Here is a 576716-nt window from a genome sequence, read left to right as displayed (position 1 = left end):
GGTCAGCAGTTTCTGGGGAGAAATACGGTCCACCTTGTCCACAATTGCAGGAGAAAAGATCCCAAAATGTCCAGTGGTGGTGCTACTGGGATGCACACGTAAAATACAGCCAGCAGTAAGAAGACTCGTTGGTCTGCTGCTGGTGCTGTCAAGGAGGCGAGTGGCTATGAACTGGGGCGGGGGCCAGCCCCCAACCAAGAGAATGTGGATGCAAGATGTGACATATTGCCATGACATTGAGTCTAACTTTATCAGGACACTCCCCCTGCACACTAGACCACCAGATATCTGGAGCCCTTATGTCAACTACTTACTGTCTCATCCGACTCATCCGAGCTACATTCTGGACATGACCGGGAAAGGCAGCAGTGGGGGTGGAAGTTCCAATGGTGGGCGGGGGGAATAAGGGAGGGGGGAATTTTCATTGTTTCTTGTTGCTATGTTTTTGTTGAAAATGGCAAAATAAAAGTTTTTAAAAAAATAGAAGCCTTGGTGAACAGCAGGTATTATTAGAGTTTATGGGAGATTATCTTGTTAAAATATGGAGTGATTTGACTAGTACAGTGGTACCGCAAGAGTTGCGTGATTTTATTGTCCTTTCCAATTTACAAGATAATGCAGCGAAAATACGAGAACATGTAGGGTGAATATTTGTGTTTAAGCGAGAAGTTGATCGATTGCATAAAGATTTGATGAGTAAGCATGAACCGCATATGTCATATGTCCAGAAACGATTTCTTCCGCCGTTGAAACCTGTTAGTGAAGAAATGCGAATTTGTACGCGAGATGCGCTTAGATGGATTACGGATGATGCCATTTCCACGATTGAAGTGCATGATACGTTTAGTCAGTATACACCAGAAATGCAGAGAAAGGTGTTACAGGTTATGGTTGAGTATTTCCAGGATGAATGCATGAAAAAGAAAGTTTGTTGTCCTGCTGATTTGATGACGATTTATAAAAGAGCATTTTCGTCTGACACCAGAATTAATGCTTTTTCCCTCGATTTGGCTCTGTTGCTTAATAAACGGATAGATGTAGAGTCCCCTACGCTGCAATTACCTATGAGGGAGGTGCTTCCCACGTTTGTCCCGAAAGTAGAGGTTGCTGCTGATGGAGAGACTCCAGCGCGAACGATAGAAGCACATTATATTGCACAATTTGTACATGTTCCCTTTTCTAGGTAAGAAATGAACACTATAAAGCAGACGGTCCCTGACATTAGGAAAAATCCTGCGGGATTTTATAAGGAAATTTAATCTGTTTTGAATTCATCTGTTTTTACACTCAGTGACATTGATTTATTGTTCCCTGTGATACTTCCTGCGGACATATGGAAACAGATCAGAAGTATAAATGATGTGCCGATGTTAGGCGATACTTGGGAAACTTTGATCAGAGTTGATAGTGAGAGAAAGGCAGGGGAGAAACCTCTGCAAGCCATCTTAACTTTGCCTTCACGAATAGTAGATAAATTGAAAACTTTAGTGCCTGAGAAGAGAATAGTTTGGGACAAATTGTTTGCTTGTCTACATGGCAAATTGGAAGGAGCTATGGATTTTTTTAACCAGTTTGAAGATGGATTTGCAGATTTTAGTGGTCAAGATCTAAGTACCGAACCTGGAAAGAGATTGTTTGTTTATAAGTTTGTGCGAGGATTGTTACCCGAAATCCAGACATTGATAATGACATCTGAAAGTGCATGGCGAGCAAAATCACAAAGCAAAGTATTACATATGGCCCAATATTATGAGAACCAAGTAAATTCAGAAAAGGATAAGGAAATAAGAAAGAAAGGAGATTTAAAAACCAGAGTGTTACTGCAGCAGGTAGCCAAAAATAATAGAGGTGGCGGAAATGCACTGCCTAGAGTCCAATTTGCATTATCATCAAACATGCAAGGGGGTCCAATAGGTATAAACCAATGTGCCTATTGTAGACAAGAAGGCCATTGGCAAGCACAATGCCCACAATTACAGAATAGGAATGGGACTATGTCAAGAAGACCGTTTAGCGGTCGGGCAGGAATAGCGGGCTAGAATAGAAACCAGATGCAGCTACAATGTCAGGATAATTAGGTTAACCAGAATCAACAACAGAATGCCATGAATGGTGGAAATGTTTTTGATAATCCCTCCAATGCATATTACTCTGGAGACTTTACATCTGATGATGTACTGTTCCCCTAGAATAGCCCAAAACAGGGGTTGGAACCAGTGCCCAGTGACCAGAAAGAGCCCTACTTAGAAATGAAGGTTGGGAATAGGGAGCACATTTTTTCAAGTGGACACAGGTGCACAGAAATGTTCAATCGATCATCAGCGGGTTCCAAATATACCACTGTCAGGGCATAGAAAAGTCTGAGTAGGGTTCTCAGGTATGCCAGTAATTAGTCCAGTTTCACAACCAGTGCCAATCACACTGGGTCCATTTACTGAATCTTGTCTGTTCCTTTTGACGGCAAATTGCGGCTAAAATTTGTTGGGATTTACTCTATTGAAGAAATTAAATGCAGTTTTTTATTGTTCTCCTGATGGAGTATATTTGACGATTTCGCCACAACAAACTCCTATATGGCAATTTGTATCTATGCCATTGCCGACTGAATTGAGTGAAGTGCCAGGTTGTATATGGGCAGTAAACGATAATGATGTAGGATGCTTGAAAGTAGAACCAGTCAAATTTATTTTGAAGGAAGGAATTACTTTACCATGTATTCCGCAATACAAAATTTCAAGTGAAGGAGAAAGAGCGCTGAAATACATTGTGTCAGATTTAATTGCAAGAAATGTAATTGAAGAGATTTCTGGTAGTATTTGCAATAGCCCGATTCTTCCAGTTTACAAGAAAGGTGGGAATTAAATCCCTTACCGTTTTATAATTGATTTGCGTGCGGTGAACAAAGTAGTAGATCCCCAATTCCCATTAGTGCCCAATGTGACCACGATTTTTACTATGATTCCAGCTTCTGCATCACACTTCAGCGTCATTGACTTAAAGAACGCATTCTTTAGTATTCCCGTTCATCCAGACAGCAGATATTTGTTTGGATTCACATTAGGAGGGCGCTCATTCACATTTACACGTATTCCACAAGGTTACACTGAAAGTCCAAGTAGTTACAGTAGAGCATTAAAGGAACAGCTAGATATGCTTGACTTACCAGCAGGGTGCATATTATTGCAGTATATTGACAACCTGCTTATAGCAGCAGGTTTAGAGGACATTTGCAAAGAAGGAACTGTTGCGTTATTGACACATTTAGCGGCGTGCGGTCATAACGCATTGCTGAAGAAATTCCAGTACTGTCAAAAGGAGGTGGCCTATTTGGGCTACCTCCTATCGGAGGAGGGAAGAAGATTGACACCAGAATGCATAGAAAGCATCTCTCATATGCCTATTCCAAAAACGCAAAAGTAAGCCAGAGCTTTAATTGGCATGGCTTCATATTGTAGGCAGTGGATTGCTAATTTTTCTATGATTGTGAAACCCATAGTGGCATTGACAAAGAAGTATGTTACTTTACTTTTGCCATGGAACATGGAGTGTCAAGAAGCTTTTGACCTGCTCAGAGCTGCGTTATGCTCAGCTCCAGTTTTGGGCACGCCAAATTATGAGAAGTGTTTTATGTTATTTGCACATGAAAATAATGGATGTGCTTTGGCTGTTTTGACTCAGGAACATGGGGGCAGAAATAGACCATGCGTTTATTTCTCTTCCACGCTGGGTCCTGTTGCATGTGCTTTGCCACGTTGCTTGCGAGCTGTTGCTGCAGCTGTCGCGTCAGTAAAACAAACTGAGGGGATGGTTTTAGGTCACTCTTTAAGCGTGATGGTACCCCAATCAGTAGAGGTTCTTCTAAATAGAACGCAGACGCAACATTTCACATCTGCATGACTAACTAGGTATGAAATAATCCTATTTGCACCGCATATTCAAATTAAGAGATGTTGTGCTTTAAATCCGGCTGAGTTATTGCCCCTTCCCAGTGAAAAAGAGAGTGAGAAACGATTATCACATGATTGCTTCATTATTACTGAGCAAGAGACAAAAGGAAGAATTGATTTAACTGATACACCCCTGAAAGAGCTAGATGGAGAATTGTTCTGTGATGGCTCTTGTTTTAAATTGCCGAATGGCACATCAACTGCTGCTTACGCCATTACTACACTGAAAAGCATTGTAGAGAGCAAACAAATCCCACATAACTCAGCACAAGCTGTGGAAATAATAGCGTTAACCAGAGCATATGAAATTTCTGAAAACCTTAGTGTGAACATTTACAATGATAGTGAATATGCTTTTGGTGTGGTCCACAATTTTGGTTAATTATGTGATGAAAGGGGCTTTCTGATGTCACATGGAACTAAGATTCAACATGGCACTTTGATAGTGAGACTGTTGTCAGCACTTGTGCTTCCCAAGCGATAAGCAATAATGAAATGCTACGCGCATAAGAAAATAACGTGTAATGTAGGAAAGGGAAACGCATTTGCAGACCGAATTGCGATACAAACTGCCACTGATTTTCACACAAAAATGTATGTGGAGACAACAGGGAGAGTACCCTATTGTGTATGCGCATGTCCGTGCAGGCGAGGACTGGTCTCTCACCATACGAAATAGTTATGGAGAGACCAGCCAATGTCTGGAATATGCCATGTCCGAAAAAATTGAAGGATGTTGAATATCCATTACTCGCTGACTATTGCAGACAGTTGACTCAAAACCTGCGTTTGATTCATCAGCAGGTGCATGAGGCTCTTCCTGTCAGATATACGGGCCCAGGACATTGTCTGCAACCTGGAGAGTGGGCTCTCGTGAAAAACTTTGAAAGAAAATCTTCGCTTGCACCGCGTTGGAAGGGACCGTACCAGATGATTCTGGCCACGCCGACTGCAGTCCAAATGAACGGTCGAAAGCACTGGATCCATGAAACGCACACGAAGAGAATCGAGTTTCCTTTGCCACATGAGAAAGGGAATGATAATCATTAAGTGCAGAGAAAACCAGCCCTGAGCAACCACAAAGACATCGCTGAAATTCAGCTGGAACTGCTTCCTAAGCCCGAGAAGGGGCCAGCTGAGATTGCAACAAAGATTGAAACATCAGATTTACCTCAACTTTGCTCAACCACTGAATCATCACCACTGATTGCATCGCCGGTTGTCACTGTTTCTGCATCTCTTGCAAACAACGACAGTGCCATGTTCATCAATCACACTTTTTGACTGGTAGCATACAGCTCACTTAGTTGGAATTGTAAATGATAGCATGTGCCACACTTAGATGGAATTGTGAAAATATCATACGCCACACTTAGATAGAATTGTGAATGACAGCATGTGCCTCACCTAGATAGAATTAGGATTGTAGCATATCCCTCACTTAGTTGGAATTGTGAATGATAGCATATCCCGCACTTAGATAGACTTGTGAATGATATCATGCCCCACACTTAGATGGAATTGCGAATTGTAGGATGTGCCACACTTAGATGGAATTGTACATGATACCATGTACCTCATCTAGCCAGAATTATGATTGGTAGCATATCCCACACTTAGATAGAATTGTAAATGATAGCATGTGCCACACTTAGAATTGCGAATGGCAGCATGTTCCACACTTAGATGGAATTGCAAATGATAGCATGAACCACACTTAGATGAAATTGCAAATGATGGCATGTGCCTCATCTAGTTAGAATTATGATTGGAAGCATATAGCTCACTTAGTTGGAATTGTATATGATAGCATGTGCCACACTTAGATGGAATTGCGAATGGTAGCATGAGCCTCATCTAGATAGAATTATGAGTGTTAACATTATCCCACAATTAGTTGGAATTGTAAATGATAGCATGTGCCACTCTTAGATGGAATTGTTAATGATAGCATTTTGCCTCATCTAGATAGAATATGATTGTAGCATATCCCTCACTTAGTTGGAATTGTGAATGATATCATGTCCCACACTTGGATGGAATTGCGAATGGTAGCAAGCGCCACACTTAGATGGAATGGTGAATGATAGCATGTGCCTCATCTAGATAAAATTATGAGTGGCAGCATTATCCCACAATTAGTTGGAATTATAAATGATAGCATGTGCCTCTCTTAGATGGAATTGTAAATGATAGCATGTGCCTCATCTAGATAGAATTATGATTGTAACATATCCCTCACTTAGTTGGAATTGTGAATGATAGCATAACTCACACTTAGATAGACTTGTGAATGATATCATGTCTCACACTTATTGTTGAACTTAGCAATTGTGCCTAATGTACGCCCCCTGTCCTGCTCTCATGCTTGATCGCAGACACTTTACTGATAACCACCATATCACAATACTATGCTTACTCTCCCTTATACACCATCATTCATCTAGAACACAGCTGTACTATGACACATTCGGTCTAGCTGTTCTCATAATGACATGACCCCACAAACTCCACATCATCCTAATAAAACACAGCTAGATGAGCACTTTACGGCTAGCTTAAGCATCTCCTCAGGCCTAACGCAGCCAGAACTCAGTCTGGGTGTCCACCCTCCAGACTGAACACATCCAACTGATTTCCTCAGCACCACACCTACCGCTAAGAAGCAGCTATCATGCAACAACCACACCAGCTGCACACATATCCGGTGCACCCACGAACCATACCACACTCTCTATCTACTGACTGAACTGCGGTTCCCGAGGGCGTTCAACCTACCAGCTCTTTGAGATCATACCAATGATACATAAGGCGCTATATAAATGCCAAATAACATAACATAACACTGTACCTGGAGCTTTAAGGTACAATCTGCGTCCACAAAATCGGAAGTAATCAGAAGCCTTTGTTTCTAGGTCACGGATGAAGTTGGAAACGGAGGCCTAGGGAAAGGGATTGTATGAGCTGTATCGGATGAGAGCTCTGACACGCGATTTCCCGTTGCTATCTTTGAAAGTGAAGTGCTTTGCAACCTAGCGTGAACAAGCGGGGGCAAAAGGTACCGACACTATGAAAATTTAAATTGATACTTGTTCTTGCCTTTTTTGGAGCTATTGAGGTAAACACCAACTTGCTGCAATCTTAAAGCAGGCTGAATTGAACTTGTTTGAACTTTGCTGACGACATGGGTGTTGCCGTAGAGAACTTTTTTGACGGACGCTGAGAAACTTTTATTGAAATAAACATTATAAATCATGCCTGTATTCGCTCCTGCTGCCGCCTGCACTGATGCTGCCATTGATGGGACAATAGACATTAACATTGAATCTGCTCCAAGAAAGACTTGGTCTGCAGAGGAAAGCCTGCTCCTGATCGTTCTATCTATCTGTATCGTACCTGGTCTAATCCCAATGGTTTGGTACTTGGAAACCATGCATCCCATGAACACGATATTGCCAACTGTCAATGCTCCCACTATCAATACCCCAGCATATGTGCTTTCTTACACACTCCCGTCACAAGATGTGAAACACAGAAAAGGTTATGATAACAATACACTATTGTTAATTATGAATAGGACCCATGCTATCTTGAATAGATCTAATTGCTTGGTATGCTCACATTTACCCCAGCACGGGGAAAGAGGAATGGGTTTCTTATATACATTGTCTACCCCTTAGTACTGCCTGTTATGCATCATTAATAGCTCTATTTTTTGGAAGATGGAATGATAGTGTCACTGGAAACTTTGATGGAACGAACATAAATGAATTAGAACAATTGGTATTAGCACCGCTGGGTTGTTCCGTGTTTACAAATAAGAGTAAAATGCACACTGTATTAACTAGTCCCATTGATAGACTATCTAGGCCTTACCAGTCCCTAATTACTTTCAAAGTGGCTCCAGTTGGTAACAAATATGCCATGCCCCCCTCCTATACTATTAATCATAGTCCACATTCTGTTCCACTTTGCTTACGGAAAAAGGGTTCCCACCCGGTGGGAATATTTACCAGATGCATGAATACTGCTGTACTTGAGCACGAAGAGAAGCCATTATATATAGGAGGTTCTGTCTATTTTGTGTGTGGAAATCAAGCTTATCCATGGTTACCTAGAAATTGGGAAGGTACCTGTTACTTGGGGATATTATTACCTGGTGTATTCCTCGCCATAACGTCTGAAATGGCAAAAATATCCAGATTCCGGCCACGACGAGATGATACTGTTGGGCACATTTATGGAGACATAGCAAAATCCTTTATACCTTTCTGGGGACAGTCAATAAACTCATGGAATATTAGAAAACTGTACCGGGTGTTATCAAAAAACAATTAATGGAACCACTGACATACTTTATAACATGACACTGGAACAAAAAGCAATCAGGCCAGTTGCACTTCAACATAGAATGGTTCTTGACATTATTTTGGCTGGTGTATGCAAATTAGTGGGATCAGCATGCTGCGTATTTGTAAGTGACTCCTCCCCTACAATATTTGAAGCAATTAAGAAATTGCACGTCCTAAGTTCTGAAATTCACATTCCCACAGGTGGTTGGAATCTAAACTGAAGTTCATAATTCTGGGAACTGTTACGATCCTGGGGATGGAAACTAATTGCAATCTTTGTTATGATATTTGCTATCCTCATATTCTGCTGTTGCTGCATACAATGTTTGCCAGCCATTTTCTCCACCATTACAAGTGAATGTGTACAGATAATTAGTGAAGAAATGGTGTAGCCCACTCCTTATATGATAAATGGTGGTCTCAAACATGAAATTTAAATAATCAGAGTCATGTCAACCACTATTTCTGATGAGATAGTGACATGGGTAGTTCGGAAAGTGACACATGGTCTGATGAATGAAGACGCAATGTGTGGATGATGATGCTATTGGTTTATGGCCAAAAGGAGGCTTTGTTATACTGAAAATGCAAATACACAGCCCGACTGAGATGAATAGTATGTTGGCCAGAAACAAATCGCATCATGTGACAAACAATGCAAACCGTGAAACCTGAATGTGACCATTGGGAGACCACTTTGTAAATGCCGGCCATTTTTCTTTTTTTGTAACGCTTTGCAAATATATTCTATGCTTCAAATCCACACATGGTGCAAGGCCACAGCTTGAACTCTGAAATGCTTACGTAGACAGGAATGTAGAGCTGTACAGAAATACATTGTTTTCCTCTCATTGAGGCCTTGACGCTGTGCAAAGAGCCCCACCTAATCAGTAGCCCAGGTGCCGGTTTGTCTTGCAAGCGCTGTTGTAAAAGGCAGTTAAATGTGAATTATATGCAACTAACGGTGCTCCTTCACGGAGGATGATATTTTCTCTGCCTCAGAACTCTCTGACCCTAAGCTCATGAGCCGCAGCGAACAGATAATGTTAGTTGGAATGTCTCCCTGCTAAGAACATGCTATCCTCCCCTGTGCCAATGCCCAGTGTTCCCCATAACAGAAAACTGTCTCTGCAGCCTCTGCTAGAAAACTAATGTTTAGACTGAATGAAGACTAAAGTCATAACTGTCAATTACTGAACCATAGCTTGTTTGTCATGTATAAGGGCTTGCCGTATGGTATTGTAAAAGATGATGGATTATGTATATATATGACTGATTTAGCGCTGCTCTCTCTCTTTCTCTCTTCTCACGGTGTCTGGGAACACACGTCGTGAGGCGTTGAGACCCGGTCGGCCGACTGAGATACTTTGACTAATAAACCAGACCTGTCTGTAATTCGAACCTCACGACTGGCGTCTAATTTAGTATATGGTTATTGTGCCTTTATTCCATATATGGACTAACAAAAGGGCACCCCATGAGCTTAGTCAAGACCACATTAAGTTCCCAAGCTGGGGCAGGAGCCTTCTCCAGTGGAAAAGTCCTGAATAGGCCCTTGAGGAACTCCTTTAAGAGCCTCTGTGACCACAGGGAAGGGCTACCCGGTATCCTGGTCTAACAGGATATGGTGGCCAGGTGTATCTTGACAGAGGTGTGAGTCAGTCCAGCCTTGGCCAAGGAAAGAAGGTATGATAGGAGCTGCAGGGCTGTTGTACGCAGAGGAGTAATCTTTTGAGCCCAGAACCACACAGAGAAACGCTTCCACTTGTGGCTATAGCACGTCAACATTTAAGAGGCTCTAGCCTTGGCCAGGTTGTCCTTACATTCCGCTAGTAAAGAACAATGTCCAAATTCTAGGGCTGCAGGAGCCAGGTCCTCAGTTTCACCGATGCCGGGTCGTGGTGTAGACTCGCTCCTCCCTCTCTTGCGATAAGTTCAGGAAGTAGTGGCAGCCTGATGGATAGAGATAGAAGGTCTGGATGCAAGATTTGTCGCGGCCATGCCGGAGTGACGACTATCCTACAGTGACACTGTCCGAATGTCTTGAACACTCGTAGCAGGAGTGGGAATGGAGGAAAAGCATATAGGAAAAGTCCCTCCCACAGGAACGAGAAAGCATCCCCCATGCTCCTCGGCTGCAAGAAACTGCTGCGCAACCTCTGACACTTGAGTTTGTCGCTGTTACGAAGAGATTGATCTGGGGTTGACCCCATTCGCGGAATAAAAGTTTCAATAGGTCCTGGCAAAGCTCCCACTTGTGGCAAGAACATAGCTCTCTGCTGAGTGAGTCTGCGATGGTGTTCTTGGGGCCCGCCATGTGAAAAGGGATGAGAAACATGTCCTGACAAATAGCCCCGTGCCACAGATCCTGGGCATCCCAGGAGAAAGCCAGGGAGTGCGTACTGCCCCACTTCCAGATGTAGAACGTGGTGGTGGTATTGTCCGTTAAGATCCTCACCACCTTGCCCCTCATCGACGCAGGAAGGACTTGAGGGCCCGGAAGATGGCCCGAAGCTCCAGGATATTGATGTGAAGGGTCTTTTCTTCTAGCAGCCAGAGGCCTCTGGCATGCAACTGTCTGGTGTGGGCTCCCCAACCTTCCAGAGAAGAATCCGTGGTGATCGTCTCCTACTAAGGAGGGACTTGGAATGGAGCCCCTTGCGTGAGATTAGGGAACACGGTCCATGACTCTATTGCCTGTCGGAACTCCTCGTTGAGGGTGATATTGTCTGTCCAGAATCCTGAGACTTGCAGCCACCTTGCATCCAGAAACTCCTGGAGTAGCCTCATCTGTAGTGTGCTAAGGCTCACGAGGTTGATGCAGGTGGACATGCCGAGCGGCGACTTGAGTGATCGCACCTTTGCCGACGTTCCCTAGAATGGCTATCACCCACTCTTCCGAAGGAGACGCCAGACAAGTTACTGTGTTGAGCCAGGCTCCCAGAAACAGAGCATTCTGCGATGGCTCTAAGCAGGACTATGGATAATTTATGGAAAATCACAGCTCTGACAGCAGACGCACGGTCCTAGTCATGTGCTGGCTGACCAGTGCGTGGGCGCAGCATCAGACGAGCCAATTGTCCAGATAAGGGTAGACTTGGATGCTCTTGAGACAAAGATGCACTGCCACTTTAGCAAAGCACTTTGTAAACACCCTCAGGGCCGATTAAAGCATGAATGGGAGCGGCTTGAACTGATAGTGTTGTCCCTGGAACTTAAGGTGCTTCTAGTGGATGGGACGTGGAAGTAGTTGCCCTCCAGATCCAGCGATGCCAGCGATGCCAGGAAGTCACCATCCTGAATTTCTGGAACTTTAGTACTTGTTGAGGCATCTCAGGTCCAGGATCGGCCTCCACCCTTCGAACTTTTTTTCAGACCAGAAAGTATATGGAGTACACTACAGAGCCCCACAGGAGCTGGAGGATGGGCTATATCACCCCATTTTTTAACATGGTGTGGACCTCCTGCAGAAGCTGTACCATGTGTTATCAAGCCACCAGGGGAATACGAGGACACCTGCGTTGGAACTCGAAGGTGTGCCCCTGTTCGAGAGCATCCAGCACCAATCTGTAGGTAGTGATGGTCTTCCACGCACTGACGAACCTCGCTAGCCACCCTCCCACTGGAGTGCACATGTGGGGGCCAGAGTCTGCAGCCGATTCAGGTTGGTTTTGGGGTCAGGGCCCTGCGGAGCTTACGTATGCCTGTGAGCAACCTCTGTAGGCATCTTGAGTTGTGGAGCGGGAAGGCTGACGTTAAGGGGTGATATATCCCTTGGAGGACCTGCCGGTGTTTCCTCTCGAGGAACCAAAGGACAACAGATGTTGCTATAGGATCCCCAGCGAGCGTGCCACCTCTGTGTCTGTCTTGATAATTTGCAGAGACTCGGCGACGGTTTTGCCAAAGAGGTGCTCTCCATCAAACGGCATGTTCAACACTTTTGACTGAACGCCCAGTTTGAAGTTGGTGGCTTTGAGCCATTCCTGCCGACGAAGAGACACTGTTGCTCATTTGACGGAACCCTGTGTCCGCAATGTCTACTGCCACTGTAATGGCATAGTCTGAGGCCACTTCCCCTTCCCAGAATAGTGCCAGAGCTTCTGCCTTTTTTTCCTCAAGTGAGAAGTCCAAAATAGGGTCCAATTTATACCATAGTTCCCGATCATAGTGGGACAAAATGGCCAGGACATTAGCGGCCTTAATGGTGCTGGCAGCAGTATAGATTATCCTCCTCACTGCCATCATGTCCAGCTTCTTCCCTTCCAGGCTGCGGCTGAGACCACAAAGTTGGGAGAATACTGGGACATCAGGCAATTGGCGCTGAGTCCGGAACTCTGCATTTCCTTGAGCCTATCCCGCTTAGGTGGAGCGGTGCTCAAGAGTCTTCAATAGGGCCAAGCCCTCATCCCAGATATTGTCTAGCAAGGGAACGGACATGGTCTTCCATCTGGACTCACGTCGTTGGTAAAGGAATCCTTCCTTTTTAGTCTCCTCAGGCACCATTTGAAAAAGGTTCGAGGCCCTGGAGATCATAGCATGAAAGAGCCAACCGTATCCGGTGGAGAGGCGCTGTGTTGTTCATCCGCACCCACTGGCTCCATGTCAGCTGGTACAAAGTCATCGGCTTCTTCTGTGTCAGTCGCCGGATCAACAGTCGGCATCAAATCCCAAGGGGGAGGCAGCGGTGGTGTTGGTTGACGTCTTGGACGAGCTGGGTCCTTTTACCTGCGCTTGCACCGGGGAAGACTCCCGGGAGGCAGCCTCGAGGGACTCCTAGATGGAGCATGGCCCAGTGTGGTAGGCAGTCTCTGTTAAATTTCTAAAACAAGCGTGTGGTGACCAAAGACATGTCCCTCGGCTGAGACGTGAAAGGAATGGGCGGTGCAGGTCACGGACTGATGCGGCTCGTCTGGCGAGGTGAGGGACAGAGCTCACCTTGTGGGGACCCACCTATAGACACGGGTCCCTGATCGCCCGAATAATAGTCTTCGGGCAGATTATGGTTGCCCTCAGAGCTTGTGTAAATCTGCACCAGTTTCCCCGGGCCACTCGTGATTCTGTACCCTTCTTACGGGCCAGTAGGAGCTTTACCCTTTCCTCTCTTTGGAGACTTTTGGGGGGTGGCACGGTCAGTGGAGCTGTCCCCATTCCAAGGTTCTTTACCAGTGCTGCGGCAGCTGCTTCACGCTGTGGCGGTAGGGACACCCGAGGGGCAGCCAATGCTGTGACCGTGCACACCATCTTCGAGGCAAGCCCCCCCCCCTTGGACAAAAAAGTAGTGGTCGAGGTAGTCGATTGGGTCATCGACTGGGTAGTAGCATGACCAGATTGTTTTGACCGGTTGAGCTGCCGATTGTTTTGTTGGGGTTCGGGGGGCAGCGAAGTGCCACCTTTAGATCTCTCTGTCTTCTTGTCCGCCGATGGTAAGCAGAGTTTTGAAGGAGTCAAGGACTTTCTCTTAGAGGGAGCCCCCCTCACAGGTAGTTTCGACGTAGAAGTAGTCGATGACCCCAAACTTGTCACTTCCTACCTGGGACCCGCAGCCTCGGGGAACCCAGTGGGATCAACGCTGTGCAGCCTGGCCTCCTTTTGGACCCTCGAGGGCGGGGCGTACTCAAATGATCTCAACCTATTTTCTGATGGAGTTCACGCGTGAGACCAGCTAGTCCTGAGGGAAACATGACCATGTCCAGAAGCAGAGTCAGAGGCCTTGCCCGATTTGAGCCACGCAGCCAGCCTGCTGTAGCGATCCTTCTTTGTCTTCTTCAAGAATCCACAGCAGACCTCGCATCCATCCTCAACATAGTCTGGATGCAGGCAATTCAGACATTTATGGTGTCGATCTTCACATTCCTCAATCCACATTTCGCGCAGAGTTTGAAGCAGCATCTCTTCTCCTCGGTCATGGTGGAAAGGCACAAGTAGGCACAAGTCCGGGCCTTCTTAAAACTTGATTGAAGATCCGCAATGTAGTAGGATCTTCGCTGACAGCGGGTCCCCACTGGCGGGAAGAAGAATGAGACAAAAATCAGTCAAAAACATATCCAGAATTTGCAAAAATACTCAAAATATGAAAAATAGACCAGAGAGCAAGAAGAGGACTCTGAAAACTGAAGTGTACAGTAAGAATCTGAAGATGGCCACCAGAAGTGGAGCTTAGGGAGAGACTGTCATTGGATGGGGGCGGCATGACCCAAAGGACAGTGATTGGTTTTGAGAAGTAAATTTTTCAAGCTAAAGTGAAACAGTGTTTTCTTTTTACAGTGGATTCCCAGCCCGATGACGGAGAATAGAAAAACAAGAGGTAATGGCTTGAAGGTTTTGACCTAATCATAACCCCTGGCAACCCTGCAGACCATCATTCTTCCCTTGCCAAGCCTAACACTTGGTACTATTCTGAACGTACAGCCCTGAAACGCAAGTGGAGAGCTGCGGAATGGAAGTGGCAGACCTCAGGCTCACCCTCTAACAAACTGGCCCGTCGCTTTCTCCAAAGGCACTACTGACTCCATTTGTTCCAAGAAAAGGGCCTACATCCAGGCTTGCGCCTCTGGTGCATCCAACAACAGAGCTGAACTCTTTAAAATCTGTAAGGAAGTAGCCAACCCTTCCGCAGTCTCCACCTTACCTCTTCCCTCTCAGGCCCTATAATATGGCCCACACTTCACTGCAAAAACTCAGGACATTCTGAGCACTCTTCCTTGTCGCCCTATCACATCCAATGAGGTCACTAGAGTTGTCAGCTCTATGAAGGTCTCCTCCAAACAGGTCTCCCACTGCTCTTCCAGAACAATTAAGGACAATATTGGCTGTCTTGCCCCAGCACATGCTGATGTCTGTAATCACTCTCTTGATACTGAGCCTTTCCCCTCAAGCACTCTTGTGCGTCCCACCCCACTCCCTCCTGAAAAACCCTTCCGCCGACTCCTCGTGGCCAGCTAACTACCGCCCCATCTCCATCAGCCCTTCCTTGGGAAATTCTTGGAGAACCTTGAATCCCCCCAACTGACCCAGCATACTGAGCTTGTCGGTTGCCTAAACAACCATAAATCTGGAGTCTGGGCATCCAGAGGCACGGAAACGGCTCTCCTGAAAACCTGTGAAGAATTGCTCGAATCTCTTGACTAACTATCCAGCTGTTCTCATTCTACTCAATCTCTCTGCATTTGATACAGTCAACCACTCCATCCTCATAAAACGGCTCCATGAAACCCTTGGTATCTGGGAGCAGGCACTGGACTGGATGACCAACTTCCTTACTGACCGTCCCTCCCACGTTATCCTGGGCTCTTTCTCATCTCCCACCACTATCCCGACCTGTGGCGTTCCTCAGAGCTCCAACTTTTCTCCCTGGCTCTGTAGCATCTATCTTGCTCTGCTTGCACACCTAATTTCCACTTTCTCCCCCGGCTTCCAGTGTTAGGCAGATGACAACTCTTCAAACTTCCCTCTGATCCTCTCCTTACTTCCTCTATCATTCCTGGGTGTGCCTCCAATGATCTCTGCCTCAACGCCAGCAAGACTGAGATCCTTCCCATTGGGACTCCTGATCCCTCTTTCTTTCCTTCACTCTGGCCACCCTACATTGGTTCTGCCCCTTCTCCTTCATCTGAAGCCAGAAACCTTAGAGTCATCTACGAATCCTCTCTTTCCTTCCTCCCACACAACCAAGGACCTTGCCAAGAAGTACCACTTTCAACTCCACCTCCTCAAAGGAATCCTTCCTTTCCTCACTTTGCCCCAAAAGCTCAATGTCTCTAGAGCTCTGGTACTCCCTTGTCTGGACTACTGCAACAGCCTCTTCCTTAATTTACCTTCTTCCTCTCTATGTCCCCTGCAGCTTATCCAGAATAGCACTGTAAAACTGATCTTTGGCCTCAAGCCCAGGGACTGCATCTCTCCATCCCTAAAAGCTGTCCACTGGCTCATGGTTGCTGCAAGGATCAAATTCAAATCCCTCTGCATCATTCATAAGGCTGTTAGGGGCCAGGGACCACGCTAGCTATAACTGGCTCTCACCAAATACTCTCCCTCCAGTTCTTTACCCACATCCGGTGCCAACTCTCTGCGTGTCAAGCGCTTCTCCAAACAGCAAGTTGGCAGCCAATCTCTTTCCTCGGCTGGCTCCCTCCTCTGGAACAGCCTCCGCTTTCCTCTCCGTTTTGTGCCGATCTCCTCAAATTCCAGAAGCTCAAGACATTCCTTTTCACCTCCTCCTTCCCCCTCCCTTGCTAAACCCCACAATCACTGAGATTGGTGATCAGGACCCTTATGTGTCCTTCTGGGTCCTGGCCTCCCCGCTCTCTCCCCCCACATCCCCAATAGCCTTCAGCCTCCGCCCACTCCCATCACTTGCCTCTGGGTACCCACTGGCCTGCACTATCTGACAGGCCTGCATTTATTGCATTGGCAGTTGACCACTCTTACCAAGTGATCTCTGCCAGGCACTTAACAGCTGCTCGCAACTTACTCCCTAGCACTTCCACTGTGGAACTCCTAGCACTTACCCGTCCTCCCTCGTCCCTTCTCTCTCTGCACTTGCACATTCTGAATGCCGACAAGGCCTAGTAGGACCACCTCTTTCTTTCTTTTCTTTGTTATTATATTTGCCTTTCATTCCAATGTACACTCCCTGTTGTCCTGTGGGCGCTTTGAAACACAATTTACTTTTTGTATAAGTGCCTTACAAATGCACAATAAAATAAAACTACAAAAGGGGAAAGACCATATGCAAATCAGGCTTGGTACCACAGCAAAAATGGAAGTACAGCCCAAACTGGTTGGTCACATTCCTTCTGCACGAGACCATATGCATCCCCAGACAGGTTTCAGCCTTGTTGGGCCTCAGTGAGGAGTAGCTTGGGTCTCTAGGCCCAGCAGGCACGGGACCCACTTCTGGGCATACCCGTCCCACTCTGGGTGCCAAAGCAAAACAGAAGAAGTCATGGCTGAAAGGCATTACTCTGGGCAACCATCCAGACCATCGTTCTTCGCTTGCCAAGCCATTACAAAAGAGGAAAGACCATATGAAAAATCAGCTTGCCCCTTTTGGGGTGGGACCAAGCCTGATTTGCATATGGTCTTACCCCTGCTGCAATGGCTCGGCAGGCAAAGAAAGATAATCTGGGGGGTTGCCCAGAGCAATGCCAGAGGTTAAAATTAATTCTAAAACTTCCCACCATCACTCCTTGTTATTTGCTTTGACGACGCGGAATATTCATGAGCGTGTGAATCCATGCCAGACCCCATGCTGGAGAACTACACTTGTTACTGTATTGAATTTATTTTATGAGGTTTACTTGCATGTGTCAGTTCTGTAAGAATTCTTAAGTCTGCAAAAGTACTTCCTAGAAGGGAACATGCAAACACAGGTAAGTAAAAGTGTTTCCTTTCTAGGTCATAGAATTTCCACTAAGACAAAGGGAGCCCAGTTGGTGTGGATTTGGGCAGCAGGGCTTTGTTGAAAGGTTACCTTTCGCAGACATTTTCGAAGTAGTCTTTTCAGGAGTTCCATTGGGGTTTAAGCTAGGGAAGATGCTTGGTTATGAAAAGGGGCAGCAGACTGCAAAAGTACTTCTTTTGTGTATGGGATTACATGCATCAGTGATCAAATATGCATAGGCAGTGCCATCAGATCATAGAAAATAAGAATGTATTCGCACAGATCTGGCATGGAAGGGTTTCCGTTGACCCACTGGACATGAAGACAGTCTCCCTTTATGCTGATGACCTTTCAATATTTCTGGGTAACCGGGGGGTCTCTTGTCCCAATTTAACCAAATGTCTCTGGCACAGCGAGGCAGAAACGGGGCTCAGGGTCAACTGGCATAAGTCGGTCCTGTTCCCGGTGAAGGGAGGCAGGCGACCTGGCGATTCTCCCAGCCTACCCCAACTACATCTCACGGGTGGGTTTCAGGTACCTGGGGGTACACATTGGTCTTTATCCACTTGACTTTCTTTCCCGTAACTTACATCACATGACCAAGCGGTTTCTACATCTGCATGATGTAAGGCACTGGCAAACACTCACAAAACCACTTCTGGGGAAGGCGGAGTTATTCAAGATGCTCATGCTACCTAGGTATTTTTAAGTCCTCCAAAACATCCCCCTTCCAGTGCCCTGGATGGAGTTCACCAGAGTGGACTCAGCCCTTAGGGACCTGCTATGGAGTGGGAAGCAACCTAGGATTGCTTTGTCCACACAACGCTCAGTATGGGAGGGGGCATGGGGCTGCCAAATATAGTACATTACTACTAGGCCTCCCAAATGGCGGTGATCAACAACTGGTTGCACAGGTACCTGGACCAATCCCATGTTGTGGCTGAACGGGCATGGATGGGCGGGGTCACACCACTCCAAGTACTGTATGGGGGTGGCTCTACCAGCGGTGCGTCAGCATGTTGTCAAGGTCTGGGGGGGGCTGCGCTTTGATGTATTTGATGGGGTGGGAGGCCAACGCTTGCACAGCCTTTGTGGCAGAACTTGCTATTACCCAAAATCAACAAGATTGGTGTGTTTGGGACTTGGACCCGCTGTGGTATTCTCACGCTAAACTATGTACTGGATGAGGAGGGTCTGGTCTCCTTCCCTATCCTGCAACACAAACATCGGCTCACGGCAATGGAAAGCTTTCATTATATTCAAATCACCCATGAGTTACATGCCCAGCTTATTGATGTGCATGCTGTCCCACCCTGCCCCCCTTTAGAGGCCAATATCGTGGCAAAGCGAAGACAGGAAGGTTACCTTGGTCATGTACCAAGGCATATCTTCATTCTCGTCATAGGAATTGTTTGAACTGCACCGTAGGAGGGAGGCAGAGGTGGGGGCTATGGACCCTGATGACTGCATAGAGGCCCGGATGTCCCAGAGGGAGGAAGCGATTTCCTCACGTTTTTGCTTGATGCAGCTAAAAATATTACACAGAACATACTGCTTGTGTACCTTTTTCCATATCATTATGGGAATGTCTGAGGATACGCTGCTGTTGATAAATTGACAAGGGTGGTGGGGCAGGGGGTTGTGGGTGGGTGACCGGTGCCTGTTGCACCTACAACGTTGTTGGGAATCTGGGGTGCTCACTTCTTCGGTCCCTTTGACAAGTTGCTGATATCTACTGTGGACATTCTGGCCAAAAGGAACATAGCTGTGATGTGGGGCAGGACAGATACATTCAGGTTTGGCAAATTCGTATCAGATATAAATGTATGTATGTCATATGAAAGAATAATCTTTTTTTTTAAAATGTTATTGTGCAATTTGATCAAAAATGTATCTTATACACAAAAATGTTTTGGAAAAACAATTTACATTTTTTTTACAATTGACAATAAGATGAAGATAAAATAGAATAAAAATCAATACATTCTATATCAATACATAAAAAATTAACAAAGAAGAAAACACGAAATCAAATTACAATTTCCACAGTTCACACCCAATCTAACAATTAATCATATAGTTCCATACTTGATTGAAATAGTCACATTAACTATATAGGTTTAATGGGGGGCGTGGCTTGATGGCTACGTGAGGGGACGTTCCTTGGAGGAGCTCCCGATGATCCGATCTTGATCCTGGGAAGAAGTGATGGTTTTCGGCGGACTTTCGAGTCCGTGGTGTATCCAAGGGTGCATGAAAGTGGGGGGCACATGGTGAGTGCCCTCCCCACCAGCGAGACTGCATATCCACAGAACTGGACTTTGAAGAAGGTGGCGGTCGCGCAGTGGAAGGGCAGCACCCAAGATGGCCGCTCGTGGACAAAGGGCCATAAATGGTCCGTGGAGCTGAGGAAGACAGAGCCGGACGGAGCGGGGCGAGCCCAACTAGAGGGACGCGTCGCATGCGTCTCTGGCTGGTGGCAAGAACATAAGTGCGGGCCCCCACGGAGGAGGCCCTGGATTGTGGCGTGCCAGCAGAACGAACCCGAGTTCAGCGGAGCCTTGCTGAGGAGGGGCCGGCAAGCGGACCCCGCAAGGCGCTCCGCAGCGCCGGAGACACAGCTGGGCGCATATGCCCAACTGACGCAGCAGGATGTCTTCCAAGGTGGTGCGACCCCAGATCAAGTAGCCCATGATGGAGGCCTATGCCAGGTCGCCCCCGGGCGCGGAAGGGGGCAAGAGCAAAGAGGCCCCTGTGGCGGCGACGGACCCACCGGGTACTATCCAGGAGGTGCTGGCAGCAATTGCCGACTTGAAGATGGCTTGGGAAACAAAGTTGGGCCTGGCCATGAAAGAGCTGCAGGAGGGCCTAGACCTTAAGATCGGAGCGGTCCAAGAAGAGGTGAACCTGTTGCGACAGGACGTGCGAACGGTCGCGGAGCGCACTGGGGCACTGGAGAAAGAGTTGGCCCCGACCACGGAGGCGTGCAATACACATGCTAAGGAGCTTCATGCCCTCGTGCAACAAGTGGGCAATCTGGAGTACAGAGCAGAGCAGGCAGAGGGACGTGCCAGGCACAACAACATTCGCATAGTGGGTGTTCCGGAAGGAATGGAAGGACCGAACCCCACGGAATATGTTGAAACCATGCTCTTGCAGGAGATTACAGGCGGGGAGCTGACCCAGGGGTTCGCGGTTCAAAGGGCGCATAGGGCCCTGACCAGGAGACTGGCCCCAGAAAAGATTCTCTAATTTTTACGGAAAGGAGGTACGATAGAAAGGGGGTCAGCGAAAATAACGGCGTATCCGGACTATACGCTGCTTGTACAGCGTAGTCGAATGAACTTTGGATCGGTGAAAAGGAGGCTTAGAGAAGCAGGCCATCCCTACATGTTGCTCTACCCCGCTAGGTTAAAGGTGTTTTATAAGAATAGATCCCTCTTCTTTGAGACGCCGACTGAAGCGATGGAGTGGCTGGATATGCAGGGCCGACCTCAGGAACCGGATGCCCAGACAGAAGCGGCTGGAGATAATTAGCACGTTGCTGAGGCACCCGTGAGGCCATAGTTATGACATTGGGACTGGAATATAGAACGATATTGTGCTTGTGGGGAGGAAGTCATGGTAACTGCCGGCGGGTCCCGTTGAATGCACTTCTCCTAAATAGATGACTGGGAGCTCCTAGGAAGCACCCTCTGAACCCAATAGTAGTACACTTAGTTAGGTCACTGTTAGATAGGTGACGCCCCGCAGGGTCCTTGTCCTCGGATACGAGACAGGTCCAGACGTGGGTAGGCCTGAGATCCAGGGATGGAGCTGGGCTATTGTTGGGAGTTGGTAGGGAGGGGGGAAGTTGTGTGCAGTGGTGTGAAGTTGGGGGTGGGGGGAGGAGGGTATTGTTTGTGAATAGAAGGGAGAGAGCCAGAAAACGAACTAACACGGGGAGCATTATGGGAAAAGATGGGATGGGGATAGTCCGACCAGATGGCATCGGGTAATCTCAGAATTGTGACCTGGAATGTACGGGGCCTTAACAGCTACCTGAAACGTAATAAAGTGATGCTGTACTTAAATAGGATGTGTGTAGACATAACCCTGCTGCAGGAGACTCACCTTACTAGGGAAAGGCTGAGGTGGTCAGGAGAAAATGGAAGGGCAATGTTGTGGGTGCGGCGTACTCGGCCTACGCTAGAGCGGTTATTACTTGGGTGGCGCCGCATGTGCCGTTTCGGGTGCTTGACTCTACGGTGGACCTGGAGGGTAGAATGGTGGTGGTAACGGGTCTCCTGGAAAACAGGGAAGTGCATATTATAAATTTGTACGCCCCCAATAACGACACAGCGGCTTACTTTAGGACCCTCTACAGTAAACTTGGCCCCCTGGCAGGGGGTACGGTAGTGTGGGGGGGGGGGGATTTTAACTGTACCATGAATCCCAGAATGGATAGGTCCAAGGACCGGGCAGGGAAAACGGCACCGGCGGCCAAGGCGCTGGGTACCTTACTGAAAGACCTAGGCCTAGAGGATGTGTGGAGAAGGCTGCATCCCACGGATACGCAGTATTCACACTTCGCAGCGCCACATGATTTGCACACAAGGCTAGATTACATGTTTGTAACAGCCGAGATAGTGAGAGACATAGAGGGAGCGGAATACAAGGCCCGAGTACTATCTGACCACACGCCCTTGGTGGTAGACTGGAGACACCAGCCCCCGAGACCGAGGATCCCTACATGGAGACACAGGATCGAGGCTCTGCAAGACAAGGGGTTCCGGGAGGGTCTGAGGGATGCCATCGAAGAATACTTTGATATAAATACGGGAAGCATACGCTCTGTGGGCACACTGTGGGAAGCGTTAAAGGTGGTGGTGCTTGGGGTAGCCATTTCCAAAGCTAAGGGGCTACAGGGGGGTATAGAAAGGGAACTCCAAGAAGCGCAAAGGGAGCTAGAGGATCTCACACGTTGTGAGAACACCGCTCATGATAACAGGACCAAAGTAAAGGAGCTACAGTTGTCCTGCAGTGCACTCTGGGATAGGCTGTGCAGACTCAATTACAGGAAATATACGGAGAGGATACACGCAGGGGGCGACAAGCCGTGCAGACTGCTGGCCTGGCTGTATAAGAGTGAGACCCCCCGCTCGGTGATCAGTGAGATTAAGGATGAGAGAGGTTGCACCTGCAACACCCAGGAAGGGGTGAATGAGGAGTTCCTTAAGTTTTACAGACACTTGTATGAGGACACGGGGGAGGGTATGTGTCAAGACATACTGGACACATTGGAGGAAATAGAGCTGCCCACCCTGAATGACCTAGAACGCGCGGAGTTAGACGCACCTGTCACCTCGGATGAGCTGGGGGTGGTGATCCAGAATCTGCCCACTTGCAAGGCGCCTGGTTTCGGATGGGCTGCCTAGGGAGTTCTACAAAACATACAAGCAAGAGCTGCTTCAACCACTGCTTGCCACTTTCAATGAGGCCTATGAGCAGGGGGAACTCCCATTGTCCCTCCGCAAGGCTGTGATCATCCCACTCTTGAAACCAGGCAAGCCGGCCGTGGAGTGCGGGTCTTACAGACCGTTGTCCATGCTTAACCAGGACAGCAAAATACTTACAGCAGTGCTGGCTAATAGATTGAAGAAGGTGATTGGGAAACTGATACACCCAGATCAGACGGGATATGTTCCAGGCAGGAACATCACCGATAACCACAGGAGGCTACACCATATCATTGACCAAACCGAGGAGGACACGGGCGAGTTGGCCATAGTGTCGTTAGATGCGGTCAAGGCCTTCAACTCGGTACGATGGCCCTGGCTGAAAGCGATCCTGAAGGGGTACGGAATGGGACCTGGATACCTCAGATGGGTCCAGTTGTTTTACAGCACCCCGATAGCGAGAGTCAAAACGGGGTCCACAGTGTAAGATACCTGGCAACTTAGCAGGGGGACCAGACAGGGATGCCCCTGGTCACCCATGCTATATATACTGGCACTGGAGCCGCTGGCAATATGCCTGCGACAACAATATGGGGAGGTGGGCATAAACACTGTCAGCGGAGGGCACCTGATATCACTATATGCGGATGACATGCTCCTTTATTTGCGTTATCCAGAAGAAAATCTGCAGTATGTGCTGGAGGTAATGGAACAGTACGCCACCCTTTCAGGCATATCGGTGAACCCCAGAAAGTCTAGTCTGTTTCCTCTGGGCAGATATAGGAAGGTCCCGGTACAGAGGCTGCCTGTCCTGCCAATACCATGGCAGCCTGTGACATTTAGGTATTTGGGAATAAATATTTACCACAGGGTCGAGGCAGAACACAAGCATAACACGGAAAAAGCGATAGAGGAGATCAAGAACAGCATGGTGTTTTGGTCTAGATTGCCCCTGACCATGATGGGGAGGGCGGCCTTGCTCAAGATGGTGGTCCTGCCTAGACTCTTACACTTTTTCGTGAATGTCCCGTTTTTGATACCTAGGAGTCTATTCGCGAAACTTCACAGCGTGTGTAGGGGTTTCGTGTGGGGCAGCTCTAGGAATAGGGTTGCCCTGTGGAAGCTCCAGAACCCATGTGACAAGGGGGGGATAGGCCTGCCTAATTTTGAACTCTATTACCTGGCGGGGCAGCTGCTGTATGTGGCCAGGTGGCTTTCGACTGAAGAATCGGCGGAAGCTAGGCTTCTGCGTGGAGACTCAACCCCATACTTTCTGATGGAAGTGGTGTGGTTGTGCAGAGACAAACTGGTGGGCAGGGGGCAGCTACTGAGGCTGGGCTGGGAGATCTGGCACAGGACATGGACGATTGGGGGGGATTTGGAGCCGTACTCCCAGCAGGCCCCTCTGGCGGCGCTGTGCGGAAGCGACTCTCAACTACTTGAATCGGTCCGTAGATACTGCAGCACTCGGGAAAGTCAGTTGTGCATTGCAGGACAAACGCTTTTTCCCTTTTGAGAATCCAGCATTGCGAGCAGTGAGGAGGCTCTTGCTGGTGCCTGTGCTTCCTGGAGGAGGCGGGCTTCTTCGAGTCACGTGACGTATCACGTGACATTGTTAGCAACAAAACGCCGAGCCATCCACCCGAGGGGCGAATACTGCAGCACTCGGGAAAGTCAGTTGTGCATTGCAGGACAAACGCTTTTTCCCTTTTGAGAATCCAGCATTGCGAGCAGTGAGGAGGCTCTTGCTGGTGCCTGTGCTTCCTGGAGGAGGCGGGCTTCTGCGAGTCACGTGACGTATCACGTGACATTGTTAGCAACAAAACGCTGAGCCATCCGCCCGAGGGGCGAATACTGCAGCACTCGGGAAAGTCAGTTGTGCATTGCAGGACAAACGCTTTTTCCCTTTTGAGAATCCAGCATTGCGAGCAGTGAGGAGGCTCTTGCTGGTGCCTGTGCTTCCTGGAGGAGGCGGGCTTCTGCGAGTCACGTGACGTATCACGTGACATTGTTAGCAACAAAACGCCGAGCCATCCGCCCGAGGGGCGAATACTGCAGCACTCGGGAAAGTCAGTTGTGCATTGCAGGACAAACGCTTTTTCCCTTTTGAGAATCCAGCATTGCGAGCAGTGAGGATGCTCTTGCTGGTGCCTGTGCTTCCTGGAGGAGGCGGGCTTCTGCGAGTCACGTGACGTATCACGTGACATTGTTAGCAACAAAACGCCGAGCCATCCACCCTCGCGGCGTTAAGCCCGTAGGAGACAAGCCCTCTGGCTGTTGTGCGGCTGTTTGGCGCAGTCGGCGCAAAAATCTACATGTGACTTGCAGGAGAACCAACAGCAGCCAACAACAGCCAAGGTGAACTCGAGGTAAGGTCTACATCGTTTATAATACCTGTTCATACAACGTGAGACTGCGGGTAATTATATCCTTTGATCACGCTGTATTGTCTAATTACGACCCGATAAAAGTCCTTTTTCCTCGGGTCTGATATAACTAAAGTGACTATTTAGCACTACACCTTCACCCTTGGTAGTGAGCACTTTTGACGTAAAGTGACTAACTACCCCAGACTTATTGAAAGTGTAGACACATTGCTTATCACTTTCTACTAACAAACGGTGTATACATCACAGATTGTTGATTAAACTAAAACTTGATGAAACTCCGTAGCACCAAAGACATGGAAGGGGCAGGGAATGGATCGTATTTAAATCAAAGCTGTGAAGTGATCATACCAACTGCTCAATTCGCTCAGGAGAATGCTAATCTGATGAATGGACAAGAAATCCAAGTACTGGTACATGCGGATGAAAATCATAGTACTCCTACAAAAAGTCAGATAGAGAAAAATCCAAATATCGCTATAATGAATAATTGGAAAAAAGGGTTGGAATACACTATCTCAACAAGAAAAATACAAAGCAAAATAGAAAATCATTTCGGGAAGAAACGATATAAAAGCCACAGTGACATCGAAGGCGAATCCCTCATTCTTTGGGAAGAACCAAGACACTCTCAAACCCCGACTTCTAGCACAGAAATACACATTGTTGCAGCACACCTGGAAAAAGAAACCTGTACCTCATCTGAGGAAGACAACGCATTCACCCCAACCCCACAAAACTCACAATCTTCATCAGCTGTTGTACAGCTAATGCTAGAACAAAGGGACTCAGAAAGAAACGACGATGAAGAAGTAACAACACATCCAAATACAGACACATTGAACGCACTGAACTTTGTTCTTAGCTCATTGGTTTCAGTCTTTGAGATGCTAAAAGGAGAAGTCCAATCGCAAAATGGGACATTGCTAGAAATGACTAAAGAAATTTCTCTTTGTGACTCTACTTAAGTGGGCCTGGCAAATGCCATTAATACAAAACTGAGCACCCCAATTCAGGCACTGAATATTGAGTTGTAAAACAAGGACTCGACATCTCCTCTATCCAGCAATCACTGAAAGAAAAAAATCAAACTGAAAACCAAAACAACACACTTTTGAAAGAGATTTTGTCAACCTTGAAGGGACAACTGCCCCCAGTTCAAATAGAAGAAACCCCAGAAAAAATTCAGGAATACTCATTGGAGGACACCCCACTTTCAGATTCAATAATGGAAGAATTCTTAAGATTAGCTACATTACTAGAGGAAGAGGCAGATATTGGAAAAAACACAAAAGAAACTAAATCTGATAACCAAAAAGCCAATCAGATAGGCAAACCTCAGGAATGGCAAGAACAAGGGGAACAAACATCAAGAGGCAGACGAAAAAGGAGAAATCACTTGGCAAAGAGAAAGAGCTCTAAATCTTCACAGTCTAAAAACAAAAATAAACACAATAAAGGGCCGAAGCAAAATAAAATTGGAAAAGACAAAGGTAAGATCCAGGGAAAAATACTATCCGTTGGGACTAGTGAGGAGCAGGACACCATGGTGGGCGACTCTAAAACTCCTCATATCGGCACAAAAAAAAAAAATAAACTTAAAATAGGAAAAGGAAATCAGAAGGCCAAAATTGTATCTGTACAAAGATCAATTTAACTAAGGACAAACAATTGGACGATATAGTTCCAATAACGAAAGCAAGCATTGGCTTACAAACAGAGGAGCTGACAGGACAAAAAAACAATCTAAAACAGAAAAACATAGAGATTGGAAAGGATCTGGAAAAACAGATAAACCTAGAGGAAACAACAAGAAAAAAAAACCTAGTCGCTCAACCTCAAAAAGAGAACATAGCCAAAGCAGTCAAATGGGCCCCAATTTTCACACAAAAAATAAGGCAGTCTGTAGTAAATAGAACTTGTGGGAATGTCACTGCCACAAATCAACAGGAAAACAGGAAAATTGCCCCCATCTTTTTAACAAAGAAGCCGTTGGCTTTCAAGGACCCAAGCACAACCCTTCCAGGTGTAACTGTTCCAGCAAACATGCCGGGGAAAAATACACCTGAAATAAATGACAACCAAATCAAAAACGGAGAAGGGAAATTTGTCAAACTCGTTACCCAGATGTATCGTGAGGAGAATGCTGCAGGTATCCACACACTCTCCGAAATATGCGATAAACCAACTGAAAACACATCAGTGGGAAATGCCAATGAAAGGATTTGGTTGAGATTGCGCTCAAACCACGGCCACTATAAATCTTTAAACCGGGGAGTGATTCTGAACATAATACAAAAAATAGGAGACCTTCACTCTTTAAAATCCAACGACATCGAAAGCGTGAAATTTCCGTTGTCAAGTGATCCATTCCTGGTTGAACTCATTATGACTTCAGCGAACGCAAGAAATGATATCCTGCGAAACTCAATTGAGTTGGAATCCTATGGACTGGAAGTTTCATACAATGACAAGAAAAACAACATTATGGCCAAACACCGCATTCTCCCATGCCCAAACAAAGAAACAATATATCAAAATGAGGTAATCCTCACAAAGCAAGGTAGTTTAGAAAAAGATCTCAAAGCAAAAGAAAACACCCTTACGCTCCTACCAGACATATTGTCAGAAGTTCTGAAGAAGCTGGGCTTGGGCACACAAAGACTTTAGAAAGAACCATGTTAACATCTTTAGTTGGAACACAAGAGGCTCTAGCGTCATCAGAGGCAAAGAAACAAGGTCATACTTATTCAATCAGGGGGATGCGATTCTTTTACAAGAAACCTGGCTGGTTAATCCGCTATACATCGAAGGGTATATGGTCCATTGTTTGTCAGCCGTACAAAAAGCACTGGGCCGGCCCTCAGGAGGCTTACTAATAGCACTAAATAACCAAGTCTTTAAAAATGTAAAGGAAATATGGAATAATCCCCAGGGCATTCAGGCATGCAGAGCTGAAGTATCTATACAAGAAACTACCACAATTTGGGTCTTTGTAAACATTTACTGGAACCCTGCAACATCGAAACTAGACTGTTTTCTAGAGAACTTAGCATCTCTATTCGAACTGCTAAAAACAACTCTAGTTTCTAGTAAGATTGTGGTAGCTGGAGACTTCAATACGAATTGCTTATATCCCCTAAAAGGAGACCGAGATCGAGCAACACATAGGAAAATTACTCTGGGAAAACAATGGCAGGATTTTATGGAACAATGGGATCTCCATATGGTAGTGGGCTCACAGGAGGGTGCAAAAGAACCATATATAACCTGGAGAAGAGGGAACTCATCCTCAGCCTTAGACTATATCTTTGTTTCAAAAACTCTGCATGCTTCGCCCTATACACTAAAAATAAAACAGGAGTCTGGTAGTGACCACAGTAGACTGGAGTTGTCACTCGAAAATATTCTAACAACAGAAGCTGAACGAGAACTACAGTTGCTTGAGGGGAAGAAAGGAAAACTTAGAGTCGTAAAATATAAAGATGGGGGAACTAATTTAAATGGAAAACTCAAAAAGATTCCTGAACACATATGGAAATCACAATGCGATCCACACCGATTTACCAACTTTTTATGGGCAACTCTAGCACCCAAATACTTAGCGGGAGAAGCCAAACAGAAACACCTGCATGCCTTTGACGAATCCACACAAAGAAGAAAAAGAGAGCATAGGAAAACGTTAAGAGACATCAAAAAGGCAGGACTTTCAGTGGAGGATATGAAAACTGAAATAAGAATCCAAAAAGCCAATTACAAATCATGGTCGATCTCGCATAATGCTCTTCGGATACAAACAGATGGCGAGCACATACTTAAAACACTCAGAGAAAAAAATAGCAAGAACTTCTGGGAAGTAATGAACCAGTTCGAAGGGGAGCACACACAATCATTATGTAACCTAGTTTCAGAAGATGACTGGGTGAGCTACCTGACAGAGACATATAAGAGCGACGACATCCGCGAATTTAGACCCAAACCAGATATCCATTGGCAACTTAATTTCTGTGAAGAAGACATACGGGAAATTATAGCCAGTTCCTCATCATCTAAAGCATCGGGTCTAAACGGCTTGACCTATCAGGCACTGAAAAGCGAACCAACATTGTGGTCAAAGTTATTATCCGCTCTCTTTAAAGAAATACTAAAGCAACAAACCTTTCCAGCATCTTGGAAAACGGCCCTTATAGTACCTTTCTTTAAATCTGGGGATCGTCGTATACCAATGAACTATAGACCGATAGCATTGTTGGACATTGAAAGCAAAGTCTTCATGAAACTATTACTGTCTCATGTCTCGAAATGGGTCGATGATTTTAATATTCTATCACGCTTCCAAACAGGATTCCGCAAAGGCCACTCAACATCTATCAATGGCCTGATTCTAAACATCTTGAATGAGCAAAAGAGAGGGGGGAAAAAACAAATTCTGTACGGAGCCTGGATAGATCTCTCTAAAGCTTTCGATCAGGTGGAACGAGTCCTATTGTGGGACAAACTCCGGAACTGGGGAATGCCAGAATCTCTTCTATCAATTTTAGTGGAACTTCATAAAAACACCAACCTAAGTATACGGCTCGACGCAATGGGTCATCTGTCTAGACTAGTTGAAGTTAATAGAGGTGTAAGACAAGGGTGTTTGGGGGCGCCTCTGTTCTTCAACTTGTTCTTGGCAGATATGGGCCATTTTCTAGAAACGTCTGCCTTGATAAGCCCAACACTAAATGGGAGGAAAATCTGCTGGTTGGCGTACGCGGATGACATAGTTCTCCTCGATAGAACACCAATTGGGCTACAACACCTACTTGACAAACTGAACGAATATGTAGGACTAAACAAATTGACAGTTAATCCATCTAAATCAAACATTTTGATTTTCAAGCATTCATTGTCAAAAGCAAAATACATAAATTGGAACATGGGAGGAGAACGGATCAAAACAGTAGAAACCATAAAATATTTGGGATATAACATCTATGCCCATCCAGCAACATACAAAGTAGAAAAAGAAGTGTCAGCTAAAATAACACAATTCACATCACAGATGATTAAGCTAAATTACAAATTTTGTAAGTTCTCCATTTTGCCTCTGGTAAAGTTCTATCTCGCCAAAGTTGTTCCAGTTGTTCTATACGGACTAGAAGCAAAACCGGATCTTTGGTTCATAAACTGGGACAGCTATGAGGGTCGCCTCTGGAAAAGAGTTTTGGGTCTCCCAAATTGTGCATCCTTAAAAAGCCTAAGATTTGAACTAGGCCTAAAATCTCTAAACTGTATGGCCGACTGGAAGCTCATTTCACTGTTCAGGGAAATAACACTAAGCAAGGACTCGACGTTGTATGGAGACCTCAAACACGAAGTACTATTGAAAAAATCCACTACTCTCATTACGCTGGAAAGGAAAACGTTGGAAATACTAAAGAAACGAAATCTAAATGAAGAAACTCTGGCTCTAAATCCACTTAAAGTAAAATGCAGACTAGAAGAACGGGACTGGATCGAAACAGTGGAGAAAGTAAGAGAGGACCCAAATCAAAACATATTTTTGAAGGGAGAAAAGAAACTTGGTTCTCTCTCATGCTATCTACTGAAATCTCCAAATAGAAAATTGCGTTCAGACTTCCTCAGAATGAGATTGAACCTCGTCCACTGTGGGGCTGTTCTGGTAAAACGTAATCAAGGACAGATGGCAATAAAATTGTGCTCAATCTGCTCAAACCCTGCCAAACAAACGTTAAAGCATATCCTGATGGATTGTGAAGGCACTTGGCCTCAGCGACTAAGATTCTTCAGAGGTCTGGTACGGAGGGAGGAAGACATACTCACAGACTTCCTCTGGGACAGAATTATCTCAGGGAAAAATGCTGCACTTACGTTTGCAGCAACCCAGGTGCTAATAGAAAGTGGTCTGATAATCTAACACAACGATCCAAAGGATAAATGTACCTAAGCATGGAATTCACAGGACTAGAAAAATTTGGCAGGGTTGGTGGACAGTAAGAAATTTTAACACAAGTTTTGTCTTTTCTTGTATTTAATGCAAATTGTTTTGTATTGTTTTTCCTTTTGTAAAGGCTTAAGCCAAAACAAATAAAAAAAAAAAAAAAGTAGGCCTGGCCACCCTCGGGGACATATGGCAAGAAGGGGAGGCATTGGACTTTCAGAGGTTGCAGGAAGAGACGGGGGTGCATGGTGGCCAATATATAACCTACACTAGGCTTGTGAAAAAGACTAGAGAAAGATGGCCCGAGACAGTGCTAGCAGAAGACCCTGATGCCTCCCTGGAAACTATGTATGATGTATCGGAGGGCGGGAACGAAATATCGAGAATATACGAGCTCCTGCGAGTGAGGGCAGGGAAGGAGTTGCTTCAATTGAGGCAAGATTGGGAAGAGGAGGTGGGAGGACCCATGACAGACGGGCAATGGGAATGGGCCCAGAGGTACCATAAAAAGGTGTCCCGGAACGCGAGATTCCAACAACTTCAATTTACGTCACCCACAGGGCTTATCTGACTCCCTGGAAGATTGCAAAGTTTGGGGGACCGCTACGCAGCAATGCCCCAGGTGTGGGAAGGTGAATGCGGGACTGCTACACATGTTTTGGGCTTGCCCGGAAGTGCACAGATTTTGGGTGAGGTTAAGACGAAACTGGATGGTGTGGGGGTGCTGCTGGATGTGGAATCTGCCTGGTCATGCATCCTTGGGTTTTTTCCTAGACCCCGACATTCAAAACACATAAGCAAGATGAAGGACTTGGCTTGTGTTTTGGCCAAGCGCAGGATTGCCATGGGCTGGAAGGCGGCCCACAGACCTAGGGTGGAGCTATGGTGGGCGGACCTCTTGTGGTGGGCGGAAGCTGAATCTGTAGTCTGGTTTGAAGCGGTCACTAGGGGGGTGTGAGGAGGAAGTAGGGCCCTTGCTGGCCTGGCGGCAATTGGTGGCCTCTATGGCAAACCCTCACCAGGGTAACAACGGAACAGAGGACTCGGATGATGACTGCTTAAGTATTGTGCTACCCGATGATGCTCCTGTAAATGACATGTGAGAACCGGCTCTAGTTCAAGGGGGGGGGAGTTGGGGAGTTCTAATGAAAATGTGTTGGTCTAATGATGCTTTTTATGTATTGGAACAGTTGTAGTGTGTTTGTTTGGCTTCAAAATAAAATAAAAATATTTTTTTAAAAAAACTATAGGTTTAATTCCTTCAGCATCTAAGTCACAGCATACGTTAAAAATAACTCAGATCCGGCTGACAGACATTTTCACATATCCTCTACAAGTAAAAAACCATTGTTATTACAGAAGAAGCGGCTTAAGTGTTGTTTTCTAATACCGGCCAGGGAAGTACATTCTACCAAAAGATGGAGGGTTTCTGGTTTTTCCGCAACATTACAATGTGTGCAGATATTATTTGCTGCCTCTTGTGTCATGGATCGAACATATCGAATTTCACCGGTTGGCAAAGCATTCAAACTGAATCTCAGGAATGCTTGTCTTGTTATATGGCAGGGAAAACAAAGGTATTTGGGAAAATCTCCTAGCAGAACGGTTTATCGATAAACTGGAAAGTTGAGTGAATTTATAATAATTTAATAATAATAATAATAATAATAATAATAATAATAATAATATACAGAGCGATCTTGGCTCATTTTGTTTAACAGTTTATCAGTAAGTGCTGACATTTCGTTCAAGAACTGAGAGACCTTTCGGTTCAAATACTCCTGAAGATTTTCGAAAAGAGTATTTGGCATGGGAGACACAATTTTTACAAAGATTGATAGTACTCGCCAATTGAACCAGTATCACAGAGACAGCAGACCCAATTCAAAGCGCAGCAATGCCATGCGAAGAGAGGAGGGTCGTCCCAGGACTCTCTTCCAAAGCCTACCCTCCAATCTATCCCAATCAATGTTATATGCTGCGCCATTCAATTCAACACCATACATAATTTTAGGTATTACTTTTCCCACATAGAAATCTATCAAAGGTTTGATAGAAAATGTACAACATTTTCCAAGAATGTGTCTCATCTGGAAAGATAGTTGGTCAATTTTCTTCCCCAAAATATAGAGTGGTATACCATTTGCTCAAAAATCTCTTGATATTGAATCCCAGATAAACCACTTCCTTCTTAGTGTCAATCTTAGTGCTGTCAATAGCCCACTTTATTTTACTGGTTTCAGTCTTTACATTACTAAATGTAATCGTGTCGCATTTTTTCTGGTTTATGATCAGGTCGTTCTTTTTTTTGCCTATATACAAAGGGCTGTCAGCAACCTCTGGAGACCTATGGGTCAGCCATCCAGAAGTGCCACATCGTCAGCATAGGAAAGCCAACTGATTCCCAGTCCCCCAATTTTAGGGCTGATCATGGCAGCCTTTTCCAAGTCATCATTCAAGTCTGCAGGTATAGGTTATATAGACATGGTGCGAACATGCAACCCTGGCACAGTCCTTTAGACGTTTGGAAGGAGTCATACAGGGCACAACCTGCATTCAATCTCACCCTTACTGATGTATCATCATGTATACATTCTAAATTGGCCATTAGGGAAGGCGGTAGTGCCCATTTTTGTCAATTTTTCCCAAAGTAGTTGGCGGTATACAAGGTCGAAAGCTTTGGAGAAGTCTATTAGGCAGAGATGGACCTGGTTTGGAATTCCTTTCGCCTTTGTGCCTGGAGCCTTCTTTCTTTCATCTGCTTTTCACTGAGAGTGAGGTCCTGTTTCCACCCTCCTGGCCATCCGTTGTTTTCCTGCACATGTGGAGTTTGTCCCTGGCTGCTGACCATTCCATTTGGAAGGTGCACTTTCTGTGCATTACTGCACCTCCAGGGGAATTATTGAACCTGAAAAATCGAAAATTGAAAAAAAGAAGAAAAAAACTAAATTTGCATAAAATTGTTGGAAGGGAGTTTTTTTGGGCATTTTCATTGTGCTGCCATTTTTTGGAGCTTTTTAATACCTCAAGTTGCCTTGCTATTTTGAAAGCACACGTTTTTCCCACTATTGCCTGCTTATTTGACTGTTTTTTTGGCCCTTCCAAGATGGCCGCCATGGTTTTCTTTGTTGTGTAGGTAGGCTGTGCTGAACCACCACTCTCTGTGTGCAGCACTCCCATTGGTTGCTGAGTGTTTTCTTCCATCCAACCAGGGACAGGCAGGCTTTAGCTGGCTCTCTTAGCAAAGGCCCACTTCTAAGGCCCCTGTCTGCTTCCTGTCCGCTTCCAGAACGCTAATTGGAGCCCTCCCTGCTCCTTAACCACAATGATGCTGCCACCTCACTCCTCTAAGAAATCCGGACTGCCTTGACATTGTCCCCTCCAGAACTATTGGTTAGTTCCCTCCTTCTGGACTCACTCCTACCACCTTTGACTATCACTGTTCTTTCTGTTTGTTACTTCCATGTTGTCATCCTAATGTGCAGTGCTTCCTAAAACCCTTTGCTAACATTTGAATCCCTGATTGGAAAGTCAAATCTTCCTGTTTTTGCTTTTTGCCAAAAAGTCAAATCTTGCTGTTTTTGCTTTTTGCTAAAAAGTCAAATCTTGCTTTTTTTGCTTTTTGCTAGAGAGTCAGACCTTGCTGTTTTTGCTTTTTGCTAAAAAGTCAGATCTTGCTGTTTTTGCTTTTTGCTAAAGAGTCAAATCTTGCTGTTTTTGCTTTTTGCTAAAGTCAGACCTTGCTGTCTTTGCTTTTTGCTAAAAAGTAAAATCTTTTTGTTTTTGCTTTTTGCTAAAGAGTCAGGCTGTCATGATGCCTACACCCGGGGACCCAAATCAAGTCCAGCAACCCCGGAAGCAGTCTTCAAGTTACCCCAAGCAAGCCCAACAACCCCTGCGAGGGGCTATTTGGGTGCAGTCCTGGCGCCTATGGCACCAGGCTCATATTGAGAGTCAGTCCTGGCGCCATAGGCGCCAGGCTCATAGATTAAAATTTACCTGATGCAGACCATGCTGCAAACTTACCTGATGCAGACCATGCTGCAAGAGCTCCAAGCCAAACGAGGCTTGGAAGGGACTTTTTTTTACTCGGGTGGGGCTGGGGAGGAATACTTACCTGGGACTAATTTGGAGGCTATTTAAACCACGCCCGAAGAGCAGCACACGCTTTGCGTTATTCTGCATCCAGCAGCGTAACGCTCACCGTGCCTGCAAGTCTGCATCCAGTCTTCTGCCACGCCCGCCTCGAGTTTGGAGCTCCTAGAAAAAGGGAGAAAGAAGGAGAAAAGGTTAGAACAAGAGCAATACCTTTGATCCTTACCTGAATTCCCGATCCATCGTGCCTTCTAGCTGGAAGAAAGAAGGTATTTTATGCGCGTCGCCTCGCCTGCTGCAGCGCCGCACTGAACTCACCGGCCTTCGTGGCATCTTCACATTTCACCGCATCCTCCTGCATTTTCCCGCCGCACTCCGGCACTTAAGGAGAAGACAAGAACAGCAAGGTGAGCCAAGGGAATACACAGAGGAATACCCCCCATAGACTTACCTGATTTTACCACCAGGGGTACTATTTCTTCTTCACGGGTCGGCGTAGCTTCCACTGCATCCTAGCCGAACCCCGGCCCCTAAGGGGAAAACAAAAGGACAGCAAGGGGAAACAAGGGACTAACAAGGGGAACCCTCCTCACCACAAAAGACTTACCTGATTTTACCGCCGGAGGCATTATTCCCCGAGACTTCATACTTTCTCTCAGCGCCTGAATAAGGGAGAAAGCAACAGGTTACATATGGACATTATTTTATCGAACTGTGTTGGATAATACAAATCCTTACCAAAACATTACCGGTTGCCACAAGGAACTCTTCAGTAGGGTCAAGCTGCAACCTGCAAGGAATTGGACAAGAGTGAAAGTCAGGCATTTGAACTCTTACAAACTACATACTTACAGCGTCTTGCCGGGAATATCAGAGTCAATATTATCCTGGAACTCACCAATTCCTTCGAGCCAGTGAAGCAACTGGTTATCTGCGCGACCCCTGCACTCAATGCAGGATGGAGAGCTCATCTTTTCAAATCATCAGGTGAGACTATAAGAGGGGAAATCCAAGGTGATCAGTGGAGAGAACAGCGGGGTGGGGGAATTTACGCTCAACTCCATGGGTGGTTAATTCCCTTTCTCCATTTGCAGAAGAATATTCCTACGGGCCAAGCAAACGAAGCTAGGTGGGCCAGTCCAGTCCGTCATCTCAGCCCTACGCGTCACATTGGTGGAGACCGCAGCAGTCCAGTCCAGATTGACGCCTCTGTGGGAGCCAGGTGAGCGTAACACAGACCATGCTGTTTTTGCTTTTTGTTAAAAATTCAAATACTGCTGTTTTTTTTGCTAAAAAGTCAAATCTAGCTGTTTTTGCTAAAAAGTCAGATCTTGCTACCCATTACGAAATTCTCTGTATTTTGCTTGTATGCTGATGCTTCTCTGTAACTTGCCAGCCCAGTGACCTCACCACTCTCTTTTGTCCCACACATACCTGCCTTAGCCCCCCCAATTTCTCCATCCTCTCCTCACTTCCACCCGCATGGTGCTTTCTGTTTCTCCTATCTTTTCCAACTGCTTCTCCATTGACTATCCTTCCCTTCTCACTAAGTGAGTAGTAGGAAGTGGTAGGAAGAAGTTCAAAAAGGACAACTTGGCCTCTAACCCTGGTCTTCCTATCGCCAACACCTACTCCAATACTTCCTCCAGACAGACCCTCACCAACATCCTTTTTGTCGTTCCTTTGCTAGATTTATGGACTCCTCATATGATCTCTGTGCTCTGTCCTATCTCCTCCTCTCCCATTAATGGGGGCACTCGCTGGGAAGTTCTCATGGCTTCCTTCGACTCCTCTAAAGTCATTAATGTCCACCTAAATGGCACTGTCATGGTCCAAGGCCCTCAGGCCAATCTCCTCCTCTATGATAGGTGCTTCCCTTGCCTCATCAATTTCCTCTGTTCTCCTGCTGTCCCCTCCTCTCCCCCCTTGGCTACCTTGCCCTCTATCTCCCCCTCCTCTGCCCCTCCTAGGGCTCTTTCTCCTCTGCAGGGCGTACTTCTGATCTGTAGCCCTCCTCGGAAGGTCTTTAAGGTTGGCAACCTTCTTCATATTGCCACTCTCAACTCTCGCTCTGCTGTCAAACACTCCTCTGACATCTGCCACCTCCTTGAAGAACTAGACCTTGATCTCCTAAGTCTTACTGAGACATGGTTCATGGCCAGCTCTGTCACAAGCTTTGACACTCTCCTCCCTGACGGCTATAAGATCCTTTCCGCACCCAGATCACCCCGGTCCGGTGGGGGGTAGCCCTGATCTTTACTGAGTGGATTCTTGCCTCTATCATTCCCACTCAGACCTACTCCTCTTTTGAATGCCTTGTCTGTAGGCTCTCTCTCTCGCCTACCCATTCTCTTACTGTGGCTACCATCTACCGGCCTCCTGGTCAAATCACCTCATTTATCTTAGAGTGGGCGGACCTCTCCTCCTCCCTCCTGGCCTCTACCTCTCAACTCCTCCTCCTCCTCCTCCTCAGTGACCTCAATATACATTTAGACGCTCCTTGTTTCTCCTCTGTACTCTTCCGTGACCTCTGCAACTCCCTCTACCTGTCCATCCTCCCCTTTGGCCTGACTCACTCTGCAGGGCACACACTCAATGTCTTGATCTCCTCTGACCTCCCCTTCTCCATCCCTCTGACCACTCCTCTCTCCTGGAGCGATCACTCCCTCCTCTCCTCTCATCTCTCCCTCTCTTCCCCCCAAGTCAAGCCTAACCCAACACTGCCACCTACCTTTTCGGACATCTGGTCCATGAAGCGTCGGTCAGTTGAGGCATTTGCCGCCACTTTCTCTCCCCCCCTCCACCTCTGGCTGTCTCACATCCTGACACAGCCCTGTCTCTGCCCTACTCTTCAATTTCTGATAATATTGATGCTCTTGCCCCTGTCATGAGGATCCGTTTGAAGTCCAAAGCCAAGTGCAATTCCTGGTATGACTCCGACCTAGCTACACTTAAACATAAGTGTAGGGCAGCTGAGAAGAAATGGAGGGCTTCTTGTTCATCCTCTGACAAACTGGCCTGTCGCCTGCTACAAAGGCAATACCGACTCTCTGTCCTCACCAAGAAGAGAGTCCACATTCAAGCTTGTGTCTCTGCAGCATGTAACAACTCAGCCGAACTCTTTAAAATCTACAAGGAGTTGGCCAACCCTGCTGCAGTCTCTACCCCTCCTGTTGCCTCCCAGGCTCTTTGCAATGCCCTTGCCTCTGACTTTATCTCAAAAACCCAGGACATCCTGTCCAGCCTCTCCATCTGTGGTTGCTGACCCTCCTTTAGCCCCCCCCACCATCCTTCTCGTCCTTTCCTCTTTTCTCCCCTGACGAGGTTGCTTTTACACTCACCTGGTATCCACAGGGCGCCACACAATACTGGATGGAGGTCTAAGCGCTATCCCGGACCCCTCTTTGCTTGGTTATGTGCCAGATGTCGGGTAGCCCCTATAACAGGAGAATAGAGGGTTACGATACTGGTTCTGTGATGGGTGGACTCCCACCTCCATCTGGGCCAAATCCCCTCCCTTAGGGTTATTGCTCACCTTAGGTTTTTGTGCGTTGAACTCTCCGTCCTGCGTCTCTGTGTAGGGGCCGTGTGGTTGGTCCGGGCGTTCCCTGGACCTAGTTGCTTCACCGGTCCGTGTGCCCTTATGTCGGGTCCAGACCGGCTGTGACTCCGACTCTGATTGCTGTCTTCCAAATGAGTTATGCCTTTTCCGTCTTTATTCTGTCTTTCTTTGCCTCCGTTTTCTCTATCTTCTCGGCGTCTTGCTCCACTACGCTGTTCCCTAACAATGTCTCTTTTTGTTTTCACAGGGATGGTTGTGATCTCGGAGTTGCTGTGCCGATGGTGAAGACCACGGTAAGCTAGTGATGCGCGGTGCGCTGCGCTGTTTATTGGTGTTAATTGCTAACATGTGTTCTCTTCTCTTTTTTGTACAGGTTGCGGTGATGTTCCGGAGTGATGAGCGATCGAAGCACTGCTTGCCCAGGTAAGTGCTTTATTAATGCTGACCTTGTTCCTTCTCCCTTGCAGGTTGCGGTGAAAACCGGAGATGGGTGAGGTAAGAGAAGTGCAGGGTGCTGCCAGGACTCGCTGCTTGCCCAGGTAAGTATTGTTATTAATGCTGTCCTTGTTTCTTCACCTTTGCAGGTTGCGGCGAACTCCGGAGATGGGCGAGGTAAGCGAAGCGCAGGATGGATTCAAGACTGGTTACTTCACAGGTAAGTGTTCTTGCTTGCTAATGCTGTTCTTGTTCTTCCAGGTTATTAATGGAATCCAGATCTAGAGCTTCAGGATCGGGCCACCGGAGAAGCAGATGAGCAGGAGCTGGACACGGTGAGAGTTACGAAGCATGTTCTGCTGTTTGGGTGTGGTTTAAATAGCCCAGGTAAAGTAGTTCCCGGCCCAGCCACACCCAAAGCACTAGACTAGACCGCATGGCTTGGTTCTAAAGAACTGAGCTGTGTAATAGGCCTCCATATTGGATTAAGGTCCAAAACAGGTATTGCTTTATTCCTGATAAGGAGCCTGGCGCCAAAGGCGCCAGGTCTGGCTCCATGTATGTTTCTGATGGAGTTTTAAGGCCCTTGGGGCCAGTGTGAAGGGCTTTAGCCCCACTGCTGCTAGGGGGCTGTTATACCTGAGGGGGTCAGGGGCATGGATTGTGACAGTTGCTAGACAAGTCCGATCTATGAAAGCCTTGTCAAAACAGGTTCATCCCTCTTCCTCTAAAACCATCAAGGAGCACATTGACACCCTTGCTCCGGCCCTTGCTGATTTTTGCAACCACTCCTTTGCCTCAGGATCCTCCCCCTCCCCTCTGAAGCACTCCCTTGTGCATGCTCTTCTCAAGAAACCCACAGCTGATCCTTCTTGTCCATCTAACTATCGCTCAATTTCTATTGCTCCCTTTCTGGGCAGACTCCTGGAAAAGTTGGCCATCTCTCAGCTTAACCTTCACTCCAATTCTGTTGGCTGTCTCCATGACCACCAGTCTGGCTTCAGAGCTGCCAGAAGCACGGAAACTATTCTCCTGAACATCCGTCAAGATCTGCTCTCCAACCTTGACTTTAATATTCCCTCTGTCCTCATCCTTCTCGATCTCTCTTCTGCCTTCGACACGGTCAACCATACCATCCTGCTCAACCATCTCCGTGACAACCTGGGTATCACTGATCAGGCTCTGGCCTAGATGACCTCTTTCCTCTCTGATCGACTCTCCCATGTCCAACTTGGGTCCTTCGTATGATCTATCTTCCTCTCTACCTCTGGTGTTCCCCAGGGGTCTAACCTCTCACCCTGACTTTTCAACCAATGCCTGGCAACTCTCGCTCACTGCATTGCCATTTTCTGATCAAATTTTCAGTGCTACGCTGATGACACAACTCATTTTTAGGCTGCCCTCGGCCACCTCCTCTCCCTCTCTCATATCTGATTGCCTAACTGCCATTCAAGATTGGTGTGCCGCCAATGATCTTTGTCTGAATGCCAGCAAGATGGAGATCCTCCTCAACGGCACACCTTCACCATCCTTTCCCCTCACTCTCTGGACGGCCTCCCTTGGCCCTCCTCCTACCCCCACCTGTGGGGCTAAGAACCTCGGGGTCATCTTAGACGCCACACTTTCCTTCTCTGCCCACATCTCAGATGTCTCTAAAAAGTCAAACTTCCTACTGCACCTCCTCAGAGGTACTCTGCCTTTCCTCTCCTTCCCCCAGAAGCTCATGGTCTCCAAAACTCTAGTTCTCTCTAGGTTGGCCTATTGTAACAGCCTCTTTCTAAATCTACCTGCCTCTACTCTCCACAACTAATCCAGAACAGGACTGCAAGACTTGTCCTTGGCCTCAAGCCCTGGGATCGTATCTCTCCAGCTCTTAAATCCCTCCACTGGCTCCCAGTGGATGCAAGAATTAAATTTAAAACCCTCTGCATTGTCCACAAAGCTTTCTGGGGCCTGGGTCTAAAATACCTTCAGCTATCCCTCCACAAATACCTCCCCTCTCGAGCTCTTCGCTCATCTACCTCTAACTCCCCCAGGGTCAGTCATTTTTCAAAGAAACAAGCTGGGGGTAGATCTGTCTTCAGCTGGGGCCTCCCTCTGGAACAGCCTCCCTGCCACTCTAAAACTTGAGGAGAACCATCTCCGGTTCCGGAAGCACCTCAAGACCTTCCTCTTTTCTTCTGCCTTTGCTCCCCCTCTCTCCTGCTGATCTGTTCTCTCTTGGCACTGTGTACCTGGCCACCCTCTGTCCTCCGGGCCCAGGTACCTGCTCACCCTGCCACCCGCCCACACTGCCTCCGGGCTACCCCTTGCACTGGGGTATGAATCTGTACCCATACAGCCCCCCCTTTTTTCCTGCACTTATCAGACCTACTTTGTCTGCTGCCTTAAACCTAGCACTTGCCAATTGCTGGCTGAACTACCACAGTTTGTTGCCTTTATTATTTATTTATTTATTATTATTTATCTGTTTCTCCTTTGCTTCGCACTTTCCATTTCTCCACCCTTCCACACACTTTTTCCCTCCCCTTCTCCCATTCACTTGCGCGTTCTCAATGTCACTGGGCCTATTAAGATCGTTGTTTTGTTCTCCCGTTTCCCTCCCTTGTCGTGCTCTGAAACACTTGTGTACGAGCGTGTTAGAAATAAAATATCAATATCAATATATCAACATCAATCTTTTAATACTGAGAGGATGAAACCATTTAGAGTCATAGACATTCCCTTTCTGAAACCACATGGATTTCTTGGCAAGATGTTCTTTTCCTTGATCCTAGTCTCCAGTTCCTCCAGGATAAGCGGTGTGAAGATTTTACTATTGGAGTCATGGAGGGCAATTGGTCGATGGTTGCTAGGATTGGACCGATTGCCCTTCTTAAATATTGGAATGATTATAGAATCTTTCCATGAGCAAGGCGTAGTGCCTGATTTCAAAATGTCACAGGAAAGAATGGTCAGTATTAGGGACAGTAACTCAGGATTATGTTTCAGGATTGAATTAGTGAGACCATTTGGATCAGCCCCATTTGAGGTAGACTATTTTATAATGGGACGTCAGATGTTATCCTGCTCAAATTGTATGACCCACAGAGTTGTGAGGTAAGAGCTATCTTTTTTGGCCTCCCCATCCCACATATCCTCCCAATGTGTCTGCCACTCTGATTCACCTATTCTAATACTCTGATGTTCGATGTGGCGGTTTCTTCATCATTTAACAAGGTGCAGAATTTGCTAGTATTAGTCTGGCATAGTGTTTTCAGCATTCCTTCTCTGTCCTGTTGGAATATTAGAGCTTTATTATTTCTCAACCAGTTTAACTCTCTTAGTGCCACCTTTTTTTCTATGGCTTAAGTTACCTTGTCTAACGACCTGTGTCATAACAGTTTGCGCTCTTCCTTATAGACTTTTCTGTGCTCATAAATCAGCAAATTAAATGTGTAGACATGAGAGGTGGTTCTATGTCCACTGTTTGAAGACTGGTCTCTTTCCCAGATGAATTCGCAAAAACTCTTGCTGGTACATTTAGTCCAAATTTCTTCTATTGGGCCCTGGATTAAGTATGTCTCTGTTTTTAGAGTGAGACTCCCTGCTTGTCAAACCTTTTGATCCCATTTCCCCCACTGTTCACCACTAGATTCTTATGACGCCCAAAGGAATGATGTTTGATAAATAATTGAAATGTCACAAGAATATTGTGGTCACTATGGTGTGTAGGGAGAATCTCGAAGCGACTACAGCTGTCAAACATGAAATGAGATATTACATAATAGATGTTGGAAGACTTAAGTCCTCTTTTCCATGTTTGTCTCTTTATCAAGTCACCTTCCACGTTACCATTAGTGATTAAGAAGTCTCAATCTTCCAACAGGTCCATCCATCTCCTCTTACACATTTACTTGGGACTTCTTTCCTCCTCCATTTCCACAAATTTGTTCAGGTTGAGATCACCCGCAATTGTCAAATACATTCCCCTTTCAATCTCCAACTTGCAATACACGCCTCAATATGAGTAAAAAAATCTTCACAATTGATAGCTTTTTATTCCACTGTGATAATTAAAATACCAGGTATTTTATTGGAAACAATCGGTATGGACTGGAATTTGTCTAACCCAACACTGCCACCTACCTTCTCGGACATCTGGTCCATGAAGCGTCGGTCAGTTGAGGCATTTGCCGCCACTTTCTCTCCCCCCCTCCACCTCTGGCTGTCTCACATCCTGACACAGCCCTGTCTCTGCCCTACTCTTCAATTTCTGATAACATTGATGCTCTTGCCCCTGTCATGAGGATCCGTTTGAAGTCCAAAGCCAAGTGCAATTCCTGGTATGACTCCGACCTAGCTACACTTAAACATAAGTGTAGGGCAGCTGAGAAGAAATGGAGGGCTTCTTGTTCATCCTCTGCCAAACTGGCCTGTCGCCTGCTACAAAGGCAATAGCGACTCTCTGTCCTCACCAAGAAGAGAGTCCACATTCAAGCTTGTGTCTCTGCAGCATGTAACAACTCAGCCGAACTCTTTAAAATCTACAAGGAGTTGGCCAACCCTGCTGCAGTCTCTACCCCTCCTGTTGCCTCCCAGGCTCTTTGCAATGCCCTTGCCTCTGACTTTATCTCAAAAACCCAGGTCATCCTGTCCAGCCTCTCCATCTGTGGTTGCTGACCCTCCTTTAGCCCCCCCACCATCCTTCTCGTCCTTTCCTCTTTTCTCGCCTGACGAGGTTGCTTTTACACTCACCTGGTATCCACAGGGCGCCACACAATACTGGATGGAGGTCTAAGCGCTATCCCGGACCCCTCTTTGCTTGGTTATGTGCCAGATGTCGGGTAGCGCCTATAACAGGAGAATGGAGGGTTAAGATACTGGTTCTGTGATGGGTGGACTCCCACCTCCATCTGGGCCAAATCCCCTCCCTTGGGGTTATTGCTCACCTTAGGTTTTTGTGCGTTGAACTCTCCGTCCTGCGTCTCTGTGTAGGGGGCGTGTGGTTGGTGCGGGCGTTCCCTGGACCTAGTTGCTTCACCGGTCCGTGTGCCCTTATGTCGGGTCCAGACCGGCTGTGACTCCGACTCTGATTGCTGTCTTCCAAATGAGTTATGCCTTTTCCGTCTTTATTCTGTCTTTCTTTGCCTCCGTTTTCTCTATCTTCTCGGCGTCTTGCTCCACTACGCTGTTCCCTAACAATGTCTCTTTTTGTTTTCACAGGGATGGTTTTGATCTCGGAGTTGCTGTGCCGATGGTGAAGACCACGGTAAGCTAGTGATGCGCGGTGCGCTGCGCTGTTTATTGGTGTTAATTGCTAACATGTGTTCTCTTCTCTTCTTTGTACAGGTTGCGGTGATGTTCCGGAGATCGGTGAGGTAAGAGAAGTGCAGGGTGCTGCCAGGACTCGCTGCTTGCCCAGGTAAGTATTGTTATTAATGCTGTCCTTGTTTCTTCACCTTTGCAGGTTGCGGCGAACTCCGGAGATGGGCGAGGTAAGCGAAGCGCAGGATGGATTCAAGACTGGTTACTTCACAGGTAAGTGTTCTTGCTTGCTAATGCTGTTCTTGTTCTTCCAGGTTATTAATGGAATCCAGATCTAGAGCTTCAGGATCGGGCCACCGGAGAAGCAGATGAGCAGGAGCTGGACACGGTGAGAGTTACGAAGCGTGTTCTGCTGTTTGGGTGTGGTTTAAATAGCCCAGGTAAAGTAGTTCCCGGCCCAGCCACACCCAAAACACTAGACCGCATGGCTTGGTTCTAAAGAACTGAGCTGTGTAATAGGCCTCCATATTGGATTAAGGTCCAAAACAGGTATTGCTTTATTCCTGATAAGGAGCCTGGCGCCAAAGGCGCCAAGTCTGGCTCCATGTATGTTTCTGATGGAGTTTTAAGGCCCTTGGGGCCAGTGTGAAGGGCTTTAGCCCCACTGCTGCTAGGGGGCTGTTATACCTGAGGGGGTCAGGGGCATGGATCGTGACAGTTGCTAGACAAGTCCGATCTATGAAAGCCTTGTCAAAACAGGTTCATCCCTCTTCCTCTAAAACCATCAAGGACCACATTGACACCCTTGCTCCGGCCCTTGCTGATTTTTGCAACCACTCCTTTGCCTCAGGATCCTCCCCCTCCCCTCTGAAGCACTCCCGTGTGCATGCTCTTCTCAAGAAACCCACAGCTGATCCTTCTTGTCCATCTAACTATCGCTCAATTTCTATTGCTCCCTTTCTGGGCAAACTCCTGGAAAAGTTGGCTATCTCTCAGCTTAACCTTCACTCCAATTCTGTTGGCTGTCTCCATGACCACCAGTCTGGCTTCAGAGCTGCCAGAAGCACGGAAACTATTCTCCTGAACATCCGTCAAGATCTGCTCTCCAACCTTGACTTTAATATTCCCTCTGTCCTCATCCTTCTCAATCTCTCTTCTGCCTTCGACACGGTCAACCATACCATCCTGCTCAACCATCTCCGTGACAACCTGGGTATCACTGATCAGGCTCTGGCCTAGATGACCTCTTTCCTCTCTGATCGACTCTCCCATGTCCAACTTGGGTCCTTCGTATGATCTATCTTCCTCTCTATCTCTGGTGTTCCCCAGGGGTCTAACCTCTCACCCTGACTTTTCAACCAATGCCTGGCAACTCTCGCTCACTGCATTGCCATTTTCTGATAAATTTCCAGTGCTACGCTGATGACACAACTCATTTTCAGGCTGCCCTCGGCCACCTCCTCTCCCTCTCTCATATCTGATTGCCTAACTGCCATTCAAGATTGGTGTGCCGCCAATGATCTTTGTCTGAATGCCAGCAAGATGGAGATCCTCCTCATCGGCACACCTTCACCATCCTTTCCCCTCACTCTCTGGCCGGCCTCCCTTGGCCCTCCTCCTACCCCCACCTGCGGGGCTAAGAACCTCAGGGTCATCTTAGACGCCACACTTTCCTTCTCCGCCCACATCTCAGATGTCTCTAAAAAGTCAAACTTCCTACTGCACCTCCTCAGAGGTACTCTGCCTTTCCTCTCCTTCCCCCAGAAGCTCATGGTCTCCCAAACTCTAGTTCTCCCTAGGTTGGCCTATTGTAACAGCCTCTTTCTAAATCTACCTGCCTCTACTCTCCACAACTAATCCAGAACAGGACTGCGAGACTTGTCCTTGGCCTCAAGCCCTGGGATCGTATCTCTCCAGCTCTTAAATCCCTCCACTGGCTCCTAGTGGATGCAAGAATTAAATTTAAAACCCTCTGCATTGTCCACAAAGCTTTCTGGGGCCTGGGTCTAAAATACCTTCAGCTATCCCTCCACAAATACCTCCCCTCTCGAGCTCTTCGCTCCTCTACCTCTAACTCCCCCAGGGTCAGTCATTGTTCAAAGAAACAAGCTGGGGGTAGATCTGTCTTCAGCTGGGGCCTCCCTCTGGAACAGCCTCCCTGCCACTCTAAAACTTGAGGAGAACCATCTCCGGTTCCGGAAGCACCTCAAGACCTTCCTCTTTTCTTATGCCTTTGCTCCCCCTCTCTCCTGCTGATCTGTTCTCTCTTGGCACTGTGCACCTGGCCACCCTCTGTCCTCCGGGCCCAGGTACCTGCTCACCCTGCCACCCGCCCACACTGCCTCCGGGCTACCCCTTGTACTGTGGTATGAATCTGTACCCATACAGCCCCCCCTTTTTTCCTGCACTTATCAGACCTACTTTGTCTGCTGCCTTAAACCTAGCACTTGCCAATTGCTGGCTGAACTACCACAGTTTGCTGCCTTTATTATTTATTTATTTATTATTATTTATCTGTTTCTCCTTTGCTTCGCACTTTCCATTTCTCCACCCTTCCACACACTTTTTGCCTCCCCTTCTCCCATTCACTTGCGCGTTCTCAATGTCACTGGGCCTATAAAGATCGTTGTTTTGTTCTCCCCTGTTTCCCTCCCTTGTCGTGCTCTGAAACACTTGTGTACGAGCGTGTTAGAAATAAAATATCAATATCAATATATCAACATCAATCTTTTAATACTGAGAGGATTAAACCATTTAGAGTCATAGACATTCCCTTTCTGAAACCACATGGATTTCTTGGCAAGATGTTCTTTTCCTTGATCCTAGTCTCCAGTTCCTCCAGGATAAGCGGTGTGAAGATTTTACTATTGGAGTCATGGAGGGCAATTGGTCGATGGTTGCTAGGATTGGACCGATTGCCCTTCTTAAATATTGGAATGATTATAGAATCTTTCCATGAGCAAGGCGTAGTACCTGATTTCAAAATGTCACAGGAAAGAATGGTCAGTATTAGGGACAATAACTCAGGATTATGTTTCAGGATTGAATTAGTGAGACCATTTGGATCAGCCCCATTTGAGGTAGACTATTTTATAATGGGGCGTCAAATGTTATCCTGCTCAAATTGTACGACCCACAGAGTTGTGAGGTAAGAGCTATCTTTTTTGGCCTCCCCATCCCACATATCCTCCCAATGTGTCTGCCACTCTGATTCACCTATTCCAATACTCTGATGTTCGATGTGGCGGTTTCTTCATCATTTAACAAGGTGCAGAAATTGCTAGTATTAGTCTGGCATAGTGTTTTCAGCATTCCTTCTCTGTCCTGTTGGAATATTAGAGCTTTATTATTTCTCAACCAGTTTAACCCTCTTAGTGCCTCCTTTTTTTCTATGGCTTAAGTTACCTTGTCTAACGACCTGTGTCATAACAGTTTGCGCTCTTCCTTATATACTTTTCTGTGCTCATAAATCAGCAAATTAAATGTGTAGACATGAGAGGTGGTTCTATGTCCACTGTTTGAAGACTGGTCTCTTTCCCAGATGAATTCGCAAAAACCCTTGCTGGTACATTTAGTCCAAATTTCTTCTATTGGGCCCTGGATTAAGTATGTCTCTGTTTTTAGAGTGAGACTCCCTGCTTGTCAAACCTTTTGATCCCATTTCCCCCACTGTTCACCACTAGATTCTTATGACACCCAAAGGAATGATGTTTGATAAATAATTGAAATGTCACAAGAATATTGTGGTCACTATGGTGTGTAGGGAGAATCTCGAAGCGACAACAGCTGTCAAACATGAAATGAGATATTACATAATAGATGTAGGAAGACTTTAGTCCTCTTTTCCATGTTTGTCTCTTTATCAAGTCACCTTCCACGTTACCATTAGTGATTAAGAAGTCTCAATCTTCCAACAGGTCCATCCATCTCCTCTTACACCTTTACTTGGGACTTCTTTCATCCTCCATTTCCACAAATGTGTTCAGGTTGAGATCACCCGCAATTGTCAAATACATTCCCCTTTCAATCTCCAACTTGCAATACACGCCTCAATATGAGTAAAAAAATCTTCACAATTGATAGCTTTTTATTCCACTGTGATAATTAAAATACCAGGTATTTTATTGGAAACAATCGGTATGGACTGGAATTTGGTATTTCTATATGCGACCTGAGGGACAGCCTTTTATAGATCTATTAGCCAGTTGTTTTACTATTTGGAAACCATCTATCCATATTTGGTTCAGGAGCCAAGTTCCTTAAAAAATTACAATATCACTCGATATAAATATCTTATTCTGCTTTTCATACTTCTTGAGACCACAAAAGTGATGGGTGGAAGGTGTTGAATTAATCTGTACCACTGGCATTGCTCTGGGCAACCCTCCACACCACCGTTTTTTAGCCCGTCTGCGTCATTGCAAAAGGGGTCCAGCCATATGCAAATCAGTCAGGTACTGCCACCAATGGTAGCAGCCCAGCCCGAACTGCTAGGCCAGGTCTACTTCTTGAAGCTATCAAAGCCTCTGGTATTCCACACCACTAATTTGAGGGATTCAGATGTCGAGAGTTCAACTTCACCAAACAATTCCTTCACAGAGAATAATGTATAACGCACAGGGATGCCTACTAAATTCCAGAAGGTATGGCACAAACTGGAGAAAGCCATTTGATGGAGTTCTTTAGGGGGATGGGATGTGTAGTATTCCCTGACTGTGTTGATTTCACCTGCTCTTGGCCTTTTTTTGTATACCCAGAACCTCTTGTATTGTGTCAATCATGGTGCTGTTTTGGTTACGTTTGTTGCATGTTCTTAAAATTCAATAAAAAGTGTTATAAAAAAAAAAGAAAATCATAATGTATGCACAAGAGATTTATAAGGATTAAGGCTACACGACAACCATTAGCCTTATATAAACACATGTGAGAAGTTAGAAGGGTTACGATTTTGTGGAATTAAAAAAATAATCAGTAATGAAAGGAGAAGAGCGTCAACATCATGGCATCAAGAAGCAAGATTAATTTGTTTCTTTCGGGGTACAATTAGACCTCGATAAAATAACGTGATTCTTTTATCTTCTGGCCACCCAGTTTCCACAATTAGTCTATTAAAGGTTGCAATGTAGGAAAGCAGGTCTTGATTGCCCTGTCGCAGAGATAGAAGTTCGTCATCTAGAGCCTGCCCCTGGGCGTGACAAGCAAATAACCTTTCCATGCTTGCTTGAAATCCTTGAAAATCATGAAGAATTGGGTCATCTTGAGTTACCAGTGGAACTGACCAATCGGCAGCACTGCCGCTGAGATATGACAATACAAAGTCTACCTTGGTCTGGTCATTAGGGAAGGCCCCAGGTCTGCACAGGAAATGCAAACGACACTGATTCATGAATACGGCGAATCGTTTGGGGTCCCCAGCAAAGCGTTCGGGTGGGGCCAGTGGCATGTTTCCAGGTAGATTTATCTGCACCGGGTTACTGGAAAGCACAGGAGCGGGGTTCCCTCTGGAACCGGGTAAAGGGGTTTGTCCAGCTTGACCTTGCAAAAGCTGTCTAGCCAGGTCATCAGCTCTTTCCTTTGTTACAATCACTTCCCTCCTGAGAGCATTAGTCTCTTGACGAGCGGCGTGTACTTCGGCCCGTAATTCCCCCAGTAGTTGGGCCAACTGGTCAGTCTCGGAAGTTTCCATAGCGCCTGGGTGGGAATTTGTAGGAAGGCTTCGCGTTCTGTAACGCTCACCTGGCTCCCACGGAGGCGCTGGTCTGGTCTGGGTTGCTGTGGCCTCTTCAAGCGTGATGCGCAGAATTCGGACCACCGATTGAACAGGACCCCCAAATCTTGCTTGTCGGGCCCGTAGGATTATCCTTCTGAAGATGAGAAAGGGGATTAACTGTCTGCCGAATAGTGTGCTTGCTCCCCTCTTCCTCCATTCGTTCTTCTCTGATTCCTCCAAAACCCCCGGTTTAAGCTCACCTTATGGTTTGGAAGGATGAACTCTCCATCCTGCTTCTGGTGCAGGGGCGCGCGTTCGTCCAGTTACTTCACTGGTTTTCAGAATGGCGCTGGCACATCCACTTGACTTTTCTGAGCGATACGCCGTAAGTATGAAGATGCAAAAGTTCAAGTGTGAGCCTCCTTTTATGTTGTCTTTTCTGTCCTTTATTTCAGGTGCAGAACAAAGGCGATGCGTTGAGGGGTTAAATTGCCGGTGGTAAAATCAGGTGAGTTAGTGATGAGGGCGACCCCTCTAAATGTCTTTATAATTCCCCAGTAATGTCTTTTGTCCTTTCCCCATAGGGGCCAGGGATGCGGTACCTGCCAAAGATGCGGCGCCGACCCGAGATGTGGAATGGTTCACCAAGAAAAGCCGGTAAGTAATATGGCTGAAAATGTCCTTTCCCCATAGGGGCCGGGGTGCGGTACCTGCCAAAGATGCGGCGCCGACCCGAGATGTGGAATGGTTCACCAAGAAAAGCCGGTAAGTAATATGGCTGAAAATTCGGCTTTCCTCTTGTGTTCCCTTGCTCACCTTCAGGAATGCTGGCGTGAAGATTCCGGATGCAGGTAAGAAGGTTGAATAAGTTCTTGGTTTTTACCTTTCTCTTCTCTTATTCCCTTACAGGTGTTCCAGGTTCGAGGCGGGCGTGGCTGGAGTCCGGGTGCAGGAGCAGACACGGTGAGCGTTCAGCTGCTGGGATGCAGAACAACGCGAAGCACGTGTGGCTGTCCGGGTGTGGCTTAAATAGCTTTGGAAGAAGTTCCAGGTGAGTATTCTTCCACAGCCCCACCCAAGTAACAAAATAGTTCCTTCAGAAAAATAGTCCCTCCTAAGCCTCATTTGGCTTGGTTCTTCATGCAGCATGGTCTGCATCAGGTGAGTGTGCAGCATGGTCTGCTTCAGGTAAGTGCACCAAACACTTCCCCTTATGAGCCTGGCGCCTATGGCACCAGGACTGATGTCCAACATGAGCCTGGCGCCAACGGCGCCAGGACAGAGTCCAAAGAGCCCCTATAAAGGGCCGCTGGGCTTTGACCCGGGGGCGTGATGCCTGCTCCCGGGGGTGCTGGGCCTGGCCTGGTGCTCCGGGGGTAGGCATCATGACAGCACTCCCCCCCGCAAGGCCCCTCCCAAGGTCTTTTCCCCAGGAGGTTTCGGTTTGTTCGGGAAATTCCGATGGAACCTTTTTACTAGCCGAGGTGCATGTACGTGGTCGCTGGGTTCCCAAGATCTTTCCTGAGGCCCGTACCCCTTCCAATCAATTAGATAGAAAAGTTTTGATTTTGAGATCTTAGAGTCCAAAATGTTCTTCACCTCGAATTCAGGCTCCCCATCTATCTGGACTGGTTCTGGTGGCTTTATTAATCTGGTTCCTGGTTGCACTGCTTTCAAAAGCGACACATGAAAAACAGGGTGAATCCGCATGTTAGCTGGTAGATCTAGCTTGACTGCCACTGGGTTAATTATAGCTTTGATCGAGTAAGGGCCTAAATACCTTGGATTAAAAGTCTGAGGTCCCTTAAGCGATAAGTGTTTGGTAGCCAACCATAATTGATCCCCTTTTTGGTATGGAGGCACCTCCTTTCGATGCAGATCCGCATTCTTTTTGTATTTCCCTTTCGCATGTTGTAAGTGTGCAGTAGCATCCTTGAAGGCTTGAGTAATCGTAGAATACAAATGGTCCACTGCGGGCATTTCGAGGCTCAAAGGTGAGTCCAAGTCTGAAGTACGAGGGTGATGTCCATATAGGGTATAAAAGGTGCTCTGACCAGTTCCAGAGTGTATCGAGTTATTGTATGCATATTCACCCACCCATAAAATATCCTTCCAATTACCCTCCGATTGGTGCAACATACATCATAGATATTGTTCAAGGGTCTGGTTCGTTCTCTCCGTTTGACCATCGGTCTGTGGGTGGTGGCTGGTTGAGAGTCTTACGTCGATTTGTGCCAGTTGACAACACTTTTTCCAAAAATGAGAAATAAACTGGCTTCCCCGATCAGAGATTAGTATGGACGGGAATCCATGCAGACGGATGATATTTTCGAGGAATTCCTTGGCAAGAACAAAAGCTGAAGGTAATCCTTTCAACGGAATAAAATGGGCCATCTTGGAAAATAAATCCACCACAACCAGAATAGTATTGTATCCATTACAAGAGGGCAGGTCCGTGATAAAATCTAGTGACAAGGTGGGCCAAGGTGCTGGTGGAATGTCTAAGGGTTGAAGAAGACCGGCAGGTTTTGTTTTTGGACCTTTGTTTTGGGCGCAAACTCCACAGGACATCACGAAAGATTTAATATCCTTTCGCCAGGACGGCCACCAGAATTGTCGTTTAATTTTTTCCTCTGTTTTGGCAATGCCAGGATGTCCTTCCATCAGAGTATCGTGATGACGAGAAATAACCAGTTCTTGCAATTCCTTTTCTGGCAAAAATAAACGTCCTTGGAAGTAAGGTAAGCCATCGTTGATTGAAAAGGCAGATCCCCTCTTGATCCAATCCTGCAAGGCTGAAGATTCCAGGAATAGTTTTACCCGTGCTTGAATGTCTTCAAGGGTTTGTAAAGTGGTTATCCCCAAGTAATATGGCTGAAAATGTCCTTTCCCCATAGGGGCCGGGGTGCGGTACCTGCCAAAGATGCAGCGCCGACCCGAGATGTGGAATGGTTCACCAAGAAAAGCCGGTAAGTAATATGGCTGAAAAATCGGCTTTCCTCTTGTGTTCCCTTGCTCACCTTTTGTCTCTTCTTCTCTCCCCTAGGTGCAGAGATGTGGCGACCGGTGCTGAGAGCAGCGATGGAGCCGGGCGGCGTCTCGGGAACAGGTGAGTGAAGCGCGGCGCTACAGCGAGCAACGCGGTGCTTTTAAATGGAAGTCTTCCTTCAGGAATGCTGGCGTGAAGATTCCGGATGCAGGTAAGAAGGTTGAATAAGTTCTTGGTTTTTACCTTTCTCTTCTCTTATTCCCTTACAGGTGTTCCAGGTTCGAGGTGGGCGTGGCTGGAGTCCAGGTGCAGGAGCAGACACGGTGAGCGTTCAGCTGCTGGGATGCAGAACAATGTGAAGCACGTGTGGCTGTCGGGCGTGGCTTAAATAGCTTTGGAAGAAGTTCCAGGTGAGTATTCTTCCACAGCCCCACCCAAGTAACAAAATAGTTCCTTCAGAAAAATAGTCCCTCCTAAGCCTCATTTGACTTGGTTCTTCATGCAGCATGGTCTGCATCAGGTGAGTGTGCAGCATGGTCTGCTTCAGGTAAGTGCACCAAACACTTCCCCTTATGAGCCTGGCGCCTATGGCGCCAGGACTGATGTCCAACATGAGCCTGGCGCCAATGGCGCCAGGACAGAGTCCAAAGAGCCCCTATAAAGGGCCGCTGGGCTTTTACCCGGGGGCGTGATGCCTGCTCCCGGGGGTGCTGGGCCTGGCCTGGTGCTCCGGGGGTAGGCATCATGACACTATCCCACAAAAGGTTTGGGGAGCCAACCTACACATTTGGGCCTGGGGTGTCACAGCAAACAGGGAAAACAGGGAACGCCATGCATTTCAGAAAAGAAGACACTTGTGGGAATCCACAGAGGTCTGACTTGCGCGAATCGCTGCAGAATGCATTATCCACAAACACTGGCAAAGTCCCAAATTTAGGGAAAAAAACACAATTTTCAGACATTTCCCACCTGGAAACAACTGAAACACGCCACCAACAAGACATGCCATACCGTCCCACCGGTGTCCGGATGAAAACAGTACCTCAGATGTGTGGGTGCACCTACCTGGGTGGAAAAGATAAAGTGTTGACCATCCACAAGTCCAACGCCAGTCCCAGGGAGCCTCGGGAGTGTCCCCGTTAGTTCCCTGAGGGAAATTCTGTAATGCTGCCTAGCCAGAGCTCCAGGATGGTCGAGGGTGATGTCCCTGGCCTCGGGTGGTTGTCTCTCATATTTTTTTTAATTTAAGCGTTTAGTGTAAAAATACAAACTTTTGCTTTCGTTTGATTTTCATCCCCCAAACGTAAGCCAAGAGCAGCAATCCCATTTAGTTCTTCTTCTCTTTTAGTCCTTCATTGAGGTACTTAATTTCTAGAATGTTGCATCAAAGTTCCTTGAATTCTTGTCATGCTTTATTCTTGGCCATTGTTGGGTGTTCCTCCTCATATTCTTCTTCTGGTCTCTCTCTGTTAGAAATCTTTTGATATAGCTATTAGATTTTTAAGCATCACTTCCAAGTAGATGCCTAATGCTCTGGTGGTTTTGTGATTTATTCCCTCATAGAGAGCGTCCCACCATAGATCGGAGTTCAGGTCGCAGCTTGGTACTAAGGTATCATGCAGCAGTCTTGTTCTTTCTGTTCTTAAATTCATGCAAAACGGACACGACTGGAGGCCACCAGGGGGTGCAGGCAAGATGACCGCCTGAGCCGACAGCTCCGCACCCAGCCCCGGGAACTTTGCGGAGTCTAGCAGGAAGAAGGATCCCATCTCTCGCAAGCATCTCAAAAAAGGCTGTGTGAACCCCTGCCCACCCAGGGGGTCCAAACCAGGAGTTTCTACGACACCCACGGGCCGAGTTCGACCATCCGAGGTCTCCACGGCCCCTCCCCCCGCAGTCCTGAACAACACACAGGCGGTGCGCGCCAAGGCACGCTAAGGCCGCAACAGAGCACAGGAGCGGGGAAGCACCGCGGCCGCCTGCGGGGGGAGTACCCACTTGGAGCGAGGAGAAGCCGGAGGTGGGGGACCCCGGAGGTTCCACCGTGCCCCGGGGCCCCTAGTGCCCCGTGCCTGGGTGTGGCGAGGCGGCGCGGGCCGGCGCGAGGCCACGCTCGACATTCAACGAAGACACCTGAGGTGCTGAACGCGCACTGATTCACCCCGACACTCCACCCACCCACGGGGTTGAACGGGCCCACCTAACCGCACACCAGACCTCCCCACCCCGGGCCGTTGCGGGAGCGCGCCCACACTATATCCGGCTGGGGACACTGGAGAAGGCACTGGAGAAGGCACACGCCAGGTGAGAGGCCCTCGGGCCAGGACTTCATGAATTGGGCGCTTCTCCACTGGCGCTGAACCCCTTGAGCTATTCGGCTGGCACAACCATAGACAGTCACCCCGAGGGCGATCCCCCCACCCGGTATCCCTACCCACACACTCTGCCGCAACCAACATCCCATGAGTTGGAAGGAGGCCCTTTCCAAGTATCAGTTTGCGGCCGGAGGGGACAAAATGGCTGCCGGGTCCCCATCAGTGCTGCCTCCCGACCTGGGGGCCATCCAAAATAACATCCAGATGATCTTGGAGGAGATATGTGGGATTCAAACCGACATGGGTGCTAAGTTGGCCAACCTTACCACTAAGGTCACCACCCTGGAAGACCGCGTGGAGGGAGTCGAGAACAACCAGCTCTCCATGGCGATCTTGGAGACGCAAATGGAGGCCAGGAGGTACATCGAAGGGAGGAGGAATTACGGTTCAAGGTGGATGACATGGAGAACAGGGAAAGGAGGAACAACTTGCGTATTTTTGGCCTTGTGGAGTCCGAAGGGGAGAGCCGCAGGCACTGGAAGGCAAGGTCCATGATATCATAAGAATCGTCATGGGGGCGGAGACCGACATCGAGATTAAATTTGACAGGGTGCATCGAGCCGGCGGAGGTGGTAGAGGCCTGAGGTCGGTGCTGGCCCGACTGCATTACTATAGGGACAAAGCCAGGATCCTGGAGAAGGCGAGGAATTTCGGTGATATCCAATACGGAGACTCTAAGGTGGCAATCTACCAGGACCTCTCGGCCCTCACCCTCGCAATGAGAAAGAAATGCAGAGCCCTTACAGATGGTTACAGGGTAAGGGGGTCAGATATCGCTGGGCCACCCCTTCTACCTGGCATTCGAGTGGTCGGGGGAAAGACACCACCTGGTGGAGGAGGAGGACATCCTGCGTACCACTGGTGACCTGGTGGGAGATCGTGCCGGTCCATCCGGCGGATCTGGGGGTGAGGCCAGGAACCCACCGCGGGGCCCCGACAGACTGGGACAACCCAGTGGCAAGACCAAGGTCAAGGGGGCGCGCAAGTTTAAAAAAACCAGGCACCCATCATCGGCCTCTGAGGATCACCTGAAGTGACTGTAACTTTTCACAATGTTTGTTGTTTGGTTCGATGGACCTCCGAGTCGGGTCCGCGCCTGGGGACACGGGGGGGAAGCAGGGGACCACGAGAGCAGGGTTACGTCTCACAAGTTTGGTTTAAAGGTTCATACACGTTCATTCTGATTTAAAGAGAATGGGTTATCCACACGTTTACACTACCCGGGGCTGGGGTAGAGTCCTTGGTGGTTCGTTGACCGTCCCTGAAGGAGATCGGGTGACATGGACGAACACCTCAAGATGGGGCGGAGGGGGGAGGGGGAAAGGGGTAGGGGAGAAGGGGGGTGAACAACCATCATCAAGGCCGAAATGGTAACACTTAGAGGGGTCCACCGGGGGGGTGGGGGGACTAGTCAGTCCGAACAGGAATCTTCCATTTTACAGAAGGTCATACGCAAGCACTATACTACGGTGAAGTTAGAGATGGACTACCTAGAGGACAATGGCTGAAGGCAAGATAGGCACAATCAATATCAAGGGCCTCAATTCACAAAACAAGAGGTCTCTGACCAGTAATATGTTCCGCAAACAGCAGCTAATGGTGCTGTTCCTCCAAGAAACCCATTACAGACAGGGGAAAGAATCACCCATCAGGGGGAAGGACATCGGTGCCAACTTCTGGGCCTCCCACAGAAGCTCGAAGAAGGAAGGCGTGGGGATTCCATTGAGCAAAACACTCCACCTTACTGCTACAGAAACCAAGAGAGGTTTGGGGGGAGGTTCCTGGGGATTAAGGGTACTTACGAAGAGGAACGCATAACCCTAGCCACCATCTACGCTCCCAATTTAGGCCAGATAGGTTTCCTAACCCAGATCCTAGGGGTAATGGATGAATGGGCTGAAGGGGCCATGATACTGGGGGGTGACTTCAATCCCATAATGGGCCCCGGCTGGACTGGTGGACGGCAAGTGTTACTGAACCGAAAGGGATAACCAAAGATAACCTAACGCTCCAGACCCTGCTGAGGGAACACTACTGGGAGGACGTCTGGCGAGCGGCACACCCGGAGCCCGGGGGATACACATTCTTTCCCCCCCCCACACCACACCTACACCAGAATTGATTTCCTTTTGACTTCTAAAGAGGGGAGTGGGGTGGCTACAGCCCCGAGGGTTGAGGTAATAACATGGTCCGACCATGAGCTTCTTGTGGTGGACTGGTCGCTCCCCCTATCCCCCAGGTCAGCCCGGTGGAGGTGTAACGACACGCTCCTGAGGGACCCGGTCTTCAGGGAATTCCTGAGAGGCGAGATGGAGGCGTATTTTGAGACAAACGACGATGGGGAGACGGATATGGCGACAGTGTGGGAGGCGGTGAAGGCCACCTTTCGTGGTCTACTTATAGCCGAGGGTTCTAGGCGTAAGCGGGAGAGAGGGCTCATTGAGGCCAAGATACGGGCTGAACTCAAGAGCCCGCGGGGTAAGCTCACCCAAGAGGGGGCAGACAAGGAGTCCCTCCTATCGGAAATGCGCGAGAAACACCAGGCTCTGCACACGGTCCTCTTTGGGGAGGTGGTCAAGAAAATGAGATAAACGCGACAAAGGTACTACGAAAAGGGGGATAGGGTGGGGGCCCTACTGGCATGTAGAGCTAGGGGTTGTAGACTGGAGAGGAGGGTTGGACCTATTAAAGATGGGGAGGGCATGGCTCTCAATAAAAAGGCAGAGATAGTGGGCTCCTTTGCAACCTTTTATAGGGACCTGTACACAAAACAAGAGAGGGAATCGCCGGAGGAGATCCGGGCCTATCTGGAAGAACACCGGCTACCCTGCTTAACAGAGGCCGAGCTGCGGGGCTTGGAGGGGGACATAACGGTGGAGGAGGTGGAGGCAGCTATCAAGAGACTTAAAGCAGGGAAGGTCCCCGGGGGAGATGGGTATACGGCTGATTTCTATAAACAATTCCAGCCCATGCTGACGGAACCCTTAGCCAAATTGTTCAACCACATCCGCAACAAAGAGACGACCCCCCCCACATTCCTATAGGCCCTCATCTTGGTAATCCCCAAGCCAGGAAAAGACCCCACAGAACGCGGCTCCTATAGACCCATCTCCCTCTTAAACCTCAATGCTAAAATATTTGCCAGGATCCTGGCCACTCGCCTGGAGAAATGCCTGCCCCGCCTGGTTCACCCAGATCAGACGGGCTTCATATTAAACAGACAAGCCTCAGACAACATGCGCGAAACCCTCCATGTGCTGCACTCAAGGGAAACCCGGAACGAGGGGGTCCTCAAGCCTGTCCCTAGACGCAGAAAAGGCCTTCGACCTGGTGAGTTGGACCTTCATGGGGGAGGTCCTCTCGGCAATAGGGATGGGCTAGAGATGGTTGGGATGGATGGCGGCATTATATTACACCCCCACGGCCAGGGTGGCCGCCAATGGGATGGAATCAGAAGCCTTTCCCCTAGTGCGATGAACGAGACAGGGCTGTCCACTATCCCCCCTGATATACGCCCTTGTCATGGAACCCTGGGCGAACTCGGTGCGTAACAATGAGGCTATCACTGGAGTACAGATGGGCGGCTTCCACTGTAAGATCAGCCTGTTCGCCGACGACGCTCTCCTCTATGTTACTAAACCGACACAGACGATCCCTCGTGTGTTGCGGGCACTGGAGCGTTATGGGAGCCTCTCGGGGTACAAGGTCAACCTGGGCAAATCTGTGGCTTTTATGGGGGGGTCGATTACCGGACACCAAGAGAAAGTATGTGGAGGGTCTTCCCTTCCAAATGCAGAGTGAGGGGTTCCGGCACCTAGGAATCCAAATCACACCTGACCCAAAGGACCTCTTCCTGAGCAATTTCACCCCTTTGTGGACTGAGGTCAAAAGAGATGTAGAGAGGTGGGTGGTCTCGGGGTTCTCGTGGATGGCACGACTCAACCTGATCAAAATGGTGGTACTTCCCAAATTCCTATTCCTCTTCCAGATGCTCCCCACTCAGGTCCCCGCCGCGTTCCTACAGTCAATGAAACACACCGTGCTCAGGTTCCTCTGGGGGGGGGCATAGGATCTCCTACGACGTCCATACTACAGGGCCTCCCAGCTGAGGATTTTGGTCGACCATTTCAACCCTGGGTCAGAAAAGCAGTGGGTAGCACTGGATAATAGGCTACTTGCCCCGGTCACGCTCGATGAGTGGTTGTGGGTCCCCAGAGCACACATCCCCAGTCGTGTTCTGGACCACCCGGTATTGGGTGTCCTGTGGTCTGTCTGGAAGGAGGGGGGTTACTATAGATGGCTCACAACCTGGCCTTGCCCACTAAGTTGCATTTGGGTGCCACCATTCATAGCCAAGGTGGCGGAGCCGGCCGCGTATCAGAGGTGGTACGAGGCGGGCCTTGTCAGGGCATGCCACTTGTTGAGGTTGAGCCCTAGACTATGTGTGCACTAATCCATTTGACAGTCCGAACTCAAAAGATGCACAACGCGTCCCTGCAAGACAAGTTTGAAATCAGCACCCGTTCACTGGCTAGGGTAGGGTGGGGGGGGATGGAGGGTTATTGTTTGAACGTTTTTGCGGGGAATGGTACCGAAATGAAATGACATGTTTGTTGTAATAAGATGCAATACAACAGATGTCCACAACCTTGTTTGTTGTAATAACCTTAAAAAATGCTAATAAAAACTATATTTTAAAAAAGAATTCATGCAAAACATGATTAGGTGTCGTAAGGATTCTTCATCTCGCTCACATAAGCGTCATAAGCTGTTATTTGTGATTCCGTATTTCATTACATGTTGTTTGGTTCTTAATATGTTTAGCCTAAACTGCAAGACTAAGTCTCTGTGTTTTGGATTAATAGATTTTTTCAAATATTTATGCATGATCCTTGGCATACTAGTTTAGTTGACAGTGTATGAGTTTTTGAGTTGGATCGTGTCATTTATGTTTGTGATCAATCCAAAGACATGAGTAATGTCTTTATCGACTTTGGGTGGTCACGTAAAGATTCTGGTCTTACATTTAGATCAGCTAGAATTTCTGTATATTTTTCTCTCCATGTAGTTAATGGCCAGAAATTCGACTTCTCGTTTTCTGCTTTGATAAGGCTGTATTGTGAAGGACAAGCAGATAGCTCAACTTTTCTATAATTAGACAGTGCTTTCCAGATGATTTGAGAGTGTAATGAGTGTAGTCCCAGTTCGTGTCGGAGTACACCCATTGGAACCGATTGTGGCACTCTTAAGACTCTCTTCCAAAATCTTCCATTAAGTCTGTCCCATGTTTCCCATGGTATTCCTAAGCCAGTTTCACCAGCGTATCTTATTGAGGGAACCACTTTTGCATTGTAGAAATCTACAATTGGTTGCAGCGAGAATTTGCCAAATGTTCTCATGAGTATTAGTACCTGTGCGGTCATTTATTTCATTTTCACTTGTAGATCTTCTATCCAGGGCTTTTCTCCTTTGTCTGCACTGATTATGACTCCTAGATATTTTGTCGCTTTTATGATTTGGATTGGTTTATTTTTGAGGCACCACTTGAATGGTTTCTTTACTTGTGCCTGAGGTTATTTAATAATCAGAATTTCAGATTTTTCTGTGTTTATTTTTTGATCGTTTTCTTCCACGTATTTTTGCAGTGCGTCTAATTTTCGTTGGAGGCCCAATGGTGTCTTATCTAATATGATCAAATCATCTGCATATAAGAGGTGTCCTATCAGATGCCCACTGATGCTCGAAGAGCATGATCTTGCAGAATCGAGTCTGTCTTTCATATCTAAGATGTAAAAATTATATAGGATAGACACCAGCGGGGATCCCTGCTTCAACCCTCTTCTTGTGGCTATTCCTCTTGTCAACGTACCGGCGTGTCTTTGATGGCTGCCATCAGGTCTTTAGGGCATCTTTTTTTGTCGCAAAGCAGCCCCAGGGCTATGTGAAGGGGAGGTTCCTCCTCACAGCCCGGGGTTTGGATTTCTTTCAGTTTTACGTCGGCGTGAGTAACGCACACCGACATGAAACTGAAAGTCATTTCACTGCGGCAGAAAATTTCGGCTGCCGCAGTGTACAGAGAAGGTGAGTGCCCTTCTCCTTCTCCCTATCTCTCGATCTCCAGCTTTATGGAGCCGTTGAGGTTGAGGGAGGTGTCGTTGGAAAGGGGAGACTCTCCCCTTTCCAACAACACATTTTTGAGGCATTGCTGGTCATGGATCGGGTGCAAAACGCTCGATACACGGCCAGCAATGCCTCTGCATAACAATGGATGTGTTTGTGATATGGGGTGTGAGGGGGCTGCTTACTATGTAAGCAGCCCTCTTCACCCCCCATGCCCCAATACATGGGGATGCAGGTTTGAGCCCATCTGCCCTAGGGAAGGGCCCAAACCAAAAAAAAAAGAAAAGAAAAAAGAGAAAAAGGTGGTTTTGCGGGTGTGCCCCCCCACTAGACCACCAGGTGAAGTTTGTATTGAAAGGGGGGTGGCCCACTCCCCCCACTCCAAGTGGATGGGGGGCCTCGTGTAGCCCTCTCTGGGGGCAGATCTCTGCCCCTCGGAAGGGGCCTCTGCCCCCAGGGAGGACTACATGTGATGCCCCCCCATCCATTTGGGGTGGGGGAGAGGGCCACCAGAAAATTGTGGGCAGGCCCCCCAAAGGATGGGGCCTGCAGGTTAAGGGCAACAAAAAAAATATGAAACAGGTTGTTTTGGGGGCGTTGGGGTGCCCACTAGACCACCAGGTGAAATTTCAATGAAAGGGCCTCCCTCCCAACCCAAGTGGATGGGGGGCACCTCATGTAGCCCTCCCTGGGGGCAGATTTCTGCTCCTGGGAAGGGTCATCTGCCCCCAGGGAGGGCTACATGAGTTGCCCCCATCCATTTGGGGTGGGGGGAGAGGGCCACCGGAAACATAGTACAGGCACCACAATGGATGAAGCAGTAGGTTTAGGGCACCCTGGGGCAGATGGGCATACAAATGTGCCCATCTGCCCCAAGGGAAGTTGGCAACACAAAACAAACAAAAGAATAGTAGGATTCATTTTAGGGGGGGGGGCTGAGGGGCACCCTAAACCACCAGTGAATATTGTAACGGAAATGGGGGTGGCCTTCTCCCCCCCACCCAAAATGGAAGGGGGGCATCTCATGCAGCCCTCTCTGGGGCAATTCTACTCCTAGGAAGGGGCATCTGTCCCCAGGGAGGGCTACATTAAATGCCCCCCCATCCATTTGGGGTGGGGGGAGAGGACCACCAGAAAATGAGGTACAGGCCCCCCAATGGATGGGAAAGTAGGGTTAGGGCACCCTGGGGGCAGATTGGCACACTAATAGGCAGATTTGCATCTACCCCCAGGGTGGCTGCATGAGATGCCCCCCATCCATTTGGGGTGGGCAGGGGGTGAGGGCCACCAGAAAATGAGACATGGGCCCCCCAATAGATGGGGCAGTAGGTTTAGGGCACCCTGGGGGCAGATTGGCATACTAATGTGCCCATCTGCCCCAAGGGAAGTTGGCAACACAAAACAAACAAAAGAATAGTAGGATTCATTTTAGGGGGGCTGAGGGGCACCCTAAACCACCAGTGAATATTGTAATGGATATGGGGGTGGCTCTCTCACCCCACCCAAAATGGAGGGGGGCATCTCATGCAGCCCTCCCTGGGGGCAGATGCCCCTTCGCAAGAAGGGGCATCTGCCCCCAGGGAGTGCTAGCCACCAGAAAACGTGTGACAGGCCTCCCAATGGATGGGGCAGTAGGTTTGGGGCACCATGGAGGCAGATTGGCAGACTAATGTGCCCATCTGTCCCAAGGGATGTTGGCAACACAAAACAAAAACAAAGAAATAGTAGGATTCATTTTAGGGGGCTGAGGGGCACCCTAAACCACCAGTGAATATTGTAGTTGAAAGGGGGGTGGTCCTCCCCCTCCACCCAAAATGGAGGGGGGCATCTCATGCAGCCCTCCCTGCGGGAAGATTTCCGCTCTTAGGAAGGTGCATATGCCGCCAAAGAGGGCTACATGAGATGCCCCCCATCCATTTGGGGTGGGGAGGGAGAGGGCCACCAGGAAACGTGGGACAGACACCCCAATGGATGGGGCAGTAGGTTTAGGGCACCCTGGGGGCAGATGGGCACACTAATGTGCCCATCTGCCCCAAGGGATTTTGGCAACACAAAGCAAAAACAAAGAAATAGTAGGATTCATTTTAAGGGGGCTGAAGGGCACCCTAAACCACCATTAAATATTGTAATGTAAAGGGGGGTGGCCCTCTACCCCCTCCACCCAAAATGGAGGGGGGCATCTCATGCAGCCCTCCCTGGGGGCAGATTTCTGCTCCTAGGAAGGGGCATCTGCCCCCACAGATGGCTACATGAGATGCCCCCCATCCATTTAGGGTGGGGGGAAGAGGGCCACCACAAAACGGGGGCAGGCCCCCCAATGGATGGGCAATAGGTTTAGGTCACCCTGGGTGCAGATAGGCACACGTGTTTTGGGGGATTAGACACCAGGGATTATGATGAATGGAAGGGGGCTAGCAGTTTTGCAAGGAAAACAAGTGCAGTGCTGGGTGTGGATTGCTGGATCTGCGCCTTGCAATGGCACAGCACATTGGTGTGGTGCTTACTTCCTGTACACAGTATTCAGTCAGGGGAAGTGAGCACCATAGTAAGTCGGCATTGGGCGTTTCGAATGAGAGAAGGTTGCAAGTACACCCGGTGCTCAGTAGCGGAAGGTGATGATGGGAACATGGCATTGTGGGTTGTTTTTGCTGGGCTGACATAGATAATATATGTTTTCCCTTTACAGGTCTTGTACAGTTCAAGCTTCTCCTTTGTAATGTAAGTATGGAATTTGGGTTTTTTCAACATTGTATATTACGCAGCAGGCGGATTGTTAGTGGGGTGGGTGGGAACTGGGGCTGGAGTGTTGGTGGTGTGAGCGGGAGTGGGTGCTTGGGGGATGTATTGTGGTGGCCAGGGACACAATTACAGGGGCAGGTCACAAATTCCTCCCCAGACCGCTGAACAGTGCTGTTCCCCTGGGAGGGCAGTTGGCCACTATGCCGTCTGCACAATGTTTTTGTGGTGGGAGTTTCCATGGTCTTATTCCCATTTCCTATCAGTGTGCAGTTCACCCTTTCGTGGTGGTAGATGACTGGGATGTGCCATGTATCTGGTTGAAGGAATTGAAACGTTTGCAGATAGCAGCCTGACAGTTTGGATGCGTTAGTGGTGGCCTGAGTACATAAAGTCATTCTTTTTTGTTTCCTTTGCAGTTGTGACTAATCGAAAGCTTTTGCTGACTTATGTAAATAGTACGAAATTTGCCTTTATAATTATGCGTTGTAATGTGGGGATGGATGATTACTTGGGGGGTGGATGGTTACCGTGGTGGGCGGGACTGTGGCTGTGGTGTCAGTGGTATGGGTGATTTGGGTGGGGAGGTAATGTGGGCAATGATGGGTGTTGCCTGAGTAGAGGAAGTTGCCTGCTTTGTAGGAAAAAGAAATGTAGTAAACATGATTATCACCAATTATGTTTGCGCTAGTAATGCAGATGGTCAATTCTTCTGAGCATGCAATGCGCACTTGGAATGGAGCTCTTGCCTTTTATTGGAACGGTCACCATTTGTGTCGTTCAAGTCCAGCAGTGGTCCCAGTGAGCCCCGCCAGGGTCCCCATCCTTTCGCAAGGGGCAAAGCTGCAACACAGGCCTGCCAGAGGGCCAGGACAGTTGGGGGGTGATGTTGCTGGCCTTGGGCGCCCGTTTCCATGTGGGTCTTTCGTCCCCCAAGTTCAGCAGTGGTTGCAGGGGGCCCCAGCAGGGTCCCCATCCCTTCCTGGAGGGAAAAGCTGTAGCGCTGGCCAGCCAGAGATCTAGGATGGTCGGGGTTGATGCGTGTGACCTTGGGCGCCTCTCTGCCTTGTTGGTCGACTACCCCAAAGTTCACCAGTGGTCCTGGAGCTTTGGCCGAAGCTCTCACAATGAAACTGTCCAAAATTGTATCCATTTGTGATGATTGGCGAACATTATGTCAGGGTGCCTATATTCAGAGAGCATACAATGCACACTTGCTGTGGAGTTCATTTCCTCTGTCAGAATTGTCACCCTGCCAAAGTGTCACAGTGCAGTACGTGCAAGTCACCTTACCACCGGGCAGTACAATCGGTGGGCCGAAGGAAGAGAAACCTTCAATGATCACAACTGTGCCATTGGCACAAGGTGACATAGTGTGTCCACCTCTTTCCCAGAAAAGAATGTGGCAATTACTATTGATCTACTGTTCTCTCACATGTTAAGTGGATGTGAGATTGGGGGAAGTGTGCGTCTGGGATTGTTGCAAGACACATGTGTTGAAGCAATAGTTGTGCTAATTGATCAACTGTATGTCTGGCCATATTCATGGGGGGTTTCCTTTTTCCATTTCCTAGTGAGGATGTGAGTTGTGTGGATTGTCAGCCACTCTTTCATCCAAAGGGCTGCAGGACATTTCAGAGGGGCAACCATATATGGGTCTCGAAGGGATGCTCTCTCAGTTCACTGTTTTGGTGTCGGGGAATGCACCTTCAGCAGCTCAGAGGAGCAATCAGTGATGCCCAGGCAAAGTGGTGCACCTTGGAGGTAATGATTTGGCGTTTATGGGACGGAAAGGGGTATGGGAGCTATTGATGGCAGAACTGCAATGGATTTCACAGAGGTTTCCGAACAATGTGGTGGCCTGGTCCCAGATGATTCACAGGAGGGATTGGATATCTCCAGGGAAGGAAAGGTCCATCAGTGCCTCAGTGAGGAAACTGAATGGGGAGCTGGCAAGACTGACAAAGGGCAATGATAGAATTCGGACAATTCACCATGGCTTCATCAAAGGTGAACTGATGTTTCACCGAGACGGGGTGCACATTTCATAAAAGAGGCATGGACATTTTCATTGCAAACATTTTGACATTTGCCCAGACACTATGTTGCAAGTGGGGGGGCAGAGTGGGGATGAGCCCAGTAACTGATGGACTTACTGCACTGCGTGACAGTGAGACTCCGAATTCCTAGCAATTGATTAGTGTTCATGGTATGTCAGTGTCTGGACATTTTGGCATACTTGTGTAGTGTAGGTCTGTGGCATTGAATACCACTTACTCTTCTAGGTTCCATACTTTGAGAAGCACACATACTTATTGTTTCAGTCTTTATCTGTTCTTTGGGCAGTGAAGGGTTCCACAGCAATAGTAATCATGGCTTCTCGTCGAACAATGTCTGGTACAGAGGATTTCGCTGCAGTGATGGAGTCCGGCTCGGAGCAAGGCACAGAGCCAGATGTACAATTTGAAACAGATAGTATTTCTGAGGTTGAGGAGGAAGTGAGTTTTCGATGGATGCTACTTCCTCCCCCTCCTCATCATCTGATGATGGTGAAAGAGTACATGTATCTTTTCCCACACTTCACACACGCAGGGGATCTGTAAGGGTGAGAGGACATACAGGACGTGCAAGGAATGTGCCAGATCCTGACATGGTTGATGAGTCGCAGTGGGTGCCTCCAGCAATGGCTCAGCCTCTTGTGCCCCCTTTCACTGGTATATCAGGGTGCACAGTGAATACAGATGGGTTTCAGCCTATTTACTTTTTCAACCTTTTTGTTGATGCTGGGTCGTTACAGATGTGGTTGAGAAAACCAATTTGTACCCTGCACAGTTCCTTGAGGTCACGGGGCCCCACTCTCAAACCCCATTCCAGAGCACAATCATAGGTTCCAACGACCAATGTTGAGATGAGAACATTTTGGGGTCTCATTCTGCTCATGGGAATACTGTTAAAGGCGTCTATCTCAATGTACTGGTCTACTGAAGCGGTATTTTCAACCCCTTTTTTTCAGCAACAATAAGTAGAAATCGCTTTCAAGCACTGCTTGAAGGGAGGATAGGGGGGGCTATGAGAGAGCATGTTAGAGGTGGGGGCCAGAGGAGTAAGGAACCTTATATTCCAGTCGGACCCAGATCAGGACAGAGCCGCATCAGGGGAGACTACGCAAGCCGAGCGCCTCAATTCAGGATAGAGACGCAAACTAACCAACCCTGCTAACAATTTCCCCTTCTGCATACACCTCTCAATCTCCAAACCTACAGCACAACAAACCGCACAAACTTCACTACATTGCAACAACAAAACAAAAACACACAGACTCGCACAACAGTACACAATGACTACCGGTCGCAAACACCCCAGGCCCAGCCAACGGACCCACCCGGCTGAGGGCACCAACAGCACATCACTGCTCTCTTGCACTTTTCCTGCTTCCTCCCACTAACTCAACCTCCCCTCCTTTTTCAGAGCCGCCAGAGCGCCAGGCGACCACTCCGGTGGTGATAGTGCGCGGTACAAATGTCCTTTAACATTAACATTAACTGCAACGTATTTTGCATTTGAATGAAAACTCAGCAGCATCACCCAGAACTGACCCGAATTGTGATAGGCTATTCAAACTTCAGCCTTTTCTGAAGCACTTTACTCAGCGATTTGCGGAGGTGTATGTTCCTAGTCAGAACATATCCATTGATGAATCGTTGATGTTGTACAAAGGTCGGCTAGTTTTCAAGCAGTACCTTCCGAGCAAGAGAGCACGATACAGGATCAAGTTGTACATTTTGTGTGAAAGTACCACTGGGTATGCCTACAGCATGAGTGTCTACACTGGAAAAGATTCCACCCTAAACCCTCCAGCCGATTTAGGGACAAGTGAGAAGATTGTTTGGGATCTTCTCACACCATGCTCCACAATGGTCACCATTTGCATGTGGCCAATTTCTACACAGGAATTCCACTCTTCAAGGAATTGTACAATGTGGGCACACTGACATGCAGTACAATCCACAGTTACCACAAAGGCTTTCCCAGACAACTTGTGTGTAAGAAGTTGGTCAAGGGAGCATGTATGGCATTGCGGTGGGATGAACTGTTGGCAGTAAAATTCTGCGACAAAAGGGATGTGCACATGCTAAGTACTATTCATGATGAAAGTACTTTACTAGTCATTGTGCGCGGGCAGGCTAAGCAAGTGTGGAAGCCCAACTGCATTCTGGACTATAACAAGGAAAAAGACATCATCAACATAATGAGGAACATCAAACCCTCTAACTGCAAAGGTGATGCCTGCCCAGCCTCCATTATCAAAGACTGCACGGAAACACTAGCTCCCTTCCTAACAGCCTTTGTAAGTGCCTCCTTTACCACAGGGAAAGTCCCTGCCTCCCTCAAGGAAGCTTGGGTCCGCCCTCTTCTGAAAAAGCCAACACTCGATCCCACCTCCCCCAACAACTACAGACCCATCACCACTGTCCCTTTCCTCCTCAAAATATTGGACAAAGCAGCCTACCTGCAGGTTCAACACTTCATTGAAGAGAACAAACTCCTTGGACTCCGCCAATCTGGCTTCCGCCCCAGACACGGGACTGAAACAGCCCTACTTGACCTGAAAAACCAGATGGACGATGCTAGAGACTTGGGTAAACCAGCACTTCTCCTACTCCTCGACCTATCAGCGGCCTTCAACTTCGTGGATCATGGTGTCCTATGCCACCACCTTTCCTCCACTGCCAAATTTTCCCCAGAAGCCACAGCGTGGATCACCTCCTTCTTACAAGACAAACCCATGCAAGTATTCTCTGACCTAGCCGCCGCATCACCAACCATTATACTCTGTGGGGTGCCCCAAGGCTCCTGCCTCTCCCCCACGCTATACAACATCTTTAAACGTCCCCTCTTCCTCATCCTCGACGCCATGGGCATCTCCTACACCAACTACGCCGACGACACTCAGATCCTCCTCACTCTCACAGGTCACTACAACACTGACTCCCTGACCCTCAACAACCTCCACAACACCATCCAAGCATGGATGGCAGACAATGCGTCAACTCTGACAAGACGGAACTCCTCCTGGTAGGTTCTCCCGACACTCTAAAAAATCTAGATGCCCAATTCAGCCACTTCACCATTGATTCCATTAAAATTCCAGTTTCCGTCTCTGTCAAAATTCTGGGAGTCTATCTGGATTCTAGCCTATCCATGGACAAACAAGTCAATGCAATAGCCTCTGCAGCTGCATATCATGCAAAACTTATCAATGCAGTCAGACCCTTTCTCTCCAAAGAGAGCTGCACCAACATAGCCAGAGCCATCACCGGCTCTAGGCTAGGCTACTGTAACGTACTCTTTCTAGGAACCTCCAAAAAAAACGTAGAGAGATTACAAGTAATAAGAACAATGCTCTCCAGGCAGCCCAAGGCATTGCTAAAAGAGAACACATCTCGGAGGCCAGAAAACTCGTCCACTGGCTCCCAATAAAAGAAAGGATCATATTCAAAGCCCTGACACTGACCCACAAGTGCATTCACCTCACTGCTCCTGCATACCTCTCACAAAGGATACACCCAGTCTCCACTACCAGGCCAACCAGATCACCGTACACCAACATGCTCTCTGTGCCACTAGTAAAAAGAGTAAAAGCGGGCGGATCCAGCTTCCCTTATCTCGCGCCCTCTCACTGGAATGCCCTAACACCCACTATCCGGGGTGAGGCCTCCCTCATCACCTTCCGCAAAACGCTGAAGACTACCCTCTTCACATAAGGCCAGACACATCAGCACAAATACTTTTCATGTATACTGTATTATATGACCAAAAGCAATATCTGTAATAACAGTATGATTTCCTGTAACATTCATAATGTGTCAACAATCGCTACCATGCCTGTACCATGTAACTAAGTTATTGCAAGTAACAGTGCCTCAATGCCCCTGGGATACTTGTGCGCTATATAAATGTAAATAAATAAATAAATAAACAAGTACATGGTTGAAGTAGCTAAAGCAGACCAAGTGCTTCAGCCATACCATGCTGAACGCAAGTTCCGCATGTGGTACAAAATGTTGGCCATACACATTATGCATGTAGATACGCACAATGCTTATGTGGTGTACCGTGCAGCTGCTCCACAAAACAACCTCTAGTTTCTGAACTTTGAAAAAGAAGTTGTCCAATCTTTGAATATGGTCCATGTACAAACTCCCTCCTTTCCAGAGGTAGAAGATGTGGCCAGATTTAAATATCGACACTTGGCTGATTATGTTCCTGCCACAGCCATGAAGAAACAACCTTACAGAAAATCTAAGGTGTGTAAAAAACAAGGAATGAAAAGGAATACTCGGGTGTACTGCCCCCAATGCCCTTACAAGCCAGCCCTCTGCCTACAGCCTTGTTTCCTTTTGTATCATACAACGGAAAAGTATTGGGAGATCGACTGATTTCCGGGAATGCCCATCATTCCTTGAAAGGGACCCATAGGCTCTGAAATCGTGCATCCATTACAAAGGAATGGCACTCCTGCTCCCTGAACTGGAGGTGTACCTTCAATAAAAATGCAACAGCATTTCAACTCACTTCACTTTATTTAGCGTGCCTTCACAAGCATTGCTAGTTCTGCTTTCACTTGAGGCCTGTCTTCGAAATAAACGTCCGTCTAGCTGCCTCAGTTCAAGGCGTGACTTGCAAAGGACCGCAATTCAGGCTCCTTCCATTTGAGACGTGCCTGCGAAAGAAAATTCACTTGAGCTACATCCACTGGAGGAGTGCCATGCACAAGAAAGGAAATCCATTGTGGTTAACTCCCCTTTGGCGTGCTTTGGCAAGCAATGCTAGTCCTGCTCCCTCCACTTGAGGCCTGCCTTGGAAAGGCACACCAGTCCGGTACCTTTCATGTGAGGCCTGCCTTAGAAGGAAATGTCAGTCGAGCTCCCTCTGTGCGAGGTGTGACTTGTAAAGGAACGCAATTCAGGCTCCTTCCACTTAAGGCGTATCTTGGAAAGGAATGCCACTCCAGCTCCCTCCACTTGAGGCGTGCCTTGGAGAAGAAGGGAACACCACTCTGGTTCACTCCCCTTTTGGGTGTCTTGGCAAGGCATGCTAGAGCAGTTTGCTCCACTTGAGGCCTGCCTTAGAAAGAAACGTCAGTGAAGCTCCCTCTGCTTCAGGCGTACATTGGAAAGGAATCAGATTCTGGCTCATCCACTTGAGGCTCGTCTTACAAAAAAACGTCCGTCCTGCTGCCTCCACTGGAGGCTTGCCTTACACAAGAAAGGAACACCATTCTGGTTCACTCCCCTTTGGCGTACCTTGGCAAGCAATGCTAGTCCTGCCCCCTCCAATTGAGGCCTGCTTCGGAAAGGCACACCACTCCGGTATCTTTCACTCGAGGCCTGCCTTAGAAGGAAAAGTCAGTCTAGCTCCCTCTGCGTGAGGTGTGACTTGCAAAGGAACGCAATTGAGACTCCTTTCAATTGAGGCGTATCTTGGAACGGAATGCCACTCCAGCTCCCTCCACTTGAGGCATGCCTTGGAGAAGAAGAGAACACCACTCTGGTTCACTCCCCTTTGGGGTGTCTTGGCAAGGCATGCTAGTGCAGCTCGCTCCACTTCAGGCCTGCCTTAGAAAAAAGTATCAGTGAAGCTCCCTCCGCTTCAGGCGTACATTGGAAAGGAACGCAATTCCAGCTCCTTCCACCTGAGGCTTGCCATACAAAGAAACGCCAGTCCGGCTCCCTCTACTTGCGGGGTGCTTTGGTGTAGATGGGAACACCATTCCCGATCCCTCCACTCAAGGGGTGTCTTTCAAAAACAGTACACACCACTTTGGCTCCCTCCCTTGAGGTGTAAGTGTCATGAAAGTGGTGCTTGGACACCATCTAAATGGCGGTGGTGTCTTGCGTACCTCATACCACCCTGCCTTCTTTATTGTTTTACCTGAACTAATGTTATGTGTGGTGTGACTGACATGTCTTCTGTAGGAATTACTTGGATACGATTGGTGTGAGTGAGGTAAAGCTACGTAGTATATGCAGATGTCATTTCTGTGAATGCACTTTCCCAGCACTGTATAAATGATTCACATGTTAGAGGGTGTGGGTAAGGTTGCACATATGAATGTTTTAACATGAATGGTGAATGCAGGCATACTTTCTATGGGTGGAATCGAAGTTGGTGTGAAAGACAGCGCCTGAAGGCCAGGTAGCCAAGTGAGTCAATGTCCCCTTGCTATCAGTGTGCAGATACCGTTGGAGCCACATGACATTTGAATGCAGACACAGTTGCTATGCAAGTACTGGAAAACGGTGTGAAAGATATTGCCTGGAGACACAGATGCAATGTGTCCAGATGTCCGCTTTCTGTGAGTGTGCAGATACGGTTGGTGCCACATGACATTTGAATGCAGACACAGTTGATATGCAAGTGCTGGAAAATGCTGTGAAAGATATCGCTAGAGGCACGGTTGCATTGTGAGCAGAGGTCCACTTGCTGGGAGTGTGCAGATACGGTTGGTGCCACATGACATTTGAATACAGACACAATTGATATGCAAGTGCTGGAAAATGATGTGAAAGATATGGCTAGAGGCACGGTTGCATTGTGAGCAGATGTCCACATGCTATAAGTGTGCAGATACGGTTGCTGTGGCGCAAGTGATTTGGTAGAGGTGCGACTGCTGAAATGGATGCCTACTCACTGCAAACACGAAAGGTGTATGAATGGCCAGTGAAATGGTGGGTGCCTTGACGTGGCTTCACTGCTCACAAGGACTTTCCTCCTTGTGCTAAACTCCACCCTGCTTGTCCGACTGCATTGTGAACTGTATGTATGTGAAGTGTGAGCAAAGGTGCATGTGATTGGGCTTCAAGAGGAGAAACAGGTTGGCAGAGGGTGCTATACAGTGATTCTTGTATTCCCAGAGTACTTACTGTAAGAATGATTTACCCATTCTCACCCAGGTGATGACACGCACGCATATGAATTCTGCCTCTCATTGGGACATCTGTGGGAACGCAGGAAGGTAGAACATGTGGTGTTGGCTGCGTGTTAAGGCGGGCAGAGTGAAATGGCAGAAAAAATCGATTTTTTCACCACATTTTGGACTTTGCCGAGGGTTGTTGGTAAAAAAAATTCTGGGCCGCTTTGCACAAGTCACACCTCTGGTTTCCCACGGGTGTCCTCTTTTCGGAAATGCATGGGGTTCCCTGTTTTCCTTGGTGGCTTCGACACCCTAGGCCCAAATGTGTAGGTTGTCCACATGAGCAAAATTCCTGCTCTTCCGAAAGACTTGGGGTTACCAGTGGTTTAGGCTAAACGTATCAAGAACCAAACAAAACTTAATGAAATACGGCATCACAAATAACAGCTTATCCGCTTATGTGAGCGAGAAGAAGCATCCTTACCACACTTAATCATGTTTTGCATGAATTTAAGAAAAGAAATAACAAGACTGCTGCATGATACCTTAGTACCAAGCTGTGGCCTGAACTCCGATCTATGGTGGGACGCTCTCTATGAGGGAATAAATCAGAAAACCACCAGAGCATTAGGCATCTACTTGGAAGTGATGCTTAAAAGTTAATAGCTATATCAAAGGATTTCTAACAGAGAGAGGCCAGAAGAAGAATATGAGGAGGAACACCCAACTATGGCCAAAAACAAAGCAAAGCAAAAACAAGAATTCAAGGGACTTTAATACAACATTCTAAAAATTAAGTACCTCAATGAAGGACTAAAAGAGAAGAACTAAATGGGACTGCTGCTCTTGGTTTATGTTGGGTGGATAAAAATCAAATGAAAGCAAAAGTTTGTATTTTTACACTAAAAGCTTAAATAAAAAAATAAGAAAAATGTGAGGGACAACCACCCAAGGCCAGGGACATCACTCCCGACCATCCTGGAGCTCTGGCTAAGCAGCATTACAGAATTTCCCTTGGGGAACTGACAGGGACACTCCCGGGGGTCCCTGGGACTGCCGTTGGACTTGTGGACGGTCAACACCATCTTTTCCACCCAGGTAGGTACACCCACACGTGAGGTACTGTTTTCATCCGGACACCTGTGGGATGGTAGGACATGTGGTGTTGGTGGCGTGTTTCAGTGGTTTCCAAGTGGGAAATGTCTGAAAATTGTGGTTTTCCCCCCTAAATTTGTGACTTTGCCGGTGTTTGTTGGTAATACATTCTGGGGCAATTTGCGCAAGTCAGACTGTAATATCTTGAGAGTTGACCTCCTCACGCTGCCACTCGATTACCCTCATGCACACAAGGATACACCAACACAGGAGCTGGGGTGCAACACCTCTTTACTTAATCAATGTCAGCTTCCAACACCCTCCCGGGCGGTAACCCCGCCCTCTTGCACACGTGGGTCGCAGCCCACTAATTAATGGCAACAGACAGAGGACTCATCCTCTAAACAAATAAACAGTGGCGACACCACACCCTCCCGTTACTAAACGTTTAGTAGTGCCCTCAGTTCATTTCTTCAATGAGGCAATGGGGTTTCTTTCTTGATCTCTGGGGTCGACAATCCACTCTTGCCGAAGGATCGGTCCATGTCTCTGGTGCCATGTCGTTTTCAGAGTCTTCTCGGTCTCCCTAATAGGGAGCGTCCCATTGAGAGAAAGTGTCATTCATGTTTGTGGCACCTGAGGATGGGGTGCCAGGCATCCGTCTGAAGTGAGATGAATTTCTTGTTACGGACCTGCGGTCTCCTTCAGCGGTGATGAGTGATCCCTTTTTCTTGACAATGATGAGTTGTTCTTCACTGAATGGAGCTATGTTTTTGCGCTGTTGAGGTTGTCGGACCACTACCAGGTCCCCTGGTGCCAGGTCACTTCCCTTGGCCCTGCGAGTGGCATCGGCAACTCGTTTCATGTTCTCTTTCATGAGCGTGTCTTTCTTCCTCATTTCAGTGTCATTCTCGTATTGATCTTCATCAGCTGTCACATGTGGTAGCCGCGTTCTGATCGTTCGCCCGAACATCACCTCTGATGGTGACTTCCCAGTGGTGCTGTGTGGGGTGTTTCTGTAGTCTCGCATGAGTTGGTGTAGCAGTTTTTCAACAGGTTCTCCTGTGAGGCGCGCAATTTGTGTCGTGCGTTTGATGTTACTCATGAATCTTTCTACTGTTCAGTTTGCCTGTGGCCACAGGGGTTTTACCTTTCTGTGGCGAAAACCCATGTATTCTTGCGAATCTTTGGAAATCTTGTCCAGTGAATGGAGGTCCGTTGTCGGACTTGACTACCTTAGGTATTCCGTAGGTTGCAAACATCCGATCCAGGGCTGGGATGGTGTGATGTGCTGAGGTGGACGGGACTATCTGCAGGTCGGGATATCTTGAATATTCGTCCACAGCTACCAGTATCTACTCACCCCCTTCCATGGGCCCAAAATGGTCGATAGCTATTTCCTCCCATGTTCCTTCAGGCAGCGCTGTCATGCTCAGCGGTGCAGGTGATGTGTGCGGCTTTACGATTGCACATGTGGGACAGTTCTGCAGTAGTTCTTCCATGGACGTGTCTAGTTGGGGGAACCATAGTTTTTGTCTTAGCATCCTTTTAGTGGATACAATGCCCCTGTGTCCTTCATGTGCTAGTTCTAGGACCTTCTGTCGCTAGCTTCACTGAATTACGAGCTTAGTCCCCTTTAGTAGTAGTCCTTCCTCCGACTTTGCGAGTTCTTCTTTTACGGCCAGAAGTCATGTGATGTCTTGTTTCGTGTCATCATTCATTGTTTCGAAGATCTGCTTTGCGTGCTTCCATTGGCCTGTTTCTAGGCATCTTAGTATGGTTTGTATTCCTTGGTCTGTGTAAGATTCACGCGTTATCTGCTCCATGTCAAGCACCTGTGGTGTGCTGCTGTGGATGACGTATCTTATATACTGATCAGCCATGGATAGTTCTGGTCCGCACTTTTCTCTTGGATGGCGGGAGAGAAAATCTGCAGGGTTTTGTTCTTTCCCTGGCCTGTGTATGATGGTGAACTGGTAGTCCTGTAGTCGAAGTGCCCACCTGGCTATTCTTGGTGGCATTTTTGCCTGAGGGTTGCCATAAATGAAAATAAGTGCCTGCTGGTCTGTTACTACCACGAAAGGTTTTCCATACAGGAAAAGGTGAAAGTGCTCACAGGCCTAGATGACCGCTAGTCCTTCCCTCTCTGCTTGAGAGTAGGCTTGCTCAGTTATGGAGAGGCTTCGACTGGCGTAGGACACTATGTGCTTCCCACTTCCCTCTCTGTCGTCCAGTTGCGTGAGAATGGCACCTAGGCCGACAGGACTGGCGTCAAGGATGAGTTATGTGGTTTTCTTTGGGTCAAAATATGCCATCTTTCGGGTGTCGGAGATGCAGTCCTTAATGATTTGGAATGCTTCTTGGCATTTGGGTGACCAGACAAATTCAGTGTTAAGCTTGGTGAGGGCTCTGAGAGGTTCGCTTATGGACGCAAAGTCTCGTATGTATCTTGTGCAATAGCTTGCAAGTCCTAGGAAGGATCTAAGGTCTAAGGTCGTGGTGGGTGGTTCAGCTTCACGGAATGCGCTAACTTTTTCGGGTCTGGCATCATGCCCTTCTCTGAAAATATGTGTCCAAAGAACCTGAGTGTCTTTTTCCGAAATTCACACTTTTCCTTGTTTAGTGTTAGCCAAGCTTCTTCTAGGGCCATGCAGACTCTCATTAGCGTGTCATCATGTTGCTCTTGAGTTTGGCCGAAGACCAAGATGTCGTTGCTATAATTCAAGCAGTTGGGCAGGTGTTTGATGACATTGTGGATTTCTGCTTGGAAGATTTCCGCCGCGGAGGATACTCCAAAGCTAAGCTGTTTGTAACGGAATAGACCTAGGTGGGTGGCAAAAGTTGTTATATAGCGGGAGCTCTTGCTGAGTTCCAACTGGTGGTAGCCTTTGTTTAGGTACAACTTGGAGAATACTGTCGCTCCATTTAAGAGATGCACCATGTCTGTTATTCGTGGAGCTTGATGTCGTTCCCTCCGCATGGCCTCGTTTGGTCTCCTCATGTCTACACATATCCGGATGTCGGGGGAATCTCTTTTGGGCACCGGTACTATGGGGGAGATCCATGGTGTGGGGCCTTCTGCTGGCTCAATGATGTCTGCCTCGAGCAGTTTGGTCAGTTCATTTTCGACTTGCTGTTGAATGTTGATGAGGATACCCCTGTAGTGTTGTGCTACTGGTGGGACACTGGCGTTGATGTTGAGTTCGATCTGCTTGTCCTTCAGTTTGCCAAGACCTTGGTCAATGCTTGCCGTCGGGTCTAAGTATTTGTGCACCATGAGGCGGTATAATATGTGAATGAGTCCCATCTCTATGGCTGCCTGATAGCTTAGGATGCACCCGCTCTCGGTGGCAGCCTCTAGCACATGCATGGGGATGTTTTTCTCATGTTCCTTGTATCGGCATGATGCCATGAAGAATCCCTTGCATGCCAGGGGTGTTTTTGAGCCGTATGGATAGATGAGGGCTCGTGCTGGCTGTAGGTGAGGGGCGTTTGGTATGCTTTCATAGACTTCCTCACTGATTACGTTCACGGTTGCTCCCGTGTCTATCAGGAACTCGGCAGCAGTTTGATTGATTTGTATTCTTAATATTGGGCTGTGTTCTTTTGCCGTGTTGCTTCCAAGGGCATATAGATATCCCTTTTTTCACTGTGTTTTTTGGTTTTTCTCCGGTCTGCGGGCTCTCTCTTCCGATGATGCACTTGACACGCTGTCCGATTGCGACTGTTCTATGAGGCACCGTACATATCTCCTGGGTCTTCTCCTTGTCTTGGACGGGGTGGTTTTGCTCTCCCCCCAGTTTCTCCTCTCTTGGCTTCTTTCCGGTTGTTCGTCGTAGTGTCTGTGGCGCCCTTGTTCGTGGGGTTGGTGCGCTATCCGGTGGTGTTGGGTGGGCGGGTTCTGCTCCAGTTCTGTTGTGGGTTTCCCACTCCTTCCTGCCCCCCTCATCTTGCTGCGGAATATGAATCATACAGCCTTGTAGTGGTTGTCACCACCACATGCGGAGCATGTCTGGCTCATGGCGGGGCACATTCCTTCATGGGGGTACTCGTGTCCACACCGGTAATAGAAAGGATCACTGTTGGTTCTCCCTGTCCCTTCTAACTTGTTGAGACTTTCGTGCTTACCGTGCGTGATTTTTATTTCATCCAGGCCCTCCAGTTGTGCCGCGAGGGCAGCATCTGATCATGCCAGACGCAGGATTTCCTCTAGGTTTCTCGGCTGTTGTAGTAGTCGTTTGCGAAAATCTGCGCTTTTGCACCCCACTATGATTTGCGACCTGAGGGCCTCCTCATTGGAGTAATTGTTGAAATCACAGTGTTTCATTTTTGATCGTAGTCTAATGACAAATGCGTCTATGATTTCTCCTCTGTTCTGTTTGGTGGTGTGGAATACATGTCGTTCATAGTCCACATTTGTGTGGGGCGTGAAGTATTCCGTGAGCGTTGTTTTTAGTTTGGCTTGTCTATGGTGTTTTCCGGTATTTCGTCAAGGATGTCTCGCACGTTAGATCCTACGGCATGGTTTAGGAGGTTTCGTTTTTGTTCATCCTCTAGTGGTCCAGCCGCTTTTATGCATACTTTGAAATCCCTCAGCCACCTTTTCCATCTTGATCCGAGGGTGCCGGTGTCAGTGAGGTCAAAGTTTGCTGGCAATTGGGCTAGGAGGCTGTCTGTCATCTTTCTGTGCTCTGGTCTGGCTGGAGTCACTGGGACTGTCAGTGACTCTCCTTCCGATCCACTCATGGGCTGATCTTAGCTGCTTCTCCTGCCGCTTTGTCGTGCTGAGATGGGCTTTCCTTGTCCTAGGCGTGGCGGGGCCCTTGTGTCTGGTGGGGGTGCTGCACTAGATGTGTGCGGCTCGAGAGGCCTACTGTCCTGTGTGCAGCAGTTCATGGACGCCAGGGGGGGGTGCTGTATCACATGTTGACGGGCCCGTGGGGCCTTGCTTTGGTGGTGCGGCCGGAGGCCCTGTGGCATGGGATTTTGGACTCCCTTCGCGCGCGTTGGGGCTTATGGCGCCAGGAGGGCGCTGCACCACGTGTTAATGGCTCTGTGAGTCCTTTATTTTAAGATCCGGACTGTCCCGTGTCTGGTGATGCCGAGTCACGCGGAGCGGTCACTGCGCTGCGTGGTGTTGGGCCTGGGGCCTTATTTTTACTCGCGTTGGGGGCGTGTGAGCTTACCCTTATTAGTACGTGGGGAGAAGCGGGAGGGCCGTGCCTCTGCCGCTCCTCTTGGAGGTTCTTTTCAGTCGTTGCCGTCGGCAGGAGGCCAGTGCTCCTCAACCGCCCGGAGATATGTGCAGGGAGCCGCTGCTCCACCTGCGGGTGATCAGATGCACCTGCCGGCGTCGTTGCCGTTGGCGGGAGAGGTTTTTCCTCCCCCCCCCGCCCGGATGGATGTCACACAGGGAGCTGCTGCAGCTGCTCCACCCGCGTAATGTGTGCGTTGGAGCCTTTCCGGAGCTTGCGCAGGGCTCTTTCCGACAGTTGGGAGCCTTCTCGCTCCGACCCACTGTCTCTGGGAGTCCTCAACCAGGAGAAGTCCAGTGGTGCCTGACTGCACGCCACAAGCTCTTTGGACTTGAGGTGGCGGGCACGGTGGAGACACGTGTCCGCCTCGTCGCCAATGTAATATCTTGAGAGTGGACCTCCTCAAGCTGCCACTCGATTACCCTCATGCACAAAAGGATACACCGACACAGGAGCTGGGGTGCAACACCTCTTTACTTAATCAATGTCAGCTTCCAACTCCCTCCCGGGCGGTAACCCCGCCCTCTTGCACACGTGGGTCGCAGCCCACTAATTAATGGCAACAGACAGAGGACTCATCCTCTAAACAAATAAACAGTGGCGACAGTGGCTCCCCAAACCCTTTGTGGGATAGCAGTGGTTTAGCCTTTTCCCTTTGCGCCCAGGTAGGTGCACCCACACATGTGAGGCACCGTTTTCGTCGGGCCACCTGTGGGAACGCTGAAAGGTAGGACCATTGGCGTAATTTTAGGGGGGGGGGCAGGGGTGTTTGTCCCCCCAAATTTCATGGCACACCATTTTGTCCCCATTCATTTGGCTGGGGCACCTTTTCTTTAGATGTCATGTCCCCCCCAACATTTTCAGCAAAGTTACTCCACTAGGCAGGACATGTGTTGTTGGCAGTGTTTTTCAGTGGGTGGGCAGAGTGAAATGTCCGAAAAATTAGTTTTTTCACCTCATTTCGGACTTTGCCAGGGATTGTGGGTAATACATTCTGGCCCGATTTGCGCAGGTCAGACCTCTGTGGATTCCAACAGGTGGGTTCCCTGCTTTCCTTGGTGGCTGTGACATCCTAGGCCCAAATCTCTAGGTTGTCCACAAGAGCAAAATTCCTCAAAATCTGCTTTGCCGAAAGACTTGGGGTTACCAGTGGTTTAGCCTTTTCCCTTTGCGCCCATGTAGGTGCACCCACACATGGGAGGTACTGGTTTCGTCGGGACACTTGTGGGAATGCGGAAAGGTAGGACATTTGTTGTGTTTGCGTGGTTTTCATAACGTTTTCAACCATTGCTGCACTTTGTCTCACAACCCTTTCATTTCCCAAATGTGACCTACATTTAGTCACTGCTTTAGGCACTGTACACTTTTGTAACCTGCACAACTCACCTACTCTTCAAAATGTCTCCCTGTGCTCTTTCAAAAAAATGTATGCGTGCCCTTCCTCACCACATTTTTTTTCTTTAGTTACACATGCTAAGTACGTCTGTTCAGGCCATAAGCATAAAAAGCTGTGTACCATGGCTCAGTTTTTAGCTTGTGGTATTGCTCGTTTTGTGAAACATTACAAAACATTTGTGATTTCCTAAACTGGAAGAGTCGGGTGAATGTAGCGGAGCATTGCTTTTCTCAAAATTCACAGAAGCCATTGCCTTACCAGGCCAACCATGTCCACGACATACCTTTTCGCTGTCATTTTCCCAATTTTTCCCAACTATGGAATTTTCCTACTTCCTAGTTGTTGCCTGACCTGCGCGAATCACCCCTTCCTAAACTTGGAATTTTGTCTGCTTTTCAAAAATGTATGCCTTTCTGCCCTCCCATTCAGCTTTCCTACCCTTTTCTTCCAATCCGTCCACACATGTCCTATTGGAAAAAAAGGCCAAAATCGCCTCTCACAAAACGGTTAGTTACCATATCAAAATATGTTTTTTGGATTTCCACTCAACCAGTTCTTGAAAGCCTGGGGAATGGGGAATTCAGCACAGCAAACCATTTGTTCGTAGCACTTACAAGCAAAAAAACACAGGCTTCTTTGTACATCATTTTTTTGGCATGTTCTGAAAAATAAAAATGTTCTCCCTTTTTGGTTATTTTCTCTCACCCCCCTACAGCAAACTAGGATTCCTGGCGTTACGACAGTCTACCTGTGGGGAAAAAAGGGGTCAAATTTGGCTGTGATATCTCATGTAACAAAAACGTTACAAGGCATTGAATGGCAACATACCTAAATCACCATAAAAGGCCTTGGCACTGAAGGGGAAAACCCATGGCAGTTAAGGGGTTAAGGAATGTGACGAATCTTAATGTCCTATGCAAAAGTATCAGTAAGTTTGCACAGTTCATGATCAGCTCGTCTTTGGCCTTTAGGACCCATTCTATTAGAAGTGTATGAGTCATATTTGCCTCCTCATATACGTTTCTTGCCAGGCGAGCCTGTTTTCGTTCTCTTTGATTTTCTGATTGAGATGGAACTTGATGCTTCTCTGCACGTCTTCGCTGAATTAGTCTTTTTTGTTTCGAGTGTCCGATCATGGTTTCCATCACTGTGGCTTTAGATTTGATTTCTTTGCCTTACCCTTCAAGAAAGTACGTCTTTCTTCCAATGTTTGAAAATGGAAAGATTTTTCAGAAGGACTTTCAAGTTCGGCCTCTAATTAAGAGTGTTTGATTAATGCCATTTGCTTCATTACCCTGTGCTTCTCCATAAAGTTGCAATGCAATACATGTGGCCCCATGCTTTGGGGGGGTCGGTGGAAGAGGGCCACTTACATAGTAAGCAGCCACCTCCCCCCACTTGACAAACAGATCCCTAGTGGTCTAGTGGCATAGCTGGGCGTGGATCCGTGCCCAGCAATGTTTCAAAAAAGGTGTCTTCGGAAAGGGGAAGAGTCTCCCAACGACACCTCCCTCGATCTGAACTGCACATTAATGCTGCAGATCGAGGGAGAAAAAGAAGGAAACTCATCTTCTGTTTTCACCGTAGCAACCGAAAATTACGGTGAACATTATGCATGCTGACGTGAAACTGAAGGAAATCAAACCCCCGGGCCATGAGGAGGAACCTCCTCCTCCTTTTCACTTAGGCCGGGGGTTGGAACGCACAAAAGAACATGCCAAAAAGGACAAGCAATCTCGTCCTTGGCAACACAAAGGTAATGCTAAGGACGAGATAGCTTCTTCCTTGAAGCCTCATCCCCCTCATTTTGGTCTCTATCCAATGAGGCAAAATGGCATTAGCTCCACCCCAGGCAGCCATCTTCAGAATTGAGCCTCAAGGCAAGTCACTGATGACTGACTGTATAGTTGGAGTAGCCTTGCAGGGGAGGCGGGAAGGTGCATGTGAATCTATGAAAGGTACCAATGCTGGTGAAATAGTTACAGGTAAGCAACTAAATCTTCTCCAGCATTGGATCTTTCATGGATTCACACGCTTGAGTAGAATACCAAGCAGTAGTAGTATGCAGACAGACGTCTGTACCCTCTACAGTCTCCCATTTATGCATGCTTACAAATTGAAGGGAAGGAGGGTAAAGCTGCGCCTATGCTGCTATCTTATGAGAATAGATCTAGCACTGCCTGGCCAACAGCAGATTCCATTTTGGCGTCCTCTTCCAGGCAGAAATGCTTGACGAACAGACGAGATCATGCTCCATGTGGCCGCCATACAGATGTTTTTAATGGATATCCCGGCATGGAATGCTGGAGTGGCTGCACTTCCTCTGGTAGAGTGGGCAGTTGCTGGGCATGGAAGGGGATCTCCCCTAGCTTCTTGGCAGTGGCTGATGCAGCCAGCCACTCAGCATGCTAGACTTTGCTTGAAAATGGCCTGGCCCTTGTGTTGTTCCTGCAAATGCAATTAACAGTCTTGGAGATGTACGAAAGGCACTTGTGTGTTGTACATAGAACTTCAGTATGCGTTTAATGTCCAGGTAGTGCAAGGTGGTGTGGTTTCCCAAGAAAGTTGTGGCAACTAGCTGTTCTCTTAAAAACTTGGGATGAGGCCTGAGCTGGACTCGATCCATGCAGAAAACTGTAAAAGGTGGGTTTAAACAGTGCTTGCAATCCACTAATGCACCTGGCCAACGTTATCGCGACCAGGAAGGCTAGAACTGTGTTGAGTCGGTGACTTGGCAGTGGTCGTGGCATCGGTGGGAAGGTCTTAAACTGGCCCCTAAGAAAGGTTTTGACTGCCAGGTCAGGGAGAAATGACGATGATTGAGGACTTCTTGTAGAAGCTCTGATAAATGAAAGAGGAACTTTAAGTAACAGTTGTAGCATGTAGGGTAGCAACTGGTCCACCGTAACTTGCAACGTGTACAAGTCGCATGCACCATACCATGATGAGCAACGTCAAAACTTTTTGGTGTAGGTTCTGCATGTGGAGGGCGCTCTAGCCACACAAATGACATGCCAGCATTCCTCGGGTATAGTTAGTTAGATTAGTGTATCTTCACTGTTCAGCAACTAGGCTCCGAGGGAAGAGAGCCGCAGGGTCGTGGAGGAATACTTGGCCGTTATGCTGCGTGAGAAGTGCTTGAAGCGCCCGAGGTGTATGGGTATCGTGCATGTCATTCTCCAGAGGCTCGGGTACCATATTTGCCATGCCCATGCTGGGCCATGAGAATCATCCTGTACGGTTGCTCCTGCACCCGCCTTATCACTGGGTTTCAAGGCTATTGTGCTATGATATACACAAACGTGTTCGTGCATGGTAGGGAGAATGCATTCCCCAGGATCCCAGCTCGGAGTACAGGGCATATGGCATTTGCCCTGGTGTGAAGAGGTCGCTCAGTGGAGACCCGCTGGGAGGAATTGCCATCTTGCAAGGGTGCAAGGCCCTGGCTTTTTGGATTTTATGTACCTAAAACGCTGCCTTCTCCAAAGGGGTAATCTACTAACCAGATACCCTTTGTCACAACTCCATGGCAAAACCATAGTGCACTTGTGCCATGCTGCATCAGAAGCCTGAGCCACAGCACCCCTTCTGCATGTGGTGCAGAGCAGGTTCGAAGGTCACCAGATGCCCACTCAACCACAGCAGACACAGCAAAGTCACTGCAGCACACATGTGACTTTTAAGATATGCCCCTTGTACTCAAACTATGACAATAAGGAGTACCTCCATGCTGGTGGCAGGAAAAAGCTATGCCTGAGTTTAAACCTAGTGCATGGCGATACTTCTGATCATGGCCGCCACAAACCAATTGATATTGCTCATGTGTCAGCTCTGCTGTGGAAGGGAAGGGTCAGACGGGCTGATACTGCCATCCAGCAGGATGGAAACCCAGATGAGTCAGCCTCTTTGTGAGGGCCAGTACACCCTTCCAACCCCAGAAACCACTGCACAGGAGGCAGTGGAACTGGGCCCAGGTATCAAAGGAGCACACCCATTCAGGAGGGGTAGCCGCACACTAAAGTTGCTGAAAATCTAAAGGTCTATTGTCAGCAGGAGTTAACGGGGGTGGGGGTAAGATAGGCAGGAGAGCTCTGGACAATGGAAGATGCCTACCACCATCATTGTCTCCTTCATTTTCTGGTCTCCGCTTCCCATGGGGTAAAGCACTTTGGGTGCAAGATTAAGAGGGCAAAGTCTCCTCCCGTAAGGAGCAGAAATTGGACCCCCAAGGCAGGCTAGCTTTAGACCAATCACCTGGGAACATATGCCCTTAAAAGGACCCTTGCACCCCTTGAACAGAATACCTTCAGTTCAAGGATCCTTTAAGGCAGAAGAGACGTTCTGGGGATGCCCACTTGGACTTCCTCTGGGACAGTTGCACTCTCCAAAGCACTCCGCCAGAGTTGAAGAAGGAGCCATCCAAGACAGGACGATCTGTCCCCTTACCACTCCCAGGGACTATCGGGAGTGACCAGTGATGTGAACCAGGATCCGACCAACCAATCTGCAACTCGTCTGTGCCAGAAGAGCAGACCATGAAGTGGTGTATCCTGTCCTGAATGCTTTGCCAAGGCCTCACAGCAACCCGGAGGGCCAGACAAGCAGAGGCTCCCTATTCACAGATACCAAACTGGTTGTTCCGTGTTCCCACTCATTCAGGATGCGGGGAAGGCACAAATGTCAGTATCAGCGTTCCTCCAACCAGCCGAATAATTGCACTGCATCGCCATCAGCCAGACACGGAATCACATCCTTGCAGAGCCGGTCAATGACTATCCCTGAAGCGTCTGCTCAATACAAGAAACCAAACTGAATCTCTTGAGGGTTCCTCACAGATCCTACCTGGAGGTTATGACACGGCTTGACCCAGCAAGCTTGAGAACATCCCCCTTGATCACCACGTCACACCTGTGGAGTCAACCCACTGGAGCGTCACTCGCCGACCTCAGCCAGCAGCTCAAGCCTGACTCGGCCGGGTCAATGTTGAAGCATCCTTTGTACCGCCCGACCTGCAGCACTTGAACCTCCACAGCTTGACAGCACAGAGCACCCGCATTAAATGCCGCTCTATGCCCGCTTGCTGCCAGGGCCTCTGCAACCTACGTGCCCAACAGCCTCAGCTCTCATCAACGTTTAACCTGGGTCTGATGCGTCAGCCCACCAAGAAACAAATTCAGGGACTGTGACAGTGAACTGCCCTCCCAGTCCACTTGGGTCCTAGACACTAGTTTGGTCACAACGACCCAGTCTTCAACAAGATATCCTTTTTGCAAGTACCTTACCTATCACCCCTGCATCTTTTCTGTCTTTCTACTGTGGTGGGTTTTTGTACAATAATCTCTTTTCGTTCTACTTGCAGATGGTGTGTTTTATTAAAGGGTTTATATTTCTGTAGAACCTTCATTGAACATTCCCTTTATTTTGGACTGTGATACTGTGTTTGGGTCACTACTGGTTCTCCTTCACAGCCCACTTAAGAGTATAGCCTGCCCTCAGCCCCCGTTAGAAACAAAAGGCAAAATATGTACATCTCTTAACTGTCCCTGTTCTACCTTTATGATTGCATTGTGTTTTGGTTTGGTTAGAAGCGTGAAGGCTGAGCAAGCCATTTTGTCCCTGCTCACCCGGCGAGGCAGAATCCAAAAGGTCACCTGTCACCCCCTGTAAGGAAGGCATGGTATCAACAGCAGACACCGACAACAGATGCAAGTTTCAAAAACCTTTATTTTGTATTTGGTAATGGGAGAATTCCTAACTGACCCTAACTCTAGAATTGGAGTAGCCCCAACCATTAAACAAATAACAACCAAGTCTGTCTAGTCAGAATAAAAAGGCCTATACTAACAAAAAACTAACCTTGCCCTCCTTCTCAAATGACAAAGGTGTAAAGGGGATTATCATAAGGAAAATGGTGTCTTAAAAGAAATGTCAGAATGGCTTGGGTAACAACTCCCTTCCCCACGTTCAGCAGCACAGGTTTGAGAGTTTCTTAAAAGGATAGGTGTATAGCACCGTTCTGTCAGTCCTGCACACATTGGCTTCCTGGTACAATTCAACAGTGCAGGCTTAAGCTTTTGACAGTTCAATACGTTTGTTAGGCTTTGTCTGCTTTGTCATAAATGCACCATTCAACTGTTAACTCATTTACCACAAATCAACACAAGCTTCCCTCAGCCGGGCTCGAGCCCGTCTTTCCTTTCACATCCATTTGTAATTTCATTTCTCACATGGGTCTTCCTCCGCTGGGCTCAAACCCGCTTTTCTCTTTGTGGGGTTCCCTTCCCCATGTTTTGTTTCATCCACCTTTTAAATGTCGAAGACTTTCGAAACTGCAAGGATTTAACGTAGACATCTGCATGACCCCTTCAACCTCTCTTTAAACAATTTAACAGTCTTCATCAACTCACAACATCAATGCTTCTTGGTATTTGTAGTTTCTAAGAATTATTATTTCTTTACTTTGCCCTCTTGGCATCTTTAAACGTCCACATACTTTGCTTTTCACTCAATCAACTCTCATTCAGGATCACGGTTACTTTCTTGCCTTAGTTTCCCAGTTTTATAACAACTTCAAACATTTCACATAAACCTTTGAATGTGCGATTCCGCCTCGCCGGACCACTCTGTATATGTAACGCTCGCCTGATTCCCACGGTGGCGCTGGTCTTGGCAGGGTGGTAACTGTATCTTGAAAAGTGAAGTGCAGGACTCGATTGGCTTCCGGGGCTGGGCCTCTTCGCACTGTGTGTCTACGAAGAGTAAGATGTCTGCAGGTGAAAGAATATGGGGTTAATGACCTGGGATTGTCAGGTGTCTCTCTCTCTCCCCCTCTCACTTTTCCGTGGAGCCCCAAGGTCAACATGCTCACCTTAGATAGGTGAATGCTGGACTCTCCATCTGCGTCTGGTGCAGGGTGCCGTTACCAGTTCCTTCACTGGGTTGAAGCGTAGGCCTCTTGACTTCAGAGGATTGCTAACCGTCGTTAACTGCACGAACGGTGAGTTTCCGGGCACCTTTAATGTCCTTACAGTCTTTAGGTGCGTGGGCACGTTAGTATGGAATAGGGCTCTGTTTAATGTTCTTTTCAAATGGTGCCTTTTGTCTTGCAGGGCTCTTGAGGCGAAAGATGGTGGTTTGAAGAGAGCCGGAGTTCGAGCCAGCGCATAGGAATGAAGCGCTTGGGAGTGTGTAAGTAAGTGCCTGTTGCCTGCTTTCGAAATGCACTCAAACTGTCTCTTTTCTTTTGCAGGTATGAGTTTGGATGCTGAAGAGACTCTGGAAAACGCCGGGGTATTTGCAGGCGCCTAATTGTGGAGGGCGCGATGGCGCGTGAGTAAATAGCCTGCCTAATGTCTCTCCTTTTCTCTTTCAGGTGCAGGAATGCAGCGTTGATGAAAACCGGAATTCGAGGGGTGCCGGTAAGTAAATTCCCCACAGGAATAATTATGCTTTTGTCTTCACAGGCTTTTATAATGGCGGAGGAGCAGCGCAAAGAGTTGGTAACTGCCGATGGATCAGGTGAGGAAAGCGCTGCGAGTGAAGGTTGCTGTGCTAACCTGTTGTTTCTTTGTCTTTGCAGGTGCTTCTGAAGTCTGGATACAAGAAAGGTAAGCTTTTGTTCTCACAGGTTCAGGATCGGAAGAATGAAGACTGGAACCGACACGGTGAGCGTTCTGCTGCAGATGCAGAATAACGCTAAGCACGTTGCATCGATCGGGTGTGGTTTAGATAGCCTTGGAGTGATGAGGCGTCTTCCTCCACTGCCTCGCCCAGGAAAGAAAAGAGTTCCTGTTCTAGAAGAGTTCCAGTGTTACATCCAGGGAGTGGAGCCTGCCCCACCCAGGTAAGAAACTAGTCCCGGCTCGTAGAGGATTCCCATATGGCTGATAAGTAAGCAGCATGGTCTGCTGCAGGTAAGTCCACCCAAGCATCTTTATACATGTTATGAGCCCGGCGCTTCCAGTGCCGGGACCAGTGATTTTGATGAGCCTGGTGCCACCGGCGCCAGGACAAGGTCCAAAAGGTCCCAATGGGGACCGGCTGGTGCCTAGGATGAAGGTTAGAGGCCTGCTTCCAAGGACGTTGGGCTGGTCCTAGCCCCTTGGAAGCAGTGATCATGACAGCACCCCCCCTCAAGGCCCCTCCCAAGCGCGTCTTCTCCGGGGGTTTTGGCTTGTCGGGGTGATTTAGATGAAATTTCTTGACCAGACGAGGTGCATGGACATGTTCTGAGGGTTCCCAAGACCTTTCCTGGGGGCCGTATCCTTTCCAATCAACCAGGTAGTATAACTTAGATTTGGAGATTTTGGAGTCTAGGATGTTCTTTACTTCGAACTCAAGTTCTCCATCCACTAGAACAGGTTCTGGGAGTTTGGTCAATCGGGTTTCTGGTTGTACTGGTTTTAGTAGGGAGACATGGAATACTGGATGTATTTTCATATGAGAAGGCAATTCCAATTTGACAGCCACCTGATTAATTATGGCAGAGATGAGATAGGGTCCTAGGTATCTCGGGATGAAAGTGCGGGGTCCTTTTAGAGGCAGGTGCTTAGTGGATAACCAGACCTGATCTCCCACAGAGTAGTGAGGGGCCTCTTTACGGTGTAGATCCGCTCCTTTTTTGTATAGTGCTTTAGCTCTTTGCAGGTGGGCAGTGGCTTCTTTAAAAGCATGAGTGATCACCGAGTGCAAGTGATCCACAGCAGGTGTTTCGAGTTTTTGGGGAGGATCCAGGTTAGAGGTCCTAGGATGGGTTCCGTATAACAGGAAGAAGGGAGTTTTCCCGGTTCCAGAATGGATTGAATTGTTATAAGCATATTCAGCGATCCAAAGGATGTCCTTCCAAGGGTTTTCAGTTTGTTGGAGCATGCAACGTAAATATTGCTCCAGAGTTTGATTTGTCCTCTCGGTTTGTCCGTCAGTTTGGGTATGGTGACTAGTTGAAAGTCTCACATCAATCTGGGCTAAGCGACAGCAACTTCGCCAAAAGTGGGAGATGAATTGACTTCCTCTATCGGAGACCAAAACCGAGGGAAAACCGTGTAACCGAACAATGTTTTCTAGGAATTCTCGGGCTAACACTGAAGCTGAAGGTAGGCCCTTTAGGGGAATGAAGTGAGCCATCTTGGAGAATAGATCCACGACTACTAAAATGGTATTATACCCTGAGCACGGAGGTAAGTCAGTGATGAAATCCATGGACAGGGTATGCCATGGACAGGGAGGGATGTCAAGCGGGTGTAAGAGGCCGGCTGGTTTCTCCTTCTGGCTTTTATTCTGAGCACACACACCGCAGGAGATTACAAAGTCTCTAATGTCCTTCTTCCATGATGGCCACCAGAAATGTCTTTTGACCTTTTCCATGGTTTTGGTAATGCCACGGTGGCCCTCCATTAATGAGTCATGATAACAGGAGATTACCTGTTTTTGTATTTTCTCACAGGGCAAGTACAATCGTCCTCGGAAATATGGTAGGTCTTGATCCACTGAGAAGTCCTTCCCCTTGAGTTGCCAGTCCTGTAATTCTCCCGGAGTTAGGAGTGATTTGACCGTTGTCTCGATGTCTTCAAGGGATTGAGCGCTGACCAAACCCAAAACTCTTTGTTCAGGGATTATGGGTATTGGTTCAGGATTGGTCAAGTGTTCATCTATTCCCATCCGGGAGAGGGCATCTGCTTTTCCGTTTTTACTGCCTGGTCGATAAGTAATTATAAAGTCAAACTCAGCCAAAAACAGAGCCCAGCAGAGCTGCCTGGAAGACTGAGCTATGGCCGTCTTCAGATATTGTAAGTTGCGGTGATCTGTCATTTCTGTGACTGTGTGTCTGGCTCCCAAAAGGTAATGCCGCCAGGCCTTAAAGGCCGATCTGATAGCTAGAAGTTCCTTGTCTGTAATAGTATAGTTGATCTCGGGAGCCGAGAATTTGCGGGACCAAAAGGCTACAGGATGTAATTGGTGTGTAACTGGATCCCTTTGTGACAAAACTGCCCCCATAGCAAGACTAGAAGCATCTGTTTCAACGATGTAGGGGAGTTCTGGGCGGGGATGTTTCAGAACAGGTGCAGGGATGAATTTAGCTTTTAAGTCTTGGAAAGCTTGTTCCGCCTCTGTAGACCACTCAAAACGTTTGTTTTTCTTTAACAGAGCGGTGATGGGCTGGACTATTCGAGAGAATTCGGGAATGAACCTACGGTAAAAGTTAGCGAAGCCTAACATGCTTTGAACTCCTTTTATAGAGGTTGGTGAAGGCCACTTGATGATTGCATCGACCTTTTTTTTGAATTCATATGGACTCCGTTAGGCGACAGTATGAATCCCAGGAATTCAACTTCAGTTACGTTGAAAACACATTTTTCAAGCTTAGCAAAAAGGTTATGTTGACGCAATCTCTCGAGGACCTCTTTAACGTGTTTCCGATGTTCCTCTTCAGATGGTGAATAGACGAGGATGTCGTCAATATAGACAACTACACACACATCTATGAGTTCTCTGAGGACGTTGTTCATAAAATACTGGAAGGCGGCCGGAGCGTTGCATAGTCCAAAGGGCATAACTTGATATTCAAACAGCCCATACTTGGTGCGGAAGGCCGTCTTCCATTCATCGCCCTCTTTTACTCGTACCAAATGGTAGGCTCCTCTGAGATCTAACTTTGTATATATACATGCGTTTTTGACTTGGTCCAGGAGTTCAGGGATCAAAGGCAACGGGTATCTGTTTTTAACGGTGATTTGGTTCAGGGCGCGGTAATCTATACAAGTTCTAAGGTCTCCTTCCTTTTTCGGAACGAAGAACAAAGCCGAAGAAGCTGGGGATCTTGAAGGACAGATAAACCCGTTAGCTAGGTATTGGTCCAGATATTGTCTGAGGTGGAGATTCTCTGGCTCGGTGAGGGCATAAATCCTACTGCAAGGAGGAGTAGATCCGGGTATCAGGTCTATTTGACAGTCGTAAGACCTATGAGGAGGCAGGGAGTTAGCTTGGTCCTTCTGAAAGACGTCTTGGAATTCCTGGTATTCAGGAGGTAGTTGGGGAACCTCAGAAGAGATTGCTGCCAGTGAAACGTCGGGCCGAGGATAACAAGTGGGGATACATTCAGGAAACTGAACCGTCTTTGCTCGCCAATCGATCTGAGGATTGTGCTTCTCTAACCAAGGAATTCCTAGAATGATCTGGAACTGAGGGGCCTTGATCACATCGAACACGATTTTCTCCCGGTGTCCATCTTGGCTCACTAACGTCACTTCTTGGGTGGTGTGAGTTACTGGTCCGGAGGCTATCTCCGTGCCATCCACTGTAGTAATGACGTCTTTTACTGCCTTGGGACAAAGAGGTAGATTCATCCTTGATACCATTTCACGGTCCACATAATTGCTGATTGCTCCGCTGTCGATGTAAGCTTCAATTGCATGCAAATGATCCGGACGTTCAGGGCTAATGAGGACCATAGGCACCACGAAATGCGAGGTCACGGAACAGATTTTTACGCTCGGCAAAAGGACCTCTACACTTGTCGGGCTAGGTCGTTTCCCTGCTCAGAATTTGTGGTACAGGTAACTGCAGCTCCTACAGCCTTCTTAGCTGGTTTCACTGGACAGTCTCGAAGAAAGTGCCCCGAGTTTCCGCAATAGAGGCATAATTGCAGCTGTCTTCTCCTTTCTCGCTCTTTTTGGGTTAAATGGTCCTTTCATGCCCCCTATTTGTATGGGTTCCACGGTGTCAACTCCCCTAGCTAAGGTCTGCGGTTTGGAAAACACTCGGGTATCAAATTTGGAACGATCATCCTTCCTGTTCTGTAATCTGTGGTCCAATTGAACAACTAGGTCAATATAGTCTGAGCAGTCTTGTGGAGGATTCACAACTTGAGCTAACACATCCTTGAGCTCTCCACGCAGGCCTCTGTATAAAAGCGTAATTCTCTTATTCTCAGGCCATTGAGTTTCCACTATAAGTCTGTTGAATGATGCGATGTAAGTCAAAAGGTCTTGATTACCCTGTCGTAACGAAAGGAGTTCATTGTCCAAGGCCTGCCCTTGTGAATGTCTTGCGAACAGTTTCTCCATGCTGGACTGGAAAGCCTGGAAATTATGAAGAACCGGATCATCCTGAGTGACTAAAGGGATCGACCAATCTGCGGCACTGCCACTGAGATAAGAAAGCACGAAGGCCACCTTGGCCTGATCTGTTGGAAAGGCTGCTGGCCTACATAAGAAGTGTAAGCGGCACTGGTTAATGAACACTGCAAATCTCTTTGGGTCACCAGAAAAGCTTTCGGGCGGAGCCAAGGGCACATTACCGGGTAGATTGATTTGCACTGGGTTTGTGGAGGATGCTGAAGGATAGTTTCCTCCTGAAGCGGGCAGAGGTATTTGTCCTGCCTGCGTTTGTAGCAATTGCCTAGCGAGGTCATCTGTTCGCTCCTTGGATATAATCAGCTTTCTTCTTAGAGCGTTCGTTTCCTGACGAGCTGCATGTACTTCCGCTTTTAGTTCCCCAAGTAACTGGGCCAATTGATCGATATCTGAGGTTTCCATTGCGCCTGGGTAGGAGTTTTGCGGTGGGCTTCGCGTTCTGTAACGCTCACCTGATTCCCACGGAGGCGCTGGTCTTGGCAGGGTGGTAACTGTATCTTGAAAAGTGAAGTGCAGGACTCGATTGGCTTCCGGGGCTGGGCCTCTTCGCACTGTGTGTCTACGAAGAGTAAGATGTCTGCAGGTGAAAGAATATGGGGTTAATGACCTGGGATTGTCGGGTGTCTCTCTCTCTCTCCCCCTCTCACTTTTCCGTGGAGCCCCAAGGTCAACGTGCTCACCTTAGATAGGTGAATGCTGGACTCTCCATCTGCGTCTGGCGCAGGGTGCCGTTACCAGTTCCTTCACTGGGTTGAAGCGTAGGCCTCTTGACTTCAGAGGATTGCTAACCGTCGTTAACTGCATGAACAGTGAGTTTCCGGGCACCTTTAATGTCCTTACAGTCTTTAGGTGCGTGGGCACGTTAGTATGGAATAGGGCTCTGTATAATGTTCTTTTCAAATGGTGCCTTTTGTCTTGCAGGGCTCTTGAGGCGGAAGATGGTGGTTTGAAGAGAGCCGGAGTTCGAGCCAGCGCATAGGAATAAAGCGCTTGGGAGTGCGTAAGTGCCTGTTGCCTGCTTTCGAAATGCACTCCAACTGTCTCTTTTCTTTTGCAGGTATGAGTTTGGATGCTGAAGAGACTCTGGAAAACGCCGGGGTATTTGCAGGCGCCTAATTGTGAGGGCGCGATGGCGCGTGAGTAAATAGCCTGCCTAATGTCTCTCCTTTTCTCTTTCAGGTGCAGGAATGCAGCATTGATGAAAACCGGAATTCGGGGGGTGCCGGTAAGTAAATTCCCCACAGGAATAATTATGCTTTTGTCTTCACAGGCTTTTATAATGGCGGAGGAGCAGCGCAAAGAGTTGGTAACTGCCGATGGATCAGGTGAGGAAAGCGCTGCGAGTGAAGGTTGCTGTGCTAACCTGTTGTTTCTTTGTCTTTGCAGGTGCTTCTGAAGGCTGGATACAAGAAAGGTAAGCTTTTGTTCTCACAGGTTCAGGATCGGAGGAATGAAGACTGGAACCGACACGGTGAGCGTTCTGCTGCAGATGCAGAATAACGCTAAGCACGTTGCATCGATCGGGTGTGGTTTAGATAGCCTTGGAGTGATGAGGCATCTTCCGCCACTGCCTCGCCCAGGAAAGAAAAGAGTTCCTGTTCTAGAAGAGTTCCAGTGTTGTATCCAGGGAGTGGAGCCTGCCCCACCCAGTTAAGAAACTAGTCCCGGCTCGTAGAGGATTCCCGTATAGCTGGTAAGTAAGCAGCATGGTCTGCTGCAGGTAAGTCCACCCAAGCATCTTTATACATGTTATGAGCCCGGCGCTTCCAGTGCCGGGACCAGTGATTTTGATGAGCCTGGTGCCACCGGCGCCAGGACAAGGTCCAAAAGGTCCCAATGGGGACCGGCTGGTGCCTAGGATGAAGGTTAGAGGCCTGCTTCCAAGGACGTTGGGCTGGTCCTAGCCCCTTGGAAGCAGTGATCATGACAGCATACTACATAGCAATTGTCCTTTCCACTTTGCGTTTTATCAGCCCATGTGCAACCTTCAACTTGCTACAGTCTTTTTTGCAGTAACACAAACCAGACTTTTGTTGCATTTAAGAACTCACTGGTCATGTTAATTGGGGTTCTTTCTTCAATGCCTTTCATGCAGCAGTCAAGGCCATTACCAATACCTCCTCTCCAACTCAGTCGTTCAGCCAGGGGGGTAGCTTGCCACCTTGAAGTACTTTGAAGCTATTGGAACACTTACGGCTTTCCGAAAGTATGGAATTCTCAACTGGCTCTCTCGTTCTCTGCACCTGCCGATCAGCCCCTTAGCCTTCTAACTTCGACAGCCTGGTTCACATCAGCCCTGGAAGAGCTGCTCCTTCTCGTACCCAGCCTCGCTCACAGTGTGCCTGTGTACGCGACCTTTTATCCTGACAGGGAGTGTTAACAAGTGTCAGATTTGTGAAGTTAGGATTTTAATTTATTTTTTTTATTTATTGCATTTGATTATACGCCCAAACCCTAGGGTATCACGGCGTAGGTTACATATATAGGTTACATACAACAATGGTGTCCTAAGAAGTTTGGTGCATCTTGGTCAAATACATACATAGATTACATGCAACAATGGTGTCTTAAGAATTTTCGTGCATCTTAGTCAATTACAAACATCATACGTGTTTTAAGCAGTTTCATATGTCTTGGTCAGTTATATACAGGATGGGTGTTTTAAGCACTTACTTTGGTGCGGAAAGGACAGGTGGGTAAGGATCAAAACGGGATGAGAGAATGTTGGCGATATGTAGGCAGTAGGGCTCTAACAAGTACATTTAACGCTGTTAATATTTATTGAACAGGCAGGTTTTTGGTAGTTTCTTAAATTTGGGGAAGGAGGTTTTGTTGCTGAGGTGGGAGGCGAGTGAGTTCCAGATGCGAGGGGCTGCTATGGGGAAGCTTACATTACCAGCTCTAGAGGTGGAAAAGCATGGGATATTGAGGTGTATGTTAGCACTGGACCTGAGAGATCGGGTCCTAGTTTTGCAAGAGATACATTGGCTGAGGTAGATAGGGGCGTTGGCAGAAATGCATTTATGGGTGATTGTGAGAGTTTTGTGGAGGATTCTCGCTTGTACTAGAAGCCAATGAGTACCTCTTCTAAACTGAGATACGTGTTCTCTCTTAGTTATGCCCCAAGCTGCTCTGAGAGCTTTGTTTTGGAGGAGTGGTTTGTTTAGGTTCTTTTTAGAGGTGCCTAACAATAGGTTGTTGCAGTAGTCTAGCTTCGTTAGGATAAGTGCTCTGGCAAGTGTAAGGCAGTTATCGGCGGATAGGAGAGGCCTGCTTAGAGTGATGAGTTTGGCTGTGTGTGCCGTGGAGGAGGCAAGTACATTGATATGCTTACTCATGGTGAGGCTCGAGTCGATGTGGACTCCTAGCATTTTGACTTTGTGAGAGATAGGGATGGGGGTGCCATCTATAACTATCGAGGTGTAATCAGAGTGGAGTTTGCAGAGACAGCCTGGGGATCCAACTAGGAGGATATTTGTTTTTTTCTCCATTGAGACACATGCTAGTGTTAGCCATCCAGTTTTGTATAAGTGCATACATATTGTTTAAGCAGGACGTGTCTTGTTCTAGGTACAAGTATTTGCGTGTCATCAGCAAAGTTTGTGTAAACAACTCCCATGGCGTCTAGAGCCGCGAAGAGTAGTTTAGTGTAGGTGATGTAGAGTGTAGGGGAGAGGCAGGATCCTTGTGGTACTCCCAGCGGAACAGGGATGGGGTCAGCTGCTTCATCCCCTACGGCGACTCTTGAGGTGCTTTCAGAAAGGGAAGATTTTATCAACATTGTGGCTTTCGTGGAAAAGTAGAAGTTGGTGTTTAGGGTTTGGCATAATTTGTCATGGCCGACTAAATCAAAGGCCGCACAGAGGTCAAGTAATAGTAAGATGCAGTTTACCAGAGTCTCTAATGGATTCCATCTGATTTTTTAAATCTAGAAGGGCGGTCTCAGTACTGTGTCTAGGACGGAAGCCTCATTGTCTATCCCCTAGAAAGTGGTTCTGTTCTAGGTGGGCTTGTACCTGGGTGTATGCTATTTTGCCGATGATTTTGAGGAGAAATGGCACTGTTGTAATGGGCCTGTAGTTAGTGGGGATTGTCGGATCTAGCAAAGGTTTTTGAGTAGGGGTGTGACCCCAGGCTACTTTAATGGATGCTAGAATTTCACTAGAGCTAAAGGACGCATTGACAAATTTGGTAATGGGCAGTGCTAATGAAGAGGCAAAGTATTTGACTATTTTAGCAGGGAAGCTGTCGCCTTTTGCAGTTGGATGGCTTAAGAGATGCTAGGACTTTTTTGGTCATTGGTGACTTGGGCGAAGTGGAAGTCTGATAGATCAGTCCTTGTAGTTGTACCTGGAGGGTGAGGTGGTTTGGCTGTGAGCTCGAGGAGCTTTTTTTTGTGAAAACTATTTTGTTTTGGAGTGTGTGCACTTTAGAGGACAGAGCGTTCTGAATAGTGGTTCACCAGGCTTTGCTGGTGATACTAGGGCTAGTAGGTAGGATGGGGGATTCTATTTCTCTGATTAGTGAATAGTTCTTTCATATTAGAAGCTGCGTTGGAGATACGTGTATTGAGCGATTCAGCTTTGTAGGAGAGTACACTAAGTTTATAGATTTTTTATCATTGTTGTAATTTATGGGAGTTGTAGTTTCCTGTATAATAGTTAGGGATAGGGGTTAGATGGGTTGTGGAAAAGGGGGAGATCATGCCTCACCATCAGTTTCTTCTCCCCCACTCCCCATGGACCCCCTACCCAGGTGATCCTCCCTTGCTTGTCCACCCCCAGGGCCATGATCCAAAATCAATGGCCTTTCCCTGGCCACCTGAGTACGGGATCCCCAGGGACTAGGTTGTGAAACACCCTCTGTTTTTTTCACGCACTGCATAACCCATCTGCTGAAAACTCATCGATCTACCGAGCTCCAACTCCTGAGACTTGGCGTACAGTTTGGTGAGTTAATCCGCTAAGGTGCTTTTCCCAGGAAGGTGCTCTGCCTTGATCTGGATCACTTCCTTGAGGGCCCACTCCTATAGTTCTTGAGACTCTGTTGACAGCCGAGTTGATCTTGTGCCCCCCCCTACGTTTTGGTGTAGTGCATGGACGTTGCGTTGCCCATCTGCACCGTTACCTTTTGGCCCTTCAGGACTGGCTGAAACTATCTTAACGCCCACCTGATCCTGCCTAGTTCCAGAAGATTGATGTGTACAGTCGACTCTGCACTTATCCATGCACCCTTCACTTGTAGGTCGCCAAACAGGTATTGAAATGTGGAGCGACTGGTAAAAGCTCAGTCAGGCAAATAACGTCTTCCCAGGAGCCTGTGGCCTGTGCCCACTGTAGTTGTACTACCTCCAGAATAGGGTGCATTTTTACTCTGCAGTTGGGGACCAACAATATGCATGAGTGGTGGTCTTTGCCGCCATAAACCATTTGAGCTGCAACAGTGCCGTAATTCATTCGGTGGACGGCCTTAGGTGAGGCATGGATGTGTCCAGGTCCGCTCCCAAGAATCTGGTGGTCTACAACTTGCAGATTTCATGGTGTTGAGAGAATCAGAGTGTGGCGATGGAATGCATTGCCTGCTTGACACTGCATTGCTTGGTCTTCCAAGGCCGTCTTCATGAGCCAGTCTAGGTATGGAAACAACTCCATGCCGGATCTGGGCAAATGAGCGGCCACCAGAGCTAGCCACTCCGTAAACACCCTAGGAGCTGATTTTAGGCTGAACGGGAGCACCCAGAACTGGTAGTGCTGGAATTGGTATATGGAAGTAGGAGTCTTCCAAATAGATGGCAGTCAGATAATCGCCTTACTAAATCCAAGGTATGACCTATTAGAGTGTGGTCATTTTGAAATTGATGCACTTCAGGTGGCACAAATCAAGGAAAGGGCGCCATGACCCGTTCTTTTTGTTTACATGGATTAGAATCCTTTTCCTGGTGTGGAACCATTTCTATGACTGCTTTCTCCAACAGCTTGCCGGTCTCTAACTTGGGCTGGCAGACGGGAGGCAGTTTTAACCTTTTGTGGGGTTGACCTTGGCAGTGAAGTTAATTCTTGCATGTGGCCCCTGGCCACCATCTGAAGCATGCAATGGTTTAATGTAATACTTCAACAGTGATGTAGAAGGTGACTGACCGTGCCCTCCACCCCTCAATAAGGGTGCAATGTTGGTGAGTAATTTCTTGGAAAGTCAAGCCTCCTTAGACACCTGGAGCCTCGTCTGCCCCTTGGAGCACCATATTTCATTAAGGACTGTTGGTACCTCAATGATTGCTTGTGTAGAAGTGGATTCATGAGCGGTATAGCCTCTGCTGGATGATCTGTACTATCCTGCTCCACCTCGAAAGAAGCAAAATGGTCTGCACTCCTGATCCTTTAGGGAACAGATTGCCCTTGCCATGTCAGTGTCAGTTTTGATCATTTAAGGTGGTCATTAATCCTCTTCCCAAACAGCTCTTGCCATTTGTCCGGCTCTTCTTGCAGGGAGTCTTGTGTGAAATGTCCTGCTCTTCCCATTAATCTGTGGGAGCATCCTCACCAGAGAACTCAAGTATGGGTCACCCACCTACCATGACAAAGGGTCTTCCGTAGGCACTGTGGAACTTGCCCCTGTTGATGCAGCAGGTGAGCTGCTCCTTGGTTTCCTGCACAGTGGCATTGCCGCTGAGTCGTATGCGCCGGAGCGTGAACTAGATGAGGTTGAGGTCGACTGGCTTCTCCGTCTAGGCACTAGCAGCGGAATGGCTAGCAAAATCGTAGCTTCCTCCGCCGATCGAAGTCTTCTCCGTCTCTGAAACCAAGCCAGAAAAGTTTGAAGAGATTGCATAAGGGCAGGTTGAAAGGGGTCATCTGTACCCTCCGGTGGTTCCATGTGTGGCTGGCAAAGGGATCTTCCTTTTGGTAGTCTTCAGCCTATGATCCTGATGTCCATTAGTTCCATCTTATCCTTAATTGGGGAGAGATTGACTATGTTGATCACCAATTGCTGTTAAATTGTTAGCAGTGGCGGTTTGTCTTTTGCTGTGGACGGGCGATGGTAGCTGCGCTTCTCCATTGACAAGTGGCGTTTGCTCAAGGATGAGGTCTTTTCCGTGGGTGGTACCATACTAGAAGGGTGGGCCGGTGATAAGTGCTTACTTGTTGACAATGCTGTGTCAGCAGACTGACTCACCCCTCGACAGACGTTTTCCCATTGACCGTTGCTGATCTTCCTTTCCGGTCATCAACATTCTGTCACTATTCTTCGTCGATGAGACCATAGAAGATGGCTGCACCATTGGTTTGGGATGCAGTGTCGACGATCTTCCGAGTCGATTTCTAAGATGTGGATTTGCTCGTCAGCTAACGAGTTTCCATCGACGAGGAGTGTCTTAACCTAATCTTTGGGTGCTACTCTGCACTAGATGAGCCCCCTTTTTCTGTTTCACCTCTGAACTCAGAAAGAGGAACTGTGCCGCTTTACACTGAGGAAGCTCTCCTTTTCAGTGGAGCATGCTTCTCAGAAGTCCTGTGCAGAAAGGCTGGGGCTGCCACAATGGATTCCTCATCTTAAGAGCGGCACACCGTTTTCTTACAAAAATAGGAGTCGCCTGTCTTGAAGAGGTTTATTGGGTGAAGTTCTGACATAGGTCACATGCCTCTGTCATGATGATGTAGACAATACTTACATTGTTGGGGAGGGTACCTCAGAAAAACGCTCTTTGCACACATCCTGTGCAATACTTGAAAAGGGATTTTTAAAATGTTTGTAATGTAAGAATCTTCCCTGCTTAGCTCAGTCATAGCCACGAGCAGCTAGGCGAGAACCAACCAGTCGACCTTTCCTTGTTTCCGGAAAGTAACCAGTAGCTACAAAGCACACCAGTTGGTAAATTAAGTGTAGATCTTTAGATCTCCCACCCCAAAAATAATCTATAGATTGTGGAAAGAAAATCATGAAAAAAGAAGTCTTGATTGAAAGAAAGTTAGTTGAGCTCCAATGATTCCCTAGTCATTAGACTGCTGTGAAATATCCGAAGATGGCTGCCGGGGTGGAGCTAGAGCCCAGTTGCCCGATGGATAGTGACGAAAAAAAACAGAATTAGGTGGATGGGCTACAAAGAAGCCTTTTAAGGCTTTTAAGTAATGTCTATTGCTTTGTACGTGATATATTATTTACTGGGGCTTCATAGTCTGACGACGCAGAATAATTCAAGCAGGTTAACCTATGAAAGAGCCAATGCTGGATAAGTACTCGTTACTAAGTTACCATTGATACATAAAGGAGCGAATTTCAATTAACTAGAGGGAACATGTTACTTACCTGTAAAACTCCTGTTCTCCAGCATGGGTTTTCCATGGATTCACATGCTCATAAATATTCCCTGTTGCCAAGCTGCTATCCTTGGTAAAAAGAAAAGCAGTTTCAATTTAGACTGAATGATGCTAGTCTCTTCTATAACCAATCACTGTCCTTTGGGTCATACTGCCCCAGCTAATGACACTTGTCCTAAGCTCCACTCCTAGTGGCAGTATGAACCAAGAATAGCCACAGAGGGGAAGGAGGAAAGGTTTGCATGTGAATCATTGATGGAGAACACGAGTTACAGGTAACATGTTCCTTCTCCAGCATGGGTCTTGCATGGATTCACATGTTCATGAATAAAATTAAACAGCAGAAAACATAGACAACCGCAGGAGGTGGCAAGGCTCATCAGAAACAATACAGGAGTAAGTGTAACAGACTTGCCTCAAACCAACAGGTTGCACAGCACCGCTTGGCCAACCCGGGACTCCTCCTGGAATCCCCGTCGATGCAGTAGCATCTCATGAAGGTGTGCATGGACCTCCACGTAGCAGCTCCGCACATGTCAAGCAGGGGAAAACCGGAGCAAAATGCAGTCATTGCTGCAATGGCTCTGGTGGAATGGGCTCTCGGCTGGCCTGCTAGCAGTCTGTTGGCCAGACTATGACAGTGTATGATACAGTCGGAGAACCACCTGGAAATGAAAGGCTTAGACAGCGCCTTCCCATGTCCAACTGGTCCAAAATTGACAAACAGCTGAGATGAATTTTTCGAAAGTCCTTTGTGCGTGGCACATAAAACTTCAAGACACAAGCAACGTTCAGTGAATGCAACACCCTCTCAGCAGGCGAAGAAGGGTTCAGAAAAAAACGGCAGTACCAAAAACTCATTGAGATGAAAGTCTGAACGAACCTTTGGCACGAAGGTGAGATGAATCCGCAGCACCACCTTTGTAGCATGGAAGGTCAAGTATGGGGGCGCAGGTGAGAGCCTGCATCTCCCCAACCTGCCTGACCGTGGTGATGGCTACCAGAAAAGCAGCCTTCCATGAGAGAAACTTCACACAAGCTTGATGCAGCAGTTCAAACAGAGGCCCCACGGGCTTAGTAAAAACTACTATGAGCTTGAACCTTCACTGGTGGAAAATTCCTGAGGCCCTTAAGGAACTCCTTGACGAGCCTGAGTGACCATAGGGAAAGCTTGCCCGGCCTCTAGGTGTACTGCGATATGGCCGCCAGATTAACTTTGATGGCGGTGTGACCCAGCGTGGGCTAGCAAAAGCTGGTACGGGAGAATCTGCATAGCCATCACCCACAGAGGCATTATCCTCTGAGCCCTGCACCACACTGTGAATCGCTTCCATTTAGGAATAACAAGTCAATGTAGAGGAAGCTCTGACTTTGGGCAGGATCATCTTGCACTCCAGGGGAGGGAATAGTGCCGAAACTTTAGGGCTGCAGGAACCAGGCCTTGAAGCTGAGCGACACTGCATCATGATGCAGTATTGTTTCGGCTTCTCTGAAGAGAAGGTTGAAAGTGGAGGCAGCCGAATGAATGGCACCATTGACAGATGGAGCAGGTCCGGGTACCAGATCCGTTGTGGCCACGCTGGCGCGCTGAGTATCACTCTGCAATGGCAACGTCCGTGTGTGAACACACGTAACAGGAGCAGAATTGGCAGGAAGGCGTACAGAGAGCCCATCTCATGGGAATGAGTAGGCATCCCCGAGCTCCTCGGCTGAGGATACTTACAGGCAAACCTTTGGCACTTGGAATTGATCTGAGAGGTCGATCTAGGGATGGCCCCACTTGCTGAAGAGATGTGATACTTTCACCTGCTGAAGTTCCCCACCCATGGCAGGAACACAGCTCCCTGCTGAGAGAATCTGCAATGGTGTTCTTGGTGCCAGCCAGGTGAAAGGGGGACAAGACCTGTCCTGAAGAATGGCCCAGCGCCACAGGGAATGGGCTTCCAGGGAGAGAGCAGGGGAGCATGTTCCGCTCTGTTTCTGGATGTTGAACGTGGTGGTATCCATGAAGATCTGCACCACCTTCCCCCACAGCTGTGGCTTGAACGATTAGAGGGTCCAGAAGACTGCCATGAGCATCTGGAGCCTGCAAAATGGTATGAGATGGATGTAGGAGGACACGATGCATAAAAAGATTTTCTGGACTGGACCATTGCGACGGACAGCCGCTGAACTTTCCCTAGGATGGCCTTCACCCTCTCCTGCAAGGGGATCACCAGGCATTCCATCGTGTTGAGACGGGTGTCCAGGAACAGAGCATTCTGCAATGGCACCACAGAGGATTTCGGATAATCGATGGAGAATCCGAATGGTGTCAGAAGGCGTATGGTCGCTGTGTGCTGGCTTGGCAGCGCGTGATGGCAGGAGCGGATGAGCCAGTCGCACAGATAAGGGTAGACGTGCTGCCATCAGGGCCAAGCACTTCATGAACACTCTTGGAGCTGATTTTAGACCGAAGGGCAGGGCCATGAAGTGGTAGCGCTGTCCCTGGACCACAAAATGCTAGAACTTCAGATGTTTTCCAAGAATGGGGATGTGAAAGTATGCATCCTCTAGGTCCAGAGTAGCCAGGAAATCCCCTTCCTCCTGCTGGTTGAGCACGTGTTGCAACGTGACATCATTGAATTTTTGGGACTTCAAGTACTTTTTCAGGCGATGCAAGCCCAGGATCAGCCGCCACCCTCCTGACATTTTCCAGACCGGAAAGTATCTGTAGTACGCTCCAGAGCCATTGAGGGACTGGCTCTATCGCACCTCTTGCCAGCATGGCGCAACCCTCCCGTAGCAACTGGCCCACTGCTCGACTTTTCCACTGCTCGGCTAAGTTGGTCTGCCGGGCTCCCAGTGGGGTGTGTAAGTGGGGGCACGGATTGACGGCCGGTTCAGGCCTGCTTCGGCATCTGCATTCTGGCCTGTGGACAACACCGCTAGCCTCCACTGCTATAGACCTGGGAGTTGCCTCTGTAGACTTCCTGGGTGGTGGAGCGGGAAGGCCAGCAATAGGGGGCAGTGTACCCCTTTGAGGACCTGGAGATACTTCCTCTTTGGTAACCAAAGGGCAACCTCCTGTTCTGCAGGGTCCCCAGAGAGTGCAGCATCTCTGTCAGTCTTGAGAGACTCTAGTGTCTCATCCACTGCCTTCCCAAATAGGTTTCTCCATCAAAAGGCATGTCCACAACCTTGGACTGCACATCCGCTAGGAAGTTTGTGGCCTTTAGCCATCCCTGGCATCAAAAGACCACACCATTTCCCATCTGGCAGAACCCAGAGTCTGCTATGTCGAGCGCCACTGTGATGGCTTGATCCAAAGCCCCCTCATCCTCCTGGAAAAGGGCCCGGCCTTCTTGTCCGGCAGGAAATCCATTTGGCCCAAGCTTGCACAAAAACAGTCCTAACGCAACAGGATGGCAAGGGCATTGGCAGCTTTGATGGTGGAAGCTGCTGTATTTTTCTCAGAGGGAGCATGCTCATGGTACTTGCCAGTACTGGATGAGGCATGACTGGCCTGGAGGCTGCGTCAGAGGCCTTCACCTGGTTGATCCAAACTACCAACTCCATTAGCGATCTCTCTTGGTCTTCGCAGAGAAACCATGGCAGATCTCACACCGACTTCGTTGTGGTCTGGATGGAGACAAAGGCACTTGAGGTGCCGATCCTCTACAATACCGTTCACGCCACAGGACTCAGGCCCCAAAGAGACTTCACTTGGCCACGTCAGACATCGTCGAGGTGAGATGTAGGCCCAAGCCTGGGCCCGCTGGACTTGTGGTTGTAGAAGATCCAATGATGGAGCAGGATCTTCGACGACAAAGGGTCCCTACTGCCAGTAGTCAATGCACGACGGTCGATGAGTAAGAGGTTGAAGAAAACAATTGTAAACTATACAAAAATAGCCAAAGTATTCACAAATCGAGGAGCGAAGAGCGAGGAGTCCCAATACTGAAACGTGCAGTAGAAATCTGAAGATAGCCACCAGGGGTGGCGCTTAAGAGGAAGTGTCATTGGCTGGGGGCACTATGACCCAAAGGACACTGATTGGTTAGGAGGAGACCAGCAGTTTTCAGTGTAAAGCCAAACTGCTTTTCTTTTTACCAAGGATTCCCAGCCCAACAACAGGGAATATTCATGAGAATGTGAATCCATGCAAGATGCCATTCTGGAGAAGTAATCTACGGTTTAAGTTACTTACATGTAACTATTGATCTCCAGCATGGGTCTGGCAAGGATTCACATGGTCATGAATACCGAATAAACATCAGTACAACATGACAACTACGGGAGGTGGCAAGGCTCAACAGAAGCAATTAACACTTACCCTGGGAACAGACTCACCTCAAGCAAACAGGTTGCGTAGCACTGCCTGGCTGACTCAGGACTCCTCCCTGAATACCGAATAAACATCAGTACAACATGACAACTACGGGAGGTGGCAAGGCTCAACAGAAGCAATTAACACTTACCCTGGGAACAGACTCACCTCAAGCAAACAGGTTGCGTAGCACTGCCTGGCTGACTCAGGACTCCTCCCTGGAATTCCTGTCGATGCAGTAAAACATTGTGAAGGTATGCATGGACTTCCACATTGCAGCCCTGCAGATGTCAAGCAGAGGCACACCAGAAAGGAACGCCTTTGTCGCAGCAATCGCTATGGTGGAATGGGCTCTCGGACTGCATGATGCAGCCGGAGAACCACCTTGAAACAGAAGCCTTGGACAAGGCCTTCCTATGGTTCACAGGACCAAAGTTCACAAACAATTGAGAAGTCTTCGGAAAACACTTTGTGCGAGTTACGTAGAACTTCAAGGCATCCGACAGCAAAGGTGTGGGGAAGAAAAAAGGCAACACCTAGGGCTCGTTGAGGTGGAATTCCGATAACCTTTGGCATGAAAGAGGTGTGATACGGTTGCTTGCAGGATAGGGCCTGGATCTCACCCACATGTCTGGCAGAGGTGATGGCCACAAGGAAAGCAGTTTTCCACATGAGAGTGGGGCTTGAGGCATAGGTTTGAAAGGCGCCCCCATGAGCCTTGTCAGCAGGAGCCTTCACTGGCGGGCAAGAATGGAAAAGCCCCTTGAGGATCCTTGACCAGTCTGTGGGACCACAGCGAGGATCTTCCCAGGGATCTGGTATAGCGTGAGATGGCCGCCAGGTGTACCTTGATAGATGTGTGAACCAGTCCAGCTTTTGCTAAGGACATCAAGTATGGAGCTGTGACCCGGCCCTCAGAGGGGTAATCATGGCTGTCGTACTTTAGAGTTGATGACGCCCTGGCTTTGGCGAGGACTTCCCTGCAGTCCACTGGCAATAAATAACCTCCAAACGCCAAGGCTGCAGGAGCCATGCACTCAGGTTCAGCAATCCTGGGTCGTAATGAAGGATTGCGCCTCCCTCTCTGGTGAGCAGATCCGGAAGTACCGGCAACTTGACGGGAGGCAACGCTGACCAGCTGAGTAGGTCCGGATACCAAATCTGCCTCCGCCAGGCTGCGTATCCTCTTGTATCGACCCTGTCCGAGTGCGTTTATGACACATAGCAAAAGAGGAAAAAAAGAGAAAAGCGCACAGGAACAGACCTTCCCACGGGAAGAACGTGTCCCCCAAGCTCCTAAATTGGTGGAATCTGCTGGCAAACTTCTGGCATTTGGAGTTCGCCGTTGTGGCAAAAAGATCGATCGGGGGTCTGCCCCATTTTGACAAACAGGCGGTCCATCTGATCCTGACTAAGTTCCCACTCGTGGAAGGAGAGCAGTTCCCTGCTGAGGGAGTCTGCAATGGTGTTCTTGATGCCTGCCAGTTGGAGAGGGACTAGGAACATTCCCTGTCCGATGGCCCAGTGGCACAAGTCCGAGCATCCTTGGAGAGTGCTAGGGAATAGGGTGCCCCCTTGATTCCTGATGTAGAACATGGTGGTGTTGTCCGTGAAGATCCTCACCATCGTGCCCTTCAGAGACGGTAGGAAAGATTTGAGGGCCTAGAACACTACCCGTAGCTCCAAAATGTTGATGTGCAGATCCACCTCCTCTGGAAGCCACAGACCTCTTGAATGTAGACGTCTGGTTTGAGCCCCCCAACCTTCCAGAGAGGTGTCCGTGGTGACAGTCTCCTGGTATGGCGGGGTTTGAAATCTGGTCCCCTGGGCGATATGGGAGTGCACTCCCCACCGTTCTATCGCCCACCAGTTGAGAGGGATCTTGTCTGCAAAACTCCCGGATACTTGTATCTGACGTGCATGCAAGAATTCCTGTAAGGGTTGCATTTGCAACCTGCAGAGACGGATGAGGAAGATGCAGGACATGTCCAATAACAACCTGATGGCCCGCACCATGGCAGTCTTCGCCGACGACAGACGCACCTTCACTTGAATGGCTGCTAGCCTCTCCTCCGACGGCGAAGCCATTCTGGCGCCAAGGATCCACGTGTTCTGCAATGGCATCAAGCAGGACTTCATTTTGTTTATGGAGAATCCCAGCTCAGTCAGTAGTCAGACGGTGTCCTTCGTGTGCACCCATCAGCCAATCGTCGAGGTATGGGTAGACGTGTATGCCCTGCAGATGCAGATGTGCCGCCACTGGGGCCAAGTATTTCATAAACACTCTTGGGGCTGATTTCAAGCCGAATGGTAGGGCCTTGAACGGGTAGTGCTGGCCTCGCCCCACAAACCAGAGGAACTTTCAAGGTTTCCTGTGGATGGGCACATGGAAGTACGCGTCCTATAGGTACAACAACGTCAAGAAATCCCCTTCCTGGAGTTGGTCGAGCATGTGCTGCAACACCAGAATTTTTGGGACTTCAGGTACTTGTACAGACGGCGCAGGTCCAGAAAGGGTCTCCAACCTTCTGTCTTCTTTCTTTACAGAACGTATCTGGAATAGACTCTGGAGGCCCTGGAGTCGTTGGGGAACAAGCTCTATTGCCCCTTTCCGTAACATAGCTTGCACTTCTTCCAGGAGCTAAGGGGTGTGAAGCTCCTGATAGGGAACCATCTGTCGGTGATCATTCTCCACTTGCTGATGATCCTCGCCATCTGGCCTCCCACTGGGGTGGACAAGTGGGGGTCCGATGTATTGGCCGGTTCAGACTTGCTTGTGTGCCGGCGACGCGGACTTCTGCTACCGTAGGCCTGGGAGCGACCTCTGTAGCCTTCCTGCATGGAGGATCAGGGAAGGTTGTATGTATGATGTGGAGGATCCCTTGGATGATCGATTAAATCCTGGAGGAGTGAAAAGACGAGCAATGCTGTTGAAAAGTGTCAAGGGAACGTGCCGTCTCTGTATCTGTCTTAATGGCCTGAAGGGATTAGTCGACCACCTACCCAAACAGATTTTCCATGAAGGACCTTACCAGCACCTTCTCAGTTCGTGGCCTTCAACCATCCCAGCCGACGAAGGCAGACACCGTTTTCCATCTGCCAGAAACCCTTGTCGGTGATGTCCACTGCCACTGTAACGGCATGGTCCAACACAACCCCCCGTTCCTGAAAGAGGGCAAGAGCTTCCATTTTCTTGTCGTCTGGGAGGAAAACTAGGATCGGGGCCAGGTTGTACCAAAGCTCCCGGTCGTATCAGGCTAAGATAGCTAGAGCATTATCCGCCTTGATCGTGGATGTAGCCATGTAATTGACTCTTCCCCATGGCATCCAACTTCTTCCCCTCGTTGTCCAGGGAACTGAGGACTATGAAGCCGGAGTTAGCCGAACGTTTCCTTGCGGCAGCTGAAACTACCAAGTCGGGCGATGGTTGCGACCTCAAGCACTTGTGTGCCGAGTCAGGCACCCTATATTTCTTCGCCAACCTGTCTCGCTTGGTTGGAGCAATGCATGGGTTTCTTCATGAGGGCTAGGCCTTCCTCACATATGTTGTCCTGAAAGTGCACTGCCATGATAGTCTTCCACTTGGACTCTCGTCGCTGATACAAGAAGTCCCCTTTCCTGGTTTCTTCACGCACCAGCTTGAACAGCTCAGAGGGCCTGGAGATCGAATGGAATAATCCCACCTCGTCTGGTTGACTCTATGAGGGGCATCCTGGTGCATTGCTCTGTCGTCTGCAGGGACAAAGTCCTCATATTCGTCAGTTCCCATGGCAGTGTCCGTACCAGTGGCTGCATCCGCTGGTGAGTCGGGGCCGGACGTGGTGGAGGAGGCTGATGGTGGAGGAGGCTGATGGAGGCATCGGATGATGCTTTCTCTTAATACGCGGGGCTGGTCAGGGGCGTGCGGCACCACAGGTGTTGGTGCTGGGGGCAACCTCTGCTAGATCTCCGTCACCATGGTGTGGAGTGTCGACAAGATGTCCATGGACATGTCCCTTGGCTGCAATGAAGTGCTAGGCCCTGTGCTGTCGTCGTCCCTGTGGACTGTATGGACGGACTCTTGGTCCTCGTCCGGGGATGAGATGTCCATTGGTTGAACACCAACCTTGGAGTGCTCTTTGCTGCCGCTTCGGCAGTCGTGTCACGCCTTGGCGGCAGGGATGCCCTTTGAGCCGCAGGAGCCACTATCAGTGGATCCGCACCAACCTCCGCCATGGTCATCACAGCGGGTGTCGGCGAAGTGGTCAATAAAGACTGCGCTGGTTGAACCTGCTTGGGCTACGTGCCCTTCTCATCCTCTGTCCTGGGCTTATCTGATTTCTCCTGTAACTTGGCCGGGGTGGATGACTTCTCTTTTGAAGAGGAGCTCGATGGCAGGTTGGCTCCAGATGCGGACGGCTACAGTGATTGCGGCCTATTCAACCTGGGACCCGAAGCAGCGGCGAACCCGGTGGAATCGGACTTACGGTTCTTGCCCTCATCTTAGACCCCCCCACCCACAGATGGGGTGATCTCAAATGACTTTGACCTCTTTCCAGAGCGAGACTGGTCTTGGTCCTGGGCAAGGCATGACCCTGCTCAGAGCACGGGGCAGAGGGTTTGTTCGAATTGAGCTGTGGTGCCAGCCTCCTGTGCACGTCTTTCATCATCTTCTTCAAGAAGCCCATGCATATCTCAAACGCCAACTCTTTGTGGTCCGGGTGCAGACAGTAAAGACATTGATGTTTGTCCTCCACAAAGACGTTCCGTAGCCCACATTTGGTGCAGTGCCTGAAGATGGTCCTTCCCTCCTTTTTCTCCTCCAAGATGGCCTTCCAGAAAAAAATGACTAATGTTCAGCCCCGCGGGGCGCAAAACTACACCGACAATGGATCCCTGTTGCTGGCCGATGAGGAAAGAGCACACAGGCTCTGGGGGAAACAAAAAACAAACTTTTCAGCGAAAAAAATGGAAAAAAAATAAAATAGCTTGGAGAGCAACTTGAGGTCTCCAACACTGAATCGTGCATGAAGATGGCTGCTAGAGGCGGTGCTTAGGGAGAGGACTGTCATTGGATGGGGCAGTATGACCCAAAAGGACAGCGATTGGTTTAAGAGGAGAAATACAGTTTGAAAGGGAAACTTTTTTCTTTTACCAGGGATTCCCAGCCTGATGGGGAATATTCATGAGCATGCGAATACATGCCAGACCCCATGCTGTAGAAATTACAAGTTACTCACCCTAGTGACTAACATACTCTTAGTCCTCTTTCCTCCATACTGCTTGGGCATCCCTTCCAATGAACGGGAGACAGAACCTTTTTCACCAGAAAACCATCTTCCCCTTTAAATTGAGAGGCGCGCGGGGGTGCGGCCCTGGGAGCATGCACCCCCATAGACGAGTCGACAATAGATTAACATTGCCTAATGACACCAGTTTTATTAGGGGGGGAGGATAGCGGGACGTATGGAGGAAAGGGGACTAAGAGTATGTTCGTCACTACGGTGAGTAGCTTATAATTACTCTTACGTCCTGTCCCCTTTCCTCCATACTGCATGGGCGATTACATCTGAGTGTAGCCCCAGGGTGGAGAGGAGATCCTCCTTAAGCAAACAGGTTTCTAAGAACCACCTGTCCGAAAGCCGCGTCTGATCTACAGCCGGCCTCCAAACAGTAGTGCTTGCAAAAAGCCAAAGGGGTGGCTCATGTGGCCGCCCTGCTTATGACTTGCCAGGGGACATGTCGCTGGAATGCGATGGTGGTTGCCTTGGCTCCGACCGTGTGGGCATGCATGTTGGCCAGCAGTGGCTTATGCTGCCCCTCGTAAGCTTCTTTGATGGCCGAGACCATCCAACGAGCTATGGAGGCCTGATATCCCGGTCTTGATCCGCCAAAGGTGACTATAAGGTGCATCCGACTTGTGGAAGCCCTTGGTCTTGTCCAAGTATAATTTCAGGGCACGCCAACATTCAGGCAGGGCAGAACGCTGTGCTTCATCTTTGGGCTCAGCAAAAAACATAGGCAGCACTATCTATTCGTTCAGATGGAATGCAGAAGGCACCTTAGGTAGGAATGCTGGGTGCATCCGCAGGCCTACTTTATCTCTGAAACGTAGTATAGGGCTCCGAGGCAACCAGCGCCTGGATTTCACTTATCCTGCGAGCAGAGTTGAGACCGACTAGCAAGGCCGTCTTAATGGTGACCAGCCTGATGTCCGCAGATGCCATTGGCTCAAATGGTTTGTGCGCCAGAGCACCCAACACTATATTGAGGTCCCACACAGGGTGTGGCCTCTTGATGGGCGGGTAGAGTCTGGCGAGCCCCGTTAGATGCTTCTTGACAATCGGGTTGGAAGAGGAAAAGACCTCTTCCTCCGAGTTTCTGTAGGTCCCAATGGCTACCAAGGAAGTGGGGGAAAGGGACTACCTGCATGCACAAGTGGGCAAGGTGCGCCGAGAAGGAGAGAACGTCATCCAATGTACATGCAAGGAGGTTGATATCCTTGGAGTCAGCCCAATGGCAGAAACTGGTCCACTTGCCCTTATACTGGGCCCTGGTAGTTTTGCTTCTAGCACCCTGTATGATCTCTAGATTAGCCTGGGACAGGCTGAGGTGTCCTAGCGTGACCTGCTCAGGAACCACAATGTGGGGGCTAGTTTCTGTGGTGTAGGGTGAATGACCCTGCCCCCCTGCTGCGCCAGAAGATGTGCTGGGCCCATCGGAAGGCGAATGGGAGGTCTCTCAAAGAGGCTGAGCAGCTCCGAGAACCATGGCCTGGCTGGCCACCATGGAGCTATCAGAATGACGCTGAGCTGGCAAGACTCCTTGATCTTGCATATCACCCTGTGTATCAGCAGCGGGAAGGCATATGCGGTCATGCCGTTCCATTGAATCTGAAATGCATCGCCCATGGAACCAGGGCCCTGCCCCTGCCAGGAGGCAAACTGTTGGCACTTCCTGTTGTGCCAGGAGGCAAAGAGGTCCACCTGGGGGTGTCCCCATCTGCAAGATCTCCTGCAGAACGAGGTTGTTCAACTGCCACTCATAATTGTCTGCACCGAGTCTGCTGAGCCTGTCTGCCTCCAGGTTGGATTCCCTCGGAAGGTGGACGGCCCTGAGGTAGATGTTTTTGTCCAGGGTCCATGCAGACTGCCTACCTGCTTGTTGACATAGAACATGCTGGTCGAGTTGTCTGTCTGAATGAGGACGACCTTGCCCTTGATAATTGGAAGGAAGGCTCCGAGTGCTAGCCAGATAGCCTTCAGTTCCAGCCAATTGATGTGGTACTCCTGCAGGGTCCAGATGCCATGGACGCAATTGTTGTCCAGGGTGGCCACTCATCCCTCGAGAGAGGAGTCTGTAGTGATGATGACCTGCGGGGTAGGTTGACGGAAGGGCTTGCCCGTCCGCAGGTTGCAGTCCCTGCACCACGTGAGGTCTGGGTGAAGAGAAAGAGGAACGATTATCATCTCTGCCTGAGAGCCCCGTTCCTGGTTCCATGAAGCCGCGAAGTACAGCTGTATCCTCCTCATCCTGAGACTCTTGTGGAGGACGGCCAATAGGATTGCTGCCATGAGAACCAGAATATGATGGTACCACCAGGCCAATGTCACTTCTCTGCTGAGGAAGGAGGAAGTGCGCAGTGGTCCTCTTGATGGCCGTGATCTTGCCTTCTGTGGGAAAAACACTTGGAGAGTGTGTCCCAGATGAGCCAAGAAGGTCAGAGTCTACATAGGCTGCAGCTGCGACATCTTGAGATTGAGCGAAAGCCCAAATCGTGATTTGTGTTCATGAGGGTGAATGAGGTGCGGTGCACCGCTTCCGGAGACAAAGCCCTGATGAGTCAGTCATCGAGGTACAGATAGATGTGGTGTCCCGAGCCCTGAGGGCTGCCACTGTATTCATTAGCCTGGTAAAGACCCTGGGGGCCGAGTTGAGGCCAAAGGGAAGCATCTTGTATTGGAAATGGTAGCTCATGATCCTGAATCGTAGAAAACAACGATGAGGCTGCCAAATCGGTACCTGTAAGTACGCGTCCTTCAGATCCAACGAGCACATCCAGTCTCCCTTGCACAATGTCTCCGCTATCAAAGCTGGCGTAACCATCTTGAATTGTTGTAGAGGTAGGGAGAGGTTGAGGGTGGAAAGGTCCAGCACAACTCTCAGGCCCGCCTGGTTCTTTTTCTGAATGGGGAAAATTCTGGAGTCAAAGCTGGGAGGCTGGGACTTCCTGGCTCTCGACGACCGATGAGATCTCTGCCAAAAGAGTTACTGTCCCAAGCTGTGGGATTGGAGGGAGGAGAGGTTGGGATGGGATGGGTAAGCAGTACCCCGTGGATACTACAGAGAGGATCCAGGGGTCACCAAAATTCTGATGCCATAACTGTGCATGGAGAGCAAGCCTGCCTCCCATTGGAGACACATGGACCCGGAGGGCCGTGTCATGCCTTCTTTCCCTCTGAGGCTGTTGCGGAGGAGGGGGAATTTGAAAAAAGCCCTTACCCCCACCCCCCCTTTTTGTTGTTTGCGCCGATGTTGGGTCAGTGAATGGTCAGGCTGCCTGGACCTCCGCTCTTGGAAGCCGCTGAACCCTCTGTATGTACACCCCTTGTGTGAACACTGCTGGGACTGTGTGTACGTTTTGGGCATGGTCTTTGTAAGAATGGATAAAGACTTGGCTGTTTTGAAAGCTGTTTTTCTTTTTGTCCAGCTCCTCGTCCTGATAGAGTGGAAGAGGTCACCCCATTCCAACGGAAGGTCTAATATGCGTTCCTGGACATCTGAGTTGAATTTCGTAGCACGGAGCAAGACTGTTCTTATGTCCGTGGCAATGCAGATGGCCCCCCGAGAGGTGTCAATGTGGATCACGGTGGACTCTATGATGTCTTGCGCCACCATCTTGGCCTCTGCCAGTCCCACCTTGAATCGTGATTGGCTCTGTGCCAGAAGCTCTGGGAGAAAATCGTCAATTTCCTGCCAAAGCCTCTGGTTAACAGCTGCCAGCATGGCATCCACGTTGGCTTAACAAAGATGCAGGCACGCGCTGGACTAGTTTCTTCCCATATGCCTCCAAGAGCTTCTCCTTCCTCCGCGGCCTCCTCCTCCAGTGCTGCAGAGGAAGAGGCCGAGCATGACTGAGGCTTGGAGTATAGTGATGCTTCAGCAATCGCCAAAGAGTGTGGCTGAGGGTGGGCCGATAGCAAGAGTGTATCCCCCTCCATCTGCCTGTACTTGCCGTCCAGGCGTCGATTGATTGGCTGGACCAAGTGGGGCTTGAGCAGGCCCTTCTTGGTCAATGCGAAAACATCCTTCGGCATCGTGATCTCCGTTCTTGCTGTAGGATGTAGCGTGAGGACTTCGGCAAGGACCCCATCTGATGGTTGCTCGACTTCGGGTTGAGGAAGGCCCAAGTACTCTGCCAGCCCAGCAAGACGTTCATGGAAGGCCTTGGCTGATGGTTGTCAGGGTCCTCCTCCTCATCTGTGTCCACTTGAGGGTCCGGTTGGTCTGGTACCGGTGGAGGGGTAATGGTAGCCGAAGGCTGGGGTGTGGAGACTGGAGCCGGTTGCTGCAGCAGAGGCTGGTATGGAACTGCCTGCACAATCGGGTGGGGGGCTGGAGCGGGCGGCGGAAGCTGAACAGGGGACAGGGGTGTCTGTACTGGGGCTTGCAGCGCTGGGGTCATTGGCAGGAGCACGTCCCTGAAAATGACCCTCATGAGCCCGAGGAACCTTTAAAAGAATCTGTCCTCACAGGCCGGAGGGGTGGTAGGCGATACTGACGGGGTAGCAGGCAGCTGCTGGAGCCGTTGCGTACCCTGCCAATACGGACACAGCGGAAACCTGCCTTGAGCAAAGGAAGGGTAGGCTGTATGCCACATACCTGGATGACACAAGTCCCACCTTGACACACGTTCCTCCACCTTCTCCCCGTCTTGGTGCGGTATCTGGTGGATGTCATCAGAAATGTCTGGCACGGCAGCCATTTTGTCGAGCTGTCTTCCACGCGCCTGCGTCGTGTTGCTTGGCTCACTGGGCCCAGCCCCGTCAAGGACTCGAGTGTGGATCATGAGGCCTACCCTGTTCTTCATGCAGAGGCCTGGTAGACGTTTCGCCCTCAGCGGATCTGCCGGTAGAACTGCGTAAAGGTGCCCCCCTTGGACATGTTGCTGGTAATGACCCAGTAAAAGAACCTTCCGGTCCCTCAACACTGTCACCAGGACGATCAACTGACCCCTCGGCCTGCTGGCCGGCAGCTAATGTAGCCTTGGTACTCATGCTGGTATGAGGACCTGATTGGTCCCTCCTGCATGGGCGAGTCCTTGGGAAGGAGTCTCCCTTGCGGGGTGCACTGGAAAAGAGCGACCCTACTTTGGGCTTGGATCGATGATGGACAAAGTCCTTTAGGTCCTCTGGAAGAGCTCCCTCCACCTGGCTATTCTGTTCTTCAGAGACTTCGAGGAGAGTGCGTTGCATGCGGTACAAGCTTGCCAGCTGTGGTCTGGGCCAAGGCAACGTAGTCAGAGAGCGTGGGGGTCTCTAGTTGGAAAGAGCCCATTGCAGGATGGATATCTGCTGAACCCTGTAGAAGTCGACATGCGATGGGGAGGAGAGTGACGCCTGAGGACCGAGTACCTGAATGATAAGAAGACAAAAAACAGAAGAGAAGTGTCCGTGCATGGAATTACATGGCGGAAGCCAAACCCAGGAGCGCTGGTGAATTCGGCCCGTTCCAGTAGATGCGGAAAAGGGAACTCCGGTGTGGCGCCGTAGGGCCGAGTCAGGGCAGCACATGCTCCCAGAGATGTACCCCTGCACGCCCCTAAATTTAAAGGGGAAGAAGGTTTTTCCTGGTGAAAAAGGTTTGGTCTCCCGTCCCTTGGAAGGGACGCCCATGCAGTATGGAGGAAAGGGGACGGGACATAAGAGTAGGAAGAGTTATATTTGGTATAAACCAACAACAAAAAATAGATTTAAATTGAATAATGTAGACACCAAAAATAATGGAATAGGGGACAACACTATCAAACTATGTGAAGCTTTAAGAGAAATTAAGAAATAAGGATTGATGTATCACTATCAAAATAGGACTGTCAAGAAATAAGAATTTAATTTTTATCTCCTGACTGATACAATGAATAATGAAATAAATATCAAATATATAGAAGAATGAACGTTGGATACACAAACTAATAATCCAAGTTCAATATATTTAGTATTAGTAAAAATCCAAATACATAAAAATGTATCCTTAACACGGCATACATTACCTACATAATCTTATTTCTGATGCTTGTATCTGCTTAGATTCCCATACCTGGCATAGGCTGACGTCTAGTGATAGGCACAGAGTATTACAGATGAACTTTTTGAAGTTTGAAAAGGGCCGTCAACTGGGCGCGTTTGTAATCTTATCCCTAGTGTGACCGACTGTACCCCTGAACCCTCAAGCATCTAGGTCCCTCAAATTATTTGTTTCTGACAAGAGGGAGTGTAAATGGTAAGAGTGGAGAGCAGGCAGTTACCATGATGTGTGTAAAATATATGTTTTGCCCCCCTCTCCCACCCCAGAACCTTCCACTACAAGAGGGGAGGGCGCATGTGAATCTAAGCAGTTACAACTATCAGAAATATGATTACGGTAAGTAATTCATGATTTCTGAGGCTTGTGGATCTGCTTAGAATCACATGATTTGTGAGCAGTACTTGCAGCCGGAGGCGGGTTATTTGAAGGTAGCACTTCAAACAGTTTAACACTGCTTGTCCCCCTGTCTATCACCCTTAGCATTGGATATTTCATAGATTCACATGCTATGAAGAATTACAAAGCAGTATTAATAAACAATACATACGGGCAGAGGCAAGCTCCAAGCACAACTTGCCACTGAAAACTCACTAACCTCACGCAAATGAAACTGACTGGCCAACCCTAGATTGTTCTGTTGAATCTGTCGACGCAGTAGAATTTGGTGAATGTGTGCACCGATCTCGAGGTAGCTGCACAGCAGATGCAAGTCAGCGGGATCCCGGAGATGAAGGCAGTGGTGGCATGAGCCCGAGGCCTGCCCAGAAGTGGCCTGCCAGCCTGTTGACAGCAGAAGGAAATACAGACTGCAATTCACCTTGATACGGAAGACTTGGACAATGCCTTCCCAGGTCAAGTCGGGCCATACGACAAATAATTGGTCCAGGGTACAGTGACTTTGTGGCACGTACGGGAGTAGTTTCTTAACTGTAAATCCATTTCTCCAGCGTTGGTATCTTTCATGAATTCACATGCTGTGACTATTCCCCGTCGTCAGGCTGGGAAAAACCCGTAACTTTAAAATAGTAGTTTTTCTATAGAAAGTTTTCCCATCGACGTCGTTATGGGTGCTTTGGACAGCACCAATGGGACGTTGAATGTATAGCTCTGCCTCCGCAGCTTCCACTCAGATTTAAACCTCTCTAAAAGAAGGAAGTCCTAAGAAGGATGTTTGCCTAACGGGGAAGGCTGCAGGTTGCATGTGAATCCATGAAAGATACCAATGCTGGAGAAGGCATGCATTACTTACCGTAAAAGCATTTCTGATGATTGTATCTGCTTAGATTCACATGCTGTGCATATGGTCTGACATCCAGTGGTAACCGCGGAGTATTGCATCTTGTCTTTCGGGGGACCGAAAGGGGACGTCGGCATAGGCGTGTCTGAAACACTATCGCTATTGTGAGCTGTGTAGTACCCAAAATCCCTCACGCGCCGAGGTCCCGCCGATTGTATTTTTTCTGCCATGAGGGAGCCCAAGGCTATAGTGAGTGAGAGAAGAGAGAAAGTAGTAAGAAGTCTATGTTCCTTCCACCCCGAGCAGGGAGGCAGGGAGGGCGCATGTGAATCTAAGCAGATACAATCATCGGAATTGCTTTTACGGTAAGTATGTCTTCTGTAATGCAGGTCTTCTGATGCTTGTTAATCTGCTTAGAATCACATGCTGTGCATAGTCTAGCGAGCAGTATGCGGAGTTGGAGGTGGGTTGTGACAAGGAACAGTAGAAAAAAGATGTCTTAGTACTGCTGGTCCCACCTGAGAATCAGACCTAGAAGGAGTGTCTAGGCAATAGGGTTTTGTAAAGGTGTGTACAGAACTCCAGGTTGCCGCTTTGCAAATGGACTCTAGGGGAAAATTTGCAATGAATGCTATGGATGCCCCAGTGCCTCGGGTAGAATGTGCTCTAGGCTTGAAGGGCAGTTCTCTCTTTGCAAGAGTGTAACATAGTGTGGTGCATTTGACAATCCACCTGGATATTGCTGATTTTGAGACAGGGTCCCCTTCTCTACCAGCTGCCACTGAAACAAAGAATTGTTTAGTTTTCCTCAGTGGTTTGGTTCTATCCATGTAGAACATGACTGCCCTGCGCACATCTAGTGTCTGAAGGCTTCTTTCGGCCATGTTAGTAGGTCTCTGGAAGAACGTGGGTAGTTCGATTGACTGGTTCACATGGAACTTCGAAATACATTTCGGCGCAAATCTGGGATGAGTGCGCAGAACTACCTTATCTTTGTGGACTGTAACAAAGGGGTCCAAGACCGAGAGGGCCTGTAGTTCGCTAACTCTTCTGACAGAAGTGATAGCTACTAGAAAGGCTGTCTTGTAAGTCAGGTCTTTCAGACTAGCTTTATGCATAGGCTCAAAAGGGGGTCCCATGAGCCTAGTTAAAACCACATTTAGATCCCACCCAGGGGCTGGGTGAGTGATGGGGGGATAAATTCTTTTAACCCCTTCCATAAAGACTTTAATCACAGGTACTTTCCACCACGACACCTTTTGCTGCAACGTGGTGTAGGCTGACAACGCAGCTAGGTGAACCTTTAAGGAATTGAAGACTAACCCAGAGTCCAACAGATGGGTTAGATATAACACAATGGAACTGCACCATATGACAAAACGTTTCCATTTGCTGGCATAGCAATAACGTGTGTTAGGCTTTCTTGCCTCCCTCAGTATGTCCATGCATCTTTGAGGGAGTTGCAGATGTCCCAACTCTATGACCTCACGAGCCAGGCTGCTAAAATCAGAGTTTGTGGGCATGGGTGCAGAGTCTCTCCCCTGTCCTGAGACAACATGTTGTACGGGCAGGGCAGCTTGACTGGTGGGGAGAGGGACATTTCCATCAGGTGCGCGAACCAGGCTTGGCGGGCCCACATGGGAGCCACCATAATCATGGTGACTGGTTCCTGGTGCATCTTGTGTACTATCTTATTCAGAAGGGGGTCGGGGGGAAAAGCGTAAACAAATTTCCCCAACCAAGTTATCCAGAGACCGTTCCCCTTGGATCGGTTCTGGGGGTACCTGGAGGCGTAATCTGGGCATTGGGCGTTCTCATGAGTAGCGAACAGGCCGATCTCTGGAAACCCCCATTCTGCGAAGACGTTGGATACAATGTCTTCGTGCAGACGCCATTCGTATTCTTCTGGCAGAGGAACATTTCTGCTGAGTACGTCTGCCAGAAGATTGAGTTCCCCTGGAACATGTTGGGATATCAGAAACATCTTGTGTTTGAGAGCCCATATCCAGATGTTTTGGGACAGCTTGGATAGCCCTGGAGAGTGAGTGTCCCCGTTTGTTCAGGTAATACATTGCTGTTGTGCTGTCGGTTAGGACCAGAACTGTCTTCCCTTGCAGTTGCTCCTGAAAGGCTTTCAATGCTTTGAACACTGCCAGTAGATCCGGTAGGTTTATATGGTTGGACGCTACCTGAGGGGACAACACTCCGTGCGCTGTCTGTTGAAGCAGGTGAGCCCCCCCACCCCCACCCTGTGAGAGAAACGTCTGTCATGAGAGTGGCTTCCACTGCAGGGGTGGTGAAGGTTTTGCCCTTCAAGAAGTTCTCCCTCGACCACCACTGCAGAGAGAGAATGAGGGCTGGCGAGACAACAGATCTTCCCATTGTCCGCTGGCCTGACACCACTGGCAGTTGAACCACTCTTGCATGGGACGCATGCGCAGCCGCGCGTGGGGGACCAAGTATATGCATGACGCCATCATTCCTAGCAAACGCATAGCTTTGTGTACCATCACCTCCTGACTGGCTACATGCTGAGGAACTTGAGAGAGCATGTTCTGAACCCTCTCGCTGGAAGGGAAGACTAGACCGTCTTCCGTACGAATTAGAGCCCCCAGGAACTGTTTTACTTGGCTGGGGACTAAGCTGGATTTCTTTCCGTTCATAGAAAATCCCAGGCTGAACAGTAGGTCTACTGTCTTTTGGGTGTTCGAAAAACACACGAACGAGTCCCCCGTGATGAACCAATCGTCGAGGTAAGGGTAAACTGGAACTGAAAATCTGCGCAGGTGTGCTGCTGCCACTGCCAGGACCTTTTTTTGTGTGTGCTGGCAGCATTGAAATATGAAAGTATGCATCTTTCATATCCAATGTTGTCATGAAGTCCCCTTGTTTTAGCAATGGGATCACCTCTTGCAGTGTTACCATGCAAAACATCTGGGTCTTTATGAACTTGTTCGCTGGGCGCAGGTCTAGAACATGACGCATGGTGAGATACTTTTTTGGGTACAAGGAAGTATATTGAATAGATACCCTCGTTTACCTGAAGAATCGGGACGGCTTCTATGGCGTCCTTTCCCAGCAGCACCTCCACCTCTTGGACCAGGATCTGCAGATGTTCCGGAGAAAGGCATTGATGTTTCTGCGGTCTGAACTGTGGGGGTCGGGCGAATTCCACGCAGTAAACGTGGGTGACCGTCTTTAATACCCACTGGTCTGAAGTTATCCACTCCCATGCCTTGAGGAAAGATGTTAATCACCCCCCGACCGGGGAGACATGGGAGGGGACCTGAACTTGGTGGTCATTTCTGACCCGAGGTTGACGCACCTCTGGAATTGGAGCCTCTGCCTCTATTCTTTCCGCGCTTCTGACCCCTCTGGGGGTAGTAAGTGGAGCTTGCAGCCGGTTGACTTGAGTTGAAGTTGCCCGTGCCAGAATTATTTTGAGCGGCGCGGGCTCGTCCTCGAAAGGACCACCGAGAATTGCTGCCCCTCTGAAGAGGGTTTTTGGGAAATCTGGTGCAGCGACTTAATAGTCACATGCTCCTTCTTGGCTGTCTCCAACGCATCGTCTACCACCTTCCCGAAGAGGTTGGCCTCTTCTATGGGTTTGTTGATGATGGATGCCTGGGTCTCATGCCTGAAGCCCGACGTGCGCAGCCACGCGTGTCTCTTTAGGAAAGTACCTTGTGCGAGAGACCTGCCTGCTGTCTCTGCGGAGTCCAGGGTATTGTTTTTTTTTTTTTTAAAGTTTTTTATTATTTTGAAAACAAATAAACAATACAAACCAAACTTGCAGCATTATTTACAAGACTAGTGAACATCAATTAATGTGCATTACTGCTCCCCAAATCCCTCCCCCCTCAAGAGCTTGTTTGCGTTTCTCATTCTGTATCTGCTGCTTGTGGCCGGGTATCGCTTCCTTCCGAAGCTGCAGAATCCATTATTGTGCCAAACAGTCCTGTTATTAACACTCTCCATGCCATCAGGTTACCCACTTCCTCTTCCCCGCACTTGCTACATGCCTCCTGCCATACTACCGTTTCAGCCTCCGCCCATTTTTGCAAATCCCACCACCATACCTCAACCCGTGGCTTGTGGCACTGCTTCCAGCCCATGGCAATCCTTTTTGCAAGCACATATGCCAGGAACCCTCAATTTCCCAACATGTTTAGTATTCCGTGGTCTGGGAAACCCTCCCAACAGGCAGGCCCAGGCCGTATCTATGTCGAGCGTGGCCCCTTTATTTACTAGTTTTTGTGCCACCTCCCCCCAAAAACCTTCAATCACTGGGCAAGACCAGAACATGTGTGTCATATCAGAGTCTTCTTCATCGCATTTTGGGCATGCTTGCCTTCCTGCGTTTACAAACTTAGATATTCTCTTCGGGGTCATATAGGCTCTATGCGTTATGTATAACTGTATCTGCTGCAATCTGGCGTTTCTGGACACCTTCTTGTGGTATCCCATAGCACGCTCCCACATCCCATCGGTCATCTGTGCCCCCACCTCCGCTTCCTAGTCCAGCCTCAAATGAGTCAAATCCTTCCCCACCCGGGTCATCAGCATCTCATACAATCTAGAGATCTCGTGCCCTCCTTCTGATATGTCATATATTGTTCCCATTATGACATCTGGCTCCTCCGCCAGTACAGTCTCTGGCCAGGTTTTACGAATAATCTGTACTAGCCTAAGATACGTGACATATTGGCCTCTGTGCAAGCCTCCCTTTTCTCCCAGTTCTTCGAAATCCTTAATGATCCCCTCTTGCCATACATCTCCCAATGTGACCAGCCCGACCGATTCCCAATAGGTCCTGATTATCATTCTGAGTTGGTTGTCTCCCCCAGCCAAGGCGACTAGCGGCACCTGCGGGGAACACGGGTACGGGTTCTCCATCAGTCGGCATACTCTGCGCCACATCTTCCACCCAAGCAACATCATACCTGGGCGTTCTTTCATTTCAAGTCTAGGCACCCAGATAATCTCCTTTAGGTAAAACGGAGTGCAGTCCTGTCCAAACAGCCTAAATTCAGGAGTTACCTCATCAGAAAGCCATTTGGTTACATATTGCAACTGACCAGCTACATAATAGGCCTCAAAAGTTGGCAGCTTAATGCCCCCTCTATCATGGAAGTTCTGCAACTTCCATAGCGCCACTCTATTGCGAGTGCCATGCCATAGGAAGCCTCTGCACATGCCATTCAGTTTGACAAAACATTTTTTGGGTATCAAGTATGGTATATTACTGAAGAAATGTAACAGCCTGGGCAGGACCACCATTTTGAGCATTGCCCCCCCCGTCCCATCATCGCCAGCGGCAACTTCTCCCAAAACTTCATACTTGTTCGAATTTTTCCCACAGCCACCTCGGTATTATGCAAGTGTTCCTCCTCCACCGTATGGTACACATCTATTCCGAGGTAGCAGAAGGAATCAACCGCCCATGGTACGGACAACACTGGCAACCGCACGAGAGGGGCTCCTCTGTAGCACCCCAACGGGAACATGCTCGATTTTTGGGGGTTCACCGCTATGCCGGACAGTTCTGCATACCTTTCCATAACCTCTAGAATATATTGAAGATTTTCCTCCGGATATTTCAAGTATAGTAGTAAATTGTCAGCATACAAGGATATTAGATGTTTCTCTCCCCTTACCTCAATACCAACCATGTCATATTGTTGTCTGAGGTACACTGCGAGGGGCTCCAGGGCTAGAATGTATAACATTGGGGACCAGGGGCACCCTTGTCTGGTGCCCCTACTGAATTGCCATCTCTCAGATATCACCGATCCTGTGCGCACCCTGGCCAGTGGTTCACTGTATAGTAATTTTGCCCATCTAACATAACCCGGCCCCATCCCGTATTCTTTCAGGGCCTTCAGCAACCATGGCCACCTCACTGAGTCAAAAGCTTTGACTGCATCTAGGGACACCACCGCCATTTCCCCATCGCTCCTGCTTCCCTCTTCAATCACCCGGTGGAGTCGCCTATGGTTGTGGGTTATATTTCTGCTGGGGACATAACCTGTCTGGTCCGGGTATATCAGTTTGCTAATAACTCTATGCAGCCTATTGGCCAGGACCGCCGTCAATATCTTGCTATCATGGTTCGACATTGACAAAGGCCTATAGGAGCTGCAGCTATGCCCTGGCTTGTTGGGTTTAGGAAGCGGCACAATTAACGCTTCTCTAAGCGATTCCGGCAGCCGGCCCATCTCAAAAGACTCATTGAGCATCTCTAGCATAGGGCGGGGGGTTAGGGGGGCGGGGGGGGAGTACGTCCTCTCTATATGTTTTATAAAACTCGCCAGGGAATCCGTCCCCGCCCGGGGTCTTACAGGTGGGTAGCTGCTTCACCACCTCCTCCAATTCCTCTAAGGTAATCGGTGCGTCCAGCTCCTCCCTTTCTTCAGCACTAATCTTAGGTAATTCCATGTCTTTTAGAGTTTCTCTAATCTCCGCTTGATTGTCCCCTCTTCTGTCCTCATATAATGTCCTATAATAGTCTAAGAATGCCTCGTTGACTCCCTCTTGGGTGTCAACCACCTCCCCGTCATCTCTAGTTATTGTCCTAATCGGGGGCTTGGGGGTTTTGCTCTTATATAACCACGCCAACACGTGGCCAGTTTTATCCCCACCTGCATGTTGCCTCTCAACATACTTCTTATAGTTAAGGTTGCAGAGCCTTTCCCAAAGCTCTGCACACCTCTGCTGTAGTTCGAGTACAAGTTCCGCATCCCCTCCCGCCCTGTTGCTTTCCCGTTCCAGTTTCTCTTCCGCTTCCTCTAGCTCCGTTAGGACCCCACCCTGTAGGCCTTTTGATTTAGCAATAGCAGCACCCCGCAATACCACCTTAAAGGCTTCCCAGAGCGTGCACGCTGAGTCCACGCTGCCTGTGTTTTCTTCAAAGTACTGTGTGATCGTGTCCCTGATATCTTCCCTGAAGACCGGGTCCCGGAGCGCCTCTGCCCGGAGGCGCCATGTCGGTATCCGCGCCCTGGGGCGGCAGTACTGCCAACTCAGAACCAGAGGCGAGTGGTCCGACAGGACCCTCGCTCTATAGTCTATTTGGGTGGTCTCCATCACCACATCTGGCGTGGCAAAAAAATAATCAAGTCTCGTATGCAGTTGCTGCGGAGCGGAGTAATGCGAGTACTGTGTTTCATTAGGGTGTTTCAGCCTCCAAACATCTGCCAACCCGAAGTCGTCTAGTAGTGTCTGCAATACCCTGGCTGCTGGGGTGGGCCTATCAATCTTATCAGATCTGTCTGCCTTTGGGTTGAGCACGCAGTTGAAATTCCCTCCCCAGATAACTGCTCCTCCCATACACACGCCCAGATGAGTACACAGGGTTCTAAAATATGCCGCAGTATTTTGGTTGGGGGCATACGTATTTATAATGCACACCTCTTTATCCTCCACCAAAGCCTTTAATATGACCAACCTCCCCTCCGTGTCCACCACTTCTTGTGTAAGTTGGAGCGGAACGTGCGGTGCCACCCAGACCAGCATTCCCCTAGCGTAGGCAGAATACGGAGAGCCTACTACAGTACCTCTCCACTTCTTCCCCACCAGTTCCAGCTTTTGCCGGGTCAAATGTGTTTCCTGAAACAACGCAATATCAATCTTCTGTCTTTTCAAGTACATCATAACTTTGTTTCTCTTTAAGTAACTGTTGAGTCCCCTGACATTCCATGTTACGATCTTAAGGTCCCCCATGGCTCATGAGTGTCTTCTTGCTTTCCGTGTAGCGAATCCCCCTTGCCCACGTGATACAGATACAGCTCTCCATCTTTACTTGTAGCTTCTTGTACCAGCTCAAACTATCCATAACTATGTACACAACAAATTCCCAACTTCCCTCCCCTCACTCCACCCATCCCTTCCCCAACACCACACACCCCAACTGCTGCCCAGCTCCGTTCTCGGAACTCAGGCACCCCCACATCTAGCCCTGCAAGCACCAAACAATGCACAGAGCTCAGTAGGGTGAAGTCGCCCTAATGGCCACTTAACTAAGATTATTGTGGGGTAAAGAGATCCGCTCTGTAAGGCTCCCATTACTTCAATAATAATTACAGTGCTCATAACATCTAGTGCAATAGTCTGACCTTCTCTACTGAAGGCTGTGCAAATAACTATATTCAAGTCCCACGGGTCCGTGCCGTGCCATCTTGTGGCACCTTCCTCGTGCATTACTTATCTCTTCCGTGCTCTCTCTCCGTCCAAACTTCTGACTCCTGGGGACATCCCTGCGCATCAAGCCATCCTCCGGGGTCTCAAAAAACAAAGTTTTGTGTTTATGTATAACTTTCAATTTTGCCGGATACAGTAACATGTATTTGTGGCCCGCCTCTCTCAGTCTCCGCTTTACCGTCCCAAAGTTCATGTGGCTACGCTGCACAGACAGGGTATAATCCGGGTAGGCTGTGATGTTTGCCGCTCCTCGTATAATCGTTCCTCCCTTGCGGAAGTGTTCCAATATCCTCTCCCGGTCCCGGTAATTAAGAATTTTGGCTATCACCGGCCTAGGCGGGTTTCCTGGCCACAGCCTCCTTGTTAGAGCTCTATGTGCCCTTTCCACCGCAAATCCTTGAGATAGGGCTCCTCCGGGTATCTCTTGCAGTAGCATGGACTCAAACTCCGTGGGATCGTGGCCCTCCAATCCCTCCAGCAGGCCCACGATGCGGATGTTGTTTCGTCGGGCGCGTCCTTCCGCCACCTCCGCTCTGCTCTCCAAGTTGCCCACTCTCTGTATCAGGGCATGCAATTCGGCCTTATGGGAGGGACAATCTGCGGTATTCGGGCTAACTTCCTTCTCAAGGGACTCTGTGCGCTCCACCAAGGCCCTGACGTCCTGTCGGAGTAGATTAACATCCTCCTGCACCTCTCCGACCTTAAGGTCCAGTGCCGTTTTCAGTTCAGTGACGGCTAATTCGAGTTTAGATTCCCAGGCCGCCTTTAGGTCTGCAATCGCAGCTAGGACTTCTTGGTTAGCGCCCGTTGTCGTCATGCTGCCTGCAGGCGGCTTATCCTTGCTCTTGGTATTGTCTTGACCAGGGGACGTCTTAGCGAAGTCATCCAGGGTGGGGTGTTTCGCCTTCGGCCTCACCGTTCTATTCGACATGACCCAGAGGACCTGTGTTCTGCACAAATGACAACTGCGCACCCAGTACGCCTCTTACGCTCGATCACCGTGTGGCCTGCTCCTTCCTTTGTACCGGACATTGGTCGGCCATTTTGTGTCGTCTTTTGTCTCCGGCGCTCCTTATCCTTTCTGCACAGATCTTTGCCGCCGTTCTTCCTACACCTTCCAAAAGTTCACCAAGCGTGGCCCAATCATTCACACACCAACATGTGTATTTTCAGCAGTCGTCGCCCCATAGTTGCGCACTTTTACGCCCGGATCATTTCAGGATCTTGGGAGCTCCTCCAGATCACGTCCTCCTACATGGCCCACGTAGCCACACCCCCCAGGGCATTTTTTACAACATTTTGATTGGCAAGTTTGCCTTCCGAGACAATGGCGAGAAGCTTGGCTCTGGTTGGTTCCGGAACCTCCTGAAGGCCTTCCTGGAGTAGGTTCAATTGGGCGTCGACGTAGCTTGCCAGTAGCGTTGTGTTATTGGCAATCCGGACAGTATAAGCCGCCGCCGACGTGACCTGTTTGCCTAAGGCATACAACCTTTTGGACTCCTTGTCCGGGGGTGACTCTCCCGTGACAAGGGGAACCCCTGCTCTCTTGCAAGTGTTGGTCACCACCAGCGAGTCTGGGATTGCGTGCCCTTTGATATAAAGCGGGTTGGTGGGGGAGGGTTCCGGAAAAGTTTTTCGACCCTTGGGTTCACAGCCCTAGTCTGAGCGGGTGTGAGTAAGGAAGGGGCCAGTCGTCTCTTTACCGAGCTCAAGAGAGTGATAGACTGGCTTGCCGGAAGCTTGTCATTAATAATGTTTTCCGCGAAATCCTGTTTGGGCAAGGCTTCAAGCGTGGCAATTTTAAAGAATTCCGCTGCTTTTTTCAACATGTTGTTGAAAGCTATTTGATCATCCACCGGGGGAGCTTGTCGAACCAGTGTGGATGGGGGAAGAGTCGAGGCAAACGATATCAGAATTGTGATCATCCTGCTGGGTGTCCTCCCAGTTGTCCGTTGCGCCTTGATCTTCCTCATAATTGTACAGAAAAGAAGCCTCCTCTTCTTCTGTATAGACGTCTCCATACGTGTCTTTCTGGACATCTTCTTGATAATCATCATAGTGTTGAACATCTAGGTGTTAGGCAACTTGTGTTTGAGGGTTAGGGTCTACCCGAGCTTTTTTCGGCGGAGGTTGTTCAGAAGCCCTGAAAAACTGCTCCAGCCGTTCCATATACCCCTCAAATTGCTCCGTGGTTCACTTGGATGACCCAAATGGACCCAGCTGAGCAGGAACCGGGTCCTCCGCCCTAAGGCGTTGAGAGGATCTCCTCTGGGTGCTTGAGAGGCGTACCTGGCTTTCTTCATAAGAGTCTTTGGGATCGTCTTGCAAATCCGTGGAAAACCTTTTGGTGTATTGCCCCATAACTGTGGGCGAAACCGGTACTAGGCCCACCGCCATAGCAATCCTATTGATGCTCTTACTGATAATCACCGAATCTTCGGGAGACAACGCCTCCGATGAAGGCTTCTCGGGTAGAGGCCTACGCGTAGTTTTCAGCCTGCACGGGCCTTGGAAACCTTGAAACTCGTCGAAGTTTCTTGTTCAGAAACGTCGGCGTGTGTAGTTTGGGGAGTTGTTAAGCCCAGTCGTCATGCGCTGCTGCGGATGCGGGGAAGGCTTCGGATCAGATCGATCCGATGGCGCTTTCGCCTTCTTTGACGAAGTCGTCGAGGAGGGCGCTTGGGTTGTGTGCTTTGTGCGATTGTGGTCCCTGTAGCAAGACCGGAGTCGAGCCTGGAAGAGTCGGAGACGGGCGTGGCGGCTCTAGAATAGTCCGCCTCAAGGTCTATATCGTCCGCGTTGGACGTTTGGTCATCCGATGTACCCCCGTCACTCTCGGCTGGTGTCGCGGCAGGGGAGGGAGGCTCCACGCGTGACATTCTGTACGCGGCCCACGCTTCAACCGGGGCTCCTTAAGGGTTTAGGAGTTTATACGCCGAACACCGCTTTAGTGCTCTAGGGGGAGGCAAGCGTTACACGACGTGTGCTCGACTTTCCACAGATATCTGACCCTTCACACAGGGCAGAATCTAAATGGAGTCCTTTCCATAGCAGAAGGGAGGGGTGACCAGACCAAAAAGGAAAGAAGTGGAAAAGAGGAAAGACATAGCAGTATGGCAAACCCCGAGCCCACTCTCCCTACTGTGTAGGCCGGCCAGAAGGCCCGACCACGTGGATGTCTGAACGCCGGATCTTAGGTGCCGGAACCCACAACCGTAGACGATTCCCCCATAGTCTTCGTCGAAGATGTTCTTGATAGGCAAAGTGACTTAAACGGGGATTAAGCCAACAATTCGGTAAGATAAACAATGTCTCATGAAGAGCTCCGCTATAGGGCGACCAGTTATCTGGGCGGAAAAAAACAATCTGAGGGACCTTGGTGCGTGAGGGATTTTTGGTACTACACACGTCACGATAGGGATAGTGTTTCAGACACGCCTATGCCGACGTCTCCTTTCGGTCCCCCGAAAGACAAGATGCAATACTCCGCGGTTACCACTGGATGTCGGACCATATGCACAGCATGTGATTCTAAGCAGATTAACAAGCATCAGAAATGGAGTTACAGTAGGAAACTACTCCCTTCTCCAGCAATGGATATTTCATGGATTCACAGGCTGTGAATAGACTTTGTAGCAGTAGAAAAGCATGGAGGTGCACATCAGGCAAACAGGATGTAAACCTTAAGCAATAGGACAAAAGAGACGCATATGGCGCTAAGGTAATAAACAGGAGCAGAGCAAAACTCCGGAAGCTGTGGGGCTTACCTTACTGGAACAGGCGTTGGAGCACCGCTCGTCTCATTTGTACATCTTCAGCATGTTGTTGATGCAGACAGTAGTGTCTGGTGAACGTGTGGGGCACTGTGCATGTTGCTGCCTGGCAAATATCTGATTGGTACGCCCGCCCATAGAGCTGCTGAGGCCGCCGTGGAACTTGTGGAATGAGCTCTGGGAGCTGATTGCAGTGGTCTGTTGGCTTTTGCGTGGAAGGAGGATATAGTAGAAGCCACCCATAGTGAGATACACTGCTTTGAAATGGACCTACCTTTATTGGAAGGGCCAAAAGCCACAAAGAGCTGATCGGAGGATCTGAACGAACTTGTGGGGTCCAAGTCGTACTTTAAAGTTCTCTTAACGTCCAGAGAATGCAGACCCTTTTCCACTGGAGTAGAAGCATTAGGGATAAAAAGGTTGGAAAAGTGACTGTAGTGTTTTTATGAAAATCCGATGGAATCTTTGTGATACATGTGGATTCAGAGACACTTCCGATACTCGTCCCTAGGATCTAACAGCCACAAGAAAGATTACCTTCCAAGTGAGAATTTTGATGTCAGCTTTTGACTGCGATCAGGTGAAAACCTTTTCCTTGGGGGGAAGGTTTTGGAAAGGCCCTTTAGGAAAGGCTTTATTAATCAGTCGTTGTAAAGCGGGGTATATGTTCTCTTTCATGTGAATCTTGATATCGCCGATAGGTGAACCTTGATAGAAGATACTGCCAGACACTCATCCGCTAAGAAAAGGTAAGGAAAGAATTGCTGAGGTGTCACTTAATGGCTGTAGGTTAGGTTGTTGTACACACCAAGCGCAAAACCTTTTCCATTTGCGGCTATATGATGCGTTGGTAGATTGAGCTCTTGCCACTGCCAAAATGGGGCAACAGTCACAAGGTATATTTAGGTTTCTGAACTCTGATTGGTCAGGCGCCAAGTTGAGGGAGCCTGGGTTGTGATGCTACACCATTCCCTTGTTCCTAGATGGGCTATCCGGCTGAGACCCTAGATGAAGCAGATGGTCCACTGCCAGGTGAAGGTCAGAGAATCAAGTCTGCCTGGGCCAGAACGGGGCTACTAGAATTATTTTGCAGGGAACTTTGCAAATCATTTGCAGCGTTTCCATTGTTAGAGGAAAAGGGGGCGGGGAATACATAGGCAAAAATCCAAGGAAAAGAGAATGCGTCCCCCCAGGATTTCGGATGAAGGATCCTGCTAGCAAACTGCTGGCATTGTTTGTTTTTGGGGCTGGTGAAAAGGTCTAGAGGGGGAAAGCCCCACTTCACAAAGATCTTTGCCACCTGGGAGCTGTTCAGTTGCCATTCGTGTGCCTGGGAGGAGTCCCTGGTGAGGGTGTCTGCCTGTTTGTTTGGAACCCCTGGTAGGTGAAAAGCCAAGATCGGAATTTTGTGCTAAATGGCCCAGTGCCAGATGATTTGAGCTTCCTGGGATAGGATTTTTGAGTGTGTCCCTCCTCGTTTGTGCAGGTAGAACATTGTAGTTGTGTTGTCGGTGAGAACCCGCACCACTTAGCCTTTGATCAGGGGAAGAAAAGATTTGAAAGCCCGGTGTACCACCCGCAACTCTAGGACGTTGATATGTAGAGAGGTCTCAGCGGGTAACCACGGGCCTTTTGACTTGGAACTGGTCCAGATGAGCACCTCCTCCTATTTGTGAGGCGTTTGTCACAATAGTGTAAAGGAAGTCTCGTTCTACCAGGGGCATGCCACTTTTTGATGTTGAAGGGGCGAGACCACCACTGTAGTGTGTCTGCCAAGGGCCGGGCGATGACTACTTTGTCCGACCAGGAGCTCTGGATCTGGGACCATCTGGATGAGAGGAATGTGAAAATAAGCATCCGAGATCTAGAGAGAGTCACTAAAAAAGCCTCAGGCTGCACTGCCCTTATGACATCTTGCAACGTTAGCATCCTGAATTATTGCTTTATGTTTTTGTTCAGCACCCACTAGAATCAGGCACCACTTTCCGTTTGGCTTTTTGACCACAATAAACCTGGAATAGGAGCCCTTTCCTGGACCTATTTTTTTTTTTTAAAACATTAGACGAACCGCTCAACGCAAGATGTGTAGGTGAGATTGCGACTTTTTACCGGAGGAATGGGAAATTATGGACGTTTGATCTCCCAACAAGTGGCCGCATTGGATAGCATCTAGTACCCATCTGTCTGTGGATATTTAACGCCACTCGCTGAGGTGGAACACCACATTCCCTCCTATTTGACTGTCCCTGTGGCCGTCATTTTTGTGCTCTGTTTTGACAGCCTCTTTGTGAAGAGGAAGATCCCCGTCGTCTTAGACTCCGGTAGTCCTTGTTGCATTGTATCCCTTTTTGTCTTGAGAACCTGACAATCATGCGTTCCCCGAGACCCCACGAAAGGATCTTCTGCCTTGCAGAGCCATAAAGGGACCTTGCTGTATCCGAAGCTGCTTTCATGGCCTTCAAAGCTTCGTCAATCTTTTTTATTTTTTTTTTTTAAACATATTTTTATTGTTTTCAAATACAACTCGGAGAGCATGAGCCTCTCCCAACTTCCCCTTACCCTCCCACCTCCCCGCCCGGAAGATTTCCAAATGTCTCTGTTGCACGTGTGATTGTCTATGATGAGAATATGTCCGAAATTCTTATATTGTGCGGCACCATTTCTCCATATAGTCTGATTGTAGTTAGTTCAGGATCTCTCCCCATTCCTTTGTGAACAAATCTTTTGTTCCTTGTATTGTGTGTGTGAGCTTTTCCATGGTTAGTTGTGCCCATACTTTCTGGAGCAAAGTATAGATCAGTGGGGGTTCTTCTTTTTTCCAGTTTTGGGCTATTGACGCCCAGGCTGCTATGAGAAGCCCCATGAAGCCTCTCCTTTGTGGTTTCCTGAAATTCCTTGCTGCCTGGTCTTTTATTCCGCATAGCCATACTTTCTCGTCTAGTTGATTGGCATCAGGGAATATCTTGATAATTTCCTTCGTCGATCTTTTCACCAAGAAGATGCTCACCCTCACAAGGTATGTCCACAACCTTGTGCTGTACCTCCTGGGGGAAATCTGTGCAGCGAAGCGAAGCTTGGTGCCGGAGAACCACCCTGTTGTTAATTTGTTTGAAGCCGGTCTCGGCTAGGTCGACAGCAATGTTTATGCTATGCTTGGATGCCTCCTTCCCATCTCGCACCAAAGACTTAGCTTCTTTCCTCTGCTGCTCTGGAAGGTGGTCCAATAGTGGGGCTAGACAGTGCCACATCTCACAGTCATACCTTGCAACGATGACCAAAGAGTTGGCAGTTTTTACGTTAGTCGCTCTCTTGCCAAAAGCGTCCAATTTGCAGTTATCCTTAACCCGGAGGAGTGGCACACTTGTGTTGGGTGCAAGCTTTTCGGCTAGCAGCCGCAGACACAACAGATTACGGTGTTGGCTATGATAAACACAGAGTGGATTTGGAGCTTTGAATTTTTTTTCCAAACGACCTTTGACTGCTGGTTGCGTAAATGGGCATTTCATTGTACTGAGCCCCTCTTGCCATACATGATCTAGTATTGGATTGAAAAAACAGCCTCTTCCCTTTTCACCATGTGGTCCAACAAGAAGCAATCCTTTTCCTCCACTGGAGCAAGGCTGAATTCCTGGCAGGCCTTAGCCATCATGCAATGTAATGCGCCTGTAGGATCCAGGGGAGATGGTTGGGCCAGACTACCTGGCACATTCTAGTCTGGATCTGTAGCCCAAGTGTCCGCCCTCCTTGGAGAAGAGGAGACGGAAAGGGTGTCCTGTGGGGCAATGTCCTGGTCAGAGTCATCCACAGAGTCATCCAGCTCTCCTCCTTCCTGCTCCCTGTGCCGAGAAGAGGTCTAGCCAAGGATTGCCTTCTGGGGCAAGAGCCCTGTTCTCGTAAGGAAGTAGAAGTATCCCTCTGGCGAGGAGTAACCTGCGGGCTTTCCAACGGTGGGACGGATGGAAGCCTAGCATCTAGTTGTCCTAGGAGAGATTGCAGAGTGGAAAGTACTTGCATAGACAGCAATGAATGGGTATTTATGAGAGGATATTACGGTTGGACAACCCCCAAGTCCATTGATGTGGATGGTAATGAGGGCGTTTGAGTTGTCCGCTGCAGGTCCAAGACAGATGGATCTGGAAAAGGTGGCTCTGAACCCCCTTCTTCGGGATCACACTAAAAAAAACACCTAATCGCCGTAAGGCGCCGATGAAGAGTGGTGTTTACAAGTGTCCGAAGACTACTTTGCCGAAGAGGAAGAGGACATAGGCCTTGATTTCAATTTTTCCGTTGACGAAGATATTCGGGCCACGTCCGCAGATTTTCATGAGTGTGCGCATGAAGAGCCGACCTCCAATTCCAGATAGGCTCCCTCGTTTAGCCAACAAATTGGGCGTCGGATCCTGTCCTTCATGGTTTTTTGTGAGATCCCTTTACAGATATCGCAATCTTCGGCCAAATGATTAGGGTATTTGTATTTTATTGTGTTTTACATAGCGCTTTAACCCAAAGCGGTGTACAGTTTAAAAACAGAGTACGATACAACAGTAATGGTAAATCGACATCAGAGCATCAATGCTGGTAGCAGAAAATCAAGGACAATGTAGAAGATGAGATTTCAATGAAGAACGGAAAGTGGAATAATCAGTGATCGAGCGAATATCCACTGGCAGGGCGTTCCAATGTAGTGGAGCAAGAAGCTGGAAAGACCGGAAGCGGGACTGGGCACATGGTGGACGTTGAACATTCAATCTGTAGAGACGGGAAGAACGAACAGGACGAGATGGACTGTAGAACAATATAAGTGAAGCAAGATAGTCAGGTGCAAGCTGGTAAAGGGTACAAACAGTAAAGGCATTCTGAATGCCTGTCTCCCTTGTATACATTCTTGAGGCTGCAGGTCTCACACGGCCTGAACAAAGATTTCTTCGGACCAGAGGATTCCATAACGGCACCAGAAACACGCTTTCCTTTTTGCAGATTTGAATGGCCTTAGACTACTGCCTTAACAAATCACCCTAACCAAAGAGTTAACTGTACTTGCAACCACTAAATTGGAATCTCAAGCTATCGACAAGAAAACCTTTGTCTCTCATAACTTGAACAGGATCCATCAACAACAATTCAGGCCACACCCAACCTGCAATATGCTCTTCGAAACTTTGAAACCTAGTGAAAGTAACTAAGGCCATTCAAATCTGCAATTTTCTTTTAGACATTTTGATCCCAATACCAAGACCTAGTGAAAGAAACGAAGGACATCATAATTTTGCATCTATTGGACTCTTTCAGACTTAGTGAAAATAACTAAAGACTAAGTGAAAGCAACAAAGTACTTGACAATTTCGCATTGTTTGGATTCTATCATAGACCTAGTGAAGATAACTAAGGACGCCATATTTTTGTTTTAAGAATCCACTCTGATAAAAAAGATCCTTTTTCCATATGTGCTTTAATTTCTATGCCTCCAATTAACCATTCTATTGACCTACATGTGTTTATACCCACGATTCAAAATTAAAATAGTTTATTTTTTGAAACTTATTACTTGTGTCAACATTTAATTTTGAGAAGCACGACAGGAGGGCCTTTTTCCCTTTATCAGGCCCTAGAAGGGGTATTACCCATGGCAGTGTCACTGGTAGTGCTGCATGCAGGCGCCCCCTCGGACATTAGGCCAGTACTAGGACTTTGCCCCTCGGGTGTACACCTCCTTGGCCGTGAGGCCGGTAGCTGGACTAGCCTCAGGATGTATGTTGGTGCGAGAACCTGAGGTTCCTCCCGCTCAGGCGTTTCCTTGGGAAGGAGGCGCCCTTATGGGGTGTGATGGAAAATAGCAGACCTCCCTCAAGCCTCCATCTCTGTCTGATGAAGTCCTTCAAGCTCTCTGGAGGCAACCTTTCGAAGAGCTCCCTCCACCTGGTTAGCCTGTTTTTCAGTGCACGTGGAGTCAGTGCGTCGCACACGGTATAACCTTCCCAGCTGTGGTAGGGGCAAAGGCGGAAAAGAGCATGAGGTGGGACAAAGGAAAGAGCCCCTTGCAAGCTGGACACCTGCTGAAGCCCTCTGAAGTTGACATGCGCTGGGGAGGAGCGGGACGCCGAAGGACCAAGTACCTGAATGACAAAAAGAAGACCAAAAGTTCTAAGTATCCAGGGAAGAGCGTGTGGTATTACATGACATGGCCAAAGTCAAACCCAGGAGCGCTGGTGAAATCGGCCCATTCCCGTCAACGCGGAAAAGAGGACTGAGGAGTGGTGCCGGTGGGCGAAGTCAGGGGAGCACATGCTCCCAGGGCCGCACCTCTAAATTTAAAGGGGAAGTAGGCTTTTTCTGGTTCTGTCCCCAGCGAGAGACGCCCAAGCTATATGGAGTAAAGGGGATGGGACGTAAGAGTAGGGGGCCTTACCAACCGGTTCTCCAAGTATGGGAATATATGGATGCCCCTCCGCTGCAGGTGCGTCACCACTGGTGCAAGGCACTTGGTAAACACCTGTGGAGTTGATCGAAGGGCAGGGCTTTCAATTGGTAGTGTACTCCTGCCACTAAGAAATGCAGGTAGCGCTGGTGTGAGTGGCGAAAAGGAATGTGAAATTAAGCGTCCGAGATGGAGGGACGCTAGAAAGTCTCCTTGTTGCAGCTAGGACAGGACCTGCTGCAGTGTTACCATAGGGAACGTCTGCACTTTTAGGAATTTGTTGAGCACCCTTGGATCCAATATGGGTCTCCAACCCCCAGACTTGTTGTGCAACGCCTTTTTTCTTACCAAGAAGTAGCAGGAGTAGACTCCTATGGTCAGTTCTTCTTTAGGCGCCTTATCCACCGCTCTTTTGCAAGCGATGCCTGCACTTCTTGTAGCAGGAGGTAGCGTAGCTTCTCCGGCTTGTGTGCAGGTGGAATGTAAGGTGGTATGTTTACAAACTGCAGCGAGTGGCCCTACTGGAGAAGGGAGAGAACCCAATCGTCTGATGTGATGTTTTCCATTCCCGACGAATCGGGGCAGCCTTTCTCCCACTGGGGTGCTGAAGCAGGAGGACCGGGCTCTGGACTGGTCATGGACGCTTGCCTGACTGGCCCCTGAACTCGGAGCAGCGGCAGCACTGTGTGCCTCTGTAGGACTGAGACTTCTTCCTATAGTGCTCACCTGAGGAGTATCGCAGTGTTTTGTAGGATGAAGAGGATTATGAGGCACAGTTGTCCCATGAGATTCTATTAAAGCATCTTTTTCCAGTGCAAACGGATTGGTGCCTTTACTGCAACGTGCCCAGGGCACAAGCAGTTTCAGTGTCGATCTTGATGGAGAGTAAGGTTACCACTGCCTTTTTCCCCCTAATAAGTCGATTCCATCGAATGGCATGTGGACTCTGGTTTGTACCTCCGAGTCTGTAGGCTTGACCCAACGAATTCCTGACTTGGCTCAACTCAAGAGATCGATATCTCAAATTCACACACTGCATTTCGAAAGAGATCATACATTTCCTTGATGTAGAAATTAAACCCAGACTGGGTGTTTTGGTCACCACTGTCTTTCGAAAACCCACTGATCGTAACTCCCTTTTGGACTATACCAGCTTCCATCCGAGGAGTCTTCGCGAAAACTTACTTTTGAACAGTTCTTGCGATATAGACGCAACTGTTCAACCACGCGGGAATACGATTCACAGGCACAGGGACTCACAGACCGCCTCTTAGAACGTGGATATCCTAAGAAAACTGTGAGAACAGCAAGGAAACGTGCAAGAAATATCCCTCGGGATATAACTCTGCAACAAAAAATACAACCAGCTGGAGAAAACACCATCACAGCAGTCTTCCGCTACTCAAATAAAATCAACCTTATCAAAAGGGAAATCCTTAAGTTGTGGCCTATACTCAATGTAGGGCCAGTTACCCTGCCATTACCACGGTTCGCTATGAAAAGAAAAAAACTTGAGGGACACCCTGATACACACATACACACCAGCACAGGAGGCAACAGGGCAGACAACCCTGTGGAGTAATACCGCTCCACAAGGACACACACCATGTGGCCAGTGTAATGTGTGCACACTTACCAAACGCACCAAAACCTTAGATCTAGGTTTGAAAACACTGTGGAAACAACTTGCTCTGACTAATTGTAATACATCCAATGTAATCTACATAAGGTGCCCATGTGACAAAAGATATATTGGCATGACTACAAGGCCAATCAAGAAAAGCATTGAGGAGCACCCATCATGTATTAGGACCCATCGGGAAAATGCACCTATGGTTGACCACTTTACTAGGCTAAACCATCAGGCCAGTGAAATTGAGTGGACAATCATAGAAAAAGTTAAATGCCCCAGGAGAGGAGACGACATGAGCCACCTCCTCCTAAAACGTGAACAAAAATTGGTTTTCCGTGTAAAACTGATAAGGTTGGTTTGAATGAAAGTATACCCTGGCACTCTTTGGCTATGATCACCTAAGCCACTTTTTAGTGTCACCAGTACAACTTGTTCTGATTGTTTGATGGTTAGAGAGATCCTGTTGGGATATCCTAAATCCCTGTATCCCACCTAATTCAATACAAGGTGGTACACCTCAGGACAGAACATACATAAATATATTGGCACATATGATCATGTTGCAGTGCACCATCTTTGAGCCTTTACGTGCTCCAACTAATGAGCCTTGATGTTTTTAAATTCAATATACCTGTTCAATAGCCAGTAATACACATTGGCCGGTAATTTGATAGACCTCACCCTTGAGTTTCCTTCACCTTTAATAAAGTTTTCCTTCACCTTAAATAAGTCTCCTAATGCAATTTTTGCATCCGTATCCAGTTATGTGTCACTGGCTACACTGCCGGTGCTTTTTGCAGCGTGCAGTGCCTTGTGGGGTTTTGGCGGTCTTGCATGACCCTTGAGCCATCTGTGCGTTCACATGGACATGCACACGTGACAGTGCGTCATGTGACAGGGGAACAAATCGATTGCACCCTATTTGGAGCCCTGGAGTCTGTTTGACTCCAGGACAGCTCGCGCGCATAATGAGATGCACTCATGTGACACGCTGAGGCATGTCACGTGATATGGAAGAGAAGACGTCTCCTCCCCGCTCTCCTTTAAAACACGGCGAGCATAACACGGCCGTGAACGCGCTCGCATCGGGCGCATTTGCTGAAATCCATGAGGCAACTAAGGAAGGTCCTGTCAAGTAAGTGCTTGGGATCCGCTGTGATCCGGAATAATTAAAATCCCCTTTCCCGTGTTTGTAACGGGAAAGCGTCCGCTTAAAATACAGAGCACTCGCCTCCTAAGGAATAAGCTGCCCAATTCAAGCAGAAGTACCAATCCATCAGTGGTACTAAGACCAGTGGGCTATGGATACTGGCACATTTTAGAATTTAGTGCCCTAAACCTGTTTATAATTCTGTATTTACCCACAGATTAACAGCACGTGGACTGGTCAGTTAAGCTGTGCCACTTTGAGGCATATTCTGCTCTCAACCTGAAGGGAAGTAAATATAGGGTGAGTTTTTCTGATACCTGCAAATGAGTAATCTGCATTGATTTAAGACCACTTTGAACTAACATCTAACTTACAACATACAGTACTGTAGATATTGGATACAGGCGTTATGTTATTTAGCAAGGAGATCGAGAGTCACATACTATGATTAAAAGATGAAGTGGTGTTTTGGACAGCCTCTGACTGTATTAGATGAATGACACATACTGTAGTGTCAAGTCATAATCCAATACATGGAATCTAGCAGCCGCCTAGTGACTGTGGTTCATTTTGTTTTGATCTCACAGGCTTCTTCCCAGACTGTTCCAGTCCTATGACACTAACGACAAGGTGGTAATGTACAACTCCATCTACCGTTTTTTGTTTCTCACAAACTGGTCTCCGAATTACAAAAAAACACCAGTTTTGAGGAAGCTTAGACTGTCCTGATGAATATGGCTTTATCAAAGTTAGGCTACTGAAACCGGTCTACGGCGTTTGCTGCATCTAAAAAGGCACCAATCTGCCTATTTTTGATAGCTTGAGCAAATCGTTTTATATTGTCCTACTTCCCGTTAGTAAAAACAAGTTATGGATGGGAAGTGGTGACTGTATTGTCTTTGTGTTGTTGGAATAGGAATTCATCCTCTTCCTCTGTGTCATTTTAACCCTAGCAACCTAGGGTAAGTGTGACAATCAATGGGCTATTAAAGGATTGTTTACCCCATTAGATGCCACATGAGTGCCTAAAAAGGAATAATAGATCCCTTTTACTTTCCCTGGTATGCTTCTTCTTTTACTTGTAGTCTCTTTCGATTTAAACAAATCTGGAAGAGAATGGTACAGGACTTACAAGGCTGAATGTGTTACATACTATAGAAGTTGATAATTTCATTCTTATTCTGTCACTATTAGACAGGCGTAACAACGCAACCTAGTTGAGAGTGCACAGTAGGCAGGGATAGTATCTCTTTTTCGTTCTATCCTACTGTCTTCTGTCACAGCCTTGTTCTCTACCCTATTAAAAACCAGAGTCCTTACCACAGTTGTTCTTGGGTTTGGTTTTACCAACTGGACCTCTTTTGGGTCTTTTTCCGGCTGCTAATAGCCTATAACACAGATGTGTGTTGCCTACTCTTTTGTGTGAACTGTAGCCTTGACCCAACCTTGTCTGCAAAGCAATGCCCCATAAACTAGCTGGTGAAATCCCGTGTTGGGAATGTCGACACTAATGGCATGATCTGATGCTAACTCCCCTTGGTGAAAAATGTCCATTGCCTCTTATTTTTTGTCGTCAGGCAGAAATTCTAGGATGGGGCCCAAAATGTATCATAACTTGCGATCATATCTGGCGAGAATGGCCATTGCGTTAGGCTGCAGTTATAATCTTTCCAAATTCATCCAAGCGTTTTACCTCCTTGTCTGGAGGAACGGAGCAGGAAGAGGATGGATTGGCAGATCTTTTCCTGGCCACGGCAGAGACAACAGAGCTCAGCTTAGGCTGCATATGGAAACAGACTGGGGCCGTGCATTGGCCCTGTATTTATAAAAACGGTCCTTTGCCAGCGCCGTTGCATGGTGAGCCTTGGGGACAAGGCCACCTTGCCAGCCATTTTCTAAAAGCAGAATGGACATAATGGACTTCCTTAGCTGCTCCTTCAGTTGGCACAAGGGATTTTTTTTGCATTGCTCCTACAGGGTGAGGCCGAACATTTTTACCACCCTATCATGAGCACATGGAAGACACCTACATCTGGAGGAGAGTCTAATCAGGGCCTCATCTGGCTCCCCATCGGCAGGGACAAAATCCTCAAACTCATCAGTGTGCGATGTGTGAAATGACACCACATCGTCAAGGTGGTCTGTGTCCATCCCAGTCTCAGACAGTTGTCTAGCCTGGTGTTCAACCTCACATTGTTTGGACCAGGGGTGCCTGCAGGAGGCCGCAGTGGTGTTTCGGGGTTGGTTCCGGTTCCAGCAGCCTGTGTTGCAATGTGGCCACCGGCATAGTATGTCCAGTGATCTGTCCCTTGGAGTTGGCCGCACTGGAGGTACTTCGGCCCCTTCAGGGCTTGGTTGCAAAGGTGGCAAGACTGGTAGCCTCATCAGGCTTGCTTTTTCACATGGTGACAGGCTGTCCCCTAAAAATGGTTTTCCTGTGCGGAACAGGGAGGTGACAGCAGCCTCCACATCCCTTACCTCCCACTTCATCAGAGGAAGAGAGACTTGTCTCCACGACTATGGTTCCATCTGGTAGCAATCCCAGTCTGAGATCAGGGTATGCTGGTCGTGGGAGTGCTGCCAGTGCCAACACTGTGCTGGTGGGGGCAGATGAAGTGGTTTTGACAGTTGATGGAGCGATGGCCATGACCATGCAAGATTACACCTTTTGCCGACAAAGATACCAGTGTTGCCTTACTAGTCTTGGTTCTCGTCGACAGGGTAGCTTGCATGCTCTTCTTCGTCGGCGGGGTAGATAGCTTCAGCATGAACGAGCCGGATGAAGACTTGGGCCACGAAGAAGACTTAGCTGGAGTCAACAACGTTGACAGGGCCAATTTTGATAGACGAAGAGTGGCCACCAGATTCTGAAGAAGACTTGCTGGAAGGGTTTGACTCCGTAGGCCAGGGAGAAATCCACTGGTGGCTCTTGCCCTTAGAGATCCCTTGGGCACCGACCTCAGGTGGTGAGGACCGGTCCTTGTGAGACAGCCTCTGCACCTCATTGGACGCCTCCCTGTGTCTCTTCCTGCTGCTGGAGTGGTCTTCGTGCAACCTAGACCTCTTACTGGAGGTGGTTTGCTCGACTGGCCTGCCCTTCTGTAGAGAGGCATGGCTGTGTACAGAAGCAGTCAGAGGCCCCACCAGCATCCTCGAGCCAGACGAGGGGTCTGTGATAATCGCAAAGCGTTTTATTGGAAAGGGACGGTCTGATCTCGCAGTCCTGTATGACATGATATGGATGCAGTCAGTCATGGTTGTCTTCAATATAGACATTATTCAGGACACAGCGGGCACATGCCTTAAACAGGCTCTTCCTCGTGGATTCAGTCATGATGTAGGCCCAAATGCGCAGACAGTGAAATTCAAAGTCAAAGGCAGCGGGAAACAGTCGGTGGATTCTGCAACATCACTGACTGCGCCGGTTGTCGATGGGCCGTGGAAAAAGGCAATTTACGTGACAAAGATAATATGTAGCCATTTATTTTAAGGTACATATAAGGTAAAGAGATTTTTGAGAACTTCCAACACAGACGTGCAGTAAATGAATCTGAAAAGGGGCAACAGGGGAGGAGCTAAGCGATGTGCTACTATTGGCTGAGGGCAGTATAACACAAAATTACACTAGTAGAGCACAAAAGTGACTGAAGGTTTCAGTTTAAACTGCTCTATGTTACCATGGATTCATGACGACTTAGAATATTCACAGCATGTGAATCTATGAAAAATTCCAATGCTGGAGAAGTGAGATGTTTAAAACTGCCTTGGTGCACAGGCTTGAAAGGGGCACCAATGAGCGGTGTAAGTACAATATTTAAGTCCCAGCCGTGAGTAGGATTAGAAATTGATGGGTATCATTTTTTTACCCCTCCATAAAAGCTTTATGTACAGGGTCCTTCCACCATGAAACTTTGCTTTGCAAAGTGATGTATGCTGAGAGAGCAGCTAAATGTACTTATAATGAGTTGAAGACTAAGCCTTAGCCCTAGTCAAACGGCTATAGAAGATGGTGTACTATATTTGAAGGTGAACATTCAATTGGTTTGAGTGTACATGCTTTGCACCATAACACAAAACGATACCATTTGTTAAAATAACAATGTCTTGCGTTTGGCTTGCGTGCTTCTTTTAGAATGTTCATGCATCTTTGGTCTAAGGCTAAGTGCCCAAATTCTAGGACCTCAGGAGCCGGGCTGCTAAATTCAATGATTGAGGGTACAGGTGGAGTGTTGTTCCTCGATTCTGTAACATGTTGGATGGGCATGGTAGTTTCATGGGAGGACAAGGAGACTTTTGCAAGAGTGAGAACCAGGTCTGTTGTGCCCACATTGGGGCTATCAGGATAAGGGTTACTTGCTACCGGTGTAGCTTGTGGACTATTTTGTTGACCAGAGGTTGTGGGGGGAGCGTATGCAAATATCCCTGACCAATTTATTAGTAGTGCATTCCCCTTGGATCATGTCTGGGCAAATATGGGTTCCCTCGAGTAGCGAAGAGGTCCATTCCTGGGAACCCCCAGTCTGAGAAGACGTCGTGTAGCGTGTCTGTTTAGTTGCCATTCGTGTTCTCAGGGCAGGACAGCACTTCTGCTTAGTGCGTCTGACATATAATTGAGTTCCCTTGGAACATGTTGTTTTGGAGCCCACAGCCAAATGTTCTGGGCTAGTTTGGATAGCCTTGGGGAATGCTCCATCCCTTCCCCACCCCCGTTTGTTTATGTAGACCATGGCTGTGGTGCTGTTAGGATCAAGACTATCTTGTGTACTAGCTGAGGTCTGAAAGCTTTAAGTGCTTTGAAGACTGCTAGTAGTTCCAGAAGATTGATTTTATTTTGGTTACGGCTTGTGTCCACACCCCGGGTGCTACCCACCCTGTTAGGGATGCGCCTGTAGTAACATTAGCTTCGATAGCTGGTATTTTGAAAGGTTTTTAATTTAAAATGTTGTCCTTGGATCATCACTTCAGCGATTGTACCAGAGGTTGCGAAACCACCACTAGATCGTCCCATATGCTACTTGCTTGCGACCATTGTTTCGCCAGCCACTCTTGCATTGGACGCATGCGCAGACGGGCATGTGGAACTAGATAAACGCATGAAGAAGGTGCACTGCCTTTCGCAGCATTACTGGACACCCAGCTATGTACAGAGGGGTTTGACATAACATATTTTGTACCCTCTCGTTGGAGGGGAAGACAAAACTGCTGTTTTTTAGTGGATGACTTTCTCATTGATAGAGAACCCGAATTGGAACATTTGTGGTGGGTCTCCTGTTATTAGCCAGTCTAAGTAAGGGTATACTAGAATGGACTACCTTCTTAAGTGTGCGGACACTACCGCTAGGACCTTTGTAAACATCCAATGGGCCAAGACTATGCCGAAGGTAGCATCTTGAATTAGTAGTGCTTGTCTTCCAGTTTGAATCTTGGGTATTTTTTGAGCGCTGGAAACTTTGAAATATGAAGGTATGCATCTTTCATGTCCAATGTTGCCATGAAATCCCCGTTTTAGCAGGGGAAATCAACTTCTGCAGTTTAGTCACTCTGAATTTTGTGTTTGTATGGTGCAGGTCCAGAACTGGGTGCATTGTTAGATCTTTCTTTGGAACAAGGAAGTGAACCGAATAAATAGCTTGATCTTCCTCTAGAGGGGGTACCAGCTCTAGTGCTGCTTTTTCCAGAAATGACAATCTCCTCCTGTAGGATAACAAAATGTTACCAAGACATTTTTCTTTTATGAGGAGGGTGGTGGCGCGGTGTGGTGTTTCAATTAATTCGATTGAGTACACTTTTGCCACTGTAGCGAGCACCCTGCTATCGGATGTTAACCATCCCATTGCTGGGTGAATAGTGTTATGCGTCCCCTGACTCGGGATACATGGGAGGGAACATGAATTGGAACGCCATTTGTTGGCAGGGGCTGCATCCCTGCTTCGCCCTTTTCCTCTGTGAAACCCCCTCTGTTGGTTTGAAAAATAAGAGGAAGATTGAGTCTGGGGCCTGAAGAAAGAGGAGCCAGACGTTCCAAATCCAGACTGGTTGGATCTATTCAACCTGCTGCGTACTCTTCATAGCCATGGGTTCTTTTCGTAGCCATGGGTTTAAGGCACCCCTTTGGACATAGGGTTTATTTGTAATCTGTCCTAAAGTCTTTAACGTCTTGTGTTCCTTGTTTGTTGTCTCAAGTTGATCAACAACAGCCTTTTTGAAAAGGCTAGCATCTTCAATTGGCACGATAGGAGCCACCTGAGTTTTTAGGTTTAAACCTGGAATCACTGAGCCACAAGTGTCATTTAAGTATGGTTCCCTCAGCAATGACTCCCCATGAAGAGTCAACTGAGTCAAAGACATTATTAAGTATGTTTTGGGCCACCTGTTTTCCTTCCGTTTAAATCTTGGTGTGATCTAGCAGTTTCAGGCACTGAATCAAGGTGTTTGAGCATCTCATCCCATTGTGTATTGGTGTAACTTGCAAGCAGTGTGGTATTGTTTGCAATTATATTTATGTACGCCCCAGAAGTAGTTAGGAGTTTGCCTAAAGTGTATAGGCGTTTGCACTCTTTATTAGGGGGCCCTTAAGTAGAGTGACACACCAGCTCTTTCTGGTAGTGGGGACTACCAGGGAGCCAGGTTATACATGTATTTTACATGTACCCCGATGTATAAAAGTGTCCGAAGGAGAAGGTCTGAATATTTTTTCCACTCTATGGTTACTGCCGTAGTAAGTGAAGGTGTAGTAAGAGACTGGCTAATTCTTTTCTGTATAGACTGTAGTAAAGGTATGGCCTGGCCGACTGCCTGCTTTTTGTTTAGGGTGTCTTCCACCAAGTCAGTGCTGTCAACTACTGACTTTAGTGTGGATATGGAAATGGTGAGCAGCCTATTTAGTCGTTGTACAACTGATCGTCAATAAGAGATGTATGTCCACTGTCAGGCACTGAAACATCTGGAGTGTCAATGTTGGTGACATCCAAGTCACCCTGGTATAAGTCGTTAGGGTCATCTTGGTTAACATACCATACATCCTGATCTGCCAGATTATCCCCTTGTAAGGCGTCATGGGAGATGTCCATCACTTTATGTGGATGTCTGAGTGGGCGAAGGAAGGTGCCATGGTGACCTAGGTAAGGATTGGCCTGTCTAAAGGTTGAGACATCTCCAAGTCCAATGTCTTTTGCGAATGGGAAATGTATTCGCAAAATCGACAAAAGAAGAAATGTTGTCCATTATTTCCTCAAAGCATTCCTTTGTCCAAGTCTGTGCCTTAGGAGTTTCTGCTAAGGGGAACACAATTGCCTCTAGGTCTTCTCTTCTTGTGAAGAGATTGAGACAAAGGGGAAAGGGCCTCTTTATACTGGTGTACCTCTTCAAGGGCAGAATGAGTGTGATTTGTGATGTGTCTTTATGGGGTTTTTCTGTCTAAATATGACCTTTTTGCTTTTTCGGCGGATGTTTTGACGCCTCCATCATCCCTCAAGTGGGTTTTGCACATGCCTATTGCCGCTAGTTCTTTGTTGCCTTGCAGTAGACGCTGTTGCATAATTGCAACAGGCTCTCATTGGTAGGTCGCGAAGTGCCTTCCGCCAGCATGCAGCCTTCTTTCAATGGCTCCGTCAAACGACCTTGGGTTATGTGTTGGAGCGTGCATACATCCTCATCACCAGATGATTTCCCCATAGCAGCGTGCCACGACTGCCTTTCGGGTTGGCGACTGACGCACATGAGTGATGGTTCCCTTATGTTGTCTTTGGGCTCCAAACCAGAGCCTTCGCTGCCCTGGCCTTCCGGATCTGACTCAACACCGGCGGCACTTCCCGACTTGCCCATCATAGCGTGTGCCGTCCACCGCTTAGTGCGACGTTCCATTAGGGTCTTAGCCCTAGAAAGTTTAGAGGAAGAGCAACGGTGTTATGCATTCTTTGTGAAAAAGGAATCAGTCCCCCCCCCACCCCCCTGTCCCACTCCCAACTCTCTCTACTGGTAGGCCGAAGCCTGTCACCAGAATGATAGTCTGGTTCAGCGGTCGAAGTCGGTCGCTCAAACAGTAACTGATGAAATATTGATAAAAAGGTATAACAACTCCAAAAGTAGCATAGAACTCTGCAAGAACACGTCTAACCAGGATGGCAGAAAGAATTGAGGGATCACAGGTACAGTCAACGTCACACTAGGGATATGATTACAAAACCCCAGTCAATGTCCCTTAATCTGTAATACTCCACACCTGTCACTAGATGTCGGGCTATGCAAAGCATGTGATTCTAAGCCACAGGTTTTCAAATTGTGGGGCCACATTCCCGGGGGGGGGGGGATGAGGGCAGGACACCGTTTCCCTTTGACAGTTCAGATCCCTACTGCACATGCTTAATGAGCCATGCAAGGCTGGGGGCGTTTTGCTTTGCCAGCCTTGCATAGCTCATTGGAAATGCTGGCTGGGGAACTGCATGTCAGTATGCGAGAGGGGGAGCTCTTGCGCTTCCTCACAGAGCAGGCTGCAGTGGGGCATTTCAACACACATGCAGGGCCCTGTATGCATGTGCATGAACCAGGAAGCTCTTACTTCCCGATTCCTGTTCACGATGCAAGAGCTGCAGCATGTTCAAAATCGTAGTACAAGATTTAATACCATACAGGGACTTGAAGGAAAAACATTAGTGAGTCCCTTAAGAAACGGAATGATTAAAAAGGGATTTTAATGTATGAGGTTTATGAAAAGCACTTGAAAATTGAAAGAGTTGCCAGATCTCTTTTATTCCAAGCTGGAGCCCCAGATTTGCTAAGTGCAACAACAAAAGTTAACACCATCGGTGTAACCTGTGTGCATGTGTGTTTTTTTTCTCTCTCCCCCCCCATCAGGATCATGGATTTCCCTAACTTTCAACCTCCAGATCACGTGAGGAATGACTGGGACTGGAGGAAACATGTACAGGAGTGAAAACTCCCAGTCCACTACAAGCGCGTCTCCTAGAGCTCCTCTTGGAGGAAATTCCCTGGAGCAGAATAGTTCACACTTGCGGTTGAAACTGGTCACAAACAGATCCACCTGAGGGGTTCCCCAAAGGGTGAAGATCTCTAAGGACTTCTTGAGCTAGTTCCCACTTGTGGGAGACTGCTTTGCCTGCTCAGAGCATACACCAGCGTGGTCTTCTTTCCGGCTAGGTGAACTGCCGATGGGGAGATTCCTTCTTGAATTGCCCAGAACCGCAGCTGCATCACCTCTCTGCACAGTGGCAGTGTACCTACACCACCTCTTTTTGAGGTAGTACATGGCCACTGTGTTGTCCTTCATTATCGGGACATTCTTTCCCCGTACATAGGGTAGAAAAAGACTGTCAACGCTAGGCCTTCAGCTATAAAAGATTGATGTGGTTTGGAATCTGATGGAGACCAATAACTGCTGATCGTCACATCGCTTTCCACCCATTGAGTGAGGCATCTGTCACTACTGTTATCTCATCTCTGGCCACGGTTGCCAAAAGGGTTCTCTTCAGAATGTTGTCCTCGCAAGACTACCACAGAAGACCCTGTGCGACTGCTCGGAAACCTGAAGGTGGTCTGACATCCTGCCTGAGAATTGCGACCATTGATTTTTAAGAGCCCATTGGAAAGATCTCATTCTCAGGCGATCGTCTGGCACCAGGAAAATGTAGGATGCCATGAGGCTGAGCAACCTCAAAAAACCAAAAGATGCTGGGCACTCTGGAATTTTGTGAAAATCTGCAGAATGTGACGAGCCCCAACCTCAGGTGGGGAGGCTTTTCCCGAGGATGCATCCAGGACCGCTCCAATGAATTGGAGCCTTTGAGATGGTATCATGTGGGACTTCTTGTAATTGAGGGAGAAGCCCAGTTTGTGGAGAGAAGAACAAGTTACTTCTTACCTGGTAACGTTCTTTCGATGGGATGTTCCTCCGACGTATTCCTTATCTTTGATAGATCAACTCCCAGCTTGCTGGCCTTGGAAACTTTTTTCCGTAGAGTGCGCTGTGCGTCGACGTCCCTCGAGTCGATGTCCCAAGACAGCCTCCGTATCGGCACCAACGTCATCATGCGTACAGACTCGCGCAGCGTCCGTTGCTCAGTTCCGTTTTGACGTTAACAGTTGTTTTACATGAATTGGTTATTGACCTTGAAGGAGCGGAAGCTGCAACCACAAGGGAAGTATTACTGCGGGGATGGATGGGAGGGGCGATAAGGAATACGTTGGAGGAACATCCCATCGAAAGAACGTTACCAGGTAAGAAGTAACTTGTTCTTCGAAGGGATTGTGTCCTCCGACGTATTCCTAATCTTTGATAGACTCCCATAGCAGTGGTGTGCAATTGGAGGTGGGAGTAAAACTCCATGTTTCCTTTTAGGAATGAACAGAATGTAATACAGCTTTGCCAAACCTAGTCTCTTGACTAGAGGAGGACTCCAGGTTGTAAAATCTAGTGTAGGTATGTGTGGACGACCATGTAGCAGCCGCACATATGTCTCGAACCGGAACCCCTCTTTGGAGGGCCAAGGAGGCTGCGATACCCCTGGTTGAATGAGCCCTAAGATTTTGAGGAGGCTCTTTCCCTGCTAGTTTACAACATTCCAGAATAGCCAAAATAATCCATCTGGAAATGGTTTGTTTGGTTATTGGTAGTCCCAATTTGTGCCCTGAGTAACCTACAAACATTTGGTCTGCTTGCCTAATCCTAACAAGTCTGCTGATGTAAAAGCTTAAAGCCCGCCTTGGGTCCAGCCTATGTAGCCTTTCTTCCTCTTTCCCCAGATGGGGAAGCAGATATAAGTAAGGTAATTTTCTGAGTGATGTGGAATTCAGAAACCACCTTTGGGAGGAAATTAGGCTTCACCTGTAGGACAACTTTGTATTTATGAAAAATTGTATGAGGGGGGGTTTACAAGATGGAGCTTGTAATTCGCTCACCCTTCTAGCAGATGTTAAAGCCACTAATAAGACAGTTTTAAGGGTGAGAAATCTTAGCAAACAAGAGTGGAGTGGTTCGAAAGGAGTACCCATCAGGAAATTTAAGCCTAAATTTAAGTCCCATAAGGGAACTCTGAATGGTCTTGGAGGATAGACATTAGTTAATCCCTTTAGAAATTGTATTACTAAGGGTAATTTGAAATACAATGGCTCCTCTGCCGTGGGCTTGAAGATCGATAGTGCAGCGAGATAGCCCTCGATAGTGCCAACTTGAAGGCCTGAATTTGCTAAATAGAGTAGAAAGGATAACACCGTTGGTGTACCACATGAAAAGGGGTCGATATTCTCTTCCCTACACCAGCTGCAAAATTTGTTCCAACAGCAGCGGTATAAAGACTTTGTTGCTGGCCTTCTGGCCGAAAGCAACACCTCCATAACGTCATCAAGGAGGTCCCAATCCTTGTATCTCAACCTTTCAGAAGCCAAGCGTGAAGGTTGAGGGTTCTGATGTCTGGATGGAGACCCTGACCTCCTTTCTGTGAGAGAAGATTCTCCTCGAGTGGAAGGCGAATTGGAGGGCAGGTGGACATGTCCAGAAGGTCCGGGTACCACATTCTCCTGGCCCAGTCTGGGGCAATTAGGATCATGGTCCTCTGAAATCTTCTCAACCTCCTGATCATTTGAGGAATGACAGGGACTGGTGAAAATGCGTACAGGAGTGGAAACTCCCAGTCCACTACGAACGTGTCCCCTAGAGCCCCTCTCGGGGGAAATTCCCTTGAACAAAACCGATCGCACTTCCTGTTGGTACTGGTGGCAAACAGATCCACTGGAGGGGTTCCCCAAAGGGCGAAGATCTCCTGAAGAACTTCCTGAGCTAGTTCCCACTCGTGGGAGACTGTGCCCTGCCTGCTCAGAGCGTTCGCCGTCAAGTTCTTCTCTCCGGCTAGGTGAACTGCCGATAGAGAGATTCCTTCTTGGATTGCCCAAAAACAGAGCTGCATCGCCTCTCTGCACAGGGGCAGTGATCCTACAACTCCTTTTGTTGAGGTAGTGCATGGCCACTGTGTTGTCCGTCATTATCAGGACATTTTTCCCCCTGTACAGATGGCAGAAACGCCTTCAGCGCTAGTCTGATTGCTCTCAGCTCTAACAGGTTGATATGTAGTCTGGACTCCAATGGAGACCAACGACCGCTGATGGTCAAGTCGTTGTTATGGGCTCCCCACCCCGTGAGTGAGGCATCTGTGACTACTGTTATCTCCGGCCATGTTTGCCAAAACAGTTCTCCCTTCAAGATATTCTCCTGGCAGGCCCACCACTGAAGGTCTCGAGCCACCTTGTCCGGAACCTGAAGGAGGTCGGTCATTCTCCCTGACAGTTCTCAGTGCCCACTGAAGAGATCTCATTCTCAGGCGCGCCTCTGGCTCAAGGAAATGCAGGATGCCATGAGGCCTAGCAACCTCAAAAAGTCGAAGGCTGGGAGACGTTAGGCATTTTGAAACTTGGTGACCATCTGCAGAATATCTTGAGCCCTCACCTCTGGTGGTGAGGCTTTTCCCAGGGAAGTGTCTAGGACCGCTCCAATGAACTGGAGCCTCTGATGGTATCATCTGTGACTTCTTTAAATTGAGGGAGAAGCCCAGTTTGTGAAGGAAGTGGCAGACATAATCCAGCGGAATCTGAGCTTGTTTCGGAGACACAGCTCTGATCAGCCAATCGTCCAGATAGGGGTAGACGTGAATCCCTTCCCTCCTTAGACTTGCAGCCACTACCAACATTAGCTTGGTGAAGACCCTCGCGGCGGAGGTCAGCCCAAATGGCAGAACTCGAAATTGATAATGAGAGCCGCCAATTGCGAACCTCAGGTATTTCCTGTGTTTGAGATGGATTGGCACATGGAAATAAGCATCCTGGAGGTCCAGAAATACCAGCCAGTCCTGGAGCTAGAGGGCCTGAAGGATCTGAGAGAGAGTTACCATCTTGAACTTGTCCTTCCTGAGGAACTTGTTCAATTCTCGTAAGTCCAAGATAGGTCTCAGTCCTCCGTCTTTCTTCGGTATGAGGAAGTAGAGGAGGGGGAGGTAGTACCAGCCCTTGTTCCTCTCCACTACAGGTACTGGTTCTATGGCACCTTTCTCTAGCAGGTCTACAATTTCCTGCAAGAGGAGTGGATCTGGAACTTTAAGAGAGCTGTTCCCCAGTGGATGACTCTGAGGGATGCGTAGAAAAGGCAGGCAGTAACCTTGGGCAACTGTCTCCAATGCCCAAGCATCTGACGTAATAGCCTGCCATTCCGTCAGATGTTGCGTTAACCTGCCCCCTACTTGTGTTTTGTGAGGAGAGTCCTCAGAGCGGTTTGGAGGCGGCTGATGCAGATGTCAAGGGTAAAGAGGCACCTACTGCGGCTTTTGTATTTTTACCCCGTCCACCTCAGGTGAATTTTTTCAGACCCCTTTGAACCGGCTGTCCTCTGCCTCTTCCGAAAGCGGAATAGAAGCGAAAGGACTTACCTCTCCAAAAGGTTCCTGAGGGGCGATATGGTGTCTGACTGATTGCAGCTCCCAGGGATTTTGCTGCTGCCTTTGATGTTTGAAGCTTTTCTAAACTGTCATCCGCCTTCTTACCAAACAAAGAAGAGCCGTCAAAGGGCATATTCAAGAGTCTGCTTTGCACATCTGGAGCAAAACCAGACTTTCGCAACCAAGCAAATCTCTGGGTTGTTGTACTTGCCGCCATGGCCCTGCTGATGCGGTCAGCAGAATCTATGCCAGTTTGAAGGGATTCGCACATAGCGTCTTTACCATCCTTGATGATGTTTAGGAACGCTTCCCTTTCCTCTCCCTCCGGGAGGCAGTCAGCCGCTGATGAAGCACACTCCCAAAGTGTGTGGCTGAACCTTGCGAGCGTACAGGTAGCATTGATGGATTTCAACGTCATGCTACATGCAGAAAATACTTTTTTGGCCATAGAGTCATATCTCTTATCATCCCTGTCCTGTGGAACAGTAGGGTAAGCCGATTTACTACCTGATGAAGTAGTTGCCTGAACAACCAGACTCTACGGAGTTGGGTGTTTGGATAAAAATTCAGGGTCAGCAGAAGACAACCTATATTTAGCTGATCATTTTTTGTTAACCGCCAGGATTACCTCAGGTGTTTCCCAGTTTGCCAATATTCTCCTTTGTAATGCCGCATGAAATGGCACCACAGGATCCTCCTGTGGACCTTTGACCAAGATGTCTGAGGTCATCTTGCTGAAAAGCAGGTGAGGGTGTGGACCACCCCATAAACTCTATTATCCTTGCCATCAAGGTTCTATAAGAGGTTTCAGCATGTTCCCCTGGGTCTGGTCTGACAAATTCCACTTCTGGGGAAGTGTCCAACCCACTTGCTTCCTGTAAGGATTCTTGGAGGTCTTTCAACCTACCTTCCTCAGAGGTAAATTCCTCTGGTACAGGAGTTGCATCCCTGCAACTCAAAAGGTCTTTCCTGATCCGAATCCTCCCCTTCTCCATAAATAGATAAGGCTCTGGAGTGATCAGGTCTTGAAAATGGTATAAATCCCATTTCCAGAGCAGATGGGGCCAAATTCGTCATGATTGGCTGAGAAAACGTTGACGTTGTTGACACGGACGTTAAAGGCTTCGAAGCCATCGAAAAAGGCGTTGAGAAAGGTGGTAGAGGCCTCAATGAAATAGAGAGAATCGGAAGTCTACTCGAGGTTGTCGAAGACATTCTCGTGATCGAGGCTCTGGGTATGGCCACTGGCTGTGAGGTGGCCGTGGGTTTGTCCTTTCTCAGCATCGACTCAACTGACCTGTGCGTCAAAGAACCCTTCGATAACGGCGTCAAAGATGCGCCTTTGCCTTTACTTGAGGGTTCGTGACGCTCTCTCGAGTGGCTTCTATCGCCGGGTGCTGCGACACGCAGCATTTTAATTTTTTGGGTCTTTCACCCAGGGTATCACCCTCAGCAGTCTTCGAGGGGGTCGAGGCCACTTTCTTGAAGACGCTAAGCATCTTTTTCCTGAATTCCTCCCACTCAGCCTGAGAGCTATGTTTTGTGGGGCAGGAGACCCTTTTCCGGGAAACGGAAGACGACGGCGAGGAAGGAACAAGTTACTTACCTGTAACTGTTGTTCTCCAGCATGGGTCTGGTATGGATTCACATGCTCATGAATATAAGAATACATAGCAGTATACACATGCACAACCACGGGAGATGGCGACAGGCTCAACATTAAGCAATACAACAACTCAACATTAGGCATCTCTTACCTCCTCACCAGGCTCACCTTAAGCGATCAGGTTGCGTAGCACTGCTTGGCTGACCCTGGACTCCTCCCTGGAGTCCCGATCGACGCAGTAGAATCTTGTGAAGGTGTGCGTCGACCTCCACGTAGCAGCACTGCAGATGTCCAGCAGGGGCACACCAGACGGGAACGCCATGGTAGCAGCGATCGCTCTGGTCGAATGGGCTCTCGGATGGCCGTCAGCGGTCGGTTTGCCAACCGGTGACAGTGCATGATGCAGCCGGAGAGCCATCTGGAAATGGAAGCCGTCGAGAGAGCCTTCCCTTGATTCACAGGTCCAAAGTTCACAAACAGCTGTGATGTCTTCCGAAAACTCTTCGTGCGGTCCACCTAGAACTTCAGCGCTCTAGCTACGTCCAGCGAGTGCAGCGTCCTCTCGGCCTGCGACGACAGGAAGAAAACTGGCAAGACCAAGGGCTCGTTGAGGTGGAAGTCCGACGGCACCTTGGGCATAAAGGAGGGGTGCGTCCTCAGCACTACCCTCATGTCGTGAAAAGTCAAGTATGGAGGCTTGCAAGATAGGGCCTGGATCTCTCCCACTCGTCGTGCAGAGGTAATGGCCACAAGAAATGCCATCTTCCACGACAGGAACTTCAACGGCGCCGAATGCATAGGCTCGAATGGGGCCCCCATGAGCCTGGTCAGCACCACGTTGAGCTCCCACGCCGGGTCCTTCACCGGCAGGAACGATCGGAATAGTCCCTTCATAAATTCCTTCTCCAGACGATGAGACCACAAGGACACCCGTCCGGTAGTTCTGGAGATGGCAGCCAGATGTATCTTGATGGAGGCGTGAGCCAGTCCAGCAACAGTAGGTACAGCAATACTTGAGGGGCCATAATCCACAGAGGGTTAATCTTCCGTGCACGGCACCAGACAGAAAACCTCTTCCACTTATGTCCATAGCATTTGAGAGTTGCGGACTCCCTGGCTTTTGCAAGAACCTCTCTGCAGTCAGCCAGGATTTCGTATCTTCCAAACTCTAGTGCTGCAGGAGTCAAGCCTGCAAGTTCAGCGGCTCCGGGTCGTGATGGAGAATGGCACCGCCTTCTCTGGAGAGAAGATCCGCGTCCGTCGTCAGCTTGATAGGTGGGGACGCTGACAAGTCCAGAAGGTCCGGGAACCAGATCTGTCTCGGCCACGCCGGTGCGACGAGGATCATCCTGCACCTGGACCTCTTGAGCTGGTTGATGAGACGGAGCAGCACCGGCAATGGAGGGAACGCATACAGGAACAGGCCGTCACCAAGGGAACGAGAAAGCATCGCCCATGCTCCTCGGCTGTGCGAACCTGCTGGCGAACCTCTGGCACTTGGACTTTGTCACCGTCGCGAACAGGTCGATCTGGGTTTTACCCCATCGTTGAAAGAGCCGATCCACCTGGTCCTGGCGTAGTTCCCACTCGAGACACGAGCGCAGCTCCCTGCTGAGTGGGTCGGCGATGGTGTTTTTTATTCCTGCCAGATGGAAGGGAACCAGAAGCATCCCCTGGGCGACGGCCCAGTGCCACAGATCCTGGGCCTCTTTGTATAGAGCTGGGGATCTGGTGCCTCCCTACTTCCGGAAGTAGAACATCGTGGTGGTGTTGTCGGTGAAGATCCTCACCACTTTGTCCTTGAGGGACGGAAGGAACGATTTGAGCGCCCAGAACACTGCTCGTAGCTCCAGGACGTTGATTTGGAGAGACCTCTCCTCCGGGAGCCATAGGCCTCTTGCGTGGAAATCTCTGGTGTGGGCCCCCTCCATCCCTCCAGGGAGACGTCCGTCGTCACAGTCTCCTGCCACGCCGGGGTCTGAAAGTCCATGCCTGCCATGAGGTGCACACGGGTACCCCACCATAGAATCGCCCGACGGAACTCCTCGTCGAGCCGGATCCTGTCTTCGAAGCTGCCCGCCGCTGGACACCAACAGGCATCAAGAAGTCTGCAAAGGGGCTAACAGGCGCTGCACCTTGCCCAAAATGACCTTCGTCCTTTCTTCCGACGGAGATGCCAATCGCTCCACTGTATCGAGCTTCGCTCCCAGAAACAGTGCCACCTGCGACAGAACCAGGTGGGATTTGGGGTAGTTGATGGCGAATCCCAGTTCCGTGAGCAGGCGGACAGTCATCACTGCGTGTCCGACTGAGAGTTCTCGACCTTGCCCGGATTAGCCAGTCGTCCAGGTAGGGGTAGACGTGGATCCCTTTTCTGTGTCCTTTTAGAATGGGGATGTGGAAGTAAGCATCCTCCAGGTCCAACGACGATAGGAAGTCGCCCTCCTCCAGCTGTCCCAGCATGTGCTGGAGGGTGACCATCCTGAATTTCTGTGCCTTGATGTACTTGTTTAACCGACGCAGGTCCTGGATGGGGCGCCAACCGCCTGTCTTCTTTCTGACGAGGAAGTACCTTGAGTATACTCCGGAGCCCCAGAGCCTCTTGGGGACGAGCTCGATGGCACCTTTCTTGAGCATCGCCCTTACCTCCAACAGCAGTTGAGGGACGTGATTCTCCTTCCTGGCCACGGGAGGAATTCAAGGACACTTCTTTTGAAATTCTAGCGAGTGTCTGCAGGCCAGGGTGTCCAGCACCCAACGGTCAGTGGAGATGGACTCCCACACGCTGACGAACTACGTCAGCCGGCCTCCCACCGTGGTGCTTCGATGGGGGCCCGACGCTACGGCCAGTTCAGTCCTGCTTGGAAGAGGCCTTGCCGCCTCGGCCTGCTCGACGACAAGACCCTCCTTGCTGGCCGCGACTTCTGTAGGCCTCCTGGGACAAGGAACGGGCTGCCTGGCGATAAGTAGAAGAGCCACCGCTGGATCCCTTGGAAGTTCCCTGTCTGCCTCCGGAGCTCCGAAAGGGCCGCCGTTGCTGAAGGACTCCTAGGGCTCGGGCCGTCTCTGTGTCGATCTTGATGGCCTGGAGGGACTCATCCACCGTCTTCCCAAACAGGTTGTTGCCGTCGAACGGCATTTCCAACACTCTGGTCTGGACGTCCTGGCGAACGTCCGTAGCCCTGAGCAATCCTCGAAGGCAAACCCTGTTGCCCAGTTGGCGAAATCCGGTATCGGCAATGTCCGTTGCCACCCTTACGCCGTGATCCGACGCCACCTCGCCTTCCTGCAGAATCTGTAGGGCCTCCGCCCTCTTGACGTCCGGTAGGAAGTCTAGCAGGGGAGCTATCTTGAACCAGAGCTCCCTGTCGTAACGGGCCACAATCGCCAAGGCATTGGCTGCCTTAATCGTGGCGCCGCCGACGAGATGACTCGTCGTCCCATGGAGTCCAACTTCTTGCCCTCGCTGTCTGGTGTGGAAGTTGAAGCCGCCGCACCCGCCGCTTTCTTCTTGGCTGCTGCCGAGACGACCGAATCCGGTGTAGGCTGGGCCCTGAGGCACAAGGGGGCGGCGTCGGGGACCCGGTACTTCTTCTCGTACCTATCCATTTTGGCGGGTGTCGTGGAAGGGTTCTTTAGGATTGCCAGCCCTTCGTCCCAGATGTCGTCGAGCAACGGTACCGCGAGGTCCATCTTTCTCTTGGCCTCCCGTCGTTGGTAATGAAATGCTTCCTTTTTCCGTTCCTCAGGGCAGAGCTGGAAGAGCTCGGATGCCCTGGCTATCATGGCGTGGAAAGAACCAATTTCATCGGGCGGAGAGGCCCGAGGGGGGGGGGGGGGGGCGATGAAGGAATGTCCGTTGCATCATCGTCCCCGTCGCTGTATCCGTCACCGTATTATCCTGAGGGGGATGAGGGGTCCACAGGCCTTGGGGCACGTAGAGAGGTGTGGGGTGGACTCTCCTCCGCTTGTTCGGAGGGCTTCCAGACGGTCCAGGCTCTGGATCCTCCGTCGGGGTCTGTGGTAACCTCATTTCTTATCTCAGTACATAAGGATTGGATCACCAACAAAATGGCCGCCGAGCTACCCTGGGGCTCGGGCAATGGCTGCGACGGGCGGGATGGCTGCTCCACAGGGCCCTCGTCGTCGGCATTGTCGCTATCTTCGATCACATCAGCAGGATCCTTCCCCTGGGACCGAACCTCTCGTTGAGGCCTTTCACAATTTCCGAGTCCGTAATGGCCACCGCCCCCCTCTTATTCCACCGGGGTCTTAATGATGGGCTGGAAAGAGGATTCCCTCTGTGGTGGCATGGAAACTCTGGGACCCAAGGCCGCCTCCACTGGCGTAGGCTCTGCCGGCTTTGCCAGGGCCGCTGCGACAACCTCGATAGAGGCCTTTGCCGGGTGGATCAAGGTCTTCACCACCTTAGGTGCGTCCTGGGCCATCGCTTTGGGGGGGGTTGGGGTCATTGCCTCGCACCCTCTCGGCTCCCTTCGAGATCGACAGTGGCCTCTCCAGAAGCTTACCCGGGTTCTCGGACTTCCTCTTCCCTGAACCAGAGCGCTGGCTCGCGGTTGATCGTGCCAGGGGAAGTCGCGCCCTGCTTGGCAGCCGAAGAGCCCGACCTTTTGGCACTCCCGGTGCCCGCGGACCCGGCCTTTTGTTGGGCCCCCGTCGCCGGGGCACCCTCACAGGACTTAGAAGACCGCTCAGACATTTACTTCGCCTTCTCACCTGCTGTGCCCTTCTCCAGCCAGGCAGCGAGGCAGGAACGACGATCTTGCTTGGTCCGTTCCAACAGGTTCTTGCAGAACGCAGTCCTTTTCCACGTGCGTATTGTCCTCATGGAGGCAGTAGAGACATCTCGAATGCTGGTCTTCCTTGAAAACATTTTGCAATCCAGCTTGGATCCGTGAGTCGAGCTTGCCATGTCCGTTGAGGTAGGACTCAGATCTTCTGGAACCTCCAAGAAGCGTAACTCTACGAAAAACTTCACCCTTGAGGGGCGTAGAAGAATACCAAAACGGGTCCCCGTTATCGGAAGTGGAAACGTTGGAGCTTGAGGCTCGATTAAACCGAAAAAATTAGAAAATCTCCTGAAAAAGTGCCAAAACGCAGTAAAAGCTTGAGAGCTAAAGCACGAGGACTCCCAACACTTGAACGTGCGGTAAAAATCTGAGGATGGCTGCCAGGGGAGGGGTTTAGGGAGAGGGCAGTCATTGGCCAGGGGCAGTATGACCCAGAGATCAGTGATTGGTTACTACTAAAAAAGACAGATCAGAAACGAAACCGATACCGATTTTTTCTTTAACAAGGATTCCCAGCCTGACGACAGGAAATATTCATGAGCATGTGAATCCATGCCAGATCCCATGCTGGATAAGGGGATCTTCGACGTCTCTTTTTTGAATGCTTAGATCTCGAAGAGTGATGGGAACTGCTTCAAGACCTAGAACGAGCATGTCTTTTGTGATGGCGAGGAGACAAATGTCTCGACTCCGCCGAGGAAACTTTCGAAGAAGTTTTAACTGTTTAACTGCCTTACCTCTCTCGGGCTTCCCCTTACGCTCCTTCAAGGCTTTCGCCATCATGGACATGCAGTCCTCGCACTCCGAACAATGGTGCTCGATTCCCAGGCACCACAAACAGATCCTGTGAGGATCCGTCAACGACATTTTCTTTCCACAGTTTTTGAAGCCGGACCGTGGAGTCGTCAGTTCGGGTGAGGAAGCCATCGAGTACGAGTCGGTATTCACGAGGAATAATGAAGTATATTTGACTTAAGAACTGAGCAACGATATCCCGAGGCCCCACGAAGCGCAGAAAAACGGAACTGAGCAACGGACTCTGCGCGACTCTATTTATACGCGTGATGACGTCGGCGCCGATACGGAGGCTGTCGAGGGACATCGACTCGAGGGACATCGACACGCAGCGCCCTCTACTGAAAATTATTTCCGAGGCCAGCAAGCTGGGAGATGATCTATCAAAGAAAAGGAATACGTCGGAGGACACAATCTCTTCGAATGCCAGGTTATGCTGAGATGTTCCAGGATATGTTTGGGAGAACAAGACCTGAACAGCCAATCATCCAAGTAGGGGGCAGACATGAATCTCCCTCTGAGACTCACTGCCACAACCGCCATTAACTTCATGAAAACCCTTGGGGCGGAGGTCAGACCAAATGGCAGAACACAAAACTGCAAATGAGAATCGCCAACAGCCAACCTCAGATACTTTGTGCTTGTGATGGATAGGCACATAAAAGTAAATATCCTGAAGGTCCAATGACACCATCCAGTCTTGGGAGTTGGAGGGCCTGAAGGATCTGAGAAAGGGCAACCATCTTGAACTTGTCCTTCCTGAGAAATTTGTTCATGTTTCTTAAGACCAAGATGGGTCTAAAACCTCAGTTGTCCTTCGGGATTAGAAAGTAAAGGGAATACCAACCCTTGTTCCTCTCTGCTAGAGGTACCAGTTCTATAGCACCTTTCTCTAGCGGGGGTCAACATTTTCTGCACAAGGAGCGGATATGGAATTTTAACTGAGTTGTTCCCCGGTGGATGATTTTGGAGGCCTTTTTTCATGCAACTTTATTGCCATTTATATAAACATTAACACGTCCAAACATGAAAGAACCCCCCGCCCCATCCCCTTGGTTTGAGAGTAGACCCAAAACGTGGCAGTTCATATTCTGCAGTGGGCTCTGTGTTCGATGGCTAGGTAACTGAGGGCCGAGAGTCTTTAGACCCCTCATAGATCGCCTTGTCCGGGGGATTCTACTATCCCCAGAAGCCGCATGGCCTTTTGCAGACCAAGGCCGCCGCCATCATTATCACAAAAAGTGCTCCCAAGTGCCCTCCGCTCCGCAGTCCCTCCAACAGAAGTGCGATACACCTGGGTGCATTCTATGGAGCTTTGTGTGGGTCAAGTGCCACTGGGTTACCAATTTCAACCAAGTCTCCCTTATCTGGAGAGACCTCGTTAACTTGGGGATCTATGTCCATATCTAGGCCCAATCTTTCGCATCCACTGCGCACCCTGTGGCTGCTTCCCACCTTCTCATGTATAGTCTTGTGGGGGTTCCTCTCATGCCTTCAAGTGTGTGTATTGCTGTGATCAGGTGTCTGTCCCCCGAATCCCTGCTGAGATCACTTTCAAACGGGGTCAGTTGGCGGCTTGCAGCATGGTGGGATGGTGAAGCCAGTGCCTCAAGTGGAAGTATCTGAACCTTTCCCTTTCGCCTAATGCGAAATCTGCTTTACATTGTTCAAATGGTTTCATCTGGCCATCACTGAATATATCCTGTAGCAGCCTGCACCCCCCCTTGTTGCCATGTGTCAAAAGCAGTTGTCTTATACACCGGGGTACATTGGGGATTTCTGAACAGGGGTGCATAGGGCGGGGGTAAGTTGTAAGATGGGCATCTTGCACCACCTCATCCCAAGTTCCAGCCACCAGGTCTAGGACTGCACTACTGTACATGCCATTGGCCCTGTCCTGCTTGGGCTTCCATAGAACATGCTCTAGCTCTTCCCCCAGCACCGCCCTATCCATAGGCCTCCATATCTTCCCTCAGTCACCTTTTTGCCAGTCACAAATCACTTAATTGGGCAGCCTTGTAGTTTGCCCTAAAATCAGGGCTTCCCATGCCTCCCCGGTCTATAGGTGCTCTCATTAGCCTAGCCGCCATTCTCAGGAGTTTTTTGGCCCACACGAATATATTGGTCATTCTATCCAGAGCCCTGAAAAAGGCTGTCGGGATATATACCGGAAGGGCAGCAAAACCATACAGCATTTGCGGGCGCACGACCATTTTTAAAGTATTGATGTGTCCCAACCATGAGATAGCTAGGGGGCCTCAATCAGTTTAGTCTTAAGTTTCTCCAATAGAGGTGGATAGCTAGCCTGGTACAGTTGTTCGGTTGATTTGGCCAGTTTTATACCCAGGTAAGTGAATGAATGCCCACCCATCTATAGGGGAAAGTTCCATTTAAGGCCTCAGCGACTTCCCTTGGGATGGTAAGATTGAGGATTTCTGTCTTGGAGGCATTCCTTTTAAGGCCCACCAGGGTACCAAATTGCAAAAGCTCCCCTTCTACCACTGGTAGAGCTGTATTTGGCTGGGTCAGGGACAATATCATGTCGTCTGCAAACGCTGCTATTTTATGAGTATCCCCGGTGAAAGGGACCCCCGTTATATTCCGATTGGATCTCACCGCTTCAAGAAAAGGCTTGAGGTGGAGCGCATGAAGTATCGGGGATCGCGGGCATCATTGTTTAGTCCCCCTCTCACCGGTCACTGGTTCCGTCAGTTGTCCGTTTAACGCTAACCGGAGAGTTGGGTTTCGGTAATTAGCTTTGACTCTGTCCAAGAATTTGTGGCCAAAGCCCATTCTCTGCATAGCTGCGAAGAGGAATCCGCACTCCACCCGATCAAAAGCCTTCTCGCCGTCAACCGCCATGAGAAGAGCAGGGATTAGTCTTTTATTGGCCTTCTCTATCAGATGCAACCATCTTCTGACATGGTCAGCAGTCTGCCGGCCCCTCACAAAGCCGGATTGGTCCGGCTGAACGAGTTTGGGGATTATGTGCTCTAGCCTTGTTGCTAATATCTTTGCGTGAATATTGCAGTCCACGTTTATCAAGGCTATGGTTCGGTAGGAGCTGCATTTGGTGGGGTCTTTCCCCTTTTTGTGGATAAGGACGACTTTCGCCTCCTCGATTGATCTCGTGATGACACTTGTCCCTGCCTATTTGGTTAAAAACCTGCGGTTAGGATCAGTATTTAACAATTCCTTGTGGGTTTCATACAATACTGCTACAAACCCATCCGGGCCTGGAGATTTAAGGGTAGGTAGGGATTTAATTGCAGCCCTAACTTCGTCCTCCGTAATGTCCCGTTCTAGAGTTTCGTTCTCCTCATCTGTTATGCAGGGTAGCTTAACTCTATTTAAGTATTCTAGCTGGCTTTTATGTGATGGGTTATCCGATGCATACAAACAAGAGTAAAATCTGGTGAACTCCCATTTGATATAGTCATTGTTGGCGCTAATCCTCCCCTCCCAGACTTTAAATTTCAATATTGTTTCGTCTTTCTGTTCCTTTCTTAGCATTCTCGCCAGCAAGCGGTCCACCTTATTGGCTTTGATGTAATATTTTTACCTGAGATGTAACAGATTGCGTTCCGCCGCTCGGTCTGGATTATGTCTAGTTGTCCTCAGACCGTCCTGTACGCTCTTTTGGTGCCCGGGGTCTGATTACTCCCCATTTCGGCCATTATCACTTTAAGATCCTCTTCCAGTCTCGCCTCCTCTAATCTTATTTCTCAGTCCCTTCTCGCCTTGATAGCAATAATTGTGCCTCTCAAGGTAGCTTTATAGGTGCCCCACCTTACTTGCAGAGTTGTGTCCCCCACTTTGTTATTCGCGAAAAAGCATTCCATTTCTTCCTCTACCTTCCGGATAAGACATTGGTCTTTGAAGAGGGGTGTAGGGTAGAGCTATTTCCACAGTCCCAGGGATCTCCTATTCTCCATCAGGTTTAGGATTATTGGGGCGTAATCAAATAGTATTGTAGTGCCGATGGTAATATCAAGCGCTTCTCCCAGTACGGTTGACGATAGCCAGATGTAATCTATTCTTGAGTGGGAGCGGTGGGCGTGCGAGTAAAAGGTGTAACCCTCGTCCCAGTGTATCCCCCACCACTCCACTAGGGCCAGATTGCTAATTTTGTCCCTCAGCTCGTGTGTTGGTCTAATCTGTGGGGTCGCCGCCCCAGAGCTCCCATCTTTGGTCAGGTGCCAAACGATATTGGAATCGCTGGTAAGTATAATGGGGAATTTGGCGAACCCCTCGAGTTTGTCTAGGGTGGTTTGAATAAAGGGGTCTTGCGCTGTATTTGGAGCATAAAGGGTTGCAACCGTGAGAGCCTCCCCACTCCCATCCAGAGATAACGCCAGAAACCTTCCCCGATCATCCCAGTCCTTCCCTGTGATATGCAAATCTAATCCATTTTTCAGGGCTATTGGGAACCCCGCCTTTATGTTGGGTCGTGCGGCTTTAAGTAATCTGGAGTAACCCCATATTTTAACTCTTGCTCTGTCTAAGGCGTGAATGTGGGTCTCCTGCAGCGTGACAATATCCGGGTGCTCACGTCTGATATAGTGTTCTAGTTTTTTCCCCCGCTTAAATGGGGAGTTAAGACCATTGACATTAAGGGAAAGAATCTTCAATTCACCCCTATTTAGGATGTTGGGTTAGGGCGTCTCGCTTTTTAACGAAGCACTCTGATTGTGGCTTCAGGTATTCCGCCCTAAAGCTCCCCCCCTGCCCTAGGCCCCTCAACATGGTTGCCATCTCCTCCTCCTCGCCTGAACAACTGGCCCCCCTCGAATCCAAACCTCTAGAGTCGTTCCGCAGACTGCCCCCCCCCCCCCCAAGTATGTCCAACACAGGATATCCCCATTCAAAGTATGAGCAACCCTCCCGCCCCGAGGCCCCTCCATCTGGTGCAGTGTATGGTCTCATGCATGGTTCTCTTGACTTATGCCCTGCCCAGGCATTCTTGTGTTGATCCAGTGGACCCTCCCCTGTGAGCTGGTGATTGCAGCAGCTCTAGTCACCCCTGGGTCTCCTGTTCCTTCCTTGATGGTGGGCATCGCTCCTCGATTTTTTTGGGCTAGACCGTGGACCACTCCCATGATTTGCGCTCCACCCTTTGGGTGGAGGATGGGGTGGTTGGCAGTGGGGCTTCTTCTTAAAGACCTAGGAGGGCAATTCGAGGGCAATTCCCTGCTCACATTATGTGATTTTCTGAGGCTTCCCCTTCCAGTCAAACATCAAGCAGAAACGATGTGTCCATCTGTAGCGCATGTCCTGGGACCTTAAGTGCGCCAGGACTGGTCCCATCCTCCTCCCTTTGGCTAGGGTGGCTTGAGCTAAGTCCTGGTATAGCGTTATCTCCCCTCCATTATACATATGATAGTTTATTTATATAGTGCCTATACACAATGTGTTTCAAAGCGCTTCAAGGCAAGGGAGGGAACAAGGGAAAATACAATGACATTCTTACAGGCCATGAACAGTAAGGATGTGAAATTAACTATCATGCTCGGCCTGACGACATTTCAGATAGTGCAAGAGCTAGGACATAGATCATGGGAGGGGGAGAGTAGGAAGGAAATGGAAATAGACAGGTGACTACCGTACTAGGCCTGACAACATTTCTGGTAGAGCCGGAGAAAAACAAGGTGTGGGAGTGGGGTGCAGAAAGGTAGGGGAGGAACAAAACAAGCTACTACCATACTAGGCAGATGACATTTCAGATAGCGCTGGAGGGGTGAGGAGGAAAAAAACCAGTAAGGGGAGGGAGGAGACATGATCTGCCCGGCCTTCCGTGCCTTCGTCAGTATTATGCATTGCCGTCAAGATGTCTCTTGGTCTGGCGCCAGGGTCTGACCTTCTGGGGCCCACTCTGTGGATTCTGTCTAACACTGTCTGACGGAGCTGCAACGTCCAGGAGATCGGCAAAGATTCCCTTTACCACGTGGCGCAGATCTTGGTCTTGGGGGACCTATCGAGCGCCTGGACCTGTTCTCCAAGTCCTCCACCTGGAGCTCCAGGTTGTAGGAAGCTGTCGACAGTGTGTCCAGTAGAGAGTCAGTCTTCCTTGCGTCCTCAGCTAGGTCCTGGATTGCTCTCTCGTTCGTGTCAACTCTTTCCTCCATCTTATTGATGTCCCTCTTGATTTCCTGGACACCCTCCGCCAGGTCCTCTGAGAGCGTCCTTCTGTTTCTGGCCAGCTGTGGTGATTTTGTCGACAATGCGGCCAGTAGGTGTTTCAAAGCAGCCTGTGTGACCGGTTGATTCTACTCTTCTCGATCCGCTTAGAGAGTTCCTCAGTAGGCCACTTGTTGGGACGACTCCTCTGGGGCTCCTGATCCTTGGCCCATATTTTGGCCAATGTGCCCTCCTGTGCTTTCCTGGGGGAAAAGAGGGGTGGTGGTCTTTGGGGTGGATGCAAGTCCTTGGCCTTGTTTTTAGACATGCCTCCGGTTTGTTGGTCTGCTTTGGTCTGGTCTGCCACTGGGCCGCTACAAAGAGGATATTATTCTGGGGCCTCTAACGTGTTACTGTCCGTCCTTGTGGGGGGTGGTCGGGGGTATCCGTGATGCCTAAGCGGGGTGGACAAGGTGAGGGAAGGAAAGGTTATCTCGTCGTGGCAGGTTGGATATACAGATGGCCGCACAGGTTCCCCTCCACTCCCCTGCTGGCGTGCCAGTGCAGATACTGGTCAACCCCTCCTTGCCCAGTCCCATGCTCGAATTACTGGGGAATCAGTGCATGTCCTTGGAGCAGAGGTCCTGGGCATTGTGCGCCCGTGCTGATGTTGCGGGTCTTGGTTGCTGGAAGAGGAGCACAGAACTGTTAGGCTGATCCTGACCCAGAAGTGGTCACTGGGGCTGGGCCCAGAGTATATTCACCAGGTTGTATGTTGTGCCTTCGTTGTGGGCTCCAGGTTCCAGGTCCCCGCGTGCGGGGCATGGCTCCCAGTGGGCGCGGGTTGTGGTGGGATAGCCCCTCAATGCGATGTGGAGGTGAGCCTGTGGCTTTCATGACCCCTGCAATGCTCTGACCTGCTGGGTGACTCTTTAGAGGGGAAGAGGGGCCAGTAGCAATGGGGGAGCGCCGCACGTACCTTGATTGTGTGAGATCTTGCAGCGGTCGCTCCCCACAGAGGTAGTCCGATGTATGGCAGCTTGGGGGGGTGGGGGCGGGAGGGTGCTCCAGGGCTGGTATCCCCTCCGACAGGGCGTTCCCCAACGCGGCTCTGGCTGCCCAAGTTGCCTGTGTTGTGCGCGGGTCAGCCCTGTGTGGAGCTCTTCCCGCCTCAATTGGCCGCTTTGGATCCCCTCCGCTCTTGATGCAAGGCTGCAGTCCCCACACGGCTGGTGACCTCAATTAAGAATGGACGTGGGTCACCGTGATTAACTCCCTCCGATGCTTCCCCGGGTCGGCTCCGAGGTCCGGCACAGCGCACCCTGCCGGCCCCGGCCTGCGCTCCCCGCGGGTCCTCTAATATGTTGCAGGTGTCGGAGGGAAGAGTGGCGAGCTCTGCTAGTCTTCCCCAGCGACTGGGCTGCGCAGTGCTGCCGACGAAGCCCACCTGGAGTAGGGGCTCGTCGATGCTTCGAGTGGAGTCAGGGCAGGCCCTACTGATCCTGGCCTGGATATGTTGCACCTGAATCAGCACTGCTCACAGCTCCGCAGGTGCTCCTGTGCCTTAGACTTCCCTTTGTCGTCTTCTTGCAGATGGACATGGGCATGGTCCTGAGGGGCGATCAACATTGCCCCACAAGCATTTTTTTTTAAACCTGCATTAGGAGTCGATGGAGCCGACTGTGAAGACCTGACTCATTTTAAATTTGATGAACTGAAGTTCGTGAAGAACCGAAGCATGCAGCATTTCTCTCAAAGGGAAAGCTGCAGTGGAAAAACAGAACTGAAGCAAATGGGACCAGCGCATGCTAAATGTACTTGTTATGTCTACCATCGGATGGAGACCCTCGATGGATATCAAGTCGACGCGAACAGTGTGCAGCGCCCTAGGGGACGAGGAAAAGAAGTTTGCCGAAGTAGCTGCAGCTGGAAAGGAAATATTATAGATGAGGAATACATGGTAGGATACAATCGATTCAAAAGCTAAGTTTGTTCATTTATTTTTTATTTCAATCGGTGTATAATGCGTGTATGCTTGTGTTAGGAGTATGGTGTTGGGTGCTTGTGTGAATGATCAAGTGCTTGCTTTGTGTATGTATGTGTGTTTGTGTTGGTCTGTTGAGCTTGATTTTGGTGAGAGGGGGCAGGTGGGAAGGAGGGTTGTACAACAAAGGCATTTTTAAAATGACTGTTGCACAATCCCCTTAACCACCTGCCAAAATCAGCTCTCCATCTGAGGTGCTGTGGAGCGCAGGGGACAGGGATGTCACTGTACAAGAAACTAGAAGGCTCACTGTTAGGAAAGATTTCATATGTGTATGTAATTTTCCCTCCATGTGTCAACCCCCAAACTTTTTGCTGCTATTTAGACACCACTGACTGACTTTGCCAGAGAAGCACAGCCTTCAGCTGTACTCCTCTGGGCTTTCGCTCACTTTTTATGGGGAAACTGACATGCCCTTAAAACAGTCAGTGCTGGGAGACCGTTTCCCTTAGTCCCTTTCTCATGTTGCAACTTTGTGCAACATGTAATAAGTGTGCCATGTATCTTACCATACAGCACACTAGGGTCTATGGTCTATGTTACAAAGGCCTTGTAATAAATGTGTCCATATTTTTAATAGAACACCTGTCTGGAGTAATTTGTAAGTGTACTTACTCCGTGTGCTCATTGAGGTCCTTCAGTCACCATCACCCCTCCTGAGACTTAGTCTTGACCGCCTGCCACAGCTACCTTGATTGGTCTGGCTTGTCCAGAGGTTACCCTGTTCCAAGAAACTAGGTTGGCCATCTGTACCTCTGCCCCTCCTGAACAGAGTTCAGAAATCCTTCTTAACACTCACCCAGACAGTCCCAAATGAAATGTGGATTCAAATACTAGGTTAACCGCAGATATATCCCTGCTGATTATGCAGAGTCCTAATTTAACAGTTAAGCATTGTTAGTATTGATACAAAATGTACAGTGAAAAGAATGACTATACTCCTAAAGATGAAATTAAAGAAATGTTACATAGGAAAGATGTATTAGAGAATCATGTACAATAAACCAATGAGTTTGGTCAGAAAGAAAATGCACAAACTTATTGGCTCAGTAAATCTAAAATCTATTAACGTACTAACTTTTGTTTTGTCTTTTTCCTACAAAGTAATATAGAAAAATGCCTTCTCTTTTTTGCAATTTTATGTGAAATGCAGTTTGCCATGAAGAAGCTCACTATTGGGATGGGACAAAGTACGATTTGCATATGGTCTTTCCCCTTTTGTAATGGCTTGGCAGGCGAAGAACGATGGTCTGGAGGCTTGCCCAGAGCAATGCCAGATGTTAGGATTAATTCCAAACATTCCAGCCATCACCTCTTGTTTTGCAACGCTCACTTGAGGCCAACAAAAAGCGAAGGTGCACATAAGCAAAACACTTGTTGGTAGAGAGCACTGGATAATTAATTCAAACTTACGGAAAGCGCAATAAGTAGTAAAGAGGACATATCAGATATGTAACCAAGGAAATTGATTTTGCCCTCGGATAAGGAGAATTTTACAGTTATTGTTTGTACAGAAAGCAACAAATAAACATGTAGCAAACCAATAAACCAGAAAGGATGTGGAAATAAGTTGTTGCAATGTTTTTGCATTAGGGGAGAAAAACTGTCCAAAGAGCAGTTTAACAGGCGGTTTTGTAGTGTACAGAGGCACTAGGCTGTTTAACACCAGAGGTTCCAGCAACAAAACTGGTGCAGTAGGGACCACCATGCCTTTGAGAAGGACGATTAACTATTTGGTTGTTCCCAGGTCGAGGGTATCAGCAGGAGGAGCTGAAAGCTCAAGAAGCTGTGGTCAGCTGTGCAGAGTTCCTCAGTCATCCTCTGGCACAGGATTCAGCTGCTGAGGCGATCTTGAGAAGACCCCAGGAACTAACCGCTATTGAAGATACAACTGCAGAGTCAAGAACAGACACAAAGGGGGTGAGGGAGAGTTTGGTGGTGCAGTTGCAAGAAAAAAGCTTCCCGGAGAGAGGAGATGGAACCAGGGTACTTATCTGATGTCCTGAGATTAGGAGAACCTGGTCCAGATAGTGTTCAGGGTTGTAGAATAGAAGAGCCTCCAATTTATGGATCAGTTGCTGCAGGCAGTTCACTGTAATCCAGTTGTCCCCACTGGATCAGGGAGAAGGAGCTCTGCAGTTTGTTCTTTCTTGACAAGTAGAGCTTCTTTGTTGGATTCAGCGGGTGAAGACGGCAAATTCTTGCTTGAGCAGCAGACCTTCCAGGAGCTCAGCTTTGGAATTTCAGCAGCCAGGGCAGGAGGAATCTGCTTTCATCCTCCTCGGGAGGCAGTGAGGTATTAGAGCAACCAATTACACATCAGGTATTATTCAAACAGGTGGGTGGGCCAGGCAATGGCTAACCAACCCTCCAAGCAGGGTGCACAAACTGCACTTGTCACTGGCTAGTGATATTTTACTCTTGGTGAGTGAGAAATGGCATGCAGTTTGTATAGAATTGAGATGGTGAGCAATTTTTTTTTAACGGGGTGCAGTAACAACTTATTTTTGCCTCCTGCCTCTAAGCACACCCAGACCCTCAGGAACAGCTGTGCTATACAAAGAAAAGCAATCCACAATATGCCACGCATCTGCAAAGGCCAGGCTGACGACAGACCTCAGATCTCTGATACAAGCATCCGATGTCCACACACACACAAAAAGAACAAGTTACTTACCAACTGTAACGTTCTTTCAACTGGATGTTCCTCCCACATATTCCTCATCTTAGATATATTCGCCAGCTTGCTGCTCCCTTCGGAAATGTTTTTGCCAGAGGGCGCTGTGCTCGAGACAGCGTAGCTTGGTCGATCGAAGGCCACCGTCGAGCGTCAACGCCATCTGTCGTATAAAGGGCTCGAGCAACGCCCGTTGGTTCAGTTCTGTTATTTCGATGATAATGGGCGCATCAGTTGTATTTTGGGTCGGCAGATGTCAGGCTCTTAAGGAAGTACAAGTGCAACAAGCGTAAGGGGTAGGTTGGGAGGGTCGATGAGGAATACGTGGGAGGAACACCAAGTCGAAAGAACGTTACAGTTGGTAAGTAACTTGTTCTTCGAATGGATTGTGTCCTCCCACATATTCCTCATCTTAGATAGACTCCCATAGCAGTTGTAATTTAGAGGAGGAGGGAGTACCATAGTTCGTCAATTATGCACAGAATGAAGGGCGTCTTTTGCAAAAAGGCCTCCTTGGTAAGAAGTGGTGTCTAAACAATGTTTTGTGAAAGTGTGCATTGATGACCCAGTGGCCGCAGCACAAATGTCTTGCATTGGGATACCCCTCTGAAGAACCGTGGAAGTTGCTATGCCCCTGGTTGAATGAGCCCTTAAACCATCTAGAGGATCCTTCCCAGCCAATTTGTAACATTCAGATATTGCTAGGATAATCCATCTGGATATAGTTTGCTTGGACACACCAAGGCCCAATTTGTGTCCAGTATAACCGACAAACAACTGATCTGTTTATCTAAATCTTTCCAGTCTAGATATGTAGACAGCGAGCCCTTTTAGGGTCTAGTCTGTGAAATCTTTCCTCCTCTTTACTAGCATGCGGATAAAACAATGGGAAAGTGATTTTCTGTGACATATGGAAATCCAAAACTATTTTAGGTAGGAAAAAAGGCTTGACCTTTAAAACCACTTTATACTTGTGGAAAACCGTGTGAGGAGGCTTGCAAGAGAGCACCTGCAACTCACTCACCCTGCGGGCTGAAGTTAGAGCCACTAGTAGAACCGTTTTTAAAGTTAGGAGCCTTAAAGGACAAGAATGTCAAAAGGGGCACACAAGAAATTTTAAGACTAAATTTAAATCCCAAAATGGGAACTTGGAATGGTGTAGGAGGGAACATTTGTTAACCCTGTAAGAAATTGGATAACTAAAAAGGCATTTTGAAATATGAAACTTCTTCTGAGGAGCGCTTGAAGATAGATAGCGCTGCCAAATATTTAATAGTTCCAACTTGGAGCCCCTGAGTTGGCTAAATGTAATAAAAAGGAAAGCACCAGGGGAGTGGTACATTGAAAAGGTTCCACATTCTTATCCTTTAATCAGTAACTGAATTTCTTCCAACAACACTGGCCTTCTGCCCGAAAGCAAAATCTCCATAACGTCATCCGGGAGGTCCCAATCCTTATATCTCAACCTCTCAGAAACCAGGCATGAAGGTCGTGTGTCTTGACCTCTGGATGGAGAACCCGACCTTCCTCGTGCGAGAGAAGATCCTCTCTTTGTGGAAGACGTACTGGGGGGCAGATGGACATGTCCAGAAGGTCCGGGTACCACGTCCTCCTGGCCCAGTCTGGGGTAATTAGGATCATGGTTCGCCTGAACTTTCTCAACCTCCTGATTACATGAGGAATCACGGGGACTGGAGGAAAAGCGTAAAGGAGTTGATATACCCAGTCCACTATGAACGCATCCCCTAGAGCTCCTCTTGGGCGAAATCCCCTGGAGCAATAAAGATCGCACTTCTGGTTGGCCCCGGTCACGAACAGATCCACTTGAGGGGTTCCGCAAAGGGCGAAGATCTCTTGAAGGACTTCCTTAGCTAGCTCCCACTCATGGGAGAATGTGCTCTGCCTGCTCAGAGCGTCTGCCGTGTTCTGCTCTCCAGCTAGGTGAACTGCCAACAGAGAGATTCCTTCTTGCATTGCCCAAAACCAGAGCTGCATTGCCTCTCTACACAGTGGGAGTGATCCTACGCCTCCTTGTTTGTTGAGGTAGTGCATGGCCACTGTGTTGTCCGTCATTATCAGGACATTCTTTCCCTGTGCAGAGGGCAGAAAGGCTTTCAGCGCTAGTCTGATTGCCCTCAGCTCCAACAGGTTGATGTGTAGTTTGCACTCCAATGGAGACCAACGACCGCTGATTGCCGGATCATTGGTGCGGGCTCCCCACCCTTTGAGTGAGGCTTCCGTCAAGATTCCCCTCTGAGGATATTTTCCTTGTGAACCCACCATAGGAGATTTTGAGCCACCTTGGACGGGACTTGTAGAAGATCTGACATCTCCCCCTAAAAACTGGGACCATTGAGTCCTGAGGGCCATGGAAGGGATCTCATCCTCATTCTGGCCTCTGGCACCAGAAAAATGCAGGATGCCGTGAGGCCTAGCAACCTTAGGAAGTCGAACTCCGGTAGATGTTGGGCATTCTGAAATGCGGTTACCATCTGCAGAATGTGGTGAGCTCTTTCCTTGGGAGGCAAGGCTTTCCCTGAGGTGGTGTCCAGGACCGCTCCGATGAAATGGAGTCTTTGGCTCGGAATCATTTGTGACTTCTTGTAATTGAGGGAGAAGCCCAATTTGTGTAGAAGTGACAGGTCATGGCCAGCTGTCCCTGGGCCAGTTCGGGTGGACTTACCCTGATTAGCCAATCGTCCAGATAAGGGTAGATGTGAATCCCCTCCCTCCTGAGACTCGCTGCCACTACCACCATTAGTTTGGTGAAGACCCTCGGGGCGGAGGTCAGCCCAAATGGCAGAACTCGAAACTGATAGTGAGATCCGCCAATTGTGAACCTCAGGTACTTTCATGTGCCAATCCATCTCAAACACAGACAGTAAGCATCCTGAAGGTCCAATGAAACCAGCCAGTCCTGAAGAGTGAAGGATCTGAGAAAGGGTCACCATCTTGAACCTGTCCTTCCTGAGGAATTTGTTCAAATTTCTCAAGTCCAAGATGGGTCTCAATCCTCTGTCCCTTTTGAGAATGAGAAAATAAGGGGAGTACCAACCCTTGTTCCTCTCCGCTACAGGTACATGTTCTATTGCACCTTCCTCTAGCATGGTTAAAATGTCCTGCACAATGAGCGGGTCTGGAATTTTTACAGAGTTGGCTCCCGGTGGATGATCTTGAGGCCTTTGATGAAAAGGGAGACAGTAACCATGGGTCACTATCTCTAGTGCCCAGGCATCCGACGTAATGCCCCGCCATTCATTCAGATACTGAGTGATTTTGCCTCCCACCTGGGTCTTGTGGGTTAAGGCCTCAAAGTGGCTTTGCAGCGGCTGCAGCAGTGGCTGAGGAGGTAGTAGCCGCTGCTGTGGCTGATCTAGCTCCTCTCCCTTTTCCACCACAAAAGGGTTTTCTTTGTTGTCCCCTCTGACTGGCATGCCCTCACCCTTTTCCAAAAGAGTAATAGAAGCGAAAAGGGCAACTCTTCCAGGAAGAGGACCCTGCGTAAGAGTGCTGCTGAAGTTTCCTTATAACAGCGCAGAGTGATTTTTCTGCCGCTTTCGAGGTCTGCAGCTTCTCAAAGCTCTCGTCCGCCTTGCTGCCAAACAACCTCAAGCCGTCAAAGAGCATATGGAGTAATCTGGTTTGTACATCAGATGCAAAACAGATTTCCTTCGCCTTGCGAATCTATGCAAGACTGCGCTAGATGACATGGCTCTGCCTATGCTCTCTGCAGTATCCAGTCCAGACTTGAGGCACTCCTCCATAGCCTCCTTCCCATCCAGTACTATCGCCAGGAAACCATTCCACTCCTCACCCTCCGGGATGTGATCAACCGCTGCATCTAAACAGCTCCACAGGGTGTAAGTGAACCTAGCTAATGTACAAGTCACATTTGTAGATTTAAGGGCCATACTACCAGAAGTAAAAGCTTTCCTCGCCCAGGCATCAATCTTTTTGTCGTCCCTGTCAGGGGGCATAGAGGGATAAGCCGACTGTTCGCCTGAAAGCTTGGTGATTCAAGCTGCGACTGCGAAGGGTGCTTAGATAAATATTCTGGATTCAAGGGAGCAGGTCTATACTTTCCTACAAATTTCTTATTTATAGCTGGTAGAGATTCAGGTGTCTCCCAATTTGTCATAACTATTTTGGAGAGCTTTGTGGAAGGGAAAGACCGGGTCTTTGAGGCCCTTCATCAATAATATCTGTAAAGTCGTCCTGGTCATATCTTGGGGACACCGACTTCCACCCCATAAAAATCCATCATCTTCCCATGAGGTTCCTATACCCCGGTTCAGCATGGTCTGTGGGGTCAGGCCTTTCAAAATCTACCTCAGGTGAGGTATCTAGGCCACTGGCCGATTGTAGGCAGTCAAGGGTCTGACATTTTTGAATTATGATCTACCATTTCCTCAGGGACTTCTCTTGTCCCAAATTGAACACCAGATGTAATTTCACCAGAGGTTTGTTCCTCAAAAATAGATTTAAAAACTCCTGCCTGGGCTGAGGTGGAATATTTTTTCTGGTAAAGGTAGAACAGACCTAGCCTTGGCCATAGTTGTCTTGGGAACCGGTATGAAAGATTTCCCAGACAAAGCCAGCGACTGAATCTACCCCGGCTTCAACATGCTCGAAGGAATCCCTGAGGTTATCGAGGAGGGCTTCGACGGCGTCGAAGGACGCATCGAGTCGATAGCTGACTTCGACAATGAGGACGCCATTTTGTCCTCAGGCAACCTCGATTTATGCACCAAAGGTTTCTGTATAGTCTCATGAGGCGCTGGAGAATCGTCCGAGGACGCCCTCGACTGTCAGATTTAGCGTGAGATGTTTTGGATTTCCCTCAGTCACCTTTAGAGTGAACAGGGGCATGCTCTTCACGCAACTTTGAAGGGGTCGGGCCGCCTTCTCAAAAATCTTTAGCATTGAAGCCCTAAAGGCCTCCCATTTCTTTAGGGAATCATGTTTCGAAGGACAAGAAATTAACCTTCTGTCAGGCGAGGAAGAAGACTAAGATCTATGACAACGCTTTTTTGATTTTTTCGATTACAAGGAAGAGGACTTCGAGTGACTTTTGGACCTCGATCGCCTCATGACGAGATTTAATTCGACTCTCTCGAGTCTTAGTCTTTTTGCAGACTTGAAAGACTCTTCCCCCACCGCTAGTTTACCTTGGCGTTCCTCAAGAGCCTTGTTCGACATCGCCTGACACAACCCGCACTCGTCGACTTGGTGATCAGTACTAAGGCACCAAAGACAGTTTCGGTGAGGATCCGTAATGGACATCTTTCTTCTGCATTTGAGACACTTTAAAACCTGTCGTGGGTGTTGTCGGGGTTGAGGAAGAAGACATTTCTCGATGCGAAAAACTGATCCGCCGTTTCGATACACGAAGCAGAAGATTGGAAAAACGGAACTGAACCAACGGGCGCGGCTCAAGCCCTTTATACGACGGAGGAAGTCTACACTCGACGGCAGCCTTGGGACCAAGCTATGCAGCCTCGAGAACAGAGCCTTCTGGTGAAAAAATTTCCGAAAGCAGCAAGCTGGCGAATATATCGAAGATGAGGAATACGTGGGAGGACACAATCCATTCGAAAAGGGATAGACTTGTGTCCCTTTGTGTCTTTGAGGCAAAGAACCTCCATTTTGTGAAATGGAGTGAGGGCGGGGATCAAAAAGACCCAGCCAGGTACAATGGTTTTCATCACCATTCTACCCACATGACAAATTGAGGCAGTGCCCCCTCTGGGACACTTTGGGGATACCCCTGCCTTAAGAGTCGCAAGGACAAGGCAAAGCACACACTAAACATTAAGCCTAACATTATACCTGGCTGGGTGAAAAATAAAGACCAAAAACCCAACTAAAACAGCAAAAGTACAGGGTGCTAGGTTTTCCGGTCGAAAGTGGGCTCTCTTACAATTTCTACACCCCCCCCTACTCCACATTCCACAAAAAAAGTAGCAGGCCTGTCCGATTTCCCCCCTGCCCCCACACCTCCCCACGTATAGAATTTGGAGGGCCCCCCCATCTAGTAATATCATCCAGCGTTGGTGGCAATAGTGTCACTAGGCATAGAAACATTCAACGAAACAACCCTGAATTAATTTGGCCGCAAGGTGTGCAGAGCCACTGTGAAGTACGGCTAGCCGATGCACCTGAAGATAACAGGCAGTTGGGAACAGGGTTTGTGTGGGTTAGTTTCCAAGTGTGGACATGTGCTTGCATATACCATGTCTAATTATTTGAAAGCTTCTAAGGCAGAGTGCTTCATGAATAGCATTTACTAATATGCAGGGATACTATGTGTAGGAGTAAAACGATGCCAACTGAAGATTAATTTGCTTAATACATACACGCTTGCAATAATTCCAAGTACTGTGGCAGTGCCGAACCAATACCAAAACATATGGATACCCTGCAACATGGTTTGCATGTATGGTAAGGTATTTATAATGTGCCTATACACAAGTGCTTCAAGGTGCAACCAAGAAGGGGGGGGAGGGGGCAAGACACATCTTACAATTCCTAGTATCTTTTAGATTGTGCAAGTGCGCAGACAAGTGGAGCGGGGGGGGGGGGGGAGAAGTGCACCCAGAGCAGCAGGGCCCTGAGTTAAGTGCAAGGAGGGCTCGGCCTCCCAAGGGAATCCCAGCCAGGTAAGGCATGGTAGGCCAGTAGGCAGTGGAGGAAGGTCAGTGCAGTGGCGCTGGACGGGCGGTGCGGGGGAGAGCTGATATAACTCACAGGAACACCAAGCTGCCAGTCAACATAGATGCAGTAATAGGTGAATGTTTGTAGAGGAGAGGCAGAGAGAAGGAGGACTGAATATGTGAACAAACTAGTGGCGGGTGTTTGCAGACGATCATGGACTAATATTACAGAACAGAGTTCCTAGTATTTAGCATCCCTAATCACATCTGAAATTCTCACATGCTTGCTGGTCTTGGTTGGGCTAAATGTTAGTAATTTTGGCCATTGTGCTCTCGTGACCTACCTGTAAGAAACAGAATATTACACGGCACTGGAATGCTACCCAAATTGCTTTTTCTTTGAGTTTTGTCCTATTTTCCCACATGATTTTCTCCTGTGCTTTGCTGCAATCTGCGAGACATTGCGCTAGTGGTTCCAATCATGTGCACGCCTGAAGGATTAGGTGAATTTCATCAGTTAGCTAGCAGTAACCATCGACAAAAATACGAAACAATATCCGTTAGGAGAGGCAGAAAGGGACAAATATAAGTAGGGAAAAACATGGAGAAGCGCACATAAAACCTTCAAAATCTCTTTAATGCACCAAATTAAGGGTTTGCAGAGTAAACCTGCAAGATCTCTTTTTAATTCCATTAAAATAAGCAAATATTTCTCAGAATATAACCCATTGTGTAGCATGCACCCATATGAAAGCCCTCCACACAGCAAACCCAGCACCTCCTCCATATCCTTCCACACATTCATTCTGGGGCAGCTATTGCTTCCCTCAGACAAACGCATGCACTGTGCTTGCTGACTGAAGACCACACACAAAGCTTTATTATTCACAGTTTATTAGTTGCTATCTAGGAAATGGTGCATCAGTTAGATAACGCATAGAAGCCATTTTGCTTATTTAAACACTGATTTTCCTTTTTATATATATGTACACAAAAGACAGATGTCTGACAAACACCAATCCGAAAGAGACAATCCGATGTCTAAGGGAAAAATCCCAGAGACTGCTTTCAGGCGATTTGGGAAAATAAGCAAGGGCAAGAAGCGAGAGATGGATTGGGGATGCACAGGTATGAAATGGCAGGGAGAGGGAAAATAAACTTGATAAAGGACAACATCAAACTTTGCTCGAGTGCAGATGAGCTAAGAGCTTTGCATCTTTGCTAAGATCTACTGCTATAGCAATGAACTTTTCCAGAACGAAAATCCCTTCGATATCACCTTATGCCGTAACACTTTGCAGATTAACCAGACAACTATCAGCTTCCATCGCAATCCATTTCATAAAACAAGCCTCTGCTCTCACTGCAGCTTTGTCAGAACACATTTGTGGAAGGCTCATTTAATGGACACTACATACATTCACTGCCCATTTTCAAGACTACGGTATTACCATTGGTTCAACTAAATCCAAAGGACATCCAGATTTTTGGGAATAATCCAATTACTGATCTGACCAAAACAATTAAAAATAATTTAAGAGCACTTACTCTGGTACTCCCAATTCAACATGGATTATTTTTAGAACTTGAAAACACTGATTGTTGAAGGTTATGACACATCCACAGCTGCAAGACCGCTTCCTGGTCCTCTGGTTTTAAAATGGCTTAGTTTCAACCCATTACATGGGCAGCTCAGTCTAGCTTCTACCCCACAAGTATAAGGCAAATTCATATCCAGTCTATATAAGTGCAATCACTGACATGCAAAACGGAAGAGGCACCTTTTGATTCACGCATGGAAAACCCTAACCAGTCTCTGGGAATTAAAGGCAACAATCTGGGTAGAAAAACATTGCAATAAATAAATGCATTTCACAAGTTCTTCCACCTAAGGCTGTCCTTTCATACAACTGCAAAGACGTTGTAAGGCCTGCAGGACCAGGAGGTGTGTTCCTACATAATGCTCAAGGTCAAGGCACTGCAGACCTTATAAGGCCATGAGGGAGATTGCCTTGTCACATAGTCCAGACAAGGTGCAGTACTTCTAGGAGCAGGAGGGAATGCCCAAGATCCAGAAATCACATGGCATGCAGAGGGAGACGGTCACCTCGAGAACCAGACAGCAGTGAATACATCCTAAGATGTAAACAGTGCCACAGAGCCAGTAATCACTCAAACAGCTGGACCAGTTCATAGCGTAGCGGTTTATTAATTTACATTAACTGCTATGAGGACCAAACCCGAGAACTCACCCAAGGGGGCATTTATAAATTGTGTTATGGGACAATTGCAGCATTTCTGATGAGCATCTAAGCAGGGGGTTATTCTTATTTACCCACTGTAATACAAGGCCCCAAACTGCCAGTGATCAAGACCCAATTGCACTAAAGGAGGATGGCCATCAGATCAAAGGTCATTTGGATCTGCCTGCCATGCAGAGGTGGGACGGTGTCAAGTACTAGACTGTTGATCTCGGGGGAAACCTATGATTAAAACAATAAGAGGCCCGCATGTCGCTCTGCCGCCTTGCAAAAAGATATTTACATTAAAGAAGAAAACAAAAAGAAACTGAAAGAGGACTGTGGTTATTTCTTTGAAAATAATGAATGAAAAAAAAGACATCCAGAGAGAAGGCACTATGGAAAAATAAACGAAAAAGTGTTTGGGCCACTTTAGAGTGCAACAGAGAACTGCTAAGGACAAAGAAATTACACCCAATGTAACAAGCTCGGAACACCCCGAAGACAGATGTTCAAGGACATGTGGGTATGCTCAAAACAAACAGGGGGCCACAGCACAGTCAACAATCAGTGAAGGATCGAAAAGGGGAAACACTGGGGTGTTGGAATGAGACAAATAAAACTCTGCATCTTCTTGGACCAGATCAAATAAAGCAAGAACCCCTTTGCATAGAGAAATAACCAGCATCTAATCATGTATCATTATTGTGAGTGCTTTAAATAGCAAATTGCATGCAACTAGAAACACCACACAGAGCAGGATAGAAAAGGGATGTGCAGAAGGAGCAGGGCACATGAGCAGCTGTGGAAATCTTATTTATAAAAAAATTCTCTTTAATTTAAATGTAAGTTTTGGCATTCAAAACCAATCGTCCCTTCCAAAGTGAACCCCAAAAGTTTCGTAACAAGAGGCCTTCCTCCTTCAGAGGGGGGGAGGACAGGCAGCCCGCAATTTGAAGGCTTTTCCATCGGTGGAAAGTATGTGGCTGTTTTTATTGACGGGGTCCTCGCTCCTCTGTTACTTAAATATGTTGATCCTCTTTAGACGTTGCGGTTCACAGGGGTAACATAGTTGCGAGGAAACATGCCTGTCATTCCGTGACAGGCTCCCTTCCACCAGTTGGGGTCTGAGTTGTCAATAACCTGGATGAAGTCCCCACGGCGGAAGCCCAGCTCCCCCTCCTCCTGTGGGTCAAAGTCGAAAAGGGCCTGGACGTAAGTCGGTTGCTGAAAATTGGGAAAAGAAAAGCAAGGGTTACTGTCCACCCGATGCAGCAGCGTTAAATCATAGAACATACAAGCAGAATCATAATGTCTAGAAGTAGACCACAATACCGCACTCATGGCTACCTCTTAGCCAATAATAATTTACCATTGGCAGGAATGGTGGGCTGTATGCATATGGAGAACTACCATTAATGTCAGGGTGCAAGTGATGTATGCCTGGTTTGCAACTAAAAACTTATTTTACAGTTTTAGTTTTTCTACCTGATGCTGCAAGGACCTGACTGGGGAGCCAGCCAATTCTCAGGGCAATGTGAGCAGAGAGCCAATGATATGCTCCAGGAGACAAAAGCAGTTGTACCGTCTGTTAGGTAGAATTGCATGCAGTACCCTCTGGGACCACCACATACAATTAGGACTACAGGTGTATGCAAAACCAACCTTTGGTATAAGTCTGTACTACACTGTTTTTGGTAGCGAGCTGAGCAGCCAGGCTCATCTCAAGAGGGAATGTAGAGCAGTAAAAGATGTTACACAGAGGTCTTGCAATCACAGTGGTTCAAGTAGACACTTACTCAAGGTTTCTTGGTAAAAAACAATTATTAATGTATTACAGTCATTTAGAAAACATTCACTAGAAGGAGGCAACTTAATATACACACAGGTCAGTACCAAACCAATAGGTCTGAGTAAATTAGGCTCTCCTGAAATAGGAGCAAAATGGCATTTCAGTCACTTTAAATAGGAGTACAAAGGCACAAGTTAATAAAAATAGATCGCAAATACTTTTAGGCAGTGTAAATAGTTTTAGTTCACCAGAGGACTCGATTCAGTTCAATAGGCCTAGGCCAAAGTCATAGGAAAGAGTAGTTCTTGTAGTAAACGGTAAAGTCTTTGCCAAAGTTTTCAGAAGTAGTTTGTATGAAAAAGAATCATAAGTTGGGTCACAAGCTGATTAGGCCTGCAAGTTGGGAAAGTTTCACAAACTTTCAACGTGATGGGTAAGTTCTCTCAATCGGGTTGGCACAGTACCTTAATATGAAAGAAAAGATGCAGCTGAAGACGTTGGTTCCTGGCAGTTCCTGCAGATCTCACTGTTCCTGAGCCACAGTCTTGGGGACAAGAGGGAGGACGTCGGGGGACTCCTGCAATGCACAGGGACTGGTCTAACTAGCTGGCAAAATTGAAGATCTTTGGTTTGAGTAGCTGTAGTCAAACAGACAAGCTGGTGTCCTTCCCCCTCCCCTGGTTAAACCTAACCGGCTCCGAGAATGGTCCCACCAACTCGAAGGAAGAAGTCGTCCTTGAAGGGGCTTCTCTGTCGAGATTAACTTGGCAATTCGGACCTGCAGCAGGGCTTCACCAGGCTAACCAACGGTCCAGGAGTTGCAGCAGCCGTCCTCTTCACTTCGTCTTCGGTTCTTACGTTCCAGTGGTCGCCCATCAAGCTAAGAGACTCGCCTTTTAAACAGTTCTCTCCCTTTCATTCCAGCCTAGCTGTCACTCGCCCAGCAGGGTGGCTGTCCTTGCCGGAAAGTCAGCCAGCCAATCACACCAGAGTGCATTTGGGTCTCCTAGGAGACTAAGCACAGGGAGTTTTGGGCACCTCCCTCACTTCCTGCCCACCCCAGACACTCCGCTGCCAGAGGCGGTCTTCAGTCCTAAAGCCCGCCAAAGGCTTAAGAACAAAGGGACCAAACCTGGTTTGGCGCGCAGAGACAAACTCTAGAATGACCTTTCCAAAAAGAAACGGCGAAAAAAGATGACCGGGACCAGTTTAAACAAAGGGGCATACGGCGCCATCTTGAAAAACATGGCTCCCGCGATTTTTAGCTACTGATGTTCACGGTCGGGAAAAATCATGGTAGTTCGTTGTAAAACCACTGCCACCAGCCATTTCTGGGAAAGGGTAGCATTTGACTGCTACATACATTTCTGGACACAGGGGATACTAGGTAACCCCTCCAGCACTCTATAGGAAGAGTCTGTGCTGGTCTAGGAATTTAAAAAGACTAGTAAAGTCAATTTAATCTTACATTCTCTGGGGCACCGTAGTAGTTAAACCTTTTGGAAGTCTAGAAAGACATCCCTGTGTCACTGCACTGAGGCTAACGCACAAGAAAAGATGATGCCTACGGAGTTAGCTAAAACTCCATAATCAAAGAACACAAGAGTAAAGCCCACATCAAAATACATGAGTGGGAAAAAAGGCTCACACTTTCCAGGTTAAAAAAAATCAAGTCCTCAAAAACCAGCAAAGTTGCTGGGGGTCTCTAAGGTGAAGGGAATTAGCATATTTGTGATAATTCTCCCCAACACCGTCGCACATAATTCATGAAGCCAATACAATTAGCAACAATACAGATCCAGCACAGTCACTATGGGGGTATAAATTCACAAACCTAATAGTACAAAGAATTATAGACTCGATGTTGTGGCGGGTCGGAAGGAGGAGTCAGACACTTTAAGGACATTTCAGTTTTTTAAATTTATTTAATGAAATTATATAGCCAAGGCCTAAGGAGCATATTACTTACCTGTAATAATTGTTCTCCGGTATGGGTCTGGCATGGATTTACATGCTCATGAATATTGCGTCATCAGGCCAGGAATCCTCGGTAAAAGAAAAAACTTTCACTTATAAACTGCCTTTCCACTATAAATCAATCACTGAACTCTGCGTCATAGAGCTCCCAGCCAATGACTGCCCTCGCCCTAAGTCCCTCCTTTGGCAGCCATCTTCACATTTGGTGGCATGTAAAGTGGCAGTATGACCAAGAAGAGCAGGAGGGAGGCTTCACATTTGAATCCATGCCAGACCAATGATGGAGAACAACAGTTAAATGCAAGTACCTTGTTCCTTCCCCAGCATAGGGTCTGGCATGGATTCACATGCTCCCGAATAAAGAATACATAGAAGTACATAAATAGACAACCACAGGAGGTGGCAAGACTCAACAGAAGCAATTACACTTGCCTCCACACCAGGATCACCTTCAAACTAACAGGTTGTGCAGCACTGCTTGGGTGACCCTGGACTCCTCTCTGAAATCCCTGTCGATGCAGTAGTAACTTGAAGGCGTGCGTAGACCTCCACGTAGCAGCCCTGCAGATGTCCAGCAGGGGCACACCAGACAGAAACGCCGTCGTTGCAGCGATCGCTCTGGTAGAACAGTTTCGGCCGGCCAGGCAGCGGTCGGTTCGCCAGCTGGTGACAGTGATGCAGCCGGAGAGCCACCTGGAGATGCAAGCCTTGGACAAGGCCTTCCAATGATTCACAAGACCAAAGTTCACAAAAAGCTGAGCTGTCTTTCCGGAAACCCTTGGCGCAAGCCACATAGAACTTGAGAGCACGCGCCACATCCAGTGAGAGCAGAGTCCTTTCAGCGGGCGACAAAGGCATTGGAAAAAAACACAGGCAACACCAAAAGGTTTGAGATGGAATGCCGACGGAACCTTCAGCAAGGAGGGGTGCGACCGCAGCACCATGCTCGTATCGTGGAAAGTCAAATAATGCTGCTTGCAGGATAGGGATTGGATCTCACCCAGCCTTCTGGCAGAGGCAATAACCACAAGGAAAAGCCTTCCACAAAAGGTACATGAGCGTCATAAGAACCACGTTGATTTCCCACGCCGGGGCGGGAATGATCGGAACAATTCTTTAAGGAACTACTTTACCAGACGGTGTGACTAAAGCGAAGACCGTCCCAGAGACCTGGTGTAACAGGAGATAGCTGCCAGATGCACCTTGATGGAGGCGCGAGTCAGTGCCGCCCTGGCCAAGGACAATAGGTATGGCAGGCCCAGAGGGTCCACAACCATCAGAGGGTTGATCGGTGTCCGGCACCATGCCATGAAGCACTTCCACTTGTGCCCGTAGCACTTGAGAGTCGACGCCGATCTGGCCCTGGCAAGGACCTCTCTGTAGTCCGTGGGAAATCATATCCAGAGAACTATTTATTTATTCGCATTTGTTAAGCGCACATCAGACCGAAGGCATCGTGGCGCTAGTTACAGTGTTGCTTATACTTGATTACATACAATTCATGTCCGTGCGGTTACATTGGACGAGATATACTTTTTTTACAGACATGCAAGATCAGCATAAAGACACGTGAGAATGGGGTTAGTTGAAAAGGGTAGTTTTGAGCTTTTTTCGGAAGGAGAAGAGAGAAGCATCAGCTCTGAGGTCCGTAGGTAGGGAATTCCAGAGCTTAGGTGCCAGGAAGGGGAAGCCTATGCCTCCTGCTTTGGTTCTGTTGATGCGAGGTATTGCTAGTTGGTTTGTGTATTGAGCTCTTCTTGGTCTTGTGGATTGATATTTACCCATCGTGTCAGATAGGTAAGAGGGAGCTGTGAGGTTGATGCATTTATGGGTGGTTGTGAGAATTTTGAAGGAGATCCGGTCTTTGACTGTGAGCCAGTGAGCTACCTTTCTGGCTTGTGTGATGTGTTCTCTTTTTGGTATGCTAAGGGCTGCTCTGAGGGCGTTGTTTTGGGTTGTTTGGAGCCTAGATAGGTTTTTTTTGGGGAGGTGCCGGCTAGGAGCGCATTACAATAGTCTAGTTTAGCTCCTATAGTTGCTCGGGCGATGGAGAGGCAGCCCTCCTTGGTTAGGAAAGGTTTTATTGCATTAATGAGTTTAGTACTCAGTGCTGCGGCCGAGACTATGGCGCTGACTTGTTTGTCCATGGATAGTGTTGCGTCTATGTGAACCCCCAGTGTTTTGACTGAGGATAGGACTGGGATGATACAATTATCTCTATTGAGGTTTGTGTACAGTGGGTTGAGGTTGGAGAGGGTAGATTTCTGTCCTAGAATGAGGATTTCAGTCTTGTCCCCGTTCAAGCAGAGGCCGTTAGTAGCCATGCATGCTTGTATGGTAGAGTAAATTTGCTGAAGGGTAGAAGCGTCTTGGTGATAATTCCCTGTCAGGGAAAGGACAACCTGCGTGTCGTCGGCGTAGTTTGTGTAGGCGATTCCCAGCGAATCTAGTTTATCAAATAGTGGCTTCGTGAAAAGATTGTAGAGCGTGGGGGCGGTACAGGAACCTTGTGGCACACCACAGTGGATGATGGAGGGTGCTGCATGTGCTATGTTGGAGAACACTTTCATCGCTCTTCCCTCTAAGAATGATGTTACCCAGGATGCTGCGTCCTTTGAGAAGTGTGCGGCGTGTGTCAGGTGACTGGTAAGGGTAGTGTGGTCGCCCAGGTCAAATGCAGCTGAAAGGTCAAGGAGAAGGAGGAGGGCGGGCTTGCTTTTGTCTAGGATGTTGGTAATTTCGTTTTTTAAGTCTAAAAGGGCGGTTTCAGTTCCGTGTCCCTTGCGGAAACCAGATTGTCGTTTACCTAGGATTGCGTTCGATTCAAGGTAAAATTGAATCTGTTTGTGGGCGCCTTGTCGAGTAGTTTCAGGAGGAACAGGACTGTGGTTATGGGTCGGTAGTTATTGGGGTTAGCAGGGTCTAGCGTGGGTTTTTTTTTTGGAGAGGCGTACCCAGGCCTCTTTGAGGCTGTCCGGGACTATGCCCGTTTTGAAGGATGCATTGATGAAGGCTGTGAGAAGAGGGGCGAGTGGTTCTGCGCAGTCTTTGATGACTTTAGGGGGGCATATATCACCCTTACATTGTGAGGGTTTGAGACGTCTGAGAATGCCAGTGACCTCAGTTCGGAGATTTCGGTAAATGCAAATTTGGGCACTTTTCTTGTTTTTACATTAGGTTTTAACTGTGCATTTGCACTTTGCTTTGGTAAGGTGTTGACGTGGTGGGATATTTTGTTTTGGAGGAGGGTTATTTTTGTAAGCATGGCTGATTGAATGCCTTCACACCATGCCTCGTCTTTGACGATCTCATCAGGGCGTGTAGGTGGTACGGTTAGCTCTTTGAATATGTTGAAAAGTTCTTTAGAGTGGGAGTTGGCATTAGAGATACGGTGGTTGTAGGCTTCAGATTTGGCAAGGAAGATTGCGTCTTTGTATTTTTTTGCTATAGATTTAAAGTTAGCTTTCGTAGTGTCGCATGGGTTATGCTGCCAGTTTTTTAGGGCTAAGCGTTTGTCTTTGCGCAGTGTCTGGAGTTCCTCTGTGAACCATGAATTGGAGTGGAAGGATTTTTTTTCTTTTTTGTTTTCCAATGGGGCAACAGAGTTGACAGCCATAGTGATGGTGTCTTTGAATATTTCTGCGAGGGTGTTGGGGTCGGCGGAGAACGGAGGCGCTAGGCAAGGTAGATTGAGAAGTACGCTGATGTTGTCTGCAGTGAGTTTTTTGGCGCTTCTGGCTAAGGTCGCTGGTGCTTTAGTAGGCACTTTGGCGCTTAGTACGACAGGGATGTCAAATAGGAGAAGGTTGTGGTCTGTCCATGGGAGGCTCGTATTGGATGTGATGGTTGTGTTACAGTTGTGGGCTATAATCCAGTCTAGGATGCGACCTTTAGCATGAGTAGGCGAGGTGCTCTTTTGGGAGAAGCCTAGGTCTTGGAGGTCTTTGGCTAGAGAGATAGCAATTTTATCCTTAGGGTCGTTGAATGCTAAGTTAAGGTCCCCTAAGAGTAGTGATTTTGTGGATTTGTTAAGGTTGTTTCCTAGGAGGTGATTGACTTGACCTATGAAATTAGAGGTTGGGCCCGGAGGACGGTAAATGGTATGAATATTTATTGTGCTATTTGGAGAGAGTGTTCATTTGACTGATAGGATGTCAATGTTATCTTCCTCTTGGTGGGGTACGGTTCTGATGGAGTGTTTCTCTATGAATAATGGCTATCCCCCCTCCTGTTCTAGCTATCCTGTCTTGCCTAAGGATGGCATATCCTTGAGGTAGGGCTAGTGAAATGGCAGGGCCGGAAGCTTCGTTGAGCCAAGTCTCTGTGATCGCGAGTAAGACTAGATTTTGGGTAGTTATTAGGTCATTTACTTCAAATGTGTGGGCATTGATTGATCGTACATTGATTAAGGCGCATTTGTATATCGTTGGGCATGGGCAAGAGATTTTTGTGGGTATGGAATGGGTGTCTGTTTTAGGTATAGTAGTACAATGCGAGTCGGAGTTACTGTTCTGTGTGGTAGGTGTGTGTTTGGGTTTGTGGCATATGTAAGTGTTATCACGGGTGTGGAGAGTGTGCACTTTAGGGGTGCGTGAGCTAAGTCTGCAGTTTCTGTGTGGTAAGTGAGTAGGGGTGGCATGGTGGTGGATGGGGATAGTGCGGACTCTAAGTCTATCTAGTCTGAGGTTGGGTATCATTAGTGCTGTGTTATTTGGAGTGTGTGAGGGCTTGGGCGGGAGGTCCATCGTGTGAGTTGGATGACGCAGGCTGGTTTGATAGTGGGGGATGTGCTTTAATGTAGAGGGGTGCATTGTGGTCATAAATGTGAGTAGCGTGCTAATTAAGCAGGTGAGGACGGATAGCGAATACATAGCAAAGTGGCAATGGCAGTCTGCCTAGATTCCACTATCAGAGAATGGCGCAGAAATGCAGTGTTAGGCAGTAAACAATAGCAGTGCAGCTTCTTCTGACCATAGGGCACAACCCAGTCTAAATGTGGTCTACTAGTGACCATAGGGCACAACACAGTTTAAATGTGGTCTACTAGTGACCATAGGGCACAACACAGTCTAAATGTGGTCTACTAGGGACCATAAGGCACAACACGGTATGAATGTGGTCTACTAGTGACCATATGGTACAACACAGTCTAAATGTGGTCTACTAGGGACCATAAGGCACAACACGGTATGAATGTGGTCTACTAGCGACCATATGGCACAACACGGTATGAATGTGGTCTACTAGTGACCATAGGGCACAACACAGACAATGAGGTCAGTTGGCATTCATGACCCAAACAGGTATTAGGCTCTATGGATGGACAAGCCTTTGCCATGCAGTAAGCGGGCAGGTGCAGAGTGCGGCAGCAAAAAGTAAAGTGTGTAGAAAAATTGAGTGATATATTGTACATTTTGGCAACCAAGGCGAGGTAAAATCAAAGTCGTCGTGGGACGCTATGGCACTTAAAACAGAGTGATTGTCAAACAAGACAGTGTTATACTAACTGAAAGACTCCATCTAATACACTGGCACAGTGGGCATCAAGTGTTTGGTTATTGCAGCTGATGTTTACTCACATGGCCTGGTGGGTATATAGATGCTTGATAGCACTAGCTCAACAGTGACGTCTCCTTGGCTGATAGGATATAACGGGGCCCAAGATAGTTCTGCGGATGGGGTGGCGGGTGTTCAGGAGCCTATACTTGCGGAATCTATCGGGCAGCATCTCTGGCCCAGGCCCACAGTGCTCCAAACAGGCGCAGGAACAGGCCTTTGTATGGGCTTCGGACTGGCCAGCGATTCCGCCTGCCGGCGGTTCTTCCTATTGGAATCGAGGTTCAGCCTCGATTTCGTGCCGCGAAGCGCCCGGCATGGGCAAGTCAGGCACCTTATGTGGACAGGGTCAGGCAGGCCCTGCTCCGATAGCACGCTCCGTGCATGGGTCCTCAGCTGGATCCTCTGCTGGGCTGGGGCCTGGGGGGGCTCCTGCCCTCACCCCTCTAGGTGGATAGTTGCAGGAGCCAAACCTTCAGGTTCAGCGACCCTGGGTTGTGATGTAGGATCGCGCCTCCTTCTCTGGGGAGCAGGGGTGCGACCAATGGCAGCTTGACTGGTGGCGACAGACAGGCTGAGAAGGTCCGGGTACCAAATCTGTCTCGGCCACGCCGAGCACCTTTGTGAATACTCTTGGCGCGGAGGTGATGCCGAAGGGGAGTACCTTGAACTAGTAGTGAACTCCCGCCATCTTGAACCGCAGATATTTCCTGTGCACAGGGCGCATTGAAATATGAAAGTATGCATCTTTCATATCCAATGTTAACATGTAGTCCTCCCTGTTTCAAGAAGGGGGGGGGATTACTTCTTGAAGCGTGGTCATGCAAAACTTTTGGGGTTTGACATTTGTTCGTAGGATGCAGATCTAGTACTGGGCACATGTAAAGGTCTTTCTTTGGCACAAGGAAGTAGGTTGAATAATTACCTTTTACCTGATTTGCTGGGACAATCTCTGGCGTCCTTTTCTAGCAGTGTCTTTACTTCCAACAGTATGCGCCTCCCTTCAGGCATCATATTTCTGTGCCTTGGTGGGCGGTTTCTGCAACAGTTCAATACAATACCAGACTGCCACGGTGGAAACCAGCCACTTGTCTGATGTTATTCTGTCATGACCACTGTTAGGGATCACAAGCTGTGCCACAAGCAATCTCCCACCAGAACCCTAAGGGCCTTAAAACTTCTGCAAAAAGGCTCCTGGAGCAGTACTGGCACCTTTGGCACCAGGCTCATATGCGGTAAGGAGAGACTTACCAGGCTTGCTTTCATTTATGTACATGGGTCTTTGAATCCAACATGGAAGCCCATGTACATAGCCCAGAACTACTTTACATGGGCTATATAAACCACACCCAGGCTGCAGAACACGCTTCGTGTTATTCTGCAACTAGCAGTGTGACGGTCATCGTGTCCAGCTCCTGGACTTCAGCATCTTCCTGTAATCACGTAAGAACAAGGTGTTAGGAGATGTATAAGATACGTTAAAATGAGATTCAATTAGTATGGTCACACAGACATGGAAACATGTTGCCAGATTCATTGTATAATCATAAAGTTAATAGGTCATCGTTCGATTGTGCGCTTGGAATGCGGATCCTCAACTCAAGAGGTTCCGGGTTCCAAGGACAGAGGAAGGAAGACAAGGCTGCTGTGGACGGTTGTTGAGTCCCTCCCGGGGGTCGTCCTGCATACTTAAAATAAACGTCTTCTTTGTGGCATACGACAGACTATTGGTGGTTATTTGAACATAACAACTGGCGACGAGGATAAAAGATTTTTCAGACGACCCCCGGCACGATCCCAGAAAGAAAGGCTACAGATCACAAATTAAGAGTGAGCGGCCACGCATGGACATACGCTCGGAAGCCACAAGAAGAGAACTAATTGAATACAGGTACTGGCGATAATTGTATTCGTACAGTGAATGATATTTTCGGAGGAGCAGTAGAAGCCAGCACGCGCAGTGTTTACAATTGAAGCTGGAATACCTGCGCGCGTATTCCAACGCGACTCTGCCACTGTTAACGTTCCAAAGTGACGTGACCGATTCAGCAGGATCGCGGCTACGAGCTCAGTGCCAGCATTTGAAAAGCGGACCTAACGGCGTGAGGAGCGCCGTGTCGGACGTCTACACGCAGCACAGGAGAGTGCACACATGGCGTGTTAGACACATGTAAACAAACCAAGGATAATTCCGCACAGCGGAACGCCCATCGCCGCTTTGCGAGTCGGCTAACAGCGAACTCGCACGCTCCAATGGACTTTGGGAGGCTCGCAGAACAGGCGGACTGCAAACAACATCACATGCCATAACTCTGATGGTGAGTTACGAATAATACAGCTTGTGTACGTGAGTGATTGAAGCATATATATTAAATAAATCAATCGTACCACAGCTTAGTAACTGCAGCCACTGACATCACGCCAGATAATGGCAAATGTTCCAGCTCCAGTGTTTTTTCTACCTACACCGGGGGAACCCAGAGTGCGATGGATAGATTGGAAAGAAGGCTTCCACAAGTATGCGTTAGCAGTCTTTGGCCCCAACTATTCTAATGAACGTAAAGAAGCCTTGTTGTTTCATTGTCTTGGGACAGCAGGTCAGGAAGTTCTGAGAAAATTACCAGAACCTATAGACACACCAGATGCAGGCCCATATGAGAAGGCATTAGCCAAATTGGATAAGCATTATAAAGTAGAGGAAAATATTATTCTCGAGAGGTACAAATTTGCCACCAGGGGGCAAAAGAATGGAGAGAGCATAGAAGATTTCATTGCGGCTCTGAGGGGGTTGGCAGTGAAATGTAGATTCAATCACTGTCAGGAAGAACATATACGTGATCAATTAATGATTAAATGCAACAATGACAACATTAGAAAAGAGCTATGGAAGGAGAAAGACCCCACTTTGGATAGAGCTATAGAGATTGCAAAGATGGTGGAACACACTGATAAATGTATAAAGTTACTTCAAGCAGACATTGAGAAACCCAAGTTGGAGGAAAATGAGGGGGCAGTTCAGAAAGTATCAAAAGTTAACCCGAGGATGGGTTCAGGTTTTCCAAAGAGACAGTTGCAGTTTGGAAAAAAAGGTGAAGATCGACAGGAGAGTAGACCTCCAGTGGGGAAAAGTTGGAATCGTCAAGGTTTAGTTAAAGACAACAGGAACTTTTCCAGAGAGTTTAATTTCTCCAGAGGATTTAGAGAAGCGGTGACAAATAGAGAGTCCATGACAAGAAGGTGCTTCCGGTGTGGGAGTTTCTCACATGTGGCATCTGACAAGGATTGTTTTGCAGTGCACATTATATGCAATAATTGTGGCATACGTGGCCACATTGCCAGATGTTGTAAAAACTTTAATTCCAATTCAGGTCAAGTTTTTGATGTTAGTGTGTGTAATGAGGATGAGGATTATAGTGAAAGTGGTAGAGAAGTGGTGTTTATGGTGAATGCCATTGATGGGAAAGTGAAGAAGAAAAAGCCTTATGCCATTGTATTGGTCAATGGGATACAAATATCGATGCTTATGGATAGTGGGGCGGACTATACACTAATAGGAGTGCAGATGTGGAAAAAGAGATTCAATTGCTGTACATTACGGGAAAACAAAATTAGGGCGAATGCATATGTGACAAGCCCATAGAGATAATAGGATATTTTGACGCTAATCTGCAGTTTAAAGATAGGAAAGCCACCACTACTATTTATGTTGCCAACAAAGGGGGAGAGTTACTGTCGTGGAGTGATCAAGCTGAGCTAAAAATCAGACTTGAAGCAGGTCATCCTGAACAGGTCTTAGCAGTGAGTGGTGAGAGATTGATTGAAGAGGAACATAAGCTTGGATGCATGAAAGGGTTTGTTCATAAGATACGATTAAAAAAGGGGGCGGTCCCTAAAATCGCGAAATTGCGCACCATTCCTCTGGCACTCAAGGAGGGTGTAGAAAATGAATTAAAGAGAATGGAGAATGAAGGAGTTATTGAGAGAATAGACTCCTCGGAATGGGTGAGTCCTATTGTGGTAGTCAGAAAACCCTCTGGATCTTTGAGGATATGTATTGACTTAAGACATCTTAATAGTATGGTGGTAGCAGATAGATTTCCACTACCCAGGATAGATGACCTACTTGCGGGTGTCTCGGGATCCAAAATATTTTCAATTTTAGACCTTAAGTCTGCTTATCACCAGATTGAGTTACATCCGGATTCTAGAGATTTCACAGCATTTATCACTCCCAACGGTCTATTTAGATGTGTACGCATGCCGTTTGGCTTGGTGTCTGCTGCGAGTGTATTTCAGAGTATCATGTACAGGTTGCTAGGTGGAGAAAAAGGGGTGATGTACTACCAAGATGATGTCCTGGTATGTGGCAATGTGGTGGAGCATGATAGACGATTAAAAAGGGTGTTAGACATACTAGGAGAGGCTGGTCTAACGATAGCATCAGAGAAGTGTACATTTAAAGCAAGTAAAGTTGTTTATTTAGGTCACGAGATCACAGCTGAGGGAGTCAAACCCAAAGAGGAGGCTATTGAAGCCATAAGTAAGATGGAAGATCCCAAATCAAAAGCAGAAGTGTTGTCGTTTTTGGGACTAGTTGAATTCTATGGCAAGTTCATTAAGAATTTGTCAGACATGTCAAGACATATGAGAAGACTTACTCGTAAAGGTGTGATATTTAAATGGAGTGATGAATATAAGAAGGAGTTTGAAATGATAAAAAGGTCCATAATCAATGCTCAAAAGGCATTTGAAGAAGGGAAACACACATTAATATTTGTAGATGCTAGTGATTATGGCATAGGTGCGGTTCTTATGCAAGAAGATTCAGAGGGTCTGCACACTATAGCATTTGCCTCAAGGTCACTTAAAGATCCTGAAATTAGATATTCGGTGGTTGAGAAGGAAGCTCTTGCTTGCATTTTGGGAGTTGAAAAGTTCAAAAGGTTCCTGTGGGGAAGGGAATTTGAAATCTGTACTGATCATAAACCATTGGTGGGTATTTTTACCAAAGGTGGGCTGGAAGGAGTATCGAGACGTATTATGAAGTGGGTCACAGCTCTTCAAGGTTTGCAGTTTACCATGATTCACATTAGCGGTGAAGTCAATGTAGTGGCGGATGCCTTATCAAGGTCTATTCATAGAGAAGGCCATATCAGTATAAATCAATCTGATCAAGAAGAAACCTTTGAGATTTTCCAAGTACATGATTCCCTGAAAAAAAATGAATGGGATAAGGCTAGTAGTGAAGATTTAATGTACCAGAAAACATTAACATTGGTTAAAGAAAACAGAATAATGAACTACAAAGGTGACATGGGTGGATTTGCCGGAGTTAAAGGGGATCTATTGATCCATGACAAATATCTATATAGAGGACATCAGATGATAGTTCCTCAGGGTATGAGGAAACAGGTAGTTGAACTAGCCCATGAAGGGCATTTGGGTCTAGCTAGGACCAAAGGTATAAGATCTGAGTTCTGGTGGCCTGGAATTGATAAAGATATTGAAGAGCAAGTAAAGGAGTGTCCAGAGTGCCTTGAGGGAAACAAGAGTTTGAGAGTACAAAAAGTACCTATGGTTATTAGGGAAAGTCCGCGTGTACCATGGGATGAGATTGCGATAGATCTTTTAGGACCATTTAACATTGGAGGGACCAGAGACAGCTATTTGCTGGTGGTCATAGATTTATTGTCTAAATGGCCTGAGATATGTCTACTTAGAGATATTTCCAGCAACAGTGTTACTAAATTTTTAGAGCAACTATTTTGGAGAGAGGGTTTTCCCAGAAAATGCTTGTCGGATAACGGCTCTCAATTAATGTCCAAGGAATTTAGAGAATTTTTGGATAGGAATGGTATTGAACAGGCAAACACCTCTCTCTATCATCCCCAAAGTAATGGTTGCGTAGAACGCTTCAATAGGACTTTGATGGAAGCCATAAGAATTGCAGTAGCAACTGGTGGGGATTGGTTCAGGACAGCGATGGAAAGGACATTCCAATATAGAATAACGCCTCATAGTGTCACAGGATTAACGCCCTTTGAGATTTTGAGAGGCAGGAAACCTAATTCACATCTATGCCCAGGGTGGATGGGAAAATCTAAGATGGTTGGTGTGGATTTGGAAACAGTGAGGGGTAGATTGTTTGAAGCAGGAGTTAAATCTAAGGAACGATATGATCAGAGAAATTGTTGCAAGGATTTTAAGATTAATGAGGGTGATTGGATCAAGATCAAACTGCCAACTAAAGTTCGTAAAGGAGCATCTTTATATTCTGACCCCAAACAAGTGGTGAAAGACTTAGGTTCATCGGTATTGGTCAGAGGTGGTGGTATCTGGAACAAGGAGAGAGTAGCAATTGCCAAATTCGTCAATGGAAGGGAGTGATGAACTTGTACTAGAGGGTTATGGATACCACCACCACTAGCACAGTGTGGATATTACCATCAGGACAAGTTAAGACACGTTACTTATTCAAGGTTCTATTTTATGTTAAGTTATTTGCATATATTTGTATCAGGCCAAAATGTTAGGCATTGTTTTAAATTATTAGTTCAAGGAAAGGAAGGAGGTGTTAGGAGATGTATAAGATATGTTAAAATGAGATTCAATTAGTATGGTCACACAGACATGGAAACATGTTGCCAGATTCATTGTATAATCATAAAGTTAATAGGTCATCGTTCGATTGTGCGCTTGGAATGCGGATCCTCAACTCAAGAGGTTCCGGGTTCCAAGGACAGAGGAAGGAAGACAAGGCTGCTGTGGACGGTTGTTGAGTCCCTCCCGGGGGTCGTCCTGCATACTTAAAATAAACGTCTTCTTTGTGGCATACGACAGACTATTGGTGGTTATTTGAACATAACACAAGGTTACTTGTCTTACCTGAGAATACACCATCCTACGCTCAGCATTTCAACCGGGCCGCAACCTGTGGAAACAGAGAAGAAACATCACCTGTGAGTACTAGCTTGAGGAATTCCAGCATCCGGCGGCCACAGCTCCCGTTTGAACATCGCGACCTGCAAAGCAAGAGGGAAAAATATTAGAACACGGGCGTGCTTCCAAAAGATCGAATTCCATCACGCGACGCAGCGCTTCCATCCGGATCTCCACAGCAACACCCTGCAAGAGTGAAGGAGAAATATTCAGGTTCGCTTTCAATATTTAATGCCCGCATAGCGCTTAATTTACCTTAACGGATCCCTGGGGTCAGTTTTCATTCTGCTCTCGTAGCACCGCAGCAGCCTGTGGCGAGAAGAGAACACAGGTTAGCTTCAAAAAGACAAGAACACCGCGCTTTGCGCTTTCCCTTACCTTAGACCGTGCCTATTCATCCAGCAGGACAGCATCAAACCTTCGCAACTGAAAAGAAGACGATAAAGACATTAAGGGGATTTCCACCATAAAACAGAACTAAGACTTACAATTAACAAACCTACCTGCCTACCAGCCTACCAGCAGAGTCGGGGTAACAGCAGGCCTGGACCCGAAGAAAGGCGCACAGCATCAGTGAAGCAACTCGGTCAGATCGCCAACGCACGCCAAGCGCCCCTGCACCAGACGAAGGACGGATAGCTCACCCTGCAAACAATTAAGGGGAGAAAGACTCCGTGGGAGAGGGATCGGTCAGAGGGAGGTGGGAGATTCACCCATTAGAGACAGTCATCACAAATCCTCTCTTCTGTTGCAGATTCGTTATTCTGCGATGGGCAACTACGTATCCAGGGTTCCAGATCCCAGAGCGTTCGACGCCCCCGGGGATATCAGGTGAGCGTTAAATATTCACTCCGATGCGAGGGTGAAATGTGAAATTCGACAACCTACTGGAGTGGCATGGGAGGGGACTTGTAGCGGTGTGTAATTGTTTGGGCGGGGTGGAGCCTCTCACAGGTGAGGTTCTGCCTTTTACCCTCGATCTTTTATTTCCTCTTTGAAAGCCAGATGAGGAAGATTCTACTTACGATGGGTCCCAAGTTGAAGACTGTCTGCCCTGAGAGTATCAGGAAGAGATTGTAAGTTACTCACCGTAGTGACTAACGCACTCTAAAGTCCATAGTCCCCTTTCCTCCATACTGTATGGGCGTCCCTTCCAAAGGACGGGAGATGAAACTTTTTCACCAGAAAAAAATCTTCTTCCCCTTTAAATTAAGAGGCGCGTGGCCCAGGGAGCATGCGCTGCTCTGACTCCGCCCTCACACCTCAGTCCCCATTGACGCGTCGACAATAGATTTAACATTGCCCAATGACACCAGTATTATTAGGGGGAGGTTGGTGGGACGTATGTAGGAAAGGGGACTATGGACTAAGTACGTTAGTAACTACGGTGAGTAACTAATTACTCTTACGTCCCGTCCCCTTTCCTCCATACTGTATTGGCGATTACAACTGATTGTAACCCCAGGGTGGAGAGGAGACCCTCCTTGAGCAAGTCGGTTCCTGAAAACCGCCTGTCCGAAAGCCGCATCAGATCTAGAGCCGGCATCCAAACAGTAAAGCTTGCAAAAAGCTGAGGGAAGGCCCAAGTCGTTGCCCTGCTTATGACTTTCCAAGTGACATGGCGCTGGAATGCGATGGCCGTTGCCTTGACCCTGACTGCGTGGGCATGCATGTTGGCCGGGAGCGGCTGGTGCTGGCCCTCGTTATCTTTGATGGCAGAGACCATCCAGCGGGATAGGGAAGCCTTTGAAGCCCGATAGCCTGGCCTCGAGCCGCCGAAAGTGACGAACAGGGCGTCCGACTTGCGTAAGCCCTTGGTCCTGGTCCAAGTAGAATTTCAGGGCACACCTGACATCCAGGCTTTGTCCTTGGGATCGGGAAAGAATGTCGGAAGGACTATTTCCTCGTTCAAATGAAATGCAGATGGAACCTTTGGCAGAAGTGACAGGTGAGTCCGCATGACTACCTTGTCCCTGTGAAAGGTTGTATATGGTTCTGAGGCGACCAGCGCCTGAATCTCGCTGACTGCGAGCCGAGGTAAGGCCGACTAGTAAGGCCGTCTTGATGGTGACCAGACTAATGTCCACGGATGCCATTGGCAAGGGCACCCAAGACTATATTCAGGTGCCACACTGGGTGCGGTCTCTTGCCGGGCAGGTAGAGTCTCACGAGACCGGTCAGGTGTTTGACGATCCGGTTGGAGGAGGAAGAAAGGTCTTCCCCAGAGTTCCTGTAAGCCCCAATGGCTGCAAGGTATGTACGGCAGGTGTCGACCTGTACGCCCGAATGAGCGAGGCGTACCGAAAAGGAGAGCGTGTCGTCCAGATTGCAAGCCAGAGGGTCAATTCCATTGGAGTTTGCCCACAGGCAGAACCCGGTCCATTTGCTCTTGTACTGGGCCCTGGATGCTTTGCTCCTGGCACCCTGTATGATCTCCAGATTGGCCTGTGAGAGGCTAAGGTGCCGAAGTGTTACCTGCTCAGGTACCAAGCTGTGAGGGCTAGTTTATCTGGCGCGGGGTGGATGATCCTGCCCCCCCACTGCTGCGCCAGAAGATGCGCTAGGCCCGTCGGGAGGTGTATTGGGGGCACCTCTGAGAGGCTGAGTAGCTCCGAAAACCACGGTCTGGCCGGCCACCATAGAGCAATCAGAATGATGCGGAGCTGGTGGGACTCCTTGATCTTGAAAAGTACCTTGTGGATGAGGGGAATGGAGGGGGGGAATTTAATTTTCAAAAGGCCATTCGCACATGCTGATCGCCAGTCTGCACAGAGGAGGGGGATCTGGTGCCTCCCTGCTTGTTGACGTAGTACATGCTGGTCGAGTTGTCTGTCTGGATGAGGACAACCTTCCCCTTGAGAAGTGGTAGGAATGCTCCCAGTGCTAGCCAGATGGCGTTCAGCTCCAACAAATTGATGTGGTATTCCTGCTCCTGTCGAGTTCAGGTGCCGTGGACCGAGAGATCGTCCAGGGTGGCTCCCCAGCCTTCGAGCGAGGAGTCTGGTGATGGTGGCCTGCGGAGAAGGCGGCCGGAAGGCTTGCCCGTCCGTAGGTTGCAGTCCGTGGACCACCAAGTTAGGTCCGGGTGGAGAGATAGAGGAACGTTGATCATTTCACATTGAGAGCCCCGCTCCCGACTCCATGAGGCTGTGAAGTGCAGCTGAATCCTTCTCATCCTTCGTCTCATGTGCGGTACGGCTAGCAGAACTGCCGCTAGTAGACCCAGGAGATGATGATACCACCAAGCCGAGGTCACTTCTCTGAGGAAGTGGACAGCAGCCCTCTTGACGGCCGAGATCTTGTCTTCCGACAGGAAGACCTTCTCGGAACACGTGTCTCAAATGAGTCCCAGGAACGTCAGCGTCTGCGTAGGGAGCAGCTGTGATTTCTGGATGTTGAGCGTGCAGTGTGTTCATAAGGGCATGGGAGGAGTGGTGAACCGCCTCCGGAGATGTAGCCCTGACGAGCCAGTCGTCGAGGTATGGATAGATGTGAAGGCCCTGCTCTCTGAGGAGGGCCGCTACCGCGTTCATGAGTCGGTTAAAACCCTGGGGGCCGAGTTGAGGCCAAACGGGAGGAACTTGTATTGGAAATGGTAGCCCATGATCCTGAACTGTACGAAAGAACGATGGGGCTGCCAAATTGGGACGTGTAGGTACGCGTCCTTCAGGTCTTGGGAGCACATACAGTCTCCCTTGTCCAATGTCTCCGCTATAAAAGCTGGCGTAACCATCTTGAATTTTTGGAGGTTGAGGGTGGAAATGTCCAGCACAACGCTCAGGCCTGCCTGGTTGTTCTTCTGAATGGCGAAAATCCTGTAGTAGAAGTCAAAGCCTCGCTGGGAGGCTGGAACTTCCTCCACTGCCTCGCTTCTCTACGAGCCACCAGATCTCAAACCAAAAGAGTTTCTGTCCCAACCTGTGGGAGTGGCGGGGAGGAGGCGCTGGGATGGGATGGGTAGGCGGTACCCTATGGATACTACGGAGATGATCCAGGGGTCCGTGAAATTCTGTTGCAAGAAATGTGCAAGGAGAGCAAGGCTGCCCCCCCCCCCCCCCCCCACTGGAGACAGGCGGACCTGAATGGCGTGTCATGTCTTTCCCTCGGAGGCTGAGGGGAGGGACTGGAAAAAGCCCTTACCCCCCACCCCCCATTTTTGTTGTTTGCGCAAGTTCTGAGATGGCGAGCAGTCCGGCTGCCAGGACCTGCGTTCCTGGAAGCTGCGGAACCCTCCATATGTACGACCCTTCTCTGTGGGAGCTGCTGAGATTGGGTGTAAGATTTGGGCATGGTCTTTATAAGAATGGACAAGGACTTTGCAGTTTGTGAGCTGTTCTTTTTGTCCAGCTCTTCATCTGTAGAGGAGTGGAAGAAGCCCCCCCCTCGAATGGTAGATCTAGAAATCTAGAATGCTCTCCTGGACGTCCGGGTTGAATTTCGCTGCCCGGAGCCAAGCTGTGCGCCTCAGGTCCATGGCAATGCAGATGACACGGCCCGAGGTATCGATATGCACCACTGTGGATTCCATGAGGTCATGCGCCATGAGTTTGGCCTCCGCTAACCCCGCCTAAAAGCGCGATTGGCATTGGGAGGGGAGTTCTGGGAGGAAGTTTGCAATTTCCAGGCATTAACCTTGGTTGGCAGCAGCCAGCATGGCATCTGCGTTGGCCTGAAGCAGGTGCAAGGAGGGGTTGTAGATCTTCTTGCCGTAGGCCTCCAAGATCTTGGCCTCCTTGCCTAGCAGCACCGCAGGAGGAGGCCGAGGACGACTGAGGCTTCGAGTAAAGGGAAGCCGCAACGATCACCGAGGAGTGTGGCTGAGGATGGGGCGAGAGCAAGAGTGCCCCCTCCATCTGCCTGTACTTGGCGTCCAGGTGTCAGTTGACCGGCTGGACTGAGTGGGACTTGAGCCAACCCTTCTTGGCCAGGGAGACTCGGTTTGCAGTGGAATCCCCGTGCTGGCAGAGGGGCATCTTGTGAGGACTTTAGCCAGAACCCCCTCTGACGGCTGTTCGACCTCGGGCTGAGGGAGGACTAGGTACTCCGCCAGGCCAGCAAGACGTTCATGGACGGCCCTGCTGAGGATGGCGTGTCCGAATCCTCCTCCTCCTCCTCCTCCTGTGTCCTACGGATCCGGAAGATCTTGGAGGAGGCGGAGGTTGCAGAGTTGGCTGTGGAGCCGGAGGAGGTGCCTGCACCGGGGTCAGGGAGCCCGATGGAGGCATCTGTGGTGCCGCTAGCATGGCGGGGAGGACTTCCCCGACTGCGTCCTTGATGATAACCCCCCCATCTGAGAAGACCTCATGAGACTGAGAAATTTGTCGAAGAGCACCTCCTCACTGACTGAAGAAGTGGCAGGGGGTACCGACGGGGTAGCGGGGGGACTGCTGGAGCCGCTGCGTACCCAGTACGTATGGACGCCTGCGAAAGTAGCCCTGCGCATATGAAGGGCAGACGGTAGGCCATGTACCTGGTTGCGACCAGTCACACCTTGACACTCGTTCTTTGTCGAATTCGTGGAATAGCGTTGGACGGGTGCTCCTGTCTGGCACGGTGCCCATTTTGTCAAGCTGCCTGCTACGTGCCTGTGACGTGTTGCCCAGCCCACTGGGTCCGGCCTTTTCCAAAACTCTTGCGTGTGGATCACGAGGCCCACCCTGCTCCTCTGGTCTTGGCCCGGTAGGTGTGACACCCTCGACCCAGGGGTCAGTAGAGCTGCGTTTAGGCACCCCCCCTCTGACGTATTGCCGGTATTAGGGCGTAGCCCCTCGGCCATTGCACCGGTCCCTCGACACTGCGTCCAGGAGGATCCGAGGACCCCTCGACCAGAAGCTGTAGCAGCCTCGGTGCACGTGCCAGTGGAAGGACCTGGCCGGTTCCTCTTGCGCGCGAGTCCCTGGGAAGGAGTCTCCCTTGCAGGGGGCGCTGAAAATATTAGCCCGACCCGGGCCGATGCTTCACAAAGTTCTTGAGATCCTCTGGAGGCGACTTCTGGAAGAGCTCCCTCCACCTGGCTAGTCTGTTCTTCAGTGCCTTCGAGGACAGCGAGTCACACACCGAACAGGATTGCCAACCGTGGTCTGGGCCAAGGCAACGTAGGCAGAGGGCGTAGGGGTCTGAAGTTGGGAAGAGCCCATTGCAGAATGGACACCTGCTGAACCCTGTAGAAGTTGACATGCGCCAGGGAGGAGTGTGACGCCGGAGGACCGAGTACCTGATATAAAAGACAAAAAGAAGTATCCATGCGTGGAATTACATGGCCGAAGCCAAACCCAGGAGTGCTGGTGAATTCAGCCTGTTCCCATCGACGAGGAAAAGGGGACTGAGGTGTGGTGCCGGAGGGCGGAGTCAGGGCAGCGCATGCTCCCTGGGCAGCGCCCCTGCACGCCTCTAAATTTAAAGGGGAAGATTTTTTCTGGTGAAAAAGGTTCCGTCCCCCGTCCCTTGAAGGGACGCCCATACAGTATGGAGGAAAGGGGACGGGACGTAAGAGTATGTGAACCCTGTCCCTGAACGCTTCTGGAGTTTGAGGAGCCCTGTTGTACATAGGGCGTGTTTGTTAACTGGCCAAGGATTTAAAAGCGTCATACTCCTCCTTTGCGCTGTTGAGGGAAGTCTTCAACAGCCTTACCGAAAAGTACAATAGGCTTCACCGGCAGGTTAAGGAGGGTGGCCTGAGACTATAGCTTAAAACAAGACTGAGCCAGGCGTGGCGCTTGATGAGCGTGCCTTCATATGGTCTGTTGCATCAAGATTATTTTTGAGGATGCAGTACGATACCTGCTTGCCTACTGCGATGGTGCTTAATTGCGATTTTAGGGTTTCTGGAACCGCTTTAACCTGGTGTTCCAAGTCATCTCACTTGTGGCAGCCAGCCGTAACTACCCAAAATGTAGTGTTTGCGATTCTCTCTCTATATGCCACTGAGGAGGCAAGCTTCCTTCCGAAAGTAAAGATTTTCTTGCTTTCTTTGTCTAGCGGGGCTTCAGCTGACGCCAGAGGAGTGCCAGTCCTCTTTCTGGTAGTGGTGACGACTAGTGACTCAGGTTTTAGCTGACCCCTAATATACAGAGGGTCTGTGGGTGCTGGCCTGAATAATTTTGCGATTCTGGGGTTAAATGCCCTTGTGAGGTTAAGCACAAGTAGGAAGAACTGTATAAGTCTTTGTACAGATTAACAGTGGGATAAACTGAGTGGCAGACTGTCTCCCAGAATGTTTTCGACAGAGTCCTTGTTTACTTGTGCCTCTTGGGTGTCAATACTAAAGTGCTGGGGCAGCCTACAGCAGCAGTTCATTGTATCCTAAGTGGTTGTCTACGGAAGAATCTGCTACAGGCTCGTCTTGGTGCTCAGGCGATTGGATGACAAAGATGTCATCATGGTCGTCGTAGTGGTATTGGTCCAGACTAAATAGGTCCCATTGAGAGCCGGGGTCTTGTCACCCTGAGAGATCCACATCATACAGGCCCGGAGATGGGTCTTGATAGGTGGAGATGTGGGTTGGGTACAGGGGGGCCAGAGCAGAGGTGCCAGGCTGTGGCTCAAGATAAGGTTTCTTATCAGGAGGTTGAGGTTTTGAAGCACCTGGCTGTGAGGCATCTCTAAGGGACGTTATTTCTTCTGAATGCTTGTCTACAAAGTCAAAGCAGAACATCATTCCTCTTTATAATTCTGTGAAATTGTTCAGGAGTATAGTCACATGAAAGTGGGAAGCCTGACATGGTAGGGGTGGCTTGGGAGGGCGCCTGGTCCTTGTGATGCATAGCCCAAAAGTTTGTCTACAGTGGAGCAAGAATCCATAACCTGAATAATTTTTGAGGACAAAGGCATCAAGGATTTTAACCTTTACGGTGACTGTTAACAGGGTAGCTGGGACGCTTTTAATTAATTCTTGCATTTTCATATGTTTTAGGGGACGCTGGTGCGCCTTTCGCTGTCTGTTTTTTTGGTTTGTGAAAGGAGTACCTTTCTGTGCGCAGTGTCTGAAACGACTTTAGCAGCCAGTTTCTGCGGTCTGTCAGGAGGCGAAAGAGTAAGCGATGGCTCAGATGATAGGGAAGATCTAGAGGCTTTTTCCGTGGACACCGCATGGACTTCGACGCTAGACGATTGTCGAATGTCAGCCGTGGGGTTTCGACAAATCGTCACTCAGGACACAGATACTGCCCGCCCTTGCTGGAGTCCTCAGTCACGCCGATGGAGGCTTTGGCCTGCATTGCATGGAGGGCCCACCGCTTGGTGAGACGATCTTAAAGTGGTTTCAGGCAAAAAAGTTTGCAGGACATGCAAAGCTTTTCGGGGTGATCACTAGGGAGACAGTAATTGCACACTAAGTGCACGTCTTTCCACAGGAATTCTCATTGGCAGTTTGGGCAAAATTTAAAGGTGTTTTGTCCATTGTAAAAGGAAAGAGCAGTTAGACAAGGGAAAGGGGCGGCAGAATATTAATTCTCTTAAGAAGTCAGTATGAAACACCCCTCCCTCTATCTTCTGTAAGGGCCGAAGTGGCCCGTGAAGGCTGTGTCTGGTCTTCGATTCAGTCAAGTTGTCGACGGCCGTTGAGCAGTGGGATGACGCTGCGCCAAACTGCAAAATAAAGAAAGTATCAGTCTACAAATAAACTTTTAACTAGTCAAAGGCATCAGCCTGGAAGGAACTCTGCAACTTGCAACCGACCACTGTGGCAAAAAGTGACAATCTGAGGAACCTCAAAGCGTGAAGGACCATGGGTACAGTACATGTCACACGGGATAGTATTACTAACACGCCCCGTCGATGTCCATTTACGAAAAAAAAAAACAAATATTGTAATACCCCGCGACCACCACTAGATGTCGGACTATGCAGCGCATGTGATCTAAGCAAATCTATATACAAGATTAAATATATATGGTGAGATTGAGTTACATAGGTAATTTAATAAATGACTGATTTGGCTGAAATACTGCAAACAAAATTGTACGCCGCAGGGCAGACCCACCCCTGCCCCTCCAGTTTGGGAAAGATTCTTTAAAAAATAAAAAAGTTAAGTAAACAAAAATAAGAGTACTTTCAGCCTACTCCCCATTCATTTTTCTATAGAGAAAAAGGGTACATTTTTGCTCAAGTGCACAGCCCGGATTTGGACCAGGTTTTAAACAACTTGGGCACAAAGCGTTGACTCAATCCTTGTGTGGTTTGGGGTTATTCCGTCCAGTACTTTTAAAAATATTTGATGGAGAAGGGAGAGCCCCCCGTACGCCAAAATAGATAGCTATATCTTCCCGGATATTCCCTATCCCAGTGTTTATAAATTAAACAGATTTTTTTTCTGCAATGCAAAAGAGATAGAATATATATATATATATGTATATTACATTACTCACCGTAATCTTATTTCTGATGCTTGTATTTGCTTAGATTTACATGCTGTGCATAGGCCGACATCTAGTGGAAGCTGCAGAGTATTACAGTTTGTTTTTCGAAAACTCGAAAATGGGCGTCGACACAGGGCGTGCCAGTAATACTATCCCTAGTGTGACGTCCACTGTACCCATGATCCCTCACGTGTGTGTGTAGGACCCTCAGATTGTATTTTTTCTGACATGAGGTAGCATGAGGAATAGCGCGAGTACAGATAATCCAAGCAGATAGAAAGACAGATAAGACTACAAGCATCCATGCGCCTTCTCACAGAGGGGAGGAAGGGTGGGTCGCATGTGAATCTAAGCAGATACAAGCATCAGAAATACGATTACGGTGAGTAATGTATCCATTCTGAGGCTTGTGGAATCTGCTTAGATCGCATGCTGTGCATAGATTAGCGAGCAGTACCTGAAGGAGGTGGGATGTGAGAAGGGTCATGAGCAAATAAATGTCTTAGAACCACTTGTGTATCTGTCTTGGAATGTGAGTCATTGCAGTAGTGCTGAGTAAAAGTGTGAAATAGAGCTCCAAGTAGCTGCTTTGCAAATGGTGTCAAGGGGTACATTCCCAATGAAAGCCAGAGTTGCCCCAATGCCTCTTGTAGAGTGGGCTCTTGGCGTGAAAGGCAGAGTTTTTTCAAAAAGGGAGTAACAGCTGGATACAGTTAATAATCCACTTCGAGAAGGCACCTTTAGAGACGCGATCCCCCTCTCTGCCTGTAGCTACGGAGACAAACAGTTGGTATGTTTTCCTTATTGGTCTGGTCTTATTTACATAGTAGAGGACCGCCCTATGCACATCTAAGGTGTGTAGTTTCTCCTCAGCCGAGCTTTGTGGGTTTTGGAAGAAAGCCGGAAGCTCGATGGACTGGTTCACGTGGAATTTGGAAATAAACTTAGGTGAGAACCTAGGGTGTGTACGCAAAACCAGTTTATCCTTGTGAACTGTAAAGAAAGGATCTTGCACTGACAGTCTTAATTTCACTAACCCTTCTTATGGATGTAATAGCTACTAAGAAGGCTGTCTTATAAGTCAGGTGTTTGAGACTGCTTTTATGCATGGGTTCGAATGGGGGGCCCATGAATTTAGCTAGCACCACATTAAGGTCCCGCCCTGGTGGTGGGTTTGAAATAGGAGGGTGAAGTCTCTTTACTCCTTCCATGAAGGCTTTAACCACTGGAACTTTCCACCACGACACCTTGTTATGGGAGGTGGTGTATGCTGACAGAGCTGCCAGATGCACCTTCAGTGAGTTAAAAACCAGTCCTGCATCCAGCAGGTGGAGCATGTATGTAACAATAGTTGGAGTGCAATCAACTGGGTTGATTTGTCTATTCTGGCACCAGATAACAAATCTCTTCCACTTGTCAAAGTAGCAGTAGCCTCGTGTCAGGCTTCCTAGATTCTTTTAGGATGTCCATACATCTTTGAGGTAAATTTAGATGTCCAAACTCTATGACCCCAGGAGCCATGCTGCTAGGTTCATTGAGCTGGGTAGAGGATGTACTGTTTGACCTTGAAGCTGGGACAGTAGGTTGTACCAGCCTGGGAGTTTGATGGGGTCGCACGTCGCTAGTCTGCCTAAGTGTGGGAACCACGGTTGCCTTGCCCACATGGGAGCAACTAGGACGAGCATCATCGATTCCCTGATCATCTTGTTCACCACCTTCCTGATGAGGAGTTGGTGGAAAAGCGTATGCAAACATTCTTGACCAGTTCAGCCACAGAGCGTTGCTTTCCCCTGGGATCCTGGTTGTGGGAATCTGGACGCGAATCTTGGGCATTGTCTGTTTTCGCTTGTGGCGAATAGGTCTATGGTGGGGGAACCCCACTGAGAGAAGAGATCTTCAACGATTTCTCTGTGTAGACACCATTCGTGCTCCTCAGGGAGGGGATCTCTGCTTAGTGCATCTGCTAGAGAATTGAGATCCCCTGGAACATGTTGCGATGACAGGAAGATGTTCTGTTTGAGTGCCTATGTCCAAATTTTCTGGGCAACTTTGGACAGATTTGGCGAACAAGTCCCTCCCTGCTTGTTTTTGTAAAACATGGCTGTAGCGCTGTCTGTCCGGATCTGCACTGACAGATTCAGCAGGTAGGGTTCGAACGCTTGAAGCGCTCTGAATACTGCCAGAAGCTCTAGCAGGTTGATGTGATGTGATTCTTGGCCACTGAGTGAGACCAGAGCCCCTGAGCTGTGTGGTGGAGGTAGTGAGCTCCCCACCCTGTTAGGCATGCATCGGTTGTGACTACCGCCTGTATCTCGGGATCGTAAAAGAGTTTCCCCCTTGGACAGATTTTCTCTTATCCACCAGTGAAGGCTTTGTACCAGTGTTGGCGAAACGACCACTAGATCCTCCCACTGACCCCTTGCCTGAGACCACTGTTTCGCCAACCATTCCAGCAGGCGCACGTGGGGGACCAGGTAAATACATGACCGGTCAGATAGAGGAATTGGAAAGGTCAACCCCTCTTGTGTGTTTAGGATAGCTCCTAGGAACTGTTTGGAGGTGCTAGGCACCAGACTTGACTTCTTGTTTATTGAGAAACCCAATTCGAAGAGGAGATCGATTGTTCTTTCAATGTTCGTTCTGCAAATCGCTGGGGTTTCCCCCGTTATGAGCCAGTCGTCCAGGTAAGAGTACACCGGGATTGCCTCCCTGCGTAGGTGTGCTTCCGCCACCGCCAGTACCTTGGTGAATACCCTTGGAGCCGAGGCTATTCCAAAGAGCAGTACCTTGAACTGGTAGTGCCGACTGTCCACCTTGAAGCGCAAGTAGTTTGTGCGCTGGGAACATGGAAATATGAAAATAGGCATCTTTCATGTCCAATGTTGCCATGTAGTCCCCTTTTTTAGGAGGGGGATTACCTCTTGAAGAGTAGTCATGCGAAACTTTTGGGGCTTGACATTTGTTTGCAGGCCGTAAATCTAATACTGGGCGCATTGTTAAATCTTTCTTTGGTACAAGGAAGTAAGGAACAAGTTGCTTACCTGTAACTGTTGTTCTCCAGCATGGGTCTGGCATGGATTCACATGCTCATGAATATTCCCCGTCGTCAGGCTGGGAATCCTCGGTAAAGAAAAAATCAGTATTAGTTTCGTTTCTGATCTGTCTTTCTTAGTAGTAACCAATCACTGATCTCTAGGTCATACTGCCCCCAACCAATGACTGACCTCTCCCTAAGCTCCGCCTCCGGCAGCCATCCTCAGATTTGGTAGCACGCAAAGTGGCAGTATGACCAAGTGTAGAGCCGCAGAGGGGTAGGCGGGAGGGTTCGCATGTGAATCCATGCCAGACCCATGCTGGAGAACAACAGTTACAGGTAAGTAATTTGTTCCTTCTCCAGCATGGGGTCTGGCATGGATTCACATGCTCATGAATAAAAGAATACATAGCAGTATACACATGCACAACCACGGGAGGTGGCAACAGGCTCAACATGAAGCAATACAACTCAACATTAAGCATCTCTTACCTCCTCACCAGGCTCACCTTTAGCGAGCAGGTTGCGCAGCACTGCTTGGCCGACCCTGGACTCCCCCCTGGAGTCCCGATCGACGCAGTAGAATCTTGTGAAGGTGTGCGTCGACCTCCACGTAGCAGCCCTGCAGATGTCCAGCAGGGGCACACCAAACAGGAACGCCGCGGTAGCAGCGATCGCTCTGGTCGAATGGGATCTCGGACGGCTGGGCAGCGGTCGGTTTGCCAACCGGTGACAATGCACGATGCAGCCGGAGAGCCATCTGGAAATGGAAGTCTTGGAGAGAGCCTTCCCTTGATTCACAGACCCAAAGTTCACGAACAGTCGTGACGTCATCCGAAAATTTTTTGTGCGGTCCATGTAGAACTTCAGCGCTCTAGCTACATCAAGCGAGTGCAAAGTCCTCTCGGCCGGCGTCGAAGGAGACGGGAAGAAAACTGGTAACACCAAGGGCTCGTTGAGGTGGAAGTCCGATGGCACCTTGGGCATGAAGGAGGGATGCGTCCTCAGCACTACCCTTGGGGCCCTCACCGGCGGGAATGATCGGAAAAGTCCGTTCATGAATTCCTTTACCAGGCGATGAGACCACAAAGACGCCCGTCCCGTAGTCCTGGTGTATCGGGAGATGGCAGCCAGATGTATTTTTATGGTGGCGTGAGCCAGTCCAGCGACAGTAGGTACGGCAGCACTTGAGGGGCCGCAATCCGCAGAGGGTTAATCTTCTGTGCACGGCACCAGACAGAGAACCTCTTCCACTTATGACCGTAACACTTGAGTCGAGGACGCCCTGGCCTTTGCAAGAACCACTCTGCAATCGGCCGGGATATCGTACCCTCCAAACTCTAGTGCTGCAGGAGCCAGGCCTGCAAGTTCAGTGACTGTGGGTCGTGGAAAGAAGATCCGCGTCCGCCAGCAGGCTGACTGGTGGGGACGTTGACAAGTCCAGAAGGTCCGGGAACCAGATCTGCCTCGGCAACGCCGGTGCGACGAGGATCATCCTGCACCTGGACCTCTTGAGCTGGTTGATGAGGCGGAGCAGCGACGGCAACGGAGGGAACGCGTATAGAAACAGGCCGTCCCAAGGGAACGAGAAAGCATCGCCCATGCTCCTCGGCTGTGGGAACCTGCTGGTGATCCACTGGCACTTGGAGTACGTCACCGTCGATGAACAGGTCGATCTGGGGTCTACCCCATCGTTGGAAGAGTCGATCCACTTGGTCCTGGCGCAGTTCCAACTCGTGGCACGAGCACAGCTCCCTGCTGAGTGAGTCTTCGATGGTGTTTATTCCTGCCAGGTGGAAGGGAACCAGAAACATCCCCTGGGCGACGGCCCAGTGCCACAGATCCTGGGCCTCCTATGATAGGGCTGGGGATCTGGTGCCTGCTTGCTTCCGTATATAGAACATCGTGGTGGTGTTGTCGGTGAAGATCCTCGCCACTTTGCCCTTGAGGGACGGAAGGAACGACTTGAGAGCCCAGAACACTGCTCTGAGCTCCAGAATGTTGATGTGGCGAGACCTCTCCTCCGGGAGCCAAAGGCCTCTTGAGTGGAAGTCTCCGGTGTGGGCCCCCTCCTCCCAACCGTCCAGAGAGGCGTCCAATGTCACCGTCTCCTGAAACGCTGGGATTTGAAATTCCGTGCCTGTCGTGAGGTGAGCATGGATGCCCCACCATAAGATGGCCTGACGGAACTCCTCGTCGAGGGATCCTGTCCTCGAAACAGCCCCTCGCTTGGAGCCAGCGGGCGTCGAGAAACTCCTGCAGCGGACGCATCCGAAGTCTGCAAAGGGGTACAAGGTAGATGCATGAGGACATCATCCCGAGGAGGGACTTGATGGACGTCACCCTGGCCAGATCCGTGGCTAGCAGGCGCCACACTTTTCCCAGGATGGTCTTGGTCCTCTCCTCTGAAGGGAGACCAATTGCCCCACTGTATCGAGCTTCGCTCCCGGAAACAGTGCTATCTGCGATGGAACCAGGTGGGATTTGGGGTAGTTGATGGTGAACCCCAGCTCCGTGAGCAACCGGACGGTCCTCGCCGTGTGTTCGACGGCGAGTTCCCTTGTCCTTGCCCGGATTAGCCAGTCGTCCAGGTAGGGGTAAACGTGGATCCCCTGCAGACGCAGCTGCGCCGCCACTGGTGCCAGGCACTTGGTGAAAACCCTGGGTGCCGACTTTAATCCGAACGGTAGGGCCCTGAATTGGTAGTGGCGTCCCTGAACCACGAACCTGAGGAACTTCCTGTGCCTTTTTAGAATAGGGATGTGGAAGTATGCGTCCTCCAGGTCCAAAGACGATAGGAAGTCGCCTTCCTCCAGTTGTCCCAGCACGTGCTGGAGGGTGACCATCCTGAATTTCTGCGCCTTGATGTACTTGTTTAAGCGGCGCAGGTCCAGGATGGGGCGCCAACCGCCTGTCTTCTTCCTGACGAGGAAGTACCTCGAGTACACTCCGGAGCCCCGGAGCCTTCTGGGGACGAGCTCGATGGCACCTTTCTTGAGCATCGCCCTTACCTCCAACAGTAGTTGAGGGACGTGATTTTCCTTCCTGGCCACGTGAGGAATGCGAGGGCACTTTTGGAATTCCAGCGAGTGCCCGTTGGCCAGGGTGTCCAACACCCAACGGTCGGTGGATATGGACTCCCACACGCCGATGAACTTTGTCAGCCGGCCTCCCACCGGGGTGCTTCAGTGGGGGCCCGACAACACGGCCGGGTCATTCTTGCTTGGAGGCGGCCTTGGCCTCCTTGGCGACGACGGCGGTAACCCCCGTGTTTGCCGCGACCTTCTGTAGGCCTCCTGGGAAGAGGAGCAGGCCGCCTGGCGGTAGGTGGAGGAGCCACCGCTGGATCCTTTGGAGGCACCCTGTCTGCCTCCAGAGCTCCGAAAGGGCCGTCGCTGCTGAAGCACCCCAAGGGCCCGGGCCGTCTCCGAGTCGGTCTTGGTGGCCTGTAGAGACTCATCCACTGCCTTACCAAAGAGGTTGTTGCCGTCGAACGGCATGTCCAACACTCTGGTCTGGACGTCCTGGCGAAAGTCTGTCGCCTTGAGCCATCCTCGTCGTCGGAGGCAAACTGTTGCCCAGTTGGCGAAATCCGGTATCGGCAATGTCCATTGCCACCGTAATGGCGTGATCAGACGCCACCTCGCCCTCCTGCAGAATCTCTAGGGCCTCCGCCCTTTTTTGTCATCCGTCAGGAAATCTACCAGGGGAGCTATCTTGAACCAGAGTTCCCCGTCGTAGCGGGCCACGATCGCCAAGGCATTGGCCGCCTTAATAGTCGTCGCCGCCGGGAGGACTCTATGGGACGACGAGTCAAACTTCTTACCCTCGCTGTCTGGCGGGGAGGTGGAAGATGAAGCCGCCGCGCCCGCTGCCTTCTTCTTAGCCGCTGCCGAGACGACCGAGTCTGGCATGGGCTGGGCCCTGAGGCACAAGGGGGCGGCATCAGGGACTCGGTACTTCTCGTACCTGTCCCTCTTGGGTGTCGTGGCAGGGTTCTTGAGGACAGCAAGCCCCTCGTCCCAGACGTCGAGTAAAGGCACCGCGAGGACCGTCTTCCTCTTAGCCTCTCGTCGCTGGTACAGAAACCCCTCCTTTTTCTGTTATTCAGGGCAGAGCTGGAAGAGCTCGGATGCCCTGGCTATCATGGCGTGGAAAGAGCCAACCTCGCCGGCGGGGGAGGAGACGACGGGATGTCTGCTGTGTCATCGCCGCCGTCGTCCATTTCCGTCACCGTATCCTCTCCTGGCGAGGGGGATGAGGGGTCCGCCGGTCTCGCTGGCACGAAGGGCGGGGCAGGGTGGACTCTCCTCCGCTTGTTCGGAGGGCTTCCTGACGGGCCTGGTTCTGGCTCCTCCGTCGGGGTACATGGTAATCTCGTCCTTATCTCGGTACATAAGGATTGGATTGCCAACAAAATGGCCGCCGAGTTATCCTGGGGCTCGGGCAATGGCTGCGACGGACGGGATGGCCGTTCCCGTGGGCCCTGTTCGTCGCTCTCATCGATCACGTCAGTAGGGACCGTCCCCTGGGATCAAACCTTCTCGAACCTCTCATTGAGGTTTATGAACCTCTCGTTGAGGCCTATGGACCTTTAGTTGAGGCCCCTCTCGGTCTCCACCAGTTCCTCCTCAGAGGATGATTCCGAGTCTAACGGCCACGGCCCCACCCCCCCCCTCTCTTTTTCAGCCAAGGGCTTCAAGGGGGTCTTAGCGATGGGCTGGAAAGAGGATTCCCTCTGCGGTGGAAGGGATACTCTGGGCCCAGAGGCTGTTTCCATTGGCGTAGTCTCAGCCAGCTCTGCCGGGGTCGCAGAGACCACTTCGGTAGAGGCCTTAGCCGGGTGGATCATGGCCCTCACCACCTTAGGTGCGTCCTGGGCCTTCGCCTTGGGGGGGAGGGTCGACGCCTCGCTCCCCCTTCGAGATCGACTGGGTTCGCTCCAGCGGCCTACCCGGGTTCTCGGACTTCCTCTTCCCCGACCCAGAGCGCTGGCTCGTGGTCGAACGTGCCGGGGAAGTAGCGCCCTGCTTTGCAACCGAAGAGCCCAACCTTTCGGCGCTCCCGGAGCCCGCGGACTCGCGGTGATTGGCCTTCTGTTGGGCCCCCCTCAAAGGACTTAAAAGCCCGCTCAGACTTCTTCTTCGCCTTCTCACTTGCTGAGCCCTTCTCCAGCCAGGTGGCGAGGCGGGAACGACGATCTTGTTTGGTCCGTTCCAAAAGGTTCTTACAGAACGCACAGTCCTTCTCCACGTGCGTCTTGTCCTCATGGAGGCAGTAGAGACATCCTGAATGCTCGTCCTCCTTGAAAACGTTATATAATCCGCATCCAGGGCAGTTCCTGAACAGCTTGGATCCGGGCGTCGAGCTCCCTTTGTCCTGGGCCATGTCTTGAGGGAGGCCGCAGATCTTCCAGAATCCTCCAAGAAGTGTAAACTCGACGAAAACTTCACCCTTGAGGGGCGTAGAAGAAGTCCCTGTTATCAGAAGTAGAAACGGTGGAGCTGGAGGCTCGATTAAACTGAAAATGAGAAATTCTCCTGAAAAAACGTGAAAACGCAGTAAAAAAACTCGAGAGCTAAACAAGAGGACTCCCAACACTTGAGCGTGCAGTAAAAATCTGAGGATGGCTGCCAGAGGTGGGGCTTAGGGAGAGGGCAGTCATTGGCTGGGGGCAGTATGACCCAGAGATCAGTGATTGATTACTACTAAGAAAGACAAATCAGAAACGAAACTGATACTGATTTTTTCCTTTACCGAGGATTCCCAGCCTGACGACGGGGAATATTCATGAGCATGTGAATCCATGCCAGACCCCATGCTGGAGAAGTTGAATAAATACCCTTGTTTACCTGGTGTCCCGGGACGAGTTTCCTCGAGGAGGATTCTTTGGTGGTCTAGAGAATGTGTTTTGTTGTGAAGGGTGGTTTCGGGGATGCTCAGAGTTCTATGCAGTATCCTGCGGACACTGTGGACAGCACCCATCTGTCTGATGTGATCCCTTCCCAAGCTTGGGTGAAGTTGGAAATGTGTCCTCCTACTGGGGATGCATGAGAAGGGACCCTGAACGGAGCGTCACTGTTTTGGTGGAGGCGTGCCGCCGCCTCTACTGGGGCTGCCTCTACCTTTACACCGTCCTCTTATTCCCTCTACTATAACCTTGGGTAGACTGTTGGGTTATTGTTCCACTGCGTACCCTGGCCCTGGGAATAGTTTGACCCTCTTTGGGAAGTTTGTCCACGTGTGCGGCGAAAATTGCCATTACCCCTTTGATTAGGGGGTTTGGTGGTTAGTTGACCTAGGGACTTGAGTGTTTCATACTCGTCCTTGGCATTTTTCAGCACGTCCTCGACCGCCAACAGATCTGGCTCGACCGGTTTGTCTAACAATGATGCTTGTGTTTCGGCCTTGAATCCAGACTGCCGTAAACCAAGCGTGTCTCTTGATAACAGTACCCTCTGCTATCAATCTACCGGCATTATCTGCGGCATCAAAGGTTGCCTTTAAAATGCAACCAGATACGGCTCTCCCTTCCGCTGCGACTCGTGCCAATTGGCTCTTTAGGGCCTCTGGGGCGGAATCTATGAGTGCCGCGACTTCCTCCCACTGGTTGCAGTTATAACTCGCCAGTAGGGTGGTGGAGTTGGCGATTCTTGTTTGGTAGGCGTAAGTGGAGGCAACCTTTCTGCCGAACCCATAGATTTTCTTGCTCTCCTTGTCGGGAGGAGCTTCTGATGATGACAAAGGTGTTCCTGCTCTCTTGCGGGTGTTTGTAACGACTAGGGAGTCTGGTTTCAGATGCCCTCTTATATACAGTGGGTCTGATTGCGCTGCCCTGAATAGCTTCTCAATCCTGGGATTGACTGCCCTGGTGAGATTGTGGTTTACCAGTGAAGGGTCTATTCTTCTTTGTATGGATTTAAGGATAGGGATGGCCTGCGCAACAGGTCTCCTTTCTCCCACAACTCTTCGGCAAAATCTCTTTCCTCTTGAGTACCCTGGGTGTCAATGTGGAAGTGGTTTGCTGCTCTAGATAGGACCTCATTTAGGAGTGGCTGCTTGTCGACAGGGGAGTCGGTAACCAGTGGTTCTTTATCTACCGGGAATCTACCCTATATATTTCTGGGTCGTCCTCTTCCTCCTCTGGTTCCTCATCGTCCCCATAGTAGCCTGTCCCGGTCTGTTCTTCCAACATGCCCAAATCTGTATCCTCACAAAGGGAAGGATCTTCTTGTTCCTGAGAATAAGGGTGAATGTGGAAGGGATCTGAAGACCGTGTTTTGAACCAGGACTTTTTACTTGGGGCGGGGGTGGGAATAGGATCCTTGGAGCCTGAGGGTGCTGACCCGTCGGGGTTATAAGTGAGAAAATGTTCGGGATTTTTAAAATAGAAATCTGCCAATGATGACATTCTTGACATGACTATGTGCTCACTGGACCACTCTTGAACTGGTATTGACTTTGCCTGGGGGAGTTTCCCCTGACTCCTCTATAATAGAGGTGTGAGACCTGTCCGAGTGGAGTGGAATGTTTCCGCGGTGTGGAATTCGGTTGAGACTGCTTCCTCCGTTTTCCCCCTCTCCCCGTGGCTGGTAGAGTGTTTGCCCTGCTTCTTTGGGCCTTCGGAGCTTTTTGACGCCTGGCGTCGAGCTTCGGTAGTGGTGGTACTATCCTTCGACCGTGTAGGTTGGGATTCAGGAATGGGCGTTACTTGTACTGACGCCGACTCCTGGAGTGCGGTCTGGGGATAGAGGTCGCTTTCGTCTTCCGACGATCGAACCTCGGTTACCTTGGGGAGCAAGGCACTTTTGGCAATAGTGGATGATTGCCTGGCGTCATGCGGCGATCTAGATCGCAAACGCCCAGAGGACGCCGATTCGGACCGTTCCCTATGTGCCTCTTCCCGAGAGCTCGACGTGCGAGTCGAGTCTCGGTGGGACTTCGTGTGTTTGGAAGTGCTGTGGGTTGCACTTACGTCGCAGGGGGTCTTCCCCATAGCAGCCCTGCCAGACGACCTTCCGAGTTCGGGGACCTGCGCCTGGCTGTCTTTCGACGCTGTTGCCCTCGCCGTCCGAAAGTACGGCGTCGCTGAAGGCACCCTCCGCGGCCATGGCCTCTTGACGCCCGGTGGAACTGTCTTAACGTTTTAGGTTTGAAGCTACTACACGCTCTGCAATTTGCCTCGGGGTGATCCCTTGGCAAGCAGAGATTGCACGTGGCGTGTCGGTCAACCCAAGGACACTTGCAGTTGCACTTTGGGCAAAATTGGAAAGGGGTACCCTCCATACGCACCTTGAGGCAGCGGGCTGGTAAGTGTAGGAATATATATAAGAGAATATATAATAGTGTAGAGTATGTCCACCCCCCACTCTCCCTACTTGTAGGGCCGAGGCCAGAGGCCTTCCGAGGCCCGGGCCGAGGCCAGAGGCCTTCCTAGGCCCACTCCGTCGTGAAGCTCTCGACCGTCGCCTTCTTCTCCGGTTCGAGTGTCGAATTTCAGTGGCTCGACGTTAGGGTGGAGAAAAAAGGGGGAATAACAATATTTTTCAAAGTATGGCTAATGCCAGGGAACTCTGCTGAATGTTTCCGACCAGTATGGCGGAAAAAAACAATCTGAGGGTCCTACACGTGTGAGGGATCATGGGTACAGTGGACGTCACACTAGGGTAGTATCACTGGCAAACTGTAATACTCTGCAACTTCCACTAGATGTCAGCCTATGCGCAGCATGTGATCTAAGCAGATTCCACAAGCCTCAGATATAAAAAAAAAAAATTATATATATATATATATATATATATATATATATATATATATATATATATATATATATAAAATTTGATTTAATTGTATAATACAATTTTTACAAAAATAGAGATGTGATCCTCCCATTAACTGTTCGAAGTTCACTAACAGAACGGTGTGGAGTCTTACTTTAACCTGTGATGCAGTCACACGTAGTTCCCACTCTGATTCTACACCGGGATCATGGACAGGGACTGCGACCCCCACAGGAGTGGCGGGCTAAGGACACCCAGCTGGCTATCCTGCCCATCCGTGTCTGCGGTCAGGTAAGCAGGCCGATCTCTCGAAAGAACCCTACCACCGCGATCACCCAAGTAGTCTTTTCCCCACTTATGAGCCAGCACCACCATTCCTCTTCCGCGTAGACGTATAGGTTTTTGAACAAATGTCCGAGGTGTCTCTGGCGGGGGCCCGTGTCGCCTAAGCAGTTGAGCAGGAGGTGTCTTATGGTTTCAGCCATCTCTGGCTTCGTGCAGAATCTGCATGCTTCGTCCGGGCCAGTTTTCTACGGAATAGGACTTCCCTTGTGTGAACGATTTTAAGGCGGATTCTTAAAAAGTTCATCCTGAGTTTAGAGTTCGGTCCTCTTAAGCTCATTCACTTTGGACAGCTGAGAAGTAGGATCTTTAAACAGTTTTGAGGCGGCAGCTTTTTCCAAAGTATCGATCCAGTCTTGATTTAGTAGTCGAGATTTCGCCTTGGCCGGGTTTTTGGTTAGTTCGTCTTTAGAACTTCCAGCATTCTCTAAGATTGATTCAATCTTTACCATCCAACTTGTGACATTTTACATGATCCAGACCGGATTTCGTACAGGATTTCTTGCATGATCCGTGAGGGTTTTGGGAGTAGGCACTTTCGAAATAACATTGCTTCATTACGGGAGACAATAGAGGTCAAAGATTGTAGGGAAAGTTCCCTTCTTATTATCACCATTGGTAGTGAATCAGGAAGGTTAAGAACCTTTCTCCAATAAAAACCTTCCACTTTTAGCCAGAAAGATGTTGGCAGATTCGGTAGGGCTTCTGCTCCATACGTGAGTGTCGGGATCACTTTGGCCTCTGGTATTCCACGATCCCAATTTCAATGATGTCTCCGGGACTTCCGTAGAGATCGATACTTTCTCTGAAAAGTCACCGGAGAGGGCGTCTAGTGGCTACTTGTTGTTTCTCCTTCCTTCCCCAGCCGGGTAGATTTTCCCCGAAAGGCTTCTGCCTGGCTGCAGTATTTCCTCGGCTTGCTCCACACGTTGAAAAATTCTTTGGGTGGGGTTTCGTGTCGAGAATGGAGCCCGGACAGGACTTCTCTCCCCACTCCTTCTCCTTTCTGTGTCGCGTCGATTGTTCAGATTGTTAGAGGCTCTCTGAGAGCGATTTTCATCATGTTTACTAGACATTTGGGGCCTGGTGGGGGTTTTGTAAGGTAACAAGTCTTGGTCATGATCTTGATGTCTGGGTCGATAGAAGGACCGCTCCCGAAGAGGCGAGGTTGATGTTTTGCCCTCCATAGCATTTAACAGGTCAAAGCCCAGGTTATATAATCTGTCTCTTGCATTCCAGATTTGATCTTGAATATAGTTCGATCCAATATGTAAGTACGAACTATCAGATCTTCCATTAGGGTTCGGTTCCAAAATATTTATGTCTTTTGTAACATCGATATGGGATAACAGACTCTTCTGGAATAATTTGAGTAGTGCCTTTCGATTTAATATCCATCTATCCTGTCTTTCTTGTGTTCTTTGGAGTTTAAATGTTCTTGTCATCGTTTTTCTTTGCCCAAGCAGAGGTGGGCTGTTGAGGCGAGTAAATCTGCCCTCCCGCCGACCTGTGCCCGACAAGGTGTGGACTCTAGATCTATAATGACGTTTGGGTTTATCCGGTGAAGGGCTCCTGTACTTTCTGCTCTCTTGTTGAATCCAGGGATTTTTCGCCCCGGGGGAGCTGTGGCTTTGATGTAGATTTCGGGGGTGGGCTTCCAATTGGTTTCTCCCATGGGGTCTCTTACCCAGCGCTGGGCCTGGATTCTTGCTTACTCTTCTCAGGGGCGAAGTGGTTTTTACCGCAGCCCACGGAGAAGTCGAAGGAGAATCGAGAAGCAGAGCCTTTGATTTTGGTTTGTCCTTATCTCCGTTATCACGAGTTTCCGGTTTTTTTCTTTTTTGGGCCAACGCTTGGGGAATTTCTGATTCCTCAACCGTATAAATGCTCATATTCAGTAGATCGATTGAGCTACTGGAGCCCTCTCGCGATCTTTCTAGACTCCGAGAGGTCGACCGCGTCTTTTCCGCAGGTTTTAATTTGAAAACTTGACGATTTTGTGTTGGTGGGGTGGATTTTCCTTCATTCCTCAAGTCCTTATTCTCAGGTTTAGCCTTTTGTGTGGGCTCTCGCTGGGACTTGTTTTTTAGAACTTTCTTCCCCTTAGCGATTGGGTTGTTTTGGCCTTTATGTTGGAAAATTTCAAGGTAGAAGGAATTTTCATTGTGGAGAAATCTATTGGTTTCACACATGGTTGAATTATTGCATTTTCTTGGAGGGTGAATGCCACTGATCCATTTTTCTTTCCTGATTTACTGGCTGAACGACTCAGACTGGCCGTCCTTTATGTTAAATTCTGGTTGGTCAACAGATTTTGCCGGGAGCGGGGTCTCTCTATAAGCCAGTTCCCCCCCTCAATGTCCCCTTCCCCCCCACGACCTTGGGTCGTCACAAGGGGTTCATTCATCACATGTCGCTCTATAGTTTGTCTCCCTTGGGTGTTTGTTTGCCAGTTTGCCAAACTTGGATTGGGAATGACTGACCTTTCTGCGGGCCCTGATCAAATCTCAGCACTACAGACTTCCTTGTCATCTCCTTTATGATGTAGGTGTGCAGTGATGAAGCCCTCTAGAAAGGTCAGTTTAGTGTGCATGTGTGCAATCAGAGTAGTTTGATCTTTTAAAGTGTCGCTGATTGCTTCGTATAGTTTCCCAAACGGGGCCAATGCAATGGTAACCGAGGACAGCGTAGTCATGAGATCCTCTTTTTCAAGGGCATTTCTAGCACTTCATTCGGGGGATTTTCTCCTTGCCATCTAGGAGCCAACAGGGGGCCCAGATCTTTGGGGTATCTCGGGCTTGTATCGTTTGAAGAGACATCCCCTTCTGTGAGTGCTTCAGGACTAATCGCTATAAGGTGAGGAATTCGTGGAGCGGGTGCATTGGGCAAAACCGGAGGGCCCTTATCCGAAGCTGGGGGCAGTTGTGTCTCCCCTGTTGGGGTTTCCAGCGTGCCCAAGCCCACTACTTTCTTCCTTGTATCAAATAAGTTATCTGTAGGTAGGGTCACCCTTCCAGGGGTGTCGCTTCCCACTGGTATTGTCTTGACATTTAGCTGAGTTATGACCAGCTCTTTGTTCAACCAGTCGCTAGGTGCAAGAGCGGAGCCAGGTACTGGGCTGCCCTTCCCGGGTACTGCATCTGCACCCATGCTAATTGGGTTCCGGGTCTGGTTCCCTTGAGTCGGCTGATGTAGTGAGTTATTTGCCACTTTCTCTGGCAAAAGAGTCATCTCAGGGGGAGGATTCAAGTGTAGAAAATGCATTGCTCTGTCTTCCACTATAGCCAGCAGTTCTGCATCTGAAATATATCATGCCGTATTGTTTCCTCCATTCGTATTTTTTTCCCAAAAAACTCTTTCAGAGTTGGTTTTGATTTTGTGCCTTGAAAAGTAGGGTGTTTTTTCCCCCCCACCTGCCCTCTTTTATATGGGGGTTTAGCCCTTGCCGCTCTGCGAGAGGACATTTTGTGACTGCCTCCCGCCACTTTCGGCGATATGCCGATTATCTGGTCGGCATTTGTTACTATACCCGTCGCATCTGTTCCGCATGGCGGGGCGAAGTTCGATAAGAGTGTGGGGGGATCGTTTCCGCCGGTGTTCAACGCTGGAGTTACCAGCCGCGGGATGAAGCGCAGATTTGGACGTCCCCATCTTCTACAACAGATCCCACTGTCTCCCGCCCCTCTTTTTCTACCTCTCCCACCTTACCCACAGATTTCCATTTTGAATAGCATAAAAATACACTATTCCCTCGAGCTGCACTCCTCACCATGCGGTTCCAAACAAAGATTTCCAAAATGCCTCCTTTTCGGACCAGGAGTTGAAAAAGAAACTGCGCCGGTTGTATGTATACATCCAAACAGCCTTTATTAAATCATTGCAGTTCTTTAAAAAGGAAAATGTCCCAGTTGTATCCTAGCCAGATGCGTTTCACCACAACCTTGTGGCTTGTTCACAGGTACTCCTCCCCCTACTGGAGTTTGTTTTTTTAAAACCCAACACCTCACCATAGTGTGACACAAGAGAGATAACTTACAAGAAGGTTAGTCCATGGTTAGTGGCCATATTGGATTGGGCTATCAAGTCCTAGCTTGTTCACGTTACAAAAAACGAAAACATGTTAGCTTGAAAAGTAAAAGCATAATTTTCATCGTTTATGATCAAGCGTGCATGTTATTGTCCGCTTCACTGTGCAGGACTTTATATTTATAAAAGAATAATAACCCATCAATTTTTCTGTGATCTAGGCTACGTGTGTAATGTATATAGTGGGCTATCGTATTTTGCTTGTTGCATAACAAATAATGTTGTTTAATAAGTGCATGATGTGTTTCTACGGGTCATAATAAAGTTCGTAATTCATTCAAAACAAAAGGCTATTGATTCTTAAAATGTTCCCAGACTATGAATGTCTGATATAAGTATGGAACTCCTTATATTCTTTTTTATAAAAAATGCATTTGTCAGCTCTGGAACGATTTTACCACAAATTTATATAAACATGTGCATCTATGGCATAGTGCCATATAATGCCCTATATTGCATTACATTTCCTTTGCCAGTGCGCAATTGCCAATTTTAAAGTGCATTGTGCATTTCAATATAAAGGTTCTCAACCACATACTCGCAAGTGCAAGACGCATTCCTATGATAATTGAATTTTACCCATTCTTAAAGCAGCATTTAACATGGTATTAAAGTGCATAGTGCATTCCTATGATGGCTGGATGTTACCCATCCATAAAGCAGCATTTACATGATATGAAAGTGCATAGTGCCAACCTATGATCAGGAATAAATATATGACCCTTGAAGAGCCTCAAGTATAAAATGCAACAGCACATATTTGCAATCAATATATCCTACCAGTTGTAAAGAAACAATTTAAAAGATAATCTATTCACTACCGTATGTGTTGTGCAAATGTTAAAAAATACTCAAGACATTTCCAAATCTATAAATTGTCCTTTCAACCCACTATACATGAAACTGGCCTGTGATCTTTGCACGGAAAAAAAAACCATTTGTTGTAAGTTACCATCAAAAAGTGATTGGAATAAGAAACCTTAGACCAGATATTGAAAATTAAAAAATAATGATAAAAGGAAGAGAAAAGAAAGAAACCTTTCCAGACCACCAAACATTAGATATTCTCACATGGAGTCCTAAAGGCTAAAATTAAGGAATGTTCTCTGGGCACTCTGTTAGACATGATACAATAGTTAAGTCCCCAAGAAAGTGTATAGTTCCTCACCGACATTATGTCCAATAGGGGTCTTACTCTCAAAATCGAGAATAAATTTGGTCTCTTCTTGTCGCAGTGTTTTCTCATTGTCACCTCCTCTAGGGCTTGGAATAACCCTGTATATACCAAAAAATGTAAGGCTTGCTGGGTCTCCATTGTGGAATTCAGAAAAGTGCTTGGCCATAGGGTATGTGCAGTCTTTATTTATGATGGCTCTGATGTGTTGTAGGATACGTACCTTCAATTTACATTTGGTACTTCCCACGTACCACTTAAGACATGGGCATATCAACACGTAAACCACAAGCTCTGATTCGCAAGTGATTTTGCTTTTTATGTAAACCGGATGCTTCAAGATTGGATGGATATAACATTTGCAGTTTTTTGCATACTTACAAATCTTACATCTGGTACATTTCAGGAAGCCAAATCCTGATGTGGAAAGCCAGTTAGTGCCAACATCACTCTTTTCTATGGCCATATGGCTGTTCACCACTAGATCTTTGATGGAGGTGCTCTTTCTAAAGGTGATATCTGGATGGTCATTCAATAGGCTACCTATATCTTTATCAGCTTTCATCGCCTTCCAATATTTCTTAATTATCCATCTGATAATTTGTGCATGGCTTCCAAATGTCAGAATCAGTCTGGTGGTATTTTCATCTTCTTTCTTTGTTAAGTCCGACTTTGATATCAGCATATTTGGTCTACTCATTTCTCAGACTTTGAGATATGCCCATTCAATGATCTTCTTAGGGTACTGTTGTAGCAGGAAATTCTGGGCAGTCACTTTACTGGCTAGATCGAAATCCATTATGTTACTGCAGTTGCGCCTGATACGGATAAATTCTCCATAAGGGATGCTCCACAATAGAGTCTTAGGATGTGCACTGTTCGCGTGCAGTGGGGTATTGGCACCTGTGATTTTTCTGTACAGTTCAGACTCAATTTATTGTGCCACTATCTTCACCTGCACATCCAGGAATACAATTGCATGTCTGCTGTGTTGTTCAGTGAATTTCAAATTCAAATTGTTGGTGTTGAGCAATTTGACGAACTCGCCCTACAGCTCTTCAGTGCCATCCCAAATGATGAATAAATCGTCAATGTAGCGAAGCCACAATACAATCTTTTCAGTGAATTTTTCATGCACTTCTGCCCACACAATGGTTTTCTCCCAATGTCCCATCAGATTCACATATGATGGTGCGAAGGTCGTACCCATCGCAGTTCCTTGGGTTTGGCGAAAAGTCTCATTGTTAAAAATGAAAATGTTGTTTTCCCAGGCAAAGTTTGATCATTTCGAGGATCATTTGGGAATGTTGTAAATGATTCAGAGATCGCACACTGATGAAACTTTGGCAGGCGAGTATACCATCATTGTGCTTGATTGACGTGTAGAAGGACACCACATCCATGGTTGCTAGTAGGTAAGTGGCTTCCCATGGAAGTTCATCAATTTTTAATAAAAAGTCAGTGGTGTCTCACATATGATGGTAATGTGGATACGAATGTACATAGAACCTCATCCACAAATTGACATATTTTCCAATAAAGATCCGCTCAAGGTCACTATAGGTCTCCCTGGTGGTTTGAGGGGATTCTTGTGGACTTTGGGGAGGAAGTAAATAGTGGGGATGACAGTATTCTTGGAGAATAGAAATTTCACCATTTCTTCCTCCAAGATGTTGGCTTGTTGCCACTTCGTTAGGAATATAGATACTGCCCTTTAGGAATATAGATATTTCCCTTTCCAACTGTTTGATGGGATTATTACTGAGTCTTTCGTAACAGTTTGCATCATTGAGTTGTTTATACGCTTCTGCAATGTAGTCAGATTTATTCAATATGACTATGTTGCAACCCTTGTCTGCTGGTTTCATTATATACTTATCCAGTTTTGTAATGTCTGATAGTACTTTTTGTTGTTTTCTAGACAGATTGCTTTTGGGTTGCCTCTGAGTTCTTCTGCGCTCTTAAGTCATCAATTACTACATTGGAGAATGCTTCTATGTGGCTATTTTGGGCACTTTGCGGATTAAATTTCGATTTGCACCTTAATTTGCTTGTTGATGGCCAGTCTGTGCTAATGCCGAGTCTTTCCAAATTGGTAGCAAAACCGCTGCTCACTGTGTCCCTTTCTTGTTCCAGATCGAGGATAATCAGTGTCCATTTCTGCAATGGTGATATCCGTCCGTCCTTCCAAAGCCACTGGTGACTTCTTTTTGTATTTTGAGGTGGCAAAGAATTTCTTCAGTCGGAGCTTACGAATAAACCTGTCCAAATCTATCCTCGTTTGTACATAATCGAAGCTGGCAAGTGGACAGAAATTCAATCCCAGCTTCAATACCTTGACCTCATCTGTGGTAAGAATGTGATCGGATAGATTTATGATTTGCTGTTTATTCATGGCTTCCGTAACATGGTCAGTTATTTTCCAGAGCGCAGCAACATTTGCGGCAGTGAGCCGTTTGAATTTGTTGCCCCTCTGCACCCTCCTCGTTTTTTCTCCCCCCCCCTCTTCCTTGTCCTCTTGTTTTTGAAGCTCCTCCTCGAGTTTTTTTGTTGTTTGCTCGCCCATCTTGACACAATAGTCTCATTTCCTCTAAGCAATTGAGGCGTATAGTTGGTTCTTCTTCCTCACCTTCAGTATCAGACTCAGAGGTAGAAGCTACTGGTTCCCGATGATTTTCATTCTGGGCTACTGGGGCTAGTTGTGTTTCCTTGGCTTTTTGTCTTAAGTGGTCAAAACGATGCGCAAAAGTATACACACCTTGTTCGTAGTCGCCCTTGTCCCTGAGGAATTTACGTTGCTTTCTCAATTTGATATCTTCCTCGAATGCTTGTAGTCCTGATTCAATACTAGCCTGTAATTTTTCGTTCTTCGGTTGCGATTACCGTTTTCATTTTTTCCTCCAAACCTATTTGCTGTAGGGTTTTTATGCGATCATTACCAACATATTTTACTAACAGCTGTAAGAAAATTAGAGCAATTATCAGTTGCATCGCCCCATTCACGTAACATTAGGGGATCTTGCTCCTCAAACAATGGTATTGTGAGAATCCTTAGCCCACGTGGTATCCTTCCCACGTCGAGATAGTTCTGCAAGGAATGTTCCTCCCACCATTTGCTGATTTCCCTTTTCCGAGCCTTTTCAAGTTCTTTTAGTAAAGTTATTTCATTGTTGTCTTTTAATTTATCCACTCTAGGTGTGTCCTTTGCTTTGGCAGTGGGTAAAGTTTCATTAAATAGGGAACTTGCCTGTTCCTTTCTTGCCGCCCCTCTACTGGCCTGGGATGCCAATATTGCAAAAATTAGAATTTAACTCTTCTAGTAATCAGTGTCCGTGATGGAAAATATTTACAAAAAAGAGAAAATGTATATATAGGTTTTGGCGTTGGGTGGGGGTTTCCCCCCACATATATGTTACAATTGACCTTCACAATTCGGTCAATTGTGAAAAGGTCAATTGTAATTCGAACAGTTGTAAAACAATTTGTATACAACCTTTACCACAGGCTATAGCGGGGGTCATCGGAAAAATAAAATTCATAAAATAGCCACTTGCAGGTAAGAAAACATGCAAATGCCAATAGCTAGAGGTGGTGGGGTCAGGGGCAGGCCAGAGGACACCAAGTTAAATTTGGGAGCTGGAGGCGGGCTAGGGAACAAGGTTGCAACAGAGGTTCAAACTCCCCCACCCCTCCCCCCACCGATACCCTTGGGTATAACCTCAGCTACCCGACATGTCAACTGAAATTGCGACACAGAAACAAGTGTTGTGGGGTAATGGGAGAGGGGAGGTGAGGCGGCCATGGGGGGAGTGGGGTGAGCGAGCACAGATGAGAGGGGCACTTGGTGAGTCCCTGGGGGGGCATTTCTTTTTCATAGTTTTTTCCAATAATCTCTGTTATAATGTCTACAAATAACCACAGGTATAGGTAGTACATTGCGTAGTATATTGCAATTATAAGTGCCGTTAAGGAAGAAAAAATAATAAAGCAAAAAATCAATAGCCATCACAGTAGTGTTCTTATTAACAGAATGGGCACAAGAGTGGGTGTGATATACTGTATACTGTGGGCACGGCCAAAGGCTGTGGGCCAGTGGGCTGCCAGTGTTTTAGAATATAGAATGGCCATGGCTAGTAGCCCCTTTGTGTTTTAACTACAGTGGGCAAGTGATTTAAAATATACTGTGGGCACGGTTGAAAGCAGTGGCAAGTGGCCTGCAAGTGTTTTAAAATATACACTGAAAATTACAATAAATGTCTCACGGAAAAAAGCAATTTCAATATTTCATATTAAGAACTCAAAATGGTAGAAAGCAGTGTGATATCAGGAGTCATAATATCAAAGTCATTTCATTCTATTGTCAAACACAAAAACGTAACAAATAATCATTCTAGCATTACAGAAAACGCATGGTGCCGCTTAAACCAGTCAAGTTTCTCACAAATGCATAAAAGCATATTTCATAAATAGCACCAAAAAAGTGTTTTGTTTGTTTGTTTGTTTGTTTGGTATTTATTATGCGCACCGGACCCTGGGGTATAAGGGCGCAGGAAGTAAGAAGATGTACAGCTTAGAGCATAAATTACAGGTTACAGTTACATGTTACAGATAATTACAAGTTACAGATGCAGGTTTACAATACAAGTTTACAATCATATAGTATAGATGCTGTTTTGATGCATGTTTTGCACTACAGTGATATATATACTCGAGACTAAACCAATGGGGTCCATACTGCTATGAAATCAATTAAAGAATTGTAGTAAGAAATACACCAAATGTGTCTCGTCTCCTTCAGAAGGAAGCACGATGGATCTTTCGTTTATCCACCCATACCAAGGGTCTGAATGAGGAGTTTCTCCCCATATCCTAAGGCTTTTTCTTGTCTCTTATCCCTGGTGTTTTTTGACATTACAGTCTCTGTGGATGTGAACTTCCATTCACATTAACATGTGACAATTGAGGCCCTTTACACTGCAAGCTCTCTAGGAGCTGATTATTATATTATGGGTCTCTGATTTCTTTGCATTCTTGCTACACCATATCGTCCATCTGACCACTCTTCAGTTTATATTTGGGTTTCAGCACCCCTCACATGCCCAGTGATTCGCTGCTCGCCTGCCTTTACTAGCGAAAATAAATTGAATTATTCATTCATTTGCTTATTTGTTGCACGCATCGCCTTGTAACTCATTTTTTCAGGATTGGGCGGCCAGCTCAACTGATAATGTTTTCTTTTTTAACTTCGTGTCTTTTTCCGGTGCGGCAGTACACCTGTTTACAGGGAATCAGGCTCCTTGATCACTCGCATTCACGCGGCGTACCTTTGCATGAGTTATTAAACATTTAATTTTACTGAAATAACGCCCCATTCATTTCAGAATGCATGCATGTGGCGTCTTTAAATTTATTCAGATATCAGAGCTCTGACGCCCGATGACACAAACAGAATCATTAATCCTCTTGAGGCTCGGCTGCCTCAACCAATCGTATCTCTCGCGCAGGAGACTTTTTGGTTCTGAACCGGCAAGCGTGGAGGCTGGACAGCGAACATCCTATCAAATTCGCCATATTAGGAGGCGCGTTGACGTTGAGCCTATCTTGGCTCTCGTATGACGGGCCCAATAAGAGGCGTGTTTGCAGCCATCACCCTCCCTTTTGTCTATCCTTTAGACTCTGCGTCTGTAATCTGCCTGCACACGCATTCGACAGTTCTGCAGAGCAGGAACAATTCAGTTGCTAACGAAGTGGATGCTACGCAGCGGTAAGAAGGATTTCCAGTCCCGTTATATCTATTCTATTTCAGAATGGTTCTGCACGCGAACCGTACCGACTTTCTCTTCAAATCTAATTCATTATTTTTTCTATTGTGGGCGGAATTATTTACTTCCCTCTCCCCTTTTTTCCTATTTTCCTCACTGTAGTAACAGCCTTTATTAGATGCTGTCAATCGCTCGTTTGCAGGAATGAGGATTCTTGTCCCTCACCGCAAGCAGCACGTTTAACCTCCAGCTATCTCCAACACTATTTCATTCGTAAGGTAGGATTTTGCTATCCTATCACTGGTTAATTTAACACCCAAGTGCTTTTGCAAATATTCAGTTAAACAAGTATATCTCTATACTTTCAATTGCTCACAGGCTCACACTTTGACCTCAGGATTAATTCCAAGTTACGCTGAGAAAACACCGTACCAGCACAAAAACTGTTCCAACCTATATGCCAAAGCAGAATTGGCCAACAGGTAACTCTATAACCTTTTAATAATGTTTAGGAACACCTGTTCAAGTACCATTCTCAAAACCTTGCGTCTAACTATTCCTCAGAGAATGTTTTTTCCAATGCCATCCCTCCTTTGATGATGTAACGCTGTTGTGGGTCGCCCCGTGCCCATTTGCTCAGACGCTTTGCACCGGTCTCCGGCTAACTGCGCCTGGTTAATTTCTACTCATCCACAGATCCGCTCACTGGTAATACATTTTTATGCCTCCTTCTTTGGCCTAAACTATCTCTCTAAGCAATTGCGGTAGAATCTCAAAAAGAGATTATCCCTTCTACATCATTTATTTTGTTTGTGTCCGCTTCCCAACAGGGTCCAGTTGTATATTATTCTGCCCTGAGGAAGGCAACTTCAATCATGTCGTGGAATCATTTGCCAGAGAGGTGGCTTCTTTGCCGAAACTTGTTTAAGATGTCTATTTAATTGAATTTACTGTTCTTTATTGTTTGACACGCACACGTAGGCAGACCAGTCAACAAAATAATTTAATCCTGCCAATTCTAAAATAAATTTGTGTATTGGCTTAATACAAGCCAAATCCAAGAGTGTTGGCTCAGTTTAGGTCATCACTCAGAACTGGCCCTTTATCTCTAAAATTAGAAAATTAGATTACTATTTCTGTTCATGTGTTCATTGAAATAAGACTTACTATTGTTTGTGTTCTCAATGACCAACTGTCTAACCAACAGACAATAGTATCGATTTGTCTATTATATCACTTTTTCATTTATTTTTGTATCTTTTGCTCATATTTTATTGTGAAATAAACATGTTCACCACTTTTAATATTTTAATACGAGACTACCCCGATTGCTTTCTGAGGTTGTTTTGGCCCTAAATTCATTGGTTCAGTGATACCCTTTCAGTACACCCATTAAATAACTCATTATTTAAATTCTTTAATTGATTTCATAGCAGTATGGACCCCATTGGTTTAGTCTCGTTTACAGTCCCTCTCCATTACTGCTTTTGGGACAATTCCTCCTCTATTTGTATTCATATATACTCGAGGCAAACAATTCCCTTAGCCTCAATATAGAACATATATAATGTCCTCTAATATCTCTGTAGTGCTAAATATCAAAATGTAAAGTCTCAATATCAAAAATTAATGTCAACTAGTTATTTTAGAGAAGAAAGATAAACGCAAATCTAACAATTCGCGAATATCCCTTCATACTTCGTTTCGACGACCAAATCATCTAGTTTTACATCAAAACTGATGTTAGACTTCATCAGGACAAGAAACATTTTACAAAAACAATTATGAAAACATTTTCTGACAGCTTTTTCTTTTTCCTTAATTTCTTTAACACCATCCCGTGGTTAATGCTTATAATATATTCCTTGTTTCTGCTTGGTTAGGACACAGGATAGATCCATTCTCCAGCCGAAGGTGTGCACAATAATTACCAATTTTGGTCTGTCCTTTTGGACTGAAATAAGCCTGGCCCACCTTTCCCACAGGGCTTTACACTTAGTTGAAAACAACCCTGAATCAAACTGTCCGTCCTGGTGTCACGACAACTGACATCTCTGGGTAATGATCGGAAATCACCTCCGCCGTCTCATCCATGTTAGGAACCGCGTGCATGGAGGGAAACGTCTCGCACAGCCTGAACACAAAACACAGTTTTAGTGGCACCATGTGTTTTCCCCAACGATCATTTGTTACGTTTGTATGTATTTATGACAATAAAAGAATGAAATGATTATGACTCATTACACTGCTTTCTACCATTTTTGAGTCCTTAATATGAAATATTAGCCCCCCCCCCCAGACATCATTTACTGTAATTTCTTGTGCGATTCTCCACGATGAAGGGGACACCCATCCTTTTTGTATAGTTAAAATACACTGCCCATGGCAAGTAGCCGGTTTGTGCTTTAAAATATGAAGTGGCCATGGCCAAGGGCCCATTACCAATTTAAAATATACAACAGTGGGCACAGCCGAAGGCAATGGCACCAAAAAACACACTGGCCAAGGCCGAAGGAGCAAAAAAAAAAAAAAAATAAAACTATGGTAAAACAAAACGCTTGAAATTCAAGGGGAAAATTCAAGTTTAGTCACGTTAACTGCACAGAAAACATTTGAGATTCAACGCATTTGCAAATTCGGGACAGGCCTAACTCGGTGCGTTCCAGTTATAAAGCTCTGGAGCACACATACATTATAAAATAAGGAATTTACAATGGCATACAAAATGCTCTGGTCGAGTGGGCCTGGAAGAGGTCTGTTGGCCAGACGATGACAGAGCATGATACAGCCGGAGAGACACCTGGATATGGAAGGCCTAGACATGGCCTTGCAGTGTCCCACATGTCCAAAATTGACAAACAGCTGAAACGTCTTCCGAAAGACATTGGTGCGTGCCACAAAACTTCAGGTCACGAGCAACTTCCAGCAAATGCAACGTCCTCAACAGGCGTAGAAGGGTTTGGAAAGAAAACTGCCATAACCAATGGCTCGTTAAGATGAAAGTCCGAAGCAATCTTTGGCATGAAGGTGAGACGAATTCGCAGCACCACCTTTGCAGTGTGGAAGGTCAAGCATGCCTGCTTGCAGGAAAGGGCTTGAATCTCCCAACCCGCACGGCCGAGTTGATCGGCTCCAGGAAAGCAGTCTTCCATGACGAACTTTAAGGGGGCACGATGCATAGGTTCAAATGGAGGTCCCATGAGCTTACTCAAGACCACGTTCAGTTGCCAAGCCGGTGCAGAAGCCGTCACAAGCAGCAAAGTCCTGAATCGACCCCTGAGGAACTTCTTGAGGAGCCTGTGTGACCAGACCACAGGGAAAGCTTGCCGGGTCACTGTGTGTACTGGGATATAGCAGCCAGATGAACCTTGGAGGCACGAGCCAGGCCAGCTTTAGCCAGTGAGAGCAGTTACGGGAGGATACGCGGAGCAGTTACCCGCAGTGGTGTAATCTACTGCGCTCTGCACCACACTGAAGTGCTTCCATTTGTGCCTGTAACAAGACAACATAGAGGATGGTGTGGCCTTGGCCAGAATCTTCTTGCTATGCAACGGCAGTGAATAGTGCCCAAACTCTAGGGCCACAGGAGCCGAACTACCTGAAAAATTTGAATTTAAAAAAAAGGTTAGATTAACCTTTTTTCTGAATATTGCCGTACCAAAATACCGAATTTCCATGCTGTCTAACTTTTGCAGTTTTATCACGAGACTGTTGATTTATTAATTTCCGTACGTTGGCACTTTTGAACATGTGACATACAAACAGCGTTTTATATCCAATGTATACATGTGTATAGTGATGGCAACATTTTAGTAATTTCCTTGCCAAGGAAAGCACATTTAGATAAGTTTATAAGTATAACTGCGTGTTGATCTGTTCTATTTTTAGTCATGTGTAGTCATTGAAACGACTTCTTTATGCATTTGTCTGCATACGCTAGCTCCCTAATGCAGTCATATCCACACACAAACTTTTACTTAACTTTGCCATTGCAACTCTTACCGGTTTAGCTGGGCCAATTTTAAATCACTGCGCATTTTGTATTCGCATGCAAGTTTAATTTTTCCTGTCCGTTAGCAGTATAATAATGAATAATGTGGTGAATCTCCTTGTTTTCATCCACAGTAACGAACAAGTGTTCAAGCGTCTTTTTCTCGCGTTGCTTTCATCTTTCTGTATACCTATTCTCATGTGATCTATTGCGAGATTACTGAAATAGATAGCATCCTAAGCAATGGAATAAAAAACAAAAAGGTACACACGTGAATAATCTTTAAAAATGTAATTTATTTATAAAAACCTCACTAATGTAATCTATGCAAGCAAATCCATACGAAGAATTACACATTGCGATTTTCAACTGCCTTGTTTTGGGACTCGAACATTTCACATAGATCTGCAGGAGCCGGGCAGCGAGGCTCAGCGACGCTTAGTCGTGGTGCAGTATTGTATTCCTTTCTCTGGAGAGAAGGTCAGGAAGGGGATGCAGCTGGACGGCCTGAGGCGCTGACGGATGGAAGAAATCCAGGTACAAGATCTGTCACAGCCACGCTGGCGTGATGACCATCTTGCAATGGCAAACATTTTAGTGTGTTGATCACACATAGCAGGATCAGAGGGAAGGCGTACAGAAAGAGCCCATCCAACGGGATGAAAAGGCATCACCCAGACTCAATGGCTGAGGAGATCTGTGGCAAACCTCCAGCACTTGAGTTGGTGGCCAACACCAAGAGGTCGATCTGGGGAGAGCCCCAGCTGCTGAAGAGACTACAATGGTGTCGGTTTAAGCTCCCACTCCTGGCTCCAGTCCGCAATGGTGTTCTTGGTGCCTACGGGGTGAAAGTGGACGAGGAACATGCCTTGCAGTATGGCCCAGGGCCAAATGGACTGAGCCTCCAGGGAAAGTGTGGGAGCGTCTCACGCCCGGCTTCCAGATGTAAAACATTGTGGCGGGGTTGTCCGTGAAGATCTGTACCACTTGCCCTGTAGCTGAGGCTAAAATGACCGGAAGACCGCCCATCGCTCCAGTAGGTTGATGTGCAAGTCTTTCTGCTCTGGGTGTGAGATTGTACTATGTGAGAGCCTGCCCAACCTTGCAGAGAGGCGCCGGTAGTGACTGTCGCCTGGCACGTAGATACCCGGAAAGGAGCCCCTTGAGTAGTATGTGGACGAGCCGACCACCACTGAGGAGCTTGTTGGAACGCCTGATTGGGGGCGATTTTGTCCGTATATGTGCCTGTGACCTGCTGCCGCCTGGCGTCTAGGAACTCCTGGAAGGGCTGCATTGGAAGCCTGCAAAAGGTAACTAGATTGATGCAGAAGGACAGCATACCCAACAAGGATTTGATGGACCGAACTGTAGCGCTGGATGCCATCTACAGCCACTGAATGTTCCACAGGATGGCCTTCACCCTCTCCCCATGAGATCGTGTTGAGCTGGATGCCCAGTATCCGTGCGTTATGCAATGGCACCACGCAGGACTTTGGCTAATTGATAGGGAATACAAGTGAAATCAGAAGGTGTAGGTTCTCCATGTGCTTGTTTGCCCATGCGCAAGAGCAGGACCCAACGAGCCGGTCATCCAGATAAGGATATATGTGTATCCCACTAGCGAAATAGGTGTGCCGTCACCAGGGCCAAGCATTTTGTGAATACCGTTGGAGCAGACTTTAGGCCAAAAGGCAGAGCCTTCAATTGGTAGGGCCGGAACTGGACTACAAACCACAGGCACTGCCAAGGTTTGCGATGAATGGGGATATGGAAATGGTTGTATACGAATTGTTCGTATTACAACTGTTCGAATGAAATTGACCGAATTGTGAAGGTCAATTGTAACATATATGCGGGGGGAAACCCCCGCCCAACCCAAAACCCTATATATAGGGTTACCAAAGCGAGGATATATATACATATATACATATATACATATACACACACATATACATACATACACACATACATACATATATTCAAATATTCAATTGTGAAAAGGTCAATTGTAAACGAACAATTTGGGTAATACCTATGGAAATGTGTCCTCCAGGACCAGAGTTGCCAGAAAATCCCCTTTCTCCACCTTGTCTAGCATGCGCTGCAGCAACACCATCCTGAACTTTTGTGATTTAAGGTACTTATTTGTCGCAAGTCTAGGATTGGGGATGAGAAATACATGGGAGGACACAATCGATTCAAAGAACAAGTTACTTAACCATGGTAACATTCTTTTGATTGGATGTCATGCCCACATATTACTCATCTTTGATATTTCCCTTCCAGCTTAAACTGCTTTAGAAAAAAAAAAACTAAGACAGAGGGCGCCTTGCACTGGTCTCGTCCACTCTTTGTCCCTTGAGGGTCTCCGTCTGACGTCATCACCAGTATATGAAGCACACGCAGCGCCCGCTGGCTTCAGTTCTGTTTTCCTCTCTTTAGATAAATTACTAGCAACAGCACAGAGTGTAGTATACTCTAAAAGAGCGTAAAGTGTAAAAACACATACATCCTACAGTTGGTTAGGCTGGGAGGGGCGATGAGGAATATGTGGGAGGAACATCCAATCTATAAAGATCGTTACTATGGGTAACTACTTTGAATGGATTGTGTTCTCCCACGTATTCCTCATCTTTGGTAGACTCCCAAAGCAGAATTAGTTTTGGCGGTGGGAGTAGGAATTTAGACTTGTCCTTAAGTGTTACCATGGACTGAATGAAAGACAGCCTTTCCAAATCATCCTTCCTGAGTGGAAGTGTAGTCCAGACAATGTTTCACAAACGTGTGGATGGTAGACCAAGTGGCTGCCGCACAGATGTCCTTAATTGACACCCTTCTCTGAAGAGCAGAAAAAGTTGCTGTGCTCCTAGTAGAATGGGCCCTCAGGGGGATCTTTACCAGCTACCCTATTGCATTCCCGAATAGCCAGAATAATCAATCTGGATAGGGCTTGCTTTGTTACTTTCAAACCTGATCAACGTGACAAATAGTAGACATTTGTAAAATATAGAAACCAACAGCCCTTCTCAGGTCCAGTCTATGCAAACTCTCCTCCTTTCTAGGATGAGTAGGCGGGTAAATAGTTGTCAAGACTATTTTCTTAGACAAATAGAAGTCAGACTATTTTTGGCAGAAAAGAAGGTTTCACTTTGTCCTTCGAAAATGGTGAATGGAGGTTTACAAGAAAGTGCTTGTAACTCGCTCACCCTACGGGCTGACGTTATTGCCACTAGTAAAATGGTTTTAAAATGTTATTAGTCTTAATGGACATGAATGCAGTGGTTCAAATGGAATGCATGTTAGAAATGTTAGTACAAGATTCAAACCCCATACAGGGACTTGAAAGGTAGTAGCTGGAAATGTCCAGAAGGTCCAGGTACCACATCCTCCTGGCTGGAGCAAATCAGGATCATGGATTTCCCAAACTTTCTCAACCTCTTGATCACGTGAGGACTGACAGCCTGGAGGAAACATGTACAGGAGGGGAACTCCCAAGAGCAGAACAGTTCGCACCTTCGGTTGATACTGATCAAGAACAAATCAACCTTTGGGGGAACCCTTCAAGTGGAAGGACTTCCTGAGCTAGTTCCCACTCGTGGCAGACTGCTCTGGCTGCTCACAACGTCCGCTGCTGCGTTCTCTCTGGATAGGTGAACTGCTGATCGCGAGATTCCTTCTTGAATTGCCCAGAACGAGAGCTGCATCGCCTCTGTGCACAGTGGCAGTGAACCTACGCCTCCTCTCTTGTTGAGGTAGTACATGGCCACTGTGTTGTCAGTCATTATCAGGACATTATTTGCCCCTACAGAGGGTAGAAAGGCTCGCAGCGCTAGTCTGATAGCCCTCTGCTCCAAAAGATTGTGTGCTTTGGACTCCGAAGGAGACCAACTACCACTGATTGTCAGATCGTTGAAATGGGCTTTCCACCCTAGGAGTGAGGCGTCCGTCACTACAGTGATCTCTGGCCATGGTTGCCAAAGGGGTTCTCCCTTCAGAATGTTGTCCTCGCAAGCCCACCACAGAAGATAGATTTTGTGTGACTCTGCTCGGAACATGAAGGTCTGACACCCTGTCTGAGAATTGGGACCATTGTGTCCTGAGAGGCCATTGGAGAGACCTCATTCTCAGGCAAGCTTCTGGTACCAGGAAAACGCAGGATGCCGTGAGGCCGAGCAACCTCAAAAAAGTCGAAGGCCAGAAGATACTGGGCCCTCTAATTTTGTGATCATCTGCAGAATGTGTTGAGCCCTCACCTCCGATGGCATGGCTTTTCCGGAGGATGCTCCAGGACCACTCCAATGAATTCAAGCCTTTGGAGATGGTAACATGTGGGACTTATTGTAATTGAGGGAGAAGCCCGGTTTGTGAAGCGAGTGGCAGGTTACGCTGTGATGATCCAGGGTCTGTTATGGAGAACAAGCCCTGATCAGCCAATCGTCGGGAGAATGGGTAGACTTGAATCCCCATTCTCCCGAGACTCGCTGCCACAACCGGCACCAACTTGGTGAAAATCCTTGAAGCAGAGGTCAGCCCCAATGGCATAACTCCAAATTGAAAATGAGAATCGCCAATTGCGAATCTCAGGTACTTTCTGTGCTTGTGATGGATAGGCATATGAAAGTAAGCATCCTGAAGGACCAATGACTCTTAGGTCAGATTGTATGTAGTGCCCTTTGGGTGCACTAGAATAACCCTGACATCCTGGCCTTTGGTACAAGTCTGAACTACACAGGTTGGGTGGCTGAGCAGCAAGGCTCATCTCAAGAGGGGTCAATGTGAGCAGTAATATTGTGACACAGTTTCACGATAGTTATCCAAATAAACACTTCTACTCAAGGTTTCTTGATAAAACAATTATTAATTTATTTCACAGTCAGTTTATAAGCCTTCTCCAGAAAGGGAGCAACACATGTAACACTTAAATATACTTCAAAAATACACTTAGTTTCTCTAAATCAGATGCCACCCATTGGGGATGGCACACAGACACTTCCTACACCCTCAGGTGACTTAAATAGGTAGGACACTGGACATTGATTCATGACTGGTACATTTAGACCAATACTGAGTTTGGCGAAAAAGATAGTATAGAGGAATAAAATAAAGGTTAACAAATAATTAATGAACGGGTAAGTACTTTTAAACACCTTCTAGAGTAAATGAACCCTTTCCTGGGGGGGAAAGGCCAAAGCACCCAGTCAGAGGTAAAGAGGAGTCTCTCAGGGAGCCAGGAAGCCAATGTTAATTGCACAATGTCAAGGGGAGCTGAAGATCTTCTTTTGCAGGTAGGTAAAAAGTCTTTCGAAATGTTTGTACAAAATAGACCACTTGAATGACCACAAGCCGAGAGTCTTGTGAGGGGCAAAGCTTTAGCAACTCTGCAAGACAGGTCTCAACTGAGAGCAAGTAAGGCTAGCTTATGTATGAAAGTATGGCTACACAACAAGAGGGAAGTTCTTAGACTTTACAGTAGCTTTGGTTAGAAGGAATGGTTGCAGCTGGCTTCTGTTCCTGTGCAGCTCTGCAGATCCTGTTGTTCCTGAGCCTCAGTCATGAGGACAAGAGGTAAGACGTCTGGGGATTCCTGCTCTGCAATGAGAAGGTCAGCGGCAGCAATGTGAAAACTTCAATTCAGCGGTTCAGTGTTTCAGCTCCTTGCGTCTGACAGCAAATAGCAACACTGCGGTTCTGCTATACCACTTCAAACTTCTCTTGCTTATGGGGTCCAGCACTCTGTTGAGATGACTCAGGCTTGGTCAGTCCTGCAACAGGGAAGTTCGGTGGATCTTCCTAGTGCTCCGGTCTGACTTCAACGCACACAATCTTGTTTTCCTCTCCCTGGCTGTTCAATTCCAGCAGCAGCAGTGGAAATACAACCAGCTCCAAGGGGATGTCCAGATGGGCTTACTTTGGAGCTCATTGGTCCCACCAACTCAAAGTGAGAAGTCGTCCTTGTAGGGCTTCTCTAGTCAAGGCGAATTCGGAGCTTCAGAACAGCAGTGGGGCTTCACCATTCAAACCAACTGTCCAGGAGTTGCAGCAGGCGTCTCTTCCAAGTTCTTCTTCGGATTCCTTCGTCCAGTGGTAGACTGCCTTTCAAGCCAAAAAGCCTTGCATTTTATGCAGGTTTCTCCCATTCATTCCAGCCTAGCTGCCAATCACCCAGCAGGGTGGCTGTCCTTGCCAGACAGCCAGCCGGCCAATCACCTCTTGGTGCATTCCTGTAACCAAGGGTATTAAGCACAGGTCATTTCCAGCACCTCCCTCACTTCCTGCCCCTGCCAGATATACTGGAACCAGAGGCGGGCTTCATTTGTGAATCCCGCCAAAGACAAAACGAACAAAGTGACCAAACCTGGTTTGGCGCGCAGAGTAAATCTCAAGAAGGACCTTCCCAACAAGAAATGGCAAAAAGAGAAGACCGGGCCAGTTTGTCGAAATGGGCACCCATGGGTGCCTTACCGTGACTGCGAACGCAGCCCGCGTTAAAATCACAATGGTAGTAAAAAGTAAACCACTGCCACCAGCATTTAATTGTAGGAAGGGTAACAAAAATGTTACATGAGAAACTAGACAAAGGGATACTAAGTAACCCCTCCAGCACCCTATGGTAAAATAGGGTGTGCTGGGTCTAGAAAGTTACAAAATGTAAGTAAAGTAAATTTCACTTTACTGCTCTTGGAAGCAGTAGTTTCACCAAGAGAAGGTATTTGAACCTCTGGGAAATCTAAGATACATCCCTGCGCCACTGCACTGAAGGTGCTGTGTGACACAATGTAAAGATGATGCTTATGGAGTTTGTCAGACTCCAAAGTCAAAAGAAACAGAATAAAGCACAATAAAAATACATGAGAAATAAAAAGTCCTAAAGTCCAGCAAAGAGAGCTGGGGGTCTCTACGGTAGAAGGGAATTCACACATTTCTGATAATTCTCGCTAACACTCGTCCCCCCCAGACTAAGGGAGAGGAGGTTTTTTTTTTTTTTAAAACTTTTTTATTATAAGCGTGGCAGCAAAACACAGGCGAACAGCGTCAGGCAGAAACAATGTAAAAGAGCAGTGAACATAGCGTAGGTATACAGAAGTTACTACACATAATGAGCAATCGAAGAGCAAAATACAGTCACATCGTGAAAAGGGACATCAGGGAACTATGACTGGGCTGAGGACCCGAGCTGGCGGGGGGAAACAGGGAAGGAGGGGGTGATCTGAGTCTCGACTAGGTCAGACATATAGGAGCGGAACCTAAGCCAAATGTTTCTAGGTCTGGAATGTATGGGTTGTAGGTGAGACCAGGTTTCTTCCGTGTCAGAGGCCCACGTGACTGCTCTCAACCATTGGGCATGTGTGGGAGGCGAGGGGCGAAGCCAACAGAGCAGGATAGAGCGCACCGCGAGGACTAGGCAAAGACCAGCTAGTTTCTTGGAATCTCGGGGGAGGCCCGGGAGATCGTGAAAGAGACATACCAGCGGGGAGAGAGCAATGGGGTGGTCAATTACAGCGGACACGGTCGAGCAGACAGCCTCCCAGAACTGAACGAGGCGGGGGCAGGACCAAATCATATGGATATAGTCGGCTTCATCCCGACCGCATCTGGGGCAGCTGGCAGGATAGTCGGCGGACATACGGTGCAGTCTGATCGGGGTATGGTGGAATCTGTGAAGAATTTTGAATTGGATAAGTTTGAACCGAGAATTGAGGGGAAACCCGTTGCGTACGATCGCATAGGTGGGTCCAGCGATCGTCGGACATCTCCACACCGAGGTCTGCCTCCCAGGCGTGTTTCAGTTTTGCAAAGTCTGGGATCGATCTGGACTGTAGCATGGTATATAGCCTAGAGATCTTACCCCTCATAGGGGTGGGGGAGGTGAGCTCCTCAATTGCGGGGTCGTCAGGCGGTAATGCAGGGAATGTTTGGTAATGTCGTTTAAGGGTCTTTCGGAGAGATGCGTATTGGAGCCATACGCTCCGGTCTCTTCTCAGGGATAAGGGGAGGTCGGGCCACTCGACGAATATACCTTGGTCAAACACGTCACGTAACAGTTCGAAGCCCGAGTCCGCCCATCGGCGCACCGCACTCAATGGGACCAGCGGGACCCCAGGGAGAAAATTCCAAAGTGGGAGATTGCCATGGAAGGCATAGGCAATCCCCAACAGATTCCACATTTTTGCTAGTGCAACGGCCGTGCAGGCAACCGGGTTCTGCGAGTTCCGAGCCAAGGGGGCGGGTTGCAACACCAGGGAGCGGATGTCTCGGTCCATCACTGCGAGCCTCTCAAGTCGGACGTGCCGGGCAGGATCCGTGGTATCGAACCAATAGGAGGTATATTGGACTTGTGACGCCAGCCAGTATTTAAGAAAGTTAGGGGCACCGAAGCCTCCGTAAGACATGGGAGTGGAGAGGGTCCCGATTTTAAGGCGGACCGCGCCCGAGTGCCAGAGAAAAGAGTTCACGGTGCGGTTCAAGTCGCGGAAAAAGCCCACCCCCGGCCATAAGGGAACGTTAGCGAACCTATAGAGCAGCTGGGGAAATACCACCATCTTCAGCAGACCAATTCTGCCGGCCAGAGATATTGGGAGTTTGTCCCAGACCTGGATCTTAGCCGTCGGGTGTGTGAGATACTTCTGGTAGTTTTCATGGAATGTCAGCTCGTGATGGCGAGCCACCACCGTCCCAAGATAGGTAAATGTGTCTTGGGCCCATGTGAAACCGAAGGAGTCGGGAGGGGGAGAGGTACATTCCGTGAGTGGAAAGAGTGGATTTCGAGCAGTTCACTTTAAGGCCAGAGATCTGGCCAAAACGGATAATGTCTGCCAGTATGGGGGGTAAGTTGGTCCAAGGAGAGCGGACAAACAGCAACGTGTCATCTGCATAGAGGGACACTATGTCCGTATGCCCCGCGGAGCGTAGACCCCTGTGAGCATGGAGTTGGCGGAGCATGCCGGCGAAAAGGCTCGATTGCTATCGCAAAGACCAGAGGAGAGAAGGGGCACCCCTGTCTCGTTCCCCTGGCGATGTTGAAAAGGGGAGAGTAGCGGTCCCCAGTGCTGACCCTGGCAACCGGCTCAGAGTAAAGCAGTCTAACCCAGGAAATAAAAGAAGGGCCGAATTTACAGCACTCGAGGACCCGCCATAGATACCTCCATGAAACCGAGTCAAATGCCTTTTGCATGTCAAGGGTAACAGCCACAGCGTGTGTGTCGGGACTGATTCTATCGATAATGTTGAATAGCCGCCTCAGGTTCAGAGAAGTGGAGCGACCCGGGATAAAAACGGCCTGGGTGGATAATAGATGGTAAGAGGGGAGCCAGCCGGAGAGCCAGAGCCTTGGCAAATATTTTGACATCGCAGTTTATGAGAGACAGTGGGCGATACGAACCGCACTGCGAAGGGGGTTTACCGGACTTAAGTAGTACTGCGATCGTGGCTTCACGGAGAGAAGGAGGGAGCACCCCAGCCTCAACGGACTCCTCCCAGAGAGCCAGCAAGTGAGGGAGCAGTTGTGACTTGAAGCGTTTATAGAATTCGACTCGGATACCGTCCGAGCCAGGTGTGCGGCCCGAGGATAGGGAGTCTATTGCGGCCGAAAGCTCCTCCCGTGTGAGTGGGGAGTCAAGGGAACCCGCGGTCTCCGGGGACAGAGTAGATAGAGGGAGGGCATCGAGAAAGGAGTCAATCTCCGCCAACGAGACCTCATCAGCGTTGGAATACAGGGATTCGTAGAAGGTGAAGAATTCCCTATTGACCTCCTGTGAAGAGACCGCCATAGAGCCATCAGATCTCTCAACCCCGAGAATGTGCGGGGCCCCGTCTCGTGCCGGATCAACCTAGCTAGAAAGCGGCCGGGGCGCTCCCCCTCCCCATACCTCCTCGCCATGGCAGGGTTATCAAGGAACCTCTGCTCGCGGTCCGCAAGAGAACGGAAATTGTCCAGTTCCTCCCCGATGTTAGCGAGGTTACCAGGGGTAGAGTGTAGTGAGCATGTAGCCTCCAGAGATGAAAGTCTAGAATCACTGGTGGCGAGGTCCCTGCGGATCGACTTAAGAACCCAGTTCTCCTTGGACAGTGCAATCCCCCTAGTATAAGCCTTGAATGACTCCCATAAGGTGGCATGGGACGTTACCGAGCCCGTATTGGTCTCGAAGAACTCCTCAATCGACAACTCAAGTTCGGAGCAAAACTCCGGGTCTAGTAGGGAAAGGGGTTTCAATTTCCAGTGTCGGGTGCGGGCAGGATCGGGGCCCAAATCTACTGTAATGGTGACAGGAGAGTGGTCAGAAAGGGTTCTCGGAAGGATCATTAGCTGTGTTACACTCTTGACCAGTATGTTAGAGATCACCCACCTATAGATACGAGAATAAGAGTCGTGAACCGAGGAGTAATAGGAGTAGATGCGGGAGTCCGGGTAGAAGAACCTCCACGCGTCCACCATGGCCAGGCGGGGGAGGGAGGACAGTGTGGCATAAGCCGCCCTGGAGAGGTGGCGGGGCTTGGAGCCTGATCTATCTAGAGCTACATCGAAGATCGTGTTGAAGTCCCCACCCCAGAGGATTGGAACAAGGGGGAAGCCATCGAGAAGGGAGGTGACCTGCACATAAAATTCCGGGTCATCGAGGTTAGGGCCATAGATGTTCAGGAGAATCACTTCCTTGTGGTGCAGCATGGCGTGAAGTACATATCTACCCTGGGGGTCAATTGTCGAGGAGATGAGGGAAAATGGAAGGCTCCTATGGATGAGGGTCATAACCCCGGCTCTGGGAAGAATAATCAGTGAAAAACCTGTGGGGACCCCAGGACTTGGCTAAACGCATGCAGTGTACAGAACGGGCATGAGTTTCTTGAAGGAAGAGAATCTTGGATCGATGGCGCTCGGCCTGCAGCTGGAGTTGTCTCATCTTTCTATAGTTCCCCAGACCCCGTACATTCCAGCTCATAAAGGTCAGGGCACTCTCAATCACCGTATGGCGGTGTTCGGAATAGAGCAGAATGTCAGTGACCGGGGGGTTAAATTAACAGTCCCACGAGAACAGTTCCAAAATGCCTCAGCACAGTCCGCCTTCGCCGCCATCGCTACTTTTCCAATAACAAAAACCCCAACATAACCCCCCCCCCCCCACCCACACCCCCCTCCCAATCAGAGGGATGACCAGCCCATCCCCTTGTAAACAAAACCAAAGCATAGGCATCATCGCCTGGGGGTCTGAAGGCCCGACTGGCCGTATCGCTCCGGGTTGCAGCAGAGCAAATAGTACATGAGAAGCCTGTGCTGGAGGAGGAATGCAGTTTGGACAAAGTACTTGCCAAAGGCACCACGGGCGAGCCCTGCAGGTTGAACTGAGCAAGCAGGTTGCGGGATAAAGGATCGACGTGGCCCCAGTACAGGAGGGGCGGGAGGACCTATGCGCCCCCCCGTCGGGGACCCAGGATCACCGCTGTACCAAGATCAGGGGAAAGGGATCAGCCAGGAAAGTGTTCATCAATGAATTTGGAGGCCTCCTCTGGAATCGTGAAGAACACCACCTGATTGGCGTGCTCTATGCGAAGCTTGGCAGGATAAAGCATAGCATATTTGATGGAGTGGTCTCGTAGCCTGCGTTTCACTGCCTGGAAGGTCTTGCGTTCCCGCTGGACTGCCGTTGAGAAGTCAGGGTAAAGATGGATCCTAGCACCGCCCAGAAGTAGCTCACCTTTGAGTCTTGCAGCCCTGAGGAGGGCGTCACGGTCACGGTAGTTTAATACACGGGCTATGATGGGTCGAGGAGGGGCACCGGGCCTAGGTTTCGCCACCAGGGCGCGATGTGCCCATTCAATTGCGAAGTGTGGGGAGAGCTCGGGCTCGTCAAGGAGCGACAGAAGTGTGCGTTGAACAAAGTCCTCCATTGGCTCATGAATTTCATCCTCGGGGACCCCGATGATGCGGAGGTTATTGCGCCTCGAGCGAGATTCCAAATCTTCATTTTTCTTTTCCACCTCGATGACTCGGTTGGAGAGAGCAACGACCTTGGTGCGGAGAGCCCCCAGCGCATCCTCAGCAGAGCCGACCCGCGTCTCGACCTCCGACACACGGCTGTCCGTCCTCTCAATGTGGGCCTTAATAGAGGATATGGTACCGTTCATGTCGTCAAGCTTAGAGTGAAGAGCAGTGAAACCCTCACGTATAAAATCCATCATATTCCGGGATTCCGGGGTTGCGTCGAGGGGGGCGGCGGAGGCCGGCTCGGTGGCCTCCCCAGATGGCTTCCCCGAAGCCTTCGCAAACATATTGATGGAGCTCGGCTTCCTCGCACCTCCCTTGGTCATCCTGGATTATACGTGTATCAGGGAGGGAAAAGGGGGAGAAATGAGAGCTAGATATTAGTGCCAAAGAACGTCCTCCGGGATACCGGGGCCAATGTGTGTACCGGGGCAATGTAGGCAAGAAACAACCCGGGGGTGTAGAGAAGAAGTTGTGACCCCTCTAGGGCTGGAGGGTAGGTGTCGCCGAGGTTGGAGTAGTAGGCCCGAGTGCGCCCAGGCGGTGCGGCACACAGTGGCAGGCGCGCAGTTCAGGGAATCCCGTGGAGGCAATTGCGTGGTGTGTTCCCCAGCACCGGGGCTCCAGGGTGCAGGCAACCCAAGGGGAGATGGAGCGCAGCCCAGCGGGTCACAGTGTCTAGGTCGGCTCAGCCGTTTTCCAGCAGGGGTTAGCGGCCTCAAAAGAGAGGCAGGGGGGCGGAGGGGGCCCGCGCCGTCCCAGGCCCAGCAGCAGCGCCAGCCCCAGGACAGGGGAGACACCCGCAGGGTATAGTGGGCGCGATCGGATGGGCCGGGGTCACAGCAGCCAGGCACAGCCCCCCCCCCGCGCTCCCCCTACCTCCAAGACGCCGCGGAGTCGAAAGGGCCCCTCGGGGCACGGACCCAGGGCCTGGGGCCAGACGGCACCAACAAGCCGCACCAGGAAGGAGAAGAAGCCAGCAGTCTGAAGAGGTCCCGGCTGAACGGCGCAGAGGGATGAGGAGAGGCCCGGCCGGCCACAATAATCCGGTGCGCCTCGCCGGGCGGGCGCCCCCCCCCAAAGCGGCCCGCAGCGCCGCGGTCTCAAGTCAGAGGAGGGCCGACGCCGCCGGAGCCGCGGGGAGGGCGGAAGGCTGCAGCCGCAGGAGAGAAAGAGGCGTGGCCCCGTCCTCGGGGCTCGCAGCGGCCCCAGGCTGCGCCCAGCCGCGGTAGTGGTGCTCCCGAAGGATCGGGCAAAGTAAACAGGTCCACAGGTGGCGCCGGGCAGGGCAAGACAGGATCGAGCACTCTGCTGGTCCGGAGCTCGGCGTTTAGGCGGCCATCATGATTGCCGCGCAACAGCGCCCCCCAGGGAGAGGAGGATTTAATCCACTCCTGGATGAATCTCCTTACTCCAGTCGGTCATACTTTCTGGAAAGACCATTAGCATTTTGGTGATTACATCCTGACCTATGTTCTATAGTGAAAATCAAACCCCTCAAGGCTGATTGACCATCTTAATTTAGGATTCTCCCCCTTCATCTGCATTAACCATCTCAAGGGTTGGTGGTCGATTTGAATTACAAAAGTAGATCCATACAAGTATGGTCTAAACTTCTTCAAAAACCACACAATGGCAAAACATTCACGTTCGATGGTTGCTCCCCTTGTTTCTCGGTCCTTCAGTTTCCTACAGATGAAGCAGATAGGGTGTTCCCTGCCTTTCCCACCCAGCTGACTCAGAACTGCACCTATACCTGTATTGGAAGCATCCGTTTGTACAATAAAGGATTGGTTGTAGTCAGGAGCTCTCAAGACTGGAGCTTGACAAAGGGCTTTCTTAAGTCCTTCAAAGGCCTTAGTGCACTCCTCATTCCACCAGACCTTTTTGGGGAATTTGGGTGAGGAGATCACATTCAAGGGAGAAACTATGGTCCCATAGTTCTCAATGAAGTTCCTATAGTTATCTGAGACCTAGGAAGACTCACCTGGGTTTGAGTAGTAGGGGTGGCCCATTCTTGTACAGCTAGTACTTTGCAAGACAATGGCCTTATTTCACCTACTTCTACCTCATGTCCAAGGTAGACCACTTTACTCTGACCAATTTGACACTTGCTTGCCTTTATGTTCAGATGGGCCTGCTCAAGAGCCTGCAATACATATCCTAGGTGGTCAAGATGTTCTTCCCAAGTGGGGCTGAACACTTCAATGTCATCCAAGTATGCCATGCAGAAGTAGTCCATTCCATTCAGAACATGATTTACCAGCCTTTGGAATGTAGCAGGTGCCTTTAGTCCAAAAGGCATTACCTTAAACTGGTACAGGCCTCCTGGGGTTGGAAATGCAGTTCTCTTTGGCATGTTCTGTCAGAGCTATTTGCCAATAGCCTGAGGTTAGGTCAAATGTACTGAGGTAACTTGGCTGAACCAAGTTTATACACCAGTTCATCTGTCCTCAGTAAAGGATGTGCATCAGTTGTGGTGACTGCATTAAGAGCTCTGTAGTCCAAACAATCTCAACTCCTTGGATCCTGCCTTTGGCACTAGTACAACAGGACTAGCTCATGGACTAGCAGATGCTCCATTACCCCGAGATCAAGCATCTTCTTGACCTCCCCCTTTATGTGGGTTCTTACATGGTCTGACATTCTATACCCCCTGCTTTCGACAGGTAGACAGTCATCGGTGAGAATATACTGGCCCCAAGGGGTCAAGCCTGGTGTTAGTGAAAACAGAGAGGCAAATTGATTTAACAGAACCTTGCACTCCTCCTGTAGGTCCAAAGTCAGACCAGAAGAGAGATTATCTTCTATCCCCCTCCCCCCATCTAAAAGCTGTCCCCTGTGAAGGTCAAGCAGAGGTTCACTCTCCTCCTTCTCTTGATCAGATGCTAAGAGCAAAGCTCCCATCTCTGGTCTGGCTACATATGCCTTTAGGCGGTTGGTGTGAATGACCCTGGGGCCTCCTTGGGATTGCCCAAGTCCACCAAATAATTGACCTCTCCAAGTTTGAACACAACCTTGACGGGTCCAATCCATTTGTCCTGTAAGGCCCTCTGCCTTGTAGGTACCATAACTAGAACTAGCTGGTCTTGTGTAAACCTCAACCATGTTGGCCTTATGGTCATGCCAATGCTTAACCAGAGCCTGGCCTGCTTTCAAGTTTGCTGAAGATTATGTCATGTGTGTCATTCTCCTTCAGAGACCTAACACGTCAGTGACTCACTGGCTTCTGGGAAGGAGCACTCTCCAACTCCTCCTTGATTAAGGCCAATGGAGCTCTAACCGGATGACCATAGATAAGCTCAAAGGGGCTGAATCCAACCCCTTCTTGAGGGACTTCTATATAAGCAAAGAGAAGGCATGGCTGTAGAAGGTCCCACTTTCGAGTAAGGGGTTCTTCTAAAGCACCTATCATGTTCTTCATAGTTCTATTAAACCAATCCATTGGTTTGGGGATGGTAGGCTGTTGAGACCGTGTAGGTCACTCTACAGTTTTTCAACATGGCTTGCATGTAGTGGGACATACAATTGGTCCCCCTGTCTGAGATAACCTCCTTAGTAAAACCTACCCTGGTAAAAAATACCAAGTAGAGCCTTATCCACTGCCTGAGCAGTAACAGTTATAGGTATTGCTTCAGGATACCTGGTAGCATGGTCTACCACAACCAATATAAAATGGGTTGCCTGAAGATGTGGGAGGGTCTAGGGGACCAACAATGTCAATCCCTACCCTCTCAAAAGGAACTCCCACCACTGGGCGAGGCACCAAGGGTGCCACACTCTTGGCTCCACTCTTGCCAGACATCTGACAAGTGTGACAGCTTCTACAGAATTTATCTACATCAGACCCCATCTTGGGCCAGTAGAAATAAAGAGAACTCCTTTCCTTGGTCGTCTTAAAGCTTAAGTGACCAGCCAAAGGAATCTCATGGGCCAACTGTAGAAACTGGGGTCTCATCACCTGAGGTACTCAAGTCTTCAGTAGTCCCCTGGGGTAGACTCTTAGTTCACTGTACATGAGGCCATCCTCCCAGTACAGCCTGTGCTTCCCTGGCTCTTGTGCTTCCAACTGGGAAGCTGCCTGTTAGCAAAGTCCTTCAAGAGTAGGACCTCTGCTGAAGTCTGCCCTACAGGGGATACCTTCTGCAAGCAAAGTTTGCAGCTCAGGATGGTCTTTAGGATCCAGATCTCCAACTGGGGGTAGGTGGTCTTCCAGTTCTGTTTCACCAGCAACTGTTTCACCATCCTCTGGTTGGTCCTCCCACTCAGCCTCAGCTGGTGGAGGGGGTCACAGGTGTGACCTTGGACTGTCTTCTCAGGAATGTCCATGCTTTGTGCACAGGGGTGATACTTTTCTTTCTTCCTGAGACCTTGGGTTTCCCCTTTGTCTCCTTCTTGGAATTAGAAGTTTGTTCTTCCTGTGGACTGAGTGTTAAAGGTACCTCTGTAACAACCCATTGAGAGTCATCTAAAGTGAGCTATCTGACCTTCCTAGTCTGCTGCTGCTTCCTTTTACTGGGAGGCCTGGGGGTGCTGGATACACCTCCAAGAGCTTTTAAGTCATTCCCCAACAGGACTCTCCCAGGCACTTCATTCTGAACACTGACAGGTATTCGTACAGTCATATTGTTGCACTGGATGAGAGCTGGTAGTATTGGAACCAACTGGATAGGGCCTCAAGCAAGCTTAGTCAGTGCTTTGGGTGCCTTCGCAACATCCTCTGGTTTGAAAGAAGGTTCCATCCACTACAGTAATGCTGGCACCAGTGTCTCCAATGTCAGGGGTCTCCTGTCCATTAACAAGTGCACTGTCCTTGAATATTCTTTTGTTTTATTTGGAATATACTACATTCTGCCGTTCCCACAGACCCAGGGACACTAAAGAAACACTGGCAGAGACTCCAATGGGGTCTTCAGCCAATAGACAAAAGTTTCCACTTGCCATATGTACTTCTCCCTCAAGGATGAAGGCTAAGGAGACTGCGTGGACCCCTGAAGTTTTACCCTTGCGTCTGGGATCCCCTTCGTCTGGGATCCCCTTTCACATGGTCAGTTGACCCACAAGCATAACATTTACCAAAACTTTTCTGGAATGGGGTTTCTGCTGACCTCCCTCTGGTTTGGCACCAGAGGTTTCACTAGACTGACCTTGTTTCCCATATGGTTTACCATTCTTATGTTTGTGGCCTTTCTTATGGGTGGGAGGCTTTAGAATTCTCTGTCTTTTTCTTGTGCTATTTCTCCTCATCCTTTTTGAGAGTGGCCCCAGAATCCTTGCGAGTAGCCCTGTTGGCAACCCAAAAGTCAGCAGCCTTTGCTAGCTTCTTGGTATCAAGCTCTTGGGTCAGCCAAATGCTGTCTCAGCTCAGGAGAGCAGGCATCAAACAGATTCCAACAAAAACAGATCTCATTCCTTCAAGGTCGCTACTCTGTAACCCTTAACCCCATCCATCTAAGTTTTTCAAACATTCACACACCCAGATAGCCCAAGGGGTACCACCAGTCTTTTTGAGGGTCCTAAACCTCTTCCGGTACTGGGAAGGAGTTTTCCAAAATCTAGGTATCAAAGCTAGTGTCACATTCTCATACCCCAATCTTAAGTTCCCCACCTCCATTACAGCATCAGTTGCAACCTGGGGAAGCCTAGGCAAAGGTCAAGGTATCAGCTGATTCCCTGGGAGACCCTGAATCCCATGATTGTATTCAAAAGCACTCAGCCCATCCAAAATATCAGGTTTTGCATCATACATACTCACTGCTTCTTTGGGCAGTCAACGCCTCTTTGGACTGAAGACCTAGAGGACTATGATTGAAACATTTTCAAGAGACCATTTTTTCATTTCAAGAGCATGTTGCATTTCTAGTTACCAGAGTTTGATGTCCTGATGTTTGGCTTCAGCGTGAGCCTGTATTCTTTTGAATTCCATCAGTCTCATTTATTCAAGTATAACAATGCATTACTTACCGTGAAAGCATTTCTGATGGTTGTATCTGCTTAGATTCACATGCTGTGCATAGTCCGACATCCAGTGTTCACTGCAGAGTATTGCATTTTGTTTTTCGTAGTCGAAAAGGGGTCGCCGACAAGGCTTGTCTGTAACACTATCCGTATAGTGACGTGCGTTATACCCACAATCCCTCACGCGTCGAGGTCCCTCTGTTTGTATTTTTTCTGCCCTGAGGGAGCCTTCTATACGTGAGAGTACAGAAAAGAGCGATGTAGAAAGGTGCCTATGTTCCTTCCATCCGAGCGGGGAGGAAGGGTGGGCTCATGTACTAAGCAGATACAACCATCAGAAATGCTTTTACGGTAAGTAATGCATTGTCTTCTGATGTTTGTTAATCTGCTTAGAATCACATGCTGTGCATAGACTAGCGAGCAGTACCCGGAGTTGGGGTGGGTTATGAGAAGGAACAGTAGAGAAAAGATGTCTTAATACTGCCTGTCCCGCCTGGGAGTCAGATCTAGAGTGTGCATCTAGACAGTAGTGTTTTGTAAAGGTGTGCACAGAACTCCAGGTTGCCGCTTTGCAGATGGACTCAAGGGGAACATTTGCAATGAATGCTATGGACGCCCCCGTGCCTCGAGTAGAATGTGCTCTTGGCTTGAAGGGTAGTTCTCTCTTAGCAAGAGAGAAACGGAGAGTGATGCATTGAACAATCCATCTAGATATAGTGGATTTTGAAACTGCATCTCCTTCTCTTCCTGCTGCCACCGAGACAAAGAACTGATTAGTCTTTCTCAGTGGTCTGGTTCTTTCCATGTAGAACATGACAGCTCTGCGCACATCAAGTGTATGCAGACTTTTTTCTCCCGAATTGGAAGGGTTTTGAAAGAACGTTGGTAGTTCTATTGACTGGTTTACATGGAATTTTGAGACGAATTTCGGTGCAAACCTTGGGTGCGTGCGTAGAACACTTTATCTTTGTGAACTGCTACAAAGGGGTCTAAAACAGAAAGAGCCTGTAGTTCACTTACTCTCCTAATGGAGGGCATAGCTATTAGGAAAGCGGTCTTAAGAGTGAGGTCTTTAAGAGTTGCTTTGTGCAGGGGTTCAAAGGGTGAGCCCATGAGTCTGGTAAGTACCACATTCAGGTCCCAGCCGGGAGCTGGGTTTGCTATCGGAGGGTGTATTCTCTTTACTCCCTCCATGAAGGCTTTGATAACTGGGATTTTCCACCACAACACTTTAAGCTGGGAAGTGGTGCATGCAGAAAGTGCCGCTAGGTGGACTTTAATGGAATTGAACACTAGACCTGAGTCCAGTAAATGGGTCAGGTACAGGACACTGTGCGTGGGGGAGCAGTCAACTGGGTCGATGCTTCTTCCTCTACACCAGATGACAAATCTCTTCCATTTGCTAGAATAACAGTGACGAGTGTTAGGCTTTCTAGCCTCCCTGAGGAGGTCCATGCATCTCTGCAGGAGTTGTAAGTGTCCAAATTCTATGATCTCAGGAGCCAGGCTGCTAAGTTCATGGTCTGAGGGCATGGATGCAGTGTCCTGCCCTTGTCCTGTGACAGCATGTTGTGCGGGCAGGGACGTTTCACTGGGGGAGATAGAGACATCTCCATCAGGTGAGCGAACCATGGTTGTCGGGCCCACATAGGGGCCACTAGCATCATGGTAACTTGTTCCTGGTGCATCTTGTGCACAATCTTGTTGAGAAGGGGAGTCGGGGGAAAGGCGTGAGCAAATTTCCCTGACCATGGAATCGATAGACCGTTCCCCTTGGATTGGTTCTGGGGGTACCTGGAGGCGTAATCTTGGCATTGTGAGTTCTCCAGAGTTGCGAACAGGTCTATTTCTGGGAATCCCCATTGTGTGAAGACGTCGAAGATGATGTCTTCGTGCAACTGCCATTTGTACTCTGAGGGCAGAGAGAAGTCTCTGCTGAGTTCGTCTGCTAGCAGATTGAGTTCCCCTGGTACATGTTGCGACAGTAGGAACATGTGTTTGAGAGCCCACTTCCAGATATTCTGGGCCAGCTTGGACAGTCCTGGAGAGTGGGTGCCCCCTTGCTTGTTGAGGTAGTACATGGCTGTGGTGCTGTCCGTAAGGACCATCACCGTCTTTCCTTGTAGGTGTTCCTGGAAGGCTTTTAGTGCCTTGAACACAGCCAGTAGCTCCGGTAGGTTTATGTGCTTGGATGCTACGCTCGGAGTCCACACTCTGTGAGCAGTCTGATGGGATAGGTGAGCCCCCCCCCCCCATCCTGTGAGGGATGCGTCTGTGGTTAGAGTGGCTTCCACTGCGGCAAAGGGTTTCCCTCTTACCAAGTTTTCCTTTGTCCACCACCGTAGCTACAGAACCAAGGCCTGCAAGACCACCACTAGATCGTCCCATTGTCCGCTGGCCTGACACCACTGGCTGTTGAGCCACTCTTGCATTGGGTGCATGCGCAGGCGCACGTGAGGTACCAAATAAATACATGACGCCATCATTCCTAGCAAGCGCATCGCTTTGCGCACCGTCACCTCCCGACCTGCCACATATTGGGGGGATCTGAAACAGCATGTTTTGGACCCATTCGTTGGAGGGGAAGACGAGGCCGTCCTTTGTTCGAATTAGAGCCCCTAGGAATTGTTTGACTTTGCTGGGGTCCTAAGCTGGACTTCTTCTCGTTGATGGAGAAGCCCAGTTGAAACAAAAGGTCTACAGTCTTTTGGGTGTTTGAGAAGCATGTCTCGTAAGAATCCCCTGTTATGAGCCAGTCGTCGAGGTAAGGGTATACTGGGATGGATAACCTGCGCAGGTGGGCCACTGCCAGTACTTACCCTTGGTGCAGATGCTATGCCGAAGGGTAGCACTCTGAACTGGTAGCGTTTGCCCTCTATCATGAAACTGAGGTATTTTCTGTACACATTTTCTGTATGCATCTTTCATGTCCAGTGTTGTCATGTAATCTCCCTGTGATAGCAGTGGGATCACTTCCTGTAAGGTCACCATACGAAACCTTTGGGGGTTTGACAAACTTGTTCGCTGGGCGCAGATCTAATACAGGGCGCATGGTTAGATCCTTTTTGGGTACAAGGAAGTACACTGAATAAATACCTTCCGTTACCTGAGATAGAGGCACGACCTCTACAGCTCCTTTTTCCAGTAGCTGGTCCACTTCTTGGAGAAGGATGGCGAGGTGTTCTGGTGTCATGCGTCGTCCCCTGGGGGGTCTGTATGTTGGGGAACTGTTGAACTCTATACAGTAGCCGCGGGCTACGGTGGATAGCACCCAGCGGTCTGATGTTATTCCCTCCCATGCTGGAAGAAAGGATGTTAACTGGCCCCCGACCGGCGATGCATGGGAGGGGACCCACATCTTCACGTCACTTGGTGTTGTTGGTGGCTTGGGAGCCTCTAGGGGTGGAACCCCGGCATCTTCCCTTGCTACGGCGTTGACCTCTCCGATTGTACTGGCCACTATTACTTTGGTAGTTGTTGGCAGAATAATGAAGTTGTTGATTCTGTTGCTGGCGTTGGCAACAAAAAGAAGGCTTGTTGAGATTTGGTCCAAGGTCTTTATGGTATCAAATTCTTTTTTCGCATTTTCCAGTGCGTCGTCCACTACCTTTCCAAAGAGGTTAGACTCTTCAATAGGCTTGTTAATGAGCGCCGCTTGCGTTTCCGCCTTAAACCTGGAATTGCGAAGCCACACGTGGCGCTTCAACAGAATTCCCTGTACCAAAGAGCGGCCAGCTGTTTCCGCTGCATCGAGGGTATTCTTAACGATGCATTGGTTGACCAGAGACCCTTCATTAACTGTTGCCAGCAATCTAGTTTTTAGGGGTTCAGGGACTTCCTCGATGTCCTGCTTAAGCTTTCCCCATTGCGCATCAGCGTAGCTTGCCAGCAATGTGTTATTATTGGCAATTCTAGTTGAGAACGCCGCTGAGGTGGTAATTCTATTGGCTAGGGCATAAAGCTTTTTCCCCTCTTTATTCAGGGGTGCCTCGCTGGTAGACAGTGGAACCCCAGCCCTTTTCCTAGTGTTAGTCACCACAAAGGAGTCTGGGATTGAGTGACCCTTAATATATAGTGGGTCTGATTGAGAGGGTGAGAACAATGTTTCGATTCTTGGATTAACCCCTCTTACTAGTGCAGAGGTGGCCAGTGAAGGGTTGATTCGTCTCTTAACAGAGGCGAGTATTGGGATTGTTTGGCTGGTGGGGGGGTTTTCTTTGATAATCCTTTCCACGAAGTCAGTGTCTGGGGTGACCTCCCCAATTTCAACCTCAAAATGTGCTGCTGCCTTCCTCAGCAGCGCGTCAAAGGAGGGCTGATCGTCAACAGGCAAAGGGTTCCTAACTGGTGTGGTCTGAGGAGACCCGATGTCTATAATGTCTAGCTCTGTAGACCCTGATGGTGACTGCCAGGGATTTGGGTCACCCTCACCTAGGTCTTCTTCGTACCCTTCCTCACTTATGTTAGTGTCCTCATGGAAGCCTTCTCTCTCTTGTTGGTTTTCATCATTAATGAACTCCTCTCCTTCCTGGAACTGAGTGTCCTCTTCAGTGAGGTCGTAAGAGTTCATGTCCTGAAAGGGGTTATAGAACAACTTCGGGTATTTAGCCCTTGGACTTTCTAGGAGTACCTCCCTAGGTCTTTTAGGTGTCCTATTTTCTGGAATAGCCATGAATCTGTCTAACTTGTCCATACAGGACTGGAACTTCTCTAAGGTCCACTGAGGTAGGCCAGAGCAGTCTGGGAGTGAAAAAGGAGTTTCTTCTCCTTGTATTCGTTTAGATCTGTCCCATAGCGTCGAAGATAAGGTGCCTTCGCCTTCTGAGAAGTGTTCTGGCAGGCTAGGGCTTTCCGTCGACGGCAGGAGTTGTCCCAGCCTACTTTCCGGCACCTTCGGCGTTTCTTTGGCCTTGTGCGCAGTTTTCGGAGTGTCACTTGTCGTCCGTCTCTGGCCGTCCTTAGAAGATATACGCATGAGGCTTTCGGCGATCATTCTGTCTGCCGAGGGATCGCTTGCCGTTGTGCTAGGTACCGTCGAGTCTTTACTGGCAACGTGCGCACTCTTACGAGGCGCGTCGCCGCCTGAGGGTTTGGGGTTAGCGCCCTTATTTCCAGAGTGTCACGGTGGCGGGGAGGGCTGGCGACCCTTACGGTCGGCGGAAGACGCCGGTGGGCCCGGCGCCTCCGTTGGCGCTATGGCTGCCTTCGTCTTTGACGAATGTGTGCCATGGGGTATGTGTTTATGAGATTTGTGTGCGTCCTTGTCGCCGGGGTGTTCATCCCCATAAGCTGGGCGTGAGCCGGGCTTGTCGGGGCCGGGCGCGGACGAAGAGGAGCGAGAACGCTCCCTCGAGAGGTCTACAACCTCTGTTACGGAGGCCGTGTAATCACTGTCCTCGTCACATTCCGCGGCGGCAGCGGGCGAGGAATCTGACCTAGACATGGTGTAGGCCGCCCACCTTTTGACCCTGCGGTCCTTTATCGTTTTGGGCTTAAGTAACTTACCGGCGGCACAGCCGTCCTCCTTGTGATCGAGGGGCAAGCAACGGTTGCACCGTTTGTGCTCGTCCTTCCAGGTATACTTGCCTTTGCAAAGTGGGCAAAACCTAAAGGGCGTCCTCTCCATAGCTGAGGGCAAGAAGTGTGATTACGACCTCTAAAGAGAGGGAGGGGAAGAGAAAGGCATTTTCGGAGTGAAAAGAAAAGATCACACAACCCCACTCTCCCTACTGCGTAAGGCCGGCGAGACCAGGCCACATGTTCGCTGATGGATCTCCTCCACTCGTCCTTCCGTCGAAGATCTTGCTCGGCGGAGAAACAGCTTGCAGCTTCGTCGACGGTGGGATCCAAGTGTTAGATATTAATAATAAACGACCAAGGGTCGAAGAAATGATTTCGCAATGTCTCTCGAGGAGCTCCGCATAGAGGCGACCAATAACTGGGCGTAAAAAAACAATCTGAGGGACCTCGCCGCGTGAGGGATTGTGGGTACAACGCACGTCACTATAGGGATAGTGTTAGACACGTCTTGTCGACGTCCCCTTTTTGACTACGAAAAATAAAATGCAATACTCTGCAGTGACCACTGGATGTTGGACTATGCACAGCATGTGATTCTAAACAGATTAACAAACATCAGAAATATTTTTATATAGTCACACGCTGGACTCCGTGATGGGCCTTGTGGGGCTCCAGTGAACACTGGTTGAGGCAAAACGGCAGGCTGAGGCATAGAGGGGTTCCTATCCTGGAACTACTCTCCCTCTTCTGACTCAGACATTAGAGTGAGACTCCCTAACAATGACACCATCCAGTCTTGGAGTTGGAGGACCTGAAGGATCTGAGAAGGGGTAACCATGTTGCACTTGTCCTTACTGAGGAATTTGGTCAGGTTTCATAAGTCCAAGGTGGGTCTCAATCCTCCGTCCTTCTTGGGGATTAGAAAGAAAGGGGAATACCAACTCTTGCTCTTGACCCCCGGCGGATGATCCGGAGGCCTTTTTTAAAAAAGGAAAGACTAACCCTGGGCTACAGTTTGCGATGCGCATTCATCTAAAGTAATGTCCGCCATTCTTTCAGATGCTGTGAGAGCCTGCCTCCCACTGGGGTCTTGAGGGTCAAAGCCTCAGAGGTTTTGAGGTTGCTGAAGCAGCAGCTGAGGGAAAAGTAGCAGTTGCTTGGGCAGACTCGGTACTTCTCCCTTGTCCACCACGAGTGAATCTTTTCTGGCCGCTAGGACTAGCCTGTCCTCTTGCTCTTCCAACTGAGGACTAGAAACAAAAAGGACTAACCCCCGCACCCCCACCAAGATGATGTACTGGGGTAAGAAAGTGGAGGCTGTCTGATTGCGGCACTGAGACTTTGCTGCCGCTTTCGAGGTCTGCAGCTTTTCCAGACTTTCATCAGCCTTGCTTCCAAACAGTCGTGAGCTGTCAAAAAGGTATATTGGGAAGCCTGGCTTGCACGCCCTTTGCAAACCCCACCTTCCTCAACCTGGCATACCTGCGTGGCAGGTACTAGTCACCATGGATCTGCTAATGCTATCTGCAGTATCCAGACCCGACTGAAGGCACTCACACATTGCCAGGAATCCGTCTGTCCTCCCCTTCGGAAAAGTGGTCAGCCGCCATCGCTACACAATCCCACATGGTAAACGTACACTTTGACAAGACACCAGTGGCATTTGCAGACTTCAAGGACATGCTTCCTTCATTAAAGATTTTCCGTGCCCAAGTGTCCACCCACTTGTTCCTGTCCTCCAGTGGAATAGTAGGGTAAGCAGACTGTTTGGTGGACGTCATCGCCTGGACCAGTAAACCTGGTTTACAGCTTTTAGTCAGATATTTCGGGTCACTGCTGGACAGCCTATATTTCCTAGTGAAGTTTTTGTTAACTGGAGTTAACCAATTTGATGTAAATTTTTTCGAGAGCAACATGAAAAGACAAGATGGGTTTTCTGTGGACCATGGTCCAGTATGTCCATTAAATCATCCTGCTCAAAAGGAGGCGCAGTTCTAATCCAACCTAAAAATTCCACAACAATGCTCATTAATTGCCTATATGGAGGCATCTGTCATGATGCCTACCTCTAAGGAGCCAGGCCGGGCCCAGCAACCCCAGAGGCAGACATCATTTTCCCCAGGGAAGTCTCAGCGGGCCCAAGTCGGGGCCCTTTGGACTCAGTCCTGGCGCCTTAGGCGCCAGGCTCATAGCGGACCCCAGTCCTGGCGCCTTAGGCGCCAGGCTCATAGAAGAGGATATGTGTTTAAGTGCTTGGGTGCACACTTACCTGATGCAGACCTTGCTGCTTCATCCAGGCCCTCTTGAGGCCTGAATGGGACTACTTAACCTGTAGGACTACTTCACCACCCGGGTGTGGTCGGGGAAGGATACATACCAGGAACTTCTTCCAAGGCTATTTAAACCCCACCCGAACAGCCACACATGCTTTGCGTTGTTCTGCACCTAGCAGCTGGATGCTCACTGTGTCAGCTCCTGCATCCTGACTTCAGCCACGCCTGCCAGCACCCTGGAACACCTGCAAGGGGAGAAAGGAAGAGAATAGGAGAAGAAAAGCCCTTACCTGCTAAATCTGCATCCCGGAGTCATTTCTCCAACGGCCCTGAAAAGGAAGGCATCATTTTAAAGGCATTTCGTTTCGATCGCTGCAGCGCTGCATTTTACTCACCTTTGCAAGGCGCTTCCATCTTCAGCAGCGATCTTCCGGATTCAGCTACGCCCCGGCGCCTACAGGAAAAAAGACAAGAACAAAGGTGAGAGGGAGAAAAGGAATAAGGAAAGCTCAGTTTCCTTTTAAGTCTTACCTGTTGGATTATTCCCACTGCATTTCGGGTCCTGCCGCTTCCTGGCATCTCCGGACCCCGGCCCCTATGGGAAAAAAGACAAAGACATTGAATGAGCGAATGCAAAGACATTACCTGAGCGCTCATCCAGAACTGTTTCACTTCGGGTCGGCGCCATATCTCCGGCACTCCGAACCCCGGCCCCTAAGGGGGAAAAAGACATAAGCATTAGCGCTTGCTGCAATTAGACAACGAACATTATTATTAAGCTTGAACTTTTGAACAGAACTTTTACAGCGCCTTACCTGAACAGTCAAGCTTACCTGAACTCCCATCAATCCTCAATCCAGTGAAGTAACTGGGTTTCAACGCGCCCCTGCATCAGAAGCAGGATGGAGAGCTCATCCTTCCAAACCCTAAGGTGAGGCTTCACGGGGAATCGTGGAGGAGGTATCGTGGAGGGTTGGGAGGGAGTGGGAGGCTTGAGCATTGTTCCACAGTTGATAATACTCCCTTTTCACGTACAGGAGGGTATCCAACGAGCCAGGGAAGCCAGAATAGAGGGGCCCTTCCTGTCCATCTTCAGAGTTCTGCGCCTTCGACGCCGCGCCTCCGTGGGAACCAAGTGAGCGTTACAGCATCAGCATGATGAGGGGTCTGGCTTTCCAAATTCAAGTTCAGGTGATGTGTCCACACCACTGGCTGTCTGAAGATTTTCATACAGAACTTTAATTCTGGTCCCTGATATTAATGCATCTGGTATATTTGAAGTGCCATATTGCAGGCCAAAAGGCTATTATCAGAAGGTTCATGGTCTTCATAGATTGATGTCAAAGACTTGAAGAAATCCTTCTTTGGTAAAGCCTTAAAAACCTTCTGTAGTTTGGGGCATCAACAGCTTTAAAAGAAAAAAGCAAAGGCAATGGTTTTGAAGCCAATGACTTAGTTTTCGACTGCAACATCGATTACTTCGACACAGGGTCAACAGCTCTGATGCCGAATGAGTCGATGGAATAGACCCTGTTATTGTCGAGGCTGTCAACCTTTTTCTTTGACATAGCCCTCGAAGGGCTGGATTGTCGACTCCAAGTCCTCAACGATTTTGTGTCAGTTCAAGGTCTTTTCCGGCCTCTCAATGAGAATCTGGCTAGCGTCCTGGATACGAGGGTTCATGGGATTTAGCCTTCAACTTCCCTTTTTTGTCTTCATGCAGATCGACAGGGGCATGGTCTTCTACTCTTTCAAAGGGGTCGAGGCCGCCTTCTCAAATATTTGAATCCTATCCCTCCGAAACACATCCCACTTGGCCGGGGGGAGTCTGATTTGGTTGGGCACGTGATCCTCTCAGGGGAAGAATCACTTTAGTTCGAAGGAGATCTGTCATCTTTCTTTGACGAAAACAAGAAGGACTTGATCGACTCCTCGATTTCTTTGAAGAGAATCTCACAACTCGTCGGATTTACATGTTTTCAAAATACTAGAAGGGGACTTCCTATGGAGCCTACCCATTGATAATTTACCTTTATGCTCTTAGAGCTTTGTCAGTCACAGCCTGACATGAATTACATGTATGCTTGTGTTTAGGAGTGTGTATGGTGATGGGTGCTTGTGTAAATGATAATCCGTAGAGCTTTATTTTCGTGAGTGGAGGGTGAAAGTAGCCAGGGGCTGGGGGGGAGTTGAGGAAGAGGTTGTACAACAAAGACATTAAAAGAAATGCCTGTTGCACAATTCCCCTACACAAGTGCCAAAACCAGCTCTCCTGAGGCACTGTGGAGCCCAGGGGATAGATGTCTATTATAAAAAACCATGCCTGCCCCATGGGCCCCCAGCACCAATTTGAAACAGCTCTGCTTTTTACCCAATATATTTAAAAAGCATGCTCTAAAAACATTTGAGCCCATTATTTAAAACAAATTCCCCGCCCCCTCCACTTGGTCGATATGGCATTGCTGGGGAAAATATTTATGCAGATCCACTTAAAAAAATAATTGGCCAGCCACCACTGGCTCTGGGGCTGTGCTGGGAATGGGGTGGGAGCAAGAGGAGCGGGAGCCATGGGATAGTGGTGGGAGCAGGGCAAGAAGAGCCCAGGGACTTGGTAGGCATGGGATGAGGGTGCCCAGAGACTGATGAGAGCAAGTGGGGGGACCAGAGATAATACTGGGAAGACCACTGATATGTTATCCCTCCTGAGACAAGGGGCCTTGGACCCTTTCATGGTTAGTGTAGAAGTCCTCCAGAAGATAGTCCTCAGAACTTGTGTAGATGTGAGAAGATTTCCTTGGGGATCCAACAGGGGACAGAGAAGACACCTTGACGGGCTTTGGTAAGAAATCTGTCGGTGCCAGCAATTCCCTCACTATACCAGAGTCCTTTGGGAAGGAGACAATGTGAACCTGCAGGATGGGCGACGATGAGGTCTTGGTCGGTACCGCTGACTGAGGCCTTGGAGGTAAAGAGACACGTGATGTAGTCTTTTGAAGGACGAGACAACAGTCGCTGCGAAATTCGTCGACTAAGGAAGAGCTGAGGTAGTTGGCTGTGCAGTGGTCCTGGTCGTAGACAGGTCCTGATGGACAGGGTAGTAGTCGACAGGGCCGAAAGACTAAGATGGTGGCGCTGTGCTTCCTGGCCTCCAGAAGGCTTACCATTGGAAGACTTGTGCTTAGAAGGGGTCCAAGACTTACTTGCAGACGGAGGGAACCCCACCAGCCGGCAGGCTAACCTTTATCGACGCTGTAGACTGATCCCCTCCTGAGCTTGGTCCCGCAGCAATCTTCGAGGGAGCCGATGGAGCGTGGTGTTCCGCCTTCCTTTGGATCTCTCCAGAAGAAGAATCCGGAAAGGACCTCAAACTCTTCTTCCCAGAGGGAGTACGCTCATGGGACCGTCCAGTCCTAGATGAGGCATAGTTGCGCCCGGTGGCCGCATCAGAGACCTTCTCCTGATCGATCCAAGCTCTAACCTCTGGTGGCCATCTTTCTTGGTCTTTGATTAGAATCCATGGCAGATGTTGCATCGGTCTGCCTCACGATCCGGATGAAGACAATAGAGGCACTTGAGGTGCTGATCCCTACTGAAGATCTTCAAGCCGCAGGACTCACAGGCTCTGAAGAGACTCTTCGACACATCTGGCTGTCGAGGTGAAGTTGTAGACCCAAGCCTGGGCCTGTTGAAGTCACAGAGAGAAGCTCCAACGAAGAAAAGACCATCTTCGCCAACAAAGGGTCCCAATGCTGGTAGTCACTGCATGCATGACGGCTGATTGAGAGATGGATGAAACTTTAGGAAATAGCAAAAAAAATCATTTAAAAAAAGAGCGAATCACGAGGACTCCCAACACTAGACCCGTGCAGAAAAATCTGATGGCCCCCAGGGGTGGAGTTTAGGACAAGTGTAATTGGCTGGGGGCAGTATGACCTTTTTCATTCTGAAGAGAAACTGCTTTCTTTTTACCAAGGATTCCCAGCCTGACTGGCAATACTCACAAGCATGTGAATCCATGCAAAAGCCGATGCTGGAGAAAGAATAGTAGAACAAAAGCCTTGGCATGGAAAAAAAGAAATGGTAGAAAAAAATAACTTGAAATTCAGGGCAATGCAGTTGCAGGGACATTCAGGTGAAAAAAGCAACAAAACCCATGAAATACAGCTAAAACACAACTTTGCACCCCCTGTAGCGCAGCCTAGGACCACAATGATATCACAGATGACATCACTGGTGACATGACAAATTACATCATATATGACATCACTGGTAGCAGAAAATATTTATAGGACCGCCTATCTTGGTGTATTTGCGCTTTCAGTACACAATGTAACCATTAAACTGCTGCACAAGTATGGTATCAGTACTTGTAAAGCTTTATTTGTGCTATTTTGGCAGAAGACAAATTTATAATATTTGATCAATTTATTTACTTTTTTCAAAAAGCAATCAATGTAAAACGTTCATTGCATAGATTGTAGTTGATTGTGGCAAATATATGTAATATGTACACCATAATGCAACATGTATATGGGATACATTACTGACCGTAATCGTATTTGGTGCTTGTCATCTCCTTAGATTTGCATGGTATGCCTCGGCCGACATCTAGTGGTAGCCTGCTCCCATGTCACTAAGTTAAACGAGAAGTGCTACAAAACAGTCATGCATGTATTGGGGCTATATTTTAAGATTTCTAAATAGGGGTGGTAAAAAAAAAAAAGAAGAATATTGCTCCAAATGTAATAGTGTATAAAAAAAAAATTTGAAATGCAACATTCATTTGTAAACATGCAAGTAGATGTAGATTGCGTTACGTTTTGGTTGGGGAAGTGATATATACATTTAAATTAATGTAAAACAAAAAAGATTTTAAATATGACAATACATCATCATATATTTAGTTTCGTATGTTAACCAAACTGTATAATGTACACTACATTTTACCTTATATTTACAATACCTTCATAGAATGTGTATGTATTTTATGTTAAATAAAAGGGTAGTACAATTTAGAATTATTTAAAGAACCAAACCATATATGACTTGGGTAATAGATGATGTCATCAGAGGTCATCAGTGATGTCATTCATGATATTGTATATGCCATTGTGGTCATAGGCTGCGCAATAAGGGGTGCAAAGTTATGGGGGCTTCAGATGAATCAGGGTTTTGTTTCATTACATTTTCACCTGAATGTATAAATAGAATACATTACTCACCCTAATCATATTTCTGATGCTTTTATCTGCTTAGATTCACATGCTTTGCATAGGCCATCATCTAGTGGTACGTCAAGAGTATTGCAGGACTCGTTTTCAAAAGTCTAAAAGGGACATCTACTTGGCAAGTCTAACCTAGTGTGACATCCGTAGTATCCAAGGTCCTTGACGCGTTGAAGTCCCTCGATTGTTTTGTTTCCGACATAAGGGAGCACAAAGTGTTAGTGTGTACATAAGTGTAAGGTATTTGATGTCCACGTACCTTCAACTCCAGGAAGAGGGTAGAGGGGGACGCATAAGCAGATACACCCATCAGAAATAAGATTACGGTGAGTAATGTATGCCTTCTGAGGATTTTGGATCGGCTTAGTATCACATGCTTTGCATAGCCTAGCGAGCAGTACATGGAGAAGGGGAGATGTTTGACGATACAGCAGCAAATAGATGTTTTAATACTGACTGCTTGTCCCACTTGTGAATCTTGTTTGGAATGAGTTTCCAGACAATAAGATATTTATAAAACTCCAGTAGCTGCTTTGCAAGAGGCCTCTAAAGGAACATTTACAATAAAGGATAAGGTAGCCCCTATGCCATGTGTAGTGTGCACGCTGGGTGCGAAAGGCAGAGTTTCATTAGAAAGGGAGTATTCAATACGAATGCATTGGACTATCCACTTTGAGATAGCTGATAGACATGATCTTGTTTTCTCACAAAGAACTGCAGTCTTTCTGATTGGTTTAAGGTAATGCATAACAGCCCTCCTAACATCTAAGGTATGTAGGCTTTTTTTCTGCCAAAATGGTTGGTTTTTGAATAAAGTTGCGAGTTCTATGAGCTGGTTAACATGCAACGTTGAAATAAACTTATGTGAAAAACGTGGGTGTTCTCTTAGCACCACTTTGTCTTTATAGATGGTAATAAAGGACTCTAACTTACTGACCCTTCTGAGGGATGTAATGGCCACAATAAAGGCAGTAACGTGTTTAAGACTGATTTTAAGCATTGGTTCAATTGGGGAACCCATGAGCTTTGAAAGTATACCATTTAAAATCGGACCTCGGAGTTGGGTTTGAAATAGGTGGGTGTAACCTTTTAACCCCTTCCATGAATGCTTTAACCACTGGCACTTTCCACCAAGAAACCTTTGGTGGTGTATGCAGATAATGCAGCTAAGTGGACTTTAAGAGAATTGAAAACAAACTGTGTCCAAAAGTTAAAGAAAATACAGAACAAAGTGCCAGGGTGAGCAATCGATTGTATTGATGTCTCGAGTTGTGCATCAAATAAATCGTTTCCACTTATTGTAGTAGCAATGTCTATTAGGTTTGCGTGCCTCCTTTAGGATGCCCATACATCTTTGTGGTAAGTTTAGATGGCCAAACTATGACCTCAGGAGCCAAGTTGCCAGCTTCAGCGTTTGAGGGCATTGATATACTGTCCCCTGATGTTGGGACGGCATGTTGTATGGGCACAGACGTTTCACTCGTGAGCAATGGGACATTGTCAGTATGTATGAGTACCATGGTTGGCATGCTCACATAGGAGCTATTAGAATGTGACTGACTTGTTCCTGGTGCATCTTGTGGGATGATTTTGTCGTCAAATGGTGTTGGGGTGGGGGAGGCAGATGGGGAGCAGCGTAAGCAAATGTCCCGACCTGTTCACAGAGCGTTCCCCTTGGAACCGGTTTGGGGGTACCTGAACACATTTTCTGGGTAGTGAGCATTCTGCTGGGTTGCAAACAGATCCATGTCTGGTTGACTCCTGTTTAAGACATTGTGTAAAATGTTTTTGTGAAACTGCCATTAGTGTTCTGATGGAAGCTGCAAGTCTCTGCTTAGATCATCATCTAGACCGTGGTGTTCCCCTAGCATATCTGAGGACAGAAAGAACACTTAATGTTTTAGCACCCAGTTCCAATGTTCTGTCCTAGTTTTGAGACGAAGTGCGTTTCCCTGCATGTTTAGCTTTAGCATGTTCATTGTACGGTCTGTTAGGACTAGGACGTTTTTCCCTTGAATTAGGTGTTGAAAAGCCTGGAGGGCTTTGAACACTGCTAAATCTATAAAGTTGACGTACGTCTTTGTGAGTGTTTCCGGTCATTTGTCGTGAGCAGTCTGGTTGAGGCAATGTGCTCCCCATCCTGACAGTGATGAGTCTGTGATAAGAGTTGCTTTACCTGCAGGGCGGTGCATGATTTCCCTTGCAGAAGGATTCCCCTTGTCCACCACTGCTGAGAATGAACTAGTTTTTGCGAAATGACCACTAGATCATCCCACTGACCTCTTGCTTGTGACCATTGCTTCGCTAACCACTCTTGCATCGGACACCTGCGCAGCTGGGCATGAGGTACTTTGTAAATGCAGGAGGCCATCATCCCTAGTAGGCGCATGGCCTTCCGTACAGTTATCTGATGACCGTCTACATAATGTGGAATTTGATAAAAGGAAATGTATACCCTCTCGGAGGGGAAGACTAAGGCAGGGTCTTTAGTCTGGATTTGTGCACCAAGGAACTATTTTGCTTGACTCAGAACAAGACCATTTCTTTTCGAGAAGCCTAGTTTGTAAAGCAGATTGATTGTCTTTTGGATGTTTTGATGACACTCCTGAGATGTCTTTCCTGTTAGCCAGTCATCGAGATAAGGATATACTGGAATAGACTGTCAACGCAAGTAGGCAACAGCCACTACAAGAATTTTGGTAAATACCCTTGGCGCTGAGGATATGCCGAAGGGAAGCACTTTGAACCAGAGATATTTTCACTGAGCTAGAAACATTGAATTATGAAAGTGTGGTTTGACATACGTGTTTGCTGGTAAAAAGTCCTAACAGGGCGCATATTTAAAACCTTCCTGGAACAAAGAAGGAATGTTGAGGAGGTACCAATTCTACTGCTCCTTTTTAAAGTGCCTAGATTTCTTCTTGAACAATGTGTTCTTGTGACATCTTGCGCTGTATTGGAGGAGGTCTTGATCGGAATCCTATGGAATACCCTTCTGTTATGGTAAAAGCACCCATGCAAGGGGCGTAATGTGATATTCTACCTCCTAGTGGGGCAACATGGGGCGGGGGCTTGAATTAGGGCATCAATGTTTCTATGAAATCCAGATCTTGTGGAATATCCTGGGTTTTGTATTTTAAAATGATCTGCTGCCCTCTTGAGCAGATCATTGTACAAGACCTGACCATGCAAAGGAGAGTCAGCTACTGGCTGATCAACATGTGGAAGCGAAGGGGCAGAGAATTGGTAGTCGTCACCAAATTGATTGTCGTAACAGCTAGTATTATCCTGATCTATACAAAACTAGGTCATTGATGTAGGAGTGGTAACGTGAACGGGCATCCATATGTAATCTGGAGGATTTAGAGGGAGGCTTTCCTGCATTATTTGTATTTGGCTCACCGTAAGTGGGCATTTTTCCATAGAATTTACAGAAGTGACCTTGTCCATGGTATGTTGGAATTCTGCCTTTGTCTCGGTATTGGTGGCCCTAGAGCACTCTAATTTCAATCTAAGGTTTTCCAAACATAAGCTCATTAAAGGTTAAGTGATGGGGCGCCGGGGAGAAAAACAACCCTGACACTAGGTTGTGTTAATGGACTACAAACCAACAGATGTGTACAATCTTGTGGATCTCTCTTGTCCCCTGAACTTCCAATGGTAATGGTATATATAATCAAACGTTATTTGTTAATGTACCATTCATCTAGTTAAATAATCATGTAAATCACACACGTTACACACATTTTTAGTTACAAAAAATGTGTATTCAAATATACTTTCTTAATCAACAACATTCCATTTTAATCATCAACCTCTGTAATGTTTCTTAATTTTTCACAGTTGAATAGACAAATACAAATCCACAGTATCAGATGGTTTTATGTTTCTTCCTGCATTCAATAATGACTCTACAATACAACTTCATAGCAGAGTAATTTCTTATTGAATATCCAGTGTTGGATGTGTGTGTCTATGCGTTTCGGGGTATTTGTTTCCCTTCCTCAGGAGTTGTCTATTCTCTTAAGTTCTGATGTCCAATCTACAGTAAATAAGTGAGCAGAGTATCATCTCTTATCTTTCGATTACATTAAATGAGTACTCTTGTCTGTCATAATTCTCCATTTCTTAGTTACCTTTGTATCTTCCGATTTTGACCTTTTCTGGCAAGCTAAAAAAATGTTCCATTAAAAATCAAGAACAGAAGAGTAACTATGCTACTCATCTAATCTCCAGAGGTTTTCAATTAATAACCCACTGGTGGGTGTTAAAAGTCAAAAGGACAATTTCCCAAAATCCTAGTATTACCTGCTCAGTATTCTCGTGGCATCAACTGTGGTTAATCTCGGCTTCCTCTGTTCGACAACTTTTAATGTTGCCTGTGATACTATGACTTACGTGGTGGTGTCCATTTGCTTTAGATATTCAAAAAAGCCTCTGAGCCTCGTCTCTTCCTCAATTCTCTTACATGCGCCCTATGAAAATATATAGGTATGTAACAATTTGTGTCTCTATGTCTGCTCCAGGATCACTTGTGGCATATCTAATGTTAAAACCAAAGAATAGGTTCTTACCAAGTATACGTCATCAGTTGTCCCCAGTGGTGCGCGGTATGATCTATGGATCTTGCCCGCAAGGGAAACGGTATCTTTCCGATGGGTCTGAAAAAAGTAAGCAACGGCTGTTGTAAAAATAGTAGTTGGCCTCTCCATCAATCCCTGGGTTGGTACCTATTGGGCTATACTTTCCAGCCCCCTAGAGGTTGCTCATCTTACATCTGTTGTCCCGTTGTCGAGTTCTCGGTCGTGGCAAAAAAGAGCCGCAAATGGCTGCCATTTGTTTATATTCATCGTCATAGTGACGTGGCTACGCAAGTGCGTGATGACGTCACGCGTGATTTCCATGACATTTTGGACCCGCGATAATCTTCGTAACTCCATGTTGTCATAACTATAATCTGTAGTTCACTATTGACTTATAGTGATCAGAGAAAGATGTATATAGCAAATGGTAAATAGTAAAGAAAAAAGTTCAGGAATCGGTATGAACTTATGGATCATGATAACTAAATCATTAATTGACAATGTGCTAAAATGGTCAACAGATAGTGTCAAAATATTACAAATGATCCTGAAAAAAACGAATTGATTAAAGCCCATGATACTGTTTATGGAGAGGTCTAGCTGTCCTCTCCTAGAAAGTCCATAGTAGAGGATATAAAGTCACCTAAAATCACCCTGTGTGTTTAATAGTAACGTCTGATGCATAAGTGACTATGAAATTAATAATATGCTCCATTCTAGTTTTCTATGGGGCTGTAGTTAGTTCACTGAAATTCATGTATTACTTCTAACCTGCTGACTCATTTCGCATGGCAGAGTGTTTAATTTCTACAAAAAATCTCCCAAATTGTAGTCCTCATTCATACCCTTAGGGGATAAACTACTCAATTTCTCTAACTAGTACATTTCTCTCTGATTGTCTTTTTGTATGATTTCCATCCCCTGGTGCCCTTTTCACTACTTCTATAATTACTTTAAGTTGTGATGTTATGTTTCTTTTCATCAAAATAACGGGCCACCAGTGATCTAATATTCTGTCCTGATATTACTTTTATGTTCGTGCCACCTTTCTTTTGCTTTTCTGTTTGTCTGTACCACATAAAAGATGCCACAGGGGCAATTTAGTCCATATATGACTGGTTTTGCATTGCATGTAGCGTAATCTTAGTTTGATTTTGGGTCCATTGTATGGATGTCTTACGTGGGTGCCTTTCGTTATGTTGTTGCAGTGGCCATTGCTGAGACATGCAAATGTGCCCGTTTTTCTTGTCCTCAATGTTGTTTCTCCTTTGGAGGTCTTTCTGCTTTGACTAATTCATCCTTGAAGTTGCGACCCCTCTTATATGCTATAGTCAGGGGTTTTGGAAAAATGTCTTCAATTGAGGGTCCATTCCAATTATCCTCCAGTTTTTCTTGATCATCCTTGATGTGGTGGCTTTGTCCTTAGTATCTCAGTGCGTATATGAAAGGTGACCCTTCTGGCTTGTCTTTAAGGAGTAGGTAATTCATTTCTTGTTAGTCTGTCTTCTCTCTGGCTATTTCAATGATATTTGTCAGGGAGGGGAGGTAAGAGGGCAGAATGGTCGAAGGTGTGACTGGGAAAGCGACAAAGGGAGTAAAATAGTGGAAGGTAAGGTGGCAGGGAGGGGAGACTAGTTAACAGGGTGGTGGTTGGAAAATTGGAGGGAATAGTATTAAGTGGGGGAAGGCGGCGAGAGATGAACATGAAAGGACAGGTAAGGAGAAGAAAGAAGGAGAGAATAGGCACAAGAGGGAGGACAACTGCAGGGAGGAGCAGGTGAGAAGCAAAGGAGAGCTGGGTAAATTAAGTAGTAAGGGAGAGGTGAAAAAATGAGGAAGTAGCAAACGAGAGGGATGAGTAGGTAAGGGAGAGAAAGAATAGAGAGAGAGAAAGTGTGTGTGAAAAAGTGTGTGGAAGTGCGTGACAAGGCACATCATAACCTTCTTTGTCCTGGGGAAGGGGAGAAGAGTAGGGTGCCTTTTAGTAATTTCAGGAGGTAGCGAGACATGGATGTGTCCTTCAGGCTCTCACTCCTTAGCTGGCATCATCAGGGAAGTTGGAACGTCTGTGCAAGGATTATGCCAGGGACTGCCTTTAGTCAGGCCAGTTCAGTCTTAAACATTGATCACTAACAAGCAATTGTCCAAACTACCTGAATGAGTTCTGAAGTTCTTGAGGCCATTTGTGACACTTCTGTATGTCCATTTCATCTCTGCCATTAAGGTAAAAGAGTTTGCAGCCAGAGCACTATTGTTACATTGTGGCAACATCTTCTTGAGTGTCCTTAGAGAGCTCTTTCCATCAAAATCTAAACCTATTTCTATCTTCTCGCTAACATCTTTGCGCCGATACTCCCACCTCCCAAAGCCATAAAAATATAGTTAAGTGAAGAAAGTAACAAAGCAATAGATATATACTTCACCTCAGGTAAACCAGACGTAAAATATGGTCTTGCCTTCACAGAATTCTTTGACTGAAGAGCCATCGTCTCCAACTAGATCTTGATATTCGTTTCTACCATAATTAGGTCACAACGCGCAAAGCATGGTTGGGATAGAGCTTTTCCCCGTGAAGCATACAACCTATCTTCTTTTTCAAACAGTGAAACTGGGGGTGGCAGTATGGATGGTCCTCTTAAAAAGCAGCGTACACTACAAAACCTTGGTGGGTGTGGCTTCTTAATTTTACTATATTGATAAAGTCTATAATCCACTTGTAATTTTAGAACTGGGGAGTTCCAGAAGGCAGAAGGCACAGAAGGTGGTCCAGTGAAAAATCGGGTAATCCTTGGTCAGCTGCTTGGTTTAAAGTCTCGACTGGTTTTTCATTCTGAGTCGTCTGGTGCTCCAGAAACTAATCTCAAAGCTTCTTCTGGTAACAGAGCGAGGCGGCAAAAGCAGCTGGTCCCGCCTGGCCAAGGAGAAGGTCAGATTCCCATGGTTCCCTCTGGTCAGATGGAGGTTGGAATGCAGAGATGCATAGTAGAGCTGCTTTGCCTTCAGCAGGATCTTTGGAAGACTGTTGCTGAGATTTCGGAGGTTGGGCTACTTATCAGGGTTTCAAATAAGTTAACGATTGACAATGTTTTGGTGCATATGCTCCCCCTGTATGGTAATACTGGAAGCAGAGTATGCAATCGACCTCTAATCACACAACTGCATCCTTTTCAAACATTTGGAGGACACCCAATCATTAAAACATCCCCATGCTTGTTCCTGGTCATGAAGACAGAATGTGAATTCAGCCACGAACCCCAGAAAATCCCTATAGATTTCATGTAGGCTACCTTATCAAGGCCTAAATTAGTTTTCAAAAACTGATTAGCAGAGTTTGCCAATTAAAATGTTCTGGATTAGGAAACAAAACTTATTTGATTAGCAATTTTGAACTCCTATTTTTAATGTCAACAAAAGTTATTTGTACCCAAGACATAAAACGAGCAATACAGCATTTGTGTACTGAAGTAAGCCATTAGTGAGCTGAGTCTTGGTAAAATTTAACAGTTCGCTTCAGGAATGAACACAAATGGATCTGATAAAAGGGGTCGGATTTTTTTTTTTCAGTGTAAGTCTGAGCTAGTGGTGTGGCACAGGGCAGTGCCCCATATATTGTATACTGACACATTTTCTGTGAGTTCAGAATGTTAAAAGAAAGTAATAACACCATACTATGACAGGGAGGGTAATTGTCAGCTTTCGGTGGACAAGAGGTTGTTTGCCACCTTGACCACCTGAAGATGACAATTACCCCGATCCCACTGAGATCCACTGTTTTCAATAGAACGTTAAATGCCACGTTCTGTGGAGAGCAGGGTGGCTAACTGACCTCAAGCCTCAGCCAGCTAGGACCAAGCACAGCATCCCAGCCCTGTGCACTCATGGAAGCAGTATGCATTACTATAAGCACTCGGAGGTGCTGAAACCTTTTATTGCTTTCAAGGGAACCAGGCATTGCATAATCCATGCTTCCCTTTATAACCGCAATTGGAAATAACTATTTGCAGGACCTGGAGATGAGCCAGTAGATGCACAGAGGAGTGAGCAGGGGATTAAAAGTGTGCCAATCCAGTGGAGAATCTGGCTGGGGCAGCACTTCCAAAAACAAGCTGAAGGCTGGGCAGAGGCCCAGAATGAAATGGGTGGCTACGTGCAGATTCTGCTTGCATTCATGGCCTCCAGACGGGCCAGCTCCCTCCAGCAAGTGGCAATATATTATGCAATCATAAGTGGAGAGCAAAGTGAGCTGTGGAGGCTAACTACAGTGTATGGTATTGCAGTAGATATGTAGATGCAGACTGGACGGAACTAATGATCACTACATCTCGTTAGCTTTGTGTATTCATTATGTAAGAGGAAAGAAAGGTGCCAAGCAGAGTGGATGGCACAGCAGGAAGTAAACTGGGCAAATTAGGTGGAATATTGCAGATTGCAACCATCTCACTTTCAGGGTAGCTGGTCTAAAGCAACAGGGTAATCAGATAGAACATCAAGGAGTTTGGGATCAGCTCCTGGAATTGAGCACCAGTTGCCCAGATTAATTCAACAAGCAGGTCACAGAACTAGGTTTGGCTTAAAAAGGCATTTGGCTGTGTGATCATGTACGTTTTCAAAAAAGTGTTCACTCATCAACCTGATGCACCTTCTGCAACAAAATGAAAACTAGTTTACACTATGAGATTTAGATACACTAACCTAAACTTTACTGAAAAGCAGAATGCAGTGGTGTACAGTAGCAACTGTAATTGTGCATTATATAATTTAATGTTTTAGGAATGGAATAGCCAGACTGTCCTTTTAATTAAAAGAAAAAAAAGACCACCGCATACTAGTCTTTGTCAAATAAGATATAATTGGATTACTAAAAGTATCATCTTAATTACTTTTGGCTTTCAATTATTTGAAAAAAATGTCTTGCCTAGTACTTTGGCATTTTTAAGAGTGGAGGAGAGCATTACTGATGTACTCTCTCCATTACCCCCATTCAACTTGCAGTGACCACACAAGAGGGCGGAGAGAGCCCTGAGGGCAAGAGAGGAAGCAGAGTGAGCCATGCGTTCATTAAACAAGGTAATTTAAAAAGCAAGTTGTGCTACACAAGTGTCAATTTAGTTAGCAAACCTACAGAATTGCATAGCAAATTGCTATGCGACACTGCTTATTTTAAACCTTGCATAGCCCTGTGATTCCCAGGGACAGGGCACCAAACAGTGTTATCAGAGTACATTCACAAAAAGATGCCAACTTTAACTCTGATTATCCTTCAGGAACACCAATGCAAGAGGGACAGTTAGGGGCCCATACCAAGGGTCTGTATGCTTTTCAATTAGGTACTGGCCAATTTGCCACGGTTCCTCGCTGCCACCACCATCCAAGCACACACAGTTTAATATGCCAATTAACTGGTCTTGGAAATCATGGGGTAGATTTTCCGCCCTGTAGCTAGGTCTGATGAGGACTAGGGCAAAAGGTAGGTGAAGCAAAATGGTGGGGATAGGCAAAAAGATTGAGCAATTGTTAGAGCCATATTTCAGGACTTTCGCCGAACAGTAGCATCTACAATGCTCCTTTGCAAACACTTCATACTGTTCCGCACTGCCCCACATTCGCTCAACAGAACTAGTCCCCATCTACATATCAGCAAGCATGTACCCCTAGACGCGCGTAGTGAAATCCTTTACCTGTGGCACTTGCTCAATGTCCCGGAGAAATATCTGTTGGTTCCTTGAGACAGATGTGGATCTGTGGTAGTCTACCAGCTCATTTAGAGAATTAAACTTAACAACCCAAAGGAAATACTTTCCAGCACCGTCCCTCAGCACCTTGAAGTGCTGGACATCATTTCCAAACCTGTAAATGCATAAAACAGCATGAATGAGGAAGAAGCCCAGTTATCAATTACTAGAAAACCAACATTTTGTGGGTAAGTCTGCAAACACTCAAATGCAAAATGGAAAGCAGTAGAAACAAACGTGTGCCACTTGCAGTTAATCTGCTCTCAAATACCAGCCTGAGGGTGACTACCATGCATTTAAGGAACTGCACGGGTCCTTTAAGATGGTCACAGTGCTAAATATATAGTATTCGCCAAAATATTCACATTCTGAGTCTGTCCCAAAGTAGTATATTACTATGAAGGAACAGCAGTTCCAAAGACTGCTGAACACTATACTTGATTGAGAGTGGTCAGTTTTCGTTGATGTCCGATAATCTTCAAAGGCAGTAGTTAAGCAAAATGCATACCTAAGCCAAAATATTTAATAGTGATACCTGCAAAACAATTGATTATCAGAAGAAAGGCTGTCAGGAAGGGATGTGGCTGTAGAAGGGTAGCCTGGCTAACTGATTGATAGATTTCCCAGAATGATCTTGGGGCCAGAAGAGGGTTGATGGAGAGTTGGCGTCACGCACCACTACAAAACAAGAGTAACAGCTCAATGAGATGTATGGGCCTTGCACAAAGAGTGCCCCTTGCAAGTAATCAATCTGATCAATTTTCTGTGGTCCCCTTGATTAATATAATAAATATGGGAATTGGGCAGTACAACTCAGGTTTGAGGGAGTCATGAGAGGAAACGGGAGTTTGGGGGTGGGCATCAATAGAAGCTGCCGGCTACGCAATGACCATTGCTGGAGGTGGTATATGGGAGGTTCCTTCAGACCCCTGCCAGACACCATCACCACCCATACAGCAAAATCTCCATACCCCAGTTGTGCCCCCTGCACAAACATTTAATGGTAGCAGTAAGGGAGATTCCACTACATTAGACCATCAAGGGAGCGCTCATTGCATGGGACAGGGTTAAGTAACACCTTCGCATAGGAAGACAGTAGGTGGGGAAAATAGTCTGAAGGCAATGGATTGCAGAAGAACCCACATAAAAACCAAGGTTGCAAACCGGTGCAAAAAGAGTACAGCAAAGTTTCAAGCTCAAGATGCAGGGCGCCAGATCACAGGTCTCCCAAGTCAAACGTGTCAGGTTTCTCACTTTCCCCAAAAGGTTCATCACCTCGAGAGCCCTGGTTCTCTCTAGGCTGGACTATTGCAACAGCCGCTTTCTCAATCCTCTTACTTTTACTCTCTGTCCTCTATAACTCTTGCAAAACAGAACCGCAAGACTTATCCTTAGCCTCAAGACCAGGGACCACATCTCTCCGGTGCTAAAATCCCTCCACTGGCTCCCCATGGCTGCAAGGATCAAGTTCAAGACCCTCTGCATAATCCACAAGCCTTTCTGGGGCCCAGGCCAGCACTATCTACAATGCTCTCTTACAAAATACTCTGCCTCAAGTTATTTGCTTGTCCTCCTCCAGCTCTGCGGGTGAGCCGTTTTCAGAGATTTGGGGGTAGATCTTCATCCTCTGCAGGTGCTTCCCCCTGAACAGCCTACCTGCCTCTCAGTCTTGAGCCCGAGCTCCTTAAATTCTGGAAACTCCTCAAGACCTTCCTTTTCTCTGCTCCCTCCTCTCTCCCCCGCTAACAACCTTTTTGTCTCCACCCTCCTTCTCCTCCCTCTTCAGTTTTTGCCGACTGGTTGCCTGGTTCACCTCCAGAGCCTACAGGTCCCAGGCTCCCCCACCCATCTTTTGCACTTGCCTCCAGGCCACTGCGCATTTTGTTCAACATTTCTGCATTTGCTGCTTACGCTTCTTGAGCGGGGCAACCTCTGCACTTAACCCAGGACCTGGCTGGACCGGACTATCTCCCCCCCCCCAAACCCACCAGTCTCTGCACCTCAGTCTGTACATATGCATGACCTAAATGTTACTAGGACCAGTTAGTCATTCGTTCAGCCCCCTCCCCCTCCTCTTCCTCCTCCACCTCCTCCTCCTCCTCCCCCTCCCCCCCAATGGACAACCTTGGTCTCAACGGTTTGCTCTTTCACTAGGAGAAATGTCAGGCCTAGTATGCTAGTTTTTATGTTTATATCATTCTGAATCTTTAACGCCTAAGAATGATCATTGTTTTCCCTCGTTACCTTCCCGCTTTGAAGCACTTCACTTGTGTATAAGTGCTATATAAAACAAACAAAATAAAAAGATGGGAGACTTCACTCTTAAACAATGAGAAATAAGGAGGCCATAAACGCTTGTTAAATAAAATTAAGTGGTTAACAGATGAGGGAGTCAGGCTTACAACATGGCAGTCAATACCATGATCTCCAATTAGGAATGAAAAGGGGAAGCCAATTCCGGTCATTATGGAGACTCTTGAAACCCAAACCACAGTGCAAAAGTCAGATGGAGGGAGGCTAGTGGAGTAGGAGTTATAGCAGTGTTGGAGGGTTTATAAGCAACACGTACTTGGGTGTACAGCAGGTGGCCAAGCCACATAGCCCAGACTCTAGTTTAAAAGGGTCCAAGAAGCCTACAGAAGCTTTCACCCAGCAACTGGCAGAAGAGAGGGCCTATTAATGAGGGGTAACTTGCCGGGCCTGCTGGGGGTTACTAGCCAAAATCCAGGGGAGGGATGGCTCAGAGACCACCATTGATATAAACTATGAGCAAGGGATGTGCTGTCACCCCGTTAGACAGCTTGAAATGGACTGAGGACTCTCCAAAGCCACAGAGTAGCCTGAGACGTGCACACTCCCTTGGCTGTAGGGCTATAATTACCTGGAATGGACTTGGGGAGGTTGGGGGTATGCGTGGGCAGTAGTGGGTGAAATATTTCTACTGAATGAAGGCAAGCAGGGAGGTTGTATGGGTTTCCCCGGGAGGAGTGTCATCCAGAGGGACCCAAGGCAGGTGGGCAGAAACCCATGGCCTTACTCCAGTAGGAGAGCGTCCCAACCTTAATCACAGACTTCAGGAACACAACAGAAGTATGAATATCTAGTGCTATAATCAAATATGAAAACAGGCCTGGGTGCTCTCAGGTTCCCCAGAACAGTGATCTCACTGACGGAATCAAGGGCAGCAAACAAGATACATTGCACCCTAGCTTAGACATGGAACCAAATGGAGTTCATCCTTCATCGGGACACTGAAGTGGTAGAGGTTCTCCCATCTATGTTTTAGTGTGGAGTATCACCACACCCTGCCAGTGTTTCGGGCCTGTTAAGAGTGACCTGCAAACCGAGGGGAGAAAAGGGCTAGAGCAAAGGGATGACCTATCAATTGAACCGTGCTAAGTATTTTTCGCTGCGATGCCCTCAGGTTTTTGTACAAACAGCGAAATTAGTATTTCATTTGAGATCCTAAACAGTAATTCATGCCAGACTGCTCCCGCTTCCCAGTACTCTAATGTAGATGTTACCCTTTAATTTAATAAGGATAACCTAACAAACATTTTGTAGGATGCATAGTAATTGCAGCTTAAGTAAAGTTACCACCAACACCCAAATATACCTGGGTCTTGAGTATTCTATTATACATATTTATTGAATTTTAAATATAACATCTCAAAATATATAACCAATAAATAAACATTAAAAAAATCAGGATCACCACATTAATGAATACACATTCCCTAAAAAGAGGAAAATTACAGATTTGATTTAAACCATGTAGACAACAGTCTTATAAATCCAAAAATCGGCCCCAAATTTGATCAAACAAATTCATTTTCTTATCCCTGTATAAACTCAATCTTTCCATTCTGGATACTTGTTTCAGTTCATCCATCCATTCTGAAATTGTCGGTCTGTCATTACCTTTCCATTTTCTCAATATACATTTTTTGGCAGAATTTGACGCCCTGAAAAACCAACACCTCTGTGGAAAGGAGAGATCATCCACCATGTCATCCTCACCCAAAATTACAGTTGTATAATCAAAGTCCAAATGCATCAGAAGAACTTCATTCATCTTCGTAGTGACCTCACTCCAGAAACACCTTAGTTCATAACAATCCCAAATCATATGCTCAAAAGAATCAGTAGCATGTTTGCACCTCCAACATGCACTCGAATCCGTCAAGCCTCTAGCATGCAATCTTTGTGGCGTCCAGAATTTTGATCTGTCTACACCTTTCTCCTAGATTCAAGGATGTTAGAGCCACATTCCTGCACAGATTCCTCCATCTGCCCTCTGACATCTGGTTCCAATAAGTCTGACCATTTTGATAGTAATTCATAGTTTGGTTCTTTATACTGATAAAGATTCTTGTACACTTTCGAAGCCATGCCACCTTCTGATTTATAGTCTTTCAGCCAATCATGCCATCTCTTGTACCCATCCGGAATCTTGTTCCCCAGAGCTTTTTTCAGTTTCCTATACTCCCCCATTGTGCAATCTCTAAGATCTTTAACTTGCTTCAATCTTTTACAGCTGATCCATTTACCTTCAACAAGATCTTCTAGCCACTGCACACCAGTTTGACCAGAAAAGTGGTTTCCCCTTCAACGTAATGGCAGGATTCAACCAGAGCGAAGTCAATCCATCCTCAAACTTCCTTTCCGCTCTTGTTCCAAAGACTCTTCCAGCATGACCTCACAAAAGCTGTTGGTGGAGATGATTTATATCCTGTTCCATTCACTGTAGACAGAATTGCCCTGGGGGGAAGAGGCTAAGATCTACTTGATTCTGCCATTGTCCAGACATCAGCAGAATAATCTATGAAAGGTACCAAGTGGCGAGCCCCAAATGCTAAATGATAATTTCCAAAATCTGGGACCCCCAAACCACTACATTCTTGTGAGAGTTGAAGTTTCCAGAGTTTCAGACGCGGTTGTTTTCCCTCCCACAGGAAGGACTGGATCAAGCTCTCCATTTTCTTCAAATAACATTTTTTAAGCTGCATGGGAATGACAGAGCTGACAGGAAGATGTTCCGTCTGAGTGCCCATATCCAAATTTTCTGGGAAAGCTTGGACAGATTTGGGGAACGGGTCCCTCCTTGCTTTTTCAGGTAAAACATGGCTGTAGTGCTGTCCGTCAGGATCTGCACTGACAGATTCAGCCGGTAGGGCTTGAACGCTTGAAGCACTCCGAATACTGCCAGAAGCTCTAGCAGGTTGATATGATTCTTGGCCACTGAGTGAGGCCAGAGACCCTGAGCTGTGTGGTGGAAATGGTGTGCTCACCACCCTGTCAGGCATGCATCCGTTGTGACTACCGCCTGTATCTCGGGATCGTAAAAGGGTTTCCCCTTGGACAGATTTTTCTCTTGTCCACCAGAGAAGGCTTTGTACAAGTGTTGGCGAAACGACCACTAGATCGTCCCACTGACCACTTGCCTGAGACCACTGTTTCGACAAATATTCTTGCATGGGACCCATGCGCGCGTGGGGGACCAGGTAAATACATGACGCCATCATGCCCAGCAAACGCATTGCTTTGTGTACCGTTATCTGGCGACCGGTTAGATATTGCGGAATTTGCAGCAGTATATTCCGAATTCTTTCCTCTGATGGAAAGGCCAACCCCTCTTGTGTGTTTAGGACAGCTCCTAGGAACTGTTTGGAGGTGCTTGGCACCAGACTGGACTTTCTCGTTTATGGCGAAACCTAATTCGAAGAGGAGGTCGATCATTCTTTGAATGTTTGTTCGGCAAATGACTGGGGTCTCCCCTGTGATGAGCCAGTCGTCCAGGTAAGGGTACACTGGAATTGCCTCCCTGCGTAGGTGTGCCGCCGCCACCGCCAGTACCTTCGTGAATACCGTTGGAGCCGAGGCTATCCCGAAGGGCAGTACTTTGAACTGGTAGTGCTGACTGTCCACCTTGAAGCGCAAGTACCTTCTGTGCGCTGGGAACATGGAAATATGAAAATAGGCATCTTTTATGTCCAATGTTGCCATGTAATCCCCTTTTTTAGGAGGGATATTACCTCTTGGAGAGTAGTCATGTGAAAGTTTTGGGGCTTGACATACTTGTTTGCAGGCCTCAAGTCCAATACTGGGCGCATTGTCCATTTTTTTTGGCACAATGAAGTAAGTTGAATAAATACCCTTGTTTACCTGGTGTCCCGGGACGACCTCTTTTGTTACCCCTGACATAACCCTGGGTAGACTGCTGGTTGCTGTTCCATGGTGTACCCTGCCCCTGGGAATAGTTGGAGCTTCTTTGGGAATTTTGTCCGCGTGGGCGACGAAAATTGCCATTCCCCTTTGATTCGGGGGTTTGTTGGTTAATTGGCCCAGGAATTTAAGAGTCTCGTACTCATCCTTGGCGTTTTTTAGCGCGTCCTCTACCGCCTTGCCAAACAGTAGATCAGGCTCCATCGGTTTGTCTATTAAAGATGCTTGGGTTTCGTGTTTGAACCCAGATTGCCTTAACCAAGCATGTCTTTTGATAACAGTGCTCTCTGCTATCAATCTGCCGGCGTTATCCGCAGCATCAAAGGTTGCTTTTAAGATGTAACCGGACACGGCTCTTCCCTCCGACGCAAACCGTGCCAACTGGCTTTTTAAGGCTTCCGGGGCGGAGTCGATGAGGGCCACGACTTCTTCCCACTGGTGGCAGTTGTAACTCGCCAGTAGGGTGGTGGAGTTGGCAATCCTTGCCTGGTAGGCGGAAGTGGAGGCTACTTTCCTACCCAAACCGTACATCTTTTTGCTCTCCTTGTCAGGAGGAGCTTCAGACGATGATAGAGGCGTTCCCGCCCTCTTTCGGGTGTTTCTCACTACCAGGGAGTCCGGTCTCAGACGCCCCCTTAGGTACAGCGGGTCTGACTGGGCTGCCCTGAATAGTTTTTCGATCCTGGGGTTTACCGCCCTGGTGAGGTTAGGATTTACAAGGGAAAGGCCTATTCTCCTTTGTATAGATTTGAGGCTATGGATGGCCTGGGCCACCAGTCTCCTTTCTCCCACTAATTCCTCCGCAAAATCCCTCTCTTCCTGAACTCCTTGGGTATCAATGTGGAAGTGTTCTGCCGCTCTGGACAAAACCTCATTCAAGAGAGGTTGGTTGTCGACAGGGGAGTCGGTAACCAGAGGTTCTTTGTCTACTGGGGAATCCACCCTTTAGGTTTCTGGGTCATCCTCGTCCTCCTTGGTCCTAGTCATCCCCATAGTAGCCCGTCCCAGTTTGGTCTCCCAACGTGCCCAAATCTGGATCCTCAATCAAAAGAGGATCCTCATTAATTTGACAGTAGGGCTGTATACAGAAAGGGTCCGAAGACGGACTTTGTGTTGGTGCTTCAACCCGGGACTTATTACTTGGGGGTAGCGGGTCCCTAGAGCCTGAGGGTGTAGGCCCGTCAGGGGTATAGGAGAGGAAGTGCTCAGGATTCTTGGCATAGAAGTCTGCCAGAGATGACATCGTAGACATAACTCTGTCTATGTCTTCACTAGACCATTCCTTAGAGCTGGGAATGACTCTTTCCTGGGAGAATTTCCCTGTTTCATTCTGACTGGACTTATTGCCTATTGCAGGGGTCTTGGATTTGTCTGTCTGCTGTGACCTGTCTGTGTTTGTGGTGTAGAAGAAGGTTGAGAATGCTTCTGTTTTCCCCCCTCCCCGTGGGTGGAAGAGTGTTTGAAAAAAAGCCCTTCGGAGCTTTTCAACATCTGGCGTTTAGGCTCGGGGGTAGTGTCCCTATCTCTAGAATGCGGAGGTCGGGACTCCGGGGGGAGGGGGGGGGGGGTGGGACAGCCGTTACACGGTCGCCGACTCCTGGAGTGCGGTTTGGGGATAGAGGTTGGCTTCGTCTTCCGACGATCGAACCTCCGTAACTTTAGTGAGCGAGGCACTCTTGGCAACAGTGGATGGTTTCCTGGTGTCATGCGGCGATCTTCATCGAGAACGCCCAGAGAACACCAATTCAGTGGACCGTTCTCTGTGTACCTCTTTCCGAGAACTCGACATGCGCGTCGAGTCTCGGTTGGGCTTCGCGTGTTTGGTGGAAGTGCTGTGGGTAGCGATCGTGTCGCCGGGGGTTTTCCCCATAGCTGCCCTGTCGGACAACCTTCCGAGGTCGGGGACTCGCGCTCGGATGTCTCGCGATGCCACGTTGCCCTCGCCGTCTGACAGCACCGCTGCCATGGCCTCTTGTCGCCTGGCGTGGTGGGCCCAACGTTTGGTTGAACGGTCCTTTAGGGTCTTCGGTTTAAACCGACTGCCCGCTCTGCAGTTCGCCTCGGGGTGGTCCCTCAGCAATCAGAGGTTACACGTGGCATGTCTGTCAACCCAAGGGTACTTGCGGTTGCACTTGGGGCAAAATTGGAAAGGGGTACCCTCCATACGCACCCTGTGGCAGCGGGCTACTGAGTAGGAATATACAAGAAGATGTACCTATATATTTAAGGGCGTAGAGTATGCACCACCCCCCACACTTCCTACTTGCAGGGCCGAGGCCAGAGGCCTTCCAAGGCCCGGGACGAGGCCAGAGGCCTTCCAAGGCCCGGGACCAGGCCTTCCTAGGCCCAAGTCTGTTGTGCAGCTCTTGACGGTTGATTCCTTCTCCGGGCCGGCGTCGAGCGTTGAAGTTCGGTGACTCGACGTTGGGGTGGAGAAATGGTGAAATATTAAGATATTTTTGAAAAATGATGGCTATGGCCAGGAACTCTGCGAAATGCTTCCGACAAGTATGGCGGAAAAAAACAATTTGAGGGTCCTAGATGCGTGAGGGATCATGGGTACAGTGGACGTCACACTAGGGATAGTATTACTGGCATGCCCTGTGTCGACGCCCATTTTTGAGTTTCGAAAAACAAACTAATACTCCGCAGCTTCCACTAGATGTCGGCCTATGCACAGCATGTGATCTAAGCAGATTCCACAAGCTATAGCTATAGATAGATAGATAGATAGATAGATATAGATAGAAAGATATAGATTCAGAAAAACAATATTTCTGACAAACCTTTACCATGCGGCAATACAAAGGTGACATACTCAGGGAAAGGCGGGAAAATAGGCTGGTCCTACCTTATGCAAAGAGGTGGTGGAGCACTGCCTATCCAACTGCTGATTCCTTGTTGGCATCTTCTGCTAGGCAGTAGTGTTTAGCGAACGTGTGCAGAGTGCTCCAGGTAGTGGCTCTGCAGATGTCCTTCAAAGGAACCCCTGCGAAAAACGCTACTGATGCCGCTCTTCCTCTGGTGGAGTGTGCTGAAGGCGGTTTGGAGAGGTGGTCGCCCTTCAATTGGTGACAATGGGTAATGCATAACGAGACCCATCTTGCCAGACTTTGTTTGGAGATATGTTGTCCTTTCGTGCGGCACGCAAAGGCAATGAACAGTGTTAGCTAATCATAACTCTTTAGTTCTCTGCAAGTAAAATTTCAAAACCCTAGTCACATCTAGGGAATATAAAGCTCTTTCCACCTCCGAGGTATGGTTCACGAAGAAAGATGGTAGAAAAATGCACTCGGAGTGTCATTTCTGATAAGACCTTGGTCCGAAATTTTGGATGTGTCCTCAAAATGACACAAACAAAGTAAAAGGAGGTTCTGAAGACAAGGCTTGTAATTCACTGATCGTCCTGGCCGAAATCATGGCCATCAGGAAAGCGGTTTTCCAAGATAAGAATTTTATTTCACATCTGTGTATGGGTTCGAAAGGGGGTTCCACGAGAGCAGTTAGCACAGTATTCAGGCTCCAAAAAGGAACTGATGAGGGCGTAGGAGGATAAGTACTCATCAACCCTTTCAGGAAGATCTTGATGGCCGGAAGAGAGTACGACTGCGCTTCTGGAGTCGTCGTAAATGCCGATATGGCCGACAGGTAAACTTTGATGGAGGATAGGGAGAGACCTGCCTCAGCCAAATGTAATAAGTAAGGTAGTATCTGTTCTACCGAAGCTGTAAGTAGGTTAGTTGCCGATATTTCACACCACTTAGAAAAACAGGTCCATTTTCACACACAGGTGATCTTTGTTGAGGGGGCTCTAGAGGCCCCGATTATGTCCCAGCAGTCCTCTGGAAGGTTCAAGTTCATGAGTATTTGCTGCTCAGGAACCATGCTTTGAGGGAGAGGTTCGCTGGGTCGTGGTGGAGGACTTTGTGGTTCTGTTGAGTCAAGAGGTATTGATGAGCCTGGAGGCGAATTGGCAGCCACAGGGATAGATGTTGCAGAGTCGGTTACCAGATTTGTCGCACCCAGTCTGGCGCCATTAGGATCATGGAGCAATCCTGCTCCTTCATTCTGCGCACAACTCTGGCTATGAGTGGAATGGAGGGAAAGGCATAAAGGAACTTCCCTGTCCAGTCCACCGAGAATGCATCTCCTGCCGATTGATGTTCCAGGTACCTTGAGGTGAATGCTTGACATTTCCTGTTGATCCTGGTGGCAAAAAGGTCATCTGTGGCAGGCACCATACAGAGAAAACCTATTGAACTTCCTTTTAGTCTAGCTCCCATTCGTGGGATGAAGCGTCCACACTGCTCAGTTTGTCCGCTAAGACATTGTCCACTCCAGGAAGATGTTCCGCCCTGATGTGGATTTTGTGGTGCAAGGCCCATGACCATAGCAGTTGAGCTTCTAAGATAAGACTTCGTGCCTCCTTGCTTGTTTGTGTAGTGCATAGAGGTTGTATCGTCTGTCTGGATGGTTAAGACTTGACCCGCCACAACTGGGAGGAAAGCTTTTAGAGCCCATCGTATCGCCCTGAGCTCTAGGACATTGATGTGGAGCTGTGATTCTTGGTATGACCAAGCCCCTTTTGTCTGAAGGTCCGCCAAGTGTGCTCCCTATCCCGACAGGGGCACATCTGTCCTTAAGAGAAGAGAGGATGTTGGTGCCTGGAATGGCATCCCTTGGAGCAGGTTCCGTGATGTGTTCCACCATCAACATGCCTTGTGCACTGCCGTCGGTATCTGGACTACATCTTCCCATGAACCCTTGGCTTGTTTCCATTGGTGGTCCAGAGCCTCCTGGATCGGTCTCATGCAAAGTCTGCAGTTTGGTATGAGAAATATACATGAGGACATCATGCCCAGGAGAGATTTGAAAGATTGTACCGTGGTCGTCTCTTTCTACGAACAATGTCGTAGAGCGGAGGATGGCTGTTACTCTGTCCGCCGATGGTTTTCCCTGGGAATGGTGGTGTCGAACTCTGCTCCCAGAAAAAGAACGTTCTTGCTGGGTACTGGGCAGGATTTTACGTTCATCGAAAAAACCTAACTCTTTTAGGAGTTTTATTGTTTTTGGCACTGCCAATTGAGCTTCATTGAGGGAGCTTGCCCTTATCAACCAGTACAAATATGGAAAGACCTCCATTCCAAACCTTCTGAGGTTTGCTGCTACGGGCGCCAGATACTTGGTGAATACCCTTGGTGCTGATTTTAGCCCGAACGGGAGTACCCGAAAATGGAAATGTCAGTCTCCTATAGCGAACCTGAGGAACTATCTTTGGGCAGGATGAATTGGAATGTGGAAGTATGCGTCTTCCAAGTCCACAGTGGCTAGGAAGTTGTTTCTGTTCAGCCACGGTAAAACGCCTTGCAGGGATATCATTTTGAATTTGATGCGTTTGATGAATTTGAGTGCCCTTAAGTCCAATATGGGCCTCCATTGACCGTTTCTTTTTGATTAGAAAAAAGCAGGAGTAGAAACCTTTTCCTTTCTGGGAATATGGGACTGGCTCTATAGCTGCTTTGTGAAGTAACTTCTGCCATGCTGTTCTGCATCATGTGGACTTTGTGAGGGGTGGGGGCAAGGGATGGCGGATGGTCTAAGAATTCTATGGTGTGTCCCTTGCGAACCACCTGTAATACCCACTTGTCTGATGTTATCGAATTCCAGGGTTGAAAATGACATGCATTACTTACCGTAATAGCATTTCTGATTGTATCTGCTTAGATTCACATGCTGTGCATATGGTCCGACATCCAGTGGTAACCGCGGAGTATTGCATCTGGTCCTTCAGGGACCGAAAGGGGACGTCGGCATAGGCGTGTCTAACACTATCCCTATCGTGACGTGTGTAGTATCCAAAATACCTCACGCGCCGAGCTCCCTCCGATTGTATTTTTTTCTGCCATGGGGGAGCCCAAGGCTATAGTGAGTGAGTACATAAAGAGAGAAAGTAGTAAGAAGTCTATGTTCCTTCGACCCCGAGCACGGCGGTAGGGAGGGCGCATGTGAATCTAAGCAGATACAATCATCGGAAATGCTATTATGGTAAGTAATGCATGTCTTCTGATGCTTGTTAATCTGCTTAGAATCACATGCTGTGCATAGACTAGCAAGAAGTACCCGGAGGTGGGTTGTGAGAAGGAACAGTAGAGAAAAGAGGTCTTAGTACTGCTGGTCCCACCTAAGAATCGGACCTAGAATGAGTGTCTACGCAATAGTGTTTTGTAAAGGTGCGTACAGAACTCCAGGTTGTCGCTTAGCATTCATTGCAAATGTTCCTCTTGAGTCAATTTGCAAACATGCCCCAGTGCCTCAAGTAGAATGTGCTCTAGGCTTGAAGGGAAGTTATCTCTTAGCAAGAGAAACATAGTGTGATGCATTTGACAATCCACCTTGAGATAGCTGATTTAGAGACAGGATCCCCTTCTCTACCAGCTGCCACTGAAACAAAGAATTGTTTAGTCTTTCTTAGTGGTTTAGTTTTCTCCAGGTAAAACATGACTGCCCTGCGCACGTCTAGTGTGTGAAGCCTTCTTTCAGCCAGGTAAGTAGGGTTCTGGAAGAAAGTGGGTAGTTCGATTGACTGGTTCAAATAGAACTTTGAAATAAATGTAGGCGCAAACCTGGGATGTGTGCGCAGAACTACCTTATCTTTGTGAACTGTAACAAAGGGGTCTAAAACAGAAAGCCTGTAGTTCGCTAACCCTTCTGATAGAAGTGATAGCCACTAGGAAGGCTGTCTTATAAGTCAGGTTTTACAGTCTTGCTTTATGCATAGGCTCGAAGGGAGCTCCCATGAGCCTGGTTAAAACCACAGTCGGATCCCACCCAGGAGCTGGGTGAGAAATGGGAGGATAAATCCTCTTAACTCCTTCCATAAAGGCTTTAATCACCGGTATCTTCCACCACGATACCTTTTGCTGTGATGTGGTGTAGGCTGACAAAGCAGCCAGATGAACCTTTAGGGAATTGAAGACTAACCCAGAGTCCAACGGGTGGGTTAGCTACAACACAATGTGTGAGGGTGAGCAATCGATAGGATTGACACCCTTGGAATTGAACCAGATGACAAAACGTTTCCACTTGCTAGCATAGCAATAACGTGCATTAGGTTTCCTCGCTTCCCCCAAGTATGTCCATGCACCTCTGAGGGAGTTGCAGGTGTCCAAACTATGATCTCAGGAGCCAGGCTGCTAAGTTCAGGGTTTGGGGGCACGGATATAGGGTTCCCCCCCCCCCTGTCCTGAGACAACATGTTGTACGGGCAGGGCAGCTTGACTGGTGGGGAGAGGGACATTTCCATCAGGTGAGCGAACCAGGGTTGGCGGGCCCACATGGGGGCCACTAGTATCATGGTAACTGGTTCCTGGTGCATCTTGTGCACTATCTTGTTGAGAAGGGGAGTTGGGGGGCGGGGGAAGAGGGGGAGTCTAGACACATTTCCCGGACCAAGTTATCCAGAGACCGTTACCCTTGGACCAGTTCTGGGGGTACCTGGAGGCGTAGTCTTGACATTGGGCGTTCTCCTGAGTAGCAAACAGGTCGAACTCTGGGAACCCCTATTCTGCGAAGACAATGTCTTCGTGCAGTCCCCATTTGTATTCTTCTGGAAGAGGAAAATCTCTGCTGAGTACATCTGCTAGAAGATTTGAGTTCCCCTGGAACATGTTGGGACAACAAAAACATCTTGTGTTTGAGAGCCCATATCCAAATGTTTTGGGACAGCTTGGATAGCCCTGGAGAGTGAGTGCCCCCGTTTGTTCAGGTAATACATTGCTGTAGTGCCGTTGGTGAAGATCAGCACCGTCTTCCCTTGCAGTTGTACCTGAAAGGCTTTCAATGCTTTGAACACTAATAGCTCCAGTAAGTTTATATGATTGGACGCTACTTGAGGGGACCACACTCCGTGTGCTGTCTGCTGAAGCAGGTGAGCCCCCCACCATGTGAGATGCGTCTGTCGTGAGAGTGGCTTCCACTGCAGGGATGGTGAAGGTTTTCCCCTTCAAGAGGTTTTCCCTCGACCACCACTGCAGAGTGAGAACGAGGGCTGGCGAGAACTACCAGAACTTCTCATTGTCCGCTGGCCTGACACCACTGGTTGTTGAGCCACTCTTGCATGGGACGCAGCCGCGCGTGGGGAACCAAGTATATACATGACGCCATCATCCCTAGCAACCACATGGCTTTGCGTACCGTCACCTCTCGACTGGCTACATATTGAGGAATCTGAGAGAGCATGTTCTGAACCCTCTCGCTGGAGGGGAAGACAAGACAGTTTTCCGTCTGAATTAGTGCCCCCCCAGAAATTGTTTTACTTGGCTGGTGACTAGGCTGGACTTCTTTTCGTTGATTGAAAAGCCCAGGCTGAAGAGGAGATCTACTGTTTTTTGGGTGTTCGAAAAACAAGCGAACGAGTCCCCCATAATGAGCCAGTCTTCGAGGTAAGGGTAAACTGGGACTGATAGTCTGCACAGGTGTGCTGCTGCCACTGCCAGGACTTTGGTAAATACCTTTGGCGCTGAGGCGATGCCAAAGGGGAGTACTTTGAATTGGTAGCGTTTGTCCTGGATCATGAACCTTAGTTATTTTCTATGCGCTGGCAACATTGAAATATGGAAGTATGCATCTTTCATATCCAATGTTGCCATGAAGTCCCCCCGTTTCAGCAATGGGATCACTTCTTGAAGTGTTACCATGCAAAACTTCTGGAGTTTTATGAACTTGTTCGCTGGGCTCAGATCTAGAACAGGACGCATGCTGAGATCCTTTTTGGGTACAAGGAAGTACACTGAATAAATACCCTTGTTTACCTGAAGAAGAGGGACGGCTTCTATGGCGTCCTTTCCCAGCAGTGCTTCCACCTCTTGAATCAGGATTTTTAGATGGTACGGTGAAAGGCGCTGTGAGCGCGGCAGTCTGAACTGTGGAGGTCGGGAGAATTCCACACAATAACCGTGGGCGACCGTCTTTAAGACCCACTGGTCAGAGGTTATCCCCTCCCATGCCTTGAGGAAAGATGTTAATCGCCCCCCGACCGGGGAGGCATGGGAGGGGACCTGGACTTGGTGGTCATTTCTGACCCGAGGCTGTGGCTCCTCTGCCTCTACCCTTGCCGCGTTTCTGACCCCTTGAGAGAATAGTAAGCGGGATTTCCAGATGTTTGGTTATTGTTGAAGCTGCCCGTGCCTTAGTTGTTTTGACCTGCACGTGCTTGTCCTTGAAAGGACCGCCGAGTTATTACCCCTCTGGGACGAGGGTTTTTGTGTAATTTGTTGCAGAGACTTTAATGTCTCATGCTGCTTCTTGGCTGTTTCCAACGCTTCATCAACTGCCTTCCCAAAGAGGTTAGACTCTTCGATGGGCATATTAATGAGGGAGGCCCGAGTTTCAGGTCTAAACCCCGATGTACACAGCCATGCGTGTCTCTTCAGAAGAGACCCTTGTGCAAGGGCTCTGGCAGATGTTTCTGCAGTATCCAGGATGTTTTTGACCACATTCTGGTTAACCAGTTTTCCTTCCGCAACAATGGCGAGAAGCTTGGTCCTGGCCGGCTCCGGGACCTCCTGAAGGCCTTCTTGGAGCAGGTTCCACTGGGCATCAGTATAGCTTGCTAATAGGGTAGTATTATTAGCAACCCGAATGGTATATGCCGCTGCCGACATGACACGTTTGCCTAGGGCATACAATCTTTTAGATTCCTTGTCCGGAGGCGATTCTCCAGTGGCAATGGGTACCCTTGCCCTCTTACGAGTAGTGGTCACCACCAGTAAGTCCGGGATGGCATGCCCCTTGATATATAGGGGGTCAGAAGGAGAAGGCCGAAATAATTTTTCGACTCTCGGGTTCACGGCCCTTGTCTGGGCAGGTGTGACTAAAGATGGAGCTATCTGCCTCTTAACAGAGTTAAGGAGGGAAATGGATTGACTTGCGGGAGGTTTTTCCTTAATGTCCATTTCAAGGACATAAAAGGGCCTAGGTGGGGAGAAACAACGTTCTCTGCCCTTTGGCGTCGAGAGGAACTTCTCAGGGTGTCAGAGAGGCTCTTGACTATCCACGTAAGAGTCATCAGAATCGCGGCCCAAGTCCGTCGAAAATCTTTCCGCGGTCTGGCCCATAACTTTCTGCGGGACCGGGGTAAGGCCCACCGCCGCTGCGAACCTACCGATGCTCTTCCTGATGGTAACCGAATCGTCGTGGGACAAAGCCTCAGACGATGTAGCGGTAGCCGAAACGCCGTCCACAGCACCAGAAGGCCCAGCGGTCGGAGTGCCGGGTAGAGGCCTAGTCGTAACTTTCGGGCCTAAAGAGGCCTTGTAAATGGTCGAAGTTTCGGAATCCAAAACTTCGGCGCGTGTAGATTGGGGAGTAGAGCCCTTATTAATTTTTGTTTGCCCAGTCATGCGCTGTTGCGGATGCGGGGAAGGCCTTTGGCGCTTTCGCCTTTTTCGACAAAGGCGTCGAAGATGGCGTAAGGGTTGCGTGTTTAGTGCGATGTTTATGTACGCCCTTGTCGCCGGGTGTAGTCCCTATAGCAAGACCAAAGTTGAGCCTGGAAGGGTCGGGGACAGGCGTGGCAGACCTAGAAGTGTCCACCTCAAGGTCTAACATCCGCATTGGACGTTTGGTCATCCGAAGTACCCCTGTCACTTTCGGCTGGTGTCGCGGTAGGGGAGGGAGGCTCACGCGTGACATGACGTACGCGGCCCACCGCTCTACACGGCGATCCTTAAGTGTTAAATTTTGACCCAACCATTCCTTTAAGGAGTTTGCACGCCGAACACCACTTTTCGTCGTGCTCTAGGGGGAGAAAAGTGTTACAAGTCCTGTGCTTGTCCTTCCAAGGATATCTGACCCTACACTTGGGGCAGAATCTAAAAGGAGTCCTTTCCATAGCCAAAGGAAGGATGACCAGACCGAAAGGGAAAGAAGTGGAAAGGAGGAAAGACATAACAATATGGCCACCCCGAACCCACTCTACCTACTGTGTAGGTCGGCCAGAGCGCCCGACCATGTGGAAATCCGGCCACCGGATCTTAGGCGCCGAGACCACAGCCGTAGACGATTCCTCCATAGTCTTCGTCAAAGATGTTCTTATTAGGCAAAATGACTTAACGAGGCATAAACCGAAAAATCGGTAAAGATAAACAATGTCTCTAGCAAGAGCTCCGCTGTAGGGCGACCAGTTATCTGGGCGGAAAAAAACAATCTGAGGGACCTCGGCGCATGAGGGATTTTGGGTACTACACGTCAGGATAGGGATAGTGTTACAGACACGCCTATGCCGACATCCCCTTTCAGTCCCTGAAAGACAAGATGCAATACTCCGCGGTTACCACTGGATGTCGAACCATATGCACAGCATGTGATTCTAAGCAGATTAACAAGCATCAGAAATTGGCTTACCCTTCCCCCCCACAGGTGTTTGGCATAGAGGGGGAAGAATCGAATGGTCAGTTCTGTTTGTTCTGGGACTTTCCTTGGGAATAGCCGCGCCTTCCTCTCTGGGAATACCTGTTGGCGGATTGATATCTGTTGCCTTGAAGTGTTACCTTGTGACTTCTGACCATAGCAGGAATGTGAGTATCCTCTGTCTTTTGACGCTGCACCTCAAAAGGGCCGAAAGGACCTGCATTCTTTATATTTATCCTTCAAGGAACTTATGGCTCTAGCTGTATCTGTGTCCATTTTAATTCCTTTAAGGTGGTCATCTATATTCTTGCCGAATAAGTCTTGCCCATCGAAGGGCATGTCCAGAATTTGTGCCTGCACCTCAGGCCCGAGATTCGTGGCTTTCATCCATGCACGTCTCCTTCACACCGTGCCGTGTGCCATTTGTCAAACCTGATTCAGACACATCGACAGCCGCCTCGATCATGTGTCTGAAGTGGCTTCTCCGTTCGCAATGATGGACATGGCTTCCTCCTATAAATCTGCTGGTAGATGTTTGGTCATCTTGATATGATATGGTATTTGTAACGCGCCTATACACAAGTGTTTCAAGGCGCGACGAGGCAGGGAGGGGGGGAAACAAGGGGAAGACAGACAAACGATCCTAACTAGGCCAGGTGTCATTCAGATCGCGCAAGTGCAGAGGTAAGGGGAAAAGGAGAAAGGGCAGGGGGAGGAGGTGGGGGGGGAAAGTGCAGTACAAGGTAAGTAGCGTAATAAAATAATAAATAATAATAAAAGGGCCAGCTGGTGGCAAGTGCGAGGTAAGTGCAGAGCAAGTGCTGGGAAGGGGGCTGTAGGGATGCAGTGACAGTCCCACAGTGCAGGGGGAGCCAGGGAGGCAGTGCAAGTGGAGAGTGGCTGGGCCCTGGACCGAGGTCACAGAGTGGCCCAGATGCAGGTTTAGTGCAAACTTCAGTGGGGAGTTTAGCAGGTTTAGCAGGGGAGAGGGAGAGAGAAGGCAGAAGCGAAGAGGAAGGTTTTGAGGTGCTTCCGGAACCGGAGATGGTTCTCCTCAAGTTTCAGGGAGGCAGGAAGGCTGTTCCAGAGGGAGGCCCCTGCTGCGGAGAGAGATCTACCCCCAGCTCGTTGCTTCGAGAAGCGGCTTACCACGAGGGAGTTGGAGACGGATGAGCGAAGGGCTCGTGAAGGCAGATATTTAGGAAGAGAGAGTTGAAGGTATTGTGGCCCCAGGCCCCAGAAGGCCTTGTGGACAATGCAGAGGGTTTTGAACTTAATCCTCGCAGCCACTGGGAGCCAGTGAAGAGATTTCAGTCCTGGAGAGATACGGTCCCTGGGCTTGAGGCCAAGGACAAGTCTCGCAGTTCTGTTCTGGATAAGTTGCAGAGGGCGGAGAGTGGAGGCAGGCAGATTAAGATAGAGGCTGTTACAGTAGTCCAGCCTTGAGAGAACCAGGGCTCGGGAGACAGTGAGCTTCTGGGGGAAGGAGAGGAAGGGAAGAATACCTCTGAGGAGGTGCAGCTGGTAGTGTGACTTCTTAGAGACGTCAGAAATATGAGGAGAGAAGGAGAGTGTGGAGTCGAAGATGACCCCGAGGTTTTTAGCTTTGCAGGTAGGGGCAGGAAGAGGGCCAAGGGAGGCCGGCCAGAGAGCTGGCCAGAGAGCTGCAAAGCCAAAGCTCGCAGTCAAACCTGGCTGTCATGGCTAATGCATTGCCCGCTCTGATAGTGAGAGATGTTGAGGAAGACCCCTTTCTACCAAAGGCTTCCAGTTCATGACCTTCCTTGTCTGGTGGTGCTGACAGTGATGATGGGTTGGCCAATTTCTTTCTAGCCGCTACTGTGATGACTGAATCTGGCTTTGTATGACCCCTTAAACAAAGCGGAGTCAGGTGCTTTGTACTTCTTTTCTGGCCTTGAGGCTAAAGCGGGTGTGGATAAGGGTGTGGCCAGTATCTTTGACCCAGACTCCCATATGGTGTCGAGAAGCAGAATGGTGGTAACAGTTCTGTGTTTGTCCCTGTGCTCATAGAGCACCGACTTCTTTTCTTCTGAAGAAACTTGTATTTTGAACAAGTCTGCAGCTTTACCAATTATAGTATACAAATAACAAATGTGCCTTTTATCCTCAAGATACTAGACAAACACGCATACTTGCAATTACAGGCTCATGTCGAGGAACATTAAATTCTTGGCACCCGACAGTCGGGTTATAGAGCACGTCATGGGACCGAGACGGCCATGCTCGATCTTAAATCCACCCTGGCTGGAATAGCATATAAAAACCAAGCTGCTCTGCTTATGCTACTTGACCTCTCCGCACCTTTGACCTGGTTGATCACAGCTTACTGGTGTCAAGGCTCGGAGAGGTCGCCTACTGTTCTACAACAGCATCTAGATGGATAGCCTCCTTCATAGGTCCTAGAATGATAAGGGTATGTGTAGGCAACAATCAATCCTCCCCCACCTCTTGGACGTGTGGAGTTCCACAGGGCTCCTGTCTGTCGCCTCTGCTCTTATCCGCCCTCTTCGACCTCTTAAGTAAACTTGGAGTGCAATATACAAACTACGCAGATGACACTCAGGTAGTTATACAACTGAGTGGCTCATACAGTAACGATGTCGGAATTATCAACAACATATACAAAGCTATACAGGACTGGATGGCCTGTAATTCTCTGGCTTTGAATGCTAAAAAGACCAAGCTCCTAATAGTGTCCTCTAAAAGCACCCGGACTAAACTTGATCCCAATTATGCGAGCTTCCCTATTGCGGAAAATATCACTGTCCAAAAGAAAATGAAGACCCTAGGAGTTATCCTTGATGAAGAGCTATCTATGAAGTCCCACGTCTCTAACATCAAGTCTAGCTGCGGACTGATCAACAAGCGAATAGGATATATTCGCCCATTTATCATGGAAAAAAACTGCTCTCCTGTCCTCGGCACGGATTAATTCTAGATTAGACTACTGTAATAGTCTTCTATCTGGTACCACAGCTAGTAACGTTCAATCTCTGCAGGTGGCCCAGAATAACGCTGTGCGCACTATTTTCAACCAATCTCGTCACACCCACATCTCCACCTTTAGGAAGAAACTTCATTGGCTCCCGGTAAAACATTGTATAACACAATGGGTTAACTATGACGCACAAATGCCTGAGCCTCAGCAGTCCTATATATCTGTCTGCACGCATCAGTATCAAATCTAATGAGGAACCTTCGCTCATCCACAGCGGTCGTCCTCAAACACCTCAGATTTAGGACAGCTACATTTGAGGGTACCACCCTTGATGCACAGGGTCCCCTTCTTTGGAATACACTACCAGCTCGGATACGGCAGATCCAAAGTTACACTGTTTAAATGGGCCATAAAAACTCATTTCTTTAACCTGGAATAACCTGCTCATGTCTCCTCCTCCTTCTGCCTTTGTGTTCGTCTGTTCCCGTTTTGCCTTTGTGTGCACCCTGAGGCCCATGGGCATGTGGCGCGTTACAAATATTTAAATAAATAAAACGATACCAAATCGTCTGGAGGTGACGCATCATCTGGGGAGTCCTTCCTGGGTTTCTCGACAATATAATCATCCCATTCACTGGGAAAATCTGGTTGCTGCGTAATCTCTCCTTCCTCTGGATCCGAAAAATCCCTGAATGGGTCTTCTTGCCAATTAGATACTGACACAGACGAAGGTACCGTAGTTGGGTCTCGAACTGGAGATCCGAGATCTATGAGGTGATGCTATAGGAGGGGACTCTTGTCCGTGGAGCACTGAGTGTTCTGCTCCTGGATCTACATCGAGGCTCAGGTGATCTTGCTCTTTTCTGTGGTCTACTCCTGGAAGAGGAGAGTCTGGTGTGCTATGCCGAGGTGACTAATCACTCAGAGGGGTTTCCTTAGGTACAGAAGACCTATTCTGCCGCTCTTGGCGCCTGTTAAACTCCTCAATGATTCTTTGCATCAATGCCATGAGCACCGGGTTATAAGGATCAGCCATGTCCTCTGAATCCGGTTGCGAAGGAGGGCTGTTTTCCTTAGGAGTGAGGAAAGGTTGTTCACCAGGCATTTCCGTGTCCGAGAACTCCTCCTGAAGAACAACGTTAGGCAGTTCCGTCATCTCTTTTAAAGAGACAATTGTGCTCCAACTGGCTCAGGTGTAACTGGAATTGGAGACGCTGGTCCCAAAGACTTGTGAAGACTGCTCACATTGGATGATTTATCTGCGATGTCTGCGAACAGTGTTGTGGGTTACATTTCTTTAGAAGACACCGAATTTTTGGAATCGTCAACGGTACTTTCGTCGACAATGGCTTTGTCGACGGTGGCTCTGTGGACGAAGCTTTTGAAGATGGTTGACCTGTCGACGAGCGCTTCGTGGACGAGTGATGCGCTTCCTTCGACGACGGTTTCGTGGACGATGACTTAAGTCTATGAGGATTTTGTTATGGACAATGAGGTTTGGAGTGTTGTCGTTTTTTCTTCAGGATGATGTATTTTGTGGTGTCCTGGGTCCAAGGGAGGCATAGAAGAAGTGGTTTCCAACTTTCTTTTAGCCTTATGAGATGGAGAGGAACTCCTTTCCACTGAAGAGGCCCTTCTTTTAGAAGTCTGTCTCTCATAAGGCTTGGTAGACGATACAGGAGCTGCTTTGGCAGACTTCTCGTCAGAGGACAGACCTTTGGCTTCCAGGTGTAACAGAAGTCTCCTATGTGTGTCCTGCAGGGTTTTGGTGGAGAAAGTCCTGCAAATGTCACATTTGTTGATGATATGTGGATATAGGCAGTAGATACAATGGTCATGTGGATCCTTCATGTAGACCAGTTTCTTTCTGCACCTCGTGCAGTCCCTGAACAGGGAAGGCTTCTTGGCAGGCTAAAGCTCAGCCATGCTGAGGAGAACTTTCACTCGACGAAAAAATATCAACAAAAGCGTTTCTCAGAGTCCAAAGACTCAGAATAGCAAGACCCTAAGGAGGGGAAAACAGTAGAATATATTAGAAAATATATACTGTACACCAATGGTGAAAAGAGCTGGAGGATTCCTTCTGTCTGATAGACTGCAGTGAAAAATCTGAAGATGGCTGCCTGGGGCGGAGCTTAAGCCCTGCCACCTCATTGGTTGGGGCCATAAAAGACCAAAGTGAGGTGGAGGGACTACACAATGGAGTGGCTCATAAGCCACAATGGAGTATCTACATGCATTCTCTAGGGGAGAAGGGAAACATTGTAATAATTCTATCACAGAGGATTCCTAGTCTGATGACAGGGAATATTCAAGCATCTGAATCTATGAAGATCCAATGCTGGAGAACTTTGTGTTCTGCAATGTACAGATGTACCACTTCAAATAGCCAATTAAGATGAATTTGGAGATTAACAAATCACTGAACTCAAATTGTTAATGCTCCTGAAAGAAAAGTTACTCCCGAAATATGTTGAGCTTAATTTATATGTTCTCTTTTTGTGGAATTATTTTTGCTACAATTTTTTTAATTAAATTGACATATATAATTTAATGTAAAGAATTCTATTACCTAGATGTCATCCTTTGATGAATGAACTTGATCTATGTAATCTGCTATTATCCAGACAAATCGTGAGTCTCAATATTACCAGCTTGGAGGGTGTGCAAGGGAAGGGAGTGTCCACCAATTGAGGACACTGCATTCTTTTTATACAGGTTTCCAGAGGCACAGTTTGACATGTTCTTAAGTTCACAGAACTGCAGGTGCTACGTTCTAGATGTCCACAGAGCAACCAATCAGGCATGTATAATAGGTCAGGCATGAACTACAAACGTAGCCAAGTGGACAGAGTCCACCATTAGTGTCCTCAGACCGGGTCTTTATATTTAATCTTACTCTACAAGAGCTAAGGCAAACCACAATCCCTGGTTCTCTAGAAATCAACTAGCTAAAATAGCAACAATAACTAACATGTTAAGAGATTAATCATAACAGTTTTCCTTAAGCTATTTGTGTGTCAATGTCTAAAAGGCTAAAATAGGTGGGCAGGCTGGAGTTCTGACTGGTGGAGCGATTCTTACCTCTTGACCCAGAGGTCGTAGGTGGTGGCAGGAAAATGCAGCTGCCGTCACGATGCAGCAGGCGTGTAGACGGATGCAGGTTGTCCTTGGTTCTTGAACCGATATACGGCACCAATACTGTCGATTTGGGAATACACCAGGGGAGTGGGGCCGTGATGGGGGTCAAGTGCGCAGGGGCCCACCACAGACCGACACCAGACTGGTAGACGGGGTAGAGGTAACCTGAGCATGCCAGACTGTAGGTGTATCTTAACGTGATACAATCTCAGCAATATACACAATCCATACCAATGACGAATCAATAAATTTGGTGCAGACCACTATATTCCATACTACTAGGCCTAAACATTAAGCATAGCAAGCTACAGGAGAAAACATTTGTAGACAAGTGTCAGCTACATTTGGAAATGTCCGTCTTACTAATGAATGGCTATCAAAAAATGCAGACAAGATAAAATCTTTGCAGATGGAATAATGGCTGATAAAGGGAATGAGTCCGAAAACATGCCAATAGGAGATCATGTGCCAATAAAATGGAAATACAAAATCCAGGAGAAACTGCCACGCATAGTTTAAGGATAAGTTCAGAATAACGGCATCACAACAGCATGAGAATTCTTGGGCCACTGCTTACTATCGACAATGAGCTGTCCTGCGAGTTGTGACAATTACTCAGTCAGTCCTGCAGCCAAGGAACATATACACCATCCATTTTTACTCCCCAGAAACAGGAAATTGTGCCCAATAAAGGGAGCATACCTCTTGATTCTAAAGCCCCACCAATATCTTTTTTTAATCAGTTACCAGCAGACCTGTGGCTTAGGAAGAGACTAATGTTACTGCCCAATCAAGGGGAATTTCAAAAGGGAACATTTTTTCTTTTAATCCCTACTGTCAAAGCAAATTACTTTTTACTCCCTAATCATTTGATTCCAAGTAGCAAGTAAAATCTTAAGAGAGCCCTGCTTTTACCTGACAGGAAATGGCAATGCACACCATACAAAATAAATAAATAAATAAAATAAAATACAAGGTTTCTTATGGAGCCCGTTGAAGAAAATCACAGATTTGTATTTTAAGTTAATAGCAACAATGCTCAGAGGTACAACACATTGAGTGCCTACATCTTGAACTAGGGATGGCTCTTTTGCAATTCACCGTTATCAGTTAAATACAATACATGGGGAGACTAGGGGCATTAAGCACAGAGCACATGATTAGGTTGAAAAGTCTTCAGAAGCGGAGCAGAAAAGGAAACTGAAGGTGCAGTTGCCTAGACTGATTATAGAGCGTCCTCCTATCCTTTAGCAAATAAACATTTCCTTCAAGGTACTGCTGAAATATCGGACTTGGTTTTTGAAGGTGGCCGATTTGTTCTTCACCCCATAGGAGTGTTCTCCTGTGCCCTTCACCCATACCCCCCCCCGGCTCGTGCTGGCCTCAAATGCTAGCCAACTGTAAAAAGTGAGTGCTTGGAGCTGTACAACACTCAAAATATTTGCATACCCACAAAACTTATTTAAAGCCTCACCATAGTGTTATGTACAGTTTAAGAAAAGGTCATGGATTTGGATGCGCACAATTATTTTGAAGTCCATCCAAAATTGCTTGCAACATACCCCACCCTTACATTTTTGGGTAGGATCATATAAGTGCTCAGTTAAACCTTTGTTGTTTAGCAGCGAGTTAGCATATAATTTGTTAAATTCTATGCCCAATTGGACTCTGAAAACTTACATTTGCCTACTGAAAATCTTTAGAGGGCATATTCATATTGGAGTTGTATAATGCATTAACTTGCAAGGGGACCACTTCAAAGTACTTGTGTGACATACGTACAAAGAATAAGAAGCATTGAATGAATTTACACATCACAGTCAATACCCGATAGTTGAGCTGACAGTTGATTACATAGTGTGGGTTACACTTTTGCTAAGGCATCAGGAGTGACACATTATTGTCATTGAACATTATAAAAAATTAAAACAAGTGGATGTAGATACAAATCTGGTATCCTTTCACAGAGCCAAGGTAGGCAGAGGCAATGTGGTCCATTAATATCTATATGTGGCCAGGAACGGAAGCTAGCGTCATAAGATACAAGTGTGGTACAATTCTGTATAGGAGTCATGAGGGAGGAGAAAAAGTTATTTGGTTAATGTGTGCAGGCTTATCTTAATTAGATCTTTTGTTCACAGAACCACTTGTTCATATTAATTTGTAACGTCTTTTGGGTGTAATGTCATACTTTTATAGTTTGGTAATGTAAATAGGCTAGACCAGACTAGCAAGACTATTTATTATAATTTAGATTTATTTTGAGAGAGAGCAAATGTTAGGTACCTGCTAAAGCTAAATCTTTTTGAATAGGTGGGAATTGTGTGTGTGCGCTGCCAACACTCTTCTGAGCAGCACAAGGAAGGAAAATAGGCAAGCGCACATCTTAGAGGGAACATTGGGAATCATGAGACTGGTGAAGAATCTGAAGATGGCTGCCCTGGTCCAGCGCATTAGCAGCAGCAAAAAAAGCACCAAAATTAGCTGAATAGGCTACAACATCGAGCCTCTGTTAGTTTGCATGTGCAATATTTATTGCTGTGTTTTTTTTGTCCATATACACACACTGACGATTCACTACATGTCATCACTCCTACCGAGGGGAGGACATCCCATGAGGTCATGAGGCCAGGTTGCTACCCAATAGTCCCCATGGGGGTGGGATAATGAGAGGATCTCATGGGTGAGTGGGGAAAAGATTCCCGCAGGTTGAAGGACCACCATCTAAGGGATTGCCCGTTTAAAAACATCACACCCCACACACTCTAGCCTCTACTTCCTCTGCTAATCTCTTTGAAGAGGTCTATGTGTTGTAAGGCAGACTACCTCAAGGTATTAAAAGTATTCAGACGAGAGGGGGCAGGAGGGAATTTGGGGTGGCGGCATGATTTGCATATGCTACGTCCCCTTCTGTAATGGCTTAACAGGCAAAGAAAGATGGTCTGGAGGGTTGCCCAGAGTAATTGCCAGAGGTTTAAGATTAATTCTAAGCCTTCCAGCCATCACCTCTGTTTCCGCTAGAAGGGAAGCATTCCTCTGGCCCAACAAAGAGCATCATGGGGAACTTGGACAATAATCCGGTCAAGATAGGCAGTCTCCCGGGATCAGCATACTTCTTCATTCTTTATTAGTTTACAGTGCGCAGGGCCAACAAGTAGGCTTTTCTTGATTCAGAACGGTGGGCACTTACTTTAACAGACATCCCGACAGACACCTTGGATCTCTTAGTCGAGCAGGGAAACCTCTTAGAAATAGGGAACGACAGGTTCTCTCACGTTGCTTTTACAAGTCTACAGCCCCAAATATGCCTCCTTTCTTCCAGAGTCCTCTTTCAGCAATCTTACAACACACACTGAGGTGATGATTCGAGGACACAAACCTAAATCAATGCGGGAGAAGCTAGATTTTCCTGAGCAGAAGATTCAGATTAATTTGTGAAAAGTGTTTCTTGCTAGACCGAGTTGAGCTCCATGGGTCTGCGGTCTCTCACCTGGTCACCAAAACTAGACTCCCATGCGTTTTAAAGATTAACCATGTTTTGTTGAAGAACGGATTTGAATATTTACTTGTAGGTTTTTAACACCAAAAGTGGGATTGATTTGGTGCTAAAGTAACTCAATAAATAAGTAAAAAGCATGTAATTATTTTCTTCTCCACTAGAGTCTACTCTTCAATTATAGAAACCCTCCAAATGCTGCTAACCACAGCAGTTTAGCACAGGTAGAAACACGGATGGGATGTGGAAGCTAAAGTGGTGGGGATTCATTTTTGTGCATGTATGTGGTAGGATTGAAGAGAAAGCAGGAAAGTCTGATTACAAGCAGTGATGTCACAGACGAAGACTGGGTGTGTGCATATGACTTACTTGACGGAGAGGGAGAAGTCCCCCGGTGCACTCTCACTTTCCCGTATAAGAAATGCCCCATCGTGCCTCTGTTTCCCCAGCATCTCCTCTGCCTTTGCGCGTGGGATTTTCCCAAAAAACCACCTACAAAAGAAAAAAAAAAAACAGCCATGAGTGTGTACGTTACATTACATACTATGCAAAGAGGAGTTCAAAGGTGGTTAATTGTCTGAATGTATAAAGCACACATTGGTCAAAAAATACCAAGGGTAACAGATATAGTGTTACTTTTAATCCTATGCTCTTCTGCCCTTTCCCTCCAAAATGTTGAGATGCACACCCAGCTCCCATGCCAACCCAAGCAATTCTGGCTGTGGAAAATATATGACTGCACAAGAAAGTGAATTTGTGTGGCTGCAGGGGGGTGGAACGTGTGAAGTAGAAAAAATACCAGTTGCTTCTCAGTAGTAATGAATATATTTATGTAGGCCCCCTGAAGAACACACCAGCTAGCCCACTTGAGGGAAGTAGTGGGGTTGGAACGATATTTCAAAACCTCTCCTGTGCAACACAGCGAAACAAGCCAGCTAGATATTTCCCAGGGAACAGGTGAGCAGTCTAGCAAATGGAAGAGATGGAGGAGGCCAAACCACCAGAAGGTCACTATAATGAGCAAGCAGAATGGGTAAGTGCGGGCGTGAGTAAGGGCTGAAGGGAAAGGACGGGGAGGGGGAGGGTGAGCACCGAGGGGAGGGGATAGTAGGAAGAAAAGTATAAGAGAAGATGCAACCAAAGAGATAGAGAGAAAGTAGGTGGAAGTTGTGTGAACATCGGTGGGACAGTGAGAGGGGGCAAGAATAGAGTGAGGAGGGAGTGAGAAAGGAGAAGAAAAGGCAAAAAAATCAGGGACAGAAACAGAAGGGTGTGCAAGGAGAGCAATTGAAGCCGAATAGTTGAGAAGGCCCCCCTTACCATTGTGAGAACCAGCCATCCCTGGGAGAGATTATGATCACTTCCATCCAAAGAAATCTCAGGAGTGAGATCGAAGGTTGAGGCCTTTAGGCCATCACTACAGTCAGTTGTCAACCACATGGGGGTGGGGGCAGGACGCTGACAGGAGCAAGAACAGTCCCAGTCTCTTTACATACCATCAAGCCTCAGCCTTATTTGACATTTGTAAAATAAGCACTCTTGAACATTGCTATTCTAAAGGCCATCTGTGACACCATCCATTTTCCTGAGAAAGTTGTTGATGCATGAAGCTATACTTTACATACTACAGACACCACTAACTGGTGGTAGACGTTTCCTCTAGAACAGGACATCAAATCTCTGCTGTGTTCGAACAAGCAAGGGATCACCAGGTTCAGGGGCCAGGGCGGAATTTCTTTCACTGCAATATCTAAAATATAAAAGACGGTCTTCCAAATTGCACATAAGATGCAAAGTTAACCTTTGCAGAAGCAGACCATGAGGCTTCCCAGAATGTTAGGCTGCCATATATTATCCTAACAATGAAATGTTAGGTACTCCACTGATGAGACTTGACGTTAATAGCTTCTGGCCCTCAATGAGTAACACCTGGTCAGAGGAAAATCCTGACAACAAGCTCCATGAATCCGAATTTCGACCCCTGACAAGTGCAATATAACCAAATATAGGTTGCCAAACTTCTGATCAATCCTAAATGGCAAATTAACATTACTGGATGGAGTCAGGGCCCCACAAAGATATTACTGTCAGTTTTGTCCAATGCAATTTGTCATTTTATGAATTTAAACTACTTTAGTCTCTCCCCCACTTCAAAATGTTATCACTGATGCATATACATCAGCTGTGTCCTTTACCAAAACTGCAGCCACTCAATTTTAACGCATAAACAGGTGTGCGATATGCAGACAGTAAGATGACAGGGCACAGTAGTGGGGGGGGGATTTCGCCCATACTCACGGGTGGGGTTTCATTTCTATGTAGTTCTTGGGGATGAAGCCGTCTTTCCCACTGAGCTCAGCTTTAAACCAGTTCTGGTCGCACTCTTCATTCAAAACCTGTATTAAAACAATGCATTAGTTCACAACTAGACTGCACACTAGTCACATTATCGTCAGAGACTTAAGCTGAATTTGCCAGGAGCACAGAGCATCTACTATCCAGCCAAAGCAATGACCGCCTCCCAACTAGTACACAGTATCAACTGTCTTAACATTTTATTCATCACAGCTGGAATCAAACTGGCTTGCTGATAACCTGCTTTCTTTTTTTAATAGCACTGTTTACACACGCACACAAAGCTGTTGAAATCGAGAATAGACTAAACAGCCATGAAACCGTATTTTACTGCTTTTATGCGGTTTCGACAATGGAAATTTAGTAGTAGAAACGGGTTCCTGATCACTCAACTGACTGAATAATTGAAAAGGGTCTCGTTTTGTTAAGCCAACACAGGACACAATACTAGCAATAGCATTGGTGAGAATTTCCTGGTAATTGATGCCAGAGGGATTGGTGCCTGAAGTGAGGAATGGGCACGCAGCAGTACCAGCCAGCGAGCATTTTAGTTCGGGAACAGGACACTTTTGAAATAGTTTGTCTATATTTACACAACGTCCATGAAAGTTCAAACTTGGCAAGCCACTCATCTGGCCACATCCGCATGTGGTAAACTTTCATGGGCCATTTCATGTAGAAAATATATTGAATGATGTATGCCATTTTAATTGGCCTTTCAACAGACCCGAAAAACACACTTTCAGCAAATATAAAATAGCTTGCTTCGATTTTCAAGAGGTTTGGTACAGGCCTGGCCCTTGCATGGAAGCAGTGCACTACATAAATAATAGTCACATCTTTGGATTTTCGAAAGTGTGCATATCTTCAAACATGCACAGAAAGAGCCTAGCATGCAGTAAGAGGCATTTTTTTTGCAAATGGCTCTTGTACAAACACTGACAAAACTACATGGGTAATAGAGTAACCATACCTCGCAAATTCACGCCCACCACTAGCCATTGGCTTGAGAATAACTGAAGGGGCAAATTACTATGTCTGGCTAGTAGCTTGGAACTTGAAAATAATACCCGAAGCTGAACGTAAACAGAATTTGGATTATATACTCAAAATGCTTTCATAATGCAATGTACCAAACCACCACCACCATATGGGGTTCAGAGCACCTAGGCTTGCTCTGTGCCTTCACCAGAGGTGACGAGTCCCAAGTCTGTTGAACAGAAAAAGTGGAAGAGAAGAGGATGGGCAGGCAGGAAATGGAGGTGACTGAGGAAGGGGGTGAAAACAGGGTAGAGGGGGAGAATGTTTTGTGATAGCATGGGTGCCTGCAAGTCCCGCTAGGTGGAGATAGTTTTGCAAAAGGGAGGAGTAGGTTATACCCTTAAGTATGATCATTGGGTTGTGTTTCCAGGGCAGAATTGTATGTTTTTACCCAAAGGAATCACAAGGGGCACCTCTCATCTACCAGGAGGTGAGCAAGGAATGTGCGATCTTTTTGGATCTGTGACACTGTAAATCACTATACTAGTTCAGATCAAGGACCTTGACGTATGGGAGTTGTCTCATCGGTGATGGGGCAGCCTCCTATTGGAATACAAGAGATTCATTACCAGCGGAAGAAATTAGACCACACACTAACTGGTGTTGGTCCTTAGCTCTGACGAAAGTGGTCTTAATAATCCCAATACCACTGAAACCGGTCGGCTTTTATGTGACCCGATTGGCAAAATTACGGATCAGAGATATCCCCGATTCAGGCCACACTGTAATCCCAACACCAAAATCGATTGTGTATTTGAAAATCCTAGGAACGGAGCTCACACAAAGGAATATATCTCCGAACCACACAAAAAATAGGAGTAGTCTTCGACTATCTTTGGTCCAACACTCCAAATAACACTTTTTAACAAATACTACTTGTAAAATAAACTCACGAGTTCTGCCTCTCGACTTATATAATCCTATTTTCAGCTGAGAGACATTAGATCAACACCTCTATTTTTAAAGGGTTGCATTCCAAAAAACGAAATAAATATTAATGTTTATTTGGGAAACAACATACAATATGTGAAATCTTGAAGGATAAAACAAAATCAGGAATTCAACGGTGTGGATTTAATCCTCAAAATAAGAAGTAATACCTGAATAGAATTGACTCAAATCAAACTGATACAATACGAGGGAACATTTGAGTTCCAGATCCCCAAACTAGGTTCTATTGTGGATACCTAAACTAATATGGTAACATTGAAAACAATCTGTCATACAGAACAGGCACCTAACCTTTTTGGCATCAGGTCAGGCTAGACTATTTTAGTTCACAGTGAGATAGGACAGATACTTTATTGGGAGTCTACTTTTATAATATGTACGTAGCCATCTATAGCAGTAAATCTACCCTGAGCTCCCTATGTGACTAATTGGTGGAGGGTGCTGCGTGACAAATTGGCTGAGGAGAGAGAGAAGCGCCAGGTGTCCGATATAATGTATGAAGTGACAGTATGGCACCCTTATGTGTGAGGAGTTTATATAATGGAGGTAGGTTTTAGGCTTGCAGTAAGTCCGGCTTTGGGCATACCACAACGGGAAGGTGTTGAGGTGGGCAAGCCAGACTCATGAAACCACGCACAAGGTAAGGAGACCCAAATATCCTCTTCTACTCGCTTCCTAGGCCACAAATGGTCAGGTTATATAGATGGGACAGCAGGACAGATATACGGTCACTCAACAGAGTGATTCGTTTGACTGTGGCACCTCTGGGAGTCAAGCCTTGGACCAGGATTTCTGGGAGTGCTATACACACACACACACACACACACACGTGAAACATTAAATAATATAGCAAAGCTAACTTACCCAGTAATCTTTGTGTGGCTTTTACCTGCTTAGAATTACATGCTTTTCATAGACCACCATCTAGGATTGGCTCGGAGCATTGCATATCTTTCCTCCATTTAAATAAATAAATAAATAAACAAACAAACAAATAAAATCGGGGCATCGACAGGAGCATTCCCATTATACTAGCTCTATCCTACGTGAACAGGGACTCATGGTCCTTCATGTGTTGACATCCTCAGATGTATTGCTTTCTGACATGCATGTACTGAGGGAATGTAGCATAAATGATGCTGTTCCATTGCTTTCAAGATGGGAGGCAGAGCCGGATCATGTGATTCCAAGCAGATACAAGGCAAAATGACTTGCTGGGTAAATGTTTGTATTCGGAGGCTTCAGAATCTTCGATTCATAAGATTTGCATAGACTAGAAAGCAGTAAAAAATGTTGATGGCGGGTGAGCTTTGAAAACTGTGTGCCACCTGTAAAATCAGCTCTTGCTTATTTATCTGCACATGCCATGTTGTGTCAAAGTGTGGACTGAGCGCCAAATTGCAGCCTTAAAACTCTTATAATGGTATTAGCTATGCTATGAATGCTGATGTTGCCACTGTGTTATAGTTAGAATTGTTCTTTTAGAACGCGCTTAATACCGGAGGATCTGTTTCCAAGCGCTAGACCGGGATTAAAACCTGTGCTGCTATGCGTTGTCCTGCTTCCAAGACAAACGAGTTGCCCCTGAGCTATCCTCCCGGTCTCAGGTGTTGAATGGGCCGTTGAGATAAACAGAAGTGATGTATGTGCCAGGGTGTAACAGTTACAAAGAAAATAACAATCCATCTTGCAATGATAGCTTTTGTCACTGGGCCACTTTCTTCACCCACTGTAAAAGAAACAATGGCTTGGTTTTCCTCATTTGTTGGGTCCTGTTAGGACAGAACATTACAGCCCTGTGCACATCTAGAGAGTGCAGTGCCCTCCCCTACAAATCGACTTTGTGAATAATGAAAACATGTAAATTCAATTGATTGGTGAACATGACATTTTGAAATGTATTTTGGTGAAAAATGTGGATGTGGCTTTAATACCACCATGTTTGAGAATAGTGGTTTGAGAATAGTGGCGAAAGTTTCTGTGACTGAGCCTGCAGTTCACGTATGCTTTCCGATGGATGTGGCTGCCATTAAGAATGCTACCTTATAAATTAGCCCCTTCAGAGGGGCTTTATTCATTGGTTCGAATTGTGCCTCCATGAGACTTTTAGGACTGTATTAAAGTCCCATCTAGGAGGCGAATGAGCAACTGGTGGGTGAATGCATTTCACTCCCTCCAAAAAAAGCCTTAACAGGCACCCGCCAACAAGATATCTTGTGGTGTGACGTGGATTAGGCTGTCAGTACTGATGGATGGAATTAAGGGAGTTGCAAACCAGCCACAAGTCTAAAAGGTATAGCAGGTATACAATATCTGCAGGGGGACAGTCAGACCCTTCTTTGAACACCACATGACGAACCGCTTCCACTTGTTAAAGTTGCAGTGTCTAGTGTTGTGCTTCCTAGCGGCTCGTAGTATTTCCATGCATTTAGTGGCCAATGCCCGAACTCTGGCCTCAGGAGCCATGATAGATTTATAGATTTATCGATCTCTCCAGAGATCCAGGGCTCAACATTTACTGCTCTTGTAGGCGAACTTTATACGAGCCTCAACTTCAGTTAAAATAATAACACTACAATTAGAAGTGTGCAAAATAACCCAAGTGATGCACTGACGAAGCGTTGCCTGGATGCGCTCTCCAAACTGTAGACTTTGTACAAGCCCATGTTATGACACCCTCGAGGTTTCTGAGACCCTCTGGCTTCCCACGTACCTTGTATGAGGGTTTACTAGAGTGCTGGCTCTCTGGGGGCAGCTGGGCTCACGTGCGGCAATCAGGTAACTTTCCAGAGCTTCCTTCCCCCTGCAGCAGCTCTGCAGGTTTTCTCTGCTCGGGGATGGAGTGCTTTCATAGCCCCCCGGTCTCTTGGTCGTCTGACTCTTGGTCCGCCTCTGGGCCATGCAGTCCTGTCCTGGACCTGCCACAGACGCACGCACCATCTGCACGGCATCTCGGTCAGTGCCCGTCTGCATTACAGGCTTGCCCCTGCTCTCACGTGTTTCCCTTTAGTCCATCGCCACTAGATAGACTGCTTCATAGGTAGTGGGACGGAAGCAGTCTGTTACCAATCTCTAGTGACAAGTCTGGGGTTAAGAGATAACTATGTTAGGGTGGAAACGGACTAAAGGTTTTCGGGCGTTGGTGTGTTTTTTTTTTCCATACTTAACAGTTCCACTTTTTTTATTGCACTGCTTTAAATGAGCTCAGTACATAACATTACAATTTGGTGCACCCTTAGTACAGTTAGCGTGCATCAGTCTTCAATAACATACATCATTCACTTGTATCATAAAATACGATGTATTTATATTAGCGAGTTATATAGTTAACATACCAGACAAGTTATAATTAGAATCGGCTATTTTCAGTATCACAGGTTTCACTCCGGTATCTTCTCGGGTCTGCCCATATAGCTCTGGGCATCAAACTGGAGTGCTAGAGTTCCCTGTAGGTTTCCGAGTAAGAGCATGCCCATGTTAACTTTTGCATCCATGCAGTATGTGATGGGGACTTAGTGTTCATCTAGTTAAATGTTACACATTCACAGACTTGGGGGATGAGCCACATTTATAAATTTACAAAGCATTTTCCCACCGGCTAGTGGCGACCCCAAGACTCGTTTACTAGGTTTAGCTGTAGCTCTATTTCCGTTACATTCGTCTTAGAGGCGACAACCTAATCCCAAAATGCAGACACTTTACAACACAGCAAAAAGGTACGTGAAAAACAACTTTCTTTCTGCATTTGGGACAGGTACTGGATACAGAGTGATCAAATTTGCTTACTTTCAGTACTTGCAATGGGTTGAAGTAAGCCTCACGCAAGAGCTTGAAATGCCAGTCTATGCTTAGGATTCAGCAAGACTAGTTGGGTTTGATTAAATATTTTAGTAGACTTACGGTCTGAAAGACCTATATTTAAAATCAGATTCACATCTCATCTTTGCAGCATTAGCTCTGGATGTATTCCATTGACATCTTGTATAGACAAAGCCCTGAATGTAGCCTCTGCAGTCACAATATAAGCTTAGTATGGCTGTGATGTTCAAAGTGGGAACCACGTTGCCATCCAGCCTTTAATTCAAAAATATAGTATATGTTTGCGAGAAAGAAGGAGTTCACTAAGAAATTGTGACAGTGCCACGTCTGGGTGCATGAACCTTAAAAGCAATATAAGCAGAGTGAAATTTTAAAAGAAATGTTTTTGAATACCGAGCTAACAAAGCAGAATATTGTGTATACCAAGTTGACATAAAAAAGGAGCAAGTGGAATAAGAAATCACTAGACCAAAAGTGTGAGATTGTAGGTTTGTGGGTCAGATTAAACTCAAGCTATAAGCAAGAAGTTACAATAATTTGAGAAACCAATACAAACAACTATTGCCAAAGTCAAGAGGGGGTAAATGAGATTGCACATGTTTGTAAAACCTATTGCCCATATAGAAAAAAGCGCTTAAGAGGAACTGGCTTTAACCCAAATTGCCAAAGTAGTATCAGAGTAAGACAGAACCATTGTCAACATTTGTTTATTGCGGAAGTGGGAATACAAGAGTGGCAGGAAGGCTTCCATTCTGGCAGAAGTTATTGAAAAAGGAGTGCAGCATAACCTGAATTGTGTGTGGCAATCACAAGTGTGTAACGGACATTGCCAATTTTCTGGAAGCTAACCTATACCACGTAAGTACTTGTAGTTAGTTTATTCTGGCCTGGCAGGAGAGTATACCAGGTCAGAGGACGTGGTGTTAGTAGTAGGCCTGGCAGGCGAGTGGACCAGGTGGACATCGACAAAGTACCCTGGTGTGGTGGTATAAAGTTGTGAAGAAGCAGCAAAACCACTAATATGTCTTTGTGAAGTATTACAGGATCCTCCTGTCAAACTAACATTGCTGAAGCAAGTGTTGTGTAAATTGTTCGGAACAATCCATCATTGTCAATGCAAGTCTTTTGTGAACCGTTGCAGAATAATTCAAACAGACAATTTCTGTTGATCCTAACGAAGTAAGGAAGTGTTCTTGGTTTATGAGAAGTAGTTTTGAGCTCTGTGTCACAAGTGCAAAGAGGAAAACCCATGTTGAACAATTCTGAAGCATTGGAACTTGTATTCAAGTTGAAACAAAATAATTGTGTTCGAACTTTGTTACAAGGCAGGATTTCCTTATTCTTTTGGAACTGTTAAAACAGAATACTGCTTTCATCTGGGTAAGGGTAATTCACCCAGATTAAAAGGCCAGACAATTATGATGCTAATTTAACTTTTACATTTGTTGGTTTTGAACTACCATATATTACCTTGTTGTGTTTTTGTATGTACAAGCGTGAGGTACAGAAACCTTTTGTTAGTGTTTTCTTAAGTTTATTTTAGGCAGGGAAAACCTTGTAAGGGTAGGGATAGGGAGGCACTTATCCAACCTTTTGAGTTAATAAAATGGCATCTTTTAAAAAGATCTTCACAAAGTTGTCCACTTTTCTGACCCCTCGCATTCTTCTTGCCAACTTTTCACCATCATGCACAGTTACTCAGACAACTGCTATCTTTATTGTTGGTATATTTCTGAAACATGGAATTGGCGGAGCCTATTTATCATGATCTACAGCCAAAGCCATACTTGATTCAAGAAGGCTATTCACTGATAGGATAGATAATCTACGGGTTATGCGTGTTGTTGTGGCAGTTTGGGGGACTGAGGCACTGGTCTGTAGTCATTGGCTCCTAAGGGACCCTTTTTGTAGGGGCTCGGAGCTCCCTCATGACACTATCCAACCTCTAACTGCTGGTCATGATTAATAACAGCCAAGTGGTTTTTATGAACGAAACAGGCAGCAAGTTTGTTTCATGCTTGATTTCATAATTGTTGCTTGCCATTTGTTGCTGGGTACGAACTACTAAACTCTGGGGAGAAAATGATACCACTAGAGTAAAGAGCACTTGGGACTTGGAGGGGTTGGGTGTGCGAGACAGAGGTTTGTAATGGTGTTTTATGTACTACCGGTATGGTGTTCCACTTGCTGAACTTCTCGGAGATGGAATCCCCCAGAGATTCAAGTACTTGCTCTTCTCCTTTGACAGCTTGGTGCAAAGCAGCACAGCACAAGGTACTTATTCAGGATCCCCCCTCTATGGTGTGTTTTGTCATGTAACCTATGCCTTCTGTAGCCTCTCACCTCTGGGACGTACAGCACACCTACCCACTGTACCTCCTTGTGCTTCTCATCTCCAACATGAGCCAGCAGAGCCATCCGAGGAGTTGAAGAGCTACAATGGAGCAGCCAGGGGGTCAGGGCTGCACAGTCTGTCCCAAACACCAGAGCAGAGATGCACCCATAGCCATACCACATTAAGGAGTTTTTAAAAAAACAGAGCAATACAATAATCCTAAGGAAAACACTGCGCTTGTCACTTATAGCACACTCTCTAAATTGCCCATGCAAACAGCAAGCTTTCTAGCTGTGACTAACTGGGCTTAGTTATGGAGAACAGCTAACAAGGGCATGCAATGTGCAGCATAACAACCGGGTTGCTTTAGTACCTTGATCAGAATCTGCTTGCTCGCTATCAGCTTTGTTTCTCATCTCTCTTCGTTGATTCAAGCTAACTATATAGCTAACCGTGAGCCTGGGCAGGACCACTGAAGAGTGCATAGAAAAGCCGCGATCACTGCAAACAAACTGGGAAAAGCAACAGAGGTCCCCCACGAGGTAATAAGCAGGAGCCGATACTCCAGGTGAGTAGAGGCAAGGCAACAAGCCGCACGGTGGGGGGGGGAGAAGAGATGCGCTTGACACTACTATGCACCGTTTGGGGAATTGATTTAATTAGTGGAAGAATGTGTTCAGTTACTTTTTGGTGTGTGGAGTATGGCTCAAATGAACTGTGTCCAAATAGTTTATCCTGTCTCACTGGTTTGAGGTTGTAGGGAGCCGATTTATAATCAGTTGACGTTTCAGTGCTGGCCTCGTTCTAGTGTTACTTGAATAATCTGGTTTTCTTAAGGTGACACAATAGTGTTTTGCATGGAGGTGTTTGGGCAGAAAATTCCAGAGTTTGGTTGAGAGGAAGAAGCAGGAGAATCCTCTGTGGAATAAACATTTGAAACCAGGCACTGCTGTAAGGCACTGAGGCTGGATCAATGGGTTCTCTATGGTTGGTAGTGGGTACGTTTCTTGGTGACAGATTCAGTACATCTGCCACAGAAGGCACGTTGGGCAGTGCATAGAATTTTGAAGCAAATATCCAGTTTGATCGTGAGCCAATGGAGTTTATAGAGGACTTGTACGATGCATGTGTACCCTTCACTCAGTCTGGCTGCACATTCTGTACTAGTGTTTTGAGTAGGTCTTCCTAGAGTAAAAGATACTGGCTATTGCTGTTATCTACTCACAAGTGCGACTAATGGCATGATCATTTGCATGAAGGCCAGGTAAGGCATGATGTGACTAATAGTATGGAGCTAGAGAACCCACTTCTTATATAAGGGCTTTGTTATAAATTGTTCATTTTGTTAGAATTATTCATTTATAAACGCACTTAATACCAACGAGTGGTTTCTAAGTACAGGATTGGGATTCAAACTTGTGTTGCGCTGCGTTGTCTTGCTTCCAAGACAAAACATGTTGCCCAATGAGCGAACAATACACCTCATTTAGCATTAGTGCTTTGAAACTGAGACAACAGACACTCAACATAGTACAAAGGCATGTTAACATAGCACAACCCAACAATCCTTTTGATGTCAAGACACATTTGGAACATTACTTCCTTTCTTCAATCCAGATCTATGGTCCACCTTAATGGAGCCACTGCCCAAGGAGGACAGATCGACAACCACCTCTCCCTTCTACTATACAAGCAGCGTACAAATCACAATGACACTGGGCATTATTCCACTAAAGAAACTTAAGAGACCATAACCAAAATCAACAAATTATTAGATTAAAAACATTCTAATTTATAGGCACATGATTCTCGGGTAGCCTAAACTATCAGCAAATAACTTCCCCAGAGAATCCAGTATTGGACCTTGGATAATCTTAAAATCTTAAGGCAACAATTATCTATGTTGCGATCCCAATTGCAGCACTTCCTTTCAAATGGCCACCCTTAGTGGGTAGGCACCCACCCAGTCAGGCCAGGTAAAGAATCTAGGCATTACTTTCAACACTAAACTCTACAAATATAATCCCTACTTAATCTCACTTTCAGCTCAACGTCCTAAGGAGAATTCACCCTGCATGGAAATGACAGATAATTGAAGTGATCAGAGCTCACACCCCTCACCCAGAGACCATTGTGATCGTCAGGCAGTCAAAAACATTCTTTAATCGAAAATCTTTCATTAAGCAGCAACAGCATACATAAGACAATGTATAACACAATAAAATGCATTGCTGGATAACATTACTAATAAAGTGCATTACCAGTAAAGTGCATTACAAGATAAACATTTCCTCAATCTCATTGCAACTACAAGATAACCTTCCATGCTCGAACAAACCCATTAATCTTTAGCATCAAGCAAAAATAAAAAAACAATGCAAAACCTGATGCAATCTTATGCAGTCTAAAAAGTGGTTGTAAGTATTTCGCTTGGAGCTTCATTGAATTGACAGAAAAACGAAGTGATTCACATTTTCTTCAAAACTTTTGGAAAGAATTTCAGACCAGCTGGAGAGCATTAATTTCTTTTTTTTTTTTTTAAAGGTTTTGGTTTTTATTAAATTTTACAAACAATAAACCAAACAGTGCATGTTCCAACAGTTTCAATACACTTTTTTTAACTTCCTAACCACTACTCCCTCTACCCCACCCCCCTATTACATTGAACTTTCAGTTTCCACACCCTGTGGTTCGGTCACCTCCTCCACAGGCTCAGTCGGGTCATCCAATGACCCAAACAGTCCGGCTATGAGTGATTTCCAAGCCATCAGGGACTCATTCTCCTCCTCCCCCCCCGCCCTCCCTTGCTACACGCTTCTTGCCATGCCGTGGTTTCAGCTTCTGCCCATTTTTGCAAGTCTTTCCACCACACCTCTATCCTCGGCACATGGCATGACTTCCATCCCATGGCAATCCTTTTTGCTAGCACATATGCCAGGTCCCTTACTTTGCTTATGTGCCTGAGTTTCTGTGGTCTTTGGAACCCCCCCTAGAAGACAGGCCCACACCGTATCCACTTCTATCTTGACCCCTCTTCCTTCTAATTTCTCCTTTAAACACCTCCAGAACCTCTCTATGATCGGGCATGACCAGAACATATGCACCATGCCCGCGTTCTCTTCGTCACATTTGGGGCATGCTTGCCGACCTGCATTCTCGAACCTCTATATCCTCCAAGGCGTCATGTAAGCCCTGTGTGTTATGTACAACTGTATCTGTTTGAGCCTCGCGTTTCTAGACACCTTAGGATACCCCTGGGCCCTTTCCCACATCCCATCTCCCATTTGGGCCCCAACCTCCTTCCCCACTTTAGACAACATCTCATACAGTCTGGAAATCTCATGGCCCCCCTCGACTATATCATATATCACGTCTATCGTGGCATCCAATTCTCCCTCCAGCACAGTTTCAGGCCATGTTCTCTTAATCCTCTGTACTATTCTGTGGTACGTAATGTACTGGCCTTCATGCAACCCAGCTACTTCCCGCAGCCCCTCAAAAGTAACACTAGAGCCCTCCTGCCAGATGTCCCCCATCGTTGCCTTCCCAGTGGGTCCGGAGAATCAGTTGCAGCTGAGCGTCCGCCCCTGTCAATACTACCAATGGCATCTGCGGTGAGCATGGGCACGGGTCCCCCATCATTTGGCATGCCCTGCGCCACACCTTCCACCCTAGTAGCATCATTTTAGGGCGCCCCTCCCACCCCATTTCCGCTCTGGGTGCCCACATGACTTCTTTCAAATAAAAAGGTGCAAAATCACGCCCAAACAACCTGTGTTCGGAGGTCTGTTCATCAGTATGAATGGCAACATACTGCAACTGGGTCACCACATAGTACGCCTCGTAGTTGGGCAGCTTAATTCCCCCTTTGTCATGGAAGTTCTGAAGCTTCCACAACGCCACCGTTTCGCGTGCCGTGCCACAGAAAGTCCCTACACATGCTATTTAGTTTGGTAAAAAAAACCCATAGGAATCAGGTACGGTATATTCCTGAAGTAATGTAGGAGCCTCGGCAGGACCACCATCTTTAGCATCGCTCCCCGCCCCATCATCGCCAGAGGCAGCTTCGCCCAAAACCGCATGCACTTCTCAATGTTTCTAATGGCTACTTCTGTGTTATACTTCTGCTCCTCTTCCACAGTGTGGTGTATATTAATCCCCAAGTACCGAAACGTGCATGGTACTTGCAATACAGGTAATCGCTCCGATGGAATCCCCTTGTACCCCCCCAATGGGAACATGCTTGATTTCTGGGGATTCACTGCTATACCAGACAACACAGCACATCTCTCCATCACTTCTAGGATGTACTGGAGATTTTCTTCTGGGAATCGTAGGTACAGTAGCATGTCATCTGCGTATAGGGAAATCAGGTGCCGCTCCCCTTTCACCTCAATGCCTAGAGTGTCATATTGTTGCCTCAGATAGATCGCAAGAGGTTCCAGGGCCAGTATGTAGAGCGTAGGAGACCACAGGCATCCCTGTCTAGTACCCCTGCTAAGCTGCCACCTCTCTGATATCACAGATCCTGTATTAACTCTAGCCAGCGGTTCACTGTACAAAATCTTTGCCCCATCTTCGCCCCCACATAGCCAGGCCATAACCCATAGTGTTTCAGGGCAGCCAGCAGCCACGGCCACTTGACGGCAATCGTGTCCTTGGATGCGATCAAGGCCTTTGACTCCATTTCCTCATCCCTTCCACTGCCAAACTCAATGATTCTCTGGAGTCGCCTATGATTATTGGTGATGTTTCTATGGGGGACATAGCCCGTTTGATCCGGATGTATTAACTTGCTAATGACCCTCTTCAGTCTATTCGCCAAGACTGCAGTTAATATCTTGCCGTCTTGGTTCAGCATTGACACAGGTCTAAAGGAACCACAGCTACACCCAGGTTTATGTGGTTTAGGGAGAGGTACTATAACAGCCTCTCTAAGTGACTCCGGTAAGCGGGCCATCTCGAATGCTTAGTTTATCATTTCTAACAGCATGGGGGGGCTGGATGACACTGAGCTGGAAGATGCATAGAGATTGTGGCACCCTGGGGGAAAGGCAATATTCGCATTACTCGGCCCCACAGCAATTATCAAGTCATCAAGCAGTGTCTGTAGCGCCCTGGCTGCAGGGGCCGGTCTAATTTCCCATCCAATCTATCCACCCTCGGGTTCAGTACGCAGTTGAAGTCCCCTTCCCAGATCACCGCGCTACCCACACACACGCTCAGATTCGCACTAAGTGTCCTAATGTACGCCGCTGTGTTTTGGTTCGGGGCGTACGTGTTAACACTTATCTCCCTGTTCTCTACCAATCCCCTCAGCATAACCATCCTCCCGTCTGTCTCAGCCACCACTTGCAACCGCTGAAACGGGACATGTGGAGCTACCCGTATAAGTACTCCTCTTGCGTAGGCCGAGTAAGATGAGCCCACCAACACCCCTTTCCACTTTCCCGCAATCATGTCCATCCTCTCACATGTGCGGTGGGTTTCCTGCAACAATGCAATATCTATTTTCTGCCTGCGCAGATACAGCATAACCTTGTTCCTTTTTAAATAGCTATTAAGCCCCAGCACATTCCATGTGAGTATTTTAAGGTTCCCCCCTGGCCTGGCATGGTCCCGTTCCCTCCCCCCCAGGTATCGTTTAGCTTCAAGTTCCAATCCATTCCATATAGGCTCGCATCCCATTCTAAAACCCCTTTAACCAAAAACACACCAACCTTCCCGTTCCCTCTCCCCCCCCGCCTCCCATCCCTTCCCCAACACTCTCTCCCCCCCCGCCTCCCATCCGTTCCCCAACACTCTTCCCCCTCTCCCCCTCTCCCCCCCCCCCCCCCAACTGTTGCCCAGCTCCATTCCTGGATCTCAGGCTCCCCCGCATCTAGCTCTTTCCGGCTTTCACCTGTACTTGAAGCTCCGCAGGGTGAGGCCGCCCTAGTGGCCAACTTACTACAACTATAATTCTGGGGGTAGGGTACTTCCGCCCTGCGCTCCAATAGCACATCAATTAACTACAAATTGCCAAACAATTTAAATATATGTAACTGCCACTATATTCCAGTCCATCAAGTCTCTCACAATCAGCAATATGTAAACGAACATCAGCCTCCTACAGCCAGGCCCATCGTTCTCCGCCTTCGCCTAGGCGCCCTCGGGATGTTCGCTCGCCGCCCTAGCAGTATGCATACCGTATCCAAGTCACTTTTCGTGTCCATTTTGTGTCTCTTCCGTGTCTTGATCCCTGCAGATCCAACCAGGTTGTTGCTTCTTCCGGAGTGTTAAAAAAATGCAATTTGCTCTTATACACGACCTTCAATTTCGCAGGGTACAGCAGCATATATTTTATCCCAGCTGCCCGTAGCCTCCTTTTAATAGTTACATAGCTGTACCGCTGCCTTTGGACCAGCATAGTATAATCCGGGTATACCGCGATAGTGCTCGAGGCCCTCTCAATTGTTCCGCCTTTCTGAAAATATTCCAATATTTTCTTGCAGTCTTTATAGTTCAGTATTTTAGCAATTATCGCTCGTGGAGGGGCCCCTGGTCTCAGCTTCCTCATAAGGGCCCTATGTGCGCGCTCCACCGCAAAACCCTGCAACAGTGTACCGGCCCCGATTGCTTGTAGGAGTAAGTTCTCAATGTAATCAGTCGGGTCCTGGCCTTCTTCACCTTCCGGCAAGCCCACCACGCAAATATTGTTTCTCCTTGCTCTGCCCTCTGCTTCTTCTGCTCGAGACTCCAAGTTGGCCACTTGTTTAAGGACATGGATCTCCTTTGCATTGTTGGTGCTGGTATCCGCAACCCCTCCTCACCCCCCCCCCCCAAGATTCCTTCAGCTCCGTGATGGCTTCTAAAATCTGATGATTATCAGCCGCCGTGGCACCCTCAGCCGGTGCCACCGGGCCTTTGTTTGCGCTGGCCGCAGGAGACTGCTGCGTTTTTGCAAAAATATCCATCGTGGGTTCTTATTCTTACCCACGGCCCCTCACACCGCCATATTCCGGTCTCTGTTGGGTCTCCCTAGCGTCCGAGTGTCTTCCCAACCGTAATTTCTGCTCTTTACCGACCATCGTGATCTCCAGGCAGTCGCGACATCCTCTCACCGCTGCTAGTTGATCAATGCCAAGCGCCTCTCGTGCTTGTGGTGCGGCCTGCATTTTCACACCTCTATTGCCCTCGGGCCCCTGCCGTCCGGGCCAGCCCCCAAGCCTCCACGACCCAAGGCCCACAGCCCCCAGGGGTTTTGTTCCGTCTTCACCTCGCCATTGGCGTTCTTTCCCCGTGGCCGCCGCCTCTATTCGTCCTCTTCAGGTACCCCAGTGTTATTTCCTTTGTTGTCGGCCATCTTGTGTGACAATGGACCGAACTGCCGCCATCGTTCGTCGAGCAATTCCTCCAGACTCCCGCTTACGATTCTCTCGATCTTTACCCAATGAGCAGAGCATACATTCCCGTGCGTGTGTGATCAATTCTGGAACCAATGGCGCATTTTCAAAGGTAGTTTTTTCAGATCCGTCGGATCCTCCGGAGCTACACGGGAAGCATGTCCTACTCCATGGCTGCTCAAGCCACACCCCCAGAGCATTTCACTTTATTTGCTGCCAAAGGTAATTGATTAATTTGGAATGTAGCAAACTATCTTGACATAGGATTTCAAAAAGATAAAATCGATAATTTGAAAATCATGCTTGATATGAATAGAAAAAAAGACCACAGATATTTTCGTTTGACAAAAATTCACAGAGGAAAGGTTAATATCATACAAGGGCTTTTTCAATAGTCCTTTGACATCAGGGGTTTTAAGATGGAATTTAAAATAATATTCCAAAATACCTGCATGACAGAACAAACTTTTAACCCCACTAAGCCACACTGTTGATTTACAGTTTTCAAACTATCATACTACACAATGTCCCTATTCAAAATAGCTTTCTCATTGGGCCAACTCTAGCACCATAAAACTGCTGTCAATAACATTCAATAGTGGGGTTCCCAAGATTCTAGGTATAAAAGCTAATTTGCCATAGATCGCTTAATCTCCAAAAGAATTAACACTCCACTACGTCAAGAATAGTAAGACGGGATGTGACCCAGGCACTACTTGCATATATAGTAAACAAAAGGGATAGCTCTATATGCTGGGGAGGTCAAAGAAGGACACCAAAAACTGGTACACAGGATGAGCACTGACCTACCCACATGGGTTATTTTGCACACTTCTAATTGTAGTGTTATTATTTTAACTGAAGGTGAGGCTCGTATAAAGTTCGCCTACAAGAGCAGTAAATGTTGAACCCTAAAGTAGCTCGGAGATATCGATAAATCTATACCCGCGGGTGACCTAATTTCGGACAAGCACCAATAGAGAGAGCGAGCAAACAACTCTGACAGACTACTGTTGACTTAGTAGCCACTATTTAATTCAAAAACTAAAAAAGTTTACATTTCAGATTTTTTACCAACAAATGGTGTACACACAAATTCATACCATCACTAGAAAACAAAATGGCAAAAACAATACCCCAAACAGGAGTAAAGAAAGCATTTGTGAACAGAATTTGTTTCAATTTTACAAAAGCCACAAATCAAGAACAGCATTCTTTGTTCTGTAAACATGATCAACAAGACAACCTAATTCTGCCACAGTCATGTGGTGTATAGAGAAAAGAGAATTAACCACCCATAAGAGTCCAACCTATTGATATCTGGTATGGGAAAGTTCTTAATCTTGTCATCTAAAAGGGAGCGGTTTCCAATTCTGAACCAGTTCAAAAGGGAATTAGTTTCCTGGTGGACTGGGAAATCAGTCAATGGATGCTGTGGGTGTGTAGAGACCAATCCAAGATCAACGTCGGAAGGTGTATTCCTGATATTTTGGTGGTGGACAAATGCTTTTACTCATGTTAGGGGCATTGTTTTTGCCATTTTGTTTTCTAATTATGGTATGAATTTGTATGTACACCATTTTTTGCTAAAAAATCTGAAATGTAAACTTCCTTACATTTTGAATTAAATAGTGGCTACGAAGTCAAAAAGTAGTCCGTCAGTTGTTGCTCACTCCCTCTATTGGTGCTTCTGTCTCCAATTAGATCAGCCAAGGGTATAGATTTATTGATATATCCAGAGCTACTTTAGGGTTCAACATTAACTTTATATGAGCCTCACCTTCAGTTAAAATAATCACACTACAATTAGAAGTGTGCAAAATAACACGTGGGTAGGTCAGTTCTCATCCTGTGTACCACTACTTGCATACATGCCAATACCTCAACATGTTGCTTCATAAACCCCTCCATGGCTTTTTGAGAAATGTAGAACACCTTCCCAAACCTGTTGAATTTTACTTGCAACTTTCTCAATATGCTAGAAACCCAACTTCTAACTAATCGAAGTTGTTAAGTTTCTAATCCAAGTTCTTTAATATAGAAGGAGCGAGGTTTCCTTTTTGCATGCCAGTATATTAGAAACTTTGATTTAGCAATATTAACAGTCATCTGCCTTGTAGCCATAAAAAGGTTATACACTTAAGATATTGTAAAGCTGATGGGGTGCATCCTTTTAAAACATCATATGCAAACCTAGGCCATCCTACAGGCCTGGGAGATTGTTAGGAATGGTATTCCTAATATACGTTTAGTCCCGTTTTATCCTGCTCGCTGAATGCATGCTGCGCCTCTGTAGGTGTGATGCCATGAATGGAATGTCTGGAGTGTGAATAACTAGAATGCTGAGTGTATGAGATTCCACCCAGGGCAGTTGGTAATGATGTAGCCTGGGTGGTGGGAGCCAGTGTGTTTCCCCTAGTACTGTACTTCCCATCTCCTTCTGATGTAACCTGAAGAACACAACTGGCTACCAGAGTACCCTTTATAAGCAGCCTCATTACTGGTTATAACATTAGGCAACGAGGACGACCCTTGAGAAGACGGGTACCTGTGTGAATGTAAGCCAGGTGGAGGAGAAGGACTACTGTGGGGGGTGCAGAGCAACGAAAAGTAAGGAGAGGGTACCCACTGCCCCCCACATGAGGAGTCCCATCACCCAGGGGGAAGTAAGAGTCCTGGTAGGTACCCTGGAAAAGTAAAGGTACCAGAGACTTTAAGGTGCCGGATACAGTTTGTCTGGCACCTTGCTGAGCATAAGTGCCAAGTAAAGGTTGGCTGATGCACAGGGGAGGCAAAGGTGATTGTGTGTATGCAGTTGGTGCAGTGGATTATGTTGCATTCAGAGACTATCTTGAACTGATTAGATAAAGTGCTTCCTAGGTGCCAGGGTCCGGCGAGAGTGCCAACGATTGCCTCTCCGCACTGATGGGCGACAGGGAGCCCAGAGACTACATCTTTGCTATTTCATGGAAAGTTGTGATTGGTATGGACAGTGTCTAGGGGGCCACACAGGCCCAGAAGATGACAATAAGTGCATCTCCGTGCTGCAAGGATTAAAGCATAAGATGCCTCGCACCAGTCGAATACATCTCATTTGTTCCTAATGCATAAACTGTACTATAATGACCAACTGTACCAACCAAAATGTCAGCTCTATGCTTTGTCGAATGCATAATGTACCACTGAAAGACTACGCCTGTAACTAAGCTCTTGCAAGTAACAGCGCCTCAATGCCCATGGGTTACTTGCGGGCTATATAAAGTTAAATAAATAAAGCCGTCATGCAAGTACTTCTTTCAGATAACACGAGTGTGCAGTCAGTGACTTAATGTGGTCTGTGCACAGAGAGAAGTAGACTCCTCCGGTGGGGGGTCGGGCGGGGTGTGTAGAGCTAACTGAAGTGACGGTTGGTTAGCAGCTTTGGTCAGCTCAGGAGGGAGTGATGACTTCTTCCCACCGCTGCGAGGGTTGGTCGATGTGTGGAATGTCCGCTGTGAGCCAGTCTATGGAAATCGAGATGCAGCGCTGGTTAGCAGATCTTCATGATCTGAGGAAAGGACCACCTTACATGGTCAACGTGATGATGCACGTCTGAGCCGGTTTCAGTTCCGATCCTGGAACTGAAATGTTTACATCTCGCTGACCATGCGCTGCAATGGAAAAGGGATTCATAAAAAACAGACATGCTCCAATGTCACAGAAAGCAGCCATAGCGGCTGGACATTTTTTGTATTTTGTGATGCAGCAGCACCATACACAAGGTGCACTGGACCGGCCGTATTTCTGCCGGAGCGCGAATAGTGTCGTCATAACAGGTGAAGTCAGTGTGGCGCTGGGGGAAAAAATGTCATGCACCAGCATGCCATTTGGTTTTACCATCACGCACATGGAAAGCTCAGTAGAGTCATATAACAATGCAATTGTATGGATGCTATGCTGTTTTGGGAGCAATAGAGCGTCTTTACTGTTATTTACACAGGTCTCATTTTTGTAATGAAGTGTCATTCATCAGCATGTTTGGGGGGAATGTAGCAAAATGAGACATAAGCATGCAGGGATTCAGTGTGAACATGGCAGTGTTGAGGAAGTTGTGATTAGATTAGTCAACAAGTATAACTGCAATGTATGGTATTGAGTTAACTTAGCTAAAGTTTGGGATGTTATTTTAGAGGACTAGTTTAACCTTGAGGAATTTCAGGAAAGATACCGGCTGCAGGGAGGTAGAAGTGGCCTTGCATTGGACTAATGATAGTATTTCATTAATACTATCATTGTGGAGGTTGCCATCCTGCACAGTGTTAAGTGGGAAGCTAGAACTAACGTTTTGAGGCTTTGAAGGATGTTTACGTTGCAAAGTTGCAACATGCACTTTTAGACAATGCAACTAAACAATTTTAGGACTATAGTTTTATTGTGTAAAATGTATGTTGATGCACCATTAGGGTTGTTTATGCGAGACATGCGCAGAGTTTTTGAGTGCATTAGACCATTGATTTAGGGTATTGCAGAAAATGTGTGTTGATGCATTATCCATGGTTCTCAATGCAAGATATGCGTGGTATGGACGAGTATGGTGACCTATTGTTGTATGAATTGTATGAGTAAGCAGAGTAATGTTGTTGTGTAGCAGTGAGTTGCATGCTTGTCATTTTTGTATGGTTGAGTGCGACTACCCATTGAGTTTGTGTAGAGGCGAGTTACATGTCATTTTAGTATGGGTGAGAAGAGTAACCCATTGATGATGTTGGGTAGGTTTAACAGGTGTGGGACAGTGCACTTGCTGTGTGGTACTGGTGTGGTTGGGACACCTTCACAGCCAGTTGTTTAGTGTTTCACAGTGTCTAGTAGGGTGACAGGTTTAGCTGGACGGGATTGTTCTCAATCCCAAGTGAGGTAAGCTTCGAGACCCAGGGGTAGGTGGTTTGGATGGAGCAGATTTCTGGGGGGTGGGGGGAAGAGTTATCCCCACCATCTCGATGTAGGGTTTTCAGATTATTTATTCAATTTGTCTCAGTGAAAGGCAATACATTTGGTATTTTGTTATGGTAATTAGGCAACTTTATTTTTCCAGCAGGTCACTGGTAGTCCCATTTGGTTTTAGTAGTGTAGGATTCTGATGAGATCCTTAGGTGTTTATGGCTCAGTATGTTTCGCCAGCAAACCGGGGTTCGCAGGTTCTCTTTTGTTGGGGGGGGGGGGGGGGGGGGGGAGTGTGCGTGCGTGTGATACATTACTCACCGTAATCGTATTTCTGATGCTTGTATCTGCTTAGATTCACATGCTGTGCATAGGCCGACATCTAGTGGAAGCTGTGGAGTATTACAGTTTGTTTTTCGAAAATGGGCGTCGACACAGGGTGTGCCAGTAATACTATCCCTAGTGTGACGTCCACTGTACCCATGATCCCTCACGCGTCTAGGACCCTCAGATTGTATTTTTTCCGACATGAGGTAGCATGAGGAGTAGCGCGAGTACAGATAATCCAAGCAGATAGAAAGAAGACTACAAGCATCCATGGCCTTCTCTCAGAGGGGAGGAAGGGTGGGTCGCATGTGAATCTAAGCAGATACAAGCATCAGAAATATGATTACGGTGAGTAATGTATCCCTTCTGAGGCTTGTGGCATCTGCTTAGATCACATGCTGTGCATGGATTAGAGAGCAGTGTTAGAAGGAGGTGGGATGTGAGAAGGGTCATGAGCAAATAAATGTCTTGGAACCGCTTGTCCCACTTGAGTATCTGTCTTGGAATGGGTGTCAATGCAGTAGTGCTGAGTAAAAGTGTGAATAGAGCTCCAAGTAGCTGCTTTGCAAATGGTGTCAAGGGGTACATTTGCGATGAAAGCCAGAGTGGCCCCAATGCCTCTTGTAGAGTGGGCTCTTGGCGTGAAAGGAAAGTTTTTTTTCAGAAAGCTAACAGCTGGATACAGTTAACAATCCACTTCGAGATGGCAACTTTAGAGACGCGATCTCCCTTTCTGCCTGTAGCTACGGAGACAAACAGCTGATCTGTTTTCCTTAGCGGTCTGGTCTTGTTTACATAGTAGAGGACCGCCCTTCGCACATCTAGGGTGTGTAGTTTCACCTCAGCCGAGCCTTGTGGGTCTTGGAAGAAAGTCGGAAGCTCGATGGACTGGTTCACATGGAATTTAGAAATAAACTTAGGTGAGAACCTACGGTGTGTATGTAACACCAGTTTATCTTTATGAACTGTAAAGAAAGGATCCTGCACTGACAGAGCCTGAATTTCACTGACCCTTCTTATAGATGTAATTGCTACTAAGAAGGCCGTCTTATAAGTCAGGTGTTTGAGACTGCTTTTATGCATGGGCTCGAATGGGGGGCCCATGAACTTAGATAGCACCACGTTAAAGTCCCATCCTGGTGGTGGGTTTGAAATTGGAGGGTGAAGTCTCTTTACTCCTTCCATGAAGGAATTAATCACTGGTACTTTCCACCACGACACCTTGTTATGGGAGGTGGTGTATGCTGACAGGTGTACCTTTAGCGAGTTAAAAACCAGTCCTGCATCCAGCAGATGGAGCATGTATGTGACAATTGTGGAAGGTGTGCAATCAACCGGGTTGATTTGTTTATTCTGGCACCAGATAACAAATCTTTCCCATTTGTCGAAGTAGCAGTGCCTCGTGTTTGGCTTCCTAGATTCTTTTAGGATGTCCATACATCTCTGTGGTAATGAGATGTCCAAACTCTATGACCTCAGGAGCCATGCTGCCAGGTTCAATGAGTTGGGTGGAGGAGGCACCTTGTGACCTTGGTGCTGGGACAGTAGGTTGTACCAACCTGGGAGTTTGATGGGTTCGCACACCGCTAGTCTGCGTAAGTGTGGGAACCACGGTTGTCTCGCCCACATGGGAGCAACTAAGACGAGCGTCATAGATTCTGTGCATCTTGTTGACCACCTTCCTGATGAGGTGTTGGTGGAAAAGCATACGCAAACATCCCTGACAAGATCATCCACAGGGCGTTCCCCTGGGAGTCTGGTTGGGGGAACCTGGATGCAAATCCTGGGCACTGTTTTCGCTTGTGGGGAATAGGTCTATAGTGAGGAAACCCCACTGAGAGAAGATATCTTCTACGATTTCTCTGTAGACACCATTCGTGTTCCTCTGGGAGGGGATCTCTGCTCAAAGCATCCGCCAGAGAATTGAGATCCCCTGGAACATGTTGAGATGACAGGAAGATGTTCTGTCTGAGTGCCCATATCCAAATTTTCTGGGCAAGCTTGGACAGATTTGGCAAACGAGTCCCTCCTTGTTTGTTCAGGTATAACATGGCTGTAGTGCTGTCCATTAGGATCTGCACTGACAGGTTCAACAGGTAGGGCTCGAACGCTTGAAGCGCCCTGAATACTGCCAGAAGCTCTAGCAGGTTGATAGGATTCCTGGCCACTTAGTGAGACCAGAGACCCTGAGCTGTGTGGTGGAGATGGTGAGCTCCCCACCCTGTCAGGCATGCATCGGTTGTGACTACCGCCTGTATCTCGGGATCGTAAAAGGGTTTCCTCTTGGACAGATTCTCTCTTGTCCACCAGTGAAGGGTTTGTACAAGTGTTGGCGAAACGACCACTAGATCCTCCCACTGACCACTTGCCCGAGACCACTGTTTCGCCAACCATTCCTGCATGGGACGCATGCGCAGGCGCGCGTGGGGGGGGTCAGGTAAATGCATGACGCCATCATGCCCAGCAAACGCATTGCTTTGCATACCGTTATCTGGCGACCGGCCTGATAGTGCGGAATTTGCAGCAGTATATTCCGAATTCCTTCCTCTGATGGAAAGGCCAACCCCTCTTGAGTGTTTGGAGGTGCTTGGCACCAGACTGGACTTTCTCGTTTATGGAGAAACCTAATTCGAAGAGGTCTATCGTTCTTTAAATGTTTGTTCTGCAAATTACTGGGGGTCTCCCCCGTGATGAGCCAGTCGTCCAGGTAAGGGTACTGGGATTGCCTCCCTGTGTAGGTGTGCCGCCGCCAGGGCCAGTACCTTGGTGAATACCCCTGGAGCCGAGGCTATCCTGAAGGGCAGTACCTTGAACTGGTAGTGCTGACTGTCCACCTTGAAGCACAAGTACTTTCTGTGCGCTGGGAACATGGAAATATGATAATAGGCATCTTTCATGTCCAATGTTGCCATGTAATCCCCTTTTTTAGGAGGGGGACATTTTTGGGGCTTGACATACTTTGCAGGCCGTAAGTCCAATACTGGGCGCATTGTCAAATTTTTTTTTTTTGGCACAAGGAAGTAAGTTGAATAAATACCCTTGTTTACCTGGTGTCCCGGGACGAGTTCTATCGCGTCCTTTGCTAGAAGATTGACTTTCTCCTCGAGGAGGATCTTCTGGTGGTCCAAAGAATGTATTTTGTGTCGTGGAGGGTGGTTTCGGGGACGCTCTAACAGTTCTATGCAGTATCCTGCGGCCACTGTGGACAGCACCCATCTGTCTGATGTGATCCCTTCCCAAGCTTCGGTGAAGTTGGAAATGCGCCCCCCTACTGGGGATGCATGAGAAGGGAGCCTGAACGGAACGTCACTGTTTTGGTGGAGGCGTGCCGCCGCCTCTATTGGGGCTGCCTCTACCTTTACCACGTCCTCTTATTACCCCTGCCATAACCCCGGGTAGACTGCCGGTTGTTCCATGGTGCACCCTGCCCCTGGTAATACTTAGATCCTCTCTGGGAATTTTGTCCGTGTGGGCGACGAAAATTGCCATTCCCTCTTTGATTCGGGGGTTTGTTGGTTAATTGGCCCAGGTATTTGAGTCTCATACTCGTCCTTGGCATTTTTCAGCACGTCCTCTACCGCCTTTCCAAACAATAGATCCCGCTCCACCGGTTTGTCCATCGATGATTGGGTTTCGGCTTTGAAACCAGACTGCCGCAACCAAGCATGCCTTTTGATAACAGTACAATCTGCTATCAATCTGCCGGTGTTATCCGTGGCATCAAAGGTTGCTTTTAATATGCAACCGGACACGGCTCTTCCTTCCGCTGAAACTCGTGCCAACTGGCTTTTTAAGGGTTCTGGGGCAGAATCCATGAGTGCCGCGACTTCTTCCCACTGGTGGCAGTTGTAACTCGTCACCAGGGTGGTGGAGTTGGCAATCCTTGCCTGGTAGGCGGCAGTGGAGGCTACTTTCCTGCCCAAGCCATGAATCTTCTTGCTCTCCTTGTCGGGAGGAGCTTCGGACGATGACAAGGGCGTTCCCGCCCTTTTATGGGTGTTTGTAACTACCAGGGAGTCCGGTTTCAGATGCCCTCTTATGTACAGTGGGTCTGTCTGGGCTGCCCTGAAAAGCTTTTCAACTCTGGGGTTTACCGCCCTAGTGAGATTGGGATTAACAAGGGAAGGGTCTATCCTTTGTATTGATTTACGGATAGGGATGGCCTGGGCAACAGGTCTCCTTTCTCCCACCAACTCCTCGGATAAGTCCCTCTCTTCCTGAGCACCCTGGGTGTCAATGTGGAAGTGTTCTGCCGCTCTGGACAGAACTTCATTCAAGAGAGGCTGGTTGTCGACAGGGGAGTCGGTAACCGGGGGTTCTTTATCTACCGGGTAATCTACCCTGTAGGTTTCTGGGTCGTCGTGCTGCTCCTCTTGGTCCTCATCATCCCCATAGTAGCCCGTCCCAGTTTGTTCTCCCAACATGCCCAATTCTGGATCCTCACAAAGGGATTGATCTCCCCGATATTGAGAATAGGGCTGTATATAGAAGGGGTCTGAAGTAGGAGCTTCAACCCGGGACTTTTTACTCTGGGTTATAGGCTCCTTAGAGCCTGAGGGTGTTGACCCGTCGGGGGTATACGAGAGAAAGTGTTCAGGGTTTTTGGCGTAGAAATCTGCCAATGATGACATCCTTGACATGACTCATCACTCGACCATTCTCTTGAACTGGGAATGAATCTTTCTTGGAGGGCTTTCCCCGTTTTATCTCGACTAGACCTACTGGTTTGAACAGGGGTCTTTGGGATAACAGAAGACTGAGACTTGTCCATCTGTTTAAGTGGAGTACAATGTTTTTGAGGTGTGGAAGAAGGCTGAGACTGCTTCCTTTGTTGTTTTTTCCCTACCCCGTGGGTGGAAGAGTGTTTACCTGTTTTTTTGCTCCTTCTGAGCCTTTCGACGCCTGGCACCGAGGTCCGGGGGTAGTGTCCCCATGTCTAGTGTGTGGAGGTTGGGACTCGCAGCCGCTACGCGGTCTGCTGGCGCTGACTCCTGGAGTGCGGCCTGGGGATAGAGTTCGGCTTCGTCTTCTGACGATCGAACCTTTGTTACCTTAGGGAGCGAGGCACTTTTGGCAACAGTGGATGATTAACTGGCGTCATGCGGCGATCTTGATTGAGAACGCCCAGGGGACACCGATTCGGTGGACCGTTCTCTGTGTGCCTCTTTCCGAGAACTCTACGTACGCGTCGAGTCTCGGTTGGACTTATGTTTGGTGGAAGTGGTGTGGGTAGCGCCTGTGTCGCCGGGTGTTTTCCCCATAGCCGCCCTGCCGGACGACCTTCCGAGGTCGGGGACTTGCGCTTGGCTGTCTTGACGCCACGTTGCCCTCGCCGTCCGAAAGCACGGCGTCGCTGCCATCGCTGAAGGCGCCCTCCGCTGCCATGGTCTCTTGACGCCTGGCGTGGTGAGCCCAATGCTTGATCGAACGGTCCTTTCGTTTTTTCGGTTTGAACCTACTACACGCTCTGCAGTTTGCCTCGGTCCCTCGGCAAGCAGAGATTGCACGTGGCGTGTCTGTCAACCCAAGGGTACTTGCGGTTGCACTTGGGGCAAAATTGGAAAGGGGTACCCTCCATACGCCCCTTGTGGCAGCGGGCTAATAAGTGTAGGAATATATAAAATGTACTTATGTAACAGAGTGTAGAGTATGTCCACCCCCCACTCTCCCTACTTGCAGGGCCGAGGCCAGAGGCCTTTCCGAGGCCCAAATCCGTCGTGCAGCTGTCGACGGTCGATTCCTTCTCCGGGCCAGCGTCGAGTGTGGAAGTTCGGTGACTCGACATTGGGGTGGAGAAATGGGGAAATATAACAATATTTTACAAAAGAATGGCTAAGGTCAGGGAACTCCGCGAAATGCTTCCGACCAGTATGGTGAAAAAAATAAATCTGAGTGTCCTAGACGCGTAAGGAATCATGGGTACAGTGGACGTCACACTAGGGATAGATATATATATATATATATATATATATATATATATATATATATATATATATATATATATATATATATATATATATATATATATATATATATATATATATGCGTGTTTCCGTTAGATCTGCTAGGATCGGTTGTATCCGGAAGATAGCTGGTTTTCTCATTTTGGTGAAGTGGGACTACGTGCCATTCCATATAGGGAACGTTTGTGCTTTGAGGTGGAGTGGTGGATAGAGGGTGGTTAGTTTTTGTTGGAAGGGTTTCTGGATGTGTGTTTGGTCACCCAAAGCGGCAGGCAGTTTTCCAACATGGCAGGTTCGAAACTCTCCGGTGGTAATGGTGAGCAGAAGGTGTTTTGTCTTTTTGTTGGTTTGGTCCTTCTGCCAGCGGGTTAGTTACACCCATTTGTGACCTTTCTTTCACTTTTGGAATTGGGTTGAGCGCATGTTTGGGTTATGCGTTTGTTGTGTGGAGGAAAGGGAGGCGTGCTTTATCCTGCTCCCTGAATGCATGCTGTGTCTCTGTAGTTGTGAGGTCATGAATGGAATGCCTAGAGTGTGACATACTGGAATGCTGAGTGTATGAGATTCCACCCAGGGCAGTTGGTAATGATGTAGCCTGGGTGGTGGGAGCCAGTTCCCATCTCATTGTGATGTAACCAGATTAAAGTAACCCGAAGATCACAGCTGGCTACCCGAGTACCTTTTATAAGTACCCCGACTACTGCTCATAACCGATGCAAGGCTCCCCCCCCCCCATAGGAGTGGGACAAGGACGCAGCCCTGCTGAACTTTACAGGATATGGTAAAAGACTTTGTTTTGTTAGCAGACAAAAACTTGGTGTTCATATGTAGCTGAACTAAGTCTTAGAATCTCTTCATTTAGACCCATTTCCGATAAAAAGGTCAGAAAACAGATCCCTATTTACATTATGAAATGCAGTGGACAGGTCCATAAATGCCAATTCGTTTAATGGCATTATGTTGCTTGTTCTCTATTCAACTCAGACATTGTTCCTAGAGACTCACAGAAGCCTAAATGGAGATCAGCTAGAACATTATTCTCCTCTGTCCAAACAAGTTTTCTAGTAAGAATCGGCCTAGTAGCTTAAGACACAGTGAGATGGTTCTAACATTTGGGTATGTCACAGCTTCCCTTTTAAAAAAAATAAGTATGTGCATGCAATTATATAGTTACTGGCTACACCTCTGCCCCGTGTTAGGTGTGGCATTCCAGCCCCTAAGGTGGGAGTGAACACTGTTCCCATTTAAGGAAAACCTATTTGGTTTATGGACTTTCATTTCTGACTAAAAGAGGAGTTTCAAATTAATATTTTCAGATTCTGCTAGTAGGTGCATACACTTAGAAACTTTGAACGACTGCATTTCGATAAAATCTGGCACACTTCTGGGCTTTCACCATTTGTACAGCTATTCAAAAACATGGCAAGATATAGATTGTGTACTACCGATTGACAGATTTTACTTACATCTACCAACTGTCCAAATTTCGTGTTGAGAGTTTACATTTCGGTGCAGAGCTCAATTTAGTGATTACACATTTAATGTGAGATTTCCCTTGTGTAAATAAATCCAGTTTTCTAGTGTGGAATTGCAGACTTTTTCCTAGCGGTGGAAGTGGTAGTGCACTGCCCAAATATTCCCTTTTGTATGTCATCTGTGCATCAGAGCAGGAATTTTTGTTTGGGCAAATTCTGTAGTTTCCCCTTCAACTGCGAAAGCAGATATCCGTTTGCTATGCATAGTTGGGTGACCTTTCCCTTTGCCTGGGCTAACAGTTATTACAGTTATTATATGCCTGAACATTGACAAATGATGAAAAGGCCTTTGAAGCCGAGGGCTTGTATCCATTCGTTTAACGTCTGGCATGGCCATTAAAGAAATAATCTTCAGACCAGGCACAAACTCTTTAACACCCTTTTTGTGTACCCCATGGGCTTTCCTGAGCTGACTAGGCCTTTTATCAGTTAAGCCCGAGAAAGCAGAAATGTAACTATGAATAAGGTTTTCTGTTTTACCCTACATTTCAGATTCTTTTGGTTGAAAAGAAACCTAAGCAATGCTAGTCATTGAATACAAGGCACATTTGAACTTCAGATACAGGGCACATTCGCAATTAGGAGGAAAAGTTGAGAAATCCAGTCCTCGTAATGGCCAAGTTGCGATATCGCATTCTGGAGAGTCAGGCCGGGTTCTCATACTCGAAGTTACTCGAAGTTGCTCAGGCCTAAAAACAAGGATTCTGAAGATTTAAATACACTCAGTTGCCTGCTATATTCCTTGGGAAATAAATGCACTCCAATAGATTAACAGTTCTTGTTGGTTTCTCAGCCATGTAATTTTAAATTAAGTTTAGAGGCTGAGAGAACGTGTAATATTCAAATGTGAAATCCGGCCTTGAAATGTGGGTGCATGCAGATTGCTTTGCACTTTTCAATGCCATTTTAGTTGAACTGGACATGGCAAATTGTGTACTCTAACAGGCATCCTTTTAACTGCAACAGCAAACAAGAGATAGAGATCTCCAACACATGAAGGAATCTATGAATAGCACCTCATGCCCTGCCTGGAAGGCCTTACGCTTTGTTAATTATGTTAGGCCTCATTTTTGCTGTAAGTGTGTTCACAACGTCCAGTGCAATCTAATGAAGTACCCAATACGAAACCTAGACGATCGGAGCACACCTCCCATCCTGAGAGCAACAAGGAAACCCGCCAACAAGACCACAATAAGATTAAACCAAGAACAAAAAGCACCATTTAAAAAAAATACACTGCAATCTAATCAACGCAAGATCAATGTCCAAACATGTATAGAGATCTACGATCTACTCTACGATGGTGGAATAGACCTTTTATTCTTCACAAAAACCGGGTTGGACGACTACTACAAAGTCACACAACACAGCTGTCCACCCAACATCTTCAAATGCACACAAGTAAACAGAAAAGGAAAAAGGAGGAGGACTTGCAATAGCCTACAATTAACAACTGAAAATAAAAAGAGACAACCTGCTGATCAGAAACTGCAAATGCCTCGTCCTTCACCTGACAACCAACTCAAAAACAAACCTCGCATTCTAACTCGCCTATAGACAAACGTTGCAACCTTCGTAGACACTTTAAAAGAAGCCATCAAACACCACCTGATTTTCCTCAGGGACTTCAACAATGGTTTGAAGAGGAGAACGTAAACTCACTAATCAAGCAACTCGAGAAAATGAAACTACGCCAGATGGTAAAAGGAGCGACACGCAGCAGGACACTCTTCACACAATCTTCGCCAACAAAAATGAGCAGGCCAAAAGAATAAACTATCGAAAACAGATCAGCATACAAAAGGGAAATTTTCAAAGCAAAAAAGAAAAACTACACCATATCACAATAGCACCAACACCCAAAAAGAACTATTCAACATCATAAATGAGAGGAGAAACCCACTTGGATGTAACACCATACCAGTACCTTCACAAAAACTATGCAACAAAGCCGCAGACCACTTCAAAAATAAAATCACAGACCTACATCGGATCATACAAAGCCGACCAATCAACCAGACCGTGCACCAGGCCCCATCGACCCTGGAACCACAGAACAACCTGCAAAGCTTCACCCAAATATCAGTAGAGATTAATCAAGCTAGTGAAACTTAGCAATAAAGCAGGCTCCCCAAGGGACCCCTGCCCACCAGATATGAATCCTTGCACAAGGCACGCCATTGGAATGGCACAGAAACCTCAACCAAATCTCTTGCAACGGGGAGAGTACCGGATCCTTCAAATCTGCGTAAATCAAATCACTCCTCAAGGATACTACAAGCGATGTGGAAGACCTCTCCAACTACAGACAGATTTCAAATATTACCTATATGGCAAAACTGCTAGCAACCTATGTCTACGAACACACACAGGAACATGCAGAGATGCACCAACTATTGGACCAGGCACAAATAGGCTTCAGACCTACGAGGGGGACAGAACGGCACTCCTCTCCATCTGGGATGACCTAAAGAACAATGCAGACTCAACACAAACCCTGCACTGACACTACTTGACCTCTCTGCAGCTTTTGACACGGTCAGCCATAACATCCTAATCAAGAGACTGGAAGAAATCAAGATGACCGACAGCGCTGCTTTGGATTAAATCGTTCCTATCTGAAAGAACAAATAGTATGGATAAACCATTCAAATCGGTGCCGCGGGACACCCCCTGTGGAGTACTGCAAGGATCCTCGCCATTACCACTCATCTTAAACATCTACTTGACTCCACTTATCAATCTCAAAGGGCACAGGCTCACATGCTACAACTACGCAGATGACACCCAAATCATCTACAAAATCGAGGCTGAACAAGGAGAACACAACGCTGGTAGACTGTCTGAAAGAAATGGGAATGGATGAACACAAACACCCTCAAACGCAACCTGGGCAAGACAGAAATGATGATTCTATCCAAAAACAAGGAAAACCACCACTACATCCCATGACCCACAGAACTAGGAACACCATCAAAAATAGTTTTAAAAAAAATCTTTGGAATCCTAATGGACAATGAGCTAACCCTAGAAAGGCAAGTAAACACAATCAAGAAATGCTTCTTCCACCTACACATGATCAAAAAGATCCTACAATTCCTCTCCTTCAACCACAAAACACCAGCCATCATCTCACTCATGTCTAGGATAGATTACACCAACAGCCTATACCTCGGAATGCTCGATTGTCTACTGACGAAACGGCAATGTATACAGGGCGCAGCGGCGAGACTTCCCCTCAAACGCTCATGAAGGGACCACATCACTCCTGCGCCAACTATGCTACATTGGCTGCCAGTCAAAAAACCAATCACATTCAAAACAATGTGTATAACGCACACAGCAATCTAGGGCCAAGGAGCACAATTCCTACTAAAGAACATCACCATTTACCAACCTATACAGCGACGACATCCGCCTGGAACCTAAACCGTGACCAAGGAAAAAACTTGGTGGCTCAGCATTCTCTTGCTTTGCTGCCAAAATATGGAACTCCCTCCAGAGAAATTCAAAACATGAAGGACCATCTAAAATTCAGAAAACTCCTAAAAACCTGGCTCTTCAACTCAGACGAAAACGAATGAGCAACACCACCCACACCCCAAGGAATTAACACATCGCAAGGTGATAGGTCCACGTATGGTGTGAGTGTTTTACGAGCAGATCTCCCATTGGGCCCCCTCTGTTTTGGCACAAAGGGAACTCTGGATAAGAGGAGGCTGGAAACCCCACTACCATGTCGATCTCCTGAGTTCTCACGAACGAAGGATAAAGGAGCCAAGTTTCCTGCAACTAAGAAGCTGAGTCGAGGAATCGCTGGTGACCCGCTGAAGGTTTGGCACCCTGCACTGCTGTCGTCCTGCGAGACCACTCTGCCTCTGATCGTACGAGAAGGTCTGAGGCGCTTCGACCCTTTAGGATAGTGGGAACAACTATCCTCAGCATCTTCAGCAAATCCTGTACGTAAGCCTTCGGAAGCGTCCCTGGGCCATCCAGCGGACTACCAGCCTACACAGGAACCTTACTCTGTAACCGCCGTCTGGCTGCTGCTTAATTTCGTGTCCTCGGCACTCTCACACGACTCGTACACTTGGCAATCCCAGGTCTGAAGTGAGAAGTGTGCTTTGGGACCGGAATACACACAGCTGCCTTGTTGCCCTGCTTTGGTAACAAACCTGTGCGTGTTCACTGCATTTGGGACACCCCCGACCCTGACTCCATCTGTCGCGGAATCAACACAGCGTCGAGACATTCTTCTGATCGCATCTGAACCTGCCAGTATCGAAACAGAACCGGAGAAGCCTGTGTCTGCCTGCATCAGGGACCGGTGAGTAGTCAATACCATCAGCCGGTCACCCTCCCGCAGGAGCCCGTGGCTTTCCCTCGCTGTTGTAAACAGCAACCCCTTTTCCCACACTCTCGCCCTGCTTCTGCCCGCAAGTGGAGGCTGCGCTTGAGTAGCAGAGGATCTCCTTCTGTTCACCTTTCTGAACTCCCCGAATCCCCTCCGAAGAGACTCTCCTTGGCCCGTTGGCACCCGCGTGTGCAGGTACTTTTGAGCACAAAGCTCCACTCTTCGTAGGGCTCGGACTCCCTTCTAGTTAGGTGTCCTCTGATGTCGAACTGGGTCTAACAATTACTTGCACTGCCCGCTTTCCTCTTCATCTAGGTGGTCTGCATATTTCATGCTCCTAACTCTTTAGACCCCTCGGTCTTGCATATATATTGTATTAATTGTGATGTGTTTTACTTCAGTTTTATTGTGATTCTTTGCTATGGTCGATGTTACAAAGGCCTTGTAATAAATGTGTCTATATTTTTAATATAACACTTGCCTGGAGTAATTTGTAAGCGTCCTTGCTTTGTGTGCTCATTGAGGGCTTCCAGTCACCCTCACCCTCTTGAGACCTAGTCTTGACCGACGCCATCGCTACACTGATTGGTCTGGCTTGTCCAGAGGTTACCCTGTTCCAAGAAACTAGGCTGGCCTTCTGAACCTTTGCCCCTCCATGATAGAGTTCAGAAATCCATCTCAACCGTGGCCAAAGCGGAGGAGGTACGATGGAGCTCCACCATTAACCAACCCACTAAAAAAACCATCCCTCTGCTTACACCTCTCAAACTCTTAACAAAACACAACCATACCTATATTGCACAACAAACCGCACACACTTCACTACACCGCAACAACGAAACAAACCACACATAGCCTCGCACAACAGCACATGACAAGACTCAAACAATAACACCTCCGCTCAGCGAAAGGTGCAAACAGAATTGTAGCTGCCAACAGCACATGAAACCTCTCAAGCCTTTTCGGCTCAGCCCTACTAACTTACGCTACCCTCTTGATTTTTAGATCTGCCAGCACGCCAGGGGACCACTGTGCACTGTTAACAAAGTCACAGAAAAGAGATGGAACCTTGGGGTTACTATTATGTTAGCCAGTATTTTGCTATCCGATAACAGGTAGCCAGCCCGTTCAACTCCCAACCCCCCTATGAAAGACCCATGCTCCGATAAGCCAATAAAAACAGATTGCCGCGGAATTTACTACCACTGCCCGGACATCTCCAAGCCGATGCCACGGCCACCATCACCTTGGTCAAAACACAAGTTGTAGTCCTAAGAACAGTTGAAGATTACAAACCATCTCCATTCTGGGCAGTGAAAACAAATTAGGGGCAGCCATTGCAAAAGCCTATTCACAAGAGACCAGAGTAGAGAACCGGGCAGCCAGCCTTGCTCTTGCCCCAGCATCGGAGACACAGTGAATGAGCTGTAAAAAAAAAAAAAAAAAAAAAAAAAAAAAAAAGACTTTTAAATAAGCCTAAGCTCAGTTGTCAAAGGAGGAGAATACAACAAAGCTAGAAAAAATATATATTGTTCTGCTGAAAGCAGACAACTGAAGAAAGAACTTTTATTTTAAAAAATGTAAACACAATGGCAAACTGAATTTAATAGTCCGCCTTTTTCTATTACTAAATCTCAAGATAACACAAGGTTGCACAAAGTTCAAAGCTCTGAAACCCATATTGGATTTAAAAGCATCACCTATATCACTACTTGGGGGTGAAAGGACAGGAGAAACGGTCACCACTGGACATAATGCTTTCCCTCCATCAGCCAAGACCACTTTTTCACATTTTTATTTTCAACCTTCAAAAAAAGATAAAGGAAACCATCATGTCAGAGTGCGCAGTGAAAAGTGAAGAAAAAACGGTGTCAGCAGCACATAGCTAAGCTATTTTAAGGACTAGGAAATAAGACCGGAAGATGGCAAGCCTGTGTACAGTTGACGAAAACTAACCCAGCCCACAATTGCGAGTTGAATCAAAAGATAAGTGTTTTCTGTGATCCCTGGAAAAGGAGTCATTTAATTGCAATTTCATTTCTGAATTCGAGTCATCCACGTAAAAAATAAAAGTACAAACCGATTTGCTACAGATTCAAGTCAAATTACCCTTGAGCAGGCATGCGTTTACTTTCCAAGATGGGGAGGGTTAGGGTGGCTATGCTTCCCACTGCAACCTCTTCAGCTTAGTGGAACTTGCAGATTATAATTAATCAAGTATTTTATTGATGTGAATGAAATAAAGAAATACAAGTGCTTTTATTTTCAAATGTTTTCAAATGTCATCAGCTTCAACTCTGTATACCTTCCTCAGATGATAGCAGATGAATCCGGCCACTCAAATAATACATCTCCCATCACAGATTTATGACCAGATGTGTCTGTGCCATAACCGCTTTCGAAATTTCACCCACGGCTGTTAGCAATCCTCCAAATCCCCATTTAGGGTGTGCTTACTATTCATCAAAAGGGCACTTTCGTGGTTAAACCGCAACTCAAGCCAAAACCCTCTTTCGTAAACTTTGCAAACAGGCATCAACAAGGCTTCCTGACCAGCATTTGGTTCCTACACAGCCCAACCCCTGCCATCACCCACAGTCAAACCGTCATTTTAAAAAGGGCCTTTGGGGAATGTTTACGGTCCGCTCAAATAAGGATATTTTATGAAAAATAAATTTGTAAACTTTATTATTTGAAATCCCTTAAGAGAAATTGCATTGGAAATAATAAAGGGAACGCTTCTGCAAACATTTCCTGAAGTAAATGAATACATTTTTCATACAAAGTGTAATCTTTTTTCTAGACATTAAAGTAGCATCATGCGCAATATGAAAGCAATGCAAATAGGCAACCTGGTGCACATCTGTAAAATAACAGCAAATACGCAGTGGTTTGGGAAATTTCTGAAGTGAGAAATTCCACAATTACACAGAACATCTGCTGGAAACGAATAAACATGTCACTCTGTGTCTGAATTCTAAAATCTGCAGAGTATTGGTTTTCAGATATTTGTATTTCATGCAGAAAAAACTGCCCCTTAGATTTTGACGGTCTCATTGTTATCTTGGAACTACCTTTGAAACCAGAAGATCTCAAAAAGTCCATAACTAAGCCATTCATCTCCACATTTGACACCAAGCCCGGAGCCAGCAAATGCATGTCTTTCCTTCAGTGTGATCAGCACCTTCATTCAGTATTTATACAAAATCTGTTTGGCCCATTCTCCACATAGGCACCAGAGATCCTAAAGATCAACATGAACCCACAGGGTATTCAACTCAGTGACATTGAAGAACAAAAAACTCACTCCATAATCGATCATATATTATGCATCGATCATGGCACAATGTATGTACAAGTAGGATAGTCCATTTGAGCCAAGTCACAAAGCCACCTAACAGCCATTGCTGGAAGATTACCTCAGTTCTGAGCCACAACAGCAACGAATTGTGGGTATGCAAATTAGACCACATGCAAACAGTTTCTCCAGGAAATGGTCTTAGAGGACAGTGCTACTTTATACATGGTTAATCAACCCAAGGGAGACATTTTGCAAGGATGTCAGGACAACTACAAACCTCATTAAACCCATTGCACAGCACTCGTTTCACACTTCCGTCCCTACTCTGTCTCCATACATATTACATCGAGTCTCACACAGTGATACTGGCTGCCATCTTGAACATCTACTTCCTCATTAAGTTCCATTCACTGCATTGTCTTTCACATAACCATTGGTGTATATGTATGGCATACATTACTCAGTGTAATCTTATTTCTGATGCTTGTATCTTAAATTTGCATGTGTTGCATAGTCTACCATCTAGTGGTACATGCAAAGTATTGCATGACTTGTTTTCGATAGTCGAAGAGGGACATGTACTGGGCGGGTCTGTAATACTATCCCTAGTGTGACGTCCGTAGCATCCATGGTCCTCCATGCATCGAAGTCCGTCAGACCTTTTATTTCTGACATGAAGGAGCATGAAGCTGGTGAGAGTACATAAGAGGAAGTGTAAGGTATTTGAGGTCCACGTACCTTCAACGGCCGGGGGAGGGGAGGGGGCGAAGGGTAGCACGGGGAAGGTTCGGCGCATGTGAATCCAAGCAGATACAAGCATCGGAAATGTGATTACGGAGAGAAATGCATGGCTTCTGAGGCTTTTGGATCCACATAGAATCACATGCTCTGCATAGACTAGCGAGCAGTACCTAGAGAAGGTGGTGGGTTGTTTGAAGGTACAACAGCAAATAGATATTTTAATACTGCTAGTCTCACTTGTGTATCTGGTTTGAAATTAGTATTAAGACAATGCTGTGTAAATGCATGTATGGAACTCCAAGTAGCTGATTTGCAAATGGCATCTAACGGAATGCAATGAAGGAAAAGGTAGCCCCTGTGCCTTGTGCAGAGTGCGCTCTGTGTGTGAAAGGCAGAGCTTTGTTAGAAAGGGAGTAGCAAATTTGAAGGCATTTGACTTTACACTGAGATGGCCGACTTCGAGACAGGATCACATTCTTTTCCGGTAGCTATGGACAAACAATTGATCAGTCTTTGTGATTGGATTTGTCTTGTTAAGGTAATAAATAACAGCCCTCATAACATCTAATGTATGGAGGATTGTTTCTGCTGAATTGGTTTGGTTTTTGAAGAAAGTTGGAAGGTTCAGAGTTTAAGAGCACGGATGATATACTGTCCCTGGATGTTGGGACAGCATGTTGTATGGGCACAGAAGTTTCACTGGTGAGTAAAGTGACATTGGGAGTAGGTGTGAGTACCATGGGTGACGTGCCCACATTGGAGCTATTCAAATGAGATTGACTTGTTCCTGGTGCATCTTGTGGAAGATTTTGTTGACAAGTGGTGTTAGGAGGGGGGGGGGGGTGGTAGCGTAAGCAAATATCCCTAACCTGGACGCGTAGTCTGGGCATTGAGTGTTGTGCTGGGTTGCAAATCGATCTAGGTCTGGTTGCACCCCAGTTAAGAGGTTGTGCAGAATGCCTTTGAACAACTGCAATTCATGTTCTGATGGAAGCTATATGTTTCTGCTTTGGACATCAGCTAGACATTGTGTTCCCCGGGAACGTGTTGGGACAAGAGGAACAGGTCACGTTTGAAGGCCAGTTCCATGCGTTCTGTGCTAGTTTGGACAGACTTGAGTGCGTTTCCCCTCCCCCGACCGCCTGCTTGTTTAGGTAAACTTGGCTGCTGTACAGTCTGTTAGGACTATAACTTGTTTTCCCTTGAATTAGGGATTGAAAAGGTATGAGGGCTAAAAAGAAAAGAAAGAAAAGAAAAAAACACAGCCAACTACTCTAGAAAGTTGCACATCAGGGCGTGAGGTACTCTGTAAATGCAGGAGGCCATCATCCCAAGTAAGCGCACGTCCTTCCGTTCAGTTATCCGACGACCAGCTACATAATGTGGAATTTGACAAAGGAAATGTTGCACCATCTATTTGGAGGAGAAGACTAAAGTGTCTTTCGTCTGGATTTTGTGCCCCAAGAAACTGTTTTGAACAAGAAAGTGTTCATTAAGAAGCCTAGTTTGTAAAGCAGGTTTATCAGCTCTTTGGTGTATGGGACGACACTCTTAAGGTGTCTTTCCTGTAATTAGCCAGTCGTCGAGATAAGGGTACAATGGAATAGACTGTGAAGATGAGCAACTGCTACTGCAAGTACTTTGGTGACTATCCTTGGCACGGAGGATATGCCGAAGGAAGCACTTTGAATTGGTAATGAATCATAGCGACTGAACCAGAGATTATCTGTGAGCTTGCAAAATTGAAATCTAGTAAGTATGCATGTTTGATATCCAATGTCACCAATTAAAATCCTTGTTTTGATAGTGGGAACATCTCCTTAAGTGTAGTAATTCGAAACTTTTGTGGTTTGCCATACGCATTTGTTGGTCGACGGACTCACACAGGGTGCATAGTTCGATCCTTCTTGGGAACCAGGAAATACCCTTGTTTACTTGTCAGGAGGGACCAGTTCTTTTCATCCTTTTTGAAGGAGTGCCTGAATTTCTTCTTGAAGAATTGGTTGATGTCCTTGTAACATCTTGCTCTTTGGAGGATGAGGTCTTGATAGAAGCTCTACCGAGTACCCTTTTGTTACAGTGGACAGCACCCACTTGTCCAAGGTGATCCACCTCCCATGTGTGGGTGCAATGTGATATTCAACCCCCTAGTGGGAAAACACGGGCGGGGACTTGAACTGGGGCGTCATTGTTTTTTGTGCAGTGGCGCCTTTAGAGGCTGCAGCCAGAGATCTACTGCTATCGCGTCAAAACACTCCTTGATAGTTGGGGTGGATTGCGCTGTGTTTTGATATTTATGTTGGCCGAAAGTAGATTGAGAGGCTCTTGGACAACTTTGGCATCAATAAAACCTGTGTGTATTAAAAGACACCTCTTTGCATGTATGGCTGGTTTGATATTTGCCCTGGAGATTTTAAAGTCTCCTGTTTCTTCTTGGCTGTTTCAAGGGCATCATTAAACTGCCTTCCCAAAGAGCACATTGCTTTCAATGGGCATGTTGAACAGCGTTGCTTGTGTGTTCAATTTAAATCCAGACAGGCATGGCGTTTTAGCAAGGCTCCCTCTACAACAATTCTGCCTGCATTATACGATGCATTGGGTTTGCCCTCAATATTTACCACCCATTTACCTTCAGTAACAGTTTTAAAAATGTCTGTACGAATAGAGTCTGGGATAGAATCTTGCACTTTATCCCAAAGGGACCTATTGTAGCTGGAGTGCAGGTTTGAGGTATTCAAAATGTGCACCTGATATGCGGCTGATGTTACTACCCCCCCCCCCACCCGAAAAATGTCTTGCTCTCTTTCTCTGGGGGTGCCGCAGCAGAAGCTAATGGTGTCACCACCAAGGAGTCTGGTTTGAGATGACCCTTGATGTACAAAGAAGTTGCAGGCCGAAAAGTCTTTTCTAGTTATGGTGTAACTGGAGATGGTTGTATCCTTTTATTAATGGATTCTATGAGGTATAAATTGACCTACTGCAGATTATTCCTTTAACATTTCATCTACGAAATGAAGATCTAGTGGAATATCCTGGGGTTGCATTTAAAAATATCTGCTGCCCTCGAGTAGATCACTGTACAGGACCGGATCATGTACAGGAGAGTCAGCTACTGGCTGATCAACACGTGGAGGTGAGGGGACCAAGAATTGGTCATCATAAGTGCAGTCACCAAATTGATAGTTTGATCTACATCAATGACCTTGTCTTGTGTAAGAATGGTAACATGAGGCTGTAAATGGGAATCCACCTCTAATCTGGAGGCTTAAGAGGGAAGCACTTATTGCATTATTTTGTCTCTCCAAGTGGGCAATTTTCCATAAAATGTACAAAATAAGTGAACTTCTCCATGGTTTGTTGGAATTTCTTTGGCCAAGGATTTGATAAATGTGGTTTGAAATGTAGGATCTTCAGGTGTACGATGTGAACTATACCCTAAAGCCTGAGGCAAAGGAGAGGAGGACTCTGTGCAATGTGAGGTTTTCAGCGATGTATGGGCTTTTGCAGAAATATGGGAATGTGTGTTTCAATGGTTGTTTGTCCACGAGACTCAGTGGAGTGAGTAGTTTTGGGAACTGGCGTCTTTCGGCACACGTTTAGGAGTGCGCGCTCTTGAAACGTGCGGCGTGTGTTTTATATGCACAGATTTTTCACTCAGTTTGCATTTTCAGGTTGTCATTGTGGGCACAATGTGTGGGCGCAGATGATAGAGTCGAGGCAGAACCGCTGGTAGAGCTTTTCTGGTCCACAAGGCCATGCTTAGACAAATGTTTTGTCGAAAGGCTTGTGGTTGTGTGTTTATCTCTCGACAGAGCGTGAGATTGCCACGTTTATGCCAGAGTGGGCCACTGACCTCGAGGGAAGTATCCATTGCAATACTGCTGGCATGCCTTTTGGAGGATGGGGGTGCACTTGGGCAGCTGCTTCACCACTTTCAGCTTCCATTTGTGCGCCAACGCCTTATCCTCCGACTTCGTGCCTGCTGGCACCTCTATAGTGGCTTCGGCCCGCATGGCATGGGCAGTCCAACGTTTGGTACGCCGGTTCTTGAGTCCTAGGTTGAAAAAGCTGGCAGACAGCACAGCAATTTTCAGGATGATCAAGAGGAAGGCACAGATTGCCCACCTTATGGTGTCCTTCCAGGGATACTTCTAATGACAGGAGGGGAAGAATTTAAAAGGAGGGTTCTCCATGATAACGGAAACGTGTAAAGGTGCAAGTAGTAAAGAGGGGAAGTGAAAAGGTATGCATTCTCGAAGGGACATGCAGAATGTGACAACCCCCTTATCTTCCTACTGTATAGGACTGTAGGACTGAGACAGGCTGAAGCTGTAACGACAGTCGGCGAGGAGTCTCTGCGATAATCTTAGTCTGAAAAAGTTGAAAACCCGTCGAGAACTGCGACAGTTGAATGCAATATTAATCGTTAGTAATAATGATTAGAAATAAATGCTAGAAGTGACTAGCTCTGCAGCTTGTGACTGTACACTATAGAAGAAAAAAGGCAAACTGATGTCTTCGATGCGTGAAGGACCATGGGTACTACGGACGTCACACTAGGGATAGTATTACAGACACGCCAGTCAACATCCCTTTTCAACTTTCAAAAACAAGTCATGCAATACTCTGCACGTACCACTAGATGGCGCCCTATGCCAAGCATGTGATTCTAAGCAGAGCTACAAGCCTCAGTTATACACAATTTGCGGTATCTACTCAATATGATAATGCAGTAAAATACAAGTGGAGGAGTACATAACATTAACCATTCCAAACTTCTCCCCACTAGATTGACTGATGGCACTAATAGGATACTCTGCCTCAAATTAGTGAAGACCACAAAATATTCTAAGATCGGATGCAAAATATAATTGCATTGTAGACCATGTTCATATTAGCCTGAGCGCAGAGATGGCCTTAACGATGGGCCCCAGCACCATTACCACCCGATCCAGCCCACCGGATCGGGTGTTTTAGTGCCACAGGTTTCAAATCTGGGAACCTGTGGTGCTAACAGCAATTTATTTTGTTTCAATGAACAGTACGACTCGCGGCATCCCGTTCATTGAAAATACTTAAAATGGTCACTGTGGAGGTGGAAGGCGGGCTTTACGCAGAAACCCTCTTGCATTTCCATGGCAGCCAGTGGCAGTTGCTGCCAGGAACAGAATAACGTGAGTGGGGTAGAGGAGCAGAGAGGAAACGATGTCTGTAGTGTTTGGGGGGGGGGGGGCAGAAGGGGGAGAGATGGCTGGTTGGGGAAGCAGCCACCAGGCTGCTCTGAACACAGCCTGCGATCCGAGCAACACAATCGGTTTCCTCCCCCGGCGTGGGTGCCAATTCACTTCGGTGCCATAAGGGATTTACTCCTGATGATTATGCAAAACCAAAAAGGTGTTCAGCCTTTTCAATCATGGTTATTAAATCGACCGCAGAATCGATTTCTTTATGAACATAAAACGCTCAATGTATGGATCTCCTTTTGGAGACAGTATTCAAAGTATTTAAAACTGTACTTTAATATGAACATGGTCTACAGTACAATTACATTAATTTTGCATCAGATCACAGAGAATATTTTATGGTGTTGACTAATTTGAGGCAGAGATTCCTATTGAGTGCCGTCAGTGTTATAGGGGGAACATTTGTGAATGGAAAATATAATGTACTCTACTTGCACATAACTGCATTCTAATATTGAGGAGATACTGCAAACTGTGTATTTAAGCAAACTGTATTTAAGCAATTTTTTTCTGCTGTGCTAGAAGAAACTTTAGATTAACTGCGTATGTCTTTATAATGGAGGCTTCTCGCTTCAGGTACAGGAATGCTTTCAGTTCCTTAACTTCTGACAAGTTTCACTTTTGATATATGCAAGCATCATTGCATGCCTTAGAGCAAGTATGAATTTTTAAGGAGTATATTCTAAATGTATTACAATATGCTGTTATCCCGAGACCACTAACACGAAAGAGCACAGCTTGCATCAAAGACTTGAGTCTGTTCTCTGCCAGCAACATTGTTTCAGTACGATTCCTTGCACTTTTAGGATCACGTCTTCCATTGAAATGCATGTGTTCCAACTTCTCTTGGAGAACGGTTTAAGGAGGGAGCAGTTCTCACTTGCGCTGATGACTCATGGAGTTGGCTGGTTTTGTTTTGCTTTATACGAAGAAATAGTTCACCAATCCACCATAATAGTGAGTGTTCTATTTTTTCCACCACAGCGCTAAGACGCAATTGTTATTGCAGACGTTAACGCCAATATCCAGTACTATTTATTTAGAAACATTTTGAATGAAACTCAAATCAAAGTAATATTCAATGTTAATTTAACTAGGTTATCCAGGAAATTATCCACCAACTTGGCCCTCAAAAGGATGTCACTAACTCTGTAAAAATCAGCCTGGAGCAACTACACAGTCTACATTAAATGAGGCGAGGGGCATCATATGGCATACTTTTGTCAGATAAATCTGGTCTGCACAGATGAGATGGGGAATTAGTTATGTGCCATCCTTACTCTAAGGTGTTGAGTGATCTGGTTAGTGGGACAACTTGATGGACAAAGTCTATAACGATTTCGAGCTGAAAATGGCCCACAAGAATATCCTGGTTAAGTTCCTCTATCTACAAGGAAATCGTTTCCAAAGCGAAATAACTGTAGGGGCAAGCCTCCAATCACCTTAAACCAAAGTAGGCCCACCTCTTAAGAAGCGAGTGCATGTTTTGTTCATAGCGCATGTTTATTGTACAAATAGCCGGGAGGTGCTAGATTACCCTATGGAGTCAAACTAGCCCAAGTCTCCCTGAATCACACATCTTGACACACATTTTTGCAAATGTTAAAACACTCCCATATGACATACATTACTCACCGTAATAGCATTTCCAATGATTGCATCTGCTTAGCTTCACATGCTGTGCATATAGTCCGACATCTAGTGATAATTGCAGAGTATTGCATCTTTCTTTTGAGGATTGAAAGAGGGGTGTCGACATGGGCGTGCTTGTAACACTATCCGTGACATGTAGTGTACCCAAAATCCCTCATGCGTCATGGTCCTTCCGATTGTGTTTTTCCGTCCATGAGGGAACATATGACCATCTTGAGTGAGTACAGAGATGTAAGTGTAAGATGTCCATGTTCCTTCTACTCCAGGAGGAGAGGAAGGGTGGGCGCATGTGAATCTAAGCCGATAGAATCATCAGAAATGCTATTACGGTGAGTAATGCATGTCTCCTGATGCTTGTTAATCTGCTTAGAATCACATGCTATGCATAGACTAGCGAGCAGTACCCAGAGATAATGGTGGGATGTGTGAAGGAACTGTAGCAAAGAGATGTCTTAGCACCACCTGTCCCACCTCAGAGTCCGATCTAGAATGTGCATCTAGACAGTGTTGTGTAAAGGTGTGTACAGAACTCCAAGGTTGCTGCTTTAAAAACAGACTCAAGAGGAACCTTTGCAATGAATGCTATGGAAGCCCCAGTGCCCAGAATAGATTGTGCTCTAGGCTTGAAGGGCAGATCTCTTGGCAAGAGTGTAGCACAGTGTGATGCAGTTTACGATCCACTTTCAGATGGCCGATTTAGAGACAGGGTCCCCTTCTCTACTAGCTGCCACTGAACGAAAATCTGGTTTGATTTTCTTAGTGGTTTAGTTTTTTCCAGATAATATATCACTGCTCTCCTCACATCAAGCGTGTGGAGGCTTCTTTCTCCCATGTTAGTGGGGTTCTGGAAAAAGGTGGGTAGTTCCATCGATTGGTTCAAATGGAACTTTGAAACGAATTTAGGCACAAACCGTGGATGAGTGCGCAGAACAACCTTATCCTTGTGAATCGTGACAAATGGTCTTGAACTGAAAGGGCCTGCAGTTCACCAACTCTCCTAATAGATGTGACTGCCACCAAGAAGGCTGTCTGTTAAGTCAGTGCTTTAAGGCTAGCCTTATGCATCTATTCAAAGGGAGTTCCCATTAGCTGCTAAGTTAATAGTTTGTAGGCATGGATTGAGCGTTTCCTCATTGTCCTGTGACAGCATGTTGTACGGACATGGCAGTTTCCTCGCCGGGGAGACCGACATTGCCATCAGATGAGAACCAGGGTTGGCGGGCGCACATCGGGGCAACCAGAATCATTGCGACTGGTTCCTGGTGCATCTTGTGCACGATTTTGTGGAGTTGAGTCGTCAGAGGCAGGGAGTGTAGACAAATTTCCCTGACCATGTTATCCATAGACCGTTCCCCTCGGGAGTAGTTCTGCGCATACCTGGAGGTGTAATGTGTGCATTGTGCGCTCGAGTTGCGAACAAGTCGATCTCTAGGAAGCACCAGTCTGCAAAGACGTTGAGAACAATGTCTTCGTGCAATCGCCACTCGTACTCTACGGGTAGTGAGAAGTCTCTGCTGAGCATGTCCGCCAGAAGATTGAGTTCCCCTGGAATGTGTTGTGACAGGAGGAACATCTTGTGTTTCAGAGACCCTTTCCATATGTTCTGAGACAGTTTGGATAGCCCTGGAGAGTGCGTGCCCCTTTGCTTGTTCAGGTAACACATGGCCGTTGTGCTGTCCGTGAGGACCAGGACTGTCCTTCCCTGTAGGCGTGTTTGAAAGACCTTCAGGGCTTTGAATACTGCCAGCAATTCCAACAGGTTTATGTGGTTGAATGCTACTGCTGGGGACCAACCGCTGTGCTCCGTCTGATGAAGGTGAGTCTCCCCCCCCCCCACCACACCCCGTCAAAGATGCATCCTTGAGTGGCTTCTACTGCAAGGGGGAGGGGGCAGTTGAAGGTCTTGCCCCTGCAAGAGATTCTCCCTTAACCAGCACTGCTGAGAGAAAGAGGGCTGTCGAGACAACCACAAGATAGTCTCATTGTCCGCTGGCCTGACACCATTCACTCGAGGGCCACTCTTGCATGGGGCACATGCGCAAACGTGCGTGTGGGAATAGATAAATGCAGGAGGCCATCATCCCCTACAGTCACATGGCTTTGCGTACGGTCACCTCGCGATTGGCTACATAGTGAGGGATCTGGAACAGTACGTTTTGAACCCTCTCGTTGGAGCCCCCAGAAATGTTTGACTTGGCTGGGGTCTAGGCTGGTCTTTTTCTCATTGATCTAGAATGCCAGACTGAAGGAGATCTATTGTCTTCTGGGTATCCGACAGGCATGTTCCATACAAATCTCCTGTTATTAGCCAGTCGTCGAGGTAAGGATAGATTGGAATGGGACTGCCTGCGCAGGTGAGCCGCTACTACCACCAGTACTTTCGTGAACACCCTTGGGCTGAGGCAATGCCGGAGTTAAGAACCTTGAACTGATAGTGCTTGTCCTCCATCATGAATTTAGGTACTTTCTGTGCGCCAGCACCATTCTGAAATGTTGTGGTTTGACAAATGTGCACGCTGGGCACACGTCTAGCACAGGGGGCTTGGTGAGATCCTTTTTGGGTACAGGGAAGTACACCGAATAAATACCCTTGTTTACCTGATAAATGGGGACGACTTCTATGGCACCATTTTCTTGAAGGATCTGCATGTGTGCTGGCGATAAACGTCTGGATGCTGGACGGTATCGAGGTGGCCGGTGGAACTCGATACAGTAACCGTTGGCTAAGGTCTTGAGCACCCACTGGTCTGAAGTGACCCCCTCCCATGAGTGAAGAAAAGATGTTAAGGTCCCCCGACCAGAGAGGCATGGGAGGGGACCCCGGACTGGTGAGCAGAGGCTGGGGATTCTCTAGGTGTGGAGTTCCTACCCCTGCCTCTTCACTGACCCTCTGTTGGTATTGACTGGTGCCCGCTGCGCCTTGTCCAGAGGACCATGGCGTACCCCCTGTTCCATTACTGGTTATACGGTACGGTAACAGGAAAAGGATTGCCCTTGAAAGGAGCGGCCAGAGTTACCTCCCCGCTGTTGGAAAATGCGAGTAGTAATTTGATTAAGGGACGAGAATGCCCTTTTTTCTTTTTTTCCTAGGGCATCGTCCACAGCTTTCCTAACAAATTTGAGTCCTCCACTAGTTTGTTTATAAGTGAGGCCTGGGTTTATGGTTTGAACCCTGAGTTATTGAGCCTGGCATGCCTTTTAAGAAGAGTACCCTGGGCCAGGGTCCACCAAGCCGCCTCAGCTGCATTGAGCTTGTTTTTTTAGGATGTTATGGGTGACCCATTTCCCTTCCGAAACAACCGCCAGCAGGTGTGATCGTACTGGTTCTGGGACTTCCTGGAGACCCTCCTGAAGTAAATTTCACTGCACATCACTAACTTGCAGGAAATGTAGTGTTATTAGCAATCCTGGTGGAATATGCTGCTGAGGTGGTGATGCATTTGCCGAGGGCGCACAGCTTTTTTACAGTCGTCGTGGGGGGGGGGGGCTGTTCCGAAGTATACAATGGCACCCCGGCCCTCTTTCTGGTAGTAGCAACTACTAGGACATCTGGAGTGGCATGCCCCCGGTTGTACAACGGATCAGAAGTGGAGGGGCGAAACAGCTTTTGGACCCAGGGGTTGACGGCGCTTGTAAGTGAAGGGGACAGTGAAGAAGGTGCGATGCGCTTCTTGACGGAGTTCAGCAGGGGAATTTCCCAACTTGCAGATAGTTTTTTGTAACAAAGTGGAAGTCTGGGACACCAAGGTAAGTTTATGGTGCTTTATTGTCCTGGTCCTGTACTCCATCAGTCAAACACGGGGATGGTAGGGGACACAGAAGACAGCTTCACAAGGGAAACACCAGGCTCACCCCCACACCCATCTTCTCAGCTTTCTCTCTCACCAATGGTCCCCAGTAGAACCTCCAACACCAACATTCCAGCACTCATGACATCACACACAGCTGCTCTCTGGCTACACACAGCTGCTCTCTAAGCCAGATTACAACATTTTTCCTTTAGGATGTCTGCCACAAAGTCAGCATCTTGTACAGCCTCCCGAGTGGCAATCTGGCAATGTTCTGATAGCCCTGTTCAGGATTGCATTAAATGCCATTTGATCATCAATGGGTGACGCTAGTCTTGCTAGAGGCGAAAAGGGGGGGGGAGGGGGGGAATCCAGACAAAGGGCGTCTGGGTCAGGTGTTGGGGTGGGTGAAAGCCAAGGCGTTTCACCTGCAGGCTGATCTTGGCCCCAATCTGGACATGGATCAGGTGAATCCTGCCCAAAATTATTGTCTTGATCCTAAGGATCCTCATAGACCTCTTCAGGTTCTGAGTATTCAAAAACCTCTTCCTGTGGAGACTGGCTGGTGAGTTTTTGTACCTTTGGAAAACTAGGGCAGGAATCCTCCCTAGGTCTCTTAGGGTTAAAATATTTTTCAGAGAAGTCTACAAACTTGGACAGCTTGTCCATACAGATTTCAAACCTTACTCTGGTCGACAAAAATGAACTAGAGGGCTCAGAAGGAGGGAAAGGCTCTGCATCATCAAAACCTCTGAAGTGGACGTGCTTTTAGACGGCGCGTCAGCGCTCTTGTGTTTTATTAGCAGAGACGCCCTTATTTGTTGAATGCCCGTACGCATGCCGAGACGACATATGCCGGCTGTCTGTTGCTTCCTCAAAGTATCCGTCGAGGGAGCACGTAGGGTTGTGCGTTTATCCTTCTGTGGTGAAGGTGTGCCCCTGTTGCCGTGATGTAGTCTCCGCATAGCAGTAGTGGCAGCCTGCCTGATGGGGTCAGGGACAGGCAACTGGGAACCGGACGGTACCGCAGGTAGGTCTATGGCCTCCACATCCGAGCCATGGCTGCTTGAATCCTCGTCACTCGAGGCGCCTGCGCTGATGGGGGCACCACCCCCAGCCTTCTGCATGGCGTAGGCCGCCCACCGGTTTGTCCGCCAATCTTTAAGTGTCTTCGGACGAAAAAGTTGGCAGGACTTGCAAGATCGCTCGTCATGATCATGAGGCAGACACTCGTTACACTTTCGGTGAGTGTCCTTCCACGGATACAGGACGGACAGTACTAGTCCTCTCCATAGTAGAGGTAAAGGGTGGCAGCCAGAAAAGGCAAAGTGGAGGAAAAGGAAATGCATTCTTAAAGAATCAAACCCCGGGCCCCACCCTCCATACTGTATAGGACTGGCCGGAGGGCCAAGGCCATGTGGTCGACAGCACTGACCAAAGCACCAGTCGCCGAAAGTCAGAGGTCTCTGGCATAGGGGTCCACAGTAGTAGTCGAAGGTGGTCACTGGTCGTGGGACAAAGGAGTCATACGTTCTGCAATATAGCTCTTACGAGCTCTGCATATAGCAATCTGAGGGACCTCAACGCGTGAGGGATTTTGGGTACACTACATCACGGTAGGGATAGTGTTACAAACATGCCCATAGTGACGTCCCCCTTTCGATCCTCGAAAGAAAGATGTAATACCCTGCTATTACCACTAGATGTCGGCCTATATGCACAGCATGTAATTCTAAGCAGATTAACAAGCATGAGAAATGTTATTACAAACCACACCCCACACATGATTGGTTAAAACCTATACAAAGAAATCCCATCTTCCGCCAATTCCCCAATTGTCACTGGCAGCCGTAAACTACCATCTTCAGCTCATGCGTAAAAAAAAGTAGGATTCGACCGCAGTAGGTCACGACCTCATACAGTTATACATTCACATACAAAACTATTTATTACAAGTCCCAGCTGGTCTGCGACCTAATCCTAAATTTAATTTGCACATTGTTTGCACAGATACTTTAAAACGACATGAGTGCAATTCACAGTTGTGTATGTTCAGCATTTCTTGGCCTGGGGAGCCAAAAAGCAGCTACGGGTGGCTGTAAGCTACCCAGGCTCTTCTAGGCTACATACATGCAGAAGCTAAACCACTCCCAGCTCCTCTTGATTTCGAACCCTGATGTAGATTTGTAATTCCCTATGAATTTACATCAGTGTGCATGCATGTTTCATAATTCATGTTTTCTTCACAGTGGGTTCTCTATGACCAGTCCCTTCCATGCATGCGCTTAATGAAATTCCTTGTTACCCAGCTTCTAGGCACTTCATAGCACACCATAGCTGTATCGGGTTTATATTTCATTTGAAGATTTGGACATCTATTTTGCTGCGCATGCGTAAATCTAAAACATGTGCCCGTAGCAGTGAGTAGACACCGCTCTGGCCCTGGCAAGGACCTCCCTGCAGCAGCTCGCACCCACCAAACTCCAAGGCTGCAAAAGCCAGGCCTTCAGGTTCAGAGATCCTGCGTCGTGATGGAGGATTGCGCCTCCTTTTCTGGCGAGCAGATCCACGACCACCTTCAGCTTGACTGGAGGTGATGTAGATAGACTGAGACGGTCCGGGTACAAAATCTCGACCATGCCGGGGCGACGAGGAACATCCTGCATCAGCACCATTTGAGGTGGCAAGAGCGCAGCTCCCTGCTGAGGGAGTCTGCGATTGGGTTCTTGACTCTCGCCAGGTGAAAGGGAAAGAGAAAAACCTCCCCTACGCAACGGCCCAGTACCAGTCCTGCGCCTCTCTGGAAAGCCCGGGGGGGGGGGGAATCTGCTTCCTGATGTAGACCATAGTGGTGGTATTGTCCATGAAGACCCTTACCACCTTAGCACCTTACCCTTGAGGGACGGAAGGAACTTTAGGGCCCAGAACACTGCTTGCAGTTCCAGGACATTGATGTGGAGATCCCTCTCCTCCAGACTCCACAGGCCTCTGGTCTGGCGACATCTATTGTGGACTCCCCAGCCCTCCAGGGAAGCGTCTGTGGTGACTCTCTTGGTACAGGGGACTCTAGAAATGTGTGCCCCCGGCGATGTTGGAATGCACGCCCCACCACCTTTCACTCAATGGAACTCATCGAGCACAATCCTGTCTGCCAAGATTCCGGATACCTGGACCCAGCGAACGTCCAGGAACTCCTGAAGGGGGAGCATCTGGAACATGCAGAGCCTGATCAGGTATATACACACGATGACATCATGCCGAGCAAAGACTTGATGGTCCCTACCATGGCGATCTTCAGTGCCAATAGCCGTTGCACCTTGCCCATGGCCGCTATTCTTTCTTTTGAGGGGGTCGCCAGGCAGAAGACCGTGTAGAGCCTGGACCCCAGGAACAGCGCGTTCTGCGATTGAATCAAGCAGGACTTTGGATAGTTCAACAAGAACCCCAGATCCATCAGCAGCTGGACAGTCCTGTCCATCTGTTTGACAGCGACCTCCCTTGACTTGGCCCAGATGAGCCAGTCGTCAAGGTACGGGTGCACGTGCATCCCTTGCCACCACTGGTGCTAGGCACTTCATAAACAACCTGGGCACCGACTTCAGTCCGAAGGGGAGGGCCTTCAACTGGTAGTGCTTTCCCTGTACGACAAAGCGCAGGAACATTACAATGCTTCTCGTGAATGGGGACGTGGAAGTAAGCGTACTCTAGATCCAGCGACGTTAGGAAGTCCCCTTCCTCCAGTTGGCCGAGCATGGGACCATCCTGAATTTCGCAGACTTCAGGAACTTGCTTAGATGCCGCAGGTCGAGAATGGGCCTCCAGCACACAGTCTTTCTTACCAAAAAATATCTGGAGTAAACTTCAGAGCCCGGAGTCGTTTTGGTACCAGCATTATTGCCCCTTTTCATAGCATGGCCAGTACTTCCTGCAGGAGCTGAGGGATGTGCAGCTCCTGCCGGGCCACCAGTGGTATCAGCGGACACTTCTGCTGGAACGAGTGTGTTCGTGGGCGAGAGCATCCAGCACCCATCATCGGTGGATATCTTTTCCGCCAACCGGCCTCCCACCTGGGTGCATGTCTGGGGGCCCGACATCCTGGCACTTAAAATCCCGCTTCGGGGCCTGCATGCCTCCTTGGGATTGACGACGGCTGCCACCTCCGAAAGCCTTGGCACGACCCCTGTACGCCTCCTGGGTCATGAATGGGAGTGTTGGTGATACAAAGATTATCCCCCGCTGAATCCCTTCGATTATCTCCCAGATTTTCCTCCCGAGGTAAGAAAGGAAAGGCGATGTTGCTGCAGAGTGCCGAGGGCACGGACCGTCTCTCGGTCTTGATGATCTGCAAAGATTAGTCGACAACCTTCCCAAAGAGATTGACGAACAGCATGTGCAGGACTCTCGTCTGAACTTCCTGCCGAAAGTTGATGGCCGTCAACCAGCCACGACGAGCGGTAGACACCTCTCCCCATCAGTCAGAACACTGTCCGCAATGTCGAGGGCAGCGGTGATGGCATGGTCTGATGCCTCAGCCTCCTGGAGGATCTCCAGCGCCTCAATCCGCTTGTCAGAGATAAATTCCAACAGTGGGGCCATCTTATACCACAGTTCCCCGTCGTATCTGGCCAGCATCACAAGAGCATGTGCGCCTTGACCGTCATTGCCACGCATAGATCACCTTCCTCCCCAGGGCATCCAACTTCTACTTTCTGGGCGAACTGAGGCTGAAGACTATGGATTTGAAAACTTCTTCCTTGCAGCCGCCAAGACCATAGAGTCTTGAGAGGGCCGCAGGCATCAGGCTGCAGACTCCGGCAAGCAGTGTTTCTTTTCCAGCCGGTCTCTTTTCGCCGGGGCGGTGGCGGGATTGATCAGCGCCAGGGTCCTCATCCCAAACGTCATCCAGGAGAGGCACTGCCAGAATGGTCTTCCTCTTTGCCCCTCTGTGCTGGTAAAGGAAACCTTCCTTCGAGCATCAGCCAGGATTTCTGGTACCACCGGGGCCGGCAGTGCTGTCGGCATCCTCCTCTGGATCTCCAACACCAGTGTGTGGAGTGGTGATAGGATGTCCAGCGACACGTCTCTGGGAGGCGGAGAGGGGAGTAGGCTTGCTGGGCCCAGCACTTACTTAGTCGTTGTCCCCCTCGACGATTTCCACGGTCGTTCCCCACGACCACCAGGATTGTGTGAACAGACACCATGTCCTCTTCGTCCAAAGGAGAAATATCCATGCCCTGGAGCACGTTAGAGGCCTCCACTGCATCCCCCTTTTTTGCGTCCTGAGGGGTCAGGCCAGGCTCAGGGCTGGCATCCTTTTCTCTAGTGTTTTCTCCACCGGCTTGGCCGAAGTCTCCCACCTTGTAGGTAGGGCAACACTGGGCATCGCAGGGGCCCCTGGACTGGGTTAGCCCCTTTAGTCTTAGACAGGGTGGCCGCCACCAGCTCGATTGTCAAGAACAACTTCTCCTGGACTATCTGGGACTTCAGGGGTAAGTCGGACACCTTACCCTGCGCCTTAGTCTTCTCCGGCTTCTCCCGCAGTTTACCAGAGATGATAGACTTTCTTCAAGGAGGAGCTGGAGCGACAGATACAGACAGTGACGATGAGCGTGCCCTGCTCGTCACAGGACCCGCTTGCACGGAGACCCCGACGGAAAGTGGCTTGCAGCGTTTGGCCTTGTTTTGTGCTCCCACGGATGGAGCGCCCTCAAAGGACTTAGAAGCCTGCTCCTCGGACCAGCCAGTGCTGGGTGAGGCATGCCCCTACTAGCCACATGGGGGTAGAGGCCTCGACGTTGAGCCTCACCGCCAATCTACTGTGCCGATCCTTGACGGTGCGTTTGGTGAATCTCAGACAAATTTTACAATCCATGTGATCCGGATGGAGACAGTCACTGGGAGTGTTTCTCCTCCACAAACAGATTCCTCAATCCGCAGTTGGAGCAGAGCTTGAAGAGAACCTACGTTCTCCACCGACATGGTCCGGTATGCGGTGTAGGCCCCATGGCCTTCTGGAATCCTTGATGATCGACGATTCTTGCCCTTGAGGAGCGATGAGACAGCGACAAACAGATCCCAGCTTGCCGGTCAAAGAACTAACTAGCAAGCACAGAGGCTCTATTTGACAAAAATAGGAACTTAACGAAAAAGAATGAAAACGTAGAAAGGCTCACAGAGCAAAACATGAGGACTCCCAACACTTGAACGTGCGGTAAAAATCTGAAGATGGCTGCCAGAGGAGAGGCTTGGGGAGCGGGCAGTTAATGGCTGGGGTCAGTATGACCCAGTGCCCAGGGATTGGTTTATAGGGGAAAGACAGTTTGTAATTGAAGCTGTTGATTTTACAGAGGATTCCGGGCCTGACGACAGGGAATATTCATGACTATGTGAATCCATGCCAGACCCCATGCTGGAGAAATGACACGTTAGTCAAACGAACAGTACAATCGGGATTTCTGCACCTTTGAGTGGATGAGTGTTGAATTCTTCAACTCCGACAGGCTCTATAGGGTGAGAGCAGAGACTAGGTCGCAAGACTCGTAACCAACATAGCCTGCACAAGCTGCCACTCCTTGCCTCTGCCAGGTTTTCCCAAGGCACTGGTGCTGGGATGCACTATTGGTCAGAGGGCTTAATGCAGCTTTTATGTGGTGGGATATAGGTAATAGTTTACCCCACAGCCTTGCCACAACGTGCCTCACCGCTGTAGGGCAGCCAACCTGCAGGGTACAGACTACTTGCCGCATAGCTGCTCAGTGTGATGAGCCTTGCTTGGGTTAGTGCGCCTCCTGTGACCCCACCACTTGCTCTAAAAGTACCTACCACCTGGCCCCCAGTTCCAAAACTGCCTTGTGAGGGCAGGCAAAGCAACCCCAAATGCTGTTCTGCTGAGCCGCTCAAATTCGCACTAGAGGAAAGGCCCTAGCATTTTGTAGCTAAGCCGCACTGCGAGGTACTCCGGATTCAGTACACGATACGCAGCTGCCTCAGACAGCCTCCAAAAGTGCGATTTGCGAAAGTCAGGCCTCATTGGATTCCCTAGGATGTCTTTTCAGAAATTCATGGGGTTCCCCCCCCCCATTTTCCTTGGTCGCTGCAACACCCCAATCTCAAGTCTGTGGGTTGTTCAGATGGCCAAATCCAGTACTTCCCAGGGTGTTTGATGTACCAGTGGGTTAGCCTTTTCCCTTTGCGCCCAGGTCAATACACACACGTGAAGTACTGTTTTTGTCGGGACACCTGTGGTAACGTGGGAAGGTCAGATGTGTGTTTTCTCTTAGTTTTGATAAAGTTTGCATACATTTCCTACTCCACTTTGCTACACAACCCTGTCATTTCCCAAATGTGACCTACATTTAGTTGCTGCTTTAGGCACAGTATGCTATGCAAGTCACCTATCCTTCAAAAGGTATACCTGTGCTCTTCCTAAACATGTATGCTTGCCATTCTTCACTGCATTCGTTTTCCTTATTTTCAAAATGCAAAATATGGCTGTTTAGGCCATCAGTGCTTACAGGGAAGAAACAAAGAGAAAAGAAAAAAAAAATACAAACAGGATTCTTTGCACCTCATTTTATGGGCATTTTCTGAAAAGACACAACATTTAGTCACTGGTATTTTCTGACACCCCCTTACAGCAAACTAGGAATCCTTGGTGGCATTATGGTCGCCTACATGCAGGAAGAATAGGGTGCAAATTTGGCTGGGATATCACTAACAGAAAAGTTACAAGGGATTGAATGCAGACATACCGAAATGTCCAAGAAAGGGCTCAGCACTGGGAGGGGAAAAGCCTCAACAGTTAAGGGGTTAAGCCCAAGTTATAAGAGAACCACCTAACCAAGAATCAGCCATTACCTCAAGCTTTGTGCAATGAAGACGTAGGAAAGGGGAATTACACCATCAGGCGACCCCTCAATTTAGAAAGCGGGGTGAAATAAAGAAAAATAGGGTTAAGGAATACTGAAAGAAAGATATTCATACGGTGATGTCTGTTTTTTGAACAACCTTAATTTTCTGGTCGGCTCTTTTTCCTGCCAAAGAATAGGGATTTATTTTTAAATATCCAAGTGAAGTCAGCAGTTCTCTATATATGAAAACCTCATTAGATTAGTAAGTGGGCTATAAATCTGGCTTTGCTTTCTGCTGGAAATGATAATTACTCAAAACACAAAAGCAACCATAAAGTTACTTTGGAAGTGTGGTTTCTTGGAATATCTAGTTACATGCAATATTACCTTTTTTCAAAAGTAATTACCCAACAGACATCCTATTTGAATCACAGGAATAGATGTTATTTCACTGCATTATTTTTATTTGTTGAAAAATGAGCCTGTAAAATTATTTTATTTTTAGGCACAATGGCTTGGCATTGCTGGGTAACTTTTGGAAACCATGCAGCTGTTCTTTATGGTGTTTTGCCGAGAACAAATGATGATTATTGCTTCATCTCTCAGCACTTTTGCCATTGTTTCAAGTTCGGAACTAGTTCAGTATTCTTAAGCAGGACTAAATTAATTGAAAAAGAAAAAAAAAAATAATCGGTACCTGATGAACAAAAATGGTAATTGGGACAAGGCCAGTGGTCTGGCCTTGTCAAAGTAAAAAAAATAAAAGCATTTACAGAAAGTTGGTCGAAAGGAGAGTGCTCCAGAGACCTAAAGTGGGCAATGCCAGAAGGAACAAGTTACTTACCTGTAACTGTTGTCCTCCAGCATGTGGCTGGCATGGATTCACATGCTCATGAATATTCCCCGTCAGGCTGGGAATCCTCGGTAAAGAAAAAAATCAGTATCAGTTTAGTTTCTGATCCGTCTTTCTTAGTAGTAACCAATCACTGATCTCTGGGTCATACTGCCCCCAGACAATGACTACCCTCTGCCTAAGCCCCTCCTCTGGATCCATCCTCAAATTTGGTAGCACATAAAGTGGCAGTATGACCAAGTACAGAGCCGCAGAGGGGAAGGAAGGAGGGTTCGCATGTGAATCCATGCCAGACCCATGCTGGAGAACAGCAGTTACAGGTAAGTAACTTGTTCCTTCTCCAGCATGGGGTCTGGCATGGATTCACATGCTCATGAATATAAGAATACATGTGGTGGCAAAGGCGCAACATTAAGCATTACATAAACTCAACATTAAGCAACTCTTATCTCCTCACCACGCCCACCTTCAGGCGAACAGGTTGTGCTGCATTGCTTGGCCGACCCTGGACTCCTCCCTGGAATCCCAGTCGACGCAGAAGAATCTCGTAAAGGTGTGCATCGACCTCCACGTAGCAGCCCTGCAGATGTCCAGCAGGGGCACACCAGACAAGAACGCTGTGGTAGCAGCGATCGCGCTGGTTGAATGGGCTCTCGGAGGCCGGGCAACGGTCGGTTTGCCAACCGGTGACAGTGCATGATGCAGCCGGAGAGCCATCGGGAAATGGAAGCCTTCGAGAGGGCCTTCCCTTGGTTCAAATGTCCAAAGTTCACAAACAGCTGTGACGTCTTCCGAAAACACTGTGTGGTCCACATATAACTTCAGCGCTCTAGCTACATCCAGCGAGTGCAAAGTCCTCTCGGCCAGCGACGAAGGTGACGGGAAGAAAACTGGTAACACCAAGGGCTCATTGAGATGGAAGCCCGACGGCACCTTGGGCATAAAGGAGGGGTGCGTCGGCAGCACCACCCTGGAGTCGTGAAAAGTCAAGTATGGAGGCTTGCAGGATAGGGCCTGGATCTCTCCCACTTGCCGTGCAGAGGCGATGGCCACAAGAAACGCCGTTTTCCACGACAGGAACTTCAACGGTGCCAAATGCATGGGCTTGACTGGCGCCCCCATAAGCCTCGTCAGCACCACGTTGAGCTCCCACGCCGGGGTTGGGGCCCTCACCGGCAGGAACGATCGGAACAGTCCCTTCATAAATTCCTTCACCAGGCGATGAGACCACAAGGATGACCGTCCCGTGGTTCTGGTGCAGTGGGAGATCGCCGCCAGATGCATCTTGATGGAAGCATGACCTAGTCCAGCTTTGGCCAGCAACAGTAAATACGGCAGCACCTGAGGGGCCGTAATCCGTAGAGGGTTAATCTTCTGTGCACGGCACCAGACAGAAAACCTCTTCCACTTGTGTCCATAGCACTTGAGAGTTGAGGACACCCTGGCCTTTGCAAGAACCTCTCTGCAGTCGGCAGGGATATCGAACCTTCTCAACTCTAGTGCTGCAGGAGCCAGGCCTGCAAGTTCAACGACTCCGGGTCGTGATGAAGGATGGCGCCTTCTTCTCTGGAGAGAAGATCTGCGTCCGTCGACAGCTGGACTGGTGGGGAGGCTGACAAGTCCAGAAGGTCCGGGAACCAGATCTGCCTCGGCCATGCCGGTGCAACGAGGATCATCCTGCACCAGGACCTCTTGAGCTGGTTGACGAGTCGCAGTAGCAAAGGCAACGGAGGAAATGCATACAGGAACAGGCTGTCCCAGGGGAACGAGAACGCATCGCCCTTGCTCCTCGGCTGGGGAAACCTGTTGGAGAACCTCTGGCATTTGGAGTTCGTCGCCGTCGCAAACCGGTCAATCTGGGGTTTGCCCCATCGCTGGAAGAGTCGATCCACTTGATCCTGACGCAGTTCCCACTCGTGACACGAGCACAGCTCTCTGCTGAGCGAGTCGGCGATGGTGTTCCTTATTCCTGCCAGATGAAAGGGTATCAGGAACATCCCCCTGGGCAACGGCCCAATGCCACAGATCGTGGGCTTCCTTGGATAGGGCCAGGAATTTGGTTCCGGATGTAGAACATCGTGGTGGTGTTGTTGTCGGTGAAGATCCTCACCACCTTGCCCTTGAGGGACGGGAGAAAAGACCTGAGGGCCCAGAACACTGCCCACAGCTCCAGAATGTTGATGTGGAGACGCTTCTCCACCGGGAGCCAAAAGGCCTCTCGCGTGCAGATCTCCGGTGTGAGCTCCCCACCCCTCCAGGGAGGCGTCCGTCGTCACCGTCATCTGGTGAGCCGGGGTCTGGAAGTCTGTGCGCTCCGCTAGGGCTAGGTGCGCACGGGTGACCCACCAGCGGATCGCTTGGCTGAAAGTCTCGGCGAGAGGGATCCTGTCTTCGAAGTTGCCCGTCGATTGCATCCAACGGGCGTTGAAGAACTCCTGTAAAGGGCGCATTCGATGCCTGCAAAGGCGCACCAGGTATATGCACGATGACATCATCCCGAGAAGGGACTTTATGGACCTCACCCCGGCCACGTCTGTGGCCCGCAGACGCTGCACCTTGCCCAGGATGGCCTTTGTCCTCTCCTCCGACGGCGAGGCCAATCGTTTTACTGTATCGAGCTTGGCTCCCAGAAACAGTGCGACCTGCGACGGGACCAGGTGGGATTTGGGGAAGTTGATGGAGAATGCCAGGTCCGTGAGCAGCTGGACGGTCTTCGCTGTGTGTTCGACGGCGAGCTCCCTGGTCCTTGCTCAGATGAGCCAGTCGTCCAGGTAGGGGTAGACGTGGATCCCCTGCAGGCGCAGCCGCGCCACCACTGGTGCTAGGCACTTGGTGAATACCCTGGGTGCTGACTTCAATCCGAACGGGAGGGCCTTGAACTGGTAATGCCGTCCTTGGACCACAAACCTGAGGAACTTTCGGTGACCCCTTAGAATGGGGATGTGGAAGTACGCATCCTTCAAATCCAACGACTATAGGAAGTCGCCTTCCTCCAGCTGTCCCAGCACGTGCTGGAGGGTGACCATCCGGACCTTTTGCGCCTTGATGTACTTGTTTAGTCGATGCAGGTCCAGGATGGGGCGCCATCCTCCAGTCTTCTTTCTGACGAGGAAGTATCTCGAGCATACTCCGGAGCCCCGGAGCCTCTTTGGGACGAGCTCGATAGCACCTTTCTTGAGCATCGCCCTTACCTCAAGCAGCAGTTGAGGGATGTGGTTTTCCTTCCTGGCCACGGGAGTAATGCGGGGACACTACAGGAAATTGAGCGTGTGTCCCTGGGCCAGGGCATCCAGCACCCAACGGTCGGTGGAGATGGACTCCCACACGCTGACGAACTTTGTCAGCCAGCCTCCCACCGGGGTGCTTCGGTGGGGACCCGACGCAACAGCCGGTTCAGTCTTGCTTGGAGGCCACCTTGCCGCCTTGGCCTCCCTGGCGACAATCGGCGAGATCCACCGGACTTGCTTCGTCCCCTGTAGGTTTCTTGCGACGAGGAGCGGGCCGCCTGGCGGTATGTCGAGGAGCCGCCGCCAAATCCTTTGGAGGCACCTTAATTGCCTCCGGAGGTCCGAAAGGGCGGGCGTCATTGCTGCAGAACTCCCAAGGCCCAAGCCGTCTCCGTGTCGGTCTTGATGGCCTGGAGTGACTCGTCCACAGTCTTCCCAATCAGATTGTTCCCGTCGAAGGGCATGTCCAAAACCTTAGTTTGCACATCCTGGCGGAAATCCGTTGCTTTGAGCCATCATCGCCGTCTGAGGCAAGTGCTGTTGCCCAACTGGCGGAAACCGGTGTCGGCAATATCCGTGGCCACCGTTATGGCGTGTTCCGACGCCACCTCACCTTCCTGTAAGATCGCTATGGCCTCTGCCCTTTTGTTTTCCGGTAGGAAGTCCAACAGGGGGGCGATCTTGTACCACAAATCCCTGTCGTAGCGGGCCACAACCGCTAGGGCGTTGGCTGCCTTGATCATCGTCGCCGCCGACGAGATGACTCGTCGTCCCATGGCATCCAGTTTCTTTCCCTCGCCGTCCGGCGGGGAAGACTAAGTTGAAGCCGATGCCCCCCACCCCCTGCTTTCTTCTTGGCAGCCGCCGAGACGACCGAGTCCGGGGTCAGTTGTGCCCTAAGGCACAGGGGGGCGGAGTCGGGGACCGGTACTTCTTGTACTGGTCCCTCTTGGCAGGCGTCGTGGACGGGTTCTTCAGAAGGGCGAGCCCCTCGTCCCAGAGGTCATCCAGCAGAGGCACCGCAAGGACGATCTTCCTCTTGGCCTCACACCGTTGGTAGAGGAAGCCTTCCTTCTTCTGCTCTTCGGGGCAGAGCTGGAAAAGCTCGGATGCCCTGGCAATCATGGCATGGAGGGAGCCAAGCTCGTCAGGCGGGTAGAGGCCCAAGGAGGTGGTGAACTCCTCCTCCTCCTCCGTTCCCATGTCGTCCCCAGGGACGGGAGACGGGGACAAAGGGTGAGAGGGCCGTGAGGGCTGAAACGGAGGGGGTGGATGAACTCTCCTTTTGTTCGGACGGCTCTGGGTCGTCCGTCATGGGCAGAGGTAATCTCATCCTCATCTCCGTGCATAAGGATTGGATTGCCATCAAAATGGCCACCGAGTTGTCCTGTGGCTCGGGTTGCAACGGGCACAATGGTTGCTCCACTGTAACCTCGTCGGCGCCACCGTCGTTTTCGTCGTTTTCCTCGTCGGGATCCCTCCTGTGGGACCGGGCCTCCTCAACTTTCTTGCCGAGGCCCTCCAAGACTTCAACCAGCGCCTCCTCAGAGGCCGTGGCCGAGTCCGAGTCCGTAATGGCCACCAGCCCCCCCCCCCTTTTTCCACGGGGGGTCTTCTCAATGGGCTGGAAAGAAGATTCCCTCCGCAGGGGCAGGGAAACTCTGGGCCCTGAGGTCGCCTCCACTGGGGTAGCCTCCACAGGCTGTACCAGTGCCGCAGCGACTTCCTCGATAGAGGCCTTAGCCGGGTGAATCAAGGCCTTCACCACCTTGTGCATGCTCGCGGCCTTCATTTTGGGGGTAGGGTCACCACCACGCTCCCCTCGGCTGGTTCCTTCGAGATCGACCGGGGCCTCTCCAGAAGCTTTGCCGGGTTCTCAGACTTCCTCTTCCCCAAGCCAGAGCGTTGGCTCATGGTTGATGGCGCCGGTGAGGATGCACCCTGCCTGGCAGCCGAGGAGCCCGACCGTTCGGCAGACTTGCGGTGCTTTGCCGTCTGTTGGGCCCCCGAAACCAGGGCGCCCTCACAGGACTTAGAAGACCGCTCGGACCTCTTCTCACCTGACGGGGTCTTGCCTTCCAGCCAGTTGGTGAGACGGAGACGACGATCCTTCATAGTCCGTTCCGACATGTTCATGCAAAACGCACAGTCCTTCTCCACGTGCGTTTTGTCTTCGTGAAGGCAGCAGAGGCATCTCGAATGCTCGTCCTCGAACACATTCTGTAGCTGGCATCCAGGGCAAATCCTGAACAGCTTGGATCCGGGTGCCGAGCTTCCTTTCTCCTGGGCCATGGCCACGAAGTAGGACTCAGAAACTTCTGGAATCCTCCAAGAAGTAACCCGACGAAAACTTCGCCCTTGAGGGGCATAGGAAAATCCGAAACGGGTCCCCGTTGATCGGATGAAGAAACGGTGGAGCTTGAGGCTCGATTTAACCGAAAAATTAGAAATCTCCTTGCAATTAAAGCGCGAAAACGCAGTAAAAGCTCGAGAGCTATAGCACAAGGACTCCCAACACTTGAACTTGTGGTAAAAATCTGAGGATGGCTGCCAGGGGAGGGGCTTAAGGAGAGGGTAGTCATTGGCTGGGGGCAGTATGACCCAGAGATCAGCGATTGGTTACTACTAAGAAAAAAAGGTCAGAAACAAAACTGATACTGATTTTTTCTTTACCGAGGATTCCCAGCCTGACGACAGGGAATATTCATGAGCATGTGAATCCATGCCAGACCCCATGCTGGAGAAAAGAGGGGCCACGATCCAACCCCTTTCCCTTGTGCCTACATGTTTCACAGCGAGACATCTCAATGATGGCTTGACAAAATGCCCACCAGTGTTTTCTTTCCTTTGCAGAAATGGAAAAGAATGTGAAGAGGAATCTCAAACACCAAGATCAGCTGCCTACCAGACGTGACAGGACCGCTAGGTCCACCGCTAGGGCATGAGCACAGCAGACTTCACGCTGAGCTGCCCAACAAGAAGAGCAGCCACCCTACACAGCATTCATGGAAATAGTGAAGCCGCCCAAAAGCATTAAAAGCATTGGCGGACTACCGCATATACAAGCTAACAAGCTAGCTCCCCCCGCCACTCCGCCACCGAGGAATGTTGGGAAAGACGTGGGCTACCATGGGAGATCTTGCCTGGGGGGGGGGGGGGCGCAGGGGGCGGCCAGACACACAAGCTTGAACGTTGTCCCAGGCCACCATTACCTTTGTCTGTGAAGTGTGGTAGCGTGTGGAGTTATTTATTGGAGAAAAGTGAACTACTGACTTAGTGAGGGCCAGGGTACTGCAGTGCGAGTGTGTAGTAGAGAGAGAGTCCAAATAAAATGACCTATACTAAAATAAAAATAACCTTGCCCTTCTTCTCAATTGACAAATGTGTAAAGGGGAGATCAAAAGGAAAAATAGCGTCTTGAAAGAAATGTCAGAATGGCTTTGGTAACAACTCCATTCTCCACGTTCAGAAGAACAGGGCGTCAGGAGATTCTTAAAAGGATAGGAGGCTGGCACAGTACCATCAGTCTAGCACGCTTGTTTACTGGGACAATTCAACAGTTCAAGCGTGGGCTTCAAGCTTTTGACAGTTCTGAAAGGTTGCCCATACTTAAAGCAGTACCCCTTAAATATGGGTACCCCTAATCATGCTCCCACAAGATTAAAGTTCATCCCTCTAGGGAATTAAGGCCAAGAGTCTGGTCTTGCAAGGATAACAATTTAATCTGTACAAAAATGCAGATTGGGGCGGGGGGGGGCAAAGGACTCTGCGCCCTCCCCCTCGACCAGCATTCTGTCCTCATTCCGTGGCCAGCTCCTCCAGACTGGTGCCAAGCAGGCGCCTTATATACTGTGACTTGGTCACTGGATACTGGCATAGCTCATCCAAAACTGTCCTTCCTCCTTACAAGGGATTCTGCAGTCTTCATTCTTGCATGGCCGGGTTTCCATTTAGGACAAAACTACTTAGCATACCGGTGCCTAGGCAAGAATACATTGTAGCTCCTGTTTATCTTCATTTGTTATGTTATAAACATTTATAGATGAACACACCTTCCCGCCATACTCTCCACACAATATACGTATATTTTATCTGGTCCAATAATTCTGCTTGAAACCTTATTTTCCCATACTGTTACATTGTGTACATGAGCCCCAGCCTGCACGGGTGTTTTGATGGACAGAAAACAGCTGCTGAGTTACCTTGTGCTCTCTGCCAGCCTTAGCGAACACTACAGCAGTGCCTGTAGTCCATTTTAAACACAGGCTGCATTTCTTTTGGCACAGAGGATTCTGCTCTTTACTATGCTCTGAGAAAACTAAATACAATGTAACATTTACAAATTCATTCAACTAATAGTTACTTGCAACTTATATTTAAATACTCGCTGTTTTCATTTAGTGCCTGTCCACGCATGGGTGTGATTATTTTTGCATGCAAAAAGCTCTCTGTGCTATAGTGCTTAGAGAAGTCTTGCCCAATTGTAAAGCTCTTGAGTGGGTGCAGGAAGGCGCTAGCTCCTCCCCAACAGTTCCATAAGTTCAGGCTTGGTCCGCCTTGCCATAAATGCACAGTTGAAATCTTGACTTACTTTACCACAATTCAACAAATGCTTCCCTCCACCAGGCTCGAACCTGTCTTTCCCCTATGTGAGGTTCCATTCTCCACGTTTTGTTTCATCCAACTTTTAACTGTCGAAGACTTTCGAAACTGCAAGGATTTTACTATACCTCTGCATGACCACTTCGACCTCTTTAACCAATTTGACAACCTTAATCAACTCACAACACCAATGCTTCTTGGTACTTGCAGTTTCTTACGATTATCCTTCCTTTACTTTGCCGTCTTGGCGTCTTTAAAAGTCCACATCTTTGCTTTTTACTATCAACTTTAATTCGGGATTGTAGTGACTCTCTGGACCTCGTTTTATCACAACTTCAAACATTTCACAGACTTTAGAATGTGTGATTCCGCCTCACAGGACCACTCTGTTACTTTGTATACTTTCATTACACTTCAGCAATTGTCTTTTCCATTACGCATTTTAATTGGCACACGTGCAACCTTTAACTCTTGTTACAGTTACTTTTGCTTTTAACACAAACCGGGCCTTTGTTGCATTTGATAACTCACTGGTTGTGTTAATTGGATTTCTTTCTTCAACGCCTTTCATGTAGCAGTAAAGGCTGTTACCAATACCTCCCGTGCTCCTCCCAAACTCTTGCTCACCCGGAAGAGTAGCAGGCCGCCTTGAAGTACTTTAAAGGAATAGTCTTCCTCTTCACTCAGTTTCTTACAGCTTCCCGAAAGTACGGAATTCTCATATGGCTCGCTCTCGTTTTCCACAACTGCAAATCAGCCCCTTGGCCATCCAAATTCGGTAGCCTGGTTTGCATCAGCCCCCGGAAGAGCTGCTCTTTCACGTACCCAGCCACGCTCTGTATGCCTGTGTGTGCCACCTTTTATCCTGACAGGGAGTATTAACAAGTGGGAGGTGTGTGTAGTTAAGATTACGTGCCATACTTTTCCTGGTCTCGTTAAAGGGACAGAGCCATTGCAAGTCAGTAAAGGTAATCTTCCTGGCCTCATTCCTCATCTTCCTCGGCTCAGTAGTGTTGTCAGTGTGAAGGGGGGAGGAATTATGGGAGCTGTAGTCTCCCAGAAAATAGGTCGGGATAGGGGTTAGATGTTGTAGAAAAAGGGGGATACCATGGCTCACCATCAGGTGCTTCTACCCCACTCCCAGAGGACCCCCTACTAAGGTGATCCTCCCTCGCTTGTCCACCCCCAGGGTCTGGATCCAAAAAACGATGACCTTTCCCTGGCCACCTAAGCACAGGATCCGCAGGGACTAGGTTGTGAAACACCCTCTGGTTTTCCACATGTTGCTCACTTTATGCCTGGGGTGCATATACCTTCTGGCGACATTAAAAATATTGGTATAAAATGGATCAATAACATTTTAATAAGCAACCTCTGCTAATCAATTTCTCAAAATGTATGCCTCAAGTCATAACATTTACTTTATTAATTCTGCCCACTGCATTCTCTTGCCTTTCTTTTCTTACCAAAATACAGTCACATCACATCCCATCTTGAGTAGGCACATTCAGAGTTGATTTGGCATCCCCAGAAATATTTGGGAATTTACCTGCAGTACCATAAATGGACATGGTATGGATTATAAGTGTGCATATCTACTAGGATTGCCCAAGTACACCCTTTAGCCCCTCGTGCATCCAACACTACTACATCTTGGAAAGCTCAAAAGCTGCCTTGGAATCGCAGTCAATCGATTAGTTCAACACATACTGAGTCGCCTCTACTCCACAGATAATTGACAAACTTACATGCATGCATGCCAATACAAGCATTTCCCTCCCTCTTACTTCACCCTTGCTCATGCTATTTTTCCCAGCATCCTAAGGCCAGGATATCCCAAGCAGGGGCACAATATACCTCCTACAAGGATGCAGCACTTTGAAACTGCTATGGTGGTGATTAATTCAATACAGTAAAAAAAAAAAGCAGAGCAACATAATGCTAGCCTCTGGACTTTACCATAGAAGGAGGATATTGGAAAGTAGACTATAGGTACATGACACGAAGGTAAGCATTATCCCACCAAAATGATCTAAATACTGTACTGACCCACAAGCATTTGCAGCAATGTGCATTTTCAGAGACAGAAAACAGTTGGGAGGAAAGGTAGGAGAAGTGTCTGAGTTCTACCTGGAGAGAAGAAGATTCTCTAGAGTTCATTTATGAGACTGTTTGGTTAATCAATTGATAAGAAATAAAAGTCCTTTTGCATTAGACCACAGGCTAAACAAAAAAATGTAAAGGGGTCTGATGGCAGGAGAAAAGCGATTGGACTGATCGATTGTTGAAGGCTGTCAGGTAGAGCCTTCTGTAGAGGGCCTGGCAAGTGTCCTAGTCATCTAGCTTCCTGAACCCCACCTGCAATTAGACTATAGACATTATCTTTGGATAGCTCCTCCGTTAGGATTGCTTCTGTGTTTCCCTATCCCTTGGTTTGCAATTTTAAATTGTTTCAAGGCGGTTGGCTTTCACCCGAGGCCTTAGTAGCCTGCCCAGCCAGCATGATTCTTGCGAGAGGTTGCAGGGTCTGTCCTTTTTTCAGGATTCGGCGTCTGTGTGCTGGAGAGGTGTGAAGGGGTCACCATGTAGTACCTAGAGCGTGAATAGGAGAGGGATTAGTGGAGGCAGAATGGGCTCGCTCAACCTGTGGACCAGGAATGCTACCTAGGAGGTGAGGTGGAGTATGCAGGCCGTCAGAAAGCAGAGTGGCAATTATTAGGGAGAATGCAGTAATGGGGGTTGGATCTTTCCTTACTTTCACTCTGGGGGGCTGTACCATCTGTTCCGAGCTGTGTGACTTGTCAGAAGGACGCAGACTTGGAGGACATTTTTAGGTAAGGTTTATTAAATAAAAGTCAGCTACCCCTATGGCCATGGGTTGTTCCCTACCTAAAGAATAACCGAGGTGCTCATCAGTTGTCTCTCAATTTCCAAAAAGAATCTGTCTACCGTCTAAAACTATTACTAGCTGACCAATCACTTAAAGTAACACAAAAGTCTGGAGAATCGCTTCTCCAGACTCCATGCTTCCAGCACTTATTTTCTTAGTAAATGTTCTCTTCTTCAGCAACTCACCTCAGATAGTTCCTGGCTCATGCTAGACAATTTGCATTCCATTTTAGGAAAGTGTGCGTTTTGTTCAACTGGTTTGGAAATATAGGCTACGTCAGCCTGTAACTGCCGATATTCTCTCTTGCTCAGCTCGAACTATGGGCGCCTCACAGGTTTTCCTTTGTTTCAAGGTTAGGAATATATTCCATGTTTCATACTTTGAGGATTTCTACATCTCTTTTACTCAAAGTATTCACATTGGGCTTCTCTCACTTTCATGGCGCTCCCTCTTTAGGAACTTTATTCTTTCTTTCCTTGTATTATCAGGGTTCACTTTTAGTAAACTTATTGCATTTCTACTTTCATCCCCTACAGGGAACAGTCTTGTTCTTTAAAACTATCACAGTTTATATGTAACAATGCTAATTCACTTGTATTCAACTTGCCTTCAATTAGCGTTATGGGTTTCGTGCTGATTTCATCACAGTTCGAATATAGCAATTCTTCTTTCTTATTCGTACTGAGAAAAATGTCTTCAGTATTATACTCTATTCTTCCATGACACCCCAGTTCTGATGCCCCTTTCCCTGCTACCTTCCTTCTTAGTAAACAGTCCTTGGAATCTTACAGGTCTGGCATTAATTTGATTTCTTCGCTGTACTTGCGTGACAGTTTACTCTGCGTCACTCGCTGTGGTGCTGGCACTTCTCCTGATTTCCTCAGTAGCTCACCAGAGACTCATGTCATTTGTAGTGGCTTCCCTTGGATGGTCTTGGCATTGGTGCTCAGGCCATCTGCCCACCCTGACTTTCAGGGTCACACCAACCCCCAGTCTTCCAAGGATCCCATCAGCAGCTAACCTCCCCTGCATGGAGACGTACCCCTCTCTCTCCGTCATCATTCTCTACTTGGCAAGTGTTCTCCTTTTAATCCACTTGTCTCCGTGGATTTGTTAGTTTTCCCTCAGTGAATTTGTTAGTTTTCCTTAAAGAGACATTTTCTAGGACTGGCCACCAGGGGGCGCACGGATGTGTCCTCTCTCCGTGTGAGCTCCGTCACCGAGGTCCGAAAAGTGGTCTTGACATACCGAGCCGCTCAACGCCTCAACCGGACCCGGCTGCAGGTGAGCGTGTGGACCTGTGGGCTCCATGCAACCCTACCTAACAATCACAGCTGCCTGAAAGCGCCGAGCACCACGTCCCCAGGTGTCACAGAGGCCCTGTGGGAGACGCGGTAAGCTGGGGACTCTGCTGTGTCGCATCGATGGCTTCACCGCCGCCTCCGACGGCCCTCACTAAGCTGGCCACATCAAGTAATGAGGCGCTACCCCTGCCCAATATCGGAAATTGTGTCAATCACGTAGGCGCTCTCCGAACGCACTAGTCAGGCTGTGTCCCCGAAGTGACACATACATGGGCGGAAGATTAGAGAGAGTAGGAAACTGGGCATGTACTCCCGATCTTATCTATCCACAAACTGCACTTTATTTCTGGATTGGAGGGGAGACAAGCTGCGGCTGCACATGAGGCTGGGAATTGTGAATCAATAACCACGAGGATCCTGCAATCAGCGTACCAACACCGGACGGTGCATCCCAGACATTTCATCCGGTCCACTGGACCAACGCATACACAGAATTACTTGCGCCTAAGGAGAAGAGGTAGGAAACCGCCTAATGGTGATTGAGCATTACACCCACTGGCCCTCCCGTCAATGAAGAGCCACCCCACTGGGTCGCACAATACGACCTAAACACCTCCACAATCACATAACCGACACAGCCCCGGGTGAATGGTGCACTGGGCGTCATGCTGACTGAATTTATTAATGACCAGCGAGGGTGACCCAATGCTTGCAACATGTGGTCTGCTCCAGTATCTTCCATTATAAACAGATCTTGTGTGCTGCACCCGTGAAACATGCGACAAAGGCACCCCTAGCCCTCCAATTCACGAGCACCTTACTGCAGACCTGGCTCTTGGTCGCGGACACACTGGCGTGTTCGGAGAAGGTATGTGCGGACCACCACCCCCACCTTGGTAGAGGGGGTGGGGGGAATGGGCACAGTGCATGCAACAATACGCTGCATGCGATGTTTCGCCCTGAAGGCCCACAAAGAACTGTCCTCACACAGTGGCCGAGCAGTGTACACCCAAACTGCCGTGGTCACACAGGGACTTTGCCCTGAAATCTGGCAGAACACCCCAAAACGCTGGATGCTCCTCTCTGCCCTGCCTGAACCCATATAAACTGAAATCCCGAACAGAACACCTCCCATGGACCTGCGGGACCCCCACCTCTCTGTGCTTGCCAAGCTCTAAGAGATCCCTCGACCTGGGATCAATCTGAAGCATACGACCCTAAGAGAGCAGGAACATAAAACAGAACTAGAGCAGAGAAGGGTAGTACGGTCACCCTGCACTACCAGTGTACCAGAGGCTGTACAAAGTGAACCAGAGGAACCCATATATTGTTGGTTGGCCTTCCACCCCATAGACGTTCAGTGAGGCTACTCTCTCCTGGACCCATACTGAAGTTATCAGAGATGTGTTCTGATACGGATGGTTGGGCCCCCCCTGCTACCAGGCCCCCCCGCTATCAGGGCGAGTACCTCCTCCGCCACAGCAGTCCTTAATGGACATCAAAGGAAAATTAGCCCAGTACGTTTACCCCCTACCATCACCACCATGGATACACTTGCGTCAGAGGCAAAAGCGACGAAGGGTGACATTGCTGCTCTCCTTACTGAAATAAAGACAATAGGAGCCAACATAGGTGGCAAGATGGGCAAGATAACAACAAATAGGTATCGAGGAAAGACTTGAAGGGGTCGAAAGCAATCAAGCCTCCATAGATACCCTTGAAACCCAGATGGACTCCTGAATAAGAGCGAACAAAGCGAGGAGGAATTCCAACTAAAAATTGATGACTTAGAAAATCTAGAGAGGAGAAACAACCTATGCTTTTTCGGCATTCCGGAACACGAGGGTGAGAGAGGGGGACCTCAGGAAAACAATCCATGACATCAAAATATTGGTGGCGGACGATGACATTGATGAGCCTAAAACAGAGGATACACAGGGCCGGTGGACCTACAGGTGGCCCAAGATCTGTCTGACAGATCTTGGGCCACAGGTACCAGGATAAAGTGAGGATTCTTGAGAAAGCCAGGAGTGGAGGTCTGCTCACCCTTGGAGGAGCACAGATTACCATCTTCCAGGATCTATCATCACTGACCCTGGCACTGAGGCAAATGTGCTTCCCCCTCACGAAATGGCTCAAGGAACGAGGAACCCGATACAGATGGGGATATCCCTTTTCCCTGTCATTTGAACAAGAGGGCAGGAAAATACGACTGAACTCTGAAAGTGATTTGCGACTGCATTGATGATCTTTAGGCGACACGGCGAGAAAATGGTTAACAGGAAGAAGCAGGACAGAGTACAAGAGGTTGGGAACTCCAAGGGCCAAGGAGGAAAAGAGTTAACGGATCGAGGAAATACAGGCGAGGCAATGTCACACCAGACAGCGATAAATGAAAAGGACGGCCTATTGGAATGGAACCCATGCATCGGACACCAAGAGGCGAGATCAGAGAGACTACGAAGATCTGAGTGTTCCGAACCGCCTGGAACTTGAACACAGTTTTGTCTGGGTACTCCTCCCTGAAAGGAGAGCGGACAACTCACTGATAACAGGTGATTAAGTCACACGGGACACCACATATCCTTTTACAGAGTTAATGTTGGGTTTTGAAGTGCGAGTGGGGGGTGGGGAGAAATGGACCGGGAATGGGGCTCAAATCTAATTGAGAATGTTCTTTGAATACGGACCGTGAGATAACGGTTCCCATTGGTAGTCCGACGTCAGGCCGACTTTTTTCAACCGACCCAGATCGGACACCACTGCTGAGGAATGGAGGAATGGGTGGAGATGGAGGGAGGGGGAGTGAGAGGGTGGGGGTAGGGAGGAGGGTGAGTTAGGAAGAGATTTTACACTGAGACTTGCAGGGATACACACATGGCTCACTAACACTGACGAGTTGCCATTCGATGCTGAAGGGTCCTTTGAAAAGTATGAAAAAAATGGCAATTGAAACTGACCAAAGGGTGGGAGACCTCCTCAGGGTGGGAATATTAAAGGCCTTAACTCCCCGACAAAGAGATCCCTAGTAAACCGTGAATTCCGCAGGGGACAACTAGATATTCTTTTCCTCCAGGAAACGAAATACGCCAAAGGAGAGGAACGGAAGCTATTGGGGTTACAAACAAGGATGGAATTCTGGGGGTCTGGATCTCTGAGAAGGGGAGGAGTGGGGATACTCATCCAAAAGGGACTAGGTTTTGTCATGTCCAAGACATGGGGGGACATGGAAGGGCAGGCTCTATTCGTCGCAGGTAGGTTGGGAAAGGTAAACATTACCCTTGCAACCATTTATGCCATCAATACGGGACAAGCAAGATTCCTGGCCAAAACAATTCCTAAAATTATGCTAGAAGCGAATGGACATGTGGTGACTTCAACCTGTGGGCGGATCCCAAATTGGATAGGAAAACTGGTAAAAAGGAAACGAGGGACCCATTCGAAGGAGGGCATAGTGAGGTTGCAAATATGTGATATATATGACCTAAAAGACGTATGGCGGCAACTCCACCGAGATGATCAAGGTTTTACCTTCCATTCTGCCCCACACAACACCCTGACTAGAATTGGATTGCATATATCTAACAGGTGAAATATGCAATGGCACGCAAAGGTCTGATATTGTACCAATCACCTGGTCCGATCATGTCATGGTCACGGCCGACATGGACTGGGAGGCATTACCCAGAAAAGGCGGACGATGGCGGTGCAACGAAACGCTTTGGAAAGACCCAGTATTTAAAACTGAGATGGAAACTGAAATTACGGAATACATAAAGACAAATAACACTGGGAAGTCTCCAAATTAATAGTATGGGGAGTGGGGAAGGCGACATGGCGCGGAGTCCTAATTAGGGAAGGTGCCATAAAGACATCTGATCGAAAACAAGACTTAGGAAGGAGATCCATCAACTAGACAGGGAGGGTGAATCTGGGAAGGCAGAAAAGCTTTTGGAGGCAAAGAACAAGAGGGAAGAACTTTGCCTTCTAGAACATGGAATGATAGCCCGTAAATTGCAACTTCTAAGACAGAAGTTCTATGAAAAAGGAGATGAGGCGTACTCACTGCTGGCCGCCAGGTTACGTGCCCAACGGACAGAGCGGAAGATGCTGGAAATACAAAACCAGGACACCCACAGCACTGCGACCAATGCAGATATCCCTGAGGCCTTCGCCACCTTGTATGAGGTCCTATATAGATCTGAAACTCGCCTCAGACCCAGTTAATGATCAATACCTATCCTCTGTAAATATGCCGCAAACATATGAAGAAAGTCAGGTACTAGAGGGTATGATAACGGAAGGAGGTAATAAATGCGATCAAGAGACTCATTGGGCAAATCCCCCGGGGAAGATGGCTTCTCCGCTGGATTCTATAAAACAAGGTTGTCCAACCTACGGCCCGCGGGCCACAATGCGGCCCTCCGAGCCATTTCATGTGGCCCGCGAGGCTGAACAAACAAACAAAGGAAATACAAACAAACAAGCCGGCATGGGTTGTGATTTCCATTGGCTGAGAAACAGCCAATGGAAATACTGTTGCCATGCAAGGTACGTCATATTAAAAAAAAAAGAAAACCTTGCATGGTCACAGTATTTCCATTGGCTGTTTCTCAGCCAATGGAAATCACATACGTCATGTTTATGGGCGGAGTGAAGGTAAGGTATACCGTGCCGGCACCACCTTCACACTTCTTTTCCAGCCCAGCCCAGCCCAGCCCAGCCCAGCCCAGCCCAGCCCAGCCCAGCCCAGCCCAGCCCAGCCCAGCCCAGCCCAGCCCAGCCCAGCCCAGCCCGGTAAGTTTTCTTTGTTTTCTTTTTTTTTTTTTTGGGTACGTGACAGCCTAGTTTATTTATTTATTTGTTAAACATTTGTCGGGTCCGTGGACCCGATTAATTTATTTATTTCCGCAATGTTGGTTGGGCTCAACATTGCAGAAATAAATTAATTAATCGGGTCCACGGACCCGACAAACATTGACTAAATTAATAAATAATGTGGGCCGTGGCAACGGAGCACTGTTACTGCCTCTGGTGCCCCCTTACAGGGGGCACCAGAGGCAGTTACAGGCCCAGTGCATTTTCGGCAGCACAATTTTGTTGGGTCCTTGGACCCGAATTATGTGCCGTGGTGGGGGAATGTTACTGCCTCTGGTGCCTCCTGTAAGGGGGCACCAGAGGCAGTAACGGGCCACGGCCCAGTTTATTTATTTATTTGTTAAACATTTGTCGGGTCCGTGGACCCGATTAATTTATTTATTTCCGCAATGTTGGTTGGGCCCAACATTGCGGAAATAAATAAATTAATCGGGTCCACGGACCCGACAAACGTCGACTAAATTAATAAATAATGTGGGCTGTGACTGCCTCTGGTGCCTCCTTACAAGGGCCGTGGCAACGAAGCACTGTGACTGCCTCTGGTGCCCCCTTACAGGGGGCACCAGAGGCAGTAACGGGCCACGGCCCAGTTTATTTATTAATTTATTCAATGTTTGTCGGGTCCGTGGACTCGATTAATTTATTTATTTCCGCAATGTTGGTTGGGCCCAACATTGCGGAAATAAATAAATTAATCGGGTCCACGGACCCGACAAACGTTGACTAAATTAATAAATAATGTGGGCTATGGCAGCGGAGCACTGTGACTGCCTCTGGTGCCCCCTTACAGGGGGCACCAGAGGCAGTTACAGGCCCAGTGCATTGTAGGCAGCACAATGTTTGTCGGGTCCTTGGACCCGATTTATGTGCCGTGGTGGGGGACTGTTACTGCCTCTGGTGCCCCCTGTAAGGGGGCACCAGAGGCAGTAACAGGCCACGGGCCAGTTTATTTATTAATTTATTCAATGTTTGTCGGGTCCGTGGACCCGATTAATTGATTTATTTCCGCAATGTTGGTTGGGCCATGTCCATGTCTGGACTAGCCAGGGTACCTTAGGGTGAAGCCTTAAGTCCCCAAACATATCTGAATTGGGATAAATATTCACTCTTGTAGTTGCAGTGTTCAACTTAGTGTCACATGTGTTTTGTGAGTTGGGACAATCTTGAGCCAACATGTCCAATTCAACTTGACATATTTCCATATGGTAGCATTTTATGTAATTGTTTTTTTATAAGCTAAATGTAATACCCGAGTTCGGTTTCTAAGTGCGGATCTCGGATTTAAACCTCTGTTGCTCTGCGTGGCCTTGCTTCCAAGACTATCTGCCAATGCTATCCGCCGTTTTCCATTGCTCCGTTATCGTGATGTGGGACACCTTGATGGAACGTGCATTATGGCACCATCATGCACCTTCTGGGTATCAAGGATAGTGATCAAATCATGCAATGTTCACATACCAAATCAGTGGGTGTAGTTGGTAATTTCCATGATATGGTAGTCTTGAGTAATTGGTTCATGGACTGCACAAAGGTGGACATTGTACCACCCAGTGCCAGAGAGCAGGCCCTCAGAAACAGACACATGCAGCGCCTCAGGGAGATAACAGGTGTACAGAAGCCTACTAGCAGCCTGTGTTGGCCTGGGTATCTTCTGGAACTTGTTTTTGTTTCCTTTCGCTGTGCAGTGTTTCCCTTTTGATTAAATGCCCTTGGACATCTGCTTCCACTCAAAGTAATTTGACAATATGGATCTATACACAAAGATATTAATGATACATATGGTGATCCATTCTTGTAGGAAATGTGTTCAATGTTTGTGGGGTACGTGGACCCGAGTTATTTTATTTCTGGGCCGTGGCGGTGGACTGTTACTGCCTATGGTGCCCCCTGGACCAGTCACCTATGGTAGCAGACATATAGGCTGAAATGGATCTAGTTGCAGCTCACTAATTTTGCCCCCTGCTCCTCATGAGCCGCCATAGTTGGTCAATCTAGTGGTGTCATCAGGATTCAAATTTAGGAGGGGCAAAGAGTGGGCCAAAGGCAAAAGTAGGGGTCATGGGCTTTGGTCATGGTCATATATACTTTGGGAAAAAAGCATTGTGAAAGAAATTGCGCCTTCCCACTTATACAATGACATTATGTGTACTGGTTAATAGCCTTGCCTTTAATTTGCAGTACTACAAAACTGGAAGACTCTGGCAACTAGCCCGCCGTAACAAATAAAACATGTTGTTCTCTGAGTTTATCTGCGTTAGAACAAAGCTGACAGAGCAATTACTATTTTTTCAGTGGCATTTTAGTGTTTTATCTCCCTCTTGCTGCCTGCCACATGAGAATAAGAGCATTCCTTTGCATTAATTCATATTTAAGTAGCATCACAAGGGTGCCACAGCCTGTGTCCGCACCCACCCCCACTGACTTGTATATCACATGCCAAACACTGCTTCTCTACAGGCATTGTTATAGATTTGTGGGACAATAGTATGAGTGAGGCTTTTTTAATCATGCCATACAGTGTGGCCCAATGTTCTGCCTATATTAAAACCACAACATTATTACTTAGCAATACAAGTAAGTTTGAATTGATTTTATTGTAATGGGCCTGTGACAACGTAGCTTTCATATGACTAAAACCTACCCAACTCTCAATAGATGGCGAATCAGAAGAAAAGAAAGATTGATGCTGAATGTCGTGTTTTCAAGGATAGTTGGGCCAAGGATTTCTTTGTGTGTGAACAAAAGGGGAACATCTTGTGTCTCATTTGCCAGGAAAAAGTAGCTGTCTACAAGGAATACAATGTCAAGCGGCATTATACCACAAAACATGCCACTGAATTTGACAACCTGATTGGCCAGATTAGGATTGATCGGGCGAACTCGCTGAAGCAGGCCCTGATCGGGCAACAGTCGTTCTTCAAAGCTGGCAGACAGAACTCTGAGGCAGCAACCAAGATAAGTTACTTGATATCCGAGGCCATAGCGAGGAGAGGGAAACCATTGTCCGATGGAGAATTTGTCAAAGATTGCTTGGGAATATTGACATCTGTGGCATTCCCTGACAAACAAGCAATGGTGGAGAAAATCAGTCTCTCACATCAGACAATTGCTAGACGAGTAGATGACCTATCATCAAACATTGCAGACTCACTGACGAAAAGATTGGGTGCCTGTCAGTTTTACAGCTTGGGGGTGGATGAAAGCACAGATGTGAGTGATACCGCCCAACTGGCAATCTTTGTACGAGGAGTGACCAAAGAATTCCAAATTGTTGAGGAGCTACTTGACCTATGTTCAATGAAAGGCAAAACAACAGGACAAGACATTTTCAATGAAGTGAAACGTGTCTTGTTGAAATTCAATCTGCCAGAGGACAAACTCTGTGGTCTGACAACTGATGGGGCCCCTGCTATGATCGGCAAACACAATGGATTTGTCAGTTTAATGGCAAAGTCAGTTCCCCAGAATGTCATCACGCATCACTGCATCATTCACCAGGAACAACTGTGCGCAAAGGCCTTGGAGATGACGCATGTGATGGAAAAGGTTGTTTCTACAGTGAATTTCATAAGGGCAAAAGGGCTCAACCATAGACAGTTCCAAGCATTTCTTGCAGAGATGGGAGCAGACCATGATGATGTGATCTACTTTTGCCAAGTTCGTTGGCTTAGCAGGGCACCCACACTATCCAGATTCTGGTCACTGCTTAATGAAATTAAAACATTCATGACGAACAAAGGGAAAGATGTCACCTTCTTGGAAGATGCGAGCTGGTTGAATGACTTGGCATTCCTTGTTGACATAACAAAATATCTTTCAGACCTGAATATAAAACTGCAAGGGAAGGAACAGTTTGTGAACAAGCTGTATGAGCACATCCAATCCTTTGTTCATAAGCTGGAATTGTTTCAGAAACAGCTAAATGAAAAAAATGCTACTCATTTCACAGTACTGATGACCAGATCTGCTCACAGCATCAACCATGACAAGTATTCGGCACTGGTTGGGAATCTTTTGAATGAATTTAAAAACCGATTTTCAGATTTCAGGGAGCACAGTGATGAGCTGAAGATTTTTGCAGATCCGTTTGGTACTAATGTCACCAATGCTCCTGACATGTTTCAAATGGAATTAATTGACATGCAAAGTAATGGTGACCTGAAGAGAGCCTTTTCTGAACATACCCTACATACATTTTATAGTAAATACATTACATGGGACTCTTTCCCAAATCTGTCTAATCATGCACTTCGGTTCATTGCACTTTTTGGCAGCACGTATTGCTGTGAACAGCTTTTCTCAAGATTGAAGAGCATAAAAACTAAATCAAGATCACTTTTGACAGATGGACACCTATCTGGAATACTCCGCATTGCCACATCAAGTGTGCCAGCGGATATTGAGCATTTGTGCAAGCAAAAACAATGCCAAGTGTCACACTGAAAATATGTTCAGTGTTAGAATTATTCTTAACTGTGCTGAATGCTTTACAAGTTGCAACTTTACAAGTGACTAATCATGCAATAAAAAAAGTCCTTCATACTTTTAGATTGGGCTCGCATCGCGTTTCTTCAATTGGGTTCACCTTTGGATGATCAATTTTCAACAGTTTATCTTTTGAATGGGATTATGCTTCTTTCATTACCACAGAAGTAATGAACGTTTATTACAGAGATAAGCTGGCATATGTATTGGGCACACTGCACATGCTCAGGCAGCATCAATCATGCTTTGTACAGGACAATGCTGTCCTAAATTTGGAACAACTAGCATAGACATGTTTCTACAGAGGCATATTTTGGCCACAACCAGCATGCCAATGTGTTACATCAGTGACAGTGCTGTCTTACACTGAGGACACATTGATCATTAAAATGTGGTGTTCTACAATGTTCTTGTCTGCTGTTGGTGACATGGAATGTACATTTTCCTTTTTAGAACTGATTGTAAACTTATGGCTTTTTGGTCACTTTTCCTGCTGTAAAATGCACCATTTCATCCCCATATTTGGAAAAAAATCTTGGGGGGGGAACCCCCCCCAAACCCTCCCTAGATCGTTATATCTCCCTCGCTACGCTCGGTCGCCCCCACCATTTCAGTAGAATATCACAAACTGGTGGAAGAAATCACAACAAACTAACCTTTGATCACTGTCCCTGACACATCTTTGGGACTGCATGGCTATCACTGCCTGTGATGCAATTGTGTCAAAGGTCACACACCATCGATTTTGAATATACTGCTTTGGGTGAGGGTGTTGACTTTGGGCTCGCCGGCCCTCCGGCCCTCCGGGTGACAAAAAGTTCATGCTTCGGCCCCACATTCAAAAAGGTTGGACAAGCCTGCTATAAAACCTTCCTCTCATCCCTTCTTCCTTTTATGGTAGAACTGGCTTCTCCGCTGGATTCTATAAAACCTTCCTCTCATCCCTTCTTCCTTTTATGGTAGAACTATTCAATGAGATCCTGGACACTGAAAGAGCCCCGGACTCATTTGTCCGAGCAATGGTCTCAGTGATCCCCAAAGACGGTCAGGACCCTAAACAATGTGGTTTGCATCGCCCAATATCCATGTTAAATGTTAAAAGGTATTTGTACCGCGCACCGTCACCAACGGAATTGGTCCGCAGGCGCTCTGGCGGATCTGTAAATAAGGGGGGGGGGGTTGGTTAGTCGGGTGAAGAGGGAGTAGGATAGCGAGAGGAGTGGTGTCCTATTGGCAGCTTCAATTCAGTGTACACCAGGTGCTGAGCTTTGGAGCGGGTATTTGATCGCTGTGCTGTTGCTCCGTCTTGTGTTGTTGCAGTGTTGTGAAGTGTGTGCGGCTTGTTGTGCGAGAGATGGTTGTGTGAGTTTTTTGAGTGAGATAAGTATGCAGAGTTTGAGCTTCTATTGGTTAGTGGGTTACATGACCTTTAGCATGCTAACATTCACAGTTTTGTCTAAGTGTGGCACTTGTTGGCCTTCACATGTGGGCATGCCAACATACAGTCTTTTCTAGGTGCGGCGCAGGCTAGTGTTTAGAAATCTGTCTAGGAGTGGGCATGCTTAACATTCATAACTTAATTTGGAAGCTACTCAGGCTGGTGTTCACAATTCCAAGTGTAGCACCTGCTAACATTCAAGTTTCATCTTGGCGCGGGCATGTTAACCTTCAATCAATCCTATATAGATGCGACGCAGGCCAATTGGCCACAGTTCTAAGTGTGGCCTGTGCTAGTCTTCACGTTTAGTGTAGGTGCGGGCAAGCTAATATTCAGAGTCCTGTCTAGATGCAACGCAGGTTAATATTCACAAATTTATCTAAGTGTGGGCATGTTGACATTCAGGTTTCACCTAAGTGCAGGCATGCTAGCATTCAAGGTCCTATCTAGATGCGATGTAGGCCAGTAATCACAATTCTATCCAAGTGCGGGCATGCCAACATTCAAAGTCCCATCCAGATGCGACGCAGGCCAATATCCACAACTCCATCTAAGTGTGGCCATGCTAATATTCACAATTCTATCTAAATGCGTCTGCCGGTCTGGGTATGGTCCGTCCGGTACATACGAGTGGGTGAATCACTTGAGGGCTTTCATCTAGGTCCAAATCCAAGTATGTGATCAGTCACTGGAGCCTTCCTTTAGTGGCTATAATTTAATAAATAGTAATCTATATTGAACATAGACGCAAAAATATACACCAGAATCCTGGCCGCTCGACTACAGGTGTATAATGCCACGTCTGATACACTCAGATCAGGTTGGCTTCCTACTTGGTACACAGGGTGCCGACACCATGAGGCAGACCCTGCACTTAATTAACAAGTCTAAAACCATGACAAATGACCCAGCTCTCCTCTCAGTCGACGCGGAGAAAGCTTTCGACAGGGTGGAGTTCTTAATGGCAGTCCTCAGCAAAGCCGGGATATGGCCAAAATTCAGGAGGAAGAATTCAAGCAGTATACACATCGCTGACGGCCTCCGTCTTTGGCAATGGTCAATACTCTTGCTGGTTTGGATTAGGCAGAGGAAGACAGGGATACCCACTCTCAGCGATCCTCTTCGCTCTCTCGGTGGAACCCCTAGCCCAGAAACTCAGACGGCTCTCAGGTCGAAGGTCTCAAACTGGGATCCACAGAGTATTAAGTCGTTTTCTATGCAGACGACTTGCTATTACATGTTTCAAACCCCATGTCCTCGGATCCCCAGAGCAATCCAGCCAATTAAAGAGTATGGTAACCTCTCGGGTTTCAAAATCAATGAGGCCAAATCAATCTTATTCCCTCTGCACGAAACCACACAGGCAGACGTAGACAGATTCTCCCCTCTCTGCCTTGCCCTCAAAAATGTCAAGTTTAAATACCTGGGCATACATGTCACCAGCGACATAACTAAGCTTTATGAAACCAATTTCCCACCCCTCATTCTACAATTCCAGGTTGATCTAATCAAATGGAGGAAACTCACAATATCTTGGCTGGGCAGACTTAATGCGATAAAAATGGTATGTCTCCCTCGCTTCCTCTACCCCTTCCAAATGCTCCCCATAAGAATACCTAACTTCTTCGAAAAGGCCAAAAGGGCCACCGTGATGTTCCTATGGGATGGCAAGAGAGCTAGGGTAGCCTATAACACTTTAAGGTTACCTAAAGATGAGGGTGGAATGGGATTACATAGCAGCCCAACTTCGAATTCTAATCGCCCCCTCCACCACCATCTACGAAATTGTAAAGAACCTCAATGGGTGGCGATGGATAACCACTACCTGTCACCAGCAACGCTCAGAGTGGTTATGGGTCCCAAGAAATAAATTAATACGGAGACTAAGATCACCCAATACTGGGGACCATTTGGAGATATGGAGGAAAGGAAGGGAAATTATGGGTATAACTTCATGGCCACCCCCACCCCCTTCCCCGAGTCATCTATGGGCACCGGGCATCAGAGAGAAAATTCCTAATTTAGACAGATTTCAAACCTGGTTTGAAGTAGGCCTGGAGCGGGCGGGTCAGCTTTGGAAACATTGGTCCTTCATTACGTACGATTTTGGAACTAGGTGAGCACCTTGGGGTGGGCCCCCTCCCAGTCTTTCACTTTTTACAGATCAAGGGTGTTCTGACAAAGGGCGAGTGGAAAGACAATGTCGATGGGGAACTCACCCCCTTCGAAATGATCCTGAATTCCAGAACAGAAATCAAGGACTTAATATCAGCTATGTATAGGGAATTGGTTGAGGCGGGAAGGGGATCCACATCCCATCTGAAGTCTCGATGGGAGAAGGATCTTGGAGAAGCGATTGAACCGAACCTGTGGGTTAGGATGTGTAAGGCTGCTCCCCAGGTCTCTATTGCATGCCAATACAAACTTCATGCCATAGAAATTACTACATAGACTGCAATACAACCCCCTCAGACTCTCCAAAATGTTGGTCGCTTAACCCACTATTTTGGCTTAAGCGTGGGGGAATAGCGGAATACTGGCACATGTGGTGGGACTGCCCTAGAATTGATCTATTGGAGTGATGTCTTGGGATGGATCAAGGACCTCGACAGCCTCGAGGTCTGCGGACCCCTTCTTAGTTCTCTTTGAATTTGAGCAATGTGACGACAAAATGGAGCAAATGAAGGGCTAGGCGGCCCACCTACTACTAGCAGCCCGCCCTACCTTAGTCACTAAATGGAAGTCCGAACAAACCCCGAGCAACAGCAAATGGATTAATGTTGCTTCAAACACATGCGTCATGGAAAAGATACTTCAACCCTACATGGAAAGTCGACCCAGTGTGACGTAATGTGGGGAGACTTTGTAAGTAAATACATGCCGGGAATCAATCAGTAGACCAAGTCCTGTAGTTGGTACATCGCACCCCTCCTCCCGCGTTGTCCCCCATCCTCCTCCGGGGAGACTACCCAACCCTGTACTGCTGGAAAAGACAAGATCCAGAGGACTTCAAACTTAATGAAACCCATGTCATCATGAACACCAAACAAGTCATGACTCTGTATCCCCTCAATATGTATGTTAACGATTGTTGGGAGACTGGGATAGACTGTTCTGGGAGGGAGAGGCGAAAAAAGGGGAAATGAGTTTTTGAATAAAGTACAGGCCGTTTCCTCTTTGTTTTTTGGGGACGGAGATGTGACATGTTTTATTGGACCTAACCGTTCTTTGAACAATGTTATGTAAATGTAACTTTATATAACTTTGAAAATTTGAATAAACTCAAATAAAAAATACACATTTTCTTTCTCCTGAAGAATAGCATCCTCAGCCTTTTTGGCGCAGTCTTGAAACTGGACAAATATCTTTATGGCACCTTCCCTAATTAGGACTCTGCGCCACGTCACCTTCACCAGGATTTGTAATTCCATTTATGCCATTATATTTACTGGTGAATGGGGTTCCTCACAGGAATGGGAGTCCTTGCCGTCCAAAAGTGGAGTCTCTCGGTGAGGTCCCACTTGTCTAGACCCCTTTTGCGGAGTGGGCTCACCGCTCCCAAGCCTCGGAGGTGGTTGCATCCCCCTTGGGGAGAAAGGACAAATGCCCTCAATTTGTCACAGTAGTTAAAAGGAAGCAAAATGAAACAGCGATGTCCTTGAACCCGATCTACATCATTGCTCATTTACCAATAGTGGCAGCACTTCAGATGCCTCTCAACAGCATGTCTAGGGAGACTGTATTAGGGACAGTCAATCTTGTGGAATAATCCTGGTACCAGATCAGTTTTGGTACAGGTTGGACTTGGAGAATGGCTCCCCGATCCATCATCCCGACTTTCTACGAGGGGACATGATTCTTTACCATTTGCCTCATTCGTGGAGCTTGGCCGTCTGATTCCTGAGATTCTCGTCCTAGGCCATCCGAGTCAGGCAGTGACCGACAAGGGACCTGCCAGGGTGCAGTATAAGAACTAAGTGGCCAGATTCCGTCACTGGTGTCTACAAACTTTAAATCACTGTATTGTGGACTACATAATGATCAGAGTTCTCAGACCAGATTCAGCTTGTGGTAGAAGCCCATTTTTTCTCAGTAGTAGGGCTTAGTTTACCACACTTGCCAACAAAAGAGCTCTGTCACCTGTTTAGCGCGACTTGGATCAATTCAGGGCCACTACAGGGAATCTGAATATCTGATTGCAAGGATAAAACATACCAGGGCTGGTTTAAGTAGTACATTTGCAAAACATTGTTATTGGTAGTTTACCAAACAAACCCATTGTCATGTTCAGATGTGTTCTTATTTGCTTTCCATTAGGCTAGAATAGGGATTCAGGTGAATTCATGCAGGTTATCTTGAACTGCAACAGGGGCCTACAGGAACTCTAGTAGGTTTCGTTTGCATGGCTTGTTTCCACCAGCTTATCAGCTTGGACCCTAAATGTACTTCTATCGGTCAGCTAGCCTTTAGCCACCATCGCCTTAAAGCAGATATCACGAAAGGTTGATTTTCTTATTGGATCACCACCACTCATTTTGAACTATTATTCTATTTTCCACAAGGGCAGAGTAATTCCTCTGCGCCTTCTTCACATACAACATCCCTTTCTTATTGCAATGCAGTCATCATTAGGTTATCGATGAAGTGCATGAAAGATATTAGAGTTCACAACTGAAATCCGTTGCTTCAGGTACAGCTTGTATATTTTGGTTGATGCACCTTTTAGTGCATCAACATAACCTTGCTCTGTTCTCAAGCCCGGAATCACCAACTTTACGGAAATACCCAAGCATGCAGTACTACCCACCCAACTTAAACATTTAAAGATAAAGTTGGAATGCTAGACATCTGACAAAGCAATTGTTCTCTGCCAAGAATGTAATGTACTGTTTCTCATGAAACGTTCAGACTTCAATCTAGCAAACCCACAGCCAACCTACAATGCTTGAAGTTAAGGAAATGGAAGATGTGCATTAAACAAACCACTTAAGATAATTACCCTGAAAAACGTCAATGACCAACCACTAAATTCCATATAATGAAGGCAAACTGTCGTCATCTAATGGCTGAGTATTGCTATATCGCAGAGAAAGAAAAATCCCATCTAGTCAACCAAGTGCTCTCCGAGTTTGAAACAGACTATGGGGGTGAGGGGGCTAGAGCGCAAAAGAAAGGACTGTTCAGGAACATTATGGGGCTGTGGTGGGAGGGTGTATTTTCCTGAGCAGCTGCAAGTAGAGCTTAGGGATCTTGGGAAACCGATCTATTCGAAGCTCTGGTGTTCGTGAGATATAAATATCTCACGAACACCAGAGCTTCGAATAGATCGGTATATATATTCTGGTCAGTAGAGAGCACTAGTGTCATAGGGTGCAACAGTTGTGTGCAGCTGATGTAATTGCCGGGTGGCAGCTGCATATTAGCGTTAGGTGTGGTGCTGAAGAGATCAGTTGGATGTGTGCCGTCTGGTGAGTGGACACCCAGACTGGATTTTGACTGTTAGGCCTGAAGGACGCTTATGTGAAGAACTAGGCCAGAATGTCATGGGATAGCTGCGTTTTATTAGGGTGATAAGGTGTTCATGTAGTGTTCGTATGTGAACAGCTAGACCGAATTTATTAGGGGTATAGTTCTGTTCTAGTTGTGTGATGGTGTAGAGTAGGCATAGTGATGTGGTAGGATATGAGGTTCATCATAAAAGCGCCCTAGACCAGGCACGTAGACAGGTCAGCGGGGAACAGAACGACGCAGTGACAGGGGGCTGGGCTTGAAGCAACAGGAGGGGGCATACAGGAATGTAGCAACAGCATGGGGGAGGAGAAAGCAGGATACACCGTGACACAGGCACGGCGGGCAGACACTGTGACGAGAGGGTTGTGTACTACATTCAGATATGATGCAACATCACGGGAACAGGGGACAGTAACAGGGGGCTGGGCTTACAGCAATAGCAGGGGCTTATAGCAATCATAGGGGGACATAGGGATGTACAGGAGTAGCATGTGTAACAAGAAAGCAGGTTACACAGAAATTTGCACGGTGGGCACTCACGGGAACTAGGGGTAGGCCATTTCCATCCATTCCATCAATTAATCCATCCATCCATTTCATACATCCACCCCTTCCATCTCTTCCTCTCCATCGTTTTTATCCACATTCATTTCATCCACTCATTTCCATCCATCCAGTCAAGTCAATCAAGTTCATTCATTCTATCTAGTCCGTCACTTCCAACCATCCATCTAGTCCATCCATCTAATCCATATAGATCTATTCCATCCATTCCACATTTATCCATGCCATCCGCGCATTCATTCCACATTATTCATTCCACATATAACTGTCATTCATTCCATACGAGTCCGTACATTCCATCCGTTCAGACATACCACTCAATCATTACACATGCATCCATTTGTCCTTTCATTCCCTATGCGCCATTCCATCCATTGTCCATATATTCCATTCATTCCCCTATGCGTCCCATCTATTCATTCCATCCCTCCATTCTGCGTGCATTCCATCCTTCCCCATCCATCTGTTCCAACCATCCCCATCCATCTTTGTAGGGATCCAACTGTGCCGTCCGTGCATTCATTCCACTCACTCATCCGTGCCATCCACATGCATCCGTGCCATCCATTCACACCCTACAGATACAGTGGTCTATAGTCCAATCAGTGGGTGTATCCATTGAAGACAAGGTTGGGAGTCCCGTTGCGTATTTAATCATTGGGTTGTTGGAAGTTCCCTCGCATCCTTAAGGCTGATGTTGGCGTTATGGGAAGAGCCATGTTTTGAGTAATTTGCGGAATGTCATAGTCATAGGTGTGTCAGATATGTGGTGAAAGCGAGTTCCACAGAGTAAGGGCTGAGAATGAAGATCCTTAGATTCTGACAGAGTTAGTGATTGGGTTCATTAAAAGGAGGGCAGTGCTTGATCTTAGGCTGCAGGGTGGTAGGTAAGGTTTTAACTTATTTTGCAGGTATAGTGGGTGTGATGCTGGAAATGCATCTGAGGGACAGGGCCTCTGAAACCTTGTCCTTTTTCTGTTTTTACCGTGTGTTCGGTTATGTTTTCTGCCCCGGAGTCCATGTGGGACTCGTGGCAGTGCAGCTCTCTTTTGGTTTGGTGAACAGACCCATGGGATACCCTTATGGCACCCATGGGTAGGGGTGCAACCCTGTGCCCCTAGTGTATGTTTTTGGGCACCTGTGGGTGGCCCCAGAGCAGGGTATGGGCTGGTGGCAGCTCCGTACTGAAATTGACAGGTGCTCTGGGTGTCCTCCATTTTGGGATACCCAGGCCCTGCCATTGGGATCTGTTGATTCCTGATAGGAAACAAGATGGCCCCTGTGGCCTCTTGCTTTCTATTGCCTGTTATCTTGTTTTCCCAAAGTCCTGGGAAGCCCTGTCTCTGTCCCTTCCCCCTGACTGGCTGTTGGGTGGAAGTTCCATATATGGTGTTGTTGTGAAGGCCCAGCTAGACTGGCTGGAGCCTTCCCAGTGACTGTATGTTGTGGGTACCTCCTGTGGGTGGGACCTGGGTGAATGGAGTGTGTGACCAATATACACTCCTTGTTGTGGTTGTCTGGTTTCTGGCATGAGAGACAAAGACTGAGACAGCCCTGCCCGAAACTGGCCTGAATGCAGTGTGTAGTGTTGAATGGCTGGGTACTTGTCCCAATCCACATTTCTTGTTGTGAATGTCTGGAAGGGAGGAGTGTGGCCTGAATGCACTGTGTGCCTGATTGGCTGACTGACTGCATGAATGCCCTGCAGTATGATTGGCTGCTGAGTGTGTGCCAGCAGCGTGGATGAGAGTGAGGATAGTATATCTGGGGACCTCTCACCACTGGAAAAGTGTTCAGTGTTCAGAAGGAACCATTGGTTCAGAAGGGACCTTGGTGCTCCTAAAGCAGCCAGGGAGCTGAGTCTCCACTCTACGAGTAACTGGAACTGCTGATCCTCGACGTCCAGCTGGAAGAAGAAGACTTGCTGTGGCATTTGCTTCGACCGATCTGAAGGCTGACGAGATCGTCGAGGGCTGACCCGAGAGAGGACCTGGTAAGGCGCCCTCTTCCCGTGCTCCGAGGGACCATCAAGCACAGCTCCATCTTCGCCGAAGCGCCCTGGAAGGCAGGCCCTCGAAAGGCTGTCGACCCGAGACGGGACCGCTGAGGAGATCGAAGTGAAGCACCCGGACATCGACGCCGTCCAAGTCCATTGCCGTCGACCAGGGTTTGCAGGTTTGTGGAACCGCTGGAGGCCCGAAGTTGTGTTGCCCAGCCGTGGGAACCACTTGACGCCGTGCCGCCGACGACCGGAGCCGTCCGCTCCTTTGCCTAAGAACATTCTATCGAAGGACTCTCTCGACCGCTTCGTCGACCGCTTATCCTGCCGGGGAAAGTCGAGGACGACCAACGCGCCGAGGAGTAACCTGCCTGTGGGTTTCCCGCCACCCAACAACCTCAAAGACTTGGACGATTCGACGCCCTTGCTGGGTTTCCGTCTCTACAATCTTTGCGGTCCAGAACTATTGTCATCGAGGTGCCCCGCACACCTCCGCCTTGCAGGACGCCGACGAGCACCGCTCGGACAAAGCTGCCGCCTCTTCGACATCGTTCTTCCTCGTTCGTCGACGGACGTTCGACGCCCCGTGCCTCCCGCTTGAAAGGGAAGGCATTCAAGAAGGGCCGTCGATTCCCCGTCGCCGAACAGCGAGTCCCTCGACGTTTGTCGACGCCGCTTCGAGGAGCTCGACTCCACCAGGTACATTGGGGGGGTAAAAACATTATAGGAGAGAATAAGACTTGCAGAGCAACATATGGACTGGGCTGGTACTATACCTTTCTTTACAGGTTGCCCAGGTGGGGGGGGGATCTCCACACAAAACTGTGCCTAGTGGTAGGGGTCAGTATTCTGCCTATTGCTCAACCATCTTATTTTCTCTCCTCTCTCTATTGCTGGTTTCACTCTATTGGTCTGTGTGATATTGTACAGTATTGTTCATGCACTTCAATGAGATCTAGGGTGGTACCACTTTAGGATTGTAAATATTTGTCATTGTAGATTTTGCCAGAGTACAAAGTGAGTTATCATGATAAATGTACATAACCTTAACTATTGATTATATAAAGACTGTGTTCTAACCAATACAGAGTGTGGATATTCCTTTGTGGGGGCTTGGGGATACACTGTACTTAAGAACCAGCCTGCATCACCTCCTGAGAAGCTAGGCCTTGATTGCTCGACCATTGCTACCGAATAGAGAATCTTGGCTGGGGTCTCCTGTGCCTCTCCTCCACCATATAGGGAGTGGGAGTACAGACACCCCCCACCGGTCGTTGAGATCCGTTCTCTCACAGTGGGCCGGTCGAGTGATGAGCACGATGAGTGATGCACTGGGCCTTGAAAGTGGCCCTTGCCCGACTGGGAGCCAGTGGGGGGGGGGGGGGGAGGGGGGGGGGGGTTCAGAGAGGTGTGATCTCTTGGACCCAGGGCGAGGAGCAGTTTAGCAGCTGAGTTTTGCGCTCTTGGAGTTTTAAGGTGGTATGCCGGGGCCCCTAGGTATAGGGAGTCGACATAGTCCAGTCTCGACATTACAATAGACATAACGGCAGCAAGACTGTTTGGGAAGGAGAGGTAGGGAAAAATGCACCTTAGAATTTCGACATGGTAGTGACAACATTTAGAACAATGTTGATCTGTCGTGAGAGGGTTAAGCCAGAGTCCATAGTGCACCATAGGTTTTTTACTGTGACAGAGGGGGTGGGGGTTGGCCCATGGAAGGGGGCCAAGGGAGAGGACAAGGTAGAAGCTCAGTGTTTCCGCACACCAGGATTTCGGGTTTAGTGGGGTTTAAGAGGAGGTGGTTAATGGTTGTCCAATGGTCGATATCTAGGAGGCAGGCTGCGAGGTCAGGCTGGGGGTTGGAGTCCAAGTAGTGGATTTTAAGGATGATTTGGGTGTCGTCAGTGTAGTTGTAGCACAGGATATTGTGCACGCGGATGATTCCAGGAATGGTGGACATATTGAGGTTGAATAGGAGGGCAGATAGACATGTGTCTTGAGGTACTCCAGCATTAACCGAGCAAGCAGATGAGACAAAAGTCAAAGTCACAGTAATGAAACACTGACTCTTGCCTTTAGAAATTTGCCGACAACTATATAGGAGGCATGAGGGAAGTTTTACCCCCAAAGCGATCCCTCCATTTGGTTGAACAACCTTTAGCAACAAACAAAAATGCTTGGGAGTGGACCATTCAGTTACATGGGGGATGAAGTCCACTAACCTGCTGGTATATGGTCATTTACATAGTGCAAAAAGCGAGCAGACAGTATCTATATTGGAAGCATACAAATTGCAACCTCCCTCTTTTTTCCAAATAAAGTGTCTGGTGCTGTGCAAAACAGTTAAGACAATATAACACCACACACTCCATTCATACTGTTTGTATCCCAATCATACCAATTCATACCTCATCAACAAAACCCAACATGTTTCTTGCCATTATATCAGCATGTTCATAATCAGAGGAAATTCATCAGGGGCTGCCTGATAAATATTTGTACTGTTTACTTAAAAATACAAAAGCAAATCAAATGTGTCACTACATTTCTAATTGCTATGCTGCTCAAAAAACCCAAATTTAGCAGTTGAGGTGGTTAAGGGGCAGAAATCTTCTCTTCCCGACCAGTGTTGGAGACCATCCCCTGTAACAGAACAGCCATATTATTTTCCGTATGTCCTATGGTAACAATTGCTAACTTTGATTTCAACTCTAAGATTGAGCTGAAACTAAGCATTCCTATTACACCATTCACTATAGGTCTCCCACAGTCTCATGGGACCACCAAGACAAAGACAAAATACTGAGCATGCAAGATGCTCTACAGTAGAGTTTGAAATATTGTTGAAGCCAAAGAGGTTATCGCCATCATAGCCCTCCTCACACTATGTGACGTATACTCTCTCACATTCTAACATTTCTTAGAGTCACTCTAACAAGTGAATCTCCAATGTTTGACTCCACATAGCGAGAGTGAATATTCCAATGTGTTTTTATGCGTCCCTGTTCACAACACTTGCTTTGTATCAGAGAGCATTCTGGGAGACAACAGAAGACATGCATTACTCACCGTAATAGCATTTCTGATGCTCGTTAATCTGCTTAGACTCATGCTGTGCATATGGGCTGACATCCAGTGGTAACCGCAGAGTATTGCATCTTGTCCATCGAGGATTGAAAGGGGACTTCAGCATAGGCGTGTCTGTAACACTATCCCTAACATGACGTGTAGTGTACCCAAAATCCCTCACACGCCGAGGTCCCTCTGATTGTTTTTTCCACCCAGATTACTGGTCGCCCTAATGTGGAGCTCTTACATAGAGATAGCGTTATTGTCATTATTATCGACTTTGTCGTTATTCCTGTTAAGTCACTTTGACTGTTGAATCCGGCTGCGGCCTTTCGATGCCCGTTGATCCCAGAAGCGCTGCCGTCCACGTGGCTGGGCCTTCTGGCCGGCCTACACAGTAGGGAGAGTGGGATCGGGGTGGACATATCCTTTGCAAGTATGTCTTTCCTCTTTCACCCTCTCTGCTCTCTGGGTTTTGTCATCGCTTTAATTGTCTTTCGCTATGGAAGAGAAGCCCTTTAGATTTTGTGCAGGGCAATATATCCTTGGAAGCACGAGTACGGTCGGTGCAACAATTGTCTGCCCATAGACCACAAAGAAGCGAGTTGCGCGGCCTGTAGACTCCTGCACCCTAAACCGCTTAAGGAGCGCTGCTTAAAGCAGTGGGCAGCCTATGGCATGTCGCAGGCCGAATGTTCTTCCCCTGCTGTTGCAACCGCCGAAAGGGACGGGGGAACTAGCGATGACCAGGCCTCTGTGTCGGAATCCAATGACATAACTACGGACTGGTCTCGGTCCACAACGCTCGCCCTGGCCTGACGCGAGTCACATCACGGGGAAACACCCAGCGACAGGGGTACACGATCATAACACCAAGCACACAACCCAAGGTGCTGCTTCGGCGGCTATGTTGAAGCATACCAAAGCACCAACGGAACTGTCTAAATCTTCAACGGGATCCTCTGATCGAAAGCATTCCCTGCAACCGCAGTCACAGTCGTGGCCTGCGACTGGGCAATCCAAAGTAAAGGGTGCCAACACTAAAAGACACGCTGATGTTGAGGCGCTCCAGGAGGATCCGCAGATACAAATTACGGCCCGGGTGGCGGCAAAATCCACCGCTCAGCCCCCGGCTGTCCTGATGGCAGCGAAATCCACTGCTCAGCCACCGGTTCAGCCGGTAAACCACCCGGATTCTCCTACCATTGCCGAGAGCATCGCAAAGATAACTTTGACAGTTAGACTGAAGGAGCGGTTGAAGGAGGCGACGAAGCACAGAACGCTCGAGACACATGTTGAAGGCCACACAACAGCGCCCTGAACCCCGCCAGGACTACGTTGGGAGTCCTGTGCCTTTGTCAGGCACATTAGGGGAATAATCTCGACGGCACAGGGAAGAAGATGAACCCTTTCCTCCCGTGGGCACCTCTGGTTCATCCTCATGGACCAGGGAGAAATTTGAGAGATGTATGGACAGATTAGAAAAAGGTGTCTCTTATTCTAAGGCCTTTGCTCCCAAGAGACCTCGGGAAGCCTTTCCTTCTACTCCTGTATCTAAGTTTCAAAGGACCTTGGATGATGCACATGAGTTTACTTGTGTCCACACAGATGCTGATGTTATGGACACTTATGATCAGAATGAAGATGGCACTTTCTGGAAAACTACAATGTGGATGATCAGACAGGTCTTATGGACAGTTGGGAGGACAGCCGTCAGGTTGATGCTGAACCCTGGATGTCACCTACTCCCACCCAGGAGCCCGATATCCGGTGCGATTTCCCCCCCCCACTCCGGCTCGGCAAGTCTCCCCAGTGGACGACCAGATGGCGTTCAATGCCATCTTGAAGGCGGCTGACCATTTTCAGATAGACACTCAAGAGGCCTTACCAGATTCTGATTTTGTGGAGCATATACTCAAAGAAAAACCTCTGGCCAGCCAGGCCATCCCCTTATTAAACTCAATCAAGAGGAAGTTTGCACCTTCTTTGTTGACGCCAGACCAGGGTGTTTCGGCCTTCTCTGACCAACCCTGCCTGTATCAAGGGTCATGTCATCCCGGATTAATTAGTGGTTACCACCACTACAAAACGGGCTGGTGTTCCCCCATCTACAGGAGCGGTACCACCGATAAGGAATCCAAGAGACTTTATGCACTGGTGAAAAGAATAACGATTGCTGCGTTTACCACCCATATATTTACACCACCACGCTATTGGCCAGCTATGCAGACGTCCAGTGGAACCTTCTACAAGGCCTTCAGGAAGTGCCAGAACCAACAAGGACCAAGTTGCTCACCATCGTTTCCAAGGGCAAGCAGGTGAACCAGAATGTGCTCAAAAACACTCTGGACGCTGCCGAGAGTGCGGGGAGAACCCTGGCACAAGGTAACTTGCTCAAGAGACATGCATGGCTGAGAAACTCCGGTTTCAAGCCAGAGACCCAAGCAGCACTGATTAACAAACCCATTGAGGAGACCAACCCGTTTGGCAAGGCAGTGGACGACGCTCTTGGAACAGACAAGAGCATGAGACACTCAAGTCTCTTCAACAGATTGAGCCCCTGGGAAACCCCTTTTCAACCACAACATACACCAATACTCAGAACAATCATCAAAATCTCTTCCATCATACATACCCACCAGATAAAAGATTGCTGCACCCAAATCCACACCTGGATGTCCACGAATACCTACATTCAACAATAAACATCCAAACATGACTTGACCATGACCCTAAAGGGATTCAGCTTGCTATGGATACTGTGTACCACGCTCCTGCTACTCCACAAGGACAGACTCCTTCAGAACACACAACAAAGACAACCAGACATCTTGGTACTACTCAATTTTACAAAGAAATTTAAGCTCTTCCGGGCAGTAACTTACGATACACAGTACAGGCACTAGTCTTCTCATCTGGATGGTGTAAACTCCAGAACCACCAGCCTACGCACCTACATGCTGGGAAGAATGAGGAGAAGAACCCCCCCCCCCCCCCAGCCGCAGCCCGGCTCTCAGTCCTAGATGAATTTGACCACATTATGCCCACACTCAATACTACAGTAGTTGGCCCAGAAAGCATGCATCATCTTCAAGACCAGCTGCACCATTCACAGAATTATCACTTTGCATTCTCTGGTGGCCAACACTTTCCAAAAAGTAAGGAACTTGTCTGATTAGAGCTGCAAAAAAAGGAGAAGGGAAGAAAAAAAACGGCAGGAAAAGGCATCCTTAAACGACACGCTCAGGCAGCTCAGACCCGTTAACATTAGACTCGCCTCTTACAGGCCGATATCACTTCTCAATGGGGAGGCCAAGATCTTGGCGCGCGTCCTGGTCCACTGTATACTTTGGGTAATAGGCTCCGATTCATCCGACCAATGCGGGTTCATGACTTCTAGATCCACAAGCATGAATCTCTAGAGGGTTAATTTTGCCACAAGTCGAGCTTCTCCAATACCAGATCCATTCGCGCTTCTATCTATGGACTTTAAGAAAACTTTTGATTCAGTCTGCTGGGATTCCCTATGGGAGATTAGGAGTCGTATGGGCTTTGGGCAGAATTTCCCCCACTTGGGTCTGCCTGCTCTATCACTCCCATGAGCCAACTGTAAGTCAATGGGGTATTCTCCAGGACCTTTCCACTGGGCCAGGGAACTAGACATGGTTACCCACCCAAAAGCCCCCCCACCTTCCCCAACGGTCTCTCTCTTGCTGTTCACTTTGGCCATAGAGCCACTTGCGAACAAACATGGCTTGGGATTTACAGGGTATGGGGGGGGGGGGGGTCCTCGTCTCGCTATACGCCGGAAACCTTTTTATTTACATGAGCAATTGCTCAGTTTCCTGTCCCACAGTGACTCAAATACACATGCTGTCAAGCGTTCAGGCGGGCTCAAAATAAAAATCATGTTCCCCCAACCCCCATTACAGGGGGTAATCCAAGGGTTAGAAATGGAGGGTAGTTGTGAGCTATTTAGCTCCTGCTTCTAGCAGAACCTGGTTAGCTTGAAAACAAGCTACTAGGAGCTACTTTTGGTTACTACTACCAAACATGTAAATGTGACCTTAAAATATTTGAGAATGTTAATAAAACAAGAATTCGAACACATCTAAAACACAATGGTCATACAAAATGGACACAAAAAGGTAAAGGAGCATCTCTAGTAGTTCCTGGGTACCTTGCGGTAGCTCCTGCCGACTGGGTGATGTGCGACACCCAGGAGCTGGTTTTAGCTGCCGCTCATTGAATCCCAATTTCTAATCCTGCGGGACTGCCCTTATCTGGTCTCGGGCTTCAAGTATTTGGGCATTCACGCGAGTCTGTAACCCTCAGACTTCCTCCGGCTCAATCTCCACTCGGTGTTGGCCAGATTTGCTCTAGACAGTGCAATACCAATCTCTCCATTGACTTGACTGGGTAAGGCGTCTCTTCAAAATGTTGACACCCCCAAGTTCCTTTATGTGTTACAAAACGCTCCAAAGCCCTGTTCTGAATGCAGGTTTCACCAAGATGGAGGTTACTCTTTGTGGGATGTTGTTGGGTGGGGGAGACAGCCACGTATTGCTTTTAGAACATTGCAGTACTCCGTACGGGAGAGAGCCATAGGTCTGCCCAACCTCCAGCGATACTACCGGGCAGCACAACTAGGTGTGGTGAATGACTGGTTGCATGTAAACCCTGGACTTCCGCCACACTACAACAGAAAACTGATGGGCGAGAGGGAACGCCCTAAGAAAGTGCTGCATGGTGGACGAGAAAGGGAGGACTGTCCTCCGACCAATGAAAATACACTCGACAGGTATGGTCCGACACACAAACACATAGGGTGGGGGAGCTTTGGGGGGGCGACCCTGGCCCAAGCTGTCTGGAATAACACACACCTAACTGAACTACTGAAGATGGGACTTTTCAAAGGCTGAGAGGAATGTAGGATACTTGCCCTAGCGGACGTGGTGCAAGAGGGACGGCTTATTACATTTGGGATGCTGCAAGACACACATGGACTGCCAGGTAGGGATATACCTATGCAACTCGCTCACACCATGGGATCCTGGTTTCCATGCTTGGAAGAGATTTCAAAATGTTCACCCCTAGAAACTAATCTCGTCCCCGAGCGAATTGTTACCAAGGTAACTCCTATATCAAGTAATAACAGCGTTTGGGACCAAGGAGCCGACATGGCTAGGGGAAATGGGAGCCGGACAATGGGTTGTTAGACCCCTAGGAAAGGGTGGAGGCATTCATGTTGCCACAGGAAGTTGGGATATCCAATAAACTCCGACTTATTCAATTCAAGATACTGCACAGTGTATATTACTCTCGAACAACACTGGTGAAGTGGGGTAAAGCAGACGTTACCAGTCTGCGGTGCGGGAGAACAGGGGGCACCTTTTTCTACAAGTTATGGGAATGTGAGCAATAAGATTTTTGGGTGAAATGTATTCGCAAGCTGACCACATTGCTGGCTTCTCAGGTGCCTGCGGACCCAAAACTAGCATTGCTTAGACATTGGGGAGAAGCAAGGTTAACAAAGTGTTTTGTAATGAGGCTGATTAAAAGGATAATTGCAGCAATATGGGGCTCAGCGAATAGCCCAGAGCTCAGCCCTTGGCTTGCTGACGTGGACAGGTGCATATCCCTGGAGAGAAGAGTTTACAATGCAAAGGGTTGTCCACAAAATGTCACAAGGTATGGTGCAGGTGGGAGGGTTGAGTATTTTTTGCTTTTGCCTTATATTCCATAAGATGGACTGGTACCCATTGGGTTCTTTCTCTGCTATTACGATATTCCTCCAACGATGTCTAATCGAGCAATGCATATGTTTTTCTGTTCTCATTTTAAAACTATTACCCCCCAAAAAAAAAACACCACACCCACCGCGATGCAATTCACAAAAGAACTTCAGACTGTCCTCAAGGGTTAGCTTTCTTCAGGCACCATGGACGCCCCCCCCCCACCCCATGCCTCCTGCTGACCGACCCCTGCTCACATCGTCTCTTGCCCATTTATAATTTATGGCTACTTGTGCCCCCACACTTATTTCTAATAACCCATTGTTGCAAAGCGCTGCACTTCTTCTCTGAACTAAGTACGTGCTCAGTAGCTCAACTAGCTCATCAGAAAAGCCTTCAAACATTGAAGTCACAGCAATTATAGTAAATTAGCTTTCATTCAATTTAAAAACTATTGTAATAAAGTGCAGGGTAACTTGCTTTCAGGGCAATGCACTTCTCTTTCATTTAGTTGGAAAGACATTTCTTGTTCATAAAGCATTCTTAGATGTTTATTAATGAATAAATTGCTAACTATTCATAAGATAAGTGTGCTTAGCCGACACATGTCGTCGTCTTCAAGGCTATTACAACCATTTTGTTCCCCATTCGATCCAATCCTTCGAAAAGGGTGTTCGATTAAGGCGCACAAGTGGCATGCCGCGTGGATATTACATCCACGCACGACGCCACGGATGATGCTTAATCTAACACACTTTTCGGAGGATTGGAACCTCAAATAGATTCAGTTAATTTGAATTATAATTCGCGAGAACATATTGGACCGAACTAATCTAACAAAGGTCACCCTTAAGGGGATCGCTTTAGTTCTTTGTCAGAGAAATCTCAATGGGGAACAAACTCGTAATAGCCTTGAAGACGACCAACGGTCGAAACACGTGTTGGCTAAGTGCAACCATTTTATGAATACGTTTTGTTAAAATATTCATTCATTAAACATCCTAGAATACTATATGAAAAAGAAGTTTGTCTTTACAACTAAATGAAAGAAGCGCCATGCCCTGAAATCACAACACAGTTATCTTAACTTTAGGAGACCTGGGGACGGTCTGTGCATTCAATTGGATAAGCTAATAACCAATCCCAAAGCGTCATTTGCCAGTTAGCCCCCGATTTATTTTACTTTATAAAGCGCAGGATCACAACTTACCACACTCCCTTTTATGCAATAACAGTGCATTAGCTGGTTGGGTAAACAGCTAAATTTCCCAAACAGCCAGTGGTCCACAATATCGACCCATCTAAAATAAACGTGCCATGGCACCACTTTTTCATGCGGCGGTGGCGTTATTGAAGCCAGAAAAACAGACCCAACTGTGTGCAAGGATTTGGTTACAGCCTTATGTAATATGTCAAATTAACAAGACCAAATTAAAAACAGCCCATGCCTTCGACTCTCAAACGCTGAAACCAAAACACTGGTAGGCTCACGCAATTTAACCCTTGGCAAGAACCAATCAAGTAATGAAAGAAACGCAGTTACACCAAAGAAGACAACTCTAGACAAGCGTGCAGTTTGCTGGACTGGGGTCAAAGAGCAAGGTAAAAACTCAGTGCCGGAAATGAGCCAGATTCAGAAAATGGCAGATATTGTCTCATGGTTTCTCAATCCAGAAAAACAAAAACAAAACAAAAACATAGCAAAGCCAGACTGCACTTGCACTGATCAGCTGTTCCCAGTCGTTCAAGCGAACTTTGGAGCGCAAAAGAGCTCCGATACGGTTTGCCTTTGCATTCGATTCAGGGGAAGAATTGGGCTGCAAGAAGGAGCTGCGCCCGGCAAAAACGGTCTTGCCGGAGCGCCGTTCGATGTAGACACGACTGGGCCCAAACCCCCACAAGTTGAGTAAGCCCTCTCCCCCCGACTGCTGTGTATCTCCTGTATGCCGTGCGAGCAGTTGAGAGGCGCACATCTTCACAGACTGAATGTCAAAGTCGCTGTTTGCTCAACAGCCCAAACTTCATCAATGAAACTGCCCAAAGCTGTAAATAGGTATAACGCTGTGCACACAGCCTACTGTCACAGGGTGACTATTCTGCCAGAGGAAATGAGCACCATACCAAGTGTGCATTTCATGATCAGAGGGAACGTACGTTTGAATTATTAGTACATGTTCGAAAAATTGGTGCTCATTCTTACCCAAAATGCACTTTGTTTTCATGGAAAGAAGCCAGCATTCTTTATTCAAGGAACGCACATTATTCCACACTTCTCTCTGCCCCTCAGTCCCACCCACCCCACTGACAATACACCCTCCATGCAAAGTTACATTTAAGCACAATAAAGTGCAATAAACGTACAACATCGGCAGACAGCAGCAAGCTATTGTTCTCCTCTAAAGAAGGCGCTTAGTGCCAGATCACAAATGGGAGGAGTGCATAACCCTGCATAATCTGAAATAATTACTTGATTCTGGTGATCAAAATGCCTTTTCTTTCCCAGTGTGTCTTTCATGTCTTGATAGTAAAATGTAAACCCAGATTATAATTTGTTAGGCTACAAATACCGTACGCTTTCGTTCAGGATGTGGAAAATAAATCTTTCTCAACATGTCAGTATAACAATGTATAGGTTGGTCTGTTAAGGTATTTTTTTTATTGCATATGGTTTAGTGCAAACCTTTCACAATTTCATAACGCATTAAATGACACTTCATTTTAGTTCACCAATAGAAATACAATTGGGATAAAAATGGACCATATTAAAACCCCTTTCATTTAATTCCATCTAAAGAGGTCACAATCCCCAAAACCAGACACATTTTCTCTGCTAAAATAGTCTACCAGAGGCCACCAGGGGGCACAGGCAAGATGACCGCCTGAGCCGATAGCTCCGCACCCCGCCCCGGGAAACTTGCGGAGTTGAGCAGGAAGAAGCCGCCCATCCCTCACAAGCCTCTCAAAAAAGGCCATGTGAACCCTTGCCCCCCACTAGGGGGTCCAAACCAGGAGTTACTACGACACCAGCAGGCCGAGTTCGGCCGCCCGGGGGTCTCCGCGGCCCCTCTCCCCGAGGTTCTGAGCAACATGCAGGCGGTACACGCCAAGGCCGCAGCAGAGTACAGGAGCGGGGAAACACTGCGGCCGCCTGCGGGAGCGTACGCACTTGGAGCGAGGAGAAGTCGGGGGCAGGGGACCCTAGAGGTTCCGCGCGCCCCGAGGCCTCTGGCGCCCCGCTTCCGGACGTGGCGAGGCAGCGTGGGGCTGACGTGAGGACACGCTCGACACTGAAGGAAGACGCCTGAGGAGCTGAACGCGGACCCGCATCGTCCCCCGGCACTCTACCCATCCACAGGCGGAGTTGAACGGGCCCGCCTATCCGCACACCAGAGCTGCCCGGCCCGTCGCGGGAGCGCGCCCACACCACATCCGACTGGGGGAAACTGGAGACGGCTCGTTCCAGGTGAGGGCCTTGGGCCAGGACTTCATGAATTGGCCTCCACGGGCGCCGCTTTACTAAAGGAACCCCCCCCTGTGCCCCGCCGCAGGGGACCCCACCGACCACGACCAGTCATCTAGTGGTTTCCCTAACCACGGGGGGGATAAACCCGCTCTCCCACTGGCGCTGAAATCCTTGAGTTACTCGGCTGGCACATCCATAGACAGTCACTCCGAGGGCACCTCCCCACCGTAGACATCTCCAGATTCTCCCGGTCTCTCCCCCTACACGAGTCCTATCGCTGCAGTGGTCCCCGCGGCAGACAGTTGCCATACTCTGCTGCAACCAGCACCCCATGAGTTGGAAGGAGGCCCTTTCCAAGTACCAGTTTGTGGCCGGAGGGGACAAAATGGCCGCCGGGTCTCCTTCAGTGCTGCCTCCCGACCTAGGAGCCATCCAAAATAACATCCAGATGATCTTGGAGGAGATACGTGGGATTCGGACCGACATGTGTGCTAAATTGACCGACCTTACCACTAAAGGCACCACCCTGGAAGACCGCGTGGAGGGAGTCGAGAACAACCAGCTCTCCACGGCGATCCTGGAGATGCAAATGGAGGCCAGGTTCCAAGAGGTACATCGTAGGGAGGAGGTTCAAGGTTGACGACATGGAGAACAGGGAAAGGAGGGACAACTTGCGCATTTTGGCCTTGTGGAGTCCGAAGGCAAGGTTCACAATATTATAAGAGTCGTCATGGGGGCGGGGGTCGACACCGAAATTAAACTCGACAGGATGCATCGAGCCGGCGGAGGAGGTAGGGGCCCGAGGTCGGTGCTGGCCCGACTGCATTAATACAAGGACAAAGCTAGGATCCTGGAAAAAGTGAGGAACTTCGGTGATATCCAATATGGAGACTCTAAGGAGGCAATCTACCAGGACCTCTCAGCCCTCACCCTCGCAATGAGAAAGAAATGCGGAGCCCTCACCAGATGGTTACAGGGTAAGGGGGTCAGGTATCGCTGGGGCCACCCCTTCTACTTGGCATTCGAGTGGTCGGGGGAAAGACACCACCTAGTGACGGAGGACGACATTCTGCGGGCCACTGGTGACCTGGTGGGAGACCGTGCAGGTGTGTCTGGCGGATCAGGGGGTGAGGCCAGGAACCCACCGCGGGGCCCCGACAGACTGGGGCAACCCAGTGGCAAGACCAGGGTCAAGGGGGTGCGCAAGTTCCAAAAAAACAGGTACCCATCATCGGCCTCTAAGGACCACCTGACAGCAACATCACCTCATCGCTTGAGCACGAGCTTCCGTAGTGACCATGGTCGCTGGGGGCTACGCCGCTGGCTCTCTAGGGCCGGTGACTGGGGGCGACATGGAGGAGCGCCACGTTGGCGCCGGGCTGGGCCCACGGGGGGGGTTGGGGGAGGGGTTGGGTCTGTTCACCATTTCTTTCCACAAGGTTTATTGACTTGTTCTATGGACCCGAGCGTCGGGTCCGCGCTTGGGGACACGGGGGCAGGTGGGGGACCTCGGGAGCAAGGTCATGCCCCACATGTTTGCTTAAAGGTTCACACACATACACTTTGATTTGAAGAGAATGGGTTATTCATATGTTCCCACTACCCGGGGATGGGATAGAGTCCTTGGTGGTTCGTTGACCATCCCCGAAGGAGATCGGGAGACATGGACGAACGCCTCAAGACCGGGGGGGGGGGGGGGCAGAGGGGAAGGGGGGGGTGAGAGAAAGACCATCATCAAGGTCGAAACAGTAGTACCTAGAGGGGTTTACAGGGGGGGTGTGGGGGGTCCAGCCAGTTCGAACAAGAATCTTCTATTTTACAGCAGTCCGCACGCAAGCATTACACTATGGTGAAGTTAGAGATGGACTACCAAGACAACAATGGTTGAAGGCAAGATAGGCACACTCAAAATGTCAAGGGCCTCAACTCTCAAAACAAGGTCACTGACCAGTAATATGTTCCGCAAACAGCTAATGGTGCTGTTCCTCCAAGAAAACCATTACAGACAGGGGAGGGAATCACCCATCAGGGGGAGGGAAATTTGAGCCAACTTCTGGGCCTCCCACAGAAGCTAGAAGAAGGAAGGGGTGGGGATTCTCTTGAGCAAAACATTCCACCTTACTAATACAGAAACCAAGAGAGGCTTTGGGGGGAGGTTCCTGGGGATTAAGGGTACCTACGAAGGGGAACGCATAACCCTGGCCACCCTCTACGCTCCCAACTCAGGCCAGATAGGTTTCCTGACCCAGATCCTAGGGGTAATGGATGAATGGGCTGGAGGGGCCATGATACTGGAGGGCGACTTCAATCTTATAATAGACCCCGGCTGGACTGGTGGACGGCAAGGGCAACGGAACCGAAAGGGATAACTAAAGATAACCTAACGTTTCAGACCCTTCTGAGGGAACATTACTGGGAGGACGTCTGGTGAGTGGCACACCCGGAGCCCGGGGGATACACATTCTTCACCCCCCCCACACCATACCTACACCAGAATTGATTTCCTTTTAACTTCTAAAGAGGGGAGTGGGGTAGCTACAGCCCCAAGGGTTGAGGCAATAATGTGGTCCGACCATGAGCTTCTTGTGGCAGATTGGTCGCTTCCCCCTGTCCCCCAGGTCAGCCCGGTGGCGGTGCAATGATACGCTCCTGAGGGATCCGGTCTTCAGGGACTTCCTGAGAGGCGAAATGGAGGCGTATTTCGAGACCAACGACAATGGGGAGATGGATATGGTGACAGTGTGGGAGGCGGCGAAGTCTACCTTTCGTGGTCTCCTCATAGCCGAGGGTTCCAGGCGTAAGAGGGAGAGGGGGCTCACTGAGGCCAAGTTACGGGCAGAACTCAAGAGCCTGTGGGGTAGGCTTACCCAGGAGGGGGCTGACAGGGAGTCCCTCCTATCGGAAATGCGTGAGAAGCGCCAGGCCCTACAATTGGTTCTCATAGGGGAGGTGGTCAAGCAACAGATACACGTGACAAAAGGTACTGCGAAAAGGGGGGATAGGGTGGGGACCTTACTGGCACGTAGAGCCAGGGGTTGCAGACTGAAGAGGAGGGTCGGGCCTATTAAAGATGGGGAGGGTATGGTCCTCAAAAAGGCACAGATAGTGGGCTCCTTGCAAACTTTTATAGGGACCTGTACACAAAACAAGAGGGGGAATCCTTGGTGGAGATCCGGGCTTATCTGGAGGAACACCGGCTGCCCCGCTTAACGTAGGCTGAATTGCAGGGCCTGGAGGGAGATATAGCGGTGGAGGAGGTGGAGGCAGCCATCAAGAGACTTAAAGCAGGGAAGGCCCTGGGGGGTGTGGGGGGGGGGGATGGGTATACGGCCGATTTCTACAAACAATTCCAGCCCATACTGACGGAACCCTTGGCCAAATTGTTTAACCAAATCTGTAACAAAGACGATCCCCCCCCCCCACATTCCTACATGCCCTCATCTCGGTGAACTCCAAGCCAGGAAAAGACCCGACAGAGCGTGGCTCCTATAGACCCATCTCCCTCTTGAACCTCGATGCTAAAATCTTTGCCAGGATCCTGGCCACTCACCTGGAAAAATGCTTGCCCCGCCTGGTTCACCCAGATCAGACGGGCTTCATATTAAATAGACAAGCCTCAGACAACATGCGCAAAACCCTCCATGTGCTGCATTCAAGGGAAAACCGGGACGAGGGGGTCCTCCTGATGTCCCTGGACAAAAGGCCTTCGACCGGGTAAATTGGGCCTTCACGGAGGTCCTCAGCAATAGGGATGGGCCAGAGGTGGTTGGGATGGATGGCGGCATTCTATTCCGCCCCCACGGCCAGGATGGCCACCAATGGGATGGAATCAGAGGCATTCCCCCCCTAGTACGAGGAACGAGACAGGATTGTCCACTATCCCCCCTGATATACGCCCTTGTCATGGAACCCTGGGCGATCTCGGTGCGCAACAATGATGCTATCACTGGAGTTCAGATGGGCGGCTCTCACTGTAAGATCAGTTTGTTTGCCGATGACGCTCGCCTCTATGTCACTAAACCGTCACAGACGATCCCTCATGTGTTGCGGGCACTGGAGCGTTATGGGAACATCTCAGGGTACAAGGTTAACCTGGGCAAATCTGTGGCTTTCATGGGGGGCCCACTATCCGAAACCGAGAAGGAGTATGTGGAGGGTCTCCCCTTCCAATTGCAGAGAGAGGGATTCCGACACTTGGGAATTCAAATCACACCTGACCCAAAAGACCTCTTCCCAAGCAATTTCACCCCTTTGCGGGCAGAGGTCAAGAGAGATGTAGAGAGGTGGGCGGTCTCGGGGTTCTCATGGATGGCACGACTCAACCTGATCAAAATGGTGGTACCTCCCAAATTTCTATTCCTCTTCCAGATGCTCCCCACTCAGGTCCCCACCGTGTTCCTACAGTCAATGAAACGCACCCTGCTCAGGTTCCTCTGGGCGGGAAAGAAACATAGGATTTCCTACGACGTTCTAACGAGGCCCAAGGAAGACGGAGGGGTGGGATTCCCAGATTTTGACACATACTACAGGGCCTCCCAGCTGAGGATTCTGGTCGACCATTTCAGCCCTGGGTCAGAAAAGCAATGGGTGGCACTGGATAATAGGCTACTCGCCCCGGCCACGCTCGACGAGTGGTTGTGGGTCCCTAGAGCACACATCCCCAGGAGGGTTCTGGACCACCCGGTACTGGGTGTTCTGTGGTCCGTCTGGAAGGAGGGAAGCTACTACAGATGGCTCACAACCTGGCCCTCTCCGTTGAGTTGTATTTGGGCGCCACCATTCCTGGCCAAAGTAGCGGAGTCTGCCGCATATCAGAGGTGGTACGAGGCGGGCCTTTTTAGGGCATGCCACTTGTGGGTGGGTGGCTCCTTCATGCCCCTTCTGGATCTGGAGGAAGCCCTGGGGCTGGGAAAGCTATCACCTTTCCGCTACCTTCAAATGAAGGGAGTCCTTTCCGAACCCTCATGGCGCGACACCCTCAGGAGGGACCTCACGGACTTCGAGAAAACGATCATCTCCACACGAGGCTCCAGGGGGAGGGTCATATCCCGTTTGTACAAGCTGCTCTTGCGCTCGATACCTAGAAATCCCCCACCAGCACGGACACAATGGGAAAAAGACTTGGGCACGGCAATAGATGACAAAAGATGGACCAAGATGTGCATCCGTGCCCACCGCTCATGACCTCCCCCCAGTACAGACACCAAGCTCTAAAGGTTTTACACAGATGGCACTACCCCCCACAGTTGATAGCCAGAATGAGCCCGGGTTACGACCCTCACTGTTGGAAATGCCGAAAGGAAAAAGGGGGACTACATGCACATGTGGTGGTCTTGCCCTAGAGTGCAGTCATATTGGGGAGAGGTCCTATCCTGGATCAGGCGGGTTGACGGAACTGTAAAGCTCCAATTGCTACATTTACTATCAACAAGCCATTCCATTTTATCTACCGGACATGCAAATACTCCTTTGAAATGTTCAACCCAACCATGCTCAAACATCTATCTGCAGGGGAGCTTGCAGTAGGTCCTCCTTGTTCATCATTTGCCATATCTCAACCGTTTTAGCTTTTAACATGGCCTCTGTATCCAGTTGCAGCATATTGGCTTCATATGAAGCATCCAATTTGGATATTTCTGCTGTCTTTTCTTTATTAATTTTAACATTTGATCGCATGAGAATCTTTATACATGCCGGAAGAGTTGCTTTTTTGCTTCGACCATCTTATCATAAACATGATGAAGTTGGAATTTTACTTATATTCCTTCCCCAATATTTTTTATATAAAGCACTGCAATAGAGTGATATATTCCAAACTATCACTTGGGTTCCTACACTCCCAAATAGATAAATGGTCTCTAATTCTTAGTAAATTGTATTACAGGGCTTGGATTTACCCACAGCCGATTCCTACTACAAGTGTCCACCACTTTAGGGACATAACACTATATTACCAATTCACTTCTCATTTTCACACTTACTTTTAAGATACGATCGTCACTAGACCCATTTGTAATTACTTGAAACCTCTCAATTAGTGGTAATATTTTACCAGAGACAAAAACATAGTCCCAGGTAGCCATACATTTACCTCCGACGACGTAGATGATCTTGTGACGTCTCCCATCACAACCATTTACCCTATAGAGGTCTCTGAATCTCATTTCATTCTACCAAGTAAATCCTCTAAAAGCAGGAGTTCCATCCAACGGTATCAAGTAATAACAGCGTTTGGGACGAAGGAGCCAACATGGCAGCAGTTTATATTCAAATCTGCACATATAAACATTTCCATATCATCCAAGTTAATGTACAGATCTTCCATTTCAGTCAGTGCATTCTATAAATACGTGCGTCTCAACAGCTGCTGGATTCCAATAGAGGTTAAAAATTACCAAGGTCTTTCAATCAGGACAAACTGTGGGATCCCACACCAATGTTAAAATCTGAATATACGGTTTGGGATTTTTTCATGTCCTTAACAACTAAGCCCACCCCATTTTGAATCAAAATCAGGACACTCGTACATGGTCTTCCTTTATTTTGCCTTTAAATCGCCGAATTCCGCTATGAAGTAAATCCATCTAAAAAAGGTGTGGTGCAATGCCAGGTCTCTTGCAGAGATAATATATCAAAGTCATCAAATCGTAGGTCCCCCCTCTTTAAACAAAGTTACATGACCTCTAATATTCCAGGATCCCATCAACAGTTGACTGGAATAATTTGGATCCAGCAAGCCATTTTCCATCCCATCTGCTAGGGCTTCTGCCTACCACATCCAGGGTAATTGTTTAGGTTACAGAGTCAAACCCCCTAAATTCACTAACCACACACACGTCTTTCCACCGCCCCCCCCTTCTAGACTGCATAGCAAACACCGTAAAAAATTATTCGGCCCTTCCACACCCGATATTCATTACCAAAATGACTGTTCTGTTGACTATTTGCATTTTTTTAAAAATTTGATGTCCCCCTTATCCTCATCATAATTCTGTTACAAAGGAGAGGGATACCTTATCGTCTTTAACTTCGACTAAGTCAACCCCTAATGGTAGGAGAGAACGACAAAGCCTCAACTGTTAATTTAACCAAATTCGATTCTAAATCAAAAGAACTTCATCTAGTCTGGATTCACTAACAAATTCAACCAACTTTAAATCTCTTGTGCAAATAACCCTTTAAGGATATGGGGGGGTGGGGGGTGCAGGGGGGGGCGACAAGTTTAGCACATTACTGCTATTCAATATTAGACCATCATTAACATGAATCAGCCTCTAAAATAGGCCTTTCTCCCAATCAGACAGGTTCTTTGCTCCTATTTCCAATCAACAAGTCGCCTCTGGGCACTTGAGACATTTTTCCCTTATAATTCAGTATATCTGGCATCCTCATTTTTTTGTTTTTTTAGCTAAAGTTAGAAACCGCAAAGAGTTTCAACCATTCCCAATTATTGTCGCTGTGCTCGTTACACTCAAGTTTTATCAAGATTTTCCTGGCGACATTAACAGTCGCTTATTTTCAGTCTGATCAAGGTGTAGCTCGTCACCACAATCTTCATCTGTATAAACTGATCGATCGAGTAGTGGGTCCTCAATTTCTTCTATGCCAGTATTCAGTTTACATTATATTTTTTGTTTGATTAATTACCAGACCATTTATAGTGGTCTGCTTTCTACCCTATTTTGTTCGAATTTTAGGAGCGAGGTATTTCCAAATTGCTCCATAATCATTTGTTTTTGGTTTCAGTTGCTGTTTCATACCCTTACTTTCTGGGCCTTTTTTTTCTTTTTTTTTATTACTTATGAGGGTAATCGTTTTGGAGGACATTTGTGTGTGTTCAACTCCAAGAACTTCAACTCAAGCATCCATGAGCAACTGAACACCAGCCTCTGAATCTTGGCAATCATTTATTGTTCCACCAACATCAACTACTGCTACAGTTTTATTCAGTGGTTCATCCAGTTCCTTTTCAAATTCCTTTCTCGAGCAGATTTCAACACCAACTGTTTCCACTCTTGGAGTTGTAGCATTCATCAATTTTGCAAGGACCTGATTAATTGGTGACTGTTTGCCACCTCTTTCTTGCTCCAATAACAAATAAGGAGCCAATTTACCTTTGGCTCCTAATTGCTGATCAATTATACTAGTGGCTTTTCCCTGTAGATCCTTCAATGTTGGTGAAAATTCAGGTTTAAATGCCATAGTAAATCCCTCGATAAAAATCATGTTCAAGTGGAGCAAAGCCAGTAATGTTGCTTGATCCTTGAAATAATTATTCACAGCTTCATACAGCTTTAAACTGGCACAGAGCTACAGTTGTACTGGCCAGTGCATCAACACTTCCTAGAGCATCCTTAATAGGTCTTGTAGATCACAGGTCTCTTACTGCGTGTGGGTCTTAGAAGTAGGGTCTATAACTACTGCGGAAACAAAGAAACTAGAGGGGAGAGAGTGAGACAACCCCTCTGATTCATATTTATTTCGTTTGTTCCAAAATTCAGCTCTAGGGGGACATTTGAAAACTCATCATTGAGGGGCATTGCTTTATTCAAGACTGGGTCATCCATCTTTGCCGCCATTATAAGATCACCTACTAAAACTTTTCTCCCCTAGGCGAGCAGAGTTAAGCAGGCCTGAATCCAATACTGGCTGAACAGCCTCCTCTGCATAGACTGTACGGATCTAACAGGTGAAATTGCTGTTGTAACATTACATCTAATAATTGAGGGGGCATCTTTACCAAGATTCGAGATCAAAGCTGTAGGCGTGGAAATAATTTGCTTAGTAGGGATCATTTGATACATTGGAAACAATTCCTTCAACAATTCAACATAAATAATCTCTCATCTCGTGTCAGGAACTTTGTTTATTGCCAGGTCTTTCAACGTTACCATGGATTTGGAAAAAATGGAAGCTTTAGCTCCAAGGAACTAATCTCTGCTGATGTCTTAAGTGAACACTTACTGAGGGCGTCTACTTAACTGGCCCTCCATGCTTGGGCTTAAGTACATGTACCCAACCTGTGCACCCTCAACAGGCTCAGTTTCAGCGTCAGTTGGTTCAATATGTTCAACCGCCATTGAAACACCATAAGTATTCTGCTGAGATCCTGAGACTGCCCACATGTTCGTCAGTGGCTTAACTCTTATCATTTATGATCGCTAAGGGGCACATGGAAGAAAATGTAATGCACTTAGTGTCTGCAGGATTCAGTTTTATGCTCAATGGTGTGCTTGGGAGGATGCACCAGGCAGGAAAGTTTGCTTACTCCCAAGTCTGTAACCAGCTTCCATCTCAACAACTGGGACACTATTTTTGGCAAGTATTTAATTCCCCAAAAAGGGTATACAGCAGTTTACCTTTACTAAAAAGCTGTATGCCACTTGGCGAAAGCTCAAAGGAGCCGATGTGCACAGATTAAAGGGTGAGATATTCTTCCCTAGTTCTGAGTCCTCGTAGTCCTAAATACACCATTATATGTAGCCACCAACTGCTTCCACCCCCTCTACTATGCACTAATTGTGTGCAATCAATTGATACAGCATCCAAGAGTCCCAACAGTCATTCTTAGACTCCACAATCAAGCAGAATGAGCATTATGCGAGAAAAAAAAGCATGTACATAAGCAAACAAATTGTTTTAAAGCATGGGCCAGACCTACTGCTTGACTTAGTACGTCAGCAGTGGTATGGAGTGCACCATTTCACTAGGTCACTATGATATTGCAGCCACTGCCTTACCCACTATCACAGCGGGCCACAGTCTCCAACATCCCCTCTCCCCCATAGGATGGGTGGGGGCGGGGGTTTGCAGATGGGGGGGCGGGGGACACTGTACAGGCCGCATATAGCAATCGCGATATGGTCCAAAATTCCTGCTCTGGAGGCACTAGTTACCTAGTACTAGCTGCCGTCCACAACACCTGCTGCTCCCTGCACTGCCAGTTCAAGAACAGAGGACAGAACCCTACTACATCAGATCGCCAAGCCGCAGCGAGTCCAAGCTGTGACTGGCAGCTTCCGACAATCTTTGTAAAGCTGCCTGTAGTTTAATGCGATTTGGAGATCTTTGCAAGCTGCAAATAATCGCCACCGATTTGTTTTTCTTATACACCTGGCAGCCACGACACCACCCATACCTCTGCCCACTTCACTCCCCCCCCCACCCCACCCAAACTCCACGGTGTAATCTCAAAGTATGCCCCCCACGTCCCAATTTCCAGCACTAATAGAATTAGTGCTACACAAGCCCTAATCACGTTACCCCATTCGCTAAGCCAAAAATAAAACTGCCCAGTCTTACCTTTAGCACGTCGCCCCTCTTGAAGCTCAGCTCGTCATCGGCTGTAGCTTTGAAGTCGTACTTCGCAATTGCTTCCATTCTCCGAGCTTTTAATTGTTCCAAAAATCCTGAGAGGGGGGTAGAGAGAAAGAAATCCCCCTCCCCACGGCCCGTGCAGGCGCCTGCAGGACCTTCTTCTTGGCAAAAGCCGTCTTGATTCTGTCACTTTGCTGCCAGAGCGACCCTGCTCTAGACCAGCTTCACCTGCTCTGCGGCGGGTATCCAAGTGAAAGTCGCATTTGAAAAAAGGAGGCATCCACCCTGAAAGAACAAAAAGAACTGTAAGAGTTGGTAGCCTGGCAATGAATCGAGCCGAGACGGAGTGATCGCTAGGACCATATTTTACAGCCAGGCAACAAAGAACAAACGTGTCAGCTGTACTCATGACAGGACCATGGCAAAGTGCCCCCCACCGCAAGAAAAAGAAAAAAAAATCCTCCAAAGGCACACCTCAAGCCCACTGCTCTAACAGACTAAAGAACCTGCATCGCTAGTGGAAGGACGACATGCAACAAGATTACAGAGAGCGTTCATATGTAAAGCTCCGAGAGAAAGTGCACCAATAGATTAGCAATCAAATGTCAAAAGATTAGCTGCTTAAGAGCAGTTGCTCACATGACCTACCAGCCTACGACAAGCAGCTGTCATGGATGCGAGGGCTAGGAGGTGGGGAAGAAGCAGACCGCAACAACTGAAGCACAGGCCAGCTGCGACTCAAAGTATTAAGATAGAAAGGGGAACCTTGCGTGTGTCTCGGACACACCCGGATATGAAAGGCACGCGGGCTCTGTGTCGATGCAAATTCCGGCCTCGCGGCACAGGCATGCATATACCAGGGCCATCTGTTGTTCAGAACATAGATCTAATCTCAGTAAAGTGGTCATCATGGAGGGGAAGGAGAAAGATGACCGTCTCCGAGTAGCATTAGAGCACCACGCAACATAGCGAGGAGAAAAGCACTTCGGTAAATTAAAATAGATGCAGCGTAACCCCTTGACCCCTGCTAATGTTTCCACTGTGTGTTGCAAAGAGGAAGCTGAATAATGTAAAGGACGAGGGGAACAAAGGGTATTATGTGCCAGGACGAGACTGCAGCACCCATGCGGGGGAGGGGGGGTCGAGAATGGAGAGGGGGGGGGGGGTCTGATCACAAAGCCCACCCATTCCGCTCATAAGAGCGACCACGTACCCTTTACTACGGAGAGATGTTGCTGGCTGGACTCCCTCAATCATCGAGGCACAAGCCTGCAGACTTTCAGATCGAATTGCTAATGTCAAATAAAACAGGCGGGGTGTTGGGTGGGGAGAGAGCGAACGAACTGCAAGAAGAGACAATAAATCGATCTTTGGTAAAAAAAAAAAGTGTCAGCAGAGGCCCAGAATAAAAAGGGATTCGTTCGGGGCGAATCAAGCAGGGAATGAGCAGAAACGGTCACCCTTTGCTTTCATCCTATAAGTTACATGCTTCACTGCCTCAAACCGGGAATATGTTGCTCATAGCACACAAAGGTGGTGTGCCCCCCCCCCCAGTACGTGCATAAAGAGCGCCCCACCCAACTGCGCCCAGCCCCAAGTACGCCCCCTAAAGGGAGCAACCCCTGCCCCAAGTACACCCCCTAAGAGAGCCCTACGAAGGGGGAGGGGGCTGGTATAAGTAGTAGAGCTGGGGCACACTGGCATCGTTACCTTTGATGTGCCCAGCTCCGCCTTTTAAACAAAAGGGGCTGGGTGCACCAAACGTCTGACACCAGAGTTCCCCAGCCCACAGGCAGCCCTTTCATTCAAGTGCTGACAATAAGCAGCTTGTGTAACCGTGCAGCCGCTACACCGGCTGCCTAAGGTGTTGGTGTGGCTCGGTGAAGGGTGGGCCCGGCACAGGAGCCCGTTCTGGAGACTGCCAGGGCTCGTTCCCGGCCCACTTAAAAGCCCTGGGAAGCACCATAACATAGCCAGGTTTACTTGGGGTGGGGCGCTCTCTTTAGGGGGCGTGGCTTAAGTGCAAGTACTTGGGACCACACACTCTTTGCGTGCTATGAGCAACAGATTCCCGGTTTAAGGCAGTGAAGCATGTTAACTTCTAGGATGGAAGCAAAGGGTGACAGTTCCTGCTCATTCCCTGCTTGATCACGCCCGAATTAATCCCTTTCTCGCTTCATTCTGGGCCAATGCTGATGCTTCCTTTACAAAAGATAAGCCAGGTTTACCACACAACAATACTACCAATGCTAGCGAATACATCTCAAAAACATGAGCAACAATATGTCCAGCCTTTTCAGTACTAGAAGCACCAACTAGAGCCAATAAAATCTGTCAGGGTTCGCCAGTGGCCACAGCATATCTGGACGGCTGCAGTGCTTTAGTGGGTTAAGAAATTGAGGGCGTTACCCTCATTTGAGGGTGTTGCTTGTGTGATGGTGTGGTGTAAGAATTGGTGGGTGTGGCCTAAAGAACATGTAAGAGAATGCACAGGAATGGTCTGGCCTACATAACTAAGTTCATATGGCAACACAGTCCGCTTGGTACAACACATCAAAGCTCAAATATTTATTGGACCATCTACTAGGGCCATTGACAAAAGGTTAGGTATTGAGGTACATAAGTGGGTGCATTACATTCTCAGTATATAAGTCGGACAAGACAACCCTTCAAATCCATCCACTGCAGAGGAGGGAAAGGTACTGGGTGGAAATTACCATAGGGTTTAGCAGGGCCATGGACAGTCAATGGGTGGGCAAACAATCTAACAAAACCTACAGGTTGTGTGTGCCAATGCATGTGCCATTCCTCCCTATCTGCACTCTAATGCAATAGTTTGGCTTGTACTCAATCGCCAAACTAAAAAGGCTGGGAGTTTGGATAAGAGAGGAAACAAGGATAGCAGAATACCCACAAAGCGTGGGGAAAAACACCTAGAACCAGATCCCCTCATCATGAGCATTACAAAAAAGTGCACCGTTAGTCGATATACCTGTACACTTTCATGTTGCACTGTACAGCAACATCACTGGTGTATCCTGGAGTTTGCGTGACATCCCTCTGTCTTCTAACAGCTAGGGAATGAGCCACGAGGTAGTTGGGAATAGCGCTGGATATATTATGCATTATAAATGTGTAACACGTCACCTGTTCGATATAACCTCCCGTCTACTAGCACCCTCATACCAGATGGCACAACAAAACGCAACCCATAGAAACAGAACAACACTCTGTTCTTGTCCCATTCTCTTTAGAGTCACTGCAAGTTGTTAATGCTGTGCACAAAGATTACTAAAGCATGGCAGTACACGTGCCTTTTGTGGTTGCTAACCACCTTCCAGTCTATACCAACATACATCTGTTGCAGGGTGAACTGGACGAGGCAAACACTTTGAGAGAAGAACCAAGTTAACTCCATGTTAGCCTCGACCAGCTAAAACTGCAACAGCTGCCAAAGTCGGTGCCATGAAATGAAACTCACTCGTGCATTGAGTGTTCTCTACACCAATACAGTATACAAATTCAAAACGGTATCCCAGAGTGCATTTTGTGCAAAATAACTAGCCATCCTGTAAGGCACACAGTGTGTGTGATCAGGTACAGAGCTGGTTGCGAAGTACAAAGAAGAAGCTCATGTTTTTTTCGTTGTAAGAGCTAGGAACAAATGGTTTGCAAAGGGAAAAGGCTAAACCATTGGTAACCCCAAGTCTTTCGGCAGAGCAGATTTTGCGGGAATTTGCTCTTGTGGAAAAGCTACAGATTTGGGCATTGTGTGTAGAAGCCACCAAGGAAAACAGGGAACCCCATGCATTTCCGAAAAGACGACACCTGTGGGAATCCACAGGTCTGACTTGCACGAATCGCCCCAGAATGCATTACCCACAATCCCCGGCAAAGTCCGAAATTTGGCATGTTCAGACATTTCCCTCTGCCCACCCACCGAAACACTGTCAACACCACATGTCCTACCTTCCCGCGTTCCCACAAGTCTCCCAACGAAAACAGTACCTCACATGTGTGGGTGCACCTACCTGGGTGGAAAAGAAAAAGTGTCCCCGCCCCCCCCCCCCCACGATCCTGGAGCTCTGGCTGGTCTGGCTGGCCTGCATCGCAGCTTCGCCCTCTGGGAAAGTTCAGGGACCCTGCCAGGGCTCCCTGGACCCGCTGCTGGGCTTGGGGATGGTTGCCCCATATGGGAGACAGCCACCGAAGGCCAGGGACATCACCCCCGCCCATTCAGGAGCACTGGCTAGTCTGCGTTACAGAATTTCCCCCTGGTGAGGGAAAGGGACCCTGCCAGGGGCTCCCTGGCGCTGCCGCTGTGCTTGGGGATGGTACACCCACATGGGAAACTTATGCCCACGGCCAGGGACATCACCTCCAACCGCCTTAGTGTTTTTGCTGGCTAGGAGAACTGCTGATAAGGAAGACTCCTTCTTGAATTGCCCAGAACCAGAACTGCATTGTAGTGACTATACACCTCCTCACTTCTTGTAGTAGTACATGGCCACCGTGTTGTCAGTCATTGTAACACTTACCTGGACTCCTAGGAGCGTAATGCCTTCTAAACCCGTGGACCCGATACTTGACACCTTTTGGATTCTCTTCCTGTTTAAACAATAATAACAATAGAACACTAACATCTATTAACTAAAAATACTATTGCATGGCATGTGTGCTCCTTTAATCCCTCCCTTCTCACCCATGTTTATTTTTTATGGAGCTCTCCATCCTGCTTTTCTACAGGGGCATTTTGAGATGAAGAAACAATGTTAACTTGGGTAGCTGTTGTACTCTATATCTTCTTGTGATAAAATGTCTTTGCTTTTAAGGATGAGACTGGTGGTAAGAAGCTGGTGAAAATACTGTAATCATTTAGGGCTTAAATTAGATTCATACGTTGGAGAGATCTCTCTTTCTAATAATTTGCTCTTTTTCCTCTTTCTTTTGCAGGTTCTTGGAATTTATGAAAAAGGGCTTATGGCCGAGAAGGGCTGCAGAGTTACCCATAATGATAAAACGTTTTTAAAACACGAGTTCGCCTATACGGAGTAACTGCAGCCTTCAGGGATGAGCGCAGAAACAACTGAGTTGAAAACGTGAAGAACCTTCAGGTACGTAATGCTTATGAAACGTCTTCTTTTCACTATTAAGTTCATTTATTGTTCATTAAATACCTCTTGTTTTGTCTGCAGGTTTTCGGAAAGCTGAGGAAAAATACCTTTGGAAGATGCGGTGGCTGCGGAAGAAACTTCTGACTGAAGATGCTACAGCAGTGATTGAAACTTTGGAGATGGTAAATCTTTTCTATTAACTATTAAACTCTGTAAATTGCTGCTTTCTAGAATACTTTGAGCATTTTAAGTCTGAACCTCCAACTTCCCTCTATGCTCTTACAGGGCTTTCGCAGTCGTCGATAGGCAGGACCCACACTCCGATGTTAAAAGCACCACAGATACCCGATGGGGGTCTGTAGGGGACATTTTTGCCCCACATTCGTAACTATTTTTGTACCCCGATCTGCGTAGATGACATTCTTACTAAATACAAACAGTTTCTGGTCAAGGAACTGAAGCATGACGATCTTCCAAAGCGATAGCTCTTGCGGAAAAATGGAACTGAAGCCAACGGTCGCTGCATGCGCTATATACCATCGAGGACATCGACACAGAGACAGAGGCCCTCGAGGGACAGAGTCAACGCGCAGCACCCCCTACTGGAAAACATTTCCAAAGTAGCTGAAGCTTGATATGGAGATATCATAAGATGAGGAATACGTGGGAGGACAATCCATTTGAAACGTAGATCGTGTGGTGAGAACATGAAACTGCTAGGCAGTTAATGGCCAACTAGAAGACACTTGATCTGTGTATAAAGCGTCATGGTAACTAAGTAACCGCAATTGACGGTATAACCACTGACCAGTTTTGGACCACTTTGATTAGGGCAAATCACTGGTGATTTTAGCTTCTGGGTATCACGTTTGGAAAAAGGTTTTTGGGAAAATGTAAATGTGTATGCACCAATAACATCTTTGTGCAGAATTGTACTATGAATTGATGCTTGCGAGTTATGTACTTTTTAAATTGTATTATGGAATTATTTTCCTTATGTGGTTTTTTGACTTGAATTGTAAATATATGACTTATTTGATGGATATTTTATTCTTTTGTGAATGTTAGTGTAAAGGCTCTTTGAGCTGAAAACACTTCCAGCACCACCACTACACATGCTGATCCGTGAGCACAGCACAGCATACCACTGGGACACAATTTACAAGCATCTTAAATTCCATTGTGGCCACTGACAAATCAAGGGAATTCGACCCTTCTCCCCAAAGAGGAGCCCCTCAGCCCCCCCAACCCTGTGAGGCTAGGGAGTTGAGCCCACTCCTAGGGGTTGAGGCAAGTGGTACCTCACCAGGAGAGACACCCCCCACCTCCCCACGCAGTCTTCAGGGGGACGAACTGCCATTCCCATGAGGAACTCCCTAAAGCTGCGTACACTGTGGCCTACATGGCATGCTCTACAATACCAGAAACCATTAAATACCACGAATGGGACAAAGAAAGTCCTAATAGAAGCAATTATCTCACAGAAAAAGAACATGCCCCTTAAATATCCAATCCATTGGAACCAGTATGTTCAATAACATGCATTTGACGAACAACAGCGAGAGAGACGAGACGTATGCATAGGCAGGCAAGGGAAGACACGAGCAACACCTGGAGGAGGCTGAGTAAGAACAAGCCAGGAAGCAGGCAAGTTTGGAACTCACCGACGCTAGAGCCATGGCGCAACCCCAGCACGACAAACCAGCAGGGCAGGAGTCTGGTGATGGTGGGACCACAGAAGGCTTGTGGTGACAGCCGGTCCGACAGCCATTGCAGATACCACCAGGCATAAGAGTTGCATAGGGTCCGGACCTTCGTTGAAAGACCTGGACACCATAGAGAGAAGCAAGGCTACAAGGAGGAATGCACCGACGAAGGCAAGGTGACGGTCCGAGACCAAAGAGACGGTCGCCAAGGGACAAGGCTCCCGAAGATGATGTTCTTCATAATAGAAGGGAACGGGGAGAACAAGAATAATGGGAGGCCAAGAGGGGATCAGTATATCATGCAAACAACCTGTCTCAGTAGAAGTCGCAAAGTTACACTCGAAGCAGATGACTTTAAACTATTATTATGATGGTATTTATTGAGCATGTACCTAGCTTCGAGAAGCAACAGAGCACCTTACAGGGGTTTACACCGATACAAATACATAACTGAGCACATTTCTCTAGTGGGATATAAGACAAAGGGAATATTGAGAGAAAAGATCAGTGGATAACAATATCCCACAAAAGGGAGAAAGAGGCAAAGCCAAACCTGGAAGCCAAGATAATGTGTACAAGAAGAGTATCAAAAGGAGAGAATATTTTGAGCCAGAGTTCAGTGGAACTAGAAAATCTAACCAAGTAAAGAATCAAGTAGACCAAAGCAAGCTGAGCTCTAATTGACCAGGAGAGAAAGACAATCGGAGGAATATGGTCTTCCCAGGATACTCTAGAAAACAGCAACAAGGAATCTGTAGCTTGTACAAGACCGCCGAAAGGGACTCCCAAGGAGAAGGAAAAACTCCAGACCGCATTTGAAGAGTTGAGTCCTTCTGACTAGCCACAACATGCAGTGTTTTTAAGTGCAATTTTGATTAGCAAGTAGAATGCTAAGGTCTAAAGGAAAATAGTATTGGGAGTAGAATGATGTCTGGGATGGAAGGTTTTGGGGGGGGGCATGGTGGGGCTTCTGGGGGAAATCAGTGGCAGTGCTCAAAGTAAGGTTTTGAAGTGGGAGTATTTTACTCCCTATTTTTGAAAGGGAGTAAAAACATTAGTCCCATTGCCAATCAGTATTTTATAAGCAAGTAAAAATGTAAAATGTTTTTGTAATATTTCATTGCACCTTTCATGCAGATTAAAAGATACATTTTTACCTCTTTGTCTCGAGCAATAAATGTTCATCTCCGTGGTGGAAGACATGCACTACTGGTCCAAACATATCCATTGTTGGACTGCGAGTGTGGGGGAGGTTAATCAGGGACAAGCTCCGGTGTCAGTTTACTTTTTTTGTTGGGTTTATTTTTACTCTACTTTTAGGGACTATTTGCCTATTTTTTTATGAGTAAAAGTAGATGATACATCCCTTATCTGTAGGGCTGGTAAGTGGAGATAGAACGGATGTACTGAGCGTTCAGCAGGTAAATATTTACTCCCCATAGTGACTAGTGTTCATGGTCCACAGTCTCCTTCCTCCCTATGTGGACGGACCCCAACACTAGCAAGTTAGACCGGGTGAGTTCTCAGCCACAGCCCACCTACCCAAGCCAATGGCTCCAGCGTTCACCCTTTTTCTACCTCGGTCCCACCAGACAGATGGGTACATTTAAGATGGAAATTTGTAGCAATGGGGCTATGTGGCCTAGGAGAACAGTAGTCACTACAGCAAGTACATCCCATCCCCTAACCGCCATACTTGTGGGATATTTATTCCAGATGTGGAGATGGGCAGGAAAGAAAAGGTTACTCGCTGTAGTAACTAACTTACTACATGGTCCTCTTTTCTCCATACTTGTGGGATATTCGGTCCCTCGGGACGGGACCGGAGAACGTTTTTAAAAATTTTATGTTTACACTGGGCCAGCACGCATATGACTCTAGCCCCGCCCAGAGCAACGCCCTTCTGTCCTTTTTGATGGCAGTAGACATCCTTTTTGATCGACAATGTTGGTAGACATAAGCAACTAACAGGAGGATAGTTCAGGGGCAACGCGTTCGCCTTGGAAGCAAGACTACTCGGAGAAACACAGATTCGATCTCTGGGTCCACGCTTAGAAACCTCTGGTTATTAAGCATGTTAGAAATAACCAATTACAATTAAGGGGAAGTTTTTAAAGAGGAAGACTATGGACTAGGACAATGCGAGTCACTACGGTAAGTAACTCTTACGCCTACATCCCACCCTTTCCTGCATACTTGTGGGAGATTGCCAAGCACTGATTTATAGAAAATGGATGGATGGATGGATTAAACTCCCTGAGTTAAAGGGGTTGCAGAGGACTGCTTGGCCAAACTAAGCATCAGCTACAGAGCGGAGGTTGAGAGTTTGCAGAACACAGAGGGGGAGGCCCAAGTGGTCGCCTTGGCAATGGTTTCACAGGGAATGTATTTCTGGAGAGCCAAAAAGGCCACTTTACACCACTCTAGATTTGTGTGGCTGTCTTTTGGGTCTGCAGGTCTTGTTCTGTGTGGGCTTCTGTGATGTATTGCCTTAGGAGGCCAGGGAAATGTGGCCTTAGAGGCCAGTGTTCCTTTTTTGACATTTGGAAATGTCACAAAGAGGTTCTAAAGCCCTTTGGTCCTATCAAGATAGAACTTGAGAGGTCTCCTGATGTCGAGGTTGTATAGGACCTGTTCTGGGGGGAAAGAGAGAGAAAGAGAGAGAAAGAGAAAGAGAGAGAAAGAGAGAGAAAGAGAGAGAAAGAGAGAGAAAGAGAGAGAAAGAGAGAGAAAGAGAGAGAAAGAGAGAGAAAGAGAGAGAAAGAGAGAGAAAGAGAGAGATCCAAATTCTAATCCTACTTTTACAAGACTTGTAATGCCAAGGGCAATTAAAACACTTTGAATGGGGTGGGGGTAGATGCTGCCACCACCGTAGAAGACGGGAGGGGACATGTCGTTAGGGGAATTTCCTCAGACGTTTTAAGCCTGTAGCGAGTGCCTATTTCTTGGTTTTCCCCACACTATCCTGCCCCAGCCTAAGATTTTGAAGGAAAAGGCATGAACGAGCCTGCATTTTCAAACTAAGTGTCCCTGACAAAACCTCTGCCCATAGAGTAGGAGGTTCAGGTATCGGGATGTCTAAATGAGACAGAAGGTCAAACACCCCGATTGATGAAGGCATCTCCCTCTCGTGCATATCTGCCACACTCTTATTGGCGGGACATTCAGCAGGAGGCGGGGAGCATGCGGCACAGGATCAGGTGCCTTTGGCTCAGGACAACGCTCTACGGAGGAGCAACTTCCATTGGCCTTGCATGTTCCGGTGGCCTGGGAAAAACTTCCCCAAAAGAGGTCCTTAAGGCAGGTTTTCATTGGGTTGGAGTACATCAGGTTTTCGAAACGGCAGACAAATGCCTCTTCCAAAGATGTTCTTGACTGTGGAGTTGGAACCATTATGCCAAGCTGATTCTGTTGACCAACTGCCAAGCCCCCTCCTCCTCAACCACAAATCAGTAAGTAACAGTGCCAAAGTAGGAGGAAGAGAGATAGATGGTGGTAGGGACATTCCTGGATTCAAATCAATACGCAGACAGCAAGGACGTGGGCCTGGCATCCACACCTGTCGCAGCTAAAGGTGCAGACAAAATGGCCAACATCGTTCACTCGAGCAGCTGCCATTTTGAGATCACAGACTTGTCAGAAGCTATGGTTTTGGTCGGAAGCTTTTGATACTTCCTTAGCCCTTTTTGAGGGATCCTTGGCAGAGCCAGTAGAAGTTGACTTTCAACGAGCCTCTAAACGTTTTGCTCCTTCAGGCTGGAAATACAATGTTTAGCCTCCGAGTGGAAATTCAGAAACAAATCTGGTCTTATTAGCCACGCAACGTGGATTATCGGCCTTGCTGGTATAATTGTTAGCCCCTTTCTGGGCAACCTCAGAGGAGGCTCTGGTATCCATTTTAGTCCCTGAATGGGGCACCTCAAGGCGAGCCCTGATGACGCTAGAGTCAGGACATGGCATCCCTAAACTGGATGACCCCGGGAAGGAGTGACTGGACGGGTTGCTCTGAAAAGGAAAGCATTCACCGAGCTATTTTGTTTTCCCTTGATGAAATTATGTAGACCGGAGGAACGCTGTGGAAGACATCCCCTCACCAGACGAGCCTTCTTTCGAGTGCCTGGACCGAGACAGAGGGGCAGTAGAAACGTGCGTTCCAGCAATTGTCTGGGCCTAGACCCTCGAGCCAATGATTGTGAGGGTCTGCCACTGTGTAAAGAAGTCTGAAGGACAATATTTTTTGGGTGCTACCAAAAAGTGCTCCGGCCCCATCCCGAGGAACGGTATTCCACAAGTATCAAGGAAAGGGGGCAGGATGTAGGAGTAACTAACCAGAGCCAAATAAACGCTGCAAAACGGCTTGTCTGAATCCGCCATCTGCTCTCGAACTGTAGGTGTGATGTTAGAGGAATGCTGATGGGGGGACCCATGGGCGTCATTGCTAGCCTGGCAACTTGGGAGAGGACACTAGAAAGCCACGAAGGCTATTCTTACGCAAATCCAAGAATAAGGCTGAAGAATACAAAAGGAATACCCGACGGGGCATAGTGTGAGCTCCCTTATTAGGCATTCCAAATGGAACGAAGAACCTATCGGAAATCTGAACTCTGTTTATGATATAGGATATTTTTATTTGTATCGCGCCGATAAGTTTTTCAGAGGGTGACAAGGCAAGGGAGGGGAAACAAGGGGGGACAAAACAACGATCTTACTAGGCCCAGTGACATTGAGAAGGCGCAAGTGCAGGGGAAAGGGAAGGGGGAAAGTGCGAGGGGAGCGAGGGCGAGAGGAAAGTGCTGAACATGTGATAGAACACCAACAGGCAGTGTGGCTAACAGGTGGCAAGTGCGTGAATAAGGTGTAGACAACAGGTGTCTGATAAGTGCTAGAAGGGGACTGTAGGGTTGCAGATACAGACCCGAGTGCAGGGGTTGCCAGGAGACAGTGCGGGTGTGTGGCTGGGAGGGCAGGGGTCTGGGCCCGAAATCAGAGGGTAACCAGGTGTCCGGTGCTAAAGCAGACAGATTAGCAGGGGAGAGGAAGAGCGAAGGCAGAAGCAAAGAGGACGGTCTTGAGGTGCTTTCAGAACTGAAGATTGTTCTCTTCATGTTTCAGAGAGTCAGGGAGGCTGTTCCAGAGGGAGGCCCCACCTAAGGAAAGGAAAACTCCCAACTCGTTGCTTGGAGAAGCGACTGACCCTGAGGGAGTTGGAGGTGTAGGAGCTAAGAGCTTGAGTAGGATGCATTTACGGATGGGAAGTTGTGGACCCATGCCCCAGAAAGCCTTGTGGACAATGCAAAGGGTCTTGTATGTAACCCTTGCAGTCATTAGGAGCAAACAAAGAGACTGCAGGACTGGAGAGATACGATCGCAGGGCAAGTCTCGCAGTCATGTTCTGAATGAGGTGCAGAAGACAGAGTGGTTGCAGGCAGATTTTGAAAGAGGCTGTTGCAAAAGACCAGCCTAGAGAGAACCAGAGCCCTGGAGACAGTGAGCTTCTGGGGGAAGGAGAGGAACGGAAGAATACCTCTGAGGAGGTGCAGTTGGTAGTTCGACTTTTTTGAGAAGTCAGATGTGAGAAGAAAAGGAAAGCGTGGAGTCAAAGATGACCCTGAGGTTCTTAGCCTCGCAAGTGGGAGCAGGGAGAGGGCCAAGGGAGGACTGCCAGAGAGTGACAGGAAAGGAAGGTGCAGGTGTGCCAATGAGGATCTCCGCCGTCTTACTGGCTATCCAGGTAAAACCTGAGTGCTACGAGCATGCAAGCAATGCAAACCACCCTGTGCCTTGGCGGAAGGATCTGGGTAAAAAGGCAGTGCGACTAATCCAAGGGTATTGTCACAGTTTCTATGGGGGAGGCCCCTTTCCACAAGGCCAGGGAGGTGAGGCTGCTAGCAAATACTCCCTCTGGGGGTGGTACTCGGTGGGTGGATTTCATGGGGAGGGCAAGTCTTCAGGGGAATGGTGACAATGACCCTGGGAGAATGTGGTATACATTTACCCCTTTGGTGTCCCCATAATCACCTCACCCACATTCAGGTCTCTCATACCACTATGTGTTGCAGTAAAGTAGAAGGCATCCTTGATAAGACTGGGACGAGGGAGGATTACCCAAGTTTGATGCAAAAGAATATTGAGACAAAGAAGATTGGACAAGGTGGTAAAGGCCCACAGTGGAACCAACACAAGCAGTACAGCTGTCAAGAGTCAGCCCTGATGGTAAAGAAGGAAGGACTCAATGGTCCATCGAACCAGCCTTGCAGTAAAACGAAAAGGGACGCTTGTCCCGTGGCAGGGGACCCGAAGGCTGAGAGTTGGGAGGCAGAGAGTTGTGGCGACCAGACAGGTCCAGGTGAAGAGACTTGGCTGGCTGCAAGCAGGAAAACGGCCAGACCGGCAGAGCAAGAAGGAAGGTGCGGACAGCCGGAGACATGAGGGATAATCCGTAGCTGCAGAACCACGAGAAGGAGAACGCTGAGCGCGGCAAAAGCAGAGGAGCTCCGCTCAGTCACCCGAAGAGACCAGAGACCGCCCAGAGGATTCTAAAAAGGTAGGGAAACTGTCAAACCAGCTGGAAAAGCTGAAAACCCATACAAATATTTCCCGAAGAGTACAAGCGGATACAAGGGGCATTATATTGGATACAAATGTTGTAAACTACGTTAATACAACCCGGAGAGCACATGAGAATGAAAGCAGCATTTCACGGGGTGACAGGAACTTTGTTAAGTAGTTAAACCCATCCCAAAGATCAGAGGGATAACAAAGAATACTCAAGCTGATACCAACATTAGGAAGACAGATAGGGCCTGGCAGGATCCAAGTGGACATTAAGCAAGTAAGGGAAGGAAATCCGCAGAAGCAGAGTGACAGGGTCTGGTACGCAAATGGAAATCAGGCAAAGCCCATCAGTAACATATCTAAGGATTCCCTTATCAGAGCACAGATAACTACAGCAAGTGGGCTAGAGTTCAGAAACAGTCTGGGAGGCTAAGACTATAACAGGAGAAATAAAACAGGAAACAAGCACATCTTTTTGGGTCTCAACGTTGTGAAGTCAAGTCTGGCAGGTTATTGAACCACACCTGACAGAACACTTGAAAGGTTAATTTTATTTAAAGCAGAGGAAAATAGGTTCCCTCCAGGGGATGAACGGTGCGTTTTTTATTTTTGTGAAAAGGCTTCCTCCTCCCTCCAGAGGATTGGGGAACAGTGTAGCGCTTACGGAAAAGGATTCCTCCAGGAGAAGGGAGAACTGTTTTGTTTAAAACGGACAGAGGAAAATGCATCTTCCAGGGGATTTGAGGAACTGTATTGCATCCACAAGTGGAAGCAAGATTCAAGGAAGAGGTTCCTCCCAGGAATTTGAGGAACAGGGTTTAAAAAAAAAATTCTAACTATTTATATCAACTGGTCGCGAGTACAGAAACATTTAGCTTGGAGTACAGTATGATGCAATTTTGAGGAGATTGCCCCCAGTTACACAGAACTCACTAAATCCCTGCACAACACAGACAAGAATTAAGTTCATCTCAGTCCGGCTCACAGCAGGGAAAATTGTTATAACATTGGGGGTTTCGCAACCATAGTGGGGTATTATTCAGCAAAGTCAATGAATGAGGCCCATACCGAGACATACCTTGCATAACGTTCCGCACATAGTGCAGTGATTTTGTCTGCCACCAATATGTCCCAAACCCTAACCAACCACTTCTGCGTCACCGGCTGCTCACCCCTCTTCCATGTCTGGGCGATAACCAGTTTTGCTGCTAATAGGAGATGCCCAATCAAGGTATGAACCCCCCCCCCACGCCCCACCTGTATCCCCCAGGATCGCCACTTGTGGGTCCGCGGGAATGTCCAACCCTGTGATCTCCTTTATCTTTGCCAGCACTTCCTTCCAGTAAAGACACACTTTAGGACACACCCAAACGATATGGAACAGGGTGCCCACCGCCCACACACCAACAGGCGGCCAAGTAACTTTTTTCCATGTGGTGTAGCCTCTCGGGGGTAAGGAAACGCCTATAGAAGAGCATACCATGTCCGTAACGCACTGGAAGACTAGCATAGGTCCCCATATTTGCAACCATTCCTCATCTTCTATGGTGCCCTCCACAGGTCCTCTTCCCATTTAAACATATATGGCAGGCACCTTACCGGGTTGCCCGTGACCAGGAGTTTATACAACCTAGATACCTTCCCCCATGGCATTATCCTGTAGTGTCAACTCCAGGGCCCAAAAGGTTCTCGTCACCCCCTGTGTGGGCAAGAAGCCAAGTGCCTCAATTGGGTGTTCTGACTGTTGTACATTTAAGATGAGTTTACATTCTTCGAATGACAATGGTCTTTGTACGACTTGCGTATACAATCCAGGCCACCCTACATTAATTTACTAAAGTCCCCCCCCATCCACACCCCGGGCAGAAGCCTGGATTATTCACCACTGGGGGTCCAGTTCTCTACCTATACCCCACCTATGAAGCCCTCCCTATATAGTAGAGAGTACATTTAGTTGTCACAAGTAAGGAGATGCCCCACCCCCACACCCTCCCTTATGTTCCAGGTTGGCGTCGAGGCTACTCTACCCCCAGTAAAGGCATGCGAGACCTGGTCAGCTAGGTTATAACGGAACAGTTGCGAGAACCCCAATCCTCACTCTTCCTGGCTTCAGTAAAACCCTCTTGGATATCCTGGCTTTTATTCCCTCAGATGAAGCCTAAAATGTTCCCCTGCAGCCTACGAAGGTCTGAGTCCGGGATGCTCACCGCCGGAGCCGAGCTCACGTAAAGCAATGGTGGTACCATGTTCATTTTGACTGCCGCTATGCAGCCAAACCAGGAACCCTCTTTGTCCCCGCGTCCCTAAATCTCCGGTCATTTCCACAAACAGCGGAGGAAAGTTGGATCGATACACCGCTGAGAGTTTGCTCGTGATGAAGACCTCCAGGTATGGTATAGAGTCCCAGGACCACTGTCTTTAGGCCCAGAGATGGGGAGTGAGAGCACCTATGGACTCCCCATCTCTGGGCCTAAAGGGACACATCTAGTTTATGTGTTTTGGCGTAGTTCACCCTAAATCCAGGGGCCCAGCCAACCTCATCCAGTTCCCCCAGCACCGCAGCCAGAGAGGCGGCAGTATTGCTCAATGTAATCAGGACATAATCCGTGTAGCTGGACGCCTTAAAGTGTATGGCCCCCACTCTCTCACCCTTTATTGTCTCTGCTGATCAAATGCGACAGGCAACCCTGCCTTGTACCTCTAATGATGTTAAGGCTGGCCGATGGTCCCCCATTCACTTGCAAGTGTGTGGACTGACCGTGGTAGATTGCCATGACCCCACGTTATTGAAATTCAGCCCAAAGCATTCCAAGTCCCTCCTCAGATAACACCAGTCCAAAGGCCTTATGGGAGTCCAAAGCGATTATCCCCAAGTCTAGGTCCGATCTCACACCCAGCTCCAGCAGCCCCAGAGTACGTCTCACAATATCCTGCGCTCCCTGACCAGAGATAAATCCTGTAATTCTCCTTGAAATAGTTGGGAGATTACTTTCCCCATCTCCCCGGTCAGAATGGGTTCCCCGTAGCACCGGGACATATAGTTACCATGGGCGTTTGGGTTTCGTGGGTCTATCCGCGGCTGACAGTGTTCCTGATATGGGCGCGTGGCCCGACAATGTGCATATGCCTATATTCGCCTCACAGGCCCATGGCTACAGTGAGCTAGGTATTAGTATTAAGTCCAATCTTGAGTAGGCCACGTGAACATGTTAATAGAAAGAGAAATCCCGGTCATCCTCGTGGGCCAACCTCCATACGTCCACCAGCCCCAACTCCTGGAGAAAAATGCAAAACACTAGAATTTTTAAATTCTAGTTTAGTAGGTGGGAGTGTTTTATCCTCCATAGGTTTTGGGACCAGATTAAAGTCTGCTCCCCCCCCAGTAGGATCTGCCCCTCCGCAGATGGTAGTATTTTGCAAATTGGAACTAACTATGATAAAGTGCCACGCCATCAAAACGCAGGTCTAAAACCTTGCCTTGAACCTACTCCAGCCCTACATGTAAGGGGTGTAATCAGCCACTTTTACTCCCTAAAAATAGGCCCAAAAAAAACAGAGACCACCAGGGAGCGTGGATGATGGTCTCCTAAATGGGTATTCCAGAGATGATAAAGAGCTTATCCCAATGATCCCTTTGAAGAAAAAAACAATAAAAACAGACTAAATATCAGCAGGAGCACCCACTGCCCAAATGAAAGCCTGCAGAAGGGAACAAAGCCGTAAATCAGGAGAGCGCTGCGGGAAGAGCCCCTCCCCCACAGAGCTCTGAACAGCGTAGCCCAGCACCACTCAGCGTCAAAACTCTAGCCAAGATTTGTAACAGCCTCGAGCCACTCTGAAGACACGCGCCAGTGGGAAGCAAAACAGGAAAGAGGGGATATCAACCGCGAGCCCGCAACCAATCCAGAGGCACAGCACCCACAAAGACGGTCCGGAAAGGGGGTGGCCACTGTGCTATGGCTGGTGGGGCGAGCAGCGGGCCTGGAGAATCTGGGCGGCAAGCCCTCCGCGCTGGATTTGCTGGTCGAGCACCCTTTGCTTTACTGGGAAGCCAAACCGACTCCAGAAGCAAGTGACAAGGAAAGAAGTTCCAGTGAGTAGCGGACACCCCCCAGAAGAGAGGCTACCCCAAGAGCAGGGCAGGAAAACAATACGTACGACAGGGGGCAAGGCAGAACAGAACACCAATTCTAGTAGCAAATCCACCAGCATCCACCGAGTTAGCACACCCCAGGGATAAAGGTGACGGCAAAGGTGCAGCAGGAGAGCTCCGTCCGAGAAGAAGCGAGGGACCTAGGAACAGTAGTGACACGCCGGAGGTCCGGATCAGAGGGATTGGCACCCATCCCAGCAAAGAGAACAAAAGCTGCTGTGCGTTGACCCGCAGAGAGAAGGACCCGACCCGCATGATAGCGGGAGCAGGCCCCATCAACATTATCTCACAAACTGCTAGAAAACAGACTGACACTGCTGCCCGACAGCGACTCCAGAAGAGCTGCGCCCCCAGCTAAGACCCGGAGGACCGGCCCGCCGGACGCCAAGAGAATGCCAGCCGGGAGATGAGGAGCCCAGGGGAGAAACCACAACGCATGAAAATAAGAAGAGAAGTACACCCCCCCACCCCACCAGCACAGCGTAACCTTAAAGGCCCACAAGACATTTACCAGAAGAGTACCCAGAAAGCGCGCACAGACTGCCAGGGATGTGACACCTACTGCAGTGAACCGAGCTTAAGAGTGCATCCCTCAGAGTGGGGTGAGGCAGTGGGGGGGCCAAGACAACCACACAATGGGATGAAAAGCAAGCAGCCAGCACCCCAATGAGGGGCAGGCAGTGAGAAAAGCAAGTAATCACCTTAAAAGAGAGCAGACCCTGGGAGAAGCACACGCAAAGACCAATAGACTAAAATAAGCAAGTGACACCGCAGGGGGCCCCCCCACTAGTGCCGAACACAATCTGTGGGACATGGCCCCCCCCCAGACCCACCAACAGGAGGGCGCCAAAAGAGGCCCCCTTGGTGCAATCACAACCTGCCAATAACACAAAGCCCCCCCCCCGCATCCCTGGAAAGCAAGACAGACATCAGGGAGCGCAGCACGGAAAAGCAGCTCAAGACAGTTGAAAAAGGAAGAGTACACCAACGCTAGGGGAAGGAACTAGCCTGGTCAGACTGCAAAAATACAGGAGAAGCCTCCCCAAAAACAAAAACTACCAGATTGAGTAACAGCGCCACGAAAGATGACATCACAGGAATTATGGCGTGCTCCAAGATCGGATATAAACAAACATCCATCTCAGAAATAAGAGGGGAAAGTGGAGAACCTGGAGCACAATCAAGTGAATACTGACCTAATGGAAATGAAGATAAACGCCAGGATGACAGACAACTCAGGAGGAGGAGCTCACACTCAAAATGGATGATCGAGAACAGAGAAAGATCCAACCTCCGTATTCTGGGCCTGGAAGAGAGGGAAAACCCAACCCAGGTTGAAAGACTGGTCCAAAAAATAATAAACCAACTATTCATGGCAGAAGGAGGCAAAAAAGTTAACATTGAAGGGGCCCATATGGGAGGGCGAACATTCAGAGGAGGGCAGCGCTAAATAGTGATCAAATTCCACAGCTACAGAGACAAGGCAGAAATCCTTCTCAAAGCCAAACAGACGCAGGACCTTCAGTTCCTAGGCTTCAAAATGAAGATATTTCAGGACCTATCAAACTTCACATTGGAAAGAAGGAGAGCATGTAAACCGCTCACAGTATGGCTGACGGAGAAAACCCCACACTATAGGTAGGGGTATCCCTTTGCCCTCACCTTTGAATACAAGAGAGAATAATACAGAGTGGTCGCGCCAGAGGAAGCCAAATAAGTGTTGAACCTGCTAATAGAGGAAGACAATGATAGATCCCTGACAGGACTGACGGAGCATCGCACAGCAGAGACTCTGAAGAAAGAGGAGCCACGCCGATGACAGAAAAAAGAAAAAACAGGGCAAAACGTACCACAAGCAAAACCTAGAGTCCCTGGCGAAGACTCCCTGAGGGGCCAAACGGATCTCCAGGGAGCATAAATCTGACCACATCAGGCAAACAATACCGAATGGGAATTAATGAAGGGAGTCCACCTGAGAGGAACAAGTTGCAAACCTAGTGGCCCTCAAAGCCAAGAGGGCGTCTCAACCACAAGGACAAAGGTATACAAAAGACCCAGGGAAGGGGACATCACATGCCACTCGGGGACCGCCAGAACAGGAGGCAAGGAGAAGGTGGGACCCAACCTAAATATGGCTACCCGAGATAAAACGGGAACAGGAAAAACAACCCTTGACCACTTTAGTGCCAAGGACGTGGGGGCGGTCCCTCTTCATGGCCCGGGTGTTGGATTACCTTCAGTTTCACGTCGGCGTACACGCCGACACGAAACAAAGTAAATTCACTGCGGCAGCTCTCCCTCAATCTCCAGCTGTATTGCAAGCCGGAGATTGAGGGAGGCGTCGTTGGAAAGGGGAGGGCCTCCCCTTTCCAACTATGGTAACAGAAGGGAGGGCCCAGTATTGGGCAGAATTTAAGGATTCAGAATCAATAAACAAGGGGGCGTCCTACCCTCCAAGAAGTGTATTCAATCATTTCATGCAAAATTAATCAAAACCTTTATGAAAATAACAGTTGATCAAAAACACGTTTGTCTCACTGAGAAAAATCCATTAATACACAGTTACATCCGCCTATTTTATTTAGCTGTAGATGTAAGTTGAAGTTTAAAGTGAAATAAAGTACATATGAAAAATATAAGAAATGTGGACAGTACATAACCTACACCTGTTTGCGCTTCTACAATTTATGCAGTCAACCGTGTATGGTTATTTTAAAGCTGCTGGTCCATTCAGCAGAAAACAGACAGTACATCAAGCGGGTTACAGATTAATGAACAGGTCATATATTGATGTATCCACTGTGGTACACAGGCAACCATGAACTCATGAGTCAGATAATGTCACAACACAGGCAGTTATATTGTGTACACCATTCCAAACGTGATTAGCTAGAGACATGAGTTGAAGATGTGTGTAATCCATAACATCTTATTGTTCACACTGGTAGCTCAGTGCGCTCACCACTATGTTACACTAATGTCCACAACTAACTAAAGGATTTCTTATATAGCGCATTGACTCACGGCGCTTACATAAACATATACAAACACATAGCACAAGTTCCGAGAAGGAGCAAGGCGGTAGACGCCATGGGTCATGGCGACTAGCAGGTCCGGAGGAATAGCCAGTAGTCCTATGCTAACATATGAAGATTAGACATTGAAGAGAAAAGTCTTAAGGCGTTTTCTGAATTTTTGCAGTGTGGTGGACTGTTTGAGATGGAGTGGGATCATATTCCAGCTTTTTGGGCCCCAGGCAGTGAAACTTGCTTCACCTAATTTCTTCAAAAGGGAGCGTGGTTGTACCAGTAGAAAGACAATTTGAACGTAATGTACACTTAGGTAGCGCTATCTGGAGCCTGGATTTTAAATATTCCGGGGCTTTCCCTGAAAGGCATTTAAAGACTATTACTAAGCCTTTAAATTTAAGCCACTGCTCAATAGAGAGCCAGTGTAGCTTTTTTCGATGCTCTGAGTTTTACGACTTAAGCCGCATACAGCTCAGACTGCTCCATTCTGTATAGTTTGGAGACTCCCGATATTCCTCTTAGAGGTACCCATCAAGAGGCTATTGCAGCAGTCTAGCTTGGTGTTAACTGTGGCTGCTGCAATGGATGCTCTATTGGCTTCGGACAAGCACGGTCGTATTTGCCATAAAAGATGGGTGAAGAAGCTGAGCATAAGCCAGTTTTTTTAAGTCTTTCAGCTAGTAGTTCGTGGTCGACCAAGTCGAACGCAGAGGAAAGATCCAGCAGAAGCAGGAGAGCAGAACTGCCTTCCTCAAGTATTTATTATATTGGCCTTAAGATCTAATAGTGCCGTCTCCGTTCCATGATTGGCTCTGAAACCGGACTGTTATTATTTTCGACAAATTTCTCCAGCTGCACATAAGCTATCTTGTCCAGTATTTTAAGTATAAAGGGAACGTTTGTGATAGGATGATAATTCTCAGGTATCAGAGGATCAAGGTTATCCTTCTTAAGTAGAGGGGTAATCCATGCCTCCTTAATGCTGATGGGAACAACAGTCTCCTCAAAAGAGGAGTTAACAAGTTCTGTTACCCACGGAGTAAGGGTGTTAGCGAATTCCTTAAAGAGTGTGGTAGGAAAAATATCTCCTTTGCATGATGTAGGTTTTAGGCCTTCGATAATCGCTAGGACCTCTAGCTCTGTCATGCTAGTGAAAGAAAAGGGTTTTATACCGTGATGCGATGGTTCTGGAAGAGAGAGTAGGGATGTATCAGTTAGACATTGAGACTCAATTGTATCCCTAATGCGTCCTGGAGTTCAGTTTTGTGACAAAAACTATCGAGTCTATTGTGACACTATTCATTGTTTATAGTAAGCCTATGTTCAAGGTTGGGATTTGTGAGTTCATTAAGGACTGTGAAAAGTTATTTAGATTTTATTGCAGCTTTTTCGATTCTGTCATCAATGTTTGGCCTCCAGCATTTTTTAGCTGCGACTTGATAGGTCAGTAAGGTGGAAGGAGACGGGTGATTACGCCACTGGCGTTCACATTTCTGGCAGAGATTAGATCGGGTGAGAACTGAAGTTTAAAGCCGTTCTTCTTCTTACTTCTCTCCTGTCGGAGAGGAGCAAGGATATCAAAGGCTTTATTAGTGGCATTCCTAAAGGCAGTGGTAAAGTCTTCCAAGGATAGATTACCTCCCAGAGGGGGTAACAAAGGATGTATAGTAGATTTAAATGTATCCGCTGTAATATTTTTTACATTGCATGATTCAGTTGTACTATTAGTTTTTATAGGGATAAGGTTAAATTTTAGCGCTAGTGCAAAGTGCACCAATAAGTGGTCAGACCATGGGATGGATCTATGTTGGTTACACTGGGTGTAATATTCTTAGTAAGAATCCAGTCGAGTGCGTTTCCAGCTTTGTGAGTTGGTTTATCCACTGACTGTACAAACCCGATGTAAGAGTGTTTGAAGAAAGGATTGGACTTCTAGGTCCTGAAGGTTGTTTGCCCATAGGTTAAAATCTCATAAGATAGCAACAGCAGTGATAGTTTTACATATGCCTCCTATGAGAGCTAACAATTGCTCCTGAAAAAGAGGGGTTTCTCTTGGGGGTCCATAGATAATTATTAAATAGAGTGGGTTGTGTCAGTATTAAGTTGGATTGCTTCGCATGAATCTAATTGGGGGGAGGAGGAGATATAGAAGTCAAAAGAAGATTTAAAAATAATTGCAACCCCCCCTCCGCGTCCGGACTTCTATCCTGCTGGGGTAGCAAGAGCTATGGCATGCAAAGCTGTGTCATGGAGCTATGTCTCGGTTATGACAAGAAGATCAAATTTATTATCCATGATGTTATCAGCAATCTCTGTTGCGTGCAATACCATGGAGCGTGTATTTAAGAGGCCACATTTGAGAGTAGTGTCATTTGCATGTGTAGGAGTCTTATGATTATTTACACTTATTAGTGTGTGTTCACCTTGTAGTGCGACTGTGTTAACACAGTCAGCTGTGTCAATAATATGCTCATGTATTGTACTAGAAGGTGCATGATCACCTACTCCGCAGGATGTGGTTTGAAAGAAGTTTTCCCTTTTGGAAATGCAGTTAGCTTCCGCCTGAAGCCGTAATCTACGATTCCTTTGAATCATGGATACAAGATCAATTTGGGTGTTATCTTTTGCAAGCATGGCAAATATGACACGAAAAGGATAGCAATAGCAGGAGAAACAGCCAGGCTAGGCACTCACCTGTAGCGAACCGGAGCAAACCGGCCCCTACGCGCCAGCGCTTACGCGCCTGACGTGATGTTAAATACACGTCAGAACTACAAAATGATGGGAATTGTAGTTCTCTGCAGTTTCTCTACAATGCGAGTAAAAGCCTGCTAACGCCTTTAACAGAATTCCAAGTGTGCTTATACGGCGAAAGGCACACGGAACAGAGCAAATTTCAATCAAAGGTTTAAAAAGCACACTTGGAATACTCCAACATACGCAAATATAAAAGCACAGATTTTTTAGAAAGGCTAAAACAAGGTAAAAATAACAGCACTTCAACCTAACAAGTAAAATAAACAGAATCAAGTCCTTGAGACCTGCCGGTTAGCTGACAAATTAGTACAGAGTCCCAAGTATCTAGTGTGAGAACCCACTAGGGGTAAGATGGAGACATAGGGGCAAGGTCTACCAAAGCCTGGCAAAGGGGTGACCATGGTCCATTTGCAGATTTCTGCACCCAGGGAGGACATGAGGTGCCACCCATCCATTTTGGGAGGGGCACCAGGAAAGTGTGGGCAGCCCCCTCCCCCCAAAGGATGGGGCCTGCAGGTTACGGTCCCCCTGGGCCCCTAGGGATGGGCCCAAATAAAAAAATAAGCAATGAAATACAGGGGTGATTTGGGGGGTGAAGTGCCCCCCACTAGACCACCAGGGACTTTATGGAAAGGGGGGGTGTCCCTCCCCCAACCAAAATGGAGTTGGGGGGCCATCTCATGCAGCCCTCCCTGAGGGGCAGATAGCTGCTACTAGGAAGGGGCAATCAGACGCCAGGGAGGGATGCACGAGATGCTCCCCCTTATCTGCCCCCAGGAAGGGCTGCATGAGATGCCCCGCTCCATTTGGGTTAGGGGGAAGACGACCAACCCCCTTTACATTACATAATTCCCTGGTGGTTTAAGGTGCCCCTCAGCCCCCCCTAAAATGCATCCTAAGATTTAAAAAAAAAAAATTGGTTACCCAACTTCCCTTGGCGCAGATGGGCACATTAGTGTGCCCATCTGCCCCCAGGGTGCCCAAACCTTACTACCCCATCCATTGGGGGGCCTGTGACGTTTTGTGGTGCCCTCTCCCCATGGCCCCAAATGGAGGGGGGCACCTCATGCATCCCTTCCTAGGAGCCTCAGGGAGTGCTGCATGAGATGCCCCCCTCCATTTGTGGTGGGGTGGGAGAAGACCACCACAAAATGTCAGACAGGCCCCCCAATGGATGGGGCAGTAGGTTTTGGGCACCCTGGGGGCAGATTGGCACACTGCCCATCTTCGCCAAGGGAATTTGGCTAAAAATAGAAAATGGAAGGCTGCATTCTTTGGGTGGGCTGAGGGGCACCCAAACTCACCAGGGAATGTTGCAATTGAAAGGGGGGGTGGCCCTCTCCCCCCACCCAAAATGGAGTGGGGGCCCAACTCATACAGCCCTCCCGGGGGGCAGATATCTGCTCCGAGGAAGGGGCATTTGACCCCAGGGAGGGCTGCAAGAGATGCCCCCTCCGTTTGGGGGAAGGGCACCCCCCTTTACATTACAAAATTCCCCCTGCAGTTTAGGGTGCCCCTCAGCCCCCCCTAAAATGCAGCCTACCATTTTCAATTTTTCTCTTTGTTTACCCAACTTCTCTTGGCGCAGATGGGCACTTTAGTGTGCCCATCTGCCGCCAGGGTGCCCAAAACCTACTGCCCCACCCACTGGGGGGGCTGTCCCATGTTTTGTGGTGGCCATCACCCCCCAACCCCAAATGGAGGGGGGACACCTCTTGCGGCCCTCCCTGGGGGCAGATTTCTGCCCCTAGGAAGGGGAAAATATGTGTTTTACTGGGGAGTGAGGTTCAGTAGACCACCAGGGATGGCCTGGCGGTGATCGGAGAGTAGTGATGATTTGATTTGTTTTTGCTGGGGTCACCGTAGGTAACAAATGTTTGTTTTGTTTACAGCTTTTTCAACGCCAGCAGCTGCAACGTAATGCAAGTACTGTTTGTGGGGTGGGTGAGACTGGGGCTGGATTGTTGGCGGTGTGGGCGCGATTGGGGAGATATTTTGGTGGACTGACAATTGCAGGGGAAAGCCACAAATTGCCCCCCATGCCAGCAGAACATTGGTGTTTCCCTGGGACAGTCTGCAAGCCCAGGCTGCACCTCTGGCTGTGCTACGTTACAGATATCACCTCCGGGGAGGAATGGGGATCCTGCCGGGGCTCCCTGGGACTGGTCAACCCACATGGGAGACAGGGGAATGGTCATCCCACATGGGAGACAGGGGCCCAAGGCCAGGTACGTGATCCCCAAGCATCCTGGTATTCTAGCTGGCCTGCGTTACAGCTTCTCCCTCCGGAAAGGACAGGGAATGTCCCGGGCCTCCAGGGAACCACTGCTGGGCTTGGGGACGTTCAACCCACACTAGAAGTCAGCCAACCAAGGCCAGGGATAGGACCCCCTGGCACTCTGGCAGGGTTGCGTTACAGCTTCTCCCCTCGGGAAAGGACAGGGACCCTGCCGAGGCTCCCTAGGACTGCTGCTGCACTTGGGGATGGTCAACCCACATGGGAGACAGCCGCCCAAGGCCAGGGACATTACCCCCCCCCCCCCCCCGACTTTCCCGGAGCTCTGACTGGCCTGCGTTACAGCTTCTCCCTCCGGGAAAGGTCAGGGACCCTGCTGGAGCTCCCTGAAACTTCGGGGAGGCATTGGCACACTGCCAGGACTCCCTGGTGGAGTAAAGCTGTTACACAGGCCAGCAAGAACTGCCGGGTGGTAGGGGGGGTTATACCCCTGGCCTTGGGCAGCTGACTCCCAGTGTAGGTTGAACGCCCAGCAGTGGTTCCCGAGAAGCCCAGGACATTCCCCCATCCTTTCCCAGAGGGAGAAGCTGTAACGCAGGCCAGCCACAATACCAGGATGGTTAGGGATCACTTACCTGGCCTTAGGCACCCGTCTCCCATGTGGGTTGACCATCCCCAAGTGCAGCGGCAGTCCCAGGGAGCCTCGGCACGGTCCCCGTCCTTTCAATGAGGGGAGAAGATGTAAGACAACCCAGCCAGAGCTCCAGGGTTGTAGGGGGTGAGATCTCTGGCGTTGGGCGGCTGACTCCCATGTGGGTTGAACGTCCCCATGCCCAGTGTTGGTTCCAAGGAGGCCCGGAACATTCCCCGTCCTTTCGGGGAGGAAAAAGCTGTAACGCAGGCTAGCCAGACTTCCAACAAAATTGGGGGTAATGTCCCTGGCCTTGGACACCAGTCTCCCATGTGGGTCTTTGCCGTGGCTTGTGAGTAATAAATTCTGGGGTGACTGGCGCAAATCAGACATCTGTGAATTCCAACGGGTGTCTTTTCAGAAATGCATGGGGTTCCCCGTTTTCCTTGGTGGCTTCCACACCCTAGGCCCAAATATGTAGGCTGTCTCCCCAAACCCGTATAGGGTTACCAGTGGTTTAGCATTTTCCCTTTGCACCCAAGTAAGTGCACCCACAGATGTGAGGTATTCTTTTCGTTGGGACACCTATGAGAACGTGGGATGGTAGAACATGCATTGTTGGCAGCATGTTTCGGTGGGTGGCCAGAGTGAAATGTGACAGACAATGTGTTTTTTCCAACAAATGTCAAGAGACATTTCCATCTGCCCACCCACCGAAACACGTCGCCAACAACAGATGTCCTACTATCCCGCGTTACCACAGGTGTCCTGCGGAAAACGGTACCTCACATGTGTGGGTGCACCTACTTGGGCGCAAAGGGAAAAGGCTAACCCACTTGTAACTCCAAGCCTTTTGGCAGGGCAGATTTTGTTCATGTGGGCAACCTACAGATTTGGGCCTAGGGTATCGAAGCCACCAAGGAAAACAGGGAACCCCATGCATTTCCGAAAAGGCACCGGTGGGAATCCACAGAGGTCTGACTTGCGCAATTCGCCCCAGAATTTATTACCCACAATCCCCTACAAAGTTTGATATTTGGTGGAAAAAAAACCCACAATGTTCACTTTGTCAGGGGTTCTGGGTAATAAATTCTGGGCTGATTTGCACAAGTCAGACCTCTGGATTCCACGGGTGTCCTCTTTTCAGAAATGCATGGGGTTCCCAGTTTTCCTTGATGGCTTGGACACCCTAGGCCCAAATATGGTGGGCACATGAGCAAAACTCGTGAAAATCTGCTGTGCTAAAAGACTTGGGATTACCTGCGTTTTAGGCTTTTTCCTTTGCGCCCAAGTAGGTGCACCCACACATGTGAGGTACCGTTTTCGTCAGGACACCTGTGGGAACGTACAACATTTGTTGCGTTTGCGTGGTTTTCATAACGTTTTGACCCATTTCCTGCTGCCCTTTGTCACACAACCCTTTCATTTCCCAAATGTGACCTACATTTAGTCGCTGCTTTAGACACTACACACTCCTGCACAAGCCACCTACCCTTCAAAAGGTCTGCCTGTGCGCCTTCAAAAAATGTATGCTTGCCCTTCCTCACCACATTTGTTTTCCTTATTTACACATGCTAAGAACGTCTGTTTAGGCCGCAAGCATACAACTCCTGTGTACCATTGCTCCGTTTTTGGCTTGTGGTATCGCTTGTTTTGTTAAACATCACAAAAGATTTGCAATTTCCTAATTGCAAGAGTGGGGGGAATGTAGAGGAGCATTGTTTTTCTCAAAACTCATAGAAGCCATTGCTGTGCCTGGCCAACCATGTCCACCACATAACCTTTATTTGGGTAATTTTCCCGCTTTTTTCCCAAACTATGGATATCTTCCCTACATAGTTGTTGCCTGACCTGTGCAAATCACCCCGTCCTAAACTTGGAATGTTGTCTACTTTTAAAAAATGTATGCCTTTCTGTCCTCCCATTCAGCTTTCCAACCCTTTTTTTCCATTCCGTCCACGCATGTCCTATTGGGAAAAAGGCCAAAATAGGCTACCTCTCACAAAACGGTTGATAACCATATCAAAATATTTTTTTTCGTTTCCACTCAACCTATTGAAAGCCAGGAAAATGGGGAATTCAGCACAGCAAACCATTTGTTCCTAGCTTTTACAAGGAAAAAAAGACCACAGGCTTCCTTGTACATCATTTCATTGGCATTTTTTGAAGAAAAAAAAAAACATTTTCTCTCTTTTGGTTATTTTCTCTCCCCCCCCCCCCCCCCCTACAGCAAACTAGGATTCCTGTGTGCCGTTACGACTGCCTACATGTGGGAAAAGAAGGGATCAAATTTGGCCGAGATATCTCATGTAACAAAAAAGTTACAAGGCATTGAATGGCAACATACCGAAATCACCAAAAAAGGCCTTGGCACTGGGGGGTTGGGTGGGAGGGGGGACACATGGTACTTAAGGGATTATGGTTGGCTCGCTTAATGTCAAGGGGTTAAACTCCCCCACCAAAAGATCCTTGGTGGCAAGGGAGCTGGACAGAGATAATCTGCACATATAATTCATCCAAGAAACCAGACTCAAAGCGGGAGAAGAGAAGCCATTGAAGGGGAAGGTAATCGGTCAAACGTTTTAGGCCTCATCAGATAATGAGATGGGGCCTAGGCCTGATACTGAATCAGAATAGAAAACCCGAAGGTGCAGCAACTAATGGAAGGTAGGCTCCTGGTGGTTCAGGGTGAATGGGAAAACATATCTTTTACCCTAGCAGGGGTATACGCGCCAAACCAAGGGCAAGGAGAAATTAACAAAAAGGCCCTCTCCACACTAACAGTGGTCTCACGGTAATAGGGGGAGACTAACACGTGGGCAGATCCACAGAGAGACAGGCAAGCAACAAGTGGGTAAGCCAGAGAGCTGACTAGAGAGGAGTAGTGAGTTTAAGAACAATCTCAATGAAATGGTTGATGTCTGGAGGGAGGCCAACACGACTCAAAAAAGGGTACACGTTTGTGCTGGTGGGATTCAAGGAATAGCGGCTACTGCAGGGTGAGGTGGCAGCATCTCCAATGAGTGCCAGAAAATGATGTTTTATGGGTCCAACCTGCAAGCTGGGATGGGCGACGGGGGAAGAAGGGAGGGAGACGGAATGGGCACAGTTCTGTTCTATGATTCTGCCGAACGGACAGTCATTACGACCTTCCCACCTATGGTTGACATTTTGAAGAGAACGAGGTAAGTGACCGGAAAAAGATTTCAAGGCAATGAAATCCATGTCACAATGAACACTCCACTTGTGGTGCAAAAAGGTCTATTGCTAAAAAGGCACTGTAGTTTGCAATGACAATCTGATGGCAGCCTCGATATGAGAAAGTGTGTGCCTCTGATGGCGCTCTGGTTGTCAGCAAAATTGTGGCGTTATAAAATCTCCTGCATCACGTGAGCTGGCTCAAATGGGAAAGATCAAAGCAGGAAAGAGGTTACCCACATATTAATTTTGTTAGATGACAGGTACCCAAAAAGTGGTATCAACCAAAGTTACACAGAGCGAAAAAGGGTCCTGTAGTTCCAATGTAATTACTCAAAAAGAAGGGGGCAGTCACTTGCTTAACATGTCTTTCAAGAGCTCATGGCAGGGAACATTTCAGAGACACTTCCACGTGTAAAATGCAAAAAATGTATAACTTACAGAAAAATGGCATATTCACTAGGCAAACAGTAAAAACATGTAATATATTAAATCCTGTTGAGGAACCTTTCTCCAAAGAATACTTATCAAAAAATTGACCTCAGAGCCCTTATATCTGTTGTAGAGATATTGTGTTTCGCATGGGTTGCACAACAGCGGAGAAAATGTGGTTCCTCCACTCCGCTTTACAACTCAAAGAAAAAGAACGTTGTTGCACACTCTCTTTCATGCGCCACTTAAATCAAGAAAACACCACTCAATTGGAATATGAAAATATATGTCTGTATTGGTGCGGGTAAGTGCCCTTTGTGATGACACGTGTTTCAACGACCACGCCGTCTTTTTCAAATCAGGGCCAATATTTAAAGTTGCGTAATTTGGAACGTTGCTTTTCAGCTACACAACGATTCACGGGATCAATCCCAGCCTCTGCAAAACGGCAATAGCACCTCCGTACGATTCTGTCCGCGTTCCGGCTCAAATGGGAAAGATCACAGCAGGAAAGAGGTTACCCACATATTAATTTGGTTAGATGACAGGTACCCAAAAAGTGGTATCAACCAAAGTTACACAGAGCGAAAAAGGGTCCTGTAGTTCCAATGTAATTACTCAAAAATAAGGGGGCAGTCACTTGCTTAACATGTCTTTCAAGAGCTCATGGCAGGGAACATTTCAGAGACACTTCCACGTGTAAAATGCAAAAAATGTATAATTTACAGAAAGATGGCATATTCATTAGGCAAACAGTAAACATGTAATATATGCCTGTGTTACCACCTAAAAAAGGTAGGAGGGAAGGTTCAGACTTTAAAATGGGAGCGGCTAGGGGCGTGGCTTGGAGCGCCATCAATGTGGTCGCTCCTCTGAGGCCGCCTGCGGGATGCCCGCCACCGCCGTCAATTCCCGGCGGTTCTAAGCGGGTTTCCGTGTCGCCAATGCCATCTAAGGCGACCGGAACAGACATGGCACAACCTGGCCAAACATAGCCTTCGACCGAGGAGGCGTTCTACCAGAATTCAGCGGCCAAACTTCTCCCCCGTCTCCAACCAAAGAAACAAGATGGCCGCCAAGCCGGAACCCAGCAGCACACTCCGCACCTGGTGGTAACGGGGCCTCAGAGCAGACTCTAGCACAGAACCATCCGATTCATACCAAGGCTGCCCGGAATGCACCTGTGCGCATCCTCGGCGGCTGGGGCCTGAGTACCTGACGCACACTCCGAGGGACCGGGAGAGCGGGCTTCCACCCCTCCCCCCGCTACGCCGAACGAGTCGGAACCTCCGCTCAGCGACAGCCGACATCACCACAGAACCGCACACGTGAGGTTCACAGAGGGACCTGGGACCTCCACCAGAAAGGGACCACCGATGGAGACTTGAGATGGGGCGGGGAAGCAGCGGAAGAACTGCTTTCATCCAGAGAGGCCTCGAGCCCGTGGGCCTCATCGCAGCGACCACGCAACAGTCGGCCAACCTGCACCGTTCCCGACTGAGACCCCCCCCACACCAACGCTTCCTGGGGCGCCCCTGCCCACTCGCCCAGATCTGGACCAGAGAGGGGGTCGAGAGCGATACACACCCCGAGTGCAGCCTCCCACTGCCCTAGGCCCCGCTGCTACTCTTTCAATCAAGACCGCCCAATACGAGCAGCATGTCGAGGCAAACAAAGGTGAGCAAGGGCACAGATATCTCCGCCATGTTTACTGCACCAGAGAAACCCAAGAAACAAGATCCTCCTAAACTGACCCCACAGAAGCCACAAGAGGACAGGGGCGCCCTCGCTACCAAAGGAGACCTGATAACCTTCATGGTGGATATTAAATCGAAGTTTCGCGCCTGCCTCTCGGAACTCACCGCTAAAGTTGATCAGACGGACCAAAGGGTCACAGAAATCGAACAGAGGCTCGGAGAAATCGAGGACCATTCTCAGGACCACACTACCATGCTGGGGGAAGTGCAAAGATCCATCGATTCCCTGCACCACAAATGCGAGATCCTGGAGTTCAAACACGAAGACCTTGAAAATAGGGCACGTCGCAACAACCTCCGCATTCGGGGCGTCCCATCCTCTATCCCCGACAACAAGTTAGCGGATTACGTGGGAAGCTTCTTCGAGGCCCTACTCCCGGATCTGGACAAATCTCAGCTCCTGCTGGACCGGACCCACAGACTCCGCCCACGCCGTGGGACAGATTCGGACCCCCCCCCCCAGATGTTATTACCAGGGTCCACTTCTTCACAACCAAAGAGGCAATATCAGCGATCAGTCGCCAAGGAGAAGAGATCACTTTTCAGAGCACCCCACTTCAAATATACCAGGACCTCTCACCACTTATTGTCCAGAAAAGAAGAGCACTCCGGCCTCTGGCAGTGTTCCTTCAGGAGCAACAGATCCGTTACAGGTGGCTGTTTCCGACAGCTCTCCAGTTTACATATAAAGGCACCCTACGCCGAATCAGTCACCTGGAAGACGCAGAGAAAATCTTACATCCAGCCTCACCCCGAGATCCTTCCACGCCAAACCCAGAGAGGACCGAGGACTCTGGACCGCCTCCCTCCCCAAAGCCCAAATGCACGTCATGGTCGTCAACCCAGCGGAGCAGCAGAAAGAGATGAACGAGGACGCTTCCACGGTCCCAGGTTCTGTCAGCAATTTAGCCAGGACGCAGGTGCCCTTACCTAAAGTAGGACCCGCCACCCTTCCCTCGAACTAAGGAACCTTGAAGGCGGTGGCGGCGGGCCATACCCATGGTTCACACCCACTCCAAGGATACTTTCCAACCTTTGTTCCTTGGAAACCCACAGTACACAATACGTGATGGGACAGTTGGCCATGTTGGCCCAGGGTATGCCCGTACTTACAATGTCGGTCTACCCTCCAGTTAAAGTTGCGGCCCCCCCGTTGGGGTTCCGCGTTAAAACCTCAAGTGCAGGATGATATCAAGAGATTCCCTAACAGACATGGCAGTTGAATCACTGCCCCACGACCCACCCTAACCCAAGGAAAGGAGAGAGACTTCAGCGGACCTCCAGACGCTTCGGGTCCTCTCCCTGAATGTTAATGGCCTGAACTCCCCTAACAAGCGAAAGGCAATTCTACTGAAACTCCGGGACGAAGACGCAGCGATAGCCATGCTCAAAGAGACTCACTTGCTGCCGGCAGATGTGTCCCGGCTTCGTTCCCGGTTATTCCCGCTCCAATTCTTCGCCTCTGGCACAAACAAAAAAGGAGGTACGGCGATCCTCTTCAGGAAAGACTTGAACCCACAGATTCTGGAAACGAAAATATGCCCAGAAGGCCGATTTACAGCGGTCAAATGCCTCCTAATGGGAGATCTATATACTCTGATCTCGGTGTACGCCCCCAACACCGGGCAATCACACTTCTATGACTCCTTTGGCACATCTCTCGCTAGCTTTGTGGAGGGCTAAACAATAGTCGGTGGGGACTTCAATGGGGTTCCCGACCCCACCAAAGACCTGTCACACCCCCCGACTCCAAGCGACTTCACCCAAGCACTTAGCCTCCTCCGACTCTTCAGGACCCTGGAGATAATAGACTCATGGCGGGTGTTCCACCCTGACGAAAAAGATTTCTCTTTTTACTCTTTCGTCCATCGCACCTTTTCAAGGATCGACCTGTTCCTGATCTCCCCGCAAACTTTCCCCTCAGTCAAAGAAGTCTCCATCGGCACAAGAGCGATATCCGACCACGCCCCAGTGCTCTTGGAACTCCGGGTTCAGAACCCTAACCTCAATAACCCACGTAAATGGATGTTGTACGACCCGATCCTTAACGACATGGCCACCAGAGACAAGATCGCAACAGGAATAAGAAATTTCTTTAACGAAAATCCAGCCTCGGACACCTCGTTAGCGAACAACTGGGACGCCATGAAGGCAGTAATCAGGGGCTCCTTAATAGCCCAAGGTGCGGCCTACCACCGAGACAGGCGTCAGACCCGGACGGCTCTAGAGAACAAACTAAGAGAAGCCGAGGCACTCTACAAGGATAAAGGCTGGTCCCCCAAAACGCAACGGATCATTCGTACGGCAAGGAAAAAACTGGAAGCCCACTATGCGGAACAAACCGCCCAACTAATGGCGAAGGCCAAACAGTCATACTATGCGAAGTGTAACAAGGCGAACAGGTTCCTGGTGGCCAAGCTAGCCAAGCAGAGACGCGTCAACGCGATCACTTGTCTGCGTGATCCCAATGGGGTCACACTATACTCAGAGCCCGAAAAGCAACGCCTCGCAATAGATTATCTGACCCAAATCATGAAGGCAACCCCACAAAACTTACCACAACAGAAGGAATACCTGCAGCAGGCAGCAGTGCCCCGTCTCTCCGACGCAGCGAGACGCGAACTGGAGGAGCTTATTACAGGGGAGGAAGTTGAAGAAGCCATCAAATCACTTAAAACACGGGCCCCCGGCCCAGCCAGCTTTTCAACCAGGTTTTACAAACTATTCAGAGCACAACTGATCCCCCACCTGGTTACCCTATTCAACTCCTTCAGGGAAACGGGAGCAGTGACCCCATCAATGCAGGAATCAACCACCATCCTCCTGCCCAAACCTGGAAAAGATCCAAGAAGCATAACGTCCTACAGACCGATCGCACTTTTAAACATCGATGCGAACATATACTCTTTTAGCAACCCGCTTAAATCGCATCTTGCCGAAGATCATTCACCCCGACCAGGCAGGTTTCATCCTACACCGGACAGCAGGTGACAACATCCGGAGAACCCTGAACCTGGTGGATCTTGCCTCCCGGAACTCCCAAAAACTAGTCTTAGTGGCTCTCGACGCAGCCAAGGCATTTGATAGGGTGGATTGGACATTCATGAGACACACCCTAGGGGCCTTCGGCTTCGGGTCAACTTTCCAAATGATGGTTCTAGCCAACTATAATAGCCCTAAAATTAGCCTGAGAATCAACGGACACAGCTCGGCTCCAATCCCCTTATCATGCGGAACCCGGCAAGGCTGTCCACTGTCACCCTTGCTTTTTGCACTCACCATGGAGCCCTTTGCACAAATGATCAGGAGAAACGACCAAATCAAGGGCATACAAAGTGGCCCCACGCATCACAAAATCGCCCTATGCACAGACGACATTCTGCTCACGATCTTGGAGGCCCACTCATCTCTAAAACACGCGATACGAGAAATCGCCAGCTATGGCGAGGTCTCAGGCCTCACCATAAACTTCGATAAATCATCCGCCCTGGGTATCGGCCTCACCCCAAAAGAACGAGAACCACTGACTAAGATGTGCCCGATAACATGGGAAAAAAGAGCCATCCCCTATCTAGGGGTCCACATCCCGGCTGAACCAAGAGACACATACAAAGCCAATTTCCCCCGACTCTTTAAAGAACTGGAAGGCGACTTGAAGCGCTGGGGGACCCAAGAGATCTCAGGAGGATTGGGGGTCCCAGACTTGCAGGCCTACAGAGTGGCAGCCCCATTGGCTCAGGTCCAGGCATGGCAAAATACGACCAACCGCCCTAGATGGGTAGAGCTGGAACAATCACCAGTGCCCCTACCCTTACGATTTCTACCACACATCCCGCCCCCCCCCCCAGGACCCAATGGGGAGATCTCCTGCTATCAACCAAACACACCCTTAGCTCCTGGGACTGGGCGCTAAAACGAAAGGGAGTGCCAAGAGGACTAAGCCCACGCTCCCCGGTCTTCCATAATCCAACGTTCGCACCGGGAACGAATCCTCACAATTTTCGTAACTGGATTAAAGGCGGGCTGGAGACCATAGACCAGCTGTATATGGGGAGGGGGGATGGGGGGGACCGCTCACATTCGCCCAATGCAAGGAGAAATTCCAACTCCAGGAAAGGGATAGATTAACCTACATTCAATTACGCCACTGGTGCTCACATCCCCAAACTCTGCAAGCAGCGACACGCCCTCCTACTGCCCTAGAACTCACTCTGGGAGACCTTCCAACCCGCGGCAGAGTATCCACCCTATACAGGCGCTTCCTAAGTGACTTCCTGACCACAAAAACCCACTGCATGGCCCAATGGGAGGCGGACCTGGGTCACCCGATAGAGGATCAAACCTGGGTGGACATATGGACCAGAACACACACCTCGTCCACCTGCATTACCAATAGGGAATGTGCGTACAAGATCACGCTGCAGTGGTACTACCCGCCCCTCAGACTTCACCATATTAACCCCCAGGTGGATCATTCTTGCTGGAGAGGATGCGGCCACCCAGGCTCCTTCTTCCACATGTGGTGGGCTTGCCCAAAAGGTCCAACAATTCTGGAAATCATGCCTGGGGTCCATCACACAAATTACCGGAACAACGATTCCCCTGGAACCAGAACCAGTTTTGCTGGGAGCTCCAATCCCCAGGACCTACCCGCGCTCCGGGACCAGAGCGAAACTACTAACCCACTGCCTACTAGCAGGGAAAACGGTGGTGGCCCGAGCTTGGAAAACCCCGGAAGGCCCTCACATAGCCCAATGGTGGACCCAACTTTGGGACATTCTGGTAGCGGAGAAGGTGACTGCAGCACAAGCGGGAACTCTCCATCGTTTCAAGAATATCTGGCCCCCAGTTCTGGAATTCGACCAGCGCTTCCCCGCCCTGACCTATAAACCTACCAGGGCCCGCTGGATCTTGAAAAATCAAGAGATCCCTGAGGAAGATATAGACGCTGAGGCGCAAACTGGACAGCCCAGGAGGGAAGATTCCGCCTACAATGCCCAAGGGACAGAGGGACCAAAGGGAGGAGGGAGGAAACTCAGGGGGGGGATAAAGGACTGGGGATCAACATGCCTAAATAATCACTGCTTATAATGTTTGTAATTGTCACCCTGCCTTGATTTAAAATAAACAAAGTTAAAAAAAAAAAATGGGAGCGTCTCAGGACCTCAATCATCAGAAGCAGAAGCGAGACCCAAAAGGTTGCCAGACTACTGCCGATATCTGCCCCACACAGAGCGAGAGGCACATAGCAGAGACGTCAAACAAATGTTGTACCGAGAGCCAAAGAGAGCAGGCACAGCCAGACCACCGGAGACCGCGGCACGCCAAGAGGGAGAGAATCACACAGCAAAGCTGCTACTAGACACTGATGCACGGAGTGAGAAAGCTGCATAAGGAAACCCCCCCTGTACGTGGCAGACCCAAAGGACTTGCAGTACTGGTGAGCAACCAGGCAAGCACATGCAACGAACAAGAGGTCCTCTAGATCACGGAGGAATTTAAAAAAGAGTAAGGGTGCAGAATGAGGAGACTGACAAGTGGCCACCGTCATGTTGTCAAAATGTCTACTTCTGTCCCTCACACTTGTAGTGCCCTCGCCGCAGAAGACTTCTCCCTCCCCCCTCCTCCTCGCCGTTCCACCGGCCCAACTCTGAGGGACCAATGGCCACCACGACGGCAGCTGATCCAGCCTGCCCTTCCAAAAGCCCGAGGCCCGCACTTGATATGCAGCCTACCAGGGTGAGCCAGCATGCAATGCCACACCCCTGTAAAGGCCAGCGTTTAAGACCTTGCACACTGCTCCCTGTCTGGCCCCGTCCAGCAACGGCTGCCGGCCCGCTGCCCTACTCTCATCTGCCCGACTACGCCTATGCCACTTTTACTCTCATCATCACCATCATCATGTATACTGTAGCGCTACTCTGACCCAACTTGGATTTCGTCAACTACCTTATGCCCAGTCAGTGGTACCGGCAGGTAAGGGATTCAACACCCCTATCATTAATGTTGGCTGTCCTTTATGCACCGGAACTGTTCTCCTGCTTTTTGCCTCTTTTCATTTCAAGCTTGCTACCTTCGAGTGGCGTGGCGCACACTTAACTACGTCGCAAGGCTCGGTCCACCAAGACTGCCATAAAATTGGCTTTTATTCTCTCTCCCCCTCAGGTCTCCTGGGTAATCCCTCGCACTAAGGATGCGTACTACTGAAGTAGTCTAGCCAGCCCCGGCGCGATTTCATTAGCTTGTGCCACCAGGTCCATATTGAGTACTGGTCCATCCAGGTCTCTTGATACCATCGTCTTTCCTCAGCTCATTTGTTCCCCCAATTTTCACGCCTAGAAACACTTGTGTACAGGTGTATTATAAATGCCACATCCTTTTTCAACTCCCTTCAAGTGCTACACACGCCACTGTGACGTTAGCACAGGGGTTGGTTATGTTGCGCCGCTTCGATTACTAATCTACTACTGCGTACATTCCACTGCTTTTTACTGTTTTTTTTCTCCCAACCTCCCCCTCTTGAGGCGAGGACTCTTCTGTGTACACATTCACAACACCTGACATTTGCACTATGACTATGCCTGTAGTATGCTTGTGCGCACGCCTGCAGTAGCCCCCCCTTAACATGAGGTGAGGCTTTTCCAGTCTGCACACACACACCAACTCTTGACAAACAATATGCGTGTTCTTGTACTTAACAAATTGTACTATGTCCTTTCTCTAACTAGTACCTAGATGTCTCAGGGCTTTATGTGCTGAAATAAATGCAAAATAAATAAAATCACAAAGGTAAAACCTCAACAGAAAAAAAAGAAGAACAATTCTTGTGAATAGCCCATCTCCACAGAGAAACCAGCACAAACAGGTAACCACCACCAACAGGTAAAGTAACCACACGTGTACAAAAAGGACAAATCAATTGATAAATAATTATAGACATGAACCTCAGTTGGACACAGTTTGAGCTGCACTGGATCGTCAGCTCGGCACCAAACCAACTTTACATGTGCCAGTTCATTCTGAACAACCGGGTAGATGGCTGTTAAATACCCATCTATCCCTGAAAGGAACCAACTGCACAAATCACCCAAAGTTATTCAAACTCCGCCTACTCGAGTTTCAGCTGACAGTGGTTTGATCCTCAGGGCATGAAAATCGTTCACTGGAGATGGAAAAATTCTGTGCGTTATCTACTTGAATGCATCCACACCAAAAAAATACTCTTAATGCAGCCACAGAGGCACATAATTTATCATGTAGGTGTCCCCCGAAATTCCGACTACACCAGTTCCCTACAAAGAATCTCAACAGGTAGGTAGACTACTCAAAGCTGTGCTGTATACCAGCTATCGCATACATCAGGGATACGGTATGCATCTATTTAACTGCGGAACAAGGTTGTTTGGCACCAAACTTACATTTGCAGGTGTCTCCACACTGGATGCACCCTGGCTCCCATGCATAAACAGACTGGGACAGATCTTGTTCAGATTAATAATAAATATACAAACTGAACTGCCATATATGCACCATTGTCGAAGGAAGGAATATATGGTATGTCTTTAAAAGTTATTTGGTTCCCCTGCTTAACTCAGACAGATATCAGCCCTTCACAGAAGAGCGGGTTGTAAGCACATTGAGGACTCAGTACAACGCATGTTATTTTCTGTTAGTAAGTCTGGTAAACCAACCCAGTGGACGGGCAAAGGTTTTTCCACTATGGAGGTCAACCCAAAATCTAAATCAGGGCTTCATGTCCAGACGTGTAGCAGTTCAAAAGCCAAACTCATGTATAATTGCCCCTAGTTGCCATCAGCTTTCTAGGTTATAGAACCTGGCAAAGCTTAGCTTAATATTTAGAAGGGTTTTGCTTGCACGTTTTCTTGTGCATGGTTTTAAAATGCACAGGCTCGCACCGACACCCTGGCACTGTGGAAGCCTTCAAAGCACTTAAAATATTTTGCAGGTGTTGAGCTGGAGACTTTTGAAGAGGTGGGTCTTGGGTTCTTTTCTAAATTGTAGGAGCGTGGGTGCGAGCCTGATGCAAACGGTGAGGAGGTTTGTTTGTTTTGTTTGTTTATTATTTATAATGCGCCGAAAAGCCCAAGGGTAACATGGCGCAGCAGATACAAGAAATTGCAAGACTTGGTTACAGACAGTAATATATGTACAGGGATGAGTACAGTAATAATATCAATCGGCAGTAGATATAAAATGTATACAGTTAGCAGTTATGTATCCAAGATGTAGGCCAGGAGGTCCTAGATGATGGTTGTCTTCAGCCAGGATTTGATCTTTGAACGAAAGATTTGGTAAGGAAGGTCCATTCTAAGAGTGGGTGGTAGGGAATTCCAAAGCTTGGCTGCTTTCACTGGGAAGCTATTCCCGCCTATAGTTGCACGTTTGTAAGAGGGGACGGATAGGGAGTCTTTGTAAGCTAGCCTCGTTGGTCTTGTGGATGTTAGTCTGTGAAATCTGTTAGTCAGATAGGTAGGGGCTGCATTGTTAATGGATTTATGGGTGAGTGAGGCAGTTTTTAAGGAGATTTTATCTATAATGGGGGTCCAGTTGTGTTGTTTGCTGTATGTTGTGATGTGGTCTCTTCTTGAGATGCCCAGGGCCGCTCTAAGTGCATTATTCTGGAGAGTTTGTAGTTTGCCAGTGACGGCTTTGGATGACCCAAGATAGAGGGCGTTGCAATAGTCCAGGCGGGAGAGTATAAGGGCTCTGGCCAGGGTTAGGCAACTGGCCTCGGATAGAAAAGGTTTAGCTGTCCGGATCAATTTACAAGTGTAGGACGTGGAGGAGGCTAGTGAGTTCACTTGTCTGCTAAAGTTGAAGTTAGAGTCCAAGTAAAAACCCAATGTTTTGACTTCATGTCCAACCCTGATAGTATTGCCATCAATTATGAATGATGAGTATGCAGGGCTCAGGTTCTTTAGGCTAGCTTTAGTGCCCAGTGTGATGAGTTCCGTTTTATCATCATTCAGGCATAGACCGTGAGTGGCCATCCATGCCTGGATGATGATGTAGACCCTATTCACCAAGGCCAAATCCTTTGCATAATCTCCAGAAAGCGGAAGGAGGATCTGGGTATCATCTGCATAGTTAGTGTAGGTGATACCGAGATGGTCCAGATCATCGAAAAGGGGCTTGGTAAATATGTTGTACAGTGTCGGGGAGACACAGGAACCCTGAGGCACACCGCAGGTGATGGGTATAGGGTCTGCCGCGTCTGTTGGCGAGAAGACCCTCATAGTTCTGCCATAAAGGAAGGATCTGATCCAGGTAATAGCCTCGGGGGAGAAGTGGGCAGCCGTGTGGAGATGGGTACAGAGGACAGCGTGGTCGACCAGGTCGAATGCTGCGGAAAGGTCAAGGAGGAGGAGTAAGGCTGCTTGACCATTGTCTTTGAGCAGATCAATCTGTGTTTTAAGGTCGATGAGAGCTGTTTCAGTCCCATGTTGGGGTCGGAAGCCTGATTGTCTGGATCCTAGCAGGTGGTGATCCTCCAGGTGCTTCTGTATTTGTACATAGGCGACCTTGTCCAGAATTTTCAGAAGGAATGGTACTGTTGTTATAGGCCTGTAGTTAGTTGGTATAGTTGGGTCGAGGGTGTTTTTTTTTTAGTAGGGGTAGTACCCAGGATTGTTTTAGGTTAGTTGGGATGGAGCCGGTGGAGAAGGAAGCATTGATTAATTTAGTGATAAAGGGGGAGAGGTCACGGGCAGCGTCTTTTATGAGCTGTGCTGGGCATAAGTCTCCTTGGCAGTTAGATGGCTTTATTGACATGATGATTTTTTCCACTTCAAGTGTGGTCACTTTGGTGAAGTTAAATCGTGATTGTTCAGTTGTGGACCGTTTCTCAGGTTTAGGCAGGGCAGGATTGTTCAAGGAGGCTTTTTTACAAGATATTTTCTTTTGTAGCGTAGCGATTTTATTAGCTAGGGCAGTTCCATAGTCTTGGGGCGTAGGCAGAGAAGGCTTGTTTTCTGGCCCTTTCCTTTTTGCAGCGATGGATTTCAAGTCTGCACTTGTCCTGGCTTCTGGTGGTGCGCTGTCCACAGGAGATACAGAGTTTCTCCTCAAGGTAGCTAGATGACCTGAATGCAACTGCCTTATAGATGATGATTGTATCTGTATAGACCCTTGATGAGGCATGCGGCCGTGTTTAGGACACTGCTCAGGGGCACAAGGGCAAACATTGCCCCAATCTAGGTGGGATAGCACCAGTGCACCTAAACCTGTCCGGAGGCAAGAAGGGCTTGACTTTCCACAGGAGGGAGAGCCGATAACCTGCCTGTGTTTTCTTAGCTGTGTGTGTATTGAAGGAGAGGTATTTGTCGATTTGAAACCCAAGGGACTTGGCGCAGGAGGCGAGCTCAGGTGTGAACAGTTTTCTAGGTAAGATTTTGAAGTGGGAGTATTTTACTCCAAGTTAAAGTTTTTAAAGATATATTATTACCTCTTCAGATCAGGCAGTAATAATAGCAGTTTCTATCTATCGCATCAAGTGTACTACTGGTCCAAACATCCCAATGGAGCTAGCCGTGAGTGAAAGCAAGGGCACACATTCTTAGGGCCGTTTCCCGTTGGGAGTATTTTTACTCCCCGTTTTTATTTTTAGGGAGTATTACCCCATTTTTAGGGGGTAAAATATTTACAGGGCTGGGTGTGAAACCCTCAGGGTTTATGGTTGATAGTGTTGACTGGCATTGGGGCGAATATTCCTGGAACCGTCAAAAAATAGCTCCCCGAATCCAGGAAATCCATTTGCACCCTTCATTTATTTCAGTGCATTGGGACCGCTGGGATTCGAACCACTGTCATTAGGATTAGGGGAAAAAGACATACCTCTTTTTAAGATTGTGCTCTGCCGAAACACTTAGATATAGCTTTTTAGATTAAAAAAAAGGTACGCCCCTTTTAAACTTTGCTTGCAATGTTATTAGAAACCCCTTTCCTTGGATTATTTTCCAGTTTTCATGGTTAATCTGAGCAGAAATGTTTATATGGGAGGTATCCCTCCGTCGCTGGTGGTATCGGACAGGAAAAACAAAACCCCATTTTCAGCACTAGCTACTGTTAATAAACCTCTTGACCCATGCAGACGAACATTCCATATCACTGACCATCATAGGTGACAAAAATTTTGGATGATGGGCACTTTTATTGCAATTGGTTTAACCAAACCTTTACAAATTCTAAATCACATTAGAAGTACTATCAAATATACACCGTTAAAAAAGTGAAATGAAAATACAAAAACGATACAGTTGATACATAGCATTACAGATAATTCATTGCACATACACCATTTGACATAGTTCATTGCACATACCAATTGTTATAATAATAAAATAGAAAGAACAAAATACAATTCATTCAACAACCAGTTGGCTTTGTGGCAAGAGTTCCCCTTTTGCACTCTATACCATCTTAATGCCCTTGATAAATCCTGAAACTGCTAATCCTTCACGTACGTTTTGTATGCCAAGACAGCACTTCCACGGTATATCCATAGAGTAGCACACATGGTAATCATTCAATGTTCCTAAGAAAACATCCCTTAAATCTTTCAGTGCTTCACATTTCAGAACAGGATGTTTCACAGATTCTGGTTCCGACTGGCAGAACCTACAGCAAATTTCCTCTAGGGGTATTGGTTTCCTTCTTAACAGGATATCCTTTGTTGGTAAGATATTCCATTTTAACCTCAGGAGTAGCCCACAGTAATACTGATTCGAAAACTGAAGCAAGATTTTTGAGATGGACCCTCTGCACTTAGTTCATGGGCCAAGAGACTCAGTGATATATACGAATGCTAAGTTCCTTTCGTTAGGATCTAATCCTGATCCAGCAGCCGTTTTTTAGTTAGCGTCAGATACTAACCAGAGTTTGCACATCAGAGCCTAGGTTTTGGAGAATAGTCTCACAAGTATTTGTACGTTCTAGCAGGGATACAGTACAACTTACAATTCCGATCAACTCATCTAGAGTTTTCAAAAAGTAGGGGCCATAATCTTCACGTATAGTGTCAGTAGCCTCCACTGCACTCGGGCCCAAAGTGAGATATACCCTAATTAATATCCAATAGCTGCTGGAGGCACAGCATTAGGTATACAGAGGATCCGTCTCCAAATACCTCCATTTTATTTAGGTTTTTCACTATCGTACTGGGGCAAAATACCAAAACATATGTTAACTTAGGAACAATCTTTCTCTCGAAAAACATGAATGCAGGTTTTAGCGAAAACCTAAAAATTCTATCTTCACGATCTGGGATTCCAAGAGCTTTGCCTTGTGTGAAAGGATCTCCATATGGGTTTTGATTCCCTTATGTGACCGAAAATGGAATCCCAGATACGCAACACTAGTAGATGTACTCACTGAGGTTCCTTCAATATGCCATGTCGGGCGTAAGTTCTTCCATGCAGCTTTCGTGAATGACAGAATTTTAGTTTTACTCAGGTTTATACAAGTCAATTTTCTTAAGCATATTTAGAGAAAATGTCTAAGAGGCTGTTCAGACCCACTCTTGTACGATCAAAGATCAAGAAATCATCTGCATACGCCAGCCATATGATTTTACATTGGCCTATCCTTGGTGCTAGCAACCCTTCATGAATCAGGCTCTACGCCACATCCGACATATTGGTTGAAAATCCAGGGTGCTAAAACACACCCATCTAACCCCCGGTAGGATCGCACTCTCTTTAATATATCAACTTTCTGACTCAGGCGCACCTGGATACCACAGTTCTCACAGAATCCCTCAATAAGTTTCAAGAGACCCAATGGCAAACCCCATGCAGCAAATTTATTCCATAATTTGCTGCAATTCCCACGCAGCCAAATGCGGCTGAGAGATCAACTGGGCCCATGAATGTAAAGCCCTTTTCCTCCCTCCATGCATTTGAGGGTAAACCCATTGATGTTTGTTGAGTGGCCCTTGCGCAACCCCGTCTGAAATTTACTAAAAGGGTGAAAAAGCTTTTCCCATTCCTCCAAGTGCGATAGTAATAGAGCCAAAAAGATTTTATAGTCTGCATTTATTAACGAGATCGGTCAGTAATTTTTCAGATCCGACCTACTCCTGCACTTGAAGATTGGTACCACATATGCTGTGTACCATGATAGTGGAATAATACCCGTCTGGAAAATATCCTTAAATTGATAGTACGGAGACTTGGCCAGAGATTTGGGTCCGCCTTAAAAGTTTTATTCATAAAACCATTAGGTCCCGAGGCACGTGACCTTTCACATTTCATTATTAAAACCTTAACTGTACTGATCTCAAAGGGGGGTCCCTATTTATCATATTACAGTTTGTCCAGATTTTCTTTTTCCCTCTCACCTGGTAGACTTATTGGGTCACCGAACCCTTTACCAAAGAATTCGACCCATTGACATTTCTTCGCTGTAGCCATTTCTTCACTGTAACCATGCAGCGAAGCAGTGACGCAACCGGGGCTTGCATGGGCTCTAACCTCTGTGATACATACCTTTCCCTTTGACATATGCATGCAGCAAGAGCACAGTTTATAACAGACCTGTGACAGTACATCAACACTACCAAGCTCGAGACCATAGCAATGCAAGTGGTCAACTATTCAAACACAAGGAACAAACGTATATTTGTATGTGTACTTGCGGATATTCAGGTGTTCATGATCTAGCTCGAATATTTCAGGAAACTAACTTGTGCTTGTAACCTTTATGCATTATAAGAATGACCCCATTGTACTACCAGTAGAACTTTTGACTCCCAACTAGTATGACATCTTTGTGACATTGTGTGCTTACTTATTTTTTTTTTTTTAAATTACACTAAGAAACCTATACAAGACTTTAAAAAAAAAACATGCAACTGGTGTGTGTAAAATAATGGACAAAAAAAATAAAAGTTCACATTTCGTCTATAAATTATATTTGGGTGAAGCTATGTCGTCGGTCCCAAGTGGGAGATCCAGCTCACTAGGTGACTCGTGAAACCAAGTAGATGTTTTTTAGCTTAACTCAGTGGTATTCAGACATTTTCCTACAGTGCACCCCACCCTTGAGTAAAAATATTGTCCACCTAGAGTTTTCCCCTCTCTAGGGGGCACAAAGAATCTCCAGGGGGAACCCAGGATTTTTAAAATGCAGATTTTCTACTGCTTATTTTTCTATTAAAAACAGTCACGTTAAAAGCTTTTCAAGGGTACGGGCCCCCTCTGGACATCTTTCAGACCCCCCAGTTTGAGGACCACGGGCTTAACTCAAAATTCCATTGTGGGCATCGCCATGTTCAAGTACCACTCGCCTGGAAAAGAGCACCACTTTGCACACGTACCATCGCATAAACCATCCGTAACAAGGCAGAGCACAATGACGGCAAAACATCAGGGGTATTAAGAGGCTAACTGGGCCCTACGGCAGACTTCAACATGTCTGGTAGGCCACAATCACCATGGACGAGTTAAAATTGGAAAGGGTAAGCAGAGAACACCAAGCTATAACATACAGAAAAGTCTACTTGAGAATTGTCCAAGAAAATCTCCCACTATTCACCAAACGCCCTGCATGGGCCTCACTCGCCAAACCGGTGTCCTTTCTAACATCTCCGCCCTGGTTCTGTCAGTGGCCAGACTCACACGAGCCCTCACCTACAACCTCCACCCTTGTTCCTCTAAAACTATTGTCTCTCCCAAGAACCCAGAGGAACCGATTTAGCTTACCCAACCTATGAAGCACACTCACCGTTACTTCTTATGCTTGCACAAACGAGTTTCAGGGGTACCGACTCACATTCTCGCCGGATAGACGCACTCACTAACCCAGATTATCGTTTTACCGTTATCTCGATGTCCTCACACTTACCGTCCCCCACCGGGACCCTGCCCACCAGTCACCGCTCCTTCCAGCTACAGCTTCCGCTCCACCAGACGGTCTACGGCGTCAGCTCTCGCGAGAACCGGGAAAGGGAAATTAGAAACTGTGCAAGACTGGTGGGGGTTTGCAAGAACCGCCCACAACCTGACGGCGCGTGACAGCGAGGGGAATGGAGGCGCGAGAACGGTGGGCGTTGCCCGGCGAGCTTTGTGAGATCTCTACGGCGCATAAAATGGGTGTGCACCACGCAGCCGTGCTGCAAACCCTTTTGGAGATGACGCAGGGACTCGCCATTCCTATGACAACAACGCGATGATTTTATTGACATAACGAAACAGGGCTTTATTGACAGTGTAAGCTGGGATGTGTTAAGAAACATGGACAAATATCAGCCAGGACCCCGCAACCTAGACAAACAGCGTCCGCAAACAGATTTTACTCCTCGCGCCCGCTCAAAGTGCAAGTGCAGAGTCGTTAGATATGCCAGCCACCGTGATGCCGCCCAGACCGGGGTCGCTCATCCTTAAACCTACTTTAAAGGAAAGACACTACCCTCCTAGAAAGTGATTAGATGTACAAAAATGAACGACACATAAGTGAAAACATTGGGCCAGCAAAGACACTTAACAGGGCATATTCGTCCACAATTTTCCATAAATGCATTGTCTGTGTTATATCGCTAATAATTGCACACAAATAGCGCAAGATGCCAGGGTGCGAGACTGGTTGGAATTTCTAGAATACCAGGGCCCGATTCGGAGTTCGTGGTAAGAAAGCTACACGACAGTGTCACAGCCCCCTCCCCCCCCCCCCCCCCCCCCGCCCAGTTAACATCACCTACATTCTGAAGGGGAAGATGTTTGTGTTTTTAAGCATCAAAAGCTGCTAAAATCTATCGTTTTGATTGAAACGTGTATGTACCAGTGGTTCTACGAGCATTTCTTAAAATACAGCCACTTTTATAACTTAGTTTTCTTAGGCTTTCAGTAAACTAGAAAAATGTTGCTGCAGTCTGAGAAATGCTATTTTTAAAAAGGGAAAACGTACGCAGAAGAGTTTACTAGCACCACACAGGTGTCGTATTTTACCTCTTTTTTTATGTATGGCTTTTGGAAGGAGAATCGCTTCAGTGCCTGCCCTGTATTCTTGATGGTTTGCTCGGGCTGTTGTCAAGCTATGAATCAGGCACATGCAAAAGTTGAGGCTTTGATGCCTGGCCACCATGTTTTCACTTTGACAGAATATGGTGCTTTTAAGGAAAGTGTTCTTTCTTGCATGCACCTCAGAATTGAGCCCAGGTTGCAAGACCCCGATTCTGAGGTGAATGCAAAAATCTAAAAGTGTTCTTTGGTAGCAGATCTTTTCGCACCTAGACACATTGGCGTACAGGCGCGTTATAAATATATCATGTCTGCAACCTCCCTTGGGGGAACACATTTGGGAAAGGGCACACAAATCCTCTCGCAGTACAAGCGTGAGGGAATGTGCATATAACGTCGTACTTCGTTGGTATATGCCACCAAACAGGTTACATGAAATAGATAGGATTCCAGAGTACTGTTGAGGGGATGCTCAGAGAAGGGAATGATCAGGATACATTTGGTGGGTATGCGCTCTATCTGCAACGTATTGGAAATAAATCCTTTCCCACATAAAATATATGCCCAATGTTTTTCTTCCAATGGACCCCAAATTAGTGATACTGAGGGATAGATGAAGAGAATGGGTACCCTCTTAGAGGAGCATCTGTAATTACCTCCTATTGGCGGCCCGGTTAAACTTGGCTCAATAATGGAAGGTGCCTCCTGGTCCGATAATGGCACAATGGTGGGTCAGATGTTGGGACATAATAGCCATGGTAAAAAAAATCACAGCACTTTTAACTGAAACATGTTAATGTTAAAGGTATTTATACTGCGCACTCTCACCACCTGAGTGGTCCCCAGGAGCTCTATCATACCAATTCTTTTATAACGCCTGGGCCCCAGTAGCACATTTCCTGTTGAACCACAAATATCTGACACACAAACCATTGTTCATGAGAGGATTTTATTTATTTAGATTTTCTAATGAACAGAATATTTTCTTTTAGAGGATATATAAAGTTGTCTCATGCCAATGTTCATGATATAGCGCGAGGTCACAAGGAGAGGGACGGGTCTGAAATCAAAATTTAATTATTATGTTTCCATAATTCATCAAGTGGTGGTAGTCTAGTTATTAGTTCTGTTTTTTATATTTTTGGTATGTGTCATGAAGCTTGGGGAAAAAGTGGTCTTCCATGAGAGAACACTTTTTTAAAAGCACCATATTTTTTCTAAGTGTAATGTGGCAAAGCCCTGGATTTGTATTTAAAAGTTAAAAATACGGCACCTCTGAGGTATCGTTAACATCTACTGCACACTTTTTCCTTTATAATTTAGGCATTCTGTTAGGACGAGCACTGACCTGTTGTCACACCTCGGGGAACCTGGGGCTTTGGACTAGATGGAAGCTGCGCCCTCCATTGCTGGTTCCATCACGTACGGCGAAGCACAGAGTACGGGTCTAGCCCTTCTGTGCAACGCGTTCCGACGCCAGCATTTAATCCCTCCCACTTCCGGTGTCGGATGTGTTGCAAGGTACAGTTTCCCTGTTCGCCTGCGCTGCCCGTACACTTGAGTTTCTTTCCTCTAGCCTTTGGCAAATTATCTATTTCCGGGTTTTCTAATTCTTTTACTTTCCGTTTTCAGCAGCCTGCCCTCGCTGCAGCTTGCCTTCGCTCCTCCTCCCTCTGCTGTTCCGTTCCCAGCTTACTCCCTTCCCTCCTGCCTAGTGTTGTTTCCCTTCTGCTCTTGTGCCTTCCCTCTTTTCTACTCTGTCTCTCATTGCTGCCCTTGTCTTCCTGTGTACCGACCTCAGCCTGTCCAGCGGATTGCCTTGCCTCATCCTTTATCTAAATTGGTTTGTCTGGTACTCTATCCTGCGTGACCCTGGTACTACTCTTCAACTTTGAACACTTATTTGTTCTCTTCCTGGATTCTGTTGTTACCAGCCACTCCTCCATTGCTGCTGCCCCTGGAGTTTACCAAATCTTGCAGAAGGAGCCCACGCTCCAGCAGAGAAGAACTATTCTGTTTTTTTTTGTGCCACAGGCTTTTTCCCCACTGTCCGGCGGCCGCGGAGGAAAGCCACATCTCACCCATTGGGTGTCACTGTGGCGTCCTTCCACGGTCGCCCCTTTCTTCACAAAAAAAAGGAGAAGACTCGAAACAAGGACAACCCGGAGCTGACACTACGCCGGAAACTCAGAGGTGAGGTGGAACGGGAGGAAAGGGAAACACTCTTCTCAGGAGGAAGAGGACATAATGGATCTTTCTGACACCTGTACGTTGTAGGGACAGAATCCTGCTCTGTAGTGTATACTATAGGATTTAGGACACCAATTCAGGAGTGTGGACTGCTTAGGCAGGTACCCAGGACCGAACACACAGCCCATAGCCTTTCCAGTCAACCACGAACTGGAGCCAACCATGTCGGTAGCGGGAGTCGCAAACCTAGGCTACCTCAAATTCCAGTCCAAAATCCGTGACCACAGGAGGCTGGAGACCCTTCTCCTTTCTGTCAAAGCGGTTCACAATATGTGTTTTCATCTGCGACACGTATAAAAGAGGATGGATCCGGGACCAGGATGAAGGAAGGTGTTAGGCGACGGGTCCAATAGATTTTAACACCTTGAATGGCCCAAATAATTGTGGCAACTGTTTCAAAGGAACCAGATGCATCAGAGAAAGTGAGAAGAAAGCCATACTTCGTCACCAGGATGAAATATCTTTTTTTTAGATTTATTGCGATCAGCATTCCATTTAGTCTCTGCACGGGTCTTCTTCAGCGTTTCCAAGGCCTTCACATGCCCATTTTGCATGTCATTGATGGGGTTGTCCACCGATGGAAATTTGGTGCTAGTAGGGCAAAACGTAGAAAAGCAGAGAGGATGATATCCATATTTACAAAGAAACTAACTCCTATGGATTCATGTATTTAGTTATATGCAAATTCCGCCAGAGGGAGGAGTTTGTTCCAGTTATTTTGGGTAGCGGAGATAAAACCACAAAGACACTGTTCTAATGAATGGAACAATCGTTGGAACAGATGGCATAGATGGTTGAGCGAGATGATGGAATGGCAGTCACCTGGGATTCTTTGTTTATAAACATACTGTACAGGCCGATACGTAGTCTCTAACACAGTTTGTCAGATGAGACCACCGGAAGTGTATAGTGATCAATTTGGTTGTGGTTTTTTGTTACATCTACCGCCTGCCACTACTGAATCATGACACATGCAAAGGACTTCTTTCTGCAGATGAAGTGAAGGTATGTAAAATCGGTTATAAAACAGCACCCTGGCTGCATGGTTCAATTTATACTGTGCAATGGCCTTTTGGTTGTCTTCATTGGAATCCTGGTTCTCTGAACATACCTGTTGAAGGAAAACAGTGATGTAAAATACAAATGTAGCCTTATGAAGGAGTTTCTCAGGACTGTATCTGCCGTTTTTGCAGTCAAACATGCAGCAGAGTCCGTCAGCCAGGGTATTGTTTTTACCTGGGAATTAAGTTAAAAAAAGATCATACTGAGAGAAAAGGTACGCCCATCGGGCCCGACGGCCATTCAGAGTGCTGATCGACACTGAGATTTCTGTGATGCATCCTGATTTCTACAGGGAACTGAGCACCCAATAGCTGATGATGCCATTCCTTGCAAGCTTGTCTAATGGTCATCTATTCTTATTCTAAAATTGAATTTTTTATTTTGGAAGAGGTCAAAGACCTGGACAAGTAGACAATCGGGTTTTTCATTCCGTCTTTATGTTGTTGCTTTAAAATGCCCTAATTGCGCGGTTAGAAGCATCAGTTTCTACGATTTATGGTTTTTTTGAGGATCCGGTTGCTTCAGTACAGGTGCTGTTGGGAAGTCTCCCTTTAGGTCTAAAAAGGCATGTTCGGCAGATTGTTCCCATACAAAAAGTACCCATTTCCTTAGTAACTTAGTTATAAGTTGTATCCTTTGGAAGAAACTAGGAATAAACTTCTGATATAAGTTTGAAAAGCCCAAGAAACTCTGATCTCACAGAATTTCCCATTACACCATTGCCCTTGACCTCTGTGGGGTCCATGCTGGTTCCTTGTGCTAATAGGGTATACCCCAAGTATACAATAGTGTTCTGATGAAATTAACACTTCTCAGGTTTAGCTAGTAGATAGTTCTTCCTTAGACTTCACTTTGCGAACATGCTGCTCATGTTTCTCTAGAGTGTTCGAAAAGATGAGAATATCGTCTAAATAGACCACTACTGAGTGCAATAAATGATCCATGAAGCGTTGAAAAGCGGATGGCACATTTGCCAGTCCAAAGAGCATAACACATTACTCACAGTGTCCAGAGTCTGGAAGGATGTTTTCCACTCGTCCCCAGAACTTGCCCGAATGAGGTGATCTCCATCCCACAGAATAACCTTGGTAAAGAGCCTAGGACCCCCTGACAGCATCCAGGATGTCAGGAATCAGGGTGGGGGCTGGAGGGGGATCACTGCTAAAGCCTTTGATTCAGTAGATCAAATGCGAATGTGAGAAAAGCTTAGAGGGACTGGGGTCGCGCTAAGGCTACTTCAGCAAATCATGGAGATTGAATAAGTGCCTCCTGGTGTTAGGCTACAAAGTCAATGCCACTATGCTGTATGGAGCAGAGATTTGGGGCACAGCTCAATGCTGGCTTATGGATGAAATGAGGAATAGCAGGCTAAGGAAGATCACAGGCTTGCCTACCAGAACACCAGGTGACTGTGATGTGGATGACTGTGCGACCTTTGCCAGGGGGTATTCAAATACAGGCATTCCTTCATGCAGCCTCGTAATGCCTCAGCGAGAGGTACAGGACTATAGGCAGCTCTCCAGAAAACAACAATGTCGGATTAACAGGAGGCAATGAATTATGGATTCCACATACCCTCCCCCATGCATACCACGCGGTTTGTAAGGAGGGCCGGATTGGCAAGTACTCACCTGAGAATATTGATTGCCCCTCAGGGCCGGAGTAGAATGCAAACGGACCTTCCTGTCCCATGGTTGGGTACGCCCCTGAGTGGGGGGAACCGATCAGGTGGTCATTAGCACGCACGCCCACCTGCGTCGGCCGAATCACCTGATTGGCTTTGGGGATGGGACGGAACTGTATTAGCCAATGGTGCTGATACTTTGTTGCCTTTCGTTTGTTCTTCTCCAAGAAGGAAGCCGACGTCACTGAATCAGAAGATACCTGTTACCACTGGGCCTACGAGACGGCGGCTCCAGAACGCCAGAAGAGAACATCCCTACAAAAGAAACCCAACCGTGAGGAGCCAGCCTTTCCTACCCTGGCTCTCATTGTTAATATCATCCGTTGACTAGAATAAAGGATTCTTTTTGTTAAGCAAACGCCCGACTCAGACTCCACCTTATTACAGGGACACACTAAGAAATGAACTTGGTTTAGTAAGCTTAGTTCTTCAAAGTCAAAGGAGGTTCCTAGAATTCTTTCTGAATGTACAACTATGTCCTCCACAAAATATGAACGCGATTGCTACACACTGCGACTCAGCACATAATGCCAGTAACGGAATAAAGGGGTGGTATAACTCTGGAATCTGTTTAATGAAGGCATGGAAGCTGGGAGACATAAAGGTTCTGTGGCAATCATCCCACAGCCAGCGCAGCAGTCTGCTTAAGTAGAGAGCAGTAGAAAAGGAGTATAATTGTTCTTCATGCAATAATTAATTTGCTAAATTCATTGAAACACCATACTCCATTGCTAAGAAGCTCAAGTGTTCTCTGTACACTTCTTATGTTCAAGTCCCTCAACTCCAGGAGATGTAATCTTTTGACCAGATTAGATATATTACCTCTAAGATCAAGAACTCTGTGTTTGTATAGAGAAGAAATGTGTCCATGCAAGCTGGGCCAAGTCGAACATATATGGCATTTTCTATTTGATTGTACAGTATTGATCACTTTAAGAAAACTGTGGTTAAGGTCAGCTTTTATCAAAAATCAATTACGGACACGCAGCAATGCTATGAATTATATTTTAGATTGCGATGATGTGAAATTTATAACAGACTTAGCTCATTACAACAAGACTGCATTGATTGTTATTAACACTAATAGGTGATGGTTTTTAGTCTATTCGACAACGTGTTCATATGTATTTTTAACTCCAGACAATTTCCTGTGCATTCTGGGCTTAGGATGTGCAATTGTATATTTATTTATTTCATGTGTTTTAATGGATATTATATCCAAATAAAGCTTTTATCTCTCTCTCTCTCCTCTCTTCCCTGGATTTAGTTCAATGACGCAATCATTGGACCGATGATGTGCTAATTCCTTGTGATCGTCATACGCAAACCCATCCTGAAATTCAAGATATTTATCCGGTACCAAATGGACAGCGTCTACTCTCATTGTGGTAGAAACACTTTCAGCCTTGCAGGTAGGGGAATGTAATCCAGCTGCTCCTGTGTGAAGACAGTGCAAAATGCAGTATTTGAACCCCAAAAACAATGACCCAACAGTCCAGTTGTTGGGTTCTAAGCAATGGTAACCCTACAACAAGAGTGTAGTGAGCAGCTTTAATCAAGTCGCACTCAAGATTTTATTTTTGCGAAGCAATGCCTGTGCATTGCTTTGCACAAAGAAAATCTTGAGTCAACGCTGTAGTTTGCTCTTTTATAGGACCATGCAAAAGAGGTTGGCCATCAACCCCTTCCACCGGAATGGTGTAGCTTTTGGGAGTTTGTGGGATTTTCTGGTGTTTGGCCAAGGTGCCGTCGAGGAAATTGCCTGTAGCTCCAGAATCTATCAGTGTTGGAACATCAGTTATTAGAACATCATCATCAAGGTAAGGAAACCTGAGAACCACCATCTTTGACTTCTCATTCTGTAAGGTATAAGTAAAGTGACTAGCTTAAACTCCCGTATCATTGTCTTCTTCACAACCGAGATGTGGAGTTTCCCTGACCAACAGGGAGGAGCAATGGGGCAATCCTGGACCATTTGTTACTTGGATGCGGAATACATGCACGATCCTTGCACAGGTCTTCGGTTTCTCTTCGTTGACAATGGGTCACAGGGCGATCCGATCTGCATAGATTGTCATCTGTGGTCTTGCCCATGGTACTTATGGGTTCAACAAGATGCCATTGTGTGTTTTTTCTTCCTCTCGTTATGCCGCTCTTAAATGCGGTAGTCCAGTTGCATCACAAGGCAAATCAATTATGCCAGATTAGTAGGACGAGGTACTTGTGCTACCTCATCCTTTAACTTGTCACTTAAGCCCCATCTAAATAGTATCATAAATGCATCCTCTGCCAGGCTGTATCCGCAGCCATCTGCTTAAACTGGATAATATAGGGCAGGATGTCTTGATTTCCTTGTTTGAGGTGCAGAAGTGTTTCTTTGGCTGAAGTGGCCAATTCCATCTCACCAAACATAGCCCGTAGGCTATTAACAAATCTGGGGTAGCTGTCCAGAACCTGGTTATTAGTTGTAACCAGAGGGATGGCCCAAGCCAGGGCACTTCCCACAAGATTGGTTACATATCATGTATCCAACTTTCGCTCAGTCTGATGGAAAAAAAGACTGCTTTAAGGTGAGCTGCAATGTGTAAGGGTCCAGGAATTCTTTTAATTTTTGAGTTTCCCGTCATATTCCCCAAAAGGGAGTGAGGCAGGAGGAATGTCAAATGGTGTAACATTCCTCCGGGCAGTAACCATTTGAGGTAAGGCAGTATTCTCAGTCTTGAGGGTCTGGACATCCGTAGTCAATGCATGAACATGAGCCACTAATTGTTGCAACAGGGCCATAGTGCAGGCTCGCTAAGTGTTAGGACGAGCAATAACCTGTACGTCACAGGTACAGAATCTTGTTCTGCAGTGATAGCTAGGGTTTAGGACGCCAAGGGGAGCCACCTAATGGGAGCCCGACTGCCTGATGGTACGTGTAGACCATGGAACCAGAAGGGGATTCCCAAGGGAAACCCTTGTGGGGGATAAACCCCTTGTGAGGATGTGGATGAAAGGATCCTCAGGCAACAGGAGAAGCTGTAGACTTCCAGGGGTTCTGGAGCCATTGCAGATCAGGCAGAGTCCAGAACAAGGCAGGGCAAGGAGGAGGACTGGGGGTAGGGAAGCAAAGGACCAACAGGAGCGTGAGACGATAAACACAGAAACAGGATGGAGAGAAGCAGAGGAAGCGTCTTGGCTCATCAGAGCGTAGCAACACCATACCAAATTTTGTATTTATTCTGCATGTAAATCGCAACTGCTGCCTTCCTGTGATATTTTGCAGTCTATATTTTGTATTTTGTATTTGTACAGTGTATATATCCCATGACCCCACCCTGCAACTTAAGCTTCGCATTTTCTGTACTGCTGCGCCCAGATACCTGCGGGTCTGGTGCGCATTATAAGTGAATAAAACAAACAAACAAACAAACCCACAGCTTATATCCATCTGTGGCATCTCTAAATACCACAGAGTCTCTGCGCACGTCCATCATGGCTGCCGCCATCTTGAGAAGGTCTACGTTGCATAGAATTTTGTGCCCAAGGTCCACGTGCAAGGACATCTTGGGTGGGGGATATGTGGCCAGCAACACTGCGTGTATGCCAGTGTTGCCATAGTGACCAGGGCCACATTAGCAGTCTGATAATTTTGCAGTCTGCAGACCCACTTTTCTTATTTTCTGAAGGGTCAATGAATCTTTCTTAAATATTAAAAATGTCAGCCATTTTAGAAATGCTTACTGTAACATGTGGTCCTATAAAGACCGATTTATCAGCTTTTACAGCTGAAAAATACGCCATCTTCCTACCAATCTTTCCACCCACCTTAGAATGGCGTTGCTGAAAACTGGAGGGGAGAATGTCGCCTTTCTACACTAACTTTATCCCAAACTCTGAGACCGGTGAAAGAATTTACATCAAAGGCCGGATTCCTGATTCTGTCAGTCACCCAAATCGTGTTGGTGAGATTTTCATTATTCTCAGACCCCAACAAATCCTCATGGACTGGCCTCTGCTTGATGCATGCTTGTTTGCGAAGCATCAGCACAATGGGAATTGCCTAATTAAGCAACAATGCCACATTTCAAGGACATTAACAGGTGCTAAAGTTACTCAGCTCAAATTAAATGCCCAAGCAAAGCACATTTACCAAAGGCAAAGTGACATTCCCACCTAGTAACAGTCTGAGGAGGGGGAGATAATATTAGAATAACCCACCCAACAAAGGTAAAGGTTTTATTTACAACTAGGAGAGTCAAATCATTTCAGCTGAACCACCCATGCCACAGATCCACCCAGTACCCACTGGGTGCTCACCCCCAGTTCAGAGCCACTTAGCAATTTACTGTTAGTATACAAATTAGCTCAAAAGCCTTGTTTTTTGCTCCACAAAATTGTCTCTTACATCGATTTATCAACCCAAGACAGACACTACTCAGAAAGGAACAACCACACAAAAGATGGGATGAAAGTAGGAAAGGAATGCACTTATACTCAACACAAAGAAAGGTCCAGAGGAAATGTTGTGTGTGGTATACTGAGATATCAAAAAGAAAGTAAACCATACAGAATACAGTAAGAGTGGGGCATGTGTGGTTACGGAATTAGAAGTTTATGATGGGTAGCGCCACGTCAGAGAATTGTGAGGAACGTGGAAGGCCAGAAACAGTTTAAAACTATTTGATTTATTTATTTTTATTTTATTTTTGCATTGTTATACGCCCAGAACCTTGGGTCTCACGGCATATTTACAGACATCTTAAGGATATAAACAAGTTTAAAACAGTTACAGTATTCACAGTATACAGTTACAGCAAGTCAAAACGGTTATACTACAGATTGCAATGGCATGCGAGAATATGTAATATTGCTTGAACAGCCAAGTTTTTAAGAGATTTTTAAAGCAAAGGAATGATTCTTTATTTTTGATACTATCAGGTAGGGCGTTCCAATGTTTGGGTGCCAGGACTGGGAAACAACCTCTGCCTGCTCTGGCACCTTTGTAGCGGGGGATTGCCAAGAGTGAGTTTTTGTTCGATCTAAGCGTTCTGATGGTTTCTTTTTTGAGTATGCCATTGTTGATGTACACTGGTGCTTGGTCTCGCCAGTGTACACTGGTACACTGGCGAGACCTTCATGGGTGATACACAAGGATTTGAAAATGATTCTAGCTTTAATGGGTAGCCAATGGTTCTCTCTCCTGGTGTTGGAGATGTGGTCTGATTTTTTTTTTTTTTAGCCCTAAGGCTGCTCATAGAGCTTTATTTTGCCTGAGTTGTAATTTGCAAAGGTTGGAATTCGATGTATCTAGTAAGAGTACGTTACAGTAATCCAACCTAGATAATATCAACGCCCTGGCTAAGGTAATGCAGTTAGTAGAAGAAAGAAACTGATGACTTAATGCAATAAGCTTAGCTGTATAAGAGGTGGATGAAGATATGGTGTTCACATGCTTTGTCATTGTTAGACTAGCGTCTAAATAAACTCCTAAGGTTTTTACTTGTTTAGATGTGGGACTCTGGGTACCATCTATCTTAATGGATGTGTAGTCATTGTGGAGGGTATTCATTTTACTTTGGGAACCTACGATGAGAATCGCGGTTTTCTCATAGTTGAGGCATAAACTATTGAGAGCCATCCAGTTTTGTATTATGGCAGATATCATGTTTATATTCATAGTGTCATAATCATAGTTTCATGTGAATGGCATGATGATCTGGGTGTCATCTGCAAAATTGATGTGGATGACACCCATCGCATCCAAAGCAGCGAATAGGAGTTTCATGTACGCGTTGTATAGCGTGGGCGAGAGACAAGAACCTTGCGGTACCCCAATGGGGACTAGGATAGGATCTGCTGCCTCTTTGCCTATAGTACTCTGGAGGTACGCTCCAATAGAAAGGATTTCGCCCACTGAGTGGCACTGTTAGAGAAATTGAAATCATTCGCAAGTGTGGCACATAATTTGTCATGATCCACTAGATGGAATGCTGCAGACAAATCTAACAGCAGTAGTATACAGAGTTTACCCAAATCCCTAATGGCATCCATCTGCATTTTCAGATCGAGGAATGCCGTTTCGGTCCTATGGTTGGGTCTGAAGCCTGATTGTCTAGCACCTAAAAGCTGATTTTGTTCTAGATGGGCTTGGATCTGGGTGTTTGCTATTTTGTCTATGATTTGAAGCAGAAATGGGACTGTGGTTATCGGTCGGTAATTAGTGGGGATTGTTGGGTCAAGCGTAGGTTTTTTCAGAAGGGGGGGTCACCCATGCTCCTTTTATGCTGGCTGGAACTACATTTGTGTAGAAGGGGCACAGAGTTTGACAAGATGAGCTGGGAAGTTATCTCCTTTGCAATTGGATGCTTTTAGTTTCTAACACTGAGTCTTGGGAGACTGTAGAGAAGTGGAACAAGAGGTCCATATTTTTCTTCGTGGTGTTGCTGATGGGTTCAGGCATATTTTTATCAGCCAGAATTTTTCTTTTTATATTGATTTTGTTGTATAGTAGTTCGATTTCGGAGGTTAACGCATTTTGGATGGTGGTGCACCAATCTTTACTAGAATTAGTCGGAGTGTTAACTGGGTGGGATTTACTAATTGTCTATGGATGGTGAAGAGTTCCTTTGCATTTGAGGAGGCATTGTTGATACGGGTATTATAGGCATTGGCTTTGTGCGTTCTAATAGCTGCTTTATAGATTTTGTTAGCAGCCTTGAAGGCATAAGCTTCTGTTATAGGCGATTTTTTTTATAGATGTGTTCAAGAGATCTTTTGGTACGTCTAAGCGTGACTAGTTCTTCATTAAACCAAAAGCTTGTGCGTTTATTATCGCGTCAAGTTTTTGTTGTAATGGGTGCTACTGCGTCGATGGTGGTTGTAAGGCATTTATGGTAAATGTTTGCAAGGTGGCAGGGATTATTATTTATGGCTGGATGGCTGGAGAGAGCGTCACTGAGTAGAGGAGTAAGGTTCTCAGTTGTTAGATTTCGGATGTTTCTTGTTTCAAATGTGTCCATTGTCTGAATTTTAGGGACACTAATCTCGTTGCTAATGGTGAAATTAATACAGTGGTGATCTGTCCAACCAGGGCGGTAATTGCCTCAATGGATACCTGAGCAATAAGTGTCAGTATCCAATCGAGTGTTCTTCCCTTGATATGGGTAGGTGCTTTCACTAATTGTTTAAAGTTCATGTCTTGGAGAGCGTTGTGGAAGCCCTCGGCTTATTGATCCTGTTTGTCAATAATCCTATATTGATGTCTCCTAAGATGATACATCTAGTATTAGGCTTGATATGTGGTGCTAGTAAAAGCGGGATCTCTAAATCAGGGTGTGAGCTACTGTTTGGTGATCTGCATATGGCCAAGAGATTTATAGTTGTATTAGGATTGGGTGAGAATTTGCCTAAGAGGAGCTCATAGCCAGCTATTTCTTCAAGAGGGCAGGCTCTGATTTACATATTGGTTTTGGTTATGATAGCCACACCACCTCCTTGTGCATAAACTCTGTCCGTCCTAAATATGTTATATTCCAGAGGTCTCGCTAGGGCTAGTAGCGGGCCTGAGGCTTGGTGCAACCAGGTTTCTGTAACTAGTAGCAAATCCAGTTGCTGTTCAGTGAGGAGGTCATGAATCTCGATGGCATGGACTCCGAGCGATAAGGCATTTATGAGGGCTCCTTTGACATTGGGTGATGGCTCTAAGGGGCATGGAGTAGTGGTGTTGGGGCATAGAGTAGTGGTGTTGGGGCATAGAGTAGTGGTGGTGAGTACCCGAGTTGCTATAGTGTTGATCTGTTGTTTAGCAGTGATTACATATGGTGCCTTATGTAGTTTGTGGTTGGGAGGGGGGTTGTGCTTGGTCAGCAATGACTTAGTAGATGGTACACTATTCTTTTGAAGAGGCATAGTGGTGCGAGATCTAAGGCACCATAATCTGGTGTTACCCGTAACAGGGAGGGCAATAAGGGTGTTCGAAATATTGGATTCTAAAATAGTCCTTGGTAGGTGAGGCATGTGCTCTAGATGGTTAGCGCTTGCTATTTTGGTTTGCTTAGTGTCATGCGGCTAAGTGTACGAGAAAGGTGAAGTAGAGGTGAGGAATGGAGTGGGACAGGGCATACGATGCTGCCTAGGGCATCCGAGGCAAGATAGTCCATTTCCCTGGTGGACAAAATTATTTCCTGTGCAAAGCATATGGACACTTACTAAGCAAGAAAGAAACATTATGGCGAATAGCAGGCTTAACATTGTAATTCAATCAACCTCGACTAGGATTGTGAGGCGACCGGGGAATGTACATTCTCCGGGCACCAGGCTACCGGTTAAAATTAACCTTTGGTGCACTAATGCCGTTTGTGGTGGGTGGGCGTAATAAGTACAGCAGGTATTGGATTGGCCTGGCAATACATACAAAGTATTTTAGTAGGACAATTCAGCTAGCTTTGATTGGCCACAAGAGAGCAAGTACCATTGATAATATGGATAAACAGTGTGCGTAAAATTCATTAGGTACAACATTGTAGCAAAGCAGCACTTTTCGCGACAATGCGCACAAGCCATTTGGCACAATAATGCTTTCTTTCCTTTTTAAAAGGATTTTCTAGACGTAGCTGTGGGCTCTCGGGTCTCTCAGATCAGCTACTTCCTCATCTATCTGAAAGCGGTGAAGATGCTGCTTCGGATCACGCTACTGCTGCCTGAATGAACTTGTGGCTGCAGCAGGAGAAACGGAGAGGGATGGGCTCTTGCCCATGCGACGAACAGAAGGTGGGTGAGTCAATGGGCACAGACAGGCCAAGTGCCCTGTATCTGGGGTGCCGGCTCACACCTTCCGGCGGAACCCCGCTGGGAAAAACAGCAGTTCTAGCAATGGGCATCAAGAAGGGTGGCTAGGCAACCGCTCACAACATTGCGGTGGCCATTTAGGTGCGCTCCACGCGGTTTCAGTGCGTGGAGATGGTGTGTAACAGCCACAATAAAGCAAATAAAAGGATTTTCTAGATGTAGCTGTGGGCGCTCGGGTCTCTCAGATCAGCTACTTCCTCATCTAGCTAAAAGCGGTGAAGATGCGGCTTTGGATCACGCTACTGCTGCCTGGATGAACAGAATGCTGCAGCTGAAGAAACGGAGAGGGATGAGTTACTGCCTATCCGATGAACAGAAGGTGGGTGAGTCAATGATGGTATGTGAAATGCTTACAGTGCAAAGAGATCTGCTGAAAGCCAGAATGAGTAGCATTGGGGTCGATGTATGAAGTATAACAGACAAGCTAAAAATAAATCAAGTGGCATAGGGCAAGCAGTGGAGAATCATCCTTCAATTTGCAAGAGAGACTGGGAAATCGTGTAAGATCTAGAGTCCGAGTCTGTTTTCACAAATGAGAGGCACAGGCAAACATCATCTAAAAAGATGAAAATCACCAGCTCCTAGTCTCAAGGAGCCATCTCAACTAGAAGAACAGTGGGTGCGGTAAGCAGTGGTGGATTTATGCTAGCCATTGGTGGTGGTGGTGGTGTGTGCAATATAGCTTCAATATTCTTATGCTCCTAAATAATAAAAAAAAGATTTATAAGTAAAATGCGTTATTTTTGTATGAATTGGATTGTTGAAGCACAAGTTAGCAAATGCTTTATCCATACCTCGCTACTACAAGGGTTACTAAGCAGAAATCCCTGTTTCCATATACTGAGCAGCTTAACACCTAAGAAACAGCAATTGTTCTTAAAAAACAGAAATGTGAAGTCCACCTTGCAGGGGAGCAACTAGACCCAACGTTTAGGGGGGCTACCTTAAGTACATTTGCCCAGGCCCGCAAAGTCTCTGATGTGGTGCAACCTTCTTGTCATCCCCATGGAATGTTTGTGGCAAGTAGTGTCGAATTAGCAATTTATGGTACATTTTAAAGCACATTGTGACTGTCGCATTGCTCAAAATATTACACCATTTAAAGACAACCTGCACATTATTTTGGTACCTGTTAGCATTTCATCACATCTGCAACGTGGTGTGCAGTTGGCTTTGTCAGTTGCTCATCCAAGATGTGGGTCTAGCCGATTACTGAATTACAGCATGGAAGGGATGCACTCCCCCTTCTGCAGTAAGGGAGTTCTTTTATTTATCAAAAACGTTACCCCTATATAAACAAACATCAACTTAAATGTAAAAATATTTTGAAACACATTTTATTAAGTCAGCCATCCTCAATAAACAAGTCCAGAAACATTGCAGTCAACCAAACATTATAGTCTAATATGTTATCAAAAAAGTAAGGGCGGGGAAGGAGGAGATTGACATGCAGGTAGCATGACTGTTAGCAGAGACTTTTATTAAACAAATGAGGGTTGGAGAAATACCTTGCTGACCCTAATACTAAGAAGGCTTTCCCTGCCTCGGAATAATATTCTAAGGAGGGTTGGAGAAATACCTTGCTGACCCTAATACTAAGTGGGCTTTCCCTGCCTTGGAATAATATTCTAAGAAGTGTGAGACAGGCATGGTATCAAGAGAGATTACACAGACAACAGAGATCTATATTTCTAAACAAAGCTTTATTAATGATCTGAATGGTGTAGTGCCTAACTAACCCTATACTATGGTGGGATTTTCTTGCTTAAGGAAATCTAAGGAAAGTCTCTGTGTCCACACTCTTACTGTCTGCTCTTTCTTCTTATGGCTTTTCTGGTTCCACTTTAGCTTGGTTTGAATCATATCCATCCCAGAGAACCTTTTCAGTTTCCTGATCAGAGGTTTCCCCTCAAACATATTCACTTACTCGTGGTGTTCTCCAAGGCACAGTCCTTTGTCCTTTTATTTGCTCTCTTTATACTTCTTCGTTAGCTGAGGTTATTTCTTCTTTCGGGTTCTTGCATCACTTCTACGCTCATAACACACAGCTTTTTCTTTCATTTCCACATTTCACTGATGACATTCATCATAAACTTAGTGCTTGTCTACTAGCCATTAGTACCCGGTGCAGCGAATCCACGGGATACACTGCATGTGGATTGGCTAGTTTCCGAGCCTTACCACAGTGTAATCCTGTGGACGCACTTCTGTGCATTCCACGCTGGTTACACTCCTTTTTTTTCTTCTTTTCAAGGCAACATTGGAAAGGGAGAAGGGACCCTGCGTAGCTCCTTCTCCCTTTTCCTAGGTGGCCTTTTGTCATTTTTATTTTTATTCCATTCATTAGTACGGAGCAAGTTGGCCCAAAATGGCGCCCTGTTGCTCTGCACTAATGAAGCAGTACATGCGTTCTAGTGTTCCTAGAACTAACGCGTACTGCGAAGAAACCTTTTCAAACGGCAAAAGAAATGCCGCTTTAAAAGATGTCGTCAGCCATTAGTGTTCCAGAGCTGCAAACTTGGGAAAACTAGTTTCCCGAGCCTGCAGACCCCTGGAATACTAATGGAAATAAGCCCCTCGACGGTGGGCCAATACTGCCCCCTTGTAATGGTCCCGGGGTCTTCGTTAAGGCTCTCGCTATGCTTGGGCCTGTAACTATGAGCCCCGGGGGCATTAACTTGGGCGTATATTGGCCCGCCGTCTCGAGGCTTATTGCCACATGAAATCATGCATGTCTGATAATTTCTTAGTTCTTAATGCTGCAAAAACAGAAGCTATTTTCTTTCCTTCCACTACTATTTCTTCCTCTCTTTTTCTACTGCTCCTCTACACTCCTTGGACCTCCTATATCTTGGTTAGCTCTGTTGAAATCTGTATTTAATGCTTCTATTTGTCTTCTTTGTTTGCGGCTCCTCGTGATTCTATTCTTCTTCTTTGGCTCAACTTGGATGGCCCTCTTTTCATTACCGTTTAAAATGTAATTTTTTATGTTTTGTTTTTAAAGCTCTTTATGGTCTTGCTCTCCCCTATCTTTCTTTGCTTGTTTAATTCCATCTTCCCTCAGGCTCGCTTCATTCTGCTTCTCACCATCTTCTTATAGTCTCCCGTATCCACTGTGCTCAATCTCATTTTCGGTCTTTCTTTCTTTTAGCACCGTTAAACTGGAATACACGCCCTCTCTCTCTTCATTCTATTACTCTGTATTCATCCTTTCGGGTCCCTCTACGATCCTACCTTCTTTCATCTGGTTAAGGAGGGTTTTCTGCAATTGCTGAAATACTCTGTGTTTTAAATATGGACTTCATTATTTGTACTGTTTTGGTTCTTATGTACAGCGTTTTGGTGTAAGGCACTGTGAAAAATAAAATACAATAAAGTCTGTGTCAAAACCTATGATTGTCCTCGGAACTACAATAAAATCTAGTGGTGAAATGTTTTCAACCAAATAGAAGTGTTCAAGTTCAATACAGTTCCAATGTAACTTCTTTCCAAGGAGGTTTGATCACGTTCTGAAGTTACCTTCTGTATATTCACAGGTATCGCAGTTCACATCAAAAGAGTCTTGGGTTTCCCTTCCCCAATTTCAAATATAACCAAGTTCATATAACACTGTGATCTTGGGACTTCCTTCCCCAAGATAAAAACTCTCCAGTTCTTTGGTTCTCAGGTTCCCTTCCCCAAGATGTATACTGAACAGTTGATTTGCTTCCTCTGTTCACACGTTCACAAGAAAATACCTAGTCCTTTTGACCCGTCCTTTGATTAGCTTCACCAAGGACACGTCTTTGCTGCTTTTCCAATATTTAGTGGTTTCTGGTCTAGGCGTAGTTGTCAGACCACACAGCAAGGCATACATTTGTTTTCAAAAATTGATTAGCATAATATGCTAATGAAAATTGTTTTGATTAGCAAATGAACTTATTTGATTAGCAAAGGGCCCTGGGACGAATATTTGCCCACCCAATGCACACAGCCCTGCAATGTTAACATATCCTGCTGGCAGAAAGCATTCTAATATTGTTTAAATTGTGATTGAAAGAATATTTAGAAGGCTTTCTGCAAGCACCGGCAGAGCTTTTAGTGCGGGGCTGAGCGCAAGCAAGTGGCTGGTATTGATATTTCTCCCACCCGAACTGGCAGGAGAAAATTAAATCCCAGCACGGCCACTTGAACCAATAACACATCCTGCTTGCAGAAGGCCTTTGAATAGTCTACAGTTAAAGATATTTTTAGAATAAAAAGTTGGGCTAGGCTTTGCTTGACTCTCAGGCCTGTTGTTATCAAGTCACAGTGGGAAGGTCCTCTCTCCCTAACCTTCCTCTACACTGCAAACCAATTCCTACAAAATAGGCAAAAAGCAACTCATTATCCAGAACAATGCACACTCACTCTGGGGTCGGGGGGTTTGAGAATCGACAGGGCCCCTCAGCAGCCGCTATGGAGTGAAAATAATATTTCTCCCACCCGAACGGGCGGGAGAAATAAATGCCAGCGCAGCCGGTTGCTAAGACCCAGCCCAACAATCGGGGACAGCGTTGGGGCCTTTCGCCTTTACAAACAAAAGAGGCCTAATGTTTCCAGTATGCAGTCCCTTAAGCACAGCAAATAAAGTCTCCATTTTCGTTCTGGGACAAAATAGGCACTTTGCAGTGCTCGCATCTAAAAAAGCTGTAGCCAGTTAGTGTGGCTGGCTGCCTGCATCATGATATTTGGCAGCTATTAACCTCCATGCACCCCACAGGTGCCTTGCACTGCTTTCGCTCTCAGCAGAGGCGCCGGGGGGACACAAAACTTCAGCCGGACCTGTTTGCACATAACAGCCTGCTTGCAGAAGCCCTTTTGAAAGGCCTTCTGCAAGCAGCAGACTGTGTTATTACTGCGGGGCTTGGGTGTTAGAAAGTGGCTGGAAATAATATCCTCCCACCCAGCCACTTGCTAACACCCAGCACTGCATTCACGGACTGCATCAGGGCCTTTCTACCCTAACAAAAGAGGCCTCGAGCCTCTGGGGGCAGGGGGCCCAGCAACTGCCCCCATGTTTCCAGTCCGCAAAACACAGCAAAAAAAAGTCACCATTTTCATTCTGGGGCTTTTAATATGAGCTTTGCAGTGCTCACATTAAAGGTATGGCCAGTGTAAAGCTTCCTACTGGCTCTGGCTGCCTGCCGTGTGATAGATTCTGCAGCTAACCTCCATGCACCACTGCAGACTCGGACTGGCCTATAGGACAATAGGCCCATGGCTTAACCAAAAACGCAGACTGCTTGTGTGGGCCCATTTTTTGGGTCAAAGTGGGCCACCTTTTTTGCCAATGTGGGCCAGTTTGATGAATTACTGGTCTAATGTGGCTAATAGTTTTGACCAGTGTTGCTGAATAAATATTCTCTAAAATGTATAATTTGCATCACATTTTATCAGAAACCTCCCCCTTGGGTACTAGTCAAACAGCATCACAAAAGGAATTAGTTCCCATTTGCAACTGTGGAGCACTTTTTCGCTGGTGTCGAGACAATTGTATGCCCCAGTCCGACCCTGCACCACTGTTTCTACCCTCAGCAGTGGGCGGCCGGGGGGGGCACACATTTTCAGCCGGGCCTGTTGCTGCTCACAGAAGCCTTTTTCAAAGGCCTTCTACAAGCAGGCTGCGTTATTACTGCGGCTGCTGGGTGTTAGCAAGTGGCTCAGAATAATATTTCTCCTGCCCGAACGGGTGGGCGAAATATTATTGTCAGCCACTTGCTAACACCCAGCACCACATTTGCTGCAAAAGGGTCTGGCTCCACCACCCAAACGCCCCCTAAGCACTCCCTCCACCTTACCTCCAAAAAGTCACAGCCGAGAGTGTGTGAGGGGGGCTGATATCCTCCTCTCACATGATGATGCTGCAACCGGGCTGGGCTCATAACATTGATACAATGTTTTTAGCCCAGCCCAGGTGCTTCTGCCTCGCCTGAAGTGTACGCTGTGCACAGACTGAGAGGCAGAGTTTAGGCACAATTCTTTTTTATGAGCAGTTTGTAGTGTAAAAATCATATAGCAGTTGGTGCGACATGATTGATTAAATATACAGCAAAACAGCAGTATTCTATTGCAAATTGTGATGCAATGCCGCTTATTTTATGCCTTGACACAGTAAACCCATTGCAGTTCACGCAACTAGTAACCACATGCTTTGTCTGTGATTTGCCTCTTGATATTGATAATGTCAGCATTAGGAAACTTCCTGGTCTATGCGCAGCTGTCAGACCTCACGGTCCACCCATCAAAATTCACGAAACCATACGTTTCCCCAAAGCCGCTGTTCAATATGTAGGGAAGGTATGGTATCAAACAGTGAAGACAGATACAAGTGATCACAGTTCAGGGGTGTTTATTGAACTTCAGTGGGTTGGTTGAACTCCTATCTAAACCCAAATCTAAGGATGGGAGCGAGCTACAACCATCAAATAATAATAACGCAGTCCTAGTCGAGTCTCCGTCAAAATAAAAGGGCATATACTAATAAACCTATTGCCAATCCTTAATTCTAAATGCAAAATGGTGTGGCACAATAATGTATGCACAAAAGAAAAGTGTTCAAGAAATAATGTCAGGATAGTTGAGCAGTTTGCTTCCCTTCCCCACGGTTTCAGCATGGGCAAGGTGACACGCTCGAGTTTCGCACATACTCTGGTTTCTCTGCCATTCAGATACAGTCCAAAGCATAGGTATCGGGGCCTTCTCCAAATCCTCTATTCCAATAACAGTCTCTTACTGCAGAGGGCCTATCATAAGAAACAAATATCAAAGTTCCACTTTTATCAGGATCTTCACATGCACAAGTTCTCACTTCTAGTGTTCATCATGATGGGTCCCTCCTTCAGGCTTGGACCCTCTTTTTTACCACAATGTTTACTCTTGGTCTCCCTCGTTTGGGCTTGGACTATGGATCTCCCTCGTTCGTGTTACATTTATGAAATACTTAATGAAAAGAAAGCTGTTACTTGATTAGGCTCTGAAGTGCTAAAGACTGCATGAACATTTTGAGACAATCAATTATATCAAGTAACCCAATACCAGAAAAGCAGCATACTCTGATTAGAGTGTGAATCGGTTACCTGTTGGCAACAACAGGCTATTTACATATACATCACTTTGAGTCTCCACAGACCCGGGGACTATGCCCACTTGGACCACAAGTATTCATTACCACATACTAGAAATTGGTTATTCCTTTAGTAAATACTTATTCAGTATACCTTAGAAAGAGAACTATTGGCAGTGTCCATCAAATACAACTTCATGCCTGATCTTCACTGCCACATGCCTTCAGACCACTCTTCTTCTTCCCAGTACTGGAGTGGTGTTTATAATAGGACATCTGTACTACTCCTGGTTGCCTCTTCTCCTCAGTACATAAGGGAAAACAATAGGGGAGGATGGGATGAGATAGGCAATAGCCCATAAAGGCTAAGGGAGGGGAGGTTAGGTCAATATCAGGAAAGGGGGTTACCATTTCTTGCCTTCAGGCACCCCCTCTCCAATCACCAAGGACCCTCGACTCAGGTGATTCCTCCCTCGCTAGTCCACCCCCAGGGTTGGGATGCAAAAGTGATGCCCTTCCCTGTCCACCTGAACAGAAGGTCCCTGGGGAGTACATGTGAGAATATCTTGAGGTTTCTCACAGGAGGATGTCAGGATAGTCCAAAGAAATAAGTCACTGCTGTGTCAAAAATCCTATTTCCGGCCCTCACACTAAGAACTAAAACTAATGTGACAATGGGATCTTCTTTAGTTTCAAAGTTCTTAACCAACTCGCAAAACAAAGTTCCAAAGTGGTGCAACAAATTAGCTTCAAAAGGAAGGGTAACTTTACTCCCAGGTTGTCGTGCCCTCCGAATGTCTAATGAGGGTCTTTTCCTCTTTTAGTGTTCCAACAATGTCCTGTACAAATTACTAGGGAGGAGGCTTCCTCTCCCCTATTTTCTTCCCAGTATATTTCAGTCAACCTGGCTCCCGTTTCGCTCAGGCTCTGTGATTATGAAGATTATGTTCTGTACCCCTTTTCCCAGGGTACTGTCTTGTTTCCTATTGCCTTCTCCTTGTTTTCACAGCCTACATGGTACACTATCCTGCCAGGTACGGTGAGTTTGCAGAGTGCTTTAGTTCTTTCGTCATATGTGAGTGAGTCCCAGGCTTTGCCTTTTCTGTACTTTCAAATTGTGTGTTTTCTCCTGCTTGACTAATACTACTTTGTTGGTCACAGCCGACGTGGTATACTACCCTGCCAGGTACTGTGAGTATGAAGATTGCTTTGGCTCTCTCTTCATGTGGGTGTGAATCCCAGACTCGCCTTTTCTTTAATTGTGGTCTTCTCACTTTGCTAATACTACTCCTTCATTGGTCACAGCCAACCTAGTATACTATCCTGCCAAGTACTGTGACTATGAGGATTGGTTTGGAGGCCTTTATTATATTTGTGGGTGCGATTCCCAGCCTCACATTTGTGATCCTCCCTTCTCTCAACCGTCCCGCCAAACATCTCGGTCTCCCCGACCAGTGTGGAGAGCTTTCTGGTGATTTGCAGTTGTTTGCGGGTACTTTGTGCCTTCATGGCTTCCCTTCACTGCTTCCTGGGCTTGCAGAGGCTCCATGCTGACCCCCAGCCTCTGAGCTGCGCATCTCTACTTCTCCGGGCACTCCGTGTGGATGGAGACTCAGGCTTCTGCTTCTTTTGGGTGATCGTCTGTGACACTGCTTTGGGGAACGCCTCTTCCAGCGGGTAAGCGTCCCGTTCTCTGTACCTTTGGCGCTCCATCTCCTCTACTGCCTCTACTGCTTCCGGGATCAAAATTTCCCACTTCCTCCTGGAAGGGCCTCTCGGTTCCTCCACTTAGGAATTCTCCCATTTTCCCCAGTTCTCCGCACTTCAGCGGCTCTCAAAGGTTCCCTGTCGCTCTGGTAGGTGAACCGGTCCAGAGCTCCTCAGCACAGCACAGCTTCCCTGCTCCTTTCTCTTCGAGCGAGGGTTTGCCCACACTTTCTGTATTCTCTCTTCTATTTCAACTAAGGTTAGACCAATAGGAAGCTGGTAACCACTAGACCGTTCAATGTGGTTCCTGGAGGTGATCTTCATGTTTCTGCGCTTCCTCCTTGTCCCAATACTGATCCTGCTGTTCTCCTGTGAATCAATGGAGTTCTACTTCTTCTCAGTACTGGACAAGGAGTCTCCTTTTGGGTAGTTCCTATTCTTCCTTGTCCCAGTACTTTCTAGGGAAACAGGTATTTCTTCCCTTACAGAGCCTACATCCTTCCTCGCCCCAGTATTCCCTAATATGGTAGGGTGACAATAGCACATGGATATGTTAGGGAAGGGGTTGATGTTAGGTTTGTAAGAAAGTGGGCTAAGGTCCGGCGAGTTGCAGAGATACTGCATTTTCCTCCAATAGTCGTCCCAAGTCCCATTGGGGAGATTCTTCCCCATGAGATCCTCCCACTGAGTACCACACCCAATGGAACTATTGGATATCGGCCTGACCTCATGAGAAGGGATGACATCTCAGGATTCGTCAAAAATGCACACCCAGAAATCCCCCCTCTGTGGAAAAAAAACGCATATCATTCTTGTTTACCGAACATTTCAATACATACGTTTATCTAGTCTGTAATTGTTGGCCCCTTTTCAGGTTTTTCACAAGTCAATGGGCCTCATTACAACCATGGCGGTACGGCACCGTTGCTATTGCACCGCCATACTACCAGCTGTGCTCGCAGGCGCATGTCAGCCTGCCAGGTCTGGCCTGGCGGGCAGAGCAGCACCCGTGAGCACAACTCGTGGATGCACCGGCACCGTTATGAATGGTGCCGGTGCATCCGATCTCCCCATTCCCATTCAACCCAATGGAGATGGGCAGTCCATTACTACCGGCACCCACGAATGGGCAATTACTGGGTCTGTCTGCCGAACTCGGCATGACCCGGTAATTGCCCATTCGCGGGTGCTGGAAAAAAATGCAACTCCTGCGGCAGCAGTGCATGTTTTACAGGCACGGCTACTGCCAGGGTTATAATGAGTTTACTGTGACAGGGGCGTAGTCCTACACTATAGAGTTTAAATGTTTGCAAAATTATTTACATGCAAGCTTTATTAGAACCCTTGTAAGAACACATCTAGATATGACATTGAGCATCAAATCCCATCAGTAGGTTGCTTGTGAAAAACACACATGAATATTCAAATTGTAGGTATCCAGCTTTTTATTATTTAGCTGATATGCTAACTGTTTTGACTTTTTTTATATAGAAATATTCAATGCAGTACAAAGTTGTGCAATGGAACATCAATATGCTTATTTCAGAACAAAATTAATTCACTTCAACATGTGAAAACCAAGTAATAAGGTGGTTAGAGCAACATGAGAACAAATTAAATGGACGCACATGCAAAAAGGGACAACTCTTGCAGTGTTATAATGAGGCCCAATGCCAAGTAAGTGTGATGAATCTTCAGATGTCGACCCTTCTCGCCTAGGTGGAGACCTTTCCTATGGGTCCTGGGCATTTCAGCCAGTCCAATAGTCCCCAGGGGGTGGATCACATGGGGAGGAAACCCCTTATGGAACTAAGGATGACCATCCCAAGAGAACCCAGTATGTCTCCCAAATCTCACCGCTTCCCTCTTTCCCAAAGCCTCTCATTTATTCCAGACAGTACTAACGTGCACTTATTTATCCTTATACCTTTAAAATGTACCAGGACACAAAAGAAGAAAACTTGCCTGTCAGACCGCCACAATATAAGTACTGTGAAGTAGAAGATAGGTGGAAACATGAAGATGTATGTTAACTGTAGAACAAAGGGAATTTAAGAACAACTGGGGTCTGGGACCCAGAAGAATAAAAGAAAGGGATTGTCAAAAAAATACCAAAGAACATGATCCGATTGGTAGTGTCTCACAAGGGAGTGAACTAGACTTACCGTCTATGTGAGTCAGAAGAGTGGGACACACGAAATTAAAGAACATTGAACCTCATTACGAGTTTGGCAGAATTTCCATATGGCGGTTTTATCATGGCGTCTTGCAGTATCTCTGCTGAAACGTTAGGTGGAAATGAGCCGGAATTTCTGTTTCCGATGTCCATTTATGTGTTCGGTGGAAGAACTGCCCTCAGAAATAGCATCACTGAGGCTGGGGCTTAAGGCACAACCTCCGCCCACTAAGCCACCATCGGCAACCAAGGCCCAGACTCTGTTTCCTGCATTGGTCCGCGTGTGGAGGAGTCATCTGCTGCCTGTGACACAGAGCCGCCCTGCAGGGAGACACTTCCACACCAACTATTGTGGCATCTTATGGAACCCGACCAGAGATAAATGTAGGAATCAGCCGGGCCAGCCACAACTCAGACCATTTTGTCTGACTTCCCCGGCCACATAGCCGGTCAGGCCACAACCAGATGTCCCGGCGTCCATCGGGCCATGTCCACCCAAATGCCACCGTCCAGGGGCTGGCGTTTAATGCGTACTGGGGCTGGGGCTTAATCTGCCACCTCTCTTCCCCGCCTCCCAAATGCTGGGTCGAGCCAATCTACCTGCCACTGGCTGGGCCAAAACCATCTGTTCTGCTAGGTTGACTGAAAAGGGAGAGGAGTGCTCCCGAGCCCGCATCCCTGCAGGTGTACACAGGGTGGGTGGGAGTTTCCCGTGTGCCCCACAGCACAGCAGCACAGCAGGAGGAAGCATAGAGACCCTTGCAGCACCACCAAAAGCTTGGGTGAGAGAATGACTTTCATTAGATAGCAGCCAGCGAGATAGCTGCTCTGCTACTTACAAAACCCTGATCCAGAATGAGGTTGTCTACTAATGATTTAGCACCAGGTTCTCCACAAACATGCAGTGCACTACGGGCGAGAGACGTGGCCCCTTCTGTCCACACTGGAGTCCTAAGGCGAGTGGGTCTACGCACCGGCCCTAGGCCATTTATCGTAGGCCAACTGAGACTCCACAGCACTGCAGTATCATTATGGTTTAGAGGGGATCCTGACTTAGAGGCATTCAGTCATAATCCCTCAGACGGTAGCTTCGCCACATTGGCTCATCTGCCCAGCACATACACCAAATCTCTGAACCTGTCGTTCCTCTAGTACAGAACAGGATTACTATTGCAGCAACAACTCACCAGCAGGGTAAAATTAACCTGTCTCACGCTGGTCTAAACCCAGCTCACGTTGCATATTAGTGGGTGAACAATCCAACGCTTGGTGAATTCTGCTTCTGTCAGGACCGTAGTTCTAGAATGGTTCTCAGGAGTCTTGAGAGGCAATACAACATACACATGGGAGGTACCCTCTCACAGGTAGTTAGAATAAATACACTATGGGATAGAGTCCTCCCAGGCGGGAGTGTAACTTGACACACCCCCTGATCTTTAAAGGAATGGTTTGGTCAAAAATGTTTATTGTCCCTATGGGTCGGCCATGTGTTTTTAAGCCTAAGTCGCACGATTCTAGAAAAATTTCCCATGGACCTTACCTGAGTTTTCATCCATTAAACGCATGCGAAAACAGGCACCAGGGCGCTGCCATTTTGTGATAATCCCATCACTTGCCCCATCGCCCTGGAAGACCTGCTTTTGTGGCACTAAATCATATCCCCCGCCCCTGAGCGTGACATTATCAAAACATTCACATTCCCCGCCTCTCTCCGTGACGTTACTGTGCTGTGTAGGCAAATGCGCCCAGTCGTCTTCTACGCGACTTCACACAGAACCCGGAAACCAACACAGATCAACTCGCAACACAGCGAGCCACAATTCGGAATATGAAACTGTACTTTAAAGTCAAACAGCAACACGGTACATTTGGTCAAGTAAATTTATTAGACATTAAATAGAAATAGAATATTCATCAATTTGCATATTAAATCTGAATGTGATTTTTTTTTTTTTCTTTTCTCTCGATCCGCAAAAGTTTATCGTGAGTCACACGCTGTTTCTTTATGGTACACAGGGTGTTGGTTTTCGTTAAAAGAAGCACTTTGGTTTCACGGTGAACTGCAAAGCTGTTCCATCAACTAGGCACTAGCCCAGCGTAAAGGTTGATATGTTGCTTCTAGCCGATAGTATCGCGTAAGGGCCTATGGGCTCTTGTCGACCGTCCCATAAGATCGTCAAAGTGGGGCAGTGTTTTATGAGAAGCTGCAGCTGGCGGTTGTTAAAACCATCTGCCGGGGTCTGAAACTGGTGGCAGTAGCAGTAGGGTAGGAAATACATGTTTTGAAAACATACAAAATTATAAATAGTCTCGCCAGCCGATCTTTATTACTATTATTAATTTTATTTATTGCAGCCGATCAGAAACTATTTGCTTGCAAGGATAGTGCAATGGAGAATGTTCGTCTCTAAAATCAATGCGAAAACTAACAATATAAATCGCGGTTAACACACAATGAGAAACGACTGTCTACATGTGTGTGGAATGTGGACCTGCATGCCCATGTGCCCCGTACTTGCTCTTCATTCATTCATTCATCCATTAATCAATTCTTCATTCCGGTATAATAGCGTCTAAAGAGTTACTTACATTATATTTGCAATTTCCATTGTGTCTCTGCGTAATGCAGTCCGTAAATCCCACTGTGCTCGTGACAACGATTTTTCGTATACTGAACTAACATGAAACTCGGTCTAGTTTCCGAATGTTCTGCCTTATCGTCTCTTACGTTATTGCCCACCTCCTTCAAATTAAGTCTTTTTGGCATGGTCCCTGTCTCTCAAGGTCAAAAAACAATAGAACCTTATACTGCCAGTGCGAGTTGTGGGCCTCTTCAGGCCGCGAGCTGAAAATCAAAGCCGCTGACCTTCCCTCGAAATGAGCATACATTCTTACTTTGCAACATCCCGTAGTAAAGCCATCTATGAGAACTTGAATTTTCGAATCCATCTATGTACTGGGCCTCAATGTGCAAATGCGAACTAGCTTCTCTCCCATCTGCAACGGCTCGCTTGGCGCGTACTAAGGCTCCCAATTTTGTCCTCATTGTCCGCGAGCTATGCAGCCCTACAGAACCATAACTATGGAGATATTGACTTTTTGGGGGAAGGTCAGGGAAAGTATAAAGTACCCGAGGAGTTGAGTTGAAAGTGAGATTTATTGTTTGTTTGTTTTATTATTTGCAATACGCAAGCCTCCCCTCGGTTAACAGTGCGCAGCATTTACATGAGATTGCGAAACTTAGTTACATCAACAAAAATATATACATACACATATTGACAAGGTCAGCGATATGAGGTGAATAGAGAGAGAAGTCAAAGATGACACCCAGGTTGTTCGCCACCCAGGATGGTGAAGGTAGGGGTTAGGGTTTGCATACTTTGGGCCTCATCACGACTTCGGCGGTAACCCTTAAATCCAGCGGTAGCGCTATTACCGCCGGATTTAAGTGTCCGCCGAATCAGGGCTTCGGTGGATTTCGCCCCAGCTCTGAGCTGGGGGGAAATCCGCCGAAAATATGTGCTATTAACGCCGGCGGGAAACCCGCCAGCGGTATTAGCGCGAAGATTCACCATTGAGCCCAATGGGGAATGGGGCATTCCCGAATGGGCTCAGTGGGGAATGGGGACTTATATTACCGCCGAACTCATGATCCGGCGCTATTAGCGGTGGGGAGTTCAGCGGTAGGGCTAATACCGCCCGCGCTAATAGCGTTACCGTTACCGCCCAAGTCGTGATGAGGCCCTTTGTATGTACACTGTACAATAACATTCTTTTACAAGAAATCAGATTATAATGATTTAAACCGGGATTTGTACTTCTCAACAAGTTCTTCTTTGGGTGGACATGGCACAGTGGCAATGCATCAGTCCTCTGCACAGAAACGCTCAAAAATCCATGTCTGTGCTCCTCGAGTACAGCAACAATAAGGCCTTTAACAAAGTTGAACTCCATTTCCTCATAGACTGGTTTGATCACCCATTGCTTACTTCTTTTTGCAAAGGCCGTAATGTAGCGAAGCATCCCTGCATTACCTGTAGTTCTAGATTGTTCACGGCACACATTCTCGTTATGGGCCAAGACCACAAGTAGAGGCCTATATTTCATGCCCTGCATGCTGAAATGCAAGCGCTTTGGCCTGTACTTTAGGCACATATTGTGGAACACTTCCAAACCTCCTGTGTGACAGAATTCTGACAGAATTCTGTCAGCCCCCTCAAATCTCTTGATAGAGTTTTATCGAAAACAATCTTCTCAATGGCTTTGTGTGTGGGTGAAGATGGAATCAACCACTTCTTCTTCCGTGCCTCGTCTGGGGACTAAGGGCCATGTTCACATTGGTGGAAATTTAGGTTTTCTGTCCAGCGGTGAACGTTGGTACAGTGGTGCATCAGTGACTGCCATTTTTCACTGCCCCTTCACAAGTTTTGGAGCTCCACCAAAGATGGTTGCTGATAGACTGGGACCACTGTGAAATACTTTCCAAACCTTTTTTTTTTTCCTGCAGCCGAGATTTTCTTATTGATTGATTTAGCAAGATGCCATACATCAAATTGATGTTTAATATGTGGGAACTGCTCTCTCATTGTCTTGGCAATTGAAACGTGTCTGTCCGTGGCTATGAGGTCGATGTGCATTCCCCTCTATTGTAGATATTCCACAGATTTTATAAATCCTAGTTTCTCCATGGCCACTGAGGATTTACATTGGGACACCTGCACGACCACCGAACTCACAATTTTCTTACTATCCATGTCCTGAAAGTGGTAGGTGCAGTACTTGGCAGAAAATCCAGGGCTGTCGCACTGTCCTTCGCCGGCTAGCCTGAATCGTTTGCCTTCGAATGTACTTGCTAGAGACAATTGTTCAATTTACCAAGCATCACTAATGGCCGGAAATAGATAATCACGTTGGTATCTGTAGTATTGCGTTTTAGAACTGAAATGGAGTCCCACAAACTGAAAGAAAGACTTGAACTTTCTAAAACTGGAGCCACTAAAAAGTGATGCAGCGGCACACAGTAGATTGCCTGCTGGCAGTTTCCCCAGCATCGGTTGTGCAGACCATGAGAACGTATGATTTAATCCACAGGCGGCATGTTTTGTGACGTTACTGCCTTGTTTTTGATGAGTCACATGAATCAATGGCTTCCGACATACTTTCCCTCTGACGGAATGCCCACATTTCAGCATACTTATAATATCCATCAAACAACTGTCGAATACTATGTATTTGCCCTCTTTCATTAGACTGTCATCCGGCATCACACTTGTTTCGGACTGCATCGTTGAGGACATATCAGCAGCATTGAAAGAAATATCGCCGATATCGGGTTCTGATGCGTCGGTGAATGCTGCTGCTGTTTCATTCTCTGTCATTTCAACATCTGTTACTTCAACATTGATGGGAGAACACAACATTGTCGACAGCTTTTTGGGTGGCATTTTGTGGGCGGGTGTAGATTGTGTGAATTGATCTGCGACTACTTCAGAGCTATCTTCAATACATTCAGTATCATCTTCTTGTGGTGTTGCAGTCGCACTGTAGCAATGGTCCATTACAACTTTACTGGATTCTCCGGACATATTCATTTCATGTTCTGGCCATTGGACATGAGCATCTCTAGTCTCAACACGCGGCGTCTGAATTAATAGTTCCTCCATAGTGTAAATGGTCTGGCAAGCAACATCTCTCATTCGCTTCACTGTCTGTGTATGTATAGTTCGTACACCCACGGGTAACTAGAGGACAGATTGGAAAAGGGATGTTCAGTTTAAACACAAGATAAAGTATAGTACAATTGACTGGAAAAAAACATAAAATAGTCGCAGCACAAAAAAGTCTAAAGTTTGAACTGATTGTAACTAACCTTATTTTTGTTTCTTTTCTTTGCAACTTTTTTGACTCGACCTTCAACATCTGCACGCTGTAGCTCCGATTTGTTTCCGCATCTCTTCCCTTCCTGTTGCGCTGCAACGACTACATTTTCTGTATCCGCATATACAGCACGGATTGAGGCTCCATCGACTCCCTGAAACACAGTACTTTCATTAATATGTATCACAATATTGTTAGCATAAAACACACATGAGGATGAACACACAGGTACATCTCAATAGCTAAACACGATTTAAACATTGTGTAGAACAATCAAACGACAAGTATTCGAGCTCTGATGACCTAGTTCGATGGAACTGTCAGTATCCATACCTATGGCTCTGCATGGACTGCCATGAATGATTGTATTGGAGAGGATGCATCAGCAACTCCCTGAAACACAGTACTTGCGTTAGTATGGTTTTCAATATTGTAAACATACACACACTTGGGGTCGATGGCACAGGTACATATAAAGAGATAACCACAAATGATGCTTTGTCTAAAAGAATCATGGAATATTTAAATATGATCAGATTTAATCAACTTATTTCTCCGATTTCTTTAAATCTGCATCATCTAAATGGGATGTTGTGATTGTAGTGGAAGCTCCATCGTCTCTCTGAAACACAGTACTTGCGTTAATAGGGAAGAAAGTAGAGCAAATGGAATCACGTTATATGATCACGCTCGATGGAGCTGTCAGTATCCATACCTCGTGCTGCTGAAGAATTTCTAGGGATGTTGTAAATGTAGTGCGCACTTCCGAAAGCTGTTGCGCCGATTCGTATCCGCATGGTCCCGCTTCCACTTCCCCTGGAATGTCAGGCTCTGCATCAAGTGTGGGGGTTGACGCTTCAACAACTGCCTGAAACATAGTATTTTCATTAGTAAGGATTACAATATTGAAAACATAACACACACTTGGGGTCGACCGCACAGGTACATATCAATGGCTAACTACGAATGAAACATGGTGTAGAACAAACGACAAGTGTTCCAGTCCTGATGATCACGGTCAATCGAGCTGTCAGTATCCATACCTCGTGCTGCTGAAGAACATCTAGGGCTGTTGTCAATGTGGTGGATGCTTCAGCATCTACCTGAAAGACAGTACTTGCATTAGTATAGATAACACTAATTATAACTGAAAACAAACTCCAGGGGACGACAACTAAGGTGTATATCAATTGGAAAGCACTAACCAAACAATTGGTAAAATAATCACACGATACATAAAAACTATTACTTGACATGCATAAAACAAGTCTGTAGCGGAATAGCCAAGTAAGATTACCTGATACGCGCTAGAAGTGGTTGATAACTGCGGGCACGTCACGGAAGTAGAATGTTCTTGCTTCAGATTAGTCAAGCAGTTGTAAAGGTAAATTATTGTTTGATAATGAAATGCCAATATTTAAAATTGCCATGTAAGGAGACAGAATACTTGAGTAATGCATTTGAAAATGCGCAATATAGCACAGTTCCCTGTGCCCATATATAGATTTCGTTTGTGGGTTATGAAATCTAAAAATAATATATTGATAAATGTCATTATTCAAAAAGCTAAATACTCATATCAATGTCGAAAGTATTACAAATTGGAAACAACACCTAAAATATCAATTAATCCATTCGGCTACCTACTGTCACGCCGCCCAACCCGGGCTTGTTCCAGCCCACTTACCTGATGCGGCATGCCACACCTTGGAGGGTTTACCCCCGCTTTCGCCTGGGGGTACGGGGCGGTCCTGGGTACCGGTTGCTCCTGGAGCTTCGGGACGCTTGGTCTCGTGCGTACGCGGTCGGCCGCTCCGGTTCCCGCGCTCTTCCGGGTTCCCGGGGCGTGCCATTCCGCGCATGCGGGGCCGACCCCTTCCCGCTTTCCGCGCATGTGCGGTACACGATGCTCTCGGCTCCCGGCCGGTTTGCGGCCCAAGCCTCGCTTTGGGCCTCCCAGCACCTGGGAAACAGCACGGCTTGCGTTCCAAGCCTCCCTGGTGTGGGAGGCCCTACTTAAGGAGCCCGGCGGTTTGATCAAACCGCGTCTCAACGTGGTCTGACCGGATCGTTGTTTTGCTCCTACATTGAACTGTGTTCCGCTCTGTCCTGCCTGGTCTTTCCAGTCCCTTCTGTATAGAGCTGCCCTTCCTTGCCCGGGTAGGGGGTCTCCCTGGTTCCCTTCTCCTTGCTCCCTTCCTGCTGGGGTGGTTCCCCCCTTCTCAGTTGTTCTCTGTTCTTCCTCTGGGTTCTTGATCCTCCTTGGTTCCCTTGCCTTCCCGCCTTCCCTTGCATTCTGCTGCCTCCTGGATTCCTGCTCCTGGATTCGACTTGCAACTCTTCTTGCTCCAGTTGTCTGCAGAGAACTTCTAGCCAAAGACTATCAGGCTCCCCCTGTCAGTGCTTGCACTGTCCTGATGCCACATTAATCAGGGGTGAGCTAACCTGTGGCATCGGGAGCTGGTTCACCTCCAGTCCAGTATCCATTTGGACGGGAGTTGGGCTGGTTCCTTGTGTCACTCTCACATCACCACAGAACTTCTGGCATTCTGGCATCGTCTACTAAGCCGACTTCCGGACGAACAGGTACGCTGCGCCCTAGTGACACCATCTTTAACAGATTGAGACGCCAGGCTTCAGGCTCTTCGGAATCGAAGATGGATGAGGACACCAGTCTTCGTGATGAGATGCAGACCTTACGTACTGAGATGATTGTACTCTGCCAGGAGAACCAAACCCTACGCCAGATGGTAACCCAGAGCTCAAATGTTGTTCCTCCACCTGAGAGCGCTATGGCACACACCACTCATCAAGTTCAATGGAGACCCCAGACGTGTGGGGGAATTCTGCAACCATTGCCGGATACATTTCCTGTATCGTTCAGCCCACTTCAATAACGATAAAGCCAATATTGGATATATTTTGGGCAATTTGTCTGGCAACGCTCTTGCTTGGGTGACACCGCTTGTGGTTTCTAACAGTCCCATTCTCGGCGATTTTGTGAACTTTGAAAAGGCATTTCTGGAAGTGTTTCAGTCCCCCAATCTGGCTTCAACAGCACAGAACCAGTTAATGGATTTAAAACAAGCCAACACAGACATAATCTCTTATATAGGCCGTTTTCGCCAACTAGCAACTGATTCCCAATGGCCTGAGATAACACAGAAGACCTTGTTTCGCCGTGGGTTAAGAGAAGAGTACAAGGATGAGCTGTTACACATTCCTGAACCCGAAGATCTACAGAAGCTCATTGAACAGGTGCTAAAGATTGATCAGAGATTGGCTGACAGAAGAGGCGAAAGGCGCCGTTTTGAGAAATCGGACCTCAGACCTCCAATTCCGCCTGCTGGGACACCAGTGTCCTCGAACACCACTCAGGAAACTATACAGCTAGGCGCCGTAAGGGGCCCTTTGCCTGAGGAAGAAAAGAAGCGGAGGAGAAGCCAACGCCTATGTTTGTACTGCGGAGCCGCAGGTCATTTTCTGGTTACTTGTCCTCTATGACCAATCAAGAAAGGGGGAAACTAGGTGACCTGTCGTGCTCCGGAAAGGCCCCGACAGGTCTGATTAAACCACCAGTCCTTTCCTGCCCTGAATCTGTGTTTCCACCCATGTTGCCTGCAGTCCTAACGATTCTGAAGGTCAGTCTCAAGTGGCTGAATAAGACAGTCGAGATCCATGGGTTGTTGGATTGTGGGGCCTCTGGGAACTACATTGATGAGCGCTTTGCCATCAACAACGGCATACCATTGCTTACCAAAGAAGAAGCGATTCCAGTAGAAGTCATTGATGGAACCCATTGGCTTCTGGCCCCATACGACTACATACTGTGGGTATGTTGTTACGCATCAAAGGACATAAAGAGAGAATCGCGCAGGATGTTATAAGGACACCTTCATATCAAGTGGTCTTGGGGCTACCTTGGCTTCAGCGACACAACCCCACAATAAACTGGGAGACACGTACTCTGGAGTTCACCTCCTCTTTTTGCCTTCAAGAATGCTGTAGCCCTAACACGTCCTCAGAGACGTCCGTCTCGACAGCCTTAGTCCCAGGTAGAGAATCATCTGGTTTGTGTTCCTTGTCTATGATACCGTCTGAATATGCTGACTTGATGTCAGTATTCTCCGAACCAAGGGACATCACACTGCCGCCTCACAGGCCTTTTGACTGCTCCATAGACTTGGTTTCCGGAGCCGTGATGCCACATGAAAAGGTGTATGCCCTCACCCAGTCTGAAAAACGGGTCCTCCGGGATTATCTCGATGATTGCATCAAGAAAGGATACATCGTTCCTTCCAAGTCACCTGCAGGTTTCCCATTGTTTTTTGTGAAGAAAAAGGAAGGCTCTTTACGGCCTTGTATTGACTACCGCCAACTGAACGACATCGCCCTTAAAGACAGGTACCCGTTACCATTGATCCGGAATATCATGGAGTCCTTACGTTCAGCCAGGGTCTTTACTAAATTAGACCTCCGCGGAGCCTATCATCTCGTCAGAATCAAGGAGGGAGATGAATGGAAGACGGCTTTCAAGACACCTTTCGGCACTATGAATACAGGGTAATGCCCTTCGGGCTGTGTAACGCCCCGGCTGTCTTCCAACGGTTTATGGACTATGTTTTCAGCGACTTAATTGGCATCTCTGTTTGGGTGTACTTAGATGACATCTTGATCTACTCCGACAACCGAGAGGAACACATCTCCCACGTTCGTGTAGTTCTCCAACGATTGTTACAACATCATCTGTTTGCCAAGGCTGAGAAATGTTCCTTTCATCGGGATGAGATGGAATTCCTGGGCTATGTAATCACTGGTACAGGAATTAGCATGGATTCCGGTAAGGTCCGGGCTATTCAGAACTGGAAACAACCACAGGACGTGAGATCACTTCAGCGATTTCTGGGATTCGCAAACTTTTATCGGCGTTTCATTCCGCAATTTTCACGTCTCACAGCTCCATTGACGCGTCTGACCAGTGTGAAGATACCCTACCTCTGGGATACTGAGGCATCAGTGGCGTTCGATGCCTTGAAGTCTGCATTCTGTACTGCACCTGTACTTTGTCACCCCAATGATGAGATGCCTTACATCGTCAAAGCCGATGCTTCCAGCTTTGCTGTTGGCGCAGTCCTGTTGCAGAAACATCCCTCTACGGGTGACGAACATCCTGTGGCCTTTTACTCACGCAAACTCGCTCCTTGCGAACAGAACTACTCAGTCATAGAAAGAGAGCTATTGGCAATCAAGACAGCGTTTGAGGAATGGAGGCATCATTTGCTTGGTGGTCGCTTTTCAGTAGAAGTCCGCACCGACCACCAAGCAACCTGCAGTACTTGCGATCTTTGCAGTGTCATACCGCCCGTCAAGCTCGATGGGCCTTTTTTTTCTCCCACTACGATTTCAACATCACGTACATTCCTAGTGCCCGGAACTTAAAAGCTGATGCTGTATCCCGCTCCTTGGAAAGAGAGGTGGAGGAGGTCAACCAACCCATTCCATTGATTTCCCCCAAGCACTTTCTTCTCACAATCTCTCCCCATTTGCAGACGATCTTCCAAGAGACTCAGACAGACCCAGACCGCACCAATCTACTGAAACGTCCATAAATCACGGAACGTGAAGGTTTTCTTTTCTTCCTACACCGGTTGTACATAGCATCGAGATCTCTTCGCTTGGACATTCTCCATGGGTTCCATGATTCGCAAGTAGGAGGTCATCGTGGCATCAAGGCGACCCAGGAGTTGATTGCCAGGCAGTTCTGGTGGCCGGGTTGGGCTAAGGAAACCAAACTATATGTGGAGAGCTGCCCAGTTTGCGCCCAGACCAAGACGCCCAGGAGAAGACCTTTGGGGTTGCTCAGACCCACTGAACTACCACCCTATCCCTGGCATACCATAGCCACTGATTTCATCGTCGAGCTTCCACCATCAGAGGGACACACCTGCATCATGGTAGTGGTGGATTGTTTCACTAAGTCTGCGCATTTCATTCCCTTTTCCAGGATTCCTACTTCCTCTCAAATGGCTTTGGCTTTTCTGCATCACATCTACCGTTTACATGGGTTACCACAGAAGATCATTTCAGATCGTGGGTCTCAGTTCCTCTCCTCCTTTTGGCGTCAGTTGTGCAGCCACCTTGGAATACGCAGAGCTCTGAGTTCGGGTTATCACCCGCAAACTAATGGGCAGATTGAAAGAACGAATCAGACCTTGGAGCAATACTTACGTTGCTACGCTAACGCCACCCAATCCAACTGGATGAAGTACCTGGATTTGGCGGAAGTTTCCTACAACAATGCAACCCACGCGGCCACTGGTGTCAGTCCTTATATTTGCTCTACCGGACAGCATCCTAAGCTGTTTCCCTTTTGTCCTGTGCCACCCAGTGCCGTCCCATCGGCTGACCAGATGATCCGCGTTATCCAGAAGCAGCATGATTTGGCTCGGAGTCCCCTGGCAGATGCTCAACAGCGCATGAGGGACCAGGCTAACCGGGGAAGGACCATTGAAACCAGATTTCAGGTGGGAGATCAGGTTTGGTTGTCGTCCAAGAACTTACCTGTACGTAATCTGCCCACTAAACTGGCACCTCGGTTTTTTGGGCCTTTCAAGATTTCCAAGTGCATATCTGCAGTAGCTTTTCGATTGGTATTGCCCCAATCTTGGTGGGTACACCCAGTCGTTCACGTTTCCCTGTTAAAACCCTTTGTGAAAGACACGTTTGGACGTTCCAGCCCACGTCCAGCCTCAATCCAGGTTCAGGGGGTTTCCGGAATTCGAAGTGCAGGAGATATGTGACTCCCGGATTCGTCGAGGTGTGCTCCAGTTTCTGGTAGATTGGAAGGGTTATCCTGCTTGTGCCCGTACCTGGGAACCGCACGGTTTCGTGCATGCACCTCGCCTTGTCCGTGACTTTTTTCTCCGGTTTCCTTGGAAGCCTGGGGCCCCGGGTCTTTCTGGGAGGGGGCATGGTGTCACGCCGCCCAACCCGGGCTTGTTCCAGCCCACTTACCTGATGCGGCGTGCCACGCCTTGGAGGGTTTACCCCCGCTTTCGCCTGGGGGGTACGGAGCGGTCCTGGGTACCGGTTGCTCCTGGATCTTCGGGACGCTTGGTCTCACGCGTATGCGGTCGCCCGCTCCGGTTCCCGCGCTCTTCCGGGTTCCCGGGGCGTGCCGTTCCGCGCATGCACGGCCGACCCCTTCCCGCTTTCCGCGCATGCGCGGTACACAATGCTCTCGGCCGGTTTGCGGCCCAAGCCTCGCTTTGGGCCTCCCAGCACCTGGGAAACAGCACGGCTTGCGTGCCAAGCCTCCCGGGTGTGGGAGGCCCTACTTAAGGATCTCGGCGGTTTGATCAAACCGCGTCTCAACGTGGTCTGACCGGATCGTTGTTTTGCTCCTGCCTTGACCTGTGTTCCGCTCTGTCCTGCCTGGTATTTCCAGTCCCTTCTGTATAGACCTGCCCTTCCTTGCCCGGGTAGGGGGTCTCCCTGGTTCCCTTCTCCTTGCTCCCTTCCTGCTGGGGTGGTTCCCCCCTTCTCAGTTGTTCTCTGTTCTTCCTCTGGGTTCTTGGTCCTCCTTGGTTCCCTTGCCTTCCCGCCTTTCCTTGCATTCTGCTGCCTCCTGGATTCCTGCTCCTGGATTCGACTCGCAACTCTTCCTGCTCCAGATGTCTGCAGAGAACTTCTAGCCAAAGACTATCAGGCTCCCCCTGTCAGTGCTTGCACTGTCCTGATGCCATATTAATCAGGGGTGAGCTAACCTGTGGCATCGGGAGCTGGTTCACCTCCAGTCCAGTATCCATTTGGACGGGAGTTGGGCTGGTTCCTTGTGTCACTCTCACATCACCACAGAACCTCTGGCATTCTGGCATCGTCTACTAAGCCGACTTCCGGACGAACAGGTACGCTGCACCCTAGTGACGCCATCTTTAACACCTACACACTACCGCAAGGCCTAAAGCTAAAAACGGACACTTGACTCACCAGTGGCGGAATGCGGACGAATAGAGTGGGAATAGCGTTTGCGAGCAATTTTCGTGTCGTTCGCCGTTTATTCTTCTTTGTTACCCAAGATGTGGCGTACATGTTCGAGGGAAAGTGCCGGCTGCAGATGCAGTATCGATCACCCCTCTTGTCCTCAAAGACTTGTTGGACTCTACTTTCAAGCTCATGCAGTGGATATGCGCAATGTCTGACCCATTCTCTTATTCGATCAACAGTTTTCGGGAATACATGCATTGTAGTGCCTTCAGATTTAGCATGGGTCTTCGAAGGGCAACCGCTAATCGAACAGGCAGGCATTGTTGAAAATTCTGAAAAGTAAATATCGACATTATTAAACAATCTTGATGAATAAAAATGTGATACAAAAGTAAATGAACCATACAATGTTCAATGCACAGTTTGTTTTACTCGCCGGAACTATACCAATTCATCATGTGCGGCTTAGTGTTTGCATAAGTTGCAGAAATGTGTAAATGATGTGACTAAACTCTGAACATGTGACTCGTCCCTTGGATGATCTGTCTTGCATGAGAAAGAAACATGCTTACATTATAGACTGGACCCCCGAAGGATGCAATTCGATGACAATTGACACAGATGAAAATAAATATCGATAGCATAACAATTGAAACTCAAGTCAATAGCAATGAGCCAAATGAACATAGCACTATTGGGTACTCTAATCGCAAATAGATAGAAATTTAAAAATGACCGAAATATGACTAGGATACATGGCCTTACCTTGACCAACAAACAGTTGGATTCAGCAGGCCGAGCAGTATGTTGCAGGAAAACAGGTAGATGGCCACAGGTAGCACACTGACGAGTTTGCTCGAAGCGGTCACAGATGGCACAACGATGAGCAGATTAGCATAGATCTCAGTGGTTCTCAGGTAGAACGTTCAGGAGTTGACTTGCAAAGCACAAAGATGTTCTCATGAGACATATCAAGTGGTTTATAAAGTATGAGAAACAGGGGTGTGTTTGTGAATGAATGACGTGTGTATGTCGTGGTATTATGTGGTTTGCAGGGGGGCGGCCAGCGTCAGGCTTGGCCTGCCTGGAGACACGGGGTCTGAGGAGGCCATGTGAGTGATTGCCCCTTTGGCGTGGGATACCTTTTGAAGTGTACATGGTGTTTGGCACCTTGGCCGTTATCGCCCCTGACAGCACACCATGGCAGCGCTCATCCACGGGTGCGAAATGCCTTTGATAGGGGAGGGGGGTGGATGGATGGGCCGGTGGGCGTGCAGACAAGGCACAGGAAGACTGCTGAATGGAGACACACTTATGTGGATTACAGTGGGGCAGCCTGCCTCAGGGGAGGCCTGCCTGGAGACACGGGGGTCTGAGGTGGCCATGTGTGGGATTGCCCCTTTGGCGTGGGATACCTTTTGAAGTGTATATGGTGTTTGGCACCTTGGCTGTTATCGCCCCTGACAGCACACCATGGCAGCGCTCATCCACGGGTGCAAAATGCCTTTGATAGGGGATGGGGGGGTGGATGGATGGGCCGGTGGGCGTGCAGGCAAGTGTGTGGGAGCGAGGGGCCATCAGGCCCCTCTCATCCTTTACTTCTTAGTAGAAACTCGGACCAAGTGCCTCCAGTAGTGGGTTCGCCCCTTGCCCTTGTGTGATGTTAACTTTGGTTGACATTCGCGTAGATGGGACCACTGAGCAGGACACGGGGCATCCATTTTTGTACCCCCTTTCGACTCCATCTTGGTGACCAGGCCTCACTGCGATAGTACAGCGCACATGGCCCCCACCCTCGTTCCCACTCTGACTGGAAAACTCCGGAGGTATTTACAACCGCTAATAAATGTAACACATCACTCTTCCTCTGATATCACCATCCTGCATGTGAACCAGCCTGAACTAAGCACATAGCTCGTTCATCTCCACAAACGTGTCCTTGCCCAAGCACCCTTGCCAGTGGAAACTTACTGCCATTCTGACCCTGTGTCCCTGCAAGGTATTCTCTTCATGTGCCAGACCACTGACCACGCCATGATCCCACCTAGCAGATCCCCAAATAACATTAGACCCCTACCACAGTATATCGTTGCCTATCAATAACAAATGACACATACCGGAGATTCTTGTGAGCACAGGCCCACACTTCAACCAGTGTATTATAGTGGTCAAGACCCTTAACCTAAGGCCTGTATAATCCAATGTTAATTGATAGTATAGATATATGTGTGACTTTTATAGAGACATAACCTACTGAACGACTTTGAACAAGTGTTATTTAGTGCATGCATTATTGAGAATATATTATGTTAGCTTGGATAGTGACCACCCCGCGTCACAGCGACCTGACCTTCACCCATTCGGAGCACAGATGTCTGACGTCCATCCTTGAATGGAGACACACTTCATTCATTTAAAAAATTGAAACAACCGTTGTTGAAATATATGTGGTGTTTTATTTTGTATCTTATTTTGATGGCACAAAAATACAAGACTTTACACATTGTGCAGGTCAGGTTGCAGCACAGCGAGGGAAAATCCCCTGTACTGACCGCTGTCACTCGGGACAGTTTCTCTTATGGCACGAACGGCACAGGCGGGTATTACTCTTCGAACGCGGTGTCCAAGCCTCCCGTGAAGCCACCATGTAAAGGAACGATAGGCCACCAGCCGGTACCACCTGTGAAAAAGAATGATTCAAACTGTTTTTAAATGAACAAGATAAGTTTATTAAACGTTTGTTGTCAATGACAATTCTTGTAACTAATGGCATTCTGCTTGGACAAATGTTATCTAGAGACTGCACACTATTGAACGACTTTCATGCGTTAACATGATATGTATATGTAATTTTGGATATAGTAGAAGACCATGAAATAGGAGTGGCATCACAAGCAAGTATACTTACTCGTTACTCGGATTACGAGGACGAACAGTTGCGCAAAGTTCGTGCATAAGCACCATCATTATCCTCAACACGGACCGTGTGAGGCAGGCTGCCCTGAAGTCTGGCAGCTCGGTGATGCATTGCGGTCGTGGCTCGCCTTCCGAGATGTAGGCCACGCATACCGAATTTTCACACCAGCAGCAGTTCTCCTCCTCGGTTGGCATTAGCTCACACCGATTACATGTGCACCAGGTGGAAACACTGTCCATGCGATTAGGTCCAGTGTCTTCATCCGTTGCTTCGTCCTGCCAACTGCCGTCCGAAGCCCCATCGTTTTTGCGTGTTTCCCTTTCCAGTAGTTCCTCCTCAGTATACTCGGGCTCGTACATGTAGGGCATTATTGTAGCCATTGTGTGGTAAACAAACTAAAATAATTTATAGCGATTGTATAGGTGTTCACACGGGCTACAAGCGGCAAAGGTAGCTGACCAGAGCACAGAAACGAGTCACACAATACTCAAAGTAACACAGAGAGGAATGGAATCAAAAATCTTCTGCTGTGTGTTGTGAAACGGTCTGTTTATACTTATTGAGTAAAGAGGCTTCCTGCCGTTTCCATGGCGACACATCATTAGCTCAAGCGCAGCGATTATTGACACGAGACGTGCTTTGGCGTTGTGAAATGGGCGGTACGCGTCTGCTGATGACTGGCTCACGGGCGGGGGATATGATTTAGTGCCGCAAAAGCAGGTCAGCCAGGGCAAGTGATAGGATTATCACAAAACGGCAGCGCCCTGGTGCCTGTTTTCGCGTGCGTTTAATGGACGAAAACTCAGGTAAGGTCCATAGGAATATTTTCTAAAATCGTGCGACTTAGGCTTAAAAACACATGGCTGACCCGTAGGGACAATCAAAAATGTTGACCGAACCATTCCTTTAATTGTGAACAGGAGCTGTAGTAAGGGTTACATAAAGCATATGGTCAGTGATACAGTTGTAAATAGGCAACCAGGTAACAAAATCCAAAGTCTAACAGTCCCAGCCAGTACCTGAACAGAAACGGCTGTCCTCGGTTACACCTAGACATCCAAATCACAATAGAAAGCAGGGAATAGCTATAATTAACTAAACACCTAAATCCCTAACACTAACGTGCTTCCTGGTTCCATCGTAAACGACCGTTGCTAGAACGGTATCTTCCTGACATGCCCAGCCTTCAATACTAATCTACTGAGCGGCATGCAGTAGCCTGGCCTCGCTGTTTAGAGTAAAGCACCTTATCGTGGCCATAGTCAAGTTTGATTGTCTTCTCAGCGCTTCACCAGGACTGCCGCTGACCCAGGCAGGGCCTATCGAGGACCTCACTAAATCATCCAACTGGTAGTAGAAACGGACGCAATCAACGTAAGCTTATGACCCGCACTTACTTGGAATTTCTCATTCATGGGAAATAATTGCAATTCCCAATCCCTATCACGAACACGGTTTAGCGGGTCACCTGCACCTGTAGGCAAAGGGTAGACACACAGTGATCCGTTCAGTGAAATGCACGCAGCCCCAAACATCTAAGGGCATCGCAGACATGTTATTGCTTGATCATGTGTGGCTGAATACCAATCGCTGGAGGTCGCATAACTAATTAGCATGGAGGAGTCTCGTTCATTATCGGAATTAACCTGACAAATCGGTCCACCAACTAAGAACGTCCATGCACCACCAGCCACCCAATCGAGAAAGATCAAGCAATCTGTCAATACTTTCTGTATCCGGGCCGGGTGAGGTTTCCTGTGTTGAGTCAAATTTAGCTACAGGCTCAACTCCTGGTGGTGCCCAGCGTGACAGTGGGGGACCTATTGGCAAAAGTGTCCAGGCTCCTTATAGACACAACTGAAGAAATATTTCAAATTGATGCCCAGCCAGACTTTCAGAGCAGCCCGTCCATCTGGTCCTCCCTCACTAGTCCACCCCCGGGAACTGGATCCAATAGCGATGGCCGTGTCTTAGCCACCTGGATGACAGATCCCCATGGTCTCGTCAGTGAGACACCTTCAGGTTTCTCACAGTCACCATTTGTATGTGGACAATTTCTACACAGGAATACCACTGTTCAAGGAATTGTACAATGTGGGCACACTGGCATGCGGTACAATCCCCAATAACCGCAAAGGGTTCCCCTGTCACCCCGAAAGTATTCCTCCTCAGATTCCCCAATCTCCCCCTCCTCCTCACCTGAGCTTGAGTCTTCTGAAGGTACCGTCTTCTTTGTCTTTCTCCAAAAGCTTACTTTTTTCATATGCAGATGTGGCCTGCCACGAGAGAAAGCCACTGTGGATGCGTAGGGAGATAAAGCAGCCAGGTGGTATCCTCCCGGTATGGCCCGGCATAGGGGAAAAAGCCAAAAGGCACAAAAACCCCAGTGTCTGGTCTGGGTCTGCTTCGTATCCGTTGATTCAGTATATGATGCTTCCACTGATAACAGAGTGGCATGGCAGACGATGCAGACCAGCAGCAGGACTGGTCCGGTGGAATATGGGTTCCTGGCACAGGCTTCCGGAAGGAGTGGTAAGGTAAGTTGCAGATCCCCGGGGAGGTCCAGCTAATGGATCGAGCAGAGAAAAAGGGGCGGTATAACCCAGAGAAGCAGAGCGTACCCGGCAGAGAACCCAAAGTAGAATGGCAAGCCGGGAAGAATGAGCCGGCGAACTAACAAGAGTGAGCTGGAGGAACCACTCGTGGCAGAAGACAGGAGGGACAGATAATCCGGAGCGAGGGGAGAAAGCCCCTGCAGGGAACGGAAACAAGGGAGCCAGGCGGAACGGAGAGTAGAGAAAAAGGATGAGAAACACAGAAGAGCACAGACGGAGGAAACTAGAGAGCAAGAAGGCAGAGACAGGTCAGTAGAGACTCTGCGGTGAGATTCGGAATGAGGGAAAGTGAAAGAAACAAGTCGCACGGTGTGTACGCTAAAGGAACACTAGTGTCAAAACCCAAAGAGGAAGCAAACACTGTAGCAAGGGTTGTAACATGCCGACCGCTGGGATGAAGGAAAACAAATACCTCCCAGTGGTGGCCATATTGCAAACAACTAGACCACAGCAGGGCATGGCCCAGCAACATAGCTGCACAATCAATGGCCACCCCAGTGCCAGCGACTCCACAGGCGTCTGCCCACGTGGCGCATGACATCCCCAGACAACTTGTTTGTAAGAAGCTGGACAAGGGAGCATGTATGGCATTGCGGCGTGATGAACTGTTGGCAGTAAAATGAGTCCAGGTTCCATTCTCATAACGGTGGCAACATCCTAGATTGGATTGTGGTAAAAAATATGGAAATAATAATTACGTCAATTCTAGAATGCGCCCGGTCAGATCATCACTTTGTCAACTTTACATGCTCTATATCATCTCCACAGGCGTCTTTACCAATCAGGAATAAACCTTTTATGACCTGGCGGAATTATAAAAACAGGACTACTGAGGCGTTCAAGGCGCAAGTTATACCAATCCTACCATCACTTCAGGAATATATCTCCCTTGATAATTTTACCCATCTATTTAGAAAGGCCACCAATCAAGAATTCGATACGCTGGCTCCTCATAATCCAGCTAAGAATAATAAATCTACTGACCAAATTAAATGGTTGTCAGCGGAAATCTTAGAAGCTAGGAGATCCAAGCAAAAAGCAGAGCATCTTTGGAGAAAGGCTCCCTCAGTTGAGTCTGCTACGAGCTACAAACAGGCCGCTAAGATCTATAAATTAACCATCTTTAGAGTGAAAGCAAAAAAATACAATGAGAGAATTCAGCAGGCTAAATCGCAGTCTAAGAAGATCTTCTCGATTTTACAGGAGCTAAAAAATACCCCAACCAGCTGTCGGGAACAAGAGAGTAATGCCATGGTGTCAATCAATACATGAAAGGTTTATTGAAAAAAAGAAAAAAACATCAACTGGCCATCAGACACCAGAAAAGCTCACTCCTTGATACTGAGAACATCTGATCCTGTGGTTTCTCCAGAGCATAACCACCTTGAATCATTTGTTTTTGAAAAAGTGTCAGAGGCCGAGGTTCTAGAGCTTATTCATAACCTAAACCCCTTCTCATGTAAAGGGGACATTTTCTTACCAACCTTTTCAAGGACTTTGAAAAGACTTTGGCTCCATGGGTTGTCCAGTTTGTGAACCAATCTTTTGATGAGGCATATGTTCCAGGAGACATAAAAAAAAGCCTGGATTACTCCATTTATTAAAAAGGAGAATCTAGACCTCTCCGTCCTAGGAAACTATAGGCCCATCACAAATGTGCCGTTCCTACTTAAAATAATCGACAGGATTGCATACCAACAATATCAAGAATTTGTGGAAAATAATAATAAATTGGCCAGTGAACAATCCGGCTTCCCAGCAAAGCATGGCATGGAGACGGTCCTTTTAGACCTTTAGGCATATATTGCCAATATCATCGAAAAAGGGAGCACTACCTTACTTTTGTTGTTAGACTTCTCTTCTGCTTTTGATCTTATAGACCATGATCTACTTTCAGAGAGACTAATAACAGTTGGTAGATGTTTCCGTCAGCAGCTAAATGGTTCAAATCATTTCTAGGACCCAGAATGGCAGCAGTGGCAAAAGGGAATTTCATCTCACTTAAAACCTTGCTGATGCATGGTCTCCCCCAAAGGCCATGCTTGTCCCCTTTGCTCCTGAATATTTTCTCAAAACTTTTATGTAACATGTTGCAGGAATTGGGTGCCCGGTTTACCAACTACGCTGACGACACTCAACTGGTCTTTGAGCTGTCTGGAATCTACGAAAAGAACGCTCAAAGAGTTGAGGAGGTGTTCCGCGCCATCCAAAATTGGATGGCAATTAATTCATTAGCGCTTAATGAAGAAAACTCTGAACTTTTAATAGATGGCACCTCCCAAAAGCTAAAATAATTGGATGACCAATCCAGAAGTTTTAGAATTAATAACAATATTATGGTATCAGATCATGTAAAAACATTACGAATCTACATGGACTCACATCTTTCATTTAAAATACACATGACATATCTAAAATCTACCTGTGCCTTTTATTCTAACTTACTGTGGCAAATTCACCCATATTTGACTGAACAAAATCTCGCCCTGATAGCTGGTGCCATAATTAACTTGAAATTAGTCTATTGTAATAGTCTACTGATGGGCACTTCCAAAACTAATATCTCAAGAATGCAGACAATACAGAATGGAGCTGTCAGGGCTTTATTCGGTTTGAGTCGATACTCTAAGATCTCATCAGTGCACAGGAAGCTATATTGGCTCCCGGTCGAGCAGAGGATCAAATTTAATGGCGCAGTTTTAGTTTATAAATGCCTAGCGGGCACTACACCAAATTACTTTGCTATTAAGCTACAGAAAGCACCCATTAGAAGAGACCTCCGTTCAAATAATAATCATGATTTGTATCCACCATGTGAAACACTTAAAAGAGTAGCTGGCCCTCATTTTATTTTCTCGGCACGGATGGGCTGGAATTCTCTGCCGCTCATGCTCAAGAACAGTGGGTCTCGCTCAGTGTTTAAGAAACAACGTAAGACCCGTCTGTTCAATGAAGGAGCAATCTAGTGAATGAATCTGTTAACTCTGTTTCTCGCCAGGATATTAGATCCTAGTTGTAGCTATGCTGTGTTCTGTGTTGTCTGTCTTTGTGAGCACTCTGAGGCCTACGGCGATTTAGCGCAATATAAAAACAAATATAGATAGATAGAATAGAGGATTTCAGGAAGGTAGCTCCTCTGCTACAACAAAGTCTTTAGTTTTCATCAATATTACTATCAACAACTTGAATATGGGCTCCTCATAGTGGGAAAACATAAAACACATTTATATTGTAGGTTCCACTCTTGGGATTGCCACTTGCAATGCAGATTACGTTCCTCCCCTCCTGAATACCTGATATCAGGAGGGCAGCTCTTCTGCCACACTTGTTTCCTCTTTGTGACAAAAGGTTTTACAATTGGTCTTCTCAACTGCCCTCTGCAGGATTGAGCAATGTTGACTGCCCTTAATATTTTTTTCTATTGCCTTCTTTTGGCTTTGGCAATAGTAGTTTTTGTCACCTTTAGAATTACCATTGCCCCCAATATTCTTATTCTGACACTTTAGCTGCTATGCATCATCTTGATATGCATAGTGTGAGAAGCCAAAGAGGGTCTCACCGACCAGTCCCCTTGGAATCTGTCATCCAGGTGGCCGGGGCACGACCGCCGCTATTGGATCCAGACCCCATGGGATGGACCGGTGCGGGAGGATCACCTGGATGGGGTGGGGGTCCCTGGGCAGTGGGGCACCAGGAGGAGAGACGCAATATCCCTGTTTCCATTTTCTATCTAATAACTTTACCCCTCTTTCCTACACACACTCTGCTACATGGACCATACCAAGGAAGAGAAGACAGACTCACATAAAGGCAGTCTGGTTGACATGTCCCAGTATCAGGGTCAGGCAGAGTCAGGCACTTGATCTGAACTACTCACACCTGAATCCTGTTACCTTTCCCCACTGGGATAAAAAGCAAAGCATGAGAGCCCCCAGAGAGCAAGGCGAGAGGGGCAAACGAAGCGAGCAAGACCAGCAGAACGGACGAGCAGGAAATACCGGGAAGGCGATGCGACCATGGTAGCAGAGCGGATTGGACCAGAATGCAATTGAAAGGCAGAGATCCTACCAGCCTTGGGTGAAGGTCGCTGCAGAATCCCAATGGATCAACTCCCAGCTACTGCCAAAGGTCACGGCGGTACCTCCTTCATGTGCGGTGTGAGAGCTTGAAAAGAGGCTAGTCGCCCTGGGCCAAAAGCCGTGACTAAACGGAAGCTCTTGATAAACTGTATCAGCCACTGCCGGTGAGTGAAATGGGAGACGGCTTATGTTAATAAATGAAAGGGACATTAGCGTTTGAAGTGCTCATTGAGCTGTCTAGAAACCTTCAGCGAAAGCACATGGTAGCATAAATGAAGAATGCTGAGATTGTGTATGTGATAGAAGCCGAGAAAGAAATCTGAAGCACTTGAGAGTGTAACCGAGAGAGGAGGCGAATAGTCAAAGTGGTCATACGAGGGTAAAGTCAAGGGTACAAGCCCCCCTTGTACAGTCGAAAGTCTTTGACAGAAGGTGAAACAAAGTATAAAGCTAACCTAAGGAATTATTAGCCCTGTGATGCTATCTAAGAACTGCAGGAGAGGAGAGGAGGCCGGTGTAAACCTTCGAACTGTTTCCAGTATTGTGGATTGCGCGTAGGACGGCAACTGTGAGAAAGAAAAGCCTGATCTGTTAAAAGTAAACGCACTTGCTACAATATAACAGAGTGACCCGGCGAGACGCTATCACCTATCGGAAGTCTGTGTATTGAACTGGCAAGAAGTGAAAGCGTGAAAGATTGCAAAGTAACAAGTGTGATGCTAACGGTTTGAAGGCTTGCACCCAAACAAGGGAAGCCAGAACTGCCTATAGAGGAAGGTCTGAACCTGGAGGAAGGGTTCCTGAGTGAATCAGTGAAAGTGAACCAACTATATGTTTAAAAAAGACATTGAGAGCTCCTGAGTGTTATAAGCTAGCAGAACTGGTACAGTTAACTGAACTGTGATTTGAAGACTACAGTGAACCCGACGGAGGGATCACAGTCATGCGACTGTTCCACCTTGTCCCATGATATAACGTGGGTAAGGGAGTGTACTATTTCAGCAGTTCTGAACTACCAAAACCGTTTTGGACATTTCAGTTTGCATTACACTCTTTCATTATACATATCATTAACCCACACCCTTTTGTTATAGTACAGATTTGGCAATAGGTTTATTAGTATAGGCCATTTTGTTTTGACACAACCCCACTAGGACAGCATTTTCTTTATTTTGATGGTCGTAGATCACTCCCATATTAGATTTAGGTTTAGATTAGGCATTTTTCTCACCCATATACTGTTCAATAAACACCCTTGGATTGTACTGCTTGTGTCTGTCGTACTTCTGATAACCATGCCTTCCTTACATATGGCGTCGGAGTGGGATTGCATGATACCCTGGGCCGTGTTCGCCGTGTGGAAAACCCCTCAAGCATCGACAGGATTCTCTCCATTTGAACTACTCTATGGTAGAGAACCTCAAGATATCTTGGATATGCTTAGAGATACCTGGGAAGAAAAGGAAGAAGCTACTATACCTCTATCCCAAACAGCCACTCGTTTAAAGGAACATATGACCTTAGTCAGAACCCTTGTGCAATCCCATATGGGGAAGGCCCAACAAACATATGATAAGAAAGTAGATCTCCGTCCCTTCTATGTAGGGCAGAAGGTATTCGTCATTTTACCCACTTAAGAGAATAAGCTCATCTCGAAGTGTGTCAGAGCTCTCCTTTTGGTGTGCGGACATCAAGGGTTTGGCCCATCGCGTAGGAGAGGAGTTCTTCCAATCAATGTACCACTCTGGTTGCAATAATCTGACAAACAGAGGAGTCAATTAGTTGAAAGACAGGATGCGGAACACTAGATTCCGCTCTCACAGATTAGTATGGAACTGACATGTCCGTTTCAACAGCAATAATGTAAGACAGCAGATCAGTTTACCAGTGGATGATGGGTAAGGCCACTGGCAGGGTTTCGCTGTAAGGAGAGACCCAAACAGGTGAGAACAACTATAGATAAGACTTACTTAAAACCACAGGATAATACACTTACTGTGTAGTGGTCCTGTCTGCTCAGTGTTAAGGAATCAGAAGTTCATGGAAGTAAGCAAAGCTGTGGGTTCAGTTGCAGAAGATAGAAATGAAAGCCCTGCCCCGACAGCACGAGGACGCTTAAAGGTGAAATACACTCAGGCAGTATCTAGTCTGTGTACTTAAAATGGAACAAGGAAGTCTGTGTAAACAAAGTTCCAGGGAATATCCAATAACAATCCTTAAGCAGTCCGTGTCGTGAAGTATGCAGGCGGTGAAGTACAGAATGTGAAGAGAAGGCAATCTGTGGACAATGAGGTTCGTAACAGGAAAGCAGTCTGAGTCTGAAAAGGGCAGGCACAAAACACAGTCGTTACCGTAGACCCAACAGAACATAGGGCAAGGTCAGGAAATGCAAAAAAAATGTAGTCAGTACACAAGCAAGGATTTCTCAAGAGACGAAGCAAAGCCACCAATTCAAATTCAGAAGCACCGGTGAGCTAACAGGGAGGTGTTTAAGTTGACATTGTCATGTGACTTCGGCCCGCATGTCTCTGCTCAGCAGGCAGGTTTCTGCAAGAGTGCAGAGGATGCCAGCGTTTCCATGACAACTTCCAGGTCCCACGTAACAGTGTTCTAGGTAGCCTGGTGATCTCTTGTTTCCGCGGTGATGAAACCCTTGGAGAGTCAGATGACGCTGTGAACGGAGCACCGGATGGCACTGTGAATGAAGCCCCTTCCAGCTGCGTATCAATGGTCTGTTATACCCAGTCTTGGCACTAGTGACACGCGTGTAACGTGATGGAATCCTGACAAAGTAGCATGGTCCATATGAAATCTTAGAACGTACAAGCACCTGCACATACAAAGTGGCACAACCGGATAAAAAGTAGATGACCCATTTATACCATATTAACCTCCCTAAGGAGTTGAAGGCGAACCTAACAACCACCACCACCTCCTCCATTCTAGCTTGCCTGGCCCCAGAGGAAAGAGATGTGTAAGGAACACATGGGGGCAACAATAAAGACAGACAAAAGTGATCACAGTGCAAGGGTGTTTATTGAACTGTATAGGTAGGTTAGAAAAACACCTAAATCTAAGATGGGAGCAACTTATGACCATCAAATAATAATAAGGCAGTCCTAGTGGCGTCTTGTCAAATTAAAGGGCCTATACCAAGAAAAACCTATTGCCAATCCTTACAACTAATACCAAAAAGAGTGTGGGATAGTGTTCACAAGAAAGAAAGAAAGAAAGAAAGAAAGAAAGAAAGAAAGAAAGAAAGAAAGATGTGTTGACAATGATAAGTCAGGATGTGGTGGCCAGGGGTCTCCCTTCCCCCACATTTTGATCATGGGACAAGGCGGGACTCTGGGGCACAGCACACACTGAAGCTATCCCAGCACAAGACTACAGTTCCGCTCTCAGGTATCAGGACGTCGGTGGTTAAGTCTCTTTTCTACAAAAAGTCTCTTGCCTCTGAAGACCTGATATGTTCAAAATAATAAACCAGAAAGTTCCTTTCCTTATGTACGTTGGGTGATGACCTTTCACCCCTGGATCCCCTCTTCCAGGCTCAGACCCTTCTTGAATATTGGCTTCCCCCTGTCGGGTTCACTATGGCCTTTTCTTGTACAATTTCACCTGTTATGTTCACAAGTCTTAATGTCTTTTTTTTTTCAAAATATTTATTTTAAACAAACAGGATAAAATGATACAAAGCTTAATCAATCACGACATATGGTACAGAAGCAATACAGTTGGTTGCTCTTCCCTCCCCTCCCCATGATCTTAATGTTCCTCTACCTGGCCCAGCTGCGAATTATCGTTCCGTAAGGTTCTCCTGGCTAATTGGGGCTTGTATGTCAGAGCTGGATAATTCTGATCAAAGTCCAGGATCGGGCCCCAGATGTTCTCAAAGCGATGTAGGCGGCCTGCCCCAGCAGCCGTCACCTTCTCCGCGATTAAGATGTCCCAAATTTTAATCCACCAAAAAGGCATTAGTGGTCCTTCTGCGGTTTTCCAAGTGCGGGCTATTACATTTCTGCCTGCCAGTAGACATTGGGACAGTAGTTTGGCCGTAGGGCCAGATCTAGGGTAGATCCCGGGGACCGGGGCTCCCAGAAGGATGGGCTCGGGCTCCAGGGGAAGTCGTATCTGAGTGATGTCTGCGATTGTTGCTAGGCATTGTTTCCAAAAGGTCTGGGCCCTCGGGCAGGACCACCACATATGAAAGAAAGACCCTACTTGGCCGCATTGCCTCCAACAGTTCGGGTTAAGTGTAGGGTTCATATGGTGTAGTCTCAGGGGAGGATAATACCAGCGAAGAAGGATTTTGTATGCGCCCTCTCTGTTCGTAATGCAGGATGAAGAAGTGTGTGCCCGGGACCAAATGTCAACCCATAGCTGGTCCTTGATTGGGTGGCCTAGGTCCGCCTCCCATTGGGCCATGTATCTGGTTTTAGAGGTTAGGAAGTCATTTTGGAGGCGTTTGTATAGAGTGGAAATTCTCCCCCTGGTTGGGAGGTCATTTAGGGTCAGTTCAATAGCCGTGGGAGAGCAGGTGGCGGCTTGGCGGGTCTGTGGATGGGAGCACCAGTGGCGCAGCTGAATGTACATAAATCTATCCTGTTCCTGAAGCTGGAAGAGTTCTTTACAACGCCCAAAGGTGCAGGGTTGTCCCCCTTCGAATAGTTGCCCCAGGGTCTCCAGGCCTCCCGCAATCCAGGCTCCGAAGTTCCGGGTGGACCAGCCAGGGGAGAAAGCTGGGTTCAGGAACACCGGGGAGAAAGGGCTGAGTCCCACTGAGGTTTTCTTTTGTTTCAGCGCTTTATCCCAGACAGCAATAGTGTGTTTGGTGGTCCTCAGGAGGTTCTGCCACAGTCGGCGCTCGGAGGGATTGATGTGCGGAAGAAAACGTAGCGGGAGCGGTAGTTGCGCCTGTTCGAGGTCCACCCATCTCGGGCGGTTGGTAAGTATCTGCCATGATCGGATGCAGGTGAGTTGGGCCGCCATTTGATATTTTTGTAAATCTGGAACTCCGAGGCCACCCAGTCTAGCGTTGCCCAGCATCGTGGACCTGGGGATTCTGGGCTTCCTCCCTTTCCAGATAAACTGTGTCATTTCCTTTTGTAGCTTCTGAAGAGCAGGTGCCGGAATTGGTACTGGAAGCGAAGCGCAGGCATATAGGAGCCTTGTTAGCAAGTTCATTTTACAGGCCGTGATGCGGCCCATCAGTGAAATCTCTTGTGCCGCCCACCGCTTTAAGTCTGCCTCGAGGTCCGTGAACAGTGGGGGAAAGTTTGCTCGATAGACTTCCCCAGGGTCCGCTGGGATCTGGACACCCAAATAACTGATGCTCTTAGTCGTCCATTGTATCGGACATAGTGGGGCCAGATCCTCCCGGATCTCTCGGGACAGGCCCACCCCCATGGCAGCTGACTTCCGGAAGTTGATAGCAAAGCCTGTGACCTTTCCATAGCTCTCTATCTCAGCTAGGGCCTGAGGGAGGGAAGTACGAGGTTCCGTGATGGTAAGTAGGACGTCATCTGCGTAGAGGGCCAGTTTGTGGTGTGTTGCATTCGATTGGAAGCCCTTAATCGCCGGGTTTCGCCTGATCCGTTGGGCGAATGGTTCCATAATTAGTGCGAAAAGCAGTGGCGATAACGGACAGCCCTGTCTGGTTCCACAGGACAGGTCGATAGGGGGGGAGAGGATGCCATTGACTCTGAGAAGGGTCTTGGGCGCTGTATAGTTAGCCAACGTCATGGCGCAGAACTCCGGACCAAAGCCAAAGGCCTCGAGGGTAAGCCTCATGAAGTTCCAGTCCACCTTGTCAAAGGCCTTAACTGCATCCAGGGCCAGAAGCACCAGCTCCTGTGAGTCTCGGGAGGCAAGCTCCACCAAGTTCAGAGCTCTACGAATGTTATCAGCGGTAGAGCGGTGTGTGATGAAGCCACTCTGGTCGGTGTCGATTATCTCTGGCAAAATCCGGGACAGGCGGGTTGCTAAAATTTTGGAGTAAATGTTGGCATCTATATTGAGCAAAGCAATCGGTCTGTAGGACGCAGGATTCTTCGGGTCACCGCCAGGTTTGGGCAGCAAAACTGTGATGGATTCTTGCATCGACGGGTGTTATAGTGCCTGTGTTCCTGAATGAATTAAACAGCTGTACCAGAGGTGGCAGGAGTTGGGGTTTGAAGACTTTATAAAACTTCGACGTATAGCCGTCTGGGCCTGGGGCTCGGGATTTAAGGGATTTTATCGCCTCATCGACTTCCTCAGTGGTGATTGGGGCTTCCAGCGAGTCCCGAGCTACGTTTTTCAGTCGGGGGAGCGCCGCCTTTTGCAGGTATTCCCTCTGTTCTTTGACGTCTCGGGCCGGGGCGGTCATCACTTGGGTCAGGTGGGTCGATGCGATTTGAAGCTTGTCGTGATCCGAGTATTGAGTCTTGCCCTGCTGATCCCGAAGGCCCACAATTGTGTTATTCCTTCTTGTCTTGGCAAGTTTAGCCACCAGTAGCTTGTTTGCTTTGTTGTTTTTGGCATAGTAGAACTGTTTAGCCTTCGTCATTTGATGGGCGGTATGTTCAGCGTAGTGTACTTCAATTTTCTTTTTTGCTATTCGGAGGGCTCGCTGCGTTTTAGGGGTCCAGTCCTTCTCCTTATGGATCCTCTCCGCCCTCTCGAGTTCCTCTTCAAGATCTTGACGAATCTGTCGTTTATGCCTATGATAGGCTACCCCTTTGGCAATCAGTTCTCCCCGCACCACTGCCTTCATTGCATCCCAGTTGTTGGCTAAGGAAGTATCTCCGCTAGAGTTTTCTTTAAAGAAGTTGTTGATCGCGGTTGCGATTGCGTCTCGGAGTGGCATCTCATTAAGGATGGGATCATATAGAGTCCATCTACGCCTCTGGGGCTCCGGGGGTCCCTGGACTCGGATTTTCAAGGTTACCGGGGCGTGGTCGGATAGGATTCTGGAGCCTATAGTTACCTCTTCAGTGAAAGCGAAGATTTGCGGAGATATCAGTAGAAGATCTATCCTAGAGAATGTCCGGTGAACATAAGAATAGAAGGAGAAATCTTTTTCAGATGGGTGGAGTACCCTCCATGAGTCCACCACTCCAAGGGTTCTAAATAATCGCAAAAGGGCTAAAGCCGTGGTGAAGTCCCCGGCGGAGGGTGGATGCGATTTGTCTTTTACGGGGTCTGGGACCCCATTAAAGTCCCCACCGATCACTATCTGGCCCTCCAAAAAGGGAGAGAGGGTTGCGGTTAGAAAATCATTGAAGGGTGCTTGGCCAGAATTCGGTGCGTACACGGAGACCAAGGAGAACAGCTGTCCCGATAGCAGGCATTTTACTGCTATGTAGCGTCCCTCCGGGCAGCTTATGGAGTCCAGAATCTGGGGATTCAGTCCCCTCCAGAACAAAATTGCTGTACCGCCCCGCTTGGAGCTTCCAGATGCGAAGAGTTGCTTTGGAAAGTCGCGAGAGTGTAGGCGGCTGAAGTCTGCCGGGAGCAGGTGAGTTTCCTGTAGCATGGCCACATCGGCAGAGTCATTCTGAAGTTTTTGTAGAATTGATTTGCGTTTAGGCGGTGAGTTCAATCCCCTATGATATGATATGGTATTTGTAACGCGCCTATACACAGGTGTTTCAAGGCGCGACGAGGCAGGGAGGGGAGGAACAAGGGGAGACAAAACAAACGATCCTACTAGGCCAGGTGTCATTCAGATCGCGCAAGTGCAGGGGTGGGGGAGGGGGGAAAAGTGCAAGGGGAAGGGGAGGGGGGGAAGTGCAGTAAAGGTAAGTGGTGGAACTGACGTTCAGAGACACAAACTTCCAGAACTGCTGGGCCGGGGCGTGACCCGGGGTAGCTGATGAGACTTGTGGAGGGGGGGGGGCTACTGGAGAATCAGCCATTATGTCGTGGGAGATGTGACCATCTGTTATCCTGCTTTTGGGGTTTTTTCTCGGACCGCCAACGGGCAGGGGGGTCAGGCCCTCCCCTGGCCAACGGGGCCGTGAAACAGCGAATAGCCAACATGGCTAAAGGTATGAATAGTCTGAGTGAAATGCTCCAAGGACTCATAGGTGGAACGTACCTTGGAGTTGGGCATGGGCCGTGGGGGGAAGCCCGTTGCATCGGGGGTGGAGATCATCCATGTTTTCAGAGGTGGCGGTCGGCTCCACAGCGCCGGGTTCACTAAGCCGGGTCTCAGGGCGCCGAAGAGTCCCTCGTGGGGTAGCTCCGGGTCATTTCCTCCTCCTAAATCTCGGAACCCTCGACCATGTGTTTTGTATGGGCCTAGGGGAGGCTATAGGGTCCGGGTCAGCCGCCGCTTCAGTGGCCTGTTGGGACGAGGTGTTAGCGGAGTCCGGATGCAATATACTTTCAGCATCGCCCAGATGTTTGATCCTACGCATGGTACCCTTATAGGAGAATTGCAAAGCTGTAGGAAAGAGCCATCTGTAGCGAATATTTTGGGCTTGGAGGAAGGTAGTCAGTGGGCGAAGGGCTCGCCTTTTCTGAAGGGTCAACGGAGATAGGTCTTGATAGATCTGAAGGGGGGTCCCCTGGAAGGTGAATTCGTCGTTGGAGCGACTTATTGCCGAAATGGCTTCCTTTGTCATATAGAAATGCACCCTGGTGATAACATCAGGCGGGCCGTCTAACTCCACTCCACGACGGGGATTTAGCCTGTGAGTGCGATCCAGTAGCAATAGTGAGTCCTCCAAATTGGGGAGAAGAGATTGAAAGAAAAGGCCTACATATTCGGCTAGCCCTTGGTCTGAGACTGATGTGGGAACCCCCCGAATGCGGAGGTTGTTGCGCCGGGCTCTGTTCTCCATGTCCTCCTGCTTGTATTCCAGGATTTCGACCTTGTCCTGCAGAAGCCCAACGGAACGCTGGATCCCAGTCAGGGAGGACGCGTGGTCTTGGGCGCGATCCTCAATCTCACTCACTCTCTGTTCCACCTCCGAAACCCTCTTATCAGTATTTTCCAGCTTGGCAGTAAGCTCAGACATACATGATCGAAATTCAGTTTTAATGTCAGCCATGAATTCCCGAATATCCTCCTTGGTTGCTAGAGGTCCCTTGTTGTCCAGGGATTCTCGTGAGATGGAGGGGGGATTGTCCAGTTTCTTCGCTTTGTCGGCTGACATTAGCATTGTTGCTATGTCTGATGACTTGGTGGATTTCGATTGCTTAGACATCGTGTGGTCTGACAGGAGAGGGTTAACGGCTGAAGGTGGCTCAGTCGCAATGGTGGCGATAGTTGGAGGTCTCTCAAAGAGTTGGGATAAGGATCCCGATGTCTTGGTTGGGGCTTTTAGAGACTTCAGTGCGAGTGAAGAGGAGGAAGGTTGCTGTGTCTCCCTGGTACCAAGACGGCCAAGGGGAAGGTGAATGTGGGCCGGGGCGCCCCAGGAAATAGCGGGAAGATGAGAGGGAGCAATTTTAATACCGGAGCACACCAGTCCAGGGTGGTCTTTTGGGGTGGATGGTGAGGACCCCGATCGCCACGGGTGTTAGCGAGACTGTTGGTGGTGGTGGCGGCCGTAGACAAACTATATCAAGGTGGATTGCTCAGTAAAGAGGGCGACAGAGCATGGCGCCGCTGACCGGAGCCACGAGCCAGTGGGTCCACTACTGCAGCGGTGTCGGGGGCAGTAGGGTGTTGCAGTTTCCTCACAGTTGAAGACAGGGGTGTTCTGCGGTGCACCCCTGAGAACTCTCCGGCTTCGGCCCCCTCTTCTGGAGTGGAGGCGGAGGGATACAGGAGAGGACGAGAGCAGGGAGTCTGCGGCTGCGTGTCGCGTGTTGGGGTGGCTGCAGGGTTCTATCCCCCTGGGGATGTCCGGGGAGGTGGGCCAGAACTGAGGAGGCCCGGGGCACCTACCGCGTCCTCCGCCGTCCGTGCTCCTCCGAGGGTGCTGCCCGAAGCGCCGCCGGGAGTATCAGCTGCAGCATAGACGTGTGGCTCGGGTCCCTCTGATCATGTGAGGCGAGAGACACATGGGTCTAGATCGATTCCAGGGTTCATAGGGGGAGCTTCGACGGCGAGGCCGCGTCTCGGTCGTTGTCGCTGGGTCCCGTCCGCCATCTTGGATTACGCGGCGGAGGGGCCGCGGGATAAAAAGAGCCCGATTATCTTCATCTTGGCGATTCTGGGTTCCAGCAGCACGCCGGCCGGGCTCCACACCCTCTCACACCCTCTCATCTAGTTGGGTTCGAAAAACGCAGCATAGGAGCCATAGAAAGCTGTGATGCAACGGGCGTTCCACGGAGGCCATCACGGGAGCGACTGCATAGCCAGGGCTCCAGGCCACTACCCCCCTTAATGTCTTTTTAAACAATCCACTGTGGACATCCCTCTGTTGGGTTCACTGTAAACATAATGTTCATTGGGGCATCATGCTTGGCCCCGTTCGGCAGGCACCCCTTTCTGTCGGGTTAATGTTTGCCATCCTCACATTTCCTTCTACTTTCACCCTATGCAGAATTTGCTTCCCTTTGTCTTCTAATTACTTGTCGGTCATAGAAATTCGACTGTACAGGGGGATTATGCTAGACCCCTATATGACCACTTTGGCCTTTTCCTTCCGGCTCTCCTAAGGCCTTCTGGTATCGGTAGTTCCAACAGTAGGAGGATCAACCAGAGTCTCTCGAGTGAGCACCCACGTGGTGCGTGACCTCTCTGCAGCTGGTCTTCCTGTAAAACGTTAACAGTTCTTTGAAATTTCCTTATTTTATCATTTGCCACTTTAGTTTAACACTGTACGGTTTCTTATCATTTTCTCCCCTCGACTCACCGGCTGTAATGAACCACTTGCCTTTTCTTGCTTCTGGTGTCAAGGACGGTACCACGGTAGCAAGCGCCTCTCCCTCTCCTGCTTTTCCGTGTAGGAGGGCTTTGTGTACCGTTGACATCTCCTGCAACACACGCTGGCTGTTGTTCACAGTCTTATGTTTCCTTCCACAGAGACTTGGTGGGTCTGGTTCGGAAAGGATAAGGTCGCTTCTCTACTTGTCGCCCCTTTGGTTTTCTACGCCTTTGTCCTCCTCTTGAACTGCCGTGCTTGGATAGCTCTCTCGTCATGTGGTCTGCCTTGCTCGTATTATGCTCTCGTACTCCACTTTTTATCCCTGTGTGGAAGGGAAAGGGCCATCACGTGTGTGTGATTCTGGTCAATTACCTGACTTTGCCTGACCCTTGTGTTTGGACATGTCAGGTAAATGGTTCTGGTGTTAGTCCGTTGTTTTTCGTAGTGTGCCAAAGTGTTCGTGTCAGAAAGGGGCGGGGGTTAGAGTATAGTATGTGGTAGGATGGGGAAAATGTGTTCTGAGAAGGGGATACAGTGTCTCACCCATCGGTCCCCCGCTTCCACTCCCCGAAGACCCCCCATCCAGGTGATCCTCCCACACTGTTCCACCCCCAGGAACTGGATCCAATAGCAATGGCCATTTCCTGGCAACCTGGATGACAGATCCCCAAGGACTAGTCAGGGAGACACCTTCAGGTTTCTCACATACCCTTCCTGCATGCGATGTAGCCACATTTGTTTCACAGGGGAACCGGGAAAGAAAATCTAGATTTCCCTGGTCTTTTCCTTTTCGGTGTTCCACAGTGAAACAATAGGGTTGTAGGTCTATAAACCATATCATACCCGAGCGTTGTAGTCTTTGCGTTGGCTAATCCAAACTAGGGGTGAGTGATCTGTAACAAGTGTGAATTTCTGTCCCAATAGGTAGCATCTAAGGTGGATAATGGCCCACTTGATGGCGAGGGCCTCCAGTTTCAACGGAGAGTAATATTTTTCACGTGGGAACAGCTTGCAACCAGTGAACAATATGAGGTGTTCCAATCCATCGCAAACCTGGGACAGGACGTCTCCTAACCCTGTAAGGGAGGCATCTGTCTGAAATACAAACTCTTTAGTGAAGTCAGCTACCTTTACGATTGGGTTTTGGCACAGTCTGTTTCAAGACTATAACATATCTCATCCTCGTCATTCCAATGGAGTTTCGGCATTCTTAAGTTTATCTCTTAGCCGGGCGGTTTTATCTGAAAAGTTGGGGCTGTTTTTACTAAACCTTCCATGGATGTCTCCCTTCTATAAAGCAATCCTTGTTTTAAGAAGAAAAAGAAGGGACTTCCCTACTCTAAGCCTTCTCCGTACAGAATTGCTTGTATAAAAGCTTCAGCGAGAGCTGGATCATTTCGATGGGCGATGGTTAGGTTGGGATAGATGGTAGGTTTTTCTCCCTTCCTTTCTTCGATGTTCAGAAGTTACCTCTCTCTGTTTTATCTGGTTCACTTTCTTTAAACTGCAGAAATAGAGCGCTTTCCAAAATTCCCTGGACAATTTGATTGCCCCGACGTACCTCAAAAGGGATCGCACCATGATTATGTAAGAGAACCTTCACATTTCCCTGGATGTCAGGATCAATAATGCCTGCTAAAACATCTATCCCGAACTTCCAGGCTAGGCCATATTTTGGGGCCAATCTTATGTAGCACCCCGGAGGGGGTATCAAAACTAAGTCTGTAGGATTCATTCCTCTTTTCCCACAGGGGATACTAGCTTCCCTACTGCCACAGATATCAAACCCTATTGATTCCTTGTGGTGATTGAAGGGTTAGAAGCTCTCTGACTAATTGAGTCACATCCCACTCTGACACCATATGTAAGGAATTCATAGTGGCAAGAGTCAGACAGAAGTGATTACAGTTCAAAAAATAAATGCTGCTCTGACATTATTTCCATCTGTCATTCCTTAAACCAATGTGATTAAAAAGGCCCTGCCATGCCCAGCATATTGCATTGTGCTTCACCAAAAACAGGCATGATTTCTGAATGACAGGCCCTGTCAAACCAACCCGGAGAGAAATCAACAAGGAACTTACACTTTTACTCGCACAGGAAAACATGTTCATTTCTTTACAAATGTATCAAAGCTCAGTAGTTCAAAAGAGGCTCCAGCTATCTGAGCCAGGTCAGATTCAAGGTATCTGTGCTTCAAACAAAACTCCTGCATTCAAGAAAATAACTATAGCTGCAAGACAGTGTGGGAATCTGATGAAGATGCAAAATCGAATTTGAAAGGAAATGCTAGCAGTTTTCAACTCATGTGTAAAAATGGGCTTTTGCAAAACTAAAGGAGAAAAAGGCCAATTTAAAAAGTAAACTGTAGAATGAAAGCTTGCCTTATTTAGCAAAGTAAAGGGGTTGTGTTGTTGGTGATAATACACGCATCGGCTATTTTATTTCACAGGTTTGTTTTAATTCAGGATTCAAAATAAGAAAATAAAGATTTTAAAAACATGGGCCGGCTTTGCAAGCTCCCAAAAAACATGTTATTCCTGTTGGCAGCCCTACAACTTCCCCCTAGGAAGGGAGCCACACCATAAACTCTCAGCAGAGACTAACACCCCACTGATAATTACTGGGTAGGAAAGAATCTAGGCTAGGCTAACCCACTGACAATGGAACTCCCAGGGCAAGGAAGTTTGAAGTGTGAAGGGGCAATAAAACCTTCAATCAAGCTGGGAAACCCCCACCTTGCTTTGAAGGAAATGACAGTTGGTAACAGTTGCAGGAAGGAAAAGGACTGACATTTGTTTCTAAAGACTATTTCATAAATAAACTTTAAAGACTTTTATCTCTGCAGCAAGATTTTGTAACAATGTAGAATTTTCGCAGTGTAAAAGTGATTTTTTGGGCTTTCTTTTAAGACTTGATAGAATTCATTGACACCTTGGGAATAAAAATGACAAAGTCTGGCGAATTGCCAGAAAAGCATCCATGTTGCCAATGCAAATGTTTGTACATACATCCCTTATGATAATCCACACCCATGTATAAAGTTATAGAATTTTGAGCAATATAAATCCCATTGAAAAGCGCAAAAAACTGGCAGAAGGGCGAAACAAGGTCTTGCGGACTGGAGGATTGGACTGCAATGTGCTGCACAAAATATGTAACCTGTGTATATAATTTGCTAAGAGATTGCAATTGTATAAATGTATGTGTTTGTGGCAAAAATGGATTTTATTTAAAGTAACCATGGGAGGTTTTGGACATTGCAAAACTCACCTCATAAATCTGACATAATTTTCATTTCCCAACCAGCTGAGAGCGAGGCAGAGACTATCACCATTGTCCAATCCCGTTGTTAGAGGCGTGTTTAGTTAAGCCTGCCCCAGTCATATACTTTGATGATGTCACTAGGCATTATAAATAAGAGTCCCTGACAAGACTTTACACAGACACTCTTCCTGGTTTTCCTGCGCTGGCGTCCTGTTCCATCCATCCAGATTCCAGATCCCAACTGCAAGGCCAAAACCTTGCTGACCCTACTCCGGGGCCCACTGCAAAACCCAAGCATTGCTGATCCTGTTCCCGCAAGGCCTCAATTCTGAAAACTCACTAATCTCCTATTAAAAAGGGGAAAGCTGTGGTGTTTTTGGGAACCATCCAGATACCACTAACTGCATGAATCCTGTCATGCTGCCATCCTGCTATCCTGCCATCCACTTGACCTTTAGTATCCGGTGACCAGAATTGCCAGTCCAGAAGTGCCATCTGGTGACCAGAACTGCCCAGCTGTTTGCCAGGTGTGCTGCCGTGTAGTGACCAGAACCCCTGACGGTCCAAAATCCCAAACTGTAAGTATCATCCCTACCCCATAGAAATCCATAGTCTACTTATCTTGTCTTTGTCCTGATCCTACTCTCTAAGCCATCCTATCCTTACCCTACTAACTTTGATAAGACTGCCAGAATCATTCTAGCAACCCTGTCCTTGATGCCTAGTGCTAGCGCCATCTCTTTAGTAATTTTGTCTTGTGTAATCCTAAACTATTAGTTCCATTTCGAGTGGTCGGACTGGTTCCGCCAAGGTTGGGCGCTGGGGTGATAGAGTTGAACTCGCGAATCAACCCTGGAGCTTACTGTGTCCCTCTTTCGTGGCCTAGCCTGAATACTCAAGTGTAAAGTAAAACTGTTCTTGTCACAACTGTTTTCCTTTCCTATTTCGCAGCTTCATTTTACTCAACACTCACCTTTTTATATCTTGCATAACTTGCCCAATTTACCAGCTAGAGTTACTTTCACTTCCATATTGTACCTGTGATACATAGCTATCCCCCAACCAAAAAAAACCGCACTCCGAATCAGTGTATCCCACCCGTTTTTATTGAAAATCGTTTGGTTAATTTTAAGCGGGAATGAATAAAATGCAACTTTCACACATGTCATTTTGCTGCAATCGGTTTTAAACTTTCCACATATTTTCGAACTGTATGGTTTTGGTAATCCATTCTTTGTGCTTGTTAGCATCTCTGCATTGTTGCTTTAGTAGGGAATTATATTTGCTTCAAGGTTTTTAACACACATTCATTATTTGTTTGTCCATTTCCGAGTGTCATTTCATAACATTGCAAGGGATTTAGAATCTGTTTTTCTCTCTTATTTGGGGAAGGAAGGTCAGATTTGGATTCTGTTTCCTATTTCTCATTCGTGATTACCTTCTGTTTATCCACTCAGAATTGATTATTTGTGGGTTGAGGGAACATTGTAGGGGGAAATTCAAATTTATCTTTCCTAAATCAAAAAGTGCTCCTATTCAGCTGTGCTGTGTCTATGTTCCACTAGCAGGTTAAACCCAGTGCATTGCTCGCATTCTCATTGTAATGATCACCTCATTGGTGATTGAGGCCCATATTAGAAGTGTATGATTTCTCTTGAATTTTAAAATAAATAATATTGTATTTTACCAACCAGCTTGGTTCATGGTCCATTGTGACCCGGGATATTTCAAAAAGGGGGTGTGATATGAGTGGTGTACCATCTCAATATTGAATCAATATAAAAAGATAAGCATTTCAGTCGTGCACAGCATACTCGGCCGGGACCAAGGTGTGTGTCGCCTGGTTGAAACCCTTAACAGGCCGGATGTTCGCGTTTCTCCCCAATCCTTGGAAATCCATGCGCAAGCAACATTTATTTTGAAAGCTGCGTGTGTTCCTATTTTAAACTATGTTGCGGGGTTGGGATTTGAACCATGGTCGTTGGGTTCGGACTCGAGACGAGACATTTCCCCACAAAAACAATTGAGGGACTGAGCGGAATTACTATGAAATTGCCGGTCAATATTGCCCTGTACAACATTTAAAGAAAATTAGCTTTTTTTCCCCAGGTGCTCATAATCAATCTTCTCAGGGGCTATGGGCCAAATGTATGAGGGGTGACTAAAATACCTGCATGCCCCTAACCCTTCCCATCGATTCTCTCCCTGCAGCAGCCTCACTCGACTCCTGCACTCAGGGGTGGCCTCTGGACAGGTTTATCGGGAACTCTGGAGATTTCCCGTTAGGTCTCTGCACCCTGGGCTCCTTTTGTGTGGTAATCGATTTTATTTTCAAATTTTCTCATAAGAAAAGGGTTGGGCTTGCGGAATATGTGTAACATGGGGTCACTTTGAAAATTATTTCAAGGGGCTCTTATTTTGGTTCACAGTCCACCCCTGAGAGAGACCCCACAGGAGTAGCAAGGAAGACCTACAAGGTTGCAGGTATGACCCCTGGTGATCCCTAAATGACATCCCTGACTTAAAGCAGCCAGGTGGGAGGATTACTCGTGACAAAAGTTCACAAGGTAACAGAGCACATCCAGGATGTACTGCAAACTACTATTTTCCAACTTGGTTGCAGTGCACTGTGGGAGTGGTAGTTGGCTAAAACTACATGCACTGGGAGTTAGACCACGTTTTATCATCAGCGAAGTACAGCATCTCCCATTTGAATATACACTGTCAGTGATATTTCAGAGCAGGCATCTCAGTGAAAACTTAAAAAAATTAAGGCAAAAGTGTAAGAGGCATTAATTGAACTTTATTAAAAAAAAACATATTTGTCTCACACCCCTGGTGTCTTCCCAGCGCCAACATAAAATATTTAAAATAAAATCGAGTGTGCTCTCATTCCCTCTATTTTATTTATTTATTAATTGTGCATTTGTAAGGCGCTTATACATCAAGTACATTGTGTTTCAAAGCACCCCAACTGTTTCTCTCTCTCTCTCTCTCTCCCTCTCTCTCTCTCTCTCTCTCTCTCTCTCTCTCACACACACACACACACATTGTTTTTTTACAACCCCTTGCTGTCTATTTGAAAAGCTTATATTCAAATGACCTTTACCTGTTTACTGCAGTCCCAGTTCCCTGCACTAGCACGTTACTATCTGGAAAATCTTTAGCAATTTGCATCCTCCAAATGAAACAAGGAATACATCAACAGGTCACAAATCATCCTCTGTTGTTTTTTTTAGCTCAATTTGTATACAGCTTTTATGGTCCTGGATGCTCTACTTCTTTTTTGGTGACAGACTATCTATGGTTTAGACCCTAGATATCAGGGGATGTTTTGGTGCTCATCAAATCTTTGTTACAATCCCTGCACTGTAGTTATATGATATATACTGTGTTTATTGGGTTTTCCTCATATTTACTTTGTTTGTTTTTGCAGGCAGGTCGCTGTTCTGGTCAGGCTTTAGCAGAGTTACCAACAGCCAGCCAGGCAAGCCCATCCCTGTGGGCAAGTAACCACTAGTGACTGTATATCTTCAATGCAGTTTAATGTAAGGTGGTCCTGTATAGCAAACTTAAACCACTTGGCGGCCGTTATTATGCTCACCTTCTGCCTCCCCCCAGGAGTCTGGCCACCTTAGGCTCCAGTTCAGTCTATAAGCAGAAGTGACTAGGCAGAACTTCTATCTATTCCTCCACACCCAAATTACAGTTGGAGAATCAGTCGCTCTCCTTTGTTAATCTGGCAAAATTTTGTTATTGTGAATTTGCATACAGGCTTAAAGTCTGCCAGGGCAAAAGAAAAACCTGGATTACACCTCTCTCAAAGGCTCTGTTGCGGAGCGCAAACTAGGGTGGAGGGTAGAATTATTACACAAATCTGTGCATGCATCAGGAATTCACTTGCTATATTTGTATGTATTGCTGCATGGCCCTTTGTGTTTTTCATAAATTAATGAAAAGGCAGCTTTCCTTTTTGGCTACTATTTTTTTCTGAGATGTCAGGCTACTGGCCAGGAGAATTAGCATGCATGCATCCAGTTAATTTACCATGCCATGGGGCTGGATTACTGTTAGACCCGCATTTTATAGACCCAGCTGGATATTATTCTCTTATTTTGGGGAGGGAGGTTATGGTGAGGCTGGGGAACAGTCAAATCTGAAAATGCTGACATTGATCTAATGGAAAGCACTTGTTTCTTCTTAATTAAATACTAGTTTGGATGTTGGCAGCCAGATTACTTAGCCCTACTGTGATAAAGGCAGGATTCCGATGCCCATTTAAGGTAATTTTATTTCGTAGGAGAGAAATGGATTCAAAAAAGAAAGAGAGGAGCAGAAAAACTATGAGAAAAGAATAAAAAGCGGATTGCAGAAAAAGTCTGGCAAAACAAAAAATTTTAAGATCTGTTTACAATGCAGACCGTCAAAATGTCATGTGGCATTGCTGGGAGAAAAGTGGAGGAGGTTGACCAAGCATCTTCTTCAGGTACAACCGTTAAACCTGGTACTTCACTGGAGCCATCAAGGTGCCCCCCTAGAGGAAGTGTCGGAAACAAGTCTGTCAGAAATAATTGAGGCTATCGCTTTAGAGGAAGTGTCAGCCGGTGGTGGTAACAATCTGTCACAAACAATTGAAGATTCCACTAAGGAGGAAGTGGCAGAAATCAGTGTGTCTGAAATCATTGAGGATATCCCTTTAGAGGAAGTGGCAGCCAGTGGTGGTACCAATCTGTCACAAACAATTGAAGATTCCACCAAGGAGGAAGTTGCAGAAACCAGTGTGTATGAAATAATTGAGGATATTCCTTTAGAGGAAGTGGAAGCCGCCCGTGGCAGTACCAGTCTGTCACAAACCATTGAAGATTCCCCCAAGGAGGAAGTGGCAGAAACCGGTGTGTCTGAAATAATTGGAGACATCATCATCTCCCCAGAGGAAGTAGCCGGTACTAGTCATTCGGAAGAATCTTTATCTGCTTTACTACATACTGAAGACTCAAGGAACTGGGGTGTGCAGCACAGACCATGGAATGATGATCCACAGGTGGCAGACTATTTGTTTCAACGTCCAAAACCAGATCAGCTTTCCCATTTCTTTCAGCACCATCCAACTCAACCTCCAAAACATGCACACATTAAAGCAGAGTTAGCATTTTGGAGGAAAGATGGGAGTAAATGGCATTGGTTAAGATACTCTGAAACACAAAGGGCCCTTTTTTGCACAGTTTGTTTAGCATTTACTTAACGTGAAGAGTGGTGTCCTTTCATCAGCGGGATGGAAAACTGGAGGCGTCTTTACAAGCTCATTGTGGAACATGAGGCAGGCCAAAGTCATCAGAGGTGCATGGATTCATATATGTTGATCTTTTCAGGGGTCGACCTAGGCGGTATACTCTTTCACCGAGAGAAATTAGCTCGAACGGAGCAAATCAGAAAAAAAGAGAGACATATTGGAGCGTGTCATTGATGTTGTAAAAGTCATTGGGAAAAGGGGGCTACGTTTCTATGGGAAATCAGAGTCTATGTTTGAGCTGGATAACAAAGAGCTGGATCATGGCAACTTCCTTGAAATCCTTCTGCTCCTAAGTAAATATGACAGAACTCTAAAGGAACATATTGAGGCCATTCAAACTAAATCCAAAAAGAAAACTGGGCAAGGACGGAGTGCTTCTGTGACCTTCATGTCAAAGACTACAGTTGGGTATGTGATTGAAGCCATTTCCAAACTGATTAAAATGGTAATAAGTCAAGAAATCAAGGAAACAGGACTATTTTCCATTCAGATAGACTCAACCCAAGATGTGAGTGTTACTGATCAGTGCTCTATAATTATTAGACACTGTACATGAACGCCTGCTAGCAGTAACCAACTGAACTTTGTCTACTGGAAAGGGGCTGTTTGAGTTGGTGCAGAGTGCTATTATGGTCTTGACCTACGCAAGTGCATTGGAAATTCAACCAATGGTGCATCCAATATGCCGGGCCAGTACAATGGTCTCACATCCTGACTCACTAAGGAATCCCCTGGTCAAATACATGCCTGGTGCTATGCACATGTATTAAATGTCCTTGTAGAAGGGACCAAGCATCAACTGAATCCACATTTACGTTGGCCTGCTAAACTCCTGTGCCGTTTCTTTCCAGGAGTCCTGCAAAAGGATGGATGTGTGGCGTGAGCAGTCTGTGGAAGGCCGCACAGTCCAAATAATAGGAGAAACAAGGTGCTGGGCAAAGGATGTAGCACTACAGAAAGTTGTTGGCTCCTAACCCGAACAAAGCAATGTTCATTGATGTGGTTATAGCACTCAATAATATTGGCTCAAATACACATACATTCAATGCAAACGTCAGTTACCAAGCTTTGCACTTTTCTGAGGCTCTGTGCAAATTCCAAACCGTGCCCACAGCCCAATTATATCTCAGAGTATTTATTTCGACAATCCCATTATCTAATTACCTCCAGACAAGTGGAATGGACATCCTCCAGGCACAAAGAATGGTCTCGTACAATACAAAAGCGCTTGCTGCAGAGTCAACGTGGGCTTGGAAGAGAGAGGCTATGATAAAGGAGTCGAAACTGTACTTCCAGAGTGGAGAGTGTCCCACAAAAAGAGGATGCCTGGAATGAGTACAAGAGATGAGCCAATCACCTTGGCTAAAGACCGGTTTAGAGTTACTGTACATAACACCATTATGGACAACATTATTCAAAGCCTAACTTGTTGTTTCAAAACCCACTCATCTCTTGCAGCAGATATAGCATGCCTGGATCCCAAAAATGTCAATGAAAGTCTACCCGACAATGCTCTTAGAAATATTTGCTCCTTGCGTGAAAGACTGGATGGCTCCGTAATGGTACAGGGGTTAAGGGAAGAACTCTTGGACTTTGCAGCCAAGTGGACTAAACTGAGGAGGACACTACCGGAAGAGTATCCCTTTGAAGCCCTACATAGTGAAGATCCAGTACTACAAGAAGAATGTGGAGAGCTACCTAAATATTTAGTGCAGAACTGCAATACATGCTGTAACTGTGCAGTATGTTGCTACTCAATTCTAAAAAAGTATAAACTTTTTAGTAGTGCTTACCGGCAATTGTATTTGGCATACAAGTTCATCTTGTCCTTATCTTTTACACAGTTAGCATGTGCAGGAAGTTTATTCGAAGTTGAAAAATATTAAAACTTGCCTAAGAAACCACCTCAGCCAGGACAACCTTGAAGCCTTTATGCTCATGTGTGTGGAGCAGAATGTGCTTGTCCAATTACAAAATCCAGACATGATCGACCTGGTTGCACAAAAAAGTGCATTGTTGAAGGAACTCTTGATTGAGTGATTTTCAGGATATTCAGGAAGAGTTTAGTGCCAGCTTGTCAATGCATGCAACAATGTTCTTGGATTGCTTTGCCAGACCAAATTTCATGAAGGCAAACATCCTAACATTGTCTTTTAAAGTAAACAGGAAATTTAAGTTTGGATAAGTCACCAACTAAGATCTTAAAAACTTACTGTATGACACCTGCAGGATTCACATTTGACCATCGTCACTACGACCTTGACTTGGTTCAGTTGAAATGTGCAATACATCATGTACTCTCAAACCAAGATGATGTGTCCAATCAAAGACCATAGTGGGAAGGATGACACAGTACTTAGAATCATAATGTTTCTGTGAAGATGGTACTCTTCATCAAGACGGTGTTAACATCATTGGGGACAATATATGAATCATTCGGCTTTACATCTTTGTGTATCATCAGATTTTGAGTCCAGCTACATGACAGAAAAAAAGACTTTCCACAGATGTTAGGGCTGGGTGTTAGGGGAAGGCGCCACCGAATAAGCAAGAAAGGCAAGCGAGCAATATATGGCATTAGTCATGCCAAAGACGTTGTAATAGTGCCAAAGACACAGCAAAAACTAAAATGCCTCCCCAAATGGACAGTCCAGCTTTTTAGAAGACTTCTCTCTGCCCTTTTTGTAGGACAACCGCTTACCAAACTATGTTTCCCAGAAGCACATGGACCCAGAACTACAGGAAGGCCACGTTGAGAGTTGCACATCAACGCGCATGTGCAGGAACAAAGGCACAGTGCTTGTGCTCATGTCTTCTCGATGAGAAGATGTGTCTCCGAGCAGCTCCCGGCCCCTCGCCTGACACAGATAAGTGCTGCAGCACTCTGCATAACCACAGGGAGCAGTGGGGTCGCACAAGGGGCCCAGCCCCACCAGACAGAGACAACTGGCCCCTGCTTCCTACAAAGCTAATTGTACCAGTAAGATACTGCATGCCAGGGAACAGAGCACAACACTAATCATTGCTTCCCAGCCACTTGCAGCTCCAGAAATCATTGGATAGCAGGTCGGCTCACTAGCCTTGGACACAATTCGGAACACCTTCCTAAGGCGTTACTAACTGCTTACTCCTGCATGCCCTAACTAACATGTTACCACCAGTTACCAGAGCCACATGTGGCCCCGTCTGTGCATGTTTAGTAGCCACGTGCATGCGGCCTCTCTAAATCTGTTGCATGTGCACAAGCATGTGAACAGCCACATGTGGCAGTGTTTGATATGTGGACTAATCGTAGCACTCTCTTGCAGCATTTGAACAGCTACTACGATACATCCTGGCACAACGAAATCGCAGGAGACAGCAAGGGACACTCTGGGACACTCTGGTGACAACTAACCTAAGCTACGTGCTGCACTACCTCATGTTTGTTTGTTATGTTGCTGTGTCTATGTATATTGCTATAGTGATAGTGTATATCTGTGTAGAGTTAGAAGCTGGGACGTGTGTTTCTATGAGTGTAACAGCTTGCTGGAAGCTTGCACAGTGATTAAAACCGTACCCTAACATCCCCAACCTATCCATAACCTCCCTCTAACCTGATTCCAGTTTCCCTACTTTCCCCCTTCCTATCCAACTGTCGTCACCCTAACCCCCCTTCTCTGATGGGGTTGCAGAGCCCTGTACAAGCATCGACTTGCAGCAGGTCCCAAAACCGCAGTCGGGGTGGTTGGTTCATGCCACTCCTGCGCCTTGGAGCTGTGGACCCTGTCACAGAACTGTATGCAAAGTTATGTTATTTTATGAGTTGTGTTGTAATATAATATTTGAGCATACATACAACTGGCAAGGTACTTTCTGGTGTCATAATTTTACTTTACTGCCTATTAATGCAACTCTATTTTCATTACTGGTGGCAACGAGTAGACATGCCTTAAGTCTGTGTTGATGCTGTTTTTATAAAAAAAAAACAAAAGGAATGTTATCACGTTCTCAAGCGTTTACACAAAACATAACATGCAACAGACACATGAACCACGATAAACTCTCTTCTTGCCTATCTGCTATTAAATCCTTGATGTCCTCTCACTTCCTTACTCTTAATGCTGAAAAAACTGAACTCCTTTTCTTCCCTGCCAACATTCTTCCTCCTCCCTCCCCTCCCCCTTCCATTCTCTTCCTCCCTCCCAGCTCTCCTTCTCTCCACATGCCGTAACCTTGGTTTTCATATTGACCCTCACCTCTCTCCATCTCACCACATTTCTCTTACTGCCAAGTCTTGTCGCTTTCACCTCAACAACATTTGTAAAATTCGACCCCTCCTAACCTTTCACGCTACTAAACTCTTAATCACCTCCCTCATCTTCTCCAGACTTTTCTACTGTTCCTCCCTTCTCTTTGGACTCCCCTCCTCTCATCTCTCCCCACTCAAGTCTGTCTACCACTCTACCATCCGCTCCCTCTGCCTTCTCTCACCTCTTGATTCCATCTCCTCTTCTCTCACCTCTGTAGGTTGGCTCCCTTTTCACTTCCAGCTCAAATTCAAGTTCCTCTGTCTTGTTTTCAAATCCCTCTATGGTCTTTCCCCCCCTACCTCCACTCCCTTCTTACTTTCTACACCCCTTCTCGTTCTCTCCACTCTGCTAATCTTTTCCTACTCTCTCCTCCTCCACAACACTGCACCCCCTCCTGCTTCCGCTCTTTCCAACTCCTTACTCCCTTCCACTGGAACCGCCTCCCCCTCTACATCCACTCTTCTCCCTCCTACCCTTCCTTTTGCTCTTCTTTAAAATCTTATCTTTTCCACTCCCCTCCCTAACACCCTTTTCTTCCTCTCCTTCTTCTCACACCGCCTCATTCCTCACCTCTTACTCCTGCTCTTCCTTACCCTCTCCATCCTCTCTACTCCCTTCTCCCCCACCCCGGCTCTTATCTAATCTTAATCTTTCCTCTCTTCTTCCTCACACCTTCTTGCCTTCCCTCTTACTTCCGCTCTTACCTCCACTAATACCTCCGATTCCCTGGCACACCTCTGTCCCTCTCCACTCCCTCCTCACCTCAGCAATATTGTAAATTGTTCCTTATACTGTTTTCGAGTTGTGATTCATTTGCCATCTTATGCTTGTTGTATTTTTTGCTTGTTCTCATGTAAAGCACTTTGGATTGAAGGGCTATATAAATTCAATAAAATACAAAAATAAGTACAAATAAGTAGCACTTTGTGTAAAGTCGTGAATTGACGCGATTCACTCATGGTTTGAGGGCCACTTTATTTGAGGCTAGGGGTGGGGCACTTTTTTTGAGGTGAGGGGTGGGCCACTTTTTTTGAGGCTAGGGATGGGCCACTTTTTCTTGGGTGTCCGGGCCTATTTCTTGTCCCAGTGCGACCCTGGCCCCAGCTAAAGATGTGTCACAGATTTTCGTTTCGACACAATGTTATGGGGGCCCCCCTTGCCTAGAGCTGGGAGAAAGTCTCAAGCACCTGTGGTTGGATTTGTTATAATGGACAAACATACATTAAATACAGGCAGGGGGTTAATAGCTGCAGATTATCACAGAATGTGCAGGGAGCTAACACTAAATGTCCACTGCAAAGTTATTAATATGTTGGCTAATGTAAAGGAAACCAGAGTAAAAGGGCAAGAAGGCGATAGAGCTTTGGATACTGGGGTGGTGTGAGAGAGTGAGCATTGGATATCGGAGTGGTCTGAGGGAGTGAGCACTGGATACCGGAGTGGTCTGAGGGAGGTGGCTGTCTGAGGGCACCATAAATGCAGTCTGTAACAAAAGCACATTTAAGTCCCGAATGAAAGGAATATGTAACAAAAAAGTAGTGGAATTGTGACCACCAGTCGTAGTCAGGGGGAAGTTGCTGGAGCAGCATGTGATGAGATGGTAGAGTTCAGGACTGCTAGATGGCCAAGTGGGTGGAGTTTGCAATAGATGTGCACACTCTCCATGCAGGTCCTCTTTAAAGTCATATTGGAGCTAGAAAACGGCAATTAAAATGTTTTACAGGCTCAGCGAGGGGTAGCCCAAATAATTAGCTTCAAAGAACAGGTAAAATAAAGGAGTGATCAACAAAAAGAGCAGCGCTGGAACTGTGAAATGGTTGTAAAGTAATGGAACTATTATTAGTAAAAGAAAAGTTGCTCTGAATGTGTTCCTATCGTTTCCATTCACTGCGCGAGAGCCACGTTTTTGTAGCTCTGCAAACACTGGGACTGTTGAATATGATTTAATCACACGTTTCAGACTTTCAGTGGTGGGTGTTTGGTTACTTGAATCATGAGTCCCAATGCTTTGCTTAACACGGAGCAGGTGGCACCGACCCTTGTTGGTGTATAATGCTTTTCTATGCTGTTGAACCTGGCTATGTTATTGATGGCTTTGACACTTAAGTAATGAGAATTTCTAAATTGTTTCTGGCACATGTGGTGTCATGTACTCTTAGGATCTCTATGCCATGGCATGTGGGCAACCTGACTGGAATGGTTGGGAGTTTTTAGTGAACTGACACCACATCCGTCTCAAAGTATCGTGTTTCTCGCCGTTCCTGATAAGAAGCAACTGCATCATATAATTTTATTTAATTTTAAAGAAAATTGGAATAGCGATACAAATATTACTTTTATGTTACATGAGTTGAGGCTGTTTTAAGCAACTGTAGAAGGATGTGCTGGGCGGGAGACGAAATTTGGTATTGTTACTTCAAAACGTTCCATGAAAAAGTAGCGTATTATTGTTATTTTATATTAAATTTGGTACAAGGGTACAAACTGTTTTGTAATGGAAAATTGCAAGTTCTTATAGAGATATAGCATTAACATTCACAATGGGCAGGTTGCTGGAGAGAATATGTCATGGATGTATTTATCACTTGGAAAATTGAACTTATTTGAGCGGCTTTAGGCAGAACAGATTGACAGTAGACCATATTCTTAGGCTTTTTGCAAAAGTAGGAGAAATATTAAGTAACAAAGACATGATGAGATCGTTTTTTTTTGTTATCGATCTTGAAAAAGCATATGTGTGGAGGGAAAGTTTACTATATAAGTTGGATAAAATGAATGGTAAAAGGAAATTGTTATGGTGGATAAGAGAATTTCTCCATGACCAGTCCTGTATACTGAAAGTGAAAAACAAGTCTACTGACTATGAAATAGAAAAAGGCATTCTACAAGGCAGTATCATTATCTCTCCATTACTTTATGTAATGGCAAATGATTCCCTTCACGAGTTGGAGAAAAGCCCTTGCAAAATCGGTTTCCTCCCAGCCGATGGAGTCAAATGGGCTAGGAATAAAAAGGTGAGCATTATGCAGAACAGGTTCGAGGATGATGAACATGAAATATGGGTCTTGTGCATGCAGTAGATGTTTAAAGTATCCACAAGTAAGGCAGGTGCTATGCTGTTCTCAGGAAGAAAACAATAGGGAAAACTACAGGGGTAAATGCAAAGCTGTGTGAAGCCTATACATTTAGATTATTAATAAATCAGCTTCGAATATACAGGATAACCAAATCGTAGAATAAGGCAAATGAAAGCTACGTTGACTGCAAGTGGTGAATGGGGCTGTTTGGGGTGCAGACAGGTTCTCCCTATATCTGTATATAATGGGAAGAGTTTAGTAGGCTATGGACACCACAAAGCAGTTGCCTTTACTGCAACTCAACAAATAAATGTTACATTTTTTGATATTTGTATAGTGCCTACTGATATCAAAAATGCAAGCTAAGGATCTCAGCATATGTTCGGGAGCAATGGCAGCATCCCCGGTTGAAGCCAACCAAGTGTTCATGGGTGAAATGCTAATAGACCTGAAAATGCACATGTTGGGTTTCAGGTACGGGTCTAAGATTATCATTCAGAGATACCCACACCGTTGAATGCATGTATACCGTGAGACTAAACGGAATAATCTGGGTGGAACGTTTGGTTTTTATAAGAATAGTGAAACTCGGATGCAAGACTAATGGACATCACCAGAATTAATGGATATGATGAAATAAAGTTGCCAATTTGGAGTCTGAATACCCGAACGCACGTCGTTAGCTGACAAGATAGATAATAAGAAAGATAAGAGCAAAATTAAAGCTGCAGGTATTACATTTGTAAAAGGAGAAATGGGGAAATTCCAAGTTTACACCAATGACTCTAAAGATCCAGACACAGGACAAGTAGGTATAGGTAGTAGTATACCAAGCTTAGAAACTTGTATTAAGAAGATGTTAGAAATTAAAGAGAGACTGTTTATTTTTGACTGACTTTTATGCAGTTTCTGCAATACAAAATAAAAGACTGGATATAATTCTAAACATCATCCACTGGTATGAGTGTAAACAGCTAGGTATGAATATAGAAATGACCTTGGTGCCCAGTAATGTTGGAATACCGGGCAATGAAATGGTGGATCTATCCGCTAAAGAGGATATTTCTAGTGAAAGAACAGACATTATAGTTATGTTATGTTGATTTATACTGCGCACCGCTACCACACAAGGGCAGTCTCCGGGCGCTCACGTGGCTCTGACCGACAAGAGGGCTAAGTGTGTTAGTGGGGAGAGGATAGGTTCAGAACCAGGAAGAACTGGCAACTGTGAGTGTCTTGCGTATGGGAGTTGGTCCGGTAGGCCAAGCGCATTGTAACCATATGGGTAGGACTCCGTTCCTCGGAGTATGCCAGTGTTTGGTGTGTGTGTTGTGTGATGAGAGGGTGGGGCTTACGGTCAAAGACACTGGTTAGGTGTATCCATAAGGGTCCGTAGTTTGAAATGAACTGTTAGGTGCTTGGAAGAATTGTGTTGCTGTGCGTTTATGTAGTGTCTCGCCTCCTCTCCAGTCCTGGAGGCTGATTTCCCCTACGGGTTTAGTGGCTGGAGGTAGGTTGTACCTAGTGTGTTCCTGATTACTCTTTTGGGTTAGTCATGGCAGTTGGGTCTGGATCTGTTGTGCGGTTGACTGCTGAATGGATGCACAGCTGGTGTTATAATAATTGAGGTAGTGGAGCTTGACCCGGCGTCCCTGCTTGGATGTTGTAGAGGTAGGACCTCCCCTCCCAGACTTACCCAAGGTGCCAAGTATGAAACCCCTTTTTGTAAACCTGGAAATTATTTATGTAAGGGTCAGGGAGTTAATACAACTACTTCTAATAGTTATGATTCTACATTGTTTGAATTATAAACTATTATTTCCTTTGAAAACTTCCCCTAAAGGTACATCGTATAAATCACTCAAACCAAGAGATTTATATAATCTTAAAATGAATACGAACATTATGGACTTCATGTCCCCTTAGTACTGAGATGAGGATGTCCAGATTTACCAAACTGTGGTGAGCGGTATAGTGGTTATAATGACCCACACCTGAGTGGGACCTTTAAACATTTAAAGGCCTTTCAGGTGCAGGCCATTGAGATGCAGAAGCAGAAGGTGGAGCCAATGCTGTGTTGACAGCGGGACGCTGCAACGAGAACGTTGCAGAAGTCGGGAAGCCTGTAAATTGCAGAGAAAGGGCAGCGGGAAGCGGTACTGAGGCTAACTGTCGCGAGGGAGAGAGAAGTTCTCCATGTCCTGCATCCTGCTCTGGTGTGTGGCGTTCACCCGAGTGTGTGCGCAGCAGAGAAAGCTCCATTTACAGACAGCATGAGCAGTGGAAGACGGGCAGAGCTGTCAAGCGCCAGGGAAGCCCCAAAGAATGAAAAAGCAGAAGCAGCGAGTTAGGAGATGCCAGGGACATACCAGTGATTTGGCCTTCAATAGGTGATCCCCGGCTGCTCCGAAGTAGACCGCTGTACCAGAATGTAGGCTGTTTTGAATACTGGACTTTTGGATTAAAGCAAATTGGGTGCAACTCTCCTATTAAGAGAGGTTGGATAGGAGAGTATTGTAACCCATATTGCTAAAGCCAGAGAGGGACCATAATCCAGCAAATTGAAGGTAACTTCCCAAAATGGAGATATCAAATAAGAGAATATTATAACCTACGTTGCCAACGCCAAAAGGGACAGTATTCAAACAAAGTGAATACAGTTTATCAGTGAGAGAACATTGTAACCAGAATTGCCAACTTTCCTAAAGCGGGATATCTAGTAAAGGGTCATTAGAACCAGTACTGCCAAAGTCAAAGAAAGCTGGGAGTGACACCCAGGCAATTTGGGTGTAACCGTCCCAGGATAAGATACCCCGTAGGAGAAAGTTCTAAACTGCATTACCAACGGGCAATTGGTGGTGCAGATAGAAACCAAAGACTGCCGGAGAAAAGCCATCCTTGTAGAAAAAAGCAAGGGGGAGAGCACTAACCTGCATTGCTGGGAGCATTGCTGGGAGCAAACAGATCAATATGAGAATCATTGTCAATATGTCAGTATACTTGTGGAAGAAGTGGTAAACCCATTGTGCTGAAAGTCAAAAGACTGAACCAAGAAGCAGTTGTTGGACAACCTTCCCCATTGAGGATTTAAGTTTGGAAAGTTTGGAACAAACCTCACCACAAAGTACGAGTTGTAGAAGTAGGAGTTATTATCCTGGCAGGCGAGTAAACCAGGAAAGGGACAAACCGTGTTTATATCTTGGCAGTCCAGTGGACCAGGAAGCAAATGATTTGACGTACTGTGAATGTGGTAGAAGGTTGTGGTGGAAAAGTGGAAATTCCACCACTATGTATTGAAGAACTGTTATATAAGCATCCTGACTAAATGAATGAACCATCCTAACTAATGTGTTGCTTATGAAGGAGAAATACGATGTGATGAAAAGTGATTGGCCTTCAGAGAAAATTTGAATGATATTGGCTACTGAGTTGGTGTGTGAAGACAAAGGGCCTCATTACACGGTAGGCAGTAAGGGTTTACCGGTACCGGTAAGGGCACCGGTACCGGTAAACCCTTACCGCCTTACTACGAGGTCCCTTTGCAGGACCCGACCTTAACGGCCGGTTTTACCAGCTGTTAAGGAACGGGCCCGCAAAGGGACCTTGGTGCTAATTACAGTACCGCAATTTGCGGTACCGTAATTAGCTCCTTCCCCATTCCCATTGAGCCCTATGGGGGCAAAAATGGGAATGGGGAAGTGACTTGGTGAATGAGGAATTACCGCCTCCGCTCACCTTGGAGTAGGGCGGTAATTCCGCCATCCACCAAGGCGGACACAGTAAAATACCGGCGGCAACCATGGTGCTAAAAGCGCCATGGTTACCGCCTACCGTGTAATGAGGCCCAAAGTCTTTTTGGTTTGTCAAACAGAAAGTTCTGCAGACTTGAAGAGTGAGAAATCTTTTTGGGAATTAAGATAGTCATTTTCCCAAGTGAAGGACATATGGAATGAAAATATCTTTGTGCTATCCTTATAATGGAACGTGGCTATTGTAAAGAACTTTCCTGATTATGAACTTTGTTTTGAATTATCCTGAATTGATCCAGGAGAAGGGGTTTCAACCCTGGTTACAAGGGTTCCTGTTTATATATTTTTATGTTTGATTTTAAATCTTATTTTATGAAGCTCAAACAGCCAAATAATCCCTGTATGATTTTGTTGCATATGTGAGTGTGAGGGTGTAAGTGTGGCATGGTATCAGAAGTAGACACTGACACAAGAGTTGCAGTTTTCAAAACCTTTATGGTTAGGTTCAAGGGGGTTGGAAAAATCCCTGGTTGACCCTATATCTAAGATGGGAGTAATCTCGACCATCAAATAATAAAGAAACAGTCCTAGTCCAGTTTAGTCAAACAATAAAGGCCTATACTCACAAAAACCTAATGCCCCCCCCACCCCCATCACCCAAGTCCAGGTCACCCTTCAAGCTTCTACGCAGTTTCAACAACAAGTTTCTAAGTATAGTATTTGGTCGCAGTTCACTATAGGTCCCCCTCAATTGGGCTCAAACCATTTCTCCTTGGTGGGGTTCCCTTACCCAAGCTTTCTTCACATTCCAAACTAAAGGATCCCCTCAATTGTATTTTGGATTTCGCTGTCAAAGACTTTCGAAACTGGGAGGATTTGTGCTCTCAACTCCAAATGACCACTTCGACCGACCTTTCTTTACTTCCACTTTACGTAATTTCCTTCATTTCCAATGTCTCTTGGAAACTGTACATGGTACGCATGACTTGCTCTCATATCAATTGCACCTAGATCAAGTCTATCTAACTTTTCTTTCATGCGGTTTTGTGGTTACTTTCTTTCTCTCACTTCCTGCTGTCTCTGCAGCTTTAAAACATTTCGCAGAGACATTCGATTGCACAATCTAACTTCACTGGATTACTCTGCTACTTTGTACTTCGTATTCACAGTTCTTAACAATGGATTCACTTTCGCAGCTTATCGGCACTCACATAATCTTCATCCCTTGGATACTGTTGCAAGCATTTCAATTAAACACAGACTAGGCTTTCTTTGCTTCCTTCAACTCACTGGTCGAGATAAGATGCTTACCGTCTTTCATGCCTTTGATGCATGAGTCAAGGTTGTTACCACTGCTGTTTCTGCGCCTCCCCAACTCTGTCGTTCACCCAGAATGGTGGCTGGTAACCGTGTAACACTCAGAAGACTTTCTCCCTTCCAGCTGGGCTGTCGTGCGCAATCCACATAGCCTTTCGGAAATTAAATTCTCATGCTGGGAGGCTGGGGGGTATCTGGCTTCCTGCCCCTTTGGTTCACCACCTCGGTTTGTCACTCTTCCTTCGCCTGGTTCGACATAGCCCTGGAGGAACTGCTCCTTCTCGTGCACCGCCTTGCTCAAAGTGTGTCTCAGTGGTTCACCTTTTAACCATGTGAGGAGAGTTAATAGGTATTGTGTGTGTGATTAAAGTCAAGTGCCTGACCCTGCCTGATCTCGTTAGAGGGAAATGTCCAGTGTATTGCATGGGTGGTAATCCTTTTAGCCTTTGACCACCTCTTTCTCGACTCAGTGTTTGTGTAGGAAAGGGGGAGGGGATCTGTAAAGTTGGAATATCCCATAAAATGGGATTGGATAGGGGTATTGGGAAAGGGGGATACTGCGTATCCCCATCAGGTGTCTCTCCCCTACTCACCGAAGACCCCTCACCCAGGTGATCCTCCGCCATTGTCCACCCCCAGGGTCTGGATCTAAGGGTGATGGCCGTGCCCTGGTCACCTGAGTAAAGGATCCCTGGGGTCTGGGCAGTGAAACACCCTCTCGTTTTTCACAGAGGGACAGATATTTTTGGACATTAGCTACATTTTCCTTAAGCCTTAGTTTGATAAGTAGGGGAATCCTTGTTGGGTTAGGAAAAGATAGGAGTTTGTCTCATCCTTATTTAATAAAATGGCTACTTATGACAAAACTCTATCTACTCGTCCGTTTCGCTTTTCTGACCCCACACAATTGACTGGTCATTCTGGACCAATCCCTCTACAACCATTGGCGCATATAAGCTCTGCTCTAGCGCTTGATTGTTAGAATCTGATGCATGGAATCTCTGCTGAACTGCCTCACTCTGTCAGTAAGATTTGACATATTGCTTGTGACCAAGTGTGTGTTTTACCTGTTATGGACACATGCCCCTTCTCCCAAGGTATTCTAAGGTCACAGGTGGTTCAGGTAGCTTACCTCCTGACGCGCTCCCTCTGTGTGCCTCAGAATAGGAGCTGTCTGTATGGTAGCTGTCCAATTCTTTTCTTTCATAAATACATCTAAGGATTGTCACCTCATTCAGGTGACATTGTGAAAGCATTCATTGACACAGTTTACCTATGGCTATGGCTTGAGTCATTGAAGTGTTGTGAGTTCCAAACACGATATGGGACCAAACTGGCCCCTGCTTTCCTTTTATTGCATTCGGTTGCTTGAACAGCCCAGAATACAGGTTGCCCTGCCACATAGGTAATATGCTTGGTGCCGTTGCATTCCTTTTCCTCTCTTTATGACGTAATCCAGAACTCACTTTCTTCCCTCTTCCACTCAGGGTAGAAGCTCAGGTTAACATTACTGCATGTAGACTGAAACTGCGCGTATTTTAAGAAATACATAAAATGTGGCAATCTACATGCCATGTTAACGTGTCAATACCTTTTGATTTTCCATATTTGCTGACCTCGTGTAGAGCAAAGAGGACAGTTTTCACCAATGTTTGTTCAGTCACGTTTGAAAAGAATTCTCTTACAGTTATGTTTGAATCTGCAACATGCATGTACTTGTAATCGGTTCCATGTGTTAATATCCCCGCGAAAATATCGCGATACAAAAATATCGCCATATTTTTGCGGCGATATTGACCCATGGACCCTTCGTGGGACACCCCCGTAACCCTGCATTATTTTAAAATGTGCGGGGGACACCCCTGCAACCGCTGCTCCCACAAATTATCCCCCCCAAAATATAGCCTATGGCGAGAGACAAACAGCCATATGTACAGTGATATTTTTGGTGGGGATATTTTGTAGGGATACCCTTGTAATCCCCTGCTTGGTATGGCCTTAGTGAAATATATGGGAACTGTGTCTGGAATTCAGGACAATCAGTTTGGAATGATATTACACAGTGTACCCAAAAAGTGTATTTGGGCCACAGGATGGCTCACGCATGGCAAACAAAAAGGCATTGTACTATCTCGCATAACACACATAAGACCCCATATCATGGAGGTCTTCAACATCAGTAGGATTAAACGAAGCATTCCCGTGTAACTGTCTGGAGCCTAGTTCTTAACAGTTCTCTATATGTTCTGGACACAGGCGCACTGGGTGCAAACAGTCTGGATTCATCAATCACAGTAAAAGTGTGAACTTTGCAGCTGCTTGGCTGGGCCATTGAATGTTTTAAACAATGGCACCCACAGATTACCCATGGTTCGAGGAAACCTCTATATCGAGTGGAGTTCCTGACAACTGTATCCCTCCCCCCTTCTCTAACATGTGTGAAGAACTTAAAGGCTTTAGAACAACTTCTTTGCTTCTGGGTGGAGTGGAAACCATGCTCTAAAAATGTCCAGAAGTCAGTGAGGTGAAAAATATAGTGAGACTCAACCACAACAAAATTAAGCACACTGCCAACATTATGTAAACTTGTTTTAGATTGTCACTCTAAAATATTTCTTTTATAGCTTTGGAAACCAAGGAGGCATTCTGCTTCCAAATTGGCAGCTCCTCAATACTTTCCTGAATTGAGGTGTTGGAGTCCAGTGTGGCATATTCTGCATCGTCTTGCACGACAATCATTATCATATGCTGAATCTCCTTCTCCAGGCTACTCAACTGGAATAGGATGATTGCATGGAAACATTGCAGTAACCATTTGGAGCAGGTTTCAGGTGATCCACAGAAATTTGACTGGTGCCTCTCCTGGGTGGAATTGCGGGCAGGACAGTGGTTCTGTACCCTTGAGTCTGATTACTTGCACTGCTGGTCTGCAGGAAGCAGCAAATGTGTCTTGTTATGGATATTCTTCAGGACACAAACTCCTGCCCTGAGGGTAGCATCGGGAGGGGTCTTGGCAGCTTCCACCTCAAGGGAATCCCTTAGCAGCATTGTTGCCAGAAGTTGCTCTTGTCTGGAGGAAGGACTGGGAAGAGTGTGTCGATCAGGCATAAACATTTTTCTCCCAAACAAGGACTCAAATGGCATCGTACCCCAGCATAAAGACTGGTGTAGTGAATTATTTAAGCTTCTTATTGCTAGAGGTACATGGTCCATTCAGTTACCCCTATAGAAAGGATGCATTTTGTCTGGCACAACTTTATGGCGTGATTGCCCTTTCTATTACACCACTGTTCAATGGACGAAACAGATTAGAAAAATGCAGCTCTGATCCCAAGCCTTTAAGGCCTTTCTCAGGTCCCACCCAGCGAAAGCTGGACAATTATCAGCATGGAATGCCTGAGTTGCTGTCATGGCTACTACTCCCTGAGGTGCCTGTATGGCTGATTTGCAGTCTGCTGGCGTTTGAGGGATCATCCAGGTGAACCTTGTGTAATAATCTACTGTTACTAGAATATATTTGTACTTATTTACTGCTGATAGTGGCCTATGGGATCCAGGTACTGAATCTCAAAAGGCGAGTTGGCGTTTCTTAAAGGAGCCTCATTTTGGCTTTTTTCTGTGATCCTAAAACATGTGTCGCAGTTTGCTACATAAACTTTAACCTGTTGCATCAAACCTGGACCCCAATACCTATCAAGAAGCAGCTGTGTGGTCACAGTAACCTCAAAATGGGTAGATGCAAGTCCAGAATGAGTGCTTGCTATTAGCTTCTCTCTATCTGCTTAATTGGGGATTAATCGTTGAATAGAAGCTCCCTTTGCCATATGAATTGTGTGCTTTGTTATTCTCTATGCCAGAAATATAATTACATGGAAACCCTTTTGGCTTGGGTAGGATATCCAAACATGCTTCTGTAATTGCCTCATAAAATCCAGTAGCTGAGCAAGTTATGTCTACTACTCTTTTTCTCACTGTGTGCTCTTTGGCATATGTGTCTGCCAGTGCATTGCCAAGGCTATAAACGTGCCCTTTTGTGCATCACACATAATAAACGGTGAGTCTGTTTAAGGTCTCAAACTTGTTTCCACAGCTGTCTGGAAGAGACAGTTTTATGCATTTTGTCTCTGAAAACATTTGGAATCCACCAATGTAAATCAGTATTCTAGGCTCTGACTGACCATGTAATCTGAATCTGAGTCTACTAATGTGGGCTTCTGTGAATCTGATTGGTGTAGAGGAAACAACAATCCATGTAATTAAGCAGTCTGAGCTGACATGTTACCTAGGTGTTTTGTTGCAATGCTAGAATGTATACCATTTTTATTATGTGTGAAATGCTCAGTAATGGCATACTTTGAGCGAGTTCCAACAGCTGGAATTGCTGATTGATCACAATAAATTACTCTATGAAAGTCAAATAATGGGATTCCAGGTAACGCAGTGTCTGGCTCTGTAACCATTGTTCACGTCAAATTGCTCCTTTTTAATACAGCTTTATTACGATGTTTTACATCTGGGGCATCCTGAATCGTTGCCCACTGTACCCATCTAGTATGTTTGCTCTTACATTAGCCACACTAGAGCGAGTGACAGCCTCAAGTGGAACTAAAGGTATGTTTATGTGCATTGTTCTATCCGTAGCTAGGGGGCACTCTTTCTGAATAATGATCTGGACTGCTGTGCAGACTTTATCCTCAAATTTAAATCTCAATTCAGGAGTAGAATACACATGTGATTAATAAGCAATTGGTTTATTCTCCCCTAAATTACAAACCGTGTACGTAAATGCATTTTCATCTAGATTCTTGTCTGTGTTTGTCTTGCAAAGGAGCAGTTTGTGTCATGAATGAGTAGTCTTGGTGCTAAATGTGAGTGTGCTCTGGCAACCAGTGAGCTGCTTCGAAATTAGGTTGTATCAAAGCATGCAATGGTTTCACTAGCTCAGCGAAATTGGACACGTAAGATCTGCCAAAATATAAAAGGATAAAATGGCCTGCAATTGTCTAACAGTTCTACCTCTCAAGAAAATCAAGTGACAGGCTTCTGCCTTCATCCGTGAGAGTGGAAGGTGACCTCACAGTTAGCTCTTTTAGATTTCTTGAAGTTAAAAAATACCCTTTGACAGCCACCGTGCATATGATGAAACCTAGTTGCTGCAAGTGTTTTTGTAAATCCTCATGAGCGACATAAATATAATCTACATATTGCAGGCAGTTAGACATTTCTGCTAACACTCTGTATTCTGCTTAAAAAGGTACTGGGTGAATTCTCATACCCCTGCAATCATCTTTTCAACAAAAAATTACTCCACTGAAACGTGAACGTAGTGTGTTTCTGGCTTTCATCACTTAGAAGTTGTGTAAAATATCCATTACCCTGATCAAGGTTTGTTTTGTATTTGCATTCGTGCACGTTGGTTAAAGACCTTGAACTTTGCTGATTTTGGACTGCCTCTGTTTTAGAATGTGCATTTCAAAACAGGCTAATCTAAGACCAAACAGTAGGTACCATCCAGTTTGCAAAAAGGCTAAATCTGAGTGTTATGTGGGCCTGCTTGCTTTATAATTACTCCTTTGTCCATCAATTGGTCCACTATGGTTTGCATGTGTGCAATTCCTTGTGGCTTAATGGGATACTGTCTCTGTCAGCACAGGGATTTACATATACTGGACGTTCCAGAATCTAATATGATGGCCACACACAATAATCTACGACAGTTGCAAGTCGCGTTCTCAGTTGTTTACTTTTGAGGTTCACCGGGGGAAGGGTGTTATTGCTGTATCAATTTATAGAGGGCACACACATGATGGGCAGTTCTGGGAGCCAAGACAAACTTGAAGATTGGAGGGTTTAGGGTTTCGCTCTAGAAATGTGGAGACCAGGCCTTAAACTCAGTGAACGTTCAATAATATTGAAAGACCATATTGAAGTCATCACCTATTTTGTCTATAAACTGGGCCTTGGATACAAACATAACATTCAGTTACATATACAAACAGTGTATCCATTTGGAGCGACCAAGGGCGCTCCATATTCTGATCACACGTCAGAGTCAAAGATTTAATTCTCTGCCAGGACAACTTGGACGTGTATTGAAATAGGATCCCAAACCTATGGTGCAATCTGTCGATGGCTTTAATCGTACAGGGTACCGGATCGAATGGACACTTGTCTGGCTGCTTAGGAGAAAGCAGGAAAGACTGTAGCAAAAATGGGCAGACCGGTATCCTCTCTATTCTAACATGAGGAAAGAAGTGCAAATTCTGCATCCAGTGAACCGCAAACTGGGCCTGTGCTAGCAAATAATAAAGTTCCATGTCAGGGGCGGACAACCCCCCTTGGGAGAACGGTCACACTAATGTTTCCCACTTTATCCGAGGAATTTGTGGATGCCATAGTTGCAGTATCAAAAGTGATCGTAATTGTTCAAAAAATTTCGACTGGCCCAGACTGGGGTGTTTTGGAACTAGTATGAAGGTTTGGGCAGGATCACCATCTTAGTGATGGCAACCCAAGCATACAAGGAGATGGGCGACTTTGTGTCAGAGGTAATTGAGAAAGGTCATCAAGTTGTCCTTGAGTAGGGTCTTACGTGATCTACTAACCACGACCCACCCCTCTTCCAATAGTTTACAGAGTCTGGTTCAATTTATAATCGGCTATAGTCACGGGTTCGGTCGTTTCAGATGTCCGGGGAAACGCAATGATTTAGTCCAATTTATCCAAAAGCCTGAGAGCTGGCCAAATCACCTCTATAGTAATCAACACAGGATTAACCACTGGGTCTCTTACATACAGTAAGAGATTGTCTGCATAAAGGGAAATAATTTCCGTCTGGCCTCTGAGGGCCACACCCCTGTCTATAAGAAATTTCTTGATACGAGATGCCAAAGGTTCAATGGCAAAAAGGAGAGGGGAGTGGGGGTAACCCTGTCTAGTCCCTCTTCCCAGGGAGCATTGCCTATTAATGAGCACTACTTTGGCCATGGTGCTGCAGTAAAACAGTTTGGGGACTTGAAGAAAGTTCCCTGCTATCCAGAATCGCCCAAGAGCTGTGAACAGAAATTCCCAATAGAGAGAATCAAACGTTTTTTCAGCGTCCAACAATGCCTTTACCACCTGAACCTCAGGTCCATCTGGGCCATAACTGCAAAGAGCATGCAAAGGCTTAAAGCAGTCAACCTCCCTGAGAGAAACCCACATTTATCTGGGTGTACCAACAGAGAGATCCGAGTCATTAATCTTATCAGCTTATATTTTGGTGAATATTTTAGTGTCAGTATTTAACAGGGAGAGAGGTCTATAGGACTCACAAATAGCGGGATCTTTATTGTGCTTCGCTATCACTACGATGATCGCTTCTCTCATAGTGGCAGACCATGTACCAAACGCCAGTGCTTCATTCCACACATCCAACAGATGGAACGTCAAGAGGGGGATTCTTTATAGAACTGTTTTAAGGGAATCCAAGCCCAGAGCCTTCGTAGGGAGTGCAGAGACGGCATGAAGAATATCTGTGACAGTAATCAGAGTATTTAAGGATTCTTGCTCAGAAGGTAGACGTTTAGGAAGTGGGAGATCCGCCAAGTATTCTTCAACTATTCTGGGAAAACCGGACGGCTGCGGTGCATATAGGTTCTGATAAAAATCATGGAAAGCATTTGGTATCTTGTCCGGAGATGAGAGCACTTTTTTCCCTGCATTTCTTATGACTGAAATCTCTGTATGGTTCTGATCTCGTTTCAGGATATGGGACAGAAATTGCCCCAGTCTTCCCGCCTCCCTATATTTCCTAGCTTGCGTAGGTATAAGGATACATTTCACTTCTCTATCTGCCAGATGGCCGAACACGTCAGGTTTGTCTTTCAGGTGGGGCAAAAGGTCTCCGATCCCTGCAGTTCTTTCTCTAGGGCACCTATTTCAATTTCCAGTTTAGATGAAGAACCCCTGATAAATTTGAGGACGCTGGATTCCAATCTAATGGAGGCCCTTTAAAAGCTTCCCAGAGCGTGGACTTGGAGGTGAGCTAGCCAACATAAATGGCAAAATATTAAGCAATGGCGTTCCTAATCTCCAATTTATAGGCCATATCCATAAGAGAGTGGGATTCAAATCTCCAAGGTGGGCGCTGCGGGAGAAATTCATATATATATATATATATTGTATAAACAAGTTAGCCGAGACTGTAGTGCTTTGCCTCGTAGCTAGTGTTCAACAGCTAGGTGGGCTAGGCCTAATTATAGGTTTAGCTCTGTTTCCCAGACACACTGAGGCACAGCCTCCTCATGTCAAACAAAGAAACAACAAAAAATCCCCTGGCACTCGTACATAATGCTTAGACTTAAATTTTAATGCATAAAGTGCATCACAAGGTTAAAAGATTGACACTAGGGACAATCATGGTGGACCAAAAAGCAAGAAATCACTCACCCATCCGGGTTCAAAAACGCCACGCCTTCCGCTCTATACTCTAGCTTCTTCAGGCTGTAGTATTTTACAGTTTTCAACTCGTTTGCCAGTTTTATAACCCCAAACAGAGCGTCACATTTAGCCCCTCTCATAGCACTCAAGTGATACTGTCACAGAGCTAATGGCTATCAGTGTGGCCAATCTGAAGAGGGTAGTTTGATTGTATACGTATAGCCAGTCTATCCCAATAGTCTAGGTACTGTTGCCTCAATTTTGTAAACATCATATTAATTGTACAAGTAATACGGGCATTATGTGGCAAGCCGTTTGCACATTTTGAGTTCACAATTTGGGCAAACATAATGCGCACGTGCGTTATCATAGTGTATAAGTGGCAGTATCTGTTTGATAAAATATCAGCAGCAGTAGCGGCCGATACTTGCTGGGCAAGTGGAAAGCATGAGCACGGCAGTCTCATCCAACGATGTCAAGCGCATTCGCTTTCATCTCTTGTAATATGCCGGGGTAATCGCATTTCGCTAGTAAGTGAAGGCTATATGCTGTCCTATTTCTGTGTTGTTGGCATACAAGCATCTAGTGCTTCACGCAAAGCATTATGGTCCATAGAGTCCTGATTCTGTCGATGGCATGATATTAATGCCGTGCAAGTGCATGGTACTAAAAGCTGTTTCAATCTGAATGTATTTGGAAGGTTAGCTAGTGCTCAACCATCCCAAATAGAGAGAAAGAAGATATAGAAACATATATAACTAATCACTTTCAATAGGTTTTGTGCAAATATGCATGTGCAAAATATAGCTTATATAGTATAATATCTAAAGTTAAAAATTAGAGATTGAAACTCAGTCTCCAATGTAACATTGTGCAACACCAGTACTAATATTTCTGAAATGATTAAAGTGCCAGTGATTATATAAAGAGCTAATTAGTACATACAAATGTTCTAGTGCTGTGGCCATTGGTCTTAGTTACCAATATGCCCCAATGTCCATATATGTGTGTGAATATATATATATATATATATATATATATATATATATATATTATATGCACCATAACTTGTGTCTGTGCAGATATGCAAGTGCACAATTGCAATGACAGTAAATAATACACAAGAAAATTGCTATATACCACTAACAACATCTACGAGTCTTCTCATTAACAATTCAGTTTAAAAATACATACATTTCAGAATCCACATTCACGCCTCTGGGTCCAAGCGTATTGCATTTGCAGATTAGCTTGGCCTCTAGTTGTTTTAATTTGAATTCTCGGTTCCCTTTTCTTTCCAGCTCTGGAATGTGGGCATGTCTAATACATTGCTACTATGTTTTTCCATAAAATGTTAGGTTAATGGGTAGTTCAGGTCTGCATTTTTGATAGCTCTGAGTTGTTGTAAAATTCTTAATTTTAAAGGCCCTATAGTTGAGCCGATATGGTTGAGACCATAACTGCATACATAAACTACACATTTGATTAGACATGTCCTTTTGTGTTTGTAAACCCACAATTTACCATCTTAAATTTTAAACGGTGCTCCAGAATTAAGCCAGGTGTCTACTGCTCTATCTGGGCGAATCTGACTGGGAGATAGTATGTTTCTGAGGGTTGGTGAGCTCAAAAAGGTTACCTGGAGAGATGAACCAAGTAGCTTTTTTAAGATCTTTACCATACCTCAGAATGTTGCAGTGTTTAGTTGGAATATCTTTGATGTCCTTGGTGTTAGTCTTAGCAGTGCACGGTGGTGACGTGAGTTATGGTTGCTTAGTTTACCATAACTAGCAAATTTCTGCGTTTTTCCAATTTAACTTGTAACCATACTTTGCCTTAAACAAAGTTTTTCCACTGAATTTGATAGGTTTTTATTAGTGCAACTTAACCATAACATTCCTTTTAACACAGTTTTTTTCACTGAATTTCATGGGTTTTTACCAGGATAGCCTTAATTTATCTACGTATCCCTTACATCATACTGGCCCCTTTCCCCCAACATGATAGCCGCAGAGTCCAAGCGCGACTGTCTGCGGATTTCGGCCAGCATTCACATTGCCCAAAAGGACAGGTGTTACCTTACATTGCTATATCGTGCAGCGAACAGAGAGAAGATGTTTAAAGTACAACAGATATATGTAGCACATTCAAAAATTAAATATGTCTACAAAATCTATACTTCTGAAACCAAATGTACAATTTCATAGGTTGCGCAACATGATGAAATGCACCAAGCACAAAAGTGACCTGCGCATCTAACAATATTACCTCAGTGCAGCCTTGAGTACACAGTCAGAAGCAACTCTCAGAAGCAAGTCCAACCTACCCAGAAGAAACCCATAGAAAAGTAGTAAGTACACTATATTTCTTCCTGTAACATGACTTGTATACAATATCACTATTGTTTCCTTTATAGAGAAATGGCAAGCACCCTGGAGTGATTAGAACATTTTCTCCATGATGAAATGCGTGATGGCAATGACTCTAATGGTACAGAATACAATGTTTAAAGTGGACAAATTAATGTAAATTGTTTCGCATGTCACATACCCCACAAAACTGTAAAGCTATGAACAGTTAGAATATGCCCACTGGTATCTAACTGCACTCATGATACGGCCTACGGTCATGCACCCAAGAGTCTAGGGACTGGCCACAAACACCACAGCATAATATGGCCATGCACCCAAGAATCTGGCCACTGGCCACAACTAACACACAACAATTTGCCCTTAACTTCCTAATTTAAATACCATCTGCAGACATCAAAATAGACTGCCAATCCTATTTTTCACCAATGGCAATATCAACATATCATCTAGATTCCACTCCCCTACTCTAACATGCCCTCTTGCAGTCACCAAATAACCCCAAACATGTTTCTCCAACTGCCCACCAAACACTACCTATTGCGATTCCAAAATGGCCGCCGATACTAGGTAGACGCGTGTCGACGGCGCTCCAATAGCCTCTGGCTTTGAAAGCGTTCCACCACCCACCTTTCAGGCAACGGAGAGGCGAGACATTGTGATCTTTTGTCTTCTCTTTTTCCCTTTTTGTGTCCTGGTCGGTGGCAGCCGATTCTTACTATTCGGGCACTTTGCAGCAGGGGAGTGGAGCCCAGCTGTGGCCAGCCTACACGCCGCGAGTGGTGCCTGAGTGTGGCGAGGGAGCTCTGAGAGCGGATTAAGCAGAGCACCCCCACCGAGGAGAGAGACAAAGGAGAAGCCGCAGAAGCAAGAGCCGGCCGAGTCACGGCAGACCTATTTGCAGCAGAGCTGGGGCTCAGCGGGGCTCCCTGGTGCTCAAGAGCGGCTCCAGCCCGGGGGTGCGCCCAAGCGTGAGGCCCGTGGCGCCGGGGAGAGCCAAGCCCGTGAGAGCACCTGAACGTGTGGCCAGGAGTACAGCACCGGCCCGGGAGAGCGCCAGATAGCAGAGCACCGGGGGTCTGTCCCAGGGATCCCATGGAGTGGATTTGGCCCGGGCGAGAGCCCGGGTGTGAGGGCTGCGGGGTTCCCCTGCCGGGAACCGGGGGGGCTTTGCCCCCAAAAGACCAAGGCCCAGGAGGGTGCCCAGGAGCGGGGACTGGAGGACTGGGGGGCGAGCGAGACGAGAAGCCGTCCCCCCGGGACCAACCGACAGGACGAGGAGGGGCCATGCGGAAGGAAAGTGCAGGCGGCCTGGCGGGTGGAAGCATGGCCTGCAGCAATGCCTTTTCGGATTAACGGATCCCAGCCGGCAAACAGGAAAAATACAGTGAGGAGGCACAGGGGGGGACCTGAAGAAGAGGAAGAACCGCCCTGAGGAGTGGGGGCCCAGCTTCCGAGGCCTGGCCTTGGGGGAAAGTTTCTACCTCTCCAGAAGCAGGCACACAGGGGTATCCGTGGGAGGCTCTGGATCTCCAGGGGGCCGCATTGTTGGGGCACAGACTGGACTCTATAAAAGGCCCTCCTTTAAGGAGAAATCAGAGATAACAGAGTGCACTCTTGCAGGTAAGATCACCAGTGGAGCGGGGGGGGCGCGCTGACACGAGGCCCTCCCCCCCATTCCCTTGTAAGTGCCTCCCCCACCTGAAACGAGGAGACACTAAATTTGGGGCCCGAGTGGAGACGAGACTCAGAGGGGCTGGTGTGGCAGCCAAATCCAGCACTTGTTACAAGACATCAGTAGCATGGCTGCCAAAAGCAAGAATAGATCCAACAAGAATGGGCTCCCGCAGGTGGAAACCTCGGGCCCCCTCATCTCTATGTGGGCAAGTAAAGACACCCAAGATAAGAGAAGCAGCTAACAAGAAGGAACTCCAGCTCAGGCCCGGTCAGATGAGGAGCAAACATCATGGGATCGATAAAGGCGTGGAAGCCTGCGGGAGGAGTCAGGGGGGGCTAGCCTATGGTGTAGGCCCCAGGAGGGAAGGGGGGACGGGGAGGAAGGGGAAAAGGGATGGGGGATTGAAGTTAAGCCATACAGTGTTATCTTTGTCAGAGGAAAGGGCTATCTGGAGCGCAAGCCTGGGCTCCGGGTGGAGGGGGAGTGCTCAAGGGCAGGGCCGGTCTTTGTGTCAGGCAGCCCAAGTGGCTGCCTGACGTCAGTCAGCCTCTAGGGGGCGCTGCACCAGCAGTCCATAGTGCTAGAATACATGTGTAACGTTTGTTTCCTAACATTATAAAAATGAATGTGCCTGTTCATTTTTATAATGTTAGGAAACAAACGTGTTACACGTGTTTTCTACCACTGGCACTGCTGCAGGCTGTGGCCTCGGCCAGGGTAGTTTCTAGTCTATTTGGTGCCCAGGGCGAAACACTAGGAATGCGCCCCCCCCGCACCCCATCCCATGAGCCACTCCCACCGCACCTCGCACACCACGCCCACTGCACCCCGCGCATCACTCCCACTGCACCCTGCGCGCCATTCCCAAACTACACCGTTAATGAACTCCTACCCAAAGTCAAACAGTCTGTCACACAAGGAATGAATTGCCATTTGCAACGGTGGGCCACTTTTTCACTGGTGCCCAAGACAATTTTATGCCCCAGTCCCACTTAGGTTGCAGATAATGAGGACTGGGCACACCAACCAGGAGACCATGAATATGGCACAGGATGCAGTATATACAACCAAAAAAGAACACAAGATGCTTAAGGGGGTTTGGAGGCAACCCAAGCCAAAAGGGCAATGACAAGGAGACACCTGAACCCAATAAACAATCACTTTAACATTCTTTGAATGGGAATCAAGGGTCATGCTTTGATACAGTAAAGTCTTGACTGTTGTAAGGATACATGGACCAGGATTATTTATTTATTCATGCAATGTTTGTTGGGTACCTGCATATTTATTTATTTATGCAATGTGTGTCGGATATAGGTATCCGACAAACATTGCATAAATAAAAAAAATATCCGTCTCCATGTACCCAACAAACATTGCATAAATAAATAAATAAACCAGTTCGTAGCTTAAAGAAAATGTACTCAGCAACACTGGTCAAAACTATTATCCGCATAGTGAAGTAACTCATCACCAGTGCCATGGAAGTGGTTTAAGGTGTAATTGATATATAGTTTGGAAAAGAAGCGGCATGAAAGAATTAGCGCTGCTTTAAACTATTATTTTGGCCATTTTCTGGGCTTGCAGGAACGCACCATGGGCCAAAACGGGTCTCGGTTTGTACCGTATCGGGGCTCGCGGTGCGTCCCTGCAAGGCACGCCCACTGCCCACTGCACCTCCCCTCCCATCTCAATGCCAGCACAAAACCATTTAGTGACTAATGGGCCACCATTAGCAGTTTCCTTCCGGCATTGTGATGGAAGGGGTTGGTCTTAGCTGCAGGGGGACCTGAAGTGCTTTTATTGGTGTGCTTATGCCCCCCACCCCAATTGGCGTGAAAGTGGTCAGAGGGAGCCTCTGACTTCTGTAATGTCACGTAGTACTCTTGTACTATGTGACATTACAGTCGGAAGGGGCAGTGCCAGCACTTGACCTGCAGAATTTCCCCACGTCATTGCGCCGCCCCACAAACTGGGGAATTCCATCCCCACCAGAGACTCCAGGGACTGGGGCAATTGCGCCACCCGGGGCCATTGCCCGCCTCGTCCGGGCCAAGAAACGGGCCTGGCCTCGGCCCTCAGGCAGGGCAGGGTGATTGGCAAATAGATTAGCAACATTCGTTGCTTTATTACCTTCCCCCGTCCCCGGGTGGCGCCGGCGCTGCTGGTGCCAGCCAGGCCCATGGGCGCACGTGCAGTGTGCCTTCCTCCGGGCTATGGGCACGCACTGACACTGAAGTGTGGATCGATTGGGGCTGGCTGGTGTTGTCGGACCCGGCCATTACAGAAAAGAGGAGCGAGTGGGTCACTAAATCCTGAAGTTGTTCCCATCACAAGCACACACTACCAAGCAGCAGCAGAATCAGCAAATACAAACAGTTGCTGCATCCTGCCCTCGCTGATTGGCCTTGTTTCAGGAAACCCGGCAGTAACTACAGACTGGCGAGGCAAGCACACTTCTTATCTCCGGCTCCCCTCCTCGCAGGTGAGGCCTATTGCTGAATAGGCATTTTATCTATTTAAAAATGGTACTGCGGAGATTACTGGGCCATCCAAGAACAGCCCCTGGAGGCCACAAAGCCAGACACTTTTGTCAAGGTTCCAGTAGTCATGAAAAAGGAAGAGAGCCCTGGTGGTGGACTCTCCTCAGGAGATCAAAAGGCCGGTTCTTGGAAGACTTGGGCAGAGTGTCACCGTCAGTAGATCTTAGACAGTTGCACGTTCCTGCGGGGTTGGATTGGTCGGTCCATTGGCTGGGCCAAAATCACTTCGAGGGCGAGGCCCTGGGGGCCGGTACCACGCTTGGGCCGGTTTTCGGGTTACTACGCCCCCCTAGTTCCTGCTCCCGAACATATTGTTCATCGTTCCCTCTTTCCTGGGAATGCACTGCTGACTTTGTTTTAGTGCGAGAGTTTCATACATTTCACTGTTCGCTCACACTTGTTTTATATTCTTCTTTGTCGTTGTGCTTCTTTTGTTTGGAATAGCAATCACACTAGTCTAACGAGATAAACAAACACCTACACAAACGCGCCTTGTGAATGATGGTATGAAGGATGGATGCAGGCGCTGGACCAAAAGCTGAGCGAAGTCTGCACAGCAGCTAGCTTGGGAAAGCGACTCAGCAACTACAGTAGAAACTGTCTCCATGGATGGTTGGCCCGTGTTCAGTATAATGCAAATACCCAGACTTGCAGGATGCATGCAAAACTTTCTTTGTTACATTGGGGGCGACATGCTGTAGCATCAATTCATGGTATTTAAAATACGCTGCACGGTGCAACTTCCGATCTCCTTTACCACAATCGCTGGGAAATGGCCATGCCTAGCTAACGCCACATTAATCAAAGCCAGGTCTCTAAAGAATGGTTCAAGTGTTGGGGAATCACCTGCTCACACTTTCTGTCGTGTGACCAACCAGTGCGCAAAAGATGTTTCAGAGCGTTGGGCTCTTGATGCCACCCATTTCGACATTTGTTACACCAGTAACTAAACACACCCTGGGGAGGTAGCTCCTTCTGCATAGTCCATGTCTCTCCCAAGCGCGGGACAATATTCTTTACCATAATGGAGAATGTGAAAAAGCGCAGGGCTGCAAGGCTGGGTGGTGAGGTGGAGGGCAAAGCGCACTACGCTTGGGGTACACTGGAGATGCTTTCCCTGATACCCGCAGTACTCCAAGTCCCTTGAAATGAAATTCGTCTATACACTGCACAATGTGCAAGGGCTGCTGTTATTCAAGCAGCACGCGACTAGTAATTTGCAAAAAGTCAACTTAACGAACCCCAAGAAAAGGTCATCTTCCACCCTTCAAGTATTTGATTGTTTTTGTTTTTATGTAGGGATGGTAGACATCGTTTTTCTTTGCGGTCTTACAGTTTCATGGTGCTGGCTGGAGCTAAAATGAGTGATCACGAAGGAAACATTTAAGAATTTTGAGAGTTCACAAGCATGAGCGAAACAAACCCCAATACTCGAACTGCCATTTCTCTGCCGCGGTAATGCACTGCAGTGTGTTTCAATGTAACGTCCACATTGTAATGTCATAATTTTAGAACGCCACCTCTCCAACATTAACATTGGGAGCTATGTTGAACTGTACATGTACGTTAACTCTCTGCATATGTTTAAAATAGACTTTACCACTCACATGGAGTAGTGATATTGTTTACTTGTATCCCTCCTAAATATATTTAACTTCCCGTGAAAAATTTGATACAATACATATTGCATAAATACATGTATTTTAATGCTGAGATAGACAGGCTTGTACAGCTATTGGTGGGTATGTTGCTCGTGCTTGTTCTTGGAGGTTTGATTAACACTGTTCAAGACCAATTCATCACCTTTTAAGAGTGGCTAAATGTTTGAGGTCATACGAATGACATTAGTGTAGATCTGAAATTGTCGATTCTCTGACCTGAGTCACAGCAGCAAACTGGTCATTGTTACTAAAAATGAAGAGCAAAAGCAGACTAACATAACCAGGCCTGTTCGGGTTTGACCCTCTTATTGCTGTTTTCTGAGGTTCATGAAATTCAGCAGATGCCAGCATTGACAATTTTATTAACTCATAGTCCCCACTCCTGCTGCTCAGCCCATGACACATGTATGAGATCACAGGTCGGGGGCAGGGGGTGCCAACGATGCTTCCCGCCTGGGGTGCAATCTGTTGTAAAACCGGCCCTGGTCAAGGGGGTCTACAAAGGGGGAGCTCATTATCGCTGGTCGTTCAAGTGGGTTACGCATAATGTGAGGGGGCTTAACTCCCCATTAAAGAGGAAGAAGCTCAAGCTCTTCACGAAAAGAGTCAGACCAGATTTTTTTGGGCTTGCAAGAAACTCCTCTGCTTCGAGGGGACCAACATCGGCTAAGATTAAGAGGCTTTGACCAAATAGTACATGCCTCGGGGGTGACTAAATCAGGGGGAGTGGCCCTGGCTATTGGAAATACAACTAATTTCAGGGTAAAAATACGGTTAGGGACAAGGAGGGCAGATATCTAATAGTAATAGGATTAGCGGATGGTGGTCTCTGCACGGTAGTCATAGTCTACGCTCCCAATTCAGGACAGGAAGCATTCCTTCGGCATCTTCTACGGAGGATCGGGGAACACTCTAAGGGCCCGATAATTCTAATGGGGGATCTGAATATCGCGTAGGACAGGGCAAGAGATAGGTCTGGCAACAAACTGAGGGGTGGGGTGGTGGCTTCACCTGACCTGTGAGAGAGAATGTCAGCTGTGGGTTTGCGGGACGTTTGGAGGGAAGTGAGAGGGGATGAGGAGGGGTTTACTTTCTTCTCGGAAGTCCACGGGACACAATCGAGAATAGATTACTTCTGGGACTCAGCTGACATGGTGGGGAGGATCAAGGGGGTGGAGGTCGGTCCTATGGGGATAGCAGACCTCAAGATAATTATAATTTTTCTAAAGCTGGGACACAGGAGAATGAGGTTGTGGGGCTGGAAATACCCGAGTATCTGCTAGGTGATCCCGTAGTTATGGGGGAGATGGAGAGTAAGATAAAAGAATACTTTGAGTGCAATAAAAGGGGAGAAACGGGGGAAGATGTCTGTTGGGATGCATTCAAGGCTACATTGAGGGGTGAAATCATGGCAGCGACAGCACAAAAACGCAAACATTTGCTAGCCCTGGAGACCCAGTTAGAAGCGGAGGTTGAGGAGGCAAGGAAAAGAGCTGCCGAGGCTCCAAACAGACGAACCATAGGGACTATAGAAGGGGGGTAGGTCAGTTGAGCCTACTACAAACTAAAAAAGCTGAAGGAGCCCTCTTGTCGGTAAGGCAAACATTTTATGCGAAGGCCAACAGGACCGGCTCCCTTCTGGCGTGCCTTCTCCGGAGGCTAGGGTCGAGAAATACAATCACTGCCTTGCTACAGAGGTGGGGGAAAGGGTCACCCGACTCAAAGACCTTCAGGAAACCATGACCGAGTATTATGAATCATTATATAGGTCGCAAAACCCCCAGGCGCCACTACAGGAGAAGTTCTTAGAGAGGGTCCAGTTATCCAGGATAGGGGGGGAGGCCCAAGAAATTTTAAAGCAAGAAATGACGGAGGGTGAAGTGAGGGGGATCATAGGGAAGTTGCCCTCGGGCAAAGCCCCAGTCCCGGATGGTTTCTCAGCCGCTTTCTATAAACGGTTTGCTGGGGTGCTGGTGCCCCACTTGACCTCCTTATTCAACACCTTTAAAGTCACTGGCAGTATAACCCCCTCTATGAAAGAAGCTAAGATCTCTGTGCTATTGAAACCGGACAAGAATCCTCTAGAAAGGTCCTCCTACAGACCGGTAGCCCTTATAAATGTGGATGCAAAAATGTATACTAAGATACTGGCAAACAGGTTGGAAGGGCTTCTCCCTGATTTAATACACCAAGATCAGTCGGGTTTCATCAAGGGCAAGCAAACGGCAGACAATATCAGGAGGTTGGCACACCTGTTGAAAAAGTGGATAAAACAAATATCCCTGTGGTCCTTCTGTCGCTTCACGCTGAAAAAGCGTTCGACCGGGTGGAATGATCATTCCTTTTTAGGGTCATGAAGGTCATGGGGCTTGGAGGGGTCTACCTGCAGATGGTAAAAGCTAATTATGACGGGCCGCAGGCTAGGGTGGTGGTAAATGGGGTAGCATCTAGACTGTTCCAGTTAGAAAGAGGTACGAAGCAGGGGTGTCCCTTTTTGCCCTTACTGTTCGCTATATATTTGGAACCCCTACTTCAGGCTATTCGGGAGTCAGGGGATATTCGGGGAATCCCGTTCAGGGGGTCCCAACACAAAGTGGCAGCCTTTGCTGATGACATGCTGCTCACCATCACCAATTCTTCCCACTCTTGCAAGACCAGTAGAAGACTGCTCGAAGATTTTGGGGAAGTGTCTGGGCTACGTATCAATATGAGTAAATCAGAGTTGTTAGATCTGAACCTGGGGAAAGAGGAGCGGGAAGAGCTCAAAAGGTCCTCACCTTTCTCTTGGTGCCCTGGTGGGACTATCTATCTGGGAGTGAAGATCATTCCAAAGCTCCCGGGATGGTACACGGCTAACTATCCCCCTCTAGTGAAATGCATTAAAAAGAACCTACATAAGTGGCAGAACCTCAGAGTTTCCTGGCTTGGGAGGGTGGTGGCTATAAAAATGGTAATAACTCCGTGCCTTCTATATCTGTTCCAGGCTATACCACAGGCAGTCCCGGAAAGCTTCTTTAAAGAGCTCTGCACCATAACGAATGAATTCATTTGGGAGGGTAAGAGAGCTAGGGTCAGTAGACAGCTACTTACAGCCCCGAAAGGAGAGGGTGGTCTAGCCCTTCCTAATTTTAGGCAGTATAACGAGGCAACTCAGCTGTGGGTCATTAGAGAGTGGCTTCACCAAAGAGAGGAGAAGCTCTAGGTGAAAATGGACAGGGCAGTAACTAGGTGTGACCTGGACGTGGTACTGTGGCTTCCCAAACACCTTAGACGGAAACACATGTACATGAGCTCCATCACTAAATTGGTTGCAGATAACTGGGATAGGCTTGCCCGGCTAAGGGGTATTACTACATTCCCGTCCCCTTTCACACTAATATTTGATAATGGGGATTTCACACCTGGGTTGGAAAAGGGAGCTTTTAAAAAATGGCAGGAAAGGGGGTGTAGGAGGATGCGGGATATGTTTATTGGGAAGGAAATTAGCTCCTTTTCTGAGTGTAAAAGGGACTTTGCCCTGGAGGAGGAGAAAAGCTTGAGATACTTCCAGCTGCATCACTGGCTACTGCACCCAGAAAATAAAGAGGCTGCAGTCAGGGACCCCACTAAGTTTGAAACATTCTTAATGTCCAATGACGGCTCAAAGGGGCTGATCTCGCAACTCTACAAGGTTTTAGATGAGACCACTCCGAGGCAAAGCTGGACCTTTATGACCCAATGGGAGAGAATCTTGGGAAGAGAAATGGAGAAGAGGGAATGGGAAAGCGTCCCAAACCCAGGAGGCCTGGCACAAAGTTATATATAGATGGCATTACACTGCAGCCCGTCTACACAGGCTTTATCCTGGGTTATCGAATAATTGTTGGAGAGGGTGTTGCGCGGTGGAAACAGCGGAGCATATCTGGTGGAGGTGCCCTAAAACACCGCCCTTCTGGGAGGAAATGCGGCAAGCTCAACAGCAGGTTTTTGGACCAGGGGGGAGTAGTTCCCCAGAGATGATCCTGATGGGCATTCAGCACGATGACATGGCTTGGGTACCAGGACCCAGAGAAAGAGCGCAGGTGATGCTTATCTTAGCGGGGATGTCACTGATCGCCCAGAACTGGAAAAGCCAGAGGGTACCAGCATTTCAGGACTGGCTCCGGAAAATTTGGGAGATAGTTGCGGTGGAATGGGCGACATACGCTATGAACAATGCACTGCAGACCTTTGCAAGCGAATAGGGAGAAGTGTTGGGTTTCCTTAGAGACGACTTCAGGATTAGCTGGCGCCCGCAGCGCCTTAGACTATTGGACCTACAGTGAACAGTGGGGGGGGGGGCGGAAGGCATCTTAGAGTGACAAGGAAAACTGGGAAGTTGCTTGTTTGTTGGGTTTTTCTTTCGGTTGGGGGGGATGCAGGGGGGGCTAGGGGGGGCTTTAGGGGCGAAGTTGAATGTTGGAGCTGTTTATGTTTTAAAAAATGTAATAAAAAGATTTTTTTAAAAACACTACCTATTGCAGTAGTTGTGGCCAAATTCTTTGTTGCATGGGCGTATTATACTGCGGTAGTTCTGCCAGTGCCTAGATTCTCAGGTACATGACCTATTTTTAACCTATGCAAACATCCTCATGTAATTTACATTCCACTCACATACCCTAATAAAGCCTGCCTGCAGTCACCACATAAGCTGTCTGCCCAAGGCCCTGTCTGCGGACTACCGTGGTGTCCGCGGTCTGCCGCACCTTCTTCCACCTAAACAAATAGCCCCATATCATCTATCTTTCACTCCCCCACCCTTTCCAGTCCCTCTTCCCAACACCAAATGACCTAAAACGTGTTTCCCAGCTCTGTTCCCCACTGCGCTATCCGCGGACAGGCGCTGCTGTCTGCGGATATAACATGGCGGGCATTTTGGAAAAATATGACACACATCACGCTTTTCACCAACCAAACAGTGGGCGCGTAGGGTGTCCGCAGATATCACGCCAACCTCCGGACCAATCGGAGTCCTGTCCGTGGAGTGAACAGGGAAATGGGTCTGCGGAGCAGACCCAGATATCACTAATTTCTTTGGACCTACATTTTGCCTGTTTTAAAGAAAACTAATGGACGGATTTACACCAAATTTACAAAAGCATGCTTTCGGGACCAAGCAGCAGCTCCTGCCGCAAATTGGGTGAACATCTGTCCAGCATTTGGGCTGTAGGTGAGAGCGATATTTTTTTTCCATTGCGTCTATGGAAAAAAAAATGGGGCACCCCCTATAACTTTTCCCCCCTTGATGAAACATCTCCAAACTTGCCAAAACAGTTCAGAGCATGCCACATACTTTTTTTTGGAACGTTTGGTAAGGATTCGTCCAGGTGGAGCAAAGTTATGAGCCACCCAAAAAGTGCTCTTCCTATGAGTTGAGCAACTTAACCATAACTACAGAGCCTCTACCGCAGGCCCTGTAATATATTTGTATATATATTTAATTGTATCATGCAGTTAACCAAATCAACTTTTAATTCATTATTTAAATGACTACCAACATCAATTAATGCAGAAGAATACGATTTCCATAAATATCACTGCAATCATATAAACATCAACACTATGCACAGTATATCGGCCTGTAGTTATACATAGAATAAAAATAAGCCTATATAATGCAATATTAGTAAGAATTAATAGAATCTGCTTCCAAAATGTCAGCATGTATAAGATACAAGCATTGTGATTTCCATCCATAAAAAAGACCATAATCCCTCTGATGAATATTTCCCTGCCAAGTCAGCTGCCACTAAAAATGTTTGACTTAACTTTAGTAGAGAAGAACAATCCATCAAAAGGTGCTTTGCAGTCTCTATACAGTCGTCTCCACGTTGGTGACACAATCTCCCATTTCTAGGTATCTTGAACCAAGGCCCAATAACTTCCAAGATATATACAGAGTTACATTTTACTTTAAAATAGTCCCAGACATAATAGTTACCCAGAAAATTACTGATGCAGATGGGGACACCATCACATTCATTATAGTATGTCAGAAACAATTCAACTGAAGTTTTAGCAGATAAATCTACTGTCACCTGTTGCATACACTGCAGATGAAGGAATCCTTTCATAGTAGTGCTAAAACTATTGAGCGACAAGCACAAACGATCCTCAGTGTGGAAGTGAATACAGGTTTCAGCAATAGGTTCTGCTTTAGTTAAATTGCTGGCACGCATAGGGTTTTTCCGGGTGCTTAAGGTATCAAAGGGAAGTCTGGTTAAGGAACTACCAGGGGCATTAACCAGTTTCCAATAAGTGGTGAGACAGCTCAAGTTAATCTTTTGCAATAATGCACTAAAAATGTAACTCCAGATGGATAAGCTGCAGGTGAATGATGGGAGAGTCTCAATAATCTCCTCAATATGTTATGCTCTCATTTTATTAAAGTGAAAGTTCTCCTGAGTCCTCAAATCTTCACTCCATAGAACATCACCAGGTAGTGTCTTAACAAGATACAACCTAATGAGTACACCGAAAGAATATCCACCACCCTTAAATGCAAAAAATGGAATGGCACCTGCTACCTAAGCAACTTTTATTTGTACCTGTTTGTATTGCAACTCAGCATCGGTTTTGCAACAAGAGTAATCCCCAGATATTTATACGAGGGGACTACTTCGCTGCACTCAGAATTCAGAACAGGGAATTACGAAGGTATGATATTTTGGTGTCTCTGCTATTGGAACGAAGAGATATGTTGGGTGCTGCGTTTTTGAAGAAACCAGAGAATTTCAATTTTTTTGAAATTTGACTCCAAAGAGTGTCTACTTTTAAGCAGTTTATGCAACCTGATGGGCAATGGGTAGACTTGTAGGACAAGCTGAGGTTGTCTTGGATGGAGGAGTTGGGCAGGGAACTTACGCCAAGGGAATGGGAAAAGGTTTGGAGGGTACCAACAGCTGCCAAAGTGGATTTGCAATTGCGCTATATACATCAGAGGATATTGGGTAGAATATATTGGACCCCAGTACGTATGTGTAGATTGGAATTAGTTGGTGATGATCGGTGTTGGGGCTGTGGGAAAGAACAAGGTACTTTGATACATATGTTATGGTATTGTGAAAGAGTGGTACGTTTTTGGAGGGAGGCTATTGATAGGGTTGATCAATTTTGGGACATTGTTTATCCACGCAATCCCTTCGCGGTTGTTTTTTTGTTGTATAGTGATGGACGGGATGTGAGTTGGGTGACGTCATGTGGGGTATTCAGAGTTTTATTGTTGGCGGCTAAACAGGTGTTGAGGGTCTGGAAGACACGGAAGAAGCCGATGGTGGAGGAATGGATTTCAGATGTTAGAATTTTATCCAGATTTGAGAAAACTATGTATTGCAAACAAGACAAGGAAACCCTTTATGATGAAATGTGGGGGAGCTTTAGTGACCTTTATGGATGAGGCTAGATTAGGTTCTGGAGTGGAGTGCATTGGTCTTTTTTCAAATAACATTAATGTATTGGGAAGGGGGTTGTGTTGTCTCTGTGGTTGTTTTGTGTGGTCTTGTCTGTCTATTGTCATCATGTGTCTGGTGCATCTGGCTTTGTTTTAGGTTGGTCTTGAGTTTCATATGATGGAACACAGAGTTATGGTTTGGAATTCTGTTTTATTTTGTTTTCCACTACTGTGTATTTTGTAGTTCAATGAACTAGGATGTTCATTCTGTTATTTATTGTAACTTGTTGAAAATGAGAAATAAAGAGTTTAAAAAAAATAATTCAGAATCCATTTCCGTTGCCGAGTCCTCATGTGCTTTGGAGAAAATGCCATAATTTTAGCTTTGGAAATGTTGATTTAGAGTGAATTATGCTGGGCATTGGTATGCAAGTGGTTTAAGGAGAACTGCGATCCATTAGGTATACGATCTAGTAATGCTATATCATCGGCATAGGCCAACCACTGAAGAGTGGTGTTGCCTAATTTGGGGTGGGGGGGAGTTGGAATTTGTAATACCATCACTCAGGTCCATGTTATATAAATTAAAAAGCATGGGTGCAAGAATGCACCCCTACTTACGTCCTGAGTGAATATTAATCTAGCTGGTCGTTGCTCCAAATTGGCTCAGGCGCACTTTTATTGTGGTGTTTTTATGCAGGTAGATGATCATTTTCAACAATCCCATAGGTATATTACAATTTAATAATGTATCCCACAATATATGCCTGTCAACTGTATCGAAGGCTGCGCTGAACTCAATAAAGGCCACTTGGATCAGAAAATTATGAATCATCCAGGCCTGCGGCACAGTAGGAACAAGAACGAGCCCATTCATTGTAGTGGTATGTTCTTTTCTAAAGCCGGTTTGAAATCCTTATTTGTCGGCTCCTCAAGTAGTACCCTTGAAAAAAGTTTGCCCGGAACATCCAGCATGGCCAAGAGCTGAAAGCAAAGGGGATCTTTTTGACAGCCTTTCTTGACGATTGGGTCATTTATGCTATCTTTCCAAGAGGTAGGAAGGCTCGGTGTAATGCTAATCCATTGAAATAACCAGTTTTTTATTTTTAAATGTCTTTATTGGCATTTGTGAGTAAACTTGTACAAGGATAAGATTCTGAAAGCAGTTACATTCAAAATGCAATAACTGGCGTAAATGTGATATGGTGATCAGCTTATAACCAACGACAAAACTATTAATAAAGAACAAACAAACTAAGGAAGAAAGGGAAAAGAAGAGAAAAGAAATAACAATAACAGTAACAGTGACTGTCCCAACTCTCGGTGTGGTTTCTTAATCAATGTCGCCAGGTTCGGGGAGTGGGTCCGGAGGCGGGTATCGGCTTTGCTCCCTCAGTACAGTTGCTGGGTGGAGCCCTTGGATGTGGTGGGCTAATCTGTAGTGTCTGTTGCTTTCTAGGATGCAAGGGGGGTGGGTTCAAGGAGGTTTGTAGCTCGTTGCAAAGACCATGTCTCTAAGGAGGGCTTTCCAGGCCTCCAGCACATTGCTCACATCGTCGCCGCCACATTTGTTTCCCTCCTCCCAGGCTACAGTCTCAGCCGTAGTCCATCTTTCCATTTCCCTGATCCAGGGGTCATACCTGGGGCCCGCTGGGGCCTTCCAGGCCATGGCAATTGTTCTCTTAACTAGAAGGCAGGCCATATCCATAAGCTTCGTCAAGTGTTTGATTTTACCAAGTCTCGGATAGGTGCCCAGTAGGCACTCCTTGGGTGTCCACTCGTAAGTTTCTAGGCCAGCATTCCTGCAGGTCCGTTCAGCGGCCTGCCAGAGTTTCTGAGATTTGGAACAGGTCCAAAACATGTGAATCATGTCCGCCAGGTCTGAGGAGCACCAGGGGCACCTTGAGTCCGCTTTGTTGTTGAACGTGGATATCCGGTGAGGGGTCATATACGTTCTGTAGAGTACGTTCAGTTGGATCAGTCTAAACCTGGCGTTTCTGGATACCTCCTTTGGATATATCAGGGCTCTCGCCCATTCGGCCTCTGTGATTTCAGTCCGGAGGTCTGCCTCCCATTTTACCTTCAGCCGGGCGCTCTTTGGGTTGGGTCGATCGTTCAGTTGAGTGTACAACCTGGACGTCGGTCTCCATCCGTCACCAACGTCATACATTTCTCTCAGGAGGGGGTGAGTTTCTGGTTCCTCAGGCCATGCGACCCAGTTCTTTCTGGCCACATGTCTCACTTTTTGGTACCAGAGGAAATGGCCCAGTGGTAGTCCATCTCCTTCTCGAAGCGACTCGAAGTCCCTGAAGAGGCCATCATGAAACATGTCCCCCCATGTGTAGAGACCATGGTTCTCCCATCTCCTCATAGTTGCCAGGTCGGTGGAGGTTTTGCAGACATCCGTCATCATGGGGGTGTCGGGTGTATAAGAGCGTTGCAGGCCCGCCATGGATCTCACCTTGTTCCATACCCGCCTTCCAACCTCTAGTATAGTGGGTGGGTTGGGGGGTCCAAGTCGGGGGTTCCAGAGTAGCTCCTTGGGATACAGCGGTGAAGAGGAGTGGGATAGAAGTTCTAGCTCAGCTGAAGGTTCATCTGAGAGCCATTTTGCCAGGTGTGTCGACTGAGCCGCCAGAAAGTATCTCTGGAAGTCGGGGAGCTGAATGCCGCCCTCTGCGTAAGGGAGTGTGAGGGTATTCAGTGTGAGTCGGTGCCGGGCTCGTCCCCAGAGGAAGTCCCTGATCAGAGAGTCGAGTGTCCTGAAAAAGGGTGGGGGAATGTAATACACCACGTTGGTGAAATAGTAGAGGAACCTGGGGAGGATTATCATTTTAGCTATCGCCGCCCTCCCCATCATGGAGAGCGGGAGCTTTGACCAGAACTGTATGGATCTCCGCACTCCGCCCATTGCGGCCTCCGTGTTGGCTTTGTGGGTGGATATTGGTGAATGTGTGATGTTGAGGCCTAGGTATCGAAAAGTGTCCACCTGCCAACGGATCCCGATCTCAGGAAGCTCCTCCTCAGGTTTATTTTTCAGTCTTGCTAGTGGGAACGCGCAAGACTTCTGCCTGCTAAATCTTATCCCCGAGTATCTTGCAAAGTTGTCCAGAACATCCAATACAATCGGGGCATTCTCCAAGGGGTCGCGCAGGTATAGGAGGACGTCGTCGGCATATAACGAGATGATGTTGTCTGATCCTCCAATGCTGATGCCAGCGTCAAAGAACTGCTTCCTGAAGTATATTGCCACCGGCTCCAGGCCTAGAATGTACAGCATTGGAGACAGTGGGCATCCCTGTCTGGTACCCCTCTGGATGGGCCAGGCCCTCGATATCATGACACCCGTTTTAACTCTTGCCAATGGGTCGCTGTACAGGACCTCTATCCAGCGGATGAAGTGTTCGCCAAGTCCGAACTCCCTCAGGGTTTCGATCAGCCACTCCCAGTAAATAGAGTCAAAGGCTTTTATGGCATCCAGTGAGAGTACTGCTAGATCTTCCTCGCTTTCGGACGTCTGTGAAATGATATGTTGGAGCCTCCTGAGATTGGCGGAGGTGTTACGCCCCGGAACGAAGCCATTCTGGTCCTCATGTACCAGGGAACCGATCACCCTCGAGAGCCTTTTGGCCAATATGGTCGTCAATATTTTGCCGTCGTAGTTTAGGAGCGCCAGTGGGCGATATGAGTCACATCTATCGGCTGGTTTGCCTGGCTTGAGCATCGGGACGATGAGGGTTTCTCTCATAGTGTTAGGGAGAGTGCCCGACTCGTATGCCTCCGTATATACTGCGTGTAGTATAGGAGAGGTGATCTCCTCGTAGGCCTTGTAGAATTCTGGGATGAGTCCATCTGTGCCAGGAGCCTTGCCTGTGGAGAGGGATCTGATTGCATCTGTGATGTCCTCCACCGTAATAGGCTCCCCAAGTTTGTCCTGTTGTTCCTGGCTCAGCCTAGGCAGTCCCACCTCAGCCAGCGTATCCTTTATATCTGCTATGGGGACCTTCGTCTCATGAGTGTATAGGTCGTTATAGAATTCCGTGAAGGTATCATTAATCTCTTGTCGTGTTCTGCAGGTCTTTTCGTTCGTATCTTTGATCTCCTTGAGGGCCTGTCTCGGGTGCTCTTTCCTGCATAGCCATGCGAGTATTCTGCCCGGTTTGTCAGCTTCCCTGTGGGCCTTCGAGGTGCGCACAGAGAAGTCAAACTTCGAGAGTCTTTCCCATGCCTCCCTGCAATCCTCTCTGATCAGTTTCAGTTCAGCCTCCCTTTCGGTGGTTGGTGGGGCGCCACTTTCAAGTCGCTTTATTCTCTCCTCCACGACCTCCAGTTCTCTCCTCAGTTGTCGCCTGATCCCGCCCGCCTCGGCGATTATCTCCCCCCTTGTCACTACTTTCAGCGCCTCCCAAAGCGTGCTCCACTTCTCGACCGAACCCTTATTTATCGCTAAATATTCTTCCAGCTTTTCTCTTAGGGTTTCCTTGAATGCTGGGTCGGTCAAGGCATCTGATGGCATGCGCCACGTCGGGATGGGGGGGCGGGGGCCCTTGAGGGAGAGCTGCAACAGCAAGGGGGAGTGATCAGATATTGTTCTGCCCATGTATTCTGCCAATTCAACTTGCGGGGTTAGTTCGTTGGCGATGAAGAAGTAGTCCAGTCTCGTGTGGAGGCTATGGGGAGCCGAGTAGAATGAATATGATCTATCCGAGGGGTGGAGGTCTCTCCAAATGTCCGTCAGGTGTAGGTCTGCCACCATCCTGGGGAGGGCCCCAGGAGAGGCGCTATGGGGCATGCGTGGAGCTGTCGATCTGTCCAGTTCCGGGTTCATAATAGAGTTGAAGTCCCCCCCCCATATGAACGTATACTCTCGGTAGTGCAGCAATTTTGCGCATAGGTCCTTGATGTGTGAGGGTATATTGTGCTGGGGAAAATACGAGTTTACTATACACAGGGGAGTGTTCTCAAGCATGCCCCACACTATTGCATACCTGCCCTCTTTATCCAGCTCCGTTCCCATTTGTTGAAATGGTGTGTCCGGGCTCACCCATGTATAGACTCCTCTTGCGTACTTTGAGAAGGATGCGCCGCTACCCTGGCCTCCCCAGTATTTCAGGATTTTGTCTGTGGCCTCCAAGGTGAGATGTGTTTCTTGCAGGAGGGCCAATGATATTTTTTTCCTCTTTAGATAAGAAAAAATCCGGTTTCTTCTTATGTATGTTCCCATCCCTCTAACGTTCCATGTAATTAGCTTGAGTCTTGCTGCCATTGCATAAGTGGGTTCCTCGATGAGGGGAGTGCCACCCCTTCTCCCAGTGTTGCATGAGCCGTATTGTAGGGTGGGTGATGAGCCATTTGTGTGGGGTGGGTAGGCCCGCCTAGGCCCAGGAAATCTTTATTCATCCGGGTTGGGACAGTCATAACAATAACAACTTGGAACAAGTAACTAAAACTAATGCACCCAGCTTCAGCCACCGGGGTGGAGTGCTCGGGGGCCCTCGCGCCGTCCGACCTAGTCCAGGTCTCTGGCGCGAGTGGTTGTGTGCAGGAAAGAGGTCTGCACTGGTCAACGGTGGGTCCGTGGTCTGTGTCCATGGGCGGGAGGTCGAGTGAGCCCGCAGTCATTTAGCGTTCTGATGTGGTAGTTTTTCTTCAGTATTGGTATAGCCTCGGTTCGGTTTGGAGTATAATACCAAAGAAATGGGTGCTCCAGCCGCGTTAGTATGCGGTCAGCTTTTTGGGCGTGCTAAGTGCGTTCCTCTAGCGTGGTTTCTTTGGGAGCCTCAGCAAGGTTATTGTGTTCCATCCACATAGTGGCCGCTTCTGGTGATTCCAAGAATATTGCCCGCCCATTGTGGATTACTTTTAGTCGTGATGGATAGAGCAGCATGTATTTTATGTTCAGTGTCCTCAGCTGGGCCTTGATGGGGACAAAGGAATTCCTTGCTCTCTGCACCGATTGGGTATAGTCGGGGTAGATGGTAATCTTTGAGTCACCCCGCTCGATTATACCTCCTTCCCTCGAGAATTTCAGGATCACCTCTCGGTCGCGGAAATTGAGGACCTTGGCGATGATGGGGCGGGGGTAGGATCCAGGCGGGGGGCGCTTCTGGAGGGATCTATGAGCTCTTTCAATGGCGAATCCCTGCGAGAGTTTCGACACCCCTACTTCCTGCTGTATCAGGGACTCCACATAAGCCGTCGGGTCCATGGTCTCCGACCCCTCCGGTACGCCCAGGATCCTGATATTGTTCCGTCTGGCCCGACCCTCTGCTTCTTCGGATCTCGCCTCCAAGAAGTGCACTTTCCGTTTGAGGTCCGCTACCTCTTTCTGTAGAGACGTCGTCTCATCTGAGATGTCCTTCTGGGAGGATTCGACTATGGTGACGCGCTCCGTTAAGTTGCGGGCATCTTGCCTGATAAGTTGTATGTCCGTCTTAACCTCCCCGATTTTCGTATCGATGAATGTCCTCAGGGCCGCGATCGCCTCAAGCACTTGATTATGTCTGGTCTCATCCCCAGGGGCATCTTGTGCTGGTGAGGTCTTCGGTGTGGATTGAGCAGCAGGCTTGGATGTTACAAAGGGGTCCAGAGTAGCGTGCTTGGCTTTGTTCCTCGCGGCAGCCATCTTGCCTCTTTGATGCCGTCGCCACCCTCTCCCCCGTGTCTATCGGCCGCGTAGCGATCTTCCTCCTGGCCCTTCTTGGCTGCTGCACCGGGTCCTGACGGTGCCCTCGAGTGGCCCGAGCCGGGGTGCACTCGACTGCAGGGAGGGACTGCTCGAGTCAGCGAGTCGCTGGCTCCCGGATCCAGTGCGAGCCGCTGGGTTATCAACGTGAGGCGGCCGCCATCTTGTGTGCCTCGCCCGGGAAGAAGGGGGAGCCAGCGCCGGGTCGCGGTAGAAGCTTCTCAGGCCCCGATTTTCGTCGGGGTTGGGTGGAAGACAAGGTCTCCCGCTTCGGCCGCCGGTGGATCTCCTCGGATGCGGTGTCTGTGGGCTGAATCACCTTGAAAAGGATCGGACTGCTGCGGCCCAGACGGAGCTCAGGGAACTCGCGTCCTCACTCCGTGGACATCAGGCCACGCCCCCCTCCATTGAAATAACCAGTAGCACTCACCAGCCCAGATGATGTAATCAGACCTAATAAGATGGTTACACAGGCCATTTTAAGGTATTAATTGAAGTATTTATGTTAGCAATGCCTAAAGGAACCTCACAGGGTTCAAAATTGCCCTGAGCCGGGAGTTATTTAGCTCCTAGTTGTAGCCAAAGGGAGCCTGGTTAGCTTGAAACCAACACCTACCAGGAGCTACTTTTGACTCCCCTGGCGAGTGGTACCATACAAACATGGCTATGTGATATTGAGTGTGTAGATTTGGGAATGTGTTTAAAGGAGAATAGAGGGCATATGTAAGGGACATTTTAAAGCATATTGTATAACATGAAATTGACAAAAGAAAATGATTTTGCATCCTGCCCACATGTTAGATTTTCTGTGCACTATGGACTGGCTCCTGGTTCCCCAGAGGTAGCTCCTGCCTAATGGCTGATGCCAGATGCCCAGGTGCTGCTTTTTTCTCCTGGTCAACAAATCCTGATTTCGACCCCTGCCCTTAGTAAAGGTCTTTGGAGTAAGCAGAGACACCTCAACCTCACCAGCAGGTAAGCTAGGAACACCCAGTGTCAGTTGTTTATGACTTATCCAATCCTTCTCCAAAGCCCCACACACATCACTACCATGATCATCATTGCTGTTAAGAATCTTCCAAAAGGTTTTATGGTTGTTTATTGAAGCACTTTAGACCAAACTCTGCCACTTTCTGCACTCCATGGTAAATCTGTGTCCTTTTAGCCAAATGTAATAATTCCCCATAACATTTTTTCACCAATTGCATATTCAGTCATTGTAACTTAGCCATGTTGCGTAAGTTAAGTCGGAGAAACCTTTTCTTATCCCTAATGGTTTTGTCAAATGGATGTCAACGAGTAGATTTCAGACCATCCCCTTTCCGACAGTAGTTCTGCAAACCCAATTCTCATACGTCTGTATATTTAAGTGAGCAGGCTCCATTGTTTGTGAAAGTACAACATGATTCTCACTCGCAAACAAGTACCTTGTCCACCGCAGAGGCCAACTTAATACTATTGGTTTTTCAGGAGATTTCAGTTATATGGAAGGACCAAGTCAAAGGCGAATGGTTTGAAAGGGCACTAGAGTGTACATTACAGGATGTAGCTTTGTAGACTACTGAAATAGGGTCAAAGAGGTAGTCTATCCTGTAGCAGCTGTCGTGGACAGACAAGTAAAAAGAGTATTCAGTGAGGTCTGGAGGGACAGTCCTCCAAGCCTCAACCAAATGCAGCGTAGACATACCCTTCTTTATTTTCTGAGCTGAGTGGAATAGCTGTCTATGAGTTTTGGTAGATCTATCAACGTCCATACAGAGGATAGTGGTAAAATCTCCTGACCAAATAATACAGGAATCAACATATTTCATACACCTCTCAAAGAGGGACCTATGAAAATGAGGTTCGTCTTTATTTGAAGAATACACATTCACCAAGGTTACTTTCATTTGGGCAAGGATACCAGAAACTCTGACATAGCGGTCCTGTTTGTTTCTTTCACATTCCATGATGGTAAACAGGAGGGATTTGTATATGAGTGTAGGATCCCTTTCTACTATTGGAATAGGATATATACCACTTTAAAGGGTCTACGCTCTATAGAAGGGTTCATTATAAATATCTCTCGGATGGGTCTCTTGGAGCAAAATAATCTTAGCTCCCAGCCTCTCACAGTATTGTTGGACTTTTCAGGCCTTAACAACAGAGTTCAAACCTCTAAAATTCCAGCTGCAAAGGTGCAGCAGTCAGCGAGCGCTGTACCCCTCTGACCTATGTTTCGTGACCTAGACGGAAACATGATTTCCGGTAGATGAGGATTTCAAATAGTACAGGAACCTAAAGGATGAAGCATTGCGATCATTTTGAATTGCAATATGAACAAACTCAACCCCATCAAACTGAAGCTCACCCACCCCCAACCAGTACTGCCTATACCCACCCTGCAGTGTATCCCCCTCCTACAATGACCCCAATTCCCAACAAAGACCTAGGGTATTCACCCTGGGCACCAGCTAAATCCAATCAACACAAGGCTCCCGTGCATCGGGCGTGCCAGCTGGCTTCAGAATCCATAGAACTTACATCGTAGGATGGACTGAAGCATTCCATTCATATACAAAGATTACAGGGGTAGGGTGGCTACCAACCAGCCAACTTAAATGCCATCAACCCCAAAAAGAGGATTGCTTCCGTTTTCATTGATTCATCCGAAGAGAAACACTATACTCCCCTTTCAGTATAATACAGAGGATTTAATGACAATGAATGAAAGTTAACCGAATTAGCTGAAACAAGCAAACCTAACACACTCAGGAGGTTGTTAGTGAGTCAAGGAAGAACTGAGTCTCTGGGGGATCCGTGAAGAAATTATCTTTTGTAATACGCTACTCCTAATTTAGATGGGGCAAAGCATTGCGTAATCCCTTTTAACTCTGAATTGAACTTTAACTAAAGAGAATGTCATTTTTGCTTTATGCACCACTGCTGTGAAATCTGGATAAAAGGATATGTCAGTCTCCTGAAAGCAAATTTCTTTCAGTTCACATGCTCTAGTGAGAATTACATCCCTGTAGTTGAGGATTCGCAGGATTACTGGGTGAGGATTCTGACCTGGGTGCGGATTGGGGCCAGCCGCTCAATGCGCTCCCGCAATCTGAAACTGGGACGAGAGTGGTGCTCCCAAAGAACCAGTGTTTTTTTTCTTCTTTTTTATGAATCCCTCTATAAACACCTCCATGTGGCCCAAGTTGGTAGCCTCTGGGATTCCCACTATCCTGACATTATTTCTCCTGGATCTCGCCTCCAAATCTTTGTTTTTTGCTTGTACTCCCTCCATAGTATTTTGGAGGTTTTTAATAATATGGCAAATTTCTGCTGTCTTCAAGGACACGTAGTCAGTGTTTAACCCTGGCCCCCTGTATGGTGCACCCTTTGGGGGCTTATAATTGCTTGAACTGACAGGAATGTACAGTAAGGGGGGTTTCTTGGTTTCTATTTGAAGACAGTGGGGGACTTAGTGGCCCAATTTTAACAATGGTAATTCATTTACCCCTGTTTTTTTCATTAGGAGGTTAACTAACCCCGAGCATCTTGGGTCTGAGTTTATAACAAAATTGAAGTTTGCTCCCCATTTGTGAAATAACGGTAGCATACTGAGGGAGCTCAGAGATTGTGTTTTTAAACAGTTGTTTGTCTATGTTTTTAAGCATTATTTAATGTTTTAAATCATGGTGTTGTTGTTGTTTTATATGTTGTAGCACTGATAAAACTTTTGCATAAGTCTACTAATCCTGAAGAAGACGTTGACCAATAGTTCTGTAAAATCTGGCCAATTGATGTCAAGTCGAAACTATACAAAAGGAAATCCAATGATGAGAGGAATACTATTAGAATAATCTTGGATACTTATAGTTGATACATAATGGTGGACTGTCAAAGTAGGAATATTACTACTGTAAAAGTTATTTAGAATGTCTCTATACAAACTAGATTTGATTGTGAAGATGAATGGTAGAATGGTGTCTTAGTGATATACACATAGGAGAAATGTTTACACAAAAATGCGCTATTTGCACAAAAAAACTTTTGTTCACAAATATATGTTGATTGGAAATGAATTGTTGTCTTGTAATTGTTCAAAAATTATGTATTTTATGAAATTGTAACAGAATAAAATGATATATTTTTAGTAAGAACACACTCTCTGGTCCTCAGCATGCGCTTTCTGAAACACATTTATTGAATTTTTCAGCACATACGGCATCCTCTCTGTTTAGTATTGAAGGACACTTAGTCAGTGTTTTTTGCCACCGCGATGTGCCCACTCTCCTTCTCAATTCTCTGCTGCATTCTGTCAACCTTATAGATCAAATTGTTCAACTTTTGAGCTGACCGACTCAAAACTGCCTTCACCTGGGACACAATGACAGAGAGGTCTGAGGGAATTTCCTAAGCGGTGGCCAAAGAGGTGGTGGCTGGATCCTCGGATTGGGTTACCAACACAAGCCTAGGGGTAGTAGTATCCATGACAAGGATGACAAATCCACAGCTGGAGTAGACAAAACTTGTTTTGGTTTGAATGTCAACCTAGATTGTCGCATACAACCTTTTGCTATATAGCCAGGGCCGCGTTTCAGGAGCAGTCCACTTAACTGCAAAGGCAGCAGCTACAGAGAGTAGCGCAACACCAGAACCAATCGTCTGGGTCCAAAATACACAACAATCAGTCTGTATACACAGGGCACAGGGGTTGCGGGGAGTACGATAGGGGGCCCCAATGGAGGAAGCGTGGGGTCCGGCTAGCAACTGACCCATGTACCACAAAGGTCCAGTGAACTACACTGAATAAGATACCCATTTGCCCTACCCCATAGCGCCAGTTCCAGTCCCCGGAAGTGATCTCTCAACGCCTCCACAAGAGACGCAGGCGGTGAGAATTATTGTGTCCCCCACTCACCATCCCCCAAGTGCTCCCAAGAAGATAGCAGGGCCCGCAAACTTCTCCACAGAGACAGCC

At 47.5% G+C, this 576716-nt stretch overlaps 1 protein-coding gene across 2 annotated transcripts; it reads right to left on the bottom strand.

The window, feature by feature from the left end:
• Positions 1-178843: 178843 nt before the first annotated feature.
• Positions 178844-460109, bottom strand: GRB2 (growth factor receptor bound protein 2). 2 transcript variants are annotated; one of them, XM_069654806.1, is made up of 6 exons: positions 459814-460109; positions 413369-413668; positions 303789-303886; positions 301860-301982; positions 274207-274375; positions 178844-181433 (listed from the first exon to the last, which is right to left on the bottom strand). In XM_069654806.1, the coding sequence occupies exons 2-6, from the start codon at positions 413444-413446 to the stop codon at positions 181248-181250; spliced, it is 654 nt and encodes a 217-aa protein (XP_069510907.1). In that variant the 5' UTR covers positions 413447-413668; positions 459814-460109; the 3' UTR covers positions 178844-181247. The 2 variants fall into 2 exon arrangements, with proteins under 2 accessions (XP_069510907.1, XP_069510909.1); XM_069654808.1 differs by having other exon boundaries at positions 459694-459948.
• Between the last annotated feature and the right edge of the window lie 116607 nt (positions 460110-576716).

The sequence above is a fragment of the Ambystoma mexicanum genome, chromosome 3q (assembly GCF_040938575.1).
Source record: "Ambystoma mexicanum isolate Mex_15411 chromosome 3q, UKY_AmexF1_1, whole genome shotgun sequence".
Classification (NCBI taxonomy): Eukaryota; Metazoa; Chordata; class Amphibia; order Caudata; family Ambystomatidae; genus Ambystoma; species Ambystoma mexicanum.
The sequence above is the reverse complement of the archived record's forward strand: the minus strand, read 5'-3'. Positions and strand labels throughout refer to the sequence as shown.

Bases quoted from the DNA above. Each gene is read 5' to 3' on its own strand.
- GRB2 (XM_069654806.1), bottom strand. From the start codon at position 413,446: ATGGAAGCAATTGCGAAGTACGACTTCAAAGCTACAGCCGATGACGAG. The intron at 301,983-303,788 runs GTGAGTATGGGC...TTTCTTTTGTAG, and splicing joins ATAGAAATGAAACCCCACCC to GTGGTTTTTTGGGAAAATCC. The intron at 274,376-301,859 runs GTAAGTCATATG...ATGCATTTACAG, and splicing joins GACTTCTCCCTCTCCGTCAA to GTTTGGAAATGATGTCCAGC.